This window comes from Cavia porcellus, unplaced genomic scaffold, assembly GCF_034190915.1.
Source record: "Cavia porcellus strain 051 isolate PalLab524CR breed Dunkin Hartley unplaced genomic scaffold, mCavPor4.1 scaffold_8, whole genome shotgun sequence".
Taxonomy (NCBI): Eukaryota; Metazoa; Chordata; class Mammalia; order Rodentia; family Caviidae; genus Cavia; species Cavia porcellus.
The window spans coordinates 85,665,176-86,241,891 of NW_026947491.1; the positions used below are offsets into that span (position 1 = coordinate 85,665,176).

Below are 576,716 nucleotides of genomic sequence, written 5' to 3' on the forward strand. Positions count from 1 at the left end.
AATCTATGGATGAACTATAGGTCAAATTTGTAACAAATTAAATATATATTCATAAAATGATAAATGTGATACTATGTGAGAGTGCTAGTTTATAAAATGACAGCAGAAATTACTAAACAGTCAGAACAATTATAAAGCAGCTATTCCACTTCTAGAGAAGACTTCATGATCTTACAAAAGAACCATAATCCACTCTGCACGATCCGCTTCCCCCAAAAAGAATCATGACTCAACGAAACCACTTTTTATACAACATGGAGATTTTGTTATTATAAATTTCAAAACAAAAAATGGAGGAATTTCCACATAATATTTATAACCTTCAAAGTACAATATTAATACATGTCTGTCAGTTAGAAATAACAGCAGTTTGTTAAGCTACAGGTTTAACATAAAACCAATTTACAAATGTGAAAAGCAGTAGTGGTCCGATATTCATCATCACACATGAATCTGTTTCTTTCAGGAATTTTTTTAAAAAATTAAAATTTCAGTAACATGAAAAATTAAAATACCCCAAACATGCCACAATCACTATTCACAAATAAAGTTAAAATGAAATATACAAAAACCCATTTAATACTGTTAAATAACAATAAACTACAAGATTTCCTGAACAGAAATGGTAGGACCCCTGAATGTTTTACAGTGAATGTCAGAAAAAAATTAAGTTATGACTATTTTCATGATATATAAGGCAAAAATTTACATGACCATTTCAAAATATACCAATTAAGATTTATAGTTTGTAAGATGCACTAAACAATAGTCCTTAAATGTGAACACAAATGTTTAAAACACTGTTACCAACACTAATCTGTTTATGATGTTAAAGGAGATGCATAATTAAAACTGTAATATTTATTATCTCTGATAAACAGATAATATCTATGATGCTTTAAAGCAATCCTCTTAAGTTCTTGTTTCTCTCATTGGAAATTTATCATGGCTCATTTCAAAGATGCATTACAGCTTTATGCTGATTCCAAGTGAATGTTTTGAACACACACAGCTCCCAAATGAAATAAACTGTGCCCCTATTAAGTATCATCCTTTCTAATAAAAGAAATATACTTAAACACAAGTGAGACTCTTGTGTTTAAATGAACTTATATGGTTAAGCACTAACTAAATTAAAGCACAATGTAAAATAGTTAAGTCTATTAGTATACAAATATCCAGTAATATGCAGCAGACATTTCTAAAATGAAGAATAGATAATAAATAATCTTGGTACTTTAATTTATTGGTGTCTACTGTGAGAAACCCAAAATGTCAGGTATTCACTTGCTTGAATCAACTTCTGCATCAACATGCTTTCCTAAACATAATGCGGTTACTAGTCTCCAGCTACCCTACTTGCCAATGTTCAGTAAGAAATTATATAGTACAAACTTAAAGAGTGTTCAAGATGGCTCACTTAATCTTACTGTTAAGCAAAGCTAAATATATATTCCAGGAAACACTGCAGTTTAATTTTAAAAACAAACAAATAAAAATGCAGCAGTAAAACAATCCATGAGGAGAAACAGATGCATTCACATATAATAAAGCCACTGCAACTTCTTCAGGCATTCAACTGTTGTGTTAAATAAACAGACGGTAGTTATTTAGCAGCAATGATTCCGCAATAAATAATGCGCCATGTTTCTCAGTCCTGCACAAAAATTGCAGCTACAGTTACATCAATAGTTGTAACCTACTGGCTCTAATGGCAGAGAAGACCTTAAAATCGACTGTACAAAAAAATTGTCACACTGTGACAACACATATAAAAACAATCTGTAGGTCTGAAATAAAAAGACTCCACTGTGAAGAGGACAGTGTAGACAAACGGAGATTCCAAGTCCACCAAAAGAAATAACTGCCTTCAGATCTGAGTCCTTGATTGGTAAGAAAGGCTGGGGACTGGGCTTGAAACCATGTTATCACACTTAAAAGAGCATGCTCTGTCTTCTGTTCCTCCCATGTCCTAAAATATAAAGTCATTTTATGAGGCAGTTCAAGGTTCAGTTTTATCCCACATACAGTATTTGGTGATTCTAGGAAGCTAATGTTCCCAACCAGCAAAAGCTAATATTCCACGGGAAGAGTGATCAGCACTGTCTTAAATGACCCTTTTGGCGATGGGCTCAGTCTACAGCTTCTATGCTTCGAAGTGATGAACCTGATGACTAGGGAAGCACAAGGTGTGTCTTCTGCCTCGGGTACCAAGGATGGCGTGTGCAGTGATCAAGCCAGGCCACTTGGAAAAGGTCTCTGTGCCATCTGCAGCTTTCAGGATCCCTGACTTGACTGAGTCAGATTTCTCTCTGAAGATTTACTGAGCTGCCCACATCATACAGAAAAGTGAGTATGTGCAATTCTAAACATACACAGTTGTGGAATGCACTGTACATTGGTTTTTACATCAATATTTTTACTGATCAACTTATAAACCAAAAGCTCAATTCCACACAAAAATTCATGATCGACATGTGAAATGGTTTATGACAAACACACCTGTCTCTGGATAAGAAGAATTTCGAAAACCCGGGTCCTTTTGCAACTGAATCTCTTTCAAACTGAATATGGATACGCCTAAAATGCAGACAGAAATGATCAGGTGAAAGTATTTAACATTATTAAAAACAAATACAACCCAACTATAAAAAAATTTAGAAAATATTCAGTGATTCAACATAAAACATATATACCACATTTATAAGGTTATATCCCTGCTAAAAGATTTCCCTCTTTGTCTATTTTGGAGAAAAAAAACAAATGAAGTAATCTCCCTTTCACCTGCCAATTCTGGTTTAAAGCATGCTGCAAATGGGTGTTTCTCCGTGAAGATACGCATTGTGTATTCCAGGAATTACAGGGGTTGGAAGCCATAATCAAAAGCTTTCGGTAGGCTGGGGATTTAGCTCAGCAACATAAGCGCCTGCCTTGCAAGCGCACAGTCGTGAGTTCAATCCCCAACACCAAAAAAAAAAAAAAAAAAAAAGCTCTCAGTAGGTTCTACTTCTCTTTCTTCTTCTTTGTCTCCTTACAATGGTATTAAGGTATTAAGGAATAGCAACAGACCTGTACAAAAATGTACCTACCTCAAATTCAAAGCTGGATAAATAATGACTTTTAACATCTTTAAAAAAAAAAAAAAACACTCATAATTCACCCCCATTTCTAATCTGTTAGAAGGTAGTCTTTTACCAAGAAGCATCCACGAAGTTCTAAGTAAAAAGCGCTAAGGATTTTTGCTTCCACAAAGCTTTATCCCTGAATACTACATAAACTTCAATCAATTATATTGTCTAATAAATGACAATGGGAGCTTTTCACAGCTTAATTCTTAAGCACTCTAATTTCCCATCCACCTGTCTCCATTTTAAAGTAAAAATACTAGGCCAATTTAAAAAACAAAGAACATCATAAGCAAAATTAAAGAGTTACTTCAGGCATGGAAAATCTATTTCAGTGATTCTGATAATATGCTCAGCCCTGGCATGGGAACAGTAAAGTCAGAGGGACCACAAGGAAGGAAAATCATCTTTATGCAGTAAAAAAGAAATGTGCTTTCCTAAGAAAGCCATCTGATATTTCCATTGTGCTTCATTAACCCTTATAGAAATCCACTTTTAACAGCTAAATTGAAACTAGAATAGGCCTAAGGATACCTTCATGAGATTGCAGATTCCAACTTAAGTCTGCTAAATGTATAACCCATAATACTTGAGTATTATGGATTTCTTATACATTAGGGGCAATGTGTCCAGTATTGCAGAAAACAAAACAAGAAATGAGACATGTACCATCCTTCAATAAATTGTAATCTACTTGCAGTGAAAGACTAAAAAATCAACAACCACCTCTTTCTAAACCTCTAAGGCACCCCAGTACCCAAATGAAAATAAAGCGAGAAAAACATTTCAGAATTTCTCTTACTTTCTGGTAAAGCATGTATTCTTGGTCCCAGACTTCGAAAGTATACATGTTTCATGGCCTCTTCTGCTGAAACCCTTTTCTTAGATTCATACTGTAGAAAAGCAAAGAACTGCTTCATCAACTTTTTCTCTACTAATGTAAAAAGTTGGAGAGGAAAACTAGTATTTAAAGCTATTTTTTAAAGGTTTCATTACTTAGTATGATTATTTTCAAAAACCAATTTCGAACACCAGATACACTCATATTTGAGTTGTTATTCAGAGTATGCAGCAATGATTATATCTTAGTTCCACATTTCCAAGATAAGGCTGGATCTCAAAAAATTTTTTAAAGAGTCCTTATATTTTTGAAGTAACAAAAAACTGACATATTCAATGTTTAGTCTTATTTTTCCTCATAAACACCGAAGGATAGGGGAAAACACACCCAATACCTTCAATGCCGACACTGTTATGTATCTATCCAATGTCTACTGCTCTGTTTTCCCTGACGATACAATATAGACTTGTGCAAAGTGTCCATCCTTCCCTCAGATGGAGCACGTAGCATGACTGTTCTAAGTCTAAGCTAATGGTAACAATCCTATTCCCCAGTTCCCAGCCTTTCTTACAATTAATGCTCTGGCCAGTGAGACTTAGGAAGAAGCCTTGCAGGGGTTTCTGCAAAAGCCTCTGCTTTCAAGATACAAGAATTAATGTGGCTGATACCACCCTTAGCCTCCCTCTTCTTCCTGCTTTGGAGGAAAATGAGTGGTATTTGGAGGTGCAGCATCCTGTAAGGCAGTAAGTATAAAGAAAAAGAGAACATAAGAGAATGTGAATTGCAGAGAACACGGCCTTGATATAGTTGATCCATGCCAGCAGCAGACTACCTCAGATTGTTTTGTGGTCATAATAAGAGATGAGACACATTAAGAGAAACCAAATAAGATATACTTTAGCTAAGCATGTGCCTAAAGCATGCCAGATACTAATCACAGAGAGTCTTACTTAACAATGTTGGGGTACTGTTACTCATCCAGTTCTAAAGGAAGAAACCAAGGCTTAAATACCCATTGAACATTTACAAAATAGGGTGTAACTTACTTGAAGAAATTTTGTTATCAATTCAATTCCTTCAGAGTCTAATCTAGAAACAACAAAAAGTAGCAATTAAATCTTTTATTTTAGCTGGTAGAAACTTTTTAGATAAAACTATTTCATGTAAGCATTTTCATTTGCTAAATTTAAGTGGTCTAAAATGGTCACTCTTGTAGCCTTTAGGCAGATTCAAATTTGCTTAGCTCTCAAAGACATATATGTCATATTTGCTTAAGAATAAACTGCAAGTAATTGAGCTTCAAACTTTGAATATTCAAGAAAAGTTAATTATTAAAGCTATAGAAATTGTTTAGTCGCTGTTCTGTCTCAAAAGAATGAAGCTCAACAACAAAGAAAGCTTGAATACTGCATTGATTTTTAGGCTTGCAGTGAAGACAAGCACACGACAGCATTGTTTTCCTATCACAGAGATGCAAACACAGAGACAGAGAGCAACACTCCTGTAGGTCCAGATAAACAGAGACAAGCCATCTGGCAAAGTCTCACAGGATAATCTGCCAATCAATGGGTCCTAGAAGGTACTAAGTTCCATTTAAATATGCCATAATTTCATAATACTTCATTAAAAAGGCCCAGAAGCCAAAGATACAGTCAATAAAGATAGCCAATTACAGTGACTACAAATAAGTAAAGATAGTTAATTACAGTGGTGTAACACAACAAGAAATAGTATTTTAATGAACTTTTTATTTCAGTGGAGTAATCTGTTGATCAGACACTACACATACTATCCTGCACTGGGTTTCACAGGTAAAGGCACAATTTTGAATAGAGAAATATTTGCCCTTGAGCCTCTCTCTGGGTCCTGTGATGCTGTAGCCCCAGCCTTCTCCAGCATCTGCTGGTCCTCTGCAGACTGTCTTTCTGGCACAAACACAGAGCAACCTGGGCACAAACTAGGTGTTCAAACCATGGAGAATTCACTTCAAGCTGCACTTTACTATTACCAAAAGCAAGCAGCAATATACAAACAACAGAAATAGGACTCATGCTGCTCTGGAGACACACCAAAAGCCACGCATACACTGTACCATTATTTTTCCTAAGAAAGACTAGTTGAGAGTGATAATGGTTGCTACAGTAACAAAAAGACCACACTTCTAAAATATTTTTGGTGTCAGAAATGTTTCACTGTCCCTTCCCTAGCTTGGGAATAAGTGGAAGCAAAGCCAAGTGTGTTATGTTTTAAGCAATGTGAATGGTTTTTGATTAAACTAATGCCCTTATTTGGTATTCTGGTGATTTTAAAGAATTCTTTTTAAGGAAGATGGAAAATGTAGTTAGAAGGTCTTGTTATTCTGTGTAACTGCAAATGTAATATATTCCACGAATAAAAATATTCTGAGTCAAATTTTAAGGGGACTCATGGATTGATAGGTATGAGGAGAAACTTGAACTGTAGTGATGACACTCAGGACCTTGTGTTTTGCTGAGAAGTAAGAAGAGTTTATACTATGAAAACACAAAAATTATGTCACCTGAAAATACTGATAGATCATCATGTATCAGAGTAAAAAATTTTATCTGTAACATTTAGGTTTCTGTAAGTAAATGCAGATCAATTCTGCAGAAAGCAAAACAGAAACGTATCATCCCTTTCATATTTAATAAGGCATTAATCAACGGCTCCTTTCTGGGAAAAGAAACTATCTACAGAAACTCCAGAATTCTCATACATACATTCTATATTTATTTACAGCTCAATTCTATTTACATACTTTGGTGATTCTTGGTTACTGTATTATAAAATAAATGACAAAGGAAGAAAGAAATTTAATTAAATTAGAACCCTAAACATTTAAGAACTGTGGGGTTATATATTTGTCATGTATCTTTTTGCATAAATATTTCAAAGGATTGAAAAAAGTATCACGAGGTTTCCCTTTTTCCTGAAGAAAAATAAATACCTGGGTGCATGGTTTATTAGAGGCTGTGGTTTGTATTTTGGAAAGTTGTAGTTCTTGAATTCATCATTTGAAGAAACACTTGGCCAAGTTTCCTGAGATGGAGTTCCTGAATTAAAAAAAATAAATTTATATATGTATGAATATACATAAAATTATACATACACAGGTAGAATTAAGAAGCGTCTTTAGGGAACAATTTACATTTACCAGATGATTTAATTTCAACTCAAAGAGAAAAAATATGCATGGAATATGTACTGATGCAATCGACACTAGGGATGATCCAAAGACACAGCGAAAATTTTTAAAATTTTAAAAATAAACTTATTGTAAAAGACACATTGCCAGAAACAATGGGATAAGTGTGTTCAACACGATGGGGGATATTTTGATAGCTGTGAAAAACTGGCAATGTGTCTTTTACTATACATTTTTTCAATTTAAACTGTATTTTTTTTATCAGATCATTGATCAACCAATTACGGCAATTACTATCAAGTAAAATCTTTATGGTGTCTACTCATTTGCCTTATTCACTGACTCTGGCACCATTTGAGTTTTGGCTCTTACTGACAGTCAAAACAACCATGAAAGGTAAACATTTTTAATCAATTCATGACAATAAGGTACCCACAAAAAATGCAACTAACGGTATGAAAGTGGACACCAGAAAGTGTTTTAGAAAGGGGCAAGAATTACAGGATAAATGTATTAGAAGAGAGCAAGAGTATTTTGATTGATGTATGTCTTTTACTATAATAAATTTTAAAATGTGTATATTCATTGTTTTTTGATCACACCTATGAGGATGCCTGATCTTTTTCTATCCAGGAGAAACCACCAAACTAGAATTATTCCTTAACATACTGAAGCTAAATTTTCAGAACTATTTCTGTACTTCTTTCATAAATTCTTTATTGCAAAGATGAAACTCTGCAAATGAAGTTATCAGAAAGATCTATCTTATAATAATTAAGCCAAGTGTGATTCTTGAAACATAATAGTCGTTGATTTTAGTCCCAGCATCAAATATTTAAATATATATTTTTTAGAGATACAGTGTTAACCCAGCTAGTCAACTGCAGGTGTAAATCCCTGAAAAAGGATTTCTTCTATTACCTAATAGTCGAAAAATTAAGTGTAGTTCATCTTCCACAGTTGATCCTGGAAACAGAGGTCTTCCCGAAGCCATTTCAAAGAAAATGCAACCAACACCCCTTTAAAAATATCATGAAAAAAAATGAACAATCTATTTTCATATTATGAAGCACGAGAATTTTTTTCAAGATTGCCTCCTGAAGAATTTTATATTAGTCTGCTAGAAAACCTTCTAAAGTATCTTTACATTTAATGTGTTAATATTTACCCTATTTGTCTCAACTTGCATATTTTAACTCATTTTTTCCACTTAAAATTTCCAGTTCTCTTCTGCATGATTCTTAAAGTGAACACAGTAAGTAACCGTTACCAAATACTTATTATGTGTTTTCAACTCTGGGTGTTTTGATTATTGTCATTAGATCCTTATATTGGCTACAGTTTGGACCATCACATGAAAGCACAAGATAGGAAAGAGGAAAAGCAACTGACAACACTATTATGATAGTCTGGGAAATGACAGTAGCCTGACCTACGTCAGTGGGTAGCAGAGATAGAGAGAAGTAAATAATGAGATTCTTTGATGCAGGAAGCAGAGACAGAATAGGTAGTTGTAGGGCACGGTATACGTGGGTGTATGTGTGTGTATAGGAAAAAAATGAATGGAGACTCGGTGAACAGACATTGTCATCTAGAAACTGTGGAAACACATGTAAGTTTAAGGTATAGACCTCCTTCCATTAAAAGGTTCACAATCTAGGAAATATACTAAAGCTATTTAAAATTTAATTTTACATATTAAAATGCTACAAAGAAAGTAAAATGTCACAGACGCTATGGAAAACAGTGCAGCAGCTCCTCAAAAAATTATAACAGAATTACTATGACTCAATAATTTGACTTCCACACCTATACCCAAAAGAACCGAAAGTGGAGATTTGCACACCCATATTCATAGCAGCATTATTTTCAACAGTTGAAACACAGAAGCAACTTGAGTGTTCACCGATGGATGAAGGATAAACAAACTTGGCATATAGTGTTCAACTTAACACATACTGCAGCACAGATAAAACTTAGAGACATCATGCTGGTGACAGAAGCTTAGTAAGCCAGCCACAAAAGGTCAAATATGGTATTATCCCATTCATCTGAGGTACAGTAGTCAAATTTACAGAAGGATGGCAATGCCAGGCTCTGGAAAAGGCAATAGACTAGGGAGTTGTTTAATCAGTACAGAGTCTTAGTTCTGCAAGATGAAAAAGGTTTTGACGATGAGGATAGGGATGGTTGCACAACACTGTGAACGTACTTAATGTCTCAAAAGCATACACTTCAACTTGATTATGTTGGTAGATTTTATGTTATGTATACCAAAACTTACATAAAAGATTTTATGTGACTATTCAAGACAACAGAAGTACTTAACTTATCGGTACAGGTATTTAAGTATAGGCAGTACAAGCAACCACAGTTCAGAGGAAGGAATCACTGATGAAGGTCAACATGCACTCAAGAGAAGAGTTCTACAAAGCTGGGTTTGGAAGGTTACTAGGTGTAGGTTCCAGTTAGAGGAGCAGAGGCCAGGTAGGTAGACTGGAACAAACACCACAAGCAAAGGTGGGAGAGCTCAGGTTGTTCTTTGAGGTGTAGTGAGTAGGTGTTTTGAATAAAAGGGAACAGATACAGTGACAAATGGTCTGCAGTAAGCTGGCAAAGGTGCTTTAGAGACATCTTACAGATATCTTTAAGTAGGAGACTGAGAAATGACACTGTACCTAGAGATAATGAATGCACTGGCAACAAAGACGTTTGGGTGGAGGAGTGTGATATTCAAAGTGGTGAGAACAGCTATGACATTTTCATTAGTGTTTTAAAATCAACATAAAGTAGATAGATTTTGGTAAATATTAAAGATAAAAACAGTAATAGTCGAATGATTTTAAATGTATTCGCTCAGTTTTTTTAATGTTATTTACAGAATTTCAACACAATTATTATTAATCCCCTTTCCTTAAATGAGCAAACTAAGTTACAAGCCAGTAATTTGAATAAGGCCATCAAATATTGGGAGAAGTGATATTTAAATCTAGGTAATGAGATGTGTTATGACTCCCATGTCATAATTCTTATTCACTGCTTCTACTGTGCTCTTTAAGATAATATCCCTATATATTTACCACATGTCAATCTGTGTTGAGTACTCTGAGGAACCGAGAAGCACATCAGGTGGCCGATACCACAGCGTGACGACTTCATTTGAGTAGGTCTTTGTTGGTACTGACTTGGCTCTGGCTAGTCCTTCAGAGGAAAAGAAAACACGAATTGAATATATTCAAACATTAAGAATATAATGGGTTTCTTAGCCCCTATCCCAAACATGACTCTGCTCAAAAGTGATCCCTGAGATGGCTATTTCATAGCTTGTTAAAGCTTTAACAAAATTAGTTTTATGAATTTTGTTGAACGCATGTGGTCCCAGATTAGCAAATCCCTACGTAATTGAACTACAATAATTCCACAGTCAGAGAACAAGTTTACTTTGATGTGTATGAATGTACCACAATGTTTGGGTCAATCTAAACTTATGATGTTTTCCTTTAATCGTGAGTTGCAATGCCAAATTATTTCCTTGATGAAATTAATTCAAAATAAGCCATTAATATGGGAAACACAATACTTAGATGCCTTTATCACTTTTAGCCCAATTTCCACATTCAACTGCTACACTGTTTTATTGTAAAACCTTGAAATCACTGCTTTATGATATACAGTTAGATTTTACTGACAATTTCCTTGCAAAAATCTATTTAGAGAAGGTTTCCTTAGAATATGATGCTCTTTGTATTCCCTTTTTATATTTTAAATTATATGAATAATTGTTTTAGAAACTTCACTGTTTTAGAGTCTACTAACTGGTATAACTGCTTCAATACTGAATCCACTGATTTTCCAGAAATAAAGTCTTGAGATCCCACTTAAACTCGGTCACTAGCATGAACATTATTACCTCTCCAATTCTAAATTCTGATCATTATTAGAATTCCAAAAGTGACATGAATTGAAATAAGTAATTTCTTCCAATCCAAGTTAACTAAATGTGGTATAGTATTACACAAGTCAATTTTTGTCACTAATGGAAGTGCCTAAATCAGTATTCTTACATTTCTGAATTTCACTGATCCTGGTAGAATGGTCAAATTTTTAAAGGGTTAAAGAACTAAAACACTCTAATCATCTTCTCTTCTTAGAAACTACAAATGTAATGTATTACATAACCAATAAAAACAAAATAAAGCAACAGAGACAAAGTTGATTGTATTATTTCATGGAATAATCATAATTTCTTATTGGCCTATGGGAAGATAAAATTTGGATAGCTTACTCTGCAGACATTAGAAGCAAAATTTAAAGCATTCAGAGCATGCCTGGATAAAAGTAATTTTTTAAAATGACTTTTGCAATTCCTTTTGTGAATATCTGAAAGTGGTTACTCTGTCACCACCATTCATTTTGGGATTAAAAATAAAGAGCAGTAATGCAGTTTGCCAAAGAGGGGGAAGGAGTGGAATGGGAACAATCATAAAGGAAATAAATTGTGTAAAAAGAAACTGTAAAATCTATGTAAAAATTTGTAATATCTTATTTAAAAATACATGACCCATTCCATTCATTTGGTGATGGTGGTGGTGGTGGTGGTGGGGTACTGGGAATCAGACTCACGACCTCGCGCTTGCCAGGCAGGCACTTAGGCCACTGAGCTAAATCCCTGGCCCTTCAATTCATTTTTAAGAAAGAAAATACAAATAACAATTTAATACCATTTCAAACAAATGGTAAAGTAACTGTCAAGGCAAATTCACCATGCAATAACCATGTATTTTTATCTATTCCTAAGCAATGCTTGAAATATATGGATTTATGAAATTTAATGAACTATTCCAAAAGTGAAAATATCATAATCTGTGAAAAATTACAAGTGTTAATTGTGGAAACAGCATACATTTCAAGAACTTAGTTCTATTACAGTACTCAAGCTGACAGCAACATAAAAACATTAAAGCTACTCTACAAAGTTCTTTCAAAATAAAAAAAATTTAGTTCCCAGAAGGAAGAGAAGCATGTGATTTTATTTACTATCTTCATTTGTTTGTTTTTGTAGACAGGGTCTCGCAAAGTATGTAGTTCAGGTTGCCCTTGAATTCAGTGATCCTCTTGACTCAACTTCCCAAGTGCTGGGATAACCGGTATATACCACCATACTCTTATTTTACTTTGAAATGCCTCAACGTCAGATTAGCTAAAATATACAGATAAATAGCTGCAATTAAATTACTGAGCATATGATAAATACAGAAGCAGCTTGTAAACTCTTGGTCCTAGGACTTATTTTCTACTCTTGAAAAATGAAGGACCCGGGCTGGGCACGGTGGTGCACACCGGTGATTCCAGCATGTGGGAGGACAGACAAGAGGACTGCTGTGAATTCAAGGCCAGCCTGGGCTACATGATATGTTAAAGACCAGCTTCAACTACATAGTGAGATTTCTGTCTACAAAACAAAACAAAATAACAGTGAGGGTGCAAGAGCATACCAAGTGTGTAACAACAGCTATTTCTACAGTTTACTGGATTTGCTACACCACTGACAGAAGCATTATGTACATCATTATGAAAGAAAATATTTTCAAATTTTAAATTGTAATATAATATTCTGTTATTAAGACTTTTACTTCTTATTTAATAGAAAAACTCTCTAGATTTAACTATACATTTACATCAGACACCATTTTTGGTAAAAAAAAAAAAAATACACACTGGACTGGAAAACACAAAATATTAAGGGCCCCAAATTTTTCACAGTACTTACATAATTATTTTTGATAATATATTTGAAATTACAACAAGGAAAACTAAAAAACTTATTTGCTACTTAAAACATTTACTCATTTAAAACACCACACACGAGGATGCATCTCAGCGTCTCAGGAGAGCACCTGTTTAGTGCAAGTGGCCCTTGTCCCAATACCTAGTAAGCACAAAGCCAACCCAAACCAAATCAAACCAGCACAACAAAACAAATACCATTCATGCATGCTATCATAAATACCATATTTGGACAATTTTTTCTAATTATAAAGAAGCGCCCTATTAACAGTTGAATTCTGTACTTACTTTTACACTCAGACTGCTGTGATGTTGCTCTGATATCACAAAATATCAAATACATGTGTGATAATGTGTTTATAACATAAAGAATAAAGTAAAATCTCACGTAATTAAACTAGAAACAGGAGGAACATTTTAAGTCTTTTCTGATAATTGTGGATAGTTCTCTTTGACACTACATTAGAAGTAGGGAAAGTAAGTTATATACTAAGATTTGTGTGGCAACAAAAATTACAGTAATGAACTCATACTTCTGTTAAAATCCACTGGTCTACCTTGCACTCTAAATAAACCTTTTACCCATGCATGAGTCTATAATATCATCATACATTAATAATTTAGAAAATCATAGTTCCTTGAGTTATATATATTACAAATGCTTATAATATCAAAAAAATCTTGTCTGTTAATATCACCACTGATCTCATTAGAAAAGTCTTTGGGTATTAGAAAAGTTATTAAGCCCAAATTTTTCGACTGTAATTTTTGTTTAAAAATTTTTGAATTTTTATTAACAAGAAATACTTTGTTGTTTTCCATAAAATGATAGGTTTAGTTCATTCACTTTCAAGAAAATTCTCCTAATTATCTAGGTCTGAAAAAATAATCACAGTTGGCCCACTGATATGTTTTTTTAAGTAAAATGGTCATTTCTTGAAAAAAAGGGGGAGGGACCTAGTTCAGCTTGACCCCAAATAATTACTTTTTCTTGAGATAACTGTATTTTTTCTGTGTGCAACAAAGGTTTTATGTGTAATTCCTATTCATAATAATACCTAAAAAGACATGTACACAAGTATGGAGATTTAATAAAGTTAATAAATCTTCCTAAAAGCATGCAGCTGGTAAAAGAATACAATTCTACACACGTGGCAGCAGTAACTTGACATATACTAAGTAAAAACAGTGGGCTGCCTCTTTTTTATTATTTTTGGATTGTCAGTGCAAATATTAACTAAAAAGGAAAAAGGCAAATAACCTTTAGTGTAATTTTGATAATGCGTTTTACCTCTGGCATTTTATCCCTGTGAAAGCCTCTCAGGAGCCCCGAGGTTTACAGACCACAACCTGAGAACTCCTCACTTTTGGTACTGGCTGCTAACTACCAACAGCAACCACCCACCAACATTCTGTCAAATATCTTATTCTGTGAGGTGCAGAAACAATTTCCAAACCCACATATAAAAGTGATGACACACTGAGACAATGGCTATTTTTTTATACTTAACCACCTGGAAGTACTTATAAATATCTCATCATTCCATACCAAAATCTGCTAGCTTTAATTCTCCTTTTTCATTAATGAGGAGGTTCTGTGGTTTCAAGTCTCGATGCAACACCTTTCTTCTGTGGCAATATGCCAAGCCACGTAGGATTTGGTACAGAAACAGCTGCAGAAACAAGTAAGTGAAAACCAGTCTTATGGATAATGAACATAAGCATAAATAATGATACAAGAAAAACAAATGGTTAAAGAAAAAAATTTGTAATTTTATCCTGTAAAGAATACCTTTTCCTTTTATAGTTGTTTGCTGAATTTTAGTTTATTAAACACACTGAAGTAACTGCCTTTTGATCTAACAATATCTAAGAAAATATATACTACAAATAAAATGAAACTTTCTATTATTATATAGTAACAGTTCATTTCTCACAAACTTAATCAACCTACTAAAGTAAAATGTTTGAATTTAAATCCTGATCTGACAAGAAATTAGCCCCTGTCACTTATACGCCTCCTTCTAAGAACAAACAAAAACCGTACCCAATCAAAAAACTAATAAGCAAAAACCCCACACTCACCTGGACCAGCCTTTCAGATAAGACACTAATGGTTTTATAAAAGTCTGAATATGACAGAGAATGGTGCTGCACTGCTCTGGCAAATTACTTGTTACAAAAATAATCTAACCAGCTTCTATTACCCACCGCCTAGGTACTGTACTTTTAGCACCTCCTACTCAAGTCTTGAAAACCTGCTGATTCAGAAAGAAGCATTAGCACTATAGGGTTCTGAGTAACTCTGAAAAAAGTAACACCTGTACAGCTAATGCAAGAGGTTTCATGGTGAGTTCTGGTGGAAAATGTGATGCAGAACATATCCGGATTCTTCAGGGTTAACCAAAAAGTAATTTGAACTACAGAGGGCTCCAGAGGTGCCTTCCAGACCTGTCACTTGCAGGTGAAAAACTGGCATTAGAACATCAAGAACCAGCCAGTGCAAGAGGTGTATGATTGCCTGAATGCATTCTAAGCAGCAGGAGTTTCTACACTCTAATATTTAAGTATTTTGAAAACTCTAAAGTTACAATTTCAATATACTGTTAAATTTTGTTTGAAAAATATAAGTAAAACTTTAACAAGTGAATAATATGCTTTCAAACTTTTGTAGACAATATAGATGAGTTTAAAAATCAGATCTTTGTCAAATTATTAAAATTAAAGACTTTGTTTTCTGAATTATTGTTGATATAAAAGCAAGAAAAATAAGTAGATATACAAATGACATTCACAGTACCTTACAAAATGACATTACCTTACATCATATATAATATGATGGAAACAATCTTCACAGAATGGATATGAAAATACATTTAAAGCCCTGTTCTAAAATTCTTAGCAGTGTGTTTACCTATATGATCAGAGCTCTTTTAGTACTAGAAACTAGTTTACCTTTTTATCTACCAAACTTACAATTTAAAAGCAACAAAACACCTATGTTTAAATTTACTACCTACAGAATTAGAAATGTCTTAGACACATTGATAGGACAGTCTATTTTCTGTTCTTTTTTTTTTTTTTGTCTTTTTCCTTTTTATCGGTACCAGGGATTGAACTCATGACTGCCTGCTTGCAAGGCAGGCGCTTATGCCACTGAGCTAAATCCCCAGCCCCCGGACAGTCTATTTTCAAAACAGGTTCTTATAAAATGTTGACCAAGTTTGGAAAAATAAATCTTTGCTAAATCTGGACTATACCATTCAAATCAAAGTGAGTAGTTCTTACAGTAGTAAAAACACAATTATATTAAATTATTTTACTCAACTAATAACTTTCAGACTTTATCTGGTACTATTATCACAAACATTTCTAGCACTGTATGAATTCTTAAGTTATATTAAGAAAACACAAGTATCTTTCTTTTGTGTTGACAATGTACACAGGTATTTGCCGCATAGCAGTCCTAATACCTCAAGGTTCCTGACCTTTTTCATTAGGTTAGAGTCCTGAAAAGTTGTTACTTTATAATTACGTCCCATTTAAAATACTTTAGGGAAAATTGCCCTTTAAGGGATGCCTTTTGAAAAATGGACCCTTCATTTGTATTTATCTCAAATTTTTCTTTCAAAGCAGAATATACCAGTATATGTATTCTACATGTAGGACAGTAAGTTGTAATACAAAAGAAAATGTTAAAAGTAATTTTTTTAAACCTTTAAATGAAGCAGTTCAACAAAAAGGTTTAATCCCAAGAAATATCATACACACACACACACACACACACACACACACACACACACACAAAAAATATATAACATGTTATATATAATGTAGAAACAACTTGATTAAATATGTTAAGACAATATTTTTTGACAGTCTATTTAAAATGCTGGAGAAAATTCTGAATTAGTTACAAAGCTGGTACATTTTATTGTGTAATATAATTCATTTATGCTTTTAACCCAATTTAAAATTATACAGAAAAACGTACCTTTACATTGTGCATACTCATGATGTTCCCACAGTCATCCATGTACTGTTTCAGGTCTTTATCCTGAAAAACACAGCACTTAACCATGTGATGCATACTTTTCAGAATGCATGGCTGAGTCATTTAATAATATTTAATTTTATAAACAAACTATATTTCAAGAAAGATACAGGATGTGCCACACACATAGCTCACTTAAACATCAATAATTAATCAAGTTCATAGGGCTGTTTAAAAGTTCAATTTTCTATTAAAGCAAAATTAAATTATTAAATGCTTACCAGATACTCAAAGACCAGAGTCAAAGATTTATCGGTATGAACAATGTCATGTAAGGTTACTATATTTGCATGTTTTAAATCCTTTAGTAGAGAAACTGCAAAACAAGGGGGAGGGAGGATCTTTAGTTTTTTTGGTAGCTAGTCTTTATAAAATCCTGAAAATAAGAACTGACTACATTTCAGATTTATATCTTAAATTTTAAACAGTAATTCAGCATGGGGACTGGTAGCATACATTTTTTTCTTTTTCCTTTTCTCTCTTTTCTGGTTCTGGGTTTGAGACTATAGAACCTAAAGTTGTTCTCAATATTACGATTCCCCATCTTCTGTTTTGTCTTCAATATTAACTTCCTTAGGTTCTGGGATTAATTTAAACAAAAAATGGAAAGGGCCTTTTCTTCCTCCCTACTGTTCACTAGCTTTCTCAAACCACTTCTGAATCATTTGCCTTTTATTTATTAAACAGTATCTTGATATGTCTGCCTTATTTCTTTGTATTTATTAACCTATACAGCTAACTTCCCATGTTCCCTATGCACCAATACATATTTTCCAAGTATTTATCAACAGTTTTTAATGACTTCATCAGATTTTATTATAAGCTATACAATAATTCCATTCTATTAAATATTTTTAGAAATTAACATTTTAAGTATCTAATATTTTCTGGTTACTTATTGTTCCTACAGCTTAACTTTTTATCAATTTTTTAAAAAAATACAATGTTTTGATTTAAAAATGTTCAATATAAGCATTATACCTTCTCTGATAGCTGTACAGGGTGCACCTTCTTCATGTTCCAATCGGATCTCTTTTAATGCCACCAAATTCTCTGTCAATTTACTTCTTCCTTTATACACTGTTGCATATGTACCCTATAAGAATATTTTTGAAGGAGACATCAAAACTTAACACCATCCATGCAAGAAAAACTGTGAGTTTCTAATCTTGAACCATGTCAAATTACATCTTGCAAAGGAAACTCCGCAAAGATCAGCATTGACTTCTCTCATAGCAGAGAAGCCTGTCGGTTCCCTAACATATAGCTTTCATATTTTTATGTGTCTCAAAAGTACAAAAACACACAGAGTAGTTTACATTTTGTAATTTATTTCAGATTAACAACTGAATCGATGGTTTTAAAATCAAAAGTGCTTTATTTGCAATGGGATGTGAGAAGTAAAGGACATTAACAGCATTATTAAATTAAAATATAATTATATTGTTAAATCATAAATTTTTTTAACCTGTTTTCAGGCTTTTCAGAATCTTTTATGTATTAATTCTTTTTAAAAATCTTCCTTAAGCTCCCCACTTAACTAAATCTATTAAATATTTTCTCTTTCTTACTGAGGCAGTAGGCAGCTTCTAAATTACTAATGCTCAGTCAGTAGCAAGTTTAAGAACATCAGGCCTTAAGAATTTCCTTCACTGAGATGTGTTTTCTCTAGAGACCTTTGTTCACAAGTGTGAACTCATGGTTTCCCACATGCAGCACAGACAGCAGACTGCAAGGAAGTTAACAGAACACTATTTTGCTATGTAAAAAGCACAATACTTTGTGTTTCAAAATTATAACAGGCCTATAAAAAATACTCAACTTCTCAAACTTATGGGATAATGTTAAGGATTGAAAAGCCTTCTTTCTTCTAATTTTCTGTTTATTTTTCAAAATCAGATACAATCTTTTAGTCGACCATGTTTATACTTTTTTCAGAATAGCAAAGACTAAAGAGTAACAGAGGAGTTCAGATGATGGACAAGGAAAAAGTCTTGCATGTTTGAAATAAGTATTTTACTCACTTCTCCAAGCTTTTCCAGTTTGATGTAAGTTTCCATTTTCCCAAACCCGATTTCTGACTGAAAGCAAACAATTACAAATTTAGTATTTATTCTTAAAATTGCAATTAATTTTCTTCTCAACTTGTAAAACTCTCCTAAAGAGTTTTTAGGAATAGAAAACTCTGATTATAATGAAACTGTTGAGTCTCTTTCAAAAAAATACTCAATTTTAGAACATGAAAAGGGTCAAAAGCATCAAAATTCATAATAATAATTGTTTTTACATATGAATTGGTTAACTTTGTGCTATGAACATTTTATGATACTGAAGAATCTTTTTTTTTTTTATCAGTACCAGGAATTGAAATCACAACCATGCGCTTGCAAAGCAGGCGCTTATGCCACTGAACTAAATCCCCAGCCCCAATACTGAAGAATCTTATAAAAGATACTTCTTTGTTTTTCTTTCAACGAAAGTGCAAAATAAATAATTTTTCTAACTATTTGCTTTCACCAATCTTGGAAATCCTTAGGGAGAACTGAAAATAACAAGAACTATTTCCTTCTGGTTTTCCAATCAAAGTAGAATTTAATAAAATAACAAAATCACATTCTAAGGGTTGGGATTATAGCTCAGTGGCATAAGTGCTTGCCTGGCAACTGCAAGGTCTCTCTTGAGAGAGACAAGGGAGAGACACAGACAGACAGACAGACAGACAGACAGACAGACAGAGACACAGACACAGAGACAGAGACAGAGACAGAGACAGAGACAGAGACAGAGACAGAGACAGAGAGGAAGGAAAGAGGAGAGGAGACAGGGGAAGGGAAGGGACAAAACAGGGAGAGGGCAGGACTGGGTATTTCAGGGGGAACTGCGCTGGGCCCAATCTCTAGTATCCTCTTCCTGAAACTCCTATGTTACAGTCAGAATCAAATACAAACTTTTCTTCAACTTTCAAAAAAAAAAAAAAAAACAAAATAAAAATGTACTTGATGATTACACTTGGCATCACACACTTTAGAAAATAAAATGACAACCTGATTTTATGTGCTTTATGCAGTTATCTAAAAAGGCTAATCACCCAAGTCACAGAAATGTCTGTGTTTTCTTATACCTAGCTTTGGAATTCAGGTGTTTAAATTCACAAATACGAGAAATGTTGCACTTTTGCCATGAGTTTTAAGTTTTGAATCATTTTTTACGGAGGGAAAAATCATATTGAGGCTCAAAGCTAGTATAAACAAACAATAAATATTCCTGATAAAATATTTAAAATGTCATTATGGCAGAACTATGACAAAATGTAACTGTAAGCTAAGAAACATTTTCTTCTCAGAAGTACAGAACTTTTCTTATTCTTTTAAATAAATGAATACTAATAAGCTATTAAAGCTTCCAACATACTTTGGTCCAATGGTAATATGGACAAAAACGTTGAGGTTTGCTCTGAAGCTTGATTATAAATTAAGTGTTATAAAGATAAAGATGATGTAGAGACTGCTGCATCATATAAAGTATGTAAGAAATAAACTGGGCTGGGTATGGTGGCTCACAATTGTAGGCAGGAATACTGAAAGTTTAAACCCAAGTCTTAGAAACTTGGTGACTTAGTGAGACTGTCTCAAAATAAAAAACTGTTGAAAAGGGCCGGGAAATAGCTCAGGTGAAGGCCCGGCAACATTTAAAAAACCCAAAACCAAAACAAAACCAACAACATCAAACAAGTAAGGGAGGGAACTCCAAGGAATGCATCAAACATTTAATGTTACAAGAGCACTTTTCAGAGAAAGACAGTTAGCAACATTATTAGAATATGCTGAAAATATGCTTTCTAAAGAAAAAAATGTTTGATAATAATTACATAATTAGTTGAAAGGACTATTTATGAGGGGTCACATTTTACCCCATAAATGAGTATAACTACATCAGAGAAAAATAAAAATATGTATCTAAAAAAAGTATATTGTACTATAATTATAAAATATAATTATATAACTATAACTTGAATTTGAATATAAAATAAATTGGCCTATAAAATAAACAGCACTACTGAATTCCATCCATGTAGGTGGCCAAAGAACTGAGACAAAGACACAGAGTAGTGCTCTGTTTGTGGGACCCTAAGTCAAAAGTAGAGCAAACCACCTCGTCCTAATATTAATAATTTCCAACCTTAAGGATTTAATGATTATATCCAAAGAATAATTAGTGAATGCTTAAATGGAATTTTTAGAAAACTTTGCTTGCACTTTTATCTGCTGAACATGACAAGATTAACAATAGATATAATGACTAGCTTGTTGACATGTGCTCCTACAGAAATTATTCAGAGGACAAAGCACAAAGCTCATTTATTCAACATTTACCAAGCACAGGGTGAGGTGCTGAGAACACAGTGAGGATCCCACTTTCATGATTTCACATTCTAGATTGATCCCACCTTAAGACTATTTTAGAATACTTAAGAACTGTAGCGATTTCATGAAAATGGCTAGAAATGACAGTTAAAGAAAATGGCACAATAAACTTGTATTTTGATATGTAAGCTGTCTTAATTCTGCTTTCCAGACAAACGAAGATCCTTTTTTTCCTGATATTTCATTGTTCCAAGGAAATATTTCGCTTTCTGGCAGCAAATTCCTGTTCAGATGGCTCTTCTAGGAAGAGCATATGAATATTAAAAATACACATATATAAAATAATCCTATGAAAGTTCTACTTATAAATTCAATGTAACTTGTAAACATAGCAAGCATCATCAGATCTAGCAACACAATTACTGGATCACAGGAAGATGTATGGACATGTTGGAGATGCAGTTCTAATTTAGTTTCAAAACAAGTAAAGTACACATATCAGTTCCATAGATGCCATGTTAAAAGTTACGTATGCGAAACACTTGGGGTGGAAGGTTTTCTCTAACACCCATTTCCATATCCCTGTGCGAATTACTGAGTGACTATTTCAGACAGCAATGGGTTTTATCCCTTAGATATATGATGGCGAAAAAGAGCTGAGACCCTCAATACTGCTGAGCCATTCTGTTTTATAGAAATTGCTATTTACCAACATCATGATTCTTGCTGATCCTGTGCTGGGGGTCAGGGATTGTAAATTGACATAAGTATGTATGTCCTAGGCTCTCCTTACCCTGCCTGCCTTATGGGCAGGTTCTGGAATGCAGAAATAACCTTTCTCTCTGGATCAGTGAGATTAATATCCAGGTATGGGGATGGACCTTGGCTTGTTCCCCTTATGATGTTAAACTTGCCCATTCTACCACTACTTCTACACTGCTCCAAGAAAAGCACTATATGCCCTTCCCTGCACTGGCAAATAGATAGTGGCTAACTCAGAGGTGATTGTCTCTGCCCATCCTGAGGCACAGACCTCCCAGCCCCACATCATGTGTTACCGAATCTGTCTGTTTCTTATTTCATCCTTTCCCTGAATCCCAAATACAGGCAGCTGGGATCTTGGCCAGGTCCCTGTAATCCTGTACTTAATATGCCAAAGGCAAACTATATGTTGATTTTGAACCTATTTACTATTTTGACAGACATCATTTGATAACCTATTTCTTCTCTACTCTCATAAATAAGAAAAGACTACATATGATCTGTATTGGTAAACCCAAGAATGAGGGTTTGGAACTCACTGTTTGGGAAAAAGTAAACTCTTGATATATAGTCCATAATTTTAACATAATGAGACAATTTTCATTCTACAGAAATTATGCTTAATATTCTCAATAAAACTGCTGGGCATACCATTACTTTAACTACAACGAAGTTTTCTGGTGAATCCTGATCATCTGCATACAGGTGAGGGGCTGGGGATTTAGCTCAGGGGCCTAAGTGCCTGCCTGGCAAGTGTGAGTTCGATCCCTGGTGCCAAGATAATAAAACATCATAAAAATAAAAAGAAATGTGCATATAGGCTTTCCATTAATTTAATCTACGGTAAGATGTAGAATATTGTATTTCCTACCAACCATAAATATTAAATACCATTTTATCAATTCAATAACCAGCATCTTTAACATGAGCTATGATGACTAAATGTAATGTGGTGTCCTGGGTGGGATCCCAGAACACAAAACAGGATGCTAGGGAAAACTAGTGAAATATGAATAAACTGTGGAGTTTAATAATAACCAACCAATGTTGGTTTCTTAGTTGTGACAAATGTATCAAATTAACATAAAACGTTAATAATAACTGGGATGTTCATGAGAATCACTAAATTACCTTTGTAATTTTCTGTAAACCTGAAACTAAAATTACTAGTTCAAATAAGGAGTAAGAAAGGGAGACCAAATATAAGAGTACATATATGGATAACAGATATTCTAAGCATCCTGAGAGGATGAAATAGGAAGAATCAGGACTTCTCAATATTAAAAGAAAAGGAATAGAGGAAATGTGGGTAGATCTACATGCTTGTTATTCAGAATATGAGTTTCTGGTTTGTAGCTTCTACTTCCTTTATCATGGAAGAGAAGACATTACCGTTAGAATAAAAGGTGAACTAATCAAAGAAAGACAGTGGAGTAGACAGTCTAACACTGCGACCCCTTAAGGCTATCATGAATTCACAGTACATCCAACCAACCAGTCATCCTATGATTTCAGCAAAACTGAACTCTATGACTTGTTTCTTACTTCCTATGCAACCAAATGTTTTATGTCATTTTTACTTTTCTTATTATATATGGCTATTGAAAAATACAGAAACAATACATGAAAAGTTTTATGCCTTTAGAAAGATAAGGCTAAAATTTTATATTTAAACTTGAAAAAAATATCTTTACAAAAGAGTACACTATCCATGGAAACACGAACTCTAACATATGTAAGATTACTTATCGTTTCTAAACTGCTTCTCATCCATCCCTAACCTTCACACTCTTCACATTAAATCCCAGGGTTCAGATTTCTCTATTGATCTCCTTGAAAAAGAATTTACTTTTTAGTTATTTGAAGAACAGATGGTCTATTCTGGACATGGTGCCACAGGTCTGTAATCCCAGCACTCAGGAGGTAAAGACAGGAAGACTGCAGTGAGTTGGAGGCCAGCCTGGCTACACAGGGAGTTCGAGGCCGGACTGAAATATGTAGCGAGCACCTGTCTCAACAAACCAAACCCCTCCTCCCCCAAAACAGGAATGAATATATGGTCTATAGAACCATGAATTCTAACACATGTAAAAAATGATGAACATCTTAGTTATACTTGCCCTAACCCTTCACATGCCTTCCTCTGTTGCTTGCTTTTAAATTTATTCCTAGGGTACAGATTTTTATTTTGAAGAATAATTTTCTAATATAGTTCAAAATAATGTGCTTTACCATGGTAGATGAAGAATGAAAGGGATCCAGAGACAAAAACAAAACACAGCTTGCCTGACTTATTCTTTGATAATATAAAGCATTTCAAAACCAAGGGAATAAGATACAATAGGCAACCATAATAAAAACTCCAGTTAACTAACATTCATTAGAGGGCACTGTTTTCCTTAATTTTATGTAGACTCCAAAACAAAACAAAAAAAACAAGCCAGCTCTTAGATGATCGTGTTCAGAATTGTCTGATGAAGGCAGGGGAGTACAGTTCAGTGGCATAGTGCTTGAGTAGTAAAAGGGGGCGGGGGCTTGCTTGATCCCCAAACAGGGCAGGACAGGACAGAAAGAATAAAAAGAAAAGCTGCATGAGGATTAAATCATACTTTTCACTCTCTCAGAACAAACACAACTTCCAAATATATCCTGAGTGCCAACAGAAATTGGTAGTCGAAGAAAAACTTTGGGAAGTGATGGCACACACCTGCAACCCCAGCACTCAGGAAGCTGAGGTAGGGAGACTGCTGCAGGTTCAAGGCCAGCCTGAGCTACACGGTGAATCTGAACTAAATGGCCAGACACTGTCTCCAAAAAAGAAAAGAAAAGAAAAGACCTCTGACCAGAAAATCAAGTAACAAAATTATCTCAATAAATTTTATGCAAAACTATAATGATGATAGATCTGTACCAAAATCAAGTTGCTGTTACACTTAATGAATGTGCTCACAGTGTATACAGAGTAATTTTACTTCAGCATGTCTCATCAAAACAGAAATACTGATGAATAAAAAACATGTCCTATAATACGTGACTGCTGACAATCCAGAAGTCATCAACCATTACTCTTCCCTCCGGTATGGTGCCCAACTACATACCAGGTCCTATTTATCTTTACATGATCACCAGAGTGTCTCTCTACTTTCTACTTTCAGAGGAATGCCATATTAGCCCTAAATAGGAGTAAATTTCTAATCCATCTCCATGATTCTAGTCTTTGACTCCTACTTCATCATTTAATTTTTCTGAAGCTATCATCTGAAATAAAAATATGATTTCAACCCTTGTTTAAATAGATACTTCTGCCAGGGATTTAGCTCAATGACATAAGCACCCGCCTGGCAAGTGCAAGGTTGTGAGTTCAATTCCCAGTACCTAAATAGATAGATAGATAGATAGATAGATAGATACTTCTGAGGTCCTCCCATTACATAGAAAGAAGCACAGATTCCATGGCCTGACATCTAAGGCTTTTTATAATCTGGACCCTATTCCACATTTGTTTTTCATAAATTAATTCATTGTATTATCCTCAACTGATTTTTATATTCTTATTTCTGCATTTAGTACATAGCTTCCTCTGCTTAGAGCATACAAGTGTTCCAATTCACAGATCCATTTTAAATTTGAAAGATTCCTACCCATCTCTGTAAGGTTAGTTCAAGTGTAATAACCTCTGTAAGACTGTGATTCACAAACATGTTACTTGCTGCCTCTTCTATTCAATGGCACGTGGCATACACCACTAGTTCAGGGCTACCATTACCCAAAGACATGCTCAACACACTACCACCTGAATTTATGTGTACTAAAAGAAATTTCCAAGACATAAAACAGGGCTCCTTTAAAGAGAATGTATAAATAAATCCTATCAAGCAGTAAGAAAAAGGTAGAAAACTCAGTAGAAAAGAGACAACAGATCTAAGCAGTCAATTCACAAAATGTCTAAATGACCAACAAAAATATGTGACACTGTTCAACTTATCAAAGCCATGAAAATTAAAACTGTAATAAAACCACTATCTATTTTCAAGGAAAGTTTAAAGGAAAAAAAAAGGAAAAAGACAACAAAAGTTGCAAAGAGCGCAACTAGAAACACGCTGGTACTATCTACCCTTAGACAGTTTGCAGGAAAACTGACCATATGCATACAACATGACCCAATAATTCCACTCTGTAGTATGCACCCAGCAGAAGATTTTACATAAGCTAACCAAAAACCATGCATAGGGATGGTGACAGAAGCACAGCTGGTAACAGTCAAAAACCAAAAGCAGCAAGCTAAATGTTCATCAACAAGAAAATGAATGAAGTACAGTACAACCCTTCAAAGTGTGAACACTTATGATGATGCAGTAACAAGAATAATCTATGCCTACATGCAACAACAGTACAAACTCACAAACTTAATAATGGGCAAAAGAAATGTTATGTATACTTTCATATATATTGAGATGTATATTACATGTCTTATACATAAAAACTTTGTGTAAGTATGCATTCCCATATATTCATAAATATTTTAGTAATTTATACATTCAAAATTATATAAAATTCAAAAGTTTAAGAATAATCAGAAAATACTATATATTTTAAAAATGAGAATGTACCTGAATGGGAATAAAAATGACTCAGATATTAAAATGAACTGTAAAAATAACACAATGAAAACAATGTGGTTTATATGGTCAAAACTATTCTTTGTAGGCAGGGATTTGTAGACAGGGATTATGGCTGCAGTTGAAAAAGTAGCAAATGAGAAGAAATGTAATAGAAAGGGATTCTGGGACATTTTGAAATTTTCTTTTATTCACATAGGTGTTGGTCACTCAGGTACACTACACCACTGCAAAAAACACACTGTGCTGTGTGGTTCTGGCTGGAGTAGTTACTGCACTGTATAATTTAGTATATATTAATATATGCTTGTAAACCCAATAAACAGATAGTATATATATCTAGGAGGCAGATCCAGTACATATTCTGTATATCCTAGCATGTATCAATAAAACTGATCAAAAATAAAATACAGTTTAGTTCTTATTTTAATACATGAGTATCTTAAAAGCTTTAACAACTCTTAATGGAAAATGGTAAAATCTAGAACATAATATAATGACTTTTAGCTACTCGAAAGTGATATATAACCTTAATATATATTAAGGACTGAATGTATAGCTTAATTTTAGACTGCTAGCACTACAAAAAATCTAAGAAATAAAAAAATAAAATGTTTCAGAAAAATCAAGTAAGGTACAGAAGATCAAAAACTTACTAAGGATGCTCTACGAGACCTTCGGCTCATGGGTTGATCAAATGGTGGACTGTTAATCTGTAACTTTTCAAGATATCCATCAGGGATTCTGATATCTGCAGGTAGGGATAACCGCTTATTTAAGTCCTACAAAAAGGAAACAAAGACAACAACAAAGAAACCTTAGGTATCAAATATAGAAAAGACCTTTGAATTCATAGGCTTTACTATATTATTTTTTAGTGATAAGTAATGTAAGTTTTATTGCAGTTGCAAAGTTATTTACATTAATTACATGTATCATACTGAAGGTAAAAATATTTACAGTAAGCAAAGAAAAACTGTGGGAGCAGTTTTTACAGAAATAAGAAAAAGGGATCCCAGTTATTTCTGAGTCCTTTTATTAGTAATTTATTTTGAACATACTATACCCTATAGTATCATCTATACAGAGTAGGAACAGGCAAAGAGTACTACAAAATGTCATCCATTTAAATAAGTAAGTAAATGTTACATAATTTTGTACACAACACGCTAAGAGAAAACTAATATCTTTTTCATTTTATTATAGAAGCTGGAAAAACTTGAAAAGGAATCGTGCCGCTATCATCATATCAAGAAACATAAATCTATAAAAAGAAATCCCTTCAATTCATAATAGTAACCACATTGGGTACAGGCAATGTATAACTATTCATTGAGACACATAAGATTTAAGTAGACATACCATGTTCCTAGATGGCAATGAAACAATACTGATTTTCATATTAATTTTATACATTTTTCATAACCCAAAACACAAATGAATATATTCAGAACACATCTAAAATTCATCTAGAAAAATGCCCCCCAAAATTCTAAAGTAGAAAACCAATGTTCTGTGACTTGCTATAGGGTTAAATCCTGAAAAATACGTTTTAAATTGAGAACATAGGTAAGTCCAAAATATGTTCAATACACTAACTTACTGAACACCGCAGTTTAGTACACAATGACTGCAAGGCTCACTGGGAGCTATGGAACTGACTAGCCCAGGAAAGATCAAAATTCAAAATGTGAAGTACAGTGTTTACTCAGTGCATACGGACTTTGCATCACTGTAAAGGTGAAATTCATCAAATGAATTGTGGTAAGTCAGGACTGTCTGCATATATATGCAAATCTGTCCAGACCTTAAAACTCAAAAAAAATACAACCTAGAGTTTGTCACCTTTGAGAAAACAAATATAACTCAATGAAACAATCAGAAAGTCCAGATATAGGCCCCAAGGCTAACATATTTTAAAAGATATAACAAAAGTACATGTTGTAAAGAAAAATAAGGAATATTTCATATTACTGTGATATAATCTACATATTTATATAAATACTATGATGATCTCAAAAGTTTCAGGTATGAATTTGTCACTTAGAAAACTAAAACTGTTTCCCTGAACTCATTCAGAAGTAATCTTTTAAACAAGGAAAGCACAAATGTTTTGCAGAAAACAATTTTAATCTGCAGTTAAACTAAAATGGTAATAATCATAATCACCTTCTGTCCTCTAGGTTTTAATATTGGTAAAGAAAGGGGGATGCATTCTGTAATCAGTTACATGGAGAAAAGATAGAAATGTGCTATAGGGGTTGTTAGGTTCAATGAATCACAAAGGAAAGGATACCCATGCTTACAAAGCAAGGCAGGGAAAGCTGGTGTCTACTTTGGGCATGTGTCTTAAATTTGAAATAAAATATAAAGTAAAGTTAAGTGTGGTAACACATGCCTATTATGCCAGCAGTCTAGGAGGCTGAGGCAGAGAAGATGATGTTTGACCCCACACACTGGATAATGTAGCAATTTAGTGATACCTTATCTCAAAATTTAAAAATCTTTCAAAATTAAAATGAATCCACCTCAGTGCAAAGGCCTTGCATTTGACCCCAGTTTTGGCCTGTTTCCCCCCAAAATCACCCATGTGAATCTCAAAGAGATATACTTAACATTACTATTTCCTAAAAAGAATACTCTAATTTATCATTCTAGATTTATAGAATATTTTAAAGTTCACTTTTCCTTCTAAAATAGTGTTTTGCAGAATATGAACTATAATTAATGCCTATGTGCTTTGAGCTATTAATTAGAAAAAAAGAAAGATTCACAGATTATAATACATCAATGCAAAGAAATAGCTATCTTTCAACTATCACGCTATCAAAAAATTTTTAAATGGCATTTATTTGCTTAATATTTGTGTGTGTTAGTTTAGACACACAAACTCTCAGACAAAGGCATTTTGCATATTTTTTAGACAGTTACCTCCATTGAGATCCGCCTATGTATACGATTTCTGAGACAAACACCTGTAGGTGACTGGACTTCATCAGATGATGTCCCAGAAGCTTGGTCACTCTCACCATCTGATCCCATTTTTAGATTCTCATGAACAATATCTATATCAGAAAATAAAATATAATTTACCTTAAAGAAAATATATCTTACCGTATCATATAACTTATCAGTACAAGTAGAATATATAGTCAATATGTAAAAATCATAGGTAAAGTCATAGGTGTCCAATTAATAGATCCAAACATAATTTGAATTGTCTTAAAATAGTAAGGACAACCTTTATATTCTGATTATCAAAAATTAGGAAAGCAAGAGCATTCAAGTTTTTACCAAACATCAAACGTTATAGCTTATGTATGTCTAGATGTCTCCCAATGCCTCATGCTGTCATAGGTGGGACCTTTTCAGAGGTGGCTGGATCTAGAATATGACACCCTGTGATTACTGAATCAGTCACAGATTAGTCTAGCACCAGCCTAATCTGCATAGCCTACATAGAGTACAAGATGGGCAGAAAGAAGCTGCTAAGGTCCCTTGTTCACCACTCTCGCTACCTGCTTGCCATGGACCGTTCCTCCTCTCCAATGCCCATCCTGTCCTAGAGGCATCCTGCTATGAACTAAATCCACTATGAAAGGTGAGACAAATAAACCATTTCCTCCATTAACTTTGGGTGTTGAGTATTTTACCTCAGCAACAAGAAAAGTAACTAAAACACTGAATAAAATTACATACTGGAATGATACTTGAGAATTAGTCATTTCTCTTTTTCCAGATCTCAGAACCAAGTCTACGAAGGTTAACTGACTTTTAAAAGATCATGTAGCCCGAAGGCACACACACTAGAAACCTGATCTTCCACCTCTCATTTAGTTAAGTATTCTTTCAATAAAATAATGTGTCATTGGGTCCACAGACAAATAGTCAGTTCACAGAATATTCTTTTAAAAACTTTTAAAAAGCTGCTACATAGAGTACCAGATGGGCAGAAAAAAAGCTGCTAAGGTCCTCCCCAACTCCTACATTAATATTTCAAAAATTATTAACTGAGTTTGGCATGGCAGTACACACCTGTAATTCCAGCATTCTGGGAGGTTGAAGCAGGAGGATCAGAAATTGAAGCCCTGCCTGGGCAACTTAGGAAGACCCTATGTAAAAGAGGTGGAGATGTAGTTCATGTGAAGGCCCTGAGTTCAATCCTCAATGCTGCAGGAAGGGGTAGGGGGGAGAGTGTCCCGAGTATCTATTTTGTGCCAAACTACAAAACATAGTTTATGACTTCTCAAAGCTCAAAAATCTGCTAAAAAGAACATGTACTACAGTTCAAGAGGGGTTATGCTATGTAATTCAATAGAGACAAAAAGTGCAACAGAAGCAGAGAGGAAGGAGATTAATTCCATCTGGGAATGTTAAAAAGTAAACACGTTTACTTATATACCTGATTTTATATTTGCATGTCATTCATCCTTCAACTCATCTAGCAAATATAGCTCATTAGAAATAAAAGCCAGATGTAGAACCATCTCTCACCATCATTTCTCTGTAATTGTTCATTCCTAAGAGTCTTATGTCGCTTCATGGGGCAGTATCTTAACATACTTTTTCCCTCTCATTACATTAACTTGGAAAACTCAGTTCTTTAAAACTATATGCTGGGGCTGGGGATTTAGCTCAGTGGCATAAGCGCCTGCCTTGCAAGCAGGCAGTCGTGAGTTTGATCCCTGGTACCGATAAAAAGGAAAAAGACCAAAAAAAAAAAAAAAACTATATGCTAACATGTCCCCATTCAGTGAAGTCTTTTAAAATCTCAGACACAGTGGCTTTTATGCCCACATCTGCTGCATTGAAGAGCACATTTTTGGGTCACATGATTTTTGTATCACATTATGGGACCCTTGTGGGCAGGATTTGATTACTTGCTTTTGTGTCCTCAGAACTTGAGGTGCCGGGCACTTAGAAGGTCCTCAATAGTCAGTGAACTGAGTATTAACTAAAAATCAAGGAATGGACTAGATAACTGGACCTGTTTTTCAAATGAAATTGCTATATGGTAAGTATAAATCTAAACTTAATGAACAGTATTTACTTACAAAAGTGAGAAAACTAGGTTAAGAAATACTAGACTCAGGGTCTCATAGTAAATCAAATATTTCAGTATTTTTGGCTGGTTAACTTAAGTGTTGAGAAAATTCAAATTGTAATTCATAAGCAGTTTAATACATTTCAACCCTGAGATTTCAGCAGAAATTTTATGGTGAGATCTGAACGAAAAAACCATCTTACCAACAGAAGTCAATGTATTGGTAACTGACTCCTAATCTATTAAAATTGGTACCCAAAGAATCTAAGGTCACATATTCTTTTCTGTCACATTTCTAAATGTTAAAAGACAATTTAACTAAGCTTTTCATTTCTAGTAAAATCTAAAATCCTACTTCTTTAAGAAAATGTTTACAAAATATAATGCCTTAAAGTATATAGCTAAATTTGCAAGAATGTATGGGTAAGACCCAGGAAGTAAAAACAAAAAGAGAACTGAAAACTGAAAGCTCTATATAAAGACTCTGCCATCTTCTTGGCAGGGGTTTCTGAGCTTGGAATGATGATACCTGGGTTTAGGTGGCACTATGGGATTAAAGATGAAACCCACTGTAGAACTCCTGTAGTCTCACTGTGAAATGTGTCACTTACATTGTTTTCTTCTGATCTGCTTTGTTCTCTTTTGCTATGTTTTATTTTACCCTCTTTAAAATTAAAAATAAAAAAAAATAAAATAAAGATGAAACCCTCAGTATCTGAGTTGCAGTGAGACTTTCTTATAGAAAGTTCCAACTCTTAAAAGTGCTAAGCCTTTGACACATGCAGGACAGAATTTTTTTAAAAGCCTTGTTGCATATGGGTTACAATAGAAATTTATTCATCTCATACTAAGCAACATCTGACTCAACCAAGACACCACATCATTAACATGAATATAGCTCTGACACTTCTATTAGTATGAGACAAAAGTGGAACAATGAATGACTTTACTCATTTGTCCAGTGGGGTAAAGGGACTTCCTTGCTGAATTTGGTGGTGGTTAAGAACAAAAATATTTACATGTTCAATTTTTGGGCAGTTCATGCAACTGTAGAAGCTTCAGACACAATACACTTAAATTTTACCAGCATTACTAATATTTTCAACATCATTTTCTGAAATCTAGAACAAAAAAGGATGGTTTGGGTTTTGGTTTGTTTTTATTTGGTTTGGTTTGGGTGCTGGAGATTGAACCTTGGGGGCTTTCACACTAAGCTAACCCAGACCTTATTTTACTGTGACAGGATCTAGCTAAATTGCTGAGGCTGGATTAGATCCTCCTGGCGCAACCTCCCAGAACACTGGGATTACAGGCATGCACCATCATGCCCAGCAACAATGGTTGCTGGCCACTGAACCTAAAATATGTCTTGCATTTTTTTACAAACTTTCCAGGGAAGAAAAACAAACATGCAACAGAGTCTATAATCCATAAAACCTAAAAAATTTGCTAATCAGCTTTTGGTCTAATCAATTAACAAATCTGATCTATGGAGTTTTCTGATTCTATGAAATAAACACTATGGTCAATTTCAAGCTACCAAAAGGACAGCACTCAACATTTGGAAGAAATGTGCAGCTGTTCACTGTGACATAGTGTTTTGATTACAGAAATACAATAGACATAAACCTCAACTCATTGGAAACAGTAAAAGAAGTAAAAGAATTTTAGAAAACAATGACTTGAGTATTTATTACCTTTGTCTTAATTTAGCTTTTATATCAGTATATAAACTTATTATATTAGCTTATGTAAGTATATGATTTTAAAAGTGATTTAAAAACAGCTATTTTTTAAAATGACATTATCATTAATAGCTTCAACAACCAACTTGCAAAGCTCCTGAAAATTTAACAATCATCTCTCCTGAACCAGAGTGAGCTGATTCCAGCATATCACTCTGTATAAGGCTGCACACACTTCCCATTGATATCACTTTAGTATAAATAAGCCTATACTCTCGGATTAATGTAGTACATCACGAAATAATCTACCATGCAAGTGCAAGAAATGAACAGTAGAAAAAAATGCACAGGAACTTCAGGAAATATCATTATCTAATGAGACAATAAAACAGCTATGTTTAAAAGGACTTTTAAAATCAAAATATGATAAATAAGATGCAAAAAAGATCAGAGAAACACTCATAAACAACAGTCAATACATGTTTTCCCTGGGTATTTAAAAGAACACAGTAATAAAAGAGTAACAACTTAAGTGATAATTTATTGTACTATTTTATCAGATGGTGATGATTTAAAAAGCTACTGAGGTAAGACCATAAATTAAGTACCAACCTAAGCAGTCATTGATCTTGAGATTTTGCATCTCCTTTTACTGGGTTTGTTTTCTTTCTACTGGACAGGTGTCCAAATATGACTATTTCTCTCCATAGTATCAGCTCTACTACCTCTCTGGAACCTACCCTCTTTTCTGCTATATTCCTACTCTTAATTTGGTTTTCACCTGACAAAGAGAAATCAGATAATAAAGGTCCACTGAACTAAAACTAAAACATAAACACATACATGTCCTATAATCAGGAAGTTAAATATAGTAGAGAAATAATCAAATTACCTAATCTGCTTCCATTTCTGGGCATTGCCATGAAGGAGCCAAGGCTGCCTCCAATAACACTGTGGGGTCTCCGCAACGGAGGCTTCTTGAAAGACCCTGTGTACTGGTGGAGGAAGGAATGCATACTGTGAGATGTGGGAGGCCTGCCATTCTTCACAATAGGCTCTGTGGTTCGCAATATCCAAAAATCATTCCATCGCCAGCCCGAGATTCAGGATCACATGAGAAGGATTGGGAAAGCAAAACAGAAAACAAAACAAAATGCTGTAACAGAGATCATTTTATATTTAGCCTTACTTTTTTGGCTATCTGATATAAATCCTAAAATTAAAATGATTTCTATGAAAAAGATTTACAGTAAATAAGTTGGTCTAATAACTTACCTATTTGTTTCTTATATAACCAAAATTAACCATCACCAAACTACTAATGTAACCTATCAGTTTTTTATTTGCTTACGTTAATACGTCTTAACATTGTTTCCACAGTACTCTTCCATGTACTGACTTAGTCAATAAAACAGAAACACTTAAGTGTGTCAATAGAGGCTCTGAAATTGGAATTTTTATATAATTGTTTTATAAGCAATTACAGACTTATTAAAGCACAGTTACCTAGTACAGTACTTAAAAGTTATTTAAGTGGGAAAAATCTGAATCTGAGTAAGATTTTGCTTGAATGTCTATTTTAATTCTTTTGAGTACATCATTAGAAATGGAACTGTTTCTATTTTTAACTTTCCGAGGAAATGAGATGGATTAATTTTTGCTACTTTTTAAGAAATTAAACATTTCGGGCCAGGGTTTAGTTCAGTGGCATAAGCATGTGCCTGACAAGCGCAAGGTCATAAGTTCAATTCCTGGTACAAAGAAAAAGACAGAAAGAAATTAAACATTTATTTTGTTTTCAGTTCAAAGAAATCAGATGAGCTTGGAATTCTTTCTCCTTACAGATACTTTAGAAAAACTACACTTTGGTTTATAAATTTTTGTGCAAACATTTCATTTCCTACTTAAGAAAAGCTGTGCACTAAGCTAAGGTCAGCATGCTTAAATTAACAACGTTTATAAACTTTTAACTTATTTTTAACACATTGACTACAAATTCAGGATTCATCTTTCCCTAGATTCAAGCCACCTGTCATTGTGTAAACATTCAAGTTAAATACATCCAGTAATGTGAGTTATAGTTATACTAATACATTTATAACTGAGTTTTAACAATTCACAATGTAGCTCAGTTATCAAAATGACAAAACTATTAACTCAAAATTTATTTGGAAAGAAGAATATGCAACAGTGAGAAACTATGTGCACATACACAACCAAAGCATATGCACTGTAGTTTTTCCAAGATGTTTATTGTACTTCTCAAAGTGTGTACTTCCCTAGTCAACTGGTTCTAGAGTATGCATGACAGCTACAAGACGCTATATAATGCAAGAATAATAGGATTGTGGTGATACAAGTGATTAAACAAGAGATGAAAGATCAAAAATTGATCCAAAGAGAGCTTACTTAGGGACATAATAAACTATATTCATATAGTACTATATAGTACTCCATAATACCACTGTTATTATTTGACAGTAGACAAAAAACATTTTTGATTTAATAAATTAGTATCATGTATAAGCAGGTCAAAAAGTATTGCCACACATTCATAAAAAATTGACATAGACTATGTTTGTGCATGACCTAGTTTAGAAGCTTTCTGTGCTTAAAAAAATAAATAAATAAAACAAGGGGCTGGGGATTTAGCTCAGCGGCATAAGCACCTGCCTTGTAAGCAGGCGGTCGTGAGTTTGATTTCCGGTACCAATATAAAGAGAAAATAAATAAATAAAATAAAAACTAAACTCCATAAGGAAAGAATGTGTTGGATGGAACCAGTTATCAGGCACTGGTAGGTGACCAAATGGATGTAGACTCTCTGCCATGGCTGTTTGTGAAATCTGTGTGTTATTACATAAAGGGAATAAGCAATAGCAGGTTATAGTACTCCATGCTACCAGCATTTTCTACAACCCCAGAAAAAGCAACGTTTGTTATGAAGTCTTCAAGTGTTATTTCAACCCAGGCCAAAAAGAAACAACAGAACTCCTGTTTTCTTTCTACCTATTAGAATTACTATTATGATAAAAGGAATTTTTAATAATATAAACTGTTTGAAAAAATTTGGTATTTTTAATATTTTGCCATGTCACAAACTATGTTTGTAAGATAATATTTTAAAATGCCAGAAAATACATAGTCTGAAAAGTAACTACCTCTTCAAAATCTTCAATTCACTTTCTTTTAAATGTAAGAGATTTGTCTTATAGTCAAATACACATTAAGAATGTACCCTAGAAATGATTCACCAAGATGCATACTGTGCTTATTTCACTCCTGAAAATCACTCGCAAACACACTGGCAAGTCTCTTCTAGCCTAAGAATGGACTAGATTTAATCAACATTAGTCTTCAGTGGGATTCTGGATACTGCTCCATGTATCCAGTAGAGATCAACTTGTCACAGGAAGAAAATATTACAAAATGGCAATATCAAAGGAAAACATTAGCAAAACCAAGAAGGTCTGAGAAAACAGACTTGATGCTGTAAAATGAAAGAAATTTAAGTTATAATGTATTGACTGTGCCAACAATCACCCAACAACCTGGAGATCCTTGAGTAAATACTACCCCTTCCCATGATACCTTTCTCTCTCTCCCAACACGAGCATCTTCATGCAATGGGAGTGTGAATGCGTTCACGTTTTCACCCACTATGTTACAAATCTGTGAGAGCCAAATCTGAAGGCACAAGCAATGATGGCTTACCACATATTCTACATATGCTAACATACTGGCAGCCATTCATGTAAGTTCTTTCCTGAGTATAAGGGTTATTTTAGTTTTAAATACGTAACCATGTTCCAACAATTTCACCAGGTTCGCATTTTCCTTCTATTTAGCAAGCTGTTTTATTTTACATTAACATATTACTACTTTGAATTGTAGAAGGCACTGTCAAATGCATGAAGCACTGTATGTCTTCCTGCTTTCAGTGCTCTCAATACTATGGACAGACACAAAATACTAGAAGAATAAAAATATACTCATAATGAACCTTGTAACTTATGTGGATAGTCCCTATGTATATAGTTTGTTGTAAAACTATGATTAAGTAAGAGGAACTTCACAAACTTCTTACGTATTTTTAACTCAGGTTATAAAAACACAAAAATGAAAAATATGCTGTGATCAAAAAAATACAGTGACAGTTTAATTTGCTTAAAAATGTATTGCTGTAAAATATGTTACTATTCCTCCTCCTCAAAAATATCCCTTCACTTCAAGCACACTTAGCCCACTCTCTGACACAGTTGTAGAAGCCCTCTTTTATGACTTTACTTGCACTATTATGGCTGCCTCAGTATACTAAGTCAACTCAAAATGTTTACCCTTAAGGGTTATTTTGACTCTGGAGAAGAAGCAGAAGTCACAGGTGCCAGAACCAGTGAAAAAGGACAAACCATGTTGTTTTCATGAGATTAAGACTGTCTTTCCATTAAATGGCACTCAGCAGTAGTATTCACCATATTTCTAATCAGATCTCATAAAGACACTCATGTAAGAAACCTTCCATACCTGCTTCAAAAAGCAGTATGAGCCGGGGATATAGCTCAGTCGCATACAGGCCTGCCTTGCAATCATGCGGTCATGAGTTCGATCCCCAGTACAAAAAAAAAGGCAGTATGAATTAATAACAAAGTGTCTTTTAGTATAACATTTTAAATGTAAATGTTCACCACATTTTGATTATCCCTTACACCAATTAGCATAATGCTATACGAATTATTCTTAATTAGTAAGAAAACAGAAAGATATGTGGGATAGAATAACTTATTAGGACAGTACAATACTAGTGGAGTCACTGTAGAATATTCCAGTGAATAGGTAAAGTTGCATGATCTTTTCTTTCCTAAGAAACAAGGAAATGAGAGAGAGAAACAAAAGGGTACTATCAGGAATCTATCTGGGCAATAAATTTACCTTCTATTTATAAAGTAAGTGAATGAGGAATATCTATCCCATCCCAAATATTTACCATTATCTTTGCTGCTGTTTTCTTCAATAGTCATTTGTTCGGCCAGTTCAGATAATGACTCATCAATAGTCTGGCTTCCTCGAAGTGTGAGGGACAGCCTTCTCTTAAACTTTTTCATCCTATCAACTAAATGTGGATTGAAAAATCCTGAAAGAAAAGAAAGAACACAACATTAAAACTATAAATATTTACTGCTCAAGAAAACACATCTAGATTTCTTAGGAATCCTCAAAATAGAAATACAATGAATTCTTTTACTAAACTCACAAAATTCAACCCTTTATTTAAAAAAAAACACACTCTATTTATTTATTTATTTACTTACTTACTTTGGTGTCGATGGAAGAGCAGGAATTCTACATAATAGAAGACTAACATTGTATGCGTAATAATTACATTTATTTGGTTTTTTTTTTTTTTTTTTTTTTTTTTGGTCTTTTTCCTTTTTATCGGTACCGGGGATCGAACTCACGACCACTGCTTGCAAGGCAGGTGCTTATGACGCTGAGCTAAATCCCCAGCCCCAGATAAGGTATTGCTATGCAGTTCTGACTGGCAGGCACTCACTACATAGCTTTGGCTGGGACTTGAACTCATGGTGATCCTCCTGCTTCAACTTTCCAAGTGCTGGAGTTACAGGCATGCATCACCACACCCAATGATAATTAAATTAAGAACTGCAAATTTCCTTAGAATGTGCTTTCTAAAAACCAACGTAGTGGAAATACCAAGACTAGCCTGACACTTACATTCTATCACAAGTCTCACTCATCATATAGGAACCAGCCAGTGACATCTTACAGACTGCTACAGGGCAGAAGAAGCAAGAAGGAAAGAGAAAAAACATCATATAATGCTGGGGATTTAGCTCAGCGGCATAAGCGCCTGTGTTGCAAGCAGGCAGTCGTGAGTTCGATCCCCGGTACCGATAAAAAGGAAAAAGAGAAAGAACGTCATATAATGCTTTACTATTCCCCTTTCAGGTTACGAAAAATGTTCAAAGAACTCCCCTGACTCAAGTCAGACCCAAGTAAATAATGAAACTACAATTTAAAGTAGGATTACCTTTTAGTTTTTCCTCCACATTACAATTTTTCTGAAATCAAGATGTAACTCAGTTACTGAGATATCAAGATATATTTGACAACATTTTTTCATTTTCTGTCTTAGAGCTACATAAACTAAGGTACAAATCTGAGTGGAGTCTTGGCCATGATGAGACTTGATAAAATCAGTTCTTCAATAATTTGCCCATAACATCTTTCCTAAATTGCTCTTTCTGCCTAGTGATAGTTTATCAAATCACCATGCAAACTGTAACCATTATACCAAATAAGAAAAAGTACAATACAACTCCCCAATGCTAAAATACACGAGGTTTACCATCCAGCTCTGTTTATCTATTTTTCATCTATATTTTGCTTGTTTTGTCATCTTAAGGTTCTCTAAGCAGTTAACTTTACAAAACAGGTGATTTCTGTATAAAATATCAGTCATGGAACAGTTTTTGTTTGTTCAAACACTAAGGAAAGAGTATCAAATACAAATTTGTAACTGCAAGTAATTCCATGTTTTATCTCCGTAATATGTATCAGTTGTATTTTTAAAAAGCAACTACTATATAGTAAAAATATAAAACCATACACATTAAAATAGCAAGAATTGCAATTATACTCAAACAAGGACTCTTCACTCATAAGCTGTAAGTTAAGAGATTTGGCTTGGTGAAGTATTACGAAGTTCCTATACTTTGGTGGTTTGGTCATCATGCCAAAAAGACAAATCCATGCTGCTGAACATTTTCTACTTACTTATCTTCTAGGATACTATTCCTCTTTTCAGATGTGTCTAATCTGCAGTTAAACCTATCTATTGTGATTTTAATCTAGTTGTCTTATTTTCAGTTTCAGAATTTCATGATTCTTTTCTATAATGTTCTCTTGAAGTTTTTAATCTCTGTATCTATTTTCATGAAGAGATCAGTTATTGAATTATAAAGCCCCTGCAACTTCAAAGTCTGCACAATCGGGATTTGTTTCTATTGTCAATGTTTTCCTTTGGATCTTATTTTGTGCCTAACAAACTTCTCTTTTTTATTGAATGCCAGACTGCATGTGAATAACTATGAAAATGTTATGGAAAAATTTAGTCTCTGGATGCTGTTACAGAGGATTTAATTTTTTGTAGCAGACAGATCAACAGATCAACTCAATCCAATAAGACTGCTTGCTATTGAGTTTCAGAGTATAAAGACTGATCACTGGTTTGTTCTTACTCATATGGTGCCGCCCTTCAGGAGATTTGAAAGTAAACTTACAGCAGAGCAACAACGAAACAAGAAACTGTTTTTCTTTTTTTTTTTTTTTTTTTTGTCTTTTTCCTTTTTATCGGTACCGGGGATCGAACTCACGGCTGCCTGCTTGCAAGGCAGGTGCTTATGCCGCTGAGCTAAATCCTGTTGAAAGCACCATTCGGGGCTGGGGATTTAGCTCAGCGGCATAAGCGCCTGCCTTGCAAGTGTGTGGTCATGAGTTCAATCCCTGGTACCAGTAAAAATGAAAAAGACAAAAAAAAAAAAAAAAAAAAAAAAAAAAAAAGCACCATTCAACTTTCTCAGTTACTTTTTAATTCATTTTTTCTGCCCTACTCAGCTTTTACCCCCTTATCCAAATCAGTTTAGCCTTTAGAAAATGCAAGACAAAACTCCTTTCTCTCTTGAATCTTGACTTCTCAAGTCTTGGCTGACTCAGAAGTACTAAAAGACCTACAAAAGGATTTTATTTCCCTAGCATTTTTAATAGTTGACAGGAACTGCAGTCTTTGGTAAGGCAACATCATAGCAACAACAACAAAAAAAAAAAAAAAAAGAGGGAGGGGGTTTGATATAGTTTGGAAAAGATACTATTCATGTTTCACCAAGCTAGGTCAATTTATGAGACAGTAAACTCAAGAGCTGGTTCCAACAACAAAAACAGTAGCATACTTTAAATATTATATTCTTCCATTCTGAGAGTCAACTTTGACAGTCAGTATTCCATGTCATTTGTTAAAACATGTAAGGTATTTAGGGCAAATATGACTATTGTCACACTCATCTACTTTTTGTTTCTGTAATTTAACACTAGAGACTCTCCTATGTAAGGTTCTTAGAATCATCCTGTGGAGTAAAAAGGCTACTCAGCAGACTTAAGACTCTTAAACTCAACATGCTGAAGAAAGAATGCACCTCAAACATACTCTGGAAGGTAAACCATAAGCTCTTGGGATATTCTATCTATAAGAATGTATACAGATATCTGAAACTGGATCATACCAGACATACTGTTTCTTGCAGTGCTAGGGATCAAACCTAGGGCCTTGCACATCTAGGCAAATTTTTATCACTGAACTCACCCACAGCACTCATACCAGTACATATCCAGGGAACCTTATTTTATAACCAAGAGTAGTACACACAACACTTTCAAAGAGTGTTAATTCTTGTATATAAAATAACTTTAAAGATATTTTCTACAGTCAGAAATAAAACATTTCTAGTTCATATAGAAAAATGTTTTATTATGAAGTTAAACATCTCTGAAAAGGTCCCTTTTTATCTTTTATGATACCACTAACATTTAAAAATATTTATGAGTACATGTTTGCAGTATACAATGTTTACGTTCACCTTACAGAATAGATACATGTACCAACATATCTTAATTATTTTTATTCCCTTTCCAACTGTGTTTAGATTCCTTTCCCTCCTTGTTTCCTATTGTAGTTCTTCTTTAAAAGTTTTACTTTGGGTTTCTCATGTAGGAAAAGTTATGCAATACTTAAGCTTGGATACAACTAACATTTTAATTAAGTAACAATGATTACTAGAAACAGATGGAAAAGAATTTCATTACAACAGCCTGAATCACTATTAACGAAAAAATATTCCCAAATGAAATTGGCTCACTGACATCCCTTAAGAATTTGATTAAAATACTTTTGGGGGATTGTTAGAATCTTGATATTGCTGTTTCTATGAATAGTAAGACAAGTTCACAATGTGACTTATAGGGAGTGTTTAAGTTTTATGTTTAATTTGTGTCACTAAAAAAACTATTTTCATCCTTGACGTGAACACAATGTATGTAAAATGATCCCTAAAGACAAATTTCACAATTGTTTTAATACTTAACTAGATATTGTACTATTCTAAATGCTCACATTTCAGCATCAATGTCCTTTCTTAACTGTTTCTTTATGTTACTTACATTTTTAGATATCACATATCATATATACTCGTACCTATACATATATATATGCCCCTGAGAGGTATGTTTATATACATAAAATTGTGTATAGATACTGCAAAACAACTTTTATCCTTTTGTAGCTGTCAAAAATATCTAACTTCTGGGGCTGGAGATTTAGCTCAGCGGCATAAGCGCCTGCCTTGCAAGCAGGCAGTCGTGAGTTTGATCCCCAGTAGCGATAAAAACAAAAAAGACAAAAAAAATATATATCTAACTTTTAAAATCATACCTAGAGCAAAATGAATATAGTAAAAGAATACAAAATGAGAGCATACATACATAGTTATATACACAGGCAGCTGAAAATGTTCAATATCAGTTCCCAATTACAAATGCACAAAAGGAACTTTAAATATACTGCACTGTCATACTTCCTAGGACTAAAGTAGTTCTGGGATTGTCTGCTACACAATTAACAAAAAATTTCACATTTCTTTTATTCTGAAAACAAACTATTCTATCCACTTACAAAATGCAGATAGCCATACTGAAAATGCCTAGTAAGTTTTGCCCAAGGAAGAAAATATGTGTACCTATACATGCTCACTCACACATGTACACACACACACACTCTTTTTTAAAAAACACAACTGCAAATATTCCCAAAGTAAACCCTCATCTATAGGTCTTGACTTGTAAAAATGGTGCTATATTTCACCCATTTGATAGTTCTAAACACAAAATTTGTACAACTTTATTTTATATTCAAACACCTAATCTAAAGGATTTATAAGAGTAGCAATCTGTTTATGCCTTTGAAATATTTTTAAAACACCTGTCTTGTGTTAGTAGCAGGAAAAAACCTGAGGATTAAATATTTTTTTAAATGTGTCGAAAATGAGCCTTTATGTAAGTAAGTAAAATTGTCATGTACAACAAATTGAGCATTTAAGATTATAATCTAAGACTAAAAGACAAACATGTTTCCCCATTTATTTATTCTTGCTGCTGACAATCTTTCTAAAATATCAACTTAAGCAATATAATTTCACCAGAAAGGTAATTTTATTTATTTCTTTATAACATTTCCTACATTACTCTGGCTTTAAATAAAGCCTATTGTAAATTAGGTAAACTTAGTAAATGGCGTAATATTCAGGTTTTTTTCTGAATATTTCAATGATTAAACCATGATAAACATTGAATATTCAAGGACACATAAATTAACTTTACAGAGTAAGAAATAATTGATAAAAATTAAGTTATGTGTTTTGGGGGCTGGAGGTTTAGCTCAGCGGCATAAGCGCCTGCCTTGCAAGCAGGGAGTCATGAGTTCGATCCCCGGTACCGATAAAAAGGAAAAAGACAAAAAAAAAAAAAAAAAAGTTATGTGTTTTTATACAACTTTGTTATTCATAAACACAAAATTTTGTAAAATACTAACAAAGCATAGATAATTAAGCAGATATAAAATTTCAATCATGCTTATGGGGTTTTTTTCTACATTTAAAAAGTGCTCAAATCTGAGGCTGATTCCTTTTCTTCAATAGTATCAATAGTCAACTACAGAAAGCAGCAACAACAGCAGACCCCTCCTACTTATAAACACCATATTAGGACAATGTAAGACTACCATAAAACTCATGATGCAAAATATCAAGTGTCCCAGAGAAGAGACCAGAATCAACTGCAGAACCTGACAGGATACATAAAACAGCCAGCACATTGTCTGCTGCAGGAAGAGTCTGCTGATCTTGATAGGAGAACCTAGTTAGAAACCAACAGCCACCAGTCCCTGCTCCTCAGCTCTGCTACAGTGGTGGTGATTTCCAGTCTGCATTCTGGGAGTGCGAAGGTAGGCAATGAAGAATCCTCTTCTCCAAAAACTTCAGCTGCATGCTTTGCTCAACCTGGCAGATCTCAGAAAGACAGGCACAAATAGAGACACTTGTCTTTTTCAAGCCCAATGGAAATGCAGGGTGTAGAAATGACAACTTTAAAAAAACAGAACCTTTTTTGTCAGATGTTTTGATGACCGTGTCAGGTCACTGGTTGACTGTACAGATAATGGAACAAAACTTCAGTAGTCGCATATAAGAAGTATACTATTTGCAAAAATAATTTGAGAAAGTCACAAAGATATAGCTATAGCCCTCAGCTAGCAAAAAAAAAAAAACCTAAGAAATGAGAGACTCTGACTTTGACAGTTACTACCTTATAATAGTCACAGTGTCCAGTACCAATACATAATAACAAAACATGCAATCAAACAAGAAAGTGGGATTGTTAATGGGGGAAGGGTGCATTGGACAAAAACAAAAGCAAGCACTGAGAAACCACTCCTAGAGAAGCCCAAAATTTGGAATTAGTAGTTACGGTAGTAACAGTAGTAGCAACTGTCCTAAATATGCTCATAAAGATCAATAGTACAGTAGTAGCAACTGTCCTAAATATGCTCATAAAGCTAAAGGGATCCCATGGACAGAACTAAAAGAAATCAGAAAAACAAAGTAGGAACAAAATGAGAATACCAATAAAAAGAAAGCATTAAAAGGAACCAATCAAAAATTTCAGAGCTGAAAAGAAAATAAGTGAGATGAAAAATTTACTAGAGGGATTCAATAAGACTTAAGCAGGCAGAAATAAAGATCAGTAAATTTGAAGGTGAGACACTCAAAATGATCCACTCTCTGAAAAATAACAAAGAAAAAGAGAAGCAGAGACGTCTTTGGGATAACATTAAGTGCACCAACACAAACATCACAGGAGTTCCAGAAAAGATGAGAAAACTGGAGACAAAAAACATTCTGAAGAAATAACTGCCCCAAATTTCCAACTCATATGCAAGACATGAATACAAAATTCTAAATTTCCAAGTAATCTAAGAAGAATTAACACAGACATCCACACTTTATATTCAAAGAATAGAACTACAAAGAAAAAAATTCGGAAAGCAGAAAGACAGAAGTAATATACATAAGGGCTCCACAGTGAGATTAGTAACTGCTGTCTCATCAGAAACTATGAAGAACAAATGAGGGCCAACAAATGGTGCTATCAACATCTGAAATTCTCATACAAAAAATAAAGATGGACTTCAGCACCATATGCAAGAGTTCACTCAAAATGGATCAAAAAGCTCAATGTTAAAACTACAAAATTCTTAAAACATGGGGAAATATTCCTGACTCTAGACTTGGCAATAACTTCTTAAACATGGCATCAAAGGCACAGGTCATGTACAAAAAACTAAACTTTATAAATTTAAAACGTTTGTGTATCCATATATCCAAAAAGGTTTTAATATCCAGAAAGAACTCAACAACAATTACCACCCAACTTAAAAGTGGGCAAAGATCTTATATGAAACATATATGTTTCCCAAGAAAACATACAAATGGTCAATAAATACAAGATACTCAGCATCACTACTATCGGAGAAATACAAATCAGATCCACAATAAAGATACTATAGGGTACCTATAACATTGGCTGCTAATTTTCAAAAACAGAAAACAGCTGTCCTTGAGGATGTGGACTAATTGGAATGCTGATGCCATTGTTGATCTAAATACAAAATACTGCAGGCACTGTGAAAAACTGTGATACCTCAAAAAGTTACACATAGGGTCAACATATGACCCAAAGTTTTCATTCCTATGGATATACTCAGGAGAACTAAATATAGAGACTCAAATAGATAACTGTATCCCAGTGTCAACAGCAGCATTACTCAAAACAGCTGAGAGGTGGAAATGAGCTACTAAAAAAAGAAAAAATATATAAAAGAAGTATGGCATCACATTATCATATACAATGAAATACTGTATCAAAAAAGAATGTTCTTCAAAACCTTGAGACCATTAAGCTAAGTAAAGTAAGTGAGACACAAAAATATTTTACAATTATACAAAATATCTACAATAGGCAAATTATGGAAATAGAAAATATAAGAGATGACACCAAGAATTTGAAGCAAGGGGAACTGCAGAGTTAGGGCTAATTAGTACAGCATTTTTGTTAGTGTCTATTATAAAACATTTTGATTGTACTAAGTGTCACTGAACAATGTATTATAAAATATTTAAAATAGTGGCTTTTGTTATATATATTTACTACAATTTAAAGATTTAACCATTGTGTCCATAGGTACTTATATCAGTTTTTAAATATGGCTAACACTTGATTTTTATATAATTTTACTGATAGAACTATCTAAATTATTTCAATGTAAAGTCATGTTATGTTGAACACAGTAATAATCTGTACTGTTTATGACAGATGAAGTTGCTCTCATCTCAACAATAAGCCAAACAGACTAGAATCTTTTTATTTTTCAACTCAAATTGAGGATGTAAACTAATATTCTAGAAGGAACAAGTCCTTTCCAAGAAAGAATAAAGGGCTAGGGCAGTGGTAGCAAACCTATGGCATGTGTGCTACAGCGGGCTGTTTATATCATTTAAAGCACTAAAAGGTTCACCATCACTGTGCTAAGATCATGGTAAAAGTAAGCAATAAAACCAGGAAACTAGCCTCCCTTCAACAACCTTTTAAGGAAAAAAGGAGGCTGGCAAGACAGATTAAGTTCCTGAGCAGCTTTATTCACAAAGCTAATCAAATTTGGAGAGGATCCTTTCCAAATATTGGGACTACATGGGAGACAGGGTGAAAAAAACAGCATGTAAACGCTGGGGAGAGGGATGGACAGTTGAGAGAAATCCCTGTCTGCTGGCACAACACCAACTCCAAATGCAAGGCCATGCCCAGGAAAGGCAGCCAGCAGGGTATTACATTAGATCAGTGCTTTCTCCAGAGGTGAGGAAAGCCATGGATCGAACTAGACAGAAAAGAAAACGTGGACCTGCTCAAAATGCCAGTAGATGGGCTACAAAAAAGAGGGGACATTCTCCCATAGTTCAATAAACTGCTGGTGGGATATAAAAGAGAGATTTCCTGAATCTCATAGGTATTCAGATCCCAAACTTAATGAAGGTAAAGTCCTGATTCTGCCCTTGAAACATCTGATACCAGTGGTGAACAAAGCAGTATCAATAAAGCCACAAAGCTCTAGTCAGTTAGACTGATTTGGTACCTGACAGAATTCTTCTGTGCATTGTTCTTTTTCAAACACTATCTGACATCAGAGAACAAGAAACAGAAAAATATGACCACAACCAACAACAAAAACACAGTAAAAAGGCCAGAGATATCGCTCAGTCTCACAGCACCTGCCTGGCAAGTGCGAGGTCATGAGTTCAACCCCTGGTTTAAAAAAAAAAAAAAATTACGTAAGAGCTGGGCATGGGGGCACATACTTAGAAACCCAGCACTCCGGAGGCTGAGGCAAGAGGATCACCATGACTTTGAGGACAGTCTGGGTCACACAGAGAGTTGAAGACCACGCCGAACTACTTAGTGAGACCCTATCTCAAAATAAATAAAATAGTTTCAGCACCAATGCATCAACTGGCTAGCACTTTGCTACTCAGACAATAATTTTTTAAGGATTAGGGCTTATAAAGTAGTTTGGCTGATCAAGTATATGCTTTTTATGATACTTTCGGATTTTCCATATAAAAATCAGAAGAGGTATACACAAAATCCATACTATACATGTCACTATACGGAAGAAAGCAACGCCACTCACTACTATTAACATTTCAGTCAAAAAATGACCCTTTGTATAAGTGACACTCACACAATATCTGTGGAATATGAGATCACTCAGGATACTAAAATATGTTACTTCGAAGTATTTCATGGTCAAATTAAAAAGAAATTTAAGCATCTCATGATGTTGTCCATAGTGGAGGTTGATCTCAAACTCTGCCTCCCAGGAAGCTAACACTATAGGCAAATGCCACTGTGCCCTACTCTAATAAATTTTGGAAAGCGAATACAAAATAAAATACCTTAATATGCTAGCCAAATAATATCACTATTTTAACATTTTGTAAGTCTAATATTAACATCCCATAGAACACAGACAAATATGTTCACATCAACTGCATCAGGCTACACATGTCATCTCATAAACTCTTCATAAACGGCAGAGCTGTTATATTAAACCATAAATAACCTCATCGCCTTCAAAGCTATCATGTTGGACTTTACTCAAACGTTACAGTCCTTGCAAAGTACTTGCTGCCTTTGGATGAATCCCCTACAAATAGACTGAGGTAGAGAATTGTAGGTAGAAATTTACTGGCAGTGATCTTAGGAAACATCGTTTCCTTTTAGCTTTTCCTTTGAACATGGTGGTTATTTACATAAATGAATCTAGGTATACATCATCCTTTTAAAGAGGTGCTTACTATCCCTCCTGGTTGTACTAGGCAGCACAAATGTTTCTTGCTTTCTGTTCTATCACACAGAATAGTAAAAAATTCATGGTAAGATAATTAGGAACAGGAGAGAATAAAGTAATTTTACTGCTTTCTCAAGGGTTTTAAGTGGACTGCTGGTTTCTCTTCCTATAAAAGTACATGTTGATGAAGAATGCCATGGTTATATTAGCAACAAGGAGTCAATACTTTTACACATTTTGCATATATACCATCAAAACAAATGTCAACATGTTTTTTTTTTTTTTTTTTAAATAAGAAGGTAAATAGCATTTCGGTACTATGAAAAGTTTTGACCTTACAGGTTTCCTGGAAGGGTCTCAGGATCATAGATCTTATTACTGTTATATATGTTAGAATAGTATTCCTAACCTAATTCTAATTTAATATATCCAAAATGAAACTGAGAATCTTTTAGGAAGATTGTTTAGTAACACTAACAGTAATCATAATCACAACTCCCAACTGCTAAGTATAGAAAGAAGAGCAAGTTTTTGGGGCAAAACTAAGGATCGAAGCTACTGGAAGAAACTTCACAGCACTCAGAAGAAAAGTCCACATTTAAATTCTGAATTGAAGAGCTACATTTATAAAACTGACTGAAGCTAAAATGAATGTAATAGCAGTTTCAACATGTCAGTAATGCTATAGTAAGTTATCAAAGGAGCTCCAAAACGAATGAAATGATATGCAAATTTTGACAGCTGAAGGAATGACAGAGAAGTGGGGCCAACCAACTTATTTTGCAAGCCCACTGAAAAAGCTCAAAAACATGATGGCTGGGGGCTGGGGATTTAGCTCAGCGGCATAAGCACCTGCCTTGCAAGCAGGCAGTCGTGAGTTCAATCCCTGGTACCGATAAAAATGAAAAAGACAAAAAAAAAAAAAAAAAAAAAACATGATGGCCACATCTCCAAAAGTGAGAGAGTCAAGGGCTACAATCTACCCTTACGGGTTCCAATTAAATTTTCCTGCCATAGGACCAAATTTCCAGAGTCAAGAAGCAACTCTCCTACAGCACCATTAAACTCTAACATCAGGGAGAGCTAGCGAGTGTAGAAAAGAGTACATGTACCTCCACTTCCTCCAAACACTGTTCCTCTTGCAGTCTAATTCTAGTAAATGATTAAATTCAGTCTAACATTGCTCTTTTCTTTTCTAACACCTCAAAATCAGCATCATCAAAAACCTTCAAAATACATCCACAGTCTGACCACATGAACCTCTAAAATCCTAAGCCAATTCCACTGTTTCTGGCCCAGAGAGCATTCTCACTGGTCTTCCTGCTCCCACTCATCACTACCACCTTACCTGCCCCACTGCCGTACTGCGCTTTCTAAGAAGCAGGCAGAGCTGTTATATTAAACCATAAATAACCTCATCGCCTTCAAAGCTATCATGTTGGACTTTACTCAAATGTTACAGTCCTTAAAACGCTTATGAGGTTCCACATGACTTGGATGACACGTTCCTTTTTAACATTATTTTCTATCACTCTGCTTCCACCCACTCCACTCTATGCAGCCTCTTCACTGTTCTTGCCTGTACACTTGCCCTTTCCTCTGCCTAGAATGCACTTCTCCCAGATCTGTTAATACTTCACTTCCTTACTTCTATATTCTATTCTAACATCAATTCCTTGGTCACCCTAAACAAGAATAAGAAGTATACAGCTAGGTCACACTCTATCCCATTGTAACTGCTTAAAGTTTCTCCACAACCTTGCTGCCTAACATTCTAACTACTGGACTATTATTATTCTCTCCACTAGAATGCAATTTAAAACAAAACCAGGCACTCAATAAGCAATCATACAGACCTATGGGATGAATGAATGACAGTCAATAGCAACACTGGGAATTAGTCATCTTCTATAATAGCAGCTTTCTCTCTTATTATCTATCTATTAACTGGCAAGGTTTCAGATCACCTTCATACTGAATGCTCTATTATACTTTCTCCTATATACTAATAAGTTTTATTCACTTAATAAATTTTCATATAGAGTCCCTATTATGTCCCAGGATATATAGAAAGCACTATGGACAAAAAGAGAAACAAAATATGAACTGCAACCATTATAAACTTAAATTTGATGAAGAGGAAGTTATACTATTCCAAAGGAAAGAACTCAAGGTTAATAAAATGTTTTTTTATAATTATTGCCAAAATTCATCAACATGTACTTTACTCAAATTGCACTTCTCATAAAAATTACTTCACTAAAGTGACAACATACGTAAAATCTAATTGGCTAGTTTTATTAAGATTATGGAAATCAAGACATATAGTTCAATGTACTAGAACTTCTATACATATGAAACAACATCACCATCCATTACCTCAAGGATTCAATAGGAACTTTCAAACTCTAGTAGTCACAGAAAAGTTTCTAACAAGATTATAAGCATTTTTCAATGCACCTAACTTGTACAAACTGCACTCCCAAATCCTCTGCCGTTTGGAAGATAATATTTTTCAACTAAAACTTAACTTTATGTATATTTTTGCACAGATTGTTAGTTAAAATTCAAAATATAATTTAAATCTGATTTTAACAATCACTTAAAACATGGATACTTAAATCATAAAGTTACCAGTTGATTTGCAGATGATAAATCCGTACAAAAAGGGCATTTGTTTTAAATAACTGTTCAGTTTCAGCAAACTGAGAAAGTCATCTATCACAAACATCATCTGCTACTTTTGATAATGGTCTCACTCAGAATGAACCAAGACAGCAATTGTAATCACTTGCGGTAGAGCCTCATCCTGATGCACAAAAGGAAAAAAGCCCACTAAAAAAGAAATATTCATGAGAGTTCTGAAAAATGTAAGATTTCACTAGTTTTTATCTATTTCTATACATAAATGAAATTCTCTTTATCTTTATTTACTACAGCTATATTTATCTTACCAAAATCTTTGATTAAAAAAAAACTTTAAGCTGTAAAGCCTAAAGTTCAGTAAAAGATACAAAGAACTGTTTTTTAAAAAACTTGCTTTAGCAACTAATTATCTTTTACTTTTTAAAAGCACTCATCATCTCTGGTGGCAAGTGAAACACATGCCGCCTTAAGCACGTACTCTATGGTCCCTATACCCTCAACTTTGTAGACTAATAATAATCTTTCTATAAAAACAAAAGCACAAAATACTATATATACATTATATGTGTATATATACTTTTATAACAAGCAAAAGATTTCAATACAAAGTTCATGAAATAGAAGCAAGAATAACACATACGTCAGTTTTCAGTAATATTTAAGAGAGAGATCACAGGCATTAGCTATTTTATTGATGTGTAAGTACATATATGCATAGATAAGCAGACCTTGCAGGGATCAGTGAAGACAATGCGTCATGAGCCAAGAAGTATGATTAATATAATTCTGTATAATGGGGGAGTTAGTAAGTTAGGAAAAACTTAAGACATTAAAAGTGCGCCATAATTAAAAAGAACAGATTTAAAAATCTTCAGGGAATAAGTGACATAGAGCCAGGGATACAGCTCAGCAGCACAGCAACTGCTTGGCAACCATGAGGTTGTGAGATAAGATTCTCAGTACAAAAAAACAAGTAAAATAAAATAAAAGGACACAGAACCAGCAGCTGCGTATTTCAGGCTAGGGACCTACCAGCTGAGTTTACAAATTGACCATGATCAGATGGACTGTCTTTTCTCCTTAAAACAAATGACCTATATTTGATGTCATCAGGTATGAAGTTTGGCCTCTTTTGGAAGATTTATACCAACATTCTTTTCTTTGTTTTTGTTGTTTGTTTTGTTGTGTTGCGGGGGTTTTTTTGTTTTGTTTTTTGTTTTTTTGTGGGTTTTTTTTTTTTTTTTTTTTTTTTGCCCACCAACATATCTAGAACTTGTGGTTACTTTGCCCACAAAGCATTAACAAACCCTCTCTTCTCTTTTTCACACCTATTCATGAGTTGAAAAACTTCCTCTACCAACATGTACTGCCTATTAGTGCAAAAACAACAGAGCCAACTTACCAAGGACTGAAACCTCCAAATGTGAGTCAAAATAAAGCTTTGCTCTTTTTAAGATTATCTCAGGCATTTTGTTGCAGTAACAGAAAGCTAATAAAGTGCAATTATACTTGGAGGAAGGTAGCTTACGCTATGCTAAAGGTCATAATGATAGAAATGATGTAAAAGTCTATAACATGTTCATGATGGAAAATATAATGGTTGATACATTGTGTCAACTTGAGAGGTGGAGAAGCTTAACTAACATACTGGGGTGAAAAGGACATGCACTTACAGCTCTAGGATGTTGTTCACTGTGTCAACTTGAGAAATTCAGAACTTTCAGCATGGGGCCAGGATCCTTATTTTGTAAGTATCCTGAGTCTGTGCAACAGACAGCCAGGGAGATTGTGTGAGTGCTACACCTAGCCTAGGGTATAGAGGGGGGGCAGGATAGTTTGATTACTATAAAAGAGAGAAAATAAGAGGCTTGCTCTCCCTTTTGCTCTTGCTGCTTTTGCTGTCTTCTGCAGCCCTAAACTGCTGCATCTATGCCATACCACCCTGGCTTGGAGCCAGCTGATTATGGCCTGAAACCTCCACAAAGTGTGAACTAAATAAACCTTTCCTTCCTTAATTTGGAGGGTTGGTTTATCTCAGCAACAAAATAAAAGTAACAGGGAGGAATCTGTAAATGAAATACATATGGGACAAGATGACATTCCTAAATATCATAATGTTTACTGCAATCAGTATAATCAGGAAAAACACTGTAATCAGTTAGCTAGCTAGAAGCCTCTGTCTGAATCTGAATCCAACATACCTTCAAGTACTAATGATAAAGTATAATGGAAAAAAGTTCACTTTGTGGGCATAGTGGAGGTAAAAGAAAAGAAATACTTGAAGGCATAACTAAAAATAAGGTATGACAGGCACACATGCAGTAATATCAAAGATATATCATAACAGATGGCTCTGTATTCTTCTTGGGAACAGTATTACAAGAGCTGCTGAAGACATGGTAAAATGAGCACATTCAATCTCAGAAACAACTGACCTTTTGAAAGGCCCAGTGTCTTTTGAAGGAGTATGTGACTTCTGGAGGGGAATCACAGAATCTCTGATGCCACATTAAGATTTGGTTTAGGGGCTGGAGGTTTAGCTCAGTGGCATAAGCGCCTCCCTTGCAAGCAGGCAGTCGTGAGTTCAATCCCCGGTACCGATAAAAAGGAAAAAGACAAAAAAAAAAAAAAAAAAAAGAATCTTGCAAGATTTGATTTAAACATTTCACATTCTGAAGAATTTTGTATGTCAAAAATTATCAAAGATTCCTTTTTTTTTTATCATTTCTACCCTTTACAACTGTCTACAAGATGTTCATTAATTAAAGTACTTGTTAAATATTTAGTATAAACAATTTCTGCATTAAGAACTAAAAACATTAAAAATATTCCCACTGATACTGAGATTAAAAAACAGGAGGTGTTACATAGTCTAATGAGATTTCCAGCATTATGGCTGGAAAAAAAGTCATTAAATTAAGGGTTTCATCAAAAGACAAAAACTATACCTATAATTTTATTAGATGGAACTTAACATAAGCCATAGTTCAGAAACTGAGGATCTGAAAGGCACAAAGGAAAACACAGATTATCAGAGGTAGAAATTTCAAGAAGTAACTATCAGCCTTGAAGCTGAGGGAAACAAAGTTGGAATTATTAAAACTTCCTATGAACTTGGATGCAGAACTGAGAAGGAGGCATTGTTGCAAGGACATTAAGCACCAAGAGCTTGAAGAAGGGCGCCTGCCAAGCTCACACCCAGCTCTCTAACCGACAGGATACGACTGCTGGAGCTGGTATCTCTAAGGGGATGTGACAGGGATGGTTCTAGGCGTGCAAAAACTGCAGACGGACCATTTGGCACTCCTACTCCTGTCAGGGTAAAGCTTTCCTGCTGCAAAGATACTGAAAGGAAAAGGAAGTGTACAAGGAGAAAAACCCTTTATTTCTCCTTTGTTTTTCTATCTTACACAGATAGCTTTTATTGACAGAATAGAGATCCAGCTGCAAAAGAAAAAGTTAGTAGACCTTCAAGGGGGAGAACCACCAGAGGCTTCTGAGATCTGTGCCATGTTGGAACTTAGGACGCTGGGAAACCAAGCAAGCAGCTCCCCTCCCTGGTAAGTGGCTGCAGTGTGCCAGACTACGGCCCCTCCAGGGGGAGAACCACCAGTGTCTTCTGAGATCCGCACCATGTTGGAACTTACGAAGCTGGGAAACCAAGCAACCAGTCTGCCTCCCTGCTAAGCAACAGTGAACCTACTGGTGCATGGCCTAGAGTCTAACATCCCACTTCCCCTACCCCCCTTCTCTTGTCCCCCCATTAGCAAATGGGAACCAGAAATCTGAGCATCTCCTGGGAGGTTGACCAAAGCAAATATGGGGATTTCCTTCTACCATCTCTTTGAAGGCAAATATTTTTATTACTGTTTTGCTCTATTCTGATTAATGGTACTATCCATTCAATATTCTGTTTTGATAAGTTCTATAATGTTCTGTATTTCATTTTATTTTGATATATGTGATTGAAAGAACAACTATTATAAAGATAACGAAATATACTGTGATACCTATTACTGTTACCCCGGTAACCTGCTGTGAAGTTCTGTACCAATTTCACTCTACGATCTTAGTTGGCTTTATTCTGTCTTGTTCTATTTTACTACTTTCAAAATAAAATTAAAAAAAAAAAGAAAGAAAGAAAAAGTTGTAGGATCTCTGCTCCTACACTACAAAGTAAAATTCAGAAGAGTAACTTTGAAGCTGAAGAACTGTATGATCTGTATGATCTCATCTCCATTTTTTATAAACTAAAATTTTCTAAATAGTTACAAAGCTAAAGTAGGATGTGCCATTTCTTTCATTACTTCTGAGGAAATTATATAAACAATATAGTAAGGATACTTATAGTAATGCTCTAAACTTTGAAAAAATTCTTGTACTTTATAATAAAAGCAATACACAGATCTTAGAAAAGCAAAGTGAAAACTCAAAAATGAGAAAAATTCTTAAGACTAAATTTGGCATCTACTGGAAACTTTAAATTCAAATATTCAAAAATCATCAGAGGAAAAGATTATGTGGATTAGTGAAAGGTCTGAAATGTTAGTATTTTAGATTAATGCTACTTCATTACTTTAAAACGTTAAGTAGTTTGTTCCTTTAGACTAAACTCAAATAATTTGTTTCAATATTTGACTACCTGAAATGTTCTAAGTTTTTCTGCTAGTATTTATGTTTACCATTTCAAATATAGCATTTCAAATCTAAGATGCCATCAATCATAGAACATAACATTACACAAACCACTAAAAAAAAGAAAACAAATCACTATTAAACTGTTATTTCCTCCGTATTTTCACAAACTTAAAAGTTATATGAAAAGGCTCTTATATTAATTATCTAAATGCTCTGATTAAATAACTTTTGTTTGTTTGGTGGTGCATGCCTGTAATCTCAGCACTCAAGAGCCTGAGGCAGGACAACTGCTACAAATTTGAGGCCAACCTGGAATACAAAGTGAGATCCTGTCTCAACTCCCCCCAACCAAAAATGAGTGATCTATATAAGTTTATCCCTAGGTAGGAAGTTATAGGACATCCCATAGATTGCAAACTTCATGGATGCTCAAAGTCCCTTAGGTAAAATGGTTTTGTTTGCATATAACCTACACATCTGCACATCTCCCCATATATTTTACAAAAACTTAATAAGATGCAAATATTACATAGTTGTTGCACTACACTGTTTTACAGAATAATGGAATTTAAAAGTCTGTATATGTTCACGATACACAATTTTTTCCCTGAGTATCTTCGATCTGTGGTTGGTTCACTACAGATGCAGAACCTATGGATACTGAGAGCCAACTGTAATCTCACCTATTATATTCAGGAATAATAAAATTTCCCATAACTAGATTGGAGAGTCATTAAACAGCTGTAAATATACTAAAAGCATTAAGGGCCAGGGACATAGCTCAGTGGCATAGCACCTGCCTGACAAGTGCTGGTTGTGAGTTCAATTCCCAGTTCAAAACATATAAACAACAAAAACATTAAATTGTACATATTAAAGGGGTGAGCTTTCCACTATACAAATTATGCCATTAAAGGTGCTAAAATAGTAAGTTCTGCTTTTCTACATCAATAAAAACATTAACTGAACATAAAATATCTATATTATTTATTAGAAGGCACCAAACAAAAAGTTTTAGTTTTGGTTTCCTATAACCTGTCCTGTACCCCTGAGTGGGGGTTAGAAGTATGGGATGGATGCTCACTGATTAAAATTTTTCTACACCAGAAATCAAATATTCCAGATGTAGCTTCTCAGCATCCAAGACACATGAATGGAGTAAGAAAAACCTCTGACATTTATCAATAATTCAAGCACTATTTACCTCCAAAAAACATTTTAAGAAACAAAGACAATTACATAACCATACATGAGTGTGTGTGTGTGTGTGTATATATATATATATACATACATACATACACACACACAGATACACATTCTCTATACCTAATCCAAGTTCATATCACCTCCAGGTTTGAAAGGAAGTAAATATTGTGTAACATTACCAATAGCATTACAATGAACTCCCTACAGAGTTTTTCAAATGGGATTCCACACAAAATTTAGGATTCTACACTTCAAGGTGCAACTCAATACTAAATTTTTGAAATGTTCCTTTTAAAAATGAGACATTTGTAAAAGTATATTATCTTCCCTATGCCAACTGCCAAAATAACATATGCCTCAATAGGTACTCATTCACCAATTTATTGTTAAAATAACACGAATAATATTACTATGTACCTGGCCCCATGAAGTTTACAAAGTCTTCACATCCATCATTTTATTTGACTCTTAAAACAATTTTGTGCCTGTTACCATGCCTGTTACACAAATAAGAAATCAAAAAAGCTCAAAACTGAAAGGAAAAAAAACTGAAGGAACTAATCCAAGTCCTTCAGACTCCTAAGTAAATCCTAATAAAGCCAAAATGCAAAATCTTATGTTCTTTAATCAAACTACATACAAATATATTGGTTGCTTAGCATACTAGCAGTAAGACACAAACTTCTCCATTTTTGTTAAGTTATATATAATATGCTTAGAGTGAGATCATTGATAATCTTATATAAAAGCCCACACCTTACAGCAATTTTAACAATATCAAATTATCCAAAAGTCAACAAATCTCACTTACTGTGCTGCTGAAATGTGCTTACCAAATTATTTTCTGTTGAAGACACCTAGTGTGATTTATGTGTATGATTTCTATAGCTAGGTTTATATAAAGCACATACTTTACAACCTCTGTAGAAGACCTGTAAGCAATCCTTTAATAAACGTGTGAGCATTCATCCTTGGGCAAAACCATTAAGACAAATTTCATCTCAATTCCACAAGCAGCTGGAAAAAATTTTTTAACTACTCCTGAACTGTTAAGTTCTGAGATTTCAGACACAAAGAAAGCCAAAAAGCCTGTAACAAATAGTATCTGCCTCAACCTAGGCTTGCCAATGTATTTTTAAATCACTAAGTTATTTAAAATTATTTATAAACCAGCCTTGCAAGCAGGCGGTTGTGAGTTCGATCCCCGGTACCGATAAAAATGAAAAAGACAAAAAAAAAATTATTTATAAACTCTTTGAGGACAGTACTGGCAAATGTTAGACATTCCACAGGAAAACTAGGCCACATCCACTTATTGTATGAACACAGATGTTACCCTTCCTACACAGCAAGCAAGTTTAGTCATTTCTTTGAGAAGCATTATGGCTCAGTCCTTTGTATAAGGGAAAGTAAAACAAAAATCCATGAGAAGTTCCTTTAATTCTAGGTCTAATAAATAACAGTTACTATATACAGGTTGCGTTTCCCTTATCAAAAATCACCGGGACCAGAAGTATAGCAGATTTTATAGACTCTGAATTATACAGAATGAGGTACCTGGAGATGTGACCCAAATCTAAACACAAAATTCATTATGCTTCATATTCCTAAAGGTAACAGTTTTAATACATTTGTTCATTAAACGAAGTTTCATGGTGTGAGATTTTCCACTCAAAATTTTGGACTTTGCACTCTTTTGGGTTCCAGATTTAACTGTATCTGATATACAATTAAATCTACTGTGTCAAAAGATCAGGGGTAAAAACGCATGAAGATGGAAAAAAATCATCTGTGAAAAATAAATTATAAGTGGTATATTATAAATTATAGATAAATTATACATTAATTAAACTTATGCTTTAAAACGTATTTAGCTAATACTAAGACCCACCATTTTAGACAAGATCTCACTATGCAGTTCAGGTTGGCCTTGAACTCACTTTGTAGCCCAAGTTGGTCTTGAACTTGCAATGATCCTCTTGCCTCAGTCTCTCGGGTGCTGAGGGCATGCTCCACCATACCCAGCCGTTGTTTTGTTTTTTGTTTTGACATTAGGTCTCGCTCAGTAGTCCAGGCTGGTCTTGAACTTACAGCAATCCTCCTGCCTCAGCCTCCCAAGCGCTGGGATTACAGGGGTACACCACCACATACCCCAGCTCCCACCATTTGATCTTTACAAACACCAGTTAGATTTTCAATCACGGGTATAATGTACTCAGTAGTCTGATCACCACACTCAGATCCTTTATCAACACACAAAGTTACAGGGCTCCATATGTACAATTATCTACCCAGGCATGTGGGCTATCACAGAAATGAAGTTGAAATGTCTAAAGAATAAAGATCAGTAAAACCTCTATACTGACTTCAGGGTTATTCAGAAAAGAATGGGAGACCCATATTTACAAAAGAAAGCATGAGTTTAAAAGCATATATAAAAAAACAGTGGTACACTATTTAATACAGAAAAGAACTTCTGGTGTATATTTTTAGGAAAAGGCTGAGCTTACAAACCCAGTCCTAGGTCAATTTTAAGTGCTGTATCTACAAAAGGCAATCACACACACACACACACACATCCGCGCTGCCGCCAAAATTTTAGGAAAAAATGAGTGGGGAGGGAATGAAATGACTATTCAACATAGCACAGTAGGTTAAGACTAATGTTTCTTTTGCTTCAAAAGGAAAGAATCTATTCTGGCTCTAGGTGTCCCAGTCACAATCCTTAGATATGGCTATATGTCCCCATGCATTTTTGTGGCTAGAAGTTAGGAAGTGATTGGAATTGTTCTTCCCCCTTTCAAAAGTAGGCAAAGAGGTTATCCTGAGGTCAGGAGCTTCTTATGTGGCTCTTGATTTAAACTGTGTTAACTTGCTCTGCCCTAGATGAAAGCAATCACAACCGGATAAATGTGCTACACAGCTGGTTAGTCAGCTGCTCCGGAGTAGGGAGCCAGCAAAAGAGCTTTGGAGCCTTCTAGGGGCACTGCACCTCCTAAAAGTTGAGTACAAGCCAGCATCATTCCCACTGGCTCTTAAAAGGTATTTTCAGCTCCACAACATAAGTAAAATAAAAGTAAATAGGAAATATCTTCTTTTTGATAGTTCAATGGTGGAAGTATTCTACATTTTTAGCATAATATTCACTAGGCAATGAAATATTTTGACACCTGCATGTAAAACAATAATCCAAGTTCAAAAGTTTGCCTTACAAGCATCAACTGAAGGAATGTTAAGAAAGGAAATTTAAAAGTAAATGTAGCTACTAAAAAAAAAAAAAAAAAAAAAAAAAAGAGTTAAGCAGGCTGGAAGAGAACATAAGAGGTCCTATACCCATGTAACTACATACAGTCACTTCAAGAGAAACAGTCTGAATACAAAATTTTTTGATAGTTGCTAGAAACTATCAAGGGACACTACATATGATATGAATGTATTATTCTAATTTTCTATGAAATTCGTATTAAAAATTTTTAAGAAAATGTTTCAAGAACTCAAAAAAAAGGAAAAATATAGTCACTAAAAATAAGAGTTTTGTAAATGAACTAAGGATATGACACTAATCAAGCAGATAATTCAAGGAACCACAAAAAGAAAAAAAATTGTATCTACCATAGCATTTTAAGCTAAAACATCAAATGTGCTGAATAATCCTTTCTTGTGAGATGAAAGTCTGAATCCATGATATGTTATTCCTTATAGAAAACACAGACCAACAGACTACCACTTCTATCTGAATTTCTTAAGACCAAAGAGAACTTCGAAAATACTTGTAAAACAATGAATGCCAAGCTCATCTACATTTGTAGGATCTTTTCAGACCTTTAATTTGTCTTCCTTACATCTAATTCCAAGATTATTTTTTCAGCAACCTGTCTTTCAAAATTTTCATAAAATATCATTATCCTTGTGCAATGGTATTGCTTTAGGTAATTTCTGATTAAATTAGATAAGCAAAATAATAAAGTGAAGAAACAGGAAAAGAAATTTAAAGATAAACTAGATAAAGCCTACTACCCACAAGCTAGTTAGTATTCAATATGTCACGGCCCATCAATCAGCCATACAGAGGGAAAGCCATAATTAATCAGATTGTTAAAAGGATTTCTATATTCCCACTCACTTTAAATACTGTACACAATGGTCTTTGCAAGCACAGAGTCCTTTATGTCATCTCATATTATAAACTAATTTTATTCTTACAAGCATCATTGAAACATGTAGGCATCAGCTAACATTTACTACTTACTTCACAAAGAAGATAAAAAATAAATACTGTAGGATTTAATCTCATGATAGAAAATAAATTCCTGTCTTTATCATGCTTTGAGGGCACTGAGGGCAAAGTTTACAGTGGCTCCTAGGCACTCGATTTCATGTTCATTTATACAACTAAATTCATAACAGCCTGCTTCAAATCTGATTAAATCCAAGTCATTAGGTGTGCAAACAATCAATAGGAAAATCAATAGGAAAAAAAATTGCATGGCCTACAGCAAAGCTCTCAATAAGTCCTAAGTAGTAAGAGAATAAAATGGGCACAAATTTATCACTATACAATCCAGAATTATTCTCATTAACTTTACTGAACAATTGGAGGCGAAATCATCGTTTGATTATACTAGACATGAAGGTTCAATTAATACACCAAAAGAGTGCCAGAAACATGAAGATACCTTTTAAGGAGTCCAAAATAGACCCTGTTTTGTGGTTTTAATTCCTTTCAAAAAATATAAGGATTATTTTTACAAAGGATAAAACAAAACCTTTTTTTCTGATTTTCGAATTCTAAATAAAAATACCGCAGGGTAAATCTCTTGCCTTTCAAATATCACTCCAACTAAAGCCTTTCTTACAGCCCTGATATTTATCTACCTTCTAACATATGCATTTCACAAACATTACTATTTACTCACCATCCTCAGAGTCACAAAGGTCAGAGAAAAGTTTCTATTCTTTTTTATTCTGTGGTAAGAAGGATTAGATTTAAAGATGACTTTCACTGACTCTCCAAAAGGTTATCTTTCAATAACTACTACTAGAATTTATAACTATCTTGACATTAGTTTTGACCCAAAATTTAACCGACCAAGGACAACTTGAAAGATGTATTCAATTAGCCTCAACACTGAAATGTGAACGATCTTCTGTTTTAAAGTTAACCAGACAACTCACAAGCTATACACTAGCCACCATATTTTTAAGAATGAGTAAAAAAAAAATGTACGGAAAATGATTAGTGTCTCCTGACATTATGAACAATATTTTTATTTTATTTAGTCCAGCTAAACATTTACCTTCTTAGTCAACTACTAAATTCCAACAATAAAAAATTAAGACAATATTTTAGAAATTCATTTTAGTATGAAAAATAATAGGAATTTATTTTCTATCATGAGCAATTTTTCAGTAAGATTTAAGTTTAGGTACTTCCTTATCTACAATATCCACCTAAGACGGTAGCTATAAATTCAAGAGGGGAAACTACTTTAAAAATTCCTTAACATGATTTTAGATAGAATAGATTTTAACTACTAAAAGGTCTGGGTTTTTTTAATCAATTTTCTCCACTTATGTATGTCAAAAGAATATGCAAACAACAAGGGAATGGAAAAAAGACAAAACGAACTTTTCACATTATGCAATTTTTTAGTAACCATTAAAAAATATGTGATCTCTGTGGGACTACTAGAAGATAACACTGTCAAACCAGTCATGTTGGAACTGGGGATTTAGCTCAGTGGCATAAGCGCCTGCCTTGCAAGCAGGCAGTCGTGAGTTCGATCCCTGGTATCGATAAAAAGGAAAAAGGCAAAAAAAAAAAAACAGTCATGTCTTTACCCTTTTTAATGTATATATAATAGAAAAAGCAGTTATGCAATATCATGGGCCAATCAGTTTTAGAACACTGTATATATTAACTCATTTAATGATGTCAGTAACTCCATAAGGCTACTAAAAATGATCCCCCTTTTACATATAAAGGAACAGGGAACAGTTAAAAACTCATAGAAAGTTACAGCAAGTGAGCAGTCATGCCAATTAGAACCCAAGTAGCATAACAACCCTGATCCATAATGTTAACCATACAGAGTAGAGCAGCACATTTTTTGCTCAATAAATACGAACTGGTTGAGTCCTTGATAAAGGTTTTTTTTTTTTTCCTTCTAGAGTTCATAAAAAGCAGTGGTTGAGAAGATACAAATTAATTTTCTTTCTTTTTATATTTCTCTACCTAGACAGAATTGATATTCTCTACCCAAGCTATGAATTTAAGACTCTTCAGACGTATCTTTTATATAGCACATTTCTAACTGTCTTTTAACTAGTTTGGTTTTGTTTGTTTTTGTTGCTGTGTCTAACTAGTTTAAGTACAACATTATAAACATCTTAGAGAAAAGTTATTTTGCTATTTGTATTTTAAAATACCCACTTACTTGTGAAAGATCCTAACGGAATCCTAACAGAATTTTTTTAAAGTAGTTTCCCCAAGCATAGTAACTGCTAGACAGGAGGATGAAGAAAAGAACAAGACTTTTTAAAAAGTCATTCTTTTATAAGTTTATATGAGAGTAACTCACAAACAAGGGAGATACAAATCTTAATTGTCCAGTGTTTTGCAAATTTAATCAAACAGTCCAAAATGTGTATGACAAAACTGGCAAATACCTGAGGTACTGTTTTCTGTTAACCCTACTAACGGCAAGATTTGACTGGCAACTGTGTACTGCTTTAATTATCTTGATTCCCACAAAAACCTTAAGAACCAGTATTATGGTTTACATTTGGGTGCCCCACTACGCCTCATGCAGTCATGGAGGTGGCTGAATCTAGCCTTTCTTATTGGCCTGTTGTTTGAGGCTCTGATTGGCAGTGAGTGCTACAGCCACCTTGGGCGAGTAGCCAACTTACAATGTAAGGGAAGAAAGGAGGCATACTCTCCCCTTTGTTTGCCCTTTTTGTTCTTGCTGCTTGTGGCTGCCATGAACAGCGGCCCAGCCATACCACTCTGCCTTGGAGCCAGCTGAGTGTGGACTGAAACCTTCAAAAACTCTAAGTTAAATAAATCTTTCCTTGCTTCACTTGGGGCATCAAGTACTTTGGCTCAACAATGAGAGAAATGTAACTAACACAACCAGTATTGTTCTATCCATTTTACAGAAGCAAAACAGACTCCAAATGTGTCCAAAGTTAGACAGCTAACAAGTCTTGCCATTTTGAAAGTCTACAGAACTAAAGGTTAACTAGGAATAAATCCAAGAAATGAAATTAGGTGGGGTTACTATGGTTCAACACAAACAGCCACACAAACATGAATTCCAAAAAATATGACCAAGGACAAGAATAGGATACAATTCCAATTTGCTCTATAGAAGAGGTTCTCCAATTATGGGCCAGAGAATCTTTATTGGGAATTCTGAGATCAAAAAAGTTTGTACTAATCCTAAGAAGTGATTTGTTTTCTTCATACTTCGTCCAAGAGTGTACAGAGGAGTTTCCCAGAGACTGTAATGCACAGAATATTACAACAGACTACAATGCAAAAGTACATGTTGAGATATGAACCCAGCTATTTTCTAATACGGTATAGACATTAAGGAGAATTGCAAGTATGTAAAACAACAGTACTGTTTTTACATTATTTTAAAAATAGCTATTTTCAGGGCCGGGGATTTAGCTTAGCGGTTTAAGTGCCTGCCTAGCAAGCTCAAGGTTCAAGCCCCAGTACCAAAGAAAAAAAAAAAAAACTATTTTCTCATTTTAAAACATTTGTTAACTTATATTTGTTATTTTAAATTACAATTTCTTATTTATTATAATTTCTTACAAACTTGTTTTCATTTATAATACAATAAATATAGACAGATATAAAAAATATAGACAGATACAATTCACATAAATAAAAGGTCTTCAATCATGTTAAGAGTAGAAAGTGTTCTCAGCCCAAGGATGCTTAAAGTGCAGATTGCTCTAAAGTTAGTCTTACCCATTTTCAGATCTAAAATCTGGTCTTCTAAAGTGATTATTACCACACCAGGATTTAAGTGGGTTGCATGAATAAAAACTTCCAGGGTTTTATCATGGTACAGAAACTTGTTTTTAATTTTTTTGTCCCTCCACGTCACATCATGCATTACAAAAAAAAAAATGTTTATCAAGCTAGACTATGTCACATGGTACACAATACAGCACTTCTAAATTAACACTAATTCTACCTTCTAATTAGCATAAAAATTTCTAGAGTACATCACCTCAAAATGAACAGAAGACTTTGCCTGACACAGGATGATCACACCCATTCAAAGACATCCTGTGAAGTCCAGCTAAACATTCACCTTCTTAGTCACCTACTAAACTCCAACAATAAGAAATTAAGACAATATTTTAGAAATTCATTTTAGTATGAAAAATAACATTCTCTTATTTAAAAGGCCACATTCTTAGTTACTATAAGAATGAATAATTCTCTTCAAAAATAATCTAAATCCATGTCATAAGACATTTTTTAATCATGACCAAATTACATATTGTCTATGTTTTTAAAAGTACAAATCTCACAAAGCCTACTTTCTAAGTATTCACATAGGTTTTCATGAGAATACTAGCTTACTCAGCACAAGGTAAATATGAGTTTTCTAATGTATGTCTGTAGGCAACTTTCTAGCCTTTATCTCTGAGAAATCTGAATTGGACAACTAAACATGCTATTTTGTCATTTTATAACTTATGGCACAATAAAGGCTTATTATATTTTTTAAAACTAACATTTTATTAAAGCACTTGTTAAGACAAATTCTACTGAAGAGTGGCCAACGTTCCTCAGCAACAGTGAAAGACTTGGCAACACACTAAAAATGCGAGCACCCTTCAAACTTCTAGCAAAGTTTTTCTTTGTGGAAAGGAAAGGGCCTTTAGGAAAAGCACCACTCTTACAACAAGGTCAATTTTACTGAAGATACTGTAAACACTTCCCAAAAAGGAGTCTAAGGCTAAGTTAATTAATCGTAAAACATAAAGCTACCATCAGGAGAAACACTTTTTTTGTGATGGGGGTGGGTGGGGGTGGCATGGGGAATCACCCTAATCCTCTACATTACTTGCTAAGTGGAAAATTAGAAATTGCTCACATACCAATCCTAACAACAAAGGAATATAACAACAGACCAATTAACAAGTGTACTCTACTTTCATTATAAGTTCTGTAATAAAGCCCAGGTTAAAGATTTCAATCAAAATAGTAAGAAAATGTGTGCTTGATTAAACTGCATAGCCAGAACTTTTTTTTTGCAAAAGATTTTCATTATTATTTGCAAGATGTTCCACTGTAATAATTCCACTTAGTTACAGATAGAAAAGTACTGGATTTGATTAACATAAAGTAAAGAAAAAAAGGTGGTAAAAATATACACATATACATTACAAATGACAAAAAATTTTAAAGACTTCCTATGAAGACACAGAAAAATCTTTTAAAACAGTAACACCTGAATTAACAGAATTTCAACAGGATAGTTCTGGCTAATTCCAATAAAAGGAATTAATGGATTCTAATTAATGAAAGATTAGCTATTAGGGCCTAGATTTGCTTTGCTTCATTATTGCTCATGATCTGTTCAATCTTGATCTTAAAACCTGAGGTAACATATTCCTATGGTCAATCAACACCTGTGGGGTGAAATGCTAATTACATATACCTTAGATACTAGTGATGAAAGGTTATAGCATACAGGGTATGTCCACTTTGCATGACAGAGAACAAGTTTTAGAATAAGCTTAACCTAGGTTCCAAACCTGATTGTTTCTTTGGATACTGGAAAAAGTGGGAGGATGACAAAGAAAGCTATGTTTACCTTTTCTTTAGAAAAAGAATTAACAGCTGTTTCAAAAGTTCTGAGCCATAAATTAGACTTGCATGTATTGGGCCAGCACACAGCAAGCACTCAACAAATGTTATTTCCTCCACTTTACACCCCCAAATTATGAGCATCAAATATGCACACTACCACTCTTTCCCCAATCTCAGCCAAAAAAAAAAAGCACAAATAATTTGTGGTGTAACACTGGCAAAATTACTTCTACAAAAATAGTCTCAATTTCTCAAACTAAATAGACTAAATAGTTCTCTGTAGAGCTTATATTTCATACACACACCAAAAACTTGTTAAGCAAAAACTCTTCACAAGAGCCAACAGATCTTTCTCCAGTTAGGCACACAACGCCTTTGTGCTGACCCTGTTATTTCTCAGCCCATCTGAGATCATATTTCCAGCAAGTGTTTCATCACCTCAAGGAAATTATTCACAGCTTCTATTCCCTTCAGCCTTTGGTATTTTTTGCTCGGGCCTCGCTGCTTTGCACATGCACATTCTTTCACCCAGAAAAAAATAACCCCTCCCCTTCATTTCACCCTGTATCCTCTTGGTAAACTCTTACCTTTTCTTTATAATTTTACTCAAAAACCTCTCTTCCAGAAACAGTATCAGAGATCTCAACAACCTGTGAAAACCAGGGAGCTGCAAGAACTGATTAACTTACTTCTCCACAGAGTGGAGTGACCTGAGGGTCAGTAAGCTCAGACACACTGAATGCTAGTCAGAACTGCAGCACACGGGGGAATGAGAAAGCCATGTGGTGATAACCATCAGAAAGAAGCAAAAAGTGGCACAGCAACATTCTGTCACGGTCACTCTAAAAGCTGAGAATAGGTACATATGCTTCTGTTACTCCGAAGCATAAATTCAGTCATGTGCCACCATTTATGTCAACAAGTTAGCGGCACATAGAGTGCTGGTCCCATAGGACTGTAATGGAGCTCAGAAACTCCCACTGCCTCATGATGTCATACAGCAACGCATTACTCATGTTTGAGGTGACTCTGCTGGTGTGAATAAGCCTACCACACTGCCAGGCACATAAAAGCATACATACAATTATTTACAATACTTAGCACTTGATGAAAATAAATGACTACATTAGTGATTTGTGTATTTACTTCAGTTTTCATCATTAGAGTGTACTCTCTCTACTTACAAAAAAAGTTTATTTAACAATATGGCATGGTACACCAGCAGCAGCCTCATACATCTTGTTGGCGACTTTGTGATTGTATCAAGAAACCTCACTAAGTGAGATCTACAGCACACAGATTTGTGTAAGTGCACTATCATGTCCGCAAGGGGGTTGACAAACCTTCTAATGACACATTTCTCATAATCTGTACCTGTTATTAACTGAGGCATGACTGTGTACGTTTATCCATCCCAATCCTGACCTACCTAAGGCTTTTTCCACATCTGCACATTTCACATCAGCACTGCTCACCAGTCAGTCACAGCAGAGCAGTTTCAATTGGCAAACCAAAAGGAGCCTCGATATTAATCAGCAATGCCCCTGTATTTCTCAACTGAGATCCCCTGCTTTCCCCAATGTCCACCGCAAACTATATCCACCATCCACTATCCAGTTACATAACCTCTTCCCTAAATAACTGAATGTATCTGTACATGTGTATGCACGCCAACACATGCAATATAAAAAGTAAAAACTTCATACAGAAACTTCCTCAAATCAATCCATACTAATAAAATCACCTGTCCTTCACTATATTATGTTCTTATCATCCTTAGAAATGCTTTCCATTTGAGAGACCAACACACGAGGACTGAAAGTTTGAGCCTGGGCAACTTAGCTATTTTGTCTCTAGAAATAAAAAATTGTTCAAAGACCGGGGATATAGCTCAGTGTGAAAACCCTGAATTCAGTCCTCTTTACTAGCAGAAATAAAAAGTTTTTCCTTACTTTCACTACACTCATGCCCTGGCTTTCTTCTAAATTCGCTGGCCTCTTTATAGGTTTAATACACTATTTAACTCATCCCCATCCGAAACCACACACACACCACAGAATGTAGCCATTAAGTACTAGAACTCTAAAATCCTAAGCATTTTTCTTCTCACTCCATTGCCTTCTTTAGCAAGCTTGTCCAGGAATACAGCTTCAACAGCATTTACACAACTCCCAAATTTCAACCTCTACTCCTAAACTCTTACAGGGCTACAGACTCCTACCCTGTTGTGTACTTGGGTATCTTAGTTACCTTAATTGTCAAAGTTAGGCCTCATTCTTCAGGGGGAAAAATTCAAACTGTCCACCAAGAGAATGCATTGTCTTTGTAGATGGACCCAAAAGTTAGACTTTTTATAACTACTGTGTATTTTGAAGTTTATTGTGGTTCGGAATGGGCAGCGAGAATTAAAACTGTCTACAATGAGTTTACAGCCTACATTAACTATCTTCAGCTCTCTTCAACAAATAACTCTACTATTCCAGGAAATTCTTGCTGAAGCAGATAAGAATTGCAAATAACTTCATTGTTAATTTCAGGAACTTCCAAAAAACCCTATATAAACCAACATCACACTATTCAGTTTTTCAAGAAGTATCGGTAAATGACTGTTCACTTTCCAAACTCTGAAATTCTTACCTCGAAACGCTTGCCTTATTATGTCTCTCAATGCTAAACTATTATATCATAAAGTTTATCCTAATTCCAACCAAGCTTCACACCAAGACAGTACCTACCCTAAACCGTATGCCAAACCCTCCATAAATACCCCAAAGTTGCTGCCCCTCCCTCTTTGCTATTCTCACTCCCACCAACACCATCACCCCTCATAACCCTGCCTACCTTGCAGATGCTACCAGCTCTAAAAGTGGCAGCACTCTCCTTTCCTGCTAGGAATGACAGGTTATTTTTTGTGGTAATTTCAGAAGTCAACTTTCCATAGCACTACCAGATAGCTCAGAAATGTCTATTAAACATTTAGTTCAACTGGGCATGATAGAGTATGCCAGCAATCCCAGCACTCTGGAAGGCTGAGGCAAAACAATTCCAAGTTCCAGTCCTGCTTCAGCAATTTAGAAAGATCCTGTCTCAAAATAAAAAACAAAAAGGGCCTGGAGATTTAGCTCGGATTTAACAAAGGTCCTGTGTTCAATTCTCAGCACTACAAAAAATACAAAAATAAAACAGGATAAAAATTAGCTCAGCAAGCGGGGTGTGCTGACACACACCTGTAACCTCAGTATTATACACAGCTAAATTAGGTAGAAAGATTACAGGCAATCAGACAGGGATAGGCCCCCAAAGGGAGGCCATGCAGAGGATGAAAATACATTATAACTGTGTCTGGAGAAGCATCCACTGAAGGCCGAGCCTCAAGATAAAGACAGAATGACTGACCAGGCCTGCATGTCTCCCCAAAGAATAAGCGATATACTATGGCTGGTATCACCTGGTCCAAAAAAGTTGACAGACGTCAGGAACTCAAGTGGATCACCAAGACCTCCTGATTCCTCTCTTCCAAAAAAGGTCCATGCTCTTCCCATGTACACTTGCTGTGTGACCTGCTTCCCCACTGGACCAACACTACCTAAGCGGCTATACCTATAATCTTATTGGTGGATCAGTTTTGTTCCAGGTCGTACTCACCTTGTAATTGTGATCTGTAAGACCACCTTTGAGAAGGGAGCTTGTTGGCAACCCACTAGGGCCTCCTCCTTTCTCTCAGGAGCTGTCTCTCTATCAGTAACATTCCCTACTCCAACCTCTGTCATTCCTTAGAATTTATTCCTCAATTTTGAGGAACACAAACTTGCGGTATCAGTCAGTTATCTAGCAGGTTGGGAGTTGTAATTTCCCTTATACCATCTTGGAAATCCTATGTCACCAGCACTCTGGGAGCCTGAGGCAGAAGGACTGCAAATTCAAACCCAATCTGGGCAAGGTAGCAAGACCCTGTCTCAACATTTAAAAAACGAAGAGTATGCTGGGAATGCTGCTTGCCACAAAGGCCCTACGTTCAATCTCTCAATCCCCAGTACAAAAAAAAAAAAGACTGACTCACTCATTAAATTTCTAAATACCAAATAAAAAGATTACTAAATTCAGAGAGGTCATAATATCTACAGAAGTTGAGAAACAGATGACAACATACCCTAGTATGACAAACTACAATATATCCCAGTATGACATATTCTAATACATATCCTAGTCTGACAAATTAGGATAGGGAAAGTTTTAATATATACTATGAAATACACCACAATTTAACAGTGAAAAGAAACTTCTGCCAAGAGTAAAAGCATAAGCATTTCTTCTCACTAGAAGACCACAGACATCTTTATGTAGTAATAGTCTGAAAGAAAAGGGTAAGCATTGAAAAACCTCAAATACTGAGAGGAACTGAAGTATTCAAATTTTAAGATCAAAATGCGAGAGACTGGGGATTTAGCTCAGCGGCATAAGCACCTGCCTTGCAAGCAGGCGGTCGTGAGTTCGATCCCTGGTACCGATAAAAAATAGAAAAGAAAAAAAGATGTAAAATGAAAAAGATCTAAATGCGAAAAAGGTAACCACATGTACTGGAAGATTTGGACGAATCCCTTAAAACCTTATTGTCGGGGCCAGGGATTTAGCTCAGCAGCATAAGCGCCTGCCTGGCAAGCACAAGGTCTCGAGTTCGATCCCTGGTACAAACAAAACAAAACAAAACAAAAAACCTTATTGTGATAATTCTACTTCCAACTGAATTAACATAAATGGAAAAGTTATATCCCCATATAAAAATGAAAAGTTTTACATAAAAACAAAGTTTTGTAAACACACACAGTATAAACACAATATAAAAAATTGCAACATGTAACACATAGAAAAGGCCAATGTCCCTGTAAGGAACTCCTGAAACCAAGAAGGAAAGGCCCAGTGACCTAACCTAATAGGGGAAAAGGGGTCACATGATTTTGTTGAAAGGAGAAAAAAGTGAAATGTCCTTTAAGCATACGAAAAAATTACCCATCACTGATAAAATGAGAAACACAGTGGCCTGAATTACACTAGTTCTCACTTATCAAACTGGCAAAATTCCTGAAGTGTGACAACACGTTCAACTGGTCAGGGTATGGGAAGACAGACATTCAGAATATTTAGGTAGTAGTATAAATTGGCAATTTAAGAACACTTACCATGGGGCTGGGGATTCAGCTCAGCAGCCTAAGCGCCTGCCCTGCAAGTGTGCAGTAGTGAGTTTGATTCCCTGGTACCGATTTAAAAAAAAAAAGCAATACTTCTCAGAACTATTGGGGCATTTTTTTTTTTGAAATAACAATTTAAAGTAGTTTTAGATTTCCAAAAAGCAGAAACAAAGCTTCCCTGTATTACATAGTTTCTGCTTTTAAGATCTGACCATTAGTGTGGTAATTTGCCCCAATTTATGAAACAATACATGCCAGGGATATACCTCAGCAGCACAGCACCTGCCTGGCAAGTACAAAGTCCTCAGTTTGATCCCCCTGCCAGAAAAAACCGTAAATACAGATACATCATTATTAACTAAAGTACATATTTTACATTTCCTTGGTTTGCACCCTCACGCACTTTCTGTTTCAGGGGTCTCTCTAGTTTACACTATACAGTAATAATCATACCTTCACAGGTTCCTCTCTCGGCTGCGACAGTCTCCCTGACTTTCCTTGTTTTTGATGACCTGGATAGTTTTGAGGAGTACTAGTCAAGCAGTTTGTAGAAAATTCCTCAACTGGGATTTGCCTGATATTTTCTCATGATTAGACTAGGATCATGACTTGAGGACAGGGGAACACCATAGAGGTGCACTGCTTTCTCATCATATCATATATGCAACATGATTTATAACTGACAGTCACTTTGATCACAATACTAAGGTAGTATCTGTCAGGTTTCTTTTATGTCAAACTTTTCTTTTTTCAATTTTCCAACTATACTCTCTGGAAAGAAGTGACTTTGTGTAGCCTACACTTCAGTAGTAAAACGAGTTATATGGTACTTCATCGAGGACTCTGTGTCTACATAAATATTTAATATTCTTTTGTACAGATTTGTCTATTCTTTACCATTTATGGTTTTAGTCAGTTGTTTATATGAATATGAACTTATGGATATTATTTCATAATCTGGATTACAACCCAGTATACTATTTCATTTTGTTATCTAAATTTTCCCAGTATTGATCACTGGGCAGTTCTTTCCATTTGCTGTATCTCTTTGACATAGCTCATTCATTCATTGTTTTTGTTTGAATAGTCCTTACACGTTCCAACATCACTGATGCTCCAGGCCCATCTTAGGTTTTCATTTCCTGCCCCAATCCTAGAATTGACCATTTCTCAAAAACAGCATGGTTCCTTGAACTGGGGAATGTCAATGGAAACTAAAATCTGGGAACTAGGTATGATTATTGCTGCTGAGATGTCTTTTTCCTTCTGGGCCCTCTCAGCTGACACAGCAAGGAAATATATAACCAAGAGACACCCATTTTCTGACTGCAAACCACACATTCACTGGAGCAGGTACAAATTTTACAGACAGATGGATAGCAAGATTCATCAGGCACTGTAGAGGAAAAGACAGGAAACAATCCAGAGTCCACATGGGACCAAACAACTAAACTAAACTAAACCACATCCACATAATGAAATTTTTAAAATGTATTTACTTTTTGCAGTACTGGGAATTGAATCAGGGACTCTGCACTGAGGTCCATCCCCAGCCCTTTTCATTTTGAAACAGAGTTTAAGTTGCCCAGGCTGACCTCAAATTTGTGACCTTCCTGTCTCTACCTCCCAAACTACTGGGATTCCACATAATGAAATTCTATGTAACTATCAAAAAGAAAGATCTTCATAGCCAAGCATGACACCACATGTCCCTGACCCCAGGATTGTAGTAGATGAAGGCAAAAGATCCCAGGTTTGAGTTCAGCCTGGTCGACTTAGCAAGACCCTATCTTGAAAATAGAAAAAAATGGTGTGGGGGTAGGGGGACAGCTGAGGACGCAGTGCAGCACCAAGGCCTGCCCAGCCCTGGGGGAGGAAGGAAAGAAGCAGCAGGTGAGGTGGGAGAGAAAGAGAAATGAATCTAAATACAGAAAACACTCCTGAATGAAGCATGTATTTGTTTACATTTGCAAAAGTAGCATAGGAAGTACAGTTTTATTGGATACTAATGGAAATGTTTCTCTATACAAGGTCCATGAGCAAAAAAGGAAGGAGAGTGCAATAGAGAAAACAAGATTTCTCTTGTTAAAAATATTAACTTCATATATGTAAATTTATATATATTATATAAGTATATATAACATTAATGTTTTTTGTACCAGGAATTGAACTCACTACCTCACGCTTGCCAAGCAGGCACTGTGCTGCTGATCTATACCCCCTGCTTGACTTTGTATGTTCAAAATTAACTTTTTTTTAAAAATTTTTTTTTTGTCTTTTTCTTTTTTGTGGGTACCGGGGATTGAACTCACGACTGACTGCTTGCGAGGCAGGCGCTTATACTGCTGAGCTAAATCCCCAGCCCCAAAATTAACTTTTATTATTTGCACATTCACCATTAGTGGGAAGACTGTTCAGATGCATGATGGCATACAGGTTGCTCTAGTATTGGGTGAAACTTCTGTCTTAAGGTAGATAAATTTTAGATATACACATACACATACTAGTTGACTTTTGTTGTCAGTATTATCTATTCTAAGGTGAAAATTGAAGAGAAATAGAAGCCTAAATTGTATATTCTTAAAATAACTTTTTATGTTGAAAATTTCCCTGTGGCATAAAAACTGCATTTTTTTTGCGTATATAACTGTCCTTAAGTGGCTACCTTATCTTATTATATTTACTGAAATGAGTATCTTTTTTTTTTTTTTTTAAAGCATTTGAACTGTAGATCTTTCTACTTTGGAAATGGTTCCTTGGGGGGGGGGGAGACAAAAAACAAAAAAGTACAGTCAAAATAAGTAAACAACATAAATAAATTTTATAAAAACATACTTGTACCATTATTATCAAGACTTTTTGGTTTTGTTTTGCTTTTGCTTTTCAGAATCCATCTTCATTTCATTTTACACACAACTATGATAAACCCATGACTGGAAATAAATCTAAAAATAGCCTTTTAGCACTGTTATGGTCTAAATATGGTTTTAGCCACAACCCAAGATGGAGGGCGCCAGGTAATTCACAATGAGCCCACTGATGAGTCCACAGCAGAAAAGCTGGCTGAGGGAAGTAGCCTGCTGGCCGCCAGAACAGCTTACCTCTGCTATGTCCTTCAGCCATGCTGTGCCTGCTGCGGAGCAGGAGCCGCCCACTGACTGAAACCACCAGCAAAATAAGTATTCCCTCCTTTTTCTCAGGTATTTGGTCACAGCAATGAAAAGCTGACTAATACAAACAACTTGCTCAGAATTCACTGAGTGATAGCATGTCCTCCCTTACACATTTTGTACAGTTCGATTTTTTAACATATTAAAAACTACCAAATGGAGTTTAAATTCAATTTTGACAAGTTTTCCTAAGGTACCACATTTTACAGAGAGTAAATGCTAACCATGAACTTTTTAGCATTCCAATCCCTGTGGAGACATTGTGGCACAGTGACTTGAAAGCTTACATTGGAAACTCCCCACAGTGGTCAGATTCTAATATAATTATTTGACTTAAGGCCTCTGTTTCCTCATTTGAAAACAGTTACACCCATCTGATGAGCTTTGCAGGATGACTTCACAGCTTTGGGCTGAGGCAGGGATAGTGAACATTTTGGAGCTTTCAATGATACAAACAGGCTGCTGGCACACACATGTCAAAGTTCCACTACCCCTGGCCTACCAGAAGAGATCATTTATGGTAACTTCTTTCATATACTTTTATTACGCATTAAATGTCTAAGCACCCCACACACAAATTTATGTTCATTCCCAAACCTCCTCCTGTGACAGTTATTAAGAGGTAGAGCTTTGGGAGGTAACTGGATTTAGTTTCAGTACCAAGGTGGGCACCTCTAATGAGATTAATGTCCTAAAAAGCAAAGAGACAAAAATCTTTTTTCCTCCCTTTTCCTCTCCCCCCTCTCATTCTTCCCTTCTACCTACACACACCCAGAGGAAAAACCACCATTTGTAAACCAAATAGAGGGCTCCTCCCCCAGAAGGCAACCAAGCTGTCACCCTCATCTCAGACTTCAGCTTCAAAGAAGAGTAAGAAAATGTATTTTTCTTTCTCATATCAACCAGTGTATGGTATTTATACCAAAGCAAGACCAAGATGTTATATAAAACAATTTTTAAAGTGACACTTTGGAAAACAAGGTAATTTTCACGAGACCCCATGCCAAGAACCTATAAATCTACTTCCTCCAATACAGGATTCACTATAGCAGAACACAGCATCATAAGATTTACTGGTAAGTAGCTACTGATTTCCCAAAATGGCCAACAGGAGAGCAAAACAGGATAGAAAGAGAAAGCTATACTCAATACTTCTGTTTTGAAATCATAGTCAATACATTTTTATAGTCCTTCGCAATTTCTCTTTCCAGGTCAGTACTGTACAAACATCCAAAGTAAATGACAACTAGCTATACATATTGTGAGCGAGACAATGACAAAGAATCTACTAATGACAGTAAAAATTCTTAAAATTTAATCCAATTGACCCTACTCACCAATTCAAAAAAACTGGCAAAATTACAGGTTTAATGTTCACTTGCTAGAGCAAGTTTTCTAATATAAGCAGTTTTTTAACTTCGTAAATGCAGTATAAAGCACATTTTAACTGCTCACCTCAGCATTTAAATGTAAAATGCCATAACCACTTTGTAAAATACATTTTATTTTCCACTTTAAAATGTAAGCAAAAATTACCATTTAAAATTCAAAAGAACCTAACTTGCTTTCTATGTATGAAGGGACAGACAATCTGCAAAATAAATACCCTAGAGAATATTTTTTGTAAGCTGGATTTAACATACAATGGCTTTTTTTTTCCAATGCAGCAATCAATTCATTAAGTAATTATCCACTGAAAGTATAAAAGCTATGTAAAATGCCAAACCACAATACAATAATTTTATAAAAATTATCAAATAGCAATAAAAATGTGAAATGCAATATCTTATATTCAACACTATAAGAAAATAACAAAGAAAATAAGCAAAAAATGTGTATTCACATTTAAATATTAAGAGATATCAGCATTTAAATATTAAGAGATATCAGCTTCACTTTTGAACAGCTTCTTCAGCTACCATTTTACATCTACTGTTAACAATAAAATACTTAAACTGTTTCTCATTAAGTACTATTTCACCAATGAAAGAAATGAAGGAAAATGTGCCACAGAAAATAAGAGGAACAACAAGCCCTGACAGACAAAGAAATGATTTTATATTGCATCTCTTCACATTGTAATTGTAAGACTGAATCAGTATCTGATAATTAAATATATTGATAGACATGTTTCAAAATCTCCTTAGTCAACACAATAAACGGAATTCAAATTTTCTGTCGTAAACCAATGAGTCAGTACAAAGACAGTAGGGGTGTACAAAGCTGCCACACACATTGAATCTATTTATTCAATTTCATCTTTGCTTACCATATATATGTATCTCTTTTATCCTTCAGGTTACCAGAGTACATATGACAAGCTACATAGTTTTAAACCTTACTTTGTGAATCCAAGAATGAAACTGCACATTTTATTAAATCTTCTTTCAGTAATAGGTCAATTAAGATATTAGCAAGACCTACTTCTACATTTACTTTTTTTCTTATTGTAAAAGTAATGTGAAAATGTGTAAAATACAAGGAAAATATTTTTTTAATCACCAAATCCTGCCATCCAGGACCTTTGTTATTTTTTTGGAAGACTGCCTTCCAGCGACACACATCTTGATGTGCTAAGCAGACACTAATGAGTAAATAGAGTTTAAAAATAAATCAATGTACCCTAAATGTGGCCCTCTGATAAACGTTTTCTAAAACACAGATTAATAATATAACCTGTTAATTTCACAAAGGTCTCTAAAATGTTTTAAGTAGTGTGCTGGGATAGAGAGTCTTGAAAATCCGAAGACTGATCCCTAAACTGGAATCTCTTCATTTTTACCATGTCAACACTTCAAAGGCAACAAGCAGCAAGCAAAACAGTACTGTTCTCATAGTGAAACCAACACTCATGTCCCTACATCAAACAGGCTTTACTTTTATTTTCTCCCCATTCACATTTCAGCTATGTTTTTATGTACATTGTAAAAGTGACAAATTATATTCGCATAGTAATTTTAAAATATTTTAAATTCAGATAGCGATTGTTTTTTGTTTTTGGAGGGGAGAGCACAGCACTCAAACTGTTTGTGCTTCTGGCCTGTGACATGGTTTATCAGATGAAAAGATAACACTCATTACATTCCAGTGTTCTCTCTCATAACATTAAAAAATAAAAAGTAAAAGCATATTCCTTAAATACAGTCACAGTTTTCTCTTTTGTTCCAACGCACCGTTTATGAAGCATGCAGATGTTAAAATTACGAAGACTGAAATTACTTCATTAACAAAGCAGTAGCTCAACGTTTAATAGTAAGCTAGCTCAGACTCATAAAAGAACAAAATCAAATCAATTATATTACCACTAGCAATTTTTCCCCTTAAAATTGAGTTTAGCCTCATAGCTAACTTCCAGGAAGGTTTAGGACAACTCAAAAAATCAAAGGTCTTAAAACCCCATTCATTTTCTTTGAAGTAATGGCTAACAAAGTCAAAACAGTGTATTTGTTACTTTTTCTTGCACAAATGTCTTTTTTAAAAAATCTTTCAACAAAGATTCAAAAAGATACATAGTAAAATTTGAGGCAAGAATGGTCTATCTTTAGGTCAAGCATTTCCTGAAAAGTGACAGGTCTGGCTGTGGGGAATATACTTTGCTGACTCTAGAAAACCTCCCAGACTCAAAATTTGCCACTGCTAGTGCCTAGAGAATTCGTCTGATTAGAGGTGAGAAAATATGACCAAGTCTTTGATAGACATGTTAACCTTAAGAAGAGGCGCCATGGATTTCAGCTAAATGCTTTTGCCATTTTTGCAGAAGAAAAGCTAATTGTTGGTGATCATGTGACGTTATAGATCCCAGAAAGGAAAGGGTGGGAGGAAGAGAGAAGAGTTCAAGGCAGTTCAGGGTCAGAACAAGCTCAGGCATCCTGTCATTAGCCCAACGATCCCCAAGCTGAAGGCAAAAATGCTGCTTACCCAAAAAGAAGTGGGTGAAAAGTGGGGGAGGGAGGGGTGTACAGGGATGAGGGGGAAATCACAATAAAGTCAACGTGTGGCAGTGTGAGGGTGATGGGAGGGAATCTGGAGCTATCCAGCTGAGTTGGGGAGCAAAAGCTTTCAGCCACAAAAACGCAGAGAACAACGACAGCGAAAACACTGGGCGCCCCCACCCGCCCGTTCTTTTGGGGTTTCCCACACTCCTTCCTCCCCGGCTCCTGACCCACACCCGGGGTGTGACCCGCCGACGGAGGCCACCCCGATCTTTGTCTCGCGCGCGCCCCACGCGCGGGACCCCCCCCCGCCCCCGCCCGCGCAGCCTCTCCGTCTCCAAGGAGCCGCGCGCGCAGCGGCCGCCGCCCCCTCGTCGCCCGCGCCCCTTCCTTCCCTCCAGGCCGCCCCGCCCGCCCGCCGGCCGTGGGGACCTTTGTGCTCGGGGGACTTTCCGCCTCGTCCCCTCCTCCGCCTCCCCGCGGGGACGCCGAGGCGGCTGAAGGCACCGGGGCCCAGCGACACCCCCACGCCACCCACCCCCGGAAATGCCCGGGGCTCCGCGGCGGACCCAGCGCTGACAGCCGTCCGCGAGCCCCCAGCGCTCGCAACTTCCCAGCCCCGCCGCACTCCGCCCCACACACCCGCTCGGCCCCGGGCTCGGCCGGGCGACAGGGGTCGGCGCGGTGCGGCCGGGCCGCCAACTCACCAGCAAGTGCGGGCGGCGCGTCCCAGGCAGGCGCGACGCGAAGGAAAGCGGCTCCGCAACGCCCGCGGCGACCGGATGCAGGTTCCGGCCTCGGGCAGCCGCCCCGAGCGCCTCCGCGGCGCAGGCCTCCTCCCCGCCGCCGCCGCTCCTTTCGGGCTGCCGAGGGCGCGGAGCTCCGAGGCCCGCGGCGCCTCACGCGGTGCCCGGCCGCCCGGTCAACATGGCTCCCGGGGCGCGGGCGGCGCGCTCTGCCCCGCCGAGAAGCCGCGGCGGCGGCGGCACCGAGGAGGAAGAGGAGGCGGCGGGCGGCGGGCGCGGGCTCCTCCTGGTCGGCTGCCGGCCGGCCTGGCAGGCGCTGAGGCGGCGGCGGGCGGGCGGCCGGGCGCTCTAGCTCGCTGCGCGCGCGTCGCGTTCCCACTCGGCGGCCGCGGACTGACGCCTCCGCTTGTTCCCCGGAGGAGAACAAGCGAGCGAGAGAAAAGACTTTTATTGAAACGCTCCAACCTGCGGCGGCGGAGAGAAGCGACCGGCCGCGCCTGAGCCGCCGCCGGGGGCAGCGCGACCCCTGCTGGCGACGGCGCGGGGGGCGGGGCCGGCGGGGCGGGGCGGGGCCGGGCCGGCGGGGGCGGGGCCGGGCATCCCCAGGAAACCCCCAGCCCGCGGAGGGGGCCCGGGTCTTCCCGACCTCGCTTCGGAGGCTGCGCCAGGGGCGAGGGCACCCCCACGGCGGCGGGAAGGCGGGTCAGCACTTGTCTACGGAGACTGGGGAAGAAATTCTCTGATAATTCAGCTCCTCTTTCTCCCAGCAAAACCAAAACTCTTGCTTGAATGATCCAAGTAGTAACTGCACAGGGTGGCAATGTCACGGTCTTGTATTGCTTCCTGGGGGCGCTGATGTCAAAAGACCACACTAGTGCAGGCCGACCTGCGCGTCGTTCCTGTACGTGGCATGGACTGCTTCAAAACACTAAAGTGTTCTTACATATTCTTGTATTCTTCATTATATGCTAGGTCGGTAAAGGCCAGTGGGTCTGCCTTCAATGAAAGATAACAATGTAAAAAAACAAAACGTGGCACGAAAAACCTGGGCGTTGTGAGAGGGGAAACTGGAGTCCCTTGGAGAACATAAGGACCACTGTTGCAATCTGTTAGGTTTTGTTTTCTTGGGGGAGGCAGGCCGCAAGAGGTTGGCCCAGTTTCTGTACATGTTTTTACTTTCTTCTTTCCCAGGGGCTAAAAGCTAGTTCAGGAGTGAACACCAGAGTAAAAGTGAAGACGAACTAAAGAACTACTGACCCACCCGCCCCCACAAATATAGAAGCATAAAGTAAAAAGCAACTTAAACCCCTAGAAGGAGGTTAAAAGGCGAAAACACTGAAAAAACATTGAAAGGAGAAAATAGGAACCGGATATAGGCAGCCTAAACGAAAAAAAAATGTTAACCACATGAAAGACCTGTGAAGTCCGATATGAGACGTTTTTTCCATTTTAACACCCGGAAGTGAGGGGGGGGGGTGAGTCTCTTACTAAGTCTACCAGCGGCCCAGGCTGGTCTTGACCTTTCAGTCTTTCTGCCTCAGCCTCCCTCGGTGGTGGGAATACAGGTGTGCATGCTATGCAATTTCAAATCCTATTGTGTTCTAAGGACTTCCAACCCTTGTCTTCTTCCGTGAATCTTTTTCTCTTGAAAATACTCCCGCTGACTTCTATGGTCTATCGTAGTATCCAAAGATCATCCTTAATGATTAGGCTTCCCCCGTGCCTCTCAAACTATCAGAATCTTACATTAGCTAGTTATGCTCTGCTACACGTCCTTAATACCTGTTTACCGTGGAAGAATGAAAATGTGTAAAACAAGCTTTCCTTTAGAATATGTGCGCTTTAAAAAAAAACTTGGCATTTTTTTAGATTTGTTCAAGCCAAAGAAATTTATAATATAGAGTAAGTTTCCGAGTTCTTTTTAAATTAGAAAAATGTTTCACAAGATCTACTTAGATACCAGGAGTTTTCACATACTTATCTTTTTTGGGTCTTTTAGTAAACATTCAAAATCACCAAAGCAGAGTCTACAACATCGTATTCTGAGTCTCAGCATTGATTATCTCACTCTCATATCATTAGATTGGAATTAACTCCATTACAAATAAAAGTACAGCTCAGCATTCTCTCTGCTCCCCGCCACAATATACATTTGATCGTTAGAATCTAGTTGATTATTTTATTGACCTATTGGTTCCCTCAGTAAGAAAATATTAATAGTACATCAGGTGTCAGGGACTCTGTTAGCTGTTGAAGATGTAGATGTGAATAAAATAGGCAAGGTGTTGCCCTTAGGAACTGTTCTAGTGGTGAAAACAAGCTATTGACATGTAAATTACTTAAGAAATCGGTAAGAATCCATCAGTGAGAGGTGTTTTGAAGACAATGAAACTGTAATGGAAAAGGAAGGAGGCCGGTCCTCAGACAGCAAGAGCGGGAAAGGCCTGATTATCAGGGGGTAAAGCCATGAAATCTTTGTATCACTCAGTAAATTATTTGATCAAGAAAAGATGACACAAAAATCAATGCATGGGGGGCTGGGGATTTAGCTCAGTGGCATAAGCACCTGCCTTGCAAGCAGGCGGTTGTGAGTTCGATCCCTGATACTGATAAAAATGAAAAAGACAAAAAAAAAAAAAAAATCAATGCATGGGGGTATTTCATTAGTCTTCTAAATTAATTTTAAATTCACACATACTTTTGGCATGTTGGTTGGCCTTATAACTAGGTTACAATAAAGGTGCTTTTTCCACTATGAAAAAAAAAAGGTAAAATACAAAGTTATTTAATTAAGAGTATTTCCCAAATTGGGGTTAATACATATTCCCTTGTGAAGAAGAGAGGTTCACAAAGAATTCCAAGTTCAGATCCACTTGGGGAAAACCACATATTTTATCTCCCTTCCAGAAAGTCTTGACATACATTTACATGTTTAGAGTCTGAGAAGTACCGTGGTGAAAAACAATTTTTTCCCCACTGACATCAGTGTATCCCAAAATGTTTTCACCATAGCATAACCATATCATATTTAGGGGACATAAAAATATCAAGCTGAGAATTTGAAGGTCATTAAACTTTGGACAGAATGAGTAAAAGGCGGTGGAGACAGAAAGCTTTTGCCGTGATTCATACTCTTGCCCGGGAAACAAATATGAAACATATTCAGATAAGATATGGAAAAGAAACATGTTGGTTTTCAGTTGCTATACATGAGTGGTTCTCAAACTGGTATCTAGGAATCAGTAACAGCCGAATCACCAGGAAGGTGACTAAGTACAGTTTCTCTGGTGCTGCCCCAGAGGAGCTGAACTAGAAACAAAAGGTAAAGCCCGGTAAACTGTACTAGGATTCCACTGCAGAATCACTGCTGCTTGAGCACCACTGCTCTGTGTAAAATTGTTACAGGTAGCTGAGTTACTTAGAAATATTATAGGCAGTGAGACAGCGCTAGGTCCTCAATGGAGCCAGGGCAGACACCTGGCAACTGCAGGGGAAACTGAGGCTTCCTGCTGTGGGCCAGGCCTCAAGGCAAAAGACCGTACAAATGCACCCGTATCCTGAGGATTGATACCCTAAATAGTTCCCATCCCCCCTAGGAAAGAGTCACAGCTCTCCGTAAGAATGCCCATTTTCTTTTTGTATCTTTTTATTTTTTTCTTTTTGGTACCGGGGATCGAACTCATGACTGCAAGCTTACACTTACAAGGCAGGCGCTTAGGCCCCTGAGCTAAATCTCCAGCAGAAATGCCCATTTTCTACCTGACTTGCTTCCCCATTTGTTCCTAATGTAATCAATTTTACTTGAACTATTGATCTCATTGGCTAACATAGTCATGTCCCACCTCATGCCCATTTGCCTCGTGAGCTCCCAGTCTTCCCCCACCTTGTACCCATGGTTTTACTCTATAAAAGTCCCTGGAAAAGACAGAGTCCTTGGCAACCCACTCAGGACCCCTTCTGTCTTCAGATGAAAGCTTGCTTTCTCTCAATGAATATATTCTGCTGTTCACCTCCTTTGTTCCTAAAATTCATTCTTCGGTTTTAGAGAACAAGAACTCACAGACATGGTAGATCCGGAGTTTCATTCCCCTATATCAATATCAACATATAATCTTTATTTACTTACAAAACAAATTTGAAGATATGTTTCAAAGTTTAATGTCCAGAGTTTTAAGGTCCAAACAAAACATACCTGAATGCCTGAATTGTTTAAAATTTTTGAAGAACTTAGTTACCTGAGTTTGGAAAAACTTTTTGTCTAGATCTCTTCCTTGTTTTGTTAGACCAAATCATAGAGAAAAATCTGTTTTGTTTTTGCTTTTGCTTTTGCTTTTTGTTTTTTACAATAAAAATGAAGCAAAAAAGCTAAGGGTAGCAATCAACTGTCTTCTGCCTAAACTCACTTGAGCAAAATAATTTAATTTAAACCAAACTATAGGTGAGAAGAAGAGTATTGTCAAAGGGCTTTTTAAAATCTGCTTTGAAAACAAACTATCAGCCTAACCCTAAGATTTGTATTTAAATGTATTTTGTACCATCCTGACATCTACAAAACAGCCGTGTACCTTACACGATGACACACTTCTAGACAATCTCTTAAAAGTTAACTGTAGAGTTTACAGATCCCCTTAAAATCATTACCAGAATATCTCCGTGAATTTACAAGTTAAGTACGTGGAGAAGTCTTTCCTATTGCATGTAAAATTTCAGGTTTGAAGTACTATTCAATTTTATGGAATTGATAACGTCTAAAAATATTTGTTCTAGGCCAACAGCATTATAAAAAGTTTTCTGGACTATGATGTCATGTATCGTTAAGAGGCGAAGCAAATGAATCCTGGAGCCAAACAGTCTTGGCAGTTAAGGAGGATATAATTTTTAAAACACTTTGTTTTAAAATGAAGTTGTTCTCTAATGGGCTCAGCGAGTTTGCCTCCAGATTTCTAGTAAATCTCCATAAAAGGCTTTATTAAGAGACTAAGGAAAGATTAAACAGGTCTTTCTCTTAATTAGATTGTTGTTCTTTTTTTGAGGGGAAGAGAGGAAGTGAGAGAATCTCACTATGTCATTCAGACTGATGTGGAATTCACTGTGTAGCCCAGGCTGGCCTTGTACTTGTGACAGCCTCCCTGTCTCAGCCTCCCAAGTGCTGCCCCACCATGCCCCGCTGACTGATGATTTTTCTACTCAGATAAAAGAAGTGGGCTCTTAATAAAATAGAATACATTTAAAGATTATTTAGGTCCCTGAAAAAATGACGCTATCTTTTAAAATTTAACAAATTCTTCCTTTTTACGTCGTTGACAGCTATAATCTGGGGCAGCAGTGGAGGTTCTCCCTAGTTAGGCCTGTTAGCAGGAACTTGGCAATTTTCCATATTCCCAGAAGCAAAAGATCAATAAGCATTGACCTTTTTTCCTCCCCTTCATTCTTTGACAGAATGAAAGAAGGGAGGGCCTAGCAGTGGCCCCCTGGTTTGTCCTCTTTGAAACCTGGCCTAATGATTTGCCTTCAGCCCCAGTGATCAGACTGATTTACAATCTTCTCATCTTTAGCTATTAGGCAGAAGGGGAAGTTTTGGGTGAACAAATTCTGCTTTGCCCAAGTCCACACTGGCCCACAGGATTGTTTTTGAACTGATTATGAAGAGGAGACTAGAGCAAATATTTGATATTCCAACACTGAAAAAATGGAAAAACAAAGAGATGAGGAAGAGGAGAAAGGACCCAAAAAAATAGGAAACAAGGCAAAAGCAAGAGAAAAATTAAGTCTTATAATTTTATTTAGCAATAAGGAAGCTGCAAATGCTAATACTGGTAAATTCCATATAGCACACACACACACACACAAAGAATAGAAAAAACATAAGGCCAGCAAAGTCAGGGTTGTAGCCCTGAAGCAGTATTGCACAGTGCCTGGGCTATGCCGCCTTTTGGATTGGATGGGAGGTCTACCCTTGCCATTGTGAGGCGCTGGTAGGTTACTTAACTGAGAATTGCCCCATATATAATACAAGGCTTATAATCTCCCTGTAAGAATTAAGTGACATAATGAATGTAATACACTGCATTGCAACTTTTTCTGTTGTAACAACCTGAATGGCAGCACTAATAACTAATATAAAGGGAATTTTGTTGTGTGCTAAGTGGAAAGGCCAGGGGTTCTGTAGGCTTCAGCAGCATCCTAGCCTGTCGGTGTCGCTCCCGGCCGGCAGGAAAGACACACGACAAAGTCTGGCGGTGTGCAACCTTGTCTTTATTTGTCTCCGCGTGGGCCCCGCGAGGCCTCTGCTCTGCCACCAGTCCTTTCTTACCGGTGGACTTTCTCTATCTCTCTCGTAGCGGGAGAGGCACTCACTTTTATAGGGTAACAGTGGCCAATCAGTTCAAAGCGCGCGATGCGGGCTGATTGGCTAACATCAGTTGTTGCTAGGCAGACTATCTTACAGAGCGGGTTGTTTAAGTCGCCAGGGCAATCAGGGGGCAGGAAGCAGGCGCCAACTTGGCTCACTCGATGGGAGGGGTAATTTAGCTCAGGCTTTGCCTTTTCCTACAGGCCGCATAACCGCCAAGTAAGGCGACCGGGCTCGGCCGCGGCTCCCAACACTAGCCAACAGCCCACATGGTATCATCATGACTGCTTTCTCTCCTGCAGCTTCCGGCAGCCTTGGGTCCTCCACCCACTAGGCCAAAGGACGGCTCCAATATTTGTAATTGTGCTCTTCCAGGTTCCAGGCACGAAGAAAGGGAGCAACACGCACAGTAGCACAAACCCTAACTCTAATGAGCTCAGCTTGAGTTACGGATGGTCGCCGGGGTTGATGGAGTTGAATGGGTGACAAGGGCCTGGATTTGCTCTTTACCCCTGTGCCCAAATCACATGTGCTGAGAGTCTGGGAATAGCAGTCCCCTCCCCGACAAATGCCCTTAGACAGAAGATGCAGAATACTCCACTTAATTAATATGAAAAAAAAAAAAAAAAACCAGAAAGGAAAAAGTTTTAACATCTGCTGGATCTAGCAAAGCTGCCTCAGAACCTGGTTGCTTTGTCTCTCTTCTGGGCTTCAGTCTGTGTGTCAATCTCATTCTTTAACCTGTCTTTAACTGACAGGTCTGACATCACATTCTTAGTTCCCACATGGTTTGGGCATGTGTTGCCCAAAGGCCCAAGTTTTGAAGTCCTGATCTTCAGCCTGGGGTGCTGTTGGGAGGTGGTGGAGCCTTTGAGACAGGGCTCACAAGAGGAAATTAGGTCACTGCGAGGGGCCCCTGAAGGGAAAAATGGGGCTCAGCCTCTCTCCCCTCTTTGCATCCCCACAGCTTTAGGGTGAATAGAATTCTGCCATGTGTTCCTGCTATGAATTATTGCATAGTCTCAGGCCTATAGCAATGGGGCCAACCAACTATGGACTAACACCTCTGAAACTGTAAACCAAAATAAACTTTCCTCTTTTTAAGTTTATTATCATAGGTATTTTTGTCACAGTAACAAAAAAGCTGGCTAATACAGTTCCCAATTCAGGAGGAAGGCCATTCAGAAAACCCCACTGGAGAACTCTAATTGGTCCAACCTAGGTTATGTGTCCACCCTCTAATCGGAAGGGTTCCACCAGCCCACACAGAATAGAGAAGATGCAAATGTCTAAAGGACATCGTGAGTGCATGCCTAATGTGAAAACATACTAAGTTAAATGCATGTGTGTTTGTTATACGTAATCATACCCTAACAGTACACTAAAAAAGAGAGAATGGATGAAAACCACTGCTGGCTAGTAACATTTAAAACTATTATCAGATCTGTCTATACAAGCCTGAAATTTCCAGTGCTATTGAAAATGGCAGGCTTCTTGGGATTGGAAATCCCATTTATTCCAGCTATTCCACTTATAGGCATATTCCCAGAAGAACTGAAAGCATCATACCACAGTGATATATGTGCACCTATGTTTATAGCAGCACAATTTGTAATCGCCAGATCTTGGAAACAACCCAAGTGTCCATCAACTGAGGAATGGATAAAAAAGTTGTGGTATCTCTATACAATGGAGTATTATTCAGCTATAAAGAAGGATCACATTGAGATATTTATCAATAAATGGGCGCAGCTTGAGACCATACTCATAAGTGAAATAAATAATCTCGCATGTGTGAATACCGAATAGTTTCCCTAATGTAAGTAATGATTCAAATATATAAAAATATGTGGTAATCATGATTCCCCATTATGTGGCCTTGAAGCCTTATAAAGTTTTCACTTATTAATTGGAAAGGCTTTATTCTGGGCTTCTTGATATGGAAGCTATAGTATATTGCTTCTTGATATTTGAAGCTATAGTATATGAAGTTTTATTCAAATATTTCAAGGAAAAAGACAGACACTATGGTAACTACTATTAAGTCAGGTTATTTGATGGTGAAGCACTAGGTTGCTGAAACAGTCATGCTTTGACCTGTATTGTTATATTGTTATATCCTGTTTTATCTCAATCTCTCCCTTATTCATTAAAAAAATTATTTAGTTATTTTCTATGGTTTTTTTTTAATTAAGGGGAAAAATTAAAAAAATAGCAGGATATATAATAGTAACTTTTTTTGATTTCTTATTAACTTGTTTTGAAGTCCTGTAATACTCCCACTATCTTGTTTTGACTGATTAGACTCTGTTCCATTCTGTATGATAGTATCAAGTTTGAGGGTATAGGCAACTACTTTGAAGGCAATAAGATTCACTGAGATGCCCATTCTGATTTGAATATTGTCACCTTTGGAAATCCTGTAATGTTTACAATGCTTAATTTTATTGGTCTTGTTCTCTACTATTTTGTTTAACTTTATAATATCTAATGAGATAGACAATTCTTTTTAAGGAAACAAGAGACATTGTTGATAACCATTGTTGATAACCTTGTACTCTGTTTTACATCATATGCTATGTCTATCCTTGGTTTTGACTGACAGCTTTGTTTTGCCATATTTGACTTTATTCTCCCCCCCCCCAAAAAAAAAGTAATAAGAACTAAGGAGTAATAAAACCCAAAATGTGTAAATTTTGTTGTAAAAAAGAGAGGGAAAAAAAGTGCTCTAAAGGGTACAACAGCAAGTGTGTTTAGGGGTGCTAAATAGCTGACCATATTAATGTTTTTGGTTGGATCATTGAACACAACTGTTTGCAGTCTCACTGTTTGAGTGTCCACTTTGTATGCTTTGATACTGTGACTTGAGCAACTATCTCTAAGATGATAATGTGTAATCTATTAACTGGTGATTTCTTACTATTTTTTTTTTCTTTTTGTAGTTCTGTATTACTTGTATCCTTACACTGCTTTGTTTTGTTTTGTTTTTTCTCTTTTTCCTTTTAAATAAAATTAAAAAAAAAAAAAGAAAGAAAATGCAGGCTTCCTCTAAACCTATATGAAAGTCACACCACTTAATCCACAGTGGGTTTCTAGTTACAGGTTTAAAGAAGAAGCCATTAAAAGTTATGAATATGATTATATTTTTCTTGACAAATTTTCATAGCGCAAAGGAGTGTAGTAGTGGGCCATTGCAAGTGAGGTACACTTGCAACCTACTTGCTCTATGTAAAATATCAGCCTGGTAAAACAAAGACATCTTGTTAAAGCAGATTATGGTATGCAATAAACGTCAGCTCTCTTCTCTCTCTCCTTCCTCAATATTGGAAAATTCTGGGAATTTTGCAATATTATTAACCTCATGCATTGCACTGAGTTACATGTAATATAAATACCTCTTCTTTTTGTACTCCTGATCTGAAATGTAGATCAGCTGTGCAGTTAATGACGCCTTCCCTTGAAGTAAAGACAAGCTTACTATTGGCTGGGACATCCTGTTTCTATTACAAGCTTGATACCAAAGCTATTAGATCACAAAATTGTTTCGCAGAGCTCATACCAACTGCCTATCCTAAATTCTACTTTCACTGGAAAGCATCAGAAGCACTAAACATTTCCATATTAGCCTTTTGTATTAGTGACTGTCTTGTCACTGAACAAAGTACCAGACACCTGAAACTTAAAGGAGAGGTTTATTTGTCTCCTGGTTTCCAGAGGCTTCAGTTCAAAATCACCAGTTCCAATGACGCGGTGAAAGGGCCTGGCAGAAGACAGCTGCTCATTCCGTGAATGAGGCCTGGAAGCAGAGAGGGCGGGCCAGGGACAGGAAAACACCCCTCCAAGTCACACTCAGTGACCCTTTTCCCTCTGACCAGGCCCCAGCTCCCCCTGGGAGACCTTCAGGGGACATTTTAGATGTAAACCATAACACTTCTCCTACACTTAAAAAATGCAAAGACATTTTATAAAGACTGCTTTTATTGTCAAAAATGTAATGATATAGTGTTTTTATTTTTATTTTTACAATTTTATATATTTATCTTGGTACCAGACATTGAACTCACAACCTCATGCTTATCAGGCAGGCACTTATGCCATTGAGCTAAATCCACAGCCCTAATGTAGTATATATATATATGTATATATATATATTTTTTTGTTTTGTTTTGTTTTGTTTTGTTTTGTTTTTTTCCTTTTCATCGGTACCAGGGATCGAACTCACGACTGCCTGCTTGCAAGGCAGGTGCTTATGCCGCTGAGCTAAATCCCCAGCCCCTAGTATATTTTTTTTAAAAAAAGGTATTTTGGGGGTTTGGATAATTCACATCATTGTAAACAAACCTATTGGGGTTTTTTTCCTTTCCTTTTTGATCTATTGTTATACTCATCAGCGCCTTTCTAGGCAGCAAGCTTCATTACTGCTTTCTACCCGCTTCTAGGTAAGATGGAGTACAATATTTCGGGCTTTCTTCTTATTTTTTAAACAAATGTTTGCAAAACTTTTAGTGTGGTACAGTAGATAGACTGTGGAACTCAAAATAAAATGAGCCTGTGTGTAAGCTTTGGTTCTGATATGTATTTGGTGCAAGATGCTGAGAAGCGTAGTTTATCTTCGAGCTTCAGTTTCTTTGCAGGTAACGTGGACATGCCTCAAAGGACCGCTCAAAGAGTTTCAGGGAGATACCAAATGCAAAAGGGCTTACCACAATATTTGGCACTTCGCAGACACCGAGTGACTGTTCGTGTTTTTTCCATTCTTGCACATCATTGCTATAAAAGTCATGGAAAAATACTTTGATGAAGATGCATCTAGGAAGGCAGAGATCTGAGTTTACAATGCTCAAGAGAAATAATCTGTCTTCTATGGAGAAGCACTATAATATTTAGAAAAAAGATGGAGAAAAATAAAGTTTTGATGGAAGATTAGCAGCCCCGTTTAGACAAAAAAAGGTGTTTATATCTTAGTGTATTATCCATCATAGCATTAGTATTACCTAACATGCTGAATGAACAAGGTCAATAATAACTATTGTGAATTTTTAAATGCAGTTTTTGATCTGTAAAGATTTTCTTTATAAGGTAACAAATCACTTGAACTCAGATTCTAATTTATCTGCTTTCATTTACAAGTACAAATACACAGGCAGGTTTTTTTTTTTTTTTTCCATCCAAGATACTTAAGCAATTTTATGGCTGGGAACTAGAAGTGATCCAACTCTCAGGTTTACTCTTCAACAGACATTTCAGTCAAGTCTGTCTTCATTTAATTTGTGTTTCATGTCTACAGTGAGCCAAGCACTGTAAAGAGAGGAAAGACAAAGGCACTGTCTCTGTGATCAAAGGGCTTTGAGTGTATCTCAGAAAGGGCCAACAATTTAAGGTACAAGTCTGGATGCGTTACTCAGGGGAAGAATAGGTCTTGTGGCTAGGAGAGGAGGAGAGAGCGAGAAATCAAAGCAGCTGAGCTGCTCACATCAGAGAAGTCAGCAGGTTCTTTTTGGTGACTAATTAGAGATCGAGCGTTGAATGCCAGAGAATCTAGAAGTACTTTTAAGTGGTCATCCCTGGCCTCATGGCATGTCCAACATATGGTCTGAGCAAATATCCTAGCACTAGGGAAAATCTGCAAGACAGGCAGCGTATTTGTATTCCTTCTATAGTTTTTGATGTGTTTATTCCAAATGTCACTTGTTTATTAATAGTAATGCAGCTCTAGAAAACATTCTATTTTATGTAGAGACAAAAGGCACCTGCTTCTCTTTGCATAAGTGGTTTGATAAACTGATAACAAAAAAAAAAAAAAAAAGGAAATCAAGACAGCTCGAGAGAGTCTCTGGTCTTTTGCCAAATTGTACATGGGCAGGTCCCTTTCTATGAATCTTGGCTGCATGACAATGTTTAGAAAACTAAATATTTAAAATAATAATTTGATTTCTGCCTATGCTGTTGTTTTTAAAGCATTAATTATGTTCAGTTATAACTTTAGAGTCACATAGCAAGATAAAGGAAAGTCCTGGACTTCAGTATAAAAGGTTGAGCATTTTATTTCACATTAGAGACATACTGTACTATAAATCCCTAACTACTCTATCTTCATAAATAGCCTTAGTTTTTCCCCCTAAATCCATTTTATTTCAAAACAACAACAAAAAAAAAATTTCAAAACACAGCAACATCAGGGAACAGCAATGGTACATACATTGCACATTGCCATCCCCAAATCAGTCACCCAGAGCATAAGACCTCTGCATTCAGTTGTTCAAAACAGTACCAGTGCAAACCTTTCTCATCAATGAATTCAGAGAAATCAGTAGTATAAGTATATTATGTATATATATATATATATATATATATATATATATATACATCAATATGTATATACACACATACATTGTTTCTTTTAGCCTCTCACATTAGAGAGATAATATAATGTTTACACATGAATTTCTGATTTATTTCACTTATGATTATGGTCTCAAATTGCATCCATTCACCTATAAAAGTCTCAGATTGGTCATTCTTTATGGCTGAGTCATACTCCACTGTATAAAAGTACATCTTTTTTATTTAGTTTTTTTTTAATCTGATAGACCCACTATATGTGAAATATTTAATTTTTCCCCTACAGTTGGGTTCCTAACTCCTGTCTGAAGCAGACTTAGTCTCCAATTTTGGCATCTCAGGCTTTTAACTCGTTCACCTGAGAAATACTGCCTTTCTTTTTGTATGTAATGCCTTCTGCTGTTCTGTAAGTTCGATAACTCAGCTTTTTTCTGTGGGCAATATACTTCCGACACAAAAATATTTCTAACTGAATGGTTAGCACAAGTGACACCAAGCCAGCAAAACACAAGGGACTCAACATATATAAGGACCAAGCCCCAGGGGAGGGATCTGTACCGTGTAAAACAACAAATGAATTAGAATGAGAAGAAGCTTGAAAGTGGTCTTAAATTACTACGTTTTAAAGAACTGTCTGTTTTCTTATAGAATATGAAATGTTGATTTTTTTCCCTCTCCTTTTGATTCTTTTGGTAAATACTTTAAAAATTATACTATAAAAGATTTTTTAATACAAAAAAGGAATCTATATCATCGCTACTCTAATACAGTGAATTTTATCATTTTGGGGTGTTTTTAGCTTTCATTTTATATTTCCATATTTTAGCAGTATGTGGGTGTGTTTGTATTCATTTTTCACTTGTTATAAATACCCATTCCAAGCTGGGCTTAGAGGTACACATCTATAAGCCCAGGGCTGTGTGAGGCTGAGACAGAAGGATCACAAGTTTGAGCCCAGCGTGGGCAATCTAGTAAGACTGTGTCTCAAAAAGTAAGTAAAGGTGTAACTGTGAGGTGTACCTCAGTGAACTCTGAGCCCTAGGTTCAGTCCCCAGTACTGAAAACAAATGCACACATACATGTGCATGTATACACACACACACACACACACACACACACACACACACACACCTATTCTTTTCCCTACAGTCTTCATGATCATCCTATTCACGGGCTGCCTAATATATACTCTGTGTCCCGTGTTTCATGCATCCTCCCTACCTCTCTGTGAAGTCTTCTCAAAGTGTGCCTGGGCGTCACCGAGGGAAAGATGTGCCTCACTTGCTTGGGTTCCTGCTCAGTCAGCCGTCATAGAGTTAATGTTATTCTTCTCCATTGCTGGATGTCAGTGTTGTTGGATACCAGGCAAGTTGAGTGTGTTAGTCAGCTTTCCATCACTGCAACAAAATACCTAAAATAATCATCTTACAAAGAGAGGAGGTATATTTAGCTCACAGTTCTGGAGGCTTCCGCCCATGACTATGGGCGCTGTTGAGTTGGACCTGTGGCGGTACGGAGCACGGTGCGAGAATGTGTTGAAGGAAGCCGTTCACCTCATGGTCATGAATGCAAGGGAGAGGAAGGGCTAGGGTCCCACAGTTACCTTTGAGGTTGTGCTGCATGCACCCCAAAGACCTCCCACGCAGCTTGGATCTTAATATCCGCATCCCCATCCCAGAAGCACCAAAGCAGAGAACCAAGCCTTCAACACCGTGGTTTTTGAGGGGTGCTCCAGATCCAGACTCTAGCTCTGGGTGTACCCATATTGCTGCTGCCTCTGCACTATGTCCTTGGATGCTACTACCTTCCTATATAAGACTTCTGCTTTCGTTTATTCTCCAAAATCACCGGCCTGGATTTTACCAGCTCTCCTCCAGCCCTCAGGGTACTTGATTGTGGGGCATCTGATTGCTCATACACCAAGAGCAGACTTTGTTCAAATGGTCTACCCTTCCGAATGGTAGACAGGAACTATTGACAAAGGGAGAAAAATCTCAGCTCTGCTTTGTTGTTTTGATTGACAACTTGACAAAAATTCTTGAACTCAAAAAAATTTTTTTTATTTTATAAGAAAGATGGCTCATTGTATTAAACTTGGAAAAATACATGACTTTCATATACTTGAAAATGGAAAAAAACTTTACATTAGCTTTCTCCCTCTGTTTCTCTCTTTTTTCTTACACAAAAGGCCCATTTCAACATACACCCAAAGGACTCACTAACCTCTAGCATAAGTCATTATGTACACAGTTCAAATAATGGCAAAAGCCAGGGGTTGGGTTTAGAATATAGTGACACACACAGGGGATGGCAAGTTCTGGTTATTTAAGATGCTTAAATCTGTTGGTGGATTTGAAACTGGGACATCTGTCATCAAAGAAGAAAATCAAACTGGACCAAGATATTAGGGGTGGCAGATGGATTTTCCAAGAAGCTGGCAATCACTGCAGATCTAGACAGGTGGGAAGTCAAGGTTGGGCAAAGCTGATAACTATTCACACATTTGGAACAAAAGACTTCATTTTCACAGAAATTTTGGTAGTTGATTAGTTGGCTTTTGTCTAGTCTGGTCTGGTCTGGTCTGGTCTGGTCTTGTTTCAGTTTGGCTTAGTTTTGTTCCAAAGAGCTTTCCTGTATGACTGTGGCACATTCTACTGAGGAAACACAATAGCTATGTGATCAGTCACCTTCAATTAGGAGAACTGGGTTCAAATTCTGTTCCAACACTTATAAGTTTGTGACTTTGTGTAAATATTTTATGTTTCAGGGGATCCATTTATTCATTACAAAATAAAATGGTCATATTAGATTAACAGCCAACTCTTTTGGGTAGAATTACTTAATTGTTTTGATCTGGTTAAAGGTAAGATTATTTTCCCACAAAGACTCACCTAACTCTTCCCCACTCTGCAATCTGGCACACATTTTATTGACCTAAAAATTGATTTTCTTCACATAGGAAAAAAGAAAACCTACAAAATTCTTTCCCTTATTCTTGTTGAGTGTCACATACGAAGCAATTTGAAATGACTCCAAGATGCAAATGCAAAGGGAAGAAAATTCTTTCTGCAAAGCAAATTCTAAAGTCAAGACAGCCATTTCCAATTTGAGGAGAAGAAATTACAGTATAGTCTTACATGGTAATTTACCATTTGTGATCATCTCTTAATTTTGGCTTTTAATTTTGATAGCAACAAGTGATAGCAGACCCAGATTAATAAAAGTATGCTCTAGCAAGGGAGTGGGATCTACTCGCCCTGGATTCCTCTCGGAGTCTAAACTGAGACAGTTTCATCAGGTCTTCTGTCTTTACCTCAATGCATTTGTCATCTTTGGTGTCTCTATCATTAACACTGTCCATACCCATGAGGAAATGGCTCACACACACCGTCTGAGGCATTTTGCAGTGTTTGCAGGTATCTGCAGATTTCTGTTTCATGAGAAATTGATACATTTCATCACTCTTGAATGGAGCCAAGGAGAACTCCTCCAGCGTGGGTAGGGTTTTTCGTATTTGTCTTTCCCCAATCCAATCTCCTCTCCCACAGTGGCATCTTTGCCAAAAGTGCTCATAGCTATTAGAGTCTGTGCCTAGATTTCCCAATTTCCCAAGAGTGCACGGCAAAGGCCCAAATGAATGAGACAGTCGGTGTGATCTTTACGGCTTCAGGAGGATCAAAACCCTCTGCAGAGTTCCTAACTCTGGTGGCTGAGACAGACAATGTTTCTGTGTGGCCCGTATTTATTTAGCACTCAAGGAAAGGGTTAGAGTGGAAAACGCAGGAAAGCTGAGCAGGACCTTGGGAGGGGTTCAAGGGCCCCTCCAAGCAGCAGACGATGCTAACTAAGGAGAACTACCCTAGGAGAAAGTCCTGGGGCCTATCTTGCCCCTGAGGGGTCTCCTTGTTCTCAAGTCAGCTATGCCCAGGCCATGCCACGGCTTCAGCGGCCCCAACACATAGTTTTTGTTTTGTTTTATTTTTTGGTTCTTTTTTTTGGTCAATTTCCAAAATGGCAACTTCAGGATCTATGCTAGAAAGAAAGAAAGAAAGAAAGAAAGAAAGAAAGAAAGAGCCTTACCTTATTCATTTGATACAATAAATCAAACCACAAAATGCTATTTCCCTGTAGAATTATTTGAGGAGAGAGGGAGTTCTTATGACTAACTTTATATCCCGCTTTTATTTCTTGACAAAAATCTCCGCAAATGCCAGTGAGTCAAAGTCTGGGGCCAGAAGAAATTGATGACTTGTCCAGCTATAGGCAAACTCCTCTCCACACTATTGGTAGGCACTTTAATACCTTGTGTAGGACGATGTGGAAAGCCATGACTCACAGTGATGTGTTGGGCTTCTTTCTTCGTCAAAGCAGAAACAGCCACATGCATTGCCAAACACCGTGTCTGCACTAAAGTCTCAAAGCTTAAAGAAGTCGGCTTTTCCCCAGTACCGATATAAAGGAAAAAGACAAAAAAAAAAAAAAAAAAAAAAAGAAGAAGTCGGCTTTTTAACCCTTTCAAATCATTCAGGGCCATTGGATTTACAAAAGAGATTCACAAAGTAAAGTTCCATTTAAGAAACCTCGCCCCTATTTTTTGGTAATGCAGTTATAGTATCTTCAGGATCAATGTGAAATTATAAATTAAGAGTAAACAGAATATTGGAGAGGATGAGATAGACAGGAGTCAAAATGATTATATGCCACTCAGATATGAAAACATATGTAACATCAGGATATAATAGCTATGTTAAGTATAAGTAATTGGACTTGTTGCTCTACATATATTATCCCATTTAACCTTCATAGCAACCTCTGAGGTAGGGAGAATTAGTGCCTTCATTTTATAGAGGAGATAGTTGAGGCTCAGAAAGGTGAAGTAATTTGCCCAGTTACACAGAGCTGATAGCTGAAATTTGAACTTGTGTCCTCGACCCCAAAGCTCCTGCTCCTGCTTACTGCATGAACGTGAAGGAATCAGAGATGTAGGGGAGCAGAGAAAGCAGATTCCAAGCCAAAGGGTTAAAATGGGATCTCGGTGGTGGGATGGGATGAATTTAAAGAAAGATGAGCAAAAGTTTCTTTGGGCAAGCTACGTGTTTCACACGATTCTGGCTCCCTGGGCTCTAAATCTGTAATTCCAAAGAATCTTGTCATCTGTGACTTATGCTCCGTGATGATGTTTATCAGGAATGGAATCTCAATTCATAATCCTTGTCCTCAAATTTTTGCATTATGGGCTGATGAATCATTTTCACATTAAACAGGCTCTTCGAGGTTTAACCAGTGTGAGATAATTTTTCTGAGATCTGAGCACACCACTTCCTTTTCTGAAGTCCTTGTTTTATTCACCTCAATAATCTGCCAGCCCAGCACAGTGCGTGGCAGTTAGTGGGTGCCCAGGAGTATTGGTTGAACGATAAAATAGCTATCGAGGTTCTGAGACACCAAGTTGAGTGTAAACATCTAGCAGACTGGGAACATCCAGTGAGTCGTTAAAAATAAATGGCAGGGGAAAATATTTAGATGAATCCGATCAGTTATCCCTCTACCCCTGTCCCTGTCCCTACCCCGTCCCTGTGTCCAATGCTGTTGTGTCCAGCGCCGGAGCTGCACAGCCTCTGCTAATGACCCACATGTGTCTCGCCTCTTGTCTTTTTGCAACTGTCACAGACCATCATTTTCTTATCTTTAGAAAGAATTTTTTTCCTGCTGTACTAAATGTTATTTATTTGATTTCTGACTACTTTGATAGTATGCGGCAGTCACGCTGTGCTTTTTTCTATTAATTCTTTCCAAAATGAAAGACAGAAAGAAGAGCAAACAATTCCTTCCCCTCTCCAAGTCCCCAATAATAATATCAGGTTATCCTAGCGACAGAGAAGCAAAACACACTGTACTGTGCTGTATTCTACCACTTCCTGGATTGTGCCTCAGTAATCCGGCTTTTGTCATGTTCAAACAGGTGTGATGGCTGGAAAGGTGATTTTGTAGGTTTATTTTTTTCTTCTGGGGAACACCTGTTCTTCTTGCAAATGAAAAGCTATTGCTCTCAGTAAAGAGTGTGAACACCCTGAAAGGGGTTCCTGCTGATTTCCTGCTTTGTTCCTGAAACAGCCTCTCCTATGAAGCTTTCTTACCCCTGCTTTAGGTGAAGGGTATAAGTATCGCTGGAAAAAATTTTAGTTCTCAGTGTATTAATGGTCCTGTTTTCTGACTAGTGAGGAGTAAACTCTTGCTGTAAGTGAAAAGGAAAAGAAAAAAGAAAAAGACAGTCTGAATATCACTCTGAAAGAATGGCATTTGTCTTGGGAATAAGTGCCAATAATTTCCTTCTCTGTACAAATTATCTCTATAAAAATGTAAAACCAATCTTGGCTGACAAAGAACGCAGAGTTGCAGAGTTATTTAAGTGTTAAACTACATGAAAGTGCTCTGATGAGCTCAAATGGAGGAGCTGAAAAAGCCAGGAATCCATGATCGAATTCCCATTTGGGAGCAGATTTTATATTAAAACATGACACATATTATCTAAGGAATTTTACTGCAATGCCGCTGGGAATGCTTTCTTTGAAATCTACTGCTATGGGCTGGGCCACAATCTGAGCTTGAGAATTCAAGGGATTCCTTATTCCAATTTATATTCTGATGAAATTGTTAGATAAAATTGCTTATACCCTAGATTTAATTATGTATTAAAATGGCATTAAAATATTTCGATTTTAAAATCCTATTCACCAGTCTTAAGTAATCAGAGTTGGTGTACTCAGTCTATTTTATAATAATGTTGTATGAGATAGGGCATTAATACCTATATATTTCTTTTATATCTAAAATCAAAGCATTTTACATAATATACATACATGTGTAAACATAATAACATATATTTTCTTCCTTCTTATTCCTGAATTATTCTAAAAGACAATTTTAAAGGACAGAATGAGACATTAAAATATAGCATGCTGTCTGGATTTAACCCAAGTGCTAATATATACTCACTGACAATCTCCTAAGAACTGGTTTTGTTTGTTTGTTTGTTTTTGCCTGTAAAACACAGGGTTGTTTTGAAGATTAAGTGAGATAACTTATGTGAAGCACTTGGCACAGAGCCTGACAAGCTGTGATATTAATCCTTATAAAGAAAAAAGTCAGGGTCTGTGAAAAAGGAAAACACAAACATTCTAACCATATGGATAAACATGTGGTTTTAACTGTTCAAACAAAATAGTTGAATTGATTTTAGTTTCCTAACACCCATAATGGTAAGTAAAACACAATCTCTTATATAAGTCTTAGGTTCAGAAGGAAAGAAGAAAAACAGAAGTAAAATTTTTACTGGCACTGGATTTCAAAAGGAATTCAGAGCACCACTGGATGGCTTTTTTTTTTTTTTTTTTTTTTTACACAGGGTCTTACTATTTAGCCCAGTTCTTCCTTCTCACTATGTATGTAGCCCAGGTTGCCATCAAACTTGTGGTAGTCCTCCTGCCTCAGCCTCCCAAGTGCTGGGATATTAGGTGTGTGTCACCATGCCCAGCTGGATGATGTATTAAATAATGTTTTAAATTACATTTTACAGCAAATATTACAGGGGATATGGCTGATGTAGCAATCTTTGATAAAAATCCAAACTATGCAATTAAAGTGTAGGGCTAAAGGTAAGGCTCAGTGAGCCAGCCCCTGACTGGCAATTGTGAGGTCCTGAGCTCCCAGTACCAAAAAAGAAAGAAAGAAAGAAAAAGAAATGCTTAGCACAATTAAAAACTATATAATGGGTGCAAGTCATACAGGGCCTGGAAAGAGTAACAAAGAAGCCAATTCAGCCTTCCTATGGGCCAACTGGCATGCAGGCTGAGACAAGAACACTGTTCCCCTACCATAAGCCACCAGCTGATTCAGAGCCCAGGCTGAGTAGATGGCAACTGAGGTATAAAAACAACTCAATGCTTGTACTGTGTTATTGACTTTGCAGGCCTCAGGCTGGTAGTCTGAACATCTATTAAGAGGATAACAGTTTGCAATAACCAAATATGGAGGACTTCCTTCCGTGTTGTTTTTGAAATCCAATATTGTTCTCAATGTTTTGTTTTTTTCTGTTTCATTGTTCTGTTTTATTCAATGTTCTGTTTTGTTTGATTTTATTATGTCTGATGGTATGAGCAGCATTTTGAAGATAAAAAGAGGCATTATGGTAACCATTGTTGATTTCCTATTATTCTGTTTAAAAGTCCTCTATCACTTTTACTGTTTTGTTTTGGTTGCTTTTACTCCATTTTATTTTGTTTGGTTTTAGTCTCTTTAAAAAAAATTATATAATAGTCTAAATAAATATGGCCTCAATATATGGATTTATGCAATTTAAAAAGAAGTTATTGGGCTGGGCCAAAGGCACACACCTGTAATCTCAGCCCTCAGGAGGCTGAGGCAAGAGGAATGTTGCAAGTTCAAAACCAGCTTGGGCTACAAAATGAGCTCAAGGACAGCCTGAACTGCATGGTGAGACCCTGTCTCAAAAGAAAAAAAGATATCAAACATTTGCATTGTGCAAGTTACTGTCTTAGGCACTGTAAAGGAAAACATAGATGAATTAGACTTAATCCTTTTTTTCTGTTTTTTTTTTTCTTTTGTGACAAGGTTTTACAATGTAGTCTAGGTTGTCCTTAAACTCACTGTAGGCTCAAACTACAGAGATCGTCCTATCTCAGCTTCCTGAGTAGTGTGATTACAGGCGTGCACCCCCACACCCAGTTTAGACTCACTTCTTGCCTTCAACAACTCACTGACCGGTGATTGTGGAACTGTAAATAAGAAAATAACAAGTCACTAGTGTGATTCCCAAAGCAGAGAGACAAAATGTTCAAAGAGAGACCAGGTCTGGTCTCAAGCGCACCAGACTCCGCCCTGTGCTAAGCCTGGGCTTCCCGATACTTTTCAGGAACAACCCCTCCCGTCCCTTCAGCTCTCAGATTTTGTTTAATCTCTTTGTCAGAGATCTTTCCCAATTCCACATCGCAGAGGAGACTGCCGTCCATCATGCTCTGTCCCCCACTTTGTTTAACATGGATTAATTACAGTTTACAACTAGCTACTCTATGTCGGTGTTGATTGACTTGACTTCCTCTGTTTCCATACGTAGAACAGAAGCTCCAAGCAGGCAGGACTATGTCTGCCTGTAATGTGTGCCATTGTACCCTTGATGCCTAGAACACAGCCTGATACAGGGCAGACATTCAGTGTAACATTTGCTGAATGAACAATGCCCAAATGAAAGATCCCATTGGGTTGAGAGGATCAGGACAGCTTTTACAAGAGAAAGAAATCCTTAAAAACTGGACAGTGCATTGGTAGTGGTAAGGAAAAGAGAGACCAACCCAAATGAAAGGAAAAGAATAAGCAAATGTTTGGAGCAAAGCATTTTCCAAGAGCAGTGAACACTGTATCTTGAAGATGAGACTCCCACGTTACCCTCGCGGCCCCTCGCAGTCTGACATTTCCAGATCGTTGTCATTGGCCTGTGTCTTATAATTACTATCCGAGTGTGGGGTGATTGCTTCCTTTTTCCCTGTTCTTTAATTGGTGGTGTGTCTATAATCACCAGTTGCATTTTAGAAACAGGAAATGGCGATTGCCCTTGAACAGACCATAGAATATATGCAGGAGAGCCCAGGAAGCCAGCCGGGAAGGTTCTACCATAAAGGCTTGATTGCCGGTCACTCGTGTGACCCAGGGCCGGGGCAGGGCATTGATGCTGTGGCGGCTCTACTTAGCTTATAAGCGATGAAAAGGCCTTTCTACTGAAACTGTAACAACATATTCTTTCCCCAAAATATTCAGTGAAAAGGTTCTATTTCCTTGGTCATTTATACATTTCAATTCAACATCAAGACAAAAGCTGTCTACGGCCCATAAAAGATAAAATTCTTGTCACTAGACTCCAGTTGATGGAGGCCAGGCTTCTTCTCCAGCAATTATGACAAAGCCTGCTATGTGGATAACTGAGGTGCTGTCAGTGCTTACGGGATGATAAATTCCTCAGGTAGTTGTTGAATGAATGACTGATGGCATTTTACTCTTTACAAGCATGAGCGGGTAATGGAAAGGAAGACAGATGACACCACATGGTGTTATCTGGAACAAAAGCCTGGGAGGAGGGCAGGTTTTCCTGACTGGAAGCAGGGAAGAGGGAGAGGCTGGAGTAGAGGAGAGGAAAGTCTGCTCAAGGCTGCAGGATGTTTCAGGCCTATGAAGCTTTAGGTGGAAAGTGATGAAATGGGCAGAGAACACCGGAGAGAAGAAACGCACCGAGTGGGGCAGGGACAGGAGATGGTCCGAATCGGCCGTGACTCTGCTGAGAGCTGTCGTGAGCCAGCAAAGTCACCCACAGTGTAGGCAAGGTCCGCCTCACACTCATCAGCGCTGTTCCTATGACACTACTCACAGAGGTTTCTTTATTCCCCAGCACTCGAGACCAAACCCTAGCCCTTCACACTGAGCTACGCCCAGCCCTTTTTATTTTTATTTATGTTTTTAAAATTTTGAACCAGGATCTTCCTAGGTCACTAAGAATTTGAGATCCTCCTGCCTCAGTCTCCCAGAGCTGCTGTGTTCTTCCTGTCTCCTCTTTCACCAGCATCCGACTCTGCTGAACTCTGGGTTTTTTTTGAATTGTGGTAAAGTGTACATAATACAACATTTACCACCTCAACCACCTGAAACTGTAGCTGCAGCGGTGTTAAGAGCGTTCACATTGCTGAACCGTCCTCACCACCACATCCCATCGGCTCTTTTTTTTCTTTTTGTACAGGAATTGAACTCAGCACCTTGCCCTTGCTAGGCAGGCCTGGGCTGCTGAGCTATATCCCCGGCCCCTTGGCTTTGGGTTTGTGTTCTAAACCCGAAACTCTGCACCCATTAAACAATAACTGCCTCCCCCGTCCCCAGGCAACCACAATTCTGCTTTCTGTTTCTTAGACTGTGTACTCTTCCTACTTTTTATGTAAGTGATTCATACAGAATGTGTCCTTCTGGGACTGCTGTGTTTCGCTTTGCATAATGGACTCACCCATGTTGTGCCATGCTTTAGAATACCCTTCCTTTTTAGGGCAGAAGGGCATGCTATTGTTTTTATATGCCATGTTTGTTAAGGCTGAGCCTCTGCTTTCTGAGACTTTTGCTTGCTTGGCCTTCCACAGCACTACAGTTTCATTCTACGGCTCTGACATCTACCTCTCTGCTTCCTCTGAGCACCCCCCACCCCCTCGGTATTTCCTAATGTTATTGTTCCCCAGTACTGGATCCCAGGCCCCCGCTCCTCCCATTCACTGCTCTTTCCTGATACAACTTCATCCAAGTCCAAGGCTTGCCTTCCTGTTTGCTGGCCAGCATGTCCACGTGGGCAGCCCCAGGGGAGGCTCCAGGGGGAGCCGTGGGGAGGAGGGCGACTTCTGCCTGGCCAGTCAGATCCGTGGAATCGGCACCGACGGACAAAGGTGGCAGATGTCTCAGCCAGATGGCTCTCACATCTGGACCAGGAGCTGCGGTATGATGTGAAAGGCAGGAGGCCAAAATAACACTTGAGGAAGCAGACTCATCCTGTGATTTCACAGAACGGAACGGAGCAAGAGTAAACTTCTGGGCAGCTGGCAGCCGCCTCAAGGTGACTGCCCTCCAGGCTGTCTCTGATGAGAGCAGTGGACTTCAGAGAAAATGGATCTAAGGAAAAATGGACCCAGTTCCCTTTGGTGCAGCGTGCAGCTTTCCTTCTGACTGGTTTGAGGGCAGGTGGCATTCACTCTGAACATTAAGCAGGAAGACCCAGCTGATGATTGAGATGTCTCTCTACCAATTTCTCCTCTGGCTTTACTTCACCCTCTAAGGTGGAAATCAGAGCAAACTTCAGAGGAGGGACAAGACAGTCCGACAGCGGGGCCCTCAATCCTACGGGCCTCACCCCACTGTTTTTCTTTAGTATCCGTATCTTCTTAATTAACAGTTACACTGTTCCCCCCAACCTTCAAAACCAACCCCGTCATATCCCTTCAAAATTATTATCAGCTGGGGCTGGGGATTTAGCTCAGTGGCATAAGCTCCTGTCTTGCAAGCGTGCGGTTGTGAGTTAGATCCCGATTTAAAAAAAAAAATTATTATCAGCAGACTTCCTCAGTCAAAACCAAAACAAAACAAAACAAAACAAAAGGAACAAGAAAGGAACATGTATTTTCTTCTGGATTGTCTTAAAAATTCAAATGATCGATGTTACAAGAAAAACCAATCAACAAACCTTGACAACTGGTCATGCTTGATGTAGGATATTGGACCAGCCAGTGGGTAAGACAGCCTCCTTGTCTTAGAAATGTACTGTAACACATCCTGTCCTCTTCTGGTGACGTTATTCCGTGTTTGCTTTGGGACACTACTGGAGATATCTGGTGCCACATTAGCCAAGGTAGCTTGTCAGCCAGGCACATAGGTGGACCCAACGCCCAAGATGGACCAATCAAATGGTTGTCCCCAGGAATCTGAATCTTGCTCAGAGGAACAAAAAGAATGAAAAACATCATTTTCTTCCTGCTGTCTGGGTCCCCAAGGTCACCCTCATTCTTAACTGTTCCCCCCCCCCCCATTATAGAGCTGGGCTTTACATTCTCCAAGTTACTAGCATATTGAATGGGAAGTTTCTTCACTCCTGGTCACAATTTTTTTTCCTTGAACGCTTATGGATACCAGGCTCTGTTTTCCAGTCTTTGTGTGGATGATGACATCACTTGTCTTTGTAACAACCCTTCAATTATTTCCAGTTAATAGATGAAGATGAACCTCAGAAAAAGCAATAAACTTGTTGAAGTATATGCAGTTAGAAAGACAGGGAATTATGATCCAAATTTGTCTAATATGACTCCTGGTCTCTAATATCTAATCTCCAGGAATAATTCTTTAGGGAAACTAATGAAGTGGACATTTTTGTTTTAAAGTGGTGGGGATGAGACACTGATGGACACAAGTGAGAAACTGAGAGAAAAGAGGACTGCTCTCTCTTTGTGGTAAGGGCGTTCTCTGACATTTGAGGAAAGTAGATTTGGAGTCTTGAGGTTCAAAGAATGCTACCGACATTAGGAAAATGAGTCTTTACAGTAGCTGAAGGCTGGAATCTTGGGAGAGAGAAGCCAAAATAGCTACTAGAATATTTTTTATTGTCAGTAACCAAAACAAATCTCAAAATGGGCATAAATATAACAAGGAAGCTACAAGGTAAGAACCAAGGTTAAAAAATCAGGCTGGGGGTTTAGCTCAGAGGCGTAAGCGCCTGCCTTGCAAGCAGGCGGTCATGAGTTCGATCCCCGGTACCGATAAAAAGTTAAAAGTTAAAAATAAGGTGTGACCCAGGACCATCCTTAAGCCACGCAGTCTGACTAGAGAGAGCCACAGTGATGAAAGAATAACGAGGAGCCTCTTCTGCATCCCTTCAGGGGGTTCCAGCTTATGTCCAGTTCACGCGCTTTTTTGAATGATGGGTGTTTCCTAGAGAGGCGACAGCAGCCTGACAGTCACAGGGAGAAACCACTGACTCACTGAGGAATCAGGTGGAATCTGCCTTCTTGATAATGTTGTTGAATTACTAGACCAAGCTTGAAGTCAGCTTCTGGTTGAGTAAACAACCAATATTCTTATGGTTTGGGGGCCGTTATTTGTTAGGTTTTCTGTAACTGAGAAGCAAACTCATCCTCTACCCAGTAAAAACCAAGTCAGTAGTAACCAGGATTGTAGCAGCAGGGTGAGGGCCGAAGCATGAGAGGTGGCCGTGATCAGGGGACGCTGGGAGGGCGGCGTGCAGTGAGGGTGAGCTAGGAGTGTGGTTCAGTGGGAGGCCGCCTGCCCAGCATGCGTGAGGCCTTGGGGTTCATGCCCAGCACCAGCAAAATAATAATAATAATGTGTGAGAATCAGGCTGGGAATAGCAAGCTGGGAAGTTGTTGGGGCTGATGGTGTGATGGCTGAGTTATGTCCACAGTTAGCAGTTAGTAGCTACCTGTTTCCCAGTTCCTTCTTCCTCTCTTCACTCACACAGCGTGTTTGAGCCTGATCTTGTTCCCCTTGCTCGCAGTATTACCTATTTCCTGATTGACTTCTTTAGTGTCTCCATCCTCGGACTCACCTTGACACGACAGCCAGACCAATCACCGATCATGTCACTTTCCAGGCTTTGAATCCCCCAAAAGTTCCCCGTTTTTAAAAAGCATCTTCCTTGGTCCTAGATGTAAAGCTGGCCACCTTCTCGACACTTGTGGCTCTCTCTAGTCAGACTGCATGGCTTAAGGATGGTCCCGGGTCACACCTTTTTGTTGATTTACAGGAAAGAGGAGTGGCGGTTGAGTAGGGAGCTCAGAGCCTTTGCCGCAGACTCTGAGTACAGAGTTCTCGGAACTCCAAGCTCAGTGCATACATCCCCTGCTTCCTCTCCTACTCCACTGGGAAATTCTTGTCTGGATTTATCTGAGTCCTTAAGGAAGCAAAACAAACTTAGATGCATGATAGACAAACACTTGGACGAGGGTGTAGTTCAGTAATAGAATGCCTGCCTAAAATGCATGGGGCTTTGGGTTCAATCCCCAGCACAGCAAACAAAACCAAGCAGAACAAAACAAAGCGGGACAAAACAAAAGAACAATAGACCAGACAGGGCCTTTGCCTGGATGTGCTCAGGCCAAGGCTGGACGATCACAAAGGACATTCGTGAGGCCACTTGAGCCTCTGTTGCTAGCGTTGCCTTTTATGTAAAGATTTGGGGATCCGAGTCTTGTTTTCTCTCTCTGGAGTCTGTTACATTTGGGATTTTACGGGATGGATAATACAAACACCAAGAATCAGGCGAGAACAGTTTGAGGAGGAGCAGAGAGGAGAATAGAGGATGCGGTGTCTCTGCCGATGACAGAGCCTTTGTGAGCCTCTCTCATTAGCATCTCTTTTTCTGTGGCTCATTTCACATTAAAATTTCCCTCAGAGTTTTGGCATCGATAGACCTTGGCAATGTTTCTTTGAAAAAATAATTATCGTGTATATTTTTTTTCTCTTGTTAAAGCCAAGCAGATTTTCTTAAATGGTTAGAGCTCTGGAGTATTCATTAGTAAATTCCACTGGGCGTTCCAAAAGTGAGTATCATTAGAGTCCTGTAACGTAGCTAATTTCACTCGCTGACCTCTCTTTGCAGCATTGTTCTTTATTCCAATAGTTCTAATTACCATAAATATAAAAGTGATATACATTTCCTTATTTTCAAAGATTTTTTTTTTCTTTTTTGCTTTGCTCCATTCCCAGTGCTATGCTGCTTTGTCCTTAGGAACATATCCACTAGCCTCCAAACTCGGGTTTATTTTTGATTTTTTAAGAAAGTCTGTGACTCACAGGGACCAGCTCTGTCTGACCTGTTGGGCTGCTCCCACTGTCTTCCCTAAAATAGGTTGTTGGTACATCATCCCAGTTCATGTTTGTGCCTGAGCTTTCCGTGTGTGCCAGACAAAATTTATAAGAAAATTTGAGCTCAGCTGAGAACGCTAAGAAACAAAAGCTTTTAATTAAAGGGTGACCTCATCTCTCATTCTGCCCATCTTTCAGGCCTCCTGCATGTACACAAACATACACAGATCTGTGCCCTCCGTGCACTCAATACATATAAAAATAAAAGAAAAAAAATCTCAGGCCCCCTTGGTTCTGCTTATTATCCTCGGTAAGGGCCATTCTGTGCTCTCTTATCCTTCAAATCCATGTGGATTTTCTAGACCTCACTTTCTACCTTCTAGTGATATTTAAATCCTTCTATTCTTGTATTTCCACAAAACTTTGGAAATAGCTTTCCTGTAAAGCTTGTAAAGCTGTTTCTGCTGTCCAGCCCTTCCTATTGCTTGCTTAAATCAGGCTTTACCTCAAGGAGTTCCAAGAGGCAAGGCATTGCCTTTCCGGTCCCTGTTAGCCCTGATGCTGCTTAGAAACTCCAGCTGCAGCACACCCAGCCCTCAGATGGAGCCTTTGGGTGCCACATGAGCCCCCAACCCCAGGCTGTTATGCTGAGGTCATTATAATAAGGAAACCTGGCTCCCGATCCCCCCACTTCTCCGCTATCTTTTCTCGCTAGACTATAAACTTGTTAAATACAGGAACTAGACTTTGCAACCTGGAGATGACATAAATCACAGCGTTTCAAGCAGCGATCATGAGAGTTGTGTTAAAGTCCCCAATTTAATTTTCTTTGAGACACGGTACACAGGATTTTAAAAATAGAAGTTCCAACGACTGTTCTGCAGGTGAAGATTTCTTCAAAAACAAGCAGTTCATGGAAAAGGGAAAACAAATGTCTCTGGAGCATCAGAAATTATGTTTAACCACTCACAATAAGAGAAGTATGACTTGAATTCATGCTGAGACACCAGTTTTCACCAGCCAGACAGGCCCAGAGCAAAACCTTTGTTACGACACTGTGCCGTGGGAAACATATAATAACAGATACCCTTCTGCACATCTACATGCTCTTTCTAGAAATTTATTCTATAGATACACAGGCACACATGAAGATCAACTTATATGCAGTGTTAGTCCTTCTCTGCTATTGGTAATAGAGTGAAATTAGAGTGAAACAGTTTCATTAATAATGGATGAGCAAATAACTGATGGCATACCTACACTTTGGAATACTATGCAGCCGAAAAATGTTCTGTAAGTTTTTCATGTACCAAAACAGAACAATTTCCAAGCTATAATAGTGGGAGGAGAGCAGGATGCAGGAAATATGGCACTGCCAGGACATGTGTAGGAGGGAGGCTCTATTGTGCCTTTTCTTTTGTGAGCCATATGAAAGAAAATAAAATATGAAAAGAACATTTGTTGCTGTAGAATACTATGTCTTTTCTACAACAGTAAGCAAAGGGTGTGGTGTCTGCTAGGTGTTGTCAGGGGCTGCAAGGAGAATAATTACATACAGGACACAGAATTTGTATCATTTTATGATGGTCACCCGGAGTTAAATACAAGAAAGTGCAGGGAATCTGTCCACAACACCAAACACCTGGAAAGTCCAGCCAAGGGCCTGGATCCCACAGCAGTGTCCTGCATGACTCCAGTGAACACCTACAGCCCACGACAAGGCCTCCCCTGAGTCCAACTGGAGGCCTAGGGCCCACAATGGTGACTCACACAAGTCTATTTTATGAATCTGTGTTGGAAAGACCCAAGATCAGTGGTGGAAGCTAGAAAGTCTGTGCCAGTGGGGATCTGTGCCAGAAGGTTGAGGGTTCTATACTCAAGCCAAGAAGCAATGCTCAAAACAAGGACCAGGGCTCCCCTTAAAAGTACTGCAGCCATCCTCAGTGACGACGAGATCCCGAGCTCCTCCAGTGATAATAACCAAGTCCACGTCAGGGAAGCTAGCATGACAAGCTCCTCCAGGAGAACCAACGGCTCCAAACAACAACACTTAGGAGAACCCACAATGCCCCTCTCTCTGTTTCCATGTCTCCTTTTATGCTGGCAACTTTCCTCGGGTGGAACAGCTACACTCAGCACCATGCTGATTTAATCCAGCTGGTGTTAAGTTGACCACCAGTTTTTAATCCATAACATTAGGTGTTCAGATTCCCTGTGAAATAGAGCCGGAGGTTATATTGCTTGAGAGAGTACAATCTTGGGGAAATAAGACTGAAATAAAAAATGAAGAAGGAAGAGGAACCCTTACAAGGAGGCATGTTGTTTTGCTGGCCACATCTTCACAAGGAAATGCAGCTGATTATCTGGAAACCAGCATGTCTTGGAACAGTCCAGGGACGGGATGAAGGACAATTTATCTGTTGAGTCCTCCCTTCTTGTTTCCCACTGATTAAAGTCTACTGCTTGATTCTTTAGCGAGTTCTATCTAGTCCAGGCAGATTCTGGCAAAGGCAGAGCTTCCAGGGGTCCATTCCAAGTGACCCATAAGGGCTGGACGTATAGTGCAGTGCAAAGGCAAATGTATAGCCTGCAAGAGGCCCTGGGTTTGATCCCCAGCACTAGGGGAAAAAAACGCAGCCAAAATACATGTGCTGTGGTTCTTCCTCACCAGGCGACACACCCAGGTGCTCATCTTTCTGTACAGCAATGGTGGTGGAGGCTTGGCACACAGCTGACTTGGTCATGATGACCAAATACCCAGTGGGCAACATACACGGGTTCAATACAATGTGTTCAGATGCTCAGATTTTTAATATGTTTTTGTTGTTTTAATTGACTTTTTTATGACAATTTTAAGTTCACAACAAAATTAAGCAGAAGGCACCTTCCCCATATGCAGCCTATCTCACCATTAACGCTCTGCACCAGAGTGGTCCATTTATTACAGTCAATGAACCTGTGCCATTAGGGTGTAGACTCAGAGGAGATTTTGTTTGCCTTTGTTTTGTTGGTTGGTTGATTGGTTGGTTAAAGTAGCAAGATGTTTCCTATAAAATTGTAAATCTGAACTGGCAATAAATTAACCTAGTTGAATCCCCCCAAATAAAACACGATCTTATTGTAGTACTTGATCATTTCATGCTACCCAAGGTTGCACAAGATTGTGTTTGTTCTTGTTTAACTTGTGCTTTCAATATATCAGTTTAAAATCTGTATAACTGAGTCAAAGACACTATTCTGAATGTTGCACAGCCCTATCCATAATTTCCTTTCTGAGCTTGTTACAAAAATGATTTATTGATTTTTTTATTAAAAAAACAATTTTAAAGAGGAACACAAGATTAAGAATCAGTAATGCACAACAAGATAGTCCAGAATGTGCCCCATTAAGTCTGTCAAGTGATGTGAGGTCAGCTAAGAGGCAGGAGCCATCAGTACCCCAAGGTTTGTGCAGTTCTCGGGGTCTACAGTAGGCAAGCCAGCCTTGATGGAGGGACAGCAACTTCAGGTCGGGTGGAATTATGGACACAACTGGGGAGAGGAGACTAGAAACGCTGAGCACCTTAAGGATGACAGCGTGGCCTAATTCACGCTCCTAAACATGGAACATCACCGTAAACTCTGAAAACCAATTAGAAGTGAGGTGGTTTGAGATAAGTCTGGAAACGTGCATAAGGGCCTTAGTGTTCAGAAATTACATACGCTTTCCCAACGCTTTGTAAATAAATGAGAGGTTTTTCTTTCATCAAGAGAAAGTCATTACGATTTTTTGAGTAGAATTGCTTAATGCTCTACAGGGAATATTGAGGAAATGCAATCTAACAAAGTGTCTCCCATATACTACTAACCCCCTACTAAATCTGAAGACATTTTCCCCATGGAAGCCTCTGCGATGAGCCCCACAAAGTCAGAAGGAGCTAATTTCCCTGGAAACAGATTTGGTGCATTTCCAGAGCTTTACAGATCATTATGGGGCTAAATATAAAGAATGTATTTCAACTTTTGGCTTCTCATATCACGCAGAGTATAAACATTTAAAAAATTTGGAGAGTTAAGGGATTTTTAAGAGGCAGGGATTAAAATCTGAATCTCAATTTGGTCAGGAAAAACCTGCAGATCGCTAGCCCCTGAATGGAAGGTGAAGGTATTTATCCGTTTATAATTTAGAATCAAACCCCAGGACCATAACATCACATCCTCTTTCTTTTGCTATCAGTTGGATGCAACAGGAAACTGACGAAGGTACAAGGCAGCTTCCTTTTTGCTCTGACCTGCCTCGTTTCCTCCACAGCTTGCTCTCAGCGTATTGTAAAGAAAAATCATGAAATGCCAGTCAGTTTCCTCCAGTTGGATCAAGCCTGGACCAGGAAGGAAAAACAAATTTCTAAGATTAGTCAATTTCCCTTTGCAGCAGAAAGTTTCTCCTGGGTCTTGCTTATCATCCTTCTCTTTGCAATGTTTCTCCTTCACACCTCAGGTTTTCATCACAGAAAGGAGAAATACTTTGGCAAACTGAGCAACACATGTTACATAATTGTTACAGACTCTCTTGGATCGGTTCATGGGAAACTTACCCATATACAACTGCTTATTTGATAAGCTTCTAATTCTCTTTTGATCCTATCAAACTCACTAGTATAAAGGGGAGGAACGAGTTCACCTGATAATTCTAACTGATAGACCCAGTAGCTGAATAATTTTTCTCCTGTCTCAGTGTGACTTGCAAGGCACCGTTTCCATGGAGAACATTTATGCAGAGTTAACAAGCAACTCAAATTAGTTTAGAGAAAGAGACAGGGTTGAGCTACTTCAAAGAGCCAGAAGTTATGTCTGGTGTCTTAACAGGTAGGTAGCTTGCACTGTGCAGGGTTTGAAAGAGCGATTTCTGCCGAAAAATACCTGTTAAGAGTCTGGCTGGTTTATTCTGCAAAAATAATTCAACCTGAAAGTGGGAGTTTCCAGCAAATTAGCTTCTCAGTGAATTTAACAATGCAGAATAACAATACTGTATTGAATCACATTGAATGAGTGTATTAATTTAGCAGATGGACCATTCTGCCTTATCACATTTTATTTCCTATTATTTTAACGTAGTTGCTTTTAATTTCCTTTGGAAAATATTCCTAATTTCAATACTTCAGTAGTTATTCTTTAACTAATACATCTGTCAACTTTCCTTTTATCTGTATGTATGATTTTTAATATTTATGCTCCTCTACCTAAGTTATAATTGTGATTGCTAAAATTCATATTGTGATTAAAAACAAAAACACAGCTTTGAAATATGGATGTTGCATAAGCAGATTGTAAAAATAAATAAGGTAAGAATCCAAGGTTTCACTTTAATAGCGTTTGGAGCAGCCAATGTAATAAGCATCTGACAATCAACAGATTTGCGGGGGCTGTGGCATTCTTTTTTATTTATTTATTTTCTTTTTTTTCTCCAGGGGATGAATTATCTCTTACTTAAAAGACTTGCTAATATACCACAGAACCCTTAAAACAACCTGATGCATCGACCAGCAGAGACATTATTAAACCAACAAACCAACAGACTTGCACACAAACCAGGAATCTAATAATCTTTACCAGGAGATCTGTAGACATTTTCTTAGCAGTCAGAAAAACTGCGTAGCTTTTGTTTTCTTAGGTAAATCACATCTCCAAGGTAGCGAATACATTCCCAAATCTTAAACTTAAATTAAATTTGTAAACTATTTTACTGAATCAATAAAATATTCTCCATTATCATTATTCATAGACATCATGAGGTCCCATTGTAATAGTGGGTTCTTGGTGATTTTGCTTCAACAAAATTTGGGACAAAAATAGGGCATTGTGATTAATGTTGGAAGAATTTCAGCTGATCTTATCTCTCCAGTCACTTGAATGTGTTTTGCATTTGCAGAGTGACCTATGAATATTTTACAGGCGCACTTCAGTGGGGCTGCGGAAACTGCGATGCCTCAGATCTGCCCTGCCCCTCTTCCAATCCGCTTGGCTTTCTCGGCTGCTGGCACTGACTCCGTCCTTCAGAAGCCTCCTGTGTGCTAGAAACGCTCTCAGCACCTGCTTCCCGGTGAGCCGGCTGCGCTGATTGTCCAAGGTGGCCCTGGCCAACTGGGCCAGGAGTCCGAGGGCAGGGTAAAGGATGGGGAGCCCGAGGAGACAGAAAGGCAAGGTGTAAAGAGGAAAAGCTTGTGTAGCAAAAGGAAAGAACCAATGGGCTCCAATCTGAGTTGAATGGCTGTACGCTATGGGGACAGGGCACCTTGCCTAACCTCCCTCTGCCTCACTTTTCTCATCTGTAAAATGGACCAATGATGATGCTTAGACTTGTTGTGACAGCTGAAGGTATTAATACAAGGAAAGCAGTTTGAATAGCAGCTGGCATATGCGCAGTGCCATATGCGTTTTCTATTATTATTCTAAGGGACTCGTCAGAAACGTGGAAGACAGAAGTGGAAGAGAGGCTCCAGGGGGTGTTACTAGACCCACGGCAGATCTGCCGTCGGCTCAAAGACCAGACCTCTCCAGGGAGCCATAGCCAGGTGGGACTCTTCGTGATCAGGATGTTAGGAGCTGGAGGTGGACGGGCTGGAAATCAGCGTGACGCCCCCTCTGGTCCACGCAGCAGCCTCCCCTCCCTGACCCAAGCCGTCCCCTTCCCTGTCTCCGTCAGCTGTGGGCTTGAAGCAGCAGGAAGCAGACGTGGGAGCACTTGCTCCTCTGGCGTCTGAACAGACTTCTTGCCAAGCAGAGGCACGGTGCTCCCGGCTGCCCCGAGCCAGCCCCCCACCCCTGCGCTCTCCTCCCTGCTCCCCTCGGCCACCAGGCAAACAGTTGGTGGACCTGTGGGTTTACGGTGGTTAAAATTACCAGCGTAGAGTAACATTGTTTTCTTCCTCTTTATCACCTGTGTTTTGGCCTTTTTCTCCATCTGATTTTGTTTCTTTAGCAACATGAATCGCACACGCTAATGGGGTCCGGTGTGATATTTCTATGTAGGCGTACAGGGTGCTTTGATCAAATCCAAAGACCTTTTCCAGCCCTCAGTCCTTCTCAACCTCTGGTAATCGCCGTTGGCTATTTTTTTTAGCTACCACATACGAGAGAGAACATGTGATATTGTCTTTTGGTGTCTGGCTTATTTCACTGGATATAATATTCTCCAGTTATATTCATTTTGCTGCAAATAACATAATTTCATTCTTCTTAATGGCTGAGTGATATTCCTTTGTGTGTATATATAATATTTCCTTTATCCATTTATCTGCTGATGGACATCTAGTTTCATTCCATGTCTTAGCTATTGTGAGTAGAGTCACAATAAATATGGGTACAACAAATAGGTGGGTAGTTGGATCATATGATATATATATATATATATATATATATATATATATATATATATGCTTCGGTTCTATTGTCCATTGAATTAATATTGTTAAAATGTCTGTACTATCCAATGTGATTTATAGATTCAATGTAATCCCCCAAAAAATACCAGAACTAGAAAATAAATCTTCACTGGACTAGAAAAGAAATCTTAAAATTCATATGGAAACCCCAAAATAGCCAAAGCAATAGCCAAAATGATCTTGAATTAAAAGAACGAGGCTGGAGGCAGCCCCACAATGTGTGATTCTGGATGTAATGCAGAGCCATAGTAATGAAAGCAACATGGTGTTGGCACAGAAGCAGACACAAAGACCAGAATAGCGATCCCAGATATAAACCAGCACATCCACAACCAGTGGATTTTCGACAGCAGTGCCAAAAACATACGTCATAGAAAGACAAAATTTTCAGTATTTTGGGAAAACTAGATATCCACATGTAAAAGACTAAAACTTGATTCCTGATCCTCACCTTACATAAAAACTAGTTCAGAATGTGAGACCTAAAACTAAGAAGGATTTGGAGAAATGTACAGGGGAACCATTCCAAGACACTGGTGTAGGCAACAAGCTTTTGGATAGCAGCTCCTGGCTTTAACAGGAAAAGGTGATGTTGGGTTAAAAGCTTATGATTTAGCTTTAGGATGGATAAAAATTATATTTACAGACAATGGAGAAGTGGGAGAATCTCTCTGGGACCAACCTTCTTCAGGAAATTGTGATTTTGGTGGGTGTGGTGGCGAAGGGTACTGAGACTTCAAAGTTCCCTCCAATCTGAACATCCCATTTTGGGTTAGGATTGCCAGCCCTCAGGACAGGCGGCCTCTTTTTGGTAGCACTTCCCTGTTTAGCTCCTCCTGTTCTGGCTTTTCATACTAAGAAAATTTGATTTCAAACGACTCTTACATTGTCCACTAAAGTGTATGTGATCAGTATCTCCTTCCTTTGGGAACTGAGTTATAATGAACTAGTATTGAACTGTAGTTAACTTCGTTAAAGTGACATAAAGATTAATATAGCATCTCTCATGGGAACAGATTTTACTGCTATGATGAGAATATGACCTTCCTAAAAGGGACGTAAAGCTTAGCAACACTGCATAATGTAGAGGAGATGTCTGGGGGTAAGTAAACCTTCAGTGCTCTGTAACTGAGTAATGTAGTAATGGCTTTAATTGTACAATGTATTCAACCATTTAGTTTTCTTGTAGTAGACTATGAAAGTAAACATTGTTGTTGGTGGTAAATGACCTAGTATAATATTCAAGAAATAGATTTTAGGCTCAGAAAACACTTTCAAAACAATCTAGGTTACACCCCTTTCTATCCATATGACTACTAGCTAATCCTCAGTTTTATAATTTATAATCATTGTGAAAAGTATTAAAATTAATTTATTATTATTATTATTGCTGCTCTAGAAATTAAACTCAGGGCCTTGTGCTTACTGGGCAAGTCTCTACTACTGAGCTCCATTCTCAGCCTTAGTGACAATCATTTTAAGTAACTAAATATGTGTAAGATGCTGGCACATGATGAGCCCAGCAAAGGGCTGTGGCTTTAACTCAGTGGCATAAGCGTCTGCCTGGCAAGCTCAAGGTCATGAGTTCAATCCTTGGTACTGCAAAAAAAAAAAAAAAAAAAAAAAAAAAGAGCCCAACAAATAGAAGTTACTGTTCTCACCATTATTATAATCTTGAATATGGCCAACTGGTTTATTTTTGCCCTTCCTCTCAAGCTAAAAATTACTCTATATTTTAAAAATAGTGTGGCTAGCACTTATTTAATTTACATTACTTTTCAGGGTGTTCTTCATCTTAACTCAGAATATATTCAAGAAAGAGTTGGTGAATATGAATAAATTTTAGTCCATAGCAGCTACTTAGCCAAGGACACTGCTCCTGCCTTCCCTGCTGATTGAAATTTGGCAGAGAAAGGGGTTTAACAGTGGTAGAGTATCCAGGGATGTCGCTCGCTGGGTGGCTCGACATTTGCCCGGTAAGCGCAAGGTTGTGAGTTCAATTCCTAGTACAAAATAACAAAACAAAGCAAAAAACCCCAAAACAAACAAACAAAAAACAGTGGCAGAGTAAAGACCAGTAGTAAAATACAATCATTGAGACACCTGGAAAATAACAACTTAGGGAAGAGAAAAAAGAAACAGAGCTCTGGGAATCAAGAAAGAGCCAATAGGAAGAGGACTAGAAGCCACAGAGAAACTCGAGAAACGGAAGACCGTGCAGAGAAAGGAACAAGACAGTGTGGGACACTAACCTCGGTCCCAGGGAGGAGGTGCTGTCCCTGCCCACACAAGGCAAGCCGAGGGGTCAGCAGCCCGGCACAGAACAGTGGATGGCAGCGCTGGCCCCAGCAAAGCCCAGGTACTGTCAGCTGCGGTACAGCCTGGAGCTCTAATCTGAAAATGACTCCTTCCACATGGCAGTTGTGAGTGGGAAGAAATCAACTGCGGGGTCCGCCATCCTGGGGAGTGTATGATCAAAGGCTATTTGTGGGAGAGTCTTATTTTTATGTATTTATTTGATTTATTATTACTATTATTATTATTAATGTGTCTTTTTGAGACAGGGTTTTGCTATGTAGTTCAGACTGGCCTTGAATTCCCTTTGTAGCCAAGGCTGGTCTCCAACTCCAGCGATCCTCCTGCCTCAGCCTCCTGAGTGCTAGGATTACTGGCATGCACCACCACATCCAGCAAGAGATTCATTGTTTAAGACCGAGCTACTCTGAGAATTAGAAATTATAGAGCGAATATGTTCTGACCTCTGAGGTCACCCTTCCACAGTGACTAGATGGGGCAGGCCACAGGAGATAGTGACAGAGGATGCGGGGACTAGGGGACAAGACTGCCTGAGACCTTGGAGCAGCGGTGTTCTGGGACAGTCCCACCCCGTGTGATGAGAAGGCAGGCCCTCAGTGTTCAATGAGCAGGCTGGGGCCGAGGGTATCGATGTTAACTCTGTGAAACTGCTTGGTCTCCCTCACTGCCTTCTTCAGCCCAAAGCTCAGCCATCTGTTTGCCTTTTCCATTGGCCGACATGGTCAGGGGTACTCGTCAGCTTGGACACTTGCCACAGGCTGGGGCGTATGAATGGAGGGGCTTTTGGAGCCAGGGGGCACCTCATGAACCCCCAGGGCACAGTGTTAGCTTGTCTATCTCACAGGAAGGCGCAAGGACTAAGAGGCAGTGGAGCAAACACAGCGGTAAGGCAGACACCACACCATGGACAGTGGTGCCCAGCAAGGTGGTGCAGGGTCAGCATTCCCACAGCAAAAAGGGGACATGGAAACAAAATAGACCCTGGTTGGGACTCACCATTGTCACTCTTACCCAGCAGATTCCACTATCACAGGCTCTAGAAGGAAACCCCTCACTCAAACAGATAGAGAAGCTTTTGGGCTACTCCTCTCTTTTTGAATGTTTTCTTTTTGGAATTTGTTTTAGTGTCTTTTTTATTTTTCTATTTTGCTCTTCACTGTTTAATTTTTCGTTTCTTTTTCTTATTTGCCTTTTTTTGTTACTTTTACCTAATTCTAAATTGTTTTGTTCTTCTTTTTTTTTGGGTTGAGGTGGGTACTGGGAATTGAACTCAGGACCTTGCACTTGCCAAGCAGGTGCTGTGCCCCTGACCTGTATCCCCAGCCCCTTTCATTCTTAAATTGCATTTTAAATCTCACTTTCTACCTTCATCTTCCTTTTTTTCTTTCAAATTTTACTGCTTTTGCTTTCCAGTTGCTTTAATACAACTGAGCATTACTTTTTATCCATTTAGTTAACTTAATGCTGTAATTGCTGAATTCTTTTCTGACTGATGGAACGATTGTTCCTTTTAGTAGATATTTACTGTATGTCAACATTTGGTTTGTCTGTGTGTCTACATTAATTTTTTTTTTATCTTGTTATCTTCAAAATAGCTGCTCATACTATCAGACATAATAAAATCAAACAAAACAAAACAATAAAACCAAACCAAGCAAAACAATGAAAATGTTACAGGACTTCAGAACAAGATAGTAGGAAATTAACAATGGCTACCATAATGTCTCTTGTTATCTTCAAAATAGCTGACCAGATCATAAGACATAAGCATGTAAAATTGACCAGACAGTATAAGAATTAAGTTGTTTCTTTACTTCAGTTATTATCTTTTCAGAAATTTCAGATGTGTTTCTTCTAATTTTTACTATGTCTGTGTCACCTGAACTTATTCTGTGTGAGCTGGAGGTCAGAGATTCCATTTTGCTCCTTCATCTTAGCATTTTCCTGTGTTCCTCTGAGTCAGCCCATTGCTGCATCCTGGATGCTTCCTGCATTGACTGTCAGTTCCTCAGTGTAGTGGATTGGACTAGATAACCAAGTTCCTCTGATTTGGGGTTCCTGGAGTGGTGGAGGGGCATGAGGTAATGGTTCACTTATGCTCCCCTGATGGCAGTGGGTCCTTGGGGTCTGGCTTCTTTTCTGGGTCCATGCTGGGCTCACTGGATTTCTCTGGGCTGCTTGCACAGAGCCTTGGGGCATGGGTTCTTGTCCAGGCTGGTGCTGGCCTCAATGGATCTGTCTGAGATGCTGGCTCATGGCCTTAGAGAGTGGCTTCTTCTTTTTTTATTTTATTTAAAAGGAAAAAGAGAAAAACACAGAACAAAACAAAGTGGTGTAAGGGTACACGTAATACAGAACTACAAAAAAAAAAAAAAGACAGTAAGAAATCACCAGTTAATAGATTACATATTATCATCTTAGAAATAGTTGCCCAAATCACAGTATCAAAGAATACAAAGTGGACATTCAAGCAGTGAGACTGCAAACAGTTGTGTTCAATGATCCAACCAAAAACATTAATATGGTCAGCTATTTAACACCTCTAAACACACTTGCTGTTGTATCCTTTAGAGCTCTTTTTTTCCCTCTCTTTTTTACAACAGAATCTACACATTTTGGGTTTTATTACTCCTTAGTTCTTATTACTTTTTTGGGGGGGAGAGAATAAAGTCAAATATGGCAAAACAAAGCTGTCAGTCAAAACCAAGGATAGACATAGTACATGATGTAAAACAGAGTACAAGGTTATCAACAATGGTTATCAACGATGTCTCTTGTTTCCTTAAAAAGAATTGTCTATCTCATTAGATATTATAAAGTTGAACAAAATAGTAGAGAACAAGACCAATAAAACTTAGGCATTGTAAACATTACAGGACTTCCAAAGGAGACAATGTCAAACCAGCATGGGCATCTTAGTGAATCGTATTGCCTTCAAAGTAGTTGCCTATACCCTCAAACTTGATACTATCATACAGAATGGAACAGAGTCTAATCAGTCAAAACAAGATCATGGGAGTATTACAGGACTTCAAAACAAGTTAATACGAAATCAAAAAAAGTTACTATTATACCTCCTGCTAATTTTTTAAATTTTTCCCCTTAATTAAAACAAACATAAGAAATAACTAAATAATTTTTTTTAAAGAATAAGGGAGAGATTGAGATAAAACAGGACATAACAATATAACAATACAGGTCAAAGCATGACTGTTTCAGCAACCTAGTGCTTCACTACCAAATAACCCGACTTAATAGTAGTTACCATAGTGTCTGTCTTTTTCCTTGAAATATTTGAATAAAATGTCATATAATATAGCTTCAAATATTTCTTTTTTTTAATTTTTTTTTAATTTTATTTAAGGAGAAAAGAAAAAAAAGCAGGGAAAGGGTACAAGTTATACAGATTTACAGAAAAAAAAATGAACAGTAGGAAATCACTAGTTAATGGATTACATATTGTCATCTTAGAAATAATTGTTCAAGTCACAAAATTAAAGCTTGTAAAGTGAACATTCCATCAATGATACTGCAATCAGTTCTGTTCATTGATCCAATAAAACTCTGTGATATCATTTTCTATCTTACACACTTAAATATACATGCAGTTATATAGTTTGGAGCACTTTCTTTTCCTCTCTTTTGTACAATGACTATTACACATTTTGGGTTTCATTTCTCCCACGGTTCTTATTACTTTTTTGGAAGAGAGTAAAACCAAATGTGACATAACAGAACAGAATTGGTCAAGTCAAAAGGGTGTACATAATAGATAATGTAAAAACATAATACAAGGTGATCAACAATGGTTACTATAATGCCTCCCGCTATCTCTAATAGAATTGCCTATATCGTTAGTTATAATACAATTGAACAGAACAGTAAAGAATAAAACCGACAAAACTAAAACATTGGAGACATTGTAGGTCTTCAAAAGTAGATAAAAGTCAACAAAAATGGGCGTCATAATGAATCTCATTATCTTCACTGCTGATGCCTAAACTTTCGAACCTGATACTATCCAGCAAAACAGAATAGGGGAACATCAGTTAAAAACCAGATGGTGAGAGTAATACAGGGCTTTAAATCAAGGTAATGAAAAGTCAAAGTGGGTTACTATAATATATCCTGCTATTTTTTCCTTTAATTAAAAGGATAAAGATAAAAAAGTAAATAATGGAGTGGAGATTGAGATAAAAGAGGGCATAACAACAAAACAGCACAGATCAAAACATAACCATTTAAGCAGAATAGTGTTTCACCACCAGATAATCCTAACCTAAAAGTAGTTACCATATTGTCTCTTTCTTTGAAATCCTTGAGTACAACTTCGTATACTGTAGCATTAAGTATATCAAAACAATGTAAAACCATTCAAGAGAATGACAACATTACAGAGTATTTAGAATCGACTAACAGAAAATGAATAATGGTTTCTGTATAATCTCCTTGTCTTTACAAGGTTTTTGCTTATACTATCATACATAATAAAATCCAGTAAGATACAACCTATTTAGACCATTGGAGACAGAAGGACAAAAGCTAGATAAGACTTCAAAACAAGATGATACTAAATCAGTATTACCTATTAAGATGTCATTTTCTCCAAAATAGCTGTTCCTATCATTCAATCTTCTCTGCCTCATTTCTGTTGAGCTCTTTTTCTGTCAGTAGCTGTCAGTTTGTCTTCTTCATTTTGTTCTCTGCTCCATTCGTTGTGGCCTCTCTGCCATTATTTCTGGATTCTTTGTATTTTTCTTTTTTTAGAATATCCTGCAATACTCTCTGTAGAGTTGAATTGGTGGTTGCAAATTCCCCCAGTTCCTCTTTATCCTGGAAGCACCTTGTTTTTCCATCAATTTCCAGGGACAGTTGTGCAGGATATCTCAATCTTGGCTGGAGATTATTATCTTTCAAAGCTTGAATTATTTCCCCCCATGCTCTTCGTGATTTGATGGTTTGTGCAGAGAAATCTGCTGTAATTCTGATGGGTGTTCCCTTGTAAGTGGTCTGTTTCTTGTCTCTGACAGCTTTTAGTATTCTGTTCTTGTATTGAATTTCTGGAATTTTTATTATTATATGCCTGGGTGTTGCTCTGTTTGGGTTGTAGGTAGCTGGGGTCCTGTATGCCTCATACATCTGAGCATCTTTACCTTTTGCTAAATTAGGAAAATTCTCCTGGATTATTTCTGTGAGTAGCTTTTGTAGTTCACTTGTTTGTGTCCCTACTTCCTCTTTTATGTTCTTAATCCTTAAGTTATGGATCCTCTTATCATCTTCTTGTCTTTGTATTATTGCTGTTTGTTTCTTTGTTATTTTTAAGAAGTTTTTCATTTCATTCTCCCATATTACAAGTCTGCCCTCCAGTTCAGATAGTCTGTCCTTAGTTTCTTTCAAGCTGTTATGCCAGTCTTCGATAGACTTCTTAGTTTCTTGGTAGTCCCTTTGAACCTGTTTCACGTATTCTATGCTTTCTCTGTTTTCTCCATCAAACAATTCTCCCCTTTTTTTCTGTTCTTCCATTCCACCGCCTGTTTTTTCTTGGGTGGTACTTGGCATTTCTCTAACTATTCTGCATACTTCTAGCTTCAGGTCATTGATAACTTCATTCCTGAATTGGTCTATGAGGCTCTCTATATGGTGCCTTATGTATATTGGTGCGGTGTCTGCTATTGCCTGTTTCTCAGAATTGGGGTCCGAGGAGCCTTTCTTGTTGCTGCCTCTTCCCATGCTGCCTCTTCTTCTCTGTTGCTTATATATGCAAGCTTATATAAGAGGCCCAGCTTCTCTCCCAGTCAGCCACAGCCTGATCGAATTGCGCCAGTTAGGTGTTCCCGCTCACCGCTGCGCACCAGGGAGTTACGGACCAGGCAGCCTACGCGTCTCCCCTCCCGGCCACCGTCAGGCTCTGGGATCTGGGTTGGGACAGCCTACCAGGTCCGCCGGCAGCGTCACGCAGGCCAGGCACTTTTCACCAATCTCGCCCGAGAGGGGGATGTGTGGCTGGAGTCGCAACCGTGCCCTGCTCCCGCAGGACTGCTCGGACCCAGAAAGTCCTCCGCTGGAGTCAAACTGTGGTAGAGTGTCAGCTTCTCTCACTCACCTCACCACAAGTCAGTGCACGCCTCCCTGCCGTTCGCAGATTGCCGTTCTCAGAGCTTCTGCGCGTCTCTCTCCTTGCCGAGCCACTGTAGAAGCAGCCAGCCGCCGCGCGGTGGGAAATCCAAATCGCGGCTTACAATGGCGCGGGGTCCAGCCTCCACACCAAGGCTTTTCTGTTCCTGTTTTAGCACCAGGAATGCATTCCAAGTTGGTTTCTCTCAGCCCAGTTCGTTCCTGAGTCAGCGGAGCATATCTCCACCTGCTTATGTCTCCTTAGTCCGCACCATTCCTGGCTTCTGAGCCGAGTCTTTCAGAGAGCCTCCGGTAGTTGCTGTTATCTGTCCGCCATGTTCTCCCGGAAGTCATGTCTACATTAATTTTGCAAATCTCTTTTTAAGGATGGCATAGTCATAGATATGATTAGATTTTATGCTATGCCAATAACCAGTTTATCTTAGACTCTATTATAATTGCTGATTTATTTTCTGTTAGTGGTGGCATAATTGCTGCTTTTAACTGGTTTTTATTGAGTGCAATTATCTGGTTTGTCTTTGTGTTGTAAACATTGCTGTGGTTTGTTTTCTCCTCTCTGAGTGGTGCTTGGGATCAAACCTCTAGGAAAAATGTGGGGCACTAAATGAGCCTCAAGTATTATGCTGAATAGGTTGAAGAGGAATATAAACACCAAAATATAACCAGATCTAGGTTATACTAGTATCACAGGAAGGCAGAACTTAACTAAAGAGAACTCTGCAAAGTGACAGTCACTTTGAATCTTCAGTGCATGGCACAAAAGCCACAGAAACTTAGAAAGGATGGCAACAAGATGTCGCCTCAAACCCTGATCTAAAAGCTGACTGCATGGACACTAAAGTAGATGAAGCAATAGGCAAAGAACTCAAAAATCAAGTGGTTAAAATGTTTGAAAAACAAAAGAGCAAACATGTAAGACAATGCACAAGATGTCTGAGTTCAAAAAGAATTTAAACAGATATGAATTTTATTAATAAAATGTTTGATGAGCTCAAAAAAGAAACAAACAATACATTAATTGAGGTAAGTGAGGCTATACAAGCCCTAGAAGGCCACTTTGGTAAAGAATTACAAAGTATAAGAAAGAAGTAAGCAGAAATGGGTCATGTGAAAAATTCTGTGGAAAACGTGGGGAGCAGACCTGACTGATGTGAGGACCAAGTGTCAGAAACAGAAGACAAGGAGGATCTAGAAGGTGATGAGCTCAGTGGCACCCTAAAAACAACAAGTCACTGTGCAAGACAGATCCAAGAACTGCTAGATGACTCAAAAACAAAATAAGACAAAACAAAAACCCATCAGAATTCAGAAATAAAAAAACATTAGAAGACAACTCAACAGGTATCAAAAACTTACTGAAATTATAGCAGAAAAATTTCCAAATCTAGGAAGAGATTTCAATATTCACGTACAAAAGAAACTTAAATAGCTATAGACAATAAAGGACCTCTCCACAGCCATCATAGTTAAAAATTCTAGAAATTTAGCAAAAGTAAAGACTATTAAAGGCTGTTAGAGGAAAACAGCAAATAACCTATAAAGACAGGCCCATCAGAATAACTGGATTTCTTACACAAGTCTTAAAGGCCAGAAGAGATTGGAGCAAAGTTTTTAAGCCCTAAAAGAATATCAACCCAGACTTTTACATCCTGCAAAATTAACCTTCTAAATTGATGGAGAAGTAAAGACTTTCATTGACAAAAAAAATCCTAAGAAATACATAATCATTATACAAGTATTGCAGGAAATATTGAACTTAAAGGACCAATAGACAGCAATACAATCCTGATGGGGGGCTTCAATATCCCACTCCACAGTTAGATCAATCAACTGGATAAAAATATCAAGAAAGAAAGAAACATCAGAGCTAAAACACACAATTAACTGACTTAAGTATCTTGACTATTTCATCCAACAAAAACAAGATACAGAGCACACAAAATGTTTTCCAAAATAGGACATATTTTAGGCCACAATGCATGCTTAAATAAATACAAAATAATTTAAATAATCCCCTGTACACTATTACATCATAGCAGAATGAAGCCAGAAATCAACACAAAAGAAGCCTCAGAAAATATGCAAACATATAGAGATTAAATAAATACACTATTGAATAAATCATAGAATCACAGAAGAAATCAGGAGAGAAATAAAAAATTTCCCATAGTCAAGTGACAATAGAAACACAATATATTAAAACTTATGGGTTTTGAAAGCATTTATAAGACAAAAGTTCGTACCTGTAAATGCATGTATACATTAAAAAAAAGACTGATCCCAAATAAATAACCTAAGTATGCATCTCAAGGTACAAGAGTATTGCAAAATTATATGTACAGAATTTTACCATTTAATTAAAATAAAAATATAAAAATATGTTTGTGGATTGATGCATATTCACATAAAACAAAAAATATTTTTTAACTAAAGACAAGAACAATCCAAATCTGAAACTAATGGAAAAATCTATCAATATCAGAGCAAACATTAACGAAACTGAGACAAAAAACATACAAAGGAGGGGTGACAGCTTAAACGGTTGTTTGAGAGAATGGGAAGGGGTTCTGGGGCAGGGGAGGCAGGAGGGAGAGAGGGAAGGGGATGCAAAAAGTGAAGATGTGACATGTAGGGGGGTGGGGGGGGCGTTTAAAACGTGTTACAGTGCTGAGGGTTTAGCTGAGCTGCATGGCACCTGCCTGGCAAGCACACAGTCCTGAGCTTAATTCCCAGCACAAAAATAAGTAAATAAAATAAAATAAAATAAAACAAAATGTGTTAAGTGTGTGCACCAACCCCCTACAATGAATGTTATTATGTACTGCAAACACTAATAAATTTTTAAGAATCATGTGATACAGATATGTACCAATTCCCCCCAATCAATGGGTTTACTATGTATCACAAACATATACCAATCTTTAAAAAAAATTGAGAAAAAAACAAGACAAAGAAGAAATTTGGCAGAATATTCTCCTTTATTGGTTTTCACAAAGTTACATTCCAGAGCGAGCTTGTTTCAGAGCTTTATTTTAGTGTCCCTGGGTTATAAGATGTTTTTTCTCCCTTTTTTGTTTTGCTTTTTTTTTTTTTTTTTTTTTTTTTTTGGTGTGTGTTTTTGAGACGAGGTCTCGCTATGCAGTTCAGGCTGGCCCTGAGCTCACTTTGTAGCCCAGGCTGGTCTCAACTTGCAACAATCCTCCTGCATCAGCCTCCTGAGCGCTGGGATTACAGGCATGTGCCACCACTTCTGGTTTATAAAGTGTTCCTAAGGGATGGGCAGATCATTTTTAAAATACCTTGACAGGTAAACTGAGTGGCTCTTAACTGGTTTGGCTTTGACCATCTTGCTGGACAAGATAATCAGTAATGTCCCTGGGTAATCAGTGTCAAATCAGAAAAATCCTTCCTTGCTCTAAAGACACCATCAGTATGAAATTGCTACAAAACATATTTTTCATAATGTATTTTTAATTTTATATAAACATGTATGAATCCATGGACATATGTTTTATATTTTAGTTTTAATTAAATGGTAAAATTTTGTATATATTATTTTTCAATACTATGATCAGAGGGTTATCCACATTAATAGATTTCTTTTGTGTATTCATTTATTGTTGTCTGTGGTCCATTTTATGCCCTGTTTTGAACGTTAAGAAGGACTAGGTGAGTTTTTAAGTGACAAGAAAAAGTTTCTACCACATTGGTCATATAGGTAATTTCCAAGCTATTATAAATAATGCTGTGATGAACGTTGACATATTCTATATCTCCTGGTGCTTGTGTGGGATAGTTTTCCTAGGGAATGTGTTGATAATTCATATTTTCAATTTTACCAGCTATCACCAATTTTTCTTTTAAATGGTCACACAAATCAAACTCTAGCTGTATTGTTTTTCTACGCATTCTTAACACTTGGTATTAGAGTTCATTAAAAACATCTGATGGAACAGGGGAGCTGAGCAAAGGGCGCAGTTGGGGCTGGGAATTTAGCTCAGCAGCATAAGCGCCTGCCTTGCAAGCAGGCAGTCGTGAGTTCGATCCCTGGTACCGATAAAAACGAAAAAGAAAAAAAAAAAAAAAAGTGTGCAGTTGTGATAGAGTAGTAGGAATACAAGCCAGGATGCCTGGGCGGAGAGAGAGGAGGAGATAACGGGATCAAAGCACGTAGTGGATATAAATTACTCTTGCACTAAGCTCAGTCACAGAGAGGGAGGTAGAACCATTGGGTAGAATTGGTGGGGCAACTGTGTTACAGCTAGAGAGTCCTAAGTTGTTGGAAACAAGGCAGCGGAGAATGTGCTGGAGACAGAGTGGGAAAAAGTAACAAATTTCTGGGGCAAATTTCTATGGGGTTTAAAATTTCAGAGGTGAGGCATTGTCGGGTGATAAGGGGATGGCAAGCATAGGAGTTGGTATTGAAGGGTAAGCGAGCTCTTTGATATTCAAGAACCCAAGGCACTCTAAAACTTCAAAGGAGCCAAACAGGATTAGTTATGTGTTGCAGTCAGGCTTTGCAAGGAAAAAGATTTAATATAGGACACATAATTTATAGAATTATTTTATAGTAGTTACCCAAAGAGTCAAACACAAAATGTGCAGGAAATCTGTCCATACACTGAAGACCCCAAAGAATCCAGCCGAGGGACTTGGATCCCATGGCAATGCCATGCATGAGCCCAGCTGAAGACCTATGACCCATGACAATGTCTCATGCAAGTCTGTTTCACAGATCTGCTCTGGGAAGGCCCAAAGGTCAGCAGTGGAAGCTGGAAAGTCTGTGCCAGCAGGATGAAGGATCTGTGCCAGCAGCGTGAAGGATCTGTGCCAGCAGGCTGAGGGTTCTGCACTAGAACCAGAAAGCGATGTGCAAAATAAAGGACCAGCACACTCCTGAAAAGTACCACAGCCATCCTCAAGGCCAGGGAAGTCCTGAGGTTCTCAGACGGTAACAGCTGAGTGTGTATCAGTAAGCCGGCGTGACAAGCTTCTCCTGGAGACTGAACAGCACACATTTCCCCTCCAGGGCCATCAAGTGATGCTCAAAATAAGGACCAGACCTCCCCCAATGTGAACCACAGCCATTCTCAGTGACAACAAGGGCCTGAGCTCTGTCAGTGAGAACAACCAAGCATTAAAGAAGCTCCACAAGCTCCTCCAGGAGAACCCACGACAACATGAGAACCAACAACATCTCTTTTTTCTCTCCAGTAGTCCCTTTTATGTAGCTGGCCAAGGATTGGGAGTGGGGTGACATTGACTGTGGGGTGCCCTGTAGACCTGTGAGAGCTAGAAAAAGCAGTGGGTTTTCTAGTTTCCAACTTTCTGCTAAGTTGGAAAGAATCAAGGGAGGAAAGTAGAGATATTAATCAATAAGAGTTATCACTTTTCTGTCTCAAGGTTCTGGTTTATGAGCTGTGGGCCTTTTTAGAATTTAATCCTTCTAATTAGACATTATTAAGTATTAACAGTGATTTTTCCTCATAACAAATGATAAAAATTTATCCATTCTTCCACCAAAATTTCTTCCCATTTTGTTTGTCTTACATTTCTATTTGTTCCAGGACCAGAAGATCATTTTTATTTCTTTGTTTGTTTGTTTGGTACCGAGGATGGAACTCAGGACCTTGTGCTTGCTAGGCAGGCGCTTAGGTTATTGAGCTAAATTCGGGACATTTCTACTTCTTTAGAATATGAATTCTTGCTTAAGAATAGAGAATAGTTACCTCTTGGCAAGTTCAGAAATGTCTCTTATTTCTCCTTCTTTTTCTTAATACTGCATTTTTAAAAATCTCTTGAATGAAAAAGTTTTCACTTTTGAAAATGTGTTAGCCTTAATGTAGAATAATTTATTTTGCTGAACATAGGGGTGCTGTGGATAACCTCACCACTGGCTTCATTCAAAATCTCTTGGCCGGTGAGTCAGTCGAGATGGAAATGTCAATTTATTTGAACAGATGAGTCAACGCTATGTTAGAGGTGAAAAGCACAATTTACCAAATGAGCATGTACGTGATAGAAGAAAAGTCCTTTGAAAAATAACCATGACAGACAGATCAGAGTTCATAGCAGATCGCAACAATTTTTAAAGACTTCCTTTAAAACTGAAATAATAATTTTTCAAAACTATGGGTACAGAGCACTTAGGTAAAATCTACATAAAACAATCATTTATAGCCATACAATATGATTTTGATGGTTTCACTCTTCTGCTTCTAAAGACACTTAGGCCATGAGACGTAGTGAACAGGACGCTGGGATAAGATACTTGGCCCGGCCTTATCACTAATCAACCTAATTAGCTGTGAGAGCAGGTTGGTAACTTGATCTCACTGCAATTCCTTTCCTTGCAAAATGATGGGATTGGCCTCAGCTTCTTTCTGATCAAAAATAATAGAATAATGTGGGGGCATGTACTGTGAAGGGACATTCTATTATGCACCTGCAGTGGACCTGTTATGGTGCGTGTCTAGGGGTCATGTGGAAACCTGCAGGACACTTCATGCATTTACACTAGATTGCCATCTCCATCTCTAGATTCAAAAAGCAGTGAGAGGTACTAGGTGACTGGTTGTATGGAGGATTGGCTATTAGGCTGCGATGGCCTATGCAATGATCACTTAGACCACAAGCACATCAGGATGCCCAAGTTTACAAGGGAAAAACAACTTAACAAATGTCTAGCTCATGACCATTAGCTGAGCAACTGAGCTAACCTTTCCTTCCTCTTCAAAATCCCACAGCCACGACAGAGAAGTAATAAAGAAGGATTCAGCCCCAAACAGCTCTGGTAAGCCTGGAAAGGAGCTGCTGTTTGACACAAGGGCTTTAGCTCTGGACCCAGTTGCTGCCTTATACCTGAGTTGCTTGGTGCTCTTTGGGTCTTTCAGCTTTTGGATAAGTTACTTAACCTTTCTCTGTCTTCATTTCCGTATCTGGAAAATGGAGATGGCAGGAACCACCTCATAGCATTGCTGTGAAGATTAATGCCAGAGCTTTGAATAGTGCCTGACACAATTTTCATCTTTTACTGATAATTATTATTACAGGTGATATTACAGGTACAATCATAGAATTAATATTGAGTATTAAAGCAGATAGGGTCAGGCATGGATGATAACACATACCAGGGATTTAAAAATGTATGCTTCTATTTAGGTGAAAGATAATAGCTCTGATGACCCCTGATAAAGAAACCTAAGAGAGGAAGGGGCAGCCAGCCAGCAGGATAATTAATTACAGCAACACAGAGTAACCGGATCAGTCGTTTATTCTCCAGGTGCCTGGTGTAGCCTTTGCCCCCAGGTTAAAGCTATGAATTCTGCTTGCTAAATTAACTGTGATATTTGCTGCGAGATCCTGCCAAGGTGATTGCTGGAACCAGAGAGAGAATTAGGCAGTGTTCCTGCTAATTTCCATCTGTTGTGAGAAAAATAAAAATGTAGCTTGTTGTCTAAATGGGGAGACTTTCAAGCAAAAGAAAGTGTGCTAATAATTGTGCCAGGACAAGAAGGGGGCAACCTCTGGCCATTCCCAGTAAGTCAGTTCATGATTTCACCTGGTCATTGGGACGGAGAAGAACGAGAAGCCTGCTTTGCCACAGTCTCCAGCCCTCCCTGGACACCGCGGCTGTTGCCAAGAAAGCAAGAAATTTCACGAACTGAAACACTCCAGCTACCAACTAGGTCAATCTAAGTATGAAATTGACTGTGAATAGGTAAACAGGAAGTCCCAAACATTTGCCAGGAGCCAACAGTATGAAAGCACGACACTACACTGTAGAAACAAAAGGCATTTCCTGGGAGGAAACAAAAATTAATGCAGAAAACACAAAGATCCATATGGATTTATTATATCCATAAAACAAGAAGAGGTTGCTTTTTTTAAAGCAGCAAACTGAATTCTGGGAAATTTTAAAAAAAGATCGTTTCTCTTTTAAAGGTTACATGATTGAACAAATCAAAATAAAGGACATCCTGTTAAATTTTAAGAATTTCTAATGCATACAAAATATTGAATGGGACATATTTATGCTAATTAGCTTCTTGTTTATCTGAGATAAGTTATAAATATATAAACTATATACTTCTTTTAATTATATTTCTATGGCTCTGCTTAATAATTCTACGTTAGAATTTGCATATGAATCAGGGAAATAAATCTATTGCAAATAGGAAGAGCATAAAGAGATTGAAGGGGGAGGATGTAAAAAGGGAACGTAAGAATTACAATGTGTGGGGCTGGGAATTAGCTCAGCGGAATAAGCACCTGCCTTGCAAGCAGGCAGTCGTGAGTTTGATCCCTGGTACCAATAAAAAAAAAAAGTTAATAATAATAAAAAAAGAATTACGATATGTTATGTACGTGTACCAACTTCCCATGTTGACTATAAACACTGTGTTCTGCAAACATGTGCGCTGTTGTAGTAACTGTGTATATTGCCTTTGTATAACAGGTTCTCCAAGAGTCACATCCAAGTCACTTCATTGTTTTGTTCATTACAGATTCATTTATGGGAAAACGGACTCGGCATTAATATCATGAGCCAATATTCTGAACCCATATCGGTCTCTTGAGAATTACTTTTCAAATTTGATGTGTTAAAACATACAATGTACCAATTATTTCATAGCACATCTTGCTTTTCTAGTCTTTGGGATTGCTATAATCAACAATTTTTTCAACAGAAAGCACTGTTACCTATTTTTATTCCCTTTTTCAGTTGGGGATGGTGACTTCATTTGCTGCCATGCTAAAAGAGTAGGCATATTTATGTAAAAGAATAGACTTCCTCACAAGCTGAAATCTATTCCAAGAAATACTTACAGCAGAGATCATGATAATTACCCATTTTTAAATTGGAATTTCTTTCCCGTCTCTAAGTCATATTTTTCTGTTTATGAACAGCCTTGACACTTAAATATTTCATTGGTTCTTTATTTTTTTATAACATGTATAACAAGCTCTTTTATGTAATAGAGTATTTCAGCGAGAAGACACAAAGTCAGGAGACTTATGCTCGTATATGGTATAGAATGTCATTATAACTTCTGTCTCCATTGTTTATCTTATTCCTCTGAACTTCTTTAAGCCAAAGTTATTTTATGACTTTCTTTGGTACTAGCTGAGGAAATGATCCATCTCTTATGCTGAGCTGTTTGTATCTACAGATTTGTATCTCGATTTTCCACCACCTTTTGCTATTGAGGGTCTGAGGGGATACAGATAACATCAAAATGAGTTTTTCCTCGTTTAATAAAAGCCCACTGTTTATAAAATTCACCACAAAAATTGACATTGGGGTTGTGACATTTCAAACTCTAAAACATATACAAATAAAAATAATAGCCGTGACGGAAAGATGGCAAAGATTGAATTTGATAATCCCACAGCAGTGGGACAGCAGTGTCAGCAGTTCTGTGAGTTCAGATAGAAGCCCATAAATAGGAGGGTTGAATGGGTTGAGAATTTATGAGCTAACACTATGAACTGAACTACATAGCTAATGCAAAAAAAATATATGTATATATATATTTTTTAAAGTATATTTTTAACTTGTCTTCAAGGGACAACTTGTAAAGCACAGCAGCCTCCCCCAACAGCTCTGAACACCCCCCTCTTCCCCCGCCCACCTGTGCAGCACTGGGGGTTGAACTCCGGGATTTTGCTGCTTCTTTATTTTTTATATTTGAGACACAGTTGCAGTAAACTACACTGGGGATATAGCTCAGTAGCAGAACATTTGCCTACCATGCATAAAGCCCCAGATTCAATCCTCAGTACCACGAAATAAATCCTGCCAAATTGAGTCTTATATGGGGTTTGGGGAAACTTAGCATTCAGACATTGGTGGGTTTGTCATAGCTACCCTGGACTGATCTACTGGCAAGTGTCAGGAATATATATCAAACTCATGACCTTGTGCTTGCCAGGAAGATGCTGTGCCACTGAGATAGATCCCTGGCCCAGGATTACATTTTCACATGCTTTTCCCATTGCAAAAAGTATGCACAAGACAGCAAAAATAAGAAGCAATAACATCACAACAATGTAGTATTACAATCTATGGTTATGGTTGGAAACTTTCTAACTTTTTTTAGTTCACCACAGAAACTGATAGACAAACCAAACTGAAGATAAGTAAGCATTTGGTAGATTAGACAAGAACAATCCACACATAGAGTATGTCCAATAGTGCGCACAAGATAAATTTCTGCCAGTGGGATAAATGTCAAGTGAGGAGTCAGTCCCAATATCTTTTCAGGTGTAACAATTCTAAATTTAAAGCAATGTATCAAGATTTTAATCTGAAAGAAAAATTCACAATTTTTTCTCTATTTTGAAGCTTTTTGCACTTCTGGATTACAAGCTCTCTCTTTTTTTTAATGGTCAGAGACAAACAAAGGAGAAAATATATTTAGACACACAGTATTCCAAATGTGCAATGGGCCGAGTGTGGTGGCACAAGCCCGTAACCCCAGCACTTGGGAGACTGAGGTAGGAGGATCGCTGTGGGTTCAGATCCTGCCTCCTGGGCTACGCACCGAGTTCAAGGCCATCCTGAAGAACACAGTGAGATCCCGTCTCACAACAACAGCAACAGCAATAAATCAAAATGTTCAGTGTCGCATACCTGCCTATTTGAAAGATCCTCTAAAAAAATTAATGATTGTATTATGTATAACTTTAAAAAGACAGCCTTGGCAAAATAAAATTCGTATCTTTTGGGGAATAAAAGTGATCTAAAAGATTTTTTTTAAAGGTAGACAACTTGATTCAGTAATTATAGACAAAGTGGAATCTTTCTCCGCCAAAAGTGGGATTTTCAGCTTTTTAGAGAAGTATCATATTTAGCTTTGTTAAACATAGAAAAAGATGAAATTTGTGAACTTTGTCTTACAGAGTAGGATATTCCTCGTAAAATATTGTGTGCACATTAGAGGATATAAACACCCATTAAACGACCTCTTCTATGAAAATATGCACAAAAATATTAAATGAGAAATAACTCTTATTGCTAGATATTAACATACGTTGCAGGACCAAGAAGCAGTTACATAAAATGCAAGTGGATTTTAGTATTTAGGGAATATATTAATATGATGCATTGTATTACGGAAAGAATATCTTATGTTATCTAAATAGCAAGGGGGAAGGTACCTATTTGGATAAAATTCAAGATCTCTTTGACTCAATCACACAACAAACCCCATTTTTATGACAATCATATGGATAAAAATAGAGATTTCTATAACTTAATAAAAAGCATTTATCAGTAATCACTATGAAATACTATCTTTGATAGTTAATTACCTGATATTTTATTTAAATGAAAGAATAGGGAAAGGAAAGCTTTGTTAGTTATTAATATTATTTCAAGATCCTTATCAGCAAAGTAATTAAAAGAAGAAAATGAGGAGCTATTCAGATAGGGAAGGAAGAGGGGAAGTATCTTGTTTTTTGTTTTTTTTGTGTGGTTTTTTTTTTTTTGGTACGTGGGATCAAACTCATGACCTCGAGCTTGCCCGGCAGGCACTTGTGCCGCTGAGCTAAATCCCCGGCCCAAGGCTAAGGGTCTTTATTGCTATAAGAATGCAAGAATCAAAACCAGTGAGCCAATGTGTGGACAAAATTTTGTAAGGTGATAGAAGTCAGACTCACAAAAGCAAGTATTCTATGTACAACAATAAATAGAAAAACTTAATGGAAAAGAGATCACAGCCACAATACAACAAAAGTCTAAAACATGTGGAAATAAACTAAACAAATGTTTGGTGTCTGTAAAGAAAACAAGAGAACATTACAGGAGGCTATATAACAAAAACCAGAATAAATGGAATTTTTCCCAGGTGTGCAAACAGTATTTTCCGCTTTTCTTAACCTAATCTATAAATAAAATATCATCCAAATTAATATCTGGATTTTATTAAATGTTCTTTGGCAATGCATCATTTTTATATTAGCTAAGATGAATTCCCAAACCTCATGCTAATGAAGGTTTCTTCCTTACCTCATCTGTCCATGGAAGGGTTCCTGGTCAGGATGACTTCCTTAAGATGATTCTGGACACCAGGTATCTTCCATTCTGTCATTCTGGAACTCTTAAGGTCTCGCCATAATATATGAAAGGGAACTTTCCCTTATACAGTGTGTGTGTGTGTGTGTGTGTGTGTGTGTGTGTGTGTGTGCATGTAAATTGTAGAGAAGGGGTGCTTTACTCCTTTGTGTTTCACGTTTGGGTTTGTAATTTTTTGTATGATATAAAGTAGGATTGGATGGATGGCCAATTGTCCAATTCTTCTGGGCAAAATATCCATCCCCTACGTATTCTAAATGATAATCTTTTTAGATACTTAATTTCCATATATAGATACTTAACCTAAAAAGATATATATCTTACTTTTTACGATGCTAATCTTTTTTTTGTTGTTGTCATATAGCCATCTATTGTTATCTGGCTTTTTTTTTTAAATTTTATTTAAGGAGAAAAAGAAAAAAAAAGCAGAGAAAGGGTACAAGTTATACATAATTTCAGAAAAATAATACACAGTAGGAAATCACTAGTTAATGGATTACATATGTCATCTTAGAAACATTTGTTCAAGTTACAAAATTAAAGCTTATATAGTGGACATTCAAACAGTGAGACCAAGCAGTTCTGTTCAGTGATCCAACAAAACTCAGTAATATCGTTGTCTATCTTATACACTTAAATATACATGGGTATATCATTTAGAGCACTTTCTTTTCCTCTCTTTTGTACAATGACTATTACACATTTTGGGTTTTATTGCTCCCACAGTTCTTATTACTTTTTTTGGGAGACAGTAAAACCAAATGTGACATAACAGAACAGAGTCGGTCAAATCAAAAGGGTGGACATAATAGATAATGTAAAAACATAATACAAGGTGATCAACAATGGTTACCATAATGCCTCCCACTATCTCTAATAGAATTGCCTATATCATCAGTTATAATAAAATTGAACAAAACAGTAAAGAACGAAACTAACAAAACCAAAACATTGGAGACATTACAGGTCTTCAAAAGTAGATAATAGTCAACCAGAATGGGCGTCATAATGAATCCCACTATCTTCACAGCTGTTGCCTATACTTTCGAACCTGGTACTATCAAGCAAAACAGAATAGAGGAACATCAGTCAAAACAAGATGGTGAGAGCAATACAGGGCTTCAAATCAAGTTAATGGTAAATCAAAGTGGGTTACTATAATATATCCTGCTATTTTAAAATTTATTTTTCCCTTAATTAAAAGGATAAAAATAAAAAAGTAAATAATAACATGGAGATTGAGATAAAAGAGGGCATAACAACAAAACAGTGCAGAAAAAAACATAACCATTTAAGCAAGATAGTGTTTTACCACAAGATAATCCCAACATAAAAGTAGTTATCATATTGTCTCTTTCCTTGAAATCTTTGAATATAACTTTGTATACTGTAGCATCAAATATATCAAAACAATGTAAAACCATTCAAGAGAATGACAGTATTACAGGGTATTTAGAATCAACTAACAGAAAATGAACAATGGTTTCTGTATAATGTCCTTGTCTATAAAAGTTTTTGTTTATACTATCACATATAATAAAATCCAATAAGATACAACATGCTAAGACCAATGGAGACAGAAGAGCAAAAGCTTGATGAGACTTCAAAACAAGATGATACTAAACCAGCATTACCTATTATGACGTCATTTTCTTCAAAATACCTGTTCCTATCATCCAGTCTTCTCTGCCTCATTTCTGTTGAGCTCTTTTTCTGTCATTAGTTGTCAGTTTGTCTTCACTTTGTTTTCTGCTCCATTCATTGTGGCCTCTCTGCCACTATTTCTGGAATCTTCGTATTTTTCTTTTTTAGAATATCCTGCAGTATTCTCTGTAGAGTTGAATTGGTGGTTGCATATTCCCCTAGTTCCTCTTTATCCTGGAAGCACCTTGCTTTTCCATCAATTTCCAGGGATAGTTGTGCAGGATATTTCAATCTTGGCTGGAGGTTATTATCTTTCAAAGCTTGAATTATTTCCCCCCATGCTCTTCGTGATTTGACGGTTTGTGCCAAGAAATCTGCTGTAATTCTGATGGGTGTTCCCTTGTAAGTGATCTGTTTCTTGTCTCTGATGGCTTTTAATAGTCTGTTCTTATATTGGATTTCTGGTATTTTGATTATTATATGCCTGGGTGTAGCTCTGTTTGGGTTGTAGGTGGCTGGGGTCCTGAATGCTTCATACATCCGAGTATCTTTACCTTTTGCTAAATTAGGAAAATTCTCCTGGATTATTTCTGCGAGTAGCTTTTGTAGTTCATTTGTTTGTGTCCCTATTTCTTCTTTTATGTTCTTAATTCTTAAGTTATAGATCCTCTTATCATCTTCTAGTCTTTGTATTATTGCTGTTTGTTTCTTTGTTATTTTTAAGAAGTTTTTCATTTCATGCTCCCATATTACAAATCTGGCCTCCAGTTCAGATAATCTATCCTTAGTTTCTTTCAAGCTGTTATGCCAGTTTTCGATAGAGTTTTTAGTTTCCTGGTAATCTCTTTGAACCTGCTTCACGTATTCTATGCTTTCTCTATTTTCTCCATCAAACAATTCTCCCCTCTTTTTCTGTTCTTCCATTCCACCATCTGTTTTTTCTTGGGTGGTGCTTAGCATTTCTCTTACTATTCTGCTTATTTCTAGCTTCAGGTCATTAATAACTTCATTCCTAAACTCATCTATGAGGCTCTGGAGATAGCGCTTTATGTCTATTGGTGCTGTGTCTGCTGTTGCCTGTTTCTCAGGATTGGCGGCTGAGGGGCCTTTCTTGTTGCTCCCTCTTCCCATATTCTTTGTTCCTTATATATGCAAGCATATATAGGAGGCCCAGCTTCCTTCCTTGTTGGCCACAGTCTGATTGAATTGTGCCGGCTAGGTGTTCCCGCCCACCGCGGCGCACCAGGGAGTTACGGACCAGGCAGCCTATGCGGGCCCGCCCCTCCGGGTCTCCTTCAGGCGCTGGGACCTGGGCTGTGCTAGCCTACTGGGTCTCAGCCAGCAGTGTCACGTAGGCTAGGCACTGCTCACCAGTCCCGCTTGAGAGGGCGATATGTGACTGAAGTCACTACAGTGCCCTGTTCTGGCAAGTCTGCCCGGTCCTCTCACCACAGGTTGGTGATGCACGGCTGATGCACGGTGATGCACGGCTCCCTGCCCGTCCTGCTCTCAACTCCGACAGATTCCCTTCTCAGAGCTTTCGCGTATTTGTCTCCCTGCCAAGCTGATTCAGACGTAGCTGCGGCGGCAGGAAACCCAAATCTCGGTTTCCAATGGCTCGGGCTCCAGATTCCACGCTGAGGCTTTATCTGTTCCTGTTATAGCACCAGGATTGCATTCCCAGTTGGTTTCTCTCAGCCCAGTTCGTTCTTGGGTCAGCAGGGCATATCTCCTCTCTTGCTTAGGATTCCTTACTCCGCACCATTCCTGGATTCTAAGCTGGGTCTTTCAGAGAGCCTCCGTAGCTGCTGCTATCTGTCCACCATGTTCTCCCAGAAGACTATGCTTATCTAAAATATGTGTATTTTGGTTTTTCCTCCTGGGAATTTGATTCACAGTGGTGTTCCTTAAAGCCCATATTCCCAGACACTCTGCTCTGCTGACTTTTTCACACAATGTAAAACTCTTTTTTACTTATTGTTATTTTTGAGCAGGTATTTGTGTGTATTTGTGCTTATGATTAGTGTAAAAAGATACTTTGAGGTATGAATGGTTATCTCATTGGCTGGTGGTTATGAAGAATTTTTTACCTTTTGTTTCTGAATGGTTTGCAAGATAAAAAAAATTTTAAAGTAAAATTTTGCCAGTTTGAAGTTATATGTTGAAGTCATCCTATGCCACAGTACAAAATTTAAGACTGACTATCCAAAAAGACGGTTTTATAGCAAACACTCAGCAAAAATTTGTAGGGTGAACTAATGGTTAATCTCTCCAATAGATTCCAAATGCAGAGGTTTGCAGATTATAATTTATTTCTTACTGGATCCTTTCAAAATATATATATACATATTCACTTGTTTTAATTTTTATTGCAATTTTAAATGTTTACCTAAAATTTCATTTATGAAATTGAGTCAGAAAATTCAAAACCTCTTATAGTACATCTTATCAATAGAAGTTACCAGTGCCTGTAAGGAAATACACTTAGTGGCATATTATGATTTCTGCTCCTAATGAGTTGAAGCTAATAATACACAATAAATCTATTAAAAAGTTCCTAGTTGTGAGGTAATATTAAATGTTAGTGCTTACAATATTCTTGTTGCTTTGGAAAATCAGTTTTAATTTGGACTGGTTGAAATTTAATAAGTTCTGTTCTTGTAGAGAGTATTGTGTTTGAAAGACAAAGATTATGCTTCCAATTAGAAGCATATCTTTTGTAGTTGAGAGAAATCCAGAGCCCGTGGAACATACTATGACAACCCAGGGCACTTAGCAACTGACAGGGAGTGGGCTGTGCATGTGTGGAACCTAGTGACATTAAGAAATCAACTTACAAAAAGGTGGCTTGAAACTTGCAAAAAAAATTTTTTTTCAAGGTGTTGTGAAGAGGTGTTGAAGCCCTGAAGCAATTAGGAATGACATGCATTTCTTGTAAAATATTCTGTAGCTTAAATTTTCCTACATATGTTTTCTGCTCCACTTTTTCCTTCTGTGCTAAGAGAATAACATCATGCTTTGTGAACATCCGTACAAGAGGACAACCTTCTGTCTATAGTGTTTGTCTCTGGTGGGTGATTAAGTCTCTCTTGACAGGTCTTCCTTCTGCAGACTATTGACTATAAAGGGAAGGACACCAAAAGGTGCTCAGAGATTTGGGAAGATAAGACACATTCTCTTCTGAGGTGCAAGTACAAAAAATACACCTACACTGTAATGTTAGATATCATCTGAAAGAACAGGAAGACTCATAGGATACAGGAAAGCTAGGATCAAATGAGTTACCAGTAATTATGAAGGAGAGGAAATCAGATTTAAGGTCCAAAAATGCACCAATCTTCTTCTTCCCTAATCAAGGATTTTTTTTTTCCTCAGAGCATGTTCTCCCATTGGAGATGAATTTTTTTATGAGGGAATCCAGAAACAAAGGGAGGAAGGGAGGAAAACAATTGGACCTCTGAAAAGGATTGAAATCAGTACCTGAAAACATTAACTATCCTCGTTCGTTCTAGCTTTCTGCTTTCACTTCTCTGAAATACTTTATTTTGCCTTCCCCAAAGCAGCTGCTTCTGCTTCTCCAAGCTCCTGGCAGAAACTAATCACCTTTATGTTCAGTTTCATTTTGCCAAGCAGACTCTCAGTTTCAGATTACCCAGGAGAAAGAATCTGATTGGTCCAGCAAGGCCAAGTGATTGGACAGTCTCTGGACCAATCACTATGTGACTGGTAGAAGTTACATCTTCTGGAAGTGACAGCTGGGTGGGTGAGTGGGAAATTGTTTTTGTTTTTTGGAGTCAAACAGGCTGGCATGCATTGGTTAAGTTGTACAGCCAGCTCCTCAAACCATCTCTAAGAGCTCTCATCTGGACATCATTAGATTTGTTTTAGGTGTTCAGGTTTGAAAACATTCATTTTTGGGTTTTCATTTTCCCTCACTTTCTGTATTTTTTTATTTTTGTTTGTTCATTTCTTAATTTATTCAAGAATTATTTGGACTTATTTGTGGAGGAAAACTAAATGTCAGGTATTTTTCTAAGCATTTGATATACAATAACTAACACACATAACCTCGGGCTTTCTGAAATCCTGTAAGTTCTATACTGTTTCTCATTTCACATTCAGAGGTTTGAAAGCAAGCAAGCAAGCGAGCGAGCAATGAGCATGTGTGGTGAGAAACAAAATAACAACAGTAAAATAAAATTGGGTACCTTTGTTGGTAGGGAATCTGGCGATTTTTCTATTATATCCGTAACACTATTGCAAGTGTGATTGTGGTAGGGATTGAACCTTTGCCATAGTGGATGAGCAGGAATGTTAAATTCCTCCATGAGTTTGCAGAGCTTCCAAAACAAACCTTTTGAAAAGTGCACTTGTCACTTTAGTAATTGCTTCTGTACATTTATTTAAAAGACCACTGACTTTTTGAGTAAAAATAATTAGAGAGGCAACTGATTCCTGTTGTTCTCACTCAAATATTTTAAGAAATAATAAAGCAAATCATTTAAAGTAATAACATTATTGAATACTTCCTTTGGCTTAGCCACTATGTGAGCACTTAGAATATATCTTCATTTAATCCTTTCAGCAAAATATATGTACTGGGTTTAAATTTATATCCATGTGTCAGCCAAGTCTAATGAGTTTTTTTAAAATTTCATCACTTCCTGTTTGTGTATTTATTCTTTCTTTGATTCTGCTTGCTTTGTGGTTGTTTTTCCCTCTCTCTTCTTTCTTCTTCGATTTCTTTTGCTGGTTATATCATTGTGTTTTATATTTAAAATTGGGAATGTAGGCAATTGACTTGAAACTTTTTTTTAAGAGAAAACATTTGGTGCTACAATCCTAACTTGTCAGTAATGGCTTGGCTTAGTATTTCGCCGTGGTGTATTTTCACTTTCATTTAGTTAAGTGTATAGTTCAATTTTATTTGAGGCTTCCTCTTTGACCAATGGATTATTCAGCATTATGTTGTTTTGTTTCCAGTGTCTGGAGATTTTTTTTTCTGTTATTTTTCTGCTATTTGTATCTAGTTTGAGTTCATTGTGGTAAGAGAACAGATAGTATAACTGCAGATATTTGGCTTTTTGTTTTTGGATACTGTATCTCATAATGCATTTTGCTGTGCTGTATTTTCATTTTAGTTTAGTTAAGTGTGTATTTTGATTCTGAGGCTTCAGGCTGGTATTGAACTCACTATGTAGCCTAAGCTGTCCTTGAACATGTGACGATCTTCCTGCCTTGGTCTCCTGAGAACTGGGATTACAGACCTGTGCTGCCATGCCTGGCTTTTTTTTTTTTTTTTTTTTGATACTTGTTTTATGATTCAAGATATAATCTATTTGATATACATTGTTTGGATATACCAAGAGAGTGATGCATTCTATACCTGTCAATTAAACCTTTTTAATTTATAGTGTTGAGTTTTCCATACTTTGACTATTTTCTATATAGTTGACCTCTCAATATTGAGAAGAGGTATTTAAATGCCCACCTATAAATATTTATCTTTTTACTTCTATCAGTTTTGGCTTCATATGTTTTGTAGCTCTATTATGTGGCACATACACATTTAGGATTACTATGTCTTCTCAGCAGATTGATTCTTCACCACATAGCTCATGTGAACTTCCTGCCTCAGATTCCTGAGAAGGTAGGACTACAAGTCTCCACCACCATTCCTAGCTTCAAGACTACTTTATATAAAATTGATGTAGTCACTTGTGTTTTCTTTAGATTAAAATTTGTGTGGCATGTATTATTCACCTTTTAATTTTCAAGCTACTAATATCATTATATTTGAAATCAGTTTCTTGTAGACTTGCCTCTCATAGGTCAGGCCTCTGTACTCTGAAAATCTGTTTTTTACTCGGCATCTTTAAGTCATTTATATGACTTAAATCTGTCATATTATTAACTTTTGTTTGTCTTTCCTCCCTTCCATTTTCCTATGGGGTGTAGGAACATTATTTTAGAATTCCATTTTAATTTAACTATACACTTATATTTCATCATACAGTTTTTTTTAGTGCTTACTGTAGATGTTACATTTATAAATAATGTGTCACAATCTAATTGTGTCAAGGCTTTAGCAGTTCAAGAAAAATGTAGAAACTCCGTTCAGGGAGAAAATGGCGGATAGATAGCAGCAGCTACAGAGGCTCTCTGAGACACCTCGCCTTGAGTCCAGGAATGGTACGGTGCGAGGAGTCCTAAGCAAGGGAAGATGGACCCTGCCAACCCAGGAATGAACTAAGCTAAGAGAAACCAACTAGAAACACAACCCCAGTGCTATAACAGGAACAGGTAAGGTCTCAGTGCAGAAGCTGGAGCCTGTGCCCCTGGAAGCCGCGATTTGAATTTCCTGCTGCTACTGCTGCGTCTAAATTGGCACAGCAGAGAGAGAGATGCACAAAAACTCTGAGAGTGGGAATCGGCAAACGGAGTTGAGAGCGGGACTGGCGGGGAGCCCTGCGTCGACTTGCGGTGAGTGAGTGGAACGGGGAGACTTCCATAAAGTAGGAGGCTTCAGCAAAGGACATATTGGGACCAGGCAGACTTGCCAGAACAGGACGCTGCAGTGACTTTAGTCACATATTCCCCTCTCAAGCGGGACTGGTGGGGAGTGCCTGGCCTGGGTGATGCCACTGACTAAGACCCAGTAAGCTAGCCCAAACCAGGTCCCAGCGCCTGGAGGTGCACCCTAGCAGTGAAGCCTTCAGTAGGTTGATCTGGATGGGCAGGCCCAGCAGAGGCTGCTCAGGTCTATGTCTCCCTAGTACCCTGCATGGGTGGGAACACCTAGCCGGCGCAATTCAAACAAACTGTAACAGACAAAGAGAAAAAAAACTAGGCCTCCTATACTTGCTTGTATGGAAGGAACAAAAAATATGGGAAGAGCAAGCAACAAAGAAGGGTCCTCAGTCCCCAATCCTGAGAACACTGATCCAGGAAAGATGAATGCAAAGGAGAATAAGGACAGAAAACATGCAACATCAGACACGGCACCAATAGACATAAAGCAATATCTCCAGAGCCTCATAGACGAGTTCAAAAGTGAAGTATTTAACGAAATAAAGCAAGATATAAGCAGAATCATTAGAGAAATGCTAAGCACCACCCAGGAAAAAACAGATGGTGCAATGGAAGAACAGAAAAAAAGGGGAGAATTGTTTGATGGAGGAAATAGAGAAAACATAGAATATATGAAGCAGGTTCAAAGAGATTACCAGGAAACTAAAAACTCTATTGAAAGCTGGCATAACAGCTTGAAAGAAACTAAGGATAGATTATCTGAACTGGAGGCCAGATTTGTAATGTGGGAGCATGAAATGAAAAACTTATTAAAAATAACAAGAAAAAAACCAGCAATAATACAAAGCCTAGAAGATGATAAGAGGATCTATCACTTAAGAATTAAGAACATAAAAGAAGTAGTAGGGGGGGCTGGGGTTTTAGCTCAGCAGTATAAGCGTTTTGCCTTGCAAGCAGGCAGTCATGAGTTCGATCCCCGGTACTGATAAAAAGGAAAAAGACAAAAAAAAAAAAAAAAAAAAAAAAAAAAAGAAGTAGGGACACAAACAAATGAACTACAAAAGCTATTCACAGAAATAATCCGGGAGAATTTCCCTAATTTAGCAAAAGGTAAAGATACTCAGATGTATGAGGCATACAGGACCCCAGCCACCTACAACCCAAACAGAGCTACACCCAGGCATATAATAATCAAAATTCCAGAAATCCAATATAAGAACAGAATATTAAAAGCCATCAAAGACAAGAAACAGATCACTTACAAGGGAACACCCATCAGAATTACAGCAGATTTCTTGGCACAAACTATCAAATCACGAAGAGCATGGGGAGAAATAATTCAAGCTTTGAAAGATAATACCCTCCAACCAAGATTGACATATCCTGCAGAACTGTCCCTAGCAATTGATGGAAAAACAAGGTACTTCCAGGATAAAGAGGAACTAGAGGAATTTGCAACCACCAATTCAACTCTACAGAGAATACTGCAGGATATTCTAAAAAAGGAAAATACCAAAATCCCAGAAACAGTGGCAGAGAGGCCACAATGAATGGAGCAGAAAGCGAAATGAAGAAGACAAACTGACAACAAACGACAGAAAAAGATCTCAACAGAAATGAGGCAGAGAAAATCGGATGTTAGGAACAGTTATTTTGGAGAAAACAAGACATTATAATAACTAGTGCTGATTTAATATCATCTTGTTTTGAAGTCCCATCAAGCTTTTATTCTTCTGCCTCCATCGGTCTTAACAGGTTGTATCATATTGGATTTTGTTATATGTGATAATATAAGCAAAAACTTTTATAGATAAGGAGATTATACAAAAACCATTGTTCATTATGTGACGATTGGTTCTAAACACCCTGTAATACTGTCATTCTCTTGAATGGTTTTACATTGTCTTGATATGTTTGATGCTACAGTATATGAAGTTATACTCAAAGTTTTCAAGGAAAGAGATACTATGGTAACTACTTTTATGTCAGGACATCTTGTGGTGAAACACTATTTTCCTTAAATGGTTATGCTTTGACCTGCACTGTTTTGTTATTATGTCCTCTTTTATCTCTATTTTCTTTTTTTAATTATTTCCTTTTTTAATTTTTATCTTTTTAATTAAGGGAAAAATAAAAAATAGCAGGATACATTATAGTAACCCACTTTGATTTTCTATTAACTTGATTTGAAACCCTGTATTGCCCTCACCATCTTGTTTTGACTGATTTTCCCCTATTCTGCTTTGCTTGATAGTACCAAGTTTGAAAGTATAGGCAACAACTGTGAAGACAGTAAGATTCATTATCACGCCCATTCTGGTTGACTATTATCTTCTTTTTAAAGTCCTGTAATGTCTCCAATGTTTTGGTTTTATTCTTTACTGTTTTGTTCAATTTTATTATAACTGATGATATAGGCAATTCTTTTTAAGATAGCAAGAGGCAGTATGGTAACCATTGTTGATCACCTGGTATTTTGTTTTTACATTATCTATTATGTCCATCCTTTTGATTTGACTGACTCTGTTTTGTTATGGCACATTTGGTTTTACTCTCTTCAAAAAAAAGTAATAAGAACTGTGGGAGTAATAAAACCCAAAATGTGTAATTGTCATTGTACAAAAGAGAGGAAAAGAAAGTGCTCTAAAGGATATAACTGCATATATATTTAAGTGTATAATATAGATAACCATATTACTGAGTTTTGTTGGATCATTGAACAGAACTGTTTGCAGTCTCACTGTTTGAATGCCCACTTTGTAAGCTTTAATTTTGTAACTTGAACAACTATTTCTAAGATGACAATATGTAATCTATTAACTAGTGACTCCCTACTGTTTATTCTTTCTGAAATTCTGTATAACTTGTACCCTTTTTCTGTTATTTTTTTCCTTTTTCTCCTTAAATAAAATTTACAAAAAAAAAAAGAAAGAAAAATGTAGAAATCTTACCTACTTCTTTACCTTTACCATTTACAACATAATTACTTTAAGTACTTCCTTTATTTGCATGAAAGGCCACATAGGACAGTAATACAATTTTTACTTCAACTGTTAAACATAATTTAGACAATTCAAGACAAGAAAATATACTTAATTTATTACTAACATTTATTATTTTGCTCTTTTTTGTGGTACAGGGGATTGATCCCAGAGCCTTGGCTCTGAGCTACATAGCTAGGCCATTTAATTTTTTTTTTTTTAATTTTGAGACAGAGTCTCACTAAGTTGTCAAGTTGCTTCAGCTGAACTCAAGCTTTCAGCCTTCTTACCTCAGACTCTCAGAGCGCTAAGATAATAGCATTCCTGTGTGTCACCGTGCCTATATTTTTTTCTTTTGCCTTTTGTTAAAAGTCTTATTCTTCCTTTGCATTCTAAGATTTCCTCTTTAGTCATGACTTTTCTGTTTAGAGGAACTTTTATAGCCATTATTCTACCACAGGTTTGCTGGTGACAAATTTTCTTACTTTTTCTTAAATAATGAAACAAATAATAAATAATAAAATAAGGAAATGCTGTGAGGCTGGTTGAGTTAGAATGATTTAACGTGTTTTTTGAAAAATTGTTGTGGGCCCTGTGGAGAATGGATTAGAGGGAGGTCAAATTGGGGCAGAAAGATTCGTTAGGAGGCTTTTGCAGAAGCCTTGCTGGAGGATGAAGACCTGTACTGAGGCAGGTGCTGCAGAGTTGAAGAGGAAGCATGGCCTAGAGTACCATTGTCCAATGGAATCACACAAGCCAAGAATGAGAGCTATCAGTGTGATTTAAAATTGTCAAGTAGTCACATTAAAAAAAAGTAAAAATGAATCAGTGGAATTCTTTTAAATCATATGCAAAAATTACTATTTCAAAATATCATCAATCTAAAAATGTTTATTAAACATATTTTTGTACAAAGCTTTTGAAATTTGTCTGTAGTTTACATTTCCAGCACGTCTTTTTTTTTCCCCTTTGGTACTGGGGATCAAACTCTTGACTGTGCACTTGCAAATCCGGTACTTATTCCATTGAGCTAAATCCTCAGCCCATTTCCAGCACATCTTAGTGTGATTGGCCACATCAGCTGGTAAGGAGACCAAAATGCAGACTAGCCAATAGGAACTAACAGTCTGGGCACTCAGTAGTCACATGTGGCTAGTGACTGACCTATGAAATAGTGCAGTTATAGGGACTGGGATAAAAGTGGATGTTATGGTTTGTGTTCCAGTACCCCCCTAAGCTTCATGCAATCACAGATGTAGCTCAATCTAGCGTTTGTGATTGGTTTGCTGTCTAGCACTGGGATTGGCTATGTGAGTGCTATACGTGCCAAGGGGTGGAGCCAGCATACAATGTAAGGGCAGGAAAAAGGTGCGTCTTTCCTCTTTTGTTCTGTTCATGCTTGCTGTGTACAGTGGCCATGAATAGCTGCCCCACCCTGCCATTCTACCTTGAAGCCAGCTGAGTATGGATTGAAACCCCCAAAACTGTAAGAAATAAACCTTCCGTTGCTTTACTTTGGGCATCAAGTATTTTGTCTCAATAATGAGAGAAAAGTAACTAAAACAGTAGGGTAAAAGGATCCGAAGATAACCAAAATTTCTTGCTTGGATGACTGCAATAGTGTATCCAATAGAAGGCTCAAGAGGATGAGTTGACAGAACTTTAATCACTTTATAATTTGGATCAGTAATGAAGCCAATTTAATTGGCTGTACAGTCTAAATAACTGAGTGCTTGCCTAGAACATGCAGTTTCAGACTAATCTCTGAGCTCTTTTAATTATTGGTGTACCAGTCCTCTTCTGCTCTTCTGTGTGAAAATGTGGGATCCTCCACTAAGGATATCTATTATTTACTAAGGGAGAAAGGAGGGGAATAGGCTGGGAGGAAGATGTGTGTTCAGTGTGTGTGTGTGTGTGTGTGTGTGTGTGTGTGTGTGTGTGTGTATGTAATAGCAGGGAAAGGTAGGGGTATAGTTAAAAAAATATGGATGCTTATGAGATCCATATAGACCCTAAATCTTTGGGTTCATTCTTAAAAATGCATGAATGTGGGCTGGGGATTTAGCTCAGTGGCGTAAGCACCTGCCTGGCAAGCCTAAGTCCTTGGGTTCAATCCCCGGCACCACAAAAACAAACAAAAACCACCCCATGAATGGGTCAAAGTATTTTTTACCTTTCTCTGAGACTCAGTAAACAAAGCAAATAGTATACAATTTGAGGATGTGCCTCTAAATACATATACCAAAATTATACAGTTTGTATAAATTTTGTCTAGTTCTAAATTTTTTTGTCATGTCTAGTTTTAGTGTTTTTGTCATGTGTTTGTATCTTGATTTGGGCCTAAGAAGTCATATTTCTTCAAAATGAAAGTTATATGTGTTTAGTGTAGGAAAGTAAAAAAGTACAGAAGGTACACTGAATAGTTTTCTTGTAATCTCATTTTTCTAGAATAATAAACTTATTATCTGTGGTGCTTTTTTCCTAGATAAATATTTTCACACTGTTCACAACAGTCTGCAATTTATTAAGAAAAGTCTTAAAAAAATCGTTTTGTTTCCAAACAAAATCTACCATGTCCTTAGAAGGCTGGCTAGGTTTAGTCCTATAGAAAAATCTGAGATACAGCTATGTTGTCTCCAATGTTTTACTATGATAAGCATTTAATGAACATCTACTATGTATTCTCTACACAGCTGATTATGCATCTTTATATTTGTGAGCATAATTACTAAAACATGATTTCAAGAAATGAAAATTCTGCATCATGTGGTGCAATAGTATGCCTGCTTCTACAGAGACATCCGATACTAATATTGTAAACAAGTTTATTTTTTTGTGACATAATACTTTAAGTGTCAGTGGCCCAGAATTGGTATTGTGGCTTCACAGTCCTGGAAATCCAGGTTTCATCTTGCTCTGCTTTTTTAATAGTTGCTGGCATTAGCATCCCAGAAGCCTTATCCTTTGGACACACCTTAGGCCTTGCCTTGGACTTCCTGTCTTCCCTTATCAACTCGGCCCACCCCTTCCATTGTTTCTAGCTCTTTCCACTATTTCCAAACTAAAATAAAACACCGCTCTACAAGGTATGAGATTCAGCAAAACCCCCAAGAGCTGCCTGCTGGGCCAGGTAATTTATCCTGGAAGTACAGAAGTGACACTTGAGCAGAAGGAAGACAGCAGGTACATTTTTTCTCTGTGCGTCCCTCTTATAGGCTAAGATACAGCAGACAAAAGTCTGTACAGCTTGGTGGGAGATTTCCCACATGGCTGAGCAGTTGGCTGGATTTCTTCATGATTCATCAGCCGGCACTATATTTCCTCTCCATGCATCCTTATCTCCTTCCCTTCCCCCTCAATCTTATTTTAAGCACTAGCATGTAAGTCTTTGCCTGAAACTCTTTTTTTCTAGAAAACGTAGGTTTGTGCAGGAGGAATGAGGGGTAAAAAAGCGGGTTCTCGGATGAGATTTTGAGGTGAATTGGCCACTTGTCCTAAAGCAGCAGGGACCTGATTATCATAGGGCCGTTATGACAAGTTATGTTTTGGAAGACAGAATGCTTCTGTTCTAGCTTGGGGCAACTGCAGAGGAGACTGCTGAAAACCAGGCCTGGGACCTGATTATGCAGATAGTCCAGACAAAGACACAAGAGCAGTCTCGCGAAGACCCAAGAGTGAGAAGTTTGAGTTCCTAAATTCCTCTAACTGTCCAGGCTGGCAGAAAAAGCCTCAGTTCCACTTGCCAGGGAAAAAACAAGGTCTGCTTGCCTGGGGGAAGACTCAGTGACCTAATCTGAAGCAGGTGCCTTTCAAGATGAGGCTTGTTTTCCTCAAAATATGCCCCCAACATACTTCATTGCCTCTTGGCTGAATAGCAAAGTCAGGTTTCAGCAGAGCCTGAGCAGGAAATTACAAGCTCTGGTCTGAGAAGAAATAGACCACATGCTGAAGAGATTGCAGGATCCAGCCAATAGGCATTAGCAGAAAGTGAGGGGGCATGTGCAGGACTGCATCTGGAACACAATACTCTCCTGGCGTCCACGGTGGTGTGTGATTGAAGGGGAGACTTCACATGTAGCAGAACGCTAGTGCAGGATCATTAACCTCTGCTATGATGGGTGAAAGGGACAAGCAGAAGAGTCTGAAACTGTCCATTCCAAAGTCTTGCACTAGAAGCAATGTTGCACTCCAGAGGAATTGCAGATATCTCTGAAAGCATCAGCTATTTGAAAGATGCAGAGGCATCACCATCCATGACGTGTACATTGCTGGTGAGGATTTCAGTTTTGGAAGTTTGTATCTCTACATTCTGGCTCTTGTTGTTGAACTTGGTTGTAGGTCCAGGCTACACTGACTTACAGTGCTAGTCTGCAATCAGGAAACCCGTTTGTGGTCTGAGCCTGCAGCAGCCATTTATTACTATGGTACACACACAGTAGATTATGCATTACAAATATCTTGTTCTTAAGCAGAGTGTGGTGGTGCATGCTTGTAATCTCAGCTCTCAGGGTGCTGAGGCAGGAGGGTCACTGCAAATTCAAGACCAGCCTGGGCTACAAAGTGAGTCCAAGGACAGTTGGAACACATAGTGAGGTCTTGTCTCAAAAAGACACAAACAAACTCCACATATCTTGTTCCTTATTTTTCCACTTTTACTTTGGAATATTTCATCTTCCAAAAGTTTATTCTAATGTGTTCACATGAAACAGTATTTCCCTTTTTGTCTTTCACTTTTGTAGGTTTTAAGGAATTCTCTTTTCAAAATCATAAATATATTATTAGAATTTCCTTTACTCTTTTTATAATTGCATAAAATATATGATACATACACATAATATAGCTCTGCTAAACATTGCATAGTTCTAACTGTTCTTCTGCTTTATTGATTAGAATTCAATTTCCTACTAACTCTGTTGGTATTTTTGGTTTGCTACTTCTGTTTGTAGATTATGTATAATTGCTTTGATGTCTGTGTGGCTAAGGTATCATCTTGTTTATTCCTATCCATCTTTTATTCTGCCTTAAATATTTTCCTTTGGTATATAAAACACAGAACTTCTTTGCTTAGGAATTGTCAATGGTTCCCAACTAAATAATAATAATTAACAAATATTTACATAGCACTTCCTATGTACAAACCACTGTTTTACAGATTTTACTTACATTAACTCATTTACTTCTATACAAAACAGAAGTATGAGGTAGATAGTATTAATATTTTGGCACCATTACATAGATACCAAAAATAAGACACAGTAAGGATTGGAAGAACTAAGCCTTCACACCGTGATTTCAGAGTTTGGGCTTTTATTCTCTACAGCATACAAACAAGCTTTCAGGATGGTGTTACATGTGATAAACCTACTGTTACATTAGAATAATTTAATACATCCAGTGCACCAAACATCATAGTTCACCTACTCTACCTAAAATGTGCTCAGAACACTTACCTTAATCTAATGTTGGGTACAATCATGTAATAAAAAATGTATTTTATAATATGATAGTGCTAATATGAATACTACAAAGACAATAATATGCAATGTATTAATTATTGTAAATCTGTTTTGCAACTGTTTTGTTATTTTTTTCCCTTTAAGAAAATAATATGAATTGAATACTTCGTGTAATTTATTGATCACTGTGTTCAAAGTAAAAAAAAGAAGAAAGAAAGAAAGTTGTATGGTGTTTCCATACAACTTGTGTTTGTATACAGTGGTGTTTCCTACCACTGTATAGTAGAAAAATCATAAAGTGAAACCATCGTGGGGATTGTCTGTATGTTTTCTAACTAAGGAGCCCCACTAAATATAAAACTCAGTCAAAATTTCAGAGCATACTTTCCAACTATCCACTGTGTTTGATCACACTTTCCTTTTGGCCTCATCTTGACCGGCTGTGGCCAGGAGCTCACCACACCAGACAGTAACTCTGACTTAAATGTGCTGTGGGTGTTTATGGCTTTGTGCTTACTTAGCCCGCCCCCCATCTTTCTGAAGGATATCTTTCTAAATGTCCTTCATTTTTTTATTCAATGACTTTAACTAGGATTTATTTAATAGTACTTCATGCCAGGTGCTGGACTTGAATTGCTGGGGACCAGAAATTCACAGTGCCTAGTTTTACATACATAAGTGGAGGTTTGGGATTATTGGTATTGCCCTTTTGAGATTGCCCATTATCTTATTAGGGATGGGTCATCCTCTCCCACCTACTAAGGCTAAGACTAAGACTAAGATTGAGACTAAGGGGGCTGGGGATTTAGCTCAGCGGCATAAGCACCTGCCTTGCAAGTGTGTGGTCGTGAGTTCGATCCCCAGTACCAATAAAAAAGAAAAAGACAAAAAAAAAAAAAAAAGATTGAGACTAAGACTAAGGCTAAGAGTAGATCTAAAACTAAGACTAAAGCTAGGACTAACTCTAAGTCTAGGTCTAAGTCTAAGACTAAGATGACTAAAACTAGACCATTAAGACTAAAACTGCTAAGACAAGAGAGTCTCCAAAGCGAGATCCTTCTTAGTATAAGACCACCATCACCCTCTGAGTCATCCAATAACCCCTCCTCAATCAATAAATACCAAAGGTCTAGCTGCCTCCTGGCCTTTTGTTCCTCATGAACAACTGGTCATCCCAGATCCCTGTGCTCTCTCTCTCTTGTCTTTCTCTCTCTCTGTCTCTCTGTCTTTCTCTCCCCCTCTGTAACACCTGGCAGGAGATTGGGGCTCCTTGTAGCGGTCTCCAGTATTGGATGCTTAGGTTACCATAACAAATAGGCAAGTCCTTGTGGCAAGGTCTGTTAATGGGCATTTACAGTCCAGGGCTAACACATCATCTCCTCTATGATTCTTTGTTCTCTCTCCATCCTGAGACTCCTATAACATTTTTTAAGCCTTTGTCAAAACCTGTTTTTGTTTTTTAAATAAAATCATGGCCGGTTGTTATGTGCATCGCCTGCTTCTTGTAAGGAGAGCCGGGCTCTTCTATGCACTGCATGGATGCACTCCACAGATGGTTGCATCTAACTAGCTGAATGAATGAAGAAGTGAAAAAGAATTTTTAAGTCAATATATTAGGTGGTAAGTTGGAAAAGGGAGACTTTTGTGCTCTTTTTCTTTTAAAGAACTGTATATATCTATTTGGGGCAGTATAAGAGATTAGCAACTAAACTACTAACTGACAGAACACTAACCTTATTTACTATTTCCCTAACAGTAACTTTAGATGAAAAAGAATTTTGAATGGGCAAAAGGATCCCTGAAGCCTGCAATGGCATTAATTATATGAAGCAGCAATTTACATTATTTATAAGGAAGCTATTTACATTACTTAGCCCTGTCACACACAGTAATCGTAAAGCTCCATTCTTTCATTACAGAGAAAAGAATAAAGTGAAGTGACAAGGAAGTAAAAAAGGCATTTATAATGGCTGCATCTCATTACAAGAAAGACAACTTCTCTGAAATGGTAAAAAATGCCTCAAATATAATTTAGCTGAACAAAATGGAAACTTCCATCTTGCCCCAATGATTCAGAGTATACCACCTACTTAAATATTCAGAAAAGCTTCCAAAAACTACTGCAAGTTAAGCATTGTTAACTAAATTATGTGCAAGAAGGAAGATGACTAAGATACAGTGTTTCATAATTCAAGCATTTGAATTTAATTAGTCACATCTTTCACAAATGACTTTGAAATGTAAGTGCTTGTACTATGAGCAAGGTTATTGGTGACGGCAGCCAGATTGGGGGAAAATTCCCACTGTGTTTTATTTTTATTTTCTTCCTTCCTCTGTGACCACTTTAATTTGATTGAGTCCTGCTGTTTCACTTTCATCAATATAATAGACAATTCTCAGTAGCAAATTACACTGGCTTTTGATCTGAGGTGGACAAGTGTACTATGTGAGAACAAAGTTAAAAGGCCAGAGAATTTAAGGAACTGAATAAAATAAAAAAGATTCCATTACTTTTTAAAAATACTTCAAAATTGAAAAGTTTCCCCAGACTAAATTCTTTAAAAATCTTAAAATTTTTTTTTCTCATAAGAGATAAAATAGACTCAACAGTGAAGAGTCTTTGTATTTTGCCATTTGCTAGGAAGGTTTTCTGGCCATAATTACCTGGCCCAATGAGCAAAATACTCTCACTGTTACAGGCAGCTGAGATAGTTAGAAATATTATAGGCAATCAGACCGGGCCAGGCCCTCGAAGAAACTGACACAGAGGACCAGATGTCTGCTGACATTGGAGAGGACACATATCCCTTGCTGTGGGCCAGATCTCAGGACAGAAAGCAAAACAAATGCTGTCACATCCGTAAGTATAATCTTTAGGGATTAAGTCTGGATCACTTTGAGAAGTCAGGAAATACCATCCCAATTCTTAGGGAAGCGTCACCATAAAGAATGCCCGCCTTCTAGGTGACTCCCTTCTCCATTTGTTCCCAATCTAATCAGTTTTACCTGAGCAGTTAATCTTATTGGTTGACCACAGCTCTGTCCCACCTCATGCCCATCTGCCTTGTGAGTTCCCAGTTTTTCCCAGTTTTAGACCCGCCTTATCTCATGGTTTTACACTATAAAAATCCCAAGAAAAGACAAAATCTTTGCAACCCTCTCAGGACCCTGTAGTCTCTCTCTTAGACAGAAGCTTTCTTTCTCTCAATAAATATTTCTGCTGTTAATCTCTGTTATTCCTAAAATTCATTCTTTGATTTTAGAGAGCACAAACTCATTCTGGACATACAGTAGGTTGGGAGTTTCATTCCCCTATTTCATCATCTTCCTTCTAGTAATATTAGGGTGCACTACACAGACAAAACACTCGCCTTCCAAAGTAGTACAGGCCCACAGAGCCTGTACAAAATTAGGTCAGCTGAAAAAAAAATCATCTGTGGTCTAATAAGCTTCTTAATCTTAAACGGGAAATTGGACAAATTGAATGCTAGGGTCAGTTTAAGTGTCAGGGAACTAGTGACAATTTTCAGCATTAAAGACCTATTTTTCTACACTATCCAATATCTCTGGTCCTTCTCTTAGATAATTTTTGGTATTGCATAATTCGTAAGAAAAACAGATTCCCTATTCATTGACACTCAAACTTCATATCAATAAATTTGTCTGTTACTGTGGTCAATACTATGCTGAGGAAGACTTTCCTTTGCTGTTGGCTATACCCCTTGAGGCCCGATGGTTTCCCCATATGAAGTAAAGCCTCTCAAGATCCTTGTTTAAAATGCCAAAGTTTTTTGAGAGTTAGCATTTCAAGCCATTAGTATATATTTATATCAAATAGTTTAAAGTTGTGTAAAATGCAGATTGACAGAATATATGACGTGAAGAATATGGCTAAAATGCAAATAAATAGGTATAACCAATTATTAGAGGGATAGGCTAAGGGATCAGTTACAGGTTTTTGATTTTTAAACTGCTTGTCAGAATTTCCCACTTTCAATTTGCTTAATAAACTAACTGCGGGGAGCCATCAACACAGATTAGGGAGTAGGAGCACAGATTTTGTAGTCACAAGACTAAGACCTGATCGCTGATATTGCTATGGGTTTTAAAATAATTTAACCTACCTAAGATTTAGTTTCCTAAATTGTGAAATGAAAAAAACCACCAAAAACAAAACCAAAAAAATAAGAGTATAGTCCGGTCTTGATGATAAAATTTCAGCTCTAATATTCTCCAGCTCTCTTTTCAAAGCCTCTCAGGTCTCATTTCCCACAGGGAAGCCAGAGGGGCAACCAAAAATTACATTCCGCAGCCTCTTTCGGTCCTGGAGGGCAGCACTTTCTTTTTCTGGCCTGCAGGAGCCGCTGTGTTTCCCAGACAGCACGCGAGGATGCGTGGTTGCCACGAGACCGTCGCTAAGCAACCGAATCCACACAAACTCCTGGCGCGCCGGGCCAGGTCGCGTCAATATGGCGGCTCAGGGCGCCACCTCGAGCTCCCGGTCCGAGGGCTCGTCTGCATCGGTGTCGCCTCCAGAACTGCCTCCGACCCGGTCCTCGACCTCGGTTGCAGTTTCGAAGTCGCCCCTGGAGTCGAAGGCGAGCACCCCGAGTCCTCCGCCGCGCGGGCCCGGGCCCGAGAACACGCTGCCCGCCGCCGTGTTTTACGGGCCGCTGGACGCGAGGAACCCGCTCCTGGCCTCTTGCGAGAGGGACATCCGCGAGCTGCTGGGCTTTGTGAAGAAGAAGGCTTCGGCGACAACCGAGGAACAGAGGCAGGAGTTTCGTGAGCGTTGGTAAGCCGCGGCAGGTCGCTGGGAGGGCGCGGCTGGACGGCGGACGCCAGTGGTGGCCCGGGAGCCGGGCAGCGCGGTGGACGCAGGGCCTGACCCCGGCGCCCTGAAGATGTGAGCGCAGCCTGACAAGCCAGATGCGTCGCTGTCACAAATCAGCATTCCTGGTACAGGCCGATAGTGGCTCCCTTTTCAGGTCGAATTAAAAAATCAGCATAGGCATGTTTCATAACTCACCATTTGTTCGGTTTCTGAGTGACCCCTAAATTACTACTCCAGGCTAATAGTTTTTCACTCATGTGGGGAATTTCACAATTTGCTATTCCGGGGCTGAGAAATTCTATATATGAAGACAAAAGAATAGGCTTGAGGTGGCTTCAGGTTCTTGAAGTTCTTGACACCAGGAAATGTGTCACCCTGTGAACGCGTGTATCATACTCTCTTTTTCATCATTATTAGGATTACAGACACCTTTTTTTCTCCTTGATTTTATGACTCATTCTGTACATTGTTTTCTTATTTTGGATTCCATCACCATGTTATTACTGTGACTGCAAACTACCTATTTTTAAGATTCTTTGCTGTTTATGTTATTATTTTTCTTGGTCAAATGCATCACAAACTGAACATTTACAAAAGCAGATGAGTGGCAGAAAATACCAGAAGAGTGTCTAGTCTTAACTTACGTTTTTGTTCCTGTATTTAAGATGAATAAATAATTTTGACTTAAACGTATTATTCATTCATTCATCTAACATATGATATAGAGGGTAAAAGACATGAAAATTCCTATGTGGAGTATTTATTTTTGTGAGTATAGTCAGTCACTAAACAGGTATGGAATATGGTAGCTCCTCCTTATCTGTATTTTCACTTTCTGTGACTTTGGTTTCCTGCAGTCAGCATGATCAAGAGCACTAAATAGGAAATCCTAAACATAAACAATTCTTAAGTTTTAAATTGTACGCCTTTCTGAGTAAGGTGATGACATCTTACATCACCCTGCTCTGTCCCACCTGGAATGTAAATCTCTCTTTATCCAACCGAGGCTTGCTGCAGGGGCCACCTGCCTGTTGGTCTTGGTTATCAGATCAACTATAGTGGTATCACCACAACTGCATTTAAGTAACTCATTTTACTTAACAGTGGACCCAAAGCACAAGAGGAGTAACACGGGCAATTGAGATATGCGAACAGAATCCCTGAAGCGCGGTCTTTATGTGGAAAGGTGAAAGTTCTCAATAAAAAAGAAAAACAATATGCGTCCATGTTATTAAGCTCAAGAGCACTAAAGATATATTGAGAGACACCACATGCATATAACTTTTATACCATAATTATCCTATTTTATCATGAACTATTGTTAATCTCTTTGCCTAATTTACAAGTAAAACTTTACTATTGATATGTACGTATAGGAAAAAGATGTATTGGAATCAATACTGTCTGGTTTAATGCACACACTGGGGGGTCTTGGAATGGATCCCCTCCATATAGGGGGAGGGTTACTGTAAATATATTTTACAAGAAGATAATTGCTACATAGAAAAAGAGAACAAAGAATGGGATTGGGGGCTGTCAGATGAGTATTGCAGTTTAAAATAACATGCAGGAAACATGGTCAGAGACAGAAAAAAGTGACAGTTGAGGAAAAACGAGATGTAGGAACCATCAATGAGGATTTCTGTGCAGGAAGTAGGCTGGGCAGGGGAGGATGGCAAGTGTGAAAGAAGCCATCCTGGGCTTGCGGAAAGGGCAGATTTTGAGTAGGAGGGGAGTAGATGGAGAGCTTAGTGCTTGAAATATCTGAGATGTAGCTCAGCATCCACGCAGAGCTGTTGTTAGGTAGTTGGCCATTTCAACCTCAAGGACAGAAAAGATATATATTTGGGATTAATCAGCCTGTTAATGATATTTAAATCATGACACCTGATGGGGGACCTAAGGAAGTGAGTGTACACGAAGAAGAGAGAAAAGACTGAGCTCTGGATGCTTCCACATTGACAGGTAGGAGTGAGAAGGAGCCAGCAGAAAGAACACTACTAAGGAGGAGGGAAACCAGTGGTATGCGGTATTCTGGAAGCAGGGGAAGGAATGGGCATCTCTGCGAGATCCTGCTGATGATCCAGTGAGATGAGGACAAGAACTGACCAAGGAGAGTGCATTTCATACCCAACTTAGGGATTTCACGATTTTTCATTTATATCTGAACACTTCTTGTGTTTGTACTTTATCTTCCTGTCTCCCCTTTGAGTATTCTAGTGCAAACCAATCCGGTTCACCTTTTCCCTGAAGCTTTTCTGTCTCACGAGATCTGTCCTTCAAAGAGCAATCAGGGAGATACTTACTAAAAAAAAAAAATCATCTGCTTTTATTGAAAGTCTCTCTCCTGTTTACTGTTGCTTTCAGAATAAAATTAAAACCTCTGAAGTATCCTCTGGAGTGTCGAAATCCCTCACTTGACTCTGCTCTTCACCTCTATTTCTACTATTTCTCACCCCAGAGCCTTTGCACTTGCTGTTTCCTTTTATCTGAGAGATTCTCCCTCTTGCTTTTCAAATATCTGTCTCTTGGTCCTCTTTCAGACCTCAGCTCAGGTGTCACCTCCTTAGTGAGGCCTTTCCAATTCAGGTTCACCTCTCATTTTATATTTTTTTCTATTTGTTTTCTCGTGCCTTGTCTATCTTATTTGTTAGACTATAGGTTCCCTGTTATTGGGATAATATGGCTCCTTTTCATTGCTCTGCCTCCAGGCCAAGCCTGGTATTACTGGGTTGTAGTAAACATTCAGTAAATATTTGTGATTGCAAGAACTGAAAGGTCACTGTCCCTTTGTTCTCAGTAATTGTGTCACATATAGGAGTAGGTTGGGCCCATCTGTAAGGACAGTATCTGTTCTTTAAATGGACTATAGTAAGATGATTACAAATGTTACAAGTTAGCTTAAACCTTAACAGTTCAACACCTCTCACAGTTTAGGGGTTTATTTATGCAACACTTTGTTAAATGCTTGTCATGTGCCAGGTATTACATTAGTTACTTATTGCATGGTGGTGAATGAGATACAAGAATCTGTGCTTGTGGAGTTGTAGTCTAGAAAGGGAGATTGACTTTCAGTGAATGATTAATTAACACACAACAAATACTATGAAAGTCGTAGCAGCTGAGCCCTTATAGGTGCCAGGCATTGTGCTAAACATTGGGGTTGCAGCAGTGAGCCAGATAAAAACATCCCTGCCCTTCAGAGCTAATATTCTAGAGGAGAATATAAACATTAGATAGCATACGTCATTGTCACCTAGAAACTGAGTGCTAAGAAGAAGAAAGCATATGGAATTGTTGGCTGGAGGTCGCAGTATTCTATTAGGTGTCAGAATAGATGGTGCTTGGGCAGTGGCTTGCTTTCAAATGAATGGCAAAGGAGGTGACATTAGACTGAGATTAGAAGGTTGACCAGGAGTCAAGCAAATAAACAGAGGGAACCAGCCTAGCAAAAGATCCTTAGCAGGAAAAATATTGGCAGGAAAGAGCCAAGTACTGTGGAGGGGCAGCCTGAAGCCTATTTAGCAGAAACAGTGACTGCAAGGACAGTGTGTGAGGTGCTGTCTTAGTTGCTTTCTTGTTGCTGAGACAAAATACCCAACACTCTAAGTTAGAGGAGGAAAGATTTATTTTGGCTCACGGTTTTAAAAGGTTTCAGTCCATAGTTAGCTGACTCCAAAGCATGGCGGCGTGGCACAGGGACATGGCAGAGGGGAAACAGTCCAGAGCAAGGCAGGCAGGAAGCAGCAGGGCAGGGGGCGGCAGCAGCAGCAGCAACAAGCCTGCCTTCTCCTTCTCATTCTATTCCATTCAGGCTAGAAGCCTACTGATTGGTGCCACAAATACCCAGGGTGGGGCTTCTATATCCACATCCTTAATTCCTTTATCACGCCCTTAATCCAAATTCACACAACCTGATCCAGCCACGGCACAACTCCACCTCTAGACTGCATGAGGCTTTGAGGGGACATCCAGATACGAGACATAACATAGGGCTTTGGAGAGTTTTAGAGACTGCTTTGAAGAGATTGCCTTTATCTCAAATGTCATGGGAACCATTTGGAAGGTTTTGGTAAGGGACCGAACTTATGCAATTTTTGTTTTAAATATTGTCATTTTGCCAGGTGTGGTGGTGCACACCTATCTTCCCAGAACTCAGGAGGCTGAGGCAAGAGGATGGTTCCAAGTCTGAGGGCAGCTTAGCATAGTTCTAGGCTATGTAGCAATAGCCTGTCTCAAAACAAAACAAAACAAAACAAAATATTGTCATGTCTAAATGGAGCAAGAATAGAGATCACTTGGGAGTCTAGGAGGTGGACTTGCATTTATAACATATTTGACAGTTGGTTGTTTTCAAGTCAAAGTTTGTTTCTTATAATTATTGAGGTTTCCATAAGCATAAACATTCATAGTATCTAAAATATCAATTTTGAAAATGGCAGCATGTCATTAGATGAGTGTGATCTATTTTCAACTATGATTTGTTATAAGCATGTAAAATTTAAATATTCTATTTATAAAGCTGTGGTCTTCTACTTTAGAATGCTCTAAATATCCAGCAGCACCTACAATCAACAATTTAAAGTACACCAATGTTATCTTCTTAACTGAGGTACATGTGATAATGTACATTCTATACTTTTTGTTTAATCATTATGTAAGCCATTCCTAATTGCAGCCTTAACTTGAACTTGGAATTTGCTCAAATAATTCTTCTTGTTACATAACCATGATTGATTTAACGAAACGGGTATTTTCCTTTATGAGTAACAAAACTAGTCATTATTATCTCACTTCTAAGATTTGAAAGAATGGACTATTTCATATATATAATTTAACAATTCTAGCAAGACTAGGTGCATTTCTTGAGTTGATTATATTTATTCTAAAGTGGCATTTCATGAAGTAGCAAATCAAAATAAAAAGGTAAAAAAAATCAACAACACACGTTCCCAGTTTTAAAGTTGTATGGTTTATGTTTGCTGCATTATTTTATCTGGCATTTTCACTTATTACTAGTACCTGTATCTATTGCAAAGTGTTATTAATCAGTCCATAAAGGTGGGCGTGTTTTGTCTCCCATTCAATCAGTGACTCAGTCAGTCTTATTTGATTACCCAAATGAAGTGACAGGTTTTGTAGAAGTTTTATTAATATTTCAACATACAATCATAAATATCCGACCCATCTTCAGTTCTTGAGTTTCAATCCCTGTGGGTGTTAGTCAGCAAAGGCTGCCATAATAAAATAGCGTACCCCAGGTGGCATAGCAACAATTTATGATCTTATAATTCTTGAGGCCAAAAATCTCAGATCAAGGGTTTTTTTTGTTGTTGTTTTTTGTACTAGGGGTTGAACTCAAGACCTCACACTTGTCAGGCAGGCGCTTACACTGCTGAGTGAAATCCCGAGCCCTCAGATCAAGGACTTATCAGTGTTTTTTTTTTTTCCTCCAGTGTTGGTTTTTTATGTGGACTCTTTTCCTGGCTTGTAGAAGGCTGCTTTGCTCTCCTATGGCCTTTCTTCTGAACAAGCGTGGAGAAAGAGAAAAAGAGCAAACTTTCATAACTCTTCTTGTAAGAACATGCAACTCATCAGACCAGGGTTCTATTCTCATGACCTTGTGTTACCTTAATTGCTTTGTTAGAGGTCCCCATCTCCAATACTGTACAGTCACACTGGGAGTTAGAACTTAACATGGGGGATTCTGGGTTGGGAATATTCAATGCATAGCACTGTAATTTCCTAGAAATTTGTAAGATTGTGTTGGGCAACTCAAGGGTTATTTGGATTTTTTTTAGGGGCATTCATAATTTCTGGGAAGGAAGGAAGGAATAAACCTTAATAAATATGTGAATAAGTAAGAAATGATCTGCTACTCTGATAATTCTAATTAGAAACCATTTTAAGAATACGACAGATTTTGTGTTTGACTTGTTGGAGGGAATTTTAGCCCTAAGTGGATGGATTGGAGAGTGAGCTCTTGAGCTCTTCCAAGGAAAGAATAAAATAAGAATAAGAAATTTTTGCGTATCACTTACTCATCTTTTCAGCCAAAACTTGTTGACTACCTTTGTGTACTAGCTATTGACTATTCTTGTGACTGAGCAATGAATAACACAGTCAAGGTCCTAGCCTCAGGATATTATTATTTCCAATCTCAACATTATTTCTCACCTTATTGGATTATTGTGTTGCATAAATGAAATGAAAAAAAATACATATAGGCAAAAGATCCATAGCAGCCAACACAATATTGAAAAAGAAATTGGAGGATTGATACTACCCAATCTGGGGATTTATATAAAGCGACCATAACTAAGACAATGCGATACTGGTGATGAAATAGACAAATAAGTCAATGAAAGGGGTACATAACCTTGAATTGGCTGATGTTTGGCAAAAAAGCAAAAGCAACACGATAGAGAAAAGATGGTCTCTGCCATAAATGCTACTGGAAAAACTGGGTAACCTCACTTATGCACACACACAAGGACACAGACTTCACATCCCTCACCAACAATTAACTCAAAGTGGACCACATATTTAAATGTAAAATTCAGAACTATAACATTCCTAGAAGAACACAGGAGAAAATGTAGATGACGTTGGATTTTGTGATTTTTTTTTTTGCATATAACACCAAAACCATAATCTCTGAAAGAATTCATAAGCTAGACTTCATTTAAAATAAAAATTTCTGCACTATGGAAGACACTATAAAAAGAATAAAAAGAAATGCCATAAATTGGGAGAATGTATTTGCAAAAGATGTATCTGATAAAGGTGTATCAGATATATATACATAAACAACCTGTTTGAAAAAAATAAAATGTGCCCATGACTCTATCAAACATCTCAGCAAAGAAGATAGACAGATGGCAAATAAACATATGAAAAGATGTTCCATAGCCTATGTCATCAGGGGAGTGCAAATGAAAACCATCAAATACTTCATGCACCTATTAGGAAGGCTCAAATCCAGAACAGTGACAACACGAAATGCTGGCAAAGATGTGGAGAAACAGGAATGTGCATTCTTTGCTGGCAGAATGAAAATGGTACAGCACTATGGAAGCAAGTTTGGTGGTTTCTTCCACATGTAAATGCACTCTTACTGTATGAGTCAGCAATTATGCTCCTTGGTATTCACCCAGCGGATTTAGAAACTTACATTCGCATAAAATACCTGCATATAGACACTTACAGCCACTGTACTTGCAAATTCCAAGACTTCCAGAGAACAAAGATATCCTTAAGAAAATGAAACAAAAATAAATAATTGTCTTTCCGGTCAATGTAATGCTAGTCAGTGCTAAAAAGAAACGAGCCATGAAGTCATGAAAATACAAAAAGGAAACTGATCTCAAAGATGCATATTAATAAATGAAAAAAAAAGCGAATCTGAAAAGACTGCTGACTGTAGGATGTTCTGGAAGAAACAAAACTATGGAGGCAGAAAAAAAAATCAGTGGTTCATAGATAATGAGGAGGAGAGGATGAATGGAAGGCACATAAAGGATTTTTAGGGCATTGAAACTACTCTCTATGGCATAATAATGACAGATACACGTTGCTATGCATTCATCCAAACCCTTCAAATATATAAGGTTAAGTGAACCTAGTGTAAATTATGGATTTGGGATGGTTTGTGTCAATGTTGGTTCATCAGTTGCAACAACTCTACCCCCAGTGAGAGTAGATGTTGGTAGTGGCAGAGACCGTAGATGTGTGTCTGTACGTGAAATCTTTGTACTTGCCTCTCAATTTTGCTATGAACCTATTTTGCTCTGCAAAATAACATGTATTAAAATGTCATATAAAGGGCTTCAATCAGTATTTGGCATCCAGGAAGCAATAATTTTAGCTATAATTGCATTTATTATGAATAATTAGACATTAACAGTAAAGCATATTGGAAAAACTTACCACAAGGTAAGGTTTTAAAGACTATTTGCTAATTATTTGAGGGCTCCTGCTGACTGTGAAGATGTCATCTTGTGATTTTTACAGTGCCACCACTTTGTTCAATATCTGGACCAAATACGCCCCCCGGCTGCCAGCTGACTATTACAATGAAAAGCTGCTGAAGGTTGGAGATGGCCTTTGTGACATGAAAGTAAGTGGCTGTGGGGTACGGGGCGCCGGAATAAGAACTCTTTTGACTAATTATTATTTGACTGTACTGTTCCTATTTTACATTTTGATTTTTGTCTTAGGGAAAAAACCCCCACAAAAACAGAAACATTTTAATAAGGCACAGTACAAAAAAAAAAAAAAAAAACCAACTCAAAAACTCAAAACCAAAACCAAACAAAAAAACAAAAGAAAAAAGGGTTTGCTTTTTATTTTTGTGTTAGAAATTGTCCAGGGGTGAGGGCCGGAAGGGGCCGAGGCTGGGTGGGGGCGCGCAGAGGGCGTGGTAGGTGCACAACAGGAAGTGCTGAGTCATCATGTTCCCGCCTTGCACAAAGGCGCCCAGACGCAGCTTCCTGTTGTTTTCCACATGGCTGGCCGTGCCCAGTGGACGGCTTTCATGTCTGCTGGCCTTGCTGTAAAGTTGCCCAGCTCTGTGTCCTGTTTTAATGACTTTTACCTCCTCCTTGGATGCGATTCTAGCGGGCAGTCCACACACGCCCTGTGTTTCGCTCAGGGTTACATTTCCGGCTGAGTTTGCATCGTCATGGTCTTAGTTCTCTAGCGGCGCCTGTGTCGTGGATTCTGCACCCATGGGCTTGGTTTGATAAGACTATGGCATGGCTGGGTTTTCAGTTAATGAGAATGTGAGTTTTCCCCCTTAAATTCTGGCACAGATCCAAATTATTTTATGTTACTGGGTTTTTAGGGCACAATCCCTAGTCCTGAGGGTTCCCACAGAGGAGGCTCTGCCATAATGCCAGTCAAGGGGCCAAGCTGCAGTGAAGGGTAGGGAAGGAATTTTGATCAGTATCTCTGTGCTGGAAGATAAAGAGGTGCAAGCTATGTCTTTGAGGGCCTGACGGAAGCTTTGGGATTTATAGAAATAGGGCACAATGACCAGGGCTGGGATTTGCATAGTGCAGAGTCTGTATAACTGCTAGTATAGCTTTTCTGGTTAGGTCCTAGTTTGATTGGCTGTTCTCCCTCAAAACTGGTTCTGGAGAGCCATAATCCCTTGCGGGGGCAATTCTATTGCCATCATGCGATGAAGGTTCTTGGATAGAGAGGTTGCTTTGGGGATTGTCATGGGGTTATGCATCTGCTTGGGGGTGTGCAAAGCTCTGCTCTATCCAGAAATGCATGGTGGCTGCAGTTTTAAGGGCAGTAACTTGACGTTTCTAGGTGTGGCTCCAGGCGATCTGGAACTGGAGGTTATAAAAGCTGGGAATTGGATGTCCCCGAAAATCCTGAAATTTATTTGCTCTTATTTCAGTGTTCTCGGTTTTGAAGGGAGACGGGGTAGGCTAGGTAAATTCGGGGGTACTAAACCCTTATAATACAGATACTCCTTGAGTGATTAACAAGCAAGGGTCTGACCCCAAGTTTTAAGGTACTGAAGGAGACATAAAACGAAGGCAGAGATGCCAGCATTTATTTATCCTGCTTTCATCACCCACCGGGCACCCGCAGGCCCTCATCACCCACTGGGCATCCGTAGGCCCTCATCACCCACCGGGCATCCGCAGGCCCGGCCTCTTAAGTCCTTGTTACAATATGAACTCTTGAACAAAGAGTTATTTTATCTGAAAGAATTTACTCCAGACAGGGGGGTTATTCAGTAGTTTTTCTCAGTCTTCTGTTTCTTGGCTTCTCCTCCATTTCTATTCTCTGGATTTAAATTCTTGTTAGCCGGGAGGTGAGTTTACTGAAGAGAAGAGAAAACATAGAGCTTTCATAATAAAGAACTAAGATCTATTTTCCTCTGCTAAAATAAGAGATAACCTCAACCCCATATATTTGGGTGATGACTCTTAGAAATTTGAGAAAATAGAGTTTGGAAAAACTAGATAAAAAATACGAGGTGAAACCCGTCTTATAAAGCTGTATTTATGTTCTTACTGACTCATGGCTTCTTGTGCTGTATCAGAAGAATCTACAGAAGCACATTGGCACAGGAATAAAGCTTTTGTTTGTACACTGTAGTCCAAGGGAGAAAGAGCTCTGGAGACAGGAAGTTCAGGCTGAGACAAACACAGGATGAAAGTGTGCATGGTATAGACGGGGTAGGCAGGGGCCTGCTCTTTTAATAACATGTATATAAAAGTGGAGTGTTAGTTGGGCCTGGGCTCTTCATGGGACCCATGTCTCATACCATCTTAGATCTCCACCAGAGTGTGGTTTTTACTATACTAACACAGTGGAGGGAACTAGAAGTTACTCTAGTGACTTTCTATGCGTACATTTGTCCCTTGCCACTTGGCATTGGTCCCTGATTAGGAAGTTTCCTACATGGCTTTGGGTTAGGGAAGATCACACCCCTGCAGAGTGGGTTTGATGTTAATGATCTCATGTCTTGGCTCTGGTTGTTTGGTATCTCCGGAGCTCGAAATCTTTGAAGGCTGTGCTGTCTTCCCATCAGTCTCCTGGTGCTTTATCTTAGTTGTATAGCCTTAAAGACTGGCCCGCTTTTTAATTGTAAAGTCCCTGATTTGTTAATGATGTAAGACTGAAGGGTCGGTCTAGCTGTCTCGGTGTGGAATCCGGGGAGTGGCAGTCTGGGCAAGGCTTGGAAGACAGCTTCCTCTCTACTGTTTGGGTTCTAGGTCTCAGAGGTGGAGGTGGGGTGTTGGTTGTTGGCGGGGTAACCAGGTGGGTGGAAGAGATACTGGAAATTGATAAAGCAAGTTGGTGATAGGTAGGAGCTAAGGATTCAGAATGTTTCTGATAGAAAGTCCTAGCGAGGGTGTTTTAACATTTAATTAAAGGAATACCAACAACAAAAAAGTCCTATTCACTGTTCCCTGATGGGAAGACTGGCCACTGAAGGCATTTATAATCCTGAAAATGAACTTGATTGTTACTTTGATTTATAGACTCTTATTTTAATTATAATAAAGATCATCTTGAGGAATACTCCTGTTTTGAAACTAGTTGAACTTATTATATGAATCTGTTAGAATGGGTCAGAATTAATTAGCATACGACAGACAAGTCATCAGAAGTACAAACAAAAGTGTCCGACTGTGGATACCTCCCAGAGCGGTTAGGTAGCTGGCTCCTGCTTTTCCTGGGGACATAGCTGTAGTGGAGGGGACTGAGGAAGGGTTGCTTCAAAATCGGTTTTACTGTGCCGGGCGCATTCCCTTCCCCAGACTCTCAAGGTCACGCCTTCTCCACACCCCCAAAAATAAAAACATGGGTGGCAGAAATGAGGCGTGTCACTCTGATGGGACATAGCCATGGTGTAGCTTTCAAACATGAGAGAGCGAGCTCACTCCCACCTTCATTTCCTCTCGCTGTCTTCTCTCTCTCCTTCCTCCCATCATTTTGACCCCAGGACTGTCAGAGAAGCAAGACCCTCATCCCCCTCTGTATCGAGTATGGGTAAACACTAGCTAGTGATGTAGGATTATAGAGCATTTGTAGGCCTTTCCATAGAGCATCTAAGAGAATATTCTTTGTGATCATGATGATCTATGGAATGCAGAAGTAGATAAAATAATGCATATAAGTTGCATAGTGTGGATTCTGTCACATGGTATGTACTTGGAAAATGGTGGTGGTAGCAATAATAGTAATATTAATGGCCAATATCGATACTATCAAGAGCAGTAGAAATATCAATCTTATGATAGTATTTTGAAACTTAAATTGAGTTCTCTTTTTATTTTAGGAATACAAACTGGCCCTTTTGCAGTGCTATGGAAGATATCTTCAGCAGTTTGGTTCCCACTTTGATGAGACTAAAGCAGATGTGAATCAATTCAAGACTGTCTTTTTCCCAAAAGGCTTTGAAGATAAAACTGCTAGACTTACAGTAAGATGAGAAAGAAAGCTAAAATAACTGCCCTTTATGATTAGTTATACAGTGTGTCATTTAGTGGCCAGCCTCAAGATGCTGTCTGTTGGTTTCTCATAGCATCAGGCCATTTATTGTAAGTTGCTTAATAAATGCTTTCTTATCCTGCTTTCAAGGTAGGGTAAGAAAGTGAACTCATTAAACCTTGCAACAATGCTTTGGAGACTGTATTAATCTCAATTCATTTAGCAGAATCTATTATTGTTATAATAACTAATATTTATAGAGTGCTTCGAGTATACAAAGTGTTTTGGAAAAATATAATAGATTCTTACAATAATTTTATTAGTTAGACACTATTATTACCCTATTTTAGGGTTTTATTTGTTTGTTTGTTTGTTTGAGACAGAGTTTCACTCTGTAGTCCAGCTTGGCTTTGAACTCACTTATGTAGCTCAGGCTGACCTCAAACTCATGGGGATCCTCCTGGCTCAGCCTCCCAAGTGCTGGGATTACAGGTGTGGGCCATCATGCCTGGCTTATTACTCTATTTTAAACGGAGACCGATAAAGCTTATTTCACAGTGCAAAGAGTAGGTCTTGGCCAGTGTCACACACCTGTACTCCTGGCACTGTGAGAGCTGAGGTAGGAGGATCACTGGTTCCAGTCCAGCCCAGTTTATAATTTGGAGAGACCTCATAAAAAATGGGGATGGAATGGGGCTGTGGCTGTGTGCGAAGGCCATGTTCAATCCCCAGTGCCAGAAGGATCTTTTGATAGAAAAATTATGTTTTATTTCTGTTAGAGTATTATTGTTAATTGCTATTGTTAATTCTTAGTTGAACAGTCATTGTGTGCTAGATCCTCTTCTAAATGCATTCTATAAGACTGAAGCCAGGATGAGGGGTGTAGCTCAGTGGCTCAGGTGTTTGCCTGGTAGTGTGAGGTCCTAAGTTTGATCCCTGGTTCAGAAAAAAAAAGAAGGCTGAGATCATAACTCAGTAGTAGAGCACTTGGCTAGAATGAAAACACAGAGTTGATCTCTAACAACCCCACAACTGTATAACAAAAATGGTCTTTTTTTTTTGGTGCTAGGAGTCAAATGCATGACCTCACACTTGCCAGGCAGGCACTGTGCTGCTAAACTATACCCCTAACCCCTAATAACGATCAGCTTATGATCATCTTATAGCCTCTTTATGGTGCTGAAAGGTGAAACTGTTAAATTTTTTTTACAGAGGAGGAAAATGAATTTTATTAGAGATTAAGAAACCAGCCCAGCCTGTGCAAAACAGTGTGAAGCGTTGGTGTTTGAACTCTGAGGTGCTGAGGTGCTTGATTCCAAAACTGTGTTTTTCTAAATGATGTCTGCCTTATGCTTTGGGAACAGCACTGTCTGACCAATAAGCAGAAGAGCTCAAGGCATGGTTGGGGACCTGGATTAGCTCAGTTTGGTCAGGGCGTAAATACAGAAAGAGGAGTGAAAATCCTGAGCAGTGCAGGTTGGCGCCCCATTGGGAAGAGGGCCGAAAAGGTCTCACCCAGCCCCCCCGTACAGAACTTTCACCCTACAATTTATAATTCATTAGCTATGCTTTGTCAGATTCAATTTCCAAGGGATAAATCACTACTGATGTGCCTTTTTAGCTAAAGACCAAATTCCATGGAATACAGGGGACACTCCCCATATTTTGACCCTAAGTCAGCCACCTCCCCAGTCTCATCTCTTGACCTAACAACTTTTTATCCAGACTCACAGAAGACATTCAGCTCCGTGACCACAGCAGCGCCCTGAGCAGCCCTAGTGCTGTGTGTGCCAGGGACTCTGCTGCAAGCCGGGGTCGTTTCTTTCTTGTTTTAGAATGCGTCTCACATAGGAGAGTGTGACAAACAGAGATGCCCAATCACTGGTTGGATGAATTGAGTAAATGATAATAATCACATCTGAATCAATAAGCAGGTTAAAATTCTACTGGGTGGGTTTGCAAAAGTGGTTTTTATTTTTATTATTTATTTATTTATTTTGTACCACAGATCAAACTCACAACCTCACATGTATCAGGCAAGCACCTGAGCCCCTGAGCTAAATCCCTGGCCCTTCAATTTTCATGTTATTGCTAATAGGATTCTTTCTTTTTCTGTTTTTGTTTTTGAATTTCTTTGACTGAGAAGAGCTAACTCCCGTGTATGCATTTCACGATAGGAAGAGGTAATCCTAACTCAACAAATGTTTTAAAGAAAACTAGCTTGTTTGTTTCTGTTTCAATCGATTTACTAATTAAGGACCATTGTTTCTATTTTAGCTTTCTACATTCTGGGAAATGCTTTCCTGAATTACATAAGTCTTATTTAAGTTTTCCTATGTGTTTCAGTTTCATGCTTTGTACGGCAAAAATATTTGCAACTACCAGCTGGTCTGCGACAGTGACATGAACCTGCAGAATAAGGACTCCGTGAGCCAGTGTCTGCATGTCCTGTCTTCCCTGAGGCTCATCATGCAGGTGGCTCTGCCTCAGGAGCAACTTTGCTGGATTGTCTTCAATGGTATGCACCAACACACTGTTTTCCTCTGCATCTTCCAAAAAGCCAGGCAAATGCCGGATTTGCTGGTAACTCAGTTACCTCGTGATTTAAAATGTATGCATTTCACGATAGAAAGCCTTTTTTTGAACACTTGTTTTTCCATTTTAGTTTATCCTCACAAGTAGGGTCCCCAGTACATGTCTTTTGGTTTTTCACTGAAGGAAGGGTCAGAGGCTGTGGGGTAATCAGTTTGGAGTGTGTAAAGCGAGGCCACGGTTAATAAGTGAAGAAGTTTAAGATATAAGTGAACAAGGTTCCAGTGACGACCGCAGGGTAGACTGGTTCTAATAATCGCTCGTTTGCTGGTCTCAAAGACCCTGGTGTGTCCTTTCTACCGTGTCTGCAGCAACATTTTCCCCTGCTTGATACTGAGTGAGGAGCTCTGAGACACACATATACTTCTATGTATATATACACATTTAGGTATATCAAATTTGTCTGTAGGAATCTTAGCTAGAAAGTATAGCATTTGTTTTTCTCTAGTCTGAGGTTACATCGAGTCACTATCTGGAAAATACACACTTATACATATATATTATATCTATTTTAAAACCTACTTCATATTTATACGTATATATTTGATGGTGCTGGGAACGGATAATATAGTCCCTTCTAGTCTCTCCTCTTTTTTCTTTCTGTGGTGCTGATGCTGGAAATTGAACCCAGGGCCTTGCTAGGCAAGTTCTCCACCAGTGAGCTGCAACCTGCACCCTTAGCCCACTGGATAATACAGTCTTCAACAAGAAAATAAGAGTGACAGTATTTTGATATGTGTTAAGACCAGGATAAAATAACTCCAAGAAAAATGTATTGGATTTTCCTTCATCCTGGGTTTAAAATATATTTCTTTCTCCATCCACCCCAAAGTATATTTTGTTGAAACTGGACTTCGCATTTGCTGCCTGAACATGAAGCAGACTTGGATGAACTTTTCCAGCTCAGTGACTGGAAAGCTTTTGTGCCCAGTCACCTTGATTCCATGAGTCACCGCTGCCATCTCCCCAGCCTCTTGGTGGGGAAAGCAGGGCAGGAGCAGGGCTGGACATGCAGGCGGACCTGACTTAGCGGGTAGAAAGGGCGCAGCAGGATTCCACCTTCAGTCTTAACATCAGACAAGATGCACAACATGTAAGATTGCAGTGTTCTTTAGAAAGAAGAAAAGGTTAGGTGAATTCTGTATCTTTTATATCCTTTTCTTGGTGTGAACTTTTATTCATACACATGGTATTTTGCTCTAGACTTTTTCTGTTGCCTACATGTTTTTCCATTCAAACCATTCAGTGGTTTCAGAATCTAGCGAGGTCCCACTATATAAACCTGCTGATGTGTTCCATGTACCACAGAAATGGGCACTGGTTTCCCTACCTCTAATAATTCTGCAGTGAATGTCTTTGCGTATCTCCTTTTATAGACTGGCGCAAGACTTTTCTGGGACCGATGCCCAGGAGAGGGGTTGCTGGGTTGTGGGAGATACACATACTATCCATGTTTCAGTGTGTTCATCTACCACTTACTAAGTGACCCCACGAGCTAGGCATTGTCCTAGGTTCTGGGGACACAGGAACGAACCACACACAAAGACTGTTCTCTTAATCCTGCTGCGGGGAGATGATATTTCAGGGTGAGACGCGATGAGGGCTATGGAGGAGAGTGAAGGTGAGGGGGCGATGGAGCAGGGACCGGGCTGGGGTCGGGGCTGCAGCTTCAGCGAGAGTGGTCAGGGAGCCTTACTGACGTGAAAGTCGAGCAAAGACCTGAAGGAACTTGGGGGGCAAACCACCCGGATATTTGGGGGAGGGCTGTTCCACCAAGGGGATCAGCAAGTGCACAGGCCCTGAAGTTTTGAGAAGGTGGATTTTTAGTAGTCAAAAATATATTTGAAAATATATGTAGATATTTGAACGAAAGGTCAAATGTATTTTGATAAGTACATTCGGCCTTTTCATTCAGCAATGTACTTCATTTATTTGTTTATTTATTTCCTGTTGCACTGGGGATTTAACCCAAGGCCTTCACACTGAGTTTTAACAGTTGAAATCTAATTCTAATTTTGAGGCCGAGTCTCATTAAGTCACTAAGTTGTCCAGCTGGGTTCTAACCTGTGATCCTTCTGCCTCGGCCTTCCAGGGTGCTGCGATTGCAGGTGTGAACCAGCATGTCTGACTTTCTGTTTTCTGTTAATTAACTATTTTACATACCTACTCTTGTTTTCCTGAGATATTTGGTCAGTTTAATTCTTTATGAAGCCTGGCTAGGAGTGCTTATACTGGCAGACATCACCCTTCTCAATTAACCAGAACCCAGTGCATTTAGATGCGTAGATTTCTTTGATGGCGACCATCTCTGGTGAAGAGCAGTTGCATGATTAGGCAGTGAACTCATGTTAGGGATCTGGGCCAAAGCAAAACAAAACAAACTTCCGGAGGCGCCCTGAGACTGTAAAGTTTCAGTCTGTGTTCAGTTCATACCATTTACTGTCTCCTTCTGGATTCTGTAGTGGGAGTTTGTGAGCCAGGCCAAGATCCTGAACTGTCAAAGAGCTATTCAGTTATAGCCAGGACATAGCTGGGCTGGAAAGGTTAGAGCCACATGTTGGAAACACAGAGGGCCCTTGTCGTCCTTGAGGGCCTCTCCCGGGGCCTCGCTGAGTTCCCTAGTGTGTTTATCCAGGCTCCTGGCTTACACCTGAACCACATGTTCTGTGGGGAGATGTGTTTCCTGTGCATACCCTTATTTGGTGACTTCTTTTTTTCCCCCCTCACAAAGAAACACAGTTACAGAGTTTTATTTTTAAACATTGAAAGTAGAGGTTGACAAAGCCAAGTTGAGATAATATGCATTCTGGGCTCGAGCTGCTAAGAGCTGAGTGGTTGGAGTGGTTTCTTCCTAGTGGGTCTTAAATAAAACGAGTAACTCCATGGCCCAAGCACGGTCCCAGCAGAGACTGAGTCTCTGAGCGCTGAGGACCAGCCACCTTTTCAGCCATGCTCAAAGGGCTGAAAGGATTTCGGAACTGACCCAGGGTTCTGTGACTGGTTTGCGTAGCTCAGGTTCATTATGCTTTTTTAACTGGGGAGATGTTTGGGTGGCAGGTGCTGTATTCTTCCGTGCTTGTAAACATGAACACGGGCTTCCTGGCTGTTGGATTTTGATAGTTATGAATTGTACATCAGATATTTTGTGGATAATATTTAGACCACTTGTCATAGCTGCCTCTTTAAAGCGTGTCGTCATCTTTTGGGCACCTTTCCAGCACAATAAGGTCCCGTATGTAAGTTAGGTGTGCGGTGATGTCCCCACATCTCCCTCCAGCTCTGCCTCTCTCCTTCTCTATTCATTTTGTTAATGGCTGATACCACGTCATACTGTAATAAAATGCTATTTTTTATTACACTGCTTAGAGGACATATAAGTAAGGGAATAAATGATACATGAAACCACAAATGAATATAATATAACCTGTTATATATTACGACTTAAAAATTATTATGAGTTTCAGCATTGTGCCTTGCTGATTAAATATGTATTCCAATCTTATTTGGAGATAAATCTTTAGTTTCTTAACCATAAAGAAGCCATGGGAAATAATAAGGTTTTATGCAAATTAATAAAACTGGAGTACATAAATTATGCAACTAAAAATTCTTTTGTTCAGAATATTTCAGAACTTAAATTGCCTTTAAAATGATGCTGAATGATTCTCTTGTCAGTGTATTTGAAATATGGCCATATGCATTATTTTAATGATTCTTTTTTTACAAGTGATAAGAAAAATTACAATGATGTGCTACTCTTATGAGAGTTTCTCATGAGAGCACTTGATCTGGGAATTGTAGCCTTAAACTGCAGAGGTTGGGGAATATACTTTAGTCATTTGAGTGTGACGCACATTAACTGTCTGTTTCTCACCCAGGTACCATTTATATTTACACCATTTGCAGAAAACTGATGGTCATAGGTTATTCTTCCAAGGTATGAAATGTACTGACCTAGCTTTTCTCCCCCTATTTCCTGTTGTTTCTTATGGTTTTCACTATACCATCCATGGAATGTTAAAGCATTTTTTGTGAATTTGTGATAAAAGTTACACAGTTTTATTGGTCTTAGTTTTACTTTAATAACTATCACAGGTAAAAAAAATGTGGTGGGCAATAAAACACTCATAAAAAGAAAATGAAGTCCCCCAAATGGTAAGTATTCTCTTAGCATTTTGTCCACCTGTACGCTGGTCATGCTTGACAGTGAACACCCTGCTGGTTACACTGTCTTCAGGTAAGAAGACCATCCATCCTGGCATGCCCACAACAGTCTTGCTGATGCGTCTTGTCCTTGATAATTTTTTTGCTTTTTGAGGCAGGTTCTGGCTGTGTAGTTTTCCTGGCCTTGAACTTTCTGTGTAGCCCAGGCCAGCCTCTGTCTAATGGCAATCCTCCTGCCTCAGCCTCTTGAGTGTGAGAATTACAGGCATGTGTTACCAAGCCTGACACCTGGAGTAATTATTAGTAACACCCTCTTTTAATTTTAAAAATGTCCAGGTTAGGCTGACAGGCCGTGGTTACCCGGTGTATGTTATGAAGTTCTTGGAGCTTACTTTAGGCCCACATACTAGGGTGAGTGAGCATCCAAACTTTCTAACTCACTCGCAAAGGAGGACAAGGAGACCTTGTCTTTTAATAGGCCTCTCACTTCCCAGAGCCCACTGCTTAGTCTTGCCTAAGGAGGTTGAGGACTCATCTGCTGCCTTCCCTACGATGTTGGTAGCACATTTGTCAGCAGGAGACAGATTTATTTTCTGCATTTTTTTCTCCAGTCACTGGAATGTAGACCAAGAAGGGTGGATGTACTCCCACTGCGACCCCGCTGGAGTTGTTGTTGGCATCTGAAACATTACCACTTTATTTATTTATTTTTTATTACATGTGAACGCTTACCCCAAATAGTCTTAACACTCAAGAGAGGCACTGCTTTTCTTATTTCTTCAAAACACAAGTTACCATCACCTACAAAATAAAACTGGAAGCAGAAATATGTGCATCCTCACTGGGTGACACTATGCATTGTCTTTCTATTTTGTTCCTCAAATTCAAACCAAAGCAAACCAGACCAAACCAGACCAGACCAAACCAGACCAGACCAAACCAGCCCAGACCTCTGTTACTGACAGTGGCTGAACAAACTCTGGGCAGCGTTTGGAGTGTAAATTAGATTGAGGGCAGCCTGTCTCAGGTATTCTATGAATCTGGCCTACAGATGATTCCAACGATTCTACGGTCTGTTCCAGTTGGTTTCCTAAAGGGAATTTGCACGCTCCTGTTGCACTTACTGTAATAACAAGTACTGCTTCACAGGGCCATCACTGCCGGTCTGCCACGGGGTTTGCTTGCCAAAGCTTTGAAAGCCAGAGACGTCTGTGCCAACATTTGACTGTTAGTGTTCGTTCTTGTTAACATCAAGCAGATTTTAATTTAATGTGACAGTCATCTTAAAGTCGTTTTTTACAAATAACCTCTGGAAGACATCTCCTCTCCCCCTCGTGTAACTTGAGTTTGTGTCTGGAAAGTACGAGGTGGAGAAGGTTAGTCATCAGTCCCGGTTTTGTGGGAGGGAGGTGGGGAGAGCGAGGGTAAGAACTTTGGGGTGGTAGATGGTTGGGCGTTTGGCCCTTGAGGATAAGGATGACGTTCTTTCATCAGGATCAGTGTAAGAAGGAATTAATTTTACGCAGAAATTCCCAAGCCCCCAGCTGGTAAGCTGATTCCTGAGATGAGACTACAAATGGATCGGATGGGTCCATGTATTATATCTGAGTCCTCTGGGGCCTGATGACCCTGATTCTGTAGTAGCTTTAAGTTACTGTCTGCTAAGGCTTAAGACAGAAGCACCAGACCTGGGATCCGTGGGCCGTTCTTCCGGTAATTCCAGAGTAATTTAAACCCCCATTTTTTTTGGAGGATGTCATGTACAGCATCCTTGATTAGCTTGCATTTTTAGCATTCTTTAAATGTTATACATTGATTTTGCATTTAGAAAATCAAATGTTGTAACCGGAAATTCACTGAGGCATGATTTTACTTATTATTATTTTTTTTCAAAGGGACATGGATTTATTTAGCTCACATTTCTGGAGGTTTGAGAGAGTGATGTTGGGACGTGCGAAGCCCTGGTGAGGCAGCAACACACGGAGAGAGCACGTGGCAGGAGACAAAGCCGTGCGGGGAGGGCGGGGCGCAGTGTCCCAGCAACCTCTCCAGGGACCAGAGCGGTCCCTTCCCATGTGGTGGCCCCGTGACCTACTTACTTACCCTCCTGAGAGGCCCCATCACCTTGATCTATTCACAGAGAGCTAGGCCTCCCCATGAATCATGGTCAGGCTCATGTTCAAACCGCACTGCGAACTCTGTACTCAGCTCTAGAAGGAAGCAGAATTCGCAGTTGGCCGCCTGCATCCGGCTTACGGAGATGAGTTTGCTCCTCAGGACTGTGTTTTGAATGATCTGGCTGCTGAAGGCTTGTGTCGTTTTGTCTTTGCTTATTGTTCCCCATCCTCCTTGCCTATGTTCAGCCCTTTGTCCTTTTGCCACCACACCGTGTGTATAGCAGTTCAATTGGCAATAGCTAAATCCTGCACGCAGCCCACGTGCCCATCAATAGATGAATGGATAAAGAGGTTTTTTATATAGTGGAGTACAACTCAGCCAGAAAGAAGGATTCATCTGGGACATTTCTAGGTAAATGGGTACACCGTGAGACCACATTCTTAAATAAAACCAGACACACATGTGTAAATTTCGCATTGCCTCTGATGTGAGAAGCCAAAAGTGTAAATAAAGACGAACATGTATAATAGATACCTTCGAATAGAAAGACAGTGCTCGAGTGTGAAGGGAGACGAGAGGGGGAAGAGAAAGGAAGAAGGGATCAGAAACAAATGAGGAAGAGAAAAGTGAAAATGAAGATTTGCCTTCATTTTTATAAGAGACAGTTACGTGGTGATAAATTAGCAAGTCATCAGTCAGTAATAAGCTTCATAAAGGAATGGAGCAAAGCCTAACAAAAAACTTGTTTTCAGATAGAAATTTCATTACTCCTGGTGTAATTCAGAAGGATATTGAAGTTACCTCTTGTTGGCACATAGAAACTTGGTTTCCCGTAGGTTCAGTTCATAAATATCTACCGCATTTCACTGTTTCGTCTCATTTTTCTGTGAATTCCCCTGCTGTGGCCCCTGGGAACAGACGACACTTGGGGTAGGGTTCATAACTGCAGCAAACTTCTATTTACTTTTTCTTTAAAATTTTTTAAAAATTAATTTTATTGGTACACTTTAGTTATACATAATGATCCCATTCATCACAGGAAATTTGTTACCTACACGTAAGATAGTTTGATTCTTCTTTTCTCCCTTCCCCTCCTCTTCTTTCAACCCCTCGTCCCCTCCTTGTTTACAAAAGTTTGTTTGCATTTTTCCTTCTCTTTCTTCTTTTCCCTTTCTCCCCTCTTCCTTCCCCTACCCCGTCGCTCCTGTTCCCCTTTCCATTTAAACGTTTTCTTCCTACTTCTCAATATCTATTACACATTTTGATCTTTATTTACCCTTTCAGTGTGTCACACCAGAGAAAGTGTGATACTTAAACATGTGCTTGATTTATTCGCTTAAGAGTAAGATTTCAAGGTGCATCCATTTACCCAGTAATGTCTCAGGTTTATCCTTCTTTATGAGAGAGTAGTACTCCATTGCATTAAGAAAAAACCCACCTTTTCTTTATCCATTTATCCATTGATGGACATTTTGCTTCCAAATATTAAAACAGAAACAGTTCATCTACTGGAAGACAGACTAGATAGCTCCCTTGAAGATACAGGTATAAGGTAAAGACTTTATGGACAGAACCACAGTCTCCTGGGAAATATTACAAAGAATCAACAATTACGATCCCATTGTACTAAAAAGCTTTTGCATAGAAAAAGAAATTACCAACAGAATGAAGAGAACCCACAGAGTGGGAAAGAAAATTTCGCCAGCTGTTCCTCAGACTAAGGACTACTATATACAATATATAAAGAGCTCAAAAAAGCAGGTCTCCCAAATTTAAAGACCCAGTGCAAAAATGGGCATCTGAAATGAATAAACATTCTTCAGATGAAGTAGAAATGGCAAGTAAATATATGAAAAATGTCCAACGTTGTTGGTCATATGAGAGATGCAAATTAACATAATGCCGAGATTCCATCTCATCCCCCAAAGAATGCTGTCATCTACAAACCAACCAATAACAGGCTGGGGGGCTGTGGAGGAAAAGGAACCCTTCTCCACTTTTGGTGGGAGTGTAGACTGGTGCAACCAGTGGAAATCAGCGTGCTGAGTCTTCAAAAAACTAAAACTGAGGGCTCCATTTGACCCAGCTGTTCTTCTTGATATCTTTCCGAAAGAATTAAAAGCATCATATCACGGCAACATATGCACACCCATGTGAATAGCGGCCCAGTGGTAAACTCTCATTTTCACAGGACATGGGCCTTATGGGTAACCCTTGTTACTGTTACTGAACCCCTACTGTGTCTGAGTACTGAGTGAAGGGCTTTGCATACACAGTGATACCACAGTGTGGTGAGATGGGAACTGTAACCGTCATGAACATCATCGTTGATATTTATTGAATGAATTTCTACCATCTACCAAGTATAGTGTTGAGTGCTTTCAGGAACTATCTCATTTAATCCTCCCATCACTACTCTGAGAAGGGCACTCTCATTACCCTCATCTTGTAGATGGGGCTGGAGGGCTGACAGGACCTCATCTATTTAAGATGGCACATCAGGTTGGAGGTGTGCTGAAGCCAGAGCCAGTGTGGCATGGAACTAGCACTCAGCTCCATCAGAACAATGCACGTGTGTTTACTGCACTGACTCTTGTCCTGACGCCCTCCTCCTCCGCGGGGAGCTGTGTGGAAGGGGTCGATCTTTACTGGTATCGCCCTATATTCCCACAGAGACCCTGAGGACCTAGAGTAGCCTAGACTTTTCCCCAAATGCGAGTCAGGCGGAACTCTGGCTTAAATATAAGAAATGCATGGAGGTCTGATTCCTGAACTTCATTCCTTAAATAAACTCAGCAACTTTGCCTTTGTTTATGGAATAACCTGTGTCATCTAACGCTGAAAGACTTAGCAAACATTAGAGAACACAGTGGAATCCATTTATTCTAAAAAACATCCCTATTGATTTGTTTCATTTTACTGTAGAAGTGAAGTAGCCTGGTAAAATATTTGGCTTGAACAATCAGTGTTAAATCGTTCCATGTGCCCTTATATAAGCTTTGAATCAGTTTTGGAGTTGGTGTCGTTTTTTTTTCTGCGTGGTGCAGGCAGGTTTACATGGGGCTGCAGTGCCATCTTGTGGCCACGCTGGTGAATTACTTTTCCTAATGCCACCTGAAACACTTTGTTGGGATGTTTTGAATATAGTTAGGATGTAATTTTTCAAATAATCTCCCTTCCCTCCCTCTCTCTTTCCTTCCTTACCAGCATTCTACCCCTGAGCTAGATCCCTAACTCTAAAGCTTTTTTAACAGGCTTGCAATATCCCATCGTTTTTCTATTGATAAATATAATTTTCACCATCTTTTAGAGATAAAAGAAAAATGCTATACTTGAGTCATTTGGGGCTATGGCGTCATGTCTTCCACCTTGAAAGATCATTTTCCAGGACCCGGAGTGTTTCTGGCCTCCACGGAGGCTGCCCCATGTCATGGGGAGTTCGAAGTCCTGAATTCCAGTCCTGCTTTACTGCCTAGAAGCAGAATAGCCTCTTGGAGTCAGATTGGGTTAATTGTAAAAATCCCTTCTGGCATGAAAATCTGTAATTTTCTTTAATTCCAAAGCCAACCCCAAATACACTGAGAGCAACTGTCAAGTGAAGCTATTTTTATTTTGAATTGTGAAATTTCCAATACCTCCAGTCCCGAGTGATTTTGGAAAGCCATGGGAAATTGCACAAACCACAGTGATCCAAATGCAAAGATCCAAGACAGGGCTTGTGGGGGAGCCGTGTTAGTTTTGCATCTGTTCCCAGTGTGGCCAGCTTGGCCCACAGCGACAGTGTCCGCAGCAGTGCAGAGTCCAGGACGGAGGTGGAAAGTCTTACTCTCCAAAGGGCGTGGACAACCTGAGTGACGCTCCGGAAGGCTAGCGGTGCTGGAGACGAAAACGAGTTTCTCTGAAGTCTAGAAGCAGCCGGGAAATGCACCCGGGAGGAGATCGGGAGGCCGGGCTGGCTGCCCAGGGATTGTCCTCTGCTGGGAAGGCAGCTCGGACTGTTTTGTGTTGTCCCCGAGGCATAGCTGGTACCAGTGTGACAGTGGTACAGCGAGGTGGATTTAATTTTAGATCGTGGAAATCTTTTACAGGTTAGAAATTGTCTTCTGCTGCTGCATGGCATGTGCCACGCCCCTGCAGGTAGGCACCTGTTCTTGGGGCAAGGGGTGAGGGGAGTTGTGGGCATCCAGCCTTGGGGACATCATCAGGGAGCATTTTAGAGTGACTGTCAGATCTCTGATCCTATGGTAGCTAGAAGTATTCCTGTATTTAACTTCACAAACTGAAACTTTTTTCCTGAGGGTCAGTTGGTCATTTAACAAGTGGTTTTTTTTGCATATCTGTCATTGCCAGGTAAAGTTCTAGGTGCCAGGGATACAAACGAACAAGACAGGCAAGGTTCCTCTCCTAAGAAAATTCACAGTCGGGCTGGAGGCGTTTAAATTCGGGTGGTGATGAAATATATTACAATTTCTTGAAACTTGATCCATAGTTTCTTTTTTCTAGAATTAAAACTGGCCACGGGGGATTCTGGCTTTTCAGGTTTCACCTTTCTTTTAGATTTCCACGTGTGCAACCCATGCTGTGTCTTTGAAGGCTCCAAAGATGCGAAGCATCTGAATGTCGTCAGCATCTTACTTATTAGAACTGTTAAATATTCTGTCATTCTGGTCGGTTCGATTCATGGAGGTGAGGCTGCTGGACCTTCTAGATGATTTGCTTTTTCAAGATGAGTCATTGGCGCACTGTAGACATAGCTATAAAACCTTACTTCTTCCATTATGGAAGCCTAGTTGGTTGTAAGAAGATGTGCTTTGTCCAAATGTATTATCAGGATTTGAGAATCTAGGATATGCGTCTGCTTGCCTGAGTCTGGCTCTGTCTGCTTGAGGGCTTTCTATTGAACTCATTTCATAATGTGTGCGAATAGTCAGCTCTGTCTCCAGCTCTGTCCTAGGTGCTGGCGATACAAGAGCAGTTAGGACATTGTTCTTTTCTTCCAAGAGATCACAGTCTAGGTTTGGAATCACGCATGTGAATATCTTAATGTGACATGAGATTTAGGTTGAACCACCTTAATCTGAAATCCAAAATGCTCCAAAATCTAAGATGTGTTGAGCACCAAGCTGATGTCACTACAGGAAAATCCACACCTGAGCTCATGTGACGGGTCACAGTGTCACTGACAAGGTCTGAGGAGGGTCGGAAAGCGGAGAGGGGGATCTTTGACTCGCTCCTCCCGCCGAGAAAGCTGAGGCTTTGCTGACTTACATCACAGAAAAAGAGTCATCAAGACCTGTCTGTAAGAAGCATAGAAAAGTGTTTATTAGGCAGAATTTTAAAATTCACACTCAAAGAAAATAGAGGCGGAGGGGGAGACAGGTACCTTGGGTCCTAGAGCTGGGTACGTGGGGATTATGGGTAGACACCTGCGGAAGTTGTAAATCTATGGAAAGAGGGGATTCCACTTAGACAAGACGTGGCCCTTTCTACAGGCCACCTGTGAATGACCATTGCCCATGCACAGTGATAGCCACTCACTCATAAGAGAAAGTTCTTTTGCTAGGAGGAAAGGGCTGGCCTGGTCGCAGGTGAAATGGTCCATTTACAGGGGAAGAGCAGGGCCCCGGGCTTGTAGTGTCCACTTTTAAGGATCTTAGAGACTTTAGCGAGCTTGGGTCCTGAAGCTGAAACTTTGCTTTAAAGTATAATCCTAAAATTGTGATATGCCTTGTCTTCTATGTTTAATTCTACTGCAAAACTAAAAATGTTACTGCACTAAAGACAGCATATGAAATTACCTTCAGGCTAAGTGTATAAAGTGTTTATAAAACATAAATGAATATTGTGTTTAGATTGGGACCCCATCTCTGTGCTGTCTCATTATTACACTGAAATATTCCAGAGTCCAAAAGGAAAACACCCTGAAATCTGAAACCATTCCAGTCCCAGATATTTTGGATAAGAGATACTAAGCCGATACAAATAAGTTTAGTATTTAAATAAGAATACAAATGCATATAAAAACTATCTAAATAAAATATAAATAAAATAGTGGTACCTTGGTTCATGAACTTAATTCTCGTGGCAGACCAGAGAAATAAATAAAAATTAAATCATGCCTATAAATAAATAAGTGGTATGTGTGTAACACAACTATAATAGAGTGGAAAATGAGGCAGGGATCATTTCTTTCTAAGGACTTTAGAAAAGTCTTCACCAGTTGCTGGCTTTCATCCTCCCCTCTTCTTCCTGGGCTTCCTTTTTCCTGATCCTCCACCACCTCCTCCCCTTCCTTCTTTTTCTTCGCTGTCATGGCAGAAGCTAACATCTAAGCGTTGAACATTTAATTGCCAGCCAACCCTGTTGTTAGTCACTGCCACCCTCTGGTGGCAAGCAAAGCTCCCGAGGCCCGGGAGTTGAAGGGAGCCAGGGAAGTGTTTTGAGCCAGAGGGTGTCACCACCCAGGTTACCTGCAAGAAAATAACCCTGGGGGGGTGGGGGGTGGGGGAAGAGGAAGGGAGGGGCGGGCCAGAGACACAGAGACCAGTGAGGAGGTCGCCTCCTAGTCCAGGAAGCGGAGCACCTGCGGGTGTGTCTTTGTACAGAATCAGGAGCTTGAGGTCTGAAGTATTTAACTCTCAGATTCTTGATTTCACCCTAGTAACATTTCTTGTACTCAGATGTAGAACATAGACCACATTTCCTCTTTCTTGTATTAAACCAAGTGAAAAGCAATATAGTCCAATCAACTACTTTATTCTGCTACTGGGAATCGAACCCAGGACCTCGCACTTGCCAGGCAGGCACTGTGCTGCAGAGCTACGTTCTCAGCTCCTCCAGTACACTTGCACTTTCGGAATGATTTTGAAGAAAGGGTAAGATTGAAAAAACCTGCTGCTGGAGAATCCATGTGATCAGAGTGTTTCCCTGTCTCGGGTTTGTGGGAAGAACATGTCAGCAGATTTGGGGGGCGGAGCCATTCGGTTAGCACAGCCCGGGCGCGTTGGGTCCGTTCCTGTGGGCAGGGCAGGGCCATTGTGATCCTTTGCACACCATTTTGTTTCAAGTTGTGCCTTGGGAATAATTACATGGGCAGCAGGCACCCTTCACAATGTGCCAATTACCAGGCCTGCACATCATGCTCACTGTCTGTGGCAGCATGCTGGGATGTGATAAGATACCCATTTTACAGATGAGAAAATTGAGGCCCTAAGAGGTGAAACTGAGGCCAAAACTTGAGTTTGATTCCAATCTTTGTTCTACCATGTATTACAGGCCTCGTTGGTCAACCTTTTCTATTTTACTCCCCTCCCCTAGAGTAATACACTGGTTCCAGGCCAACTCAAAACAGTTGTATCATTGGAAGTTGGATTTTGGACCACCATTGATATCTGATAAATATTGAAAAAAATGAGCTCAGCTGAGGGGTGCTGTTAAGAGTTAGGAAGACGATCCTGTGAAAGGGCTAAGTCGGGGTCCCCGAATGGTGTCTTACTGTGCGTGTTGATGATACTTTGGGTGTCAGCAGCCAGCTGTGTCACGTTCAGTGTCACGAACGGCGTCAGCTGAGCTGTGCCTCTGCTCCTCAGGCCTTGGAGTACCTGCTGTGGGCCAGCGTGTGCATGGAGTCCTCCGTCCCTCTGCTGGCCGCCAGGCACCTCTCCTGGAGGGTCACCCTCTACGCCGCGGTGTGCCAGTGCTACTATGACTGCCAGGCCAGCGTCCACGGCGAGGTAGGCGGCTCTTTCCTGTCCGGTTCCGACTCCGGGGTCCGGGTGCAGCTTGCTCAGCATGGTCTCCCCTCTACAGGCCCTCAGGGAACAAAGCGCAAAACGGAACTGCTGTGACACAAAGGCGGGAACTCCTTAGCAGGAGGAATCTGTCTGTTGACTGTTTGCTCTGCTTTAGCTCCTTCCTTTATTCCGCTAACTTGGCCCTCGTAGCTTCTCTGCTGAACACGATTTCTGGCGTCTTTCCTTCCTCCTTTTGCTCTCTTCGGTTACCTTCCCTGTTTTATTTTGTATAATGCACCACCTTTTATGCGTACGTTCTGTTCCTTTCTCTGCTTTCAATCCCATGTATTACTTTGTTTCCTGTTTTGTTCTTTTTCTGTGTGCCTTTTAGGTTAAATACTTGAAGTCCGACTTAACTTGGTTTGGGCTTCTTTGGTTTGTGTGGCATCTCTGTGTCCACTGACAAGAGGATGAAGCCCAGGGGTACAGTGCTCGCTCCAGGGCAGAGATGCCCCCTCCCAGCACTGCAGCAACACAACACAAAACAAAAACTGAAAAATAAAAAAGCACCCTTTCTACAGTACATGATATTGGCTTGCTCAGCACCGGGTGTTGTTGGAAATGAGAAGCCAGCTCCCCTTCCGCTGGGCCCGTGGCCCAGGGTACATGGCTTGGAGAAGGCCGCGAAGGCTGGATTTCAGCCCTTATTCAACCTCTTAGTCAGGAATCTTGGGTGGAACACAGCTTTCATAGCCGCATGAGCACCTGGTCAAATACTGTTCATAACCAGAGAGACATTTTCTGGCCCATGAATAGTTCTTTATACATTTAGGTTTCGCTGCCTGCATCGATTCTGTGTTTTATTAATTAATTGACTTATTTATTTAGAGTCAGGGTCTCCCTGTGTAGTCCAGGCTGGACTCAGACTGGCCTCCTGCTTTGGCCTCCTGAGTTCGGGGACTGTGGGTGTGCACCACCACACCCAGCTGGGTTGATTCTGAAGAGCTGGATGATGATCATGGTCCACCAGCAGAGGAAGAGCTGAACGCAGCTCTCATGGGATGCTTTCACAGCCCAGGATACACTCTGGAAACAGCTTACCATATATGTGTAGTTAACCTTCGTGTTCTAGAGGGGGCACATGTGTTTTAGAGTTAAATTGTCAAGGAATTGAGTGTCTATGAGGTTTTGACCTTTTGATTCCTATTGGGATTCTTTCTTACTGGAAAGGTATTCTGTGGTTAGTCTGGGAGCATTTTCATTAAAATTTTAGAAATTATAAATAAAATATTTCAAGGATATGGCAAAACCCATGATGGGAACCCTTGGTATCGAGCTCTTGATAGCTGTTTTAAACTCTTGTCATGATCTCTAGGGAATGTTAAGAGTGGAGACATGGTTAAATAAGCAAGTCTGTCTTCTCTTTCCCTTCCTCGGCTATTTATTAAATATTTCCTGTACGTTGGATATTGGAGATAAAAACATGAAGTGGGCTGTTTGAGGGCTTCACGACGCAGTGGCAGTGTGAACAGCCGAATAGTCATGCGGCGTGTTTTACTGCGGACGTTAGGGTTAGAGATGAGCTTCTGAGCATAGGACAGGATGGGTGGACGTGTGTGTGTGTGTGTGTGTGTGTGTGTGTGTGTGCATACATGCACACAAGCATGCCTGTATGTGATGCCAGGGAAGAGATGATCTGGCATTGAACAATTAACTATTTAGAGCTATTGAGTTAGTGGTGCTTATACAAGACAGTGATAGCCTGGGTAGAGACTGTTACAGATACAGCTGAACAACCTCCAGTATAATTTACAGATTGAATCAGAAGTCTAGGGCAACAAAACATACTGTCTCGGTGCATTTTTAATCACCACGTTCTAACTTATTATGAATTAAATTTATTTTAAACCCGCACAGGCGTTTGCTCGGCGTGCACTAGCTAAAATTGATGAACTAAGGCAACTGGAATTAATGAGCTCCACACAGTCCCAGGAAGAATCCAAAAGGCAGTACAGAGAGGCTGCGATAAAGGTATGACAATTCCGTGGTCCGAGGGAGTGTGCGGCCCTCCCCAGGTGACAAGGACTTCACCTCGGCGCTGAGAAGTGCGCCTCAGTCTTCTTCACACGTGATTCTTCTTTCCGAGGCAGATGGCGGTGATGATCTTCAAAAGAGGAGTATTCGAATCTAGGAGAAAAAGCAAAGCTTATTTTAGACCAAAGACGAGAATTAACCTCAAGGAAGCACAAAGTGTAAGTCTTCTCTAGTTACGACTCGTTCTGTAATACATTTGTGTTTTCCTGCTGGGTCTTTTCAGCCTTGTCACTAAAGAAATTGGAATCACGCCCCTGATTTGATTCTCTGCACAATTAAGCGAACAGAGGTTTTCCCAGGTCAGATCTGGCCTCATTTGGTCCTTTTCTGTGAACTTTTTGTGCTTTCAGCATAATCGCAGTGATGCAGGGCTGGGGGACAAGAGGGGAGCCGGGGAGGGGCTGGAGGAGCAGCCCTTGCAAGTGGCCAGGCCGGCTGGGTGTGCACCGCCCAGCCTCTGACCTCTTCGAGTTAGCTCTGCAGATTTCAGGGCAGAAGAAGGTGGAGGCGCCTTTCTCATCAGCCTCAGCCCTGTCTCTGGGGTAGTGTTCGGGGACTAGGTTACACTGCAGCAGTGAACAAGCCAGCACCTCGGGTGGCACAAGACCACTTATTTCCCAGCGGAGTGAGATGCTAGGAGATTCCTGGGGGACTCTGCTGAAGACGGCTGCTCAGGGCCAGGCCCAGGAGCCGTCCTCATTTGGAGCGTGACTAGTCTCTGCTGGAGGGGTAAGAGAGAGCTCAGGGTCTCATAGGAGCTGAGATGTGCCACAGGGAAGGGACATGCACACCAGTCTCACGGCCCCTCCAGCCGTGGGCATATCTGGCCAGCTGCTCTCGGGTCTGTGCAGGGAAGGCAGTGAGACAAAGGTATGCCATGGGGTACTGCCTGCTCCCTCCCGCCGCCCCCTGCTTTCCGAGTGAGCTCAGTTAGCCTCCACGTTATCCTCCGTGCCTGCTTCACACTGTCCCCTGCTGTCCTCCTTTGCGAGCTTCCGTGTGAAGACTGAAGTGAGAAGCTATGGGGCAGGAGGTGAGCAGTTTCTCAGAATCTCAGAACCTGGAAAGGATTTTGAAAATCCCCAGACTCGGTGTCCTTGTGTACCACAGAAGATGAAAAGGATGCTTGGCCTGTTTATATTCCCGGTGCAGGGCCACAGCCGGCTGCTGGCAGAAGCACCTGGGAACCCGGGATCTGGGTGCTTTTCCGCTACTCCAGCGACGACGCCCTTTCTTCTCAGTTCTCTTTCAGACTTTACCAATCATTCTTTTTCTTCTTTTAAATAAATCATCATATGGAAATACAAATATTTTTTGCATATAAAGCCATTCCATTGCTTGTTAGGGTAGCTAGGGAGGCAGAAGGAAGGAGGGGTCCGTGTGGACTGTAGCTACCCTAACTAGCAGTGGAATGAAGTTCTAGGTTAGGAATCAGCATCGCCACACTATATTGTGCATCCCTTTTCTTCCATGTCTTCACTGACCGATGGGATGTGGTTGGTAACTTACCAAGTCACAGGCAACGGAGGTTGGACCAGTTGCAACAATCTTGCTGAGTAGTAATACTGTCACGTTTGTAAGAGGGCAGGGGACAATTTCTTTATCCCCAGCACCGTTTTTTTTTTCTAAAAGAAAACAAAATTGAAATATCGAAAGCTGCAAAATTGTCATTTCTTAGACTTCTTTGTTTTTTTGAGGCTTTATGGTCACCTTATTAGCAAAGTTAAATATATTTTCTTTTTTTGTTGATTATTTTTTTCTTTCTTCTTTTTCTTTTTATTGGTACCGGGGATCGAACTCACGACCGCCTGCTTGCAAGGCAGGTGCTTATTCTGCTGAGCTAAATCCCCAGCCCCCAAAGTTAAACATATTTTCAAAAAATGTCTAAAATTTAAGGTAAATTTGTATGAAGTTTATAAAGCTCATTTAGTTCTGGTTTCCTTTAAGATAATTATTGCATGAAAAGTTCTCACAGTGTATTTTTTTAGGAAAAAATTACAATTGCTTAGTGGGTAGTTTTTGCAGAGATTAGCTAGTGTGCCCTTTTTATAAGGTCATATTATATTACCTCGACATGCTCTCAATAATGTTCTACTCTGTGCACGTGAAATACATTTTTTGTTTCCCTAAATAAAATCATTGATATTCATTATTATTTTCTAGAACATTTCTGTGTTTTAGAACATTAATTCACAATATGTAAATCATTTTGACTTTGAAAAATTCTTTAAAAGACTCTTAGTTGATATACCTAAATCCCTGGCCCTCAATAAATATTTTTAAAGTATTTACTGTTTGAACAAGATATATGGAGATTACCTTTTTTTGTGTGGGTGGATACTACATAATAAATAACAACATAGTTATATTTTTGTTGTAGTCAGGGATTACAAGGAAAATAATCACACACAAGACAAATAATTTATAGTCTTATTTTATGATAGTCACCCAAAGAGTCAAATATGAAGAATGTAGGAAATCTTCCCATATACCAAAGACTCCAAAAAATCCAACTGAGGGTCCAGATCCCATGGAATGTTCTGCATGAGTCCAGCTGAAGACTTAGAGCCCATGACAATGTCTCATGCATATCTGTTTCATGGATGTGCTCTGGGAAGGTCCAAAGGTTAGCGGTGGAAGCTAGAAAGTCTGTGCCAGCGAGATGAAGGGTCTGTGCCAGCAGGCTGGGGAAACTGCACTGGAACCAGGAAGCGATGCTCAAAGTTAGGATTAGTGCTCCCCGCAAAAGCACCATGGCCATCTTCAACAACAGTGAGGTCCTAACCTCCTCCGACAATGGAAACAGGCGAGTTCCTATCAGGAAGCCAGCAGGACGAGCTTCTGGAGATTGTGCAGCACACATCTTCCCCTCTTCTGGAGATTGAGCAGCACACATCTTCCCCTCAGCGCCAGGAAGGGATGCTCAGGATTTGGCCAGACAGAGAAAAGAGGACTAAACAGCCTAAGTAAAGGATCTTCTGATCATCATTTGGACCACCATTTGGAAGCCAAAGTAAACAAAGTTTGCTGGGAACAGTGAGAAGCAGAGTCTGCCTGGTGTAACTGTGTTACGTTGGAGAACTAACACAGTGCATCTCGTAGACTCTGTAACCAGGAGACCACATGCTGTGTAGGTATGTCAGTTAGGTTCCATACATCCCAACATTTCACAAAATGGCATAATATACTGTATGCAGTCGGTATATGTACCACAATCAGTCTAACATCTTTATTTTAGCTGTTTCCAAAGGCTTTGTTTTTTTTTGCAATTGCAAATATGCCACATCTTCAGGCATGCTATTTTTCCTTTCCTTTATATCCTATACATAAAATTGAAGTTATGAAGGGACTTCTGGGAGAACGTGGCGGATAGATAACAGCAGCTATGGAGGCTCTCTGAAATATCCAGCTTAGAATCCAGGAATGGTGCGGTGTGAGGAGACCTAAGCAAGGGGAGATATACCCTGCCAACCCAGGAACGAACTAAGCTGAGAGAAACCAACTGGAAATGCAATCCTGGTGCTATAACCAAAACAGATAAAATCTCAGCGCGGAAGCTGGAACTCGCACCTCTGGAAGCTGCGATTTGAATGTCGTGCTGCTGCTGCTGTGTCTGAATCTGCACAGCAGGGAGAGAGACACCCAAAAGCTCTGAGAGCAGGAATCAGCAAATGGAGTTGAGAGCAGGACTGGCAGGGAGCCCTGCATCGACATGCGGTGAGTGAGAGGAATGGGGACCCTCCATAGATTAGGAGGCTCCAACAGAGGACATTCTGGGATCGGGCAGACTAGCCGGAACAGGATGCTATAGTGACTTTAGTCACATATTCCTCTCTCAAGTGGGATTGGTGGGGAGCACTTGGCCTGGGGGGCGTCATGGACTAAGACACAGTAGGCTAGCCCAAACCAGGTCCCAGCGCCTGGTGGTACACCCTAGCAGTGAAGCCTTCAGAAGGTTGACCTGGAAGGGTGGGCCTAGCAGAGGCTGCCCAGGTCTGTGTCTCCCTAGTACACTGCATGGACGGGAACACCTAGCTGGCAGATTCAAACAAACTGTAACTGACAAAGAAAGAAACTGGGCATCCTATATATGCTTTTATGGAAGGAATAAAAAGTATGGAAAGAGGGAGTGACAAGAAAGGGTCCTCAGTCCCCAATCCTGAGAACATTGATCCAGGAAAGGTAAATGCAAAGGAGAATGAGGACAGAAAACATGCAATATCAGACACGGCACCAATAGACATAAAGCAATATCTCCGGAGCCTCATAGACAAGTTCAAAAGTGAGGTTTTTAATGAAATAAAGCAAGATATAAGTAGAATAGTTAGAGAAATGCAAGCACTGCCCAAGAAAAAACAGATGGTAGAATGGAAGAACAGAAAAAAAGGGGAGAATTGTTTGATGGACAAAATAGAGAAATCATAGAATACATGAAGCAGGTTCAGAGATTACCAGGAAACTAAAAACTCTATTGAAAGCTAGCATAACAGCTTGAAAGAAACTAAGGATAGATTATCTGAACTGGAGGACATATTTGTAATGTGGGAGCATGAAATGAAAAACTTCTTAAAAATAACAAGGAAACAAACAGCAATAATACAAAGACTAGAAGATGATAAGAGGATCTATAAGTTAAGAATTAAGAATGTAAAAGAAGAAATAGGGTCACAAACAAATGAACTACAAAGGCTATTCACAGAAATAATCTAGGAGAATTTCCCTAATTTAGCAAAAGGTAAAGATACTCAGATGTATGAGGCATACAGGACCCCAGCCACCTACAACCCAAACAGAGCTACACCCAGGCATATAATAATCAAAATTCCAGAAATCCAATATAAGAACAGAATATTAAAAGCCATCAGAGGCAAGAAACAGATCACTTACAAGGGAACACCCATCAAAATTACAGCAGACTTCTTGGCACAAACCATCAAATCATGAAGAGCGTGGGGGGAAATAATTCAAGCTTTGAAAGATAATAACCTCTAGCCAAGCTTGATGTATCGTGCACAACTGTCCCTAGAAATTGATGAAAAAACAAAGTACTTCCAGGATAAAGAGGAACTAGGGGAATTTGCGACCACCATCTCAACTCTACAGAGAATTCTGCAGGATATCCAAAAAAACAAAAATACCAAGATCCCAGAAAGAGTGGCAGAGAGGCCACAATGAATGGAGCAGAAAGCGAAATGAAAAAGACAAACTGACAACAAATGACAGAAAAAGATCTCAAAAGAAATGAGGCAGAGAAGTTGGATGGTAGGAACAGCTATTTTGGAGAAAACAAGACATCATAATAGGTAATGCTGATTTAATATTATCTTGTTTTGAAGTCCCACCAAGCTTTTGTTCTTCTGTCTCCATCGGTTTTAACATGTTGTGTCTTATTGGATTTTATTATGTGTGATAATATAAACAAAAACTTTTATAGATAAGGAGATTATACAGAAACCATTGTTCATTTTCTGTTAGTTGATTCTAAATACCCTGTAATACTGTCACCCTCTTGAATGGTTTTACGTTGTCTTGATATGTTTGATGCTACAGTATACGAAGTTATACTCAAAGATTTCAAGGAAAGAGACACTATGGTAACTACTTTTATGTTGGGATATCTTGTGGTGAAGCACTATTTTGCTTAAATGATTATATTTTGACCTGCACTGTTTTGTTGTTATGTCCTCTTTTATCTCAATCTCCTTTTTTTATCTTTTACTTTTTTTTTTATCTTTTTAATTAAGGGAAAAATAAAAAATAGCAGGATATATTATAGTAACCCACTTTGATTTCCTATTAACTTGATTTGAAACCCTGTATTGCTCTCACCATCTTGTTTTGACTGATTTTCCTCTATTCTGTTTTGCTTAATATTACCAAGCAAAGTATAGGCAACAACTGTGAAGACAATAAGATTCATTATAATGCCCATTCTGGTTGACTGTTATCTTCTTTTGAAGTCCTGTATGTCTCCAGTGTTTTGGTTTTATTGATTTTGTTCTTTACTATTTTGTTCAATTTTATTATAACTGATGATATAGGCAGTTCTTCTTAAGATAGCAAGAGGCATTATGGTAACCATTGTTGATCACCTGGTATTTTGTTTTTACATTATGTATTATGTCCATCCTTTTGATTTGACTGACTCTGTTTTGTTATGTCACATTTTGTTTTACTCTCTTCAAAAAAGTAATAAGAACTGCGGGAGTAATAAAACCCAAAATGTGTAATTGTCATGGTACAAAAGAGAGGAAAAGAAAGTGCTCTAAATGGTATAACTGCATATATATTTAAGTGTATAAGATAGATAACCGTATTACTGAGTTTTGTTGGATCATTGAACAGAACAGTTTGCAGTCTCACTGTTTGTCCACTTTATATGCTTTAATTTCGTAACTTGAACAACTATTTCTAAGATGACAATATGTAATCTATTAACTAGTGATTTCTTACTGTTTATTTTTTCTGAAATTCTATATAACTTGTACGCTTTTTCTGTTTTTTTTTCCTTTTTCTCCTTAAATAAAAAAATTGAAGTTACGCTATTAATTCAGTTAAAACATATGAATGTTTTTATTTTTCTTGGCACATATTAAACGATTTCCAGCATGGATACTCCTATTTCCAAGTTGGTAGCCTGCATGTACCTATTTTACCACAAGCTACTATTTTGATATTATTTGTTTAAACATATTTTGCTAATCAGCTAACAAATTTGTTTAAACTTGTTTTTGCTAATTTAGCTTTTAAGAAGTCTTATCATTTTATTTATTTATTTCATTCAGCTTTCCCTTATATTAGTGCTTACTCTTTGTATTTTCTTTTTTATGAATTATCTTTTAGTCTTTGACCATTTATGTAGTAGAGATTTTAAATTTTAAAATATATTTGAATGAACTTATTATGTGATAGATGTTGCTATTATGCTTGTCATACTTGACAACCCATTGTTTTTAATGCTTTAATTTTAATTTTTTATAGGTTTTTAAGTATGTCAAAATTCTTCACTTAGTATTCATCTATAGCTCTGATAAATATTCTATTCCCTTTTTTAAACTAATTTTTCAATACTATTCTTATTTTTTTGTCTTTTTTGTTTTTATCAGTACCAGGGATCGAACTCACAACCGTATACTTGCAAGGAAAGCGCTTATGCCGCTGAGCTAAATCCCCAGCCCCCAGTACTATTCTTATAAATGTAAAAATACGCTGATCTTTTTACTAATGGGTGAGGAACTATCATTTTTGGGGAATATTGTATTAGAAAGTTCATTATACTATTTAAATATATAATAATAAAAGACCTACAAAAATAAAACAATAAAAGACCTATAAAATTAAAACAAAATAACATTACTGTTATTATCATTATTATTTGTGGTACTGGGTCCAAAGCAGTTTTATCCCTGCTTTTATTTTTCTGTCTTTATGACTGCACCCCAAGAAGAGAAACAAATGAGAGAGGATGGGGGAATGTGGCTGATGTCTTCACGCTGAATATAGATTCTAGAGAAACCAGCAGGACTTGGTCTCCCTAATGGGCAGTCTAAATGCAGAGAACTGATCACGTGCCAGAGAGTGCAGGACCGAGGCCAGCTGTCCACAGCACGGGAAGTTAACCCAGACAGTAGGAAGGGATGGGCCCAGCATCAGGAGCATCCTGGGGCCCAGCTCACCAGCTCCCCCTCAGTAGCTGCTGCAAGCCTAGGTCTCTGTACTGTAAAACACTGTTTCTAACAGGAGTTTGAGGACATTCCTTATTAAAATTTCCTGCAGTGCTTATTTACTAACAATATCTCATCCAGATCCATGGAACCTCTGGAGATTCGGTCTTGAATTTGGAGAAGCATCAATGAATGATTGTTACCAAAAAGGTTTGAGTGTCACTCCTGGAAGGCTATGATTGAGATACCATACAGAGGTGATGTTGGCTCAGTAAAACATGGTAATAAACTGCCTTCTTACACTGCCTTGGAAATATAAAAATCTAAAGAGGTAGCAAAGTCTGATGTAACGACAGGATGGCATAGATGGAATCTGAAGGGGCAGCTTGAACATGAGATCCCTAAAAGTAAACTTTTCGTTGTCAAGCGAATTTCGTTCCCTTCTCTCTCCCTCTCCCCCCGACTCTCTCTGAGCATTAAACTTGCTTTTCTTTGCTTTGTGATAGCCTTACAAAACGGACTGCATTTTCTCTTTTTTCCAGTTGTCATGGCCACGGACCGCCACGGAACGCCTGCTGGATGAGATGTTTGACAGCACCGCCTCCAAGTTTCTGGCTGTCGTGGAAGCTCTTTCTGATTCGAATCGGCGGACACTGCAAACAGGGCCTCTTGCCACTGACGAGGTGGAGCTGCGCGACGTTGTCTCAGAGCTGTTTATATCAGGAAAAGAACTTTTGATAAGTAAATGAGATGCTGAGACGATACTTTGTGGTAGATAAGAATCACAGAAATTTTATGAATTTCCCATGATTTTGGAATTATGCAAATCCACATATAAGGAACAGGTCTGGTTCACCTATCCACTTGGAGTTCATCAGCCTTGCTAAAGCCCACTGCGAATTCAAATCATTTATTAGTATTTTTTTTTTTTTTTTTGTATAGTTACCTGTGAATAGTGGTGATGTTATGTCATTCGTTCCAATTCTTAATCTCTTAATTTCCTTCTTCTTCATGTCTTGATTTACTTCACGGGCTCCAGTGTCCATTAAACGCACAGGAAGGAAGGGGTCTTACTAGTCATCTTTGCCTCATTTTTGATCTTAACGAAAAGTTTTCAACATTTTATCATTAGTTGTGTGCTTGTGGCTGGGGGTGTAGCTCGGTGGTAGTGTTTAGTTTGCTTGATAGCAAAATCTGATCACCAGCACTGGGGAAAGAAAGCATTTGTAGGGGGCTGGGGATTTAGCTCAGCAGCATAAGCACCTGCCTTGCAAGCAGGCAGCCTGAGTTCAATCCCTGGTACCGATAAAAATGAAAAAAAAAAAAAAAAAAAAAAGAAAGCATTTATAGAAATCTCCTTCAGATCAAGGAAATTTTTTTTTTTTTAATACCTGATTGCTTAAGAGGTGTTCTGTTTGTTTTTAATCCTGGGTAGTAGTTAAATTTTATCAAAAGTCTTTTCTGGATTTATTGAAATTTGCTGAGCTGATTAAACAGGTTTCTTGTCTACTGATGTTGTTAATTACACTGATTGTTTACCTAAAATTCTAGCTATCCTCTATTTTTAGAATAAACCTAATTTGGAGGCGAGGATTAGCTTTTTGATATGTTGCTTGATTTGTTTGCTAGGAGTTAATATTTCTGTTTGCATGATGAGAAGGATTTTCCTTTCTTTTAATGTTTGCATAATTTTGCTGGTTTCTTACGATTAGTTGAAAATTATCCCATCTTTCATATCTGACAGTATTTGTTTCAAATTGAGTTTGCTTGAATTTATTGGTGAAGCCATCTGGGCCTGGAATTTTCTTTGTGGAGAAGTTTCTAACTATGGATTCAGTTTCTTCCATAGATATAAAATTACTCAGTTTTCCTGTTCATTGTTTTTTCTGCATCTTCTATCAGTACAGTAAGTGGTATATTTCTTAAAAATTTCTGTTTTATTCAATGGTTTTAAATTTCCATTGTGATTTTTTTTTTTACAGGTACCAGGGATCGAACTCACGACTGAGTGCTTGTAAGGCAGGCGCTTATGCCGCTGAGCTAAATCCCCAGCCCCCATTGTGATTTTCTTAATGTCTGTCCCAGTGTTCTCTTTCTTCATGTCTGACGTTGGTCAGTTTGTTTTCTCTTTTGCTTTATCAGTTTTACCAGCAGTCCATCAATTTCATTAGTCTTTTTAAAGAAACAGTGATAGACTTCATTGATTCTTTTTATTATATGTCTGTTTTCTGTATTATTTATTTATTTTCTGTATTATTTTTTGCTTTCCTTTGGGTTTGTTTTACTGATTTTTAAAAGCTCAATGGCTGGAAAGTTTAGAACTTATGGTTTAATATATGGACATCAAAGCATTTCTCTCTAAATGTAGCTTTAGCTGTGTACTTGAAGTTTTGATAGATCATGCTTTCTCTATAGAATTTAGTTAAAAATATTTTCTAATTTCCAATGTAATTTTTGATCTATGGGCTGTAAGTTAAAATATAAGGGATTTTATAATTTTGTTGTTGATTTTTTAATTACCCTGTGGTCAGGTTGATCTGTATTACTAGAAGCTACTGACATGTGTTGAGGTACGCTGACATGATGACCAATTTTGATCCATAGTATGCACTTGAAAAGTTGATATTTTATTTGTTGGGTGTTTAATTTTATATATGTTGGTTAAGTTTGTAATGATGAGATTAGATCTTCTCTATCCTTGTTCACTTTTTCTTGTCTGCTTGTTCTATGGATTACAGAGAGAGAGAGAGAGAGAGAGAGAGAGAGAGAGAGAGAGAGACACAGAGACAGAGACAGAGTCAGAGACAGAGACAGAGACAGAGACAGAGAGACACAGAGAGGCTAAACACCTTACACTTTGCATTTCTGTCAGCCGAATTGCTAGGACATAGCATATGCCTATGTTTTGCTCTCACAGATACTGTTATCCCAGTTTAAACTCCCAACAGCACTTACGAGGGTTCTAATTGTTCCAGATTTACATTGACACTTAGTATCGTCTGTCTTTTCATTTTGTTCACTTAAGGTTATTACACTGTGGATTTAATTTGCATTATTCTGATGACAAATGCAATTGAGCACTTTTTCAAATATTTTTTAACCGCGTGGATGTCCTGTTCTGTGAAGGACCTTTTCATATTTCTGCCCATTTTTCCTGTTGACCTACTTGCCTCTTTCTCTTTGATTTACAGGGACTCGTTACATATTCTGGATCTAAATCCTGCAATACTAATGCTACAACAATAATACTAACACTACAATATTCAGTACTGACTATTGCAGAGGTCTTTTTCCATTTGGTGGTTTGCACTTTCATTTTCTTAATGATACCTGTTGGGAAAAGAATCCTTAATTTTCATGTAGTCTAAATAATCTTTGTAGTTAATTCTTTTTGTGTCACATTTAAGAAACCTCTGATACTCTAATATTTAAATATATTCTCTCATGTTTTGTTATATAAGCTTTATTGTTTTTCTTTCACAATAAGGTCTACAAAATTAGGTATTTTTTGTTGGTATGAAGTACAGATCAAAAATTTTTTAAAGAAATGTATTTATTTCTGTATACATGTCCAACTGATGAAGGACTTGTTTTTGAAGATAGCTTCCTTCACCTGATGACGTTTTTACAAAGCAATGTGTGCATTAGTGGCTCGCTGTTTACCATTGCTGGGGTAGCATCCCATAGTTTGGATGACCCACAGTAGGTTTTGCTCCTTTATTTGTGAAGACTGTTTGCATTGTCTCCAGTTTTTGGCTATTAGGAATAAAACTTTTATGAGCCATTGAGCATGGGTTTTTGTGTGAAAATAATTTTTCACTCCTTTAGGATAAATACTCTTGAGTGCAGTTACGGGTTCATATGTTAAGTGTGTATTCAGTTTTGCAAGAAACTGCCACATCCTTCTCCAGCTTGACTGGACTATGTGAATGATTCAGTTTCTTAAATTCCTTGACAGTATTTGGTATTACCACTTTTTTTTCCTGTGAGCACTGAATCCAGGGCCTTGGGCTTCTTAGGCACGGGAGCTACCCCCCAGCCACTGAATTTTATTTTGGTCTTTCTTATAGGTATATGGTGCTATACCATCGTGCCTTTAATTTGCATTTCCCTAATGACTAAAGACCTTGAACAGGTTTTCATGTGTGTATTTGACGTCTGTACATTGTTCTCCTCAGTCTTTTGCCCATTTTCTAATTAGACTTCTTGTTTCTTCCCAAGTTTTGAGTTCTCTTTATGTTTTAGATAGAAGTCCTAATCACAGCTTCTGTAAGATAGTAAATACTATTAAGATTTTTCCTTCATCCAATATTTCTTTCAAAATTGATTTATTTTAGCTTAGATATAAACATAAAGCACTTTGAAGTAATTTAGTTGGATGTATTTTACTTAAGTCTGTTTCTTTCTAAATTTTGATAACATTTCTCTGTAGTCTGGTATAGAGCATTTATTTGGAATTCGTATGGCAGTTTAAATCTTGTTTTATACATAGTTTTTACAATTATCTCTTGCTTATGATATTCTTATATTTTGTTATGTTTGTTGTACAGATGGGTTTAGTGATTTGGAAGTAATCTGAGCTCATCTCTTTCCTAACATGTTCATATTGCTTTCTTTTTCCTATGTTTATCTTATTTTTTAGTCCTTCAGTGCTTGTGTTAGACAAAGGCTGACATGCCTACATTCTCCCCACATCCTATTTTATTTTTTTATCTTTTCCTTCCTGTTGTCTTCTGTGAAGCTTCTCAACCTGATTTTCTAGGTCACTCATTTGGTCTTTGGTCCTCCTGTCCTATTATTTTGTCCACGTTGGAGCTCCGTTCAGCAGCGCTGTGTCTTTGCCGGGGTGTTTCTGACACCCCTCATTCTCGCCGAGCACTGCGGGTGCCCAAGCTCTTGCTCCCTTTTTCAGCCTCCCGTGGAAAAGGGTGCTTCATCTGTGGTTTCCTCTGAAGATGCGCGCACAGTTTCATTCTCCTTCTTGATGGCCTCGCCTTCTGTGGCCCCGTGAGCATCAGCTGGTTTGGCTGAATGTCCACCCAGGAGGAGAGGTGAAAAGCTGGACCTTTGTTCATGTGTGTTTAGGTGAATGTGCTGCGTGCATGCATGTGTGCACCTGTGTGCACATGTGTGTGCGTGCATGCGTGCGTGTGCCCCATCTGAAGTACCGCCCACCAGTGCCCTACGGTGCCACAGTTTGGGCTCCTCCCTTCACAGGAAAAATACAGATCCTTAGGTGAAAGTTTCCTTCAATTTTTTTCACTGAAACCCTAAAACAATCTCTCATCTGCTCCCTCCTTTCTGGTCACATGGAAGAGTCCTTCCCCTCCCCTCCCTCCATCTCCCTTTCCTCCCTGTCCCCCTCCGATGTCTTGAAGCCAGATCTCTCCAAGGGATCCCTTTGTCTCACGCGCTTTTTGAGCTCCCTCTCTGTGTCTCCTTGGTACAGTCAGATTTATCAAAGGACTTGCCTAGTTTAACCGCTCCAAATTTTCCTCCCTATTTGCATATCGGGAAATCTTTGGAACCTAACATTCTATTAACAATATCCAGGGCAGCCTCTTTCTTGCTAAATCAGAGGTCACTTCTCAGTCTTTTTCTTCCTTCATTCTCAGAGTGTTTGTGACTGCTGACGACTTCTTGTTTCGCTAATCTCTGTCTCTCTGTCTCTGTCTCTCTCTCCGTCTCTCTCTCTCTCTCTCTCTCAGTCCTTTCTCTGTCCTCCAATGTGATGTTTCTTACTGTTCTGTCTTAGGGAGTTAAACACGCCCAGAGCTGATGCTACCCAGTTACAGTAGCAGCATCCTCACAGTAGATCTCTTTCTGTGGGCTTCCCGTCGGCACATAGCTGCCTGCTTGGCTGGTTAACCATTGCTGTTTCTCTCCGTTTGAGATTCCAGACAGACTCTTCCTTTTGGGTAACTTAGCCCCGCTGTTCTCTTCCCCCAAACCTCTGTTGGGCGCTCCTCCTGCTTGTCCCCAAAGACCCTGTGTTTGCCCCTCAGATTTCTCATTGGGCCCTTGAGAGAGTAAACTCAGTGACAGGCGGGCAGGTGACCTTTGTCTCCTAGTGCCAGGCAGTATCTGGTAGCTAATACTTTAGTAAAGGTTTCTTCACATGGTTGCTACTAAAATCTGTCTTTCCTTTTGTAGTTTCCAATACTGGTGCACGTGGAACGCTTGATTTTCCAAAAATATCTCTTCTGGAGCTTATGATAGAAAGAAAAAATATTATTTCTATGGATGTTGCCGTGAAATTTATAAAACTGGCCTTTACCTTTGAAGAATGGGGTTTATTTGAGTCTGCAGCTGGGCAGCTTTCTTCCTTTTTCCAGGTAACATACACAAAACCCTGGTTTGTTTTTGTTTGTTAAAATGACACCGGCATACTAATTAACCTGTGGGATGTACTTCTCTAAGAGGCGGCAAGATCCAGAGGCAAAGAAAGCAGAGAAGGACCTAACGCTTCTGCTCACCATGGAGCCTCTCATCAACGTAAAGAGAAGCAAAGGGTTGATCTTTCCTTTGGAAAACTATAAAGAAGGACAGGCAATTCAACTTTATTTAAAAAATATCGGTTTTGATGGTGAGTATTTACCTTTTTGAAAAATTTAGTTTTATCTGATAAGGAAGATTTTTTTTTTTCTAGGTGAGGTGACAAAATGAATGTTCAAGGTGGGAGGAGCAGGAGGTCCGCAGGGATGAGCTTGCTGGAGAAAGGGCCGGCCAGGGGCTGGGGCTGGGCACACCGGTGCGGGGAGGGGCAGCTCGGGAGTGTGCACAGTGCTGAAGTTGGAGAAAGCAGGCCTTCAGGCCACGCGACTGGTGGACCTTAGCAAGATGTTGAATGCTGGCGAGGGTTTTGAGGTCTGGAAACATGCTGACTTTTGAGGCTGCAGAATCAAGAGCAAAGGCCTGGGTTTTCTTTAGCAAGGGAAGTTGCAGTCGGTCTTCTTTCCAGCATGCAGCCTTTTCTGTCTTAGACTTACACACCCTCACACTTACTGCACGTGGCAGTTGAAAATCTGTTCTACTTTTCTGCTGAGACTTATTAATTGAATTCTTTGTTTTAATAAATTAATTAACTTTGTGTTTATGTTTCCCGCGTGCTTAAGACATTGCATGGGTATGGGTTGCAGTAAATAATTAACTAATGCTACACTTTTCTTTCACTGGCTTCCAATATTTTACTTATTTTTTTTTCAGTTGTCATATTTTCCATGTATTTTATTTTATTTTTTTTTTTTAATTTTTTTTTCTTTTTCTTTTTTTTTATCGGTACCAGGGATCGAACTCACGACTGCCTGCTTTCAAGGCAGGCGCTTATGCCGCTGAGCTAAACCCCCAGCCCCCTTTTTTTTTAAAAATTTTTTTTCCATGTATTTTATTTCTATAAGCTGTCTGAGTCTCTCTTTAGATGTAATTGGCATACATAATGTGAATAAATAATACTGTAGTAATTTATTCTAATTGGATTAGGGCGACTTAGATTAAGTTTCTTTTAGAAGTATTTAAATGATCTTACTGAGAGGATATCAGCCCAGATAGTATTTGTGTCATTTTTGCATGAATTTCTGTGTCTTTTGTATTTGATGTTTTATAATTGTCCGAATGTTTTGTTCCATTTTCTTCTATTTTTTTTGAATGCAGGTGCTTCTGTGAATGTGTGTGGATATGCAGAAGATGTTTTTCATTTGGCAGCAGTCCTGCATTTCTGTATCTGTACCTCTCCCCAGGTGAACTGGCTATACTTAGCAGTGTGAATGAAGTTATGAAAATATCATAGAATTTGCATTTAAAATTCTATAATATTGAATCATTAGAATACATTATTGAGTTAGACCTGAGCTGTAGTTGTAAGTTTCTTCTTGTCTGTGTGCTGGGTGTCACTCGTTTCCTTGTGGAAGTTCCTAGGTGACTGTGACAAATGAGGAGTTCACATGCTGAGTGAAACGATCCTTTTCAGCCCGAGATGGCAAAGCCTACTGGTTACCAGAGTCACTTTGCACATGAGGGTCAGTGCTCAGAAACGGTCCATTTGTGGCTGTGAAGGTCTGGGTACAATTGTGCATAAGAAAAAATTATTTAATTGATTAGTTTGCAATACATAATTACAATCATTTTGGAAAATTAGTATATACCTCCTCTCTCCTGTCTTCTTCCTCTCCTGTCCACTTCCTCATCTCCAAGAAGTCCCCTGTTTCCTATCCTCTTTCTTCTTTTTGCTCTTTATTTAATTTTTGAGTTCCTCATATAAGGGAAACCTGCATCTGACTTATTTTGTTGAAGGTTACAGCCTAAAATTCTATCCATTCTACAAATGACCTGAATTTATTCTGCTTTATGGAAGAATAATACTCTTTTGTATAAATACACCTCATTTTCTTTATCCATCCATAACAGATGGTCACTTCCTTGGTTTGGCAATTCCTGAACTGTGCTGCTATGTGGGTATACATATATTTCTATGGTATGAAATGTTTAATTCTTTTGGCTAAACAGCCAGAAGAGGTTTAGCTGGGTCAAGTGGAATTTTTATTTTGAGTTTATTGAGGAATCTCCATACTGTTTTGCATGTATTTGTACTAATTGCCATTCTCACCAGCGATAGAGAAGGGTTCACTTTTCCCCATATCCTTTCTTGTTGCCAGTATTTCTTATTTTGTGTGTGTGTTCTTTATGATAGCCCTTTTGTCTTGAAGATGTTTTGATTTGCATTTCCCAAATGGCTAAAGATGCTGGACATTTTTTCGTGTGCTTATTGGTCATTTAAGCTTCTTTTGACAAGTGCGTATTCAATTTCATTTGCCCATTTTCAATTGAGTCATTTATTTTGGGAGTTGAATTTTTTTAGGGGGGCTCTTCATATACCCTACATATTAGGGTTCTATTAGAAGAGTCACTGGAAAATTCTTTTTCCCATTCTGTAAGTTGTCTCTTCATTCTGTTGTTTCCTTTGCCATTCAGAAGCTTTCAAAGATAATACTACCCCATTCATTGATTCTTGGTGATATTTCTTGTGTTACTGGATTCTGTTCAACAAGTCATTGCCTATGCTTATGTCCCCAAGTGTTTTCCTTAATTTATCTTGTAGCACTTTCAGTGTATCTGTCTGTATCTCAAGATTTTTGATCCACTTTGACTTGATTTTAGTAGAGGGTGTGATATATGGGTCTATTTTCATTCCTCTGATGGGTATAGCCATGCACAGTTTGTTAAAGAGTCTGTTAAAGAGGCTGTCTTTTCTCCAGTGTGTGGTTTTGGTTCCTTTGTCAAAGATCAGATGGCTAAAAGTACATGAGACTGTTTCTGTGTTTTATGTTCTATTCCTTTGGTCCACGTGTCTGTTTTTGTGCCGGTACTGTGCTGTTTTTGCTTCATATTATAACTTAAATCTGAGACTGTAATAGCTCCTGCTGTGCTTTTTTTGCTCAGGATTTCTGTAGCTATTCTGGCTCTCTTCTGGTTCTCTAAAAATTTTAAGGTTGTTTTGTTCTAGTTTTGTGAAAATGTTGATATTTTAATAGGAATTGCGTAAATTTATAGATGGCCTTTGGTAAACCTGAGGCCCATTGTAACAATATTAATTCTGCCCATCGAGGCCAAGGGAGTGTTTTTCTATTTTCTAGCATTGTTTCCAACTTATTTTTTCAGACTACTATAATTTTATTATAAAAATCTTTCACTACCTTTCTTAGGTTGATTCCTATGTATGTAATTTTTAAAAGACTTGTGAATAGGATTATTTTCCTGATTTCTTTCTTAGCAAGTTCATTACAGGTATACAGAAACATTTGACTTTTGTGCACTATTTTATATCCTGCAACTTTGCTGAATTTGTTTATTAACTCTAAGAGTCTTCTGGAGGAGTTTTTTGAATTGTCTATGGAAAGGATTTTATTGTCTGTGTAGAGAAAATCTGATTTGATTTCTTCTTTCTTTTTTTATGTCTTTCTCTTGCCTGATTTCTCTAGCTAAAGTTTTGAGCACTGTATTAAAGATGAGAGTGATTCTTGACTCATTCCTGATTTTGCTTTCAGTTTTTTCACATTCAGCATGGTGTCGACTGTGGCCTTGTTGTTTATCAGTGTGAGACGAGGTCCTTTTATCATCCGGCCTGCGGATCAATCTGTGGGTCTTGCCTGGAGAGAGGACGGGGATGGGGGGCTGGGCAAGAGGAGAGAGAGATGGAGACAAGTTGAGCGGTTCCAATCTAGTCTCGTTTTATTCTGGAAGTGATTACATCTTTTATAGGGAAAGGGCGGGCTGGTGGGACAGGAAGAGGCTACAGGGATGAATACAACAGGGTCACCGTCACATCCGGGTATGTGACATAAGCAGGAGAGGATTATGGTTAATGTAGGCAGACGCAGTGCCCATAGGAGAGAGAGAGGCAGGGAGGCAGCAATGGGGCTGTCATGCGGCTCCCCACACTTTTATCCTTATTTTTATCAGCATTTGTATCATGCAAATCTGTGATTTTTTTCAATGGTCCTTTCTGCAACACTGTTTTAAAAATGAATCCCAGGGGTCCTCAGGACTTCTCTGAGGTGCCTCAGGAGCGCCAATTTGAATTGTGGCACTCTAACCTGGTTCTTTAGTTTTGTATATGATACTGGGATTTTGATGGAATTTCATTTGAAAATTTGGTTTCATTGTTATAAAATTTGAAAACCACAGTTACAGAGCATTGTATATTTTGCCCAGGGAGTGACACTCAGTAAGATACTTGGGAAGTTTCACCCTTAAAATATTTTTCATTTCTTCTGGGTTTATTAGACTGTGTCATAACTCATGACAAGTATTTAATTTTTGAAAGAAAGGTGTTTGGTAGCCAGTGGAATTACAGTGGGAGAACTTAACAAAAAATAGCAATCAAGGCTTAAAAATGTAAGGAACTTTCATCTATCCAGTTTTAAAAATTGGATAGATGAATTGGGCTCTGTGGTCCGTGCTGGTAACCTGAGCACTCTGGGAGGCTGAGACAGCCTAGAGGTCACCTTGGGCTTAGTGAAGTGACTTTGTCAGAGCTCATCTTAACACACGCATGCACGCACACACACACAACACACACATGCACACACACACATTAAAAAAGCAGGGCTGGGAATGTGCAAAGACCCTGGGTTCAATTCCTAATACCAGAAAAAAAAAGCATATATATCTTAGTTTCGCTGAGTTCAATTCAGTTCAATAAATATGAATTACTGTTGATCTCTATTATGTTCCTAAGCATGTACTAAAGTATGTGTCTTGGTTACTTTTCTTTCATTGCTAAGATAAAATACTTGAAACCCAAAATAAAGGAAGAAAAAATATATTTAGCTTACAGTTTTTGGAGGTTTTGGTCCAAACTCAGCTAAGGGACAGCCATTCATGGCAGCTGTGAGTGACAAGTCCAACAAGGACAAAAGGGGAGAACATAATTCCTTACCTCCGTCATGCTGTATGTCCGCTCCCCACTCCTGGTGGGTGTAGCACTCACACTGCCAGTCCTAGCGCTAGACAACAAACCAATCACAAATGCTAGACTCAGCCGCCTTCAAAGTATCCCCCGCCCCATGACTGCCTGAGGTTTGGGGAGTCTTTTAAACATAAACCATAACATTCCACTTCTGGCCCCACAAAGACTCATGCACATCCTTTATGCAAAAGACATTTAGTCCATCTTTAAGAGTTGCTGAAGTTCTATCAGTTTCAGCATTGCTGAAAAGCCCAAGTCCTGAGTCCTCCCTGAGATCTAAGGCATACTCTTAGCTGCAACCTCCTGTACAAATGAAAAGAAAGTTAAGCACCTCCAACATTTAATGACACAAGAAAAACATTACCATTTCAAAAGGTACAAATGGGGATACAAAGAAGTGGGACCAAAGGAGGTCCAAAATGCAACATTAAGTCCTGGAGTTCCATGTTTAGCATCTGCAGCAATCTGGTTGTGAGCTACAAAGGGCTTGGGTGACTCCACCCCATGGTGCTTTGGTGGTTGTAGCTCCCATGGTTTTTGTTTTGGGCTGGCTTTGCTTTCTCCTTGCAGCTTTCCTTAGATGATCTTAGATGATCCACTTTCCTGGATTTTCCAAACTTCTGGGTTCTCCACTGCACCTTTGGCTTCACATTACTGCCCTCTCAGGGGCACACTGCCCAGCCTCCCAGGTTCTCCAAAATCTGGGTAGAAGCCTTTTCAACTTCAGAACTCTTGCATTCTATATGCACCTAAAACCAGCATCTCATGGATGATGCCAAGGTCGGTTGCCAGTTGGAGTAGTAGCCAGGCTCTCCTCTCTCTTGGCTGTAGGGGTTGAGTGCCTGGATTGCTGAGCACTCTGAACCTGATTTTGAGTAACAAATTCTATGTGTCACCATTCATAATAATATAGTATATATCAAATCAAGCTTTAGAGTTGTCTCAAAGGAACTCAGGCTTTGGTATGTTTTAATTATAAACTCATTATCTTTCTAATTCAAATTTAATTAGTAACTTCAGTGGGCTTTTTTTTTTGGGTCTTTTTGAATCAGAGTTTCACAATGCAGTTTAGGTTGGCTCTGAACTCACTTTGTAACCCAGGCTGGTCTTGAACTCAGAACTCACAGTGATTCTCTTGCCTCAGCCTCCCAAGTGCTGGGATTACAGGTGTGTGCCTCCATGCTTGGCCAGTCTTACTTTTTTGAAAAGAGCTGTGTTAGCTTTTGCTAATGTGACCAAATACAATGGTATCTTAATTCACGAATGCTTTTGTTTGGAAACAATTTGGTTCTCAAACAAAAGTGGTCCATAAAATCTTGCTTCTGTTTACAAACTGTACTCAGGTGACAAACTCAGTTGAGGCCATCCTCTCTACATAAACACAAATGCAGCCATCTTCCCCAAGATCATCAAACAAATTAAGCTTTTGAACTATCTGAGAAATCAAATTAAAGGGGACTCATAGTTTTGGAGGTTTCTGTCTGGTCAGTCAGCTCCATTGTTTTAGGCCTGTGGTGAGACAGAACATCATGGAAGAAGGGTGTGGCTGAGGAAAACTGCTCACCTTATGGACCTAGAAAGCAGAGAGGGAACAAGACAGTCTGTGCGGCTGGGCCTCTTCCTGTACTTGTTTGTGTGCCCTGGGCCCCCTTATGCTACTGGATGATACCACCCACCTTCCGGATGAGTCTCCCCATCACTTTCCAGTTCTTCATGCCAACTGTTTTTGAAACATCCTCAAAAATACACTCAGAGGTGTGCTTTACTAATTTCATAGGTGTTTCCCAGTCTAACAAGCTGACCATCAAGGTTAACCATTGCAACAGCAAACAGAAACACCTCAACAACACTGGGGATTTGGAGGCACTGGTTGGGATCATTCCCAGATTATCAGGCCCTGATTTCTGGTTGTCTAGGGCTTATATGGAATAAGCAAGCGGGAAGTACAGAAGCAGAATGATTTGTCAGGTGGGGATTGGTTTACAAAATACGCATCACAGTGACCAGCTGTTTCTAAAAGACAGGAGCAACTGGGACTGCGACAGGAACTGTTACCTGGGTAACTAACAAAGTGAAGTCTACTGGCTAGAGAGGGGACGTTTTCTGTTACACCATCATAAAAGCCAATTTGATTGGAGAGGGATACACTCCTTCTGAATTATCTATTGCTACTGAGTGTGAAGGTCCTTTCAGTTTCTCTCTGTCCTTATCTGTGTGCTTCATCCACTCCTGATTTCCTCCTAGGTTACTAGTGCCTCTCCCTCATTCATCAACTCTTTATTATTTTAATGCAAGTTATTTAAAAATTGAAAGGTGTAAATAGATTTCAGAATTGTATGAGACTTACTGATACCCAAATATTTGGGACTTTTCTTCTTGAAGAGACACAAGTAGTATAAGCATTTAAGAGTGAAAATTTGAGCTAGATATTTTGGGTTTGAATCCTTTTGATCTGCTACTTTCTGCTACTTTTCATCTTTAGAGAAATCACTTCCTCTTGCCTCTGTTGGCCAATCTGGAAAGTAGAGGTGATGGTAATAATACTCAGCTTATTCAGTTGGTATGAGGATTACATGAGTTGTACATGTAAAGCCTGGCACACAGTGATGTTGTATTAATGTTGCTTTCTATTCTTACTCATTTATTTTTTTATCACTTTTGTTTTCAGAATGTTCAGCCTGATAAAGAAATTGTTGAGGACACAATAATGTTCTTATGGCAGAGATGCAAACTAGGAATTCATCGGATCAGTTTGTCCAGAAATGACTTCACAAAGTGCGCCCACAAAATCAGCACTAACAAAGTACTCCTTCTTTTGGTTCTTTTCTTGTTTTTGCTCAATCTAATTAATCTAAATTATTTTAAATTAATTAATCTAATTAATCTAAATTGCATATACCTTTCAAATCTAGATTTTTCCATTTATCCACCTGCGTGACCACATCATTTGTGATACAAGTATTAAGACATTACTCTTTTCAGTAATGAGTGAGTCTTTTTAACAATGTGTGTTCCTGCATGTCTGCCCTGGTTTTGTTTTGGGGAGTGGGAGAGTATTTCTGTTTCAAAGGAAGGTTTAAATATAGTGTGTCCAAAGTCTTATGAGCGTAGATAAATTCAGTAAGATTCATAAGACAGAATACAAACAAGTAAAGTGTTTCAGCACTTTTCCCCATGCAATAATATTTTAGACTATTTGAAAAGGGACAGAGTTGAACATTTGAATACTATAACCTGAAAACTTAAGAGAAATATTTTAGTAATAAATAGATTAGCTCCAGTGTCTCTGGGGCTTCTACGAGTAGCTCCATTAGCATGCACAGGTGTGATTTTTTTTATCGTGTACTCTCTTAAGTAATGATGTGGGTACATAAATATTGTTTTATCATCTTAAGCTGTAAAGAGCGATAGTTGGTTTTATGTGCTAAGCTCTGGGGATATAGCCCTGAAAGCCAGTTTGTGAGGCTTCTAGAGGATAGCCTGAATTACCTGCATCTCCCTCAATAGTTTAGAGGACTTTGATGGTGGTCACATACAGTTACCTTGAAGAGAGAATAACTTTGAGGATACAGATAATATTCACTGATATGTAAAATAACACATCATACATTTGCCATTATGGTTATAGATATGCAGACTATAAGCCAATGAATCCTCCTTATGAATTTACGTATTACAAATTTATCATTACACATCACCTTTTGAGATCATTTATATTATTTATGATTAAGATACATTAATAAGGAGACCTATGTGACATTTCTTTTTTGATTACATAATTTCAAAGTTATGAAAAATGTGACTTTGATTAAAATGTAACACATTTTAATTGATTTCACTGCATATTTCCTTTTTTTTAGTGGGTGTATCTTCTGTGGCAGATAAATGAAATGATTCACGGCTGTGAAATGGAAGACGTTGACTTGGTGGTGGTGGCGGAGGTCACGTTAAGATTAACTGAAATATTAGAGTTTTTCGGAAGCTCCAGAGGAAAGCATAAGAAGTCTCTAGGTAAAATACTGAAAAATACAAGTCCTTTAGCATATCAGTGTGCAAATAGAAATACATAAGCATGCATTAGAACACAGGTTAGCGGAAGCTGGGTGTATCCGCATCGCACTTAGACACACAGCCAGAAGGGAGACAGCAGACCGTGCTCCTGAAGGGGCGCTGTGGCGGATAACTCTTCTCCTCCTCCCGTTTCCCTTCTCCATCCCTAGTTACCACTTACTCCTCTTTCTCTCCTTTCTCATTCTTCTTTTTTCTTGCCTTCCTCTCCTCCTTTTTACCTCTTTCATGCTTTCTCCTCTTGATTTCTCAGCAGAGCAAATGCTTCTTGAAGGAAGAGGCGTGTTTTGGTTGCCAGGAGTTTCTCGGCCCCCACCGCATGGACTGATGCTGGGTGGAAGCTACAACAGTCTCTACCACGGATCAGCATCCTTCTACATTTTGTTTCCTTTTTTATTTGCTCCATTCCTAATTCAGCCCTTCAAGGCTGTTGAATTACCACATAGTTTTTCAGCTTCCCTCTGGGCTCCAGGGGTGGGGGCCCCAGCTCTCCTGCCATTCTGCACCCCATTGGCTCCCTTCCTGGATCCTTGGCTTTGTATTTATTTTTTTCACTATCTGCTTAACTTGCAGATTAAAAAAAAAAAACTGAAAACCAAAAAACATATTTTAAAACTTTTCTCCAGCCAGCAGTTTTTCTAGATTACTTTTTTTTTTTTTTGTCTTTTTCCTTTTCATCAGTGCCGGGGATCAAACTCACGACTGCCTGCTTGCAAGGCAGGCGCTTATGCTGCTGAGCTAAATCCTCAGCCCCTTAGATTACTTGTTACTGGAAGCAAAAGACCCAATGTTTTTTTTTTTAAAAGTCTATTCTTTATTTGATTATATTGCTTCATTTGCTAGTTACTTTTGGAACACTATTGTTTTATACAGTTTAATTATAAGTGGACCACGCACAATTTAAAGTGTCAATTCTTTGTGAAAATGCTTCCTGTCTAGGAACTAATCAGTACTAAGACATAATCCATTTATCAGCTTCTATTTTGATATGAAGAGAAGTTGTATGCATTTACATACATGAAGACTTAATGTTTCCAAAGAATATTAGCCTCGTCACCTTATTATCATGTAAAACATTCTGTGTTAGTTATGATTGTCTGCTTCCAGATACTTTTTAGCTTCCTTATTAAGTAATGCATTATTTAGTTTGAATTATTAAATAAATTTTAAAGTAAGAAGTTAACTTTGCCGTATAAATATTTATAACTGCACTGCTGACATTCAGAGTGGCCTTTTCTGATATTTGGCTCAATGCATGAAGGCTTCTGTGCTGGTCTTTTCTGAATGTTTTAGAATAAATTTTATAGTAGGTATAGGAAGATCAGTGTCCATCATATTACCCTGTTGATCAAGAGGATCTTGATTCAGTTTGTTGTAGTGCAAAGTGCTTCTTTTTTGTGGGGAATGGGATCTGATTATGTTTAGGCTTTTCTCAAACTCCGGGACTCAAGCGATCTTCCTGCCCCGGCCTCCTAAATAGCTATGGGAATGTGCCTCTGTGCCTGCCAAGGTTTGCAAGGTGGTTTCATGTTGCTTTACACAGAGAAAATGTTTAGTTACGTAAAATAAACAATTAGGTATTTAGTCAAATTCTAAGGCATTGAATCATGTCTAAGATCATTAAATAACCGAACCATTGAACTATAGCTGATTAACATGCTTTCTATGATTCTGATTCTTCTGTACTTACATTTTGTTTCTTTCCCCTGGTCTTTCCTTCTTTCCCTTTGTTTTTCCCTCTCTCTCTTCTCTTTGGTTTCTCTTCTTGTCTTTTCTTTTATTCCTTTTCCTCCTCTTCCCTGCCTCCTCCTTTCTTCCTTTTTCCTCCTCCCATTTCCAGACACACCCTTAAGAAAAGGGTTTGAAGAGCTCCCGGGGACTCCAAAAGGGATCCTGGAACTCCTCCCAATATTAAAGGTATTACAACGTGCTGTAGAAAATATAGCTTAAAATATGGGTTTCTAGTTTCAGATAATATCAAATTTGTAAATGAAGTTTGATTTATGAATTTGTGAATTCTGTATATATCTTTGGGGACATTTTTCCCTCTTTTGATTTTACTCTAGCAAAAAGTTCAGTAAGTTTACCAAAGTCTTTTAACAAGGCTTGCAGATACATTTCTACCGCTATTTTGAATGTGTGTGATACATAGATTTATACAGCGAGGTTACTCAGCACATGCTCTGCCAGACTGAACGAGTTCTCACCTGCTTAAAGTGCTGTGTGAACAACCTGGGCGTGTGCGTGGTCCTCAGCGGGGCTCAGAAGGGTAGAGAGCTGAGGAGGCGAGCGCTGTTCTTATAATGCTTTTCTATGATGTTTGAATTGTTTCTGTGTACCATGAGTGGTGCCCTGAGGATCCAAGTGGGAATCTGGGGAACTACCTTGTATGATTGATGAATATTCATTCATTTTCAGGCAAAATCTAGAGTAACATTTGCAAACTGTTCCAGGTAATGCTAAGCACTGAGCTTTGGAAAAGAATGCCATGGTCAAACACTATATTTGCATTAAACACAATGCAGTTTTGTTTTTTTGTTTTTTTTTCCTGTGAGATGTCTTTGAAGCATTCATTCATTTTGGAGTGCTGTGATGTTCAAAGGAGATACAGAATCCCATGTGTTCCATTATTTGAGAGTAAAACCCTTTTGACTCACTTGGACCATCTACCTGGGATGTGGCTAGTGTTGTCTAGACTACTCTCAAAAAATACTTTTCTAGACAGGGGGCTGGTGAATTGTATTTTGGTTTGCTTGATTTAACTCATAAAGCATAATTTTAAATTATGAAAGTATTAACATCGGAAGATATTTCAAGGTATAAAAAACCCTCCAAATATCTGTAAGTTAATATACTGATCTAAATAATTATTTTTCTGTATGTTCTTCAGGTCTTAATATTGTTTAGACCTAGTAACATTCATAGTAACTTTTTCTTGAGATCATTTCATCAGCATTTCCCTGTTGCTAAATGTTTTCCCTCATAATTGCCATAGTTAAAATAATCCACTTGAAATCTATGACACATAATTATGAAGGATACTATCTTCCCCATTTTACTACACGTGCTGCTGACATGTGCACAGTTGTAATGAAGACCCATTTCTTCATCCGCTAACTAAAGAAAGAAAATACTACAGTATAGTCAGCACCCATGGTCAGTTGGCCCCGGGCTTCCCCCAGTACTGAAACTCTAAGAGTCTCAGCCCCTTATATAAAATGGCATATCATTTGCGTGCGACCTAGGCAAACCCTCCCACATACCTACGTCATCTTTGGATTCCTTGTAACACCTAATACAGTGTGTCAGGTAAATAGTTCTTATAGCGCATAGTTGAAATAACAAGAAAGGGGTCTGGTGGAGTGTGCTGGCACATCCCTGTAATCCCAGCACTCGGGAGGCTGAGGCAGAAGGATCATTGCAAGTTCAAGACCAGCCTGGGTTACAAAGTGAGCCTAAGGCCGGCCTGAACTGCATAGTGAGACCCTTGTCTCAAAAAAAAGGCAAAAAAGAAGAAAAAAAAATAAAGAAAAAAGAAAGAAAGGTGTCCGAACATGTTCAAGAGACAAAATTTTCCTCATGTATTTTGCTCTGTGGTTGGTGGAGTGCAGATACAGAGCCCAAGGATTTGGAGGGTCAGTCTCTCCGATGAAGCTACCCCTGCTCTGCTCCTCACCGATTCCTTTTATTTATTATTATGCATTATTTCTCCCTACCTGAGACTGACTCCTGACCTCCATAGTGGTGGTTATAAATCCCAGATATTTTACTGCTTTATTACATACATATGCATTCTCAGACAGTAAAGAATGCTGTTTTGCCTACTTTATAGTTTATAGAAACTTTTTTCTTTGGTACTGGGGGAATCCAACTTGTGACCTTGTGCTTGCCTGGCAGGAACTTGTGCCACTGAGCTAAACCCTCAGCCTCTTTAAAGTTTATATGAATAGTGCTACACTGTGTGTATTCATCTCCAGCTTGCTTTTCACGCTCACGTTGTGTGAGTTGCAACCTAAGCTGATTTGTGCAGCCACGCTGTTCGTTTGTCCTACACACCACACGTTCACAGTGACATGGCGAGTGGTGTTTGAATCAGGTGTTTTGCTCCGGGTCCAGGCGGTTAGCCAGTCTGCTGTGTTGCCTGTTGACTATGGATTTACACAAGATATATTTATACATCCATATTTCAATATGTTTTTATAAATGATATTTTTCTAGTGTGTGGACATTAAAAACTTTAATGGAGCTTTAATTCTTTGTCACCTACCTTTATCATCTTCATCTGTGGGAGCCCTTTGAAATATAAAAAAAAGTGCTAATTTAAAAAATTTGATACCTGTTGTACTTCCCCAAAAAGGCTCCCTGAGATGAAAAATGGGGCAAGACCCCCAAGATGAAAAAAGAACAGGGTAAAACAACATCGTTTTTAGGAAGAAGCGCTTTTATTTTCGCTGGCCCAGCGACACAGTGCAGATGGAATTTGCAAAGCTGTGCAGCTGTTAGAATTTCATTTATGATTAGCTCATTGATCATTAAGTACATAGTGATGAGAAAGAGAAACAAGGTGAGCCTTTGATCCCCTTTGCTTGAGATCAGAGGCATTTCACAGTGGGTGGTCGGCCAATTCATAGCCCTTGGTCTGCCAATTCCAGGAACATTTGTCTCTCACAACGGGAACAATGGTTGACACAGCATCATTTGTCTCTTACAAGGGGAACAAAAGTTGACACAGAAAACAGGTTACTAAGGGGGGGAGGGATGGCACATACAAAACACCATGATGACATGGTCAGTTAATTTATAACAAATTTATAACAATGTGGTTGGTGCTCCTGGTACATGGTTACTAGGGCGATAAGCATAGAGTGTGACAATACCATCAACATCTCTGCCATATTTGACAAAATAAAGTCCTAAGAGACTGGGTACCAATCAAATGTCATTAGGAGTGGATAGGAGAATGAGGGGAGGAGTTAATTGTGAACTAACTTTCTCATATAACTGTTTGTCTCCCAGTTATAAGTTTCAGGGAATGCAGAGTTGAGTTCTTTATGCTGTTCAGTGTCTTCTCATAAGGGCTAGAGTTGAGAATTCTCAAATTGAAGCTCGAGCTTGACACACCCAGGAGCTGGGTGAGGTTGCCCGCCGTCTGACCATGGGTTTTCAGGGGTCCCTTGCAGTCCTGGACAGACACACAGCTTCCCATTGCTCCCTGCAGACGTACTCAGCCATAATTCGAAGTCCCTCAGGCAGGTGCTTAAGGACACGGGAAATAGAAAACCCCTGGCTTTGTGGATTGGCGCCTATTCTGTGAGATGCCTCTGGGCAGGAACAGGCCTCTTAGTGACAATTATAAATCACTAGATTTGGGCAGGAGATGGAAACTATTTTGGCACTTACCACTAACTGGAATAGATTTCTTAGAAGGTGTCAGTGTTCACACAACAAAGAAACCAAAGACCATTTGTGAGCGATTGCTATTACAATTAGAAAAGCACAGCTGCCATTGGCTGAAATTTGTCAGAATAAACACACAAGTCTGGGATGACATCAATGAACTACAGCCCCTCAGACTGTGCAAGACAGTCTGCTCAGCTGCACGGGCAGACTGTGGTAGGTGTAGAGGGAAGTAACCATGTGAGATATAGAAGTGTGTGTCTAGAAGCCCTGTGTTTGGTGTCGACAGCCTTGGAATTGAATCTTTTGTTTGTTTGTTTGTTTGTATTTTTGAGACTGGGTCTTGTTATGAAGTTCAGGCTGGCCATGAGCTCACTTTGTAGCCCAGGCTGGCCTTGAATTTGCTGGTCCTCCTGCCTCAGCCTCCTCAGTGCTAGGATTACAGGTGTGTTCCACCATGCCTATTTTTGGAATTGAATTTTAATCAGATACTCATTGCATGACCTTGAATGAATGAATTTAACTGTTTAAGTATTCTGAGTTTTAATCCTGTAAAGTATTAATCCTGTAAAATTACAGTATTACCTAAGCCACTGGTTTGTTATCCTGTTTAAACAAGTTATTGCTAACACAGTAGAAACCAGTACCTGGAGCATTATAGTTACTATGTGAGGGTTTTTTTTTATGTTTCATGTTGATCATTGAATTTCAACTTTGTGTTCTCATACCCCACTAAGTGGATTAAAAGTATTGAAAGGAGAGTACAAAATTCATATGCTCACTTAGAAGAGTGTGTAATGGTATAAATTACCTATCTTGCACACATATGGGCTACTATTTTTAAAAAGTACATGCAGTACCATTGTGATTACATGACAGAATTTTTTGATGGTTTTCAACAAATGGATTATAACTTCTGATAACTAAATGAATGTATCTTATAGGGCTGTGACAAATGATTAGTGTTCATTAAGCATTTAGCCCAATACTTGAAGAATATTTGCATTAAAGGTTAGCCATGATGATGATGGAGATGCTGGTGATTGCCAGGATAATGGTGACCGTGTGTGTGTGTGTGTGTGTGTGTGTGTGTGTGTGTGTGTGTGTGTGTCTGTAGGGGGATCTTTGAATTTTTGATGTTACAGAGATATCCTGAGAGACTCCTGTTTCTGGTTTCTGGCCAAACAATAACCTAGATGATTTAAGATTTTTTCTACTACTAGTAATAATAATACAAAATACAGAAATTTTGGACAGAAGTGAACAAATATCTTCAGGCATATTTCACAGTTCGCAAGAAAGTAAGGTAACTGCTGAAGGTCCAAACAGGGAATTGAAGACTAGAAGGATTCGTTTCTAAATGGGCGCTGCAGTCAGGATGCTGAGCGTAGTTCCAGGGAGGCCGGCGGGACCAGAGATGGGCTTGGCTTCTCCCACATGAAGTTAGAACCTGCCAGAGACTACATCCTAGGAAAAAGGAAGAAGTCTGTGTGTATAAGCTGAAATCTCATGTTGGGTCCTGAAGGAGAGTAGACAGGAGAAAGTCTGTCCTAAAGAGTTATAACCTTGGGCTTGTCCTCATTGGTTTGTTATTTGGCTTTGTGCTACCTGGTTGCTTAGGAACCTCCTTGAGCCTGTGATTCTTTTGGTTATGGGCCATAAAATTGTGTATATTATATTCCAGGAATGAAGACTTAACATTTGGAAACCTGCAATGTAATATATCACATTAGCAGATTAAATGATAAAACATAGCCACATCTCTAGATAAAGAAATGCAACTAAAGCATTAGACAAACTTCAGCAGTTATCCTTTAAGAAAGCACTAAACAAAAAAGAAACAAACAAAACCCTCTTAGTAGTTAAGAATGCAGGAAGTCTTCCCTATCTGATTAAGCGCGTCATTCGGAGACGTGCAATGAATGTTACATGTATTTTAAAAGTTTAGAAGCGATCACTTTATTCTGTAATCACACAAGAATGTCTGCCAGTCTTCTGCTCACTATGTCCTGGAAATCTTCGATGAATAGACAAAGAAAGAGGAACGCAGGTCTTTGTTCACAGGCAGTGAGTACCGTAGAGTGCAAAGTCTTTAGTAACAGCAGTTGAAATTTGCATCAGCAGGCGAGGGGTAATCTGGGGCGTGCTCTGCTACACCCCTTCGTTCCTTGCAGATAAGAGGATTGGCGACTCGAGTCACTGTGGCATCGTTGCACTTTCTCTCTGAGGTCACCTTTGAATCACAGGAGGAAATGATCTATATTTCCGGCGTCTCATTCTATATGGAGCTAGGTGTTTAATCTTCCAACAGGAAGGCATTTGCATGACTCCATTTTGCAGAAGAGAAATGATGGCTCCCACTTTTATTGGTGGATGGAATTTACCAACCATGCAGAGCAGGCCCTTGTGTCTCACCTGCTTTCATGCAGAGTAGCAGGTGCTTGAGGACATGGTCAGCTGCCCCATGAATTCTTGGATTGGCAGACGCTTCTGAGTAAGCACTTGAGAATCACATGAAGCACAATTATTTCGGGCACTTTCGAGATCTTTGGTGCTCCATGCCCTCCAACGGGGATGGGCATTTCTAATTCTGTGCTTGGAACATCTAGAGTAATTCTGTGTTCATAACCAAACCCTGCCCGAACTCTTGAGTATGTACACCAAGGTGAATAAGTTTCAGCTATATACAGTCGTTGAGTGGGAAAAAAAATCAGCCCGCAGAATTTTATAGGAGAATTTACAAAGTATGTACAGTATGTTCCATATTGCTAAGAATGCACGTGAATAGAGTAAAACTTTAAAAACATGCAAAAGAATTGTAAAATTAAGTTCAAGGGCAGTGGGAAGTTATTCAGAAAGTTTCAGCTTAGTGGATGTATAGCTATGCTTTATTCCGTAGGCAATTCTGGAAAAATTGAGGAAATTTGAAATTTTGAACAAAGTTGATTTCTCCTTAAGTTATTCTGTCTCCCTTTGAGAATAATTACATTAAGAAGATATTTGAGTTTTGAAATTTCAATTTGATGGAATCAGTGAAAATTTCTAGCTGTAAGATTCTGAAATTAAAAAAAATAATTTCTTAAAGTTATTATAAAAATGACAAATTATGTGGACTGTATTTTAAAAACGTACCTGTACATTTGTTAGAACCAGAATTTTGAGACCAACGCACAGAAGTTACATATGAGTTTGTGAAAATGTTTAATTTATGCTTGGAAAAATGATATCTATTAATCATTTTCATCTGTATTGATAGTTCACATTTAGTCAGCAATAAACATAGTCAAGACACAGTACTATTGTTTTGGTTGCACTGTTCAAATTTCTGTTATTTTATTTTGAATTATTGTTAAAAGAACATGAAAGCCAGGCACAGTGGTGAAGCCCATAATCCCAGCTCTCAGGAGGCTGAGTCAGAAGAATTGCTGTGAGTTCTAGGCCAACCTGAACTACATAGTGAGAGCCTGTGTCAAAAAAAAAAAGCCAGAGACTTTTCTTAAGTATTCATTCTTTTTATTTACAAAATTATTTTAGAAAACATCTGTGGAGCAGTTGTTTTTTGCTTATGAACTACTTGACAAAGCAATTGGTAGAATGAATTTGAATTACGTGTTAACTACTTTGGCAAATGGATCATCAGTGATTGACCACTGCTATGTCAAGGTAAGAATGGAAAAATCTGACATTAGGTTGATGTTTTATTGCACTAGGCAGAGGGCTGTCCTTCAAGTAGGTAAACAAAGCATGGTTCGTGCTGGTGTTCCTCTCACAGGCCGGGAATATTCCTCTGGTCCCAGAAGAAATAAAGGCAAGTAAGTAGTCTCTGACTTTATCATGGACAGGACACTGATAAAGTCTAAGAGCATATTTATTGCATGTGAGCCAGTTATAAAGAGTTACAAAATCGGCAGAATTTAATACCTTTGATAAGATGATCACTTGAATAAAATAATAAAGTACAGCTATTTTTTGGTGTGTTTTGTTTAACTGTGTTTCATTTTATTTTAGTGTGCTGTGATAACTGTGTTGCTTTTTATTTTATTTTGGTGTGCTCATCCTAAGTGTTCCCATGATGGAGATGGAGACACTTACCAACCAATCTCAGAAAACACCTTCATGATGGATTTACATCTTGAACTCATTCAAGCCCAGCACCGAATTGCCGTTCTTCTACTTGGCCAGTTGCAAGGTAGTAACCATCAAAGCAAATGACTGCACGGAATCCATCATAAGCCTAGCTGGAGTACAGAATCAGTTGAACTTGTAATTGTGTTCTTGTTGACTGTTTTCCAGATAAATTTGATTATTTTATTTTTTCTTCTCTGTTTCATAAAATTTGATACCTTTTATTATTGCTTTACACTTTGCATATGAAGTCAAAGTAAACCTTTTAAAATTATGAGTATATTTGTTTGAATTATAGTAAGTTACTGATATTTAATTCCATTTTAATTCCAACAGTTAAAGGAAAGATCCCTTTTATCCTTGTATGTTGTTGTTGTTATTATTATTATTATTGTATTTTTGGTAGCAGGGATCGAACTCATCACCTCATGCTTACCAGGCAAGTGCTTGAGCTGCTGAGCAAAATCCCTGACCCAATGTTTTTATTCTTTTATGTTTTATTTTACACATTTAAGTAATTTGAAAAGCTGTTTCCTTTATCACCTGCTGGGTGTGGAAGGAAGCAAATAATAGTTATAATATCCTCGTGTCACCAAAAATAAATTGAAAACTCAATACAGATTTTCTAATGCTTAAATGAGGTTCCTTAGAATAATAATCTTGAAGACTCTTTGGGTTGAAAAATTTGGTTCAGAGATGTATTTGAAAATGTGAGTAGAATCATTGTGTCGGGTTTTCTAGCCCCTGACCGTCCCTTAGTAGTATTGTTATCTTCTTTAATGGAGAAACAGGGTGTTATGTGCTCGCTGAGTTACTACTAAGGAGTATATTTTCTAATTGTCATCCACAAGTCTTCCAAAGCCAAATGAGTTTTTTTTTTAAAAGTCTGAGACTACTGAAAGTTATCAATAACACACTTGAGTTCAATTTTAAGTGGAGTTGGTCATTATTCCTCGGTAATGTCTCTGGTCCTTTGTGATTTTTCCTTCTGTTGGATTGAACTACCACCCTAGCACAGATTATCACTTTGGGCCGCCTATCTTTCTTCCCTGAAGTGTGCTGCTGCCAGACTAATGTTCCCTAAACACTGTTTTTGTCTTTCTTGTTCCAGAGCTTTACAATGGTCTCCTGTTGATGACCGTGGTATTAAATATGACTCACCCGTGTCTGGTGTTCAGAGATTTTTTGAAACCCCATCTTCTTATCTGCAATGATTATAATCAGGAGAGCTTAATTAGCATTCACAATACCATGGGTACTGAGAGGATGAAGCATTCTCTCTGTTTTTGTATTGCTATCCGCATGCAGATACATCCCCTTACCCTGTGCTGCTAACGAAATCTTACACCTGTACACGGTGTCTGTTCATCTTGTCAGTCACCACACCATGGTGACTCAAGTGCATTAGCACAAGTAATTAAAACTCAGAAAAGGGATTTATTGTAAGGTTTCTACCAGTGCAGTCGCATACCTCCAAGGACAGAAATGAAATATTGCAGGTCTTTTGAGGGATGGACCTGAAAATCAAGCATCAGTGCTGCCATTTCCGTCTCTGTGGGCTGGCAGAGCTCATCCTCTCCTCTCCTGCCCAGATTCTTTCTTGCTGGATGGTCATCACGGGCACTCCCAGTTGTCCACCTGCTCTGATGGCCGAGTTGCCTGTGTTTTAAATGAAGGTCTTGGGAAAGGCTCTGCCTGGTGTTTGTGCGGCAGTGGGAGTTCCTGTGAAGATCATGTTGAAACAGTTTCCCAGAAAGGCTGAGGGTTAGGGTTAGCAACTGGCTGGGATCAGGACTTGCCATGTGTCCTTTAAGGAAAAGGAAAGTGAACAAAGTTTACCTTGAGGATAATTTTGTTTAAGATGAGATAGATGTCAAATTAAAAAAAAATTAGAAATTTTATGCCTTGAGGTTTAATGTGACAAACAAAAGATTTTTTTGGCTTTGTTTTGTTTTGATTTTTGGTGCTGGAGATTGAAGCCTGGACCTTCTCACTGAATCACATTCCAGCCCTTTCGGGTATTTTATTTTGAAGCAAAGTTTTGCCAAGTTACTAAGATGTCCAGACAGGGCTCAAAATTGTGATCTTCCTGTCTTAGCCTCCTGTAGTTCTAGATTACAGGTATATACCACCATGCCCAGCTAAAACAGTGTTTTTGACAGTAAAACTGCATCACAGAGTTATCTGTAGTTTTGTCTATTAATGAATGAAAAGATGTCAATCATAGAAGAAATAATAATTTTATAAATAGTTATTCTTTAATGTTTAAAAATATTTCCTGCCTTAGGCACAAACCCCATTATAATGATGGTCATCTTCTTCAGTTTTGCAGGCTTCTTCAGTTAGCAAAACTATTTCGGCCAAAAGTTCAGAGAAGCTAAAGCAATCTGGAAACACTGATTGTTTTACAGGTAATTAAATGTGGGATAATCTGTATTTCCCTCCAAATCTGAATGATAGTTTTTATCTTACCCTTTTATTAAAATATTTGTTTGTTTCTGCAGAATTAAGTGTAATGAATAAAATAAAGAAAAATAAGCTATCCAAAGCAATTTACCTCATGCAGAAAGCTCTTTTCGTATTTGAGAATGATCCAACCTCTACATGTTCACAGAACTTTTTGACGGTAACAATATTTTATTTCTACTTTTGTCCTGACATACAGCTTCTGTTGCAATGAGTGATTTGTCTTTCTTACAAGTGATTTGTTGCTCTTCCATTTGACTATAAACGTTCAGGTTTCCCATAAGTAGTCTTGGCTGAGCAGGTACGCTGGCCTGCACCTGTCTTCCTGCAATGTTTGAAGTGAGAGATTCTCTCTCGGCAGGGGCAGCCTGGGTGAAACCCACACGGAAAGCCAAGTGGTTACAGAGGAGTGGAAGCAAAGAGCTTACAGAGCGAGGCTGTGCCAGGTCCCTGAGTTTCTTACGTTGGAGTTAAAATGCTTGCAGCCCACTGTCTGAGGCACCTTTTCTCTCAGCTGGGTGCTGCCATCCTGGGCGCCATTCCCTTTGTGGTTGATACCTTTGTCCCTAAGTGCTGGAACTGAATTCAGGGCCTCCCAAAACTAAGCACACACTCGGTGACTGAATTGCATCCCCAGCCCTTGCTGATACCTTTTAAATAGTCCACACACTGACCTGGAAGTTGTTCTGTCTTTCTGCTAATTCATTATGTGTTGATTTTAGTTTAACTTCCTGACAACAATCACTTTTTAAGTTGTAAATCTTCTTTGTTTTTGCCCCTGTGTGTCACTCATGAAAGTTTGATTTTATTGGCTGTGGTAGCTTTCCATTACTGCAGCAAAACACTAGAGATTGACCATGTAAAGAGAGGAAAGCTTTTCTTTGGCTCACGGTTCCAAAGGTTTTAGTCCGTGATCCCTTGTTCCTGTTTCATTTGGTCCTGTGACAAGGCAGTAGAGCCTGGAGGAAATGCGTGGCAGAGGAAACTTGGAAACAGTGATGACCACAGAACAGAGAGAGAGAAGGAGGGAGAGAGAGGGGGAGAGGAAGAACAGAAAGAAGAGGAGGAAGAGGAAGAAGAGGAGGAAGAAGAGGAGGAAGGCTGGAGAAGAGGACAAGGAGGGAGAGAGGTTGGGGTCCCACTGTCTCCCCTGAAGGCGCACTCCTCAGTGAGACCCACCCACTGGGGTTTCCCCAGCCTCCCTGCAGGGTTCCAGGGTGGTGGCCAAGACTTCCACAGGCGCGTGCCTTGGGAGGCTACTCTGGACCCAGCCTGTAGCCCTGGCTGAGCGAACAGCATCTGAAAAGCCATATCAGATGCTGCTGCAGGTAACTCGGCCGACAAGGGAAGGGAGAGATGAGGTCAAAGCCGGGAAGAGGCTCCAGAGCAGTGAATCCGTAAAGTCCTGTTGGAGAGGGAAGGGGGTGAGCTCGAAAGCACGGAAAGGGATTATCTTATTTATTTTGTAATTTTATTCAATAAAATTTCTACATTAAATTTGAGTTTCCAGTGTTTGGGGACAGTTTCATGGGAGTGCTGGGTAGTCTGGACTGACAAGGCCAAGGGGCCTGTGGTCCTTTTGGAAGACTTCAAGGACGTGTCCAGGTCCATCAGGAGACACTTCCTGGCCGTCTGCCTGGAGTGCACTGGTGTTTCAGTCCCATTTCTATGCAAAATAGATCTTTGCTTTCCTTTGCTGGCTCCTGAGGACTAATCCTGTGTGTTGTTGTGGCTCCGCCTGGCCCTTCCACGCCATGGTGTGTGTCCATCCCCTATTACAGCTCCCATTTTCTCCCACCGAGGCCGGGAGCATACTGGACACATGGGCAGCTGCATTTCTAATCCGTATCTCTTTCTTCTGTTTCTTAAGTACAACTATTTTAACTAAAGCAAAATGATGAGTGTGATGTCCTATTAGGACAGACTCATGAGATGCCTTTAGAGGCTCTGATTTTTATGAGGACTTCTCCAGAAGGGTTTTTACCAACTGGGAACGTGTTGAATATTTATTTTGTGGTCGCGCAATCATTTGTAGCCACCTCTGCTGCTCAGTGGTAGTTTTTATCCAAGTGTTAAGGCTTAATGACCAGTCCTTAGGGTACTGTCCCAAACAATGATGTTACAGCTCAAGTAATTGCCAAAGTTTCTTTCTTTAAGGGAGACAAATAAACTTCTTTCCCTTGGCAATCATTTTCTGCTGGGGTACATTACAGAATGTTTTACATTATCATGATCTTGTAATAAACTTGTCCCCAATCAGCAGTTGATGTGTCACCTGATACCATAAAAAGGTATAAAAAGCTTGGGTCTCTTCTTATCTCTTAAATAATTCATGCCTTGTTTTAGTTTTTCAAAACTTTCCTGCCCTTGTGGATGCAGATAATCTCACCAGGTGTCTGTTTGACTCCAAATCAGTTAAAGGCAGACTGAGTTGTCACTACCGAGGGAGAAGCCTTTGATAATAATGATTAGTTTTCCAAGTGAGATGACAGGTAGCTTTCCAAATGAAATGATGGCTTTATTTTTTCTTGGTTGTGAAGTTACTTTTCCCATTTTTTTTGTTTTGGTTATTTGACTGTTAGAAATCCATATTGGCTCTTTACACATTATCCTCACTGTTTACTGGAAAAAAGTGAACCAATGTGGGTGACCTTGTCTTCTGCCTCTGATCACATGCAGCCGTGTGAAGGTGTATGTTGCTGCCCTTAGCCCACCTGAAGTCCACCTGCGGAACATTCAGCAGGTGCAAATGAAGTTTCTTTCTGGAAAGAGGCAGAAATGCTCAATCCTGGAGCTAAGGGTTTAAGAGCAGACTTTTACACTGTAGTTTTCTGTACAGCAGAATTTTTTCTTCCCTATCTGATATACTCAGGTAGAACTGGTTCCCCAGAGGGTTTCTAGCCCTGCTGGAGAGACCAATTGATTGTTCCATCCTTGGAATCCTAATCTGCAGGAGAGGGATGCAAAGACTAAAACCTTAGACACGTACTCAGTAGGAAAATAAAAGCCAGGGAGACACTTGTCTACCTTTAGGTCACGGAAGTTTGGCATTTCATTCATTCGAATGCCTGTGCCCTGGTGAGGTTGTGATCACTGGGTTCTGCAGGCCCTGTTCCCTCCTTGCCCTGCTATGGTCCCGACTTGTTTTTCCAACAGTTCTTGTTGCAAAAAAGTCGAATGTTGTATTTACTTCCTCCCATACCCGTCCAGTACTTTGTGCTACAACTTAAGCAAATCTGCAGTTGAGATGATTTTAACAACTCCAAATTATGGTAATAGTTCCCCCTCAGTGTTACTCAAAAGAGCATTATGGTTCAGTAGATGACTTTTCTATTCTTTCCTTTTTTCCTAAATTTTGACGATTTTATTCTTCAACTTCTGATTGTTGATACAGTCTCATCATGTAAGTTCAGGCTGGCCTTGAACTCACTGTGTAGTCCAAGCCACCTTTGAACTCAAGGTGATCCTCCTGCCTCCGCCTCTCTAGTGCTGAGATTACAGGTGTGTGCCACATGCCTGGTGGATTTTCTTTATAATTGATATAACATGATGATATAGTCTCAATTTGAAACCATAATTAATGATAAGGTCCCGAGTTACTAAAAGTTTTAATAACACTTAACTTTAATAGCTCCTGAATTTATACCTGGGTGTCTCCTAAGTATCACTCTGCTAACTGTGCTAGCAGTAACTAGATTTAATTATTTTTCCTCTTTTGTAGCATTTTAAATTATTTGCTGGTTAGAGATTGGAGGAGAATATATAGGAATTATTTTTTCTCCCACTGATCTTCTCAGCTCTTTTTAATTGTTCAATGCTGAAGTCTTCTTTATAAAAGAGCAGGCCTAAAAGGGATGGAAAAAGAGACGGAAGCAAAGAGAAAAATTGGAAATACAGCTTTTGCAGATGGGAAGGGAACCTGGAGTATTGTGGGAGGGAAGGGTGGAAAGGGGAGAGGACAAAAGCAACCTGTGAGCTGTTTTGTGCTCATACCAATCCCTGTGATGAGTGTGATCATGGTGGAGTGCAGGCGTGTACTAACAAAGCTAAACAAAGAAATCTGATGAAGAGCAAGCCATTTTCTTTCGCCGATAAAGTCATGTCTGACCCCCAGGTTTCAAACTACTGACCAAGGATTTTAGCACATTTACATATTAGGATTTTTTTCCCTTTCAAGTGATTTAAAGAAAAAGCATGGGAGTCATCACTTTGGTTGCCTTTTCATGTTTCTTTTAGCTTTGGATTAGGGAGGATAGCATGGTGGTGAACGCCATACAGGTCTGGGTAAGGAAGGCTCTGGTTCTGTTGCTGATCAGCTGTGTGTTCCAGCCAGGCTCCTTCTGCTCTAGTGAGTCTTAGTTTCTTCATTTGTGAACTGCTGTTTCCTGGGATGAGTCAAAACAAAGAGTATAAACTGCTTAGTTTAGGGTGTGGGACAAGCAGTCACTACATGTTAGCCGTTTTCCTCGTTATTTTTGTCTTCTGCTTTAAGCGCTCTGGATCTATTTTCTGATGTGTTAGTTGTATTTCTAAGCCCTCACATTTTTCTACTTTTTCCTTAGGTTTATCTTATACATTTTGTGTTTTATTCTCGGTGATGTTCCTTCCCAGGGTTCTGGATGTGACTCAATCTGCTTCTCATCTCCTTCTGCAGTGTACACAGTCATATTGAGAACCCAGAACACACCCCGGGGAGCCTGGTGGCGAGGCTGTCAGTGTGTCCTTTATCGTCCCATTCTCATGGTAGTTGTTTACATACGTTTCCAGGTCACATTGCATCTTTCCTTTAGTGTTTTGCTGCGCGGTGGGTGTCAAGCCCGTGTCAAATATACCTAATATCAGCCTGTCTTTGTGAACACTGGATGACTTCTGAAAAGCGGCGGATCTCGTGTTCTCTCCTGGAAACTCCAGGCGGAGAAATTTACATGCAGATACAAATGTCTGGACTTCAGTGGTTTTACAGCATAAACCACCACTGAACCAGCGCTCAGAACTTATGTCCTCTGAGAAGTTGGTGTGGACGTCCCTTTCCACTGGGGTTCCTGGCTGTGTCTTTCCGTGGCAGGCAGGGGAGCTTTTCTTCTTTCAGGTTATGAGCCCTTCTTATTTGCTAGGACTGTGCCTGACGGGAGAAAGTGAACCTGCTGTTACTCTCTGTCTGTGATGCTCGTGGGGACCACTTCCTCCCCATCTCTGATGAGAGAATGGCTTCCACATCTTGCAGTTGCCAACTCTGGTCTTTCAGGCGCTGTCAGAGTGCACAGCATTCAAATCCTTACTGGTGACACCTTCTCAACACTGAGTGCAGCTGTCTCATGGGGATTTTTTTTCTTCCTAATTTTAAATGTTATTTGCTCCTTTCTAGTTGGAGAATCCCCTTTAAAAGTCCTGTTCTTTCATAAATGAAATCTTATTCGCACCTCAATGCTCTGTCTCACAACATTAGGATTCTAATTTTTAACCAGAGTTAGGGTTTGTCTGGAGTTCTATTTTAGAATTTATCTGATTTATTAAAGCCGAAGACTGTGTTTTAGACTTTTCTTTCAATACCTTTCACTTAAATCTTTAATAGTTCTGCTATATCGAATTTTTAATGCATCTACTATTTCAGATTGGGCCAGGGAATCTGAGTTAGAGGGCTAAAGCTAAAATTAAGATCCAATCAGAACGTTTTAAACATACTAATAAAATACATTAAGATCATCCTTCCCTGTCACAATTTAGTATGTCTTTCATTCAGAATCCATTGACTGAACCTAACGAGATAAAGGACTGTCCCCCCACCAAGACGTTCATTGTCGAGGGGTGGGGTATGGACAGTCTTGTCACAGGGTAAAGAGATGAGAGAGAGACAGAGAGAGAGAGAGAGAGAGAGAGAGAGAGAGAGAGAGAGAGAGAAAAGAAAGAAAGATAAGGCTAGAACATATGGCCCGTCAGCCCGATCAGAAGGATGAAAAGGCCTGTGGAGAAGTTTGCCCTTTACTTAGTAAGTGTGGGAGGAGCCGCTGACCCACAAGAAGACCAGAGGCTGCTGAGACTGGACACTGAAGGAAGGGTGGGCTCGCCCAAGTCAGTGTCCTGCGCGGAAGTCCTGCCCCACAGTTGCCCTTGGCGCTGGGTAAGAGGACAGATGTTCAAGCCCCACTCCTGGAGATACTTATTTTGGCTTGGGAATGAAACAGCTTACATTTCCTACAAACTTCCTAGGTAACGCTGACAATAGCCGGCCTGTGTGACACGGCCCGTGGGAGAAGGTAGGGAGGATTTGATCCAGTTGGGCTCCTGGACACACGGAGAAGATGGCAGAGTTAGGTCAGAAGATGCCATGTTCAGCTGATGCACTTGAGTGTCGGATGTCAAGGCAAACTGGGGGTTAAATGTGGGGAGCTCAGGGCCATCGACCCTGAATCAGGATGCAATCAGAGGCAGTCTGAGCTAATATCAGGGCCAGTGCCCAATCCAGATGAAGAAAATGACATCAGTATTTCAAAATATTAGTCTTTCCCCCTTGATCTGACTTTTCCTGCATAATCTGAAATATCCGGGCGTTTGCAGCCTATGATGCAGCTGCCGCTGTGTTGGCATAGTGGTCAGAGTGCCGTGGTCTTGCAGCCCTTCTGCTCAACTAGGACTTCCTTCTTTCAAGATTTGCCTGCAGTAATCTAGTAAACGCTCTTAGCTTTTCTAGCTCTGACCTTGCTGCCTTTGAGCTCTCCCCGCGGGTGGCCTTCCTGGAAGCTGTGCTCTGGGGCACCTTTGTCCTCAGGGAGCCTGAGCTGCTTCCATGTCCCTGGGAGGGGGTGGAGAGGCAATGGGCCTCCGCCCAGCTGCACGTGGGGCGTTTCCTGGGACCTTGGCTTTCAGTCTTTTCTGACACCGCTCACCCAGCATCTAAACCAGGACCCCTTTCTCTATTTTTCTCATCAAGTTTCTCCTTTTCTTTCCTTTTACTGTTGTGTTGAATGAGCAAAAGGGTCAAGAAGATGAACGGCAGATGTCGTCCTATGTCCTTGATTGATAGACTGACCCACTCATTGAATGGTTTGATGGTCCAGTGCACACCTGTTATGTGTCTGTAAGTTAGCGTTTGGGTCTAAATACCTAAGATCTTTGGCTCGGGAGTTGCAGAAACTTAAATTACCTTATAAGACATGAAGGAAGATTCCTGCAGATAGCAAAGATTCTTAACCAACAAAAGAAGAAATATTTTCCAAGGTCTCCCAGTACAATACAAGTAGAAATTTTAAAAAGCTACCATTACAGATAACATTGTAATTATGACTGATGATTTCAGATCTTGATGTCAGCAAATTGCAACGAAAGATAAAAATAAGAAGTCAATTCTGATCTCAATTTAGGCCATGTTTCATTATTTTAGGGAAAAATGTATGGTACTGTCTAGTTTTTTTCTTTTTTTACTGTATAGTTTTATAATCTACACTTGTATAAGGTTTACTTCTTCAGCTTTAAATACGTCTTCAAGACATATTCAGATCCTGTTTCTGGTCATGGTGTTTCTTTTGAGTTTGAGGTCCAGATTTCCAAATGGAAATTTTAAGCTTCATATGTCTCCTACAGGGGAAATGGCACAGGTTTTTGTATCAAATGAAATAAATTCTGGATTAGGTAAGTGTGTGGTTCATCAATATAAATGTATATGACTTTGTTATGAACTTTTAAAGCTTAGCTACGTGCAGAGGTTTTGATTTAAAGATAAATGTCTCATTTTAGTGTATGCTGATTACCTTCAGACATATAAATATGAAGCCTTTCGTGATCATGTTCTGCCTTATTTAGTAGCCACTTTCTAAAAAATTTTTAGTAGCCACTTTCTAATCCTGCAAAATCATTAAAAAATATATATGTGTATATATATGCCTCCGAGACATATCTCAATAAATTATATAGAAAGATGTTATTTTTTAAGATACTGTTATTTTGAACATTCTGCAGATATAAAAGAAGTTCAAGTTCTTGAGATGTGTTTTTCTGTTTTCGCACTTCATTATAGGAAGCATATTCTTTAATTGAGAAGACTGAAGCAGAACAAAGCGCATTGTTCTCATATCAGAAATATTTGCAAAGTTCAAAAATAAAGAAAAGCAGAGTCCCTCCTCCTCCCATCTTCCTCGCCAGGACTCATTGTTCTGTGACTCTCAAACCTGCTCCGTTTGTTTCAGATGCTGAGGTAGGTGCCCATTAGGTCTTTGCTTCTTGCAAACCAATGTTAAGTACTTCTATGACCATAATGACACATCCTTTTATTGCTGATAGGACCTGACTAGTCTTACTTATAAACACTCAACAGCAGATTAGTATTCTCAGGTCTTGGTTTCTTTATGACATTTCTCACGTTGTGCTGTCTCTACTTTAATGCGTGATAAAAGAGAAACAGTCTTGAAGTAGCTCTCCTAGTGCATCTCTGTCCCTGCAGCAGAGCTGATTGCTGACTTCCTGAGGTGGGCTCAGAATGCAGGGCCCACCGGAAGGGGACAGAAGGCAGCTAGCTGAAGAGGCAGAGGGCCCTCTGAGCTGTTGATGGGGATGGTGTGAGAATGCAGGTTCTGCCCAGAGTTCTTCCAAATGAACATGGATTCTTTTAACACCACCAAGTGACAATCCTTGCCACCTAGGATGTAGCACATCGTAAAGCTTTGCATATTCATCAGGGTGAGATTTCCTGGTATCCCTACGGCTTGGTCACTAAATGTGACTAACACTTGAGAATTAGTTTCCTAACAACAATTCGTTTCCACCTAATTGATATTTTAAATATTGCGTTCCCCTTTTTCAGAGGATCAGCAACATGCTCTTTGATGTTGTGTCCAAAAATAAAATTTTACCTTTAATTCATTCACTTTAAGGGTGTTTTGCATACAAAGCCTTTTGAAGTCTAGCGCATTTGGGTTTAAACTCCCCGATCCACTCCTGACCAGCAGTAGGACTTTAGGAAGACAAAACTTTTTGTTGTGAAGTGTGTTAACTGAGAAATAAAGTGAGTTAATGTGTAATATTCTTGGCATATCAACTGATGTCTCACCAATTCCCATGTTAAGCACACATAGTAAGTCTATCAAAGCAAAGAGTGAAGTCTTAGACTATGATTGCATTATTTGGTGATTTTTCCATTAATTCCATCCAATGAACGTTTATTGGATGAGGGTAACCTATCGACCTTTGTGCTGGGCAATTAATGCGTAAGGTTAAAAATGGATGAAATGTGGTTCCATTCTTTAGGGCCCTCCTGAGAATGAATGACATGAGTCAGAAGCAGTGCCACCACCTTAAAGTGTGGAACTAGATGTGACATTTGCTTTGCACCCACATATGCTATAAAAAATATATGACTTCTACTGATAGCCGTTCTAAAATTCAACTGAATGTTTTAGAATCTTTTTAAGAGTAGGGCTTCACTGGTTTCAGAAAAAAAAATAGTACAGCATGAAAACTAGATATTTACCACATTTTTGTTTGTTTTCAAATTTGTTTGTAAAAATGTTTTCTTAGCCAAAATGTTACTTTTTTTATGTATTGCAATCCACCGACTTGCTTATTTTATTTATTTATTTTATTGGGTAAAACTAAACATAATAAAACAGAACAAAGTAGATCAGAAGAAAACAATGTAGGTGACTCAGATTTCAAAGCAAGACAACAGGAGATCTACAGACACCATAATGTCTCTTGTTTTCTTCTAAATAGTTGTCCATATCTTCACACAAAATGAATTGATACAACACATAATAGCATAAAACTGATCAGAACAGAGTGATGAAGGCATTATAGGCCGTCAAAACCAGACAATAGGAAAATCAACAGTGGCTAACATAATGTCTCTAATTCTTTTCAAAGTAGCTGCCCATACCTTCATGTATGTTTAAATTAAGCAATACAAAGCAGACTAAAACCACTCTAAGCAAAGGGTAAAAGCATTACTGGTTTTTACAGCACAGTGATAGGAAATCAGAAAGGGATACCACAATGTCTCTTTTTCTTCAAGGTAGCTGTTCATTTCATCACATATAATAAATTCTTGTTTAGGAAAAGTTCTACTCGTGTTTAGGACAAGTTGTACACATGTATAAGCCTCTACGTGTATACCTATCCTTTCTGTATTAGAGGGAAAAACAAAACAAAACAAAACATTTTGAAAAACACGAAACGAAAAAAAAAATAACAATCGCAAAGAGCCCAAGATGATGATATAGGCCTTCAAAACAAGGTGGCAGGAGCATAACTAGGGTTGTTATTTTACATAATGATCTTCAAGAGTTCCTCAGATCACCAGAGACTAACATGCAAAATGTTCCAATTTTATGAATGTTAATTGTTTTGTTCCAAGAACTTACAGAATTTGTAGCACAATCATCTTAGCTATCCTAAGTGTGTTTATTCAATTTTAGGTATTTTTTTCTTTTCCCTTTTTTCTTTTTCCTCCTTTTTCCTGAGACATTATTTTTCCCTTTGAGCAGATTCTTATCCTTTCACTGTATATATTGAGGATTTTGTATCTTATGTACTCTTACCATTTATTACACTAGGGAGACAATATGGTATTCACACACATATCAGTTTGATTTATTTCACTTATAAGCATGGTCTCAAGTTGCATCCATTTATTTATAAATATCTCAATGTGATCATTCTTTATAGCTGAGTAGTACTGTATAAAAATACCACAACTTTTTTTAACCATTCCTCCGTTGATGGACACTTAGGTTGTTTCCAAGATCTGATCTGGCTATTACAAATTGTGCTGCTATAAACATGGGTGCACATATATCATTGTGGTATGATGTTTTCAGTTCTGGGAATTTGCCTAGAAGTGGAATAGCTGGGTTGAGTGGGACTTCCAATCCCAGCTTTTTGAGGAATCTCCAGACTGACCTCACAATGGTTGCACCAGTCTACACTCCCACCAACAGTTCAGGAGAGTTCCTTTTTCCCCACAGCCTCTCCAGCATTTGTTGGTGGTAGTTTTCTTAATCCTGGCCATTCTTTCTGCAGCGAGATGGAATCTCAGTGTGGTTTTAATTTGCATTTCTTTAATGACCAATGATGCTGAACATTTTTTCACGTTTTTATTTGCCATTTGTATTTCTTCAGCTGAGAACTGTGTATTCATCTCAGATGCCCATTTTTGGATTGGGTCTTTGAATTCCGGGGATCTGATTTTTAAAAGATTCTTTATATGTTCTGGGCAGAAGTCCTTTGTCTGAAGGACAGTTGACTAAGATTTTTTTCCCAATTTGTGGGTTTTCCTTCACTATGCTGGAGATTTCTTTCGACATGCAGAAAATTTTTAATAAGACTGCAGTTATTGATTCTATGAAGTATTTCCCGTGCGGTTTGATTTTTGTTTGTTTATTTTGTTTTATAATGCTTGGAAATCGGAAGATAAGCCTTGCATATTTGATTACTGTTAGAGTACTTTGCCAATTGTGGCACAGGAAGAAGTTGGCGTAAATGACAGTTGTTCAGCAGGAAGCACTTAGCGGTTCCTCGCTATCACCACTAGGTGGTGCTATGAGCTTGAGTACATTCTCTGCTTCGAGGCTGCGGCCATCTTTTTGTCTCATCAAAGCTCCTGTGAAGGCATTTCTTTCAATAAAATCTATCTTCATAGTGGAAAATATTAATATTATTTACATTACTTATAAAATCTTACTTTCAGAGTTAGCGATCTGTTCACGATGTCTCTGTTCTTATGTAGATTCTAATGCTTCTGAAGAGTTACTGAAATTAAGATGATCTTGCATTGGTGGAGCAGAGTCCAGATGTACAATCTGCTTGTAAAAAGGCTTTTAGAGAGAATTTTACCCTCCCAATCCTGGTTGATGTGGTATAATGTGGAGTGCTCACAATCTAAGTCATAACCTCCTCCGCATGTACTTTCTTTCAAAACATCAGGGGACGTTCTCTCCAGTTCTTCCTGGCCCTGGACTCGAGCTCCTTTGTAGTCATGCACCTAACAATCGCCTGGAAGTTTTCTTTGGAAACACAGAAGCCCAGCTACTTGTATCTTCCTTCTTCCAGGCCAAAAGGAAAATTCTAAGGAGGAAGAGTAGGCGCCACCTGAACAAGGCCCGCGCCTCTTAGAGACAGCTGCATTTTCCCTTCTCCCCGGCTTTCCCTGTATTTTAGGAGTGGCCTGTGTGTGTGCGTGTGTGAGTGTGTGTGTGTGCCACAGTGGTGCCTTCCACCAGTATGGCTTTGGCTTTCTACCCCCTTGGTATCAACTCAGTCCTTTTTTCCTGACAGTAAGAATACGATTCATTCTGATAATAGATCTCCATTATTTTAACCTCTTGGCAAGAGACCCATCGTTTATTTAGTCCAGTTTAAGTTTGCTTGTTTCTAGGGGCTTCACACCTTGTGCGGATTATGTCTTTATGTGAAATTATCCAACTAATGTCATAGATCAGGCAGTCATAAATTGGAGGAGAAAATGATTCGCTACCTTACTATTCTGTCATGCAAACCGTATCACCATTGCTTTTCTGTTCTTTTTTGTACTAGGAATCGAACTAACAACCTCTCAATTGCCAGGAGAAGCTGTGCCACTAAGCTACCAGCCCTCCACCACTATTCTTATGTTGCATATCTTTATATTTCATTTTAAATACTATCTTGCTTGGTTTTCTGTTTGCTTTTTTGTCATTGATTATTATGATCAAATATGAAAATCATTTCAGTGGTGATGTTTCTTCCATCCAGTCACTCTTGAGGCCATCAAGATTAAGGCATTTTGGAGCCAACTTCCACCACTGTTTGCTTTGGGGCAGTTGTTTAGCATCTCAGTATCTCTGTTTCCCACGAGAACAGTAATCCCGTCTCTCAGGGATGCTGTGAACATCAGAGTCCAAGTCAGTTTCCAGGATGCTCAGCACACAGGAGTCATCCAACTCCTGGGAGCTCGAATAATTAACAGTGAATAGTGTGTGAGTCTTGATTGTCTCGGTGAACTCACCCAGTACTGTGTTTGTCTTTCCTTTTGCAAGATTAAACCTAAGTATCTTTATAAACTTAGGCTTCATGTTTGAAGCCTGGAATGTTACTTTTTGTTTATAAAAGCATTCCCTGGGCTGCCCTGCGACAGGAGAAAGCAGTGCGTTCTCTGCAGACACAGGTGATGTGCTCGTCTCTCTCCGGCAGGTGTCCTGGTACTGCATTTTGGGTCGCAAGGCCGAAGGAAGCTATGGAAAAGTGAGGCTGAACAACCATCACCTCCCGAATTCAGCAGAAGCGGTACGTCCCGGGAAAGGCCGGAAACCCCGCCAGCGCCCCGTTAATGAGCCAAGAGGACTGTTTTCCCTTATGCAGTCATTATTCAGGGCATCCAGGCTCCTTTCAGCTCGGGTCACAATTACCACCCACCAGTGAAAGTATTGTACATACAGTGCTACAAGTCACATTAACTTTCCACGTATAACTTGAAGTGTGTTTTGTTAACAGATACCAGCTGATGGCAAAAGCATCTTTGAAGTGAGAGGTTTAGAAGCTAATGAAAAGTACGTGTTTGCAGTGGCTGCTTATTCTTCTAATGGAAAGCTTGTTGGTGATGCAGTCGGAGACACAAGCAAACCCATCCTGGTGTATCCGTCGCTCTCTGCTGTGACTGCTCGGATGCACCTAACACAGGTAGATGAAAACTCCGCTGTTTCCCGACTAGGTTTTTGTTAATTTCTGATGGAAGGAAATCACAGCAGATAGTCCTTAGCTCATGTAGCACATATTTTCATGATTGCAGTTTAGTCTGAAAAATATGAATCTTTTTTTCTATTAATATGTTTGCTTTTTTAAAGTAATAACATCCTCCCAGATTACAAATATAACACATAGTAATTGTAGAAATTTTGGAAACTATCAAAATGCATATAGGAGAAAATTTTTAAACATCTGTGATTTTACAGATAGCTATCCTTACTAATCCCAGAATAATTTCGCTCATGTCTGAAACATTGTTATGTCTTAGCTGGCTGCTGTTGGTATCTAGTGAGTAGCGACTAGCCATGCTGATAAACTACACCTTATGTGTATGAATTCATGTATAACATGTAATTTTAATCATAATATGTGTTATTTTATAACCTGATTATTATCATTGAATACGTGTTTGGCATTTGTCATTCCATTAGGAATTCTTCAAAATAACTCTTACGGCATTGAATTTTACAGGCATATCATAGTTTGCTTGGTAATTTTTCTTTGTTGGTCTTTTAGGTACTTTCTAATCTTTTGGTCTTATGAAGAAGCTGTGATGCATACCATTATATACAAGTCTTTCCTTGTACCCATGATGAATTTCTTAGGATAAATTCAGAGACGGGAACTTTCTAGGACAATAGAGACAGACTTGAGTTCAAACACTGAGAAAGGACTTTTCATCCGTGTAGTGGGAATAAAGTGTAACTGTTACATTGGAGTAATATGAAATTAAATGGGATAATGTTTATCCAGTGTTTCACTACCAGACATCACAAAGTAGGCACCGAGTAAACAGTATTCTTAATTATGGGCATAATCATGATTTAATTTTTTTTTTCTGGAAATAACCAGCATCTGACTTAAAACATTTCGCCATCGATGAGGATGCTAACATGGCTCCTTAACCTAGGTCTCGAGCATCTAATTTTAAGGGTGTTGTTGGCTGTAGAGCTTACAGTTATTCTAAATGGTAACATTTCTAGCATGGAAACATCTTTTTATTGTCATAGTTGATCAGTATTATAAACTTAGATCGCAGTGGCATTTTAAAGCATCACATTTTTCAGTGAGAACTGAATTGGGAGAATTGCTGGGATTGGTCTAGTACTGTTTAGCATTTCATATTGGCTCATGGTTTTCTGGTATTTTGACTTCTTTGGAATTCAATACGCTCCCCAATTTGCAGTGATGGAATTACCGTGAGGAACTGAATATTTCATCAAGGCCTAATTTTTCTCCAGGGAGTGGTTTGACTCTTGAGCTCCATTTGGCAGAACTTTCATTGAAAGTTAATAAAACTAAGTCCAAGCTATACTGCTGGGATCATGAGAAATGTCATGAAGCAATGACCTGTATTTCTTTATTGATACTATATTTGCAGTTATGTAGCTCATTCGTGGCAGTTTATGGACATTCTTTCTCATAATGTTAAGTGTTTAAAGCAAAACGCTCTCATTTATTAACCCCCTTAATTTATAACTTAAATGTAAGCTTTAAAATTCTAGCTTAATATACCTTTCTTTTGGAAGTGCAATCTAATTTTAATGAGGATGGCTAGTTTTTAGTTTCAGGACAATTAAGTTCTTTAAAATATAGTAACATAAATATTTTATAGTACAATATAGACATTTCAATAAATGTGTATGATTCACTTGGTTTTCGGATTTTAGGTTGGACTTTTAGTCAACATTAATCTGAAATCATGAATGAAGTCAGGGGATCTTTGACAAGTTTTTTCAGTAACATAAAAGGCTAGTAATTCAATCTGTCTGGAAAAATTTTAAGGATTTTTTTTGGAATTATGTCTCTTTTATGAATATTTCCCTGATCATTTGGCTTTGTTCCTTTTGTTGTTCCTCTTAACTCGGGAATGAGCAGATAGAGTGATCCAAGCTAAAGAAATGTAGAAATCTGTGAGCAGCACTCTAGTCTTGACTTTAGAGATAATAATTTTAGAAAATGGCTTCATCCCAGTTTTCAAGGCAGTGAAAAGGATTTGTGACCACATCCTGAATCCCATTGGATTATTGAGTTCTCAAATCAAAGCAGACAAGGACAGGGGTGTGGCAGTGATTAGAGCTAATAACAACACATTGAATATCTTAAAACAGCTAAAAAAGAGGATTTTAAATGTCCTCACCACAAGAAGTGGTGTCCGGGATGACAGATATGCTAATTAGCCTAATCTGATCACTGCATGCTGCATATACATTTATCAAAACCCCACTCTCTACCCTAAAAACATGTGTGATTATTATCTGCCAATCAGAAAGGAAACACAGCTTTAAAAACTCACCATCTACTCATTAGGGTAACTCTTTGGGGTGATAAAACTTTCATTTTAAAGTTAAGGAAACTGAGATTACTTCGATCCTTTTCCGCCAGCCTCACTGTGTTCCAGGAGTGGGTCGAGGAGGTGAAACCGTTTTCCCAGGCTCCCTCCGTAGCAGGGGGCACTGGGGCCGCTCTAGGAGGTCAAGGGCTGGGTGCCGCCTGTGCCAGCCGCGTCCTGCTGACCACTGCCGAGTGACCCTCTCTCTGCTCCGTCCTCTCCGCGGCCCCCTTCCCTTCCCTCTACTCAGTCATCACATTTCTACCAGTTTCTTTGGATCTCTGCCTGGCTTCCTGTTGGTCAGCCGGTCACCTGATCAGAGTTAGCGGCCCAGGGAACAAGCGGGGAGCAGGCCATGTTTCTCCCTCTTTGCAGATGAATCCATCAAAGCTCTTTGATTCCTAAAGGTTTACATTTTGCTGATGACCTCAGACTTGAAAAGAATTATGGGTAAAAGGTAACAACCCTTTCTTTAAGAAGTTTCAGTTCTTTTTGTCTCTCATCCTCTATTATTACACTCTGTTCATCTATTTATTGATGAGGGACTTACTCAGTGATTACTCTGCTACACGTGATCTCTGCTTCCCGTGAATGTCTTCTCCATTTATCTCATCACCGCAGCCATAGGCTTTGCTTGGGTAGTTCCGACTTAAGCCTTGAGCCCAACTCCTGACTCTGGGCCTGGTAACCAGCCTGGCGTGGGGCTGCCGTGGTCCAGGCAGCTAGAGGTCTTGTGCCTTTGGTTTTCTCTGTACATCTATCTGCTTTCTTTCTAAAGACTGAGTTCCTTCTGTATCTTTGAAGTTCCTGAATTTTTACATGTTCCTTAATTTCAGTCACAGATGCCAGCTGGCCAGCCTTCTAGGAATTTGTGATCAAGATTCCAGTATTGATTGGAAAGAGTCTGATTGGCTCACCCCACATGCTGAAGAGTCTGACCTCATTCTTGATGTTTAACCGTGGACTTGCTTTTGTTTTTTAATTTTTGGGGGTGAGGAGTTGAACTTACAACCTCATGCTTGCCAGGTAGCTGCTTGTGCCGCTGAGCTGTATCTCCAGCCCCACTGACTTGCTTTTAAATCCCACCTCTCTTTTTCCTCGGTCACATATGTGGGAGGATTCTGTGAACCCACCGTCTCCTTTGGTCCCTGTGGAATTTAAACCTCGCTGGCATGGTTTTCTGCTGTCCTTCTCCTCAGCCCTGTGAAGGCCATCCCACTTCCTCTGCTTTGCCCAAGCCGGGCCCTCCCTTTCTTCCTGAGAGTCTCTCTGGTAAATGACGAGCTCTCTCTAAAATCCTCCCGGTGCACAGAAAGTCGGCAGCCTTGATCTCAGAATCCAGCCTGGGATGGCGGACCGGCTGGCTTTGTAAAGGGGCTGTGAATATTCGCTTGGAGTCAAGAACTCGCCCTGGCCCAATCAGCCGGGTTACAGTGCAGGGTAATTGCCAAGCATCCTCCTCTGTGGGGAGCGGAACGTTATCAGGAAAGGAGGATTTGTAAATTTATTGACCACAATATTTGTTGAGTGCTTACTCTGAGCCAGGCATTATTCCAGGATGGTGATTTTAAAACTTGAGGGTGCAGCAGAATAATGTGAAATGCTGTTTAAACAGGGGCATGAGAATTTTGTGCTTCTAACAAGTTCCTAGATGATGCTCATGGCTCGGGGATCACACTTGGAGAGCTGTTGTTCTCAACAAAGTGGGCAGAATACGGTAGGAGGTAGGAAATAACCAATCCATGCAGTCAGTAGTGAGAAGTAGTATGTCAGAAGAGGACAAATCCTGTAAAAAAAGTGAAGTATGTTGGGGGAGTTGACAGTGTGAAGCGGACAGACGCTGGATAGATTACAGTGCGACACAGGACAGTCGAGAAGGGTGAGCTTTGAGCCAAGACTTCAAGGAGAAGAGGGAGCAGCTCTCTGAGAGAAGAGCACTCTGCAGAGGAGCAGCGGGAGTAAGAGCCCCGAGGTGTTCAAAGTGTGTCCTCTCTGTCTGGTGAATGGCAGGGAGGCCAGCATGACCAGGGCCCAGGGGCCCGTGAGAAGGGAGGACGAGAGAGGCGGAGGGTGAGCAGCGAATGGGTCGTGCAGAGATTGTTAGGAGGTTGTTAGGAGGACTTGGCTTTCACTGTGATCTTCAGCAGGGAGACGAAGGCTGCTGCTGAGCTGAGACTGCGCTGCTGAGGGTGACTAGAACGCGTGATTTCTTGTGTCCATCCAATGGAGAGGCAGGCGGCTTGGCCACGGTGAAGGTGGCTGATGCATGACAAGCGGTCAGATCCTGGATGTGTTGAAGAAAATTAACAGGAGTTCCCGGTGGGAATAACGTGACGTGAAAAGGAAAGCCGAGTCTAGGGCATTGCTGACCATTTCCAAGGAGAGAAGTGATGTGGACTGAGCGGGGAAGGCGGTGGACGGGGTGGTTTGGGGGAGGGGTGATCAGAAGTTCAGTTCGGAGCAGGTTGGGTAGGAAAATGAGGGAAGATGTGTGAATCTGGAGTATGAGAGAGAAGGTTGGGAGGATTTGAAAATAGTTACGTGATACTTAAAGCTATGGGACAGGCTGGCACGTATCACTGAGGAACTGAGTGTAGACAGAAGAAGAGGGTCAAAGCCTGCGTGAACCCCGAGGCGCAGCAGGGTCAAGAGAGTGGGGAGGTGAGAGGAACCAGCAAGAAGGACTGGAAAGGAACGCGGGCTCCGGAGTGACAGAGAACCTAGAGCTCCGGACGGACGCCAAGAGACAGTTGTGTACGGAGGAGGAGGAAGAGGAAGGGGCAGAGGAAGACCAAGGGGTATCTTTTGTACTTAATTGTTTCCTCAGTCTTTTAGAGCTTACTTCTCATTTTAATTTGATCCCTTCTGCAAACTTACTTTGCACAATGCTGCCAGGTTAGCCGTCGGTGAGCACACTTGTGTCATGACACTCCTCTGTTAAAAACCCACAGGCCTCTGGAGTTCGGAAACCTTAGTGTTCAGGTGGTATCTTTTCTTGTTTTGCAACATCCATTAATTGAAAAAAGGCATTAGTTTTGGAAGGATACAGAATATTTTAAGATGGAAGAAGAGTTGATTCCAGATTGGTCAGTCCTCTTGCCTACCATTTGTTATTTTTCATGGGGAATCTCGGAACTACATGGTGTGACAACCTGGTCCATCTCTTACTTGACAGATACAATCCAGAGAAATCCAGTATTTACCAGTCTAGGACCTGGACCCACTATTTTTACTACATACGAAATTTGTATGTGACAGGGCTCTGTCAAGCTGTGAATAAAAACTCAACTGCTCAAGGCCCCCATTTCTCATCCACAGCTCAGGGAGAGTAACACAGCCCACATCACAGAGCTGTAATGAGGAGTTAATACAACAACGAGTGTACAGTGCTTAGTCTAGTACTTGTCGTGTACACACGTTCCACCTGGCTTTCATGCCTCCTGGACAGAAATCGTGACCATTTGATCCTCTCCATCATATGCCCATTGTTCTTCAAACTCGTCTCAGACTCTCTCTGAACGATATTCCTCAGCTCTGTGTCCCCCTTGAAGGCTTCATTGTCCTTTCTAAAGCCTTCACCATGATCATGTTATTCTGTGTGGCCTTTCTGTGGTTTCACGTGGCTTATGCCTTTGCCTTGGTTCCAGTTGCATGGGGTGTGAAACTGGTTGTAATCTCTGAAGAAGCCGTGCTGCCAACATTTAGCACAGAGTAGGAACTTGGTAAACGTTTATTGAAGAGGAGCTCAACTTGTGGGTTGATTGTGAATAACTGTTGGTATATTACAGAATTTCTGGCCTTTGAGTGGAAAGCAGTAACATGTCATTTACATGCTTAATTCAGTTAACATGTTTGTATGCAGTCGTTACCTGTTTCCACAAAGAGTCTAAGGCAGCACATAACTTGTTTGGTGAGATTATGTACTATTATATATGTATGTAAGTAGAATAATCTTAGAATTATACTTAAATAAATACTTTCTACCAAAAGAAATAGGTAAGCTGATGACTGTTTTCCCTCCTGAGCTAACTGTCATCAGTGGAATGATTTTTGCTTAGCATTGAATTTGTTAATCTTGAAAGATACCATGACTTCTTAAAAAGCACCGCTGCTTTATACTTCACTCTTTTCAAGTGGAACTCTGTTGCACAAAAGCTCTGAGAATGTCAGTCAAAACGGAAAGAATGAAGTATTTCTCACACATTGAGTTTGGGAGATCTGATTGTTTCTCTTGGAACAGATTGTTCATTATAACAGTATCTATAATAAATGGAGGGCACTGCTGAGATAGATGAAAATGAAATTAATTTGGCTCAGATGTGATCTTTGTTTTGCGTATGAGGATCTGAAACATCCTTACAGAGTTTCAAATTTCCATGCAATCTAGAAATAAAAGAGATTTCACAACGTGTCTGTGTCCCTTGCCAGCGGCTGTCGCTCCCTCACGTAGCTCTGTCGAACAGAGCAGCACATGTGAATATGTATGCATGCGATTTGTATGTGACAGAGCCCTATCAGGAAGCTTGCCTAAAATGCGCATTTCCCAAATACCAATACAACCTGAGATCATGTTTTCTGTTGCAGGTTGCCTACCAGATTGGCCACTATGAGCTGGCTAAGAAGGTTTTCTCACCGGTTTGGGATTATTTTATTGCTTCTCCATCTCAAGATGAACAATCCTGCGTTTGTTTAAGCAATATAATGATGACTACACAGACAAGGTACTTAGACATTATTTTAATATGTTAATTCATATACATTGCTAACGATATAGTTGTTGGGTCAGTGAAGATGAGAATTTATTTTCAATTTCATGATAAGATAGCCCTGGTAAACTATTTCTATCAGAATTATAGTAGGAATGTATACATCCCGATGTATTGAGTCCTTGCTAGAATCATAGAAAACAGTGAAGCTATGTGCATGAAGGTTCTGGACCAGAAATACCAAATAGTAGCTAAAGTGGTATCAGCCATGATGGAAAACACAGATACTCTGTGGAGACTCATAAGAGAGCAAAGTCAGGTTGGGGTGAAGGTCAGGTGGCGTGCAGTGGGTGGATGTTACACTGCAGAGGCTTTTCCTTTGCTTTAGAGACTCCCAGGATGAAACCATCAGCAACTGCCAATAGGCTGGTGGAAACGATGTGGAGCTGTAGGCTGTCTTTTGACCTGGCTGCTGTTTTTCCTCAAAGGAGCAAACTTTAAAAGCAGTTTCCAAAATGACCATTTAGCATAACTTCATGCTGATGCAACACAAAGTTCAAAAAGGTTGTTAAAGCCCGTTTTTTTATAAGAAGACTAAAACCAAAGATAGCCAGCTTAAAGATACAAATGATGGTTGAAGCAAGGCATTGATAATATGTATTTGCATTACAAATATAGTTCCATTTTGATAAAAAAAAAAAGGAGAGTTAGTGTTTGCCACATGCTGGGTGCTTGGGGAAGGAAGGGAGAAGCCTTTTCTGGAAGCGGGAGAGAAAGGACTTGGGCTTTATATAACTGGTGCGTTAAGAGAGAAGGGAGTCAGAGGTGACTTGGCCTCTTACTGTCGATGGACCGGGAAGCCTGTGAATTTCTCTGGATGCCTTTGTGGATATGAGATACCAGTAGATGCCTTTAGATAGTGCAGACATTCAGGAGGAAGTCTAGGATAGGCATAGGGATTTGGCAATAGTCTGTAACAGTCATCATTAAAATCTTGAAAAGGAACAAAATCTCAGGGGATTATTGGTTAGCAGAAAAGATAAAAGGCTGGGACAAACCCTAAGCTTTGCTTACATTTAAGGGGCAGAAACGAGCTGGAACCAGAGATGGATATAAAAAATAGGCTGCCCAAGAAATACAAATCCAGGGAAACGCAATGCCACAGAAAGTTCATCTTCAGGAGGTCGGGCTGGGCAAATCCGATTCTAGTGCAAGGTCACATGCAATACAGTGCAACAGAGAAAAAGTTGAGGGGGATAAAAACTAAGAGGTATTTAGAGTTAGCAATCAGAAGTTCATTTCTGTACTATGAGGGGTTAGAAAGCATTCCGCAGTTAGCTAAGGAGTAAATGGAAATGGGGAACCAGAACAAGCAGAGATAAGCAGGAGAAGCTGGGTGCTGAGAGAAGAGGGATGCAACAGAAGCTTGAAAGAGAAGATAGGAATTGGGGGAAAACTAGGGAGAATGGAGGTCAGGGGGCCGGTGGAGAGTGAGAGACTAAATATACAAAAAACCCCCAAAAAACCAATTTAGGAGATGAAGATGCTGTGATGGCAGAGCAGGAGAGTGTAGAGTATGTGGGTAGAGGGGAGGGGTGGAAAAGACACCAGGGGAAATAGATGTGTTACTCAGACACACTCATGACTCAGCTGATACCATACAACATGGATTTGCAGGGGAGCTTATGACCTCAGTGGCTAAGGACTTCATTGGTTCAGCCTTATATTCTAGGGCCTTGAATGACGACCTGCACACAGTACGACCTGCATACAGTAGGCATTCACCGGATGCTGATATGAATTAATGAATGAATAAATGATTCATGTGGCAGGGAGAGAAAAATTAGACAGTGGCACCTCTGCATGGTCAGGCAAATTGGCTATTGCATGAAAGAAATAGGGAACAACTTAAAGTGCTAGCAAGGTTAGTTTTGGGAAGAGCGAGCAGGGTCGGAAGGCAGTGGAGCCAGGAAGGAGCAGAATGGACTGATTGCACGCGTCAAGGTGCTGAAGGTCACCAGGAAGGGCAGGAAGAAATTCTAGTGTGCGGTGCAGGGTGGTGAACCTACCATCATCCCGGCAGAGAGAAATACAGAGTTTCGCGTGGTGGTTATCTGCATGTGAGACTTGATACTGAATCTTCGCCTGATTGTGGAGATCGGGAAAAGACAAAATAGATGGAGCTGAGTCTAAGGGTGGGGTTTGTCTCCAGCAAAGGGCGGGGGAAAGAATACTGCAAACCAAAAAGAAGAGTGGGGATTTCACAGCTTTGCTGGTGGTTGACACTGTTGACAGCAATTTAGGAAAGATAATTAAACAATAATCCAAGAGTTATTAAGACTTTGTTTCTTTAATCATAGCTGAGTTTGCTGTGAGTGACCCTTACTTTCTGAAAGTTCATTAATTGAAATGTTGGGTCTGTTTTTTAATCCTACAATGATGTTGCTGAACTGATAGGAAACAGCTGTATATATAAGAACCACACATCTTTCACACTAGTATTTTTTTTTGTATTTGTGATGTACTGTGTCAGCAGCTTAACTTTCTTAGTTGTGGGCTTGTTGAGGATAATCTTAAATTTTAATTTAGACAGCGGCATAAGAATATTGTTTGGACAAGATATCATGTCTATATCTTGTACTCTGCTTAACTACTACGATGACAGTAATACACCATGTAGTATTGGAGTTCTCCTACTAACCTGTTTTGAAGCGGTTTTATTGTTATTTTTATTTTTTTCCTATTAAAAAAAGAAAAGTTACTCCGTGCATTTTTTGTTGCTGCTGTAGGCATTGACAGAGTGAATCTAAAAAGGTGGATTCTCAGGCCCAGTAAATCTTGCATTTCTACCTATAATATCACTTGCTTCTTTTGCAGGTTACGTTCAGATATTTTGGCAGAGGCTTCTTCTATCCTCTTATACGTTTTTCTTAGGAATATCTTTGTAACAATTGACATTAAAATTAAAGAAGAAAACCTTTTCTGTGATAATATTAAAGGCAATCAAATTTTCCCTGCTCAACAAGTAAGTGAATTAAAGTGACTGAGAACATGTTGGCTTCACTATATTTTTGTCTTGTTGTTTGAAGGTTATGTTCTTTGGGGACTGTGTATCCTGTCTTCTAAAGGGACTGAGAGGCCGTAGTATGAACACGTTGTTTTATTTTGATATTCTCTGTAGGCTTCTGAGGCCTGGGTTCATGTTTTCTTTTTCTTTTTTAAAATTTATCTTTTTCCCTATGTACAAGAACCGTGTATTTCAGAATTCAAAATCATGTAATGTATAAAGTGAAATGCATTGTAATTCTAGCACCTCTGAGGACATTATCATTTTATTTTCATATAATTTCTCCAGTTTTTGAAAGTTTGCACCCTGATCTGCTTGTTGCCTTTTTAATCCCTTTCCTTGGAGACAGGCTTGTGCCATGTAGTTCAGTCTAACTTTGAACTACAAACCTCCTGCTTCAAGAGTGCCTCGCAGCCACGCTGTTATATCTTGGATACATTTTCAATGCTTGTGTGGATCAGTCTGCCACATACTTCTAATTAAAGTCCCGAGTACCTCTGCAGAGGCAAGAATATAACTATTTCCCATTGATAGCTTCTCACGGTGGTTATCAGTATCACTCCGTGTACAGCTGCAAACCACAGTACTTTTAGTTTTAATAATAATCCTACCTTTTGTTTTCATTCTGTCTCTTGGTTCTTTCCCTGTTTACTCACCTTACAGGGCGGTTTTAACTACTTTCTATTTCGCAGTTGCTTTTCCTGATTCTTCATTAATTCATTAACTCATCATTACGTGAGGCAAGGCCAGCTTCTGGGGGCATGAAAGTGGAAATAAATGACCTTTTGCTTAATATAATTCACTGTTCTGTAGCCCCCAAATACACAACAACCATCAACTGTGCCTCCTGTCACCAGACAGGGTCTGAGACGGTCCCCCAACTAGGAGATGCATACGTCAGCTTGCCCTGACAAATAGGTTCTTGACTCTCATCACAGAAAAACAATTTCCATGACTCGTCAGTGTGAGATGTAGGCAGATTTATGAGAGACAGGAATGAAGGGAGAGTAGGTGGAGAGGACCAGAATGGCCCACTCACAAAAACGCAAGCAGCTTTTACGGGTTGGCTGCCGTGGGTCAGGTCTGGCTGATTATTCCCTCAGCGTGGGTTTATAGCTCTGGAAGAGCCCTATGGCTTGAGGGGCAGTTTGGGTCCTACGGAATGACTTCATGGGAGGGGTGACCTCATCGTGGGGTGGACCGGGAGGTGCTGCTTTTCCTGGTATCTGAGGTGATTTTAGGTGTTGCTTCAGGGAAATCTAGAGCTGGATGTTGTTAAAACTGGGGACTAGATGTCCCTGGAAATCCTGAAGGTCACTTTAGCTACTCTTACCTTGATGTCCTCAGTCTAAAGGGGAATGAAATAGACGAGGTAAATTTAGAGCAAATAAATTTTGTGAAATAGACACTCCTTGAGTGGATAGTGTGCGTGTGCAAAGCTGAGCAGGAATCTGACCCAAAGTTTCATGGTAGTAAGTTAAATTTTCAGTCCCTTTCTTTTCGCCTGTCTTCAATTATTCTATACTGCCTGACTCCTGCATTGCATTTTGTTCCTTGAGTCATCATATCCAGCCTGAAAAGAAGGGAAATTTACAGTTCTTTGGTGAATTCCAGAATGTTAAACTATCATTCTAGGAAAACCAGTTGTGTAGAAATTTCTGATTGGCACATGTACAGTTTCCTTTGTGATTAAAAGAAAATGCATCTTTGTATAAAGATGTAGAAAAATAGCAATTTTTCCTCACGTAAAGGAAAGAAGAAAGGGTTCTTATTCTTTTTAAATTTGCTTTTAATCCCAAGACCATTTTACTATCATTTCCATTATGTAGCAAATAAGGGAAGATAAGTTTGGTTTACTGAAAACATCAAATTTTTTGTTGTAATTTATGCTTTTGAAAGCTAAATTTGTTTTCTAACATTAAAATACTACATAGGCAAGATTTTATCTTACTAGGGCGATTAGTGCTACTTGTGTTATTTTGCAAAATCTTTTTACTTGGCTCTAAGATTGTGTTATTTACATGTGACTGTTTTTTACATGTGTTATTACATGCAAGTTGTTTGTAAATTTAGGTTTTCTTCATACCAGCGTTCGTGTTGTTGCTAAATCACAAAGATCATGTTTCCTGTCCTTTGTTCCCTTAGATACCCATTACATTAAGCACCTGATGTTCAGAACAAATGACCATGCCTCTTTCTTTGCAGATTGCTAGACTGAAGGAATGTGAGAGGATATTAGTGGCACTGGAACTTAGCAACTTCCTGAATGATTCCAGTTATGCCCTTCAAGCTGTGACTCAATGCTACGGCCTTCTTGCCCCTATAATATATCACAGTATTGCTTTGGTACCTGTTGTACAGGTAAGGTCATCCTCCATCGCCAATAAGGGTCTGTTTTGTTTTTTAAACAAAGGCAGTTCAGTGATTCTTTTTAGAAAAAAAAGCTGTGCATCTCTTGTAAAGAACAAAGTAGGTCAAGAATACGTATTATGAAATTTCGGGAGTTAACTGGAGAACATTTTAATACATTTTATGTCTTGGAAAACATAAATAGGAATAGAAGATGTGTTTCTCTGAAAATATTCAACCCTGTTGCTGTCCATGGTTAAATATTGTTAAAGCACATCATTAAAGCCATCATCAGGAATAGAATGAGAATAACCTAACGTAAAATAGTTGATAATGGAGAAGTTGGGATTTATAGAAGAAGAGTTAATAAGATCTGGCTGAAGGAATTATATTTATTATACAGTGGTACCTCGGTTCACAAACTTAATTCGTTCCATGTTTCTGGTTGTGAGCCGTAACAAATTTCCCAATAAAGTTCAATGGCAACCAAGGTGGAGTTTGTGAATCACGGCAAAATTTTGCCAAATGCTTCCTTTTGGAAACCAAATTGTTTATGAACAGAAGCATTTATGAACTGAAGCATTACTGTGTATGCTTTTTAAGAAACCACTATACACTTAGAGGTTTAAGAGAATAATAACTTATTATTTTGTCGTTTCTGTGAATCAGGGTGACTGGATACAGTTTAGCTGGGTCTTCTGATTTGTATCTTCCCAGGCTAAGTCGAGGTGTTGCCCAGGGTTGTGTTTTTAGATAAGTCTTATGTGAGTTACTTTCCAAGATCCCTAGTTGAGTTGGCCCCTATTCAATGGGAGGAGAATAGACAGTTTTAATAAGAAGTGGCCAGACACCTAGGTATTCAACTGAAGAAAGGTCAAGTTTGACCTCTGTTTGTACTATATTTATATGTAAAACAAAGCAAAAAGATTTAGAAAACAAAATCTCAGGAGGTGATTTGTACAGTGCAGGGTTTGAAGCAAGATAGAGCTTCTAGAAACAAGAAATCTATGTGTGACAAAAGGGACCATAACAAAGACTATAAAGAACTTAAGGATTTGGAAAAAATTCAAAACTGATGAAGGGTAAAAAAATCTTGCAAATTGACCTAACCTAATAGCAACAACTTAATAGAAAAATGGGCACAGGATGTGAATAAGTGTATCCTAAGGAAGCAAATCCAAGAAACGGAAAAACATGAGAAGATGCTCACACTGACATTCATAGAAATGCATATTAAATTAACAGTGCGATAAGATCTGTAAATCCTGTTGCTGGTGAGAATGTACAACAAAGACGTTTTCACTTATGATGGGCGAAATGTGAATTATTACAAACTTTTGGATTTTGATTGAGAATTTAATTTTAATTAAAGTAAATCTAATTGTAAACAAAATTAAAAACAAATATACCAGACTTGGTAATTTCTCTACTAGCATTTCATCTCATAGAATAATATTTTTATAAAATTAAAAATGTTTATCCAACAGAGCAATCCCACTATAAGTTATTTATCCCACAAAGTAAAGTCACTTGTTGGTAAAATGCGAATCCTTGTTGCACGGTTCTGCATCCCAGGGTTCTGTTTAGTGGGGACATGATACTCCTGAATAGCACTAATTGAGGGGGACACTCTATCTGGAGGATGGTGCTTTATCCTCTGTGCTCTTGGAGCTGGGTCTTCAGTAGCCACTCACAGTTGTCACCTACCTATGTGTAAGGGGTTTGTGGTGGCAAAAAAGCTGGTGATGCAAAGGAACAGTAGTGCCAGACTGTAAGACATCAGCCATTCAAGTGCTCAGTGTGAGTCAGGCTGCAAAGGTTGTGGCTGACCCGTACCAAGTGATAGCGTGCTGGTGTTAGCAACAGGGAGTCAGAGCCGTTCCTGGAGATTCGGAGGAACTTTTCAGAAGACAGCCTCGAAGGACAAAGGCAGAATTCAGAAAAGCATATATCAATTCCATTCTGCAAAATAAGGGCAACTTTCCTTCCATGTACATTTGTGTGCTGGTGAGGTTATAAGAACTTGGAGAAAACTAGTAGCAGGTGTTAGTCTGACTTGGGGATGTGGTGGTATAGTGGCAGGGAGTGATCGTGGAGGAGAGGAATGGAGAAAACATTAAAAATAGCCACCAGCATCCTGGAACAATGACACTGTGGCCAGCACTGTAGCTTGAAGCAAGTAACAGGCCTCCGCAGAACTAACATGCGTGTGTTAATGTGTCCTTTGGGATCATCCTCGGAGTGAGGGATAGATGACGGCCACCTTGCTCTACTTCTCTGATAGTAATGTTGCTCCAAAGTGTTCGGCAGTATTGAAAGTTAATTTAATCATCTAGCTCTTGATCAAAGTCAAGATTGAATAATAGATAGTGAAGAGAATTGCAAGTAAACACCAATTTAACTGATTTTCGGGGGTATGAGTGTTTGATTTTAATTTTAAACAAAAGCATTACTTTAAGTACCAGGAATCTCTGTATGCCGTTTACCATGCCATATAATCCTTTGTGGGGTTTTTGAAGATTCTCCTAAGCCCGCATGCGAGCATTAGCTTCTAGTTTGCTTGCGATATTTAGCCTATATCATTTGTAACACTTGTCAAAAGGTGCTTTGTTTGGTGATTATTCCTATACATAACCTGTACTCTTCGCTAGTCTTTAAGTTAAGCTGATGACTCATCTGAAAATGGAATATATCAACTTTGTTTATATACATTCTTTTACATATAATAAACAATTTATAACAATTGTTATAACAACAATTACCTACAACAATGAAATTTTATGGCATAAGAGTCACATTTTTTTTTTTTTTTTTGAGACAAGGTCTCACTTTGTACTTCAGGCTTGAATTCTCTGTGTAGCCCAGGCTGGCCTTGAATTTGCAGCGATCTCCCTGCCTCGGCTTCCCAAGTGCTGAGATTATAGGCTTGTGCCATCACCCCCAGCTTTGAGACTCTTATTATTTGAATATAAAATTTATAATGAGTGAGTATGCTGTTTTGCCAGGAAAGTCATTGTGCTTCTGTATTTTAGATCTTGATAAAGTGCATGGTGGTTTTGCAAGGGCTGCCAAATATTGCCTACTTGAAGAAACACATTGGAAGTTTTGAAAGTGTGCAGCACATGATAGCTTGCTGTATCTTCTACTTAACAAAGGTATTTGTCTCATTCTTTGAATAATGTCATAAAATGGAGGAGCAGAAATGATTTAGAAAGTCAAACTGTTTCTAATCACAGTAATTAGAATGCTTAAATATAGTTCCCCAAAGCATTTTAAGATTAAAAACAAATGGAAAATCTGAGTGTTATGGAAGAGTTATCTGTTATTAAACTTTCTGATAAAATTGTGGTGCTTCCAAAACTAAAACTTTGTGCTTCTAAAATGGTGCTTGTGTTTTCTCAGTGTTATGTAATCACACAGAAGTTATGTTTCTGAAACCGTGAAACATTAATCACGTGGTATCATACTGCAGTCAGCCTCACATCCCTGCTCACAGGCTGTGAGCTCAGGGGGCTGCAGGACACGTGAAGTTTCTCCCTCAGGAGTGGAGTTAGGGTGCCGAGGGGAAGGGATCCAGAGACCACGCCACACAGTGGAGACTAAAGGCTCAGTCAGCAGATGAAGACATGGTGACCTTGAAATCAGACTGGAAAGCATGTTAGATGTGAAGGCTGGGCAGACCGTGTAGAGTCTAAGGATGATTCTGGGTGGTGTGCAGGACCCTAAACTCACGGGGTGGGGGGCACAAACTGTAGAGGGGAAATAGACTCTACCGATTAAGAGTGGTATATCCAGAGATCTGGGCCAAACAGAAAACATGGGTAAAAATGACCAGAGTATAAACTGAGTTTTCATTCCTTCATTCCATACATTGACTGATTGCCTATCTGTGTCAGGTACTGTTTTGGACATTTGCTGTGTGCTTACAATTAGAATGAGATTTAGAGAGAACCTCATGGTAGTTGTAGGAATTGAAGAATGAATCAGGGATGAGTTGATTTCTGGCTTGAGTAATGAATGGTTGGTGGTGACACAAACACGGACACAGAAAGATCACTAAGTGCTGGGACAACTGGAAGCAGCTATTGCCTAGAAGATGAGACTTCAACACGCTCTAAGGCAGAGTTAGAAATTCACATGCATGGAGATTCACGAAAACAAAGCAAAACAGATACGACAAACCAATACTGTCTTGCAGGTAGGCAAAAAGGAAAGTGGTGATAGGAGAGAGATTCCCAGGATGGGCCTGCTTTTGATGGGGAGACCCTGCACAGGAGGACGAGTGAACTAATCAGATGGAAGAGGACAGCTTTGTAGGTGGAGGGTGCGAGGAATCACACAAGCAGATGTACTGGGAGACCAACCATGCATTGTAGCCTACACTTGGGCAGCCTGGTTTAGAGGGGGCCACCGTTCACATGGACAGTAGGTTTGTAGCCCGCCAAGTGATTATAAGAGGCCTAAACATCCACAGGTAGCATTGCTTGTAAACTGGTTTACACAGAGTCCCACATGTGTGATTCTGTTTATTTTACAAATATGTGTGCAAACAATTGAAACAGTTACCTAAGTTCATCTTAGCCCTTAGTTAATGAAAAAATTAGTAGGGAAATGTTAGCATAGCTCAGATGCTTATGGGCAGTTTGTTTTATGATAGTTTAAGTACACACCCCTGTCTTCTCTTTTTGAATTCTGATTTCATGGTATTAAAACATCATGATCAGGCCCATTGGCAAGGCCCGGAGGGTTGTGTTAGGCCAGGTTATCTGGGGCAAAGGAATCTTAGGGGACCTCATTTACCTTGGAAACTAGAAAGAACCAAGAGATCAGAGGCAGTGATGTGGGCTTGTTTATCCTCATTATTTGGCTCAAACACTACATGATGTGATTCATCAAAGGTTAGTAAGAGAATGCGGTGAATCTCCTTAAAGAAAAGCCATCCGTATCTGCCTGCCTGCTGTATGTGGTTCTCACAGAGCCCTTCTGATCTGGGAGAGGTCTGCAAGAGTGCCGTGCAGGCCCCCGGGTGCGCCCCTAACTTCACCATGCCTTGTGAGGGGGTGGGAGCAGATGGGCTTCTACCTTCTACCTCAGGAAAGAGGCCATTATTTCTGACTGTTCCTGGCGTGGGCTCAGGAGCAGACAGCAATAATCCTTTGGCCCTTGGTTTATCCCTGTTGGAGAGACCTTGATGACCACCACATCTGTGCAGATGCTGAGGGAACATAAGCCATTTGTGGGGAGATTCCACACCCCAAGAGCAAGAGAGGAAGCCAAACACAACGTAATTGTGTTGTTTTCTCTGGCTGTGTTGGCAAGTACCAGAGATAGCCTGGGGGAGGAGGAGAAAGGCAAAGAGGACTTCTACGGACGTGCACAAGAGACGCAAAAGCCAATCAGAGAAAATTCCTCCTGTAACTGAACAACTTTTTGGTTTTTGATTGAAAAAATTAAACAGCCAAAAATTATAATTATGGTATTTCTTGAGTCAAATCTTGAAGCTCAAGAAATATGTTACTGTTCAGAGCAGAGTTACCTAGAGATTCTAAATAAATTCAGAAGGCAGCTTCACAAGTCAAACATAAAAAATAATAGGAGTCTCGAGGCAGAAAAAGAAACAAATGGAGAAGGAACAGACTCTGAGTCCCCAGCAAGATTAATTTAAGGAGACACCTGTAGAGAGATGGCGAAATTCCTGAAGTCAAAGGGTAAGGACAAATCTTAAAGTTTTGAGACTCAAGGAGCAGGTTATTTGCAACAGAAAAAGGAATCAGTCAACTTCAAAGTTTTTATCAGCAACAGTACAAGTTAAAATACCGAGAATCTTGAGGGAAAATACCCGAAGCTCAAAATTTGCCAGGAAAGATATTCATTCGAGTGGGCAAAATAAACAGTTTTCAGAAGCACAGGCATTTGGAAAATATTCTGCCCGTGTACTTATCTGAGGAAAACACTTGAGGAAACACTCTATCAAATGACAATTGATTCAGAGGAGAAATCCCCAGGTGGGGAAGACAAAAAGAAGGACATAATGGGAGCAATGAATCTTGCAATGTATGTTATTAAAATTAAATAGATAATGATGACATGACTAGGACTTGGTAATATAAATGCAAAGTAGGGCTTCTTGAAAGAGAAGACTCATCCTTGAAAGAAAACTTATTAGTAACCTAGAATTAAAACTTCCGCTCTGCTTAGAGTGGGGGAGATGTAAGCAGGTAGATACTTGGAGCGTGAGTGTGTGTGTGTGTGTGTGTGTGTGTGTGTGTGTGTGTGTGTGTATGTGTGTGTGTGTGTAGGGGGGGCCCAGCACAAATATAAACATGCATGTAGTGTAAACTTACTATTTACTCCGAAAAAAATTATAACTCAGGAATGTTCCACTACGAGCAGAGCTTTGGAGGAGAACTGATAAATTGATGGAGAAAAACGGAACAGGGAGGAGGAGGAAGCGGGAACAGGAACGGGAGAGCAGAAAAATGATCAGTTGAACCAAAGTAAAGAGTAGGAAACAGAGAAGCAGTTCAGGCAGAAGTAATTAAATCAACAGAGGCCACCAGATGGGTTAAAAATGAGGTCTTAATGTAGATTATTTCAAGAAATGCACTAAAAATGAAGTGACAAACAGTGGTTGAAAATGAGTAAATGCAAACAAAAATAAAAGAAAAAGGTGACATTTGCCACAGGAGATGAAGCAGGGTTCAGGGCTAGAAATGTTAATCAGGAGAGAGAGAGGCGTCAGGCTGTGTTCTCCGGGACTGTCCGGTCGCTGGCCCCTGCTCCTGGAGGCAGCTGTCACTTTCCGACTGAGGACATGCTCAGTGTTGAGTGTTAAAGACCAAGGCTGGCCCTGATTTAATCCTGGTGCTACAGAAAGAGAGAGAGAAAAATCACGTCTGAATTGAAACAAAATTTGAATTTTTTACAACAGTAATTTAAAGGACAAGAATAATAAGATTACATGAAAGATGACACAAAGGCACTTGGTATTACTTACCGACCTTTTCTAATAAAATTTCTAGTAAGTTAAGAATGGAAGAAAGCTGTGGAGTAATCATAAAGACATTTGCCCAAATTTTACTGCAAATATCACACTAAATGGCAAATTTCTGAGGCCATTTCCTTAAAAATCAGGCATAAGAAAAATGCTGACTTGTTACAGTATAAGAGTCTGTGTTTTCAAGGGGTTTTCTTTGCTAGATAAGAATAGGAAATAATGTTAGAAATAAAAAGCATAATTTATTTTTAATTGTAGAGGTTCACAGAACTCTGTAAGAATCTAGTAAAAGTTTTTAGAATTTTAAAGACAATATATAAAGTAATTATATATGAGACATTTATAAAGTGATTTTTTTTTTGTTTTTATCGGTACCAGGGATCGAACTCACGACAGTATAAAGTGATTTTTTAAAAAATACTAGCAATAGTCAGAAATGGTGGTGGGGGGTTAAATGTACCAAGTATAGTACGCAATATTTAAAACTAAGAACTAATGTCAAAGAACTAAATGAAAGAACTGTGAAATGTCACCCAGGGGGATGCAAAAGAAAATCTGAACATACCAAGTTCTTGACCTTGAAGATTTACTGTCATAGACTTATAACTTCTTCTAATATAACATTTAAATCCAGGGCAGTTCTAATCAGAATTCCAATAGAGTTTCTCTGGAACTGATTAAAATAATTTAAAAATTCTTAATAGATGTGAACATTTACTATAAAACCACCTTAATAAAGCTGCACGTGGTAATGCCTACCTGTAATCCCAGCATTAGGGAGGCTGAGGCAGGAGAATTGTTGCAAGTTCGAGACCAGCCTGGGCTACAGAGTGAGCTGAAGGCCAGTTTGAACTGACTAGGGAGACTTTGTCTCAAAAGATGAAAAAAAGGCTACCTTACAAAATAACATTAATATTACAATAGTAGGTAAACAGTGCAATGTAACAGATTATAGAGTAGAAGCTCCAATCTACAAAAAATGTTAATACAAAACATTGAGAAGGTGATGGTCTATTTTAATAGTTTATTCAGTGGAATAGCTGGTCCATCTGAATCAGGTCGTCTAACTGTGTGAAAGCACACAAATCGGGACCCCTTATCTCACACGGCAAATGAAATCAGGGTCGTTTGCCTTCAAGGATATTTGTATGGCCTTGGGATCAGGGGCTTTTCCTTAACAAGGCATAAAATGCCCAGAAAAATGTAGATAATCTGATTACAGATGGCTGAGACATTCTCATAGCAAGCACAATAAACACAGTTTCAAGGCAAATACGATAAATGATGAGAAAATATCGAACTATTTTATAGTTTGCGAAAAGAGAATCAAATGTATCTTCAGTCATAGTGGGTATGACTCAGTATTTGAGTTGCCTTTACAGCTGAATCAGGGAACAGGTACCAGATGACGAGGGGTCGAAGAGGAGCCACAGGAGGGTTTCACACCAGGAATGACATAATGACATTCTTTTTGATAAAAGAAGTAATTCTGGTTACACAACAGCAAGTCGTCTGAGTTGGGCAAGATCCGAGCTAGGGATGAGGTAGATGGTAAGAAATGATACACTGAACAAGTGTGGGGAAAATAGGAGGAGAGAGAATGGAGACGACTCAAGAATTATTTATGGAGGAGGATTGGAAAGGAGTCTTGGCAGGATGAGGGCTAAGGAAGGCAAAGGAAGGGCCAGCTGTAGCGCCCAGCGCCCGTGCCTGGCATCTGAGGAAACCCACTTTTTGTTGACCCTGGGTGAGAGAAGTTCTTTCGGTAAAGTGGAAGAAGATGCGTATGGGGCAACTTGAATTTTGGGATCTACACCATTTCCATTGAGTGATCATTACTTTATACAGTTGGCCTTACAGGCCTGGAGGTCGGGAGAGACTAAATCCACGTGAAAATAAAGGATCCATTAGGGTGTGGCAGGCAGGGAAGTCGCCCCTTTCCAATTTGGTGCATCACTACAGTAGGGTGTGTGCAAATCAGCTTGCTGGCCAGGGAAGCTTTCTGGGAGTTGATTCTAGGACCAAGGTTTTAAGGACAAGCTTGATCAGGTGATCAGGAATTCTGGGAAATGGCTCGGTCTGGGAAGCCACGGAGTCCTGAAACGACATTTCATGGCTTTGTTCAAAGTGGGTTTTTGGAGTGGAAATATTTTCTTAAATAGTTAACTTATTGTACCAAAATCATATGGCCCAACTGTATGGCCCAGGGATGTGGGGAATTCAGATTTGTTATTCATTCTTTGTTACAACAATAGAATTGTACATTTTTTATTTGAGAGAAATATGATCTAGAGGTAAGTGTTCAGTTTCCTTAACAAAAACCGAGAGCTTCTTAGACCTCAAACACTTATGAGACTTTTGAATTTATGAAAGATGATACATTGTACTTGAAAATTGTCAAGAGTGTCCAACAGAGATAATTAATACTTACTTTTAATTAGACTCTACGTTCATGGAAAGAGTGTGACCTAGCAGTGATGATTATAAATTATGGAAAAAAGATGTTGGACATCACGCCAGCATGCAAATCTGTATTTGGTAAAAGTGACCCAGAAGAAATGCTAGACGAGGTAATTGGTTTTTTCCCCCTCATTTTGATATGGGTCTTTTGGGGTCATTTAGTATAAGTAAGGCTACTGGAAAATTAATCAGTTTTTAATGTGTCATATTTATGTAGAAGAAAAGTAATATAGTTCAGAGAAATTCTGCATTTTTAAATATGTTCTTGAGTTGTGGAGCAAGAAAAGTTGCATACATGCTGAAGAGCTTTTCTCAGGTTTTTTTTTTAAAGTTTTGTGGGTGCAGCCAAGAAAGTGAACAGAGTGTCTGTGTGAGTGTGTCAATCTTCCCCATCACCTGGGCTGACCATCAGTGAGGTGACGATAGCTTCCTGTACCCAGGCGGACAGTGCACTGGAAGCCTTCCAAAGCCTCTTTCGAACCTAAGATTTTATCATTTGGTTGGTTCACTGACTGTAGTAAATGCACAACAGCTTTTTTTTTTTGTCTTTTTCCTTTTTATTGGTACCGGGGATCGAACTCATGACTGCCTGCTTGCAAGGCAGGAGCTTATGCCACTGAGCTAAACCTCCAGCACGACAGCTTTTTGTAAAGTATAAATTTTATTTTTTTATTAGTCCGTGTTTGCGGTATATACTAGTTGTATTCATTGTGGGGAGCTGGACCTGTATGTGACACAACTTCATTCTTTTTTTTTATTAATCCCATTTTGTGTTCAAAGCAGATTTCCAAGACTCATTGTGATACTTACATTCTCTTCTTTTATGAGACTGCTTTTAATTTATGAATTATTTTACTTTCTAAGGATGGGTCTTATAAGAGCTTATACCTTATGGGCTTTCCTTTAAACTATTTGTGTTAAATGTATTTTTGGATCAAGTTTTGAAATGTTTATTTATTGGGTTTCTGTAGCACACTAGGAATTACACAAAGCCCTTTTGGTGGCTTGAGTGTGGACAGAGCTGCTCACTCTCAGCACTGCTGGGGTTAGATCAGTCCCATTTCTGTCCTAGTACATGTTGAGAAAGAAAGAAAGCAAGCTTTGCTTATGTTACCTGCTCCCGAGAAAGCATTTGTCAAACAAAACAAAAGACAGCTTCACAAATCACCACTACACCGCTTTATGACTTCTTGAGAAGCTGCTTTTTCTTCTTCTCCTCCTCCTCCTCCTCCTTCATCTTCTTTTTCTTTTTGTGGAGGAGTTTGCTTTCTCTAGAGGGTGTTTTGATGAACTTGGAGGCAGTTTGCATTTTTTTTTTCTCATCAAGTGTTTGCCCTCAGAAGCCCGAGACAGCGTGCAGGCTTTGACTCAGGATTTTGTCCTTGGAGCTTCTGACATGGCAGAATTGTGATGCTTTACTGACAGTTGATAGAGTCAAGGATCATCAGATCTACCCAAAGACCCTGGTCGTCTACAAGGACTTAGTGTCTCCTCCTCACCCAACAGAGACAGTGACAGGACAGTTCTGAAGCTCCGAGGGAGAACCTGCTGGAGCGGAGCACAGACTGCCCAGTTCTTACCCCGCTAATTACTGATCCTCTTACAACACAGCAAAGACAATTAGTTTAGTTGTAAAGAAATTCCTTGTGGAAAAAGAAAAAAAAAAAAAAACAATAAAGGAATCTGTTCCTGAGGGCTGGCTGGGGATTTTCTTCTTAAGATTTCTGGCCCTGTCGGAGGAGCTGTGACAGTGGCTGGAGGTCCCAGAAGAAGGCAGGAGAAGGAGGCATTCTGGTTCCCTGTGTGGTTTTGGTTGGAACTCTGTATCTGTTAGTATTAACTGCGAATGGGTATTGTTTAGCCGCGTGAATCATAGTTGTGTCTACCAAATATGAAAGAATGAAAACACGAAGTCATTTGAAAATCACAGCTTTCATAACATGTTAAAGTACGGTCTGACATTTAACCAATGTTTCTAGTTCTCTTCTTCTAAGAAAATTCTAAAAAATAAGAAGCCCCCTCAGACATTGTCGCTGGAAAAAATGAGTGAACAGCTGGCGTTGCTGGAGACACATCTGCTCAAGATGACAAAACAATGTAAATTCTTTTTCCTGTGTACTTTATTCAGCGTATGTTTCTTAAAATGAGAAAATCTTCAAAAAAAACGGACTAAGATGAGATTGATATTTTGGTAAACCCTTTGAGATTTACACAGTGCTTTTGCATCGTGTTATTAAGCCTGATGATAGCTCGTTAATGAAGAATTCGAACTTCTTCTGCATGTAGCTCACAAAGGTTAAGTGATTTACTTTAGCTTCTGTAGCTGGGCGTGGACTTGAGCCCGTGTACTGGGCTCTTAAGGAGGTGTTCTCAATGTGGTGCTACTGAGCCTCAAGTCTTGTGGTTCTTTGTGTGGGAGACTTGCATCCTATCCCTGGTTTCTCTCCACGGAAGCATAGGGCACCCCATCCCTGCATTGTGACAACCAACCAAGAGGCCAAGATTACCAAATGTATGGATGGTGAGGCGGGAGGAGGTGGCTCAACTCTGAATCTAGGCTCTAAAGGCCAAAACACAACTGGGAAGTTAATGGAACAGGGTGAGCCAGGTTTATGCGGGACTGGTTTGAAGTGGGTTCCACTAGCGGAGGAACTGGGGTGAAAGATTCCTTTAATTTTAGGTCATTGTACTGTAGCCATTTCATAGTGAGCTAATGCGTTAATGCAGTGATTATTATTTTGGAGTTTGCAGTTTGGAAAGCAGCCTGGGAAGTTGATGTAGTTTCTGATGATTATATGGCTGGACTTTTAAAAAGCACGTTAAAAAACCTAGAAAAAGAGGGTGCCCAAATTTCTCCCAGGGGTGAAGCTCCACATGTGGCCCATGCTGTTTGGGAAACTGACCATGTTTAGAGGATCCCATGGTCCCACATCATTTCCCCAGGTGCCTTAGTTGTGTTTTGGTGCTCGTACACTTCCAGCATTGCCTGACTTGACCCTCCTTGCTTTCCGTATGCTCCATGCCCAATTTTAGCTGGATTTATGAACTGAAGCCAATGTTCTGTTATCCTCATAATCAGTAAACCTAGGTTTGGGGAGCTGTAATTTTCTTATTATATATATAAGTATAGTTCGTTAAAATATGAAGTGCCCAAATAATGTATTATTCATTTTTATAATATCAATAAAAACATTCTCCTAAGAAGCATACCGTAATATTACTAGTTGGACAGTAAATTCAGTAACAACAACAATAGTTCCATAGAGTGTTTTCTGGGTGGCAGGCACTATTTCAAGTATTTTATACACATTAAAAATCATGTAACCCGTATGTAACTACCATCTGAAGAAGGTACTGTTTTTATCCCCATTTTAGACTTTTAAACGGATACATAGAAATGCTAAGTAACTTCACAAGGATTCAAAACTGAAAAATGTCAGCCAGTCTGAGCCCAGGCAGTCTGGTCTGGTGGCTCGGCTGTATTTCACTGCCTTTATCGGGAGGGCTGGGTGATAGATTCCTTAGCATTTAGGGAAGAGTCAGGAAGGAAATAGTTGAGGGTATTGAGGACTTTCTATCTCCAGAATATATTATTGTAGTGGGCATTGCAAGGCACATGGTTTAGAGTGAATACTGGAGCATTCTCCTCTTTGTTACCCCCTTTGTTATCTATAAAAAAAGAACTTATATTTGGGCTGCTCATGTTAAACGGACCTGGAACATACTCATTTTTTTAAACCTTAGATACTGTACCCGAACTCTCAGGAACTGAAGACCCTATATTTCTTTACTCTGTGGTTTTGAACTGGTCGGTGAAGGGTGCTGTGAAAGAAGGTAAGTGACCTCATTCTCCCATTCTTCAGGTGCTTACCACTGACAGTTGCTGGGCTTTGTTTCTGTTGTGGAAAGATTTCTGCTATTGTAAGTAGAATACTTTGGGTTCCTCCCCACTCAGAAGAATGCAGAGTCTTAATTTCCCAGTAATGAAGGAGGCAGCTGATTTGAACTCTGGACAGACAACCTTCGTGGTGGTTTACTGTGGTAGCAAACAGTGTTATTAAGGAGCTGCAAAAATCAAGGGATTGAAAAAATGCATCACTGTTAATTAGGACGTGACAACGACCTCATTGCTTGGTTCAAAGTGTTTCATGGTAAAAATTATAGGCAATTATGAATACTTCCCTCAGTTGTACATTAGTGGTACCTTAATAAAATCTTCCTCAACACTGACAATTTTGAAAACAATTAAGTGAAATGCAGACTGCAAAGGATTGATCAGTCTTAGGAAACAACAGGAGTTCACACTTGCTTCCATATGTTTAAAAGTGAGAAATCTAAGAGGCAGGTCCATCAACTTGCCTGCTAGATGACAAGGACTAGTAGTATTCGTAACCTTTCAGCATCTTCAGTAACTAAGTGAAACTGTATGAATTTCTTTGTTTTTACAGTTATGAAGTTTAAGCAAAGACCCAGATTCCTGGAATTCTTCACACACATTATGCTTAAATGTATCAATGATGAAAAATTTCACATCCTGTTGGAGATAACAACACCTGTCTGTGACTTCTTGAAAAGGTACATATATGTTGGTTTTACACATGCTAGCAACTTTAAAAAATGAGCAACACAAGCCGGGCGTGGTGGCTCATGCCTGTAATCCTAGCACTCAGGAGGCTGAGGCAGGAGGATCGTTGCGAGTTCAAGACCAGCCTGGGCTACAAAGTGAGCTTAGGGCCAGTCTGACCTGCATAGCGAGACCCTGTCTCAAAAAGACCAAAAAAACCCAAAAGAGCAACACTGTCACCCGAAGGTCCCTAAAGTGGATAACAGGAGTGTGCAGGGTGTGCCCTTGGGAAACAGTGGAGAATTATGTCTCTGGGTGAGTAAGTAATGACGGGTGAGAACACCTACACAAGGGCACCAAGAAATGAGCGAGCACATTTTCCGATTTTCAGGAGGAAGGAGATGAGGGCTTTCCTCCTGGGTCAGGGGCACTAAGAGTGTCTTCCTGGCCTGTCTATGTGTCTCACACAAGGGTTAGAGTCTCCTTTGGGTCTTTTCCCTATGCTTCTAATTCATCTGTCATCATGACTGGAACTATTCCTTGAGTTTTCACTGTGGGTATGAAGCAGAAGAGCCTCATTTAGATGTAGAAAGCTTGAAGCTGTCATTCCCATTCTCTAAGTCATAACGATTCTTTGCTTCCAAAAACAAAACGCTGTCGTGCCATGCCAGTTATGGGAGAGGCCAAATGAATCCATCTTATCTTCCGGCAACTGAGCAGTGGGCTTTTCTTCCATGACTGCACATAAATCTATCCTTACTGTTTTAATAAAAGTAAACATCAGTAACAAACATTTTTGTTTGTTTGTTTGGTTTTTTGAGGTAAGGTTTTGATATGCAGTTCAGGCTGGCCTTGAATGCATTATGGAGCCCAGGTAGTCCTGGGACTCATGGCAGTGCTCCTGCCTCAGCCTCCTGAGTGCTGGGATTATGAGTGTGTGTCACTATGCCTGGCTGAAGGTCTGTTTTTTTTTTTTTTTTTTTTTTTAATGGCAGCAAAACAGAAGCGTTCTTTTAAAAATTCACAAAAATATATTCTTCCTAAAATAAATACTTTATTTATAAGAGCAAAAGCTTTGAATATATGGGCTTCATATTTTCAAAAGATACAGGAGAAAATCGCTTGTATTAAATGAAGCAGGCCATAGCAATCAAGTATTGGTCAGAATTAAGAATTCCATTTAGTTAAAAAATAAAGCCAAAATTAGATGTTTAGACATTTCAAGTAATATTTTTGATACCAAAGAAAATCAGAACGTGCATATCAATTTGGAAAGATGGCTGTGGAAGTTCAAGCTAAGAATAATAGAGAATCTGACAAGTGGAACAGACTTGGTGGCTTGAAAGCACTGAACGGGGGATGATAATAAATAATAATGAAAGGCCTGAGGCTGGAGGCCAAGTAGTATAATTGAGATCAAGACCTAAGTGTTTGTTGATTTCCAAGGTCAAGCAGATGCTTTGGGATGCGCTGATGCGGCCCTGTGATTTCTGCTTTGGTATTGAAGTCTGTCTTGTGTTGTGTTCACATGCCTAACATACTTTACACATAGAAATGACTTTTCTACAGCGCACCAGAAAAATATGTATCTGTCTTCTTCCAGTTTAGGGTTCTGTAATTTGTACTTAATGTTTTAATACATATGGGGTTGATTTGGGTACTGGATCTTGATTTCAACTTTAGTTTTTTTCCTAGTCCATCACTTGTCCTGGTAATATTTACAGAATAACTCTCTTCCCCAGTTATTTTTAGTATCACCTTTTCATATTCAAAGTGGATACACTTAATAACAATGCTTATAGATTACAATGGAGATATTTCGTGAACTTTCATATTGTATTTAACAAAAGATCCAAGTATTAAATATGGAAATAATTGCTGCAAAGAAGGTGAACTGGGAAAGAGATGTGTAATATTGAAAAAGTTTAAATTGCCACTTAAAATTCCAAAATAGAACATACAAGATGTGTGAAATTTAACATTAGTGAATATAGTTAGCCAATGGTGACCAAATATTGTTTGAGGCATCCCTAAAGTAAGCTGTTAGGAGAAATTGTGTATATCAAGTGTACTCAAAGAAGCAGTTACAGGTAAATTCTCAGCTCTTGAAGCTTCTGCTACAAATCAAAAAATGTAAAGCTAGATTGACTTATCAAGGTCAAGAAACTAGAGAAATAAAACTAAGAAAGCAAAAATAAAAAATAAAAAATGAAAGTTGAAATTAATCAATTACAAATTAAAGACAGCCTAATCAATAACTAGTAGAACTAGTTCTTTAAGAATATTGATAATTTAGTACATTTCCTGGCAGCATGATAAGAAAATGAGAAAAACAATCTAATGAGAAAGTAATAAAAAAATTTGAAAGTAGGTGAGCAGATATTAAATAATAGTGTGTAAAGTTTCATGTGGATGAACTTAAAAACTTAATTGAAAATGAAAGCAAAAAAATTTGTAATCTAGTGAAGGCGGTAAAAATTTGAGTCACTCAACAATTTTTAGAGTGGCTCATCTTTTTAGGGAGTGAATTTTTTAGCTATCAAGGCATTTTAAAGCATGTGTATGAAGTTTCCTGTTAAAATGAGCACAATAGGCTCTGATGAGAGCCATATAAAAGTTAATGAAGAAAATAATGGTTCAATCTTGCTTGACAGTACGTAGATGCAGAAATCTAGAATGGGATATTAGCGTGTAAGTTTAGCTGTGATTTTATTCTCAGTGCAAATAGAGTAGGAAACCTGAAAATATAATTATTTTGGTAGTCAAAGGAGGCTTTAGGAAATCCTAAAAAGTCGTGATGACGTTGAGCAACATTCCTGGAAAATCAGGATACAAATGAATTAAAGTAAGTGCTTTAACAAGGAAACTTGGTATTCTTCTGTCACTTGAGGTTCCTGCTCTGAAGGTTCCTGCTGGTGCAGGAAGACAACTAGCAGAAATGAGAAGCAGCTTTTCATGACACTCACGTCATAGAACGTTCACAAGTATTTGTGAAATCAGTTCCATAGTGAGGTACTCTGAAACATGGGGATATTTGCTAACAATTATTTTAAATTCAAAGATATTTAACTGAAAGCTGTTGTAGCATTCAGTATTTGCTAACAATGGAAGTTTGTGGGATGGTTAGATGAAAAATTGGTAGCTTTTCCATACCTGCTAAAGAATATAATGGAAAGCTGACCCCATTTCTGTGGAATACGTGATTAAACATCACAAGCCTTGAGTTTGTGAAGTCGAAAGTCTATACTATGAGAAAAAAAGCTTTGAACAGATGTAGACAGCACAGTACTTGATGGGCAGACAGAAAGAATACAGATTTGTTTTCACTTCACATTAGTCTGTTAGTCTAAATTGCATTTGGATTCTAGAATGAGCTAGAAGGAAGAAATTTATTTGAAAAACACAAAGAACAAAACAAGAGGAATTCGTCCTGTCAGATAAAATATAATGGGGTCGTACTTGTGAAGTAACAGGCTAGAGTCATTGGCACTCAATTGGCATTAACTGGGATTCAATTAATTGGCATTAATTGGGACTCCACAGGCATAGTAACCAAAGTCATGAACAGCCATGAAATAAAGAATCATGCTAACTACATACAAATTTAAAGTTGTTATCAAAACATCATAAACAATAGAAGAAGCCTTAAGCTAGAGCCTCATGGGGCCATGAAGAAGTGAAGAGGGGGAGGAATTTGATGTACTCAGGAGGACGGGCCTTCTGGAGCTCATGGAGGAAAATGCGGAGACTGGTGGGGTGGTGGTAACCAAGTGTATGCATTTTAAACTTCTCCCCTTCCCATCTCTTTCCCAAATAACACAGCAAGCTGTCCAACCCTGGGTACTGTGGGAGGAGGGGGACGTAGGGGAGAGACAATCTGCTGGAGAATGGCAGGGAACCAGTCCCAGGGTGCAGGTAACAAAGGCGGGTGCCTGAGTCCCCAGCAGTCACCGGTTCAAGTGGTCCAGCTTTGCCCCAGCGAATGCCAGCTAACGAGAGCGCCTTAGAGTTGCTGCAGCTGCGCTGGCCTCCTTGCCGGCCCCAGGACCCATAATCATCTTCACAAAGGCAGAAAAGGCCAACGCCACAGGGACCAGGACCAGCGTATCCCGACCCCTGGAGCTGGCCACCCGGTCATCTCATTAGCCATGCATTTTTGTGTCTGTACATTTAAGTTTTTGGATCCCATGTGTCATGTCATAGCAAGATTTAGGTTGTCCCTATTGACATTTCAAATAGTAAAAGAAATGTAAATTCCAGAAAATATACAAATGCCAGGGCAATTATATGGTCGTGTCAATAGAACAGTGAGAGGTTACGGTATTTGGAAAGGCGGAATTCACTGGAGTTTATCATTAAGAAAAGACGGTGAAGAACTGCAGCTCACCAAGGGGAGAGAAAGCGTAACAGGCACCTAACACGCTTGCTTCCTACTGGCACCCAGAAGGCAGCTTTGGCGGGTGTTGGCACAGCATGGAACTAAACAGAATGCAATTTGCTGGAGGTAAGAGAGTTTGTGTAGGGTCACTCTGACGTAGTTTTCATCTCAGCCAAAAGGGAGGTGTCTGTATTACCGTATTCGCGGTGGAGTTCTGTTGTGCCTGCATCAAACCTTCTGCCATTTCTTTTCCTATACACTGTAGATACACTGCTCCAATTGCATTTTATAGTGTGATTTACACCTCAGTCTTTTGAGAGGCCAGCAATTCCTTGACCGACAGAGACCACTGTCTAATTTATGCCTGGGACACAAGCAATTTTGAATGTCATTGTCTCATAAATTCAGTGACAACATTCATTAAAGTTTAATTAATTTGGGACAGTTCTGCAAATATTGGCAAATCTTTTTGATCAAATTTACCTTCTCTTTTTTAGGAGGAATGAATCCCTACTTGGAATAAAAAAAATAAAAATGAAGGATACTCTTGGAAAGACCAGTGTACCTTTGAAGTTCAAAACTTCAGCAGTAGACTTTGGAGCAGTGAGTTTCCTAGAAATTTTTAATTTTAAATTACGGAAGTGAATTTAAGAGATCATGCACTTAAAGATGATTGGCTATATTTTAATTTATTACAACATGAAAAAAAAGTACAATTTTATAGCTATAATACATTGTAAACTCCTAAATTATATATTTTTATAATCAGATTCCTTTGTGGGGGTGCTTTGGTTAATTTTGATAGTCATTTTAACTGAAGGCTGCAAAGAAATCACTTTGTTTCAGCATCGAGAAACAAGCATTGGAGTGTAAGTTATAAAATTTGTGTTCAAAGTTTAAATTTAATGTTTAACATTTTTGTTATTTCCACTCTTAAGAGTACAGAAACAGTATCAAGAAGAAAAAGTAAAAGAAAGGAAACTTTAAAAGATTTGTATACCAGGAATCCATCCATTCTTGAATTGCCAGAATTTGAAAGGTATTAACTAAGTATTTAATTCAATAAAGGTGTACCTGAGGGTTGTTACGTATTTTTGACACGAAGGGTTCCCTGGTGAACCAGACACCAGATGAAACCACTGTCCTCTGGGTTTGCATTTCAATGAAACAGCACAGTCCCTGAGCAGATATACAAGTGATATGCTATAGAGTCATTGGCTCCAGTGTAATTGGTGACTGAATTATGAATTATTTTTATACTTATCATAGGATTTAATGTTCTTAAACAATTTTAATTGATAATATGTGTACGTATGAATGGGAGACAGCATGTGAATTCAATACATGTGTATGATATGTATTGACCAAATCAGTGTAAAGAGCATTTCCACCACCTCAAATGTTTATCATTTCTGTGTTGAGAGCCTTTAGTTTCTTTGAAACATAAAGCATTTGTAGGCTATCGTTATCTTACTGTGTTATAGAACTGTTAAATGAATCTCTCCCACCTCACGGCATTTTGGTATCCATTCCCAAATCTCTGAGTACAGCCCCTCTCTGGTACCCGTGCTGGTCTCTGATGATCTGCATTGTATCCTCCTCTCAAGTTTCTTTTTTTTTGGCTTTCACAAGTGAGTAAAAACAGTCATGTTTTGCCTTCCTACCCTTATCTTATTTCATTTAACATGATTTCCTTCAGTGCCGTCAATGTTGTCCCTAATGACAAGACTGAATGTTTATTTTATGATGGAATAATAGTCTCTTGTGTGTATATGCTGTGTTTTCTTTATCCATTCATCCACCAGTGGGCATGTCCATTGATTCCATAGCGCAGTGGATATGAAGAAGGCTGCAGTAAACATGCTGTCCAGGATCTCTTTGATGCAGTGATTTAATTTTCTTTGGATAATACCCAGTAGTGAGATTACTGGATTATTTGGTCATTGTATTTTTTGTTTGTTGAGAAGCCTCCAAACCATGTGCGATTATGCTGTATCTGAATATTCTGAATCCTAAAAATTTTTATGGCAAAATGTTTAGTTTCTATTTTTATGAATGGCGGCTGTTTCATTGTTTTTGAGGTTATGTCAAATTGTTTCCTAATAAACCAGTTACACCAATGTGCACCAATTTCAAAACATAGTCTTTATTATAACTAACAAAGGATGCACAACACTTTTAGGGAGAAAATCATGGAACTATGTTATAAGATAAAATTAAGAATGTAATTTATCTATTGATAGATTAAATGTTGTAAATAACAAAACTTTCTAAGCCAGCATATATATATATTCAGTTCTATCTTTAGCAAAATCACAATAGAATATTTTGTATCACTTGATGAGTTATGCTAAATTATTTTGTAGAAAATTATCCCAGACTTTCATGAAGGAAAAAATGCTAGAGAAACTTTTTGTATCAAACAGCAAGGTTTAGTTTAAAGCCAAAGTAATAATGATGGTGTGATATGAACTCAGAAGTAGGTAAAGAGTGCCAGGCATGGTGGCGCCTGCTTATAATTCACAGCAGATGGAAGGCTGAAGTAGGAGGATGGCAGGCTTAAGCCCATCACAGGCAGGTTAGTGAAACCCTGCCTTAGACACACAAAAAGGCTGCATCACAAAAAGGTTGACTGGGTATAGCAGGTCACTTACTTATAACTGCACAGAAATCTACAAGTGTCTGAAAAAAGTATTCTAAAATACATGCAAGGAGTAAGACCACTGCCACATAGAGATTTATGATTCTTGTACTCTCTCTCCCTCTCTCTGTGTATATATTGTTTTTTCTTTATTATTATATAATGTCTTTACCTGCTTAGTGATTTTGAACTTAATTGCTACCACATGGAAAGTAATAGGACCACTTTTTTCTGTTTGCATTCGCCTTTATCTCTTTGATTATTCCTTTTTTGATTATGTAAATTATAATATACTTAAATTATATCCATCTTATTTGCATTATATTCTTCTTCAGATGACATCATTTATTAAGTAGTTCATTCTATTTTCACTGTCCTGGCATATATATATGGTTTTTGTCACTTAGCAAGACTATATAAGCTGCTTACTAAAAAGTAGTACTTTCAGTCTATTTTTACTGCTACTTACTGAAATATCCATGTCTATTAGGAAACAAATTAACCTGTTGTTAAAAACAATGAAACAACCACCAAAGCCTCAGAAGCATCTAAATAAGATATTGTCATCCACAAAATCTAAAGTATTTTGAATTGAATGAAAACGTACAAAGTACATATCAAAAGAGGAAGCTTCCTTGTTTCTCCTCACCTGCGCTCCTCTGTTGTAAAACCCCCCCCTTTCCCTCCCTCCTGGCTTCCCCCCTGGCTTCCCCCCGGCTTCCCCCCCTGGCTTCCTGTGTCAGTGAGCTGGGTGCGGATTTTCCTGCTGGGCTCTGTTTTCCTCTCTCCCTTCTCTAACATGGGTGAGGTAGAATGGGGTTGACCAGTCGGTGGGACAGAACCTCGCCCATGGTACCAAACCCATTGGTGAAGGGCTTTGAAGGAATGATGCTGTGTCCCATGCACGACTCTCTAACTACAAAACTAGTTGGGACTATTTGAGCTTCAATAGGAGTGAATTTATAAAAAGTCGTATGTACATTATACTTAAAAACTGAGTTATTAGGTAAAATCTAATTTTTTTCTGGAGTGTATTGCAATCATGTCATTTGTATTTGACTGATGTTTTATTTCCTCTAGAGTCTAATAGTGTTAGACGAAAATTTGCTCCATTGGTTTTTTTCCTTAAGGACCAGTACAGAGAAATGACTTTCTCGTTTAATATTGAAGTTGGTTGATGAATGTGCACTTGGCGTCGTAATGCATTTGTCGAGTCCCAGTGGCCTGGTGCTCATGGAAAGAAGAGCTCTGGGCTGAGCTGAAACCTCAGAGTCAAAGGCGATGCGTTGTGCCTTTGTCCCTGGTGCTTACTGTTGTGTCTTCTCTTCTACCCTATGAACATTTTTAGCACTGAGGAGATGATAAACAAGCCAGAAGCATTTGCTTAAGGACTGTCAAATGACTTCTTGATTTATTTTGTACAAATTGGAATCATTCTTTTTTATTCAATGTCTAGAAGTTTTTATGAAATTTCAAAACTTTCTTTCTTGCCAGAAACAAGAGATCCGATGTTAGAAAAGTAGCTTATCAATGCCTGATGGAACGCTTGAGTCCTCTAGTATTAAGTTATGTGAGAAGAAAAAGGTTTCGCCAAATATTCCTCGAGGAGATGCCCTGGAGAGCTCAGATGAACTTGTTTCTGGCAGTCACACATTTTTACCTGTTTTTGCAAAGGTTCGGGGAGCGTAATAAGACGAAATCTGGCATTTCGCATGTGGCGGTCAGGTACAGTATAACACTGATAAATCATACTTGTTAAATCTCGTGAATACGTGCTGTATATTTGTATGTTTGAGGCCCAGTGTTCATGACAATTTAATGATGTTTTATAGTCTACATTTTTATATGGGTCATCCATACATTTCTTAAGTTTTTGGTTTGGAACCTTTTCTAAACAAGTGTTGGATACACAGGCTTATAATATGCCAGTTTGCATATATCTTGAGTATGTTTGTTGGTGTGGCTTTTCGTGCAAGGGTAATTTTGTAATAACTGTGGTGATTTTGAATCTCTATTTTACTTGGAAGTGTATTTGACACCTCTGTAAATAGAGATCATATTTTCTCATATAATGAAAGTTTTCCACTGCTAATTCAACAGACATTTTTGAGTTCTCATTGAATCTCTTTGGCTAAGTACTGTGGGAGATAAAATAGATCAGTACATGATATGGAAAACTATGTAATAATTAAAAAGGCAATTGGAATCATTCATCTAAAAAGAAATACCTATTAGATACAGGGTGCCTATTAGATACAAGCACCTGTTAGGTAAAGAGCGCTGAGTTAGGTACGATGGATATGCAAAGATGATTCTCTATCTTGTCTCTCTGTCTCTTTCACACACACACACACACACACACACACACACACACACACACACACGTAGGGTGTATCACAAATGATCATGAATAACTATAATGAACGGTAGATGATCAAGTACACTCAAAGTTGTCTTTGTTACTAAATAGAGGCTTTCCTCTGACTGGCTTTAACAGGAAGGTTTCATGGGAAGTGACTAGCAGCCCGGGTCTTGCTAGATGGTCCGGGTTTAGAAATGTGCGGATTGGCCAGGTGGGTGGTGCATGCCTGTAATCTCAGCACTCCAGAGGCTGAGGCAGGAAGATTGTTGCAAGTTCTAGACAGGCCAGGGCTACAAAGTGAGGTGAAGTCCAGCCTGAACTGCATTGTGAGAACCTATTTCAAAAAGAAAAAAAAGTGCAAATAGGGAAGTAGACATTGTCTAGTTAGAAAAATACAAGCAGAGCCCAGCTAGGAAACATAGGATGAAAACCCCCAGATACCTAGGGCATGTGAAAAGGAGTGGTGTGAAATAGTTAGAAAAGTAATTCAGTACCACGCCACTGAGGACCTTCAACTTCTATTAAACCTGAGCTTTATTTTATATACAGAGAACATTATTGAGCATTTTTGAGCAGGACTGTGATACAAAATTTCTCTAGGAGCAACATATCAAACAGGTTGAAGGATGAAAGACTCAAGACGGTGCTATAAATTAAGGGGGTAAATGGAACAGCTGAGCATACCTTCACATACAATAATATCAAACATAACAAACAGTATAAAACCATTCAAGAGGATGAAAACATTACAGGACTTCGAAACCAATAACAGGAAATGAACAATGGCTACTATAGTATCTCATTTTCCTTAAAAAAATTTGTATAATTATACCATCACACAATAAAATCTAGTAAGACACAACAGGACAGAACCAATCAAAACAGAAGAACAAAAGCATGGCAGGACTTCACAACAAGATTTTCAGCTATTTCAAAGAAAAGAGACTTTATGGCAGCTACTGTTGATATCCGGTTGTCTTGGGAGAAGTGCTGTGTGATTGTTCTGTTCTGATTTGCTTTCTTCTGCTCTCTGTTGTTTATTCTCTTTAAAATAAAAAAAGCGGGTAAATGGAAACAGAGCTTTGTAAATGAGGAAAGGAAGAGGGTGGAAAGGAGGTGTGGTGGATTAAAAACTGGTGGTCGACTTAACACCAGCTGAACTGAATGAGCACGGTGCTGAGCATGGACGGCCCCCTGAGGATTGTGGCCAGCATAAAAGAGACCTGGAGGAACAAGGAGTGTTGTGGGTTCCCTAAGTGCTGTTTGGAGCTGTTGCTCTCCTGGGGAAGCTGTGGAGCTTCTTCCCTGATACGAACTCGGCTGTTCTCATCATCAGAGGGGCTCGGGACCTCGCTGTTGCTGAGAGGAGCTGCGGTTCACTTTGGGGGAGCTCTGATCCTTAAATTGCTTCCGAACTGTGGTTAAAATCACGGGCAGTCCAGCCTTCACAAACACATTTCTAGATAGTTCTCTTTGCTGTGTGTGCTGGACCATATCTCCACTGAAGCAGTAGTTAGCTTTGCAAAGTGACCATTCATGGTGTGGTGACATGAAGCTTCCTTGGTGTTTTCTGGACGCTGAGCAGTCTCTCTTGAGTGCCCCACTATGTGCCATTAAGTATACACAATTCCTTGAAAGCACAATGTCATATTTGTATCAGTACATGAAACTTGTTGCTAAATTTCATTTCTCTAAAACTCCTACTGTGTGTTCAGTAATTAATTGATGAATGAATTAACTTCCGGTGGTGAATTGTTTACAGCTTAGACTTAAAAAAAAACGGTAATTGTGGACAGTCAGCATCTTTATTGAGTTGTGTTTAATTCAGGTGATTGTAAATTCACGCAGATGATTGCTTTCAGAGCTCAAAGAGTGAGTATAGATCTCTCATTCCCATTTTCAAGGGCACTTTCAGGGAAATAGATATTGATGTTAAAATTCCTAAGAGCCAGGTTACACTGTATAATTTAAAAAGTTAATGGGAAAGTGTTTTCATTTGATTAAGTGCCAAAATACTTTATGACCTAAAATTTGAGAGCATTCAGTCACAAATGTTTTAAAGATAAAAAATAGATTGTATTCGACAGATTTAATTCAATTTTGCTTTTATTGTGTTTTTAATGTGATTTTTTTGCCTTTACAGTTTCCGATCATGTGATCCTAATTTATTCTCACTCTACAATTCAGGAACAGTATTACCAACAGGAAAAATGACTGTAGAAAATTATAAAGCAGTGCTTGATTTTCCCCTTACAGCTAAGAAAAGAAAAGCCAACTTACCATCAGGTAAAATAAGCATGATGATTCACTATCACATTGCCTCTGGAGTTTTTTTCAGTAACACATACACAGATGTTGTCATAGTTTAGATCTGCAATGTCCCCCCAAATGCTCATGTGCTCAGAGGTGAGGATTTGGGGAGCTGATTGGATTGTGAGGGACTGTACTTGTCAGTGGGTTAATCCTCGGATGTGTTCAGAGCTGAATGCCCGGTAGGAGACGGGGCTGGTTGAAAGAGCTGGGTCACTGCGGAGTGACCTGGAAGAGTCTGTCTCCCACCCAAAGCGTCCTTTCTCTCTGCTTCCTGTTTGCCATGAGCTGAGCAGCTATCCTCTCCCACCTTCCACCATGCCTTTCTTGCCTTGGAGCCAGCCAACTGTAGACTGAAAATTTGAGGCAAATACATCTTTTCTCTTTTAAGTTGTGGGTGATGAGTATTTTGTCCTAGTGACAAGAAAGAAAGTCACACACACACAAGACTCATAAAGATACACATATTGTCTCCCTAAATCAGTAATTTAGTTGAGTTTTTTGAGTTCTGATGTTTTATAGGAAATTTTTACACTTGATATTAAGAGTCTATATTTTAGGGTAGCATATATTTGGAAATAGCTATTTTCCTGTTTCAACCTAAGCCAGTTTGGCTGTTCCTCTCTTCTGTTAAACATCGGTAGCCTCCGGTAAGCTCAAGGCTTGCTCTCGGGTGTAACACTTCAGTTCCTGTTCAATACTCGGCGTGGTTTCTGATTTCTCCCAGGGTATAGACCAGTTTTAACTGGTTCCTACATGCCATACTATGCATATTGAAGTATTCAAAAGTCCATTCCATACATACGGAGTCTAATTGTTTTATGTAGATTATAGAATATACCTTCCTGAGGTTTTTTTCTTAAATGGGCTCCTGGCTCACGACCCCCCAGGAATTGGCTATAGGCCCTTCTGCCATCCAGACGGTGTTTAGTGCAGAGTCAGGAAAGCGGATAGAGGGAACGGCTCCTGCTTGGATGCCACACCCAGGGCAGCAGGGCTGCTGCCCACCTGACTCAGGATGCCTTGTGCAGACTGTGTCTGAGTCCTGGGACGGCCTGCTAGAGGGGAACGAGGAGCAGTAGGGTGCTGCCATTGCTGCTCCCCAGGCACGTGCATGCCTCCTGCTGCATTGCTCCGTTTGGCTTCCCCTTTGTCTGAAGTGCTCTCCACGGTTCTCAGTGGCTCTATCATGTCCATCCCCTAAGGTCTAACAGCTTCGTTTTTCTAGAAAGTTCCTCCTGTTCCTTGTATTTCTGATTCTTTTGTCCTTTCTCCAAGTGTATGTCACATTTTTTTGTCTGGTTTACTTATTTGATGCTTTTCACCTGTTGTATTTTCAGGGACTTAACTCTGTTTTCAATCATGCTGTATCTTTTTCTTATTATTTTTTTAACTGTAGATGCTGCAGAATTTTCTGAGTTTGCTAGTTGCAGAAGTAAAGAAGAAAATATGTCCAAGGCACCAAAAGTTCATGACTCTGACTCTCCAAAGGACCGAGCACCAAATTTGGGACAGGAGCATTTTATGAAAATCTTTTTATATTGCAGGAGAGCAATGGTAATGTAGAACTTTCATTTGCTTGTGTAGTAGACATAAATTTCAGCCCATAAGCCAGACCTGTTAGATATGTTGTATTTTATGTGTACATAATTTTAGTTTGATCTTGTTTTGTTGATCTCATCTTGTTAATTTAATCTCAGCCACTTTGGATGTTTGCTTCCTGCTATGCACACTGAAGTTAGGTTGTGCTCCTTTGGTCATCTGCCATCCATCCACTCAGAGCCTGGGTGCCCTTTGTCCTCTCCATGAAGTCCTGCAACTATACACACATCTCTGCTACTTTTGTTCCACAGATAGTGTGCGGGATTCTCTTGTGAGGCCAGAGGGTCCTCTCTGGGGTCTTGGTGTCCCCTGAGGTGTCATCACCTTCTCTCCATCCTAGCACAGGCTAAGATCATTCCAGGCTACAGAAAGCTCTGCCCTTGTCCGAGTCACTGGCTTCTATTGACCGCTCATGTCTTTGCATATCAGTGCCTTTCTCTCTTCTTTTTAAATCTTATGTGATGGATTGTTAAACATGGAATTGGAATCAGTAGTTGTAATGAAATCTGGAAGGGAGTATATTTCAAGCTTCTCAAGAGGTGAGGAGAACACTATCCTTTTAGATAAGAAAAGAATGCCTAAGCTTCCATATCCTGCATGGAATGGACAAAGTGATTTGATGAAACATGATGCAAACCCAGAGCATCACCCTTTGACCTGAATATGGAATTCTGTCCCCTTCCCACCAGTTCTCTCCCAGGGACATGGAGTTGCTAAGTCCTGTTCATTTGTGGAACTGAACTCTTCCTATTCCTCATCTTCCTGCTGAAGATACTTCTTCAGCTCATCCAGCCTCTGCTTTCTTAACAGTATGGACCTCCTTCCCAGCTGGGCCTCCTCAGCCTCCACCTGCTCTCCTTCGTGCTTGCTGGTCTCAGCCTCTAGTGCTCTTCTCTTTCCAACGCCTCCATCACCCTTGACTCATGACTTGCTCAGTTCAGCATTCGGGTCCCTGCTCCGATCTTGGTGCTCACGTCCTGCGTTGCCACCCGGTAGATTAATGGTCACACGCAAGTCAGCACACGCCTCTGCTTCCTCTCCGGATAGAATGTTAATGCATAACTGCGTCCCCGGAGTTATTGCTAGAATCAAATGGCACAATGCAAGTTAATATCTTACCACGTATAAATCACCACCTGGCATGTAATAGATGGTGTCATTTTTATTACTGACATGTAAGATTTGCATAAAGCTAAAGTTTTTCTGAAATCTGTAACTTTTGGAATTTGGGGGCCTTTTGTGTGTTGTGTCACAGGTTCTTGCCCATCGAGGGGGCTACTGGACTCTGCTTCAGAACTGCTGTCGGGCCTTCTGGAACTTTACCCAGGAGTTGCAGATACTTCTTAACCAGACAGTGGATTTGTATAAGACATTTCCTGTGAGCCATGATGGTTTCCTCTGTATCTCTGTCTTAGCGTTCTATTTGGGAGCAGATTTACTTATTGACATGTTAGTACAACTACAAAATACCAATTCTATTCAGGTAAGGATATACTGGTAATTCCTTTTTTTTTGTATTCAGTTAAGAATATCTTCCATGCAGTGTGAAATAAGCAGAATTACTAATTTCCTTGAATTCCCATTTGGGATATCTATCTATCCGTCTATCTATCTATCTATCCGTCTATCTATCTATCCGTCTATCTATCTATCCGTCTATCTATCTATCCGTCTATCTATCTATCCGTCTATCTATCTATCCGTCTATCTATCTATCCGTCTATCTATCTATCCGTCTATCTATCTATCCGTCTATCTATCTATCTATCCGTCTATCTATCTATCCGTCTATCTATCTATCCGTCTATCTATCTATCCGTCTATCTATCTATCCGTCTATCTATCTATCCGTCTATCTATCTATCCGTCTATCTATCTATCCGTCTATCTTTGCCATTATTATTTTGTTTAAAATCATAACTTGCATAAGTTGATAAAATATTAAGATATTAAAATTATTTTAGTTTGATCATTGCATTTGTTAAAGAGAAAGGAAAGTAAAATGTCCTGAGTTCAACTCCTAAGTAAAGTATTCCTTGTGCATTTAATCTACATAACAATCATCTTGACAGATAAAGAAACACCCTTTGGTAGATCAGTACAGATTACTAGTCAGTCTTTATTCCATTCTTTTATCTTCTCTGTCCTTTTACTTGAGCTCTACTAGAATTTAAAGACATTTAAAATGTACTACTCTGTTGTTTAAAGCATGGAAATGAAACAGACAATATAGATATAACATATCCTTAATACCAAAAATTCATAAGCATATGACACAATGGACAATGAAGTTTATAATATTTCTGCATGAAAATACAGGACAATAGCATGAGACAGAAAGAGTATATTAAGTAACGGAATGAACAAATAATCCAAACACTTACCTGTTTAAAAAGGGGAAATAGACCTAAAGAAACATTATTCAAAAGAAAACCTAAATGGCCAAAAGGTATTTTAAAAAGCTTCATATCATTGTTTATCAGTGATAAATACATCACTAAATGTAAATCAAAACTATATTGAGACAACACTTCAGTTCCGTTAGAATAGAGATCAGAAAGACAAAAGGTACCAAATGCTGGCAGGCGTGCCAGGGAGGGCCGCTCTTACACACTGCTGGTGGGACTGCAAATTAACTCAGGCGGTATGGAAAACGGTTCACACCAAATATGTTCAGCTACACTAACTTGGCTCTAGATTTTTCTTAATTTCATCAACCTGTGCTATAGCCTCCATAAGGATTTGGTCTGCAGGTTTGGTTTTACAGTGCTGGGCGGGGAAGTGATCCCCAGACAACACAATGGCCATTCAGATGAAGAGCTGCACAGGGCCAGCGGAAGGGGGCTGAGTGTTAGTCCCTCTCTACTCTCCAGGGCCTCCATTATGTTCAGCTACCTGGTGGCTCCCCTCAGAAGAGAAATTTAAAATATACCCTGGCCGGGCAAGCTGGAGCAGCCTTCTACCTGTTGGGCACACTGACTCATCAGCAGGGTGTTGTGTTCTGAGACCCCAAGGAAAAGAGAGGGCAACTGTCTGGGACTCTCAGGCCTCACCAGAGGCCTCTGCCAGTGGCTGTTCCCGAGCTGTGTCATTTGCCATAAACCTGTGATCACTGCACACGAAGGCTTCCAGTGAGCTCTGAGGTCCTTTTGGGGAGTCACCCGCTCTGGCTGTGTTATGGTTCCCCTGAACTCATAGCTGGTCATTTGGAGAAGCAGGTGACCCTGAGACCTGTGTTTGGGTAGCCCTTGCACCCACGACATCTGACAGTGACCCTGGGCAGTGTCAGGACTGGAGTGCGGCACACTTGGGGGGATGTACACGGAGCATGAGAGTGCATGTGTGTGCCCCAGAGCGGGTCACGGGAAAGGCCGAAACCTGAGGTTTAATGAAACGTGGAAGAATGTGCTCCTAGTGACAACAGGGCTAAATGCACACATTACCACAGGGTATGGAGGACGGTCTCCAGGTATCAGGAAATTAAACTGTGCGATCTTAAATAACCTGTAAGTTAAAGGACAAGACACAAAAGAAGTTAGAAAATACGTAAAGCTGATGGTAGACGGTCAGTGTTTGTAGAATTTGATTAGAGCTGTACAGAGGAGAAAAGGCACAGCTTTAAATGCTTACTAGGAAAGAAGACACTGTCTGCCTAAAGAGCTAGAAAAATTAACTTCAATATCAGTGTAAAGAAGAAAGGGTATAAGGAAAAAATTGACAGAATGGTTAACAGAAACCAGTTAGATGTCAAGCAAATAAACAGAAACTCAAAGGAAAAAATTAATCAGGTCCAAAATCAAACCTTAGAGGACTGGGGATTTAGCTCAGCAGCACGGCATCTGCTTGGCAACTGTGAGGTCATGAGTTCGATCCCTGGTACCAAAAAACCAAACCAAAACAAACCAAGAAAACCTGTAGAAAGGACTATTAAAACTAGAATACTGCTAAAAATAATGATAAAAAACAAAAATAAAAAACACAAATTGCTGATATTGCTGGGTGTGGTGGCCTAGGCCTGTAATCCCAGCACTTAGGAGACTGAGACCAGAGGATCACTGCAAGTTTGAGGCCAGCCTGCTCTACATAGTGAGGCTGTGTTTCAAAAAGAAAACAAAAAACAACCCCTGCTTAGAACCCCGCCCCCCAAAACAGAACAAAATACACACTTCCCAAAAAACAAAACACAACAAATTCCTGATACTAATGATGAAAAGGAAATATGGCGACAGATCCTACAGATCGTAAAAGAGAAATAAGAGAATACTGTGATCAATTTTGACCAACAACTTTGAAAACTTAGAAGAAATGGATACTCTTTTTGGAAAGTACAGTTTAACAAATCTGACGCAAGAACTAGTGAATTCATAGGAACCTTCCCATAAAGAAAATTCCAAACCCAGAATATTTCCTGGGGGAATTCTAGCAAATGTACAGAAAAGAAATAAAATGTCTTACATCAATTTTTTTCAGAAATGAGGCCAGTTTTGCTTTATATAGCCGAGATATTGACAAGAAAATTGTCAGCCAGTATCGCTCAGGAACATACACAGAATACTTCTTTATGAAATGTTAACAAATCAATCCCCAAAAATATACAGATAATGATCTAATTTGCAAAAATACAAAAACATGTTACTGGTAATCAAGTGAAGCTTATCCAGGAAATGTAAGGTTGAGATTTAAAAACCAATTAGTGTAATTCACTGTAGTAACAAGATAAGGGAGGAAAATCATAAGGCCAGTGAGACAACATAAGACCATTCTAAAAATTCAGTGTCCATTGTTAGAAACTCAGCAAGCCAGGAATAGGTGACATCTGTCTTGGGAGGGATGGGGAAATGTTGATCCATGTGTACGAAGTCACAGAAGCAGGAAGCTCTGGTGAACCGTTACAGTGTGGGGATTATAGGTAACAGAGTGTATTACACATTTTAATGGGCTCCAAGAAATGGGTTTGAAATTTGTCACTATAAATTTTTTTTTGTCTTTTTCTTTTTTTATCGTTACCGGGGATCAAATTCACGACTGCCTGCTTGCAAGGCAGGTGCTTATGCCGCTGAGCTAAATCCCCAGTCCCCCACTATAAATGTTTGAGGAGATAAAATATTTAATGTGATTTAAACATTGTGAAATGTGTATCTGTATGAGACATGGTATCCCACTAATATGTACAACTTTTATGTTTTTGTGTGTCAGTTAAAAATTAAATTCTAAAGAAATTGATTTTTTCAACCTGATGAAGAGTACCTACAGGTAACAGTGCATTTATTAATGGCAGATATTAGATTCTTCCCCCTAATATTTGTACAGAGAGGGTATCTGCTCTTTCTGCTTTTGTCCAGCATTGTGCTAGAGTTCCTGGTCAGTATGGTAAGGCCAACTAAAGAAACAAAAGGAACATAGCTTAGAAAGGAATCCATAAAACAGTTTTTATTTGTGAACATGATTGTTTTACTTAGGGAATCCTCATCCCTCAGGACTCTAGTAAACGACTATTAGAACTACTAAAGCAGGATATAGGATCAATATTCAAAACTTAAATTTCCATTTACTTACAGAAAACAATTAGGAAGTGAAAACTTAAACATAATTATATTTAAAATACCACCCAAAGTATCATATATTTAGGAATATATCTAATGAAGCTTGCACAGGATTTTCACATTAAAAGCTATAACATATTATTTAACAACAACAACAAAAAAGGGACAGAACCTATAGATTTAAAAGACTTATGAGCACAGCAAATTGCAGTGTTTGGGCCTTATGATCCTATTTTGACCTAAAATACTTTAAAAAATAAATTACTAAGATAATAAGAGAAATGAGAACTCTGTTCAGTGGCTGTTCAATAAAGATTTTATAGGATTTTTGCTAACCTCTTTTTCAGTAGGATTATAATATTATGGTTATATTTTTGTAGAGCTAATTCATATCTTTTTGGAGAAGTATGTTGCAATATTTTTAGACTGATTTAATATAATGTCTGGGCTATAATTCACAATAATGGAGTGAGTGTGGGTCCCACGAGTTGGTCATTATTGAAGCCGGTGGTGGATGCACTGGGGCTCATTAGATTCCTTTTCTTCCTTTTGAAAGCTGTTAGAAATTTTCTCTAGTACGAAGTTTTAAAGAATTACACACGGCCCATACTGAATCTTCAAAATGTGAGAGTCTGTCCATGACCATGCCAGAAATCTCAATTTCCATGTGCTATTTTGAAACTCAAAAAAAAATTTCCCCTCAATGTTTCCAGGTAACGTTGTGAAATTAGGAAGTAACACTCCTCATTCCAGGAGTAACACTCTCTTTTTCCTCTCTTGAGTTGGGATCAGTTGAGAGCTGGGTGCTGAGTATATAGTTGGGGGTAAAATGTCAGCTCCGCTGTTAATGAATTCTGTATTGTAAGAAGCGGTAACCACAGAGGACTCCCCTATCCTTCATCTCAGAAAAGGACTTACTCCACAGCTCGGGCATGAGCCACAGACAGCAGAAACCCTCTTTCTTTGAGGATAGAGTGGTGAAGAAATGTCCCTGTGGGATCCTGTGGTCAGGCAGAGCAATCGCCCAGGAAGGGTCAGTTGAGATAGATGTGACCTCTTGCATACTCACTAAGAGCAGCGAGGGGAAGACAGGGCACCTCCACTTGGAGGCCTTAGGTCAAAGACGCGGAGGGAGCCCTCTGTGCAGACTGTGCTGCTGGAGGTCTTCTGTGGATCCGGTGGCTTAGGGACTGAGCTCGTAGTATCAGTACAAGGTCAGCTAACTTTTGTAAAGCGTATCCTGTGGGCAGGGCGCTATGCTAGGGAGCAGGTGCTGCAGCTGGTGGTCAGCCCTGTGCAGCCCAGCCTCACTTATGCAGTTGTATCTCACAGGTCTTTTAACTTCAAGGATTGTGAATCTTAGCATTTACTTTTGTTCATCCTTTCTCTGCCCCTTAATGGCAAGTCCAGGGAAGCTGGACTTGGATAGCTTAACTGTTTTGGTTGTAGACTGACCCTCACTTAGATGGGTCCAACAAGCTTTGCTTTGTCTCAGAAGTTTTTAGAATAGATAAACACATCAGAGATGTAGGGGAAATGAATGCAATATTATAGTGGAAACAGTGGCCACCAGTTTCAGTAACCCAGGTGAAAAGAGGGATTAGAAGACTTCTTCCATGGGTTTGCCTTGCAGCAAGGAAGCGGATATAAATTATGTACATTAGTCAGTGTAATCAAGTTGTTAGGGAATTTCATTATTTATAGATACTGGAGCTTGTTTTTCCTAAAAACTCTGGCATGTTGGTTTAATCCCATGACATAAATGGGTAGTGACTGTCTATGAAGTGGAGACCCCAGCCTATGCGTTCCAATGCGGTAAATGTTAGTGTGCATCATTATTGAAACTTAAGCTTGAAATACTTAAAGAAAATTAAAAATTCAGTTGCACTAAAACCATTCTAAATATTTTGCGGCCTTTTGTGTCTAGTGACTGTGTCGAACTATTATCAGACAGCACAAATCCTGTATATTTTCATTGTCACTGAAAAGTCTACTGGATAGCACCTCCCAAATTATCAAGCTTTGATTTGCAGAATAAAACATGCGTAACACTTTCTTTTCTGTTCCATTCTTTTTCATGTTATAATATTCATTTTTCAGGAAAAATAGGCAGTACAGTCAGAAATTACACAAATTGTTTTTTAATGTACCATTTGCAGTCTGTTGAAGACAAAGGAGAATTCAGTGTTCCAAGCTGTTACGGGAATATCAAATATGACAACGGAGGCTCTAGCCTCACTTTTGAGGACCCTTTGGACGATGTTAATGTGGTTGATTTGAAATGGATCCATGACTTTGTGCTAAAATCACTGGAAGTTTTATATCAAGTAGAAAAATGGGAAACTCTAGTGTCACTTGCCATTCAGTTCAATATGATTTCCCAGTGAGTATCGCCGTCATTACAAGACAGAGGCTTCACTGCACAGAAAGTCTTTTAGCTAACGTTCGCTTTTTCCTGCATTCTTTGCTCCTGCTAGTGAGAGATACACAGAACAGGTGACGCCACTCCTGGTCTATGCCCAGCGTCAGCTTCTTCTGAGAATAGAGAAGTTCAAGGGCCCAGATGTTCCCCAACAAGCTTGTGCAAGGTTTGAGGCTGAACATGGGATGAAGGTAAGTTCAGCTCTTTTATTTGTGCAGCTGTGCGTTTCTTATTAGTGTGCATATTAAAAAAAACGACTTAGGCATTGGAAAAGTGTTATTTTCACTTAGGCGTTTATCATTCAAATCATCTGACATTACTCAGAGCTCTCTGCTTTCCGGTGTTTTCCAGGCACAGGGTGAACTGTAGTTAAGTCTTTTTCCACCAGTAGTGTATAGTCAGGTCAGGGCTGACTTACCAGTAGGCACAATTGGGGCAGTGCCTAGAGCCCGCAATACTTTTAGGGGCCCACTATAAATGTTTCAGTTGCTTTTCAAATAAGAAAATAGCATGCAGGTTAAAGAAAATGTTTTATTAGACTCAGACTGAAACAATTATAAAATACAGCATTTAATAGTTTTATATGGAGACACAGGCCCCCAAAGGTGACAGTGCTTAGCTTAATCAGAGAAGAGATACAAGTTAATATTCCCACCATTTTAACAAAAATGTAATGGTCACCTGGTCAGAGCCGCACAGTCTTTGTCCTGCCCTAGAGTCCCTGGCACATGTGGACTGGAATCCAGTCCCTGCTGTGGGCTTGTGGTGCCACCTCCATCCGTTGACTGCCTCTTGTGTCCCGGGGGGCCCTTGCCTGCTGTATGTCCCATGTGGGGAGAATACAGCTGAGTTCCTGCTTCATGGAGTTTACTTTCAGAGGATGGAGATGGAGTAGTTAGAAAGCTTTGTGATCATCCTAAGTTCTCCAAAGAGAATGAACTAGATCAGTGGGCTATCGATGGGCTGGGGCAGGAGGTGGAGAGTTTAGCGAGACCTTTTAGGGTGATGCTCCCCAGCCCCAGGGGAGAGCCAAGGCAAGCGTCCTGAGATGGGACAGCAAGAAGGTCTGCCTGGCTGGAATGGGGTGGAGACGGGCCTGTCCAAAGCAGCGCTGTGCTTTCTGGCCTTCTTTGCTGTGACTTCCTCTTCTCCCCAGGGTCTTGGTGTTAGTGTACCCTGAGACTCTGCTCTTGGACTTCCTGTCTGTTTACTCATGCGCTCTCCCTCAGGAAGTAAATTCAGCCTGTGGCTCTAAGGGCATCTTTATGACATCTGTCCATTCCATCTCCACTCTGGACCCCACTCCTGAGTGTTGTGTCGGAATATCGAATACATCCCTCAGCAGCCACGCTTCAATTGGAGAAGCAGAATTAGCAAGACAGCTCTCTGTATCCATCTGTCTCAGTGTCTGGATTTATTGCAACGAATTGACTTAGGTGATTGTGAGTGCAGGCTAAGCAAGTCCAAGGAGAGGCTGTCAGAAGGAGCTCCACGGGCATGGACAGAAGCTGTTATCCACAGCCGGACCACGAAGAGAGAGCAGCTGTAGGTCTGATCACTGCTTGGTGTTTGGAGCCCTGGAGACCACTGTGCAGTTAGGTCAGGCCCACTGAAGGTGATCTCCCCAGCTCACGCTCAGTTCATTAAGAACTTCAATTAGCACCCACAAAACTCTTTCACAGCTGTGCCTACGTGAACGTTTGCTGGAAGAACTGGGATTCATTGTGGATATCCTGCCAGATGGATGTTTCCTGCCCTTTCCTTGTCTTAGCTTAGTTCTAACTAAACTGACCTGTGAAAAACCACTGTGCTGCCTGGTCAGTGCCATCTCTTTGACACGAATGCACCTTGCAAATTTAGCAAGCCTCTTCTTAGAGAAGTCTATCTCGAGGAATCTCTCCGCCTCCATTGCTGATGGCCTCCTCCTCCCAGCTGCTGAGGCTGGACACCTGGGAGGCCACCCGGACGCCTCTCATTTCTTGCCATACTTCAGATTAGTTTCCAGATCTTCTGCCCTCAAAGTGTAGTCGGCACCTGAGTGTTTCTCACCACTACCATCTCTCTGAGGCAACCACTGTTTTATGTGTTCGAGTTAATTACACCGCAGCCCTAGCTAGGCTGGAGTCCTGCAGCAGGCAGAATGACTCTTTAAAAGCCCAAGCCAGATCAGGTCACGACTCTGTTTAAATCCTGATGATCTCTCCCCGTCTTCGACTCACGGTATTGTGAACTTACTTGTTGTGGCCTTAGTAGCACACACCTCGTTCGTGTAAGTCACACAAGTGCGTGCTCCCTGTGGTCTCCAAGGACTCACATGCTGCGACTCTCAAGTGTGAACTGCACGGTTTAACTTCCCTGTTCCTTACGGTATACCTGCCTCAAGGTCTCTGCTTTTGCTGTGGCCCCTGTTTGGAGGACCCCTCGCCCCCATACACCCTGGTTTTCCTCTGTCTTTTTCAAATTCCATTATCATTTTTGCCATGTGTTGCCTTCATGCTTAGGCCTTTCCTTACCATCTTGCTTAAAGTTATATAAGCCTTTGCTCTGTTTGCTGCGACAGCAATTACGTTTAGTATACTGTCAACATACTTCCCTATTTTATTTTTCTTCTTCTATTAGAATAAATTCCATAAAAAGTGGAAATGTTTGCTGTTTGTTTCTCTGATGTGTTATCCTTTCAGTATTTGGCGCATAATAGGTGGTCCATAAAGATTTGTTTAGCAAGTTGGAGAGGCAGGGAGGACTGAGTCAGCGAGAGCCTCTTTAGACTGCAGGCAGGAATTGAGATTTTATTAGTCTGTTTATATCTCATTATGGAAAATAAAGGAAGATAAAGAAGAATTATCTGCTTGAGAAGAAGGGCTGTATTTTGAATGCTAGGTCTGATCAAGGAACGGGATTGGAGAAATGGAGAGAGAAGAGTCTCAAACTCTTTAAATGAATTTGCTTTTGTCTAAAAGTTTTCTGTTTTCAAGTATTTTACAACTTGCAGGCTCAGATATCTGTTAGGAATTAACTTCTGCAGAGGAAATTAGTTTTGTGAAACTTTATCTGGGAAGCTAAAATTGCCTTAATTATGAGTAGGCTGGAGAAACCTGCCATTGCAGGGGCAGGAGATACTTTATGTTTCAGCTTACATAATGGAAGGTATATTTAGATGCACGAATTTATGGAATACCAGGAAACCATATTCTAATTGCTCTGCATAATTTGCCTAATGCTTTTCCAGCTGTGCTATACACAAGGAACATGAAAAATTATATGGCCATGTTCCCCCCCAAAGTTCTCATGACCTAATGCCTCCTTTCAGCTTTTATTTGTAGCAGTGTTTTGTATCTCTTCATCTTGACAAATAAAAAAAAATTGAGATAAATATTTTAAGTAAGCCAAATCTTTTAACTCTAAATAACTGACTAAATCATATTTTTTTTCATCTTTTTCTGAAGATCACCTGCCGAAATTTCATGGGGAAGCAGCTGAAGATTGATTCTCCTCCGCCCAGCACAGTAATGGATGCAAGAGGCCCTACAGACTTACTGAAAATGCTCGTCCATTCAGGTCTGAGTCAGTTTTAGATTGAACCTGAATTTTCTTCATGCCAAATCTTCCACAATTAAAATATTTGTAAGAGCTCCTTTGCAGGTTTATTCAAAAAGAATCCATTTGGTATTTACTACCTTCTGTTGCTATGCATGTCAGTTATCGAGGGTTAAAATATTTTAAAAAGTTTACTCTATAAGCTAAAGAAGGAAAACGGAAGAAAAGAAACAGGTGCATTGGTGGGAAACAGTCCCTGTTTCATCTCACTGGAAACTGCTGGCTATTTGAACTTCTTGCTATTTCCTTCGTTTGGTCTTCCCTCCTGTAAAGGCTACCGTTTCCATAATTAGTGCACTGTGGATCATTCTGCAGGCTCGCTCACAGCTCCACCGTGCTCTTTTAACTAGTATGCAGGGGATGATTGGAGAATGTTGTGCCCTGTTTGCTTTTTAGTGGATAAACCCTTTCAGAATGCTGCTGTCAGTGTAACTTGAAGAAATGAGGCAACAGAATAAAATGAGAACATAAATGATGCCCACTCGCAATTACACTTTTCTGGCTTAGGAAGAAAGTGTAAGTCTTCTCTTTGAAGAGTTAGAAGTCTTCCACTTGTCTGTTGATTTGATGTGAGTATGTGTGTATGTATTAATCATGCGTTTCATTCACTCATTCATTACTGAGGCCGTCACCCAGCCTAACACTGTCCAGCAAACACTGACTGAATAGCTACTGTTGTTTTAAGTGTGTAGTTCAAAGAGTTCAGAAAATATATCAGAGATTATAACATGCACGATGAAGTCTGTAACATTATTACTGTTGCTATAAACAGTAATCATTAACATCTAGCACCTGCTTTTCAAAGACAGCAAAAGGCAAAAAGCTGACTTTGTAAATGTGGGCAGGTGTTAGATGATACAGTGTCTGACAGGTCAGAGAGAGAGATTCAGCTTTTATCTGGAGAGCTGAGGGATGCCGGGGAAAAGGACTCAGAGAAGGAAGCGAGATGACAAATTATATAGTTACGGTCTTGTTTTTTTGGATGGATGAATACAATTTTTAAAAAATGAATAAAATGAAAATGATACAGAATTTCAAAACAAAATAATAGGAAATTAACACGGGTTAATATATTGTATATTGTTATCTTCAAGGTAGTTGTTCAGATTATAAGATAGAGGGATAAAAATTATCAAACAATTGAACAATGAAAACACAAACTGTTCTTTTTGGTGAACTAACAGAAGTTAGTAGTGTAGTTATATATCTTGTGTGTGTGTGTGTGTGTGTGTGTGTGTGTGTGTGTGTGTATTCCCTTCTTTCTTTTCTTCTCCCTCTATCCCAGTTGTTCTTTCCTTTTGAGCACTTTCTTTACCTGTCGCTTTCACCATATGTATTTTACATTTTGGATCTAATTTACTCTTTCAGCATTTTACTCTAGGGAGACAATACAATGTTTACACATGTGAGTTTGGTTTATTTCACTAACGTGTATGGTCTCAAGTTTCATCCATTTACCTATAAAAGCCTCAAGTTTATCTTTCTTTATAGCCAAATAATACTCCATTGTATAAATATACCACATCATTTTTATCCATTCTGCGGTTGATGGGCATTTGGGTTGTTTCCAAGATTTAGCTATTACAAATTGCGCTGCTATAAACACGGGTGCAATAGTGACGTTCTTGAAAGAACCTTGACATGAGCCTGCGTGGAAGCAGGAGGGTGACTGTGTTTAGCTCATATGTGAAAGCAGAGATGACCAAGGCTTGGGGCTGGGTGGTGAGAACAGAGGAGGGGACGGGTCTAAGGAAAGGCAGAGGAGGACCCTGGATGTTCTCTGGACTGGTTGGGGGTTAAGGATAGGTGGAGAAGGGAGTTCAGAGTCCTGGTTCCTTAAAGATGGATCATGGTGCCTTCACAGACAGGGAAATCCAAGGGAGGCTTGGGTTGGAAGCAAAGCTTGCTTTGGAGTGACAGAGTCTGCCTGGGAGGTAACCGAGTAGAACCATCTGCACGTGCCTGGGTATACACTGGAGCCCTCAAGAGAGAGCTTGCCGGAGAGCTGTACCTTGGTCATCAATATGTTGGTGGTGGTTGCAGCCAGGGACTTGGCTGTGGCAACCCTTGGGGTAACCTCCTGAATAGCTCCGTTTTGGAAATTGTGCCAATCAAAACGGGCTAGGGCTGCAGAGCAGTAACAAATACTCCAGGTCTTATCACACACAGGAAAGATTTTCTTGCTGTGCAACTGTATTTAGTGGCATTGAGCACCTGGCGTACTGCTCATATGGATGGAATGTCCACCTTGACACAGATTCTGTGACTGTTTCCAAGGCAGTAACAGGATGCCAGGGCCGCCTCTGGGGGCGCTCTCTTGGGAGACTCCTCCAGAAAGGTTCTGGGCCCAGCCCTGGGTTTGTGGTGTGATAAGGGCCACTCGTGGGTTCTCTTATGTAACTCTGTGACAGCTCCGGTGAAAGAACTGTGCTCCAGGCGCTCTCTCGCGTGCTTTGTGAATATTAGGTCATAATCACCTAATGAGATTGGTTTATTGTTTCCATTTTTTCCAGCAAGATAAAGAGGTGGGAAATCATGCACTGGCTCATGCAGCTACTACTAGAAAGTGACATATGTCACATCTGCTGGCATTTCATTGCCTAAAGTTGCACGGCCACGCTTACCTTCAGAGAGGCAGGAAAGTGTGCTCAGTGACTCTGTACTGGGGGTGAGGAGGCACCACCCCAACAGCTGTCACGGGAGCAAACAGAGAAAGAGCAGAACATGAAAGAGTGGGGCCCGGCCTGTGAGGAGCGACGCGTGGTAAATGAGAGTGGGACATGCAAGGCCAAGGCAAGGAGAGCTTTCAGGAAGAGCAGTGGTCAGTGGTCAGTGAGTCGCACGGTGATGACAGGCCTTTGGCAAATGGGTGGGCACTGTCTAGCCTGCTTTGTGCTGTGCAGAGCTGGGCCTAGCTCTCTCTGTTTCCCCCTCCTGAGTTGCTTTTCCAGATCTGACTAGAAACCCCAACTGCTTCCTCCCAGTTTTATCTTTGCTCTGTCCTCTGTTTTTCACTCTGAAGCACTTCTCACCATCTGCATACGTTACAATTTTTTTAATATTTATTGATTGCTAATTTGTTCCCTCTAGTACAGTGTAAGTCTGATGAGTGCAAAGGACCATTGCTTTGTTCATTAATATGACCTTCAGTGTCTGGTGCATAGCAGGAACTTAGCGTCTATTTGCTGACTGAATGACTTTGTGACCTTGGAAATAACCAGAAGAGTGGGGGTACTGATCTGGACCTGTAGAGTCACTTGGTAGAGAATTGCCTTGCAAGAGGCTTGGTAGTGACAAGAAAGAGGGCGAGCTGCAGAAGGTAGAGGGAAACGGGGAGCTCGGGAGTCCTGGGGGAAGTCCTGCAAGGTCCTTTGCTCCGTTGGGTGTCCTTTTATTGAAAAAAAGAGAGCATATTTGTATATTAAATGGGAAGAGGCAGCGGAGAGGGAGACCTTAGAGATGCAAGAGGAGGATTTTTGACAGAATAAGGACCTTGAGGAGAAAAAAGACAGAGCTGAGGCAGAGGGGGATTAGCTTCATACAGAAGGGTAAAACCCTCCTGCTAAGGCTTAAAGGGAAAAAGAAAGAAGGAAGGAGGGAAGGAAGAAAGAGAGGAAGGAGGGAGGGTAAGAAGGAAGGAAGGCAGGCAGGCAGGCAGGAGATTGGACCTGGGGCTGGAAGCTGCTGGGTGGACAGGCTAGAAGATGAAAGAGTTCTCACTGGGTGCAGGCGGATTCCTTAGGGAGGCAGGGAGTTGGAAACACAGCTAAGGGCGAGAGGGTAGGGACTTTCTTCTTCTTTTTTCTTTTTTATTTGTTTTTATTTAAAGAGAGAAGAAAAAAAGGGCATAAAAAACAATGCAGTAAAAGGGTACAAATAATACAGTATTTCTAAAAAAAAATATATTCAGTACGAAATCACCAGTTAACAGGCTACACGTTATCTTCCCAGAAACAGTTGTCCACATCACTAAATTAAATTAAATATAAAGTGAACATTCATACAGTGGAATTGGAGACAGTTCCATTCAGTGACCCAACAAAAGCTCAGTTATATGGTTTTCCGTCCTACACTCTCGAACATACCTCCGGTTATATCCCTTAGTCCACCTACTTTCCTCTCCTTTTTACAGTAACAATTAGACTTTTAGGGCTTTATTACTCTCACGGTTCTTATTACTTTTTTGAAGAGAATAGAAACAAATGTGACTAAACAAAACAGAGTCAGTTAGAACAGAAGGGTGGGCATAGCACAGGATGCAAAAATAGAATAGCAGGTGATCAAAAGTGGTTACCATTGTGCCTCTTGCTATTTTCAAATTGAGTTGTCTATCACATCAGGTATAATAGAATTGATCAAAACAATATGGAACAAAACCAATAAAATCTACAGTGAGGACCTTACAGGACTTCAAAAAAAAAAAGGATGATAGTCAATCCATATTGGCCATCATAGTATATCTTGTTGCCTTCAAAGTGATTGCCTATTCCCTCAAACTTGATACTATCAAACAAAATAGAATATATAATAATCAGAACAAGATGGGGAGAGCAATACTGGGGTTCAAGTCAGGTTAATAGGACAACAAAAAAGTTACTATAATATGTCCCATTATTCTTTAATTTAGTTTTTAGGGTAGGGACTTTCCAGAGGAGTGTGACAGAGAGGAGCGGGCCCTGAGGGAAACAGAGGCAGGAGGGCTGGAGAACAGTGTTCAGATGCGGGCAGTCGGGCAGTCGGGCAGTCGGGCAGTTGGGCAGTCGGTATGGAATCAAATGAGCCCCTCCTCTACAGTAAACGCAGCAGAACCACCTGTAAGCAGTCAGATCAGGCGACTACTTCGGATCAAAGAATGTGATTCTTTTGGGGTGTGTTCACCTTTTTATTTTGATTCTGCCTGTGAAACCTCAGGGGTTTCTTTGTTTTAGGATCCATGACTAAAAAGCATTGCTACAAATGTGAGAAAGTGTGTTGAAAATAGTTGTTATCAAAAGGATGACTAACATCAAGAGAAGCAGAGGTGTGCACCTAGCAAAGCTCTAGCCCTGGGTGCCCCGAGCTGTTGTGCTGTGGAGGGCACCATCTGCTGTGGGCCTCTGGGGAAAGCTACACCTGGAAGGGCAGGGTGGGAAGGCAGGACAGAGCGGGAAGGGAGGTGTGGTCAGTGTGGAGTGGGCCTTTGGGTTGATTCTCAACTGTTAGCGGAAGGATGGCCAATTTGAGTTATGGCTAGAGCAGTCATATTGAAGAGAAGAATTTGGAAAGCATTGTAATAACATCAGTAAAACTGCCTGAAACTATATTTAGACTCTTTGATTTTTAGTCTCAGGTGGTAGTATTGTATATTCATATTACAGATGGGAAAATTAAACATTCTTTGCAAGTAGTGGGACAGACCCTGGTTTGTCTAATTTCTCCCCACATGAATGCCTCACTGGGCTACCCGGCCTGTTCTCCAAAGTTCCTTCCAAGTTAGACTCTTTTCTAAATTTACAGCCCTCAAGAAATAATTTGCTATATTTTGGTGGTCATAGGAGACGGACACTTATTCTGACATACTGTGAAGGCATGGTAGTTTTTAGGTGTCTCTGCCTCTAATTACAGATTTTACATTAAGCTGTTAAAATCTTGGCTTCTAATTTCTAGCTCTTTATTAGACCCTAGGACCTCTGCAACTAGAAGCATCTTTTGACCTGTGTTTTGGGTTTATTTGGCAAATTTTGAAGATGCTGAATTTTTTCAGTGTACTGAACTCAGGTCATTAGCATGTTTATAACAGTGCTGGGTCTTACGTATATCACCATGATGTGTTTGAAATTCCTTTGTAAGACTGAGTATACTCATGATGGCTTCTGGAGAAGATTGCCGCTGTAGAGCCTCATAGATTTTCTTCTGGAAAAAGGGCATCTGGTGGTAATGCTTGGTACGTTTAATTCTGCACAGCAGATATTGTATGCTCCGGTGCTGGGAACGTTCGGCATTCTCATTATTTAACGGCATCCTGTTCTCCCCCCGACTGTTTAATAATGCATATGTAATTTGGTGTAGTCTCGGTAGGATTTGGAAACGTGAGAATACCTCATTTTACAGATTATGCTTATCTTGATGAGTAACTTGCTTGCTTATTTAGCTCTGTAGGGGAGGTAACCCTAGCTATGCCTTTTATTAGAACTGTTTTCTCCATTCTACGTGGGATCTATTCCTTGAGTTTTGACCTTTCTGGTATTTAAATTCTCTGGCAGGGTTATTGAGTTCTCAAGTGTGTGTTAGAAGTGTCTCTGGGCATTTGGATTGATCTGAACAATTGTGTAGCAAGCAGCACCACATTTCAAATCACTCCGTGAGTGCCTTCCTCGGGGGACCTAACTCTCAGGAGTCATCACCTTTTCAGTTTCCATTTCTACACTTGGTTCAACAAAACATATAACATATAACATATTACATGTAACGACCGCCTTCAGACCATTACTACAGCCCGAGGTAGTGTCGGTGCCTTTGGAAGAGCTTCTTGATTATCATCTATCAGAGGAGGCCCCTTGGGAGCAGAAGAAGGGCGCCGAAGCTAATGAGACTTGCTTGTTGCTTTGCATCATTTATCTGATGTAGACAGCCACAAACCATGGGCAGAACCCTAATTAGACTACAGGGGAATTGAAAAAAAAGAAATGGGGTTTAGGAAAAACACAAAGTGGAGTTATTCAGCAGCAGATATTTGATGATGATTTTTTTTATTATAAATAACATTGGTTGAGTTTTTCTCCCCTTCCCTCTGCCTTTCCCTCATCTACTCTCTCTCCCCTTCCCCTCTCCCTTCCCTTCCCCTCTCTCTGCCCTTCCCTTCTCCCTCCCCTTTTCTCCCCTCCCCCTTCCCTTCTCCTAGATGATACTTGGGATTGAAGCCAGAGCCTTTGTCCTGAGTTGCAATCTCCAGACCTTGTTCTATTTTTTATTTTGAGATAAGATCTTTTTTTTTGTTGGTACGGGGGATCGAACTCAGGACTACACACTTGGAAGGCAGACACTTATGCCACTGGGCGAAATCCCCAGCCCCCGGCCCCCAAGACAAGATCTTTCTAAATTGCGCAGGCTGGGCTGTGACTTGAGATCCTTCTGCCTCAGTCTCCCAGAGTGCTGAGACCCCTGGCGTGCATTACCATGCCCAGCTCAGTTTTTGGGTTTCTGCTCTATAATGTGAACATTGTAAAAGCAAGGATTGTGTCTGTTTTGTTCGTTTTTGTTTCCTCCATGCCTGGCATAGTGCTTTGTATCTGTGAGTGGTCAACTCTTGAGTACTTCTATTGCTTAGCAATAGGATGCATTCTTAGGCACTTTTGTCATTTTGGGGACATCAGAGTGTGTTTACAGAAACTAAGACGACTATGATACCAGTTTGAGACCACATCATATGTATAGTCTGTCCTTGACCAAAATAAATGTGGCACATACCTGAGTTTTAAAAATACATGACTAGCACTTGTGACATCTATTTGTTTACTCCACAGCAGGCATATGCTAGATACTTCACACATGTTCAAATAACAGGCCCCAGAAGTAACTGTTACCATCTCAATTTTAACAGCTATTTAAAACTAGGCCTGGATATTATTATTATTATGTGGGAATTTTCAGCTTCCTCCCTTCTTTTTGCTTGTTGCTCTGGGCCAAATGTCTGTGGCTTTTCAAAATTCGTGTGTTGACATTTTTACCCTCAGTGTTTGGTGTCAGGACATGGGGTCTTTGGAGAGAATTTGGGTCATGAGCGTGATAGCCTCATGAATGAGGTTAGCATTGTCAGCCCCACCTGGACAGAAAAGAAAAAGGACCCGAGCATGACTGCAGCCTGCAGCTGCGGAGACACAGAGATAACGGGAGCCAGAGCTTGCAAAACGAGACGAGTGAGCAACTGCTCTACGCAGCTGCACCTGCAAGATACGGGCTCACCAAGACTCCCTGCTCCCTCAGACTCAGGCCCTGCAATCCCCCCACCCCTATGCAAATTCCCCTTGTCCTGCCCAATGCTGGGGCAGGTGCTCTTATCGCTCTTGACCTGCTTGCACCCTGGTTAGATAAACTTTGCTTTTTGCCTCACTTTTCCCTGACCTGGTGGTCTGGGTCATGCCTCAATTTAACCTCGCAAGTGCCCTTTTAAAAAAGAGAGCTTTTGAGGTCCATGTCAGCCAAGTGAAAAAAACAGCTGATAGGTAATAATCTGCCAGGGAGGGAGCGCACCTTCTCTAGAGCCTGACTGCGTTGGCATATGGTCTAAGACCTCCAGCCACCAGCTCCGTGAGAAATAAACCATTGTATATAAGCCATCCAGCCTATAGTGATTACTTATAGCAACCTACACTAAGGTACTCATTTATCTTCTGTCCCTGATCTCACTCTCCAACGAGAGGAAGACTAAAAACCCAAGGTCATGAATTCTTGCAAGAAAAACTGAAAAATGTGAGAACTCTACAGTCTTCCAGGCATTGTGCGTGAGGGTGTGGTCTGAGGAGTAGGGGATGTGTCTTGCGTAGCATTGTGTAGCCCTAGGCAGGGTTTAGAGGACAAGAGCACTGTCACAGGTGCAACTGAGATGGGCTTATAGGAGAGATCCTTAACGAAGCTTGCCCCAGCAATTCATTTATTTAACAAACACTTGCTGAGCACACACCATGTAACAGGTTTTGCTGAGGATACTCGGGATATAGTAGGTGACGTCATGGACAGAATCCCTGCCATCATGGGAGCCAGTCCATAAACACGTTAAAACCACAGTGTGAAAAGACTGAGTGCTTCACAGAGAAGTTTTAAAGAGAGCAAGCTGTAGTTTTAAGTAAGGTGATAAGGAAGGCTTCACTTAGAAGGTAACAGTTAAGCAGCGGCCTCAAGAAGTCAAGTGGAAGACATAGGGTATCTGGGGGAAGAATGTTCTAGAACACAATGAACCATGGCTGCCAAGACTGTGGAGCAGGAGCAAGCCTTTGTGGGAGGGAGCGAGGGAGAGACCGGTGGGTGAGGAGTGGACTGAGCAGTCACAGGGAGCCAGTTCATGGAGGACCCCATGGGTTGCTTTAAGGACTTGGAGAAGAATTTTTTAAACCAGATGAGAAGAAGCCTCATTTAAGTGGCCTCAAGAGAGGATGGAAAACTATGAGGGAAGCCAAGTTTTTTCAGGAGTTTTGGTATAAAGTGATGTGGAGAAATGGGATGGTGGCCTGAGGGGAAATTAGAGTCAAGATGGCGGGGGGGGGGGCGGCGGATGTTTTTCTTCTTTTATTTTTAATGATAGAAGGAATCACAGGAACATGCGCCACTGGGGATGATTCAGCAGAGCAGAGGGGGGATGCGAACGCTGGAGAAATGCCTGGAAGTGCAGGTGGGCACAGGGCCCGACTGGGTGGCCGAGGTAGAGGATCTGCGTGGATGGCTTCCACGCGTGTCTTCTTTTCAGGTGGGGTGGGAAGTTGTCAGTCCTGAAAAGGATGGGGCGGGGAAGAGGTGACTCCCTGTTTCCTTTAATGCAGAGCCAGCTAGCCATTCCTGTTGCTTCTCACGTTGGAACGTTCTTCATCCGCCTCCCTGGAGTCCATGGCTACCATCTGCAGTTGAGTTAAATCACATAGTGTCTGGGTGGCAGCTCGGCAGTCTCTGAGCCACTAGCCTTCTTGTGGGACAGTCAGATGTGAATATGACGTCAGCTAACGTGTCCAGAAATCCTCATCGCTTCCTGGCAGCATCCTGCTCAGACTCCTCCGTGGTTTTCCACCCAAAAGGGTGCTTCTATTTCAGGAGGCAGTGCTCCAGGACCCCAGGAGACAGCTCTGTCCACGAGATTGGCCTTGTCACCCTCCTGCTCTTCCTGCTAGTTCTGTGCCACTGGGGAAGCAGCAGACCCTCCCTTATTTCCCTTCAATAAATGAGGATAATAGTGGTACAGACCTCCGCCTCTTACGGTTGTTTTTAGGATAGAGTGAGTCACAGCGAATGAGTTAGAACAGCATCTGACAAGTCCTCAGGAAACATTAGCTGTGCCTGTTCCTTTCTAGCTACCTAAAACTCTGTGCCTCTTTCTTCCTTACCAAGTTCTCTTAGCCTGTTCTCTAAGGCCCGGCTGGTATGTCTTCTCCCTCACGGAGTTTTTCATCCTCCTCTTTCCTGCCTCTCTGAGTTCCTGCATCCATCTTTCCCTCACTGGGCCATGTCACCTATGCTCCCTGCATGTGTGACTTTAGTAGTCCTGTGTCAGAGAGCCCACCTCTGCAGCTCCACTGTGAACACTCAGAACCTCAGTGTCCTGCAGTATTGTTGCTTAGTAAGTTGCTATGCTCTCAAAGGCCTTGGCATTTACAGGGCGCATTCTGCATGTCCACCTTGGAGAAAAAGTAAACCTCTGTGTCGTTCCTGTGTCTCCCGGGCCACTTCCCGGTGTGTACGCAGCCTAATTCCCAGAACTCTGACTCAGTCCCCAGAGGCCCACGACCCTGTCTCCCACCATCTCTCCTGTTAGTGCAGGTCCACTCCCGCCCCAGCCGCCTTGCCCTGCACCTGAGTCTGAGAAGCCTGTCTTTTCCTACCCTTCAGAGAGCAGTTGCCCGTCTCCGGGAGCCTTTGTTTCCTCCTTTCCTCTTGTTCCCAAGGCACCTTTGCTTTGAAGAGGCTGCTGAAGAGGAGATTATTTCATTTTTTATGATCACCAAAAGAAAAAGCAAGAGGCTTTATAAGGAAAATTGGCAAGATCTAAAGTTATTTGCATTTCATAAGAATCAAAACTTACCTAAGTTTTTTCTTGAAAGGACTTTCAATTATACCGAAAAGGGGGAAAAATGATCGAAATGTTGAAGCACCTGCTGCAGGTCTGGGGGCTTTGAATTTAGCAGTTTTAGGCTGCACCAAGAAATTCTCTGAATGAGAAGCAGGTTTGTGACTAGTGGGCTCAGAGTGCCAACTCATCCTTCCTATTCCCTGTCCCTTTCCTTCCAGAATACAACCGAGCGAAGCAGCTTGTCTGTGTACCTGTGGATGTGACAGATACTTTGAGATGCTTTAGAGAGACCTTGGAAAAGTCCAAATACCATAACAGATCATTCCGACACAGCAAAAAGTTACTTTCTTTACTGCTTGCACAGACACAAGGTAAATTCTCATCCTCTGTCTCTTGAGCTTTGTCTTGTGAGGTCCCTGTCCTGCAGAGAGACAACACTTTGCTGAGTGTTTCCTCTTGTTTGTTGGCCCCTCCACCCCTCACTACCTCTTGCTCTCTCCTGTCTGGTGGATCTCATCACCTCTCTTTGATGTTTTATTCTAACCAAGGCACCTTCTCCCCTGCTTTTACGCTTTCTGCCAAGTTAAGGATAGAAGATGTGACGATAATTGTTATGGCTTATGTTTAGATGTTCCCCAAAGCCTCATGTGGTCATAGCAGGGGCTCTTTTAGAGGTGGCTGGATCTAGAGTGTGTGACAGTGGAATTGATTCATGGTACGGTGCTAGGCTCAAGGGCACTAGGCCGTAAGGGGGTGAGTGCTACCCACCCTAAGCAGCCTGGGTAAAATAAGAGAGCAGAAAGACGCTGTTAAGGACCCTTGTTGGTTTGCTACCTTCTGCGCAACATGAATGTTTCTCCTCTGCCACACCACCCTGCCTTGGAGCCAGCCAACTACTAAAACCTCTACAAACTTTGAGCCAAATAAAAACCTTTTCCCGCTTAACTTTAGGTGTTGAGTATTTTGTCTCAGCAACAAGAAAAGTAGCTAAGATGATAATATTCATTATTTTTTAATGTCATACATTGATGTTCTTATAGTTTCCTTTGCAGGGGTGGGGTTACGTTTTTATGTTGCTTTCCTTAGTGGATGAGTTGAGTTATACTTTGTTAACTAGAATCTTTTGCCAAACACCACCTTTTTCAGTCTCAAAGAAATGGCTACATTTTAAAGGAACCATCAATCTGTTTTCTTGCTAATACCATAGCTTATGATTTTAGAGCCTTCATAGATTATGATTTTAGAGCCTTCCTTTAGCTTAATACAATGTTCAGTATGGTTGGTTATATTACATCTGTTTCTTTTCTCTCTTCTCAACAGCTATTAATTTGTGAATTCAGTCAGGGGAGAACTTTTGAATAGTTGCATGGTAAACTCAAAGAAGTATATTCTCAAATTTAGGCAAGAAAAAAATCCTGAATTGTATATATTTAGGTTATTTAAAAATTTTGAACTCAATAGCATTTTTATGTACCTTATTATGAAAATTTGTCAGAATGTAAGAATAAACTTAATATATTTAAAATAATCATATTTTAAAGTAATTTAAATAGATTGACTTATATTTAAATAAGACGCTAAGTTCCACTGAATCAATCTTTTAGAAATTAGCCCATTTTTAAAAACCCACTGACTGAGTTTTGTTTATTTGCCATTGTTGTTGAGCTCCCATTTTATCCTGGACAAAACACTCTCTATAACTATACAGTTTTTGGTTGTATTATCTGCAGATTCATATTATATTAAATTAACAGTCTACATCCTTGAAGTTACTAAATATATAAGTGATTGGTAAAGGTGTAAATTAATGAAGCAAATACAATTCCTAAGAATGATTTTTACTGATTGTGAATCTTGCCGGGTACCAAATTATTCTCAGTGGCTTATCCCCACTCCTCAGCCTGTGGACTTTAGAATTTGTATTAGCTTCTTTCTCTATTTTGACTGCTTCCCTAGCACGTTTTTTCCTTTTCTTTTTCCCGTGTGTACTCCAACATAGGCTTTTCCTACTTTTTTCTGATTTAGACCCAGGCTATGTATGTGTTGCTTCTATCCCTGAGGTTTCTGCCTCAGAGGCAAACTAACATCTTACTGCTGGAAGCTGTTTTTAAAAAAGGCAAACTCTAACTGTGTAAATTCAGCCAGTTCCCAGGAGAAGCAAAATGTTACCTTTGCATTAACTTTCTGGCTGACTTTCCCTTTGACGAGCTCTTAATGAAACAACACGAATTTAGAGCACATCCACGCAACGCTAGGGTCTTCAAAAATGATCCTGGACCCAAGTTTAAGTGGGCAGTGCCCCCCGAAACTGCAATAAATCTAAGTCCTATGCAAAACCTTTCCCTCCTTCTCCCTTCCATTTCTTTTGCCTTTTCCCTTTCCACCAACTTCCCTGCATTCTCCATTTTAAGTTTTTAATTTTGTTTCCACAAATTTAGGAGAGAAAGGAGGAGTGAACAGTGTAAAATTGTCTTCTGGGAAAGTGGAATTTTGTCTGGGGATAGAAGAGATCCACATGTCAACACCCCCTGACCTTTCTCAGGAGCAGTTCAGAGTTTTTAGTTCAGTGGAGAAAAGCAAACTTCCCTATTCACAGCTCGGATTGGTAATTTCTTCTTATCACCAAACGATTGGTAAGGTTAACTCCCTGTGTACCCCCGTGCAATCAGCCCTCTGTAGGAGCGTTGAAATCCACCTGGCACTGACAGGTCGCAAGCTGATGAAAGAGCTTGGACATGGAATGTATTCATCAGGCCTTTGGAAGTAGTGATCGGCTAGTCCCAGTCCCCTCCTACACCTGCTTTCCCAGCTGGCTGTCACCACTGTGAAATTCTAGGTCACCAACACTTCTGCCCATCTCTCTTTAATTGTGAATCCCTCTGTGGGGTGGAAACGCTACTGGTGCCTTGCTCTGGTCGGCTGGATTCTGTTGTCTGTGTCTTTCTCCTTGATTTATCTTTTCTACAAATTTAATAATGTATTCCCAGACCCAATTTCCCCCTTTTTGCAAGAAATGTTTTATAATTCTCCCTTTATTGCCTGAAATAAAATTATATTTAATATATTCTTCCTACATACATTTTTAAAAAAAATCAGTAGGTCTATATATAAAATAGGAGATAAATAAGACAGTGTCACTTTATAATAAAAGAATCTGTGGGTTAGCGTGTAAATGCTCAGGCTTTAGAAGCTATGGAGCAGTCAAATGCTGCTTCCTGTAATCAACATGAATATGACAGCTCCAGATGGGAGCTGACACAGGAGCTCTGTGTTGGTGACTTAAACAGTATCAGCATCATTAAGTTTGGTAACGTGATTTTTCTGTAGTGCTGAGTAAGTCTTTGTGAAGTTTTGAACAAAGCAAAGTCCTACTGTGGTTACATTTAGAAATCATGCACTAACATCCTCTTTTTATGTGTAAAATGAAGTTGGCTGGTAGAGAATTACAGATAGGTTCTCACTCTTTTCTTCACTGTGGGGGGTTTTTGTACATTGGGGACCATTTAAGCACTCAGGGCTGCTACTATACCAACACCAGAAGGTGCTTCTGAAGCGCCTTCTTAGGGACAGTACTGCCAGCATTAGAAACCACTGCCACGCAGTTGAGGGTTGGCCACACATCCCTGAATGTGTGCATTTGTTAGAAAACATAAACAAAATATTCTGTGAAGTGAAAGATGCATTTTCTGCATTTAGGTAAAAGGCAAATCCTCAACTGCTGTGATCTTATCCCATCTCGGCTAAACACAAACTCTTTGGGCCTTCCCATTTGCTACAGGGTAACCTCCACATTTCTCTGCTTGAAATTTAAGGATCTTCACAATTGGGACACTGCCTCCCTCTGCTCCCCAGCGCACCCTCTCAGGAAAGCTATATTCCCATCACACCTATCGTGCCCTGGTGCATGTATATAGCCTTTCCCCATCTCAACCTGCCTGGCTCCTTTCCACTCTCAGCATGGAGCCCTTTTGTCTCCTGAGTGATAGACCCCATCTCCCCATCCTCTGTATTCAAACAACATCGTTTGCTCTGCCTTGGGTGTATATATTATCTGACATTTGAAAGCACTATTAACTTGCACATTTCATATTGCAGTCTACACAGTTAAGGAATAATGCACTTTAAAATATTCTTGCAAATATAAAGGAAATACTCTTCTTGGAACTGACATTTGTTCTTTTACTTGATTAAAAATACAGATGTTCTCCAAGCCAGCAATCAAAGAAGCCTTAAAGTTCAGGCCTTGCACGCACTTGGAAGTCTTCTCATCTTTGCAGGAAAGAAAAGGTAGATTTTTTAGGAGTCAGTAGAATAAGGTCAACCTTTCTCTATGAAAAAAATGTGTAATACTCATGACAATACATTGTCTTCCATAACTTTTAGTTGTATACCAATACTTTGTTGTTTCATTTTATGTACCAAATGCTGCTGGAAGACACCATTATGGGCTATAGCTGGCATAGAATTATTCTCCAGTATGTTCACTGACTGTATCCCTGGTGTACTTGTTTGACCTTTTGGAAGAAAGCCTCGTTTGGCTACCTCCCTGTAGCAAATGGGAACACCTAGCATTTGCTTTTAGCATAGATGGGATAAGATCGTAGCATTTCAGGTTTTTCCTCTTACCTGAATGCAGAAAATGTATTTTTAATATCACAGAATATTTTGTTTATGTTTTCTAACAAATGCACACATTCAGGGTTGTGCAGCCAAAGAGCCCAACTGGCATGGAAACATTCTGCTAGATGCTCTGTTTCTGTCTTAGGGCTGCTTTGAAGTGTTGGTGTCAAGCTCTTGATGACATATTCAGAAAACCAGATGTGCTGCATACCTGGAGAGAGTTGGGTGCCTCCCTCCCCACTGCCACCAGCCAGTACTCACCCGTGGGCTTCAAAGACTACAGTGAGGAGTTTCTGTCAAAAGTTGGCATTTGGGGGTGTTTGCAAGGTGCGGTCATATCAGCGAAGATCGCACAGTGAGTATGAAGAGACAATGGCCTGGTCCCTAGCTACCAGGAGGCTTTTGGGGTGCCCACTGGTGCCATGTCACGTGCACACTGGATTCTTGGGCAGTGTATGGGTATCACACAGGGTGATGCCTTTTACTTCACCGAGACACTTCTGACATGTTTGTCTTCTCTTCACGTCACATTTCCTGCCCCTAACGTATGAACAACTGCACGGTCCTTACTTTATTTACAGTGTATCCTGAGTGCCTGGCACGGATGTGGCATTCAGTAACTTCAAGCTGAAGAAACAATTGGTATAAGGGCAAGAATAATAACTTAGACCCTGGCATCTTGCAGGCATTCAGGATTGTCCCAGTAGCCTGGTGTCCTCATCATCCTCATCCATAAGCTGTGGTGCTCGACATTATATGATACGCTGTTGTTAAGGTGCTGGCCATACCAAAGCACCCCAGATGGGGATTCAAACAGCAGACCTGGAGTATTTCATAGTTCTAGAGGCTGAGTGGCCAAGATCAAAGTGTGAGCTGCTTGGTTTCCTCCGAAGCCTCTCCTTGATTCGTGTCTTTTCTCTGTGTCCTCACCTGATGCTAAGTCTGTACCAGTCTGTCCTAATCTCCTTTTCCTACAAGGAAAACCAGTCATTTTAATTTACATTCCTCTTTAAAGACCCTTCCTCTGGTACAGTCCCCATGTGAGGTTACCGAAGGTTAGGGACCTCAGCATGCAAATTTGGAGAGGACATGGTGGTGTTAGTTTTCCATGTTTTGCCATTGATGTTTCCACTAACTTAGTACTTAAAACATAATTTTTGTTGTGTGTGTATGGTGCTGGAGGTAAAACCCAGGATCTCCCATATGCTAAACAAACGTTGTGTCAATGGGCTACAAGCATAGCCCGGGCACAAATTCATTATCTTACAGTTACGAAGTTCCGAACAGCTGGAGTCAGGTGTTGGCAGGACTGTGCTTCCTCTGAAGGCTCCAGAAGGGAGAGCTTGTTTCCTGGCCTTTTCCCTCTTCCCGAGTCCTCCTCAATTCCGTGGTGCATGTCTGCATCTTCTGTCATCAAGACCTGTAGCCTGCTACCCTGCTCTCTTGTTCTCTTTGAACTTTTTTCCCATCTTTCCATCTTCTTGGATTGTGACCCACCTCCATCATCCAGGACAGTCTCCTCATCTCAAGGTCTTTAACATAATTACATCTGCAGAACCTCCCCTATTATGTAAGATCACACACACTCAGGTTCTAGGGATTAGAATGTAGACAACTGAGCCTACAGGTAATATATAGAAGGGTGTCTATCACCAAGCTTGGCTGAGATTTTTTTGTTTTTTGTCTTTTTGAGACAGAGTTTCACTGTGCAGTTGAGGCTGGGCTTGAACTCACTTTGTAGCTCAGGCTGCAAAGCTGAGGCAGGAGATCACAGTGATCTTCCTGTCTCAGCCTCCCAAGTACTGAGATCACATGCATACACTACCATGCCTGGCCACACAGTTGGTACTCACAAATACTGCAAATATTTGGTTAATATAAGAAATTTAAAAAGCATAGAGGTGTAGTACAGGTATCCTTTCTCTGTCTAGTTATATATTTTGCTCACCTAAGGGTGCTGAGGGTAGGAGCTTGCATTATATGAGGCAGAGCAAACTGTAGTGTTTTTTTAAAATTTTTAAAATTTGTTGCAGTGCAAAACACATTGCCATTAATCCCCTTCAAAATAACACCCTCTGTCGGGTTCCACCACACTCATCCCATCCTTCTGGCCACATTCTGAAGCAGTTCTGGAAGTCCTCTTTCCTGAGTGTCTGCATTGTGCTGTTGTGACTGTCTTCATGTTTTGAATCGGTTCAAAATGTTTCCCTTTTACGGCCATTTGACTTTGAGGGAGAACCAGAAGTCACTCTGTGCCGGATCCAGTGACTAAAGTGGAGTAGGACTCACTGTCATGTTTTACAAGCCTCCCCTTCCATTGAATGGCATTTGACAGCAGCGTTCACCAGCTGCACCTCATAAAAATATACACCACCTCTTACTACAGTAAGTTTTTTTTTTTAATTTCAACACACATTGTGTGTTTTGCTCCACCCTTGAACTTTAAGCTGAGGATCAATTAAGCAACAACAATAGCAACTTCTACTTAGTTTTTCATATTTTTCAGAAAGTATCTTTTGGGCAGGCAAAATAAGAAATTTCCACTGTATGAAATAGTGTTAAATGCAAAAGATCTTTTAAATATCTTTCAAGTTTGATTTTCTGGACTCCTTGGAAAGGACATTGATCTTAGCCACCCACATGCATGGTAGAGCTTGGCAATTGGGACGAGAAGTCCAGGGAGGAAAATTCACAACTTGGGAAGGAACTGTTACAGCATTATTTCTTTTTTTAATTTTATTTAAGGAGAAAAAGAAAAAAAAAACAGAAAAAGGGTACAAGTTATACAGAATTTCAGAAAAAAAAACAGTAGGAAATCACTATATTGTCATCTTGGAAATAGTTGTTCAAGTTACAAAATTAAAGCATATAAAGTGGACATTCAAACATTGAGACTGCAAACAGTTCTGTTTAATGTTCCAACAAAACTCACTAATATGGTTATCTATCTTATACACTTAATACATTCAGTTATATCCTCTAGAGCACTTTCTTTTCCTCTTTTTTACAATAACAATTACACATTTTGGGTTTTATTACTCCCACAGTTCCTATTACTTTTTTTGAAGAGAATAAAATCAAATGTGACATAACAAAACAGAGTCAGTCAAATCAAAAGAATGGACATAATGCATAATGTAAAAACAAAATACAAGGTGATCAACAATGGTTACCATACTGCCTCTTGCTATCTTAAAAAGAATTGCCTATATCATCAGTTATAATAAAATTGAACAAAACAGTAAAGAACAAAACCAATAAAACCAAAACATCGGAGACATTACAGGACTTCAAAAGAAGATAATAGTCAACCAGAATGGGCGTCATAGTGAATCTTATTGTCTTCACGGTTGTTGCCTATACTCTCAAACTTGGTACTATCAAGCAAAACAGAATAAAGGAAAATCAGTCAAAACAAGATGGTGAGAGCAATACAGGGTTTCAAATCAAGTTAATAGGAAATCAGAGTGTGTTACTATAATGTATCCTGCTATTTGTATTTATTTTTCCCCTTAAAAAGATAAAAATAAAAAAGTAATAATAAAAAAAGGAGATTGAGATAAAAGAGGACATAACAACAAAGCAGCACAGGTCAAAACATAACCATTTAAGCAGGGTAGTGTTTCACCCCAAGGTATCCCGACATAAAAGTACTTACCATAGTGTCTCTTTCCTTGAAATCTTTGAGTATAACTTCGTATACTGTAGCATCAAACATATCAAGACAATGTAAAACCATTCAAGAGAATGACAGTATTCTTGTCAGAGGGCTCCTCAGCTCCAAGCCTCCGAAGTTCCTGTGTTGTGCTTTCAACCAAAAGAAAGACTTTCCTGGTTACCCAGCCTGAAGTCCACGTCCAAGGCATGGTGGGTCTACAGGGTTTGAGCTGTTCGGGCTACTCTTGGAGTTGAGGAAACTCTTCCACTGTGAAGTACTGCACTGAAATACGCACTCAGAGGGACCGAATGACAATGGTCGGTGTTATTAACACAGTGAAGCTTGATGCTTTTGTCTAAGTGGGATTGAGAAAGTAATGTGATTCATAATGCAAATGCAAGTTTCAAGATCCATATGAAGAAAACTTAAACCTTCAAGTAGAAATAAAAGGAGACAATGAATAGTAAATAGACATTATCTTAAACTTTAATGGCAAGATTTAATGTTGTGAGCAACTGGTGAGAACGTACATTGCCACATTTTTGGGAGGAATCATTTACACACCTCCTTTGACCAACGTTTCATCTCTATTCCAGCAGAATTCATGGTACAAGGGCTAAAAAATCAAGTTCAGCAATATTTCCTTCAGCATTGGAAAAAATAAAAATAGAGTTGATATTTTTATGATATACCCATATAGCAATATATTAAAGGACTTCAAAATACTGTATTTACTATGTCTGTAAGTGGAAAATTTGCTTATAAAAATAGTATTCATTGTATAATTTTAGTCTTTCCACCAAAAATTATATTTTTACTGAGATATAATTTTCACACAGTAAAATATAAACAATTTTTATTGTACAGTCTGGTTTTCAATAATTTCATACATCTGTGTGGCCACCGTGGCTGTTAGGACTTGGAACATTTCTGTTAACTCAGGAAGTTCCTTCTTGTCCCTTTTTAGCCAACCTCCCCTTCTGCAGCCAGAGACAGCTACATTCTGATTTCTATCACCACAGTTTTACTGTCTCGTGTTCCCTGTGGGTGGAGTTACTGTATGGACTTTGATGTGTCTGGCCTCTTTCATGCAGCCCAGAGCTTTTAGCATCACTCATAACACAGGGTGTGTCAGAGCCTGGTTGTCCTCCTCCCTTTTTTGTCTGTCTGAAGTACAGAGCAGTGACACTGAGTTTTGGCAGTCAGTCAAGCATTTATAGCACATCACAATCTCTTCCAGCCCCTTGATTCCATCTTCTTTATCCTCCTTCCAAAAACCTGTCTTCTTGTTTTTTGTCATCTTGCCTTATTAGAGTCATTCATATTTCAGGTTTCTTATGTAGGAGAAGCCATACACCGTCTCACTTTCTGTGTTTAGTCTTGCTATTGTGTAATTTTGTGTAACTTTAGTATGTTTCTCTGTGTATAATTACATAGAGAAAAAAATCTAGAAAATGTACCAACATGTTACCAGGAGTCATATTTAAATAATAGGATTTTAGGTGATTTTTAAATTTTCTTCTTTGTATTTTTCTCATATTTTATTACATGTATATGCATATATATATATATATATGTCTTCTGTATCTTATATGTGTCTAATGACATTTATATACAAGTACCTTGGAAAATTGTCCACTAATCTTTTTTTCTTATACTTAGGTTTATTAAAACAGTGAACATTAAGAAGAGAATCAACTGTTGCATTCTGTCTGCATTGCTCTTCCAGGTAATGCTTTATGTATGTGATTTTCTGTAAAACCACAAGCATCCATTCATGTGCGCTAAGTAGTTTGTCGTGTTCATAAAACTCACAGGCAGGCAAATCCTGTAAACCTGATTAAATGTCACAGGCCAGTCTGGCTTCCTCCCTGATGGCACCTTCCGCTTTACTACTCAAGAGTCAGCTTTCTCCTTTAACTATAAGAGACAGGGAAACTGAGTCACCTGTCCTCAGTAAGGCCGGCGTGAAGCCAGTGTGCCTGTCTCCAAATGGTCGTCTCGGGTTCCCCCTCTCTTAATAAAGTTTTGCTTGGTTATATAATGCAAAATGTATAATGAAAGTAAGTCGAAGACTACAGAAGAATGTTTGTGTTTCTCAGGATTTGATTTGACTGCTCTGTAGAAGAAAGGAGCTTTTATCTGAAATATAAGGCGTTCTGAGATTCGGGGATGTAGCCAGGGGCCTTTGCAGTCTGCTAAAGGTTCTGTTTACTTTGACTGATGGGCAGATATCCTTGTTCTGTGTATCAGAGGAGGCTGATGGCTTCTGAAATCTGGGTAGATAAATTCTACGCGAAGCCCGCTCTGAATGTAAGGCCAGACCTTGTAATTTTCTTATATTCCAAATACCTCTTCCTTGAGCTTCAAAGGAAAGCGGAGAAGCGGCGAGAGTGCAAAGGCAGTGTGATCCGACTTCCTCTCCTTGAGCCGCACCCTTTACCTTCTCAAACTTCCTGCTCTTGAAGAAAATGCGGCTTGTAGTCTAGAAGATATGTGATGTTTTTAAAAAGTTGAGCTTCTGTTTAATGTGCATCTTATGTAATGCTGCATTAGTAGAGCTGTACCTAAAAGTAAAATTAGGTGGTGGGTTTCCTGTTGATTGATTTTATGTTTTTAAAGCTAATTAGTGAAATTAAAATTTTCAGTATAGTCACAATATTTAGAATAGGATACCTTATATCCTTAACAAGCAATTTGATTGAACAATGCATTCATCCTTAAGATATGGTAATTATTTAAGATAACCAACACTTTCAATGTGCTCATCTTGTTTCCCTGCTACTCAGTTGGTCATACAAACTATGCAGGAAACATAGCTCAAATTAAATAGGTCTATTTGAGACAGTTAAAATTTTAGAATTATCTCTGCCTAATTTAGGCTTCAAGTTAGCATTTTCCCAACTTATCCAGTGAATGAACAGGTTTTTGAATCTTTATTTCCTGCCATTCTTACTGTGTAGCCACAGATAAGCTCATTGGTTAAGCCTCAGTTGTACAGCTTGTGAGGTACTAACCCTGCCTTCCAGCGATGGTGAGCATTCAGTAAGTGAGGGCATGTTTATAAAGAACCGCAGTCAGGTGCAGTGGCGCCCGCTGTAAGCCCAGCCCCTGAGAGGCAGAGCAAGGAGCATGGCTGTGAGCTCGAGGCCAGCTGGAGATGCGTACTGAGTTCACAGCCAGCCTGGACTACATAGTGGGACCCTGTCTCAAAAAATGGAGGGGAGAAAGGAAGGAAGGAAGGAAGGAAGGAAGGAAGGAAGGAAGGAAGGAAGGAAGGAAGGAAGGAAAGAAAAGGGAGAAGGAGGAGAGAGAATCTAGCAGCAGTGTACAACACAGGAATGTGATAATTGCTTTGAAAATAGTAAATGAACCGCTACCATAAAATTTAAGAAGCCCATCCTGAGTGCTAAATACATTTGGAACCTATAATGATACTAACTCCACCACCTAACAGTAAGTGTGTTTATTACAGAGTACGCTCTGCTGGCACATGCTCAGCAATCTAGGCAATAATACCTAAACTTATTTTTGTTTCATCACTGGATATAATTGATAAGTCTTCGTTTCACTGTTTGATTTCCAGGGTTTGCTTCGAACTACGCTTCCACATCCTAAAGCTGCACGTTGCTATGCGCATTATGAAGTCACCCAGCTCCTCCCAGGCCTCGAGCTTTTCTCAGATATCCTCAGGGCTGACGTCTGCTCTGTGGTCAGCAGCTTGTACTACGTTATCCGCGAGCTACACTTTGTTAAGCACAATCTAATAGTAAGTGATTTGGGAACTAACATCTCCTCATTCCCTGTGCTATTTATTTTCCCTTCTTGCCTTGTACTTTTCAAGTTTTTTTAAAGGTATTTTGCTCAGTTTTGACTTAAAGTTTTTAAATCTCTATATTCTTTTCTGTAGTTCAAAATAAAACATATTCATTAGTAATCTTGCTTTGATGTCATTGTTTGGTGTCAGTTTGGGTCCAAAGGCAGTCGAAAGGCCACACAGTTAGAAGTCTAATGGGTTTTGTTCTTGTTTTTAGTTGTGCTTCATCTTTTCCTAGGACGTTTGGTGAGACTGACTAGGAGGCAGCATTGACATGAAGCATAGGACAGTAGTGTGCTCGCAGCTCACAGCATGAAGTTACTCCGTTCTTATCAAAAGCTGAACTGCGAGAGTATTCCCATGCTGAGATAAGTCCCAGTTCCAACTGTAAGAGAAAAGGCAGGTGTATCTTCTCGTTCCAGGAAATCCGCAAGCCCAAATATGCAGCTCTCTTTTCTAAGGGAAGGAAATCACAGCCTAGCTCATACCTTTGAATTCAGTTGCCTTCAAAAAGTAAATTAGTGTGCTCTATTGGTCATTTTATATTTTTCTCCTTATTTTACTGATTTCCTTCTCTTAGCGTCTATTTTTGAATCTTCTCCTCCTGTTTGCTTCTTGATATTCTTCTTTGCATTTTCTTCTGCTTCTTCACTTTTCCTTCATAACTTTCATAATTACAGTCTTTTTTTTTTTTTTTTATCGGTACCAGGGATCGAACTCACGACTGCCTGCTTGCAAGGCAGGTGCTTATGCCGCTGAGCTAAATCCCCAGCCCAATTACAGTCTTCTTTTTCCATCTTGTTTTCTGACTTGTTTTCATGTACGTTTTCTGGCATATTTGTTGTTTATTTTTAAATCCAGTTCTCTATATTAGCAATGTTTACTGCACCAAGATGATTTGTTAAGTTATAAAACCATGTGTTAAAATGAAAGGGTTGATAAATGCTTTTAACATTGGTCAGATTTGATAAGAAAGTTGTTTATTAAAAAAATGATAAAAAGGTGCTTCTCTCCCTGGTAAAGGATTCATTTCTGGACTGAGAAAATGGTTGTGTCCCCTAGGTAACCTTTAGCTGCCTGCTCATATTCATATATAATATATATCACTGCATTGGAAAAGAAATGAGATTTCTTTCCCTCTCTAAAGTATAAAAAATTGAGAACTTTTTTTCTGATAATCAAGCAATTGGCAGCAATAAAGTGTGTGTTTTTATCTCTCACTAAAGAAAAGAAACTAAATCTCAAAGGTAATCACAAACTCTTATGGTTTTGTGCTGAGTGAATTGTAGAAAAAAGTTTTTGTGTTTATGTTTGCAGTGCATAATTGTAGAAAAATGTGTTATGTTTGAAGTCATTTAAGACTATTTAATCCTTTTAAAAAGTTGGGCTATTACCACCTACGTATAATTAGAGCAAACTTTGGAGGGGTAAAGTTTCCGGTTTGTGTTACATTAACCCAGGAGAAGCCAGTGGCTAAGGAGGCTTCTGTCAAACATAAAATTTGCTGTGGGCCCTCGAGCCACGGGGATCAGTGGGATCAACAAGAGGGTCTCGAGCCTTCTCGGTCTGTCTCACTGGGTACCGTGCAGCTGTGGGAATGGATCTTCAGGTCTGAGTTGTGATCAGGGCCTTTATTTTCTTCTCTTTTTATTTTTCCCATATATTGTTTTCTATTCTCCTGGCACATTTGTTTTTCTAGATTCAACTCTGTCTTTATAAAATGAAAATACAAAGGCGAAATTCTCCTCCGTCCCAAGAGGTAGTGGCTAGGTCAACCGAAACACTTGATAGTCTGTAAACCTTCGTTATTCTGGCCAAAGGCCTCATGGCAAATGGAGCTTTGGGTTTAATTCTAGGAAAATGAAAAGATTATGTGAAGAATGAGGCTGAGTTTTAATTAGGATATATGCTATATAATGGCTGGGATTTGTTATATTTTCTGTTCTTATGTAACAGTGCACAACACATCAGAGGCATGTTGTAAATAGATTTTTGCCAAAAGAAAAATTCTAATTAAAAAGCAGCTGACGTTGAGATGAATCAGTAAGAGCTTGCTAGGGGACACGAATGTGAGTTCTTTTGTTTTAGACTTTGCATTTATTTGATAGCTCATTTGCTCAAGCATTTTTTCCACAGGCCTCATACATTCTGTTAATTTTTTCAAGAAAATAATTAATTGGATTTGAACTTTTCCATGCCTAAAGGGATGTTAAACCTAGGTCTGGTTTACTAAACGGCATCTAGTTGGCACTGTAAGTCTCTGATAACATCTTAATCTGATAAAATTATGCAGCATATGCCAAACAGATCATTTCACTTACACCAAACAGGTTACACTGCCAACATGGAAACTCAATCATGTTATGTATGTTTACATAACATTTCCTACATTTAATATTGAGCTAAATTTGATTACTACTATTAACTTGATAAAATGTATTTTTTTTTTAAAAAAGGGTGTTTTTCTCCTCATAGGTTCTGCCTCTCCTTGCATTGTATCAATATTTTGTTTTTGGCATTTGCCAAGATCTAGTCAGAAGTCTAGAAGCAAGAATCCTCAAGGTATGTTAAGATACTTGATATTAACTATGAGGGAGATTGTTGTATGTTAATTTGATTCTGGTACTTAGAATAATAAGTGATGTTAATACAGTGTTGTGTAGATGTAACAGTGACCCACCATAACAATGTCGAAGAGGCAGCCAATCAGTGGGTTACAGTGGGGCCACTGGAGAGCGAGTAGCCTCGCAAACGAGGTTCACCCAACGGCTGGCAGCTGGCAGGCACTGCTCCTCATGGACACCAACTGAGCTCTGTGAACTCATTCTTAATGGTCTTTATGTTCAAGGGGGATCAAAAACTACAGTGAATGTTGAAATTAAACACTTGTTATAATAAAAGACACATCGACGTTAATCCCCTCAAAATCCTCCTCCTCCCTTTGAACACACTTAGCCCATCATTCTCGCCACTTTCTGAAGCAGTTCAGGAAGTCCTCTTTCGTGAGGGTCTTTACGAGCTATGGTCCAAAATTTGGCGAATGCTGCTGCCAAGTGCCGTCTAATGGGGCGGTTCTGGGCTCGTAAAAACATTAGGATGCATCCTTACCCACCTTATTCACCAGATCTGGTATCGCATCATCTGGTCCTTCCTCAAAGTTACAGTAACTGTGAAAGGTAAACATTTTGAATTGACTGAGGACATTGAGGCAGCCTCGATAGCACAACTGACCCTCTAGTGAAAGAATTTCCAGAAAAGGGCAAGAATGGCGGGATAAATGTGTTTTGGAGCAAAGGGGAAATAGGTTGAGGGGGACGAATGGCTGTGTCACATACGGTGATGTGCCACGGATTGCCAGTGGCTAGGCCACTGAGTTAGTAAGGCAGACAACTATCATGCAACGCAGTCATCACTCAGGGTTTTCTGTCACCACAGTCCCATACCCGAGCCCCACAGGGAGGGGAGCCTGGAGCAGCTCATCCTCCCGGCCTCCCCTGCTGGTCACTTGTGCTGCAAGTCTCTACTTCTGTTGATTTTGCTTTGTGCGTGGATTGTTCCAGAATCCAGCGGAATCTCTCCCTCCCCTGTATCCAAGTCTCTTCCTCTTCCGTGTCTCCTCCAATCCAGTATGGAGTTCAGCCCTCTTCCCTATTTTACCCGCATGTAAATGCCCACCATGTATTCACTCAAGGCCTTGGTTCCTGTTGTGCCCTTTACTAAACATTGAGAAGACAGGGGAGTTTAAATTGAGGTGGAACAAACCCTTAAAACATTTCTGGACCATCAGATCACAGTTTGCCTCCCATTCCGTGGTGTAATCTGTATATTGCTAAATGTTTCACAGCGGATTCTTCAGAAAACACAAAGCTAATTGAGGGTTTTGTCATTTTCACTGGGTGAGTACTCTGGCTGTGGTTGACTTCAGGTTCCTCATTGGGGACCGAGGTGCCCCATGAGCCCTTGCGGTGGGGAGCAAGCGGGCTCCAGGACACCTCTTTCTGTCCTTTGGGGCATGCCATCTGTCTCTACCCCCTCCTGTTTCCCATGAGTGGAACACAAGTTCCCTCTGAGCTGCTGTCTCCATCCAAGCCCTTCAGGCTTGTGTAAATAGTCCATGGGTTGCTATTTATAAATAAAAAATTTCTTAAGAGGACTTAATAAGTAATTCATTACTGACCATGAAAATTTCTAGCCCCTCTGAGTTACTAACTGTTAAGAATTGTCTTACTTCTGAATGTCAGCGCTTAAAACTGTGTGTAACTCTTTTTTTCCCCCAGTTTCTCAATGGCACTCTTTGAGATCACACAGTTCTTGAAGCTAAGGCCTATGTTTGACTCATCTTTTAATTCTCTCTACTGTCTTGAGAACTAAACTTACATTCATGGTATTCCGTGATTAATGGTTGTGTCGACTTTAAAAACTGCAAGCATTTATTAGGTGTCAACTGTCCACAGTCTCTTCAGTGTTTAGTGGAACTTCCACATATAAAATCTGATAAATATTTACTGATTTAACTCTAAAAGAGTACTTACCACGGACTCTCTATTTCGAAGCAACATGTTAGTACCTCGAGATTCAGACATGTAAACCATGGTACTTGCTTATAAGGAGATGAAAACTGGGAAGAGAAACTGGATGTGTCCGCCAGTCAGCAGTGCGTGGATCTGTTGCTTGATCATTTGCAGATGAGCGTGATAAGCCCTGTCTCTGGGAGTGTGCAAGAAAGACAGTGGCTTTGCTAATATTATAAGCTTGAAGAGAGTACAGGTTACCCAAGCTGGAGACAGGAAAAGGGTGCATTGTTGGTGAACAATGTAGAAGACACAGAGCAAGAAAGCGTTGGCACAGGAGTGGTGGTGGTTCAGCTCTACTGGACGGAGGTTCTGGGCCCAGAGGGTGAAGATAACACGAGGAATACCGAAGGGCCACGAATCCAAGGATCCGACTTGAATTCCACAGTGCAAAGAGCTAGAGTGTGGAGGTTGTGTGGTGATGTGTGTGAGGAGACTGTGGAGTTGGCATTGGCTGAGAGGAATCTTGTCTGTCACAGAGAGGTGCAGAGAAGTTGCTATGACATTAGCTATGACATTCAGAGAGGAGGTCCAGAGGGGCACAGAGAGAGGGTTTAGAACAAGACTTTTGGTTAGGTGACTGTTTTTATTGGCTTGTGTCAGTCTGCTTTAGTTTATTTCACCAGAGTACCCAAGATTGGGTAATGTAAGAAGAAAATAAATTTATTTCTTACAGTGCCTGAGGCTGGGAATGCAAGACTGAGGGGCTGCATCTGGGGGGACCTTGGTGCTACATTGACACGTGCCAGAGGGTTGTCACACGGTGAGAGATCAGGAGGTGCAGATTCAAGTCCCTTTTCTTCTGAACCCACTAATCTCAGTCCCACCCTCTTGACCACCTCTAATCTTAATTACTTTCTGAAGGCTCCACCTCTAGAAACCATCGATCTATGAACCTAGGGGCTTTTAACCCATGCATTTTTGGGGTTCACTTTCAGATGCTTGTTAGCATTTGACAGTAGTTTGTGTCCTCATGTGGTTTAAAAGCTAGTGAAAACCAGTACCCTGCACTCTAGAGCCTTGGGTAGGAGGGGGATTAATTACAGGATTTTGATTGGGAGAATGAGCTGATTAGATCTGGTGTCTGTTGACAGTGCTTGGAGCAGAGTGTGGTCGGTCGAGGTGAGATCCTACTGGTGTTGTAGTGTTGAAAAACCAGCTTAGTGTTTTGACAGTTGCAGTCTGAAGGGCAGCTGACAGATCATAAAGAGAAAGAAAGGACAGCCCCCATGAGCAGAGTGTGCCTGACCTTTCTGAAATAAACTGGGGTCAGTGAGTGGGAAAAGAGAGAAGTCAGAGGCAGGAAATCATGAACCGTGATGGTTTCTGACAAATCAAACAGCAGTAGATCATGCTGTTAAGTGTCTGTGGTGCGCTCGTGTCTCTCATGGAAAGCTGTTAAATCCTCTTTATGATCAGCTGCCAACCTCTTCAAAGAGTTATCATTCTCAACATATCAAATGTTCCTAGGAAGAGTACTGATGGTTCTGTGTTTGTGTGAATGCAGAGTTGATTTACAGCCGGCTCTTTTTGCCATCTGACTTATTTGTGTTTGCAGTGTTGGTTACTTCTGAAAATTTTGTATCCATTATCATCACTACTACTGTTCTAAATGGTTTGATTGGCTTGATACCCTGAAATCAGACATAGCCTTGACAGTACACAGACTTAGAATCTTAGAGCCAAGACCAAAGAGGATTAACTATACACAGATCAGGGCAAGTGTTTCAGTGGAGGGAACCATGAGAAAGGTGGTCATCTAACAACCTGAGAGAGTTCCTGTGTCTCCTAAGTGCCGTCATGCTGTATGTCCATGGGGAGGTTAGAGACCATTATGTCTTAGACAGGAAGTTCAATGTGCAACTCAACAGATAAGCAACCTTCTCTTTCCCATTCAGAGTATTCTTCTATTTATGTTTTATTTTCATGAATTTCTTCCAATTTTTCTTCCTTTTGTTTTATTTTTTACACTCTTGAGAGTCCTAAGCAAGTCCTGAAATGGAAAAGAGAGTAAGATGGATTGAAATGCTGAGGACATATTGATTTTTCTTTTGAAATGTTGCATCTACACCTGTATATCTACATCTATATCTGTATCTATCATCTATATCATCTGTATCTATTTCACCCAATTGTGTGTTTGATTCCGTGTCAATATTTATGTCCCCCTTCTTTGTTCTCTTTAATAAAATCACTAGATGTTTTCAAAACATAAGTCATGTCAAGGTCCTTTTGAAAATCCTCCAGTAACTTCATGTCATGTAGGAAGTAAAACACAAATTCCCTACTGTAGTCTGGATGTTCTATGTGACCTTTTGTGACCCCCATTTGTACCCACCTCCTAACTGTCCTGCTCTGGAAGCCTGCGCTCCAGCCACGTGGACTGCTTCTGGAACATTCTAAGACCCCACAGCTGTTCTGTCATGTGGCCTCTGCACTGGAGCAGGGTGGTGGGGTTGCGGGGGCGTGCTTAGCAAATATGCACATGTCTGTCTCTCTGACATCATCCCCACCCCTTCTCTTGAGGGCCTTCTCCTCACAAAAGTACTTCCTGGTCCCAGTCTTCCAAGCAGCTTTTTCTCAGCACCCTCTGTGCCCTTGCTGCCTCAGGCTGAGGGTATCCTCATGCTTCACCTACATTTAGCTAAGTATACACAGCAGCGGAATGTGACCTTCAAGAGGGCTTAGTGCCAAGCAGTGCTCGATAAACACGTTAGATGAATGAAAGAAACAATGAATGAATGAATGTGAACATTTTTCCTGGCCAATGTTCCTGGTAGGTTGTATTCCAGGTAGGCCATGTAAAATGTGAAGTGTCCATTAATGTTGACAAGCACATATATAGATAAGTCTTTAAAATTGAAAGTATATGTCTTTACTCATTATGGTTGGGAAAACTATAGTTTTTTATGTCTATATGTTGTGAAGTTAATATAGTGATTTTTTTTTGAGTTTCACAGAGCATTCAAGAACATGAGGAATGTTATTGTTATTTTGGTTTTAAACCATAGATTGCCTTGGGAATAAAGTGATAAATTCAATAATTTAAAAAATGTTTGCAGTACTGTTATCTCTTTGTGTGTTTTCCTTTGGTGAAATAAGTGCCATCTAATAAATGCCTGTTAGTTTTTACTCCATGGTACTTGGGTACCAGCATACACACCAATATGTGGAGCTCTGCTCACTCATTAATTAGTGAGTGTTAATTCACAGCACGTTGTAATCATCCTACAGAAATGTTAGATCTTAGAAGTTTATGGTTTTCCTCTACTTATTTTTATAACTTAAAATATCTTCCTTCCTTTTTAGGTAGAAGTTCTTATTGATTTAAGCTTATTTTCTGAAGCCTTTTTTGAGCTATACCAGATTTCTTATGGAAGAAATATGCCTTCCTCAATACCTTCCTGTTGTAAAGTTCTTCCAAAGTCTAAGGTAACCGGCCAATTTGATTCAAAGCTATTTCTTTACCTTGGAGAGGGCTATGGTTCCTAAAACACAGGGCACATTCCCACAAAAGTGTACTTATATGTACACACCTCCTTGTTAAGCCTGGTCACGGCTAAGATCAGGCTTTTATGGGATTTGATTGGTGTGGAATTGAAGGGGTCTGAGGGAGGGATTGTAATTCTGAAGTTTTGCCATGGAATTCTTGTTGAGGGGAGCTGCAGATCATTCTGCATTATAGTTGTGATGAACAGTCTCATCAGACAGTGTATCAGCCACCACTTTTTAATTTTTTGGGTCTAATGTTGTAACTTCTAGTTAATGTTCTTAGTCAAAACCATCTCTCCTTATATCTTATTTGGATCTTTTTTTGGGCTTATATATTTTACACTAACAATGTGTAAAGTAGCAGTTAATAATGTGCAGTTCAAAAATCTTTTGATTTCTATGCAGAAAGGACATTGCTTGACTAGTCTATTTTGAATTTAGGAGATGGTTTTGCCTAGCTCGCTTAATTCCTGCTTGCTAACTGGATAACCGAAGTGAATAATGACCATTAATGTTGACAAGCACATATATAAATAAGTCTTTAAAATTGAATACTGGAGTTTCTAGGGAAAGCATGAATTAAATCAGGATGAGTTAGTGTTTTCCTCTGCTTTGGTTTTCATGGAGATCTGAGAACCACAGTGGGCGGTCTTTCTTCAGGCAGATGCTTGGGGTCACGTGGGCCAGGAGTAGAGGAAATAGGGGGAGACCGAATCCCCGTGTCAGGGCAGCCTCCCTGGGTGAAGTGAGGCCGACAGATACGATACATGCGGATGGGTTCAAGTGGGTGGACCTAAAAGAACTTGGGAAGTGAGCTGTAAGTCTTGGAAATAAATCATTTGTACAAGTTTATATTATAGTTACATACTGTATCCATTCCTTCAGTGCGTTCCTTTCAGATACCTGCTTATCACTATTGCACAGGAGCGCGGCAGCATTACCTGGACTGCAATGGGGCTAGAGGTGTTGTGCAGAGTACAGCACTTGGGGTCAGTCCCAGACTGCAAAATATTAAAAACCCAAAACTCGTAACAGGTTAAGTGCGAGGTTATCTACAGAACACCTTAAGCAGGATATTCAGTGATCAATAAAAATATTTGCGTGTTCCTATAGATAAGCATATAAATATATACATAGCCTGCATCCATATAGAGAAAACACATCTATCCATGCACTGTATACAGTATAGGTTGGTGAGTAATGTATCTGTCTACTCACCTACCTATCTAGAGAGAAGCTAGTTGGTTATGTCATCGATTTTGTGTGGTGTAAGTGAATTTGTCCTCTTACCAGGTGTTAAGTTACTGGCATTTTGTTTGTACTTCTGTCAGTAGCCATTACTGCTATAAATTGTTTGCATTTTGTTACTAATATTCCACTTGAATTTGTTTGTCGTACTTGTTGAGTGCTTGCAGCACCCAGGCGTGATTCCAGGATGGGGCGCAGGCACTAAACAGGCAGAGGGAGTGCATTCCTGGAGCTCCTACCCTCGGGGAGGGGAAGCAGCAAACACACAGGACACAAGTGGGTTTCAGATGGTGATGTGTCCCGAGGGGCCGTCCAGCCAAGTCAGCAAGGACAAGAGTGACCGGGGCGGTCAATTCCTGTTTTATACAGGACGGTGAATGAAATAAGCCAGAGTTGAGAGAAGGGAGCCCAGAGGTCTGGGAGAGCAGCCCCCAGCAGGGGAACTGTGAGGAAAGCAGCTCTGAGGGGGTGCTTGCAGGCCAGCTTGAGGAAAACCTCAGAGGCTGGGGATGGCTGCAGGAAAAGGGGAGCAGGAGAGGGGGCCCCGGGACTCAGGAACCAGACCACGAAGACCTCGTGTGGCTTGGTGAGGACTGGAGTTTTCTCCGAACCAGAAGGGAAACCTTATAGAGGTCTGAGCAGAGACATGACATGACAGAGACTAAATATAAAACAACCACTTCGTTTGCTGTTTGGGGATTAAACTACAGCTGGCGGTGATCAAAACAGACCAATCCAAAGACTGTTAGACATGACAGATAATGGCTGAGACAGGGCAGTGTTTGGGGTGTTGGTGCGTGGGGAGGGGTAGAGGAGGTGGTGGCCTGGTCCATATGTGCTGTAAAGAGAGAGCTGGTGTCACATGCTGGAGGGGGTTTGGATGTGGAAGGTAAGGGAGGTCGAGGGTGACTGCAGAGCGTTCACCCTGGGAAAGGTTTCAGACGCCGAGAAGGGAGTGCTGCTCCCGGCAGGATGGGAGATGTACAGTGGACTGCCAGGTGACGAGTAGCACAGGTGGGCACAGACAGTGTATGGCCATGCGGAGCTGGCAGGTTACAATTCGGGAACATGAGCACAGGTTTAAGCATAGGACTGGGCGAAGTCAGCTGAGAACCAGGGCAGGGAAGTAAGCCTTAAGGTCATCCCCATTCGGAGTCCAGGAAGATGAGGAAGGAGGGAAACCAGGCGGGCGGAATAGAAAACAAGAGGTTTTGACGGCCACTGCCTTTACCAAGACATACAATTGGAACATCTAAGACCATTTGTTTTTACCTGTAAATTCCAAACTGCATTTTTATCCACCAGCTTTCATTTGATGAAGGCATGGGTGAATTCTCTCCCAGTGGATTGTGACTTCAAATTTTATATTCTCAAAGTTAATTTGCACCTTTCCAGCTTCAATTGGGAATTTAAAAAGTGTAATTAAAAGAGGAAATGCTTTCAAGGTTTATAATTAAAATAGGTGCCAATGTTATTAGGCTGTAGGCCAGTTATTTAAGGAAGGTGTTGGGAGCCGCAGCCCCGAGCCCGGTCGCCTCACTTGGCGGACGTGAGGCCTGTAGTAAAGAGTGAGGCCTGAGGTAGATTACCCCTCCCATCGAATATGTTAGTTTCCTGCTTACCGCGTAAACAACCCGCTCAACAATATAGTCTGCCTGGCAACTGATGATGTTAGCCAATCAGCTTGCCTTGCTTACTTTAACATGATTGGACACTGTACCCATATATATACCGGTGCCACCCCTGGGCGGAAGAAGAAGCCAGATAGAAGCCCGGAAGTAGAAGCCCAAAAGGAGCCGCGGAGAGCGGACCGGTAGAGGCTTTGGGGCAGGCTGAAGCACAAAAGGAGCCGCGGGGAGCGGACCAAAGGAGGCTTCAGCTGGGAGAACCCAGGGCAGGCTGTACGGAGAAGGAAAATAAAAAGAAAAGGTTGTCCACTACCAGACTGTGTCGTGTGTCCTTCCTGCCGGCCGGGAGCGGACATCGACATTTGGAGGCCCGCCCGGGGACTGATCACCCCCGAGACGTGGAAGTGGACAACGCTCCAGTACAGAGCTGCGAGACAGGTGAGTTGGGGATAAGCCTGGGCTCTGGGTGGCGCGCACCTACAGGGCTTTTAGACTCCCCTCAGGCTCACGCGTAAGTGGCGGATTCCTTGGGCCTCACGCGGTGAGTAACATATTAAAAGATGGGAAACATGTTAGGTAGCGGCACTAAGAGCGAGGGTGGTTGTGGAGAAAGCTCTCAAGAGCTTACAAAAGTACGCAGGGTATCTGAGCAGGCCCAGTCAGGGAGCTCCCGAGAGGTGTTTGTCAAGGGGAACAAGGATGCTAAGGAGGAGGACGGGGCTCTAGCCTCGGAGTCGTCTGACTCCGAGGACGAGGGAAAGTTTAATGGCAGGGAGGCCAAAGAGACCAGCTGTCAGGAGCCTAAATCGCTCAATAAGGAGTCGCAGGGTTCTTTTCCAGCGTTGCCCCGCGAATTGCGCTCTGCTCAACCTGGTCTGCGGAGGAGTAGAGAGCTCCTGAGCGCTCCCCGGCGCGAGAGGGAGGCGAAGCCTTCCGCCCCACCTTGGGGGCCGTTTCCGGAGGCGATCCCTCGCCGCGGGGCGGCCGCCCGGGAGCTCCCTTCCTCTTCGCCAGAACAGGAAGTGATGCACGGGCCCCCATTTTCCGCCCAATCACGGCCGCTGTCTTATGCTCCGCCGCCGGCAGGTCGGTATTTTTACAGGCGGCTTTGGCAGGGGGGACGCTTGTCTCATGAGGTACATCCACCTGGGATAGATAGTGGCCCCTACGAGATATTTCCTGTACAAGTAGCTATGGGCCAGGGACGCAATGTATGGGAGCCTTTTGAGATAAAGCAGATTAGAGAACTTAAAAATGCAGTTACAACCTTTGGGCCGACTGCGCCTTACACCATTGCCATGCTGGAGAATCTGTCTTCTGGGCCCCTCACCCCCGCGGACTGGATTCAGCTGGCAAAGGCCTGTCTGCCCTCGGGCAGTTACCTGGATTGGCGAGCCTGGTATGCAGAGTTCTCTGCCGAGCAGGCTGAGAAAAACGCCAATCGAGGAAACCGGGGGTGGAACAAGGAAATGCTTATGGGAGAAGGTCGGCACGCTGATGACCAGACCCAGTTCCCCGGCGCTGTCTATGAGCAAATCAATGCCATAGGACTCCGCGCCTGGAAGCAAGTAAGTGGTGCTGGAACAGCCTCCTTGTGTCTTTCAAAAATAATTCAGGGTACCACAGAGCCATTTGTTGACTTTGTGGCCCGAATGCAAGATGCTGCCGATAAGATATTTTCTGATCCGGGAGTGGCTCGACCGCTGGTAAGGCAGCTGATTTTCGAACAGTGTACAAAGGAGTGCAAGGCGGCGATAGCTCCTCATAAGAACAAGGACCTCAATGCCTGGATTAGGATATGCAGAGAGATAGGGGGGCCGCTCTCCAACTCGGGAGTGGCTGCTCTCCTGGCCGCGGCTATACAGCAGAGGGGACCTCGCGGGTTAGAAGGGGAATGTAAGGCTAAAGGGTGTTTTGCCTGCGGGGAGCCAGGACACATTAAACGTCACTGCCCAAACAATGCAGATGCTAGGCCTCGTCCTAGGAATGAAGAACCATATGTTTGTGGGCGATGCAAAAAGGGATCACACAAAGCTGAGGAGTGTAGGTCGGTCTTTGATGCTCAGGGCAACCGTATTTGTGGACAAGATGCTAGAGAGCCAAAAAACGGCCAGAGGGGGCCCCCTTCACAGGCAGGCCCCCGCCCCAGAGACAGGACAGCTCAGGATGGCAGCCTTCAACAAGGGCCACCCCTGGGTCAGCAGGTGTGGACCTCAGTGTCGCCTCCAGACTTATACAGAAGGTCACCATTAGGATGGATGGCGTTAGGACCCTAAATGACATGCAAAAGCTATTGGGAGACATTAATTGGATTAGGCCATATTTACATATACCAAATTCAGATCTCAAACCCCTGTTCGACCTTCTGAAGGGAGACCCAGATATAGCCTCCCACAGGAGGCTCACTCCTGAGGCAAGAGCTGCCTTACAGAGAGTGGAGGAAGCCTTAGGTGGGGCTACCTTACACAGAATTGAACCGGGGCGATCCTTTGATGTCTGTTTGCTACAGACTAGTCTACAGCCTACAGCGGTGATTTGGCAGAAAGGACCACTACTGTGGATACACCCTAAGGTCTCACCTGCAAAAGTCATAGAGCATTACCCGGAGGCAGTCGCTTCATTGGCCCTTGAAGCGCATGATAGAGCTGTCCAACATTTTGGCTCAGGACCACAAGCCATCCGAGTACCCTATACCGCCAGCCAGATCAAGACCCTGGCTGCCTGCATAGATACTTGGGCCATTCTGAGATGTGTTTTCCATGGGGATATAAACAATCAATACCCTAAAGACCCTATCTTGTCATTTGTCACTCAGCACCCTATAATTTTTCCAAAGGTTACTGCCTCTGAGCCATTAGTCCCAGCAACTACAATATACACAGATGGCTCCAAGACGGGGATAGGCGCCTATGTGATCCTAGGCAAGCCCCCGGTTACCATACAATTTGAACCTGATCAGCCTCAGGTGGTGAAACTGCAGATCGTTAAAATGATTCTTGAACGGTTCTCAGAAGCCATTAACATTGTCTCCGATTCTAGGTATGTGGTCAATGCTATGCAAGTGCTTGAGACTGCCAGTTTAATTAGATCCACTTCCACAGTGGCTGGACTGTTCCTGTCTATCCAGACATTGCTTCAAAACAGACACCATAAGGTCTTCACCACCCACATAAGAGCACATACATCCCTGCCAGGGCCTATGGCACAGGGGAATGCGGCTGCTGACACTGCCACTCGCCCGTTATGGATTTTTACCTTACTAACACCAATCGAGCGAGCCCGTGCCTTCCATGATAAATTTCATGTTAATGCCAGGAAACTAGCAAACCATTTCCATGTTTCTAGAGCAGATGCACGAAATATCGTGCGACTATGTGACTCCTGTGCCACATACAAACCTGCCATACCGATGGGAGTAAACCCTCGAGGTTTGATCCCTGGTGATGTTTGGCAGATGGACATCACACATATACAGGAGTTTGGGACTCTTAAATATGTTCATGTTTCCACAGACACCTGTTCTCGCGTCATATTTGCAACAGCAGAAACAGGTGAAAAAGTGTCTAATGTGATCAATCATTGCCTGGCAGCTTGGGCCGCATGGGGCAAACCAAAAATATTAAAAACTGATAATGGACCAGCCTATATAGGCAAAGCTTTCAATGAGTTCTGCAAAATGATGGAGGTTCAATTAAAACATGGTATCCCATACAATCCCCAAGGTCAAGGAATCATTGAGAGGGCTCATAGAAGCCTCAAAAAAAATTTTACAAAAACAAAAAGGGGGAGTAGGCCAAGGCCTGGCCCCAAAGGCACGATTATCCATGGCACTATTCACACACAATTTTTTAAATTTAAATAATGATAATCGCTCCCCAGCTGTGGAGCACTGCAACCCTTCCCCCAACCATAAAGGGTGGGTGAAGTGGAAAGATGTCCTGACAGGACAATGGATGGGCCCGGATCCGGTAATCAGCTGGAACCGAGGCGCGGTTTGTGTTTTCCCACAGGAACCGGGACGAGAACCACTGTGGATACCGGAGAGACTGACACGGGCAACAAAGCCCTCGACTGAAGATCAGACCTGCCCTACTGGAGATCCATCACAGACCAACCAACAAGATGAATAGAAATAGCGGTAGCCCGAAATGGACAAGAAGATCCTCAGGCATATGCATGGCTCGCTCGCCTAGCCTACGACCGAGTCTAGGGACGGTGAGCTTCCCACACTCCTCCTCTAAAAAATTATGATATAGCAGGGTAGATGAGTCAATGACGGGTAAGAGCGTGCCTCCCCAGCATGACTCGACCTAAGCCAGGCCCTACCCCATCCTGCACGTAAGCCGCTGGACTGTTAGATGCTGCCCAGGTCTAAATTTCTCTCCGAGGGGATTTCTTTACGGAGAGGAAATGAGTGCAAGCTTGTGTGCATCCAGGTTCCGTCCAGTTTGTGCCTGGCCCTAGAAAAAGGACGAGGGCCTCAGGGCCTTGGCAGACCATGGGACGGCCGACCAGGGTCTAAGCCAAGGACCTACGGTGGGCCTACGCATAGGGCATAAGCCTCTGCACCCAGTCCAGGAAGGGCTACGATGCGCACATTCATAAAAAATAAAAAAGGGGGAGATGTTGGGAGCCGCAGCCCCGAGCCCGGTCGCCTCACTTGGCGGACGTGAGGCCTGTAGTAAAGAGTGAGGCCTGAGGTAGATTACCCCTCCCATCGAATATGTTAGTTTCCTGCTTACCGCGTAAACAACCCGCTCAACAATATAGTCTGCCTGGCAACTGATGATGTTAGCCAATCAGCTTGCCTTGCTTACTTTAACATGATTGGACACTGTACCCATATATATACCGGTGCCACCCCTGGGCGGAAGAAGAAGCCAGATAGAAGCCCGGAAGTAGAAGCCCAAAAGGAGCCGCGGAGAGCGGACCGGTAGAGGCTTTGGGGCAGGCTGAAGCACAAAAGGAGCCGCGGGGAGCGGACCAAAGGAGGCTTCAGCTGGGAGAACCCAGGGCAGGCTGTACGGAGAAGAAAAATAAAAAGAAAAGGTTGTCCACTACCAGACTGTGTCGTGTGTCCTTCCTGCCGGCCGGGAGCGGACATCGACAGGAAGGGATTAATGAATTAAGTTTCATTGTAAAGGAAGTAACTGAGGAAGTGTCACAAATTACTATGGGACTTTTGTCATATCCCTTTAAAAATTCTGTATCTTATTTTATTATTTTTATTGTACTGGGGATCAAACTCATGACCTCACACTTGCCAGGCAGGTGCTGTGCCCCTGAGCTGTATCCCCAGCCCTACATTTTAACGTTTTATTCTTCTTGTAATTCTGTTCTTACTACCAAATCTAAAGTCTTGTTTTCAAGCCCCCCGTTCAGTTTTTGCAACCAAAAGATCTATCCTGTCCCAGATTCATTTACTTAGTTTTCAATGTATTATAAGCAATAAAGAACATTTTATTTTATTTTTATATATTTATTGTTTTCGTGCTGAGAATCAAACTCATGACCTTGTGCTTTCCAAGCAGGCACTGTGCTGCTGAGCTGTACCCCTGACCTCAAGAAAGACAACTTTAAAAAAAAAAAAACACTCGCCAATATTTTATTTCAATAGAAAACTCTATTTGATGAATTGGTTTGAGGATTCATCCAAAGCAGATCTTAGATGAGGATTTGGGAATAAGTAGTGAATGTGGGAGGCGATTTCAGAAAGTATACTGAGTTCGTGGGAATGACACACGAGGAAGGTAGAGAAATGAATCCAGAGAGCGTTCATGTGGACACTGCCGTGGGCATGCAGGTCCTTCAGAGAGCCAGCGGAAGGTTTCTCTTGTCCCTCCCTGGCAAGGTTTGCTCTCCACACTGCAGCCTCTCCTGAAGGATCTTTTGGCCACAGATGGTCCTCAGGCAAAGAGGTCCAGGGGGCTGAGGAGGCGCACTCTCCATGTGGAGCAGCCTGGCCTTGCACGCTACTGGCAGCTTTTTGGTGTCCAAGGAGAAGTGGGATTAATGTCAGTATTGGTCTCCACAAAAGAACATGTTTAAAAAGAGCTTTTTATAACAAGAAGGATATAGTCTACCCCAAATCCAGCAGTCTCTTGTGTCAAATAAATATTTCCTGATTCACTGGTACATTTAGAACCAAACACATTAACAGGTAGCTCACGTGGAAAAGGGCGAGAGAATGGCAAAATCAAATGTGAATAGTAACACGATTTGACATCAGATGGACCAAGCTCCTTTAAGGTGCTAGTACTCAGTGCTGTCAAGGGGACACTGATCCTGGCATTTTATACAGTGGGGGTGTGAGGTAAATTCAGTCATCCTCTTTGTTTTCTTAATACTGTATCTTCTTATCTTCTGGCCCAAAAAAATACTGCATCTAGGAACCTATCCAAAGGAAGTAATCAGAAATACAAACAAAACAGTCCTCAATGGCCTTTTTTTAAATGATTTTTTCCAAATCCATTATATTTCAGGGAGAAAAAGAAAAAAAAAAGAAAACCAAACAAAATTGCAAAATACATTAATCAGGGGGCAACAATGGTACCTACATTGCACATTGTCACCCCCAGATCATTCACCCAGAGCACAAGACATCTGCATTCAGCTGTCCTGATGGCTTTTAATCTGAGGCTGGTAGTTGGGGTGATGTTGGGGAGCTGTCCCCTTAGATGTCTAACGGTGGGAAAGGGGTAGTTATTATGCTGTACGCATAGGATCTACTATAACTGCCCCCTGGACTGAGGTTTGCAAATAATTTAATAGTATAGGAAGAACATTTGGTCACATTAATGAAAATGGAATGCAAACTTACGTATGTATACATTTTAAAAGTACAAAAAAGCAGTTGGTGGAGCAAAGTAAAACATAGATAATAAGAAGTAGGAAGATAGCTCTTTCTCAGATGGAGAAGGGATCAAGAGGTGAAGGGAGGCGGAGGGGACGGAAATGGGGTACAAAAAGGAATTAAAGTGTGTTGTGCCCATGTGCCTACTCCAGAGAGGACACAGGAACAGTATGTACTGCAAACGTGTGCTAATAAAAGACATCATGATATTATCATTGACCACTTAACAGAAGTTGACTTATCATGATTTTGAGTTTCTTCTTTATACTAACCCTTTCTGACTAGAATGTCTATTACTTTTACAATAAATGGTATGTAAAATAATTTTAGAGCACATTAATAGCTTCACTTAAAAGAATACTTTATCTCATTCCTGCTGCTAATATTTTGTATTTTGACAGCCACCTCAGTCATTTGACTCAGGAAAACCTCTCACCAGTAGAGAAAATATGCAGGTAGGTGTAACAGTATTTTATAAAAACTGGACGTTCATTGTGGATGACTTTCAAGTCATTTCAATCTATGTGGGAGGTATAATGGTTGGTTTTGAAGGCCTGCTGATAATATGTTTCTATTTCTGATAATAGGTTTTGTTTTAGTTCAAAATTTTGAGGCCAGAAGTAGCATTGGATCAAACTGATCCAGTTTTCAGGTTGGGCAAAAATAGCAGTTACTACTCCTGCATTTCAGCCACAGACATGTATCATCTAGCCGCATCCATGATAGCATCTTCAATATTTATCTTTATTACCTAGAAGGTAATGGCTGGCTCTTGGTTGTAAGAAAAGCATTTGGTAGACTTGGCCATAGCCCACGCGTTGGATGCTGCTTTTGTTCATTTCCCTGTGTCTCCTGGTTCCCACATTATCTACCAGTGGTGGGGAGGACTTCACTTGGCCTTTTCATAAACAGCTCCTCTGACTTCTCCAGTATTTTTCATAAAAAGAGTGTGTGACTGCCACGTAAATATGTTTAGGTCCTGACGGTAAATGAAAAGGTAAATACAAACCAAAATATACCATAGATACTTTGAAATATTTTGAAGCAATTGTTCAAAAGCAAAGAGGAGCTAGGGTTGGGGAAAGGGGAAAGGAAGGAAGGGAACAGGAAAAAACACTAGGTAGCTACACTACTAGTTTCTCTCCGTTTATTGGAAAGAAAGGTTTATGTTTAATATCATTTTTATGCCCATATCTTATACTCTGCATAACTGCTTTGAAGATAACAATAAGCAGTGTGCAAGTGTGTTTAGGTGTGTTAAGATAGAGAACCATATTACTAAGATTTTGTTGGATCATTGAACACAACTGTTTGCAGTCTCACTGTTTGAATGTCCACTTTGTATGCTTTAATCCTGTAACTTGAGCAGCTATTTCTAAGATGACAGTATGTAATCTATTAACTAGTGATTTGTTACTGTTTTTTTGAGGTTCTGTATTACTTGTACCCTTGTACTGTTTTGTTTCTTTTTCTTTAAATAAAAAAAAATAAGCAATGTGGTAGCTGTTGTTATTCTCCTATTATTTTGTTATGAAATTTTATTTCTCCCATAAAATAAAAAAATAGTTGAATAGTTGAGATATAAGCATTCGATGTCCTAGTACCATTTAAATATCTCAAAATAATTATGTAAACGGGGAAGGCGTTCACTAACTGTATTTGTTTTTTAAGTAATAGGAAACAGAATTTGGTTTTAAGCAAGCTATTTATTTTTATTGTGTAATTTGAGAGACATGTCATCAAAATTTCATTATTTTTGTTTTCCATAATTTTGATGACAAAATACCCACCTTTTATTACATGTAATCTTATTACTTTTCATTTACATTTCATTACTTGCTTTTCATTTCATAAAGTTCACTTCTAATTATGCTTCGTATCACTCAATGTTTTTGTCTAAAAATGTACTTTAATTTATAAGCAAGTTGTCTGAAATGAAAGAACTGATATTAGGAAGACTTAAATACATATTCATATTTTATTTTAATGTTCTAAGACCTCGGGGAGTTGAAGAATATTTCTGTCTTTCTAGTCATAAATGCCAGGCCGTCCTAAAAACACTTCTTTAAGGCACAGATTTTTGGTATAGAAAGAATGTCTGTCTGATCATGTCTCTTGAAACAAAAAGAGACTGACAGTATAATGGAAACCTGATTTCTATTAGCTAATTAATTAAAACAGTAATGTTGGCCCGCTTAAGACTCTTCAGATTACACTTCGCATTTTCTGCATAGAGAGAGAGAAAGGAGTGTTAAATGGCATTACTAATTAATCTCCCTTTGATCCTCAAGTGTTTGTGTGTAATTGTCAAGGCTCATTAAATCACTGTTTGCTGCAGAAGGGAGAGAAGTGTCCTCTCTCCTTCCCACCAACCCATCGGAGTTTCTTCCCTAGACAGGAGGTTTGACCGTCTTCCTGGGGCAGCACCTTGGTGGCAGGGCAGCCCCAGGCCACAGCATGCCTGGCTCTTCTGCGCATGCTGATTTCAACCTCTTAGAAGAGGTTTAAAAAAGAGAATAAATAATAGCAACAAATCTTACCACTGCCACCATTATTTTAAACTCTCCCAAGCAATGCATTTTTTTGGTTTATGTAAGACAAATAATTTCCCTCTTATCTAAAATAGGTAGCTCTGGCAACTGTTTTTAATATTAGTTAAAGTATTAGTTAGCAATATTAAAAGCTTGTTGTATACAAGGCACCATTTTGATGATGGCAACAGAGCTATCAGCACAGCACAGACAAAATTCAGGTCCTCATAGAGCTGGTAATTCAGTGGGCAGGACTAGTAAACTTGATATGTAAGGACTCATTTAAAGGAGTACTCTGTTAAGGTACTTACATTAGAATGTGTATGGGTGAAAATAATCCCAGCAGTGTTTGAAAGGGGATTTAGAGCATTTTAGGTGGGGTGATCAATCAAGTTAGTCTGTACCTGAAGTCCGATGCAAGTCACTGCAATCTGCAGAAAGAATCATCTAGAAAGAGTGAGTAGCAAGTGAAGGGGCCCTGAAGTAGAATTAGCTGGTTTGGTGAGGGACACATGGGCCAGTGTGCCTCGAACTGGGTGAATGATGGGGTAACAGTGGGGAATAAAGTCAGAGCAGTCAAACTGAGAAGGGCCTTGTCGCTCTGTTATAACTTAACCTTTTATTGGAGGAAAATGGGAAGCCACTGAAGAGCTCTGAGCAGAAGTGTGGCCTGATGTACTTATATTTTAAAGAGATTGCTTTAATCCATTGAGTCCACTGTGTGTCAGGCACTGTTACGGTGCTGTCAATCAATCAATCAAAATGGACAGATCTCCTGTCCTCAAGGAGTTTCTGTGTGTGGCATTGAGAGGGGATCCTAGGAGTGTGTTTTAGACATTGTAAATGGGTTTGAGCTGTGTGCTAGATGCCAAGGTGGAGGAATTGAGTCAGAGGTTGATTCTATGGGTCTTAGTTTAGAAAAGAGGTTGCAGCACAGGTGAATAACTTGTGATTTCATCACCCTTTAGAAGAAATGAAAACCTGTGTGAAAGCCTGCTTAAGCTCATCTAAGGTGAGGGGATGAGGAGGAAAGGACTGAGTTCTGGAACATTCTGGTGTTAAGAGGTACGGGAAGAGGAGGAACCAGCAAGTGGTAGCCAGTAGGGAAGATCAATTGTCTTAAATGTTGCTGATGAGTCAAGTATGATAATTTTAAGTATCACTGAATTTTAAACATGATTTTTTTCACATTTAACATCTCTGAAATCAGCATGTATTTTATCATTGATGATATGTGACAGTTTAATTTGCATATAAAACAGTGTCTTGATTAGAAGTAGCATGTTATATGAGGACTGAAAATTGAACATTGGATTTGGCCAAGTGGAGACCACTGGTGGCCTTGACCAAAGGGTTTGATATAAGTGAGTTTACTGGCAAGGAAGGGGCTGGGGGTGTAGTTCATGGGAAAGAGCTTGCCTAGCTTGTGCTTGGCGTCGGATTCCATCCCGAGCACTGAGGGGAAAAAATAAAAGAAAGGATATAAATTAGAATATTGACAGTTGTCTGGAGGGGAAACTGAGGTTTGGGTAACAACTGAAGAGGAAGTTGGTGTACAGGGAAGGTTTTTTTTAAAATAGAACTAACAACAGCATGGCTCTGTGTGAACAGAGGGTCTATGCAGGGTGGCCTGCTTGGCAGTACCAGCCTTAGGCAGCAGGAAGGAAGGGAGAAGGGTGAGGGTGGCTGCTGGGGTAGGTGAACTGGATGACACAGTGGGGTCTAGGGGACCCCACTTAAGTAGAGGAAACAGAGCCTTAGCTGGGAGGGAGGGAGGCAAGGAGGGAGAGGAAATGGTTAGAATTGATAGAGAGAGAGAGGAGAGAGAGGAGGCTTTGAAATCATTGTCTAGAAAAGGAAACCATCAGCCCCAGGGTCCTTCTCACTCAGGGGCAGGGCCGGCCACAGGCCAGGGATTGGTGGAAAGCTTTGCTGAACAGGTGGGTGGCTGAGCTGTTCAGTGTCTCTCTCCATAGTGCTGCCATTCATGGGACCTCATGTCTATCCCTGGGTCCCTGCATCCAGCATCAAATGGAGACTAAAGAGGGAATGAATTAATAATATCTGAAAAAAATTTTACTAATTTGCCCTTTCCACCCTTTTTTATTTTTAGGCACTTGAAGAAATAGCAACGAAAACCTTGCCTCAATTTCTGGTCACCGTTGGCCAACAGCATCTTTTAAATAAGTTTTGCTTCATGAAGGCCTATTTCCTCATCAGTGTGGCTGCGACAATAAACTGTGTGCCGGATAACTCATTGAAAACTCTCTACTCAGAGCTTGCTGAGAAGAGGAGCAAACTGAATGTTACAAACTTGATAGGTAAACATTTGTTCCATTGTTTGCTATTTCTGTTTCTCTGGCTTTTCCCCTCTCTACTCCCACTAATCCATGTGGTTGGTCTAGTTCTTAGATTCTCTCATATTTTCCTCTAAGCTCTTATAATGAAACACGTATATACTTACATCTTGGTGTATACGTCTCCATCTGTATATAACCATAATCATAAACACATACACATTTGTGTGCATGCACATAGCATAATTTTGCCACTTATTTACAGAATACTTTGCTCACATTTTTATGCATCTTGCATTTTTTGTGCAGAAAAATCTGATGGAAGCCACTTCAAAACAACTGCTTTGCTGTGGACCCTTCTACTGACTGTGTAAACGCTGTGGTATTCCGCAGTGTGACTGTCCTATGGTTGATTCAACTGTCTTCTGTTGATTCTCATGCACTTTGTTCCCAAAGAACAGAACTAAAACACTACCTAGCCAGATGACACACTTTCATGTGATAGGTGCCCTGGAGTGTTATTTATAGGGCACAGGGCATATGTATTTTTTTTTTCTTTTTCTTTTTTTTTTTTTCACCTTTTTTTTTTAAATTGTATTTTAGGAGAAAAGAAAAAAAAAGCAGGGAAAGGGTACAAGTTATACAGATTTACAGAAAAAAATGAACAGTAGGAAATCACTAGTTAATGGATTACATATTGTCATCTTAGAAATAATTGTTCAAGTCACAAAATTAAAGCTTGTAAAGTGGACATTCCATCAATGATACTGCAAACAGTTCTGTTCATTGATCCAATAAAACTCTGTGATATCATTTTCTATCTTATACACTTAAATATACATGCAGTTATATAGTTTGGAGCACTTTCTTTTCCTCTCTTTTGTACCATGACTATTACACATTTTGGGTTTCATTGCTCCCACGGTTCTTATTACTTTTTTGGAAGAGAGTAAAACCAAATGTGACATAACAGAACAGAATCGGTCAAGTCAAAAGGGTGGGCATAATAGATAATGTAAAAACATAATACAAGGTGATCCACAATGGTTACCATAATGCCTCCCGCTATCTCTAATGAATTGCCCATATCGTTAGTTATAATACAATTGAATAAAACAGTAAAGAATAAAACCGACAAAACCAAAACATTGGAGACATTGTAGGTCTTCAAAAGTAGATAAAAGTCAACGAGAATGGGCGTCATAATGAATCTCATTATCTTCACAGCTGATGCCTAAACTTTCGAACCTGATACTATCCAACAAAACAGAATAGGGGAACATCAGTTAAAAACCAGATGGTGAGAGTAATACAGGGCTTTAAATCAAGGTAATGAAAAGTCAAAGTGGGTTACTATAATATATCCTGCTATTTTTTTTCCTTTAATTAAAAGGATAAAGATAAAAAAGTAAATAATGGAGTGGAGAATGAGATAAAAGAGGGCATAACAACGAAACAGCGCAGATCAAAATATAACCATTTAAGCAGAATAGTGTTTCACCACCAGATAATCCTAACCTAAAAGTAGTTACCATATTGTCTCTTTCTTTGAAATCCTTGAGTACAACTTCGTATACTGTAGCATTAAGTATATCAAAACAATGTAAAACCATTCAAGAGAATGACAGCATTATAGAGTATTTAGAATTGACTAACAGAAAATGAACAATGGTTTCTGTATAATCTCCTTGTCTTTAAAAGGTTTTTGCTTATACTATCGTACATAATAAAATCCAATAAGATACAGCCTATTTAGACCATTGGAGACAGAAGGACAAAAGCTAGATGAGACTTCAAACCAAGATGATACTAAATCAGTATTACCTATTAAGATGTCATTTTCTCCAAAATAGCTGTTCCTATCATCCAATCTTCTCTGCCTCATTTCTGTTGAGCTCTTTTTCTGTCAGTAGCTGTCAGTTTGTCTTCTTCATTTTGTTCTCTGCTCCATTCGTTGTGGCCTCTCTGCCATTATTTCTGCATTCTTTGTATTTTTCTTTTTTTAGAATATCCTGCAATACTCTCTGTAGAGTTGAATTGGTGGTTGCAAATTCCCCCAGTTCCTCTTTATCCTGGAAGCACCTCGTTTTTCCATCAATTTCCAGGGACAGTTGTGCAGGATATCTCAATCTTGGCTGGAGATTATTATCTTTCAAAGCTTCAATTATTTCCCCCCACGCTCTTCGTGATTTGATGGTTTGTGCAGAGAAATCTGCTGTAATTCTGATGGGTGTTCCCTTGTAAGTGGTCTGTTTCTTGTCTCTGACAGCTTTTAATATTCTGTTCTTGTATTGAATTTCTGGAATTTTTATAATTATATGCCTGGGTGTTGCTCTGTTTGGGTTATAGGTAGCTGGGGTCCTGTATGCCTCATACATCTGAGTATCTTTACCTTTTGCTAAATTAGGAAAATTCTCCTGGATTATTTCTGTGAGTAGCTTTTGTAGTTCACTTGTTTGTGTCCCTACTTCTTCTTTTATGTTCTTAATCCTTAAGTTATGGATCCTCTTATCATCTTCTTGTCTTTGTATTATTGCTGTTTGTTTCTTTGTTATTTTTAAGAAGTTTTTCATTTCATTCTCCCATATTACAAGTCTGCCCTCCAGTTCAGATATTCTGTCCTTAGTTTCTTTCAAGCTGTTATGCCAGTCTTCGATAGACTTCGTAGTATCTTGGTAGTCCCTTTGAACCTGCTTCACGTATTCTATGCTTTCTCTGTTTTCTCCATCAAACAATTCTCCCCTTTTTTTCTGTTCTTCCATTCCACCACCTGTTTTTTCTTGGGTGGTGCTTAGTATTTCTCTAACTATTCTGCATACTTCTAGCTTCAGGTCGTTGATAACTTCATTCCTGAATTGGTCTATGAGGCTCTCTATATGGCGCCTTATGTGTATTGGTGCGGTGTCTGCTATTGCCTGATTCTCAGAATTGGGGGCCGAGGAGCCTTTCTTGTTGCTGCCTCTTCCCATGCTGCCTCTTCTTCTCTGTTCCTTATATATGCAAGCTTATATAAGAGGCCCAGCTTCTCTCCCAGTCAGCCACAGCCTGATCGAATTGTGCCAGTTAGGTCTTCCCGCTCACCGCTGCGCACCAGGGAGTTACGGACCAGGCAGCCTACGCGTCTCCCCTCCCGGCCACCGTCAGGCTCTGGGATCTGGGTTGGGACAGCCTACCAGGTCCACCGGCAGCGTCACGCAGGCCAGGCACTTTTCACCAATCCTGCCCGAGAGGGCGATGTGTGGCTGGAGTTGCCACCGCGCCCTCCTCCTGCAGGACTGCTCGGGCCCAGAAAGTCCTCCGCTGGAGTCAAACTGTGGTAGAGTGTCAGTTTCTCTCACTCACCTCACCACAAGTCAGTGCACGCCTCTCTGCTGTTCGCAGATTGCCGTTCTCAGAGCTTCTGCGCGTCTCTCTCCTTCCTGAGCCACTGTAGAGGCAGCCAGCCACTGCGCAGCGGGAAACCCAAATCGCGGCTTACAATGGCGCGGGGTCCAGCCTCCACACCGAGGCTTTTCTGTTCCTGTTTTAGCGCCAGGACTGCATTCCAAGTTGGTTTCTCTCAGCCCAGTTCGTTCCTGAGTCAGCAGAGCATATCTCCACCTGCTTATGTTTCCTTAGTCCGCACCATTCCTGGCTTCTGAGCCGAGTCTTTCAGAGAGCCTCCGGTAGTTGCTGTTATCTGTCCGCCATGTTCTCCCGGAACGGGCATATGTATTTTTAAAATGTACTAATGTTATCTTAAAATAGATCTTTACACCATTTAGTAAGGTATTCAACTGCTTGAAATTTTAAGACAAATAACTTTTTTAGGTTGAAATAGTGTTTTTGTTCTTTTATGAATGGTTTATCATAAAAGGGCATGAAAGTCTCTGAACTGCTTTATCTCTATATTTTCATGTGAGTATGTCATTTTTGTTTTTTATTCTATTGATACAGTATATTACATTAATTGAGTTTGTGTGTTTAACCAATCTTGCATCCTTGGAATAAATCCTATGTGGCATTTAGCTCTTTTTACATATTATTAGGTTCTGTTTGCTAGCATTGATGGTTATTGCATTCATATTTATAAGAGTTACGGATCTGTGATTTTTTCTTGTAACATTTTTGTCACGCTTTGATATCAGACTCATAGTGTCTTCTGTTTTAAAATATAGGTCTTATTAACTGTTAGGGATGGGGAGGCCAGCAGGTGACTACTGTTGGCAGGATCATTTGTACCATTTCCAAGAGGAGGGCCACCACTGCACAGCAAACGGGCTTTAGGGTCCCCCAGGAAGCAGGGATGGGAGGAAACGTGGGCAAGGCCCTTTATCGTGGGTTCCATAGAAAAAATAAGTGAGGCAGTGGAAGCAGGCTGGACGCTGGCCGGTTTGAATAATTTCAATGGTTTTTCCGGTGGTTAGTGGCAGTGTCTAGTTATAAGGGACCCAAGTTTGGCTGAGTGGGACAGGGAAAGGCTTGTGGAGTACAAAGCTCCAGTGAAAGAGGCAGTGGGAATGCAGTCTCTGCGTGATTAATTTGATATGGAATGCATGTTCACATTGGTTTAGGTGTCACTCTTTATGCCAATACTATATTATTTTTATTATAGCTTTATAATGAAATTAGAGGGTGTAAGTATATTTTGCTCTGCTTTGCTTTTAGCTTTTTAAAAAGATATAAAAGGTATAAGTAATATCTAGCTTAGTCCTTTTTTGCTTAAGATTGCTTTGGCTACTTGGGGAATTTTATGGTTCTGTACAAATTTTAGATTTTTTTCTATCTGTGTGGCTGTTGTCATTGGAATATTAATGGAGGCTGCAATAAGTCTATTGATCACTTAAGGTAGTGTGGATATTTTAAGATTATTAATTCTTCCAATCCATGAACATGAGAGCTTTTCATTTATTTGTGTCTTCTTAAATCTTTCCATTGACATTTAAAATTTTTTTGATATGTTATAGTTTTGAGTGTACAGAAATTTTACTTCTTTGGTTAAATTTATTCGTAAGTATTTTTTGAAGTTATTGTAAGTGGGATTATTCCTGATTTCTTTTTCAGATAGTTTCTTGTTAATGTATAGGCTTGCTACTGATTTTGGTGTATTGATTAATAGGATTTTTTTGGTAGAGCCTTTAGGGATTTCTATGTATGAGATTATGTCATCTACAAACAGAGACTTTCTTTTCCAGTTTAGATACTTAAAAAATTTTTTTCTTGTCTAATTGTTCTGGAACTTCCAATATCATGTTGAATAAAAAATAGTGAAAGTAAGCATCCTTCTGTAGTAATGAATATCAAAGAAAAAGCTTTTAGCTTTTCACCACTGTAGATAACTTTCTGTTAGCCTGAAAAACTTCCTGTCACATTTCAGTATGGGTCTGACAGCAAACATTGTGTTTATGTTAGCTTTGAGCTTATCATATATGGCCTTTATCATGTCGAGGGACATTCTTTCTATGTCTATTTGTTGAGTTTTTATCGTGAAAGATGTTGAATTTAATCTAGTGCTTTTTCCATGTCAATTAAAATGATAATGATTTTTAATCTTCTTTCTATTAATATAATGTTTTACATTGATGTGTGTATGTTGAAAAATCCTTACTTTAAAAATACATCCCTTTGATCATGACGTATGAACATTTCAATGTGCTGTGGAATTTGGCTTGCTAATATTTTGTTGACACTCTTTGCATCTACATTCATCTGGAATGCTGGCCTCGGATCCTAGTTTTGTGGTGATATGACTTTGTATACAAAAGCACAAGTGTTTTTCTCATTGTTTTGAAGAGCTTGACAAGGGTTGGCATTAATTCTGTTTTGGTAGATTTCAGCAGTGAAGCCATCAAGACTTGGACTTTTCGAATGGGAAGTTTTTGATTTCTGATTTCATCTCCTTATTCATTGTTGTTATGTCGAGTTATTTCTTCATAATTCAGTCTTGATATGCTTTTAGGAATTTACCCATTTCTTCTAGGTTATTTAACTTGTTGGAATATATTCATAGTAATTGCTTCTGATCCTTTATATTTTTGTAATGTTAGTTATTATATCGCTGTTTGCATGGTTTGCAGGAGCAGGTTAATTTCCCCATACTTGTAAATTTTCTAAGATTTCTTTTGTATTTATTTCATTTCATACTGTCCTTGGAAAAAATAGTTTACATAGAATATCTTCCATTTGTTCATTTCAGTGTATCTGTGTTTCCAAAGCCAACAATACATCTAAAAAAATTATGTTTCTAATTTTATATCTTTTAAAAAAGATAAAAGAAAAGAAGAACAAATATATACTTATACCCTACTCCTAACCCTTTACCATTCTTGGGCCTCTCCATTTGTTCCTGTGGATCTGTATTACTTTCTGGAACCATTTCTTTAGTCTAGTACAGCTTTTACCCACTTTATTTATGTAATAATTGTTAAACATATTACATTTTCTATGTGTAATAATGCATTTTACATTCATTATTTTTCATAATTGCCTTTTAAATTTGGCATACAGAAGAAAGGAGAACAAATATGCATTTATGCCACCTTTCTTCATAACAGAATTACCTTTATTGGTGTTCTTTGTGTCTTCATGTGGATGTTAATTACTACATAGGTTCACTTTCTGTTAGCCTGAAAAATTTCCTTTCATATTTTTCTGTTTTGAAGAGAAAAAAGATAAAAATAACAATGAAACATTTTCAAAACAGGTTAGTAGGGAAGTTACAATGATTAATACATTGTGTGTTGTTGTCTTTGTAGTAGTTACTCAGAGTACAAGATATAGGCATGCTTCTTGCTGAGCATTGTTAGTACAAACCTTTTCTTTCAGTGAACTAAGAGAAAGTAGTTGCATAACTCTCTTAGCCATCTGTGTATACCTAGGTGTTTTCTGTTTCCATTACTACCTCTCCCCTTCCCCTTATCTCCGTTTGTCTTTTCTTTTGAACAGTTTCTTCCCAGTTCACAATATTTATTGTATTTTTTAAATCTTGTTTGCTCATTTTGTTTCTCACACAAGTGAGACCGTGTTTACACATGTGGGTCTGGTTTATTTTATTTATGAGTATGGTCTCAGGATGCACCATTCACCTATAAAAGTCTCCAGTTTATCTATATTTGTGGCTGAGTAGTACTCCATTATATAAAAAAACACATCTTTTTATCCACTCCTCAGGTTTTTTTCCAAATCCATTTTATTTCAAGGAGAAAAAGAAAAAAAGAAGAACAAAACTAAAACTAAATTTCAAAACACATCAATCAGGGGAGTAAAATGGTGTATACATTGCACATTGTCATACCCAAATCATTCATCCAGAGCACAAGACATCTGCATTCAATTCTTTCTCTCCAGTGAACTCAGAGACATCAGCAGTGCAACTATCTTAAATGTATATATATATATATATATATATATATATATATATACACACACACACACACACACACACATACACAGACATATATGTATGTTGTTTCTTTCAGCTTCTCACACTAATGAGTCAATACTATGTTTATACATGCATGTCTTATTTATTTCACTGATGAGTACGGTCTTACGGTGCATCCATTACCTATAAAAGTCTCCAGTTTATCCTTCTTTATGGTTGAATGGTACTCCATTGTATAAAAATACATCTTTTTTACCCATTCCTTAGTGCATGGGCATTTGGGTTGTTTCCAAGATCTAGATATTACAAATTGTGCTGCTATAAACATAAGTGCACATATATCACTGCGATATGATATTTTAAATTCTTCTGGGAAGATACCCAGAAGGGCAGTAAGTGCGTTGAATGGGACCTCTAATCCTAGTTTTTAAGGAATCTCCACACTGATTTCCACAGTGACTATAGCAGTCTACGCTTCCATTAACAATGGAGAAGGGTTCCTTTTTCCGCACAGCCCCACTAGCATTTGTTATTGGTTGATTTTTTGATGATAGCCATTCTTTCTGGGGTGACATAGAATCTCAGTGTTTTTAAATTTGCATTTCTCAGGTGACCAGTGATGTGGAACATTTTTTCATGTATTATTTGCCATTCATATTTTTTTTATCTGAGAAGAGTTGTATTCATCTCAGAGGCCCATTTTTGTATTGGGTTTTTGAATTTGAGTGGTCTAATTATTTTCAGTTCTTCTTCTTTTTTTGTACCGGGAATCAAACTCAGGACCTTGTAATTGCCAGGCAAGTGCTGTGCCACTGAGCCATATTCCTGGCTCTTTTCCAATTCTTTATCTGTTCTAGATATAAGTTCTTTGTCTGTGGGACAGCTGGTTATAATTTTTACCACTCTGTGAGTTGTCTGTTGATTTCTTTTATTGTGTATAAGATTTTTAATAAATAGGGTGAGATTCCATTTGTTGATTCTTTGTAATAGTTCCTTTACAGGCTGGGTTTTGTTCATGAAGTCTCTGCCTACACCTATGTCTTCAAGATTTCTACCTATTTTCTCTTCCAGTAAATTTAGTGTTTCTGTTTTAACATTTAGACCGTTGATCCATTTTGACTTTAGTTTAGTGCATGGTGATAGACATGGGTCTAGTTTCACTCTTTGGCTGTGGAAAGCCAGTGTTTCCAGCACCATTTATGAAAGAGGCTGTTTTTCTTCCAGTGGTCATGTTCGGATCTTTGTCAAAGATAAGGCGACTGAATGTGTTCGAGGTTGCATCTGCATCTTCTATTCTGCTCCACTGATCTTCAGGCCTGCTTTTTTTTTTTTTGAACAATATAATGCTGATTTTCATCACAGTAGCTTTGTAATATAATTTTAAGTCTGGGATTGTGATGCCCCAGACTTGCTTTTGTTATCCAGAATTGCTTTTGCTCTTCTAGGTCTCTTCTGGTTCCAGATGAATTTTAGAAATGTTTTCTCTAGATCTGTGAGGTATGATAGTGGTATTTTAACTGGGATTACATTAAATCTGTATGACAGTTTTAGGGGCATGGCCATTTTCACTGTGTTGATTCTTCCTATTCAAGAGCGAGGAATATCTTTCTATTTTCTGATATCCTCTTTGATCTTTTTTAGGGTACTGTAATTTTCACATACAGGTCTTTAACAACCTTTGTTAGATCAGTTGCTAAGTATTTCATTTTTTAATGCTATTGTAAAGAGTATGCTTTCCCTAATTTCTCTCTATGAGTTTGCTGTTTGTGTACAGGAATGCTATTGATTTTTGAATGTTGATGTTGTATTCTGCTACATAACTGAACTTGGTTATTAAATCTACAAGTTTTTTGGTGGAGTTTTTGGGGTCTTCTATGTAGAATATCATGACATCTACAAATAATGATAATTTAAATTCTTCCTTTCCTATCTTTATTCCTTTTACTTCTGTCTCTTATCTAATTGCTCTGGCTAATGTTTCCAGAACTATACTGAGTAGGAGTGGTGATAGTAGATATGTTTGTCTTGCTCCTGATTTTAGAATAAAAGCTTTCCGCTTTTGACCATTTAATATGGTATTAGCTGTTGATTTGCCACAGATGGCTTTTATAAGATAGAGGTAAAAACTATCCCAATTTTCTGTAGGATTTTTTATCATGATTGAGTGTTGGATTTTGTCAAGTGCTTTTTCTGCATCTATTGAGATGATCATGTGATTTTTGCCTGTGGTTCTGTTAATTTAGTGCATTATATTTATTGATTTACATGTGTTGAACCATCTCTGCATCACTGAAATGAATCCTGTTTGGTCATGATGTGTAATCTTGTTGATGATTTTCTGCATTCTGCATTTTAAAGGTTTTTGTATCAATGTTCATTAGGGAGATTGGCCTATAGTTTTTATTTTTCGGTTGGGCTCTTATCTGGTTTTGGAATCAGGATAATACTTGTTTCTAGGAATGATTTTGGAAATACTGCTTCCCTTTCAATTTCTTTAAAGAGTTTCAGCATTAGTTCTCTAAATTTCTCATAGAATTTAACAGTGAATCCATTAGGGCCTGGGCTTTTCTTCGTTGGTAAATTTTTAATTACACTTTTGATTTCATTGTTTGATATCATTATTTAGAATTTTTATATATTCTTGATTTAGTTTTCACAATTTGATTGTGTCTAGGAGTGCTCATTTCTTCTGTTTTCCATCTTACTAGAATATAGGTTCTTCTAGTAGGTATTGATGAGCCCCTGGATTTCTGTGGGATCTGTTGTGATTTCCCCCTTTTCATTCCTAATTGCTTGAATTTGTGTTTTTTCTTTTTGATAAGGATGGGTAATGGTTTATCATTTCTATTTATTCATTTTAAGAACCAACTTTTTGACTCATTGATTTTTTTGTAGTGTTTTCTTAGTGTCTATTGCATTAAGTTCTGCTCTTATCTTTATAATTTCCTCCCTTCCATCAGCTTTGAGTTTGATTTGTTCTGCTTTTTTCTAGAAATTTGAGGTTATACATTAAGTTGTTTATTCGAACTCATTCTGTTTCCTGATGTGTGAGGTCATCACCATAAATTTCCCTTATAGGACTGCTTTCATTCTGTCCTGTAAGTTTTAGTATGTTGCATTGGCATTATTGTTTAATTGTATATAATGTTTAATTTTGTCTTTAACTTTCTCTGACCCATTGGTTGTTCAAAAGCATGTTGTTTAATTTCCATGTGTTAATGTAATTTTTGTGATTTCTTTTGTTGTTCATTTCCTGTTTCATTGTGCTATGGTCAGATAGTTGCATGGGATGGTTTCAGTTCCTCTGCATTTACTTAAACATATTTTGTCAGCTAATAAATGGTCTAGTTTGGAGAACATCCCATGTACAGCTGAGAAGAATGTGCATTATGATATTTTGGGGTGGGACACTCTGTAAACATCTACTGAATCCATTTGTTCACAGGCTGGGTTTAATGTTAGTATTTCTTTGTTGAGTTTTTTGTCTAGTTTATCTATTTGTGAGAGAGAGGTATTAAGATCCTGTACTACAACTGTGTTAGTGCTTATTTGGTTTTTCATGTCTGTTAATATTTGTTTTATGTAGTTGGGCGAACCTGCAATTGTTGCATAACACTTATGATTGTTATCTCTTCTTCTTGGAGTTTTCCCTTAACAAGTATGTAGTAACCTTCTTTGTCTCTTTTGATCAGTTTTGGCTTAAAGTTTGCATTGTCTACAAATAAAATAGCTACTCTGCTTTTTTTCTGGATTCTTGTGGCATGGAGAATTGTTTTCCATCCTTTGATTTTTAGTCTGTGAATTGGATTTGGGGTTAAATGTATTTCTTGACTGCAGCATATTGTTGGATATTGCCTCTTGATACATTCTGCCAGTCTGTTTCTTTTGATTGGTAAGTTGAAACCATTTATATTGATGGCTAAAGCTGATATGTATTGGCTTTTCTTTTTAATGTTGTTTTCCTGTTGTTTGTTTCCTGTCTTTATTCTCTGTTTACTTGCTTGCCCTGCCTTGAGGCTTCTTTCTATTCATGTCCATGTGTTTGTGGTCTTCATTATCTCTTTCTTGTATGTCCTTCAGAGCATTCTGTAGAGCTGGTTGGTGGTACTGGGGATCAAACTTACAACCTTGCTGGCACTTACACCCTGAGCTAAATCCCCAGCCCTGGTGGTCATGAATTTCTTCTGTTGCCCTTTTCAGGGAAGTATCTTATTTCTCCATCAATTTTGAAATATAGTTTTGCAAGGTACATCAGTCTGAGTTAAATATTGTTTTCCTTTTAGAGCTTAAAATACCTCACTCCAAGCTCTCCTTGATTTGAGAATTTGTGCTGAGAATTTTGATGTGATTCTGATTGGCTTTCCTTTATGGGTAATATATTGCTTTTCTCTAGCTGCTTTTAATATTTTGTTGTTTCTAGAATCTTGATCATTATATGCCTTCATATAGCTTTGTTTTGGTCATGGCTATGTGGAGTTTTATATGCTTCATTTATTTTTATATCAAATTCTTTATCCATGTTTGGGAAGGTTTTTTTGCCATTATTTCTGTGCAGAGGTTTTTAATGGCTTTTGTGCTGTTGCTAGCTTTGTCACTGATTCTGATAAATCTTATCTTGTTGTTCTTTGCTTTATCCTGCATCTGTTGGATTGATTTTTCATGGTCTCTTGTGATTTTTAAGATTTTTTCTTTTCCTGATTGCTAGTCACGTTCCAGGCTTATAGATCTGATATTCTGTCCTTACTTATTTTCGGTCTGCTGCATATACTATCAATGGAGTTTCTAATCTCCTACATTTGTTTGAATTTTTTCATTGATTCCTTTTTATTCTCTTTGTCTAGGTCTGGCATTCATTGTTTCCATCATTTTCCTGAGCTCCTCTCTTTGTTTATCTGTATCTGCTTTAATGTCTTTTATTTAGATAACCATTTCTTTTTATACTTAGAGGTTATTTTTTTCTCTTCCATTTGTTTTTGCACTTCCGCTGCTATCATTTCAGAAAGTTCCATTTGTTGGCTTCTGATTTCCTCTCTGTGTTCTGGACTTATCCTGGGTAGGATGGGCGTTTGGGACTGCATTTTGTTTCTTCACCTTGGGATTTCCATTTCTTTTGGTACCTGGAATTGAACTTACAACCTTGTGCTTGCCAGGCAGGTGCTATGTCACTGAGCTATGTCTCCAACCCTATCTTGTCATTTTCTATTTTATTTTTTATTTGGCACTGATGCTTGTAGATTTCTTATGTTAGCTTTGTCACTTGTGTTGAGGCTTTCCCAGGAGGTGTCTGTTCCTGCAGATGTCTTCTGGTATGTGTGTGACTCTTGGTCTTTATGTCTACCCCTAAAATCTACCTTCCCAATATATTACCACTGGGAGTTGTTGTCTATTTGACTTAGGACTCACTCCTTTGGTACCGGACTCTGGTGATGGTTATGACCGCATGCGATCACAGTGTTTTCACTCCTCTCACGACTGCACCATCCCAGGTCGATGGAGGAAGGAGGACCCAGACTCTCACAGTTCTTGCCAGTTGCATCGTTCTGAGTCAGTGGAGGAAGGGAGAAGTTGAACTCAGAATCCTCTCGCCAGCCACACTGTACGCCTTTCCCCAGTTACTCTGTTCTGGGAAAATGGAGGAAGGAAGGAGTGTAAAGTCACATTCCTTTTGCCAGTTTCACCATCTGGGGACAATTGAGGAATAAAGGAGCAAAAACTCAGACTCCTGCTGCCAGCCGAGCCATCCTGTTCTGGGGCCAATGGAGGAAGGAAAAACAGGAACTTACATTCCTTCGACACCACTGTCTGGGGGCAAATCCCTTTCATATTGTAATAGGGATCTGATAGCAAAAATCCCTCTATTTCTTTTTTATTCAAGGAATTTCTTTATCTTGCCCTCATCATTAAGGCCACTTTGGCTGGGTAGTATTCTTGACAGTTTTCTCGTTTGGGGATTTCTTATGCTATTCCACTGTCTTCTGGATTCCATTGTTTCTGATGAGAGATCAACAATGAATATTATTGGGGTTTGCTCAAACAGGACAAGATAATTTTAAAAAAATTTTTTTATTTAAAGGAAAAAAAGAAAAAAATAGTATAAGAGTACAAGTAATACAGAATTACGAAAAAAACGGTAAGAAATCACTAGTTAATAGATTACATATTGTCATCTTAGAAATAGTTGTTCAGGTTACAGGATTAAAGCTTACAAAGTGGACATTCAAACAGTGAGACTGCAAACAGTTGTGTTCAATGATCCAACCAAAAACATTAATATGGTCATCTATCTTAACACACCTAAATACACTTGGAGTTGTATCCTTTAGAGCACTTTTTTCCCCTCTCTTTTTTACAACAAAATTTACACATTTTGGGTTTTATTACTCCCATAAAAGTTCTTATTACTTTTTTTTGGAAGAGAATAAAGCCGAATATGACAAAACAAAGCAGTCTGTCAAAACAAAGGATAGACATAGCACATGATATAAAAACAGAATACAAGGTTATCTACAATGGTTACCATAATGCCTCTTGATTCCTTAAAAAGAATTGCCTATATCATTAGGTATAATAAAATTGAACAAAACAATACAGAACAAGACCAAAAAAACCTAAACATTGGAAACATTACAGGACTTCAAAAGGAGATAATAGTCAAACCAGAATGGGCATCATAGTGAATCTTATTGCCTTCAAAGTAGTTGCCTATACCCTCAGACTTGATACTATCAAACAGAACACAACAGAGTCTAATCAGTCAAAACAAGATAGTGGGAGTAATACAGGGCTTCAAATCAAGTTAATAGGAAATCAAAGGATACTTTTTTATTCTTACTGCTTTTAAGATTTTTTCTCCTTATCTAATATCAACACATGGAAGGCTGAAGTAGCAGGATTGCAAGTTAGAGTCCTACCTGAGCAACCTAGTGATATGCTGTCTCAAAACCAGGGCTGAGGATAAAGCGTGGGACTTTGAAAGTCCTGTGTTCACTCTCCACTCCCACCAACCCAACCCAACCCAACCCAGCCAGCAAACAAAAAATCAAATCAAACAAACAAAAAACTTCTTTGTCTTCTTGATCTTCAGCATATTTCTATAATGATCTTTTTGTAGCTCACCTTGTATTTACTCTAGTTGGAGTGTATTGAACCTCCTTGATTCAAGATTAATATATTTTCCAATAAACTTGAGAAGTTTTTAGCTCTTATATCTTTAAATATTTCCCCTTCTTTTTGTTCACCCCATTCTTTCTTGTGCTCCCATTTTGCATATTTGGTATGCTTAATAGTATCTCACACTGAACTGGCACTCTGTTCATTTTTTCCCCTTGATTTATTAAGTTGCTAATTTTTGTTTCCTTCTAGCTTTCTTTTTCTCCAGTCCTCTCCTGCAAAATTAAACCTAGGTGCCTAATGAACCTATCGACCTCCTCTAATACTTTTATAATAAACTCCTTTTTTGAGAGCACTATTAGAGTTGAACTTCTCCAGCCTCTTTGTATATGAAGTAGTTAATATGCTTTAATCATTTGTCATATGCCCTTAGATTTCTAGAGATTTTGAACATACTTTTTTCTTGTATAATTTTCAACAGTTTCCCTGTATGGTGGGTTCTTGGAGTTTACACATATCCTTGTTCCAGAAATTCATCTCTCTGAACAACAAATGTGTTTTTGAGCAAAAGCCCAAGTCTCCCATTATACTCAGCTGACCCTCAAATTCAGAGGGTCCTAATTAAGGGGAGTAGCTATGACATTGGGACAAGCAGAGGAAAGGAAGTCAGTATGTTAAATTCCAAGTTACTTTAGAATTTTTCTTTCCCTTTGACAAAATTAGTCTCTTTGTGGAGTATTTTTACAGTAGTTTCTAGTGAGATGATTCTTTTTCTTCTTTGCTAGAACCCAGGTTGATTAAAGCAGGCAAAGGCTGTGCTTTAACTTCTTTTTGTCCTAGAATAAGTGCAGGCTTCAGCTTGTGGAGGATTTTGAAAGAGATGTAGAGATGCTTTAATATTGTATATCATGCTGTTTCTCACTCTCCGCTTTTAACTTGAGGGACTCATGCATATACCAGAACTGATACCTCCAAGGATGTCTTGTTGAAATGAAAGAAATATCTGGAAGCCTTAGAACACTTTGCGAGTCTTAAGTGGTCCTGGGAACCCAAAGGAGAAACCATTACTTTATATCCATAATTAGTAACTTGAATAATATCATTAAGCATCTAAAAGTTCCTTTCATAACTATCTGATTTGCTGTCAGAATCAGCCTCAGTTTTCAAATGTATTCTATTTAGGACTATTTGATATAAGAATATGTTTCTACTGATCATTGTAGTTTTTAATTAGGCTGATCAGTGGTTTCTCATGAATGACAGATTTCAAAAACTACAGTCAATATTTAAGCTAACAATAGATATTCTCGGTGTCTTTGTAGATCTCTACTTAAAGGATGACAGAGGCTCATTTTGTCAGTTTATAAAAGTTAAAGATGAGTCTACTTTTAGCATGATAAAGGTAAGTCTGAAAATTTGTTCAGTTATTAGTATCAGTGATCAAAATGCAAATTCTTAAGCTGCGGGAAGGCACAATTTCAGGGTGGTGCTGGGTTTCTGGAGACCAGATAGCTTTTCTTGGATATGAATGGGTTAGGGCCAGAGATGAAATGCACTCTCCTTGAGAAAAGTGGGTACCCAGAGGTGTCAGGCTTTGATTCAGCAACCCGATTAAGGTGCTGCAGAATATGTGATTTATTATCGAATGAGATTTGAGTGTTCCATTCTCTTGTTTCTCAATTTCTAATCAAAGTAATGACAACAGCAACAGTAGCAGCTACCATGTATTCAGTGCTTACTACATGATAGGCATTTGCATGGTTATTTGATTTTCAGAATCTCTGATATAGTTATTAATCATTTTTAACTATGCAGTGCTGGATCATGAGGAAACTAGCTGAGACAGTATATGAAATTCAGCAGTGGCATGCATGTAACAAAATACAGATCTGGGAGTAGGACCTCTGCCTTTTTGATGAAATATCTATTGTTAGCTATTTTATTAAATTGCCCTAGAATTTGTATGATATTTACTACTCTGTATAACAAATCTTTAGAGACCTGTTGCTTGAAAGATTGTTTGGGTTTATTTTTCATCTTCTGCCATATCCAATTGCTACTTATTATTGATTGTCTACTGTAAAATCTCATTATCTTCATATTGCCAATTAGATAACCATAGTTTAACATGAAATATAATCCATCTTCATTACTCATGGACTTTATTTGCTAATTTTCCTGCCTGCTAAAATTTATTTATAACTTCAAAATCAATACTCTTGGCACTGTTTTGATCATTTGTGAACATACCAGATGCACAGAAGAATCTGACTTGCCCTAAGTGCACGTTCCCAGACGAGCTGAACGCAATGACTCTCTCTCTCTCTCTCTATTTTCTATACTTCTCTGGTCTGTTTCACGCAGGTTGAACATATGTTGTCCAAAATGCTTCAAGACAGAAGAGCTGGAGATTTGAATTTTTTTGATCTTGTAATATTTCCGTAGACTTTACTGGTCGTGTTCCTTAATCTGAAAATCTAAAAATTCAATAAATGCTCTAGTATTTGAAACTTTTGAGTGTCTTGTCAGTGCTCAAAAGTTTTATTTCAGAGCATTTTGGATTTCAGATTGTTGCAATAGGATTACTCAACTTTTGTGTCATTTTTGTGCTATTTTTAGGGATGATTTTGATATTTAAAATGCTGCTTACCTTAATCAATTAAAAAAATGCTCCCTAATGGTAGCGTTTAAATGCTGTCTACTATTTCTAAGTTCAAGGAAGCTTTTATGCACCTTACAAAGAAAAAAAAATGCATGTGTATATATAAGGTTTTTTCAGACCTAAGTAAATTGCAGTACTGTTGCTTGTAAATCCAGTTAACATATCAACAATATATATTAAGTGTTTCCTTAAATATAAGTACACATTAAGCAAAGCAAGGTATTGATCAGTATTTGGAAACATGGTGACCAGGTTTGCAGGAATCTGTCTCTGCACTTTCCTTAAGAGCAGTGGCTTAGGAGTCATTAATCAATGTTGGTAGCAAGTTTGTAGAATTTACTAGAACTATTGCTGGTAATGAGTACAGCAGTGAAGGATGCCTGTGGTCCACGATGGTACTTGCTGGTACTGTGTTTTTTCTCATTTTCTGTGCCCTTTTCCTGTGCTCTGAGCTGTCTCTGATGATTAGGTACAAATTTCCTGCTTGGCCTTCCAATTCACTGTTACTTTTTGGTATATGAAAAATATTGGATAAGAATGGGACATTGTTTCTGAACTCAGGAGATCACATGGTATTCTTTCTGTAGGGGGTTTTACTGATGGAGGCAGAAGATCAGCTGAACTCGCTTGTGTCCGAGGTGGAACAGCGCACAGGCCTCAAGGACCTCTCTCAGTGCTCTGCTGGCGAGCTGGAGACCGTGGTGGAGGCCAGGCTTCAGCTGGCAGCAATCGCCCTGCAGTGGCACCGGGCAGCATACAGGTGGGTCTCCTGGACACCCTGGCATTGATCCTTCCCTTCCCGACAGCCCAGGTGCGCCCTCCTTTGGTGCTGCTCAGAAATTGCTGATCCTAATCTGTTAATTACCCTCAGATGTAAGGTAAGTTTTAGAAATGCTTTTTATTATTTAGGTGAGTTTTCATAAGTTATTACACTCAAAGTTGCAATTCTCCACAATGAAATTGCTTTATTAGAGCACACTAACTAGGATGTTTACTATCATGTATAGAATGAACAAATTAACAGTGCTTTGATTTTAAGTAATTTAACTTTTTAAAAGACTGATCCTAAATTATTTATAGCTTTTTACAAATAAAGACTATGGCATATATTTTTCTTAAGTACCAAATAAAACTACTGAAAAGATCTACTTTGGAAAAGTAACGTCTTCTGAATTACTGTATGTTGTGCTATATTATTTAAGAAACTGTTGCAGGTGACAAATTTTTCATATGTGCCATATCTGTTAGTGTCAGATCTTTCATTTGACTTGTTCATTTATTATTTAATTTCTTATTAACGATTTCACTGCCAGGCTCTGATCAAGCTATTGAGTCTGCAAAGTTAAACAGAATGTAGTTCTGGCATCCATATGCTCACAGACATGTAACAATTAAGTAGAGTACTAAAAGTAATTTATTTTCAGTGGTTTCTTATCGTTAATAATACAGACCTATACTTTGAAGAATTTCTTACATCATTGGTGGTGAAGTCCTCTGACCTGTTTGAGCATGATTCATTTACTCATACCTTAGTGTCTTATAATTTACTTATTAGATGAAAAATAATTTTAAGTACTTACTGTATGCTAAGCACTGTTCTAAGTAAGTTCTTGGGAAATACTAGTGCCTTGATGCTCATAAAGAGGACCTACACAAAATATGTAACAATGGGTGATGAAATCTTATCCTCATGAAGTTTCTGTTTTCATAGATAAAAGCAGGCCAATATAACCTGTATACCTAAGTAAGTCAATGACATAGTGTGGCCAGAATTGCTAAGTGCTGTGGGGACCACCTGGAGCCCAGGTGGGCGGGGGAGGAAGTTACATTTTCAGACCACGTGATTGTAACAGAATGTGCCTCTGGCTACCTGGTGGTGAACACCTTTTCGGCTGCTTCACGCCCCTTCTCCTGCCTCAGCCTGGGCAGACAAGGAAGATTATTTATTCTCTACCTTGGTGCTGGTGGAAAATTTGAGCCTGGCCCACATGTGGGAACACTTATCCCAGTGCCAGCACACAGGAACAGCCGTGACACCCCAAATGCGTCTTCTTGTTCTGTCAAGACATTTCCAACCTTTCTGCGCTGCTCTTCCTGGGTAGCTTTATGAGGCGTTCTGCAGGTTTTCCTGCACCATCTTGGGGTGTCTGAGCATCTGTGTGTGTGATAAATGTAACTGGAGAATAATCCATGATTAACCATCTCTTCTGAACCTTACATTACAGGCAGTATAGGCCTGAAGGAATTTATGGGTTTTGTGGTTTCTGAGCAGTACTGAACACCACAACCTCTTTCTGGAGCATTGATTCTCAATGTGCGGTCTGTAGATGTCCAGGTGTGTCTTCGACCCATTCAGGTGGGGGGTCTGGGAGGCTGCAAGGATTTGTTATGGTAAAATAAAGATACTGTTTGCCTTCTTCCGAGTATTGTTTTTATTGATGGTGAAAAGGCAGTAGTAGAAATACTGAAGACTCTGATGAGTCAAGGCCAAGGCAGCAAACTAGCGTGACAGTCATTACAATCTTTAATCCTGAACTCTTGAATTTAAGAAAAATACATTCGTGTTTACGAATGTCTCTGATGAAGCAGGAGAAGCCATTTATTGCACTTGTAAACTCCTATCCTTGAATGTGTGTGTCATATTTGGTGAGGATCCCAAACGGGAAGCATGCCTAGGCATTTCTGCTGCATGTCAAAGCCGGTGATGCTCTTTTTGTGGAAAACCATCTTTACTTGAAAAAAACACCTGACAGACTATGTTACTTGGCTTTGGGTATTTGGCAGACATCTTGAAAAAAAGCACAGTGAGCTTGCCACTTCTAGGCAAAGAACTGATAGTATTTGTGTCCAGTGATAAAATTTGATCTTTCTTAGGAAAATTCGAATTTTGGACAATTTGTATTTGCCATCACGAGCTTAACAGTTTACCAGTGTTTACTATTTTTTTCTGAGGAGATGAGTGAGAATATTAACAAAAATATTTTTGTGGTTGTATTTTGAAATAGTTTTCTATTTTGGGGAGATAATTTCTTAAAATTACCAGTGTAAAGTGTTAGAAAATACCAGTTAACAAGATTTACATGTAATGGGAGATGGGAAAAATTCACTAATAAGTGGTATTCACTTCTACATGGTAACAGACTTTAATGAGATGGTTAGTCATCACATTTTGGTATAATATTGTGACAATTAATCTTGACTGTATCAACTTGATTGGCTTGGGATCTGTCCAGGAGAGAGGTGGATCACACGTGTGGGTGGGTCGTGGACGTGTGACCTTGGGTGTTCTATCCGGTCCCTGACTCCGTCCTCCCTGGCACTATCCTGCTCTGCTTCCTGCCAGCAGAGCTGCACAGATTGGCTCTGCTCTGCCCTTCTGCCACAGAACCAGCCAACCATGGACTGAATTCCCTGAAACACAGAATGCAACCTTTCTTTCTTTAAGTTGGACATTGGGGTTTTGTCCCAGCAGCAGGAAAGCTGAATAACATAGCATAAAACAAAAATAGAGTTATTTGAAGTTACCTTTAAAATTGTCCTCTCATTTCCAACAATTATCTGTGTAAGAACTAATATTTTTCATATTCTTGACCTGAAATAATATGTCATAACAGACTGAACGTTTATTGGAGACCTGGCCAAAATCCCCAACTGCCCGTAGGAGGGATATGGCCACAGATGAAGAAAGAGCATAACAAAGTTAGTAATTCATAAAAGAAGGGCTGGGAGGCCATTGCCTCAGGATGGGCAAGAACAAAAACTTTTGGGGCCAGCCACTTTTTATTGGGTGCAGACAGTAATTAGAGGGAGTATCCGATGGCTTGGTGGTGGTGATGTTAAACTAATGAGGATCTTGCCTTGGAGGTCTTCAGTCTTAGTCTTAGTCTTAGTCTTAGTGGGGGGTGTGGGGGAGGTGACCCACCCCTCATGAGACAATGGGAACTATCAAAAGGGTGATACTAATCCTTGCAATCCTCTGTTCATCCCTTTGGGAAGTATGTAAAACTAGCCATTGCGAATTTGTGGTCCCCAACAAATGTTCAAGCAGATCTGAAAGTGAACAGTCTTTTATTAAGGCAAACATTAAGAGAACAATGTCATTCTTTTAGCTTCTTGAAGAGCATACAGTTTGCTTTGCTTCTAAATGCATTATTTATATTGGCATGTAATGATTCCTTATCTTTATTTTGAGATGTGCTGAACAGTGAAGGCATTTAAAGCTTCTCAATTTAACTTCCAATATGGTAAATGTGCATGAAGCTCTGGGGGGTCCACTTTTAGGGGTGGGAAGGGAGGAGAAAATGGAGCTTCAGATGTCCCAAGTTAGTAGTCTGCCACATTTGTAACCATCTTTGAGTACAGTAATAGTTTACTGATGACAAAATAGTTACTTTATTGTAAAATAATAATCATTTTCCCCATCAAAGCATGAAAAAAGGAAGCCCTAAGACGCCATTCTCTGCAGATCTGTGGCTGTGAAAGCAGCAGTAGTCTTCAAAAATATCTTTTGTCATTTACCTTCATTGTCTCCACTCGCTGTGTCTTGCCCTCTTGGAACAGAGCATATGAGCGATGGGTTTTTTTTAGGGAGTACAAAGGAAACGAGAACCTAAAAATGATAAAGTGGCCATGGGAAGGGTTGTCATCATAGAACTTTAATTTGAAGACCAGATAGACATATGCAAATAATGTTCAAGTGTATCAGAATTGCTCCTACTTTAAATACACGGACCTGGCCCTTGGGACAAAACCTACAGAAACTTTGATGTTATTGCCTTTTCGGAGCAGAGTTGTCATTTGGGAGAAGACTACTGTCAGGATGAATGAGTTTTTCTTCGGTGAACTTTACCCTCTGCGAGCTTCTGTTTGGGCACTGCTGAGAGTGTTGGACAGTCCCTTTTCCAAGTGATGGTTAGTTTGACATTTCCTGATACTTCTAATAAAATTATGTGTCAAGGAAATTGAAAGGCACATTCCCTGGGGTGACAGGTAGAGTGAGCCTCATGGATTTTATGAGAACAAACTGACCATTTTTGTCATGAATGTTAATAAGAAATAAATGGGATCAAAGTTATTCACACTGTATTTCTACTTCTGGACATGTCTCTCTCTTTCCCTGAATCTCATCCTTTTTTTAAAAAAAAATCTTTCCTCCTCTTCTCCTATATATTTAATTTTCTGTCTAAATAGAAAATATTTAAGCCTTTTTATTGTGTGTCAGAATGAAACTTCCTTCCTTCCGGTCTTTGATCCTTCCTTTTGGGTCTTTACCTGATGGAAACAGGTAATGCTGTGTATTCTAGTGGAGCAAGTGGAAATTCTCTGTTGTGCAGCCGCTCTGGTTTGAATGTGTGTCCCCCATAATCCACGTTTTGGAAACTTAGTCTCCAAATGCGTTATCTTAGTAGTGTTTGAAGGCAGAGCTTTTGGGAGGTAATTAGGATTAGCTGAGGTCATGTGGGTGGGACCCTGAGGATGCTCTAGTGGCTTTATTAAATGAGGAGAGACCCGAGCAAGCATACAGTCTCTTCCCTGTGATGTCTTCCCGCATGTTACAGGGCAGCTAGAAGGCCCTCATTAGCCGTGAACGTGCTCTGGATTTCCAGCCTCCAGCACTGAGCCATTCTTGGCAAGTCACCTAGTCTCAGGCATTTTGTTATATTCATAGAAAACAGACTAAGACAGCATCTAAGCAGCGCCAGGTAGATTACAACATCCTGGTATGTCCTATATTTTATTCATTACATTTTTGGGGTTAACAAGGTGTCAAACATCATATTTCATTTCTCTTGAAATCAGAATACTGACTCCAAATTAAGGATACTGGCATGAGCATCATTTTCTTCTTCCAGAGTTCTCTAATAGCCATGAAGCACCAGCTTCTGAAGCTGCCAAGTAACAAGAGGCCTTGGAAACGTGTGCCTTAGAAACCCCCGAGTACTAGGGATTAATGGGAGAAGAAATTTTGTATTTGTATATACACTGTGTCTGAGTTATGTTTGTTGTTATTGTCTTGCTTGTTTAGTTTTATTTTCAATAAAAAGCAGTAAAGTTAGGTGGTCATGATACCTCAGAAACTATTCTGCAAACATTGCAGCCATTTTAATGGTTCTGCATCATCACAGGAGTTTAAAATCCTATAATTGTTCAGAGGCTTGGAGTGCTGACTAAAAACTGAAAATACCAATTTAGTTTCCTTCTCCACGCTGGCCAGCTCACTATACTAATATAATTCTACATGAATTACAAGTCATCTTTTGCCAAGTATCCCCGCTTGGTAAGCACATTCCCCTCTCAGTGGAATGCCAGATCCGTAAGGGCAGGGATTTTCATCCGTATTGGGTATAACTGTATCCACGGTGTCCTGGTTCCATCTGGAACCATAGTAAATGCACAGTATGTATTTTTCAACAAACAAATAATTGATTTAATCACTACAATAATTTGAGTTTGTGAAGTCTGCACCATTATTATCATTCCTATTTTATAGATAGATTAATGATCCCAAAGTTGTACTGCTAATGCATGACAAAGGTGGGATTTGAACTCTCCACTTGCAGTGTGAACTGTTAGAATTAGGTGAGGCCAGATGGATTTAAAAGGATTTTTTAATCAGAAGAAAACAGGTCAATAACTTATCTCCAAAAGGGTGTGCCCTTCAGAAATTCGAACTGACTACAGAGAAAAATGTCGACTGATTTAACATGTAAACACTTTAGTTTTTAAAAGCGTAACAAAAGGTTTATTCCTGTGCATAGGAAAACAAGTAGATAAGAAAACAGTTCACATTGTTTTTGTGTTATAGTTGTTGGTAAAAATGCTGAAAATGGTGAAATGTAATAAAGCTTTTATCCAAAACGGGAACTTGTGAGAAACATTTTGCTCCCTTGTAAACTAAAGGTAAAGGAATGAATGAGATACAGATTTTCATTGTAGGGTACTTCCAGGTTAATATTTCTGATAAAGTTCTTTCTTTCCACCTTCTCTTTGAAAGCCATCTACGTCCATGAACAAATAAAACTATAAAATCCTTAAAAATACTAAAATTAAAATTAGTAATTAAGCTTCTTTAAGAATTTGGGAAATTTTTTCCTTTTCCAAATATCACCTGGAGAAGAAGATAGAGTACAATCCATATGCTCTTTCTTTCTGCAACGGAGCAGCAGAGCTAAGAGGAAGAGGAGAAAAGAGCTGGCCTCCGACCACTACTAAGAGCTGCCCCATGGAGAGGTCACTATCTAAAACCTTTGCGGATGCCGAACACCCCAGGAGGGTTTGACGAAGCACTCAGCCAAGGACAGAGATAAATTTAATTTTTATGAATGTTGGAAAAAGGCAGTTGTTCTATAAATATGACTGGTGGTGAGCACTGCAATAGGATTGTGCTCCATCTGAATAACTTGAGTGCAGGTTTCCAAACCGATTCCTGAAAAAGCTAACCATTCCGGTAATGATTGTAATGACCTGGGGATATTGCATGAGGTTACAGTAATTAAATAGGTGGGGAAGAGAAAGGGTAGTGAAAGAATATTAAATTCTTTATCTTACATTTCATTTCATTTTATGCTTTGATAAAAAGGTAAATTGTTTTTTAAAATCAATTACATATATATGGGGGCTGGGGATTCAGCTCAGCGGCATAAGCACCTGCCTTGTAAGCGCATGGTCATGAGTTTGATCCCTGGTACCGATAAAAAAAACAAAACAAAAAAACTCAATTACATATATATATTTATTTCAAATCATGTGGTAAATAAAAGCAAAATTGTATGTAGCAAAAGATATGACCAAAGGAAAATATAAACATAGAAAGTATAAAATAATAGAATAAAAAATCGCATGAGTTGTGACAATGAATGTAATATTGTTGACAAGCCATGAATTTGTAGAAGTATTTGTTTGCCAGAGACAGAATCCCAACCTGAATTTTTGTTTTAGAGCAAGGAATTTAGGAAATCACACAAAAGCTCCAATGGTATTTTTTTTCTTTTACAATAATAATATGTATATTTTCTTTCTTTTAGTGCTGCGATAGTATATTCCACACTTACACTGCTCCAAGATTCAAAACTTTTTAAAAAGACAGTAGTACAGGAAGATGCGGAGAAGCCCAGGTCTTCAGGAACTTCTGTACGTATGAACGTAACTCATGTATGCTGAAGTTTGAAATTTTTTTTGAATTTTTGGAGGAAATTCATATGTGTTCCCTAGAAAAATTCTAAGGACAAAAATTTTAAGAGAAAGCATTTCATTATATTTCATTGTTATGGGCATCCCGAGACTAAATCTCTGGGCATTGAATGATTATGTTTATCCTTCCAATCCTAAATGCATGATACTGTTGGTACACTAGGCAGTTATCTAACTATTTGGATGAAGCAAAGAGGGTAAAGTAGAAAAAACACTGAATTGAAAAAAAATACTTAAGTTTAATTTATGCTGCTTATTAATGGAATACCTTAACAAAAATCTCTCTTTTTTTTTTATAAAGTTGTGATGTTGTTTGTGAACGGATGGAACTAGTTTTAATAATCATTAAAATTCTATCCAGGTGTATCTTGTAGTAAGCCTAAAATAAATGCACTAGCACATCAAGTTGTCTCATGAAACCAGCTCTTCATTTAGCTTTTGAGTTTTTACCTGGGCATTGCTAGTAACAAACCTGTGTTATTTTCTACTTTGGATTCCTCATAGTCTTTCATATTTAAACCTCAAAGTGTTCTCGACAACTATTCACAAGTCCTGTGATCGGGCTTTGATAAGACTGCATAATTTAATAATATAGGGCTGATTAAGGATTAAAATACAAAGATTCATCACATAAAATTCTTCCTCATTATTTCAAGCATCACTAATAAGAACTGTAATATCCAACCACATTACACATTAGCAAAACTAATTGTCCTAGAGACTCATCTCTAACTATATTAAAACGGATAGTAATACTAAAAAGCAAGGTAATTTGAAAAGCAGATTTAGAGCATTAGTGGTCCACCAGTGGAGATTTTACCTCTTCTGGGATATTTAGAAATGCCAGGGATATTTTGGTTGTGGCAAATAAGGGAAGTGCCACTGGCATCTACTGGTTAAAGGCGAGGACACCGGAAAACACCCTGTAATGTGCAGGACAATCTCCCCTGTCCTGTAGCAATTGCTATCTGCCGTAAAATGTCAGTCAGTGCCCCAGGGTTGAGAAATCCTGATTGGAGGCGGAAGTTGACTTTTCATGACTAACAGGAGATGCAAGCGTTGAGGGGTTAAATTGTACCCATGGGCATTTTCTTCCCACGACTAATGTAGGTACTGAAGTCCAGGGAGTACTTGGCTGGGTTACACACCGTCCTGTCCATGGCCTCTTTCCTGGGGACAGCTCACCCTTGTCTTCTTGTGAGTCCCTCCTCTGTCCTCATTCTGTCCTCTTCTGGTCTCAGGAGCTGCTCCTGGGTAGTAGGCGTTGCTGACTGGTTGGGTGATGAGCTGTCATAGATGTGTGGCAGGGAATTCTAGAGATAATAGGAGTTTTTTTGCCCCCAGAAGACATTGAGGTTCCTCAGTGCCTATGACTGACCCCAGCTATAGGCTGAATTCTTCATCCAAGCTCCCATGCTCACCCTACCAGAAAAACATTTAAAGGTAGACATCGTAACACACTGAAGGTAGGAAGGATACTTTCTTCACATTTATATTTATGGAAGGATTTTTGTTAGAACAAAAGGAGAGAATTCTAAATTAAATTAGATTAAATTAGATTAGGTACTAAAAAGAAAATGTCCCCTATAGCTCCCTCCCTGTAGTTCCAGAGAATTGTGGGTGATTTGTTTATTTATTTGTTCTTTCTATATATTTTATAGGACATGTAAAAGTAATTTCTAAATTTAAAAACGTAACGTGAAAATGATACTGGATGCTTCTCTCGGCTTACATTTAGCCTCCGGCAGGAACTTCGATATTATTAAATGGGAAAATAACCACCATTTCAATATTGTTCAGGTCACAGAAAGTAAAGATGAGAATGTGTTTTTGGACCCCATTTCCTTGAATGCCCGAGAATACTTCAATGCCCATCTGTGGCTGCGGTGCCGCCTAGCCCTTGTGACTGCTTTTGGTGCACAGATTCGGGGCATCGGGATTGTGAAAGGTACAGATGCCTCAGTTGCTGAATCAGCTGTTCTCATAGACGTACGCGCAGGTGAAGGGGTTTTATTAGGATTTCTGTATTATGACATTCCCATTTTATAATTCTCCAGCTCGATCTGTTGCTGGAATTCAAAATCCAGGTTATGTAATAAGAAGGGTAATTTCCAACAGTCCTCTGTATTGGTGAGTGGGTGCAGGTCGGGGATATGTGTAAAACAGCAGGAGATTTCAGGATGCACGTATGTCCCCAGGTCTTGTCATTTCGGAAGGTGGCAGAGTGTCAGGGAGAAGAGCACAGATTTTGGAGCCTCCGGAACTCAGGTTCACGGCTGCTTCTGCCAGTTCCTGGCCAAGTCTTTCCTGGCTGAATGTTTTCTCTCTTTTCTTTCTGTGCCTCACTCTTCTGAGCTGTCAAATACAAGTAACTGGACCTGCTTCCTAGATTATTGTTAGAATTAAGTGGTTAAAATCTGCAGTCTTAGATAGCAGACTTAGCCTGGCATACGTAAGTATTCTCACACTAATTAATAAGTTTGTTTTTATACCCTTCTGTTCACCATTCTTCTGTCCATTTTCCAAGACGAATGACTTCCTGTAGCAGTGTGGTTAGTTTGGCAGCACTGGGCTATTTGAAAGTAGTCCCCCCAACTTCCATTTCTTTTCAGGGCTTCATGTAGAGTATATTTGTTTTCCATATTAATATCCTCCTGTTCTTCAATCTCATGCAGTCTTCCTGTAAGCGAATCCTGGGAACATGCTACATTCATATATGTTCTTGCTTTCTCAATGTATTTTAAGTAACCACACTTGTTTATTTTAGAGAACGATATGACAGATTGTTTGAGCCTCATCAAGGAAGTGTGTGCAGAGGCAACCAGCGCTGACGACACTGAGATGCAGGCTGAATTTCTGATGCAGGCTGTCATCCTCGGCCTGCAAGAAAAGCATCTGAAGGCAGACATCATAACAAACCTTCAGGTATAGAGCCAGCCTTGTTCACATTAACATTTAAGAAGGAGTCTACTGGAACAAAAGGAGAATTCTAAATTCTTTTAGGTGCTGAAGCTGTGACAGACAGCTCGTTTCTGCAAATTGAAAACGGTACTATCAAATCAAATACCTTTGTTTTAATAGGATATAATACATTTGCTTGAAGGAGATGAGTTTATTTCTCCTCGATCTTGGTTAACCCTGGCAAGAAGCCTCGTTTTACTGGATGACCTAACAAAAGCTGAGAAATTCAAGCAGCAGCCTCCCTTTTCAAAAAGAGAAATATTAAAGTTTCTAACTCAGGCCCACAACATTCTTATTGAACAGGTGAGAATGTCTTTGTGTCCACAAAACTGAGAAAATTTACTTTTCTGTTTCTTTTCTTATTCCAAGCCACAGTATCTAATTGCTCATTTCAACGTTTCTTGTATAGATGCTAACTTTTGGAGAAACAATTGAATTTCCTTCATCAAATACTGAATATGCAAATCCATTACAGCCTTTGAAAAATGTCTGGCTTCCTCATGTCATGCTATTGGCCAAAATAAAAATGAGAATTGGTAAGAACTTTGCAATATGTATGACACTTCAGTAACTGATCTGTAGTTTTAAGTTATTTTCAGACAGATTATCGTATGAGGGTCTTTAAAGGGAATAAGTTTTGTGAATACTCCGTGATGAGTGGATGTATCACTCCACTCCGTGATACTACATTTATTTAAGTTTCTGGTAACTTATCATGTGACATACTCCGTGATGAGTGGATGGCATCAATCAATTCAATTGAAATACTAATCATATAGTCTACTTAAAAATTACTACACATTTCAGTAACTTGAACTCACAGTTGTAAAATGCATTATACTTTTAAATTATAACCAATACTGTTAAGTATATCTTTAAAGACACTTAATATTCAGGAAGGGAAAAGTAAAACAAGTTTTAACAACTATATTTACCAAGGTGGCATTCATCTTCCCAAGCTTTGATAACTTGTTTATAAAATTTTCAGAACTAAACCTGTATCTGACAGGTGTGGGACTGATCCAGTGCCTTCCTTGAAGGTACAACATCTACACTCATCTGCCATACACGAGTCAGCAAAGCAAACAGTAGATTCGTCGATGGTGGGGGATTTTACGTACCAGAGGGGCTGTGTAGTTTCTGAGCGGGGGAAAAGCTGTATGCCTCACTGCTTTTCACGTGCTGAGCCTCTTGGAAAACCTCTCTGATCAGCCTGAGTCGTAGCTCCTGCTTCTTTCTGCCCTGGTCCTTTGTCAGGGCGCAGCTTCCCTTTCTAGAATCCAGCCTCTTGGCTTGCAGCCCTGTCGTCTTCCCAGGCTTCCTGCTCCAACACTTTCGCCTTCTCTTGCATATCCTCCATCCTCTTTGATCAGTATGTCCTTTTTCATGTTCTCTTCATTTTTTATTTTTATTTTATAAAAGTTTACTAATTCATGTTTGCTATACATAATGGTTGTGTTCATCATGGGAGGTGGTCCATGTGCATAACACATCTCAACCTTTTTCCATCCTTCCCATCCTGTTCTTCCTTTCCCTTCCCTCCAAAACCAAACAAGCAAACAAATAAACATAAACCTACCCCAGGCCTCCATCGCCTTTGTTCCTGTCTTAGTTACTTAAAGTGTTGCTGCAACAAAATACTTGACACCCCTCCTCAAGGGAGGAAAGTTTATTATCGTTCCAGTGTGCAGTGGTTTCAGTCCAGTCAGCTGGCTCCGAGGCAGGGAGCAACAGCGGAGAAACAGTTCACGGTGCGGCAGGCAGAAGGTGGTGAGCAGTAAGCGGCAGCACCCTGCTCTCCATCTTTCCTTTTTATTCCATTCCATTAGGCTTGTAGCCCAATGGTAGATGCCACCCACACGCGGGGCAGGACTTCCTATTACCCACACCCAGAAGAGCGCTGGATGGTCAGTGGACTAATCCAGTGGTCACACGCCCTTAATCCATATTTACACAATCTACATCCAGCCGCCTCTGAAAAGCCCACTTAAGAGTGCATGAAGCTTTGCAGGCAAATCTAGGTAGAAACCATAACACCTCCCAGCGGCCCCTACTCACAAGCTTAAGATTGGATTCTGTCCTTTTCTCTTTCATTCCAACTCCCATTCATTCCTCACCCCACTCTACTCTGGATTTAAGCCAGAGAAAGCTCTCTCAGTGTTTTGTTACTAAGGAGCTAATTATAATTCCAAGGTATGATTTTCTGAACTTACCTGTATGAACCCCCAACCTGTAATACATCTGACATTGCTGATATCAGTTGTAATTTTTGGAAACTATTCTTTTGACCTTTAGACACCTGGACACTGCAATCTTCCTGATTTTCTTTTCCCTCTCTGTTCTCTTAATTACTTTTGTGTGTTCTGTTTCCATACTGTATCTCTTAAGTAAATACTTCCCATTTATTTGGCTTAAAAGAATTTTTATGATATGGTCCAGGCCTGTTCTTCATCCTGTCCCTCAACCCTCCAGTCACTCTGAATCACTGGGTACTTACTAAGCCTTAGTACTTACTAAGCACATCTGTGTTCTCCAGCTGGAGCCATCTTTCCTAGGTACTGCACGCCCACTCTTGCCTTTCCCTTGCCTCCCCTCCCTCATGCACACAGAGACACTGCCTTTAAGTGTCTGCGTCCTTCAGACCTTAAACATCGCACTTTCTGAGAAGCTTTTCCTGACCATCAACACTGAGTTAGGTACCCTACTCCTCTGCTAGTTGATTATTCTTCTTGTAACACTCATCAGAGCAGTTGTTATGGACTGTTGTTATGGACTGTTTGCTTGATTGAAGCCCCCATTAAAGTGTGGACTTATGGTGACAGATTTGTCTACCTGATATCTTAGATGCTTAGCACAGCAGCTAAAATCAATCAATCAATCAATCAATCAACTGTGAAGCTTTCATACTTCATTCATCCACTAAACTACTATATAACTAGTAATAATGATGTTGCAGAAAAATTTCTGTAGTACAGAAAGATGTTTGTATATACTACGTTGGAAAAATGTCCCAAACACAAAAATTCAAAATATTCATTGTATATCATGATATCACAGGAAAACAGAGATAGAAATTTTACAAAAATGTAGAAATTTATACCAGAAATTAATACCAAAATCAGAGATGCTTCTTGGCTGCTGTGATTATGGATGGTGTTTGTTTTCTTATTTTCACTTGTTTCTTTCCTTTAAATCTTGCCAAGTGAACACATGTGACTTTTGTGACAAAAGTTACACTTGGGAACTATTTGTTAGTCAAGGCACAAACCTAATACTTATTAAATATTTAGCATCGAGTAACATTCCTGGCATATAGTAAAATGGTGCATGCTTTTCAAATATTCAAGGGAGATAAGCTCGTGGATAGTATTGTAGAAAGAAGAGAAACACACAGGTGATCAGAATCAGGAAGCACAGGGCAGAGTGTAGAGCAAACTGCTCAGATGTGGATTTATGGTCTGGAGGGTGTGGCTTAAGTCTTGGCATTATGGCTGCTTAGTTATCTGATCCTGAAAGTTATTTGAGCTCTTAGACTCGAGGGCCTTACCCGCAAAATGGGGGTAGGGCTCTTTACCTTGTGAGTTTGCAATAATTAGGTAAAGTATTTAAGAACAGTAGAAGGCAGGCAATGGATGGCTGTTATTACTGATATAATGCTTTACATCTTCCTTGTTTATTTCTTTCACTTTGTCACATTGGTCAAATTGTTTTCATCATTGCCTTTCTTTCCTATCGTTATTTTAGACATCCGTTGTACTTTTTCTTTCCTAGACCTCAAAGTCAAACACAGGATTCCCAGAGCTCTCTGGTAGGCAGATTCGGCTGGTTCCTGTCCCCAAGACCCTCACCTTCCTCCTTTCCAGGCCTTCCCCAACAGGATGACCTCTTTACATCAACGTTACATTTCAAGTTTAATTTCACCTTTTAGAAGGGTCTTCTAAAATTTTCCTTTCTATTCTTTCTAAATTTTACTAGGGTAATTCAGTACTTTCAAGTGCAAAATATTTTTGTCTCTCCTTCAAATTTCTTTTTAAAGAAATTGTTGTTAGAATTCTGCTCTGAAATCAGTAATATCTAAGTGCAGTCATTCTTCCATTGGGCAAAGGTACTGTTTTTCTCTTTCTTTTCCTTTTTCATTCATCTTCCCCAGCTTTCAGTCTCTGTCCTGTAGGGTGTTGATTGAACATTTTTTGGCTAATGTTGTCCGCAGTTGGGGTACCTAGCTGATATTCCAAATACCTGCTTTCTGGACTCAGCGGCTGGATGATTTGCTAGCTCAGCTCGTTATCAGGATCTTGGGGTGTGCCTTTCCGCTCAGGATTCAGTACCTACTCTTCTGTCATTTCCGTCTGAACACTGCACATGAGATCTGCAGTGCCAATTTTTGTCTTTTTTGGTGAAAACTTTGTTATTGTCATCAGAAGATTTTCCCTTCACTGTCTGTAATTTAGGAATCTTAACTTACATATCTCTGGGTGCACGTTTCATCCTCCTGCACCTGGAACTCAGGGACCCCTTCCAGGCTGCAGATAGATCTCTTTCTGCTGCTGGCCACATCCCATTTTGCTTAATTGTACCCTTGTCACTTTCCCCGTTTTTTCTTTGGAGCTGGCCCATCCTGGGCTGAAATGTGACCCAAAATAAACCTCTCCTCCTTTAAAGTGTGAGTATTGGGTATTGTGTCTCCACAAGAAGGAAAGTGACCAAAGTAATCTGTAGAAGTACTCTTTTTTTTTTTTAACCTCAGGTTTTCATTAGATCTTTCGTCGGTTTGTTCTTCATCTTCCTGTTTGCTCTTCCTCTTGCTGGCTGCTAGCCTTCTGTGCTGCATTGCTGCCTTTGTTTATTACTATGGTTTAGGTGGAGCTTCCTGGATTAACCTCAGTGTAACAGTGCAGCAAATGCTGGTCAAAGGTTGAGTTCTGCCTCTGTTGTTTGACTTGGTAGCAGCTTCAAGAGTTCAGTTCCCCACTGAGGCACCAAGGGAACTAACAGAGGCTGCACTCCTGGGCTCGGTAGTCAGGAGGACCCTGGCCATTGCCAGTTGGCTTCACTGCTCAACCAAGGGGGAAGGCAGACAGAGACTCGCAGACTTCATTTCAAATTCTCTCCAGGACATTTTCTCTGGTCTAAGACCCAAGGTTTCCGGTATCTGTCAGGCTCGTGTCCAGCTCAGAGTCCAGAAAGGTTTGTGCATCTGTGTTCTTGCCCATCACTTTTTAGGACCCTCCTACCCCGGTGCCAGTGGCTGCTCAGCCAGGGAGAGGTCATGGTGGGTTGGGTTGTGGAAAGTAGGGCAGTAAGGATACATTCAAGCTCTCATCTCTCCTGTGTCTTCTCCTTATCTTCCTTTTGCTGCCCCCTTCCATTATTAATACAAATTATTGTTGTTATATGATTGTCTTAGGTACTATCTTGTTGCTGAGACACAATACCCAACACTCACAGTTTAGAGGAGAGGTTTATTTTGGCTCTCAGTTTGTAGAAATCTCATTCCACAGTCAGCTGGCTCCAAGGAAGAACAGCACAGCAGAGGGGCATTGCAGAGGAGAAGGCTCAGGGCAGGATCAGAAAGAGATCAAGGGGGGCGGAAGGGAGATAACCACACCCCAGTGACCCACCTCCTCCAGCCAGCTTCACTTCCCAACAGCGCATTCAGGTATTAACTCATCAGTGGATTAATCCACCAATGAGCATCCCAGGCCCACAATCCAGTCACCTCCCAAAAGCCCTGTGTATGAGCACATGAGGCTTAGGGGGGCTCCGAGCTATAAACCAGAACAATCATCATCATTGGATACGAACTGCGTCATTGGATACGACCCACTGTATTGTTTCCTCATTTATGAAGAGACCTTGCTTATTTGGCCTCTCGGATTCCTTCCTGCCCGCTCATCTCATCAGAGCTCCTTTTTCTGGGTTTTTGGCCCCCAGTTTCTTATACTATCAGGACTTCCGTGAGCTTGAAGTACGGATTGTGTAAATGTGTTCTCTGCTTCTCTGATTTCCTCATCTTGAACATGTGTCACCACTCAATGACAATACTGTCGCTGTTTTTCAGACTCATTTGAAGCTGAGCAGCTTGCTTTCTGGTATATTATATTAAATACAGACTTTAAAAACAAACCCAAAAGCAGCTTTTCTGTCAAAACAATGTTAGTTTCACGACTTCGTTTTCACAGAGTTGATGTTTACTGGAGAAAAGAACATTTTGATATTAGGAAGCACAAACTCATCTGTGACTTGCATTCTGGACAGTTTTTCCTTACAGTATAGATTACATCACAAAAACTGAGCTGCTTCAAATTTTTTCTTTGTGAAAGCCTCTGATAGCAAATAATATGTTGATATGATTTTATAAAATAAAAATCAGCACAATGATTAGTTATTTTCCCATTAGTTACCTTACCTTGAGCTACCCTTTTTTTTTGTCAGCTGCACTTTTTAGATAGAAAGGTAAATTACAGATTGCAAATAGAAAGGAAGACATTTCCTACATTCTTTCAATCAGCAAACATTTTTTGGAGATCACTTACGTGTACAAATGATACTGGGGAATGGGAATATATGAACCATTTGCCTTCTCTGCCATCAAGTTTACTTGGAACCTATCATACAGTGGGTGAACAAAGAGAGAATAATCAATATTTTCTGTAACAATTACAATTTAAGAGGAATCTAGAGGATAATTCAAATACTACTGTGATATCTTGGTACTGTCTTATGTAGTACTAATATATATGTGCCTATCTGTAAATGTACTGCAATGACATGAAGATATTTGATATTTTTGTCTTCTATCAATAAAGAGCTGTGGTATAATTTGAAACCATAATGAAAGATTTGAAATGAGAGTGCTTTGAAACAGTAAGTCATATTGGACAGGTAGTAATAGCATGTCTTTTCTTTATTTCTCTTCCTACCTGGGAGCTAATCATCATCGGTAATTGCTGGGGTTACGTGTATGGACTCTAGAGAGGCAGAGTTCTTACAATTTCGCTTTAATGAATCATTTAACTTCTCTGTGTTTCCATTTTCTGTATTGCAAAATGGTGAGGTGGCACAGCCACTGGCTGCTGTGGGGTTCGGGGAGTGGAGAGGGCCACGGGTGCTGTGCAGGCTCGCAGTCTGCGGAGTGCAGAGCTTCCGAGATGCTGACATCTCGCTGCTCACTGTCCGGGGAGCCTCTGGGCGCAGGGAATCAGCTTCTTCCTCTCAACGTTCTCAGCCATGTGCTGCCTTCCTTCCTGGTTTACAGTCACTTTTCACTGCAGAGGCGGGAAAGGTGGGGGAGGGAGAAGGAGAGACTGAGGTTCTTCACGGCCTGCCATCCATATGGCACATTCCTGAAGCCAAGGTTTATAAAAGTGTTCATTTTTTTAACCGTTTGTAGAGTATGGTATTTGAAACTGAAAAATTCTAGAACCCAAGGGAATGTCTTAGAGGAAGACATTCAAAACTGAGGGCCATCGGGAGTTGTTCAAGACCTCAAATGACAGGGTAGCACCGATGACTGGCCAGGACCCTGTTCTTCAGCCAGAACCGAGCATCTGTATCGTGCAGTCCTGCGCTGCCTTTCTCTCTCTCTCTCTCTCTCTCTTGTGTATATCCAGCTATCTCAGCAGTGTAACATCTCATTTTCCTCCACTCTTTATCCCAACTTGATTTTTTTCCCTGAAGTTACTGATGATGAGGGGTCCTCGGCTGTCCACCTGGACAGCATGTTCTGGGAAGCTGTCCCCGACCTCCCCAGATATGGGTCAGGGCTCCTGTCCCCTACCACCACAGCACTCTCCATTTTCCCTGCCACACACTATTCTGATTACCTCTGAGGCTGTTCATCTTCTCTATGCATCACTAGACTCCACGTCCTTGCTTTAGGGCTATGACACCCTGTAGTCTAGGAGGGGTGGATGTGGACCTGACTGATTAGGTTGAAATGATGGCAGTGCCACTCACCAGCTATGTGAACTTGGAGTGCTTACTTAAAACCACTCTTGGAGGTACTATTTATCCTCGGTCAAGTGAGCACAAAAATGTACCCACTTCAACTTGTGAGCATCACGTGACTAATGCATGCTACGTACCTGGGCCAGTTCGTGGCATTTTAGCTTTCATCATTCTGCTTTCTCATTTTCATTTCCTGCCTCAGCATGTAGAAAATATTTGTGGAATAAATGTATATCTGTCTTTGAAGCATGTAGGTTAAGAAAAGTGCTTCTTCCATCCATTAGCCCTTCCTTTGGTTGTGATGCTGGGCCTGCAGCTCTTGTCCATGATGGGTTTATTGTCAGGTTGGGATGGGGAGGAAATGCGTGGCAAACGACCACTGTCGTGTTTAATAGAATGAAAATTACTGCATATTAATATATGTAGATTTAATTGAAAGCAGCATGAAAGTTCCAGATGTTTCCTGCTAGTAACCCCATTTTAGGAATATGGAAGTTGTTCTGAACACTGCCATGAAATTTTAGAGCTGAAAGAGACTCGGGAATTTATCTCTCATTTTAGAAACAAGAAAATGTGTTGGAGGTTTACCAATGATAAGAGTCATTGTTGTAGTTCACTGAAATATTGGCTAGTGTGTTTCTTTAAAACCCTTTCCGGGGTGCTAAAAACTGACAACCCCCGGAGCTCTCAGGAGATACCATTCCTAAGAGGAGAGGAGTCTGGTGACTTGCAAGCCTGCTAAGACCACTGCTTATTTCACTGTTGTGCCTCTCACCCAACTGTTTTCCTTTAGGACACACCCTGGCCAAGCAAGCACACTGGAGCAGTAAAAGGAAGGATTCCGCCAAGTGGGTACCTGCTCTGCATCTTTTTGAGACAGCCTTGAGGCTGTGTAAGACGGCGGCGGTGGAGGAATGTGAGGTGGAAGCTGAAATCCTTTTTCAGAAAGGTAGGAATCAGAACCATGAAAATGTTTCTAGGCTTTTTATTTTGCTGTTAACAATGATCTTGACTATAAAAATGCAGATGTTGTAAAGGGCTTGGTAATGATAAAACACATTTCAGTAAAAGGATACTGCCTTTTTTCCCTCTGCCTTTTTGAAACAAGATTTCACTGTGCAGTTCAGGCTGGCCTTGGGCTCACTTGATAGCCCAGCCTGATCTCGAACTTGCACTGATCCTCCTGCCTCGGCTTCCCGAGTGCTGGGATGATAGGAGTGTGCCACTCTGCCTGGCTGATATTGCTTATTTTAAATTTATATCAGGAAAGAAAAAGCATTATGAGTTTTTTTGCAATTATGACTGACCTTCCCTATATAAAATTTGAAATTTGATTAAAAAATATTAACATCAGCCACTTGGCTATACAAAACATTACCTAAATGATGTTTCGAAAGTATTTTTCTATATTATTTCAGTACCCAGCTTAACATTTTGACTAATTTCTGTACCTAAGATACATATCCATTAAAGTTAAACAGCTTCAGTGCACCCCCATTTGCAGCATATGCACAGTCCTTATTTACATGCCTCAGGTGTGTGCGGAGGGACATTCTAGCCGCAAAAAAAACGAAGCCTGATCATTCTCTCATCCACTGAGCATCTGTTGCATGCTAAGTGCTCTGGTTGGTGTTTTACAGCTCATATTGCTGAGTCTGGCAGCAGTGCTCTAGCAGCCGTGAGTAGCGCTGGTTACAGGTGAGGAAAGCAGGGTGGAGTCTGGGCCAGTGAGCTCCAAAACCAGCCTGTCCTAAATGCTAGCGCGCCGCTGCTGGACCGCTGTGTGCCCCTTCCTCGCACAGCTGCTTGAGAACCAGGAGTAAGCAGAGTCTCTGTTTTATTTTTTGCTCTAGAGGTGTTCATTTAATGCCACTCTGGAGATGCTCACCAAGAGCGCCAGGAACCGTGTGAGGGTCAGACCATTGGCATCCTCACTGAGGGTTTTCAGGCATTTGCTGCTTCCTAGAATTTGTGCCATTAAGGTGTGATTGTTGCTAAATTTTATTTATAATCAACAAATAATTGTGTGTAAGGTTGGGGTGCAATGTGTTTTCATATATATATATATATATATATATATATATATATATCTACATTTTGTGGGCTAATTAAATCGAACTACCTAACATATTCATCACACCAGTACTTATCATTCTCGTTGTGGTGAAAGCATTTAAAATGTACTTTCTTAGCAGTTTTCCAGTGTTGTAGTCAGGGGTTGTACACAGAGAACAATTCAGATCAGGACATGGAGTTTATAATATTTCTATAATGGTCACCGGAAGTTAACACAGGAGAATGCAGGAAATCCATCCGCAACACCAAAGACATAGATTATTTAGTCAAGAGTCTAAACCCCACGGCAATGTCCCACATGAGTCCAGATAAAAACCCAGAGCTCAGGACAACGCCTCCACGAGTCCAACTGGAAGTCCAGAGCCCACAAGAAGGACTTACGCCAGTCTCTTTTACGGATTCATGCCGGGAAGACCCAAGGGTCAGCGGTGGAAGCCAGAAAGTCTATGCCAGCAGGATGAAGGAGCTGTGCTAGTGGGATGAGGGTTCTACACTGGAGCCGAGAAGTCACACTCACAACAAAGAGCGGGGCTGTCCTGAAAGGAACCACAGCTGTCCTCAGCGACACGGAGGCCCCGAGCTCCTCCGACAACAAGCACAGTCGGGTACGTACCAGGAAGCAGCGTGACGAGTTCATCCTGGAGACCAAGCAGCACATGTCTTCCCCTCCGGAGCCAGGAAGCAATGCTCGATGTGAAGACCAAAGCTTCTCCAGGAGAACCAACAGCTCAGACAGCAACTCATAGGAGAACCAACAGTGCTTCCATAAAGCCTCAATCCCTCTCCTTCCCTCTCTTCTTCTCCACCTATTTATCCTGGCAACCCTTCTGAGGTGGAGCATCTTCTCAATGCATGCTGATGTAATCCAGCTGGCGTTAAGTTGACCACTAGTTATCAAACCATAACATCCAGTATCCAGTACATTGTTATGGATTGTAGCCGTCATGCAGTGCAGTGGTTCTCCAGAACTTACCAAGCTTGTCTAACTAAAACTTTGACCTACAGCTCCCTAGTCCCCGTCTTCCCATTCCCTGGAACCACCCTTCCTTCTCTGCTTCTAGAGTTCAGCTTTCTTAGATTCCCCATGTGGGCGAGGTCCTTGTATATGACTTTCTGTGTGTTTTGGCTTGCATTAAGCAAAATGTTCTGAGTTCTTCTATGTGATTGCAAATAACAGAATTTCCTTTTGTCTTCATTCTGAGTAATATTCCACTGTGTATGTGTGTGTGTGTGTGTGTGTGTGTGTGTGTGTGTGTGTGTATGTGTGTGTGTAGTATATACATGGAGTAATGGGAAAATGCAGTGATGTTTAAAATTTTAAATTTCTGATAGTATAAGACACATTGCCATTAGTTCTTCTCTCGCTTTGAACACATTTATCCTGTTCCTGCCACTTTATGAAGTCCTGGAAGTTGGCTTTCATGGATGTTTTTATAAGGTGGGGTAAAAAGCAAAATACAGTGAACGCCATTGCTGAGTGCCATCCTGTGAAAGGCAGGCTGCTAGAAACTTTGGCTCTGGCACCGTGCGACTCCTGGTCTACCCCGAAGTTAAGTGGGCCATGAAAGATAAACATTTAGAATCCCTTCAGGACCCTGAGGCAGCCACAGTGACACAACTGTGTTTGAAGAAAGGGAAAGTACTTTGAGGGGGATTAATGGCAAGATATTTAAATTTGCACACACACTGGTTTCCATCACACCTCATGTATTTTCGTACCCACACATTTTCTGTATCCATTCATCCACTCCGCTCAAGTTTATTCAGGGTCACAGTTGCCGTGGATGATGCATTGCCCGTAAGAATGCAGACACGTCCCGTGACTTCTGTGAACTCGACAGGAGAGGAGGAAAACGGATGTAGAGAAATCAGACATAAAGGAAGAGCACACAGAGGGAGAAAATCCAGTGGTCACGCCAGCTGTTTTGCAGAAGCCAAAAGCATCTTGGCCAAAAGCATCTTGGCCCAGGGGTTAACCGGAGGCAGGGCAAGCTTAGGCCTCTGGCAAAGAGGCAGTAGGTCTCTCCCCACCCGTGTTTCTCTCAGCAAGAAACGACAGACTGATGGAAGGACAACCTTTCTAGGTTTATGAATTTCCAACATGAAATATTTGTTTAGAAGCTCTAAGTGATAGAAAAAGGAAAAACCATATGTGATATATATATATTTTAATTTTTAGGCAAAATAGAACGTCAAATAGTGATGGAAGAGAAATCCCCAAGTATGAAATTTGAGAGTTTATGTGAAGCTATACAACTAAGTTTGAAAAATGACCAAAACTCAGGGTAAGAACCACGTCTTTTCCTTTTGAGAGCAGTGTTTGTGTTTGGTGTGGATTCTGTAGTTTGGTAGGACGTGGAACATTCGTGGAGAGAATGAGAGTCCTCATGATAGGTGACACACTGCAATTGATCTGGACCACGTGGCCACTGACTGCTTTTCAAACTTGTTGCTCTTGCCTTTGCCAAGGCCCCCTGATAGCAATGGCAGATGGCGCTCATTGTCATGGTGGTGTATTGGGCTGTAAATATCTCAGGCCTGTTCCCAATCTCCTGTGCGTCCCAGGGTTGTGGTAGCCAGCCCTGAGCAACTGACTTCTGATGGGAAGATCCTTTCTAGCATATGATTTGTATCCAGGAGAGCTATGTATATTTACTCGCTTTGGTCATCCACACCAGGGCTGACCAGCTCAATTCTTCACAAAAGTCACCTCAGTATTGAGGATAAACCACTGTTATTAAAATAGCACTGACCCAAGTGGGCTTGACTGGCAGTTTTGATAGTAAGCACACAGACCTCATTTGTACCATATCACTGCTTTCTGCAGAACTCTGTATTTTATTCCATTTTAATTAGTGTGGAAGAGTACAGTAACCAAGTTTTCAAGGTAGGTTCCCCTGGTCTTGGGTTTTCCTTGCCTGCTAGAATGTTCCAGAATGTTCTAGATGTTGAGCTTCACAGCAGTCATCGAGTGGAGTGCTGTCAGTGCAGGACACGTAGGATACTCCACTTTCTTCGAGAGCTTCCAGTTTAAGGGAAAAAGACTCCAGTACCTATGACCAAAAGTGCTATGAAAAGGAGGGTTGAGTATTAGGATAGATTCTAATTTTGCTTGTGTTTATCCTTCATAAGCTTATACATTGTCAGGAAATGATGCAAAATATTATTAATGGTAAATATTCTTTAATAAGCTCAGTGCTGTGTCATTTTAGGTTGATAAGAGATTCCTACCTAGAAATGGCCCTGTTTTGTCTTCATGGGATGATCGTAAAGAGGAGAGTTTCACAAATGCCACCACCAGTAAAGGTAATAGCTAAATTTGTTAGAAATTATAAGTTAATTACCTTTGATCTTACCCTTTTAGTAACACTGTGCTTTTGAGATAATGAGGCATTTCCCTAAGTGACTTAGAGAAACTAATTAATTGCTTTATAGTCACACTTGTAGTTAGATTCCTCTTTGGACAGTTTATGTAGGGCTCTGGAAATTGATCTCATTTAGATCTTTTTGATTGTTAAAATGTTGTAGTTGAAATATAAGTAGTGTAAATACAGTAAGTCATTAGTAATGATCGTTAGTAATAATCAAGAAATTGCAGGAAGTGACATACTGGTTAAACACATGAACAAGTAAAGCGCTCAGTACTGACATAGCCAGCTAACTTCTAGAGGCTTTCATCATTCGTCACGTGTCTAGTGGCGCTGACTGCGATCCAGGCACTCTTCTAGAGGAAGGAGGTAAGTACTGTCCAAGGTGAGCTCAGCAGCTGCTCTCGTAGGGTTCATCTTTCAGTGCAGGGAAATAGGCAACACCTCAGCAAAGGAAGGAAGTCAGAGGGAGGAAGATGGGAGGAAACAAGGGGGAAGCTGGGGAAAGAGAGGGAACTTGGCATCTAGGGATCAGGAGGTGACTTGGATTGCTGGGGTTGTAATTACTGCGGAGGGAAGATGTGATATTGGCGGTAGGATTTGGTGACAAGAAGGAGCCATGTAAAGAACCACAGAGGGACACATGACTTAGAGTACTGCTTCCAAATTAAGGTAGAGAAACCGCTCCAAAAACCTTGTGAAAATGTCAGTTTCTGTTCAGTAAATCAGGTGTAGGATCTGAGGTTTGGTGTTGGCAACAAGTTCCAAGTAACTCTGATGCTGGTGGCCTTGGGCCACACTTGGGTACAAAGGTCCTTAGAGAGTGTTTCTCATGGCAGGAAGAAGTCAGGTGGCTTTGAGGTATGTGAGCCCAGTAATTTTACTTTTTAAGATTCTGGTAGTGTTTTATATTAAATCCTTATTGAATAATCATTTTATTCTTCAGTAAATCTTTTAAAAAATACTGGTTTCAAATCTTTGATGTTTGACATAGTATAAAGATAATTTAAAACTTTTAGATGTACAGAATTCTCAATAAATTGAGTTAGTTATTCATATGGGTGGCACCTGCTTTTTTAAAAAATTGAAATGATGACAAACTAGAAAAAGTTACTTTTTATGTTGTGATAAATATGTTTATTTCTGGTAGAGAAAAACTACTGTGTTTACTATGTGGCAGTGAAAATTAGTAGGCTCATATGATAACAGCATATCACTTGTGTGATCTGTTCTTTAAAGTATTTATAATGAAGATCATGAAGAAGTTAGAATTTGAATGAAAGAATAGTAAAATTCCATAAAGCATGGTTATCATCTTCTCAAAATTGTGACACACTACATTTTAACAAGTCTCAAAATTACTAGAAACTACAGAAGATAACCAAAACAAATAAAATAATAATCTAGGCCATTGAAACAAAACATTTGAAGCCTGCCCTAATAATGACAACATTATGAAATCTTGAAAGAGAGGACTGTTGTTTCACTTCATGCACGGTCCACATGGTACTGGTCTGAGTCTGAATTCCAGCTTCCTGACATACCAGGTGTGTGATTCACCTTTCTAAGCCTCATTTGCCTTGAATCTGAAGTAAAGATGGTGACACGTGCTTCTTTGAGTAGCTGGGAGTATACACAAAATAATGGGTTTGTACAGGATCAAAACTCAAAAGATGGAACAATTACCTATCATTGTATAACTTCAGGCAGACAGCTACATTCTTTCTGAAGTGTTTTGTGCATAATAGGTGTCTGTTGATAGGTACCTGGGCTGATTTCTTATCTTGGCTATTGTATTTAGCCCAGTAAACACAGCTGTGCAGGTATCTGTTGTGTATGTTTTATATAACTTTGTTTCCTTAAGATACATAACCAGGAGTGGGGTAGCAGACTCATATGACAATTCTATTTTTATTTTTTTGAGGAACTATATACTGTTTTCTATAGTGGCTGTACTAATTTACGTTCCTAGCAAACATGTGTAACGGTTCCTTTTTATTCACATCTTTGCCAGTATTTATTTATTTTTGTTTGTTTGTTGATAGTGGTCATTCCAGCTGGGCTGAGAGAGAACCTCACTGTTATTTTGATTTGCATTTCTCTGCTGGCTACATATATTGAGTATCTTTCATATATTCATTAACCATTTGGATTTCTTCTTTGGAGAAATATATATTCAGATCATTTGCACATTTTAATTGATTCACTTTTGTTATTAAAATTTTGAGTTCTTTATATATTCTGGATATATATTTGTTATTTCCACTGTGAATGGATTTTTTCTTATCTTCAGTTTCATATTGGTGATTGGTAGTATATAGAAAAATAGTTGACTTGTATGTTTTATTATTTTATATTTTGTGTCTGTGCTAAATACCTTTATTTATTAGAGAGAGAGAGAGAGAGAGATTTTTCTTAGGATGTTCTAAATATGACTGGATCATGTTTTCTGCAAACAAAGACAATTTTACTTTTCAATATCTAAACTGTTCACATTTTTCTTTCTTTCTTTCCTGTTTTGATGGGCTGTGAAACATTGACACTCTTCATCTTAAAAAGTGCAAACTGTGTCCTTTTCCTTGTCCGAATTTTTCCATTCTGAGCTTAGGCCCATGCTCCTCAGTAAAACTTTCTGCTCAATTAAAGATGGCTTCTTTCCTTTTTGAGTGTCTGGGTAACTAATTGTCTATACTCGTTACTTAATATTATTTTGCATTCTTCATTTCACGCCTGTTAGTCTTACTTCCAGAATCTGAGGAGGTAAATTGCTGACGCTTACAGAGCCAGTAAACTGGCAGTTCCTGCCTCCAAGCCTGTGCAGTTCCACGACAGCTGATGCTTAGGGTCTTCTTATGCTAGGACAGCACAGGTGTGTAGCGCCCCGGAGTCAGATTTGTCCGGTACCTTCTTTTTCCAAACCTAACGCTTGGTCTAGCAAGTCTCATTAAAGCATGGACGCACCACCTGAGCGTCTGCCGCCGTTTCTCATCCTTGGCAGGCTTCTAGGCAGAAGTAGAAATAAAGACACTTTTTTGTTTTTGTTTGTGTTAGTCTATGGTTTTCTTAAAGATTAAAGAATTGATCAAAATACAGCCATCAAAAAATTAGAACTTATGGGTCTAATTTAAGTTATTTTTATTCAGATTATTTAAATACTAAGAAATATTTAAATCTGAAGAAATAACTATTAATATTTACTTATTGTAGTTATACTTAAACATGTAAAAAGGGCACTGTGTTGTTGGTAGAGGCTCCTTCTGCTCACTGAATTTTTTATATTTTAGAAACTGATTGTGTATATGTGTGTGTTGTGTGTGTATAGATAGACACCATATGTACCCAGGGTAAAAAAAAATCTCCATTAACTTTTCATTTTTATTATTTTATGGAACTTTGTGATAATATTTCCCCCTTTGACACTTTCCTAGTTACAAAAATGATAAAAAACTATCAAAAACCTTGAATAATATTCTCATTTCTTACATCTTTACCCACATCATATTCAATTATAGATCCTCTGTTAACATGACTCTTGACTTTACTTAAATGACATTTTTATTAGAACATGAATCATGAAGTATAATTATAGCAAATTTGAAAAAAATTGTAAAAATAATTTAGTCCTTCTTAAAAATTGGGATAATCACTGTTAACACTTTTTGTGCTTATATGTGTATATATTTACATTTCAAAAAAGGGATCATATACTTTTCTTTCCTTAATATATTTTAAATATATTTTCCTGTCAAAAGATAGTTTTCTTTCCCTATACTTTTCTTTCCTTAATATATTTTAAATATATTTTCCTTTCAATTATTGTTGTTAATGGCTAAATAGTATTCTACCAAAATGTCAGAAAATGAAAATAAGATTCCAACAAAAAAAGATTGAACAAAAACTTCATATTTTATGTGTTTATCATAAAACTTTATTTTTTATATATTTTTAGCTTCCTGTCAGAAGAACCAGTTCTGTTAGAGAGCCAGTAATAAATAGATTTGAAATGTACAATTGCATGGCCTGGATTGCAATAAGAGCTGCTGCCCAGGTTGGTACTGTTCGGATCAGTGTTCCCCACCTTCCGCCTGCTAAGGCAGGACCGTCCATCTTCACAACAGAAAGGAAAATGTCTCCTTCTTAGGATTTGTATTGTATTTGTTTGGAAAGATTAGAAATACTCTGTGTTTAGTGCAGTGGTTTTAATCTATACTAGCCAGACCAAACCTGACTCTCTGTGTTTCAGTAATGTTTAATGAAAATATTAGTGGAATCACATGTGTACATACTTGACATTTTGGCAAATATTTGTCATAGTTACATGAACTAGCTTTAAGTGATTTATCCATTATTAAATTGTCAAAACTAAATGACTTGTTGAACTATAATATACCATGTATATGTCAGGGAGCATATATTATTCTTTCAGGTTGTCACTTTTTCTTGCGTCCATTGACTATTACTATATGAGTTCACTGTCCCACGTTAGCTGTTGAATCAGCCTGCTTCATGTTGCTATAACAGAACAATGCAGAGCGGGTCATTTATAATCGGTAGAAATTGACTGCCTCGGTTCTGGAGGCCAGGAAAGCCAAGATCAGGGGACTGAGCTAGAAAGGGCCTGTTTGTTGCACCTCTGAGGCTGCAGGTGAAAGGAGACGTGACAGGCAAAGGCGGGCTGGCTCGCTCTGGGATAAGAACCTGATCCCAAGAGGACAAGAGGGCAGAGCTCTCAGGACCTAATCTCCCCTTCGGTGGCCTGGTCCTCACACTGCCACTCGGAGTCAGTTTCCCAACTCATTAAAATTTTAGAGGGTCCATTAAAACCACAGCGCTTATGCCATGGCTCATAAGTGAATACAAAGCTTCTGACTTCTACTGTGCGGACTGATTGCAGGTCAGTGAAGCCGTGCTGGCAGTCAACCTTCTCATTGGAAAGAAGGATGCTAGAACCGATAGGATTAATCAGACAGTGTTGCCGAATGTTCCGGAGTTTGCCATTGTGGACCTTTTGTCCTCATACACGGATTATTTGCTTGGTATGTATGAACCGTATGTATTTATGAGAAATCAATGTGTGAACAAGTTTTCAAGCTTTAATTGTGGTGATTTGTTGGCTCTTTGGCTTAGCGTGTGGGAAGCCTCAAGGGAAAGAAAGGGACCTAGGACCGAGACACAGCTCACTGCTAGAGTGCACGCTGCCCAGGGGCCTGCTGCCCTTGGATGCGGGGCTCTGGGAAAGCGAGGTTTCTGTTTGATCGTTTTACTGCTCACAAAATCAAGTGGGATCTTTCGGGGCTGTTCGCTCATGGGACCGTCTGGCTTCCTCTAATCTCAAATGTGCGCTCACTCTTACGTGGCTCTGTGGCTTTTCTCTTAAGTTATTTTACTTCTGTGTGTATGTTTGAGTGTGCTAACACTTTCTTTTTTTAATTTTAAACAGAAAAAAACACAATAAAGCAATTTCAATATAGGTTAGTAGGAGACACAATAATTAATACATCATGTATTGTTGTCTTCTTAGTAGTTATTCAGACTATAGGATATAGGCGTGATATCTTGTCCAAACAATGTTAGCATGAGCCTTTCTTTTGAATGAACTAAGAGAAACTAACTATATAACTATCTTAACTATATCTTAGCTAAGTATATAACTACCTTAACTAACTCTATAACTATCTTAACTACCTTGTGTGTGTCTATATATATATATTTTGTCTATATACATTACTTTCCTTTTCCCTTCCTTCCTTTCTTCTTTCCCCATCACACTTTCTCTTTCCTTTTGAATAGTTTCTTTCCAACTCACAGTATCTAGTGCGCATTTTGGATCTTACTTACTCTTTAAGTTTCTCCCACTAGTGAGACAATATGATGTTTACACATATGGATCTCATTTATTTCAGATCCTGGTCTAGAGTTGCTTCTTTTACCTATTAAATTGTCAGCTTCCTGAGAGCAGGGGCTTTGTCTGTTCAGTAAGTTGCTTATACATAGCTGACATTCAATATTAATAGTATTTGTTAAGTTAATGAAAGACAGATTAGCAGAATTTAAACCTTTTTATTTACTTATGACTCTCTCATTAGTAAGTTATAATGTAAATCTCTAAGCTGTTTCAGTGGTAACATATGTATTTAACATCCAGTTATGTGTTTTTCCATTTGTTCATTCACAAAGTGTTTGCTGATTGCTTCTTGCATGTTGGGCACTTGGATTGATGCTAAGAAGTTAGGTTCTGTTTTCTGAGATCCTCTTCAATTTCTTTTACAGTGTATTATAATTTTCCCTATATAGATCTTTCACTTCTTTTCTGAGAATAATTCCTAAGTATTTAATTTTTTTGGTTGCTAGTGTGAAGGGTATGGCTTCTCTTATTTCTCTGTCAGTGATTTTGTTGTTAGTGTATAGAAATGCTATTGATTTTTGAGTATTGATTTTGTATCCAGTTACATTGCTGAATTTATTTATTATATCTAGGAGTCTTTCAATGGAGTTTTGTGGGTCTTCTATGTAGAGTATCATGTCATCTATAAATAATGATAATATCATTTTGTTTTGAAGTCCTACCAAGCTTTTGTTCTTCTGCTACTATCAGTTTTTATCATGTTGTATCTTATTGGATTTTATTAAATGTTATGGTATAAACAAAATTTTTATGGACAATAAAAAATATAATACATAATCTAGTATAATGTAGTAACCATTGTTCATTTTCTGTTAGTTGGTTCTGAATACCCTGTAATACTTTCATTCTCTTGAGTGGTTTTATACTATCTTCTTATGTTTTATATTATAGTGTATGAAGGTATACTCAAATATTTCAAGGAAAGAGACACTATGGTAGCTACTGTTATGTCAGGTTGTCTTGTGGTGAAACAGTATGTTGTTTAAATTGTTCTGTTCTGACCTGCTTTGTTATGTCCTCTTTTAATCTTTTTTTAAAATTAAAAAAAAAGAAGTTAGGTTCTGATATTGGGCTCCCAGAAGGATATTTCAGTAACAATGGTTCTGATTTTGTCTGGTGGGAGCTGAGCATTGGGCAAAAGCAAATGAAAATGTTTCCCTTTAACTTGATGCGGTGGCCATGTGTCTTCCAAGCCTCTGCAGCATCCATAGATGATGTTTTCCTTGGTCAAATGGGGAACTGAGTTGTTATCTTCTGAAATCATCCCCTTCTGGGCTCTACCCTGAAGAACGGGGACATAGACTATTTCCAACCTCGTGCCTGAGGTTGCATAGACGTTTTATGCTGAGGTTTTTGTTTTCTTACTTTTATTTCCTTCAAATCTGATAGAATTTTGCTTTGTCACGTTCCTGGGCCGTGGCTGGCACCTCCATGCATTCTCTGGGGACAGAGCCACTCGCCCCGTGTGGCAGCCTGGCAGCTGGCGGAACCGGCCACCACTTCTTTTGCTTGATGCTGCTTAGCGGCCTAATTCTCCCTGATTCCCAACACATCTTTTAAAATCCGCATGATTATTTTGGTATGAAAGGAGTACAGTTAATAATCAAGAGGCCTCAACTGGAATCCTTCTTCTGTCACTTCATTTTAGTTTCTTTCAGCCTCATTTTGCTCGTCTGTGAACTGAGAGATTTAGTCAAAATGTAAACATTTGAAGAGTGTGACCCACGCTTCCGGCATGGCTATTTCTTCTTCATAATGGCTCCTTGTTAATCCTGGAACATGCCATTTATCCTGGTCATTTCGTTGTGTTTTGTTTTGTTTAATTTTTTTATTATAGCATTACAGATAGTCCCTGTTTAGGGTCCAAGTTCCAGTCCGGGGTTAAATGAATTGGTTGTTAAATAAGGAATTATATAGAGTATGTATATTTCAAAATTCTTTGTTCTGAATAGGAACTCCAGCTTGATGATTTTGCTTTTATTTGGAAAACTCTTATCGCCAGTACTATAATGTATAGTAAAACACAAAGCTACAGTACCATACTGTATGGTACAATCATTTGTTTATAATACTGTGTAAGCAAGGTAAATGGTACAAAAAGAGACGGATTGTAAGCTAGAGCAGTGCGCTGTAAATCTCAATAGTGCACCTTGGTCATGACAGTTGTTAAACAGGTAGGACATTGTTGTAGTCAGGGATTGTGAGAGAAGAATTATATACAGAACACAGAATTTATAATACTATTTTATGATGGTAACCCAGAGTTAAATAAAAGAAAGTGTGGGAAATCTGTCCACAACACTAAAGACCCAGAATATTCAGCCATGGCCCAGGATCCTACCACAAAGTCATACATGAGTCCAGCAGAAGACCCAGAGCCCATGACAGTGCCTCTCATGAGTTCAGCTGGAGGTCTAGAGCTCGTGACAGTCTCTTTTATGATCTGCATTGGGAAGACCCAAAGGTCAGTGGGGGAAGTAGAAAGTCTGTGCCAGTGTGGTGAAGGAGCTGTGCCAGTAGACTGAGGGTTCTACACTGGAGCTGAGAAGTAACACTCAAAATAAGGACCTGGGCTGCCCTGAAAAGTACCACAGCCATCCTCAGTGACAACAAGGTCCTGAGCACCTCCAATGGTTAGAACAGTTGAGTACGTCAGGAAGCCAGCGTGACAAGCTTCTCCTGGAGATTAAACAGCACACATCTTCCCCTCTGGAGCCAGGAGGCAATGCTAAGTGTAAGGACCAGAGTTCCCCCATTCTCAGCAACAAGGTCTCGAGCTCCTCTAAGAATAATGACTGAATTCATATCGGGAAGCCAGCATGACAAGCTCTGCCAGGAGAACCAACAGCTCACAACAGCAACACTTAGGAGAACCCACAATGCCTTGCTCTTCTTTCCACATCTCTATTTATGCTGAAAACTTTCCTCAGGTGGGCCGTCTACACTCAGTACCATACTAATTTAATTCAGCTGGTGTTAAGTTGACTACCAGTTTTTAATCCATAACAGTCATTGAATGAGGAATATCTGTACTAAGAAGGGAACCCAGGGAACACTGAGCTATATTCTTGCCCCTTTTGAAAAACTTATTTTGAGTCAGTCTTGTTAAATCGCCCAGGTTGGTCTTGAACTTGAGATCCTCTTGCCTCAACCTCCCAAACAGCTGAGAGTACCGGCATGTACCCCATGCTCAGCGTCTACCAGTTTTTAGGACAGAGCTAACAAGTTGCATCTCAACAGGACCCTAAAACTTAATGGATTATAAGAGTTTACTCTTCTGCTCACTGTGTGTTCTGCTTCAGGCTGTGGGCTGGGCTGGGCTGGGAACCTGTTTTGTGAGGCCTCAGCTAAAAATGCAGTGGCTACCTGGGCATGTTCTCATGGCAGCCACCAGGGCGCAGAACTGCAGGCACATTTAAAGCCTCTGTTCCATCCCACCCCGTTTATTATGGCCAACTGCAATCCGAGTGAGTAGGAAATTATACTCCGCTTCCACAGGAAGGGGAAGGGGTGTGAATGTCTACTAAGAACCCAAAGTATCCTGCGGGATGAGTTCAACCTGTAGCAGTAGAATTCTAAACCTCTGTGCAGAAAAACAGAAAAAAAAAGTGCTGCTGTGATCTGTTCATGACACCAGCCGTGGACACACGCTGGACAGCGGCTTCTGCCAAACCAAATGACATCGGCCAACCCCGCTGAGCAGTCCTTGTCCACACCAGAGCTTGCGTGGTCTCATTCCACTTCAGTGGTGTTCCTGGCCTGTTCCTGTCTTTCTGTTTCCATGTCATACCACCCATTAGCACTTCTTTACTAATTTAACTACGAAATTAGTAAAGTCCAATCTATTTTGCAGTTTGCCGCACCTAAAGTATTCTTTTGCTTTCCAGTCTTTTCCTGGCAGGCGATAATGAATGCATGTTGACAGATTCCCTCGCTTCAGTATTTGGGTTGGAAGAAAGTTCAGAATTCCCACCTGAGTACCACAAATACACAGATAGCAATGAAGTTCCTATTATAATGAATTGCTGAAGGGAAAAAAAATCTCTTAACAACAACAACAAATAAAACTTGTTTGATTTTCATTGCATTAGCATAAATTAGCATCTGGAAGAAAACCTCCTCACTAATCTTAGCTTTAAACAATATTAGCATTGATCTGTATGTGAGGTGGTGAACAATGTCCATTATTATTGTGTGCAGAGCACTTGACTAAATCTTTCTTTTTTTCTTTCTTCTTTCTGGTGTGCACACATGATTGTGTGTGTGTGTGTGTGTGTGTGTGTGTGTGTGTGTTGTTTAGGGGACTGGGAATGGAATCCAGGACCTTTTGCATGCTAAGCACACCCTTTACAACTAAGCCGTGCACACAGCTGTGTACCAGATGCTCGTATCCAGAGGGAACAAATCAGAAATACATCAGGGAAGCAGGTCCTGCCTTTCATGAGCTTCTGGTCATGAGCAATCCCAACAAGCAGACACACTCAAATGAGGTAATTCATCTTTTGAAAGATCAATAAGGCGGATGGATACGGAAGGAGTCAGAGGGAGTATGCTGACCACGGTGCTGTCTCTCCTTAGACTTAAATCAACGCAGGACACTCTGAGGGGAACTTCAGAACTCCAGCAGGAATTGGACCAGGACAGCTATACTTTGTGAAGCTGGTTCTAATCATGCATTAATGGCAGTATGTCTTTTACCATAGCGAATTTTTAAAAATTTAAACATTCACTCTATAGTTCGGTCACACCTCATATAGGACATTGGCGGAACAATAAGAACATCCATGGTGCATCTGGACCAGCTTATTGAGATATTTTCTACAGGCCCTTGTAGGAACAGAGACCCCAAAATGATAGTACTGGCAATGCAGGGCCATATTTGTATTCAATTTGAAACATTCATTAGATATCTGTTTTGCAATTATGTTCAAATATTGTATACATCATCTTTTGTTCTTCATTTTCTTGTAGACTTAATAAAAATTCATCTGAGATTAAAAATTATTAAATTCTTCAAGCCAATTGAATTAAAAATAGCATTTAGGATTCATAGTCCCTGATGTAGTCCTCCATAACTTAAATAACACGATACACAGAGGTATGTAAGTGCACGTCATGCTGAAAACCAGTGCTGGTGGCCTGGTGTCAGAATACAGCTGTGAAGCAAAACGAAGAATAACTGTTGACCCTTAGTATATGTTTTGCCTCTTCAAGAAAAGCAAATTTTTCAGGCTTAAAAAACTAAATTTGTCCCTCTGTCTTAGTTACTTTTCTCTTATTACTGAGAAAAATATCCAGCACCCAAGGTTAAAGCAAGCTCATAGTTTATAGAGATTTCAGTCCATAATTGGCTGGCTTCAAGGTAGGGGGGCACATGGCAGGTGGGCAACAGTTCATGGCAGTAGAAGATAGCAAAAGCGACAAGTGAGGACAGAGGGAGAGAGAGACAGACAGACAGACAGGGACTCCTCTTCCTGTCCCTTAGATAGTATCCAGTCTACCAAGCCTTGGGCTGATCCACCCCTTATCCCAGCCCCTTAATCCCAGCATTGCACTACAAACCAATCACACACTTTCGATTCGACCACCTCTGAAAAATCCCTACGACCACGTGAGGCTTTGGGGGGACATCAAGACACAAACCATAATGCCCTTCCTTGTTCCTGGTTTAAAGATAAGAGCTCAGTACCCACTAAAAGTATAGATGTTGTTTTCATACTATTGTCTTCTATTCTTATTTTCCTCCAAGACACAATTTCCCACAGAAGTGGGAAACCTGCCTGAAAACATACTTTCTCAGATCCCAGATAAGTATACCACTTCTATATGAGTACAGAGAGAAACCACTGGTGATGGCGGTGGTGGTGGTGTGTGTCTGTGTATCTCTGTCCACATATAACATATCTGCTCAGAGGTCACTGAGGCATGATAAGAACCAGCTTCACAAAGTATAGCTGTCCTGGTCCAGTTCCTGCTGGAGTCCTGAAGTTCCCCTCAGAGTGTTCTGCATTGATTTAAGTCTAAGGAGAGACAGTACCATGGGCAGCAGCAGGCTGTGCGTCCTACCCATTGTCGGATACTAAATTTGAAGAGACTCCCTTCATTCTAGAGAAAGTCAACAATGAAACTTTACAAATACCGGGTGGTACCTGTGGGAAAACTTTTCCCCAAGAATGCAGCAGAAGGCCATGCTGAAGCAGAGAGAAATACGTGCTCTTCAGGGAAGCGTAGGGAACATAACAAGATTGCCTGGTGCCGTGGTAGGACTCCAGCTGTCAGAGTAGAAGACTGGGACAGCAGCAGAGCAAAAGGCAGGATGTGCCAGCTAACAACACAACAGGGGCCCCGTGCTCTGTGCGGGTGCTGTCTTACTTGATCGCGTTTATCTTTTAGGAGAATCTCGTGAGAATGTCATTTTGCACATTTGAAGATGAGTCAAGGTGCCCAGAGATGTGATGTAACCTCAATAATATTCCACAGCTAATTCAAATCCTCATCTACCTCATTCTAAAGGCTGTGCTGTTAACCATAATGTTGGATGTGATAAGAAAACATTGCAAGGAACTCAACAAAGTATAATTGATACTTATATCAATCTGGTTGAATGACTTGGCCTGCGTTGATGTGAAAGACTTTTTTTCCCTCCTCAATCCAAACACAGAAAGAAGCTAGATAAAAGAGAAAAAACTGTCACAATTTGTATTGGAACCTGAAACCAAAATAGAGAAATCCCAAGTTACTAAAATAAAATGGGGAATTTTAATTGGAGACTCAAATTTGAGGCCTTTGCTATAGAGGGATTAGGTCTTAATGGGTGGGTCTGGGATTCTAATACTTGTTCATGGACGGGCCCTGGAAAGGGGTCTGCAGGTAGGGAAAGTTAGAACCCCACCAGCTGTATAGAATCAGGATTCATAACAGGATCATCCCCAAATTTGGGACCAGAAATGCCCTGGCTGCTAGCCTGAGTCGGAGCAGTAAAGTGTGCCCAGCAGCCATTGTCAGGACTGGAAAGAAGCTCGTTGGGAGAAGCTAGAAACCCACTTAGGTTGTCACCTTGGAATTCACACCCTTGAATGACGTGGAAAAACCAGAGTGTAAATACTGACTCTGGACTAGTGGAAACCATGACCATAGGAGGGACTCTCCTCCTCCACGCCCCCAAACCCCGAAGATGATCAGAGCTCGGACTGGGTCTGGACGCATTCTGGAAACACCTTTAGGTGATAAAGAAAAAGAAAATAAGCATTCAGTCCGAAAAATCAGACTTCCTACAAGGAACATGATTGAAACTGGGCTTAATGTTTCTCTCTGACACTAAAGATCAAATTGATATGGATCAGACATGTCCAGAGCTGTTTCTTTTCAGTTCCATTTTTTGGGAATAGGTAGTTCATTCTCAAGAAGCAAAACCCTAAAGGGACTCCAGGGAATGGAGAGAAGCTCTCCAACCTCTGTCTTCTCCCAAAGTGACTCCCTGTCCCTAGAAGCAATTGTGTTACCTGTGTGTGAGCATCCTATTCCTGCTCAAGCTATAGCAGATTCGCTGGCTTCAAACAGCACAGATTTATTGTCCCTTAGACTTGGAGGTTGGACATCCAAAGTTCGTGTCACTAGCTGGCTCAGGCATTGGGCAGATCTCCTCCTGAGGTTCCTGGGATGGTCTGTCTCCGCCTTCTCCAGCCTTAGAGGCCACCGAAGTTCCCTGGTGCTTGGGTCTGTCTTTTCTCCCTCTTTGAAGCAAGCATTTTGGCATCTTTAGGTCTCGGACGTTTTCAGTCTTCCGCCTCTGGCTTCTATGCATAAAGACATGATATGGAGTCTGCCTGGAAAACCCGGATAATCTCTCTCCATCTCCAGGACAGTGGATAGATTGTGTCACGAAGAAGCTTTGTTTCTAGGTAGCAGAGAATTGTTAATATTTTCCATGGCAGCTTCTGGGTTCCTGCTGCGGTGAAAGGTCCTCCCTACTCAGATTATTTCAATAATATATGGGGCTCTATTAGGATTTTGTGCAGTATATCAAAGGGATGTAAATTTTGTTTCTCCAGATGGCTACTTTATCGCTGTACTTGACTTTCGGATCCTATGAAACTTATATACCTTAAATTATTATAAAGTTATAATGATAATTTAAAATGTATTAGCATAAATCTCTTACTAGTAACAAATTTCACCTTATCCTTTTATAGATACAGTTTTTGCTTTCTTATTGCTGACAATATGATACCTGGGGTATGAATATTCTTAACTCTCACATCTTACTGTGAACATCCTAAGCATGTTAAAGGTCCTACTTTTGCTTCACCTTTTGACTAGAATTTTACTTTGTCTGACAACTAAGTTCATAAATATTAATTTTTTTGGTATATATTTTCTACTACATATTTGCCCATCATTTATTTTTAAACCTAAGTAATTTTATTTTAAACATGCCAATTACATAGTACAAGGATTTGTTATGAAACCTGACAATATTTTTCAAATAACAAATGACTTTAATCAATTTAAATTTATTAATATTAGAGGTATGTTTGGTATTACTTTGTATCACTTTATAGCATGTATATAATAGTGTAGAAAACAGAAACAAGAAGGGAAATTGCTATCTGGAAGAAGGAACCTACTAAGCTATTATTCAACTTTTTCACAAAAATTAATTACAGCCAAAAACTCCTCACAAATGATAAATGTTAAGAGGAAAGTAATCACTGATACTGAGAAATTAAATTATGAGAAATTTTCTTTGTTAAATGCCAAGCAAATAAATTTGAAAAGCTCTACCAAATTTATAACCTTCTGGGAAATATAATTTACTTAAATTTAATTCATTAATGGTAAAAAAGTTTAAATTAATCAATTACTGAAGAAAAATAAAGTTATGTTAGAAATTAAAGCTGAAAATTAAAGTTATTAATTTTAAAGGGGAGTAATAAATCCATTACCAGTTAACATAAATAACACATTACAAATCTCTTTGATGTCTGGATAAATAAAACTAGTTGAACTTTCATACCTACTTTTGCAGTCAGTGTGTTGCAATATCATGTTTTGGTTAAATAAGTAAAAACCCAGTCTCACACAAATATATAGTTAGAAAATGAGGAGTATTTTAAGGTAATTATGAGTATTCTATCATGGCAAATCAAACCTGGAAAAGTGGTGGTTTCTTAAATGTTAATTCCAGGGAAGACTCTGAAACCTTATCCTTAAAGCATTTGTACTCCGTTACATGAAAACCCCTTCATCTGTCTCATTGTCTGAGTGGGTCTTTTATTCATGCTTAATTATATAATACTGTATATTAGGCATTTGGAAAATGTTCGTTCCCTGAGTTGTGCAGAACTTCTGAGATACTGGTATGTTTCTTTAGACAGATTTAAAAAATAAAAAAAGTAAAATATCATAACCATTCCCATCAGAATAAACACTGAAAAGTTCACAGTGGTTATATTTGTCAGTTTCTCATTGTTGGCACAAAATGCCCAATGCTCACAGCTCTGAGGAGGAGAGTTTAGTTTGGTTCACGGTTTTGGAGTTTCAGTCCATGGTTGGCTGCCTCTAAGTCAGAAATGTCATTGTGGAGGGGTGCGATAGAGGAATGCTGTTCACCCCAAGACACATAGGAAGCAGCGAGGGAAGAGAGGGGCTGAGAAGTAGGACAGAGGCTCGAAAGGCACAGCCTCGGGGACACCCCTCTTCCAGCCTGGCTCCATCTCCTCACAGCACGCTTAGCTGATGGGTCCAGTCACCTGCCTGAGCGCCGCCTCCGAGTGCTTGAGGCTTTTAAGGGTATTCTAGCTCTAAACCGTAATGGTGGTAAACACAAAATTTCCAAAATTCAACATTTTGACTTGAAAACTTGGATTTTTTTCTATTGGTAACAAGTTCTGCCAGTTATTTTTCTTGAGGTCAGACTGACTTCTTTCATGGTTGAGAAAACATTTGCCACCTACGCAAGACTGAAAACACTGTTTTATGAGTTGTTTCTCCAAGTAAAAACAGTGTTCTCTGGGGTGGGACAGGGAAGGAGCCCATTCAGGGTCCAACTCGGCCAGGTAGTCTTGAGCTCCAGTGTCCAGCAGCGGGGCTTTCATGTGCTGTCCATCTTACTGCAGAAGATGAAGAGCATGGATAGTTAATAGCACTGGTGGCTTTTACTGCTCCATCCAGGATATTCTTGTATTAATGCAGTCACTTTATATGAAGAGTGTCAGGAGCACTGACCAGTACACTCAGTGCCCTGTCTTCCTAGGTGCCAGGATCCTGGCCCTCCTTACCAGGGCTTCTGTACCATTTGTGTGAGTCGGCAGCCTGGCTGTTCCGAGATAAACCATTAGATGCAGAACAATTCCCTAATAGTTCCAGTCCTTTGCCTGCGTTGTTGCCAATAATTCACAAGCAAGGAGCTCCTCTTTGAATAATTAGTACTAATTCTCCTTGACCAATCTAAGGAGAAGGGCAAGTCCAGGCACATCTGTAAATGTGAGGCACCCATAATGCAAAAGTATAACTCTGCCCATGAGTTATGAAATGAGGCTTTCTGTTTGCAGCTATAATTTTAATCTGCCAAGTTGTTTTACCATTGGAAAGGGCTATGATTTTATCAACTGTATTGTCATCTGTTGGTGATTACCACAAACAGAACACGTAGGTCCTAGACCTTAGGTTGTACACTCCGCAGTGACCTTCTACAAAGCTCTAGGAATATGGGTTTTTTTTTGTACCAGGAATGGAACTGGTGCCCTCACGTTTGCTGGCAAGCACTTGTGCCACTGAGCTAAATCCCCGGCCAGAATATCTGGGTTTTTGTTGTATAGCTGTGTGTTATAGTAACTTCATATGATGCTTTTCTGGATTTTCTATTTTTCATATATGAATCATCCCAACTGATACTGTAATACTATTCAAAAATGTGTGCCTCGTCAATAAGAGATAAACTTTGCTATTTCTTCCTGAGATTTACACCTCAATATCATCATCTGCCTTCCTTGTACTCTATTTGATGAAATTATTTGGACATGACTCCATATGTTTTATAGTTTTAGGTTTGGGTTATTCCTTGATTTTTAAAAAAAACTTTGTCACCTGCTTTCTTTGTTGTTTCTGGATGATTTCCAAGTGGAGAAGGGATGTGCCAATATTAAATGAACATTTTCAAACTGATAATCTGAATTACTTTTTAAAATAAATGTCTTACTACATTATCAAATAAATACAGAAAAGACTACAAATCATGAGGGTACAGTTAGTTTAGTTATCACAAAGGAGACACTTGTGTAACCGTCACTGGGTCGAGAAACAGAATAAAACTCCGGTCCTGGAAATCTACATCATGCCCCTTCTGTTGCCTCTACTAACCTCTTCCCTTCTCATTTCTAGCAGATAAATTAGTTTGGCCAGCTCCTTCATTTTGTATAAATGAAATAATACAGTCTGGACCTTTTGTCTGGCTTCTTTTGTTAAGCCTCGTGTTTGTAAGTCTCATCTCTTTGGTGGATGTAACACTGTAGCACAATTCAGAATCCACACCACTTTGCTAAACCTTTGCAGCGCTGTGGATAATGCTGCCCTGAATACACTTGCATATGATGTTTTTGTGCGCAGATGTGTGCATTTGGGTGTGTATGCAGAAGAGTGGAATTCTGGATCACAGGGCATACGTGCTTTCAGGTTTAGTGGATACTGCCAGATGTTCTCCAGGTGGTTTCAATTTAAATTTTGTCTTGATGCCTAAAGAAATAGGACACCATTAGATGCAAGTGTTGGCTGTTGCATAGATGGTTTTGGAGGAGGCTCCTTATTCAAGAACAATGCACATTTTTCTTGGGAGTTTTCTGTTTTTGCCTCAAACATATGGAGGGGTTCTTTATATATTCTAATACAGTCTCTTTGTAGATTATATGCAAAAAATATGCAAATATTTTTCCCACTGTGTTTTTGCGTTTTCATTTTGTTAAGGGTATTATAAAGTCATCGAAGTTTGTAGTCCTAATGCTGCCTGATTTATAAATCTTTTATGAATTGTGCTTTGGGTCTTCAGTTTTATAAATATTTTTCTACACATGTTCTTATTTTTGTTTTACCTTTTCCATTTAGGACCACAATCCATCTCGCGTCCATTCTTGTAAATTGTATGAGTCTGAAGTCAAGATTTTCTTTTTGTGCATAAATATAATAACCTAGAATCATGTGTAAAAATGACTGCCTTTGTTCACAACGCTCCTGGGTCATATCTGTCAGAGAGAGAGAGAGAGAGAGAGACAGAGAGAGAGAGAGAGAGAGAGAGAGAGAGAGAGAGAGTCATTAAAGACGTTTCAAAATTTTGTAAGAATTAAAAGACATTCAAGATGTAGACAAGGGAGAAACTGAACAGGAAGCAGTCATCACAGAAATAAATACAAAAGTATTTTTTCAGGGCTGAAGGGAGAGATGAGTCTTCAAGTTGAAAAGTTCTACCATTTTCTAAACATCATTAATGAAAAAACAAACAACAGAACCCAAACAGAACATCTAGACATGGAACCCAAATGAAGTTTAAATCACCATGGTTAATGAGTTGATTAAAAGTATTTCAGAGTAGGAAAAGGCAGGTCACCTGGGAAAGAGTGAGAAGTTGGCTAGCACCAGGCTTCTCATCAACAATAACCGACGCTAGAAAGCAGTAGAGCACGGCCTTTGGGACTGTCAGGGAAACTGAGTTCTGCTAGGATTATGTATCTGCTAAATGACAAGTTAAGCGTACAAGCCTTGTAAGTATGTGCATGATTTACATTTTCTTTTGTGGTACTGGGGGTTTAAACCCAGGGTCTTTGCTCTGAGCTACATCTCCAGTTCTTTTTGATTTTTATTTTGAGACAGGATCTCACTAAGGTGTCTAGGTTAGACTGGAGCTTGTGACCCTCCTGCCTTGAGTGTACATCCTCACGTCCAGTGCGAATAGTTTACTTTTGGTGAGGTTTGATCCTTTTCTCTTCCCCCTTCTTCTCCTTGTCTGCTTTCTCGTCCTCCCCCCCCCCCACCCCCTTTTTAGGATGCTACTTAAGAACGTACTTTAGCGTACAAGTTTGCAAGTGAAGAAAGAAGTGGATGTAAGATGCAGGGAGGAAGGAAGGGCAGGAGAGAAGACAGGAGGGAGGGAACGGAGGGCTTCGGGACTGCCAGCTGTGCAGCGGCTAGAAATTCACCAGTACCAAGCAGAATGGCAAGTGTGCAACCTCAAAAATATGTCCAAGAAGCAGATAAAATGACCAAAAAGTCAAAAGTAACATTAGGAATATAGTAAAGGGTGCAATATTGCTTTTCTTCGCACCCTCCACCCCAAGACACACAGAAATCCTAGTGGAAAATATTTTCACAGTCCAAATTGATAGTCCCAACACAAAGAGAATTAGAATATAACATGAGATTGAACAATCCGCTTGGTCTTTGTGCTAAGAACTTTATTATTTGTGAGTCATGAAGTTGTGACATTTACTCTTTGTGAAGAAAGTTGGGCATATTGAAGTGAACAAGCCTCATGCAGTCATACTGAAGTGCTGTGCATTGATTTTCAACTTAGAGACAACACAAATAAGTGTTTACGGTGAATACAGAACAGAATGTAAATGTTATCAACCTTGACACAGGCAGCAAGAAGGGTGTGAAGGATGGAGAAACTGTTAGAGCACACAGTAAGAAGCAAGAGACATTGTCTGTCCTTGGTGGAACTTCAAAAAAGTTTTTAGAACATTGATGATCTGTAAAATTATGGGAACTAAATGTGGTGATATAACTGTAAGAGGTTTGGAGCACAGAGGAGTGGCTGTGTGTGCTAATATCTGTCGCTAGACGGCAGCTAGAATGATAGAAGAAAGTCAGTAAACATTTTATAAAAATGACAAATTAGTGAAAGGAAATTATTTGAAGAACTGGAACTAACCCATGGAAACACAAAAGTACAAATGATTAAAACACTTGCCTCAAAAGGAGAGAATTTTATATTTGATCATGTAAGTTATAAATGATGAAAATAGCATCATGATAAAGAAGCATGATGGTAAACTGGATTATTTCCAGAAACACAAATACCATTCCACATTAGAAAATGTACAGAACCAACTCACCACATTACATTAACCAATTAAAAGAGAAAAATCATCATCTCAAAGAAGTGCAGAAGAATTAAATAAATTGTTTGCTGGCGCACTCCTGTAATCCCAGCACTTGGGAGGCTGAGCCAGTATTATTGCCCAGAGTTCAAGGCCAGACTGAACTGCATCGTGAGAGCTCGTGTCAATAAAACAAAAGGAAGTGGGGGCAGAATAAGGGGTCCAGGAATGAGACATAAGCGGAAAGCTGCGGCTGCTCATGATTCATTCATGGAGACAATTCTCCAGAATCGTAAGAGGAAGAACATTTTGTAAGATTGCTGGCTGTGGATTTTATGTCTATTACTTTTAAAAAATAATACATTTTTAAAAGACCATGGTAGCTATAAAATAAATAAAACCATCTAAGGATTAATCTAATAAGAATTATAAAAGAAAAGGTTACAAAGTGTTTTTGAAAAAAGATGAGAAAACATTCTATGTTTATAGCTAAAAGGCTCAGTATTGGTAAGATGTGAACTCTTCCTAAAATGAAGGATAAATTTAATGCATTTCCATTAGCAATTTAGGATTTAGCAATTAGGTTTTATTTTATGGAATTTGGATAACTAATACTGAGCTTTCTGTGGAAAAGCAAAAGTCAAGATGGTCAAAAGCCCTTGAAGAACTACCTAATGTTCCTATTTCCAAATATTCTGTGCACTTATGCACCAAAAAAAAATACATACTCAAATATTCAGAGAAGCCTTTTTCAAAACAGCAAAGACAAAAATCCAAAATAAAAATATAAGGAACTCACAGGGCCCTCAGCAGTAGAATAGATTCAGTATATTTTGTGGGATACACACAGCAATGAACTATAGCTACATGCCTTTACCTGGATACATTTTTGAAGCATAATATTTATTGAAGACAGATAAATACTTGGAATTTCTCTCACAGTATTCCCAAAAAACAAAACAACACCTTCTTTATTATATATAATATACATATTTAAATAATAAAGGACATCTATGAGATTATTAACACAAAATTGGAAAAAGTGGTTATTTCTGGGAGATAGAATTAAAGGGAGGCAAATGGATTTAAAGAGAAGTTTATAAATGCCAAAAGCACTGGGAATATTCTGCACATAGAAATTCATGTTATTATTTAAAAAAGTCTGCATAGGTCATTGCTCAGAAGACCTTTACTTCTCCATCTCTTTCCTACCCAGAGACAATTGCTGTTCTAATCCAGTGTTACACACATATCCATGATGCATGCATAAATGATATGAAGAGCTGTATTGAGGGCATGCCTTCAAAGTTATACAAGGGCCACCATTCTCCGTAACGTCTGGAACTTGCTTGTTAACTCATTGTGTGTTCTCAAGATCTTTCTATGACCACCCTCATTGTGCCCATTGTAAAGAAGAGGAAATCAAGACTCAGAAGATCAGAAACTTAGAGAGGAGCGAGGCATGGGAGATGCAGGTTCACCCACTTCAGTGACGCAGTTCTGCAGGGGTTGGAAACGAGACTGCCCTACACTTTCTTAGGGATGGAGTTCCTTCTTTACAAATGACAACACACGAACAGTCTTCAGTGTGTTTTTCAAAGTCCCCTTCATTCTGTCTGACAAAACTCCTGAACACCTTTGAGCAAACCTCTTTGTACATGACTTTGTGTGCTTTTTTGTTTTATTGGATGCTGCCAAATTGCTTTCTCAAGGCGTTGTACTTAACAAGTAGCTTATGAATATTTTCAGTGTCTTCAGATTGTTACTAATATTTGTTCTTTTGAGGTTTTAGCCTGCCACTTCCTGAGGAATGTGAAATGGTATTTCATCTGAATTTCAATTGAATTTCCCAGAATTTTATTTTGCCTTAAATTTTTTGTCATTTGGTTTCACTTTGTCATTTGGTTTTGTGAACTGCCTGTCAGACTCTTTACCCACTTTTTATATGGATTTCTCATTGAAGTTGGGTTGCTTGAAAGTTTCTTATTGATTGGGTCGAGGCTATTTGGACCTATTAGAGAAAAAGAATTCATACGCACTTTCACAGCTGACTGTTCGTCTTTTAACATTATGTTTAGAATCTTTGTGGAACAAAAATATTTAATTGAACATATGCTGTGTCAGTCTTCCTGAGTTGTACTTTTTTCTGTGATTGGTTTTCAAGGAAATCAGAACATTGTATTATGGTCTTTATTTTTAAAACTTTCAGACAACTACCAAGTCAGCTTCCAGACTTGCTACACATTTTTGTGCCAAAATGATGACACACCTGACGGCGCGGACGCCACACAGAACCCTCCACCCACCGTGGACATCACCTGGGTTCTCCTGCTACGTTACTACATCCACCTGCAAAGAATCAATAACTTCAGCAAGCTTCTAGGTGCGTGTTGATGTGTTAAGAAAGCACATGTTCCTTTCTAACTCTTGTTTAGGTCATGTTTCTTATTTAAAATCACAAAATACTTTGGACATCCTTTGGAGCAAACTCATCAGAAGGTGAAAATTCCAAAGGTTCTTCACCTGAGACACACAAACCTTTGGACAGATACTTGTTGACTGTAATTGATTCTCTTACACTGATTTCATATATTTGAAAACTTTATGATATAGAGGCATCGGAGGCTTCTGAAGATCCTGAAGTGACTCTAGGCCCAAAATGGTCAAGAGCCATTGGTCACAATCTGCCTGGGTTGAAGTTTTGGCGTTAGGGAGTTTTCTAGGATCAAGTATGTGAAGAAGAAGAAATGTTGATGTCATTGTTTAGTCACTAAACCATCAAGAAAAACTGATAAAATCCACTTCACATCAATCCTTTCTGTCATTTTTGGAAACATATATTGTACCTGATCTCTTTCCCCTGAGTTGGTGGTCAGTGCAAACAGAAAAGACGGACGCCAGCAGGGCAAAGAGACTGAGTCATAGAGTAGCTGAGCAGGGTCCTCAAGTGGCTCAGGCAGGCACTCAGAAAGGCGTAAGGGCTGAAGTTTCACCATGATGGAGAGAGAGAGAGAGAGAGAGAGAGAGAGAGAGAGAGAGAGCGAGAGCGCAAGGGAAGTGCTGCAGGGAGGGATGTGGACACTGGCCAAGGTAGCTCACTCCAAGCTTGCACTGCCCCATAGCACCTGAGCCCACCTCTCAGTGCTCCTCCCAGCAGATCCCAGAGCTGATCTGGCTTTCTCAGAAGTTCCAGGACAGCCTGGAGGCATCAGGGACTCCCCATATCCAGGACTGACCTTTAACTAGGGAGGTCTCCAGCAAGCCTGAGCCCTCAGTGCCCATTGCTGTAGCCCATCTTGCATTTACGCATCCTTCTGGGCTCCTTCTTGTTTCCCCAGTCGTTCTTAACCCCTCCCTTCACTTGCGATCCTTGAGATCACTTTTCAGATAAACCACTTGTACACAAAAGGGTCCGTTTTGGGGAGACTTCCAAAGAGATGGGTAATCAGAATACCTGAAAGCAGTATCTGCAGGTGCTTCCATAATTTTCCTCCTTTTTTGAGGTAAGAAGCGAGTCCATTAGTGTGTGATGTCTACAGATAGAAGGTTATTGGCAGCCTCTACCTCGTGTGAGTGTACAGGATGGTGATTGGTGAGCAAATATCAACAACATTGACATCATTCTTGTTCTTAACATGAGCCTAAAAAAAGTATTTCTCTTCCTTAGCATCTGCAACACCAGGATCCGGAATCTCTCTGCCAGATGATTCCCTTTTCACATCGCTTTACAACACTGAACTGATTGTACGCCAAAAAGAAATGCATGTTTTTCTTAAAAAATTCTTACTTTTATATTCTTCTTCTTGTATTGGTGAATTCCCGAGAGAACTTCTTCAAGGATTGGAAACTATGGCTGATTCAGAAAAAGTCTTAAATGAGTTATCACCCAAGGTAAGGTTTTAGCACATTTAATATCAACTTAAAACTTGTTATGCTAATCCATATAGTTCCAAAGAAGCATATTAACCTTTACGTTACCACAAAAATTCTGAGTTTCCTCAGCGTTCTTAGGAAAGCTTATTTCTGTTTTACCATGTAGATAGGCCAACAGCAAAGGCTAGATTATTTTCAGGACAGTTCACATTTTAAATATTCTTTCTTCTTGTTAATAATCTTCAAAATTTCTCAGGATTTTTCTAGATTCCCACAAGGCAACATCTTTCAGACAGCTGCTTTGCCAAGAAGTTATACAAATTTCAATGTCGCCACCCAACAGTAAAACAATTCTGAAAGTTTATAAATCTCTCCTCAATTGCTATACTTTTGCTATAAATGTGCAATAAAAACTTACTTTCTATGTACGGCTACCATTGTATGAATGCCTAACTAGACAGATGTGCTCCTGCCATGTATTCCTGGGTCTTTACAAGCCCCGTAAACTGTTGCATGAAGGGGCAGAGAATGTTCACTCTCTGCTAAGGTTCACTTCCGTCAAATTCACCAATCAAGTGAGTCTTCTGCAAAGAGAGGCGTGAGTGAGTAAGCAGGTGGGATTTCCGGGACTGTATGGAGAGAAAGCATAGATGTGGTGAAATTGTTCCCAGTAACTCCAGATTCTGTGTCACCTCCTGGGAACAGAGACTCCCTTGGAGGATTACTGTCCCCGACCCCAGTTTTGAAGGAGTAGGCAGACAAGGAGAAGGCAGAGAAAAAGAGTTTTGCTGGATGCGTTCTTGCACATATTGAAGAAGACTTTGTAAAACTAACGTGCGACTTCTTAAGTACACTTCTGGAAGGATCTCTGCTAGAGTGGTCTGCAGTAAGGGCAGCCCGCCATTACCCAGTGCCTAAGGATGGTGATCCAGAGGTACAACTTTGAATACGTTGTAAATACAAGCGACATTCCTAACAGCAGCAGGGTTATCAAAGAGTTGTCTCACCCTGTTTGCTCTTTTTTGATGTAATTAGTGTAACACTCTCCCAGGATAATCAGCTCTAGAGATCACTGTTGCCTTCCTGACAGGTGCAAGCTACCTAATCATGTGTGTGTTTCACTGGGGTAGACAGCTAACGAGCATAAAGCCTTTTGGATTTTTTTATATAAACGCCAAGCTTGGCTGATTTTTATAATAACATTGTTGAGCCTTTAATCACTCAGGAGGCTATTTCAATCAAACCCTTCCCATAATTTGATACTCAACCTTGCTTTTCCCCCAGAAAGAGGTAGATGCTTTTCCAGAGTGATCACTGCTTGTGTGTTATGCTCATCAGTTGTACGAATCTGGGTATCATCAAGAGTGTTGGAGCTTTGTGATGGGAAAACAAAGGTGCCAAACAAATTACATTAGAAATTCTGAAAAAGGAAGATGATTAGGGCTGAACACACCGCTTCCAAACTATATGGCTGCCTGCGATCGCCTGTGTAAGGTCAAATATTTGAGTAGCACAAAATAGTTTGTAGTTCATAGGACTGTGACAACCTAAGATTCACAGAGTAGGTCTGTTATCCTTTATTATTTTTCAAAGTACAGAGACAGCCAAAACAAAAAAACAAACAAAAAAAAAAACCTCAGTGTGTAACTGGCAAATTAGATATGTAACCAATCCCTTTAGCAACTGGATACGGTCCTGTTTTAAAGATAGAGTTAAATGGCTATTTTCCTATTGACTTCTGTGTCCATAAGCCATCATCAGACCATCTTGTTATTAGGCACCACGTTTATTGAAATAAAAGCTACTTGCTTTTTATTTTTTTTACACTTGGCTAGTAATAAATATGAACCCTTTGCCAAAGTTTCTAGAGTCTTTGAAAGTTACTTGGACATGAAAAAGTGAGAAATTATTTTTTAAAGCAACTATCCGATCATTTTTGTGGATTGACTTTTAAGTCTTCATTCAGCACCTTTAAATGGCCACTTAACCATAAAAATTTTTTCTTATAAATGAAGATTCTGGCTTATCATATACTTTTATGATAGTCTCTGGGCATGGTCTCATGTTTAATATTACCTGCAGTCAGAACATCTTTTTTTCTTTTCTTTTATCAGTAGACAACCTGAAGGTCAGTGCCTTTCCCTTTTTATTTTGAAGACTTGCAGTCGCCAAGGTATATCTTGAATAGATTCAGAAATAACAGAAGGGACAAAGGCTTATAAAACACCAAACATTTCTCTCTGGCACTGACATGTTCCCCTTGGTCACCAGACCTTGAAATGCCTTAGGTGTCAGAAAGAGGGTAACAGGAGCTGCTCCCCAGCTACTATGCCATGGTCTTAAGAATAACAAGAAGTTGATTTCTAAAATAGCTTGAGCTCCATTGTGTTCAGGCTTGAGATATTATTATCGCTGTCGCTAGCTCTCTGGCCAGCCTATTGTTGATAAGCTGCCACCGTGCTTGCTTCCTTCCCTGCCTCACGTAACAAACAATTAATAAAGCTGGTGACTGTGTTCCACGCATTGATGTTTCTTGACGACTCCTTAGTCAGTGACTTATCAAAGTCTTGAGCTTATCAGCCCGTCACATTCATGTGAACAGGGAAGGCAGGAAAGGGTTTAACCTTTTCACCAGGACCAACACCGTGCTTACTTTGAATACAGCACTGCTTTTGGAAAATCAGTAGAATTTATAACCACACCCTCGGTGTATTTGCACCCATGAATAAATCAGAAATAAAGTAGAAGATATTTCTTGAAACAGCGGTGACTTTGAGACTGAACGGTTGTGTGGAGCATTTGCCTTCTGCACATTTTCACTCCAGAGGACTCACTGAAGTGGAAGACATTTGTTGAGTTCACTAGGTTCTAAAACCATTTTTATTTAGGAGAATCTGGGGACTCTCTGGGGACAATCTTAAATTCTACCTTCGTATGCCATAAACTGAGACAATTCCTAGAATTTTCCAGTGTAGCAAATTAAATTGCTTGAAATATTAAAGGAGTGAGTTTGTTCTCAGTAATTTAACTGACGTAATTTTTTGGTTGTTCTTCCTCAGTTAAACCGTGACAGTTCCCTACAGTCTGTTTCATCTTTGAGGACCTTTGCTTACTTATCTGTCGCGGACAGGATGTCAACAGAAATGACAATGCAAGTTTTAGACAAAGAACTCTGTTTTCAGTGGTACATGCCCCCCCTGGACCGCCCGCCCGAGGAAACAGAACCCATGGTATGTACCATAATGATAGAGCTAATTTTAGTTGACCTAAGCCTTTATAACTTGAACAGGAGTAGCCATCAGCCTCTGAACTCCTGGAGACTGAAGAGTGGTTCAGATTCTAGGGGAATGTTGAAAAATGGGTCAAGCTTTTAAAAATGGAACAGTTGGTCAATACAGCCTTTTTGCAGAGGAACCTTCTGCTGCAGAATCCTTTTGATTCCTGCTTTCTCTGTGCAGAGCCTCAGGCTATTCTGTTTTGTTCCATAAGATATTCACCCTATAGTTCTTCCCCGCTCAGCATTTTTATTTGCCTTTCTGTCTTCCGCGTTGGTCTACTCTGGCTCTTCCCGCCCTTGAGTGTTGTCCCCTCTAGCTGTGCCTCTGGTAGTCACCGCAACTCCTTGACTCACGTGACCCCTGTCAAACCGTGAAACCCACTGGGCCTCCCTCTGTTTGTTCTCTGCCGTGGCTTCCCACGTGGGGCTCTTCATCCTGCTTCCTTAGGGTACAAACTTGACTAACTGTTGGCCAATGATATATCTCTTTCCATTCAGATAAAAGGAGAAACTTCAGCGGATTTCTTCCCAGATAGACTTAAAGCCATTCCCTGCCTTTTTCAATACACTCGTCTCTTAGTATCTGCTGGAGGTTGGTTCCAGGACTTTGCAAAGATACTAAAATCCATGGATGCTCAAGTCTCTTTTATAAAATGGTTTCATATTTGCATATAACATACACATGTCCTCCCATATACTTTAAATCACCTCTACATTACTTATGATATGTAAGAGTTGTTAGGCTGTACTGTTTACAGAAAAAGTTTGTACATCCTCAACACAAGTGCAGACACAGTTTTTCTGAGTTCTTTAGATCTTCGGTTAGTTGAGTTTGCACACGCGGAACCCCGTGGGTACCACGTGCACCTTCCGTCCCCCTCTTCCCGCACTTCCTTGCTGGGTGTTACATATACATTTTATTTTCATTCTTTCTCCTTCTTCCTTCCTTCTTCCCTTCCTTTCTTCCTTCCTTCCTTTTCTTTCTTTCTTGCACTGGGAATCGAACTCAATACTTTGCACTTGCCAGGCAGATGCTGTGCCACTGAGCTATATCCATGGCCCATACATCTACATTTTAAAACAATGATTTATAATATCTTTTAGGGAAATTTCTAAAGTAGTTTTCAAAAATTGTGGTTCCAAGAATATTAGTCAGAAAATCAATGTAGGTAGATCATAAGTAGCATTTTAAAAAAGAAACAAAGCATGAGGAAAATATCAGAATGCTTCATGTATAGTAGGTAAAAAGGCTTTCTGAACCTTTTATCTCATGGTATATAGTGTTAAAAGCAAAATTTCTTAGGTTGCTATTCATCTTCTATCATAATTAAGAACTATAAAGCAGAATGCTTACCTAAGTGATTAGTTTTAAAAAATAAGGAATAAAGTTTCCACTCATTTCCAAAGTCATGGAAACATCAGAGTTGTAAGGGTGACCAGGACAGGATGACCTGGGCGTCTCGGTACCACCTTAGAAATATCCAAGAATGAAGTTCTGCGAGTACATGTGTGGCCTGACGAGAACAAGGTTTTGCCCATAAACAATCCTGACAGTTAACAAGGGTTTACCAACTGGGGTCAGAGAGCAGAAGCGAAGATCCAGCTAAGGAATTCTGATTGAAACACAGTGATTTTCTCAAGCCGCAAGAAAATAAGTAGAACACAGAGTTCTCTCATTTGTTAGTTTGGGTGAAGCTTTCTTTTTCTTGTCTTTTCAGTTTTAATAGTAAGTGGGTGTGTATTGATCATGACAAAAGATACAGTTGCTGTCTTAGGTCAAAAATTGAGAAATAGTGACTTGTAAGAACTAAATCATCTCAGATCCCCAATGCTATCTTTCTTGGAAGAGAACACTGAAATTTGATGCTTTAAATAATGGGCATTAATGGTCATAATGGTCATAAATATTGGCCATCATTTGAGGACTTTAGTGTTTGCTGCTGAATAACTGACTGACGCTCAGGCAATCCATAGCTTAATAATAGTGAGAACTTGTGGAGGGCTGATTGTGTTCTGGATACTGTATTACACTAACTCTGAGGTAAGTAATATCACAGTCCCATTTCACAGAAGAGGAGACTGAGATATAGGATGGATGAATATGGGGCAGCAAGGAGTGAGATTGGAGCAGCCTGACTCCAGAGGCTGTGCTCCTTGGCACCGGGCTGTTTGGAGTCCTTGGGTGATGATTGAAGGGGCCCCTAGCCTCTGAAAAAGATGGCAGTGAGAACTAGTATCTGCTTCACACTTTGGAGTCTCCAAGGACTCTGAAGGTCATTGCTGACCCAGTGAATTCACATCCACCTACTTGATGAGCATCATTGTAACAACAGCAGTGAAACGAACATGTCAGTAGGAGCTAGGAGTGCCTCAGAGGAGTCCTGGCATTGGGAATTCCAATTGGAACTTTTTCGATAAATATGGATGGATAAATATCTCCATGTCATTGTAGTTTGGAGTTGTGCATACCTTGGAAATGTTTAACTTCTTAGTGTAGCAGGTAGAAATTAACCATTTGGAAAAATAATCTTTAGTACAGTACAGAACTGTATGGCCAGGTAACCACTGAAACTTCATTGTAACACACACATCTCCTGAAAATTTCAGTGTCTTCTAGGACCTTACTCTTGTAGTCAGGGAGTACAAGAAAACAAGACAATATGGGACCCAGAATTTACAGGATTATTTTATACAGTCACCCAAAGTGTTAAGTATAAGAAGTGCAGGAAATCTGACCGTACACTAACACCCAAGGAATCCAGCTGAGGGACTGGATCCCACAGCATTGTCCTGCATGAGTCCAGCTGAAGACCTAGAACCCATGACAGTGTCCACTATGAGTCCAGCTGGAGGCCCAGAGCCCACGACAAGGACTCATGCAAGTCTTTTTCTGTACTGGGAAGGCCCAAAGGTCAGTGGCAGAAGCTGGAAAGTCTGTGCCTATGAGATGAAGGATCTGTGCCAGCAGGCTGAGGGTTCTGTACCAGAGTCATAAGTGATGTTTAAAGTAAGAACCTGGGCTCCTCTGCAAAGCATCACAGCCCTCCTCAGCGCTGACAAGGTCCTGAGCTCCTCTGACTGTGAGAACAGCAGAGTTCATATCAGGAATTCAGCATGACAAGCTTCTCCAGAGAGTGAATAGCCCACGTCTTCCTCTCCAGGCCAGGAGTGATGCTCAAAGTAAGGACCAGAGCTCCCCCAAAGTGAACCACAGCCATTCTCAGTGACAAGATTCCAAGATCCCCTGATGGTGAGAATAGCTGAGTTCATACCAGGAGAGAAGCTCAACAAGCTCCTCCAGGAGAACCCAGGGAGCAGGAGAACCAACAACACTAAACTCTTCCTCTCCACGTCTCCTTTTTACGCTGGCAAAAATCCTCAGTTGGGCCATCCATGCTCAGCACCACACTGATTCATTTCAGCTGGTATTACAAGTTGACCACAAGTTGTCAATCCATCACATCTGCCCCTGACTATCATTTTAATGAACCTGGTTGAGTTTTAAGACCGGTCTTAAAAACAGCTGTGAAGAATAGTTGATTTAAGTCAGAGAGACATATCACCACAGCTCATCGACAGAAAGATGGAGCCAGGACTGAAAACCCCATGATCCAAATTTGGTTCAAGGTTATACCTTAGCACCTTAAACTTTAATCTGCCTGACCATTCTGTTCCTTTGAGCATTCAGGTTCCCACTTATGGTGCAGAATGAAATTTGAGTTGTGTTTATAACTTGATCAGACTCAAAAAAGTACAATTCGGAGTCAGTAATGATACAGGATAATAAAGAGTCAACAGCAGGCAAGGTATCCCGAGACTGCAGAAGACAGGCAGACAAGCATGACCAAGTGCAGAAAGTCCAATCAAGCAAGACATGGAAAAGCCTGACTTCAGCTGACAGGTGAAAACACAGAGTTGGATAGAGTGGAACTGTGCCTGGAGATGTGTTTACTCAGTGCACGGATCCTGCCAGTCTGGGAGAAAGAGGTGTGGGGTTAGTGTTCTTTTCTGGAGGATCCTAGCTCAGGGTCCCAGGTAAGCAGGTCATGAATTCAAGACCAGCCCAGATACAGCAAGATACTGAAAAGAATCTAGGGCCATAACGAAAGCAGAAGCTGTCAAGTCGAAGCTGTGTGCTCCCATGGTTTCCTGAGTGACCAAGCTCCCATGCTACTGTGGGAGATGGAGGCTCACGCTGACCTCACAGCCTCTGTCACATCCTCCTACCTTCCGTCCCTTCCCCATCCTGTCCCAGCACAGTTCTTTAAACTGAAGTCAATGTTTACCTTTCAGCTGTAGATATAACTCAGATGAGCCAAGTGGGACTGTTTCTTCTTCCTGTATTTGTTTTCTGAAGAGGGAAAATTGCTCTTCTTTGTTTAACTTCGTTTTCTACATGTTTTAGAATCTGATTCTTCTCAAACTCTCTTTTTTAAAAACTTTTTTATTATTTTGAAGGTAGTAAAATATAGCAGAACAAGATGGAACAAAGCCAATTGAGACAGTGCAGTGAAATTGGTACAAAACTTCACAGCAGGTTACCGGGATAACAGCAATAGGTACCACAGTATATCTCATTATCTTCATGATTTTGTTCTTTCCGTCAGGTATAGCAAAATCGAATGAAATACAGAACATTATAGAACTTATCAAAACAGAATATTGAGTAGAACAATACCATCAGAACAAAGTAAAACAGTGATAAAAATATTTGCCTTCAAAGAGATGGTAGAAGGGAATCCCCGTTATTTGCTGTATTGCATATGGTCAACCGCCCAAGAGATGCTCAGTCCTCTGGCTCCCATTTGCTAATGGGGAGGGGGGCGGGGATAGGTGGGAGGATGGGATGTTTGACTCTCAGCCTATGCGCCAGTAGGCTCAAGGCTGCTTACCAGGGAGGCAGGCTGGTTGCTTGGTTTCCCAGCACCCTAAGTTCCAACATGGCATGGATCTCAGGAGACACTGGTGAGCCACAGGTGCTTACCAGGGAGGCAAGCTGGTTGCTTGGTTTCCCAGCCTCCCAAACTTCCAAAGACCTACCCAGTTCATAGGGCTCAACTCATCAACATATCTCTCAATGCTGTTTTATGCTTTCCTCTTTAGATTAATGCCAAGATTCATTTGCGTTCAAAGCTTACCTGTCATCTTAAGAGTCATATTCTCCATCCTCTTTAGAATTCCTTCAGCTACCTGTGAGGTGTGCTCTCTGTCACCGAATCCCACATTTCTCTGTCTTTATCTAGACCTTTGCACAGATGTGTCTGATGTTTGCAACCCCTTAACAGAGGGTGTTCTTCAAAGGATGCACTGGGCTCCATAAAGTGTGTTCATAAAGGACCTTAGGAAGATGCATAGGACAAGAGGACACAGAAAGCCCTGGTCATCATTAACAGATCCAGTTGTCCAGGGCTCTCTCTCTATTGAAAAGGACATGGTTCATGTATGCATCATGGAGCCAGAGAAATATGATGAGACAATTTGGTCTCTGTAAGATGCTGTCTTATCCAAGGAGCAGTATTTTATATCTTTGTTCATGTAGTCCAAATTGTATGTAGGGTCACAGTCCTATGAATAAAAATAACAATAGAATCTAGACGTAAATCACCAACATGCACATTTTCTGTAAAAAAATAAATTAAAAAGTTAACAAGATGGTACAGGCTATACTTTGGTGAGTTTCAGAGTACAAAACATGACTATTTTTATCATGAATATGTACTTTTCCTTCAGATTTGACCAAGGACCAGCACCGTTATAAATGTCTCCTGAGATGCCAACAGGTTTGCAGTACATTAACAGAAATTATCTAAGAAGTAAAATGGTTTAATATGTCTGAAAAAGAAGCTTTTGTTTTAGCACTTATTTTTTATGCAGAGAATTCTAGAATATTTATCCTTCTGTATCTCTTCCCACCCCACAGTGGTTTATCTACTGTTTGTCTGTTTATATTTGCTTATTGCGAATACTTAAAATGTGAATTCTTCCCAACCGTAATTATATATCCTTTGACTAACATCTCCTCACCTTCCTCCAATCTACCCAGGCCTCTGGTAATCGCCATTGTACCCTCAGGTTCTGCGCAGTTGACTTTTTGATTCCACATGTAAATGATATTACACTGTAGTTATTTTTCTGGGTCTGGCTTATTTCAAGTAACACTAGATCTTCCAGGTTCATTCTGGTTGTCATGAGTGACAGAATTTCATCCCTTTCTAGCTGAAGAGCATTCCACTATGAACATATTTTCTTCATCCATCTAGCTTGATTTTGTATGTCAGCATTGTGAGCAGTGCTGGAAATGCACTAACGTGCAGACACATCTTTGGCATACTTATTTTCTTTGTATACAAATCCAGTGGTGAAATCTTAAGTCTCTCTGACTTTTGGAAGCTCTGGACTTTCTTCTGTCCCCTGTGTTCTGAAAATCTGTGATGTGTCTTGGTGTCCATTGTTTGTCCATTTTGGTCCTAGACATTTAGGGTGCCTTTTGAAATCTGGACAATAATGTTCTCCTGTCTACAGAGCTATTTCCTTTTACACTTTCCTTCCTCTGATTATCTCTGCGTCTTCTTGAATACTGAACATATTAGATTATTTAATTTTCTTGTCTTTTTTCTACTACCTATGCTTTTAAATTTAGATTTCACTTTGGGGGACATAGACTCTATGTTTCAGATCTTTCGTTGGTTATTTAGTTCAGGGATTACATTTTTAAGAGCTCTTACTTGTTCCCTGGTTGTTCTGTTTTAATTGCAGTGTGTTATTGGTCGTATTTGTCCTCTCTGAGGTGTTAATCACGGTTTCATTGAAGCTTTTTCTGCTCTGGATTGTATCTGATTCCCCAAATTCCTCTCTTTCGTTTGTTTGGTTTCTGCCTTCCCTTTCCTGACCAGTGGACTCTTGGCTGTCTACTCGTGTTTGGAGCGAGGCACTGGGAAGCACTTTGGGTTAGGCTTATTGATCCAGAGCTCTGATTATAGGATTGTTAAGAAGGAACCAGCAGTTCGTTAGAGGATGCAGAATGTCAGTGTCTTGGGTCTTTTCTGTTTGACTGGTCAGTTCCCCCAAAGAGGATTTTTATAGATTCCTGTTTAGTCACCTACATTCTGGAAAAGGGCTATTGGTGGGTAGGAGAATATATGTGATTCAGAATACATTAATTTTAGTATTTTCTCCATGGTACCTACGTCTGTACCTGACGTCTCTGAGTATAGAGCCTCTCTGATTAATATCAGCAGAGCAGCACGGAAGAAGTTTGGCCATAAGAAAGGTGACAAAGAAAGGGGTGACTCTGTCAGTCTGGTCCCAGAGAGGGCTGGGAGGGAAGTCGTACAGCTCAGCTGCCTCAGCGCCTGCCTCTGCCCCGGCTCTGCAGTTCTTTGTTCGAGACCTTCTGGGCGTACACCTTCCTCGCCGTGTTTCCACGCACTTTGTCACCAGCAGAGTGTTACTAACACTGTTGTCTCACCTGTCTTCTTCCTGTCCTCGTGGCTTTATGATTTAAAAAAAAATCCCTTTACTCTTATTTTAGTTTGATTTTTCAAGGAAGCAGGATAAATGAAAGTGCTTGATTAGTCAGTTGGAGGGCCAGCTGTGGGCCTCAGCTTTCTTCATCTAGGAGGAGAGAATTAGACCAGATCATCTCCAAGGCTATCTGAATCTCAAATTCCGCCAATACATGGCTGTAAGTCAGTGCTGTGTCGTAGGGGGCTGACACCGTGAATCATCGGAATCCGCACAACGGGACTTAATAGAGCATGCGTCGTCAAGAGAAGCCACCTCTTAGGGGTGGGGGTTGCAAGTCAGGCGTGGCTCGATAATGGAGGGGAGAGGAAGGGAGCAGCGTCAGGGAGTTCATGGGGGTGGGTAGGATGCTGAGGGAAAGGCACACATGGGAAGGAACAGGAAATACAATCGGACGTTCACCAGGTGTGTCTTTAGAACCTGCAACAAAAGGCCTTCAAAGGCTGAAATTGAAACTTCATCGAAGTGCAGAATCACCCTTTAGAAATAATTTATTATCACCAAATGGTGCTAGATTTTCATCTGACCTCCTTGGCACAATTGTCATTCCTATCATTTCTCTTTACACTGAATGGGGGGAGGGGGGCCTTCAGGTTTTTTTTTTTTTTCCCTAAAGAAAAACCTTGACAAAGTGCAGTTAGATTTTGAGGACTCATGCTGAACGTTGTGAGGCAGTGTGATTTTGCTAGTTATGTTTTTCTTTTGCTTACAGGTCTTATTATTGTATGCATATAGTATGAAGCCCACGAAGGCTACAGATATTAGAAATTCCACGTCTAACAACGTATGCGTTGGCTCTTTGTGGCTTCCACTGAAAAGGCAAGTAGAGATGGATTGGCCTCACAGCTCAGCCTCCATACTGTTTCCCATCAGAACAGGTTGTCTCAATGATGCAGTTCAGGAGAGCCTCGCCTGAGTCTTTGTCTTCTTTAGAGGAGCACAGTACACATGAACTCTATCCCACCAACTCTGTAGGGTGAACTCTGGATTCCGTATGTTTGACTCAAATGCCAGTGACCGCCCTTGCCAAGTTACAGCACTCAACAAACAGTTCATTGAACCACTGTATACCCCGGTGTCTTCAGTGGGAAAAACAGCAATAGCGACAGTCCAGTGGGTTGCTGAAGAGTTCATGACACTTCATAGAGATTGCAGATTGTAGAAGGATGTTGTCTGCAGTATATTTTGCCTGTAATTGATGCATATAACAAATACTAGTAACTGTGTGAGTTGCAAAAGGGAGCTCAGGCTTCACCGGCTTTCTTGCCTCATCTTCCTCTCTGTACTAGCTCTTTCTGCGGTGGCCAAGCGTTTCCCTCCCTCCCCACCAAACAGGACCGACCCGAGCTTTTGTCTCTTGTACATTTCTGTCTTTCTCTATTCCATTGTATCTGTTTTTTTTTTTAATTAAAAATTAAAAGAAGCTCTTTCATTGCTAGTTTATTTTGATCTACTGATCATTGCCCTCGGGATGTTGCTGTCTTTTGTTTCTTTCGCTGTAAGATGGGAAGGATGCCGCCTACTCTGCCAGGCTTGCAGGCTGGCATCAGATCTGACAGTGGAGGGATGCGCTGTGGAAAGCCCAGACACCAATGCCGCCGTGTCGGCCTGTGTCGCTCGCACAGCGCGAAGTGGGTGAGCAGACTGCTGCTGCTTCCTGCTCCTTCCCGAGTTCTGTCCGGCTCCTGATTTTCATTTTGAAGGATTTCTTGGTCTCCTCACAAAAGAGAATAAAGCAAGAAACATTTCAAAATCTGGAAGACTTCCAATTATTTGGAATTATTTGGAATTTGGAATTATTTATTGATTTCTTTTTAGCTTTTTGAGAAAAAGAGAAAAAAAAAAAACACTCCCAAAACAAAACACCCTTAGGTACAGGTCACATGGCAGCAGAGCTGAACAACAAAATTAGGAAGTTTTACACTTGCCTTATAAATCCAGAAACATTGCAAGATTTTGTATCTCAGAACTACATGATGAAAATAATTATAATGTGTGCAAAATAGAAAGCCAACCAGCAATGCGCTTTGTTTCTCTTACAGTAAGTTCTTAGTTTTGGTGTGTTTACAGTGAATAGTAAAGTTCCCAAAGCAGGAGCTAGCCCTGTCACCGAGGCTATCACAGAGCATGGGGCTTTTTCAGCAGACCTGTCCCTTGGTGGCACCGTGCTCATGGACTGCCTCTGTCACTTGGGCAGCACTCCTTGTGTTCTGAGGAGGGTCAAGTAGATACTTGCTTATTCTTTAGGAATAAATTGCATTAGAAAAAAGTAAGTGAGGGCCAGGGATTTAGCTCAGTGGCCTAAGTGCCTGCCTGGCAAGCGCAAGGTCAGGAGTTTTATCCCTGGTACCAAAAGAAAAAAAATGAGAGGAAATTCTCCTTTCATTATCTATTTTTCTTAAATGTTCCATTTAAGTTCTCATAAAGAAAAATATTTTCAATTTTTGTATTTTTTAACAATAACAAGAAAAAAATGATGCTCATAGTAAATTGTCATGAGAGTTACAACATAGTTCTGAGCGGTAGTTAAGCTGTCGTGATCAAGATCAAGTTCTCTGCCCAGCATCCTCCCATTCAAGCATCTACTTGCAGCTGGCTCCTGCCCTCCAGGCCACAGCAGATGGGGTGAAGGATGCCCCAGTACCCAGGGCTGTAGAGGCCACGGCGAGCTTGGTTGACCCAGACAGGAGAGAGATGATGTGTGTAGAGTCAAGGTGGCTAAACGCTCATCCTGCATTGATCTGGAGAGAAAGGTAGAGAACAGGAGTAAGTGGAAGGGTGGTGAGAACTGAAGCAGGCCAGTGAGCCAAGACAGGCTTGTTTCAGAACTAGGCTGGTCCGTTTGCTCTACAGTAGACATCACTGCAGTTCTGAGCATTCAGGACAATCTACAACCCAGAGGCCAAGGGAGTAGTCTTAAGCATTATGAAAGGAAGTTGTGCTGTCTTTGTTTTTGTCTTTGTCTTTTGTGAGAAGGCGTGAGTTGAACCAGGGCCTTGTGCATGCCTGACAAGTGCTTTGCCACTCAGCCCTGTGGCAGTTTTGGAAGAGAAATAAGATTTTTCTTTCTTTTAAGTATTCGAATGAAGAATGGTGTTGTAGAGCCTCATCTTTTCTTTATGTTTTTGATGGTTGAAAATTCATAGAGTTCTACTGTTTCTTCTTTACAAAAGCCCTGCAAAGTAGATGAAGTAGGTCATATTCCTGAATCTTGCAGTAGAAGAAATGTTGGGGTCCGAGAGGTTGTGACTCATTCGAGGCCACGTGGCTTGTATGTGGTGGGACCAAGTGTGACTCACCACATCCTTCAAGGGATGATTCACTTCTCTCTCCAGGGGCTCAGACAGCTTTTCCAGCATTGTTGGGAGTGATCCATTTTGCACATGGACAGATTTTTCAAATAAGCTTTTAACAACAAATCTTTATACTGTAGCATTTGCTTCTTTGATGGCCAAGTTTGTAAAGCATACTATATAAATTAAAACCCTCATGTATAAGTAGATACTTGTAACATGGTATTGCTTCATTAGGAAAATCACATACTACTCCAGGTTGCAGACAAGGGTGCTGCAGAATGCTGGGAAATTCAGCGTTTTGTGTATCCTGCTGGTGCCAGTTGGTTTTGGGGTCATTTATTTTTCATGGTTCCTTTCCTCCTCGCATGGAGCTGGGCATGCATGCATGCAATGCACATCCTTGTGATGTGTCCCTAGGAAGAGTCCCTAAAGGCCACACAGATGGGCCTTGGCAGAACTACCTTTACTCTCCACTCCACTGGTCCACTTCCGCCTTTGGGGTGACCGCTGTCCTTGGCTAGAGCCTCTGAAGTTCCACGTCTTCAGTAATCCGGCCCCAGTGTCTTCTGCCTCTTCTCTGGCTCTTCCTTTTCCTTCTGTCTTGATTTCCCTCTGTAGCTCTCTTCCCCTCCTGTCTCCCCGCCATGCATGATTGCATTGGGCTCACGGTTGGCTTTTTCCGGCCCTTGCTAACTTGTCAAACCTCTTACCATCAGTCAGCCAGACAACAGTAGCGGAATGTTAAGATTTACACGGGAGTAATCACTTAGAGTTTCCTCACCTGTGCAATGTTTGTTTTCTTTATTTCTGTCTTCAGCAGTAATTTGGGGGTACACTTTTCTTTTCACTGCACCCTGCCCACGCTGTAGTATGTATAAACCTCAGTGTGTATGTGGGTCAGTTAGGGCTGTGCCTCTTAGCTTCTTTCTATGTCTTCTACGTGAAGGGAATGAGTGCAGGGATGGTGTCTGGGGCCATCAGAAATCTGATAAATGCAACCTTATTTATACATCTTATTGGCTCTAAAAATAAGTCAATGCCTTACTAACTTTTCAAATAAAATGTATATATATTTGTTATTTTTTAGAGTTATTTCAATTCATGAGAAGCTATCTAATCTTGCACAAATAGCTGAGATATCATTGCCATCAATTCCTGAAATTGCTTCATGTGAAGACATACGTGACAGAGAAGAAGTGGGGGTGACGGTTGACACAGATATGGAAGTAAGTTACTAAGTAATAGAAATGGCATTCCTGTTGCAGGGTGGGTACATTACACAGATTTATTTTTTACTTCATAAAAGCAGAAGTGCATAACTAAACGTGAACTTTATGATTTTTTGTACTGTTTTCTTTACTTTTGTTATCACATCCAACTTTTGGACATGTGAATTGCCTTCCCTTTAAAGCTCTTCTGAGCATACTCATGACAAGAAATTGATAGTGAATTAGAAAAAACCAATCTAGAGAAACTATTTAGTATAATTGTGAATCCCAAGAAATGATGCTTTGTAACTTTATAAAATTACTTTTGCATTTTAGCTTTATTATTTCAATATTTTTATTATCTAACTGTATAAACAAAAACCAGAAAATATAGATAAGCATGCACCCTTTCAGATATTTTATGCGTATGTATTTTTCTTATAAGAACGGGAGGATGGGTGATTATCTTTCTAGTGTGCTATTAATCTGAGCACAAGGCCAGGTGGGTTTTGTGCCAAGGGAAGTTTGTGTACTAGAGGGGAGCAGGAGATCGTTTTCCTTCTGGCCGCCTGCAGCGCTGAGCCCACTGAGAAATGGGGCACCAGAGACAGACAGGAGGAATCGAAATATCAGCATCATCACTCATCAGGCTGATTTGCGGTGCATCTGTGGCCAGATGAGCTTATTAATATTTTAGCACCGAATGAGCCAGATTTCCCCACCTAGCCGCAGAGTCATCTCCAGTAGATGTGTGACCACAGGCCTTCCCATTCCCTTCTGCGCCCTGCCAAGCTTACTGCAGGGAGCAAGTGGAGAATAGCAGTCCTGCGGGCCGGGCGCCTCCAAAACATGTAAACAAAGGTTGCCCGAGGGGACTGAGCCTGGCTTTCTGGGTTGCTTCTCCTAAACTCCCATCAAATAAGTTGTTCCTTTCTCCTGGGGTAAATTGGTCGTGAGTCCAGAAGCACCAGCAGTGCCCCTCTTTCTTCAGGAACAGAGTGGAACTTCTTACCCTCTGGGGGTAGGGATAGAAAGTGCATGTTTTCCCCAACACTGGATCCAGGCGGTTCTGTTTGTCTATTGGTCTTCTCTCTTGATCTAACCTATAGCTGTTGTGGACATTCTTGAAAGGACCAAACAGCTCTAAATGGCCCAAAATGAAAGGCAGTGATCTGCTCGGGCTCCCTTCATTCTACAGTCCTGCTTGGCAGAGGGCTGTCAGCCACTTTCAGCTCATTTAGGTGGCCTTTTGCTAACTGCTTCCGAGTCTATAAGTAATATGCACTATCAGCCAGGAGAGGTGAAGTAACAGACTACCTAGAAGCCCTAATGAGTCAGCAGGGCCTTTCCGTGTCTCCTTGTGCCAGCATCCAGGCTGGTGACGCCGGCGTCATAGGGAACAGCAGAGCGGGAAAATCACACACTGGCTCTTTGAGTTTCCTTCTCATCATATCTATTAATGTTTTATTGGCCAAATAAGTTATACTCTGTACCAACAATTTCACTACTACCATTTTGGAAGTAGGAAAACCAGAAATATGGCTGAATGCTGCTAATGAAAGCCTTGAGGTCAGTATCTGTTTTTTCTTGAAGTATCTGTTGATTTAATATTACGGGATTTAGGTACATTACCACTTCCTCCCAACCCCTCCTTTTCTCTTCTTAATGTTACTACATCACAAAAGTTAGTTAGACCAATATTTAGCATTTGTATTATTATGACCTTATAAATAATGTTCACAACTGACTCAGGGTTGTACTGTGATTATTTTCCTTTCTTAGACATTTGGTTCCTCCCTCCTTCCTGTCCTTCCTTTCTTCCTTCCAATATAGGAGAAATATAAATCCCAACCTGCTAGGCATCAGATGGGCTGAGTTTGTGTCCCCTGAAATTGAAGAATGAATTCCAAAGGTCAAAGGAGGTTAATAGTAGGAAAGGTTTATGGAGAGATAGCTCCTGAGAGACAGGAGGGATCCTGGAAGTGGGTTGTCACTGAGTTCGTTTCTCTAAAAATATTTTAGAAAGCAAAATCACAAGGTGGGTACAAAATCAAACTTGAGCACAACATGGGTCAAGCTGTGATCAACCAATAAGATTACAAGAGGGGCCGGTTCGCTAATGTTGTTGCAGTAGGGAAGCGGGTCATGTACCATGGGCACACAGAAAGAACCAAGGCATTTTGGAGAAGCGATGGTCTGGATGCTCTGGCCACTCGCCTCGGCTACCGATTCCTAGTTGACCTTCCTGGACGGGGTGGGGGAGGGGGTGATACTTACATATAATTCCAGGATGCTGCTGATCCCTTGGATGGCGCGTGGGCCTGGCCGCTGCCTCTGTGTCGTGAGGCCTGGTCTTCAGATGCAGTTTGATGTCTTTCTTTTCTGCTAATTCCTTCACAGCCCAGCGCCCTCTGACTGTGTATTCACCTCCATCTAACTTAGCTGCCTGCAGCCCTCCTTTCCTTCTTTCCTCCCTTCTTTCTTTCGTCCCTGTGCTTTTGGAGCTGGGGATTGAAACCGGGCCCTTTGCATGGCAGGTAAGCGCTCTATCCCTGAGCTGCAGCCTGCTGAGTTCTCTGGACTTGGACTTGTCTTTCACTTTCTCTATTTATTGCACTGATCTTTTATGGGTTCCGTGTAGATTTTTACTTACAGTTCATACTCATCACATATGGAAATTCTGCCTTCCTCCTGCTCCTGTCGAAGCCGACGCCCAGCTGTTCTGAGTTGCTCTTTGCTGCCTTCCAGCCTGAGTCCCCTCCTGCTTTTGTTCTGTTTCTGGTTTGGAAGATTGTTTTTCTTAAGTCATTTCCTGCTATGTTTATATTTCATGGATTACCCAGTACCAAAATACTTTTTAATTCTTGAGCAGTTTGTATCAGAGTGGTTCTTTGTTTGCTTATTTACCCGGTCCATGGTCTTACCGTGTCAAAATGTAAAAATTGGTAACTTCTCTGCTTTGCAAACTATACTTTGGCATTTTCAGTCTCAATTACCAGTAGAGTGAGCAAATGCATTTTTCATTACGGAAGGGCTGGCGCAGATGTGAGAACCTTATCAGGCGGTATAGTTAGCCTTTGCAAAATGCCACTTGCCAGCATTTACATTTCCTGTGCTGTGTCTCTGGCTTTAGCACAGAGCAGACGTCTTAACATTTTGGTTCCGCATCTTTCTCTGCGCCCTCAGCTGCCGGCACGTACATTAGGATGCTTACTGATACATAGTACTGGTGCTTGTAATAAATCCTGCAGCAGAGCAGGCAGCTCGAACTGTCCCAAACCCAGATTTTACAAATAGATATATATCTTTTATAAGCCTATGCTACTGTCTCCTGTCTATTTCCAAGAAGAATTCAGCACTTTTAATTTTCAAAGAGCATCTACAATCACAGTTTTTCCGTTATAGACAGACAGACAGACAGACCAGATTGCAGTCTTTCAGCCATTGTTGAGAATATTCTTTGACAAAATTGTCCCTAAATCTACCTCTACACAGTTTGTATATGGAAAATGATTATTTCCTACCAAACTGATAACATCTTTCCTACTTAGGTTATCTGAGGTCTGACAGAGTCCGTAAGTCTACGGATTCTAGCGGACCAGTCCATTACCCTTTCTGGGCATTAATTTTCTTCTCATGTCTGCAGTAAATGATGTTTTCACTCAAATACTGCCGTGAAATGGAAAGCAGGGCTCTTTGGGTAGATTGTCCTGAATATCCCTGGCAGTGAGAATTAGGTGTGAAATTTCATCCCAAGGAACCGGGTTTCTGATTGTGACTATAAACAAATTAGGACACTATGGGCTGAGAGGCTGTAGAGGCCAAAGGTGAGCAGAAGAGGGAAGGCTTGCCTTAGCGAAGGCTTGTGGCTTGCTTTTGTGTCCTGACTTGAATGACCCGCAAACAGAACAGACTGGTTTTGTTTTAGTCAGGTCTCACTGTGTACAGTAAATCTGTGACTTATGAATATTCGAGTTGTGAACTTTCACAGGTATGAATGGGCTTCACATTACAAAGATTTGTAGGTGCAAACTAGTCTCAGAAGTAGCTCCTGTGTCTGCTGGACACCATCACAGTGGTGCCCTGTGTGCTCACCATACAGTGCTCAGAGCTCAGGCTGCCTGGAAGCAGGTGGAGGAGCGGTGGGGAGGGGCAGGGGACAGGGCAGGGAAGCACAAGGCAATAACCTGGGAACCAGAACTGAAAATACAGACCGAGACTACCTTTGTCAGACTTACGAACAAATCTGACTTACGAATATTCTCACGGAATGAAACTTGTTCATCACTTGGGAACTTACTGTTTTTATTTTATTCTGGCCTTGAACTCACTACACAGCCCAGGCTAGCCTCAAACTCACAGTGATCCTCCTGCCTCAGTGTCCTGAGTGGTGGGATTACTGGTACATGCCACCATGCCAGGCCAAGCAAGCTGTTTTAATCCTGATGTTCTCTTCCATGTTTTTGAACTTATCTTCCTCACTTAGGAAATGTTTCTTTAGCTTTAAAGTAAGGCATTTTAGATATATTCTGGTTCTTGTTTGTTTTGTATATTAAAGAAAATCACCAGACAGAAGAAGTACAAGTGTTCTTGTTTAGATGAATTGGCAAGTAAATGAACTCACAACACTTGAAAGTTGAGAAATGGAAGTAATAAAGAGATTTTACTTTTTCCTTCCACTGTAAAAACCAGGACTTTAAAAAAATATCTAGACCCTGAGTTATATCAAATAAATCTCATTGACTAAATTTGCTAGTTCGTTGTCATGACAACCTTCACTTGGCACTAATTAGAAGTTAACTAGGACACTTGAAGAGATCGATTCTGGCCTTGAATGTGATTTCATAGCTTCTTTAATTTTATTCCATTACAATGTATATTATTGGTGAGTTATTGAATATAAAAAGCCAAAGATGTGCCTCTTGTTGATACTTTTTTCTCATTCCTCTACTTTTTCTTTTCTTTGTTGAAATCCCTAGGATACAGAGTAAGCCAAGAACTTTAGAACACAATATTAATTTAAGAGGAATTAGGAAGGCTACATAACAGGTGTTCTAGTCACTTCTGGTTTGAAAGGCTCATGCCTCCTTCAAAATGAGCCACCCCAGCTCAGAAAGGCCAAGTTACTGTGATCCGTCATTCACAGCTTAAAAATATATTCAGAGTATATCAGGTGCTTTAAAGCCTAGCAAAGATGCAAACCATCCTGATTTTAAGATGCGAACACTTCATCTGGCATGATAAATGCTGGTGGAGGAAACAACATATGTTTTACAAGTCACATAAGATTAGTTCAGCCAATGTTTATGGAATGCCTCGATGTTGCAGTTAAAATTAGTATACAGCTAACATCTCCATCATCAAAATTTTATGAAAGCAGAGGCCAAAACAACAATTAGAGATTATCATGAATTATCGAATTCTTTCCGAGAAACCATTTGTGCACAAGTTTTCCAGGTTTAGGGAAGTAAATAGTACAGCTGGGTCCCTGTTGTGGAGAAGCTTAATGATTGTGTGTGTATGTATGTGTGCACGCGTGTGTGCATACATGGCCACAGGTCATTCACAATGGTCCCAGCCATCTGGTAACCCTGAACTAGCAAAGCATTGCACTTACAATTTGATCGTGAATGTTATTCTCTATGGAGTCTTTCCCGGGAAGATCCATAGGTAAATCCTTTAATCACACATAGAAGTTTCTAAATCTTTTTCCCAACCATACTAGCTAGTTTTTGTATCCATAATGAAATCTGGTGCAGGCTTCTTATGAATAAAAGAGTTTTCTTTTAAGCTCCCTGTTTTGAGGATTCAAACATGTGGTACAGACTGGCTCTGGCTCTGGCCCGCGTTGACCAGCAGATGGTGGGGGTGCCAGCTGAAGCAGGGTCACGTCTGGAACGAGGAAGTGGAGAGGGGGGTGAGCAGGGCCAGCTTGCTCCTTTTCTCAAACCTTCTCAAGAGAATTCCAGAGATGCAGGAGAGCTTAGTATTGCGTCCTAAGTCCCTCTAAGCTTGGCTAATTGGAAGTCACTCAGTGGCCGTCTTCATAGAGTCAACAAACGTTCCTCCGAGAGGAGACATGGCAAAAACTGAGCATGAGTCACTCTGTGCTCTTCCTCTCCCTTGTAGCTATGACATGCTTCTAGCCACTTTCTGGCTTGGATGGATGGGCTCTGGGCTGCTCCTGCCTTGTATCTGTGGCTGCAGGGTCATGGGGCAGAAGCTCACAGCCACAACCTCAAATCAGCCAATTTCACAATGTGTGCATGTGGTTTTATTCCAATAATACCAGGGTAACAGGCTGTGGAAGAGAGGGAATTTCTGTTTGACAAATGTTGAGACAGGGGACAGAAGGCATCTATCATGTAACACTGCCCTCTTCATCTGTTATGTGAGATGATTAATGACACAGACAGTGTCACTTTCCCTGATAGCTCTTGATGGAATCAGAACAGTAACCCATCATGGCTGTTACAGAAACAGATTATATACCAAGAAAACATACTTCAGCCAGACCTGGGAACTCGATTAGGGATATGGAACTGTAGCTGAGCAAGAGAATTACAGGCGTAGGTGTGCACGTCTTTCTGCCTGGTGCAGTGGACCGGGAGCCTGGAGGGCTTGCCATCGGGGTGCAGCCTGACCAGTGCTGGGTCTCCTGCCTGTCTTCCATGCTTTTTAGTTCCACGTAGCCACCCCACTCCAGCTACATCAGCTCTCTGCCCAGAGGGTCCGAGCAGCCGCCCAGCTGATTTCTCCAGCACACACGCATCTCTTTCTGGATCAGTTTGCCTTTAAGTTACAGTCAGAATTTTTTAAAAGCCTCTATCTTTATTTGCTCGGTCCTTCTCTTCCCAATTTCCCACAATAAAATCCAGACTCCTTGCTCTTGGCTCTGCTCTTACAAATGCACCTCTCAGCCTGTTTGTCACTGTGCTCACTGCCAGGCTTCTCGGACGTGCCTGCAGGAAAGGTGGCCAGATCCCGTGCTCCCTCAATGCCCCCGCTAAGTGGCTCTCCTTCTGATGCCCAATTTCTACTGTACTGGATGGAAACCCTCTTACACGTTCAAGGCTCAGCGCCTGTCAACCTTCTTCCAGGAAGTCAACCTTGTTAATCACACCAAGATTTACTCTTCCCCACCTCTGTGATCCTATAATAGGTCATCGGAGCACATTCTGCTTGGTATTTAATTTAGCTGAGTACGAATCTATTTTTTTCAGTAGCTACAGATAACATGAGGATTTTGTGTTTCATCTTTGTGTCCCAGGCACTTAATATAATCTCTTGAATATATCTGTTAAAATGAATTAGCTGTAGTTTCGTAACTGTAGAATTGGATGGTTACTATGTTTATGCATTTATTAAAACAGCTATAATGTGGTTTGGGGCTGTAAGGTCTACTGTTTGCTTCTTTGCTTTAAGGTTTTATCCAGCATCACTCAGTTATAATTTTAAAACGAATGTGTTTTTGTCATGTTGCTCTTCTGAATGCTAGTTCATGTATGTATTAATGCTGTCATTAAAAAAATGGTGGCTTCCCTCAGGGCTGGAGGCCGGCAGCACTGACAGTCTCACAGTCACGACTCTCAGTTGTAAGTAAACAAACACAGCACTATCTTGGGTAAAAAGGGTTTGGAGGAAGAAAAATGGAACCAGAGGTTCACAAGCCGCAGGTTGACCAGGGCCTCGCTTCTCCCTCGCCCCAGTGTCCCCCTCTCACCCCTCACATCTGCCTCGGTGGCTCCTTCTCCGACTCCCCTCTGCCTTTCCCGCAGCCAGTGCTAAGTGTGGTTTTCCTGTCTTCCTGCTTCACGTGGTGGCATAGCGGTAATCGGATGCAGCCCTGGCTCGGGGTTGGTGTGTCTTGGGCCAGATGTCTCCATATAACCATGGCTGTGTCGCGGTAACCAAGCGCATGAGCAGTGTCACCAGCGGACAGTGTGTGCACGCTGTTGTCTCTACCTTCCTTTCCGTTCATTCTCCTTACTTAGCTCCTGAGTTCCAGCCATTCCCCTCTGGATAAACCTTTTTCTGAGGTCTAAACCTCTTTATCCCAGGACTTCTCAGAAGAGCAATTCCTAAAAGTCTTGCTTTGGTGCTAATTATATTGTTATTTCCTGTAACATATGAATTTCTGGAATTTTTTTTCAGTACCAGGAATCAAATCAGGATCTTGCATTTGCCAGGCAGGCACTGTGCCACTGAGCTATATCCTTGGCCTTAACATAAGAATTTCAATAATGAATACACACAGAATCCTAAAATCATGTGCTATTCCTGATTAATTACAAATATTATATTTTATAGACATCTTGTATTTTGCATAACCCTGATTACTTAAGAATTACAATTTCTGTCTTTCTTTCTTTCTTTTTTTTTTTTTTTTTGGTACCCAGGATAAAACTCATGACCTTGCAGGCAGGCAGGTGCTATGCCACTGAGCTATATCCTGGGTAGAAGAATTGTAATTTCTGAACACTTCTCCTTTATCTTTGGAATTAGAGTTGGTAAAAAACTAGACCAATAAAATAAGTAGCTTATAATTTAATATGCAGTATCTACAATCATCGATCTTATTGTATTTCCTTCTTATTTGTAGCTCATGATTGTTGAGTGCTGCTCTGAAATAAGAGCTCTCTTCACACGTGACAAAGAGCCAGCACAGCTGACGGAGGTGGGTACCTCTCCTTTCCGACATTGTCTGACTCGCGCTCTAGTGGCAGGTATTGCTGTAGAAAAGAAAACACAGAAAACATCTCATTGCAAGTATCAAGGCCTCACCTTTCTTGATCTGAAAAAGTGATGAATATAGGTTCACAGTAGCATATGGTTTAGTTAAAATAGTCTTCAAAATATCCAACTAGTACAGAAAATTATGAAGAGGGCCATTTCAAAACCTCTGTAAATCCACCATTAAGACATTTGGAGAATATATAGAACTTTCACATCAGCGGAATCACACTTTACATTCTGTAAACATTCTGTAATTTGGTTTTTCATTGAACAATAATACAATGGAGGTTTTCCCGTTTGAAAGGTATGCCCTTTCATATTGAATGCCCATGGAAGAGTCTCTTTTATGGATTTATTGTGCCAGACACTGCTTACACAGTTAGATACTGAGGGGTGGGGAGGTCACCAGACTCCTGTGCATACGTGTTCCACCCTGCTGCGTTATCTCCTGAGTCAATTTTTAGGAATTGGATTTTGAAGTAAAAGACTAATATACTATAATGCAAATGAAAATTTTAATAAAATCAAATATACATAATATGAAATTTGTAATTTTAACAATTTGAAACTATTGGTGACATTGAGTACATTCACAGTGTTTTGCCACCATTGTCATCCTCCATCTCTAGAACTTTTCTGTCATCCCAAACAAAACTTTGTATCAGCTAGGTAACGAGCTGCCCACTCCTCACCAATCCCCTGCCGAGCTCCTGGCAACCTCTAGTTTCCTTTCTATGTGAATTCACCTACTCTAGTAGGCACCTCGCTAAATGGTGTCGTACACACCTGTCCTGATGTGTCTGGCTTATTTCATTTAAGCGTAAAGTTTGCAAAGTTATCCACATTGTGGAATTCTCAATGTTTTATTTTTTTCAAAGCTAAAATATTATTCCATGGTATCTTTATACCACATTTGTTCTGCATACATCTGTTAATAGACATTTGGGTTGCTGTCACCTTTTTTCTGTTAGTTATTTTGCCATAAATGAGGGTGTACAAGTATCTATGTGGGTCCCCGTCTTCAATCCTTCAGGGTATACACTGTATTTAGTAGTGGAATTACAGGGTTAAAGGATACAGTGTGTTTAGTGTTTTGAGGACCCCCAAATCCTGCCTCTTAGCAGCTGCCCACTTGCATACTCCTCAGCAGTGCCCAGGGGTGCCAGCGTCTGCACATGCTCACCAACTCATGTTACTTTCCTTTGCATTATTTAATGACATCCATCCAAATGGGCGTGAAGTGGTATCTCACTGTGATTTTGACTTTTTATAAGGACTAATAATGTTGAACATCTTTTCGTTTATTTATTAGCCTCTCGTCTTCTTTAGGGAAATAGCTATCCAATCATCATCCATTTTATTTAGGGTTTGATACAAGATTGCAAATGGCACTTCAGAATGGTTCCACCAGCTTTCTCTCCCAGCAGCAGCAGACAGGACTGGCCATCACGTACTTATGTGCACCAGTCCTCTTCTTCCTCCTCCCTTTCCAGACGGTTGTACACGTGACACATGAAAAGCACTATGTCATTATTTTACTTGGATTATGAAGGCCAAGTGTATTTCAGACGTTTGCTGACAGTTATGAAATGAAGTGTGTTCATACACTCGGTCAGCTCCTACCTAGAGCAAACCATCTTTGAGTCAGGAAACCCTTTCTAGTCATGGAAAAGCCAGCTGTGGTGAACAGTAATCACCTTACTCTTGTGGATCTGCTGTTTTAATGGAAGGAAATTAAAACAAATCACAAGAAAATTTCAGATTTTAGTGATTGTTAAAAAAAGCACAAGGAAGCGAAGCATTGTTTGGGAGCAGGGCCCGGCGGTCTGCACCCGTACACCGCACCCGGCCGCTGCCTGCTTTTCACACTCCGTCCTGTTGGAGTTTCCTTTGCTCCTTTGTTTCCTTTGGATCCGTAGCTGGTGGTTCGCTGCCCCAAGAAGATATGCAGATTTGATGGTGCCTCTATGGCCCATGAAGTTTAAATTATTAATTTTCTGGGTCTTTACAGAAAAAACGGCTGGGTGCAGTGGCACATGCCTGTAATCTCAGCACTCAGAAGGCTGAGGCAGGAGGATCAGTGTGCTGCAAGCCCGAGACCAGCCTGGGCGACATAGTGAATTCCAGGCCAGTTTGTGAGACATTCTCTCAAACACTGCCTTCAAAAAAAAAAAAAATAAAAGGAAAAGAGAGAAAAGAAAGAAGGAAGGAAGAGAGAGAGAGATGAAGGAAGGATTTGCTGACCTCTGACGTAACAGGGAATAGAGTCCCAGCGTGGATACAGTGGTCAGAGAAGACCTCTGAGGAGATGACATTTGTGTAAGATTGGAACTCTTCTCCATTGGATTCTTCGCTTTGGGAGACAGTAATGATGCTGCCTTCATCACTGAGTAATGTGATTCAGTAATGCTCAGGGTGCCTTGCACCACATTACTCAGTCTCTGCTGATTTAAATTTCTTTACATGTGTGTGTATGTGTGTTTCTGGGGACTAAATCCAGGGGCTTCATACTCAACTATGTCCCAACCACTTTTAATTCTTTTTTAAATTTTGAGACAGAGTCTTGCTAAACTGTTCAGTTACCCTGGCTGTTTGGGCTGGAGCTTGCTATCCTCCTGCCTCAGCCTGCCAAATGCTGCTATTACAGGCACACACCACCTTACCCAGCTTCCCTTTGATTTTGTACACCTGAAATTTAATCTTTGGCTTTTAAAAAATTCACTTGACTATTCATGTTCTTTTCCTACTTTTAAAAAGGGAATTTATTTTTTTTATTATAGAAATAAATAGATTTACTAAGGCAGCCATTGAAATACATTGTTTAAATCTAATTTTGGAAAAACCATAGTCAGAACTAGGCCACACAGATTTGTTAAACAAGATGCTTGTTGAATAACATCGGTGGGTTTTGGCTTCTGACAGATCTGGGTGGAATCCCAGCTCTGAGTCTTGACAGTTGTGTAACCTCTAAGCTTCAGTGTAAAGTGAGGTAGTAACTCCAACCTCTCACTGTTCCTGGGAGAATTAAAGTAAATAATATGTGTCAAGTATTTGTCATCAGGCTTCGTAGAAGTAAATGGTTAGTGACTAGTGGCTGTCAAAGCATCCCTGTCACTATCACACCTTCCCTGCCCTGGCTTCACCTTCTGCGGGAGAATGCTTCATCCCCAACACAACTAATTTCAATTAGATTTTTAGTATCTTAGTTTGCTTTTGAAAAGTCTTGAAGGTATAAGAAAAAACAGGAAGCATTCTCCTTGCCCACAATGCATATTATTATCGAATTAATTGGGATCAGATGAGTGTGTGGGATCCCAGCACAGGACCCGGGTGGTGACAGCCAGGTGTCCAGCAGAAGGCCCCGCCCACTCAGAGCTCATTCTTCCCATGAGGACAAGGCTGACCTGGACGTGCTGGGAGAGGGTGTGGGCACTTGTGAACTCACCCCAAGCACTGTCTAAATCATTAGGCAAAAAATTACATGCTTAGTAAAGTCATTTTTGTCACCAGTATGCAATCCGGCTGTGCAATTTGGTTCCTTGCTGAATATGCCGATTACGACTACCTGTGCTTATATTACCTCTTCTTAATTAAAACAAGCTTTGCAGCACACAGCTTGTGACAAAAAGAGACTGAGATTAGCAAGGAGATGAAAGAAGGGAATTGATGTCCCTGCTAACCTACTTAGTGTTAATCAGGGAATATCAGGACCATTAGGTATGATTTCAGTCCAGCAGCAATATAAAGCATTGCTTATACAGGTTTGAATTAGTACAGTTTCAGAGTTGTCAGATAGGATCCAAACCTGATGCTAAAAATATTTTCTTTGTTCTTGCTGTGACTAACCATGAGAAGGCTTAGGTCCTTTCATACAACCCCTCGTCCATTGCTAATTATTGACTCTATGCAGACCATTAATGTAAATAGTTTTATATCCACAGAGGCAACATAGTTCAAGTTCCTGCGGTCAGCTAAATTTATTTATTATGGACATTAATTCACATTATGTCCATAAATTTGCCCAATCAATAATACACATATGTGTGTGAAATATGGGTGAGTGTTTATGATTTGAGCAGACCAAAATCATATAGAATCACTACAGAGAGGACCTGCCTAGGAGAGAAGATCCAGATTTGAAGATAGGAAAGTTTATGCAAGACCAACAAATAAGATAGATTTGTATATTTGAAAATCCTTTTTATTGGCTGAACAAGTTTAGTAGATTTTTTTTGTTTAATATTTGTACCTTTACCTAGTATGGTAGTTAACAATAGTAATGATGGTAGTTATTGAAATGCAAATATGACTACCAGACATAGTCAAAATAATACTAGTTAATATTTGTTGAACTCTTAGCATGTGCAGATATTAAGTATTTTAAATACATTAGCTCATTTAATATTGCGAATACCCTGTAAAGTCGATCACCATTAGTGTCTCCATTTTAGAGAGAAAGAAAGAAATGTACAGGAAAGTTAAGCAGTGTGATCAGGGTGTCACAACTTGCATGTGGAAGAGGCAGAGTCAAACAGGTCTGCTGAAGTCTAGGACCTGTCTTTCACGCTAACTTCCATGCAATGAGTGCTTTATTAAAATAGTGGAAGCAGACGCCCTAGGGAGCTGAGGAGTGAGAGGTGAGAATGCACAGGGTACTATGCAGATTAATCATCAGGAAGAGCTAAGAGGAGGCAAAGCACCCTCTGGGTCAGAGCCGTCATAAGGGAAAAGAGAAGGAGTCGAGAGGTTGTTTGTAAGGACAAAGAATGAGCAAGAGTTTACGGGATGGGAGGGGATAGAAAGACCGTGAGAGTGTAAGTTGGGCAGTGCTGGAAGCAGAGGGAAAGCACTCCTGCCTCCAGGGCTTTGGGTAGCAGATCAAGGTGGGAGCGGTGCGGGTGGGTGTGGAAGCAAAGGGTGGGAGAGGCGAGCCAGGTCACCCCTGGCTGTAATTCTGACGATGCAATAGGGGCTAATTGATCTGCCTTTGATGTGGAGGCAGAGGGCAGAAGGGGTGGTCTTCTGAGAGTGAGGCGACTTGGATTTCATTGTCATTGAGTGCAGTCAGCACAGAAGCTGACCTGCGACAAATGACAAGGCTGAGGGTCACATGGAGATATTCAAAGTTCTAAGTTTGTTGGGGTGCTGGGATTCTGGCTTGTGATTTTTCTCTAAGAGCTTTTGACTTTTTGACACAGGAGTGGAAATTGCCAGTGGGAGCATGTTATAGTATTGGGCAAATTCAGAAGAAAAACAGAGCGCATAGGAGATGAGAGGACCAGCAAGTCAGCTGACAGTTTACAAGAGGCCAAGGGGGATTGGAGCAGTTAGAAATTTATCTCGCAGTAAATTTTAAAGCGCATCTTTTGCTCTGGGAGAGTACTTGCTATAGTTTGGTTCTGGAATGTTTCCCAGAATCCCATGTGTTAAAGGCTTAGTCCCCAGCTTAGTGTCTCTTACACACTGTCTTGTTGCTTAGACACAATACACCACTTCCCACAAGCCTAAAAGCAATGGATCCACCTCGCCATGGACTGAAACCCCCGACATTGTGAGCCCAGATATACCTCTTTCTTTATAAGCTGACTTTCTCAAGTATCTGTTATATTAACAGAAATCTGATTAATTCAGCACTGCCATAGGCTGTTGTCTGTCATTATTCTCCAGTCTCTATTGAACATAATGTAACATGTTTTCTCAGAACTATTTTGAACCTCCTGAAAAAACCCTGAATGACTATTAAATTCCAGTGCCTTACACTGTATTATTATGTTCACTGTTAATGGACATTCCTTTTCGGCATGGCTGAATTTAGTATGCCCACAGTCTCTTATTTCTGATGTTTAGAATTTGCATTCTTAATGTGTTCTTGACAAGATATTGACATCATTCACATGCTAGTGATTAATTATTTCATGATCCTAATATATCCTATTTACTTAGTCGTTTAGACTTTTGATTTTTATTTTAGGTATTGATTCTATCATGAGACTACATATATCTTTGTACCCCTGAAGAACCTCTCAGGAGTCTGCACATCAGCTAAAACGATTGTGTGGAGTCAAGCATGAAAAACATGAGTAATAATCCATCTAACCTGTGTTAATCTGAATCCATCTCTTTCATCACTTCCTTCTTAAGATCTTGGTTAACAGTTTTTAATCAAAATATTTTATAACAATTTGCTTCCATAGTGATCTCCCTGTTAGTGCTGATAGGATCTTACATAGTGAAAGTGGGTCTTACGCTGTTTTTATTCTCCGTGCTTCCTCCAGCTTTTGAGCCCCAGAAGATGTTCAGCACATACAAAATGAATGAATAGCTGGTGCTGCATCTTCCAGAGGTAGATCTGGATTGCCCGCCATTAATTGTGACGCTGGGGCCCTCAGTTTCAGTCACTTGTGCAGGAAACACTTAAAAAAGCCTCCTCTGCAGAAGTCATTGTGTTTGGCAGTGGGATCCAGAAGGAGAAGCCAGTGTCTCTGTTTTTTTTTGTTGTTGTTGTTGTCGAGAGGCCCATAGGCCCGGGGAAAACAACTAAACTACAGAAGCAATTACAAGAGTGTGGAAAAAGCAGGTCTGAGAATTGAACACAAATTGTTGGTTCCTCTAACAATTTCTCTGCAAAGCCTGAAGGTGATGAACTTCTTTTTGTAGCTTGTAGAGGGGTTCACTACTGTAGTTCCTTCTATGAAATGTAGTTAGTGGCCCGTGGTTAAAAGTTCTGATTACTCTGCAAGATGATTGGAAGGCAGTATGATCAAGGTCACTCGTGAAAGCATTCTGCTCTCCCTGGGAAGACTGCAAAAAAAGAGGCAAAAAATAAACCTCAGTTTTGGCGGTAGGCACAGTGGTGAGGGCATGATTTATGGTTTGCTCATTAGAGTGGACAAAAGCACTGAACGCAAAGATAAAGAAGTTTAAAAAAAAAAAAACAAAGCAAGGGAAAATGAAAACAAAAAAGGCCAGGCGTCTCCATTTGCAAGCTGTAGTCATATTCAGGTACCACATCTGGAACCAGAGGAGGAGTCAGAGGAGACAGAGCCCTTGTCATGAAGAGGCTGACATTCTAGAAGCAAGGGATGGGACTGCTGCTTACTATGGCAAAGACAATGCTTTGGATTGGGAAGGAGTGATTGTTTTGCATAAAGATGGCGAGCATGAGATGAGAGATGTTGGAAGACCTGCCCTGAGGCACAGCTGGTACCTGCAGCCTCCGGAGCCTGTTCTTACCCGCATCCGTATCCTGAAGGCAGCACTGTGTTGCCTTTTCACTTTGTGGACTCCCAGCCACGCAGGCAGAGCAGCTCAATGGTCAGCATGGCCCCCGGGAGAGTTAGAGTCAGGTTTATGGTAGCACCTGTGATGGTGAATGGATTGGCTGCCTCCAACTTGCCTGGCTCCAAATCCTGTCCCATTAGTGCTGTTTTTGACCTGTATAATCTTAGGCAAGTTGTTTAACCTCGATTCTTTGGTCTTTTTTGTAGAATATAAAAATAATGCTTACTTTCATAGATGTCAACTTCAGTTACACAGAAAGATCTTCCAAAGATTGATAAGTTTATTCTAGAAGAAACATTGCAATGGGAATGTGTGTGACAAATCCCAAGTGAAGGCAAGTGCAGGCTCATGAGGGGAGAATGAGCAGGACCACGCAAGTGTTCGGAAACAATAATTCTTGGCCACAGATATCAATAACAAGGGTGGCCTCTGTCAAAGGCTGAACAGCTACTTGTAGAGCAAATATCCCAGTGGAAGTGTTTTTGTGTAAGGGTGTGATGACTTTTGTGCAAGGCTGTGGCTGTGACAAGAATTTTCTTGTGGTAGGTTCTCTTACCAAGCATGTTTGCAAGGTGTCTGCTTCTTGGATCTATTTATTTTTTTAGGGTTTGACACAAATGATTCCATTTTGGCTCCAACAACTTTCAAGTAGTGATTTTGTGTGGATTGAGTTACCTTACATAAAATTCTTACAGTAGGGCCTGACACATATTAAGCAAGAGAGTCAACGTGCTTATTATCTAAAGGCTACTCAAGTTCACTTGGAGTGAGACCCTTGCAAGTAGACTTGTTTCCCTAGGTAGTGGCTGTACAGAACAGCAACATAATATCCGCAATGGAATCTTTGTGTGCATTCACAAAAGAGGCTAGAATAATGAAAACACTCAGAATGGCTGTACGCATCACTTTTGGCCACGTGCACTCCCATTCTTAGCTGTTCCAGTTACTATTTTCATGTAACAAAGCACCACACACTAAGTGTCATAAAATGACCACCACTTTATTAGGCTCAAGGATTCCATGAGGCATTGTGAAGGGCACAGGGGGACAGCTTACCTCTGTTACCTCGTATCTAGAGTATTGGCTAGGAAGAGTTAAAGTGGCAAATAATTCATCTTTAAAAACAGTGTTCACTTGGTGTGATGCTTGCTATTGGCCACTGGCTTGGACTGTGGGCCATAATACAACTTGTGACTTCCCTCCGTGGTTGGTTTGGCTTCTTCCTAGCATGGTGGCTGGGTTTTAAGATTGAGCCTCCTAAGAGAATCAGGTAAAAAAGCTCTATTATCGTTTATGCCAAGCCTGGAAATTTCCATAAGGACTCTTCGCTAGTTGTCCCAATCCACCCATATTTAGTTGGGCAGAGGCTCCACCCATTTGTGGGAAGAGCAGCAGAGTTGAATTATTAAAAAGGGCACATGGGTCAGGAGCTGTCCCTGCAACCACTTGGTGATGTTCTCTCTGCCACAATATCCAATAAAACTTCGTATCTCTGAAACTGTTTCTCCTCTGAGCAGAGGCTGCTCCTGGGCAATTGCTGAGGCAGTTTTTCAAGAGTCAGTAATCCTCCCTAAATATGTGAGGTGAGGGCCGTGAAGTTGCTGGTGTGTTCACAGTCGCAGGATAGCATAAAACAGGTGGATCCCAAAGCTCTCTTTGAAACAGCCTCATGCAGTCTGTCTGGGTGTGGGTTTGTTTTTTTTTAAATACCAGCCAAGAACTGTCTGACTCAATTCCATGGGCTTATAGAACTACACCTCCCTTCTGTGAGGTCTTACCATTCTGTCCTTAAGTGACGAGTACCCTTTGTATATGAGTTCACGAGCCGTACACTTAATATTCTCCTATTCTTTTGAAGACAAAGCCAGATGACATCAGCTCCACACTGCTTTTAAAACAGCATTGACTTTGATTCCATCCGCTCACCATTCATTTCTGTCAAATTTGGCTATGGGAAAAAGAAAGCCCTTCAGAGAAGGCCAGGCTATTAACGTGCTCTTCAAAATGCTAAGAGAAGGCTAAGCTGTTCATAGCGTTTCTAACCTGCTCATCTCTTGGTGATTTCAATAGCAGTGTCAAGGTGAAATGCACTAGCTCATCAAGGAAGCCATAGCTTTGGTGCTGTCTGTGCTCCAAGTCCTGGGCTCACTTCTGGGTATAATGATACTTAGATATAATTTAAACCAAGGTGTCATCATCACCTGATATTATGTGTTTACGATAGATGTAAACAGAAATGTGTGCTCTCCTTGCCAAACCAAATTCAGTGTCATTTTAGATACAACTGCACACCGGTCTCAAAGGGACAATTTCCTGAAAATTAGTCACTTTACTTAACTTCAAACAAAGTGCGAGGCAGGAGCATCATTAGTACATGCGTTTGTTCCTCGCTGTTTTGCTAAAAATTGAGTTAAATGTTAAGTTTCATTTCTTTCATTCGGTTTGGTAAATGATTCCTATCTTGGATGAAAAACAGGACCCTTAACAATAGGATTATGTTTTCATTTTAGGAGAGTGTTTGATTTTCGTCTCATAGAGCAGAATCAATTGACAAACCTTTGGCTATTCTCTTGGCAAATGTTGTTTAAATTTAAGTAAACACACAAGAAGGAGCAGGTGTAAATTTGTCCATTTTCTTTGTTTGCTGTGGCCACCAGCACTTATTTTGCCTTATACAGGCAGCTAATGTTGTGTTTTCGTAGACACTTGTGGGATCAAAGTATGATGGGAAGAACCACTTGGCACAAGTTCTCGCCTTGTAGACAGATTAACTCGTGAGAGCCTCAGGTCAACTAGATTCAGTGTAAAGTCTCAGAAGAAGGGTATTTTACTAGACAAAAATTTGGGTTTCTTGGTTCTATCAGCTTTCGGCTCTGTGACCACAAGCACATTCTGTTTCCTCTCTAGGCTTTCATTTGTCATCTGTAAATTGAGACCATATTAGAAATAATATTTGGCATATTTTGTATAGTGCCACACAGTGTCTGTGATAGGCACTCAATGTGTTATGATCTTGATTTTCCCCAGCATCAAAACAATGAGAAATGAACAATTTGATCATCTGACCATTGGCACCTACCTTCATCCATGACTCTTTATCTAAATGTCTGTCACCCTCAAAGAGTGAAAGACCATTTAATAGATACATCCTCAGTGTTACTTTTCAAGCATACTTTTTAATTAACTCAAGATTCATTTGCGGTTATAAGAAATAACATAGAGAGCTGGGAGTGTGGTTCAGTGATACAGTGCTTGCCAACAACACACTTGGTCCTGGTTCCAATCTTCAGCATCTCAAAAAATAAAATTAAAATAAAATTAAAATTAAAAAGATAGAGATAATACAAAGAGAGCCAGTGTAGTCCTTAAGTTTTCCCCAGTAGCAGCATATGGAAAAACTAGAATGCCTTTCACCAGTTTGTTGAATTGACAGTCAAAATGCAAAGTATTTATTTCCGCTGCCGCAAGGATCCCTGCCCTCTCTTTGTAGCCTCACTCATTTCCCTTAGGCTCCATCCTCGCCCTGAACTCTGACAGCCAGTTTTCCATTTCTGCAATCTGTTTTGCATTTCTGCAATTGTGTCATTTCGAGAATGTTATATAAAAGGAATCATGCAATAGGTCACTTTTTGGGACTGGCCTTTTCTCATCCAGCATAATTCTAGAGAGAGCCATTAAACACAATTGCATAAGGAAACTGACATATTTTATTTTTGCAACAGAATTATCATTCCCCAAGAGCTCAGCGTGGAGCTGGTGCACGGGAAACACTAACTGCCCAGTGTCTCCGAGAGGGGTCGTCCTCACCCATTTACCCTGCCCTCCTCTTCTCTTTCTGTTCCTCTTTTCTTTTCCTCATCCCCTTGCTAACTGCCAAAGGCTAATTGCTCAAGTCAGGAATACCAAAATGAGTTAAATAAATAGTGTGTGAACTGTCTTTGTAAACTGCAGGCTCTGTTGGACTTTACTTGGAGAAATTGCCCGTCAGCGTGGGCTTCTCGGCGCTTGTGCTGTGCACTGATGGGAATAAAGCTGCCAGTGTGAGCAGGTTTTCTTTCCCCTGTGCACATGAGGTCTGCCCTCCAGTTTGCTGCTGCAGTGGGAGCTGCTGACTTACAAAGCCCGACACGCTTTGATTCCAGGCAGCAAAGTCCCTGGAACAAAACGCAAGTTTCAGTTCTTTATAAAGCCTTTGCTCTAAAAAAGAGTCCCTGGATCCTAGTTGCTAAAAGTTAAGCCCAGTGAGTTACTTTATAAAAAAAGCATTAAGAAATGGCCAAGTATCGTTAGAACTCTGGAGTTTTCGTTTCTGTGTCCCAGGTCAAAAGCCCACGGGCAGACCCTACAGAGCCCCTCAGGAGGGAACCCAGCTCTGGGGTACCCAGCAATCACCTTTGTTCCTCTAACTGGGTTGCTGAGGTTCAAAGCCCTGACTTTCAAGTGGAGTTGAACTGTTAGAGTAATGGAATTTCTCCCTATTCAGAGAAACACTGAGGGAAGAATAAACTTGCCAAAGCATGACAGCCAAAATCAGGATACAGTAGGCTGTGCTGTGTAACAAATAAACCCCAGATTTAAGTGGCAGTACTTATTCATTTATTTCATACTTAGTAAGGATGGGGCACCTCTCCTTCAACTCATAAACATGCAGTCTGTACTACTTGGCCTCCAAAGAAATCTTTTCAAGAGAACAGGGGCCACAGGATTTCACAGGTCATTTTTAGGAAGGTGATCATACACCCTAATGTGCTGGCACAAAGTTTATACTTGATAATTCGCTGTGATTAATCCATAGACTTCTTATACCCTGAAACATGTTCCAGTTGTGACAGTCAATTAGGGTGATTATTTCTAAGCACCATCCTGGAATGGCTATCATTTTTCTATCTTACTGGTTTCAGTCTAATTTGCAAAGATGTGGTGTGTGCAGCATTGTAGAGGAGCAAGAGAATGTTTTAGTGGACACTAATGATTTTTGACACAACAGGCCTTTGCAGGGATGCTATTAATTTTTAAATAGAAAAGAATACAATAATTTCAATTACCAAAACTCTGTAGAGCGGATAAAATGTTATAAATATGATATCTGTATTGACCAAATCATCTCATTTAATTACGCCCCATGATAGGTTGAATAATGGCATTCCAGAGAAGTCTACTTTCCAGTCCCCAGGAAGCTGTTACCTTGTGTGACAAAAAGGTGCTCTGCAAATGTGACTAAGTTAAGCCTATGGTAATACGGAAATATCCCAGATCATCCAAGCGATCCCTAAGTGTAATCACAAATGTCCTCAGAAGAGGGAGCCAGAGGAAGACTCGGCAACACCCAAAGGGAAGGTGGTGGTGATGGCGGTCCACCTTGGAGTGGGGATCTTTTAAGGTACAGGAAGGGGCTACAAGTTAGGGCAGGTTAGCTAGTCTCTCACTTGGGAGTCCCCAGAAAGAACCTGGCTGGTTGATCCATGGCTTTAGTCCAGTTGAAGTGTCTCAGATTTCTGACTTCCAGGGCTAAAAGAATAATGTAATGTTTCTGAAAATTACTAAGTATGAAAGCTCACTGAGCAGCAATCAGAAACTAAAACATAAGAGCCTTCCCAAGTTAAGCGTATAACTTCAGATTCCTGTTTCTTGTATAGGTATTATTATTATTATTATTATTATTATTATTGTTATTATCTTTTAAAATGTTAGAACCTGAGGCCTAAAGACCTTGCAGTGACTTATCTAAGATCCCTCACCTAGTCAGGGACATGGTCAGGATCCATGCCCAGGCAGACCGGCCCCTCAGAACGTGTCCCTAACCACTGTGCACACTGTCTCCCCCCGCACCCAGCTTGTCCTCTGAGCTCCCTCTCGCATGTCTGTCCCTCACCGGCAGTGCCAGCTTCTCTGTGACACCCCCTTCTTCTCTCCCACTCCCACCTGACTTCAGTCTTCTCTCCTCCATGGGCTCAATGGCTCCTTGAAACCTCCATTTTTCTAGTTTCTGGTTTTAGAAAATATATGGAAAGTTCTAGAGCTTCCATAGGAAATTTCTCAAGTGGAACTGGAATTCAGGTGGAATTACTGATTTTTTTATATAAGTTTGTAGGAAGATATTACTTAAGGGGACTATTATCTCTGAATCTTTTTCTTGCTTTTCTTTTATCTCTAATTGTCTTTCTCATACTCTAGAAGGGGGAATGTTCTCAAGGGCAATTAAATAGAGTTATCCATGCAAGTTACACCAGCAATGTCTTAGGTTTGTTTTAGTATGACCTAAGAAAGATGAATCTAGAAATTTGACATAAAAGTTCAGCTTATTACTTTAAATCTCCTTTAGAATGCAACTACCATGTGACTCTACTATGCCACTCCCTAGAATGTACCTGAGGGAACCCCAGTTATCAGATGGTAGGAATACCTTTGTTGTAGTCGGGGGTTGTGCAGAGAACATTTAGAATCAGGACATGGAGTTTATAATATTATTTTTATGATGGTCACCCAAAGTTAACACAAGAAACTACAGAAAATCTATCTGTAACACCAAAGACATAGAATATTTAGTCAAGGGCCACAGCAATGTCCCACATGAGTTCATATGAAGACCCAAAGCTCATGACAATGCCTCCCACAAGTCCAGCTGGAGGTCCAGAGCCCACAAGAAGGACTCACGCCAGTCTCTTTTACGGATCCGTGCCAGGAAGACCCAAAGGTCAGCAGTGGAAGACAGAAATTCTATGCCAGTGGGGTGAAGGAGCTGTGCTGGTGGGATGAGGGTTCTATGCTAGAGCCGAGAAGTCATACTCACAACAAAGACCAGGACTGTCCACAGCCATCCTCAGTGACACAGAGGCCCCAAGCTCCTCAGACGATAAGCACAGTTGAGTATATGCCAGGAAGCCAGCATGATGAGTTCATCCTGGAGACCAAGCAGCACATGCCTTCCCCTCTGGAGCCAGGAAGCAATGCTCGATGTGAGGACCAAAGCTTCTCTAGGAGAACCAACAGCTCAAACAGCAACTCGTAGGAGAACCCACAATGCCTCAATGCCTCAACGCAATAGCTTGTCCTTCTCCAAGTCTCTGTTTATGCTGGCAACTTTCTTCAGGTGGAGCATCTATGCTCAGTGTCATGCTGATGTAATCCAGCTGGCATTAAGTTGACTACCAGTTCTTAATCCATAACAGCCCACATACCCATGTTTGTTTTGGCACCATTCACAACAGTAAAGATATGGGACTGGCTAGGTGCTCATCACTGGATGCAGTGATAAAGAAAAGGCAGTGCATATACACAGTGGAGATGTCTTCCTTTATAAAGAAGAATGAAATTTTTCATACACTGTTATTAGACAACAGGAAGAGAGTAAGGTTGAAGGGGGGAGGGGATAAGCCAAGAGAGGAGGGAGGATAGATATGATCAAAATATATTACATGCATGTCCTAGTGTGAAAATATAGTACTAAACCCAATATATTATAAAATTCATATGCACTGATAAAAATACACTTAAAAATCTCCATTAGCTTGTATTGGTTGTATACTGTTAGGTATTTCCCATACTGCCACTTAATGGTTCTGTAGTTGACCGCTGAATTAAATACTCAGACTCACATGACCACTACATGGAGCCACTCAGATTTCTTCAAGATGAAGAACTTACTTTCCCAGCTTTGGCGATGTACTACTTGATAGCCCTCAGCTCTCAGCCTTCTCTAATAATTTCCTTTAGCTAAAGTGTATGACCTCTTCTTAGGAGGAAGGCTGCAGCCGATTACTGGTTGAGTGTGGGTACAGAGCTCTGACCCTCGTCACAATTCAAGCCAACTCTGAAGTGCAGTCCCAGCCTCAAACTCCTTTTGGGGTTGTCAGAGCCCTTTGTTATGACTTCATTTCAGCCCACCCTTTCCCTCTGGTCTTAGTACTGCTTTCACCCCTTTGACCAGGAGTATTAATCTCTAGGAGATTCCATAATCCTAATAAACTTCTGGAAAGCTAATTTCCATTGTAGAATCTGCTTCCCTGGGAACATTAATCAGTTTTCAGTCAGGATAAAAATACTTGACATCACCAGTGTAGTTAAGGTTTATTTTGGTTTATGGTTTTGGAGGGTTCAGTCCATGACCCACTGCTTTGGAGCCTGGAGTGAAGCAGGATATCATGGAGGGAGCACATAGCAATGTGAAACCACTCCTATCGTCCTAAGCCAAGGAACCAAAGGAAAACCAGGAAGAGATAGGCCCCCACCATCTCTTTTAAAAGCATGCCCACAGTGACCTAGAGACCTCCCATTTGGCCTAACTTCCTAAAGGCTTCAGCATCTTTCAGTAGCAGCGCTCTAGGGATGGAGGTTTTATCACATGGGTCTTTGCCAGTGAGTGGGGCACTTAAGACCAAAACTATAGCAAACTTTGCTACAACAAAGACTGGGCCACAACAAAGATTGAAAAAATAAACATAAAGATTCTCTGACTGGTGAATACTCAAGAATATACACTTAATCCTTATTTACTGGAATTAGAAAAGTCTCAAGGAACTAGGAAACACACTTTCTGGCTTGAAGTTTATTTTCTAATGTGCAAGAAAGAGGCATATTTCATACATATGTCACCCACTCATGATTTAAAAATACTTTGTACAATGTAGCCTGTAGTTCAATCCCATTGTTCTTTTGACCTCCATGCTAATACTTTCTTTGCAAATGAAATAAAACTCTCTGAAATGAAGAAATCAGCCCATGTCTAGTCCTCAATAAGGGTGAAAGACATGGTCAGGAAAGTTAGTCCTCAGAGTATGAAAATATCTCTCAACTGCTCACAAGTCCAAGGTTCTCCATAACATGCAGATATTTTGAGTCATTCTCTGAAAGTAAACTTAATATTAAAAGTGAAATATAATCACATATAAGCAGTGTACTAGAACTTATATTGTTGTATCCACAGAAAATAAAGAATGTAAAACATTCAAGTTTACTTTGTTTTTTTACTGTTAGCTTCCTTTCCTCTCCCTCCCTGTAGTCCACTTTTCCATTTCTAGAAGACTTCTTTCTAGTACAGCATTCAGTTTTATGGTACATGACATATGAGCATTTCTATTAAATTCTCTAGGCAAGGAAGCTTTTCCTTTAACTCTTCCCTCTAGTCCTTGGTTATAAGCTCTGAACCACCGGTGCCAAACCGCATCCACTTGGACTTTGTATGCCCTGCATACTAAGTTCTTAGAACATTGCTTGTGTTTCTCATGCTCCCATCTCTACTTAGAGCTTTATGATATTTTAAGGGAATTTTCCCTGTGTGGGACCGTTTATTAGTTCTTTATGTGTTGACAAGCACCTTCCTGGTTAGTGTGAGCAGCTCTTCTTTCTGCAGAACAGGACATCTGTCTTCAAAGACCCTCTTCCCTGGGCCTTCAAGTCTTCAGCAGTTGAATAAGCTGGAGTGTAGACAGCCTAACTTTTTGCTATTTTCTTAAGGGTCTCTTTTGGCCTAGAAGGAATGTTTTCTTAAGTATATAGTGTATGGAGCCAACACTGTCAAGTCTACCGCTTCTCATCAAGCAGCATGCCGTGGCTGGGCTCTGGATGAAGCATGTAGAGGAATTTGTGCAGAATGGATACCAAGGAGGCAAAAGGACATTGCAGAAGAAGGCTGCAAGGACCCCAAAACACTCACCATCTCAGCTCTGTTTTAGTTTACATCATACTGGTATTAACTGTCTTGTGGTTTTTCCTAATAGCAAACAGTGCTAGGATTCTCTAACACTAACTGGATACTCAACAGTCCAGTTCAAGCCTGATGCCACCCAGAGTCAGCACTGGCCACACAGGTTTGAGAGTGCTGCTCCGCAAGACTGCTTCACTTAAATACCAGATGCCACAGTGGTGTCAAAGCTTCTCATCCCCCAGCCCCACAGTGTACACATGCACCCCTTGCTTTGGGTTCAATGATTTTGTAGAATAATTCATAGAAATAAGGAAAGAACTTTATTCATGGCTGTCAGTTTACAGCTCAGGCTCAGCAGGAGGACAGGTGTGGAGGGCAAGGCGTGAGGGAAAGGGCGTCACCGGCACCCCATACACTCACCCGGACGCTTCCCCAAACAGAGTGTGTGTGGAAATTTCATTATGTAGCCATGATCGATCGATGAATCTCACCTCCCAACTGTGTCATGTAAAGAACAGCAAGCATTTCAGGAGCTTCGTGCCAGGAACCCAGGAGAAAGATGAAGAAATGTCACATTGAACTACAGGTCTAAACAGTGAACACAGCGCGAGGCTTATTTTGAAGGCTGTATCCAACTGTCTGCAGTCTTCACGGCGGAGCCCTGTCATGGAAGTCTCTTCACGTATTCCACAGCGAGGCCCTTGTTGAAAACACCCACTTAGGTGTGAGAAAGGAGACGGGAGCCCTCACGCTATTGAATGTTTGGGTTCAAATGAAATGATTGGTTGCCTGCATGTGTGGGACAGTATTTCTGGGCAAGAATGTCCTTAGGAAAGGTGACTTCTGCTCATGGAAGCACCATGCACGGCTGGGTTTCAGTCATTGTCAAGTGGCAGTGCCGACAGTGATGACAGAGATAATGAATGGCTCCAGAAGCATCTATTCCTCTATTTTATTTTATTTAAAAGAGACTAAAAATGTTAACAACAAAAATGATAAAGAATTTCAAAACAAGATGGTAGGAAACTAACCATGGTTATTATATTGAATATTGTTATTTTCAAAATAGTTGCTCAGATTACCAGATAGAGGCCTGCAAAAATTGATCAGACAGGGGCTGGAGATTTAGCTCAGTGGCATAAGTGCCTGCCTTGCAAGCAGGCAGTCATGAGTTCGATCCCCGGTACCAATAAAAAGGAAAAAGACAAAAAAAATTCCCACTGCTTCACTTGACTAGCCTAAAAAAAAAAAAATTTAAAAAAATTGATCAGACAATATAAGCACTAACTGTTCCTTTCAATGAACTATTAGAATTAGAAGTATAATTATCTTAATTATCTTGCATGTATATAGTGTGTGTATGTCTCTCTCTCTCTCTCTCTCTCTATATATATATATATATATGTATATATATATAGCCTTTCTTTTCTCTTTCTACCAACCCACTTGTCCTTTCCTTTTGAGAAGCTTCTTCGGCTTTCACAATATCTGTAATAGATTTTGGATGTTACTTACTTTTTCAGTTTCTTACACTAGGAAGACAACACGATGTTTACACACGCAAGTCTGATTTATTTCACTTACGAGTATGGTCTCTAGTTGCACCCATTTACCTATAAAATGTTCTATTTTAAACAATTTGCTATTTAAACAAATTGCCCACACAGATGCTGTCTGCACTACATCTTGTCTTTAATTTCCAATTTTTTTCTCTACAAAATGCCTTTTTAATAATAATGTTATTTCTTTAAAATTTCATACTAAAAGACTCCAATCATCTTACCAATATGACTACTTGATCTCCTATTATATTACAAAAACCTTTCCTGTCATATTTAAAGTTTTATTAACTCAAAAATTAGAGTGATGAAAAGATAATTTCATTCTCAGAAAAGTGTGAAATTTCCTGTGGTCTGGTGGTGTTGCAGAAAAGCACTTCTCACCTTCCTACAAGTTGGGTGCTACTTCAGTTTGTCTGGGGAGAATAATATTTAATTTTGCTTGTGATGAGACATTTTTTAATCATATAAAAGTGCAGGGAAACCAAATATATCTTGTTCTCTCTTGTCTGGGACTTTATTAGCAGGAAAGCAGTTGTTGAAGGTATTGAGTCTTAAGGAAGCTAGCAGCGTATTATCCTGTCTCCTTTGATATGCATGTTTTCCCCAGTCTAGAAAAAAATCATTAACTTCAGCGAAAGGTGATATATTAAGAAGAGATAAGAAATACCACAGAGAAACTTACATGTGAGAATGCTGCATGAAAATACTATTTGATTTCTTGCCTCGAGGCTGTTAATTTTTTCCCCGTGGCTCTTGCTCTGTGTTTTAAGGTTTCTGAAAGAGGTTAAGTTACATCCACCCATATCACAAAACTCACAGCTGTTCCGAATCCCACTTAGCAATTACAGCGCAAGGCTAGGCAAACCCAGCTGCTGGGTAGAAACGTGCCCTCTCCTTGTGGTCACTTAATACTCAGAATCGATGACAAGGCAGAGGACTTGTGCCAAGAGAAACAGGAAGCTCCAGGGTAGGCGATCCCTAAAAGCTCGTTGGATTAAGAAAGGTCATAGATATTTTGAAGACTGCATAACTTTCTTTTTAAGTTTTCTCTTTAAAATTCTTTCAAAAGTTTTGTCTTAAATTTTCTTTTTAAATTGGAACAAGAGAACACAAGTAACTAAATCTTCATTATAAAGGAATCTGGTTTTCATGCAGAATCTTTTATAAAGTACAGTTTTCATGCAAAAGCTTATTAAAACTGTAGCATTGGCACATAACCTAGAGCTCTCTAGTGGCTTCTACAGCCGCACACAAGCTCGACTTCAGGCCACAATTTATTGAAGCCCATTCAGTGTACCCAGCTGCACGCACTTCTTTGCCTTCTTTTCACTAGTGAGTCTTTTATCTTCTCTAGTAGGCAAGTTAGCACCATGTCTTCATCACTGGCCCTCAAAGCGTGTACCAGTATAAGCAAACGTACAGGTATTTGCCAAACTGTTTTCTTCTTTTCTCCCCATGAAGCTTTTCCTGACCTAAGAAAAGGAAAAAAGAATTCTTTGGTTCTTCATCCTGATCAATTTTGACTCAAGGTTATTCACACAACAACAATAAAAATACAAAAAAAAAAAAAAAAAAAAAAAAAGAAGGAGGAGGACAACAAAGAGGAGAGGAAAAGTCTATATTAATATAATTGCCAAATTCTTCTTTACTGAGTAGCAAAAAAGTTCAGTAATTTACTTGAAGTTTAAATTTACTTGAGAAATTCTCCATGGAAGGAAGCTCTAGAACCTTCCACACATTAAAAGTGGAGGCTTTAAGGAGCCACTGAGCCCATGGAGGTGGGAGAGGGAGAGAGGCTCCAGGAGAGGGGGTGGCACAGAGAGGCTGGCACTGCCAGTGAGGGACAGACACGCGGGAGGGAGCTCAGAGGACAGCTGGGTGCCGGGGGAGAGGCAGTGTGCACAGTGGTTAGGGACACGTTCTGAGGAGCCGGTCTGCCTGGGCACGGATCCTGACCCTGTCCCTGACTAGGTGAGAGACCCCGGACTGTCGCTTAGTCTCCAGGTCGTGTGTGTGTGTGTGTGTGTGTGTGTGTGTGATAACGTTATAAAAACATGTTGGTTCATTTCAAATGTCCAGCTAAATCAAAAGCAGTTCAAGAAGTATCTCCAAAGAAATCCGTTACCTTTGAACCCATCTTTTTGTTTCAAATCCTGTAAAATTTTTCCTTTCAATCCGGATCTCCCTGGAGAGAGGCTGTAGCTCGGCCTTTCTGAAGCACATTCAGCTGTCCTTGGTATTTAGGACACTGACGTGCTCCGGATGTGAGGCGGATTTAGGATTTCCACCTGACTTGACACTTGCAGACCTGGCCTTCACCACTTTGATGCTAGTGCCTTTTAAAATATTTAATAAAGCATTCATTTTGTAAATTACTCTTACAATGCTTATGTGATATTCTAATTCAAATGCAAACATTTTAAAATAAAAAAATTTGGATTCCACAAGAGTGGCAAAGTTATAAAGAGATGAGATAAATTTAACAAATCATAGTAAGGTTATAAGTAAAGATAAGGATGCAGCTGTAGTAGCAGGTAATTTTACAGTGTCATTCATTAAATAAACTTTTTCCCCCTGAGTTGCAAAGTTAATTAATCATGTGTTAATGATATTTATCATCACTTCTAATTAACATTATATGGAAGTTCTCAGCTTGTGAAAAAAGGGACAATTTTAAAATGGTCCAGGTGTGAGAATGGGAGAAATAAAATACCATTATTCACAGAAAATTCAAAATAGTTTTTAGGTAAACTCTTTTGGTGAATAAGTTTGATAAAGTTGCTATATATATAATATCATTGCAAATATGTTTTATTTCTATATAGCCAAAGCAACAGTTAGTGAAAGGTTTTCACAGCTATCATTTATAACAGTATCAAAAAATTGACACAGACATATAATGAACTCGAAAAAGAACAAAGCTGATGAACTTCTAGGCATCCCATATTATTAAGTAACTACAAAAACAGAATAAAACTAGAATGAGGATAGATAGAGGTCCAGAGGAATTGAAAGATATAGACATTCTCTATTCTAAAAATAGACAAACAGAATAGAAAGTCTGGAGAGAGACCCACACATACGCAGCTCCATGATTGATGACAGTAGTGACTCTTGAGTCCAGGGAGGAAGGAACAATCTTTCCGGTAAATGAGTCTGGCTGGCTGGGTATCTATGGGGTAAAGAACAGAATCAGGTCCTTACCTTATACAACGTACAAACTCAGTTCCAAATTGAGATTGCAGAATCACGTGTGGAAGATTGGCTTCTGGAGGAATGGCAAAAGATCATCTTCATCACCTTGGTGATGGCCAAAGCTTTCATCAAGAGTACTCACTTAAAAAATCACCAGTCACAGAAGAAAGACTGTAAATTGGACTGTGCTTAAAGTGTCAGTAGATACATGAAATAGCAAGCCCCAGACTAGGAGCAGACATTTTCATATACTCAAGAAAGGGCTGATTTCTAGAATGTATTGAGAATCTATCTAACAAAGAGAAAAAAATAACAGTATAAATTGGGCAAAAACCCTGCACTTTCATAAAAAAGACATGTTATAAATATAGTATCACCAGTTGTCAGGCACGTGACATTACAAATATAAAAAGATGTCTCCACACCCGGAAAACATAGCAATATGACCAACATCTTACAGTGATCAAGGTTTTGGACAATCTGGTATAACTGGACTTTTATATGTTGCTGGTAGGGGATGTGAATTAGAAAACCGGCTGAGTGGGTTTAATGATAAATATGTGTAAATCCAGTGACCTCGCATGTCCCACTTTCACGTTTGATTTGACGATGATTGCATGAATGTGTTCATTTAGCCTGCACACTTACAGTTTCCCCACTTTTGGTCTGTGTAACTCAATCAGAAATTCACATTAAAACGTGACAACAATAGGAAAACATACAATATGATGTTTTAGCTTGAACAAATACATGGAATTTGAGACACTGACTGTCTAACAAAGGGCTCACAAACCTGGTGTATATATTAACATGGGTCTATTAACACAGTAGAAGGTCCCAATATTTTAGAGTAATCATCCTTTGACTGAACAAAACAATTTTAAGGGGTCAATAGTACAGAAATTCAAAGCACCTATACCCAAGGGTGTGAGCATGTAAGAGTGAGATACGACCTTTATGGAAATGACTGAATAAACCATGAGACAGACGGCCAGCCAAACTGTGTAGATGTTAGTGAGGATGTGTTGGAAATGATGATATTACATAATTTTTATTGAGTAGACATTGTGTGATAAGCACCATTCTAAGGATTTTATTTGTATAAATTCATTCATTGTAATAATATCTTAAGCAGAACATTCCTATTTCTGTTTTATGAAAGATGAAAGTAAACCTGAAACAGATCGAACGCTTTGTCCCATCACCGAGCTGGGACTGGCGAGGTCTGGATCTGAACCAGCAGGATTACTCAGGATCACACACTCTTAACTTCCATGTGGTTATTCTGCTTCCTTGACTTCACTGATGAGGGATTTCTCAAACGTATTTTAATTGAATAAGCAAATTGTGGAAATATGGTTATTCCATTTAAAGAACAAAAACAAAAGCCATATGGAAGAATACTCCCCAGCTGGAAACGCTGATTACATCAGGACTGATCAAGGAAAGAGGATGTTATTAATTTCCAATTTTTTTACCTCTTTATTGTTTCAAGTACTAGAAAGCACAGGAATACTATTTTTTTGTTGTTTGATTTTTTTGTCTGTTTGGTTTTTGTTTTTAGATTTAATAAAATGAAGAAAAGTCAACCCAGCCTCCGCTCCTGGGTTCATTATGTTTTCTTGAGAATCAGAGGAATGGATGGTTCCTGTAATGAACAGACAAGAAATTGACAAAGCTTGTCATCTGGTTTCTTGCATGATGCAGGCCCACAGCTCTGTTATGGTGTGGTCTTTCTGCAGTGCATTTACTCATTGATTATCAAAAATATTTACCTAGATTGGCTTAAAGTGGGGTCCCCGTCAGCAGCCACTTCTGTTCTCTCACGTTTACTCTTTCTTCAGTGAAATAATCAGTGCTAAGGCCACACAAGCAGACTCGCTTTTCATTTTGAGCTCGCCAGCAGTGACTGTGGCTGTGCTAAACCTCAGCCGTGGAAGCCCCGTGCCTCTCTTTGTTGGTGATCTCCAGACTTCATCTGGGCCTGCTTTCCTATTGGCTGTCACAACTTAGGCTCAAAGTGAGGGAGGGAATTTGTCAACAGGCCAACATGTTGTATGCTTGGAATCATACACAAAGATTATATAAATAAAAATAGTCCACAGGTTTATAAGTATTTGATAGTCTAGTGCATAAATCTGAATAGGTTATAGAGTGATATATCTTACAGAGTTATGAAATTTTGCCCCTCACTTTAGACATATAAGTTAACTACCTTTTTTGTGAAACCATTGTGTGTAGTTTGTAATTGGGTACCTTGAGATTTTACTTCCATCAACAACTTGAAGCAGTATTTTTGTGCTTTTTGATTTTCAGGTCCCATTTGACATCTCACTGCCTTCTATATTTAACCTTGAGAGACTATTTGATCTTGCTAACGGTTGTGTCGTATCGGGAGGCAGCCTTTACAACTGGATGGTGTCAATCATTCCCTGAACATCCTTCACCAGGTAAAAGTCCTTCCGAAGAATTTAATTGTTACTGTTTTTCTTAGTTTGAAATAAATTTCTGGAACTCTGCTCTTCTAACTGCCAGAATGAAATTAACTTATTATAGAAGGTAAATTTCTTTAAGAATTACAGTTTCAAGGATTGTTTTAAGTTGTATTTGAATTAAACAGCAGTGCTGTTGCTTCTTAAAACTGTAGTACTAAGCTATTCATAGAAAACAGGTTTTGGCAGTAGGACTCTTCTGCTCTTAGTTGAGATGGGATTGTCTCTAGAAATGTTTATACAGCAAGATTGGATTACACCAGTGGTTCTCAGCCAGGAGCAGTTTCCCCTCAGATGACACTTGACAATGTCTGCAGACTTTTGGGGTAGCGTAGCTGGGGGAGTGTACTAGTGGCATCTGGTGAGTAGAGGCCATGGGTGCTGGTAGACATCCAACAGAGTATGAGGCAGCCCCCTCTACAGCCAAACTCTATCCAGCCCAAAATGTCAGCTGCGCCAGTTTGGAGAAACCCTGGATTAATCCTTAACATGTGGTAAATTCAACTCTAGGAGCTTGTCTGTTTGGCTTAGGTGATGATATGTACCAAATTAGACCTTCTGTGTTTTACATTTCTGAGAGGACACCTTGCACAGAATTATGCTGCATAAAGTTTGAAATTATACAGCCCTGGATTTGAGTAGTAGCTTCACCTTCCGCTAGCTTTGATACTTTAAAGTTAAATTATTAAGCCTTAGTTTCATCATCTGTAGAATGGGGATGTTAATATCTGTCTTGTAGGAGTACTATATACTGAATTAATTGAATCAGCACATGCAGCATACCCAGTCCTGCAGGGAGTACCACTTCCCTGCTGAGGTGGACCAGAACCATCCTTTTCTGACTTTCGTTGTCTAGTATGTAGCAATGTCCTGTGTGAATGGTTCCTAGGTGCTGGCCCATGAACATATACATGATAAATAAATTAAATTATTGTGTTTTCCTAAAGCTTCATGATTCAATACATCGCCCTTTGTTCTCAGATTATGAATTTTTTACTTCCTACTGGTTTTTTATTTTAAATACAAAATATTTACTACACAAAAATGTAGTAATTGACAAACTACCCATTTGTTAAACTTAGAAAAAGTACTGTTGTTTGGTAATTCTTTTTAAAAAAGACATATTTTTGTTATTCAAGCTAACTTACTTTCAAGTTACAAAAGTTGCAAAATTTTGGTTTAAAAAATGTCCATGACTGCCTCAACTTAATTTGTTATGACATGACGAAAACAAAGTATCTTTGAAATGCTATGAGTATTTAAATGGATAATGTTTGTAACATAAATTTATATAAATAACTTTTATATCAATAATAGGCCAACATATACCCTAAACACCCTAATGAGGATACAGCATGAAACTTAAAATACTTCTCAATTTACATATAACACATTAATCAATCCAACTAGGCTAGCAATATTTAAAAGAAAATGGTTAGTCACGGTCTCCAGGTATTACTGAATATGCTAGAACTCCCATGAAATGAAGAGCAATTCCATTATCTCACATTTTCCTGTAAGTTCTTTGTCTCCAGGTTGGAATAGCCCATGTGGCATATGTAGAAGTGGCCCAGAGCCTGTTGGTTCTTTGCTTTTTGTCTGTTCTTCTTAACCTTTGACTTCCTACTGGCTTAAAAGGCCCTTATTTTATCAACCACCATAATAGTAACTGATAACTGACATTTGAAAATAATCTCCAATGGTAATAAAAGAAAAAAATAGAAATCTTATGTTGGTCCCTACTTTTTAAAAATTTAGATATCTGTAAAGTTTTGTTTTGAAGTCCAAGAACAAGCAAACTAGCACTGGCCTATAATACTACATAGAGGAAATAAACCTTTGGCAAGGTAGTTAAGGATACAGGCAAGATACTCTAGGAGAACAGGACACAAAAATGAAAACGCCCAAGTGTATGGAGCCAGGACTCGTCTGCTGTGTATCTGGAGTGCGTGGCTTGTGTTGCAAAGTGAGAGAAGTTGTTAAGGGCGGATAGAGAGCAGGCTTGGCCACGTCAGTAGATATCAGGGTGCAGTGCAGATGACTAGGTTTCTGGCATGTAGATGCTCCGTAAGTATCAGATGAGTAAAAGGAATCAGTGGGATGAGTCCGACCTGGTCTCTAAGGCAGAGAGGGGACAAGAAAGAAATGACAAGAAGACCTCTATCATGTCGCAAAGCAAGAGAAATCAAGTTTGCACAGTTTACTGGATAAGTGGAAATATGAAGCAAAGTTTGGTTCAATCAGAAAACCCATTTGGAAGTGATGACTCATGGTGAAGGCTTCCAGGTCCTTTGATCTTGAAGTAGGATTTATAAATATCACTGCTGAAATAGAGAACTCTTTGATGGCTTGTGTTTATCAAGAGAAATTCAATTTACCATGTAAAGTTCAGGACAAAAAGGTGCAGCATATTACCTATACATTTAAAGTGCTGGTGTAGAAATGCAACCTGACCATATATTGCAATCAGGACCATAAATGCAATCAGGACCATATATTTATCCTCTTAATTTCCAAGAATGTATGTACCCGTCACCCACTGTGCATCACTATTAAGTTCAGGTTGGATGCATTTCATTTTTCCTTATTTTAAATATTAGTATGCGCGAACTATTTGATAGAGCCCTACAGTGCACATGGTAGAGGTCTGTAGTATTTACTTTCTGAGTGATGGGATAGAAATATAAACAAGTGGATGTGACCTAGGCTAGACTGCAGTGTGGAACCGTAAAGAACAGGGAGGCAAAGGTGTTGCCAGCCCCCCACCATCATTATATTACCCAGGTTGTTTCCCTTTCCTGGGCCGCCTTCCATGTAAGCACGGTGTTAGTGAGCACTTTACATGAGGCGTCTCTCCTGGCTTCCCAAGAATTGTGACCGTCAGGCACAGTGTATTACTGACTCTATTTACACAGTGGGAAGCAGAAGCATTAGACAGGTACATAACTCGCCCACTGCTTGTGGTCAGGAGTAGAGCCAGGATTGAAATCCTGATTGAGAAATCTGAGCTCTTCATTGCTAAACTGGCTTCCCCACCCTCTGCACCCACTCCATGGCTCTGGGAAGCTTGTGAATCAAGCGAGAAAGTAAGACATGGCTGAGTCTAAGCTAACACCGTAACGTCTGGGATTTAAAAAAGCAATGACTCACAGACCTGAGTGGATGTCCTAGAAAACATAGCGGTGAGGGGCAGTGTTATCTATGCCACAATAATCATTTCCTGGGGAAAGCAGGCCCCTTCCCAGTGTTGCAGATAATGTAACGTTCCAGTGCATTTTTAATTTTTCTTCCAGTTTCATAAATTTACAAATGCTGTTATTTTGGGTGTTGTGTGGCCTGAGAGAAACATTCTCACCAGACCCTGGTGTCACAGTTTTCCCATTTGAAACCATCCTGGAAATTCCCCAGCTCTTCTAAAATACAAGCAACCCTTGCTAATGAAGGCCAGAGGCTTCTGTGCAAGGCAGTGAGGAAGCAAGTGTGAACTGGGCCACCGTACAAACAGAAGGAAATTTCAGACTCTACCAGGTGAAAGGTGCATTGATTCCCAGAAATGTCTTTCAGGATGCTTTTTTTAAAAAGACCATATAATACTTTTACAGCTGCTTTTTAAAAATGCAGTTCACAGTGTGTATGTGTGTGTGAAGATGTGTTACAGTGGACAGTGTGATATTTTCTGTTGTTTAAGTTATAACAGAGAATGACAGGAAGCAAACTGAAAGGCAGAAGGGAGGAAGCAAAACAGGGAAGGGAAGAGGAGCCAGAGCTGAAGTGCTAGGTAATAAATCCACCTGCTTCTGCTTGTCTTCTCAATCTCCAAGAGATCGCTTTAGAAATTGACCACCTGCGTCGTTGTATTTTTATAGCAAAACCTAACCATAGCTCCAGAGTCATAAACATGTGATTCTGTCCCATATTCCTTCACTTTGAATTTTGTTTGAGGCTTGGTAAATTGTTGCTCCTCATTTATCTTGGAATTTAGAGTGTTCATAAACCCTAAAAGCTTATGCTAAATACACACAATGCCATCCAAGATGTTTTCAAACCATAATGTATATTTATATTTTCAATATCTGCATAGTCCAAACTGTGCATTAGGAAAGAAAACAGTAGGACCAGAAATCCACCATGTAGCTGCTTTTCCCCACTTTTTCAGATTTAAAATACTTGTGGTCTGTCGCACCAAAAAACTTGTACTCATTTGCCAGGAGACTCAGGCAAAGATGTTCACTCATGCACTGATTATAATAAAAAAGAAGCCTTACTAACTATCCATTAGATGGAAAATGAATAAGTAAATAATGATGCAGGCCTGCAGGAGAATACACAGAAGTAATAAACACATGGATGATAGAGTACTAACCAACCTTCTGACATGAATTAAAGAGACATGCATTGGTCTGGATTCACTGCAAAACGGGTTGAGTAAAAGAAGAAAATTAAGTATTACAAAAGGACATATACAGGAAGATGGGATTTATCCAAAATTATAAGCTGGTAAATTGACATAACATGGTATTTATAGATTTCTATGTGTTGTACTAAAAATATTTTAAAAGTACAAGTAAATGTTCCAAACCAAATTCTAGTTGTGACACCTCTGAAGGAGAGATGAACTCTAAATAAAATTCCCAAGAGGTCTTGTTCATATTTGAAAAGTTTTCTTTCTTCATCTGAATATGTGTTATGTTGGTCTCTGTCTCATAAATAAAAAAAATAGGCATCACTTACCTTTTTCATCCTGTGGCTGGCAAGCTTTGTATAATTATTGTTCCACCTATCAGTAAACAACTCTTGAACGTGTGCTGTGATTCTGGTCTATGCATGTAACTGAGTGGTTCACATCTGGGTCCATTGATTTTGCATTTAATGACAACTAAAAATCACTTTGAAATTAATGTCAAGCCATATACATGTGCCCAATATTAGAAAAGTTAATCTGTAAAAGTATTAATTTTTAATATAAGATAGTAGAACCTTAAGAAATATTTAATTAACTGAAGGCAGATTTCCCTGTATAATTCCTATCAATTTTAAGTTTCCTCATTATACTCTAAATTATTTGATTTGCCAAAATTAGATATATACAGACCTTTTTTTACTTGCTTGCCTGTTATATGAAATGAGGCTTATGTGTAAAATCCATCTACCATCCGTAATTTCAATGTTTTAAAATATATATTAAATTTGTCCTTATTTTTGCTTTCTACTTCAATAGAGAGCCTTGTGTGTTGCAATGTTGACACTCAAATTTCCGTGGCAACAGATTTTCTTTGTCATAAACACTGGTTTAACTAAGAAGAAGGTTTTAGGGACAGCAGGGTTTTTTTTCATAGTTAAGTTCATTAGTTAAAAAGTTGAATAAAGATGAATAGGAATTTTATTGTAAGAAGTACTTTTCAATTGGAACTTTGGAAACAATAAAAAATGAATTGCAAATAAATTCCCCGTTTGATATTTCAGATAACATTTATACATCTTGTATCCAACAGCTTGGAAGGAAACTGATCTAAAAGCAGATTCTGTCCGTGTACAACCTTGAATCCTCCTTTAAACTGTCCACAGTGTGAAAAGCCAATAGATTTCTAAGCAATTTGGACATTCCTAAGCAGTTTTATAACTTTCCTAATTTAATTTTTTCCCACAAGAATTACATGAATTTCTCAGACTGCTTTTCTCATCATTATAAAAGCAATTCAGAACTAATGTAAAGAAGTTATGAAATATTGAAAGGTACAAAGTGGAAAATAAAAGTTTCCCAGAAGTGCACCTCTGTGAAACCACCAATGCGAACACTTAAATGTGTTTTCGGTAGTCTATCTGATTATCTTTCCCACTAACCAGGAAAAACCAAACAGTGCTCCGACCCCAGATTCGAGACAACTCTCCGCGCTCCTAAGTGTGGCATGGATGGGCCTTTTCAGAGCTCGCTGGCTGGGAAAATGCTCCGGCTGGGAGGGTTTGGACCTGGTGGTTTGAATGCAGTGCAGTTAGAATAATCAGGATGTAATTAGATCCAGCGGAATTGTCCACAGTTCCTCTTCCTGGTAATAAAGTATACGGTAATGATCCATGGAAGGACAAAAGAAATCAAATCTTCATTTTTGTCCTTTGGAGGCTGGTCATTTAATCTTTCTCATAAATACATTAGCTCCCTTACACACTTACTCCATCTGTGGAAGCACACATTTATTCTTTTTTCTGATGGATTTTTTTCACTTGATAGATGTTAGTTATTACTCTGTGCCTTTGCTATCTGGCACAATATCCTTTCTCATCTATTTATTTAAAAATATTTACCAAATGCCCACTGAATGCCAGGGACTGTGCACAGAGTAGTGCCACTTAGGTAGTCCCTTCCTGCGAGAGCCCACACCTGGCAGCATCCCCTACCTGGTCTACACCCACAGGAGATGGAGTCAGCCTGTGGAAGGGACACCTGCACCCCGACGTTCACTGCAGCATCATTCGCAGTCTCCAGATAGGGAATCAACCACAGAGTCCACGAACTGATGGATGAATAAAGAAAAGCCAAGATCTCTATCCACAGGGAATACTGTGCAGCTTTAAAACAGAAAGAAACCCTGTCAATTGTGACAACATAGGTGAAGCTGAAGGACGCTGTGATGAGCAGGGTGAATCAACACAGGCAGACAGGTATATGCTGAATGTGAAGTCATTTTCTTATTAGAGGTGTTTGCAGTAAGTAACGTTCACATTCTTGGTGTGGAGGTGGTCCTGGTACGCAAGGCATCTTAGTTTCTTCCTGCATCCCCCTCCACTGGCTCCCCTCTCCCTCTGTTTCTGGATCCCTTTTCCATTTGAAAAAGACCTGTCTCCTACTTCCTGTCCCCTGTCCTTTAGTTTGCTCTGTATTTATACCGTGAGTTTCTTACATGAGATGAACCGTGAAGTATCTAAGCTCGCGCATCTGATTTATTTCATTTAACGTTAAGGTCTCAAGGTGCAATCATTTTCCTCCAGCTTTCTTAGTGGCAGAACAGTATCTAAAATAGTAGAACTAAAATAAGGAATACAGCGGCGATTACCAGGAGTAGCGGAAGGGAGAGTTTGAGCTACATTGGTCAGAGCACACAGAATTCCAGTGAAACAGGAAGATTAATTCCAAGAAATCTATTGTACAAAGAGTTGCCTGTAGTTAATCACAATGTACAGTGCTTGGACGGTGGCTGAGACAAGATTTTAAGTGTTCTCATTGCACTAAAATAGGTGTGTGAGATAAAGTGTGTATGTGAGCTCGCCCAGTTGGGCCATTTCAAAATGAATGGATTTCAAAGCATAAGTCATACATATAAATACGTCTAATTTTTATCTGTTAGTGTGGAACTGTAAACGCCTCACCTCTCATGAGCCTGCTCTGCCTTCTACCTTGTCTCACTGTCTCCCGCTTCTTTCTTCCCCCGTGAGACACACACATTTATCTGCATGTCTGTATGTCTGTTTGCTCCTTGAGATCAGAGAACAAGGTGGGCAGATTTCAAGGAAGTAAAGGAACTTGTGTTCACATTTTGTGAAATTTTTCCTTAAATGTAGATATCTGTCTACCCTTGAACAGTTTTCAAACTTTTTACTGGCCCATTGCATTAAAAAAATTTTTTTATTGGCACAGATTTGCAGTCCATGTTTACATTGTGGGGTTTTTTCTTTTTCTATTTTCGTGACTCTTTGAGACCTTTGCTGTTCTTTTATTGGCATGTTTATCGTTTTTATTTCTAAGATCCCTCCATGTCAAGGATATAAACTCTTTATATATTCTGTGAATATTTTAGGTTCTCATTTGCTTGTCACCTTTTGTTTGCAGCTCATTTGTCCTTATTTTTTTTTTTAGTAGTGGTAGTCGGTCTGGACCATTTAGTTATTTATCTTCAGATTTGCTGCAAAAGAGATTTAAGGTAACTTAGAAATACATGTTCAATGCAGGGATACAATTAATTAAAACCAAGAAAAATAGGGCAAAGAAACCAATATAAGTAGAAAAGCAAGATGAAGCCAGCAGTTGAGTCAATTTTTTATTTTTAAGAAAAGATACCATTATTACACATTGTGCATGTACTAGGCACTGGCTGCAAACTTAGTTGTCTGCTCTCTTATAGTGTACACATGAACCGTTAAATACTCTACAATAGACTGTAAGACCAACAATGTTTTGAAGGGAAAACAGACAATGTACTTAGGAGATGCACTGGAATTCCTAACCCTGGTATTCCCAAGAAGGGGTTTCCCCTTAAATTCTCATGAAAAGAGACTGGAAATTCTCTCTTTCTCAAGCGCTCTCTCTCTCTCTCTCTCTCTCTCTCTCTCTCTCTCTCTCTCTCTCTCTCTTCTCTCTCTCTCTTTCTGTCTCTCTCTTTCTCTTTCCCCTGTCTGTCTCTGTCTCTGTTTCTGTCTGTCTCTGTCTGTCTCTGTCTCTCTCTCTTTCCCCTGTCTCTGTCTCTGTCTGTCTGTCTGTCTATCTGTCTGTCTCTCTCTTTTTCTCTGTCCCCTATCTGTCTCTGTCTCTGTTTCTGTCTGTCTCTGTCTCTCTCTCTCTCTCTCCCTCTGTCTCTCTGTCTCTCTGTCTCTCTCTCTTCAACCACAAGCTACAGTAAGATGCAACACATTTTACAAGTCACTTCACTAATTTCATGCTAGCTTATGAAGAATTTATTTAATTTTCTCAATATCCATTTCTGATTAACGAACTTAAAACCATGAATGAGGCTTACAGCAAGAAAAGGATGTGAAGGAAAAGAATATTTTTATTGACCTTAAAAGCAGCCTCACTTTTGTATAAGGAAAAACACTCCACTGTGTTTTTACTTAGAGCAGTTTCACTGGTTAAAATACTTTTCAACTGTATTTGAGGAGAAGCACATCAAATGGCTATTATCAAGACTTCAAAGGCTGCTGCTTTGAGCTGCTGGTTGATCGATCTTGACACTGCATTCAGAAGGAACACAATATAAACTAGTGCCACAACAATCCAGGTAACTGCAAACACACAGTTTTATTTGAGGTTCCAGAGGAAATTGTAGAGAACAGGGAAAGTATTCTGCAGGAGCTGAGGATAAATGGAAATACCATTTTCTGTCTAAATGTTATGGATTTCTGATTGATGGAAAGAATATTTGACATGAAAATTAATATTCTTAGCTGTTTTGGCATTATATTTTTGTAGGATAAAAGATTTATACATTTGTAGGGATCATCGAGGTTATTCAATTCAGTTCTCCACTACAAGTTTCAATTCCCTGTTAACTGTCTCCCTCAAGAAACAAGCAGCCATACTTGAATGGAGGATTAGCACGGTGGTGAAGTAAGCCAGTTGTGGCATCAGAGGGCCTGGACTGGACCATGGACTTCCAGTTACCGTCGGCTTGGACTTAGGCAAGGTCCTTGACGCCTCCATACAGTTTTCTCATCTGTAAAAAGAGATAAAACACCCAGAGCAGTGTCTGGATGTTGAGTAACAGTTATCTCTTCCTGTTATTACATACACCTTCTAGGGAAGCTCAGCTCAGCCTGGAAAGAGCCACAGGTGTGGTTTGGTTATTATTTGGTTTTTAGTAACAGTGAACGCTCACTTCTGGTAACAGCAGAGTAGCATTTATAGAACTACCATCTGCCATTAACAACTTTCAACTCTGCACCAAAACACAGTGCAAAGAATTATAAATTCATAATTAAAATAAACATGGGAAGCTCGTGGGGAAGGATTTAAAATAGGAAACTGGCGAAAACAAGAGCTTAAAATACTGTAGCAGACTAGGCGTGCTCCACATTGAACCACTTTAAGCACAGTGTGTGTGGCTTAGTGATGGGGCTGTATTCTCAGAAGTGCATTGTTAGGTGACTTCAGCATTGCTGACACAAACCTGGATGACGTAGCCTGGTAATCACCACAAATACATAACTGTACATGCCATGCTTTATACCATTCTCTGCAAGGGAGGTGTGTTTACACCAGCATCATCACAAACACATGAGCGACTTCTAGCACCATGACCTTGTGATGGCTACCGTGCCTCTCAGCATTAGGAACTCTTCATCCCCATCATAATCTAAAGGCACCACGGTCACATAAGTGATCTGTCATTGACCAAACATGTGGTGTGTGACCGTCCATAGGGGATAAAACTTCATCAGGAAGAGGATAATGACTGGCCAGAGGCTCCAGAAATCAGTCTGTGGGTCTGTCCAAGTAACTAGAAATTAAAAATGAAGGATGATCCGAAGAAGGAGGAGGCAACACGGGACCCCCAAATTCTATGCATTAATTCTCTTTCTCAAAATGTCAGCTGACTACCAAACTGTACACGGGCTTGAGGAGACTGCAGGAAATCCAGCTGGAGGCTGGAAGAGCTGGGCAGAGATTTCAGCCAACACTTGGTGCTAGAAAGACAAATTTTGGAATTCAAGTCAAGTAGAAAGAATTCACTATCTTCTTTGTGCTTTTCAGTGAACCCCAGGAGGGCCATAGCTTAGGAATGAGGGTCCTTGAAACAAGCACTACAACTGAAACCAAAGAAGCCCGTCAGGTCAACTGCCACTAGGTTCGGTTGATTTGTCAGTAGGTGAGCTGTGTGCTGGGACAAAACACTCTTGGAAAGACAATAACAATGCTCATGGTGTGAAGTTTTAAAACACTGTGTATACAAATAAGAAAAATGTGATCGGTAATCAGAGGAAAGATAAGTCTCAGATGGTAGAATCAGAATGTGAAGGCTCTCAAATCACTGTGAAATACACGTGAAATAAACCATTGGAAAAGACTGCCAATGGGCGAAGAGATGAGGAATAGCAGGAGACATATGGAAATGAGGAAAAAATCAAATGGGAGTTATGGAACTGAAAAATAGATCTGAAATTAAAAATTCATTGAAAGAACTTAAAAGCAAATTAAGCACCACAGGAAGAAAAAAACAGTATGCTTTGTAGATACATTAGTAGAAACTATCCAACCGAGTTCAGAAAGAAAAATGAATTTTTAAAAATTACAGTGATGACAGCTCCTGTGACAATATTAGGTGACCTATCAAATGTGAAATTGAAGTCTCAGAAAAATAGAGAATTTTTTTTTAATGGGAAAACTTTTTCTAGATTTGATTGAAAACATTAATCACTCTTAGATTTGGAAAGTTCGATGAACTTCAAGCAGGATAACTTCTAAAAATCAAAGTTAAAAAAATTAGCATATGTCAACAAAAGAAAAAGATACATTACAAAGTATTAAAGATAAATAATAAGAACTACTCACATCTTGTCAGAAACTTTGGAGGCAAGAGGATAATAGATTGTCTTCTTAAAAGTGCTAAAATAAGAGTAAATCAGCCTAAATTGAAAAATAAAGTGAAGTTTTATATAAAAAATTATTATAATAAAAGACATATTGCCATTAATCCCCCTGAAAGTACTCAAAATACTGCATCTCATTTCCAGCTCATACTCATCCTGTTGCTTCTTACATTAAATGTAAATGGACCAAAGCTTTCAATTAAAAGCATAGATTATATGCATTTCAAATAACAGACATTAATAAGTAGAAAATGAAAAGATGGAGACAGGGATACTATACAAACATTGCACATAAGAAACCTACTGAGATTAAATTAATATAAAGATAGACTTTAGATATGGACACTGCCAGAAATAAAATTAAAGGTTTTTGAAAAATGAAAACATCAATTCATTAAGTGGGCGTAATCCTAAGTATGTTGGCATCTGATGATAAGAAATGTTTATTTGCTAAGCATGTGTCCAATAATTCCCTTTAGGGAGAGTTTTGCCTCTACTAGAAAGGTAACTTTACTGAAGTAGGTAGTCTGAGCTATGGGATGGGCTGTATTTGATGATTCAGAAAAACAAGTAAAGTCCCCAAGACAAGGCAATGGGGTCACGCATCCTCTCAATTTATCCACAACTGGATTGTTTCTTTGAAATCAGGATTTAGTGAAAATATCCAGGCAGACTGTGATAGTTACTCTCATCCTACAAAGAGGAGAATTCATTTTCCTTGGAAATGGAGAGCAAAGAGAGGAGAAGGAAAAAGTGGGTCGTGACAAGATGATACGAGATTTACAGTGGGTGAAATAACCACTTTCCATGACCCCTCAAAGTATGAGTAAAATTGCTCCACTCACAAAATGTGTGTGTGTGTGTTGTGTGTGTGTGTGCATGTGTGTGTATAACTAACAATGAGTGAAAAGAGCGAATATCACGGACATGGTATTTGTGAGCACACTGTCTTTGGGAATTTGTAGCAATCAGAGGAGTTATGGTTTTGGATCACCATAAGCTATGAAATAGGACATCTGTGTCCAGATGGAGCACAGTGAGGCTGAAAAGGGCTGAACTGACCCCTGGGTGTCACAGTTGCATTAGTTAAGACTCCGGGCAGCAGGCAGAGGTAGGTGAGCACTGCACGGGATTGACCCTGAAGCCCAGGATGGTGCTATAGCAGTCTTGCATGTTCCCAGTGCAGTAGTGAAGAGAGGACGTATTCTGATGGCTCTGTTTCCTCCTCCAGGAATGAATAAACCTGAGAAACCAATCAAAATGTGACATCAGACAGAAGAAATTTCAAGCAATACCTATCAGCCTTTGGAAATGTGGTGAGAAGAAACGCTTAGGAGCCAGTATTTTGTTGCTCGGAAGGTTCCTGTTTGTACTGGAATCCTACCCGCTTAGGATGTCCCCAAATTCCCTGGAAATTGCTTGAGTTTTCTTCTTACTCTACCAGCCTCCTGTAGTTTCAAAGGTGTTTCGGCTCCTAGTAAGCAGTTTAACGTTCTTCCCTTTTGCTCACAGATCTGTGCCTCTCTTTGGCTCCCTCTTAGTTTGTCCAAAAGACCTGTTTTCTCCTTTGCTTTGGCTTCCCCATTCTCTCTTGGGTTTTGAAAAGAATGAACTTTCAAATAAATTCAAACTGCACTCTGCTAAAAATAAGTAGACATGAGTATTTGTCCTCCATTTATTCCCTCTGTGTGTGTGTGTGTGTGTGTGTGTGTGTGTGATACTAGGGACTGGACACAGGGCCCTTTACTTTGTTCCAAGTCACCAGTCCTTTTTTATATTTTATCACAATATATGGTCTCACTAAGTCACTAAATTACCCAAATGGGGCTCAAGCTTACCATCTTTTTGCCTCAGCTCTCCAGAGTGCAGGGATTACAGAAATGTGCCACCAAGCCTGGCTCAAATTTGTTGAGCATTGCTATATAGTAGACACAGTTCCTGGCTCTGAACACACAAACATCTCTCATCTATTAAGATGCTCTATAATATGTTAAGGGTAACTGAAATGTAAATTTACAATTCACAATATATCAGTATAGATGTTAGACTGAAGCCTGAACAAAATGTTTCAGGATGAGCAAGAAATGGCAATGGCTCACCAAGCAGATGACGTGGCCACTATCTTAGGAGACGAAAAAGTGAAAGAAGGAAGAACAGGTGAAAATGAAAATCTCTAGCCCAAAATATTAGTAGTTGAGTCACACGATGATTAGTTCCTGAAGGAGGTGTCGGGAAGATGTATTGGGTAGATGAAATCCCTAATGAGCCCATAAATGAGGAGCGTTGCTTCTTATAGCATATAAGAAGATAATTTTTATCAGGTAATGAAATTGTTTTCAGTCTTCGGAATGAAAATGAATCCCTTGCTAATGCAGATCTTCTAATAAAGGGACTGAGAGAGAAAGCCGGAATTACACTTGGCTCATGGTAGGCAGAAACCCACCTAAATAGTCCAGGAAAAAAAATGAAAGATAATGAAGTAATCAAAATAATTGCTTAATAGGGAATGTGAAAGATCTGCAGTGCTAAATTATAAATGTACATTTCAAGAAAAATGAGGTGACCTTAAGGAACAGATTAGAAACCGAAACCCATGCCAGCCAGAAGCAATGCTTTTCATTAGCAAAGCTAAAGATTAATTAAATCCGGGGAAGCTCTTTGAAATCCACAAGTGCGAGCTACGTTAGAATACAATACAACTGGTATATTGGTATCATAATTAATGATTAAAATAGAGCTCTTTATTAAATGTGTTCTGCCATCGTTCACGTGACAGTTGTGAAAATGAAGGGGACAAAAGTGTGTTACTTAAAACCAACCCTGAGTCTAGCAGCATCTGCTTGTCAAAGTTGGGGATGAGGGGTTTATTTGCAGGACATAATGTCTAATAGTTGCCTTCCCTTTTTGCAGTAGCCAGTGGACAATCCCAAACTTAATGGGGGTTCTATATCCCCCAAAACCTCTCTGGAAACCTAGCAGAGAGCATGGAAGGGAGTGATGGTTTGATTTTTGCTGTTGCTGTTATCTCTGGATCTTTTGTTTCAGATGAATGATTCTGGATGTTGGTAACAGAGAATGGAGGCTGAGAATTCAAAGCCTCTGACAATTCTTCTTGCCATCTAAGGGTGATGCTTTGGGGGCAAAAAATGGCCATTGTCAACAGAGAGGGTTAAGTATAGGTAAATGGAAGCCCAGTTTTACAGGACAAGAAAAAGAAAGCTTTGTTCCTTAGAGAGACTATGCAAGGGGGAAGGGGAGGGCAAGAGTCTGGAGAGGTAAAGGGGTGAGACCCAAGAAGGGCAAAAAGCCCCTCCTCTGCTCTGTACCTGTGTCTGCCGAGTGAGGCAGATGTAAGTGAGCAAATCAAGGCAGAGCGCAGTTAGAGAGCCTGACAGAGGGAGAGGCTGCAGAGTTTGGGAACATGTGGAGCCATTGGAGCCGAATCAGAGGTCATATAATAATTCGGAACCACAGTCCATTCCCAGGATGTCACAGTCATACAGAAGCCAGCCTCGGGTAGGGGACAGGAGCCCTGCTGTTCTGGACACTTCTGTCCTTTAGTGATGGTGGTATTCACCTAGCATTGTCCGCTGAAACATGGTTTCTGAGATTAAGCTTTAAATCTGAGCTGGGTTTACCCATATAAACTTTAGACCGTTTGAAGATGCTGCTCTGAGTCATATTTAAAAGATATCTCTGAATTTCATGGGACAGATGCCTTATATAACCTCACAAAATCATGACTTTAAAAGATTTGATTCTGAAAATTCTTGCAGAAGATAGAACTAGACACATACGTAATTTTTAATTTGTTTTTAAAAATGCAATAAAAAGTTACAGTCTGACAACTTGGATGGAAATTTGCATAGCAATTTTATTTGTTTAAATATTTTATTTTTCTCATTATTCCCCTGTCTCTCAAATACTCCAAAAGACATGGTTTATAACCTATTATTTTTCTCCAAGTGCTCCCTTTGGATAATTTGTTGTTGAATGTCCCTTTTCCCGCTGTGAATATTTTCTTGCCAGGATCTTTGTATTGTTTTTCAGTCACTTTCAATCTACGAACAAGTCCCATCTGGGGAGCTGAGATTCACTTCTAAGTATTATTAGGCTCAGTCCAGTATAAATCAAAATTTCAACCTTATATCCAATTCAGAGATTCTTCTCTCCCTGCCCTCTAAAGAAGCCTATAGCCTGCAGCCAGGGAGGTGCGAGGCCTATTTTCTCAGCAATTCTGATGGTTTCATCTGGATATTTCTCACTTCTTGCATTTGGGGTGCCCAGGGCAGGTTAGCAAGGTAAGAGTGGAACCACTCTCTTATAATTTGCCTGTTCCTGGGACTGGCAGTGCTCGGGGTGCCTTTGCACTGGCCCACATCACACTCCCAGGGAAAACAGAGCCAGGAGGGACCAGGGGCACAGAACAGATCCCGTTCCTTCATTTGTCCCTTGTGTGTAAGGAGTCTTATAAACACAACATTTGCTGAGAAAACTTACGTGCCTCTGCAAGGTTCGTTATGGTGCAGCGGCCAGCGTGGTGACACATTTCCCATCCTTTCTTGCTTCACTCGAGCTCTTTCACGTTTGTGTGCCCTCAGATTTCTACCAGCCTGCCCCCTCCACAGAGTCGGCCCTGGTTTCTTGCTGTGGGCTCTGTTGTCTAGGAAACCTGCAGTAAGACAACTTTCAAACTGCTACCAGATGCAGAAATCAACAAGAGCCTGGTGGAGATGCCATGTAATATTCTACACTTACGACATTGTATATTACGGAACCAAAAGCAAATTGGGGTGTGGGTTTGGTCTTAGTCTTTGAGGGTTTTTTATAGCAAAAATACCAAAATAGGGTGGCTTATAAATAATAGAAATTAAGTTTTCATAGTTCTGGAGGCTGAGAGGTTCAAAAATGGAACTTGTTGACAAAGTTGTTACCTGGTCAAGACTTGCTTTCGGCTCCTAGATAGAACCTTTTAGTTGTGTTGCTCGTGGTGGAGAAGACTTACCAGCTTTCTAGGATTTCTTTATGAGGAATCAAGTCAGCTCTCTCTTTAGGATCTAATCACCTCCCAATAGCCCCAGTTCCTGGAACCATCTCCTTCAGGGTTAAGGTGTCAACACAGGCATTCTGATGAGCCATAAGCAATCAGTCCTTTGCACCAGAGTTTTCAAGATACTTCTAGCCTGGAGAACAAGCCTAAGGTGATAACAGGAATTGGGAGAGAAAGGCTAGAGGTAAGGCTGCTCCCGAGGAGTGGGACGGGCTGTGGTAATATTACCAGGATGCTGGATTCGTGTCTCACGGTGTCAGAGAATGAGGTCACAGAGGAGCCAAGAGTGACAACGAAGGAAGTTTATTGGAGAAGCGAAAGCAAGCAAAAGCTCCTGCTACCAAAGGGGACCGCAGAGGAGGTTGACAGGGAGCACTCTTTGTCCAGGGACTTTTATAGGACCTGAAAAAGAAGTGCTTTTCCTCTACCTGTCAGGGCAGTGTGCTCCCTGTCCTGCGGGGAAGCAATCAACATTCCCCCAGCGCCCAGTAATGAAGGTGATTCCACCCTGGCCACAGGTTCCCCGGCCAGTCTCCACCTTGGTCACACTCCAGGGCAGCCTTGTGTGGCCAAAGGCTTCCCTTCATTGTTTGCTCACACTTTCTTGGTCAGTTTAGGACTTTCACCCATGCTCACTTTTGGGTGCCGACCCCATTTTGTGGGCCTGTGTTCCGCGTGCCTGGGCCCAGCTGATTGGTCTCCTACGTCAGTGAGGGAGCTGGGAAGCTATGGAACCATCTGAATCCAAGGAATGGCAGAAGTACACGTGCACTTCGGGTTACGCTGGCTGCAACAGGGGCGCTGGGTTGAAATTGGGCAGGGAGTGGTCACCAGGGTTGTGGCACGGGTGTCACTTTGTATGATAGAATCCAAGCAGCCTATCATTAAGTAATCTTATTGTCTTGCTTATTACCAACCCAAAGATACTAATTCTCTTTAATATTATTATTAGAGAGGCTTAAAAAGCACAGTGAAGGACTAATTTTGGTATTTTGATTAAAAAGTATAGAAGGTGACCGTTGTGGACTAAGCTCTTGCAATAGACACTAAGAGACTAGAACAAAAATCAAAGTGGAGTCATCTATGGTAAAGCTCCATGTCACCAAATTGAGACTAAATTGTTTATTTGACCTTCTAAGAAACCAACAAAAATGACAGGTGATTGCCAAATTTTTCAGGCAGACTCGTTTCAGACAGTTTAATAATAAAGCTCCTTCTTGTTTAATCCTTACACAAAATAAGTGACCTAAAGCAAATCGATCAGTTATTATCCTACTGTTCTTTTTCTCCATCCCTGCCTAACAAAGAAAGTAGTTTTGAAATGACCAATTTGTTTTTCATTATTTCTGCTTTTTATCATCCATCTTCTGTCTATAACACAAACTACCTGAACATGTGTCATATTTTGAAGAATGAAATATTGCCAATGCTCGAACTAAAAAGAAGATCAACTGAAGGAGATTTTTAAATTGTTGTAATTTTTGTCTTTTGGCAGGTGTTAATAAATAGTCAAATGGAAGTCACTGGAAATCTTTCTAATCCTTTGGAGGTGTTTATGAAGAAAATACTGAGGACTAGGAAATAGGCACCTGGATTGACTCCTGGGTATGTGTGTAGACAGTGGGCCTTGTTTAATTTGGCGGAGTGGAGCTGAGTATTATTTGAGGTCCTTCAGAGACAGAATGAGGGCACGCATGTGTGCATGTGTATGTGTGTGTGTGTGTGTGTGTGTGTGTGTGTGTGTGTGTGTGGAGAAGAGAGAAGGAAGGAGAAGGGAAAAGGGGAAGAGGCGCACACATAGAGGGAGAAGGAGAGGGAGAGGGAGAGACAGAGACAGAGACAGAGACAGAGACAGAGACAGACAGACAGACAGACAGAGACAGACAGAGACAGACAGAGACAGATAGAGATCCACTGAGGACTGAAGTCCAGCTCACAGAACTCCAGGACAGATTTGCGTCTGGGGACCCAGTGAAGAGGTGATGCGGCTCAAACCCGCAAGCAGTTTGGTGGTGGAATTCCCTCACACCCTGCTCAGTTAGCCTCTCTGACTCTCTCTCCCTTTCTGTTTCTTCCTTCTCCTCCTCCCCTTGTCCCTTTCTCCCTCCTCCTCTTCCTTTTTCTCCTCCTCCTCCTCTTCCTCTTCTCCCTTCTCTCTCTCTCTGAGAATTGACCCCAGGGCCTTTACACTGAGCTGCATCCAAGGCCCTTTTGTATATTGTATTTTGAGACAGTCTCCCCCTAAGTGCTCAGGCTCCCTCAGACTTGCAGCCTTTTCCCCTCGGCTTCCCGCAATGCTGGCATTGCAGGCATGCACGTGGCTTCAGGTTTTGCTCCTAAGACCTTCAATCAATATGAAAAGCTACACCCGTACTGTGGAGGATAATTTGCTTTATTTATAGTTGACTTTAAGTGTTAATCTCATCTAAAACATACCTTTGTAGCAATGTCTGGAATGATGTTTGACCAAATATTTTCATAGCATGGCCTGGCCAAGTTAGCACAAAAATAATTGTCATAAGTGTGTCATCTACCCCAGTAACATTTGCCTATATTTTATTTGTATTGTTCAGAAAGTCTTGTACCTCTTTAAGAATAAATGTTACCTCATAAAATACTATTAGCAATGCAGATGGTGGTATTCTGTAGTAATATAAACAATTTTGTACCTAAAGGATGTATGCAATATGGATAGAAACCAAAGGTTTTCATTTTTTTCCCTGCAGGGTACGAACCAGTTTCATATCTACCCTATCAATCATCTAACACTTTAAAAATTTAAAAAATAAATCAGCATCTTACAGTTTCACTTCTTATGGGTTGAATAAAACTTTTGATTCATGTTCATTTTATATTTTTGAGAGCATTTTGTTTACTTTTGAAAATTATGCTTTGAAAAGGAATAAATATATAGCATGCAATAGAAAAGAATGACAATAATTATTTAACGCGTGGCATTTTGTGTATTAATCATGCTGCAGATGGGAATCAAAGTATATGACCATCTCACTTTCTTCATTGGTCCCTTTGGCGTGGCGACTGGATTTAAAACATGTACAGTAAGTTCTCCAGCTACAGCTTCTGTGGCATCGATTCTGTTCTCTCCCCAGCGTCTCTTGTTACACAGTTTTAGGTCTTCCCTGAGTCCTCTTTCTTCATTTTCCATCCTGCCTCCTCCTCTGGGCTGCACTGTGTAAAGTGCTCCCTCGCTGTCTCAGGTCAGCTGCTCAACCTCTCCATAGAATATTGTTAATTTCAAAGGTACCGCTTGTTTATTTCTAGAAGTTCTATTGACTTGATATTCAGTGTGCCTGTTCTTTTCTCATAGTGTCTTATGATTCTTATTATTTTGTTTATATTACTGAGATTTTAAACACACTTATCTTCTTTCACTGTCATTTTTCTATTATGCAGTGTATTGGCATATTGATCCTGCTGTTCGTTGTGTGTGATCAATCTGGTTTATACTGTATATTCTCTCTCTCTCTCTCTCTCTCTGTCTCTCTGTCTCTCTCTCTCTCTCTCTCTCTCTCTCTGTCTCTCTCTCTCTCTCTCTTGTGTGTGTGCGTGTGTGTTCCAATTTGGATTGCCATTTCGAGTAGAATTTTATCAGAATTTCATTTCTGCAAATCCTGAGTGGCCTGGGCTAAGGTTAGGTCTTTCCAGAGGGGATTTTGCAGTTTCCAAGAATCTCTCCCTGGGAGCAATTATTTTGGTAATTTTTCAGTGTTGGAGTACCAGACCCTGCAAGTAAAGGGCAGGGCCATGGTAACAAATTCTCAAAGGAGACTTCCCTTCTTTTAAACCTGTGCTAATGAGCAGTTGTCTTTGAATCTAATATTTGATGAAAAATGAAATCTATATTAGTTTTCCATTGCTGCTGTGTAAATTTAAAAATGTATGGCTTCAAACAAAACAAATTTGAAGGAAAGAAAGAGAAAGGGAAGGGGAGGGAAAGGGAACTGGAAAGCCAAAGGAAAGGGAGAGAGAGAGGAAAAAAAGATGGTAGGAAGGAGACCCACAGACAAAAAAACAAACATAAATTTATTATTTCAAACGCTATAGGTCAGATGTCCAAAGATGTGTCTCAGTGAGCTAAAACCAAGACATCTAGAGGCCTGGCTGATTCTGGAGGCTCTGGGGGGAAATCCAGAGTCCTCTCTACCCGGGAGACTGTCCACGCTCCTAGACTGACCGCTCTGTCACTGGGGTTAGGGCGAAAGTCTTGTCTCTGGTGAGTCCCAGGGGACCAGGCTCAGCCACCAGGCCCAGAGAACCAGGCAGAAAAAAGGTTGGTAGAGGCAGGAAAGGAGCTTTATTCTCCACATGACCAAGCAGGGATGGACAGTGTGCTAGTGACTTGCGATCTGTCTTCAGAAGTGCTTGTGGCAATCACAGAGTTGTGTAGGGAAAAAGATGAGAGCCAGCAGTCGGGGTCTTCTTGATGTGGCTGTGGTCTGGGGATGATCGCCTCAGGCCGGTGCAGAGCTCTGTTGGCATCAGGAAGCCGCTGTAGCTTGGGGAATGGTTCTGGTTCTTTGTCATAAGATGCTCTGCCGTTGGACATGATCCTGGGATCCACAGTGACTGCAGAGATGACGATGCGAGGGATCAGAAGGGGGCAAAAGATCAAAAGGTAAGTGGAGTCAGAGAAACAAACAGGACTCAGGTCAGGCACTGGGCCCCTTCCTTTAGGGCCCCTTCAAAGCCAACAGTGATGAGTTCATTCTTTCTCACATCGAATTACTCGGACCTCTTTTGCCTTCTTCTTCCACTTTCAAGTGGACCTTTGTGGGGACATCGGTACCACAGGAATAACCCAGGTAACCTCATTATTACCTGGTCAGCTGGTGAGTGACCTTCCTTCTGTCCTCCACCTCATTCCACTCTGCCTTGTGGTAACATGGTCGCGGGTTCTAGAGATTAGGCAATGCGCATCCCTCGGGAGCCGTTATCCTGCTCCCCGTTATCACACACAGCCCTTCGAGGGCAAAAGTGTGGGTAAGGAGCTTAGCTGTAACTTGCAATCTTTTAGTAGTTGCCGGCCTCAAGGTATTAAAACATGACTCCATGCATTACAAAGCCAAAAACTTCATCCTGTCCAGGAAAGCTGATACACTTTTTCATTAAGTTTCTTTTTTTTTTTCTTTTATTGGGAATTTCTTGTTCTTTTTTCACAAGCTCAGCTGTGATTTAAAAGCATACTTATTATGCTTACCTGGAGTTTCTAGGAGTTTGTAGTGTGAACATTTAGACTCATGAAGCTAACAATATGGCCAGAAAAATAAATCTCTGTTGTAAGTATATTTGTCCAAAAAATATAAATAATGGCCTGTTGTAGTCAGGGGTTGTACACAGAAAACAATTCAGATCGGGACATGGAGTTTATAATATTTTTATAATGGTCACCGGGAGTTAACACAAGAAAATGCAGGAAATCTATCTGCAACACCAAAGACATAGATTATTTAGTCAAGAGCCTAAACCCCAAAGCCCAATGTCCCACGTGAGTCCAGATAAAAACCCAGAGCTCAAGACAATGACTCCCATGAGTCCAACTGTATGTCCAGAGCCCACAAGAAGGACTCACGCCAGTCTCTTTTACAGATCCATGCCGGGAAGACCCAAGGGTCAGCGGTGGAAGCCAGAAAGTCTGTGCCAGCAGGATGAAGGAGCTGTGCTGGTGGGATGAGGGTTCTACGCTGGAGCCGAGAAGTCACACTCACAACAAAGACCAGGACTGTCCTGAAAGGCACCACAGCTGTCCTCAGCGACACGGAGGCCCCAAACTCCTCCCACGACAAGCACAGTCAGGTACGTGCCAGGAAGCAGCGTGACGAGTTCATCCTGGAGACCAAGCGGAACATGTCTTCCCCTCCGGAGCCAGGAAGCAATGCTCGATGTGAGGACCAAAGCTTCTCCAGGAGAACCAACAGCTCAGACAGCAACTTGTAGGAGAACCCACAATGTCTCCTTAACGCCTCAACCCTCAGCACCTCCCTTCTTCTCCACCTATTTATCCTGGCAACCCGCCTCGGGTGGAGCATCTTCTCTCAATGCATGCTGATGTAATCCAGCTGGCGTTAAGTTGACCACTAGTTCTCAAACCATAACATGGCCCATATAGCATGTCAGGTCCCTCCAATATCAGTAGAGTGGCTTTTCTCACCATCTGAGTGAAGGCTGCACAACTTGAGGGCCAGATACCACACTCTGTCCTCCTCCATCCCTAAAACTTATGCAGCAGAAGTTGAGCTATGATTTTTTTCCACCAAAATACATTCTGTCCTAAATTAACAAACACTTTCATAGTTAGGGAGCGACTGTACCTTGCAGGACTCTCAAATTCCCTGGATTCAGCAGGAGTTAGGCTGTTTGGAAAGAGCTGGCTTCCAGCTATGGCTGCTGTCCTTTCTCGTTCTTCCACTTCCCTTCCAGTATTGTGAGAGGTCTCATGCCCGTGCAGGTGGACCTGCCCCCGCCTTCCACTGTCAAGGTCAGGCCATCCTTCGACCCACTCGCGGCTGCTTCTCAGATCTGAGTTGTACATACTAATTGCAAGTTGGCATCAGCAGGAGAACTGTGAAAAAAAGTCCCGTATGAGTCCTGGACATGGGCCAAATGCAGAAAATGTTAGGGTTTTAGGTACCTGAATTTAAAGCGGAGAATGTGGGCACAGACAAGCCAGGCCCTCAGACCTGTGGACCTTTCACTGTGGGGCAATGGTTGGCCAGAATGTGTATCTCCTCCTGGCCCTAAGGGTGGTCCTGAAATCAGCTGCCAAATATTTCCACTTCTACTCGTAGTATAAGCTGCAATTGTCCCAGCTGGTTTTCCCTTGGGATATTGTCACAGCTCCCTAACCTGGGATCCTGGTCCACAGATGTCACCTCTGGGCACTGCAACAAAGAACCTGTTTCTAAATCCTGGATCTACTGTTTATCACCTGCAGAACTCTTTTGGAAACTCAATTTGCCCAACAAAGTTGCCTCAAAGTTCCTGACACAGAAATCTTGAATAATATGTTTATTTTTGCTTTAAACTGCTAAGTCATTACATCTTGAAGTAACTTGCTATAAGAAAATAGATACCTAGCACATATCTTACCACCCACTCCTGGTTTTTCTCAAACCTAACAGGTTATAAAAACAATGGTAAAGGTGATTTTAGAAAAATGTTTGAAACATTTTTAACTTTTTCTACTTGTTTTCTTTTATTGGTTCGTCAAAGCCTAAGCACAGGATTTCAACCTGCGATAAGGATTAAAGAAGCAATAAAACCGATCACACAGCACGTGGCGGTCATGTCCCTCCTTTCCTCACGTGGCTTTTCTCATATGAGTGAAGCCTGTGTGACTTGAGGGACCGATACTGAACTGTGTCCTCCACTCCAGATCTAAAGTCATTGCTAGTGTTTGGGCATCCCTGAGAATTCACATGCTGCCAGTATGATCTCCAAAATGACAACAGTAGTGCCTCAAGGTATGACCTTTGAAAGGTGGTTGGGTCATAGGGCTCTGCCCTTAGGAATGGATTAATAAATTAGTGGCATATTTTATTTGTTTAAAGGAGCCCCGGGCTGTTTCTTTGCCTTGCCATGTGATGCCTGTGTTGTTATAATGATCAAAAAAGGTTTCTCTAGTTGCCATGCAGATAACTGCATCATGCTCTTGGACTTCCCAGATCCCAGAGTCACAAGCTGAATAACCTCTGTCCTTGGTGAACTACTCGATACATGATCCTTAGTTTTAGTAACAACAACCAGAACAAAGATACCCATCTTACCAAAGAGTAATATTGTTACAACATTTTACAAGACAATCACCAACAAGCAAGGATCTAAATTCTTCCTGACTTTCCTTTGGTGACACTGAGGAGTAAGCTGGTTTGGTTGATCAAGCCTTCTATTTAATCCTATGAGTGTGAGATTCAACCCATCTGTGGAATCTGCCCAGTGGATTAGATAGTCGTGAGCATAATTGTATTTTACAGCGTAGAGAACATTAATTTGCTGTGTGCCTGTTTTGAGTCATTATTTCTCTCTTACTCAGTGTTGTGTTTTATTCATTATTTTCAATCATTTAATCAGTATGTATTTATGAAGTATCTTCTGTGGACTAATTCCAGCACAAACTAAATAAGACATCAGCCCTACCAATAAGAAACTTAGAGTATAATAGAAAATGAAACAGAATTTATAGTCCGATCTAAAAAAGGGAGATATTTTTAGAAAAATAACTTCTGATTGAAGGCAAAGTAGGGGTGTATGTATGTGTGTGTGAATGTTTATATATATATCTCTCTCTTTATCCTTTAGGTTGGAAGGAGATTTTGCAGTTTTTTAGTATTTGAAGTGCACTACACATACATAAAATTGCACAAATCCTAAGCGTGCAGCTCAGTGGATTTATTTAAATGGAATCCACTTAGTAACCAGCACCTAGATAAAGAATTTCACTAGCACTCAAAAAGACTTCTCAGGAGGAAGGAAATGTATCAAACGTTTTTTCTATTTCAGCTGCCTGTTTACTGTGTACTTTCTTAAGTCATGAGTCACCCGAGACCATTATTAGTCAGCCTTCAGAAATAGTTCCTGAGACAAGCCCCTTCCCCAAGTGGACATCAGTGATGAAAGTGCAGAACCACAGGAAGAATTTCCAGCTGTCAAATTAACAGCCAGAAAGCGTTTTTTTCATCCTTCACAAAAGATGCATCTAACTCATGGAAATCAGAAAGAAAGAAAAATCCATTAGGTTAGCAGGTGAAAGGTTATTTCTCTGATTCAGTTCCTGGGTTTTTCTTAGTTTATAATGAATTCAGCTGTTTTTATTCAAAATCAAGTCATACGCATAAAGCAAACCTAATGCATGCTTTCTCCCAGGAGTAGACAGGAAGGATACACGAACCCGGGGAACACTCTAACCCCGTAATGTTGCATCAAAGCATGATATTAGAAATGAGGCAAGATGGAGCATCTTTTATTTTGTGTTTAGAAAGCACAGGACAGCTGTCTGACCCAAAGGTGAGCCTCCCTGGATACAAACATACGAAGCATTCCCCATCAAAGTCTAGGAGTGCAGAGCCACCCTGCTTAAGTCTCTTTGAGTGCTGGTATCAATTAGTAACTACAAGAAATGCAAAAAGTCACTTTGGGGGTGGAATCTTCCTTTAATCTTTCAGAAAGCCTCATCGCAGTTCAAACAAAATGTGCAAAAGTAAGCACCAGTCTGCAGGAGGCGAAGACCTCAGGTTGGGACCTCGTGAATCAACCTATTTGATGTTTTCCCATAGAATCTGAAAGGGTGAAGCCGGCCTCAGTCACAGCCTTTGCATTGCAGGTTTCATTAGCCTCCATTTCATGACTCTGCTGAAGAACTTGAAATCTTATATGTTCACAAAAGCAAAACTAGCAGCTTTTGGGGGGCAGAAATCAGAGTTTGTTTTTGCAACCATAACATCTATCACAACCCACGGGACATGGTAAATATTTAATAAATATGTGTCACCTGAATGAATGGATGTGTGGAACTTCATCCTGAAAGTGTGAGGCACTATTGAAACATGTCCAGGAGAAGAGTGCCATGGTCAGATTTATCATGAAAGAAGATCCACCTGGACATAGTAAAAAGCATGTCAGAAAGGGACAGAACCGGAAATGGGATGATTGCCTGGGAGACACAAGTAACCCTGAGAATACGATAAATGCTCATCTTACTTAAAGAGGGCACCTATTAAAGTAGGAGCTGATCTGGCGATTGACGGAATGTGGAGAGACAGGGAAAACAGGAGGGTCCTAACTTTGGGATTCTAGTTTGGTCTTCAGATGGGTGACAGGTCAGCTGATTGAGATGCGGGGGACAGAAAGGTGCAGGAGGAAGAACAGATCTAGTGTCAGAAACAATGTTCACTGTAACCCTTTGGACTCAGAGTGCTTGCGAGATGCCTGATTTACACCCAGGAGAGTAGCAATGGTTATTAAAGCCATAGGTTTTGATGTTTTCTTCACAGGAAGGAAGATATTAACACGAAAATACAGAGTGCTAAGGACCGAACCAGCAGGACGGGAGATGTTAGAGGTCAAGCAGAGGACAAGAAGACTGCAAGGCACTAAGCACAACTGCTCCCCATATAACTCTGGTATTCATTCTGGAATACCTGAACCCAGCACCGGCTGCGGTCAGAGACCTGAACGCCTCTGCTTCCAGAGGGAGAGAAGAGTCCAAGTTGTTTTGCATACCAGGAGGAACTGCAGTGTTCAGAGGCCCAGTGTTGGTCATTTTCTCACTGCTGAGAACAATGTCTAACCCCCACAATTTAAAGGAGGACAGGTTTACGGGTCCACTGGTTTAAGGCAGAAGCATCAGGGGGAAGGGTCTGCCCCAGAGGAAAGCCATTATTGTCATGGCAACGAGGTAGCAGAGAGGGAGGAGCTAATTTGATGATGTGCCCTCTGGGTCACAATCCCAGCGAATCACCTCCAACCAGGTCCCACTCCCCAACCAAGTCAGCCATAGTACCCTCATGAACCAGTCACCTAAACACATGAGACTTTGGGGGACATTTCAGATCCAAACCATAACAGTCCTCCAAATCAAGCCTGTTACCCACATTCATTAAATATATGGGTTAAGTGCAGACTCTAAAAGTTGCACTTAACAAAGTTAAACTTTATTTTCTTTATGCAATTTAACTTTGCTTTGGGTGTAAGGTAGGATTATGAAGAAAACTGTCTTTAAAGTTACATGAGTACCCATGTTTATAACAGCACAATTTGTAATAGCTAAATTTTGGAAGCAGCTTATAAGTTTATCGACAGATAAATGGACAGAGAAAATGTGGTATTTACACACAGTACAGTACTACTTTATCATAAAGAGAGGTAAACCAGTCATTTGTAGGAAAATGAGTGTGTCTTGAGACCATAATGTTAACCGGAGTAAATCAGACACAGAAGCTTAAATATCACATGGTTTCCCTTAGAGGAGAAACTCAAAGTACAAATTAGGAGCAAAATAAAAGATAGATAACAGGTGGTGGTGGTGGGAGGCCAGGGGAATATTTTTCAAGTTATTTGCTTTGGGAGACTATGGATTTATGCTATCAGAGATGTTATTGCACAAGGCATTCTTAAAACTATTTTGAATTTGCCTTATGTAATCTATTAACAGGTGATTTCTTACTGTTTTTTTTTTGTAGTTCTGTATTACGTGTACCCTTACACCACTTTGTTTTGTTTTGTGTTTTTCTCTTTTTCCTTTTAAATAAAATTTTTTAAAAAAGTTTGATAAGATCAAAACCCCATGTATTTTAAGAGTAAATTTGAATTTTGAAACAGCCTAGGTTGTCACTGAGAGGGAAGCTTGATGAAAAAGGGAACAGTAATCACTACATTATTAATATTTTACATCCAGTACTTACTGAGGTGACAATATTGGGCATATGATAGGTTAAATATAATGTATTTTTAAAGTTAATTTGACCTGGTCTTTTACTTTTTTAACATGTCTGCTAGAACAATTAAAACTGCTACCTGTGTTCTTCATGTCATGTAACTATTGTGCAGTGCTAGCATATGCAATTATAATTGCATATACAAGAAGTTATTTATGCATAAAGAATACCTGGAAAATATTTTTAATATTTATCAATAAAACTTTGCAAAATTAAACATATTTTTGTTCATAGAACTGAGTATTATGTTCATTGAAGTAATGAGGTCAGTACGTACTAAGATGTAGGACACTTAACTACATAGTCTTAAAAAAAAAACGAGGTACAGAATAGATGCATAGTAAGATAATGTTTGTTTTCAGAGTATATGGAACAGGCTCAGAATACATTCTGCAAAGTTGTACATATATATATATATATATATATATATATATATATATGGATATTCCTGGAAGGATGCATAAGAAATTGTGTTTAGTTATTGTCCTAGAAAAAAAAAAAACTGTAACTCACTATAGAAGGTGAGCAGACTTGTTTTTTAATGTTTTCATTATCCATTTGGGAAAGATATTATTTACAGGGTTTTGTTATTTTTTTTTTAATTCTCAAAATGAATTCCCCAAGGTCAGTTATGACAGGATAATCATTCATGCTTATGTGGGGTGGGTGACATGTATATAAACCATAGTGTCCTACACATAATAAGCACTTGAGAACTATCTAGTCCTTTGCTCACCCCACGTTTTGGCTAAATGTGTCACAGTGGAGTCCCTTCCTGTGTTGCAGGGATACCCTAAGTGTTGCGATTATGCTACGACTCTAAAGATGTCAAGTGTAAACAGGATGGGCTTTCAGTGATCTGGTGACATGCCCTTGAAGTTACTTATTTACCCGGATAAATCCCAAAAATTACTTATTTATTTGCGTATTTCTTTTATCAGAATAAAAGGCAGCTTGTATAATGTATACCTTCCTAGTCAATATAGTATCTCAGGCTGTCTGCAAATTTTATTACTATATTAAAGACTAAAGTAAACTTTCCCAGTTATTACAAATTTTGCACTGAAATCTTCACTCTCCTGTCAGCCCGGCAGCTAAAGCACTCTCTTTTTATTTCTGTATCAGAAACTCTGTGTGCCTCCCTAACCTCTTTGTCTACTTCAATCACCTCTTCTCACTTTATGAAGTTTGTTGATTGATTGCTTCTCACGGGGTATGTCTGGCTTCCGAGCCCTTTGTCTAAATTTAAAACAGTAGAGCCATCCTTCTGAAAACTCGCAGTGCTCAATCAATTTCATTTGCTCATAAAATATCTTTTGTTTTTGAAACAAAGGTCTCTTGCTTCTAATTCCTTAGCTCCATTCCCATTGCTTCTGACTTAGTCCAGCCTCTCTTCATCTTGCCTGGAATATGTCAATTAGCTCTTAACCAGTCCGCACGTTTTCAGACTCCCCACTGGGGTTGCATTTTCCACTTTATTGGTAAATTCTAAAAGCATATTCTAAAAAGAAGAAACACATAAAAAAACAGATTCATGCATATATTCCTTCATTCATCAGACATTCATTAAATATGTCTTTTGTGTCAGGCATCACGCTCAGACATGGGGATGCAAAGATTTATTTTTCATAAACACTATAAAAAGGGACTATGTTTCTGGAGTTTAAAGTCCAGTACAGGAGGTCAAGGAGTGGACACATGACCTACAGTCCATGGCAGCAGGCCTCTGATGCTGTGGCCACACGCAGCAGGGAGGGAAGGTTCTCAGATTCTTGCTGCTCCGTCCACCTGGGCAGAGCCAGGTGTGAGATGTAAGTAGAGGCAGCGGGAAAGGCAAGGCTGGACAGTGTGGTGGTGGTGTGGGGTGCTAAGTGTGTCCTGCACGAGGAGGCGGTTAAAAGCCTAGCAGCCCTGCAGAAGGATTTGGACTTCACTCTGAAGGTGCGGGTTTTAAGAAAACTGGTCACGTGCCATGTGTCCGATGCACAGCTTATGAAGAGGAATCTAGAGGAAGTTTTCATCCTGAAGCCTGGCAAGAGAGTTAGGATGACACTGTTTCAAGTGGAGAATGATCCAAATGAGGTAAGAATGGTGGTGGGGGGAGGGGGCAGACGGCTGGGGAGGTAAATGGCAGTAAGATTAATGAGGTTGCTGGGTCGTCCACATGGATGTTTGTGAGAAGGAAAGGAAACATTCAGAACTGATCTGCAATCCATCTGATTTGCACCTAGAGATGCTACGAGGACCTACGGATGCTGTGAGTGGCCACAAGTGGGCTGTTTTGGCCCAGAGGAAATGAAGGCAGCTGGGTGTCTGGGCCAGCACTCAAGTGAGAGATGAGCACAGGAGACATCTACTGTTTATTCATTTGCTCCTTCATCAAGTGGGTAGTGAGTAGCCACTGCCTGGCACACACTAGTCAAAGCACTGGGAATGTCATGGAAAATAAACAGGACACACTACCTGTTCTCAGGGCACTTTCATTCGACTGGAGAAACCAAAGGAACCAAAGAACAATGGAGTTCCTGTGAAATACCAGGAGATACGTGTTCTGAAGATAGAAAGCAGGGTACTGAGAGAGAGAGAAAGGGAGAGTGGGGTGGAGTGTGGGAGGTATTTTAGACACAGTAGTCCATGCGAAAGCATCTTCCCAGAGGTGATCCCTGAGCGCAAACCTGAATGACATGCCAGGGGAAGCCGCAGGAAATGTCCAAGGGGGAGTGTGCGAGGAAAAGCCAGGCAGAGCAGCGTGCTCCCTAAGTGGTGCTTGATGGAAGCTTTTGGAAAGACCAGCTGAGAAGAGGAAATAGATGCAGATGTTTGCCCAATGTGATCCCAAAACCTTCACAGTAGACTCTTTTATTCATATTTTCACTTTCTACTATTTCAGCTACCTATGATCATCTGTGACCTAAAAATATATGGAAAAATTCTGGAAATGACCATTTACTAAGTTATACATTATTCTGGGTAGCATGAGCATAAATCATCCCATTGCCCAGCGTATCCACATTGTATATGCTACTCACTTGTGAGTTACTGAGTAGCTTCTTGGTTACCAAATTGAATATTGCAACATTGTACTACAATGTATTTTACTTGATGATGGACCCAGAGCCCAAGAGTACTGATACTGTCAGTTTGAATATACTGAAGAGAAACTATCCTCAAAGTTCTATCTTTAAGTATCATCTCCCATCATCAGACAAAGGGTGTGTGAAATACAATATTTTGAGAGAGATCACAGTCACATAGCTAAATAATGTTGTTATAATTGTTCTATTTTATTATTACTCTTAGTTGCCTCTTATAGTGCTTAATTTATAATCCAAACTTTGCCATAGGTATGTATCTATAGGAAAAACACAAGATACACAGGAATTTGACACTAATTGTGGTTTCCAACACCCACTGGGGTCTTGGAATGTATCCCTGCAGACTGAGTCTATGTCATGTTGCCTCCTTTTGAAATCATCCTAGGTCCTCAGGCAGTAGTGATTCCTTCCTCCACCCCAACTCCTCAGCATTTGACCAACATCATAACACTTTGTGCACTAGCATTTGTTATTGTGGTGTGATGTGAACTTTTTCAAGACAGGAAAAAGTTCCTTTTGGAGATCCAGCGCCCACTGTAGTTTACCAGCAGTGAAAGACTGGTTATTCTTTAGGACCTTCACGTGTCGTTCTGGAGTTTTCTTTCACCAGCATCCTGGGTGATTACCTCACCTGTCACAGGTTGCATGCCTCTTTCTCTCTTTTGGCTTCCTCTTTTGCTTAGATGAATTACCTCCCCCGGGAGACTCCCAATATGATGCGAAGTAATGTTGAGACTTCACACCTTTCAGATGATTTTCTTCCTGACCCTTGAGTGATATGATGGCCAGATAATTCTAAGGCGTAATCATTCTTGTTTGGAGACATAGGAGCATTGTTTCATTGCTTTGTAAATTTCAGTGTTACTGTTAATAACATGAGAACCATTTTTCTTGAAACTTGTTTATTAGCATCTTCTCTACACTTTATTTTTGAAAATGTTTAAAATCTTTTCTTTCAAGCCAATGGTCTAAAATATGACAATGATGTACTTTGGTGATTCTTTTTAAGAACTGAATTTGTCATTCTTTTATAAGTCCTAATTTGTCATTCTTTTATGTCCTAATAATCAGGAACTCTTAGTCTGAGAATATTTTCTGGTGCTGTGGATGATCAAATCCAGGGCCTTGGCCGGGGATTTAGCTCAGCAGTGTATCTGCTTGGAAAGTGCAAAGTTTGAGTTTGATCCCTGGTACAAAAAAAAAAAAAAAAAAAAAAAAAATCTAGGGCCTTGCATACATCAGGCAAGCATTTTATATTGCATTACAGCTCACAGCCATCTGAGACTTTTATAAAAATGTAAAATGTACTGCTACATAATATACAAAGAGCTGCATCATTTAAAATATACCCTTCTACAAATTTTGGCAGATGTATTGAAAATTCCATAACAATAACATTGACATTGCTACCAATTGTTTCTTTGTCTCCTTTGTGGTCCATTCCTCCCTCCACCAAGGAAGTGATTCCTTGCTTTCAGTCACTATGGGTTATTCTGTGTCAAATCTAGATTGGTATGAGCTATGGGTTCTCTAGCTTTATCATCTATTAAAAAATGTTTTGGTTAGGATATTCACATTCCACTAGGAAGTTTTGAAGTAGCTTGTCATGTTGCACTAGCCACAAATACACGCAAACACACACACACACACACACACACACACACACACACCCCTTCTGGAATTTGAGGAAAATTAAATTGAATATACAGATTAATCTGGAAGAGATGGACATTGTAAGAGTATTGAATCTTCAAGGATACGTGGGTATGAAATAGCTCTTCATTTATTTGGTCTTTAAATTCTCTTATTCATGTTTTATTTATTTATTCAGTTAATTAGTTAGTTAGTGCTAATGGAAGTCAAACCCATGACCTCATGATTGCCAGGCAACCACTGTGCCACTGAGCTGTATCCCCAGCCCTTACTCATGCTTTATAGTTTTCAAATGCACTGATTTTATCAAAGTTATATGTAAATATTTTATGATTTTGAATGCTGTTGGAAACGGAGGCATACTTTTTAATTTCACTTTTTCCATTCTTCATTGCTAGTATATAGAAATACTGTTCTATTTTTGTATGTTGACCTTGTACATGCTTTGCTAAGTTCATTCACTATAGGAGCTTTCCCCCCTGAATTCTTTGTGATTTTTCCAGCACACAGTGTGCAAGAAGAGCTTTACTTCTCCCTTTCCATTCTATCTCTTCTTCCTCCTCCTCTGCTTCTTCCTCTACTTCCTTCTCCTCCTGCTGCTGGTCTTACTGCATTGCCTAAGACTTTGTAGTAAGAGTGGGAATCTTTGTGAAATTCTCAGTCTTAGAAGACAAACATTCAGTATTTGGCCACTCACCTTTTATCTGTGGGCTTTTTTACCTGTGCAAGGAAGCTTTCTGTTGCTGTGACAAAATTCCTGAGATAAATAATCTAAAAAGAGGAAAGACTTTTGAGCTTACAGCTTCTGAAGTTTCACCCTTAATCCCCTGTTCTCCTTGCTTTGGGCCTGTGGTGAGGGAGAACATCCTGGAGGGAATGTGTGGTGAAGCAAAGCTCTTCCCATCATGTCAGCTGGGAAGCAAGTTATCCCCTTCCGGGTTCCCTGCCCAGTGAGCTGCTTCCTCCAATCAGCCTCTGGCTCCCAAAGTTTCCATCATTCCCAGCAGTCCCCTCAGCTGAGGACCAGGCCTATAACACACGGATTGTATGGACACTTACGATCTAATCTGTAACTGTTCTTGGGTTGGCTGACGGTGTTTCTTGTCTTCTTTAGCCTAGTTTGCCGGGAGATTTTAATCATGGATAGATTTTTTTCAGTGTTTGTGCTTCATCGATTGATACAATTATGTAGATTTTCTCATTTATATATTGAATTATATTCACTGATTTTTGAAGGCTAAAACAAATTTGTATTTTTGAAATAAATCTTACTTGGTTGTGTTATGCAGTCTTTTGTGGATTCAATTTGCATAACTATAAATGTATAGTTCTCATATTATTAAAAATCAAATGTATACTTATTTTTTGTAATATCTGTTTAGGTTGAGTATCAGAGCAATGCTGTTCTTTTTTAAAAATGTTTTTATTTTACAGAGACTAAAACAAAAGAGGACATAACAAAGCAGATCAGAACAGAACAATTTAAGCAGCACAGTATTTCAACCCAAGACAACCCGATATAACAGTAGCTACCATAATGTCTCTTTCCTTGAAATAATTGAATATACAAAATAGTATCAAACATAACAAAATAGTATAAAACCATTAAACAGAATAAAAGTACTACAGGGCATTCAGAACCAAATAACAGAAAATGAACAATGGTTACTATATTATCTCATTGTCCATAAAAAATTTGTTTATACTACCACACATAGTAAAATCCAATAAGATACAACATGATAGAACCAATGGAAATGGAAGAACAAAAATATGATAGGACTTCAAAACAAGATGATATTAAATCATCACTGGCTATTATAATGTCTTGTTTTCTTCAAAATAGCTGTTCATATTATCACAGATAATAAAATCAAACAACCCAGGATAAAACCATTCCAACTAATGAATGGAAACATTATAAGGCTTCAAAGCAATGCAATGGGGAATCATGATTACTGTAAACTTTTATGTACACTTACCATTTCTTACACTAGAAAGACTATATGGTATTTATACATGTGAGTTTGATTTATTTCATTTATGAGTATGGTCTCAAGTTGCACTCATTTATTTATAAATTTCTCAATGTGATCATTCTTAATAGCTGGGTAGTACTCCATTGTATAAAAATACCACAACTTTTTTTATCCATTCCTCGGTTGTTGGACACTTAAGTTGTTTCCAAGATCTGGCTATTACAAATTATGCTGCTATAAACATGGGTGCACATAATATCACTGTGGTATGATGCTTTTCTTCTGGGAATATGCCTAGGAGTGGAATAGCTGAGTCAAATGGGGCTTCCAATCCCAGTTTTCTGAGAAAGCTCCAGACTGACCTCCACAATGGAGGTCTATACCAGTCTACACTCTCACCAACAGTTCAGGAGCATTCCTTTTTCCCCACAGCCTCTCCAGCATTTGCTGTTGGTAGTTTTCTTGATCCTGGCCATTCTTTCTGGAGTGAGATGGAATTTCAGTGTTATTTTAATTTGCATTTCTCTAATGAGTAATGATGATGAACAGTTTTTCATGTATTTATTTGCAATTTGTATTTCTTCATCTGAGAACTGTGTATTTATCTCAGATGTTCATTTTTGGGTTGGGTCTTTGAATTTTGGGGATCTGATTTTTTAAATTCTTTATATGTTTTAGACAGAAGTCCTTTGTCTGAGGGACAGTTCACTAAGATTTTTTCCCAGTTTGTGGGTTTTCTTTTCACTATGCTAGAGATTTCTTTTGACATGCAGAAACTTTTTAATAAGACGTGGTCCCAGTTATTGATTCTGTGAAGTATTTCCTGTGCAGTTTGATTCCTATTCATGAATTCTCTACCTACCCCTATGTCTTCAAAGTTTTTACCCAATTTGTCTTCCAACAGATTTAGTCTTTCTGTTTTAATATTCAGATCTTTGACCCATTTAGATTTTGGTTTAGTATATGGTGATAGACATAGGACTAGTTTTAGTTTTTGGCATATGAAAAGCCAGTTTTTCCAGTACCATTTATTAAAGAGACTGTCATTCTTCTAGTGAACATGTTTGGCCCCTTTATCAAAGATAAGGTGGTTGAGTATGTTTGTAGTTGTGGTTGTATCTTCTAATCTATTCCATTGATCTTCAGATCTGTTTTAAATTCCAGTACCATGTTTATTTTACTACAGTTGCTTTATAGTATAACTTCAAGTCAGGGATTGTGATGCCTCCTGCCTTGCCTTTGCTGCTTTGAATTGCCTTTGCTATTTTAGGTCTCTTCTGGTTCCATATGAATTTTAGGAGTGATTTCTCTAGATCTATGAGGTATGTTGATGGTATTTTCATTGGGATTGCATTGAATGTGTATAAAAGTTTTGGGAGAATGGCCAATTTCACAATATATATTCTTCCTATCCATGAGCAAGGGATGTCTTTTCATTTTCTGAGATCCTCTTCGATTTCTTTTTCAGGATATTATAATTTTCCCTGTATAGATCCTTTACTTTTTCATGAGGTTAACTCCTTAGTATTTCTTTTTTTTTTTTTGGATAGTAGTGTGAAGGGTGTGACTTCTCTTATTTCACTCTCAGTGAATTTGTTGTTAGTGTATAGGAATGCTGTTGACTTTTGAGTATTGATTTTGTATCCAGCTACATTGCTGAATTTATTTGTTATATCTAGGAGACTTTCAATGGAGTTTTGGGAGTCTTCTGTGTAGAGTATCATGTAATCTGCAAATAATGATAAGTTAACTTCCTCTTTTCTTATCTTTACCCCTTTTATTTCTCTCTTTTGTCTAGATGTTCTGGCTAGTATTTCCAGTACTATGTTGAGTAGGAGTGGTGATAAGGGACATCCTTGTCTTGTGCCTGATTTTAAAGTATAGGCATTCAGTTTTTGTTCATTTAATATGATGCTGGCTGTTGGTTTGTAATAGGTGGCCTTTATCATATTGAGGTGAAGACCATCTATTCCAATTTTCTGTAAGGTTCTTATCATGAATGAATGTTGGATCTTATCAAAAGCTTTTTCTTTATCTATAGAAGTGATTATGTGATTCTTACTTTTGGCTTTATTGATATGGTGGATTACATTTATTGATTTACGTATGTTGAAACATCCCTGCATGCCTGGGATGAATCCCACTTGGTCATGGTGTATGATCTTTTTGATGATTTGCTTCATCCTGTTTGCCAATATTTTACTGAGAATTTTTGCATCTATGTTCATTAGGAAAATTGGCCTGTAGAACTATTTTTTTAGTTGGTTCTTTTTCAGGTTTTTGCACTACAGTAATATTGCTTCCAGAAATGACTTAGGAAGAATTGTTTCCCTTTAGATTTCATTGAAGAGTTTGAAGAGTGTCAGCATTAAGTCTTCTTTGTATTTCTTGTAGAATTCCGCAGTGAATCCATCTGGGCCTAGGCTCTTCTTTGTAGGTAAGGACTTAATTACATTTTCAATTTCATTAATAGAAATTGGGTTATTCAGCAATTTTACATCTTCTTGACCCAGCTTTGGTACTTCATGTTTTTCTAGGAATCTGTGCATTTCTTCTGTGTTATCAGATGTACGAGAGTAGAGGTTTTTGAAATAGGTGTTGATGATCTTCTGTATTTCCACAGAGTCTGTAATGATTTTGCCTTTTTCATTCTTTATTGCATGAATTTGAGCTTTTTCTTTCCTTTGCAAATAAGGTTGACTTATCAATTTTGGTTATTCTTTCAAAGAACCAAGTCTTTGATTCATTGATTCTTTGGATTGTTTTCTTTCTTAGTCTCTATTGCATTAATTTCTGCTCTGATTTTTATAATTTCCTCCCTTCTTTTGGCTTTCGGCTTGACTTGCCCTTCTTTTTCTAGATGTTTGAGGTGTAGCATCAGGTTGTTTATTTATATTTGTTCTGTTTATCTGATGTGGGAACTCAGTGCAATAAATTTTCCTCTGAGGACTGCTTTCATTGCATCCCACAGATTCCAGTAAGTTGTATTTGTATTTTCATTTGCTTGTAGGTATTGTTTAATTTCTTCTTTAATTTCCCCTGTGACTCCCTGGTTGCTCGAGTGTATTATTCAATTTCCATGTGTTTGTGGGGTTTTTTTTTGCAGTTTCTTTTATGATTAATTTCTAGTTTCATGGCACTATGATCTGAATACATGCATGGGACAGTTCAATTCTTTTGCATTTATTTAAATATGTTCTGTGGGCTAGTATATGGTCTATTTTAGAGAATGTCCCATGTACTGCTGAAAATAATGTATATTCTGATGTTGGATGCAACACACTGTATATATCTATCAAGTCCACAGGTGTTCACAGGTGTGATTCAGTTCTGTTATTTCTTTCCTGGTTTTCTGTCTGGTTGATCTGTCCCTTGGTGTCAATGGTGTGTTAAAGTCTCTTGTTATAATTGTGTTATTGCTTATTTGATTTTTCATTTCTATTAATACTTGCTTTGTATAACTGGGTGCTCTGGAATTTGGTGCATATATATTTAAGGTTGTTATCTCTTCCTCTTGAAGTTTCCCCTAACCAGTATGTAGTGACCTTCTTTATCTCTTAGGATCATTCTTGGTTTGAAGTTCACATTGTCTGCAAATAGAATAGCTACTCTCACTTTTTTTTCAGTTCCTGTAGCATGAAGTATTGTTTGCTATCCTTTGACTTTTAGTTGGTGAGTTTCCTTTTGGGTTAAATGGGTTTCCTGTAGACAGCATATGGTTGGATGTTGTTTTTGATCCATTCTGCCAGTCTGTTTCTTTTAATTGGTGAATTGAGACCATTTACATTAATGGTTATAACTGTTATATTGGTTTATAGTTGACATGTTATCTTTCTGTTGTTAAATCTTTATCTTCCATTCTGTTTGTCTGTCTTGCCTAGTGGTTTTTTCCTATGTGTATCTAAAGTGTCTTTCAGTATTCTTTACAGGGTTGGCTTGGTGATCATAAAGTTCTTCAGCTGTTCTTTGTCATGGAAGTATCTTATTTCTCCATCCATTTTGAAGGACAGATTTTCAGGGTACATCAGTCTAGGTTGGAAATCATTTTCCTTTAGGATCTGAAATACTTCACTCCATGCTCTTCTTGACTTTATTGTGTTGAGAAGTCTGCTGTGATTCTAGCTTTTCCTTTTAGGTGATCTGTCTTTTGTCTCTAACAGCTTTTATCTCTAACAGCTATGTTGGATTTCTGGGATGGTGATTATTATATGTATGGGTGTAGTTTTATTTTGGTTATGGCTACTTGGAGTTCTTGATATCATTTGTGTTATCCCCTTCTTTTTCATTTATCGCTATCAAGCTTACATTGTTTTTCTTTGCATCATCTTGCAGCTATTGAATTGTTATTTCCTGATTCCTTGTTAATTTTAAAAGATCTTTCCTTTCCTATTCACTAGCTGCAATATTGTCTTAGAGGTCAAATTCTATCTTCATTTTTGTTGAGGTGGTTTTGACAATTTTCAATGGACTTTTGATTTCCTGTATGTCTCTGTGAATCTGCTTCATATATTCTGTTTGTTTCTTGTATTGTTCTTCCAGGGATTCTTTTTATTTTGTTCCTCTAATTTTTTAACTGTGTCTTCTTTAGATGTGTTCAGCATCTCTTTAATTACTTTTATCATTTCTTCTTTTACTTGGGAGATTATTTCTAGTTTGAATTCCTTTAAAGCTTCACCGAGTTTCTTCTTTATTTCAGTTGCTATTATTTGAGGTATTTCAGGTGTATGGCATATATTTTCTTCTATGTACATGGCTTATAGGCTTTCTTGGGATGGGCTAGAGGTCTGAGATTGCATTTTGGTCTTTCCTGTTGTCATTTCCCTATATTTCCATGTTTCAAGTGTTGTTCCAAGGCTTTCCCTGGATGTGTTGGAAATCGTCTTCTATGCCTGTGGCTCCTGGGAGTGAATGGAGGTTGCTGAGTGTGGTCCAGTAAGTCCCACTTGACCTCCCGTGTTCCAGGAAGTGGGGTGGGCACCTAACCACTGTGGATGATGGTCCAAAGCTCTCCCCGGGCAAGGACCAATGTGCTGGAACTCACTTCATGTGCCCTCACCTCCCTGATTGAAGACTGTTGCTGGGTCTAGTCAGGCCGCAATCACTCCCAAGCCTAGTCTAGTGTGGCTGGAAGCTGGGTGAGTCCTTGACCACTGGGAGTGATGATCTTAAACTCTCCCAGGGCTTGAGATGGTGTGGCAATGCTGTTACTAAAAACTGAAATTTAAAACATATTTTCTCCTCTCTTACAAAGTTTGTATTGAACTATTTCTTCCTTATGTGTTTAAAAGAATTCAATAATTAAGCCATCTGATCTTATAGTTGGATTTTCTTAATTATGGATTAAATTTCTTTAATACATTGCTACTTATGTCATCTTGTTTTCTTGTGTTTTAATATTTATGTCTTTCAAGGCACTAGACTATTTTATTTAAATTACCAAATTTGTTGGCATACAGTTGTTTAGAGTATTCCTTTAACTTTTTGAATGATCTTTGAATCTATACTGATGATCTGTTTTTCAATTATGATACTGATAATTTATGTTTTCTCTTCCAGATAGGGGTTTATCAACTTATTTAGCATTTTGAAGGAGTGGCTTTTGGTTTCACTGATTTTTCTCTGTAGTTTCTCTGTTTTCAATTTCATTGTTCTGTACTATAATCTTTACTTTGTGTCTAATTCACTATTTGTTTTTACATCCTTCAAAGACAACAAAGATCATTGTATTGGTCCTTTCTTTTTGTTGTAATTTAAACTCATTAGTTCTCTCTAGGCACTACTTCAGCCATTTTGATAACTTTTTCTCTTTTTTTCTTTGCATAAATTTTTTATGTTGCATTTTGCTTACTATTGTTATTTTCTATTTTTGTGATTTGATTTCTTCTTTGACCCATGAATTGTTTATAAATTGCTTAATTTTCAGCTGTTTCAAGGCTTTCTTGATACTTTTTTGTTTTCTATTTATATTCAGTACTGTTAAGATCAGAGAATATGCTTTGCAAGTTTTATTCCTTTGAAATATATTGAGGCTCATTTATTAGCCTACCACATAGTTTATCTTTGTAAATGTCCATCTGTATTTTAAAAGAATATTTATCTTATAACAGTTGGGGGTAAAGAGTGCTATGAACATCAGTTAAGAACATTGATAATATATAAACCTTTAATATCATTTTTAAACCAAAGCCTGTAGTATTTTATTACAGTAAATAGAGTCAAAGGCTTTTGTAGGATTATTTTCCAAGTCATGTTTCATGGTCAAAGTAATTCAGAACTAGAAAATAACTCATGATAGAATGCTTTAAAAAATGTATTTACTTAACTGTAATGCCAAACACTGGCTTTCATTTATTTTTATTCATGTTTTTCCCATGGTGATGTAGAGAATCTTCAACTCAATATAAATATTTCATAAATATTTGACTATTTGGGTATACACCTCCACAATATCTCTCATCTTTTAGCAAGAAAGACACTAAAGAGTAAAGATCTGACATAACTAACAAGTTAGAATGAAAAGGAGAATCTGCTCCAAATATTTATTTCTCTGAGGTAAAGGCATCACACACCTATTCAGTTAAGAAAAGCATCTTGGGCTGGTGATATAGCACAGCAGCATGAGTGCCTGCCTGGCAAGTACAAGGTCCTGAGTTTGATTCCCATTATCAAAAAAAAAAAGCATCTTTACAATTCAGGATACTTTTAAAACTTTTAAGCAAAGTCTGAAACACTTAGCCACTAATTAGGTGCTGAATAGCAGAGCTTATGCCACGAAACCCCAGGGAACAGGTTCCAGCAACTCAGGCTCCTCCTGTTGGTTCTCACAAAGGGTGCTTATCTAAGCCAGCAGGCTGGTGCTTCTGCTGAACTTAGGTAGCATCTCTTTGGCTCCTTTTTCCTCTAATCATTTTCTTTGATGTACTTTAGGAAGCTATCTTGACTCTTAAAGTGCTTAACACGTGCATCAGTTTTGTCCTTGTTTAAAAGGCCAACCGCATGTTGGATAACGTTGCAGACTGTTGAAATTTTGCTGTGGTAACATTTGTGAGGCGTTCCTTCACAAATAGTACCCATTCCCTTGATGTCTATTGTATTAGCCATCTTTAACTCCTATCTATGTAGCTTAAGAAACAACCTTATGTTTTCTAAGAGGCCTTGATGGCTTATGCTAGGTTCTTTCTGCTTACCTTTTGTATCTGTTTTGATAAATAAGTAGAAGATGCTGATTCAAGCCAAAAGCCAAAGTCTTCCATATCTTCACTGATTGTGTTCTTATCTGAATGAACCATCAATTACCAAGAAAATTCTGTTAAAATATCCAATGATGATTATAGATATGGTCCCTCTCTCCCATTAGTTCTGACATTTTTCTTCACATACTTCTAAAATCTATTGTTATCCACACATATAGTTATAATTGATGTAGCTTCTGGATGTATTCTTTTGTTGTTGTGAAATATCTGCTTTCAGGAATTTTTCAGGAACAGTCCTTTTCTTCATGTTTGCAATTGCAAAGTTGTATATGTTTATATAATTCTAGTACTGCCAAGTTCTCCCCCAATATTTGGCTGCTACTGCTTGTACATCATATTTCACAGGGCTGAGGGAACTGTACGCTCATAGGTACAGTTGTTACCGCAACAAGAGTGTTGGGCGGTAACAGGACCAGTGCAATATCTGATAAGGCTGTGGCACCAGAGGAAGGAAGAAAGTGGAAATTACTGTGGACTTTCTGCTACTTTTTGACTCTTAACCCATAAAATGAAAAGGGATGGACCACAGGCTTCACAGTCTTTGGTTCTGGGCTTACTTCCTGTCTTTGCTAGTTATTAACTGTATGGTCTTGGGCAAGGTATTTAACTTGTTTCATCATGTGTAAAATAGGAACACATAATAACATATAATGTATTTTTAAAAATGAAATTTTATATATGTACGTTACATACATATATACATTGTACATCTCTATACACCCATTTACAGTGCTTAGCAAAGTATAAGTGCTCAATAAATATATTTTATATATGTATTATTACATTTTGTTATATTACACTTCTTTCATGTAGTCTAGTCCCAATTTTCTTGTTAATTTCAGTTGTGAGCTTTAATCCTCTTTCATTTCTTTTCCTTATTTTTCCCAGTTGTCTCTGACCCCACTCCTTTTCTTAAGTTTTGGTGTCCCAGCCCTGCCAAAACTAGATTTAATAACCTCAAGAATTACAGACTGCAATTAAGATAGTTTCTGCTTGCTCTGATTACTATGCCACTCCTCATCAATCTCCAGAACATGACCAGGACTTTAATTTTTCCTCTGGAAAAAAACCTGGAGTTACCAGTTACCAATGTGAACATAAATAACTGGCATTTATGTACCTAGTTCATAAGCGCAACCTGTGTGTACTTGTGATGAAAGAACACCGCTTTGCCGCAAAAGAGCCCCATAAATATTTTTAGCAAAAATCATCAGGAGAGTTTTTAAAAGTCCATTAAAACAGACATTTGAAAACTCAATTCGGCATCTTCTTTTCCACCCTGGGAAGTATTCTCTCCTGAAGCATTCCCAGCTAGATGGTGTTTGATGTTCCTGACCCCAAAGCATGATGTGAAAGATCATGGTTTTGGATATTGCTTAGCCTTGGTGCTTGCTCTGAGTTATTTAACTTTTGGTTTGTAGATTCTATGTGGCTATCATCCTCTCTTGCGGCTCTCTCTTTAGAGAATCCCCTCCTAAACCCACATCCACATAAATTTCCCCATTATAGGCTTTCATCCATGTTGTCACAGTTTCCCCTTTTCACGTAAGTATTTTTTATCAACGCCAGCCTCCTCTACTGGACTGCAGGCTCCAAGAGGCCAAGGACCAGAACATTCACTGTGCTACTGTCCCCCCCATACCCAACACATCACTGCACATAGACTCAGAGTGTAACACAGCGCGTGGCACACAGGAGGCACTCAGCAGGCAGCCTCCTGGCCCAGTCCACGGAAGGCTGTCCCGGGGGCGTGGAAGGAACTAGTCTGACCCACATACCCCGCCCACGGCTGGGGAACTCTCGGCTCCCAGCCCAGCTCCCAGGAGCCTCCCGGCCGCGCCCTCTCGTGACGTCACGTGGGCGGGACTTCCGGCCGCCCAAGTTTAACAGTCCAGGCGGGAGCCGGAAGCGCCGGGCGGAGCGGTCTGCGCCGTGGCCCCCTGTTGTTACCCTGTCGGAAGGTGAGGTTATGGGGGCGCTGGGGTCAAGTGGTCACCGCTGGTCGTGCCCCAGCCCTCCCCTTCCCCCCAGCCCTCCCCTTCCCCCCAGCCTCCTCCCTGTGACCTCAGAGTGGGGGCCGGAGGCGGCCTGGTCCCGCGCGCCTCTCCAGCCCTGAACCCGGGCGGCGGCGGGGCGGGGGCGCGGAAGTGCGGGCGCCTGGGGTCGCGCTCATCCGCGGCTCTCGGCTGCAGCCCGATAGGTGGCCCGGGCCAGCCAGGCGTGGTTAGCTGCGACTTTGGGGAGTGCGCTGATCCCGGAAAGTTTGCATCTTTCCCCAAAGTCCGTCTTGCTTTTCTGTAAACCTGAAGCACGATTCCTCGGGTAGGCACTTGGTGCATTTTAAGGGGTAACTCCCTTGGAGAGCTCTTCGGAAAGCGGGATGCCTGCTGGTGCAGGAAAGTTGGAGAACTTCTGTTTCAGCGGGGTGTGGTGGTTGCATTGTCTCAGAAGCCGCCAACTCCAAGCCGGTGTGCTGTGCCCGGTGTGGTGTCCTGGCAACTGTCTTGGGATGGGCACCCTTTCTGAGAGACACAGGTCACCCCTCTTTGTTGGGTGGATGGGCGGGGATCACTCTCCCCGCCGGTTGTCTAGAGAGGGAAACGTGCCAAGACTGCCAAAGTTGCCGTCCCGTAAGTCGAGGCAGGTATTTTGGAACTCGGGTTTTGTGAATCTTGACTTCGGTGACCCGCCCACTACACCAGTTAGCCCACGGACCGAAGAAAGTAGCTTGCGTTTGTTTACCGGCCTCAGGGGTCTGCCTTTCCAGTGTCATTGTTTCTTTTTGGAGGCGGGAACCCCGAGGGCACGTGTTACATCTGTTTGAGTCATCAAGTGGAAACGCTGAATGTCTGCGTTTGCCCAGGTGACCTTAGGGTTTTCAGTAGCACTGCGTTTATTTGATAAAAGCATAATGCAAAATTTGAGTAGTTTTCCGGGTTAAATGCTTTAGCCTTTGTATTAACATATTAAACAGTTTGTCTCGAGAATGAAAGATTCCTATAATTTATCGTGCTATTAACTTGCCCTCCGAATCAGAGTATATTAGACATAAATCTGATGCTTTGTTGATGACTTGCGAAACTTGTCTGTGATACCACTATAGCTGTGTAGTACTCTTGCACTGTCCATGCTAGGATGCTGTGGGGAGTTGTGTTTCTAGGCCCTTCTTTCTGCCATGTATTTTTGAGCATGTTTTTTTTTCAACTGTCATCTTTCTATTCGACTTGTTACTCTTGAAATATCTGCCTAGAGTGGCTTGCTTGCCTTCTGTCTTCCAGACTGTCTTGGGTTGTGAAATCTTCGTTTTACTATTACGTGTTTGAACTACAAGACGGGCTAAGGAGGTTGGATATTCTTATAATTGGTGTGGCGAACTCATAGAAGGATCGACTAAGAATACGTGATGTGGTGTAAGTTTTAGAACGATCAGTCCAGCTACTCCAGGGTAAGTACACTGTGGAATACGACAGAGGTAGACAGAGCCACTTATTTTATGCTGGATGCTTCAGCTTTTTTCTTCTTTTTTTGGTTGTTCTTAATTGTATTTAAGATACGTTTCTGTAAACTTTTTGTAGGTGCAACCATGCAGGAAAACCTCCGATTTGCTTCATCGGGAGATGATATTAAAATATGGGATGCTTCATCTATGACACTGATAGATAAATTTAACCCACACACATCACCACATGGAATTAGTTCAATGTGTTGGAGCAGCAATAGTATCCTTTTTTTAAAAGGAGGTACCTTTTTATTTGACATTGAAGCTAGTACCAGTGAAGTTTTTGCATATGACACATGATGAGAACTATATTTTATGTGACTACTGTATAAGATGAAGAATAATTTTGGAAAATAGCGCATTGATTTTACCTGTTGATTTTTAAAAAAATATTTAATTGCCACCTACTTTATTCAAAAACAGTGCTGTTACAAAAATTGTATTTTACTCTCTAGATCCAGACCATAAAGTACTTGTCCTGTCAACAGTTTATTTATGGAACCAAATGGGATATAGTGGGTCATGGTATAAAAGTTTTGAAATGAGGTTTTGAATCTACATTTGGGTATTTCTAAATCCAATGTAGAAACTAGTAAAGGAGAAATAAGATGTCCAAAGCTAAAAAGAATTATCCTGCATGCCCATCTTAGTGATGTTCTGTTTGTATTTCTCTTTCTGTATGTAATAAAAACATCATTTCCTAAACAGATACGGTGAAATTATATACATTGAATTTCCCTAAGTTTCTGATACCCTCCCTGGCCTGATGAGCTCCTAATTGTGAATAGAATAAATGAGGGAGTGAATCCTATTTCTCACCGTGACAATGGTGACGATGTTAACATTTCAGTTCCCATAATTCTTTGTTGCAGAGGCTTTCCTATGCATTGTAGGGCCTTTGGAAGCGTCCCAGGCTCCTACCCACTAGTTGCCAGTAGCGCCCAGTCTTGGACTACTGAAAGTGGCCCTTTACCAACTCCAGTGTTCAGTTACTCAAGTTTGTCTTTTTTTTCATGGCACTTGCTATTACTGTATGAGACCAAAAGTGTCTTAAGAATTGCCAGAATTAACCCCAGTAGAGAAGCACTCGTGTTTGTAGAGCCCTGCTAAGTACGCTCGTGACTGTGAAGATGTCCTATGAAATTGGTGTGCTAAGAATTATTCTTGTGTGACTCACTTACCCTATTTAAGCAGAAAGCAAGTTTTAATATCAAAATAAAACGTTCTACATTCATTGATTAAAGAAAAAATTCAAGCTTTAAACTTTATGACCACTATCTATTGCAAATACTAAACAAAAATGACAGCTTTTCTTCTTTAATTAAATTTACTTCAACATTCCTTGATTTTGTATTAAAGTAGTGGCTGTGAATGAGTGCTGTGTGACTTTGTGAAGGGTGGTCTCTTGTCTCCATTTCTGTGGTCTCCTGTCTGAGGCTGTATGCAGATAGGCCTCCTTCCTGAGGAGCTTTGACGCCCTGGGGTGGTGGAAGAACCAAGCTTTCCTAGATCCCTCAGCTTGGGATCCTAGTGTAGATTCCAAGGATGAGATTAGTGTGAGGTGCCAGAGAAGTTGGTATTTTTGTTTTGATTTTTGGTTTCTTTAAAGTAGTGTTCTCATTTTTCTCATGTCTTTTAAAAAAAACTACAAGAGACATTTAAAAAGGTCTTACCCTCTTATATTATGTTTTCGTCCTTTTCTGTGGTAAAGAAGCCAAGGAAAGAAGGAATTTGTATTCCAGTTTTATACTACCTAGGTAAAAATGATTTTGTTTGAATCATACGAAATTTAAGATCCTTGGTCCACTCACAGAATATCTGAGTGGTGTGCAATACCCTGAAGTCTCACAGATAGGACTCAGTGTGTGATTGGCTACTCTCCATTGCTTCTGTGCAGGCTTTGCTTACTGACAGCATAGATTGTAAACCTCTGATATTTGATGCCTCTCAAAATTACTCTTTGAAAACAAAGCAAAAATCTAGATTTTTTTCATTATTATAATTTTAATTTTGAAATCCTTGCTTTGTCTTAAGTTTACTGATTACTCCAGATAGTTTCTGTAAATAAGATAAATTAATTTTCAGTTGTTACATTTAATTTAAAATAAGATATAACTCTTCCCTGACATTTATTTAATTACACTTATGTATATTGACCATGGTTACTGTTATATTCATTTCTAATACATGTAAGTTTGAAATATACTGCCACAAAAACTCCAATCTTGAAAAAAATAAGAGATTTCACTTTTTTTTAGTGGAAAAATTGACTAATACGGGTATTTGCTCCTTAAATTGTTAGCAGGCACAGGATTAATAAATAAGTATCTTGAGCGGTTTTGGTAAATGAGAAGACCGATTGATATTTGCTGATGTTACTTTCATCATGCTCTCGTTCTTGATGGATAAAATTAGACCTTCTGGCCAGCCCTGAAAATGGAGTAGTATTTCACATGCGCTAAATAGCTTTCAAGTGATAGCCCCGCCAGGAGGATAGTTCTCCCCTGCAGTAGCAGCAGTAAAGGGAATTAGTAATTAGTAACCGGAGCCATTTTTGAAAGCTGATGAATAAGCTGTGTTCACTTGCTTGTCTTCTCAGCATTTACTTGTGTGATTGCATTTTTGTAATGATAGTCTAGTGTGTGTAGATGCTCAATGACCGTTTGATCTTCCATAACTCTTCATTCAGACAACTTTCTAGTAACAGCGTCTTCCAGTGGTGACAAAATAGTAGTTTCAAGCTGCAAATGTAAGCCTGTCCCACTTTTGGAGCTTGCTGAAGGGGTAAGTATTTTTTTAAATTTAATTTTTAAAATTTTCATTGAGAATCTTAGTTCTGTCTGCATGGCAATTGCTTATATATTGTGATGCTTGCAGTTAAAAATAAAGGTGCTTGAAAGCATCATTCTTAACCTAAATTCATAATGATACTGTAACACTTAAAGGTGAGATACATGTGCTTACTGACATCTTTAGGTAAAGTATGTGCATCTTTGGGGAGCAATTGGGAACTTGGATTTTATTAATTATGCTTTTTCCATTTCGTCTTTGTAGCTGGGACCCTGTTGATTCCTGACTTAGGACTCTGCAGTACCAGGTCGTTAGTTTGGTCTAGCCATGAGCGCCATGGTATGAGCGCTGATGATGTAGCTCCCCTTAGTGACCTGGAACTCAGGACAGTCAGTAGAAGACCCATGTCTGACTGTAGCCCTGTGCGTCAGATTCTGTCCATCTAGGACTGAGGCCTGCCTGAGCCTCCCTCACACCCTTCTTAAGCAGGATGGCTTTATCCAAGCGGGATTGGCTCCTGTGGCTCTCATTGCATATCATTTCTTAACTTTTTTGTTGTGTGAGTTAATCTCTGATTCAGGGTAATACTGGCATTAGGGTCAGTGTCAGTACTGGCTTCAATAGCAATAAACAGTTTCTTCTACCTTAATTCACTACTGAACTTCATTCACTACTATTCATTTTTATGCATCATGCCTTAGAATCCGTGAATCAGTATTTGGGATCTTTTTTTAATGTTTAAAATTAACATGATATTTGCAAGTGTGACATAACTCTAAGGAGTCTGTAAATATTACTCGTTAGTTGTTACAACTCTTAGCCCTCTTTCCCACATTTAAGAAATCACATCATAATTGCATGTGGATGAAAGCGAGATCATTATAGTTCTAATTTTGAATCTCTTGTAACTTACTTATAAAAATATTTTGTAAACATTGGTTTTTTAGCCTTTATTGGGGATTTCTAACATATTAATGTGTTACTTTTTTTTGGTGAGATTCAAGCCCTGTAACTCATAAGCTGTTTGAGGAATTGGATCTTTTCTGCATGGGAAGATAAGATGCCAGCCTTCTTATTTTAGAATTACCAAGGAACTTTAAGTTCATGTTTATTTATAGTTTTGTATTTTACTTTATAAAGATCGATATTGTGTGGGCTGCTAAATAGCCTAGACCCTTGACCAACTTATTCTTAGATTTTAAAAATTGTACCCATGGTGTTGTCAGTGATGGCAAATCTTTTAGAACTTCGAGTGCCAAAACCTCCAGCTGCAGCACACATAGGTTTGCCACCACTGTCTTATCCCTTGGGGATACAGGTTTGTCATAATAACCACACAGATTCTATTAATTATTTAAATTCATTAGCTACATTGACAATACAGTCACGTAAGTCACCTGTGAGTAAGCCACTTGTAAGTATAGAGTACATCCTGAGCCCTTGAGAATAGTTCTAATTGTGATAATTGATGTCACAGTATATGTCGTTGGGAGACACAATGTTACCATATTTTCTTTAAATGTTAGTTTGACAGTCTCTTAGAAAATTGTCCTGATTTGCAGTGACATTCTGATTCTGTATCTCTAGTCTTTTAGATCAGAGTCAGTGTCTAGGATGATACCTGTAAGAAAATTGTAACAGCTGGGCTAAAACTGATAAAATGTACATCCTGCAGTTCTTCCATGTCTTAGCTGATACTCTTGGTCCAGCGCTGGAAGATACACTGACTGTTAGGTAGCCCAGCAGGTCTGTGTGAGGGGAACCATCTACCCCCTTAAGACTCTCTTGAGCAGTGGTTTTGAGGAACTTGAACTCAGGGTGAGAACGGTAGATCCAGTCCTCATTTCTCATTTCTCAGATGAGAAACATACAGCCAAAATGTGAAGTTACATGCCTAAACCTACATAGCTTGCCTTTTAGCTTAGAACTAAGTCATGCTCTCACCCCCATTCCTGCCGTGGCATTCAGCTGTAGATGAGGCTGACTACTGTCGCTCTGTAGCGCCCCCATTGGTTGAGAAGGGAGATCACGGAGTCCTGTGCTCTGCAGCATCGCCTGCTTACTGAACGCACCACCAGATAGGTGCATTCATTGATCCTTGTGTGAAGAACTTGATAACCTCTGTATTTTAGCCATTTGCTCCATAAGTGTTTATTGGATATGGGTATCATTCTTAATGAAACATATTCTAGTAGAATAAACTTTAAGCCAAAACATCCAGATACTGGTAATTTGTAATGCGGGGAAGTAAAATAAGATTGCCAAAGCAGCTTCCACTGGGGGCTAAGGGAGATTTCCTGAAGAGCTGGTATCTGCTGAGCAGAAGCCGTCCAGCTGAGGTTCAGGGATCTTAGCGTTCCAGGCAGAGCTGTGTAGAAGCCTTGAGGCAAATACAGGATTCTTACGGTTGCTGAAGGAAAAGGTGAGCATGGCTGGAGAGTTGATGAAAGGGGAAGAAAGTGGGTAAGAGAAGAGGGAGGCGGGCCTGAGATGAGCAGGGCTCTGAGGGCCAGGTGAACAGTTTGGAGTTTGTTCTAAGTGTGACGGGAAGCCATGGAAGAGCCTTAAAGGGAGCGATGCTCCGATTTACATTTCTTAAAGTTCACTCAGTGTACTTTATGAGAAAATAGTGTACAGGGAAACAAATAGAATCAGGAGAGCTAGTTAGGATGCTGCTACCCTGGTTTGGCAAAGTTTGGGTGAGTATTAGTCGCAGTAGATAAAGTGGGTAATGTAGGGTTTATTTTCGGATCAGAGTTTGTAGATTGTAGGATGGAAGAACAAGGAATCAAAGATTATTTCAGATGTTTATTTTGAGGAACTAGATGGATAGTACCCTTATAAGTGAAGGAGAATATGAGGTCAGGTTTGTTTGTTTATTCACATAGAGCTAGAGATCAAATCCACAGCCTCATGCATGCTGTGCAGATGCTCTACTGGAGTACTGTCCTCCAGCCCCCATGTCAGGTTTTGATGGCATACTTGAAATTTAGGCCCCTTAGGGTGGGGTTTACTAAGAGACTTAGGAAGTATCTTGATTAAAAACTTTCCCCTTATATGAGTGCTCTACGCTAGACTTCACAAGCCTCTTTTCTAGCAATTTCTGAATTGGGACTGATTTTAAGATAATCTATGAAGCTACAAGGCAGGGGTTGTGTGTGTGTGTATTTTTGTCTCTGAGACAGGGTCTCACTATGCAGTTCAGACTGGCCTTGAGCTCACTTTGAACTTTTAACAGTCCTCCTGCCTCAGCTTCCTGAGTGCTGGGATTACAGGTGTGCACCACCACACCTGACTAAGAGCAGGTTTAATTGAGGGGAAATATTATATTAGATGTTAAATCAGCTCTCCTGGGAGACCAAGACTTGCTGGTGTTTCCTAAGCTTTGCCTGTCACCACCCTTCAGTAGAAGAAAGCACTGACCTCATTTCCTTAAGATCTTGTTGCATTGAAACCTTTGCAGGCTGTTGGGTCCACATGAAAGATGAGAGCTGAATCTTTAGAATTTTCTAGGTGTGACTGGAATCCGTTGATGATTTGTTAGTATATGTTATCATGGTTGTGGTATGTAATTCAGAACATTTATCGGATTCATCTACTGTGTTTATCATGTACTTACTGTTGGAGGAAATGATAGTCATCGCTGGGATCTAGTGAATTACTTTTTTTTTTAACAGCAAAAGCAGACATGTGTCGATTTAAATTCCACATCTATGTATTTGGCAAGCGGAGGCCTAAATAAGACTGTTAACATCTGGGATTTAAAATCAAAAAGAATTCACCGATCTCTTACGGTAAGCAGTTTTCTTTCAAATCTTTAATAGAATGGATATTTCCTAGTGTATTAAGTTGCCCAACTTCTGTTTTTCAGCTTTTCTGATAAAATTAAAGTGCTTCAAAATCAAAGTGGGATTAGGGAAAGTACAGGTGCTAATAGCCCAAAACGTTTTTTTTGTCTTTTTTTCCCTCCATATACTGTCTATTACTAATGCACACTGTCAGTGGTGAAACTTTCCTGTGTTTTTCCAAGTTCTGCTGTACTGCTGCCTTCATTTTCTTCCGAAGTGCGGTTTGTTGTCACCACGGATTTGTTTAAAAGCACTTTGGAAAAGATGAGAGTGGTTGTGGGATGATGGTGTTAAATCCGGTAACTAGACCTGGGGGTTCAGCTTTTCAGTTCTGTAAAATGTTTGGCTGCTGCTGCTGTGTGTTATTTTTGCATATGTATTTTCAACCTCGTAGTGAAAATATTTCTAGAATAATACTTAAAATTAATGTTAGCTTTTTGTAGTTTCAGAAAATAAAAGCGTTCATCTCAAGAAATCTATAGTTAGGACTTTTTCAGAAGTGTACTTTTGACCATTTTATCTTCTGATATTTAGAGGTTGATCTTTTAAAAATTATTTTTACTGTCTGCTCTTTTAAAACGTTAATGTAAAATGTGTGAGCATATCATATGTTTGTGCACAAGTGAATACACACGTGCAGAGAGAGGGCTTCCTTTAACCTGCCCCTCGTGTACTACTTTTCCGGTTGGAATCAGTGGTGACCGGCCCAGCCCTGACCAGTGGTGTTTTACCTATGCCCACACCTTCTTATAAACCGTTCCAGCTCTGGACCTTTTGTAGCAAGTACAAGACATCATTTTTCTTATGTGTCTTCATGTCATTGAGTTAATTTTCACTGGAGAAGTGGTACACTCATGATCGATTTTCTTTTAACCTGAATTGAAAAACAGTCTCATTATTACTGCTTTAAATATGCCTTTTATACCTCATTATTTTGGGTATAAACTTTTAAGAGTACCAATCCTAAGATCTCTGCCGTGGAATCCATGAATATGAAAAAGTACAGCAGGTCCCTGCGGTGTCAGAGCAGCCAGCACAAGCAGGGGCAGCTCCCAGGGACCCCCCTCTGAAGCGGCCCTCAGCGAGCTCCATTTGACAGAGCTGCCGAGCACCTGCTGTGCTTCTGCTGCTGGGAGGACATTAGATTTACAGTGGGGGGTGGTGGTGGTGGTGCACGGTCCTTGTCTGTACTGAAAAACTCAAATAGCAGAAATACACATGGCTGTGAGTGGTGAAAAGGAAGAAGAGTTGTGGAAGGGAAGAAAAGGTAACTGAGTTTGGTTGCATTCTTTACTGTGCCAGCCACTGTACTTCCAAAGGCTTGTTTTTCCTGTCTCAGCAGTGTTTGGGCTTGCTCACTTTCCTCCTTGCTGGGGCAAAATCACTGACACCTTTTTAGTCCATAGTTGGCTGGCGGAGGCAGGGAGCCCTGGCCAAGGGCCTGGCAGAGGAGAGCTGCTCACTCCTGGAGCCAGGCAGTGAGGAAAAGGAGGAGCCGGGAGGGTGAGGTACTGTGAGGCCGGGCCCCCGTGACCCTCCGCTTCCCACCAGAGCGCCCCTGACAGTGAGTCACCTGGACAGCCCCACAGCACAGATCAGCTTCCCAACACGTGAGGCTTTGGGGCCATTTTAAGTCTAACCCTACCACAGCTCTGCAGGACAGGGAGCACTGTTCGTGCGTGCAGGTGGAAGGGCAGAGGAGTTACAGAACCTGTGCTGGATCCAGCCGCTGACCAGCAAGCTCAGATGCTGTTCACTGTTTAGTCCTTTACATCGTGAAAAGTGGATTAAAGCTACCTAGAGGGCGGTACCTACTTTGAGTCAGGAGTACCTTGGAGAGTCAGAGGCCATTAGAGTCTCTGGCCATTTTTATCCCATATTTTAAGAGTTTCACATACTCTTATCACCCTGCATTGCCTCTTCTGTTCCCTTTTCTGTCTTTTGCTTCTCCAGTTATGCCATATATATATATATATTTTTTTTTTTTCTTTCTTTTTCTCCTTACTGTTTGAAGTTCTCAGAGTACTTTGTGCCTCATTCATTCAGTTAAGTATTTGACTGATCAGTGGTGATGGTGAGATAGCTTTTGCTGTTGGATATTTTCTCTATAGCCTTTCCTCCACTGATAACACAATTTTCTGGTATGTGGTTGCTGCTTAGTAAATGTTCACCAAATGACTCATTTTTCACGGTTGAGATTAAGATGACACCTGCCCCTTTGTAAAGCCATGGAAATTATATTGGACTTCAAATTCTGAATTCCCCAAATAGTAACAATGCACAAAATATTCATTATTCCTTTTTTCTTTTTACCAAACACCTCTCTCCTTCAGGTATCCGTATCTTTGATTTAGGAAAGGAGTACCTGTGAAAATGCTTGGACCATTGGAAAAAGTACTACATGTGAATAACACAGCTTCTACTCTTGATAGTACATAAATTATTAGGTACTAGGCTTTGTTTATCTTAAGGTCTGACGCTAAATTATTAAAAAAACTCATCCTGAACACTTGTATGTTCTTGCTAGAAATGCACTTTGATGTTGGGTAGAAGTACTTTAAACTCAGTTTAAAGCCCAATACTTTTATGTCCCCAAAGCGGGTTCACATTGGGTTTGAGAGGCAGTGTGGTATACTGGGCGAGCGTAGGCTTTGGGCTTGACTGCGATGCGTCTTGGCCCTGTCACCTGGAAGTTCTGGAGCAGACACAAGTTTCTTGACCTTTATAGTCTTCATCTGCATAAAGGCAAAGTGCCTTTGTCTCTTGGGAGTTTTAAAGGATCGAATAGTAAGGCAAGCTCTCTGCACCCACAGGACTCAGTGAATGCAGTGCAAGCGGCTGCACATGACCATTTGACTTCTCCCGTGTTCCCTTTTGCAGTGGGTGGTGTCTTTCTCTTCTTCCTGACTTACCTCTTATCCTTTCTTTGAGGCTAAACTCAAAACTTTATTCCAGTGATCTGTTACACATGTGACACTTTCAGAGTCGAATCAGTTCACAGGATGCCTCCTTTCTCTGGCGCTTTTCTTTACCACTCATTTAGCCTTTGCTGTGTCATTTCATGTTAGTTTAATGTCCTGTCTTCTCAGGTGAGCTGTAACACTCATGGGCAGCACTCCCAATAGCTTGCAGTGAGTGTTGCTTGTCAGCAGGACTGAGTGCTTTCAGGGAGATGCTTAGCAAACGCCTTCTGTGCTGTCTTGTTTCAGGGTGCTGGGACCATTAACGTGACTGTGAAAAGGGAATCTGTTTCCTAGGACGGTGTGGGGTTGATGATAGAGTTTCATACTCATCTGAGCAATCTTAAGAACTTACTCGAGGGAAATGTTAAAGCAGATGTTATACTGACACGCATTAACACCTGCGCTAGTTACAAAAATAGAAAGATGGATATTCGAAGGTTAGGGCACTGTACTTACCTGGATTTCTCTCTTTCAGGATCATAAAGATGAAGTCACTTGTGTAACGTACAATTGGAATGATTGCTACATTGCTTCGGGATCTCTTAGTGGTGAAATTATTTTACACAGTGTTACCACTAATATATCTAGTACTCCTTTCGGGCATGGTAGTAACCAGGTACAGTATATGTGTATTCAAAATAAAGTTGATAAGATGGACTTTGAATTATTTGGTATATGACCATGAATTTAAGCTTTTAAAATTAATGTTGAGCTTATTTGAAAAACGTCTAGCTAATTTTTAGTGGTGCTATAAGAAATGCTGGAATAAGCTAATACATTTTAGATTAGGGTGCTTACTCAAATTCTGTGTTATAATTGAATTATTTCCTTCTGGTATTTATATTTAACAAAATGAAGCTCAGTAAGCCTAAAACAGGGATATTAATTTTCTGTGGCATTCCTGTCATGGAAATGTTGCGTACTTCAAACTATGTCAGCTACAAGATGTGTACTTAAGTTAATAAATACTACTGGGTAGACTGAGGAAAGGCGGAAGGTAATTTCTTTCAGTATATGATATTGGTTTACTCATATATTTCAGATTAATTATGGAGTGAGGAAGCTTTTCAAAAGAAAATTATTCATATGTTTTCCTTTGTAAAAACTTAGCCTGTAAAAATTTCTTTCAAAGAATGAAAAATTTCTTAAGAAATCTAATTCTTGGCTTATTTTTATGACAAATTTCCAATAAGGTAATCTTCTTTTATTCCTTTTTCTTGCAATTGCTTTGGCTATAGCTATTATCAAATAAAATAAGGAAATTCTTCACAGTTGGAAAGAAATTTTTAAAAGCATCCTAATAATATTTAGAATTAAAGGAACATTTAATGGGTAGCAAGTGAACAGAAAAAAGCCCTGTTTTAAGTTTCATGTGTTAGAAAAAGGGAGGTATGCATATCAGTGATATGAGTGATGTGCTTAAAAGGCTTACAGTGATGCAGAGCAGTGGAGAGAGAGCAGGACAGGGAAGATTGAAGGACAGAGAATTTTGGCTAAGTTAAGGCTTAATTCACATCTTTGTTTTTACTGTGAAAATATAACGTGGACACTTTGCCAGTTATTTGATGCTAATGTGTCTAGGGTTAGCTTTTATGTGTCAACAACATGGTTATAAAGGTGACTTGTTTCTTTGTTTTCAGTATGTTACCATATGTTTAAAACGTGTAATAAGTGTATGAATGTATAATATCTGAGAGATAACAAAGGATTTTAACTGGCTAATATAGAACTTTTAGAGAAAAAATTTCATATGGAGGAAATCATAGATAAAATTGAGAAAGGAAAGTACGTCTATTTTGTATTGGATCAATGTGAAAGATTAGAAAGTTAAGAATGGTAAAGACTTGCCAAAAGATTTTGAAAGAGAGACACAATATTTGGCTTCTGCTTTGGAAGCCATTTAGGGGACACTACACAGACTTTAGTTAATTGAATGTCACACTTGAACTTGGGGTTCTCCTGTCCCCTCCCTAGGCAGCTGGATCGCTAGCATGTGCTGCCTTGCTATCACACCCAACAAAAGCTCTTAGGGTTCCTGTGCTAAGCTCATTTGTTTCCTTTAAGTTTCTTTTTTGTGTGTGTTGCTTTGAAAAATCTTGTCTGTCCCAAGTTTTGAAGATAATGTCTGCTGTGGTTTTAATGTGTTTTCAAGATTTATATGTTGGATTATATCAGGTCTGTGGGCCCATTTAGGGAGAACTATCTTAACAATATTGATTCTTTAAATCCTTGAATCTGGTATAATTTTTCCATTTATATAAATCATCTTTAATTTTTCTCAGCAGTGTTTTGTTGTTTTGCTGTAGAAATCTTATATTATCTTTTGGTGGATTTATTACCTAGTATTGGATTTTTTGATAGTGTGTTATAAATTGTATTCTTTCCTGTTAAATTTTATTTTTCACTACTCTGACTTGATATACAGAAATGCAGTTTGTATTGAATATTATCTTTTTACCTAGGAATCATACTAAATTCATTTAGTAGCTTTATAGATTTTTATTTTTTTGCATTTTGCAGTTTATATGCTGTCATGTTTTCTGTAAATAATCACTTTTTTACTTTCCGGTCTTTACACATTTTGTTTTTCTTTATTGCATTGACTAGGATCTCTAATCATTGAATAGAGGTGGTGATAGTGGGTATCTTTGTTTTGTTCCCAAATTCAGGAAGAAACATTCACATTTCTATACCAAGCCAAGCATGTTAGTAATTTTGAGTTTTTTTGGTGTTTTTTAAATCTTACTGATTTGGTATATGTTATTCATGACTTATGTGGGCCAAATTTTCTATTTATGTTGGAAATGTTAAACTATTCATCTCCAATAATTTATGATGTTTTAAATTTTTTCTTTTTTCTTGGTACTGGGGATTAAACTCATGGCCTTGCACTTGTCAGGCAGGCGCTTAGGCAGCTGAGCAAAATCCTTGGCCCTTAATGTTTTTTTTTCTATAGTTTGTGCATATCATAGATAGAGCTTTTCTTATTTTTCTGCTTTTATTCTGCTTACTCTTACCTTTTGGAATTTATCAAGAAAGATACTTTAGATGTTATTTTTTGTTGCTTTTTATTGCGTTTTAAACATTTATTTGAAAGTATTGAATTTAAGAAGTATGTACATATCCTTTAGTTTTTCATTGGTTCATATAAGATAGCGCCTTACTGCCTGCTGATTATGGGGCGAGCACTGGGTTCAGTGCTGAGGCATAGTTTGTGTTTTAGTCGTAGCAGTAAGTAGGCGAGTGGATCTTCAGCCAGAGAGGTACCAGGGAAGTGGAAACTGTAGGGGTCCAAAGGTACGGGAAGAGGGGTGTACCTAAGCCATGTGAAAAGTCAGGAAACATTTTAGAGGAAATTATGTCTCAGGGGCAGTCAGAAAAGTCCTGGCCATTCGGACCTGAGGTAGGGAAGGGAATGGGGAGTGAGAGGATTTGGAAGAAAGCATTTTACAGAGATTGTCATCTGTGTAGCGTATTTATTACCATTTATTGTGTTTCAAGCACTGTGATCTTTGATTTATGGTCTGTCCTTCAGTCTTTGCTTCTAGTTTATGGGGTGTGTGTTAATTACTTTTTTGCAATTGAGAAAATGAGATTCCAGGACTTTCAGACCACAGAACAATGACCTGTTTTAAAGTTCAAGTCTTTTAGAGTGGTAGCAGAGCTTCCTTTGGAATCTCTCTAGCTCAGGAATATCCGTGTAACAATGTGTAAGTGTTTGAGAAACTAGAGCTTCTGAGAACATTATACTATTTCCTTGTAAACTAATGCAGGAGTTTGGAATTTACTTGTGTCTCTTTCACAGCGTAAAGAAATACTTTTAAAAGTTCTAGGTAATAGATTGCTATACTGTTGATTTTAAAAGAATTTTCATTGAGTCACATAGAAGAACTGAATCAAATTTATCTTCCAGTTTAGAAAAACAGTGCTTCTTAAAGGTTATCTCTTGTCCAGGGTTAGATCAGCCAGAACTGGAGATTTTCCCGTGCACTCTGCACTGCATCTCTAGGATCTTAGGGTACTGCTTTTCATGGAAGGTCTCACATTTCTTTGATGTGCTCTAGGGTGAAGCACTTAGCTAGCTGCGTGAACTCGAGCAGGCACTTAACTCCCAGCCTCCCTTTCCTCATCTGTCAAGTGAGAATGATAATATGTTTTTGACATTTTTTTTGAGATGTTGAAATTGATCACAGTACCGCATATGTATTAAGAGGTCGTGGGTATTGGCTGCTATTGTGAACTTTCAGTGAATGATTATATCAGTCTATTCAAACAGCTTTTGTGATTTGCTTTTTTAGTTGAACATCTTCAGGTTTCATGCATTCCCTCCAAGCCCATGCTAGTTTACCAGTTGTAATTGACTCAGTAATCATACTTTATGTCTTTGATTCGAGAGTATTAAAGATGTATTCAGTTTCCTCTGATGCACCATTAAAACAGAGGACGTGGGCTAGGAAGTACGAGCTGGCCTCTTGCAATGTGAGGATGTAGTCCCATTTTTCTTACTGAGGAAAGGTTCAAGTTTTATGACTGTATACTGAAACATTCCTTTTATGTTAATAGAATATTTAAAGTATTCTGCAATTAATTTTCTAAAAACAGTTTCGCTGTACCTTATTGATTGTTGACCAAAAGCATAGGATTGCAACTTAGTATTTTAAAAAATACTAAGACTTCTCTAAATTTATTTAAATTTCAAATACATTAATTTCTTAAGTTTAAACAATGTTCATGAAAATCTCAAGGCTGTCAAAAGTGGACATTTTGAATTCGGATACACTGTTTTTCAGCCTAATTTCTCTGTTGGGTTATTGAGAAAACGACAGAATGCAACCATAGTTAAATTGAAATTTTTATTTTTGTTTCTGTGATTTGAAATGCTTAATAATGATCAAATTGGTTTCTTAGTGAAAGTGACAAATCCTTGGAGTCCCAATGAATCTCCATCAGACCGAATTTCATATCAGAAATGAGATTGCCTGAATATATTTAGAATCTTCCTTTGAAATGTCTGAGCTGAGTTGAAGCTATTAGTTTTGTGTAGATCACAGTGTCTTTCTGCAAGTGAAAAAGAACCTGGCTGCCCCTGCAGGACTGCCGGGCTGCCAGACTTTCTTGGGTTATAATTACCTGTCATTGTCTGGCCAGTTCCCCAGCTCAGGCCCTCACACAGACCCACTTGTGTGGCCTTTTTCACGCTGTGGCCTCTTCCAAAGCAGTTAAAATGCAGATCCATTTCAGCCACTCGTAGGTTAAAACATGAGTCTAAGCTCTGATTGGTGAGATTCTCTGAGATTTTATATACAACACAATGAAGTAGACATTAAATTTACTTTTATTAAGTGAAATTTTTGATGTTTTACATATACATTTTGTGTTATTAAGCCTACTTGAGTTATCTGGTAAATGTAATTATTAGTTACATTTTTGAAAGGCTTATTTTGTCAAGAATGGGTTTAGGATTCAGGATTTCGCTGAGTGGTAGAACACTTGGGCAAAGTCCTGGGTTCAATCCTAGAATTACGAATAAAAAAGAATGAATTTAATTCTGATTTGCTTTATTTGGCTGGTTGTTATGTGTATACCTGAATTTATATTAAAAGAAAAAGATTGAATGTAAACAATAGTGGCTTTAGTTTATCTAGAAGTATTAGTGTAATTTATATTGGAATAGACATACTGGCGTGGTAACAGGTCGGAGATTCATTCTCAGCAGATTTCCTCATGTTGGTATCTATTTGCCTAGCCTATACATTATGTTCTTGAGCAATTTTATGCTTGACTTGGGCAAAAGTAAACTGATATATGTTGTGTATATTCTTACAGGCTGACTTTTTTCTTGTTTTTTTCTTTCAACTTTTTAAAATGGAAAGTTATTTAAAAGGTTTTAAAATAGCATTTGCGCATGTAACTGTTTCCTTCCATACTCATTCTCCTAGCCTGATTTTGTTTTCTGCTTTTGTCTCATTACTGTCCTGTCTCAGGTTTGTTTATATTGTTCTGGACTACTTTTTTGTCTAAATTACTTTTCAGTGATTGCACATACTACACTGTTGGATCTCACAGTTATAGAAACATTGTTTAGATATTTTCTAAATTTTTATATTTACCATACTTTATATTAATATTATAAATTAATATTCTTTCCTTAAGTACATCTCTTCTGCATTTAACTTTTTCTTTCAGCCTATAAATTCTCTTTCAGAATAACTTGGTTGTAGGCTTACATAGTCTTTCAATGTGCTCATGTGCTCCTCTGTCATCTTTGGTCTCAAATACAAGAAAATGATTTATTTTTTTCCTTATAAAGTTAACTTGTTTTCTGCTAGGTGTTCAAAGGGTTTTTTTTCATTTAAATCCAATAATTTTACTAGATTATGTCTTGATGCTGATCATTCTCTATTGCTATTCCTAGTTACATGGTATACTTATTTAATAAATAGTTTGAAATCTTCTAGGTTTTTTATTTGATTTTTTCATATCTTTGTTTTTTGTTGTTCAATCCCTACTACTGAAGAAAAAAGAAAAAGAGAAAAAAGCCAAACAAAAATTAGTTGGGGAGGAGGACTTCCCTGGGGGAGTAAGTGAGGTGTGTGGGAGACAGATGTGTCCACAGAGGGGACAGTAGCCTGGCACAGAGTTCCTGGGGTTCCTGTGAAGGTGGTGACAGATCTGAGGAGGTGAGCAGCTGCACTGTACTGCAGACAGAGGCTGTATTGCTGTGTAAAAAGTGCCTGCCTTTGGAAGAAGAGATGAAGAGTCAGTTCAGGATGTGTAGTGACAACCTTTAGTTTCTTCTCCAGTGGTGAATCTTCTCTGGCTAAGGAGATTTCGGGGTGAGGAACTTCGAAGAGTGCATGCCTTCTCAAGGAACTCCCTGGGCAAGCCGCAGAGAAAGCCCACCCTACACTTCTAGAGAGGAAGAGGACGCAGAGATGGAAGGGCGGGGGTGTTTGGGTGGGTAGAGAAACTGCAAGGCTGCTTCACAAGTCCAGAGGAAGGAGCAGGTGAAGCTACTTCCTTTGAGATTATCATTTGCTGAGCCCAGATAGAGCTGATGTACTTAAATAACTCCAACTTCATGTTGTGAACGTGTGTGAAATGTCTCCCAGGAAACATCGCTTAAACATTCATTGGCCGGAGCTTTCACTGGAGACTGGCTACCGTGGCACCCTCTGCATAGCACATAGCAAAGCTTCAGACTCGTGAAAGGAAAGCAGGTGTTCTGTTATCGACCTTGTCTTCTGCACGGTGGGGGTACTGTGAGTCATTGCTGTCCCGATAGGGGAACACCTCCCAAACCCAGGTTCCCAGAGGCCAGCTTTTCTACACATGCACATACAGATGAGGGTGTTAAAGAAGAGCCCCCAACCCCAGTGCCACCATTCTAACCACTAGCTTCCCTAAATCCTTCAATTAAAATTTTTGTTTCAGGGCTGGGGATTTAGCTCAGCAGCATAAGTGCCTGCCTGGCAAGCACGGAGTCGTGAGTTCGATCCCCGCTGACAAAAAAATTTTTTTTTGTTTTCAGCAGAAGTAAGTTCAGTTTTCCATTTTGAAGATGTCATTGCTACAGTAGTATGAAGGACACATTATAAGTCACTGAGAGTAGAAATCAGGTAACTGTGCAGCAGCTTAGATGATAGGTTAGTGCTTTTGAAATAAGACTGGGAATCAAGAAGAGAAAAGGATGGATTCAAGCTATGTGTACATTCATGTATGTGTATGTATCGTGGTACTATAAAGCTACTGTATTAGAAAATAACATTTTCCTATTTGTGCAAAGGAAAGTTTTTCTATGTTTAGGAACAAAATCATAAGTCATTGGGTACAAGTGTTGTCATCAGACAGGGTTCAGGGAAGGCAGGAAGTTGAGTTTGACCCGGGCCTGTTTTTAATTGTGCTCCAAAGCATTTAAGGGTACCTCGTGAGGGACAGGCCGCCGTGTTAGGCAGAGTTGGAATCAAAGGAAATGGGAGGGGAACTGAGGTGACAGCTGAGGTGCATCCAGCTCTGATGGCCCAGGAACGACCAAGTGTGGTTGTGGGGAGCCAGGGTCTGGCTGGTCACTGTCCTAAGCTCTGGGTTTGTGCAGCGTTCCGGAGGGAGGAGTCCTTATTACGGTATTCTCTCACTGTTTCCATTTCGTAAGAGCAAGGCATAGAAATTTAAAACCTCTGACGACAAGCTAGAGAAAAGAGCAACAAAACTCTAAGGAAATTGGGAAGCTGTTTACAACCTGAGAGAGCATTTTATGTCCTTGTTATATTAACAATTACAAATTAGCATTTAAAACTCTTAAGAGTTCAATAGAAAGTTGGTAGTTAATTAATGAGCAATTCATAAAAGAAGGTAAATGGTGATTCGATATTTTTGAGTCAAAAACCTATAAGCATGAGCAACAATGAAATGCAAATTCTTTCATAAATAGGCAATATTTAAAAATGATAATCAGTGTTATTGGAAATTAGGAGTAACCTAAATGTCCAACACTATATTATTTATGTAAATTGATGTATTCATGCATTTATATGTTGACTAATTAAAATCATTTACTAGAAAATGATATGATGGTTTTAATAGTAACATAAGATCTGGTTTTCTGTTGATATATTTTACTGAGCATACACAGCCACACAGGAAAATACTTTAAAAGTGTCCTTCCTAAGATGTTAAATAGGTGGTAAGAGTATGAGTGAGTTTTGCTTTCTTTGTGATTGAAAAACGAAAGCGTCAGGTATCTTTGACAAAGGTTAGCTTGGGCTGCTTGCTTACTTTTGTAAATAAAGTTTTGTTGGAACACAGCCATGCTTATTTATACATTTTCTCTACCCACTTTTGTCAGTACAACAGCAAACAAAAATATTTTTACTTGGTCCTTTAAGAATGTTGATTAGCCATGTTGGTGATAGCTATGTGGTGATCCACACCTGTAATCCCAGCACTTGGGAGGCTGAGACAGGAGGATGTCTATGAATTTGAGGCCTACCTGGGCTACATGGTGAGTTCAAGACTAGCCTGAACTACATAGGGAGACTCTGTCTTAAAAAATTGAAAAAAATGTTTGTCATAGCTCTACCCATAGTAAGTGATCTATTTTTATGTTTATAAATGAACTTCATAAGCACATGTATTCTTACATAGTCATAATGTGTTATAAGAAAGCATTATTGTTTATAGAGCTAGGATTTTATTTTTCACAAGCTTCATGGTAGTTCCCTACTCAAAAAAGTAAGTTATCTATAATAAGAGAAATGCTTAATAAGTATTGCTTATACTGCAATGAATTTCTATTTTTTAAATAATGTACGGGAGCAATGATTATCCAGGATCAATTTTAGCTAATACCTTGTTACTCTAAAGAAATGGTGATTTAATAGATGTCTCGGAGAGTTGAGAAAAATTTTTCTGTTGATAGTACCAAAGGATTAAAGGGCAGATATTTAGGGAAGTTATATCTTTTAGAGAGTGTATGTAAAAGATGTCTGGAGGATGGAACCTGAGCTGAAGTGGACGAGAAAGATGTGGACCTGTGGGGCGTGGTGGCAGCTGCTGTCTCCTGGACCTGGGCAGAAGTGCTGTTTAATGTCCAGGATGGTCCTGACATGGAGGCCAGCGTGGCTTATATCTTGTAAAGGAGAACACTGAGGTTGGGCGAGCTTTAAGTGCTTTCCTACATTGTAAAGAGTTTGGTTGAGCCTCCACTTGCAGCCAGGTCTGTCTGAGAGGAGCACTTGGGATTTTTTTAGCCTTTCTTATTTTTTCTCAACGTATTGCAGTGTAGGTCCCAGGAACTTGAAGCATTATCTGAAATCCAGGTTTTGACCTATCCAAAAAACACACATTTTTAACTATTTATAAAGTTAATTAAATAAAGTAGTACATTCTCTGTTCTAGAGAACAGTTTCTCAAGGATGTTTTGGGAATGTTCCTGCTGTGACTAATATTAATGTGTACTTTGTGAACTTTGAGAATCTACCAAATCTGTGATCTTACGGTGTTGGTTTTGTTTCCATTTTGCTTGAGCATTTCATCCAGTTTAGATGATGTAAAAAACTGTAGCTGTGAGCTCTTAAAGTGCTTCGGAAATCCTTGAAAAGTCACTATTTTTCTGGACTGGCATATGCCTCTACAAACATTAATTATAATTCACTAAGAATCTCTGTGTCATGTAGTCAAGATTCATGTAGCTTATTTTTCCTTGAAGGTAAATCAGAAAAAAGATTTGTCTCTGCAAGCAGATACATTTTTTTCTCAGCAAAAAAGGAACTATATAAATCAACATTTTCTTTTTGTACTTTAGCATATGGAATAGAGAAACCAAATGTAATGAACGAGCATAGTGATTATCTTACCTTAGGCATATGGTAACAAAAACTTTTCTTAACTAGATTTGTATTATATTATTCCTAAACATTTTTTCCCATTGGAGGCAAATGGATTTTAAAACATGCATTTATTTAATTTAAAATTAAGTAGATTATGCATTAACTTAAATGTAAAATACCTAATTCTCAGAATAGTAAATTGTAATGTCAACACAAGTTTGAGTCCTACATGAGTGAAATTCAGCCAGTTTTTCTCTGAGATCTCTTTATTCTGGTCCAGCTGAAGCTGCAAAGGGAGAGCGTCTTCAGGGTCCCAGGAAGGCCAGCTGTGCCTTGAGGCTGCTGCCTCCCAGAGTGGGCAGGGTGCTGTGCCCGTCTGGGTGCCTCAGTTCTTCCTGTGTCATTTACTGTTGTAGGACGCTTCAGGTGTTGAACTGCCACCAACTCCTCACGTACTTGGCTTCAAACAAATCTATCCAAGTGCCTAAAATACATATAGAGGGGTTGGGGATTTAGCTTGGCAGAGTAAGTGCCTGCCTGGCAAGTGTGAGGCATCAGTTTGATCCCTGGTACCAAAATAAATAAATAAAATGCATATAGAAAAAAACACGAAAAATTGTTTTTTATTATCTTCCATCGTTTTCTTAGTTGTTCATGATGTGAATGTACTGGTGTCTGTATGTATGGGGTGGATCTTCCAACCCTGTGGATTAATGTCAGTAATCTCAACATATTGATTGTAGTTTTCTTCAGAAAAGGGAGAGATTGAAGATGCTATACTCCAAGATGGTAAAATCCTGAAACATGCTCAAGAGAATAATTTGTATGATTCAGGATTGTGTTAGAGCTCATTAAATAATATTATGATAGTCAAGTTGAAATCTGTCACTCTTTAAACCAGAGAAATCCTAAGCCTCATGTGAATTTGTAGTTGACTTATAGTTTGCATAATTACATGAAATTTATTCTTCTGTTTTTATAGTCTATTCGGCATTTGAAGTACTCAGTGTATAAGAAATCGCTGCTGGGCAGTGTTTCCGATAATGGACTTGTCACTCTCTGGGACGTGAACAGTCAGAGTCCGTACCATAACTTTGGCAGCACTCACAAAGCTCCGGCTTCAGGCATCTGTTTCTCTCCTGTCAATGAATTGCTGTTTGTAACCATAGGCCTGGATAAAAGAATCATCCTGTATGACACTTCATGTAAGAAGTAAGTGTGAGATAGTCATTTCTCAGTTTACTAGCAAATAGTTACTAAAGCATTAACAGATAGACAGTTTTTGTCACTCAGATAGATTTTGGATTATATCCAGGAGATCTAATCTTTCTATACGTGATGTATCTAGTGAAATTGAGTTTTCTCGTTTTTCTTTTTTTTCCCTTCGCTTGCAGAACAAATGGATAAAGGAGTGGATAGTAGGATGTATCTGGGAAGTGCGTGTTAGGGATTGCATCTTAATGACTTCACATCTTCGTTTTAACATACTTACTCTTTTTCAAAATATGACTAATGTATTTTTAAAGCATTACGGTTAATTTGCCTTAACATTTATTTTCTGGAGCAAGTTTCTAAATGTTGACATTGGGGCCCACAGTTCTTTGTTGCAGGTTTCTGTCTTGGCTGTTGTAGGGTACTTGGCAGCATCCCTGGCCTCTGCCCACTAAATCTCAAAACATTCCCTGAGTTGTGACAGCCTAAACTATCTCCAGAAGTTGTCAAATATTCCCAGGGACAAAATTGCCACCAGTTGGGTACATAGAGGCCCTTATGCCCCCCCCCCCGTAAGTTATAGATATACTTGATTACTCTGACCCCACAAAAACCAGCTGCAAGAGTGCTACAGTCATTGTCAAGGCATCTAAAATTAATGCTCATGTAGGTTGTTACTGTTACTGTTAGAGAGGAGTAGGGACTAGCAAGCCTTGTGTCCATGCTAGAACGCTGACTGCCCTTTATGCCACTGTCTTCTCTCCTGTGATCATTCCTGAGAACCCTGCATGTGAGCCATTTTTCACTTGTAGGAGACACCAGTGACGTGCTCAGCTTTAAATGGATTGTGCTCCTCTTAGCTTTTTGGTCCAAACAAAGTAGCAGATGCTGCCCTGTGAAAGGTCATAGTCCTCTGAGACCTAAGCAGCTCAGTGAGTGAAAAGCGGACACTTAGAGCCACCTCAGCCTAAGGCGAGAGCTTTGGTTTGTGGAGCAACAGCTAAGAGTCTGTCGCACGCACTGCCAAGGCGGGGATGACTCAGAGAGAGCTGTGGAGCTGGAGGGTGGAGACTGTGCCTGTTGGGACTGAATAATGAACAGGATGCAGGGGTCCTCGGTTCTCTTTTCATGTTTTACTGTTTTAAATGTATTTTAATTAGTGCCTATTATTTTGTAAAATATTGGTTATCAGTGTGGTGTTTTCAGACATGCTGCTCAGCAGTCCTTTTCCTGCCATCTAAAACAGTCTGAAATTCTGTTTTAAACAAGTTCTGCATTTTTGGGGTGTGTATGCTGCTCACCCATTGCTGAATAATGTGGTTGTTAATAACTCGTTCACGTGGACCTCTGTGCCCGCGACCCAGACACAGCTGCGTGCGCTCTGTTCCTTCCCTCTAAGGCTCGTGAAGACGTTAGTGGCCGAGGCTCCTCTCACTGCAGTCGATTTCATGTCTGATGGCGCCACTCTGGCGATTGGCTCCTCCCGTGGGAAAATCTATCTGTATGATTTAAGGATGTTGAAATCACCAGTTAAAACCATCAGCGCCCACAAGACATCTGTGCAGTGTATAGCATTTCAGTGCTCCACTGCCCTTACTAAGGTGGGATATTTTCTTTTTAGCATTTTTAATTTTACTAAAAAAATTTCAGTTCAAAATATGAAAAATTTATGTCTTCAGAGTATAATATTGCTTCATAATTTTATGTGATAGCATTTAAGTAGTTTTAATACTATTTTAAGCCATTTGATTCTTAGTTAAAAACATGTTTTTGGTACTTAGTTCTCATACATCTCTCTGAAAGTATTTGGAAGCTTGTTTTGCTATAGAGGGAAACTTAGCTCTGTAAACAAACTTAAGATTTATGAGGGAAAGTGAATTTTTAAACCTAACTGGGAATGTATAAAATATTAATGTGTAAAGTGACATTAGTAACCTGAGCTTTTGAATGTTTCATTTCTTTTCAGTCAGGTTTAAATAAAGGCTGCTCAAATAAGGCCGCAGCAGTGAACAAACGGAGCGTTGCCGTGAGCCCGACCACCGGGGCAGGGGTTCCGAATTCCGGGGCTGTCAGGGAAGCGGCCCCCGCCGCCGTCACCACCGCTCTGTCGCAGCCCCTGACAGCAGCTGTGGCCAAAGGCGTCCCTAGCACTCAGGACAAAGCAGGTAAATGTTACTTGTGTGTTATTTGGAGGTTTTTTTCTTCCCCAAACATCAAATGATATGTTTTCAAGAAGTTCATAGAGTGCTCATATTTTGTCTATTCTGATGAACTTCTGTTTGTGGCTGTTTTTTTAATAGCAATCCTGGAGTAGGTTGGAACCTACAGTCTTTGCGCTGAGCTACATCCCTAAACCTGTTCTGTTTTTTTATTTTGAGACCATGTCTTGCCAAGTCACTAAACTGTGCAGGCTGGGCTCAAAAGTACGATCTTCCTGCCTCAGCTTCCCAGAGTGCTGGGATTGCAAGCTTGTGCTATTACAGCTGGCTCTGTGTGCTTTTTGTTTCATCTTCTGTGCTGGGAATCAAACCAGTACCATCAAACATGCCAGGCACGTGCTCTACATGGGGCCACGTGGCCCTCAGGTGAACTTTTGAGAAACAGTGATTGTTTTAAAAATAGAGTGACGCCCGCTCAGAAGTCACTCATCTTTAATATCGCTGCGGACTGCGTGGCTGCCACCGTCTCATCAGCAGAGCGTGTGGAACTTGGCCGCTGTCGTCGTGATTTCACCTCATGGGGGAAGGAAAGTGATTAATGGCTCCTTTTATTTCACATCTTCGAGAGAAAACTAAGGTGATACCATGAATATTTTTAAGTGCTGGCGAGTGCCAGGCACATGTTAGGCAGAGCACAGTTTGAGATGAAAATGTGGGACCTTTTTTAAGATTTCTTCCGTTCTCATATCATACTGTTAAAACAGTTCTGACACAGGAATTCAGTCAGTCTTCATGAAGAGAGAATCGTGCGTTTCACTTTTATTTACTACGCAGCTTGACCGTAACAAAGATCATATTTTGTAAATCTTAGCAACTTGTTTGCATTTTAGAAATTATGCTGTACTGTGAGCTTGCAACAGGTTCTTTAAAGGTCTACATGGTACATCAGTGATTTTCAAAACACTGTGCTCAGTAGAAATATGTTTGTCAGGACAAGTACAGGCACAAAAATATTTGTTAATATCCTCTCAATATGAATTTACTATCTGTAAGTGGCAGCAAAACTTTAGTCTTAGTAACATAGAATAGCTTTTTAAACTTTTAAAAATATGCTTTTAAGGTATATTCATTATTACTTTTCTGTGAATATCTACATCACCTTATAGAATAAAGGTAATATAGCAGATTACAAATATTGTAATTAGGTCCTTATTTAAAGACTTCTTAGAGACAAATACTATTGTTATTGACCCAAAAGAAATTATTTTTGAAATATTACCTTTAATAATAACTGTCAATGTTAAATTAACTATGTAATGAAAACTGGTAATTGTTTTCAAAATTTTAAGATTTGTTAATTTATTCATAATTTTTTAAAGTAAAAATTTCTCATTTATGGTAAACTCGAAGGATCAGTGTTCTTTGTTTAGTCTTTAATAAGTAATTTCTTGCTTAAGAATGACAACATTAATTAGGAAACAAAAGAATTGTGTCTGCTAGATCACTAATTAGTGATAATTGGCAGGTTCCCAAAATCTCCTGCAAAATGAGTATTCTTCCTTCACACGGAGATTTTTTATTAATTTTGTTTTCAAATAATTGCTGTGTTACAGAAAAGTTTAAGAATAGTATAATATGAAGAACTCTTGAGCTTTAGGTTTATTGTGAAAAATCAAAGAAAATGCCTGGTGCATGGCAGATACTCAGCAAATGATCTTGTTTCTAAAAAGAATTGTCAGGATTGTCACCCTCACATTGTTCCTGTAAGCTTTGTGTGAATCTCCAGTTTGAAAAAAGTCTGTTTCTCCTAAAGGTGTTCTTATTTAGTTATTGGAAAGAACCTCTACAACTTGTTACTGGTGTTCATTTTCACTAGGAAACAGAGCCTTTTAAGAATAAAAATAAGGTCTTAGCACTGCTTTTAGCCAGTACCATACTACTGTTGTGTAAAGTGCGGCTTTCAAATATGTTAATGACCTAGAAAAGGAAAGGAAGTTTCACAGTGTGACCGTGTCTCAGTTACTGTGATGTACAAATGACCCTGTTCGGTTTTAATTCTGTAGCAGTTGTTGATTTCATTAATGAGGCCTGGGCAGTTTTCATTTGATCCTGAGATACCGAATAAAATACTTTTAAAAATGTGAGAGAGTAACATGCTACCATCCCAGAGGCAGAGTTTCAGCTCTGTTCTTCAGTCTCAAGAGTTCACTCTTAACCGAGAAACAAGCAAGAAGCCACGGGGCCTGCAGGGTTCTTACCAAGTCCCTGCCCTAAAGCCGTGTGTCACCTTCGTAGTGCCGGAGGGATAGACTGCCACAGCCTTTCTAGTGTTGCATACTGTGCTCTTCTTCATGAGTCTGATGTTCTGGTTGCCTTACTCTCCGTAATCTACAGAAGTTAGTGAAGTCATTTGTAAGTTGCATTCAGCATACTTTAAGTGGGCAGCAAAGTATAGAAATTGTTTTAGAAAATCTCCTTATTGAAATGGATGTCCTTATCAAATGTTGCAACAGGAACAAATAAACTACTGTATTTCTTCCTGAGGAACCTTCCTTCCCCGTGAGTGCTAGTTGGGTGACTGGTTGCCACATTTGGCTTCTTTTCCAGAAGTTCACAGTTGTAAAATTCCAACAATGTGATAAATGTTAATTTTTACAGTGTAATTTCTGAGGGTACTAACACTGATTTTATATCAAATTCTTCTAAGTTTTGCCTCGAAGCATAAATACAGATATTTCATTCAAGGAAACAGACAGTGGAAGAAATCAGGATTTCTCCAGCTTCGATGACACAGGAAAAAGTAGTTTAGGAGACATGTTTTCACCTGTTCGAGACGGTAAGTGCTGCGTTCAGATCAGTGGATCTTGTTCTCTCGGTGTTGGTCATTACATTTGCTTTCTAAACGTTGTGGGTAATGATTCGGTCTAATGATTCCTGTGTGGTACCTTTTCTTTTATACTTAATATTTTGAATGTTGTAATTCTAAAAAATACTCTGGTAATTTTCACATGATAACTATACAGAGAGTTCTCAAGTTAGGATTTTATTTTATTTTTGGTGTTGGGAATTGAACTCATGACCTCACACCTGCCAAGCAGGTCCTGTGCCACTGAACTATATCTCTGGCCCTAAGTTAGTGTTTTAATTTTCACAAAAATTTATCATGGTTCTGGCGATCAAACCCAGATCCTTACTCATGCCATGCAAGCTTGCTGACACTGAGCTACATGTCTAAACGCTACGCAGATTCCTTAAAGGAACTGTTACCATCCTGGACAGTGTGTTACTTATATCTCCTTCTAAATCCCCATAAGATCTTGGATATTTTGGAATCCAAAATACAGCTTCCTGACTTCAAATATTTAAGATTATTAGTGTTGAATTACCATTTTTAAAATGTTTTCTTGGAGTATATGGCTAGATGATAGACCATCTCATTTTTTATATGTGAAAGTACCATGTGTCTGTCTGTACCACCCCACACCCATGATGTCCTGTGAATGTTACCATTAAAAGATGCCTCTGCCAGCCCAATCATTGGACACTCTGTCATTGTTCACAGTAGAGGAGCCTACGATGTTGTTTAGCTGTCCTTTTTTGTTTGTGATGTTTGTATTATTTTCCTTAAAAAGGTAGTCTTATTGCCAATGGTGATATTATCAGTCATAATAGGTAAATAACTAGAAGATAATTTGACAATTAAATTTTCATTCTTTTTTGGCCTAGTAATTCCATTTCTACAAATTTATCTCAGAACATATTCAGGGAAGCCTGTGAAGATGTGTGTGCCTACTGTTTTATTTATAATTCTGAAAACTTGAGTGTCAGCAGTAGCAGGATCTTAAAATTGCTGCACCAACTCATGATTTTATGCAATTTTTTTTTTTAAAAAATTGTCTTTCCGAAGTTTTCTACATTTCATAATCAGAAGGAATAAATCCTAGGCAGTGGTCCAGAGTTCTTGTCTTCTGCCTTACCCTGGTCTGAAAATACCTGCTTACCTTGGCAGGTCAGACCGGCCGGCTCCCATGTGGTAGAGGAGTGAGCAGAGTGTAGAGAGGGGAAGGTTGTGGGTGGGGAGGAAGGCGGGGTCCGCGCTGGGCCTGGGGACCCTGCGCTCCTCCCGCTGCAGAACCTGCGCTCGGGAGGACCTAGGAGCGGCTGTTCACAGGTGTCAGGGTTGCACATTTTGTCTTCTGAGAGGGTTTTTAAGAGAAATGAATAAATTTAGTTTTGTCATTTTTGTAAAACATTATTAGAATTTGAGGCTTTTACCCTCCATCAAGGTTTTATGTCATTAATAAGGAAAAGCATGGATACTAAAAATAATGCTGATTTTCATTGTTAAGGAATTTGATAATGTCAAAGATGTACCTATTTTGCTAAAAGGCATCATCTGTTCATGCCTCAGTTTCTTCATCTTTAAATAAAAATGCTCTCATTACGTAGTATATTTTCTAAAATGTGTGTGTCAGCATGCAGTGTATGAAGCAGGAGTATATACACATGCAAAGAGATAATCTCCCTATGAATATGAAAATCGTGTTTGTTAACCATTTGAATTTGGTGAATTTGACTTTCGCCCATTTTTATTAATCTGTTATAAAATTGACATAAGCAGGTTTTGTTTATGTACTATTAAATAACATTACAGTATTAAAAATAAATAAATATAAAATCATAAGCTTTTATAACACCATATTGCTTGCAAAATATTTGTGCATTGTTTCTCTTGATCCTCAAAACTTGTGAGATGATTAAAGCATTATCCCCACTATAAAGATGCAGATACTGAAGCTTAGTAGCATAAGAGACTTGTGCACAGTGAGAAAGCTATGAAATGAAGTAGGCAAAACTACACTGTAGATCTCTAAAACCCCTTTCATGGCTAGTTCTATACTTTGCTGACTCATTAAGCAACTGTATCATAGAATAATCTTCGTTTTTGCTGCTGTGTGTGAAGCTGAAAGATTGAGAATGGCTTAAATGAGTTCTGGCTTTAATCCTTAACCTCCCTTGGATTCTTCTTAAGATCATTAGTCTCTGAACTCTTTAGAGAAAGTAGGAAACTTCAGTTGCTATGACTTACTTTTCACTGTTTAAACTTTGATTCTCTTATTTTACTGCAGATGCTGTGGTTAACAAGGGAAGTGATGAGTTCCTTGGCAAAGGAGAAGGTAAGCACAACTTGAAAGTACTTTTAGGACAATGGAGTGATACTGTGCTGTCTGTTGCTGTGTAACAGATGATATCAACACTTGGAGGCTTGAAAGGCTTAGTAAACATTTATCGTTTTGTTATTTCTGTGAGCTGAGCATCTGAGACTGGCGTGGCTGGCTACCTTTGGCTTCAGGTCTTCACTGATGCTTCCGTCAGGGCATCATCGGGAGCTGCGTTCACAATAGTGAGAACGCACAAGGGAGAAGTGGCCTGATCTTAAAGCCAGTCCCAGCACCCTTGCCATTTCCCCTTTGCTAGACAGCCCTTTTCTAGGTGTGATTGGTCTTCCCCAAGAGAAGGGAGTGCACAGAAACGTTGGTAGGAGAAGGCAAGGGTCAGTCAGAGAACCAAACTAACGCTCCTCAGTTACGGAAAATGGACAGTGCCCCAGTCCATGTGTTTTTTAGTTTTCAGGTTTTTCCCATATTCTTCTGAGCCTCCACTGTAAGAGACGTATGTCATCATCCACCTTTATAGATCAGAAGGTGGAGCTTAGGAGTTTTAAAGGTGTGCCCGAGAGTACGCCTCAGTGAAAGAGCAGAGCTGAGAAGCCGCCTCGACTCCTGAGTGCAGATCTGTGTCTGCTGCGTGTTAGTCTGCCCAGCGGGGTAAGTGCCTCGCTGAAGAACCACATGCACATGGCCATGATGGTGTCTCTTCCTCTTTTTCAGGCTTTGACTTCCTCCCACAGTTGAGCTCAGTGTTTCCTCCAAGAAAAAATCTAGTAAATTCAAGTACTCCAATATTGCATTCTAGTCCTCTTAATGTCTTCCTGGGATCTCCAGGGAAGGAAGAAAATGAAAATCCTGATCTGACAGCTGAGTCAAGGAAAGCATACCTGGGAAAACAGGACCCTACAGACTCCTTCAAACAGGTATCCGTGTGGACAGGGGACTGACGTCACTTGGGTGCCTGTCAGCTGAGAGCAGGCTGCTGCCCCGGCATGGATCCTGATTATTGACAGTGCTCTATATGTGCTTACTGACACCCTTCCTCACAATCTTGATGTCACCTTGGGTTTTGTGTGTATGTGTGCTGGAAGAGTATGGGGTTAGAAGCCAGGGTCTCCGGTATGCTAAGGACATGCTGCATCACTGAGTTACATGCCCAGCCCATAATGCAACATTTTAGTAACTGACGAACACTTTCGGAGTCTATTTGTGGATATGTTGAAAGTATCAGCAGTTGTAAACTTAACACTATTTTTTTCTAAGATGTTCGCCTGTGTAAGAACATTTATAGCCTAATTCTTCTAAAATACGTGTTTTTACAGCACTAGGCATCAAGTTGATAATTCAGTCCTTTAAGACAGTGCAGATTTGATGGTGCTAAGTGTGGAACGCATTATTAATGCTTTCTGCTAAAATTACAGTATCCAACATAGAATTTAATTTCTTATATAAGACTTCAAAATGATCAGATATTATAGGAAGAGCAAATCTATTAGGTGTGTAGTATGTATTTCCAAATTTACCTTTTAGAGTAATATTGAAAAATTATGCAGGAAGTACAAAAATGTCTTTTGATTTATTTTTCAAATATTTCTGTCTAGTTTACCAGATGAGAGCTTGGAGATTTTCATTTTTTATTATTTCTTTTTTGTGAGTGATTTGCATTTTAAATTATATTCAACAGCAGATGCTTAGAAAATTAGCTTTTCCTCCTCATGTTGTTGTGACTGGTTTCGATTAGTGGACTTACTTCGCAGCTAGTCCTAATACGTGTTTTACTTTGAAATCTTTTCCTCTTCTTCCTTCATTTCCCTGGTCCTACCTGCTGGAAAAAAAGTGGAAAGTACATAAAATTTTAGAAGTAATATGGGTAAAACAAATTATAAATTAAAGTAATTGTTTACTTTAAATGTGAAGTTTGCAAAGTTGATCTCCTCTGGTGCTGAAACTGGAAATTTGAATACCTCTCCATCCTCTAACCAAACAAGAAATCTCGAGAAATTTGAAAAGCCAGAGAACGAAATTGAAGCCCAACTGATACATGAACCCACCGTGAATGGATCCTCAACTCCAAGTAAGTTCGTAAAGCTTCCCGGTGTTTGTCAGTGTTAAGCTGAATAACTTTCCTGTTTAACTTGGAAAGGATAGAAAGGTCATAGACTGGAAAAAGAGTTGCAGGAGTTTAAAGTTTATGGACATTTTGTAGTGTGACTTTCTCACTGGAGAGAGTGAGGTGTGTATGATGGTAAAGTCCAGCAGCATTAATTTGTTCCTCATTTGGTGTGTTTCATTTTCACTCTAATTACAAGATTTTGATTTAATACGGTATAGATCGAATTATAGGATTATTTGAAAAGGAATGATTACTTAAAACTATAAATCTGTTTTTCTCTTCTTTATATTATTTCCCTTTAATATAAAGAATTTATGCCATAGATGCATAAAAACTTGATTGCATTTAAAGGACTGTTAGGTTCCCCTTTAAGAATTTTCTATGCGAAGAAACCTCATGGAGAAGCAACTCTTTTATATGGGCCTCTGCATTTTACTTGAAGTTTCTGTGGATGTGTTGCATTACCTTAACTCTAGGGCTTTGCCTGGAGCACTGCCTTACTCCTGTTCTCTATTTGTTTTTTAATCATCTTGATATATCTGGTTTGTGGGAGGCTTGTCTCATTCATCTTTAACAAGAGGAAGTGGTTCAGAGATTCTTCAAGATTAATCCCTCTGTCATGTGTTACTACATTAGACGCTCAGCAGTTTATACATATAGATAAATGACTATTAGAAATAATGTCATTAAAAAGATTCTAAAGTTTGTATTCCAGACAGTGAATTTTTCTAAGTGTCATAGGAACCCTGTTCTTTGCCAGTTTTTCAAGTTTTCTCATTCTAAATCTTATTTGGGAATATTCGATGTCTCTTAGTCCTCGTGGACTATTAATATTTTCTCCGTGCTTTATTTTAGATCTGAAGATAGCATCCTCTGTTGCTGCTGGAGTGGCCAGTTCCCTCTCAGAAAGGATAGTCGACACAATCGGAAGCAGTCGCCCGAATGCGCCACTGACAGCGGTTCAGATCCGCTTTATCCAGAACATGATCCAGGAGACCCTGGATGACTTTAGGTAGTAACTGAGAAGTGTCTCTTTCTGCCTAGACCTCGGAGTTCTGTTGTGTTAGTAGATGAGAGTAGCTGTAAGTAATGTTGATGGCTGCTACTGTCTAGGTTCTGGTAACCCTAAAGCTCTAGAAAACATGGGGAGTTTTTCAGTCTGATTGCACTGAATTCATTGGCCATCAGCTAGAAAAAGACATTTATCTAGAGCAATTATTAGGTAACTTGACAGGAAAGTCTTAGCGTGCAGGGTGAGAATCTTGTGAGCCTATATACAGTCCTTACAAGTGATAGTTATGGATCACCTGTTAAGTATGCTGTTTGCGCAGAGTAAAGAAAGGTATTCTAAAGACTAACCATAGCAGTTTTCAAAATAGGCATCAGAATGGTGTAATACTTAACATTAAAAAGGATCTTTCCTGAATCTAACCTTGTCTTGTTTTCTTTTGGCTTTTTGAGATAGGGCTTCACTGTGTAGTTCAGGCTGACCTTGAACTTACTGTTTTAATCCAGGTTGGCCTTGAACTTGCAGTGGTCCTCTTGCCTCAGCCTCCCGAGTGCCGCGCTTACAGGCCGGCGCCACCATGCCCAGCGTCTGGTTGGCTTGCCCATCCTTTGATTTGTCAGTGTGCTCTAGAATGCTGCTGCTTTTCACTTACTGTTTTAATATTTGGAAACTTTTAAATTGTTAGAATCTTTAGTGGTTTGTTTACCTTTTTAACCTACAGCTTCTTGGATTATCATGAACAAGATTATTGAAGATATGTGGTTTCATTGGTACACATTTATTTTTAAAATACAATTTTAATATTAGAAAAAGTTTAAGAAAAGCATCGTGTTAGTGTTTACAGTATATAGTAGTTGGTGTAGCCGATACCAAGTATGCAGAAGCAAGCGTCTGCCCAGTGGCTTTTCCAGGTTATGGGACAGCTGCAACGTGTCCCGCTGCGCGTGTCCTTACCATGTGAATTAGTTCACTTGTGATTGGCAAGGAAACTTTGTTCTTGTGAGAACGGCCAGAGTGAAGTGCGTGTTACCACAGCTGAGTGCGCTGACCCCATCTGTGTCATCGCCTCTCTCCCCACCGTGGTGTAGTTATGTGCTCTGTGTTTGACTTACTTATTTGTGGTTGTCCCCTATTTTGGGGCATTTTCCCCAGGCTTCCATAATGTAACAGTCCCATTTCTTTCTTCTGTCATCTCTCTCTCTGCATTCAGTGAGCATCCCTTTGATAAGTTGCTTTATTCAATATTTATTAAACTTACAAAAAGCCGGCCTTCCTCGGCTGGGACAGACCGCCAGCCGCCAGCTGGTCCCTGAGGCCCTGGAGTGCCTTTGAGGTGTTCTGGTTCTCCCTGCCCCTGTGCCTCAGCGGCTGGGCTCTGTCCAGCCTGTTGCTCTCCAATTTTGTGTGTGTTTTTCTTTTTCCATAAGCCCTCAATGAGATCTGTGGTGGAAATAAATGCAGAGTATATAATTGGGGTTGTAGTGAAAACCTTCACTTGGGCTTTAAAAATCTGTGAAAGTTTAGATCCAGCTCCAGGCCACTGCTGCCTCTTTTTCCATATTATGGCGTCAGTGTTAAAAGGAGGTAAAATGGTCGGCTTCCTTCTCTAAAGACCCTCAGCTCATCTAGTCTTAGCTGCACTGGTGGTTCTCTGATACTGTCATTGATGGACTGGTTGAATGTTTGGTGCTGGGGATGGAACCCAAAGCTTCATGCATGCTAGGAAGGCAGTCTGCTACTGGCCCACTCCCGAGCCTTCTGATAACTTCTATTTCGAATACAGTTTTTATCGTAACAAAGCAGAAGGAAACTTTTAGAAGTGCTTTGAAAACAAAAAATAAGGTACTTGAGAATAAGTCCAACCAAAGGTGGTAAAGATCTCTATTAAAAAATGTTTTAAAGTATTGCAAAACATTAACACTTAAATAAATGTACAGGTATTGTGAAGCTATCAGTTCACAATCCAGTCAGTGTATCAACTGGATTATTCGGAAGATGGTGTTGAAATGATTCCAAAATATGTATAAAAGGGAAAGATCCAAGAATGACAGACATGTTAGAGAAAAATGAGGTTGAAGGAGGACTTATTTACTTATTTACTGGATGGAATAAACATAATTTTTAAGAACAATCCATATATTACCTTGGCACAGAGTGGTCAGATTAGCCAAAGGACTCAGAGAGCCTAGAAGGAAACTGGATGAATGACAGAAGTAATATGCAAATTTGTGCCCAAAATATGGGATGATCAGTAAATTGTGGAATATGATTATTTGTATAAAAATAAATGTAGATCCTATTTCATACTATTAAAAAATCAGTCCTGTATTTTTAAAAGTTTAAATGTAAAAACAAAGTTTTATGAGTTTGTAAATTCAGAGTAGAAAAATGATTAATAATAAAGACATTACCCATAGAAATAGATTGGTGAATTTGACTGCAGTGTTAGATTAGTAAATTTGAGTATTACTGATAAGAACTCTTATCATAAGGCATCACTAACAAAGTAAAAGGATAAGAAAATGTCTGCAGTACCGATCCACTAGCAAAAGATCATATTACATAAAGAATTCGTGTAAATAAGAAAAATATTTGAAAAGACATTTTATAGAAGAGGAATATATGAACATGAGGAAACATGTTCATTCCCAGAATTAGATGAGATCGGGTGTGGTCAGGGTGGTATGGCCTAGACAGTCCCATAAGTGGAGGACAGATTTAGCAAGATACCACTTCATAGCTGTTAAGTGGGGAAACTGTGAGAAGTGTGGTAATGCCAAGTCTCAGAGCAAGGAGAACCGTTACATTAATGATGAGCATATCTACTAATACTACCCTTTGGAAAAGCAGTTGTTGTGATTTTATAAAATTGGACAAGTGTACACCTAGGCTTAGGACTGGATATATCTTTGGTTTATTGATATTTGCAGATTGAGAGTTCTATACATGATATTTTATAACAACATGTTCAGAAAAACTAGAAAATGATTCAGATACCAGTTGACAGGAAAATGAATATACCAGTGTAAACGAGTAGATAGACTGCAAACCTGGAAGTGTCTTTCCAGTATAATTGGCTTAGGACTACATGGAGTTTTGTATCCTTTTGTGATGCCCCACAACAAGCACAATAAAAACATATTAAAGAGTACTGTACAGGGGCTGGGGATTTAGCTCAGCGGCATAAGCACCTGCCTTGCAAGCAGGCAGTCGTGAGTTCGATCCCTGGTACCCAAGACAAAAAAAAAAGTACTGTACAAATGTAGTTTTTAAGGAGAACATTTTTGCTGAGAAATAGGGGAAGAACAGCTTCTTTCTTGGGTTGCCTCCCCAGCTGTTAAGTGGGGGTGTCAGATGGGGTATCAGTTCCTCTGGCTTGATAAATTTGTAGCTCCTGAGTTGGGTGGTGAGTAGTAACCAGTGTTTCTAGTTTTGCTTTTGGAGGCATGAAGTAATTGCATTTTATGTTTCAGCCACCCACATTTCCATTAGAACTTTTATTTTAGTAGTTAAAGCACTGATAATCAGATATTTGTGATCTAATGCACTTTGTCTGTTTCTTGTTTAAGTCTGTGTTTTCCTTTCTTGGCTATTTCAACCCAAAGGAATGCAGTATGGTAGGAGAGCTACGGTGGGCAGCTTGGCTTTACGTTTGTAAACGCACCGTTTGTTGGTTGGGTGGCTTTGGACAAGTTACAGCTGGCTTAGTGACATGATAGCTCCTGGCCGTGAGGATGGAGTGAGCTCCTGACACAGTGCCTAACACATAGTAACTAGCAGGGGTGTTGGTATTTTTATTTTTGTGATAAATATTGAGGTCCAGTAATTTGAAACTGTAAAAATCTGTTTCCTGAGTGATGTAGACAGGAATCTGTTTCCTGAGTAGAACTGGGTGAAGTGTTACCCTCCTGACAGGCGTTTTGCATTTTCTCCTAGGGAAGCATGCCACCGGGACATTGTGAATCTGCAAGTGGAGATGATTAAACAGTTTCATATGCAGCTGGTATGTACCGCAGATTGTCTTTCAAGTGAGCGTAGAGCGGTGTGGGGCTGACAGCACTCCGTTATAGGGAATGCAGTTTATCATTTCGATTTGAAGATAGAGTTTCACGTATCTAGTAAGTAGAACATTTTAACAGGTTGCCTTTTTTAAAGACTTGTAATAGTTGAAGCTAGTTTTTTTATAGCTTTCTTTTCTGTGAATGTAAATGTTCTAAATGTTACCAGTGATATTTGTGGTTAAATATAAGAAATATCATTCAGCTAGTTAATTGAACAAGAGAGAAATGATAGCGGGAAGTATATGAAACAGAGCTTACCAAGTAAATGTGAAACACCAATCATTTTAAAACATTTCCCTTTTTTTCTAGAATGAAATGCATTCTTTGCTGGAAAGGTTCTCAGTGAATGAAGGTTTAGTAGCTGAAATAGAAAGACTACGAGAAGAAAACAAAAGACTACGGGCTCACTTTTGATCTCTCTGTGAATCCCTTAGTATTTAATAACTTGTGGTTTCTGGCAGCACAGAACTACACAGAGTCAGTATTGTGCTCATCCTCTGGGGGAAATGGTGTTATTTTCATGTTGCAGATTTTGTACCAACCATTGTGTCATCATCCTCTGTTAAAATATGTATATTTTTATATTAAATACTACCGTAATCTTTTGCCTTAAAAGCCACAGGATCTTTATTTTCTGAAAGCTTTAACTGTACACTAAGTGCCCTTTATCATGAGCGAAGAAAATTGCATAAAAATAGGTTGTTTGGTTTTTAATTACGCTTTTTTTACTGATATAAATGATTGACAAATTACCTTACAAATTTTGGGAGGTGCATTTGAGATTTAAAAAGTTTGATATACTTTCTATTTTTATGCAGAAATTTTAAAATGACATTTGATTTTTTTAAGCCACTGATGACTAAAACAGTTGGCTAGTAATTATTTTTTTAGCTTGGTGGCATCAAGTATGGCTATTTATTACATATACATGTGATAATTTTTGAAAGTTTGAATTGTACAAATTATATCTTTCACATTTGTGCTACTGTACTTCGGCTAGCTCTCTTAGTTGGTATTTGCTAACTTTGTGAGAGCTGATATATCTACTGATCATTTTGTAAATTAATAATGTAAATTTATACTACAGAGTTTTCATCACTCTGACTCAGCATACAATCTGAAAATTTCATATTACATGCAGAATATTACAGTATTATTACCTCTTTTTTTCCTCAAGTAAAAAGTATGAATTATTCTGTTCTATGGTTTGTAGCATAAACTTTCTCCAATTCCTTGTGTTTTGTGAATATTTTTAAATTATTACCCTTACCATAAGATTGTTTGTAAAGGTTCATTGAAAAGAATTTTCACTTCTTTGGCCTTAGTTGGACATATTCAGCTACCTGCTGTGATCTGTACTTTTAGTGTCATTTGACTAGGACATCTGCTCACTTGTTTATGTTATTGTTCTCTTTTGTCCAAAGACTTAATCTCTGTATTGTCTATCCAGCCCTGCTGCCCTGTTTTGGATTCTGGGTTGAAAATACTAGAATTAAAAGGAAAAAAAAAATCAAAACAACAACAACAAAAAAACCAAGTCAAAAGAACACACTCAGCCCTAGTTTAGCACACTCTTTTTTCCAAAGTGCTGGAAACTATTAAAAGGCTTAGGTAAGTGAACATACTAACAGGTTTTCTAAAGATGAAAAACAATAACTTTATTTTTCCCCAGTAGGCCTTAAAGTAAAAGTACATTTGTGCTTAAAGAAAGCATAAAAAGGTGTTAAAATGATCTTTTCCTACCAGATTACAAAGCCTTATGACTTGTACAGTTTCCTTATCCATCACTATCAAATCAGTTTGGAAGACATAATACAGTATTAGTGTGTTTTGCCTACCTGCTGTAAATTTAAATCTGTTAATATTTTCCTGTTGCCTTTTTCTGTACATGTGTATAACTTTATTAAAAGAAATGGGACAAATTATTTTTAGTAATTGTATTCATACAGATGGAATGTTTTTGTCATGGATTTAAAAGCTACATAGAAAATATTAAAACTTTATATTCAATAAATAAGGGATCTAAAACAAAACTTTATCCTGTGACCAAAATGGAACAATAGAGATTGAACTTACTTTTCCCACTGTAAACAAAGACAAAATGACAATAACAAAACAGACAAAATGTGTGAAATAGTGTTTAGATGTCAGATGTTACACAGTAAACCTTAACAAAGGGAAACCAGTGAGACCTAGCAAACTCAATGAACTCAAAACACAAGATATGAGAAAACCACACCAAAGTCCTTAAAACCAGCAGCAGAGAAAATTCTTAGAAGAAGCTGAAGAAAAGGCACAGAAGAGCACAGGTAGGGACACAGTGGCATTGGTACATGTGTGTAACACGTCTTAACTTTTCCCGTGTCTCCCCCCAGCTCCTGATCCCCTTCCCTGCTGAGAAAGAGCCATCTTCCGTTGTCTGTCTTACTATCTCTTATGTTGCTCTTTATGGATTGTGAGTTTCTCATATAAGAAGCCATGCAATATTTAAACTTGTGTGCTGATAAAATTTCAGTTAGACTTATGGTCTCAAGGTGCATCCATTTTCCTACAAATGACTCAGTTTTCTTTGTGGCCGATTAGTGCTCCATTGTGTATTAATGCCACAGTTTCTTTGTCCATCATTGGTAGACATGTAGGCTGTTTCCAAGATCTGGCATTATGAATTATGCTGCTATAAACATACATATGCATGTATCTCTAATAGGATGTTTTTAACTCTTAGGAAGATAACTGAATCAAATGGGATTTTGAGTCTCTCTTTTGTTAGATTTTTATTCGTTTTTTTGAAACTGGGTCTCACCATGTAGTTCAGGATACTGGCCTTGAACTTGTGATCCTCCTGCCTCAGCCTCCCAAGTGCTAGGCTTAGAGGAGCGCACCTCCACACCCACCTCTAGTGTCTATTTTGAAGATCTGTACTGATTTCCATGGGAGCTCTACTAGTTTACATTCCCATCAACTATATGGAAGGCTTTCTTCCACGAAGTGTTTGTTCATTTCACTTGCCCATATTTTGATTTGATTTATTTTGAGGAGTCAAAAATTTTTGAGTTCTTTAGTCCAGATATCAGTTCTCTTAAATAGCTGCCAAAATTTTTTTCTCATTCTATAAGTTGTCTTTGTTGGTTGTTTACTTTGCTGTGCAAAGCTTTTTAATTTGATAAGACCTCATTTGTGGACTCTTACACTGTTTCCTGTGTAACTGGGGTTCTGTATCAGTGTCTTTAAAGTGCTGAAAGAAAAAAATTAGAGTCTACACCGACTGAAAATGTGTTTTAGAAACAAAAATGAAATAAATTTTTCAAGCCTAGGAAAGTTGAAACAGTTTATCACAAGCAGAATAAACTGTAGGAAATATTATGTGTCTCAGAAGTAACGTGATGTCAGATGGAAATCTGCAGCCGTGACAGAGTGAAAAGCAAAAGTGTTAGTGTGTGAATGCAGGATTTGTACAGTGCACCGTAGTCATAAGCTTGGGAGGGTCTCTAATGGGAGCAGGACAGTGTTACCTGAAGAAGGTAAACTGACCAGCATGTAAGCTGTAAGTGCCAAACTTAGCAACGAGAGAAACACAATAAATACCTAATAAATGAATATGATAATATGCAACTGTAAAAAATTAAAAGACAAAAACCCCAAACAGTAACATGGTAGATTTAAGTAGCCGTGTCTATAATTACATTAAATAAACACACTGAACTTAAAGATTCAGATTGAGTCTTTAAAAATCCAACTACTGAATACAGTAACCCCAATTTAAATATAAAGATGTGGTTTATGAAAATAAAATACTAGTACATTGAATGCAAATGAAAAATTTATGGGAGTTAAGGCAGTAATTACTGGAGAATTTATTTTTAACCAATGATCTCAGCTTCCACTGAAAGCCAGAAAGATAAGCGAACTGCAAAATACAAAAGGAAAACAAGAAAGTGCAGTGTAAGTGGACAACAAAACCAGCTGAGAAAATCAGTGTGGTGTTGTCAGGGGTTGCAAGAGAAATTCTATTCAGGATATAGAATTTACAGTATTTTATGATGGTCACCCAGAGTTAAATACAAAAAAGTACAGGAAATCTGTCCACAACACTAAAGACCTGGAAAATGCAGCTGAGGGCCTGGATTCCACAAATGAGTCCAATTGAAGTGCTCTCTAGAGACCATTACAGTCCCTCCCGTGAGTCCAACTCTGGAGGTCTAGAGCCCCCAAGAAAGACTCAGGCCAATGTTTGATGAGTCTGCATTGCGAAGGCCCAAAGGTCAGGGATGGAATCCAGAAAAGTCCATGCCAGCGGGGTGAAGGAGTTGTGCTGGCAGGTTGAGGGTTCTACCCTGGAGCCAAGAAGTAACACTCAAAATAAGGACCAGGGTTCCCTGAAAAGCAAGACAGCCATCCTCAGCAACAATGTAGTCCCGAGCTCTCCCAACCGTAAGAACAGCCGGGTGCATAACGGGAAGCCAGCGTGACAACTGGAGATGTTTTAAGCAGCGCACACTTTTCCCTCCAGAACCAAGAAGTGATGCTCAGAGTAAGGACCAGAGCTTCCTCAAAGTGCACCACATCCACTCGGCAACAAGGTTCCGAGCTCCTCTGAGAATGGCTGAATTCATATCGGAGAAGCCAGCATGACAGGTTGACAGGTTCCTCCAGGAGAACCACAGCTCCAGACAAGAATACTTAAGAGAACCCTCAACGCCTGCACCATTCGTCTCGTGTCTCCTTTTATGCTGATTTAACTCAGCTGATGTTAAGTTGCCACCAGTTTTTAATCCATAGCAGAGAAACCAAAAGCTGTTTAGAAATTAGTTCTGTGGCCACATAATAAGAAGAGAAATTGTCAATATCAGGAATGAAAAATGGCATCACTGCAGACTACAGGTATTTCTGGCAAAGAAAATGCTAAACACAAAAGGCTATAATGAATTCTTTCCAATAAAGAAGAAAGTATCGCAGTTCTCAACAAATGCTTATACAAAGAAAGAAGGGATAATTCTCAACTTGAGGCCAGTGTGATAGGGTAATAAGGCAGCTTGTGGCAAGAAGACTCCTTGGTACAAAAGTTGGATCTCAGTTTGAATCCCGTGATGTGTAAAAACGATAATACGTACAACTATGTGATACTTAACCTCAAGAATGAAAATTTGGGCAAACTTTAAAAATGGTAATTCACTTATTAAAAACTCATGGGGAAAACATTGCAGTATTTGCAAAAAGCATTGAATGGACAAAACCCCTCATTCATTTCTTATGGAACACTCAGCAAAGTAGGAATAATTATACTCAAACTGACAAAGGCATCTAAGAAAAAGGAGCAGCCAGGCTCATACATACGTGGTGAAAAAAACAAATGGTTCCCCTAAGGTCAGAAAAAAAAGCAAGAATACCTAATATCCCATATTGTTTTGGAGTTTCTAGCTAGGTTAATAAAAAAGATAGGATAAAAGATACCCAGGTTACACAAGATGTAAAAGATTTACTAACGGATGACTTAATTTGACTCTAGAAAGTCCTATGGACTAAGTAAAAATTCCCAGTGAGTAAGCCTGATGATAGAAAGCATTGTCAGTATTGAAAACTCAGTAGCCTTTCTATGTGTTAGCAACCATGAGAAACAGTTGTGTAAATCTGAGGAAAGATGCACAATTTGTCAGTGAATTCTGTAAAACATCTGTGACAATGGGGAGACATTCACACTAGTGCATTGGGAGTTTCGATTCTGTTAGGTGTCAGTTCTGTCCACATAAACTCCAATGAGAGATTGGCAGGAAGTTTTCAGGATTTTTAAAACTCTTTCTAAAATTTGAAGATACAAAAGATTAAGAGTAACGAAGCCAACGTTAGGAAAAACAGCACATTTGAAGACTTACATTTCTTAATTCTTAGACTTGTTACAAAACTGCACTAAGCACTACAAAAAGAGCATAAGTTGATGTAGCATAATACAGTCCAAAGAACTCATCTATACAGTCAACTGATTTTTGGTGAACACGTAAAGGCAAGCCAATGGAAAAAGGATAGACTTACAAAGTTTTGTTGGAAAAGTAGGTGGATATTTATAAGGGGAACAAAAATTCTGATGTATACTTGTATGTAAAGCAATTACCTCAAAATGGATCGTAAATTGAACTAACTGTAAATTATAAAAGATTTCTGAGTCAGGCATAGTGGCATATGCCTGTAATACCAGCACACAGGGAGGCTGAGGCAGGAAGATCACCAGCCTGCATGAGTTTAAGGCCAGCCTCACTATAGAGAAAGACCCTGTCTCAAAAAAGAGAAAAAGGAAAGGAAAAGAAAGAAGAAAACATTTCTGGAAGATAGCATGAGACATATTTTTTTCTTTGAGTCTAGCAGATATATGTAACACAAGTAAAGATACACTAAACCTGCAAAAATAAAATACGATTTATAAAAGTGTTAAGAATTACAATACAAGGCATTATGAGAAAATGTTTTCTGATCATATAGCTAATAAACTTGTATGCAGAATACATAAAGGAATCTCAAGACAAGAAAACCCAGTTTTAAGTGGACAACTGATTTAAGTGGACACTCATCAAAGATGATAGGAAGATGGTAGGTATGTATACACAGAGAACTTATCATCATCATTGGTCTTCAGGGAAATACAAACCACCACCATGTGACAATACTACAGTAGCTGAAATTGTGAAAACTCACTATGCGTGTATTGATGTAGATGTGGGATAACAAATTTTATATTCCAAGAATATAGAATGGTACAAGTCATCTTACAAAACCTTTTTTTAACAGCTTCAACAGTTGAATGTACATCTGCCATGTACCCTAGCTATTATGATATTTAGGAGAAATTAAAGTATATATCAATTCAAGAATGTACTTGCATGGTCATAATTCATTTGTAATAACCAAAATCTAGAAATAATCCAAATGTCTTGTCAACAGATGGAAATAGATAAATAAAATGGAAGTATATACAATAGAATACCATCTAGCTCTATAAAGGGAAAAAATTATAGTATCTACAGAAGTATAGGTGAATCACAAAATCATTGTACTGAGCAACAAGTTAGTGCCATGCATTTCCAGTTATGTACAGTTCTATAAGATGCAAACTTAACTATAGTGACAATGCAGTCTGTTGTAGTTGGGGGTTTGCAAGAACAACTACATTCAGGACACATAATTTATAGTATTATTTATAACGATCACCCAAGGAGTCAAAGAAAGTGCAGGAAATCTGTCTGCAATGCTAACGACCTAGAAAATCCAGCCGAGAGACTGGATCCCATAGCAATAACTTGCATGAGTTCAGCTGAAAACCTAGAGCCCACAGTGACCCATGCAAGTCTATTCCATGGATCTGTGCTAGAAAGTCTGTGCCAGCGGGGTGAAGCATCTGTGCCAGCAGGCTGAGGGTTCTGAACCAGAGTCAAGAAGCGATGCTCAAAATAAGAACTAGGGTTCCCTGAGCTTGGGACCTCACTGTCGCTGAGGATGGCTGTGGTCCTTTTCCTTTGGCGATGAGAAGAGCTGAGTTCCTATCAGGAGGCCAGGTGACAGACTTCTGGAGACTGAACAGCACACATCTTCCCCTCCGGAGCCCGGAAGTGATGCTCAAAGTAAGGACCAGAGCGCTCCCAAAGTGAACCGCAGCCACTCTCAGCGACAAGGTCCCGAGCTCCTCTGATGATAACAGGTGAGTTCATATCAGGGAGCCAGCATGACAAGCTCCTCCAGGAGAACCAAGGGCTCCAAATAACAATAACGCTTAGGAGAACATACAACACTACCCTTCCTCTGCAGGTCTCCTTTTTATGCTGGCAACAGTCCTCAGGTGGGCCGTCCACGCTCGGCACGATGCTGACCCAGTTCAGCTGGTGTTTAAATTGCCCACCAGTTACCAACCCACTATGCAGTGTTTGCCTGAAAAGGAGGCAGTAGGTAAGAAGGAGAGGTTACAAGGGATCACAGGAAACTGGTCAGTGAGGACTGTGTTTATTACTTCCACAGTGACAATGGGAGTATTTATGCCAACAGTTTCCAATTTGTATCCCTTCCTTTAAGTCAATCATACTTTACTATGATGTTTAGATCTTTAGAAGAGGTCACTTCTAGTAGATGACATTAATAGTATGTTGAGATGACTTTTCCTACTTCACACTGAGTATTGTTCAAGTTATGAAGTTGATATGAAAGAAAAATCTGAATTTTAACTTCGTACTTTGTGTTTCACATATAGCTCTTAATGTGTGAGAGGAATTATCAGTATTGAACTTGTGAGGATTGTATTGTGATTCTGTCTGCTCTTACTATTCACGGTAAACCATAAGGACATGGAAGATGTAGGCCTCACTGAACATTACAAAGTGTTTGGTTTTATAGTAAACAACAGCAAAACATATGTATCATCTAAAAATTGGAAGTTTAACCGTGATGAAAACTTTAATTTCTAAAAATTTGAATAGCACTCTCTTTGTGAAGCCTGTAGTCATTTAAAATTTTATCTTGGAATGTTAAAGTTTTGCCTGTTAGATTGTCTTTCCCTAACCTGTTGTACATTTATAAGTAGACATTTATTAATGAACAGGATGTTTCGGTTGCACAAAATTGCAAAGTCCAGTTTGAAATTGATATGTTTTCTATGCAACTCAGTTGACATATATGCAAGTTTCTTTGATAACATAATTATTATGAGAAAAGTGTAGCTGTTAAATAAAATTTTACATTTGTATTTGTTATATTTTCAAAAAGGTCTGGTTTAGCAAAATTGCCAAGAAAATAAAGGCAAGAAACTAGAGTAAAACTGGTGTGGTGGTGTACTCTTGTAATCCCAGCACTCAGGAGGCTGAGGCAGGAGGATCACTGAGTTCAAGGCCAGCCTGGGCTATTTTAGGGAGTTCAAGGTCAACCCGAACCATATAATGAAACCTGGTCTCAAAAAAGACCAAAAAAAAAAAAAAAATAAATAAATAAATAAATAAACTACAATAATGCTTTTATTCAAATTTACTTTTCTTATTCATTGAGTACCTAACACTGTAGATAATGCTATTTGTTAAAGGATGAAAAGAGGATATAATTTCATGGAGATCAGACTTACTAAGTTCCATTATTCAGTAAATTGTGATTTTTACCATTTAAAATATTTCAAGTGGAAAAAATATTATCATATGCTGGATCTTTGAGCTTGAAACATGATCTCACCTAACAATTTAAAGTAGTGATGATGAAAGAGGCTATGTTGTGACTGCGGCTTGGAAGATGCAAATTTACACGTCTCTCATAACAATTAAATCTTTGCGATCTAATTTCAGATATGAAGAAGGCTTTTGCTGTTTTGGTTTTGGGGGACTCGATTGTCATTTTAAAAGAAAGATGCTTTTCAAAGTACGGATGGCTCTGTGGGCTGGGGCTTGGCACTGTCAGTTGCCTAATTTATACTTCATGGCACAAAGATGTCACAGCACCAATGACCTGAGTGTTTGGGAAACATGAGTTACCTACTCGGCCCCGTCCACCTCTGTCATCGTCAGCATCGCTGGTCCATGAAATGCAGAATGTTTCAAAGGACCATATAAAAGCAGGCATTACTGTGGGTTACTCTATCTCCTGATGTCATCCAAATCATACTGCATATAGATTTGCGGTAAAGTCATTAAAAATTACCCCCAGTACTTTATAAAATGATATTCTATTCTGCTTCAAGAAGTTTCCAAAAATGAATTCACTTTCACTTTATTATTGAAAATACTAGTTGATACATTATGCAGATTTTACATTTGACCTTGCGATGATAAAAGTAATGAAGTATACTAATTTTCGAAGCAAAGTTTGATATAACGGTAAAGTAATAAGCCATAATTGGTTGGCTGTGTCAGTGTGTTGATAATTTTGTATATTTATTATTCCATTTTAACGTACATTTATTCAGACCTAATGTAAAATTGAGACCTGCAATTCCCAGTGGTCAACACAGAAGGACAAATAATACAGTTGGTAAACATAATTCACTTCGTTCTGTTTCTGAAGCCTTTTCTGCAGCAGGAATTGAAAGATAATTTAGTGTTAAACGAGGGTCACTCTACATACTGATCGAAGTTTTGAAGGCAGAAATGCTCCTTAGTGTGAAGGTGCTGGAATTAGGTGCTCCAGGCTAGAGAGAGCGAAGTAACGGCATCCCTGTTCAGAAAAGAAGCCCTTTCTTTCGGGAGCTCCTTGGTTCAGGACCCACTCTTTATCATTTGAATTTTTGCAGCATCTCATTGAATTCATTACTGTTGCATCCTGCAAGACATTTATCTTTGTAATGAAGTGTAAAATCCCATCAGTCAAAGACAACTAGAAAGGTGCTTATTGGGAAAGTTGTGGAAAGCACACATCATGAGAGATCATGAGGCATCTCAGAAAGAGTTTGGGGAAGGCTTTTTCTTCTAGGATTTGGGGTTGTGCTCATTTTTGGAGGACTTCAGAAAGCAAGAGTTGGGACAATGTCAGCAAGATGGTGGAACAGAAAACCCTCAGCCCTCCTTGCTCCACAGAGACAGAATTAACAGCAGCAACCAGAGCAGATGCCTTTGTGAGAATTGCAGATTATAAAGCAGACCACACTGAGGCCCGGTAGGGAAATTGTGACATCGAAGTCCTTCCTTCCAGCTCAGTCGGTGCAGTGTGACTGGGAGCAAATTCTCGCTCGTGTCCCCCTGGAATGGGAAGGCGCACACATCCAGTGCGCTAACTTAGAGGACTGCCCAACACACTGCCTGCTGTCTCCCCCAAATCCAATGCTATCAGGAACTGGAAAGCTCTGGAAACAAACGTCGGGAACACGCGTAGGAGGTGCAGTGCTGAGGACCCCGATGAAGCTCCAGGAGCAAGGTTCGTGCAGCAGGAGAGAGGCTCAGGTGTCTGCAACACACCACGGGAGTTCCGGAGTAGAGACTGGCCACCCCTTTCAACTACATCAGGTCTCCGGCTTGTGAGGATGCAACTTCTGACTTTATATCCATGATGGTAGAAAAGCGATCACACAGCAAGTGAAAACCGTGCTTCGCATTTTGAATCAGGATTTTTCCCGATAATGCAGAAGGCGACTGTCCTTATGATGGGCAGCAGCAGGTGCAGCGGCGCTGACGCAGCTGCGTAATCGTGAGGCTGAGCCGCGGTCTGTGAGCGGTAGGCGAGGCTGGCACGTTCGGCAGCTGGTGTGTTACATGCAGTTTTGACTCATGCGCTGTCTTGGACTTCTGAGGGTGTATTAGGGTATAACTTCATCGTAAGCTGAAGACCCCTCTACCAGCACACTTGCAGAGAAACCTACCCCGGGAAGGTGGGAGTCATAAAATGATTTTATTTTATTTATTTATTTATTTATTTTTTACACCAACTGCTTTTTATTATCGAGTTTCAGACAATTTTCACAAGATGGTTAAAAAAAAAACAACTTTACAACCATTGCTAATGTAATTTTTCAATTGTTCCCACTCAGCTCCAAACCCATTGTGTGCAAAGCCCATTTTTCCATGCATCTAAATGATAGATACAGGCTATGAGATTCTTTATTCTATTTGTAGCAGCTTATGCAGGTGCAGCCAAACACAAAGCTTCAGGGTAAATTGTACAAACTTTACAATGTGGGGTCTGAATTTAAAATAAACATAAAATCTGCATGAAACTGATAAAAACCAAGCACAGATACCAGGACTGAAACTTAGAACCCAGATGTGAAAGGGAGTCTTGTTTCCTTTCGAGTGCTTTATTCTGCTACAGAAAGGTCAAAATGAAGATATAAAGCTTTGTGGTTAGTTTAAATTATACACTCTGTAAGATACTATACCAATTTTAAAAGTTACACAGAGACCAACAGATGTCCATCAGTTCATCTGGATCGATCACACTCCAGCTGGATTGCTGAGAACAAATCAGGCAAACATGGAAAGAAAATCCACCGGTGCAATTTGCCTGCAGAGTTTACTGGTGGGCACACTGCACCCCAGGCCCGTGATGGCTGCTGCTCTCTTTATCAGAGCTATCATTATAGGCTTCCCGCCTCTGACCACCTCCAGAGCCTCGAGTGCTGTCAAACTCTTGAAGCTCTACCTCCTCGGTTTCTCCAATTATGTTAGGAACCTCTGGTCTAGATGGCAGAAGATCTTCTAACTCAGAAAGCTTATCTGGGTTGATCCAGTTGTTTTCAGGAAACTGCACATCAAACTTTATGTACAGATCACCTTTTTCAAAAGGATTACGATACTGAGGCATTCCTTCACCTCGGACTACACGAACACATCCTGGTTCGATTACTTTGCCAGGAGGGTATTTCAGCACAATCTGACGGCCATCAAGCTGCTTAAATGTGAACTGAAATCCACACAGAGCTTCAACAAGTCCTATCTTGTAAGTCATGTGCAAATCATTCCCATCTCTCTGGAACACCTCATGTTCTTTCTCCTGCAGCAAAAGAACAATGTCTCCTGGCTCCACTCCTGGGGCCTGGTCTGCCTCCCCAGTGAATGTAATTCTCTGTCCATGTTTCATGCCTTTGTCTACATGAACTTCAAGAATCTTGGCTTCTTTAATCACCTTCTTCCCTTCACATTTTTTACAGCGGTCCTTTTCATTAATTACCTCTCCTTCTCCATTACAGTCAGAGCACACAGCCTGCATCTGTTGCACCATTCCTGGAGCCAGTTGTCTGATCATGACGCGAGCCCCTCGACCTCGGCAAGCACTACATTTCTGGACAGCTCCAGATTTTCCACCTTGACCACTGCATGCACTACAGAGTACATTCTTGCTAACTTGTAGTTTGTTGTTTTGCCATTATACAGAGCTTCTAAGGATACTTTGAGTGGATGCATCATGTCTTCGCCTCTTCTCCTGCCGTTTCGACTTCTACTCTGATTGCCCATAAAGCCAAATAATCCTCCACCAAAAATGTGAGAGAAAATATCATCCATGCCGCCACCTCCACCGCTACCTTCCCGAAGACCTTGTTCTCCATATCTGTCACATAACTCGCGCTTCTCTGGATTTGGCAATACTTCATATGCAAAACTTATTTCTTTAAATTTGTCTCCAGCATTTGGATTCTTATCAGGATGATACTCCTTGGCTAACTTTCTGTATGCCTTCTTCAGCTCGTTCTCGCTGGCGCCGGGCGGGACACCCAGGATGTCGTACAGCTTCACCGTGGCGGCCTGCGAGGCAGCGCTCGGAGAGGATGGTGGCGGTGCATTGCGAGCTGAGCCGGGCCACGAGCGGCGGTGGCGCAGGCCTAGGGGAGACAGCCCACAAAATGATTTTAAAAGAACAAATTAAACCTCTACACATTGCCTCCCTCAAATAGTAATACATTAAATTCATAAAGAGTTAACATATTATCACTGCATATATGGCCTGGGAAGTGAAACAGAGCCCGGATGGACAGCTGGACAGAATCAGGAGAAGGCACATGCATGAGTTGAGCCCATCGGCAAAGAGGAACTGTGCGCACAAACCCAGCACATTCTCCACCTGGAGAATACCATAAGTTCCCCGGCAGGACTGAACTGCAGACTTGATTAGGCAGAAGAAAACACCAGTGAGCCTGAAGATAAGACTCGAAATTACTGAGGAAGAAGAGGAGCAAGGAAAAAAATGAAGAAAAATGTTGTGATACTATCGAGCAAAACCACACGTGCATTCTGGACGTTCCAGAAGGCAGAATGAAAATGGGGCAAATGGCCTATCTGAAAAATTCCCAGATAAAATCTCCCCAAATCTGGGGAGAAGAGTGAACATAGGAATCCAAGGAGCTCAAAGAACTGCAATTAAGGTAGATTTAAAGTAACCTACTGTGTGAAATATCAGATTTTTGAACCTCACAAAGAGAATCCTGAAAACAGAAAAGCAACTCATCACAAACTTCTATTAGATTATCAATATATTTCTCAGCAGAAATCTTGCAGGTTAAAAAAGGGTAGAATACTGTATTAGAAGACAGAAAAAAAAAAAACAAGACCTTCCAACAAGGAATTGTGTGCCTAGTAAAATTGTCATTTGGGAATGAAGAAAAATTTAAAACTTTCCCAGATAAAAGCTGAGGAAATTTATCACTACTTGCTTAGGAGTTGAAACAAAAGGATATAAACAATTACACAAAACCACGCAATAAAATAAAACTTCCCTTGTATAAGTAAATGTACATATATACATGTATATGTGTCCTGTAGTATTATAACGAGGTATGTAAATAACTTTTAAGTATGATGTAGAATCTTTTCTAGAAGCGTAAAAGTAATGGTAACACCCATTTCACCAGGGTGAATAACCTAGATAAAACCTCTGCATGCAGTCAACTGCAGTTTTGCCCAGCAAGGACCAGAAGTTTTATACATGACCGCATTTTATCAGTTTATGGCTTCCAGGTGCTTTAATATAATTTTAATGGTAACTACAAAGTATATGTGCAAAGGAAAAAAAATAATCACACAAAGAAAAATCCAGGACCAGATGGCTTCACAGGAGAATTCTTTGAAGAAGAATTAGAGCCTCACATGACGGTGCACATTCATAATCCCAGCACTCTGGGAGGCTGAATCAGGAGGATCACAAGTTCAAGCCCAATCCAGGCAACACTGAGAGACTCCGTCTCAGTGCAAAGGCCCTGGGTACAATCCCTGTACTGGAGGGGAAAAAGAATAACTCCAGTGTTCATCAAATGCTGAAAGAGATAACACTCCTAAGCTCCGTCAGTGAGGCAAACGTTATTCTCATAAAGAAATCAAACACATTAAAAAGTGGGGGGTGAGAATTTAGCTCAGTAAAGTAAGCACCTGACTGGCAAGTGCAAGGTCATGAGTTCAACCCCCCCAAAATAAAACCCCCCCCCCAAAAAAAAAAAACCCCTGCAAACCAGATGAATGCTAACACAGAATCTTAAAGACAATACCTTAGTAAACCAAAATCAACAGTATATTCAAAGTGAAATTTTTGCCTTTTTGAGACAGTCTTACCATGCAGCTCAGGCTGGTCTTGAACTTTCAATAATATTCCTGCCTCAGCCTCCTGAGTGCTAGGATTACAGGTATGCACTACCACGCCTGATTCCAAGTGAGATTTATATTCAGTATACAACTGGAGTACAACATACAGCTCAGGAGAATAATGCGTTAACAAAATGAAAAACTAACATCACCACCATCTCCACTGATCAGAAAAAGCACTTAACAAAACTCAACCACACCCTTTCATAAAGAAAACTCCTACAAACCAAGAATAGAAGGAAAGTGGTTCAGCATGATAAAAATGTCTTGGCTGACATTATATTCGATGGTGAAAGACAGATTTTCTCTCAAATCAGAGGTGAAGCAAGCAACCCTGTTCCTACCCCTGCTAGTCACCACGGTACTGAAGTTCCAGCCAGAGCAAGTAAACAGAGAGAAATACATGGTATCCGAGTTGAAAAAGAATTAAAAGTTTCTGTTTACAGGTATCATGATCTTATTTCTAGAAAACCCTAACAATCCAACAAACTTTTAACCAATAAATAATTTTAGTAAAGTTGCGGGTCATGAAATCAATACACAAAGTCAGTTGGTTTTCTGTAGGTAAGCAATGATCAATACAAAATTGAAATTAAGAAAACAATCATTAATATAGTCTCAAAAGTACAAAATGCTTAGGAATAAATTTAACCAAGGAAGTGAAATATTTGTACATAGAAAACTTCAAAACTTCGCGTAAAAAAACAAGATAAATGGAAAAACATACAAAAACACACCATACTCATAGATTGAAAAACGTCAGTGTTAAAATATCCACACTACTCAGTGTTATTTTTAGATTTAGCGTAATCCTCATCAAAAGTGGAGGGAGAAAAAGGGAGCATAAAAAGAACCAAGATTTGTTATTCACACATGCATTATGTACTGTGAACATACTAATAAAAATAAAGATTAAAAAATCAAAATCCTAATGGGAAGTATTTCAGAAACAGAAAAATACTATCCAAATCTCAAGGGACGTTGACTAGTCAAAAGAATTTGATAAAAAAAGAACAACTCTATAGTTCCTATCTGAAAACATACTATAATGGAACTGTTCAGAAAGTGTGGACTGAAAACAGATATATAAACCGATGCGAGATAGTAGTCCATTAATAAACTTTGCCCACACGGCCAAGTGATCTCCAACAAGGGTGCCAAGGCCACAGAACAGGGAAAAGACAGTCTTCTACAACTGATATTAGGGAAATGGATAGTCACATGCAAAAAATTAACTCGAAATAGTTAAAGACCTAAGTGTAGTATTTAAGAACACTAAGTGCTTAGAATAAAATATTGAGAGAAAGCTTCATTATACTGAATATGACACGAAGAGTGAAATAGATAGGTACACCTGAATGATCAAATGTAAAATCTTTGGGACATTAAAGGTAAAAAAGGGACACTACACAACCTGAGCAATAATTGGAGATCACGCTTAGTAAAGGGATTAATGTCCAAAATATATAAAGAACGTCTATAACTGGACAGCAGCAAAAACAACAATTTAAAATTAACAAGACTTGCCTGGACATTTATTTCCCCAAAGAAGATTTAAGGAAATCCTTGCGAGTTTTTGAAAAGGTAAACAAAATTAAATTTACCTAAATGGTGCTGTGCTAATCAGATATTTTGAAGTCACCCAGAGGACAGGATTCTGATGAGATCCTGCCAACCCCAGAATTATTCCAACGCCAGAATTCCTGGCCTCCTTAGATATGTTTCCTCCGAAACATAACCCAGTAACATTACAGGCAACGTATAGACAACATAAATGCTACATTAAACACCAGAAGCCAGATTTCAGTAATAAACAATCTTGTTAGATTATGAAAGTTCATAAACTAAGAGAGAAAGCTAATGAGTGATGTGCTCAGTAAAATAACCGAAGCTCAGATTTAGTGTGAAACTTGCCCTATCACGGTGGCCTCATGCAGGCTGAGATTCAAAGGGTTTCAAAGGTATTTACTATTTCAATGTAGGGTAGACAAGACTTTTCTAGAATTTAAGGATTGGGATTTTATGGCTACTGGGCTCTCAGCTAACTCCAGGGGCCCAGGAATTCAAAGTCCACTAGGGAAATATTTGAAGTCAAAGATTCGATGCAGGACCTGGGTAAACTCACTTTTAAAAATACAATGCACTGGGGCTGGGGATTTAGCTCAGCGGCATAAGCACCTGCTTGCAAGCAGGCAGTAGTGAGTTCGATCCCTCGTACTGCTAAAAAAAAAAAAAAAAAAAAAAGCTAGAAAATACAGTACACTGAAGACCTGTGATAGAAACTCTTTTATTAATGTATATTAAATTTCAAAAATACTTACTAAAATAAAAGAATTAGTGGAACAAATGGGAAACAATAGTAAGGTAGTGTATTTAAAACAAAAAATACTAGTAATCATAGTATAAATAAAATGTGCACTCCAATTAAAACAAAAATTGGCAGACTAGGTTTTTAAGAAACTGAGTACTGGTGATGAGATACATGTTTTGAAATATTAATCTACAGAAAGAATGAAAAAATGGGAAAAGTTACTTTTAAGCTATGCAAAATGTAGCAAAACTCTGTTACTAATAGCAAACTATATTTTAAGGCCAAAAAATCACAGGAGATAAAGAAGATACTTCATAACATTATAAATTTCAATTCACTGGAGAGACATAAAAACTCTAATATTTTCTGCACGTAATAACAGCATTGCAACATCAAGCAAATTTTTAAGTTTCAGGAAAGGACAAGATCTACAATTTCAGGTGAGATTTTAACATAATTCTCTAAAAAGATGATAGAAGAAAGCTACAAAATATTCTTGTTACCTTCTATTTCTTGTTCCCTGAAAGGTGTTTTCTTTTGCTTTGTGAATGAATTTTACTTATTGCTTTTAATGCATCTGCTAACATATAATTTTCCTTTTAATTCTGTGAATATAGTGATTTATATTGATTTTTAAATATTAAAGCATCCTTGGACTCCACACAAACCTTATTAGCTTGGCTTTACTTTGCTAGTATTTAGGATTATTTCATTTAGGTTTGTGAGAGAGAATAACCTTTAATTTTCTTTTTTCAAAACAGCCTTATCAAATCTGATCAGATTTATGGTATAATTTTCAGTGTACTAGCAAAATGAGAGGCTTTTGACAGTACCCTTTTCCGGAGTGAACTCAGGCTTTGTTGTAGGGATCTGACTGCATTACTCTCACCAGGGCACTGGTGAGGCACAGCTGGCTTATAGATTTATCGAGGCTCCTTCTGCCAGGGGTTCACCCTGTTTCCCTGTAACCCTCCCGTAGTGCCCAGCAGAGCTCAAATGCATCCTTTGGGCCCCTCTATCTGGGGAATCTGAATCCAATCTTTGTCTGCTTAGCTGATCATCTGCAGAAAAACTTTCTGCTTTTCAAATATTTTTCATCTAGGTTTTTAGCTTCAAAATTTGGAAATGTTAGCCTGAGTTAGAAAATCTTTTTTTTCGTATATGAGAATACTTAATAAATAAATAAAAACATTAATAATTGAAATAAGAGAGAGCAAGGACAGGAAGCTGAGAGGTAGCTTTCCGGAGCTGGGTGAGCTGGACTCTCAGCAGGAGGTGGCGGGGTGGGGAGGGCATTGATGCTGATGGAGGTATGTTAAGTAGCTTCCACGTCCTCACGGAACAGTAAGATGCACTTGAAAAAAAGAACATTACAAAAATAAAAACACCTCTAGAAAATGTCTTGAAAAATCAGATGCATGGATGATGTTTTGGAAATCTTCAGTTTTTGCTGTATCCTTGAAAAATGCTTCAAACTCTACTGGTTTCTCTGCTTTTAGGCAAGACCAGGACTCTCAGGTTTTGGTCCAAGGTCATAATCAGGAATTTTCACAGGGATAAATTAGCTGTAGATTATTAGCTCTTCCAAATCCTCTCCTCAGAATCACCTATCTTCTACTCATTTTTAGTTACAGATAATCTCATGCCTTTAAAAAAACAACAGTTTTATTCGACTGCTCTAGTTCTCAGCTGAGCACTCATTTAAGAAGAGAAGCTACTCTTCTTAAATCAAAGTTTTTATTGCAACTATCCTGTCCCCAGTGCATCACTGTATATAAGTGTGCTCTCTTTTGTGTGTAGGTGTGTGTGTGTGTGTGTTTGTGTATGGGGCGAGGGAGGGAGAGAGGACACAGATAAATGGTTTATTCTTTTGTTTATTTCTCCTTGACCAAAGAACAATCATTGTTTTCATTATAATGAGAAACTTCTGTACCTAAAATAGATAACCAGATCCTAAAGTTCGATCTTGATACCGAGATCGGATGTAACTTGGGAATTCTTGGATGGTTGTGGCCATATATTGTATTTCAGACGAATAGGAATAAGAATCTACCCAGAGGGCAGACTGTGTGGTACACTGCATTATTGTTTCTAGGATTTCACTTGTACTGTGTTTCTCTGTTTTGTCGTGAGAATTCTCTATTGTGTGATTATTTGAAGATGTGGTTTATCTGGCCACTAAAGCAGAAATAATGGTATTTGAAGCTCAGAACTGAGAAACATTGTATCTTTAATTTCTTTTGTGGTTTTGATGTAGACCCCATCACACTCACACACAGACACACAGACACCCAGACACCCCTCTCCCTGGGCTAGCTGCTGGATTCTAGAGGAAGATGAGAAATATATGAATAACAGATGTCTTAGCCAAGGTGCTCCGTCAAACTCAGTGTAGACCAGCTGAGAATAAGTGCTTATTAAATTCCACTGACTTTTTACTTGTTTGTAATGTAGCAATAAGGGAACTTCTTAAGCCACCTCTAACTCAGCTGCTGAAGTTTAGGGCTTAGCACATACACCAGGTTTAGAGCTAACTCAAGCTACGTAAGCTAAGTTTAGAGATCTAAAAATAAATGTGGCAAAAATGATGAGTTCACATAAGCACCTGCCGTAGCAAGCACAAGGTCCTGAGATCGATTCCTGCTAACAACAGCAACAAAAAAGACAACAGTTAAGAAGGACAGGCAGTTCGGCAGAATGGAACACAACAGGCTAAAAGTTCCTCCCTATATCTGGGATTGTGGGCTGCATTTTGAGGCATTCAAAGATGCTGAGTAACTGGTTTTCTACTGAACTGCATTAGAAAACCTGAGTCTCAATTGGTCATTTTAAACCCTGAGGGTCACCTGTGATACGAAGCCACTGGACACCGAAAAATTTCCCACACTCTGCTTATCCATAAAAGACTCCAAACAAGAGCTCACCCGATGACCCACTTAGAACCCCTCCCAACCCCAGAGGTTTCTGATTCTCGCTCTCTTACCTGCTTCTTTGTCCATGATTTCATTCTTTGACTTTGTGAGACACCATCCCAGTTTGGTGTTAACATCGTTGCCCAAAGGAAAGTCTCATTGTCCTCAGGAAAGGGCCATTGGAAAGAGCGTCACCATCCATCATAGCAGACGTAACTTCTGCTCCACACACATCCTGCATGTGGTGTTCCAATCTCGGGTGCTGAGACTGTGGACCCTTCCCATGGTTTACCGTCAAACTCCACAAAGCCTCTATGACCTGTCCTACATGTCACTGATTGGTTTTACTTGACCTACAGCAATGGTCTCTTCTGTGATAAAACAATTCATTTTTTTACCATTATTTTAATTCTTCCAGAGGAAGCTTTTGTTACTCTCTCCTCACTGGGCAGAGGCTCTCTGAGTTCTCCATGAACGTGCAGTGTCTTGTATGATGCTTTGACCTCCATAGAGATTCAATTGCATCTCTTACATAAATGTATCTAATTTCATCAATTGTTGAATTCTATTGAATATAAGTAGGAAGTATTATAGATCATTAATTCCTTTGTGGTGTATTTGATATATATGATAAACTTGCAATTTGAATAACTACAGTCCTTTCTTCTCCACACTTGTCAAATAATAGTTTTTGTAATAGTAAGGTAAATTTATGCACACGGAAAAATGACAATAATGTTTGAACCTAATTGACACGTCCTTGATGTAGATATTGTGAGTCCCATTCAAGTAAAATTTGACAACCACCTCGCTTAAAATTAAAATGTCAGAAATCAATTATACTTCATTTTGCATTCAGACAAATTGAACTTTTCAAAATTTATTTGAAGTACATCTTGTGTCAAAAGACACCTACTCTATTATTTGAATAGTAGTGAAATGAGAAAACATTTTATCTCTCATTTTAAAAATGAGAATCACACTAAATTTTTATCTGTCAAGTGAAACTGAAGACAGTTTGGATGTCTAAATATTGCCATAGTTATTGAATTCTCCTTAAATAACAAAGTGATTCACTTTGATGAAGAGTGAGGTTGTCTGAATGTAGTAAGTAGTAAGTAGTAGGTGACTGTTGGAACAGGGGCCACACAAAGGAGTCTCTGCAGAGAGGACTGGTGACATTGGAGGGGCAGAGAAGGAGGGCTTTGTATGGCATGGGTGACGTTTACAGAATGGGGAGCACGGGTGTCCTACCTTCCTGGATAGGAAATATGCAAGGCTCTTAAAAAGACTCTTTAAAGATCCACCATCTTCAGCTTTATTAGGTAAATGTAGCTGATGTTCATTTTGTATATCAGGTCTGGATTTTTAAGTTAAGAAGAGAAATAACATTCTGAGTGCAGGAGGAGATTATTGGGGTGAGTCTGTAGGACATCACCTATCTGGAAGTTTGTTGAGGTTTCTGCCAGAATCAGTGGTAGGTAATATTTCAAGGCATTACCCCGAACTGGGCATTGCCCACAGAAGGCTCCATCTCAGCTGTGCTTCAGGACAGAGGTTCCATCGAAGAAAGCTCACATTTGAATCCTTGTCTTCATTTTTAATCACTCCGTGAACAGAACTCAACTCCCTTGTGCTAAATAAAGGGGTCATATTGAAGAGCGCACTCACCAAGCAGGAAAGGCAGGTATAGAAATGAAACAGGAATGGACTAAAGCCGGGAATGGATATGGGTGCACAGCGGGGAGACAGGGAGGAGCATCAGCTGCAGCCTGCATGGACAGAGCACTATCCACAAAGGATTCCTGGAGGTTGTAGGTTAGTGGACTGAGAATTAAATATTAGCAGAGATAGGCCTCTGGGGAGGGGAAAATTGCTACCCAGACAGAGGCTAGAAATCCTGAGCAAGATTTGTCAGGGCCAAGGGGCAGTGTGGTCGGGGCTGAGCTGGGTCATATCCCCAGTAACTCTGAGGGCAGGTCAGGCCACTAGCCTTCTCTTCTGAGAACAGAGATGGACTGGTGGTGGGTTTTAAGTAGCTTCGTGACATATCAAATTTAGAAAGATGATTCCGACCACACTGAGGAGTACAGATTTGAGACAATTAAACCAAGGGAAGCAATGCATTTAGGAGACTGTTCGGCAGGGCAGGTGAGAAAACAGGGAGGGCCACAACCATGAAAGGACTACAGTGGAATTTTAGAGGGTGAAGGAAGCAGATCTGGATGAAAAATAACAATTCATTGTCATGCATCTAGAAGCTACTGGTTAAAGATTAGATGGGTTATTGACCTGAGGAGGCTCTTTCATAGTTAGTAATTGTACATCTAGTCTGATTTTCAGAATTTTAAGCATTAAAGGCAGATATAGGAAGATAAGAGAGTCTCCAACATCTATTATGCATTTTCTGTCCCACAGCTATAAATTATCACTTATTTTTGAGCAATGACTCATCTTTTTATTTTGGAGATGGATTCTAACATGGCCAAAGGGGTTTGTTTTTCTTCTACTGGAAGATACTTCCTTTACAATTTCAATTTAATTCTATTTTTATAAGCAATATAAGTTTCTAATTATCTTTGCTAGGTTTTGTATAGGGAATATGTTAGATTTTCAACAAAAATATCTCAAATTATATTTGTCAAGTCTGGCATATTAGTTAGATGAAAAGAATGTTACAGTTATATTTTTTACCATATGTGTTTATCATACTGCTTATAAATTTATTTTATAATCAAGATGAACAGTGTAATTCGAAGCATAATATTCTCATTTCAAATGATCACAGGGACTCTCAATTTCTTCTGTTTTTATTATACATAAATTGGCCCTATCAGTCACAGGAACGACTTCTTTGGTGCTGGGTCATCAACTCCCTATTATAAAATTATTCCTATGAAAAGATATTGACTCAAATAACACAGGCATGGAACACACGGCAGCAAAAACACGCATTCGATTCTCTGGGAGTTTGTGTGCTGTGTAGTCTGCACTCTTTTCCATTTGTTTCTTGACGGCTGTGTTTTGATCCTCAGAGTTGACATATTTCTGTATTTTTCCTCTATCTGAAAGCAACTGATGCATTAAAAACCAAAGAAACTGCTAAGAATGAGGATCTGAGCAACCAAAAAATAACTACATATCTTACTACGAAGTAGAATACATCAAGTCGAAATAGTCTATTGTCATTTTACATTATTGGTGAGTTGGCTAGAAACACATTTACATTTTGTTCTAACTGGTGTATGCTGTCAGTTAAATATCTAAAGGATTATATGTTCAGGCCATTTGGGCAAAAACATTAAAAAAATGCATGACAGCAACACAACAATAAGAAATATCTAGCATCAAATCTATGCTCATTTTCTGTTTCTGCATGGCCAACTGCCAAAAGCTTAGCGCCTCCTCCAACTCCTGTTTATTACCGTATGGTTCCTCTAGCATAAGCATTTCAGGTGCTCACCCAAGTGCTTTGCTCACTGTCTCACGGAGCTACGATCCAGGTGACTGTTGGTCAGGGCTGTGTTCCCTTCAGGGGACTCGACTGGGGAGAATTCATTTCCAAGATGGCTCCAGTGGTTGATAGGATTCTTCTTTCTGTGCACGCGTGACCAAAGCACTGACTTTCTTTTGTCAGCTGGTGGCTTCCTGAAGGTTCTAGCCAAGTGGGATTCCCTAACAAAGAGGAGAGTTTCTTCTTTCAGGTGAATTAGACACCCCTCCCCTCGACTAATCTCCATTTTAATGAGTCAAAACCCACTGACTTAGGACATTTATTGCAGCAAAATTCCTTCACCTCAGCTGCATGGACTCGACTTAGAGTAAGTGACCCAAACTCAAGGGAGAGTGAACCCCTGGGAGCAGGACTCCCAGGAGGCAGCTTAAGTAGGGTCTACTCCCCACAGAGCTCTGTGTCACAATGTACTTCTAGTATTTTGTTTTCCAATATGTTAGTAATTTATTAGAAATTTATATTTTTCCTTTTGGTGTGAGAAAAATGAATGGTTGATCATGGCTAGACCCATTAGTGGTACTCAAGAAGCAATGGCATGGGCTTTTTGTTTGGATCCCTCCCTACCTTTGAGGCAGATCCATGTGCCAGACACTTTGGACCACTTGGTGCTCCTAGAATAGATCAGCTTTGGGGACGTGGTCATTGTGATTTACCTTTCCCAAATGGTTATGCCTGGAGACTACTGCCCATTCTTAGTCATCTTGCAAAACCTTGCTAAAATGACACATTCTATCCTGAAGGTCTGCTGACTTCCTCAGGCAGAGATACCCATTATGTGTTCTGTTGTCAGAATAATAAGTCATTTTTATAACGCCTTATTCCTAGAGTTGTAGTTGTAGCTAGGTGTTCATAGATTTTTTTTTTCCTATGCTTCCTGTGTGTCTGTACCAAAACTTGCTCTCTTTTGTATCTCCTGTGCTGTATTTCCAGGGTAAGACTTGGTACAAAGTAGGAAGTCAATAAATAAATTAAATCTAAATGAATGCATGAAAATGAGGGTAAACTGGAGTGACAACAAAATATATATGACAAATAGAGTAAGAAACAAGGCAAAGAATAATGTCAGCAGAGTGGCATGATGGAACATTCTACTCTAAATACTTGGTTTAATCAAGAACAAAATGGGGAGCGTGAAAGAGACTCACTTTGGATAAGACTGGTGTCATGGTTTATGTCTGTGTCCCCCAGGCCTCATGAGTTTGCACTGTGCATTTGTTATTTGTTCATTATCTAAGTGCTTGGATTGATGGTGTTAGTGCTACACCCACAAAGGGGTGGAGCCAGGATGTGATGTAATGGCAGGAAGAAGGTGTGTCTTGCTCTTTGCTGGTTCCTGCTTGCTGTTTGCAGCTGCCATGCACTGCCGCCCAGCCATGCCTGCCTGCCTTGGAGCCAACTGAGTGTGGACTGAAACCTCCAAAAACTGTAAGAAATAAACCTTTCCTTTCCCAACTTGGGCATCAGGTATTTTGTCTCAGCGACGAGCATAAAGTAACTAAGACAACTGGAAAAGTCATATTGCGGAGAGCCTTGAAGTTTTGAGGTTTCAACAGATGGATCTCATGAAGATTTGAATCTAGAGAGCAAGAGACATAAATCAAATAGTTCCTCAGATAGCTATGTAATTCTAATGGTAAAGAGCTCTGTTAAAACATGTACCGTGTGCTGTAATAATAATCAGTGCAGAGAATTTATTTAGCAGTGACCCATGGAATAGGTGACATCAGAGATGAGGCCTGAGATTGGGTAGTGGTCACCTGAGTGGAGGGCAAAGGGTGCAAAATGGTCAGGCCGGAGAGAAGGTCACAGGCAGGTTCTTAATGTGTCTTCATCCTACAGTGGTGGAGGACACCGAATCTTACACAGAGTAGGCTTGCAGAGGGCTGCGGAGGAAGGAGACACGGATGATCTGATTTATCTTTTACAAATCATGTGCCTGAAGAATAGATTAAAAGAGCACAAACGTGGACACAGGAAAACGATTCCACTTAGGAGACGATTTTAGTGGTCCAGGCAGTGACCACGGTGATTTGATCTAGGAATGGCTGAAGAGCTTAGGAGAATTAGTTAAATTCTGAATGTTATATGGGATTTTGTTAACGCAAACTGGATCTGGAAGGTGTATGTGGGGTGATATGCTTTGGTTGTGTAACCAGATGAAAGGTCATCTTCAGAAATGACATATTTAGAGTACGAATGTATTCAGAGAGAGTAGAGGTCATAAAATGTGGGGTTTTCAGACTGCTGAGAGAGGAAAACGGCCTGGTGGGTCGACATATTGGGGTTTAAATTTAGGGGTGTCAAAATTAATGCTGCCCCGCTCAGGGTAACGGGGAGCTATCTGACAGAGTGAAGGGCTCAAAGATCTTCCTCAGGAAAGAAAGGAAGACTGGAGGAGAAGCGGGAGGGGAGAGGGATGCAGATACAATCATTCCTGTGCAAAAGAGGTTGGATTTGGGCAAAGTCATGAAGGGAGAAATAATCAGCGGTATTCTAGATCTGGCTACGGGGAGAGGAGATCTGAAGCTGGCTGGGCTCTCACTGCTTGGTGCTTTGGACATCGGAAGATTTATTAACACGGAGAGAAGGATTCACCATTTCTCATATTAGTGTGTGGGTTATTTTAAGCAGAGCATTTTAAAAGGATTATTTCATCTCTCAATTATAGTATAATACTTTTGATATATTCTTTTAATATATATGAATGAGACAGATATTTATTCCTCTTACAAATTCCAAAAGCATCTTCTTCAAATTTAGGAATATTTCTATGTTCTGTTAGCTAGTGTTTCAAATAATTTACATGCACTTCTCTCTGCAGCCCTTAAAATTCTTCTTTTCTTTGCATGCAGAAAAATCATGTAATCACAGGGCTAGAAAGTATCTCAAGGGTCATTGACCTAAATTTAATTTTCCTGTGACTGACGAGAGCCCCATGGAGGATCTTTCCGCATCAGTGGGGTCAGACCTCGGATTTTTTGTTTCTTGCTTTAGGGTTTTTTTCACCCTCTGTCAATTGTCCCATTAATTACTTGTCAATGTTGCCAGGTGGCAGAGGTGTCAGAATTTAGCATTTATTTCACTTATTAATAAATGCATACTGTGTATTAGCTACCGTTTCAGACGCTGAATAGAAAGAAGAAAACAGATGAACTCTGCTGGCTTAGAATAAGTTTTATTTAGTTTCTAGTATGCTTTTTAATATTGTATAACATGATCATTTTCTGACCTGAAAAACTAAATAAAAAACAAATAACATTTTATGTCTCTCTGTCTATCTCTCTCTCTCTCTCTCTCTCTCTCTCTCTCTCTCTCATTATCTGTTTGTGTGTCTCATGAGAACTCAGCGAGGAGGTCTTAGAATAAATCCCACATGAACATGGGACATAGATTTTGAGACTTACTAAACGTCATCCTTATGTACGCTGAACGTCATAATTCTTCCTTTCACATAGAGTTTGTGTTTATGGTTTGTGAAGTGGAGGAATGGTGGGCCGGGCTGCTGTTTCCGTCTGAATTTTCTGTTCTCAAACTGCCTCCTGTGACACAGTTGATTCCTTTTGCTTTTGCCCTGAACTTACGAATTTCACCTCGTCTGAATGTTTACCACAGTAGGGTTTGATCTGATGCATGTTTATGGTCTGGCGTGCACACATAATTTTGTTTTCAATATCCTTTTGGTATGATGGCTCATTTCATCTTGTGCTTTACAACCTGTGTCACTGGCTAACTCAGATTCTGTCCTGTTGAGAGGTTAAGCGCTTACATAGTCAATTGATTTCTGTACTCATTTTATAATGTGCCTAGAAGCCTATTGGTTTTATCCAACCGTTCAGTGCTTTAGACTTGTAATTTTTTGGATTTAATAATGACAAGAATTTGTGTACCTTCCATAGCATGGCAGTTTAACAGAATCTGGGTGGCATCCTGTAATCACAAATCTAATTTTCTCTACAGCAAAACATAGGAACCTTGTCATGAAGTGGGACAAATAAACACCATGAACAGCTCAGTGTCCCTGTAGCTATGCTTGTTTTGTTGCCAAGTGAGTTTCTAGGAGATTTTAAGTCCTTGGAGTTTTAGGAAGTTTGGAATCTCAATACCTGTGGGGTGGCGTATTTATGAATAAAGTGGACAAGATGGAGTGTTTGCTCTCAGAACACACACGTCACTCTTGTTGTGTCCACTGAACCGTTTTCTGTTTGTCATACGCCAGGTCAAACATGCTTAGATCAGCAAAAGAGGAAAGAGGAGAGAGGAAAAGAAGATGAGAAAGAGGAGTAAGGAGGAGAAGGAAGGAGGTAGAAAAAGAGAAGGAAAGAAGGGAAGAAAAGAAGAGGAAGAAGGGGGAGGAGGAGGAGAGAGGAGGGAGAGATGCAGAGGGAGGAGGAGGGAGGAGAAGAGACAACATAGCTCAGTACCTGAAAAGTTTAATGGACTTTGGACACTTAATTTTGGGGTCCAGTGATGTGCCTGGTTGGGTTTCTCTTAATCTTTTACATTCTTCTTGGCCCCATGGATTCTGTCTCTACCTTGTAGCCTCTGTTAGTTCTAAAACACCTTCTCGGAGCCAAGAGCCTCTCATGCTACAATGCAGTTTTCTACCCTCTGGTTGGCTGAGCATTTCAACAAAAGCCTTACGATGTATCACTGGCCCTGATTGGGCCAACCCTCGTCTCTGAACCAGTCACTGAGGTCAAGGGATTTGAGATACGCTGACTGGCTTTTGCTCTGGGATCATCTAATTGATCCTGGTCTCAGTGGGTCAAACATGTGAATTGAACAGATTGATTGGACTTTTTCCCAAACAAAACCGGAGGTTGATGCCAGCGGAGATGGGTACCAATGGGCGGCAAAGATTAAATGCTGCCTCACAGAGTGACCCTGGATTTTACCTTCTAATTAAAATTCTTCTGATGGAGTACAAGGGAGTTCACTTCAAGGCCTTTTCAGCTATTACCAGCTTTCCTGCTGATCATAGAGCAAAACGATTTTACTCTCTTACACATAAGAAGATATACAAGAGCCCGCAAATCTGAAACCAAGTTTAATTTAAACTGGGTTCATTATCACACTGTAATCATTAGGGGCCCATGGTATCTTCAGCTCTGTTGTGATAACTTGTGAGGCTTTGGAAGGTAGCTTCAGGGTGGTAGGACTCAAAAATTCATGCCTAGGTTATCTTTTCAGTCCAGATCTGATAAGTCAAATCTCTCCATCTATCCGCATTGTTAGGGTTAGTTTGCCTTTTGTCTTATTTTTTTTTAATAGACAACCAATTGTGCATGATGGTTTGAAATATAGGTTCTGGAACTGGACTGCTTTGGGTTAAATCTGGCTGACATCACTTATTTAGATAAGTTACTTAACCTCTTTGTGCTTCAGTTTCCTCATGTGTAAAAAGATTCTAATGGTTGTGTCTACCTTGCCAGTCTAATGCAAGGATCACGTGAATTCATACATATAAAGTATTAGAAGGAACTGACACGTTGTAAATGTGCTAGAATCATTAGCTATTATTTTTATTCCATTGGGCAACACTAACTGTGAAATTCATCTGGGTGAAATAAGAATTTTTACAGCATGGACTTTAACATTTCTATGTCTTGCTGCCCTGTGTATATTATTATGGATAATACCATTTGTCTTATTGTCAGGTTAAAGTTAAAAGAAAACTAAGCCAGCCATAATTTTTTTCCAAAAGCAGTTATTTTGACACAAGAGATTCTAGTCCGCTTTACAAACCAAAAGGGTAGAAATCCTCCCTGAACTGAGGGAAAACGAATCCAATTTCAAATCCCAAACCAGACGCCCATTTTTGTTGCTGTTCTTCCCCTCAAAGACAAAACCTGATGTTTCTCAGTGCTAATAAAACAAATTTTAAAGTCCATATATAGCACAGTGTTTATCACCCACCCCTGTCCGTGGTCATGAATACCACAAATTCTTTAAATTTCCCAAACATGAGATAAATGTCAGACTATTCTATAAATTGACTTTATGAAGCATTTCCGAGCTGAGCCTTCTGACATTCACACCAATGTTTCCATAGTAACTGATGTGTTCAGAAGGGGAAAAGCAGGAGGAGATGAAAAACAAAGGAAGTGATCCAAATAAGAGAGATGTATAAGGAAAGCAGAGTAGAAGGTTCTGTAAACTTTGAACCTTGCTCCTGGCCAGACTCAAAGACTCTTTCTCTCGTGAAGGGCTTCCCATGACCCAATGGAGAACCTCAGTGAAACATTCCCTAAACCTTGCCAGCTAGCACCAAATTTCACTTAGACAACAAGTCATTAATGCTTATTTGGACTATTCCCTCTTCCTTTTATTTTAATTTTTTCCTCTGTTTTGAGATGCCTCGGTTACCATGGTAACCGTGCTATAATTTGTGCCTGTCACCGAACTGTCAAAAAAATGCAATATCAAGTCAATTTAGAGAATAGTTAGAAAGCAAGGTAGGGGAACATAGGTACCAGAGATTATTCCAGGTGTTTGCAAACATTAAAGTGAACAATGTTAGGTTCTATTCTCCAATCTTATTAAATGATGCCCTGACAGTTGCATCTAGAAGCAGGTTTTAATGATCGTTCTCTCTTGATATCTAGCGCCCAGTACCCTTTTTTAAAATGAAAACTTCAAAGCTACTTCTATAAAAATGTGTTTAATCTCCTATTTGGTTTCAGGGGAGATCAAGGAAATGGCTAGAAATGAGTAATTTTCTTTTTCTTTCTATTTTTCTTTTTCTGAATCATTTTGAGGATGAGGATTTGTTCACAGGCACCTGATTCAGGGAATTAGGCACCTGTTGGTAAGCAAAATTATGGGTCCCTGAAACATCTAGGCCCTGTTCCTTGAAACCAGTACCTTATTATCTTACTGGCAAGCAAGATCTTTGCAGATGTGATTAAGTTAGGGATCTTGAGATAGGAAGAGTAGCCTTGGAGTTCTGGATGGGCCCAATACCATTGAAAGAGTCTTTGTAAGAGGGAGGAAGGAATGTCAGAGTCAAAGAAGGATGAGCGGCCGAGTAAAGGGGGCCAGAGAACCCAGTGGTGCGGGCAGTCCTTAGACCCTGGAAAAGGAAAGAACACAGACCCCCCTGCAGAGCCAGCAGCAGGCAGCTGACACCTTGGCTCTTGCCCAGGGAAAGTGGTTTAGGCTTGTACCCTCTGGAACTGTAAGAGAACACGTCTGTGCTGCCACTGGCTTCATGGCAACTCGATGCAGCAGCAGTGGGGAGATGACCATGCCATGAGCCACCTCTGCTCCCGCCAGGTCCCCCAAGGAAGTCTGATGTGATCTTTCCTCTCAGCCAGCAGAAGTGGATAGCGTTGTCCCCTTGTCTCTTGGCTGGGCGCTTCCAGCCTGCTGTGTGTCACTAACTGAGGGTCCCACAGATAGATCTCTCGGTGTGTGACTTCAGGCATCCAACTTTGGTCCCCATGAGGCTTCTGTAGCTGGCAAGGTGAGAGTTGAGGCAAAGCAAGTGCCACCCCTGGCTGGAGAGCTGGGAAGGTCACGCGATCAAGGCTCTGGGAGAAGAGTCTATGCTGAGAGAACTCTTACACTCACAGTCCATCTCTCTGAAAGTTAAACTGTTCCCTAGTGAGTGGCCTCACCTTCCCAACCTCGTGGCAGGTGTCCCAAGGCCTGACTTCATCTTAGGGCGCTGTAAACCTCACGGTGCCCGCCTTTTTCCTGAGTACTAAGGACATGGAACAGAAAGCAGCCACTTCTCTCTAAGCTGCTTCCCGGGTGGGTTGTTTTTTCCCACTTCAGATCATCCAGGGGCTGTGATGAGTGTATGATGTAACCCTACGCTTGCAATAGCGCTGTGGGGGAATCTAACTGGTTTCACTCTATAGATATAGAAATGGACACTGAGAAGCTACAGCCTGATGAGGGCTGTCAGGTAAGTGGCAGAGCTGGGTCTTGACCCTGACCAAGCACGCCATCCTGACACCTGCAATTTAATTGCTGTTTTGCTGCTAGGTCGGAGGCCCACTGGGTGGTGTCCCTGGCCTTTTCTCCCTCTGGAACTCAGTAAATGCCTTTTGTTCTCTGTGTCCTGGCGAGAGCTCTTGTTCTCATTCACTCAGAGGTGCAGAGAGGAGCCAGAAGGTTGCAGAGGGCAAGCACCTGGAGATGGACAGAAAGAAGGGTTTCTTTTGGTCCCAGATGCGCCCTGGCCTTTAGACATTAGTTGTGCCACACAGAAATCCGATGTCCGTGAATGAGCACATTTCCTTAGCCCAGTGGGTGAGGGGCAGAGACACAGGTGAGCAACCTGGAGGGCAGGGAGGACAGAGGACAGGCGCGCCCTGGAGGAAAGGTCGCAGCACTCGGGCTGTTCCCATCCTCGGCTGCCTGTTACTGAGTCTTCATTTTCCTATTTGGGGACCTGAGCTTGTTCCCTCAGTGAGATGTGGTGGTGCCTGGAGCTTCAGGAGAGCCAGCCTCAAGACGCCTTGGGACTCCTTGTCCATGGGGGAAGCCTCTGGGCCTCCTTAAGGAGCTGGGGGCTGGGAGAATGGGAGTTAAGGGTCGTCCCTGTCTGGACCAAGGTGATGGGGTGGGTTGGAGACCAGGTGAGGCGACGGCCATGTGAAAAGAACAAGGGTATGCTGTGTATGTGCACTGCGAGTGTGATCCTTGTGTAAGAATCACCCCTTTTCGTCTGGATGGGCCGAGGGCAATGGGAGGCCAGGCTGGCAGAGCCAGCAACTCTGGGTCTAGGAGCTCCCTGAGCCAGGAGGAGGGAAGAGATGCTGGAGAATGGAGTCGCCTTTGGCTCCAAGGCCCAAGCTTAAGGTACAGCCTGGGCCTGAATTCACTGGAGGTGAACGTGGCTTCCTTCTTTGGGGAGCGTCTGTCCCAAGCTGTCCTGGCACTGCGTGCCCAGCAGACAGCCATCCATCGGGCACCGGCTTCCTGGAGCCGCCTCCCACTGGTATTTCGGGTTTATTCTCCTACATTCAGACAGATAGTGATTATACTCTTTCCTAGCATTACTTACTTCTTCTAGGCTCTTCTCCACTTCAGTTAAAAAGACACAACATTTATCCCCCAGAGTAAACACAAGAGTTCTTTATTCTCCAAGAGTGAAGGCTTTGTTCGGGTTTCACATGCAGTAAGGACAGCTTTGGGGATTTTTTCCCTCTGTCCCCTGAATTTCCTCCCATAACTATATCCTTCACTTTTATTTCTATTGCAATCCCAAACACACAAAGCTAAATTTATTAATTCCTATCTCTAAAAACTTCAACAGAGACATGCTTCTTATCTTATGCTCTTCTCCACTAGAATAATCTATTCTCTGGATGGGGAAATCTAGCTCTGTTTCTTCGGAGTCATGTATACAAAGACAGATAGAAACATAAAAGGAAGGTATGAATTTTTCTACAAATGCGGGGCGGTTCCATTTGCTGGGGAGGAAGAGTCGCCTCTGCCGGGGTGCAGGCAGCGGGTGGGAGCAGCCTGGTCCTCTGTTCTGTGTAGTTGGCTGAAAAAGCGTTGGGAAGATACTTGATTTGGAACTGCTGTTCTTTCTTTTCATCATATTCAGCGTGCTCCTAATCATTGTATTCCAGATACTGAACACAAGCTTTTAATCCCCTCTACCAAAATGTTTTGCACCCATTCCAGCACTTCTAAATTGAAATTCTAAATTAGTATTCATTGAAAACTGGTTCGACACAATGCAAGAAGCATGAATGAAACCTTCTAAGCCTTCTCTGTATTTCCAATTGCGAGTTCCATTCTTCAGGAAAGTCATTGTTATTGGTTTAGGGGAGATTTATTCAATTCCCAAATGTCACCTCCAGAGGGCACAGCTGTCTCAAAAAATTTTTTGTTGGTTTAAAAAAAAAATTTTTTTTTTAAAGTTTCTTCAGTTTTGAGGAAGGAGCTCTCAAATCTATGACTGTCATTTTTGGAACCTGAACTCACATATTTTTATATAATATATAACGGTCGTTTATACATCATGACAGTCCATTATCTTTGTCAAGTATCTAACATACATTACATTTTAACCTTTTAAAAAAAGAATTATACTCAACATGTTACTTCTGACCTAACTTAAAACTATCTCTTTTTCTTCCAGTTTTAAATCATAAGTCCAAACATCATCAAGAGGCACCCTTTAAGTTTTAAAATGTATTTAATACTTTCTTTGCCAGATTTTGTATTTCCCAAGAAATTGAATTGAAGCTCCTAGATGTCTTAAAAATGGTAAAATGTGCTGTATCTCCTCAATAATACAGTCTGGATTTAGTGCTCAGCGTATTCATAGAGAGGACGGTATTATGTTCAGAATAAACGTCTCAGAAGCTTTTTACTCCTGAAGCAACACAGAACATCTGGGGGATTTATTTTTGTGACATCAAAATTTATGGTGACTGTTTATTTAAAAATGCTTTTATTTATCTACAGAGGAGGGAAAGTTGACATGAATTTGCTCAGAAAAGGATGGACTTATTTTCCTCTGCAATGTACATTAAACGAATCAGTCTCTCCCTCCCCTGTCTCAGCCAGCTCTGCTGTGTTTAGCGTGAAATTGAATCGTGTAAGGCTAAAAGCTAAGAAGACAGAGAAATAAGGATTGAGGCAAATGATTTACATATATTTCTCTCCTCTGTTTTCTTTGAAGCTTTTGTTTGCTGCTCACTTTGGGCTATTTTTCTTTTCCTGTTACTTACCTGTTTATTTATTTTTTTTCCTAGTTAACATTACACAAAGAAACTGGCACCAAGGTGTGAAAAGGTCTGCATGTAAGTATTTAAGACTGCTTACCATCTATTTATATGTAAAAGAGCTTCTTAGATTTTGGGATCTTATTTCTTGTGTTGGCATGGAGGATTTTGGCAACTAACACAGGAGAGGTGTGGAAAGGGTTTAACTTTGATGTTTGCATCTTATAAAATGGAAATGAGACATAGCAGTCACCAAAATGCAGTGTTCTGTAGGAGACCATAGTTAGAGAATGGCATTAGCTAGACAATGTGCTGGACTCAGGAGAAGGTTCAAGGAGAAGGAAACATCCCTGAAGGCTAAGTGAGGCATACATGGTCCATTCGGTGCTAATATATGGACCAGAAGTCCACTTAGCAAAGCTAAGTGTTAGCATAATGATTTATTTTTTGGTCTTGCATATTAATTTTTCTCCCCAGCGAATGGTGGAAGACTTTAATGGCAAACAACTGAGACATGTGTTTTTCTGAGATGCTTTTTTTTATTCCATCACAGTAACTCACCCTGTAGAAGCCAAAAGACCTTAGTTGTCAATGAGCTATTTACCTAAGAAGTCATTAACCAGTTAGAGAAAGCCAGGTTCTTGATATTTTAAGGCATTTGTGAAATTTAAAGTGCTCTTTTCTATTGTTATCTCTGTGAGGCTCCTGAAATACATTTCCTTAGGTGAGTGAATGTCTTGTCATCCTCTGCTAGGTGATGTACAGGGAATTTATCAGAAATGTTTTGTATTGTTGGTGCTGTCTTTCTTATGAGTTAAAGAGTAAATCTGGGGATAACACAGTGGAAAGGATTCAAATGAGGAAGAAGTTACAAATTCAAATTCAAAATGGAAGGGTCAGAAACCAAACAGCTCAGCAGAACAGAGATAACCAGAATGAAACTGCTCTCTGGTTTTGCTGGCCCCATTTATATATCATAGTAGCAGAACTTTACTGATTGATCTGAAATGTTAACTGTTCCATAGAGTGACAGAGTCATCAGGGATCGGTGGATATGCCGAGTGGATGCCATCAGGGATGACCTGTGGGACCTCCTGACTGTGGAGAAAGGTTTTATTAGGTGACCTCTACAGTCACCTGCCAAGGAAAGTGCTTTGTGATTCTTCTCTGAGCTTCCATGACACTCATTTTACTAGAATGAAAGATAGTTTTACAAATGCTAAAGCATCCCAAGGAAACAGAGATGAAGAAGGACAGGCTGAAAGTGTGATGTCATTAGATGAAGGGCGTGTTGTCTTAATTCAGGGTCATACTTCCCCATCAGTGATACCTGTTAGCCTAGAGCATGTGTTAATTACATGAGGAGTTCAAATTTTTCTGTCTATAGCTGTTAAGTCTAGTCTGCAACGTTTATAATTCTAATCCAATTAGAAATGCATTCAAAGAGCTAATGATATTTGCAGGAATTTAGAAGTAAAAGCTTAGTAAAATAAACGGATCGGTGGTAAAGTGAATTATAAACTAATTTTGAAGAGTCTGGGTGATCGATCAGTTTTGCTTGAAGTCTGGTGGAACTTTTTGGAGAATCGTGATCTCCCTGTCTGACTCTGCTCAGGATCTGCCTGAAAGTTTCTGTTTTCCCAGTCTCTAACAATGATTCATTTGCCGAAAAGGTCACAATCTACATAGTTGTTGCTTTTCCCTCCTTGTCATTAAGGCAACCACTGGTTGCCTGTCTATCCTAGTAGATTAATGATTCTGGTCTGGAGCGCATCTAACTCGGCGTGACAGCTGGAGGATAATGCATTATTGATGTCTACAAATGTCCTAACACTATTCACCAGTAGAGTCAACAAGGTCTCCTTTCCTTGGTTACATGAGTGATGCTGGTCCAACGTGGTCCATGCAACCAGAACCTGAAAGGCAGGACAACCCTACTGTGTTTAAAGGAAGTGACCGCTTGGTGGCACTAGAAGGACACTTGCTCTGCATTGAATGACCACATGTTGGGCAGGCAGAAAAGATACAGAACAAAATACTGCCAAGTCAGACCATGCTTTTTTCAAAGTCCCTTTGATTATGTTTGCTGGGGTATGGACAGGTTCCTACAATTATCCAGTCTTAGGAAGCAGCTTGGGACCAGGTGCACATTCTGCAAGTCTCAATGTTTGATTTTCACAGTCTCAGAAACAATGATTTTTGCCTCTTTGATCCTAGAAGAAAACCCTAATTGTTTTTCTATCTTGCAGCACCAGTTGATAGCCTTGGTTCCCTCATTGGTGGTTTAGCAGCTATTTTTTTCCCAGGGAAGCCAGTCCTAACCGGATAGGGTTGGGCGGAGGCCGGGCAGAACATTGTCATAATGTGAATGACAAGCTGGTGAAATTGAAATATAGCGAAGTGCTTCTTACAGCAAAAATTGGTGACGGTTATCAAGCTGGAAGCTGCTTACATGGTCCGGAGAATTCTTTTAATGCCATGTCTGTAGGATTGTTTCTACTACAAATCATTCTCGCTCACTAGGAGCCCCAAAGAACGCCGGGAAATACAGTGCTTTGCACCTGTTTGTTTTGGTCGGGTTCCCTCCCTTGGTCCTCCATTAGGTTTTGAACCTCTCTAGTAATATTACTTGGAAAATGAAAAGCAACCTGAAGGAGCACCACAATAACAGTGGAGAAGGGCAGCCAGGGACTGTGACAATGAACTGAACTCTGGATTGTTCACAAAATGGCTGGAAAGACAAAAGACCTTTCCCCCTCTTTTTATAAGCCATCATTACCTTGGCGTGTCTTTCAGACATTTTGCTTCCTGTTCTTGACCTTTGGGCTTCTCTCTCAGTCTTGCCATGAATGGCTATTTTCATTTCCCCTTTTTATTACTAAATATGACGATGATACTGTTAATAATTTGTTATTTGGAAAGTAGAGGCTTTAAAGTGGCTCTCTTGAAGATTTTAGAATAATTGCAATTTTAAGTCTTTTTCTGTTTATACCCATCAAGTCTGATTTTCCTCATAGCCAAAGTATTTTGCCTATTCTTTGCTGCTGGTTTTTCTTAAAAAGGATAATTGAAAGTTGTTCTACAAATATAGCTTAAAAAAAAATCATGTTCTCCGTGGAAAACAACAACTCTGAAATGAAAGCCAGTTTAAATCAGACCAGAACAGATTCACAAAGTGAAGCTGACATCCTGGAGGAAAAAGGGAGAAACGTTAATGTCCCAAGTAATCAGTTTGGGCCTTTTCAGTGCTAAATGACAGGATCAAGAAGAAAAATTTTGAAATTGATTTTTAAGACTGTCTGAAAAGGGAGGCTGAAATGAATATTAAGTGATTTCTTTGGGGCTGTCAGAAATAATAATGGAAGAAGAGACAGGCCCAGTCTTGCTCCTGATGGTAGGATCAGGAAATTTAGGCCCAGTCTTGCTCCTGATGGTAGGATCAGGAAATTTAGGCCCAGTCTTGCTCCTGATGGTAGGATCAGGAAATTTAGGCCCAGTCTTGCTCCTGATGGTAGGATCAGGAAATTTAGAGCCGGTGCAGACTGAAGATGAATTTCTGCACTCCAACTTTTAAAAAATGTTAATGTAACAGGAAAGGGAAATAGCAATGCAAACTTAACCGGAGTAGGAAAAGGCTGGAGACAGGAGAGAAAGACATGAGATCTCGTGCTGGGGGTTCAGGATAAAGTAGGGTGATGGGCATATGCTATGCTCTGTACCCCAAGGGAATAAGGGGACAGGCCTTTCCCAGGAAGGCGTACCTCACCCAGGCGCTGTGGATATGGGGATGGCCCATTTGGACATATCCTTCTTCCCCTCTGACTCTGCCACCGGGAGCCATATATATTTATCAGTTGGCTGTTTGGAGCTGGGCTCCAGGCTGGCTGTTGAACAAGCCCATATGGCATGAGGATTGGATTCATGTCTTTGGTCTCATTAGCACCATGTTGGAACCAACAGAGTTAGCTGACTAATTAATACAGAGATGCATTGGGTGTTCTCTGGGATTTGGAATCAGTTTCCCTTAAATTAGCCATGTCAATTACCACAAGCCCACAGATACCAAGAGTTGGAAAAAGATCTGGCAGGATTTGAAAATCAGAGAGGAAAACATGGGGAATTTGAACAAAAATGAGAAGGAACGCCCATCTCCTCATGAGTGTGCCTTCCCAGCACACTGATGCTCATCTCCATAGCTTTGTGAGGGCCTAACTCAGCATGCGGGTGGATTACTTTTTCTATGATCTGTTGTCAAAATTTATTAAGTTCCTTTTCTCCCCCCTCTCTCTTTGTTTCGCGAATGCATGGGATAGAAAACTTAATCTGCCTCGGCTTTCTTCTTACAAATGTTGAAGGGGACAGCAGGTATTGATTTTTCTTCTTTTAGAAACAGTAACCCAGCTACCTCTTTGGAAACCTACCTCCCTTCTCTTTGTCTTGTGGGATTATGTGTCAAGTTACCTGTCCTTCCCTAAGCCATGAGGTGGGCAGTTTCCTGATTCAGTCCAAGCCAGTGTTGGGCTCAATGAGGAGTGAGTTTTGCCCACGAGGGGACATTTGGCAATGTCTACAGGCATGTTGTCACAACTAGAGGGACGCTGGTAACATCTACAGGCTGTTCAACATCCCAGGGCACAAGGGACAGCCCCCGCCACCAATCTGGCCCAGAATGTCAGTCAATAGTACCAATGTTGAGAAAACCTGATCTAAGATAACAGGATTTTCTCTTCTGAGGTTTAAGCTTCAGTTATGTGATATAAACAACAAATTTTAAAAAATGACTGAAACTCATGCATCCCAGAGACAGTATATATTTACAATTATCAAATTGTCCCTGCTAAGGAGAACACCTCGGAACCTCTCATGGTTCCCACCATTTTCTCTGTCACAGCCTTCAGCCTTTGTATCTATTCTGTGAGCTCTGCCATATCTTTCTGAGAGTCTTTTGCTTCTTAAATTAGCCGGAGCAACTTTCTGTTATTTGCAGAGAACTCTAAACTGACATGGACTAGCTGACAATTTATGAACATGCATATATCAAATGGCATCTTGCAACTAGACAGAGTCTTATAAATCTTACACATGGTTATGGAATAGGTAGCTGGTGGTGAAAGGTCCAGTTAGAACAAGCAGAAGCTGTAAGAAAGAGAACTCCACACATCTGAGGTTACTTGTCCTGACCTCCAAAGACCCTCGCCAAGCTACTGTGCAAAAGAGAATCAATAGGCTGGCAGATCGCCAAACTTCTCCCTCCAAAACAGGGAAATAAGGAGGATGATAGGGCAACAGTGGCAGCAAATTAAGTGCAAACCCTGAAATATGGGGTTTGAAAAAATAAGAAGAAAGAAAATAAAGTGACCTTTCATCTTTTAAACCATGCTTGCAATGATCCCCTCGGGATGTGATCGCAAATGTTGAAGCCAGGCGCTGCAGATAAATAATTCTTTTCCCTTTAAAAACATCATTTTTCTCATTTCAAGCTTCATTTTAAAGTAATGAAAGGATAAGTGGCAATACTTCACTCGTGGAGCTGGAGTTGAGATTTTTAAACTTGGGGCTGATGTTGAGTGTAGTGTCTATTCCATGAAACAGGAGAACAATTTCTCACATTAAAACGATCTAGTGAACAGAGTCATTTGATTCTGGATGTAGGAATAGGGACTGTAGGTGGCTGCTTGAGTTTGTTTAGCTGTTGGAGACCTTGGTGGCAGCCTCATTAAAAAATAAAAAAAAAGACCTGTCTCACCGGAAGCTTCTCTTTCGCGAAGAGCATGGGTTGGAATATGTTAAACTCTTCTTCCCTGAACAGAGTCATAAAAGTATGTGAGCACACAAAAAAGATTCATGTTCGAGACCATATGAAGTTCATTGTACTTCCAGGAGAGTTTCTTTCTTTCTTTTTTTTCTTTTTAAGATGCCAGCAAAATGCCACGGTGTTTTATTTCTGTCTCCGGTAAATTACTCTGAAAACTTAAACAAATTAAACATCCTGTTTTGCATATCTGTGACTCACTGGGGGGAAGCTTAGTCTCTTTAGTCTGAATGTTTCACGTGGGAAGAGGCACCTGTAACAAGATATTGTTTTCAATTACCTTTTTGAAATAGTTATGCTTGTGCTGTGCGTGTGTGTGTGTGTGTGTGTGTGTGTGTGTGTGTGTGTGTTTGTACTTTGATATACCATGAGAAATCTGTTCTGTTGCTCTTTGCAGTGTAGTAACTGACTTGTAATATGATACGATAGAGATATTCAATTAAAAGCTACCATTGAAACCATTTTGAAAGAAATTTAAAATTAATCCTAAGAAACATAGCAATTAATGATCATCATGACATTAAGGCAATGTCACATAAATGAGTGACTAAAACTTAGAGTCTGCCTTTGGAATTCAGTAGGGCTTTAGTTTTCATAAGTTCTCAGAAAAATAGCACTGTCTTTCAGAGCCAAGGTTGGCAATGCTGGATTTTTCTGGAATGGACTTTTCTGGAATCACAGGGTTGCTACCCGCTGATGCCCTGTGATGGCTTCTTATGCAGAAGAATAGAACTATCTGGAAGGTCATCCTTGAATTTGTGCCCCTGGGCCCAACTGGTGAGTGGCTAATTTTCAACCTTCTGCCTTCCACGGGGTCTTCTTGACAATAGGAACTGTCTGGCTTGATTATTTTTCGTGAAAACATTTCAGCCCCTTCACCAGCTTGAACTCTCAGTTGAAAAATTACATTTAAAGGCCAAGCTGAACCCAAATGAATGGATGATTGCGGCACCTTTCAAATGTCACTTTAACAAAAAAGTCTATGAAGTGAAGGCTCAAGTCCTTGGGGAAGAAGCAGAGGAGAACTAACTGTCACCCTCCTGCTCCCTCCTTTGCTGAGCTCCCAGCCCTGGCTGCCTGTCTGATCCCCTGCATTTCCCCTTCCCTCTGTCTGCTCCTCCCCACCCCCACCCCGCGGCCTCCACCGCCCCCCCCACGTGCACCTGAGCAATAAGAGATTCAGGTTTGGGTGCATGTATGCCTTGGAGGCTGAACTATGCAAGAAGTGTCATCTGCGGAGGTGTTTCCTTTCAGAATGTCATTGTTTAACTTCAGGGTCCTGTTATTCTTGTGTGAATGAAATGTCAGGAACGAACTTCACCGTGTAATTTCGCTGGCATTGACAGGCCTTTGCCATCTGTCATTGGATCGTGGTTCTACCTTTGGTTTCCTGCCATGTTTAGGGTTTTGACCTATCTCTGAGTCCTGGTAATTTTACCTCTCAATATTCCCTCAGAGGGAGGAAAGCGCTGCCGGGTGAGACTCCTGTAACTTTAGGAGACCCAGTGATTTCTTTCTCAGGCTTTCCTTATTATTATTTTTAAGACCTCAAGTGTCATGAATCCTGTCATTTGCGCAGTGTCAGTTTTGATTAATCCCATACCTCTTTTCATCCTCAGTGTTTGCTGATGAGAAGGGGCTGCATTACATCAGTCTCAGCCTCGCTTTTTGAAATGAAGGGCAAAATTTTGTTTTCAGGAAGAGGGAGTTTAGGGGAGAAGATTGGTGCAGGATAAGAACAAAAATTGCAACAGTTTTTTTTTTTAAATAATGAATCCAAGTTTAATTGGGAAGAAGGAAAACTGAAGTTTTTCATTCCCTACATAGTGGAGATTTTGAAAAATCCTCCTTCTCTGAAGTCAGGAGACAGATTTTATAAAGTACAAGCAGATTGTCTTTGAACTGAATTTTAAAGCTCGGCTGTCAGAGTTGACAAGTTCCTGAATTCAATTTTCAAACTGAAACTTAGAAAACTGGGAGAGACAGTGTGTCTCTTCAGTAGCTTATCAAAAGGAAAGAGGTGGCAGCTCTCACAGCTGTCTGTGGTCAGCCAGGTAGCGGGTACCCCTGCTTCCTGTGGTCAGCCGTGCATTTTTGAGATGCACCATGATATGAAGGGTTCCAGTAGCTCGAGCTCCTGAGATTGGAGGACGGAGGCGGCTGGCTGAGCTCTGCTCCTAAAGAAGCATATAAAGGGAGCTTCAAGCATGGGTGAACCTCGCCTAAGATCAAGGTCTTCGTGGCTTCGTGGCGGGCAGAAAAAGGTTTAGGATACATAGACATTAGCATACGAGTTGCTTCACAATAACGGTGTTTACCTGTGTAGAATTCCAGGCTTCTCCACCACCAGAGCGTTTGTTTTTCTTTTGGAATAGATGAGCTAATTCTACTCCAAAATTCTCAAGATATTCCATATAATGTAGCTAGACTGATTACCCTCAAAAAGAAGACACAGGGCAATAACTTTCTATAGTAAATTAATCCAAACAAATATTAAATATTTACAGTGTGCTGTATGCAGCCTTGGAACCCAGTGAAATCTCAGAACAACCCAGCAAACTCGGTGAGATCTCCACCCCTGCGCAGGTCTGAAAAATGACACTGAGATTGTATTTAGATTCAGACCCCACTCTGTCAGACCTTGTCTTCTTCACATTACACTGTAAAACCTCCGAAGTAATGACAGTGAAGAGCTCAGTGGCAGAATTTCATCTTCAGATATTTCAAAAGTAAATAAATATCATGACCTTTTGAATACTCTTCAGGTTTTGTGATTCTATTAAGTCTTAAATTTTCACAGCCTTTTATTTTGTATCCATTTGGACTTTGAAAATCCAGCTTTATTAGGTGCTATATTTCATTTTTATTCCTGTAACTGTTATAAAAACTCATTACATTGAAATCGTATCACCTGGAACTCTCAATTAGCTGGGCCTCCCCTCCCCCACAAGATTCTAGCTTCTGCAGGAAGGAGAAACCCACAGAAAAAAATCAGCTCATCTCAGAATTTCCCTTAAAGGTTAACGATGGCCTATGGTTCTGTGCCTTTTGGTTAGATGTTAAAATATGAGTGTATCGCTCTATGATTTTTAAAATACTGTAAAGTCTGCCCAAAATGTCAAGGCGATTGTTTTAGTAAGGGGAAGCTCATGGCTGATAAAGGTAGCTGGTATCTCAGCCCCCAATGTGGTACAAATGAAGTTTTCATCTGCCTCCCGGTTGGGAAGGGGGCTGGTAGTTCCATACCCACTCAGATACCTGTGTTCTTTTTAAAATTAGTATATGTTTGTGAAACATAATAAATACAGTTACCATGGGGGACGGGGAGGTACACAGCTCACATCTTGATCCTTCTTACATCCGCTCTGCCTCCCCTCCACCTGTCTCTCCCCATCCTCAGGTCCCCTTCCCACTCTACAGTCTGCCTCCCTGTTTCCTGTTACCTACCTTTTTGCTGTGCTCTTTAAAGTATTTATGTTTTGGGTTTCCCATCCAAGGGAAAGCATATACCATTTAACATGTGTCTGACTGATTTCACGGAGCATTACGGCCTCACGGTGTATCCATTTTTCTACCAATGACTCACGTAGATCCTTACTGAAGACTGAGATGCAGGGACCGGGGACACTTTCTGTCCTGTGGCTCTGACATTTCTCTAGGGTCTCACAGTTCTTTGCTGGATCTAAGGAACCTGATTGGCAAACAAAGGAAGGACACTACCGGAGAGATACACAGCTCTTCTATCCACATCGAAGTGGAACCCAGAACCTCATGGCCCTGCCTAACCGCAAGGGAGGGTGAGTCATGTATTACAACTCCATGCATGGAAAGGAAAGGTATTTACCAGTCCCGACTCGGTTCTTTTTGACATTTCCCAGCTCTCCCAACATTATGAATCATGTTAGAAGCATCCATTATCATTGGATTAACAGCTTCCGAGACTTGGATAATTAAAAAATCTCTCTGAAATTTCACCTTAGACCTTTACACAATCAGAATGATGGAGATGGAGGCAGCTGCAGGTCAGAAACTCTCTACGTGATTCAGATAGAACCAGCACCTGTTTGAGAATCATTGTCAGGATAAGGAACTTGATAAGTCACAATCATGGATTAATTAATTTCAGGAAGTTGTTTTTATGTTTTATTTTTTCAAAAGGGACTAGGTAGGAAAAGAATGCCTTGTATTTGGGTAGTAAAACAAATTAACAAAATCTCTGTGTATACTCACCATTCTGACCAATCAAGGCTTTGAACGTATTCTGTGATCCTTCATTTCGAAATTCCATAGAGTGTTTCATAGCTAAAATTGCTTCTTTTCCCAGTAAAACATCTCAGGTATCAGGAAGGCCACCTTAATATTGCGGCCATTGACCGCCCGTATTCTAATTATCTAAAAACATTATCCGTGTTCCAGTTTGACCTTCTGTATCTCCAATCAGGGACACTTTTAGATTGCTAGTAACCCAAAGGACCTCAGCAGAGGTGAAAGCCCCTGGGATGACAGAGCTGTTGCTGGAAGGAAAGAGTCACAGGGCTTTAAAAATAAAATTGTGTGTTTCCTTTAAGTGTATGTTGTTGCCAGTTTGCTTTTGATCCATATGTTCCTTGCAGGAAACACCTTTTGCTTCACATAGATTTCTAGCAGTGCGGGGCTTTGTAGGGATGCCGGTAACCTCTTGAAACCCATCAACGTTGCGGTGGTGAAATTGGTCTCATCTGTTTTCTTTGGTTATTGCCCCGGGTGAGAGGGGAGAGCACAAGGTGATATTTTAGGTTTACTGGTTTGTGTTGCTACTGTGTCGGATTTATGAAAGGCAGCAGAAATTTATCACCTTCTTCTGTTATTCCAAAACCATAATTTTCTAGTCTCTTGGTTGCTTGGGAACATTTCTAATAAAATGTGCAGCTCTCTGAACCTTCCTAACACGAATGTGTTTGAGATCTGGAATTACATATTGCTGTGAGCCCAGCAGAGGATGATAAACCTCTGGTGGTTGTGTTTCTCTCTCATGCCCAGGGTGGAAACCAGTGTACATGGACCTCTCATGGTGTCGCCCTGGAGATTCTCCTGCGCCCTACGTTTCCTCTTTTAATTCCTGCCTCCCTCAGCTTGCACGGAGGCATCCTCAGAACCTGACTTCTTTTGGAAACTACCAGTGAGCTTTGTAGCACTTAGCCTAGAGGTTCCTTATCCCCAAATCTACCTTAGCCAATTGTCTTTGTCATCATCCCCAGCTCACCTTGAGTTTCCTGCTCTTTCCTTGTGATTTGTATTTCCAAACTCCGTCTCTCCCCAGGTGAAATCTAAGTCATTGTTGAAGATTTGGTTTCAAACACTACAGACTTTGAAACTTTCCCTGTTCAACTTCACTGTGACATCTGTTATCTCTACATGCCACTTGTCATGATATATTTCAGTTTGAGGTGATACTAGATTTTCTATTCTTTCTAGGAGTACCAGCTCCTAGAAACTGAATATCTAAGGTTTCCCATGATCCTTTAATGGTAACAGACATTTGTAATAAAAATGGTATTCAAGCTGGGTGTAGTGGTGCACACCTGTAATCCCAGAAGTGTGCAAAGAGGCTGAGGCAGGAGGATCATGAGTTCAAGCTCAGCCTGGACAACTTAGTGAGAATTTGTCTCAAATAAAAAAAATTATTTTATGGGCTCGAAATATAGTTCAGTGCCAAAGTCCTGGATTCAATCCCTGTACCGAAACAAATATTTACTCAGTTGAGGATTATGATACAAAGCAAAACCCCAACCATATACCATTAATTTATGTCATGATTTCTAAAGTGGTACAGTGTACAAGTTACTGTGGGAGAAAATATCTAATTACAATTACACAGGTTGCCTTACTGCAGGGCTTTTCCAGAGCCAATCAATATGTTTATAGTGTGTAATATACTGATTTGGATGTTAATTTGGAATAATAGTCTACGTTATTTAGTATCCTTTGTTATCAAAACCACTTGCACCATAAAAGTCATCTTCGTTTTCCCTGATTATCATTCACTGATCAGGAGGAAACAACAGATAATATTTTCTAGTTTGCATTTCCAGGCATAATTGTTTTGAGTTTTGCATGTATGTGTCTTTGTAAGTTGCCAGATTTCATCAAGTATAGTTAACTTTAGCTAAAAGATATGTGTGGTTCAAGTAAAAACCGTGATCTCCATGAAACTTACGAGAATAAAAATGTATAGCTGAGACGCATCCTCTTGCCAAATCTCTTTAAAGATGTATGCAAAGGCCTTTGTTTTAGTAGCAGTTTTCCAGGTCATCTACCATTCAGACTATGTATGTAAATCTCCATTAATGCAAGCATTATGTAATGATTTGCTGTCTATTAAGTCAATGATTAGAGTTTTTTTTAATTTCTGTGATTGATTTTTCTGTTCTACACCTTCTTTATGTGAGTGAACAAATTTTAAAAAATCAAGTCATTTCGTGTTTAGATCTCTCTCCTTTGAATGAGGTCTGTTATCGTCAGCCATCGTGAGCACTATAATTGCAAGGATGGCGAAGGAGATCGAATTTCAGAGCAAGAGCCATTAAAGAATCTTTTAAGTTGAAGTTAAACTTACGATTTTTTATGAACTTTGGGATGCATAATTAAGCGATTAGTAAGAAGCTGGAGTTTCCAAATGTCAAGTGCATACTTACGAAATAAACAAGAGCTGGTCTTTCCAATAAACTTCTGCACTATACTGTAGCACCTCTCAGTGGGTCCCAAACAAAGTGTTCCAGGGAAGACAATGAACTGAGGATGGATTTTCACAACTGATGGGCAGAAATCTTGTCTTCCAGACCATAGCTACTAACTACATGGGGAGGAGTAAGTTTAACCCTGTATTATAAGGAACTGCTGTTTTATTCCTTTAGATCTTTATTGTGTGTTTTTCAGCCTCTCAGTATTGATCTTCACCATCGATATTATAGAATTCCAAGATAGATATTTGCAAGCTGAAAAGTACATTGAATCAGGTGAGGTAGGGAGTAGCAGGCTGTGTGACAAGTCAGACATGTTAATATGTCACTAGAGAAAAAGTTTCTAATGTTAGGGCTGATGATAGGAAGCAAATAACTTTTTAGTCTATAGCAGGTGATGAGGTTACCAAGGATGAGGAAATCTCATTTTTTTAAAGCTCATATTTCACCTCTACCCCTTATTGTTAGTAATTGGGTACATGGTCAATGTTAGATAAATCCGCATAGGTTTAGCCAATCGGTTATTAGGATTTATTCTAGGGAGAGTGACAGATACATATGCACAAAATAAAAACTGTACCTCTGGAAAGTTCAAATGATCTTTGAGCCAAAGTATTCACAACTGGAAAAAATTAGTAATTGTTATGATTAAAATGTTTGTTATTTATTTATTATGTAAATAATACATGAATCTGCTCTACTTAAGATTTCATAATACATATGTGACTTTTCTATCAGATAAACAGAAAGGTAGATAAACAGACCTAGTTTATGTCTTTGTACCCCCAGATGCTGTAGGTACAATTTTGTTAATACTTCATGCCATAAATCAAAGTTTAGACCCACGGTCATAATTACCTGT

The 576,716-nt window shown here is 39.5% G+C and overlaps 4 protein-coding genes and 2 long non-coding RNA genes across 7 annotated transcripts; 3 read left to right on the forward strand and 3 right to left on the reverse strand.

Annotated features, from left to right (window-relative positions):
• Nucleotides 1-242: 242 nt before the first annotated feature.
• Nucleotides 243-80,435, reverse strand: Cdk17 (cyclin dependent kinase 17). 2 transcript variants are annotated; one of them, XM_063255336.1, is made up of 17 exons: nucleotides 80,303-80,435; nucleotides 38,432-38,578; nucleotides 34,340-34,504; nucleotides 29,650-29,783; nucleotides 27,375-27,500; nucleotides 18,998-19,054; nucleotides 17,955-18,069; nucleotides 17,195-17,289; nucleotides 16,914-16,976; nucleotides 14,469-14,592; nucleotides 10,213-10,333; nucleotides 8,054-8,151; nucleotides 6,935-7,040; nucleotides 5,013-5,055; nucleotides 3,928-4,018; nucleotides 2,503-2,580; nucleotides 243-1,972 (listed from the first exon to the last, which is right to left on the reverse strand). In XM_063255336.1, the coding sequence occupies exons 2-17, from the start codon at nucleotides 38,547-38,549 to the stop codon at nucleotides 1,935-1,937; spliced, it is 1,572 nt and encodes a 523-aa protein (XP_063111406.1). In that variant the 5' UTR covers nucleotides 38,550-38,578; nucleotides 80,303-80,435; the 3' UTR covers nucleotides 243-1,934. The 2 variants fall into 2 exon arrangements, with proteins under 2 accessions (XP_063111406.1, XP_063111407.1); XM_063255337.1 differs by having other exon boundaries at nucleotides 243-2,328.
• Nucleotides 80,436-114,382: 33,947 nt separating this feature from the next.
• Cfap54 (cilia and flagella associated protein 54) lies at nucleotides 114,383-460,898 on the forward strand. The gene is made up of 70 exons (XM_063255344.1): nucleotides 114,383-114,522; nucleotides 157,365-157,801; nucleotides 165,854-165,959; nucleotides 169,653-169,796; nucleotides 172,151-172,322; nucleotides 176,275-176,333; nucleotides 186,268-186,411; nucleotides 188,329-188,442; nucleotides 188,562-188,663; nucleotides 196,712-196,910; nucleotides 202,323-202,504; nucleotides 202,590-202,755; nucleotides 203,820-203,905; nucleotides 210,302-210,436; nucleotides 211,494-211,644; nucleotides 213,542-213,618; nucleotides 220,633-220,761; nucleotides 221,161-221,287; nucleotides 223,548-223,634; nucleotides 223,728-223,849; nucleotides 231,701-231,877; nucleotides 236,845-236,937; nucleotides 237,145-237,330; nucleotides 244,313-244,449; nucleotides 247,312-247,459; nucleotides 249,707-249,862; nucleotides 252,883-253,005; nucleotides 259,289-259,417; nucleotides 261,287-261,404; nucleotides 263,052-263,141; nucleotides 263,756-263,882; nucleotides 268,747-268,852; nucleotides 269,188-269,288; nucleotides 272,385-272,615; nucleotides 275,396-275,538; nucleotides 276,962-277,119; nucleotides 278,420-278,647; nucleotides 284,867-285,090; nucleotides 285,185-285,320; nucleotides 288,576-288,687; nucleotides 299,695-299,847; nucleotides 301,915-302,109; nucleotides 303,676-303,763; nucleotides 304,242-304,451; nucleotides 309,417-309,483; nucleotides 311,341-311,523; nucleotides 314,047-314,133; nucleotides 319,452-319,574; nucleotides 329,765-329,818; nucleotides 334,008-334,215; nucleotides 349,987-350,066; nucleotides 351,914-352,086; nucleotides 359,351-359,456; nucleotides 361,317-361,464; nucleotides 362,284-362,441; nucleotides 362,598-362,780; nucleotides 362,887-363,013; nucleotides 371,221-371,376; nucleotides 374,683-374,788; nucleotides 375,716-375,809; nucleotides 379,821-379,919; nucleotides 380,766-380,907; nucleotides 398,076-398,249; nucleotides 399,534-399,757; nucleotides 402,799-402,969; nucleotides 411,253-411,359; nucleotides 414,924-415,062; nucleotides 423,647-423,721; nucleotides 447,778-447,911; nucleotides 460,480-460,898. The coding sequence occupies exons 2-69, from the start codon at nucleotides 157,476-157,478 to the stop codon at nucleotides 447,895-447,897; spliced, it is 9,501 nt and encodes a 3,166-aa protein (XP_063111414.1). The 5' UTR covers nucleotides 114,383-114,522; nucleotides 157,365-157,475; the 3' UTR covers nucleotides 447,898-447,911; nucleotides 460,480-460,898.
• Nucleotides 409,829-417,790, reverse strand: LOC134477388 (uncharacterized). Its single transcript, XR_010049443.1, has 2 exons — nucleotides 417,322-417,790; nucleotides 409,829-413,281 (listed from the first exon to the last, which is right to left on the reverse strand). It is a non-coding gene; the product is annotated as an uncharacterized LOC134477388 (long non-coding RNA).
• Nucleotides 460,899-465,600: 4,702 nt separating the features above from the next.
• Nucleotides 465,601-475,959, forward strand: LOC106028971 (uncharacterized). Its single transcript, XR_001202595.3, has 4 exons — nucleotides 465,601-465,903; nucleotides 467,280-470,112; nucleotides 471,529-471,779; nucleotides 474,306-475,959. It is a non-coding gene; the product is annotated as an uncharacterized LOC106028971 (long non-coding RNA).
• Nucleotides 475,960-491,549: 15,590 nt separating this feature from the next.
• On the forward strand, nucleotides 491,550-530,806 carry Nedd1 (NEDD1 gamma-tubulin ring complex targeting factor). Its single transcript, XM_003475877.5, has 16 exons — nucleotides 491,550-491,689; nucleotides 493,007-493,173; nucleotides 493,304-493,447; nucleotides 495,917-496,011; nucleotides 499,695-499,811; nucleotides 503,304-503,444; nucleotides 514,139-514,368; nucleotides 515,768-515,969; nucleotides 516,335-516,533; nucleotides 519,235-519,363; nucleotides 521,657-521,704; nucleotides 522,419-522,621; nucleotides 523,616-523,772; nucleotides 524,667-524,823; nucleotides 528,757-528,823; nucleotides 529,191-530,806. Exons 3-16 carry the CDS (start codon nucleotides 493,312-493,314, stop codon nucleotides 529,293-529,295), a joined length of 1,986 nt encoding a protein of 661 aa, XP_003475925.2. The 5' UTR covers nucleotides 491,550-491,689; nucleotides 493,007-493,173; nucleotides 493,304-493,311; the 3' UTR covers nucleotides 529,296-530,806.
• Nucleotides 530,807-540,250: 9,444 nt separating this feature from the next.
• On the reverse strand, nucleotides 540,251-549,202 carry LOC100722015 (dnaJ homolog subfamily A member 2-like). Its single transcript, XM_063255585.1, is given in 3 exon segments — nucleotides 540,251-541,678; nucleotides 541,681-542,142; nucleotides 549,187-549,202. Coding segments are annotated over 3 exon segments (1,320 nt in total). The 3' UTR covers nucleotides 540,251-540,836.
• Nucleotides 549,203-576,716: the final 27,514 nt, after the last annotated feature.

Bases quoted from the DNA above. Each gene is read 5' to 3' on its own strand.
- Cfap54 (XM_063255344.1), top strand. From the start codon at position 157,476: ATGGCGGCTCAGGGCGCCACCTCGAGCTCCCGGTCCGAGGGCTCGTCT. The intron at 157,802-165,853 runs GTAAGCCGCGGC...TGATTTTTACAG, and splicing joins CAGGAGTTTCGTGAGCGTTG to TGCCACCACTTTGTTCAATA. The intron at 210,437-211,493 runs GTACTCCTTCTT...CCTTTTTTTTAG, and splicing joins ACAAAATCAGCACTAACAAA to TGGGTGTATCTTCTGTGGCA.
- Cdk17 (XM_063255336.1), bottom strand. From the start codon at position 38,549: ATGAAAAAGTTTAAGAGAAGGCTGTCCCTCACACTTCGAGGAAGCCAG. The intron at 5,056-6,934 runs GTATTTATTTTT...TGTTGTTTCTAG, and splicing joins CTAATAAACCATGCACCCAG to ATTAGACTCTGAAGGAATTG. The intron at 4,019-5,012 runs GTAAGTTACACC...GCTTTTCTACAG, and splicing joins TGATAACAAAATTTCTTCAA to TATGAATCTAAGAAAAGGGT.
- Nedd1 (XM_003475877.5), top strand. From the start codon at position 493,312: ATGCAGGAAAACCTCCGATTTGCTTCATCGGGAGATGATATTAAAATA. The intron at 515,970-516,334 runs GTGGGATATTTT...ATTTCTTTTCAG, and splicing joins GCTCCACTGCCCTTACTAAG to TCAGGTTTAAATAAAGGCTG. The intron at 516,534-519,234 runs GTAAATGTTACT...AATTCTTCTAAG, and splicing joins TAGCACTCAGGACAAAGCAG to TTTTGCCTCGAAGCATAAAT.